This window comes from Ambystoma mexicanum, chromosome 7q (assembly GCF_040938575.1).
Source record: "Ambystoma mexicanum isolate Mex_15411 chromosome 7q, UKY_AmexF1_1, whole genome shotgun sequence".
NCBI classification, from domain to species: domain Eukaryota; kingdom Metazoa; phylum Chordata; class Amphibia; order Caudata; family Ambystomatidae; genus Ambystoma; species Ambystoma mexicanum.
Window position 1 is genome coordinate 793,561,036 of NC_090941.1, and position 576,716 is coordinate 794,137,751.

Below are 576,716 nucleotides of genomic sequence, written 5' to 3' on the forward strand. Positions count from 1 at the left end.
CCAGTAAAACGCTGAATACTGACAAACAAACTCAAATCTTGAAGTTGAATATAATTAAGCAACAAAAGACTGCCTTACAATTTGCACTCCAATTCGATAACATTAAATGATTGTTGCACAATGAAGAAAGCCTAAACAGTAAACCTTAAGGAGTGAATAAACACTGACAAGGCTACCATTGAAAAAGGGATGTGTGACACATGGCGGCAGTGTCACGGGGCGTCTAAGGCGAAACCAGAGGGCCCAAGGAGCACTCCCTAAATCCCAAAACAGTGAAGGGAAGAAAGTGAAGATAATTATTGCACATGAGCAATGAACAGGAACCTGTGTGAGACGTTGAAATCTTGGGGTAGGGAACCCTGAGGGTTGGCAAGCTTATTTGTGTTGTCTTGGAATTGGAGTCCCAATACCCCCTTATGTTTGGTTTGTGGTATTTGAAACTTGGGGTAGGGAACACCAGGAGTGAATCAGAACTATATTGTTTGAAATGAAGAAATGTAAATGTGAAGACTCTTTTTCATGGAACTATGTAATGCTTGTGGAAGGGGAGCTGAGAGCAAGCTGTGAGCTGGAAGAAGCTCAGAACTTAAAGTTGAACACAGTTTATTTTGACTTTAACATCCCTACACATTTGTTTGTTCTAGTGGTGAGGGCAAGTGTAGGTTTTGGACACAGACAAACTTTTAAGTTGAACTCTTTGACTAAGACTTTCCATAGTTTTGTTCAGGTAGGGAAAACCTACCTTTGCATAGGGCAAGTTAGTCCTTCAACCATCCTGACATTTAAGTTAATACATATTTTTTGTTTGAACTTTACGTCTGTTGTCTGTGTCTTGCGTCATGATCCCTTCACAGGGAGGAGACGGTTTTCTCTAGCCATTTGGGTAGGCATGTTTATTCAGCATGTCACCAGTGAGGATAGTTGAAATATGAAGTTGTTATTGGGTTTCGTAGCGAAATTACTCTGCTGCCTACTGTCTTACCTTGTATGGGGCAGGACATGTGATTTAAGGTGTTAGCTCGGCTACATAAAGCATTATCGTGTACAGTATAGTATGTACAATTTAGGGGGATAGCCCTGCTGTTCATAGCCAGATCATGTACTGTGCAGGACATGTGATTTAGGTGGATAGTTCTGCTATTTAAAGTCAATCATGCATAGTGTGTGCTTTTTCATGTGAGTAGCTAATCTGTCTAAAGTCTTGCTGTGTATGGTATGGTATGTGCAATTTAGGTGACTAGTTCTTTTGTCTAAATCCTTAAATTGTATGGTGCAGCATATGCAGCTCATGAAGACTAAAACATTTCTATGTGCAGTGGAGATGTGAGGCAAGATTTTGTAAGTGGTCTTGTATAGTGGCATTCTGCCGCTATTGGTGGCCTCGCTATTTGCTAGTCTTTAGGAAAATGAAAGAAAGAGTAATTACTAGGAAAATGGGTGAAGCAAAGGAGAAACTTGTTGTGTTGATCAGTGCAAGTCGTAAGTACCCAGTCCCAGTTTGCCAGTTTGCATTCTATGGATTTGGCAGAGAAACATATTAGTATGTTATTGGGAATGATTGTCAGCTGAACCTTAGCTTTTTCATTTGTATTAACAATAAAATGAGGCAGCTAATTCCATTTTCGAAAGGGTGGTCCGCTAACCAGACCCCTATTTCCGCAAACTCCATGCCGAAAGCATAGTGTACACCCGTGCCCTGTTGCATCAGTATCCTGATCCCATCAGTGGTACAAAGCAGGTTCAGAGATCACATGTGCTCTGTCTGACAGCTGCTTTGACAGCAAAGTTACTGCATTGCAGAGGCTGCGTTTAAAATCTGCACCCCTGTTCCAAAAGCACATAATTATGATGAACTTCTATCATGGTGGCAGTTTAAACCATACACATAAGCTATACCTGAGTTGGGGTATGATGGCTGGTAATTCACATAACTATTAAAGTCACATCTGATCTGTATAATACACATGTCCACATTGTGATCCAGGTAGTCTCCCTATATTGTCTGTCTCTGCTGCAACTGGTAGAAAACAGCCAGTAGGAGCTGCCTCTCTGATCATTTGTGAGGTTGGGTAACACCTCTCTCTAGCCCAGGAAGCTCTCAGCAGAAGCATCCTTCTAAGCAAATGTAAGAGGGCACACCCTAAACAAAAGTGCTAGCCTCAAAGTAGTATGTTGCATACCAAAGGGTCTTTGATGTTAGGGTCTTTAGAAGGGGGTGGGGTTAGTTTAGTCAGAGGAAGCTCAGCATAGTTGGGAAAGTATTCTACCATTTTGTATTTTTCTGTACCTCTCCTTCTTTCGTGTCTCCTAAATGTCCTATGCCACAAAGCGCACTGAGTATGAGGCAACCAGCCACTGACACCTTGCAATAAGGACAGGTATTGGACCCCTCAAATCATGCTTGCTTTACTCCAATCTAGGTGGCCTTTTCCCTATGCAAGTGGAGGTCTCTCATTCTTTGTTTCATTTTTGGACAATACAGTGCATAAGTAAGAATCCATTTGGACCTCTTTTAGGAGAGCTGATCTTTCCAAAGCCCTCAGCCATTTAGGTGAAGAAGTAGCGTTCCAAGCCAGAGGCAGGCTCTGCTCCCTACCCACTCCCAGGGTATATTGGGGGTAACTCGTTCTGAGGAGCAAGGCCTGCCAATCTGTTTATAAACCAAAAAGGCTGGGGGATCAGATTGAAATATTTCACCTTGTCCTTGTGCTCCTCCAAGTAGGTCTCACAGCATCTTGAGGGCCAGGATCCCTTCCCTCATTCGACTGCATCAGAACACTCACACCAAATTCAAACTATATTCACTGCATTTGAATGAGAATGTTGCACTGGTGCTGCCTTTGAATGTTCACATCTTCGAACAGGCGTGACGCCACATTGCCACAGAAAAGCCAGTCACCTGTCTGGCTCAAGCTCCAGCCCCCCGCCCTGACAGATGACTTGGAACCACTGTATCGATCCAATCATTGAACTACCAGGACTTTGCATCACAACTCGATTCAAACTGCTGCACCATCGGATGACACGTCGACCCATACCAGCATTACTCATTGTTTGTACCACACTCAATCATCAAAACCCTCCTGGTGATCCATTTGGTCTGTGCCATGTGAACCTCAGCACCGGCCCAAACCCGACTCGACCCTCACTTAATGCCTGGGATCAACGCTACTTGACACCTTTGAACCTCGTTCGACCTGGAAGTACAACTGTCTGAAGCTTGGTTCGACACTGACACACCACCAAACTTTGTACCCACTGGTCCACACTCTGGGCCCATAGAAACCAATGAAGTCCCTTTGCACCTTTATACCAGCACAACATATGCTTGTTGAACTCCTTGCTGCATTTCTTGACTCTTTTCCTGCATACTAGGTATCCAGAGTGCTTCATCATTTTATTCTTCATCACTCTGTCTTCCTTTACAGGGGTTGCTTTTTAACAGTGTTCTTGACAGTTAAGTGTACAATTGATTTGTGTGAGTAGAAGAGTCCACCGATAACACACTGAAGTTTATATTTGTACCAATCAGCGTTAGAGGTTTTAGGTTTGCAACAGAGCCAGAAACTATACATGGTAAAAGTAGAACTCCTGGTATGTGTTTTGTTTTGCAGATGCCAGGGAGGTAGAGGGCTAGCTATGGAGGTTAGAGTGTCAGCTAAGGGTCTTTTGCCAGCTTCATTCATGTTTGACTCTTAGAGTCCAATTTGACCCGCTCACATGGCCGAATTCTCTGGCTCATACATATCTACATAGTCCCAGGCAAGCCACATCACAGCCAAACATGACTTGCAGAAAAGCACACAGGAGGAATTACCATATTTCCAGATGGCTTTCAAGATGTGCGTATCCACAAACACTTTTTTGAATCCTGCAATATGGCTATTTTGAAATAGGTAAGTTGCAGTAGTAATAACAATAGTAAAGATCATGGACTAACACCAAGGTGTGCGCTAGTCCTAATGCTTAAAACCTAGTGTTCTCCTTGCTGCAGTTATGGTTTGTGGTGGTATGCTTGGAGTTGGCAATGCAGCACAATTCACTTAATCAATAAATACTAACAGTGGTGTTACATTTACACTGAAATGTGGTTCTATAGTGAGGTTTAACAATCGGGGATATATATTTTTCTTTTTATAATCCCCTTGTATCCACTCAACATCGCTGCCATGGACTGATGCATGGGTATGTAATTCTATTGTAATATGTTTTGGTTCTGACAATTGGTCACATGGTTTTAATTTTCACATTATTACTATACGCTTGGGTATAATTTAACAGCCTTGAGAATGACCGATGGGTCGAAACATGTGTCGGCTGTGTCAATTAAATGAAAACATTGCACACAAGCACTTATTGTGGACATTCATTTTCATGAAACTACTGTATCTACAGTGTTTGTTGTAAAGATTGGGTCTCTGCGCAATTCAGCAATTCATACATATCTTATATTTCAGGGGTGTTGGTTTAGGGGGACCACACATGCTGTTCACCTGCAGCAACGAGACCACTAAGTTTTAAGCATTAGGACTAGCACACTCCTTGGTGTTAATCCCTGATCTCTACTATTGTTATTTTACGCTAGTAACGAAGGGTGCTGCTCTCCTGTTATTTTCAGATGAGATAAAAATGGCGGAATATCTTAAAAATAGAGAGGAAGATGTATCTGCCCTGTTTGCCCCACAAGGGAGCACTTTGAATCCATTCAAGAGCTCTTGTAATATTACAGAGAATTTAAGTAAGAAATTTGTGAGGTTGGAAAGGTTATCTAAAAAAGAGATCAACAAATTCTGGAAACAGGCATCTCTTACTAACTATTTAGAAAATAAGAAAATACCCAGAGGACTCAGAATTTTAATATTTCCTAACTTTGATAAACAGGAATATTTTGATTTGGCCAATGATTGGGAGAAAAACTTAGAACAAAGTTCCATGAACATGTTAAAATTACTGATTGAACACGCTAAGAGGGAACATTCCTGTACCTTATCTGCTATAGACATGCTTAACAAGGACATAAAGAACATGTCCAATCCACAGGAAACCAAGGATAAAAATGTCAGTAAGATGTACTTGATTTTGGGTGCTATCAGGATGAAGTTAAATTACGTACATTTCGTAAATACTTCAGAGATGAAAAGGATTATAGGGAGGACCGGGTATACACGTTCCAAACCAGATTTGATGATTACACTAGGAAATCCAGAGAAACTACTCCCAATACTTCAGCAGAAAGTTTGGATGTTGATTCAGACGGGGAAGGGTTAATTGTATCTGATAAGACAGGAGAGAGACCACCTATAGAAAATCCAGGAAGACGTTTTTTACAACAAATCAAGAGGTACAAAAAAGGTGCACAACTAGGTGTCAAACAGGTCAGATTTCAGGGACTACCGGTCCAAAATATGCAAACATGGGACGACCCAGGGGCAGGAGGGGGAGGGGCAACAGGTGGAAATCAAAACCCAAACAGACCATTAACAGGCATTTTAACGAGAGCAGGGTCGAGGAAGCAATTCGGGATTCAGAATCGATAAGTCTGGTTGTGAATTTATTGGATAAAACTTTGACATTATTAGAGGAGAAATTGTTAAATAAAGGCTTATCAATTGCACCTACTATAGAAGCCGATTTTGTGAATTTCCGGATAGATCTTTTCAAATTCACTGGCAAATTAAAGCTAAAGAAATATTTTGCAACTCAGATCAAACAGTACATACCACGCGAAACATCAGATCCACCAAGTGGACATTCAATTAAAGATATAGAGAACATACATATGCTTTTGTCCCTATCCTCTGAGAAAGATATATCTATCAGTGAGACAAGACAAGACTTAGATATTCAGACTCGGTTTTTACCTATTCCAGAATTAAAGAGCAAATTGAAATTTACACCAAAGTTGTCGAATGAAAATATTATTGACACATTTTAGCGAGCAGTCATTAATGATATAAACAAACACATGGATAGCACAAAGTGTAAACATAATAGGAACCTTTTTGACAATCTTACAAGAAAAGAACGTGAGGTTTTTGGAAAATTTTAGACTTGACAACTCTATCATAATACGTGAACCTGATAAGGGAGGGAATATTGTTTTGTTGAACACTAAGGATTAAGTTGACATGGGGAATAAACATTTGAAAACTCCAGGTCTTTATCAAATACTATCCGCTAACCCAACCAAATCCATTACTAAAGAATTGCATCAGTTGGTGGATCACTGGCAAATAAAGGGAGCCTTAACTGATGATGAAAGAGCATTTCTCAAGATTACACATCCAGTAATCCCTGTAATGTATTATTTACCAAAAATTCACAAAAATGATCAGAGGCTACCAGATGTTCGGCCAATAATGAGCGGAATTGGTTGGGTCACGGAGGGTATGTCGCATTACATAGATAACATTCTTGAAGAACATGTTCTACTGATGCCCTCCTTCATTAGGGATAGTACTCACGTTTTACAGATGCTTCTAGACAAAGAGTGGCATTATGATTTTCTTTTGGCTACCGTGGATGTCACGGCTCTATATACTTCCATCAGCAACGATTTAGCCCTACAGACTATTGATTTTGTTTTTCAAGATTTGTCAGCGTCTTATACACTTCAGATTGATATGTTGAAAGAGTGTCTGAGATTCACGTTAAATAGCAATGTTTTCTTGTTCAATGAAACGTATTACTCCCAAGTGAAGGGGGTTGCAATGGGGGCCAAGTATGCACCTCCATTGGCAAACCTATTTATGAGTAATTTTGAAAAGAAGCATGCGCTGTGCGAAGAAAAGTACAAAGCCAATGTGGTTTTATGGAGAAGGTTCATAAATGACATCTTGTTGATTTGGAGAGCGACTGAAGAAGAGCTATTGACTTTCATAGAACATTTGAACTGTAATTACTTTGGGATCAAGTTAACAGGCGAGGCTAGCAGCACCTCAATTAACTTTCTCGACCTGACTATTTATATTGAGCATGGCAAAATATAAACTAGAACTTTTAGGAAACCAAAGGAGGTAAATTCCACATTACATGCAGAAAGCTGCCATAGAAAAACTGTTGTCACCAATATACCAGTGGGCGAGTACTTTAGGGCAAGTCGCAATTGCTCAAATGATGAGACATTTATGCAAGAATGTGATCTCCGCCTAAAAGATTTGCTGACAGAGGATATGATGCCTTGATAATCTCCAAAGCATGCCACAAGGTCAAGACCAAAACCAGGTCACAGATGTTGAAGAAGAAGATCAAGAATGAGACTACGAGATTTCCAAGAAATGTTGGTATCATAACACAATATACAAAGGAAGCGAGTTTGATGTACAATATGGTGTATAGACATTGGGGAATTTTACATTTAGACAGAGATATTTCTCCATTCCTGAATGACAAACCTTCTTTCATTTACACAAAAGCCCCGAATTTAAAGAATACACTCTGTCTGTCTTTTGTGAGAGATGCGAGTCCCAGAGGCTCACAATGGTTGAAACCCTTGAGCGGTTTCTCCAAATGTGGCATATACAGCATGTGCTGTTACGCACATCCAGATTGTCGAGGAATTTTACAATGAACAAGGCATTCGGGTCCGTATTGATGAGTTTATCAATTGTCACAGTAAATTTGTGATTTATGCAATTGTGTGTGTGTGCAGGAAGATCTATGTTGGCAGCACCATTAGGGAATTGTGCACAAGAATTAGGGAACACATTTCCTCTTTGAATAAATCAGATCATAAGTTATGTCTAACAAATCATTGGCAAGCATACCACCAATTGGACAATGTAAAAGACATCAGATTTATTGGATCAAAGAAGGTTCAACTTGGCAAACGTGGAGGTGACCAGCAAAATAAGATGAGACAAATGGAGGCCAAATATATTTGCAATTTGCGATGTGTTCTAATGGGGCTTAACACAGAACATGAGATGTGGATTATTTTGTAATTAGGATCACTGTGCTAGTTCCAGTTAAAGTGCATTGCCAGTTCTAAGAAACCATACAATCAGTGACATACCGTTTGGATAAATACCTCAGTTTCATGCATATCTTTGCATTAGATTTGCACATTGGGTTTCTAGAAATATAATCAATCTCATTGATCATTTATTTATTAATCGTTTTGTTGTTGACAACCTTAACAATACATGATATTAGTGTGAGACTTCCCGTTTCGGGGACAGCGCCAATATTGATCTATGGGATATTCTCATTTTCCTAATTTTCAGGCAATAAAACGAACTCACCTTGTATACTCAATTAATTTACCAAATTATTTCTCACTCGTACCTTCGATCAATTCCTGTCAAAACATTTGTCACTTCTATCTTTATACTGTTGTACTATTTCTTCATCCTCTCAGTCTTATTTGAGCACCTGCAGTACTCAGAAGATAAAATATGGCATCACGCCACACTTTTGGACTATTTTTCCCATAGAACATCGCGCCCCAACCAATCATTTCATTTTATCGGGTGAGGTTTGTGTGCATGACGTCATGCCGTACACATGTCGTCACGTGTTTGTTTACATTTTATATACAAATCAAGATGGTGCCATTCGCGAGCGCCAGTATGGAGACACAGTGGAATTTTCCCTTTTAAAAAAACAACTTGGGTAAGTGGTAGTTCTACTCTTTTTCTCTGATTCATCCACTTTCTCAATGGGGGTTAACATTAACGATTGGAAGAAGGACATCTGTATAGATTAGAGGCATGCATTTCTACTGCATCTATTTGCATCATTAGGATAGGGACTCTCCCAATTACTTGGGCCATTATTCGGAAGATAGCCCGTTATACTTTTATGTTTCAGAGTATACGCTCAGTGCAACATGCTAACACATAATACAGCAACAGTAGTCTCACACGTTTTCATTAATTTTTCAGGTATCTGAACCCACACATTCGAAGTATTAATTTAGATTTTATTAATTCAAATACTAATCCATCAACAGTGATCTAACTACTGAATTTTAACTTTGATGATGTACCTATTAATTTGTAGGTGAGTAGTATGGGTATCATATAACAAATAGATCAGGGGCCAGTACTATTTCCTCAAATGATATTTTAGGTAAAAAATATTGCATAGTAACTAAGATTGCTTAGACACATTCATTCTTTATTACTGTATAGACCATCAAACAGAACAGATTGGGTGAGTTTGTGGCCCTATGTTTTTCCCATTGGTCGCTTGATTGATATAGTTGTGGACACCACAATTTGAGGTTTTTATTTTACCCCAGAATGTGGGTGGAGGCACTGATGAACAGGGTACTAATCTAATTAATATTAGTACTTGGTTACATATAAAAGCTGGTCAAGTGGCACAGCGAGTAGAGCACTCGCTTTGATATCTGTGCAGAGCTTGCTAACGCAGGTTCGAATCCCAGCAGGGGCAAACTCATCCTTCCGAGGTCGATAAATGAGCACCACACACCGTGGGTAATAATAAGCAGCGCTCAGATACCTGAGGGTTCATAGCGCTATATAAATGTGAAATTATTATTATTATTATATAACATCATACAGTTATGGTTTGTGGTGGTATGCTTGGAGTTGGCAATGCACCACAATTCACTTAATCAATATATACTAACAGTGGTGTTACATTTACACTGAAATGTTGTTATATAGTGAGGTTTAACAATTGGTAATATATATTTTTCATTTTATAATCCCCCTGTAACCACTCAAAATCGCTGCCATGGACTGATGCAATGGGTATGTAATTCTATTGTAATATGTTTTGGTTCTGACAATTGGTCACATGGTTTTAATTTTCACATCATTACTATATGTTTGGATATAACTTAACAGCCTTGAGAACGACCGATGGGTCGAAACATGTGTCGGCTGTGTCAATTAAATGGAAACATTGCACACAAGCACTTATTGTGGACATTCATTTCCGTGAAACTACTGTATCCATAGTGTTTGTTGTAAAGATTGGCAGGGTAATTCATAGAATTTTGCACAAAAGTGGCGCATGCGGCTGGCGCACAATGTCCACGTGCAAATGTCTGCGCCAGCCGCGTGCGCTAAAATCGATATCCGCGCACAGCGTATTCATGGATTTCAGCCTCCAAAACCAGCAGCTGCGCCAGTTACGCCCCCAAGAACGCCCTCGCGCAAGGAAAAGCCATCAAAATTCACAATTCATCGCAAAGGGCTGCACTAACCCTGGACCAGTATACAGGGCTGCCAAACAGCAAACGGCGAGCGGGGAACGTGTATTACTGGGGTGCGTGGGAAGTTCCACACGCGATTTCAGCAGGGTACGTGTATTTCTGGGGTGCGGGGAAGTTCCACACGCGATTCCAGCAGGGTACGTGTTTTACTGGGGTGCAGGGAATTTTTAAACGCGATTTCAGCAGGGTACCAGTATTACTGGGGTGCGCGGGAAGTTCCACACGCGATTTCAGCAGGGTACGTGTATTTCGGGGGGGACAGGGAACTTTTACACATGATTTCAGCAGGGTACCTGTATTACTGGGGTGCGCAGGAACTTACACACGCGATTTCAGCAGGGTACGTGTATTTCTTGGGTGCGGGGAACTTTCACGTGCGATTTCAGCAGGGTAGGTGTCTCACTGGTGTGCGCAAGAAGTTACACATGCAATTTCAGCAGGGTACGTGCATTTCTGGGGTGCGGGGAAGTTTGACACGCAATTTCAGCAGGGCACGTGTATTACAGGGGTGCGCGGGAAGTTACACATGCAATTTCAGCAGGGTACCTGTATTTCTGGGGTGCGGGGAAGTTCAACGCGCGATTACAGCAGGGTACGTGTATTGCAGGGGTGCGCGGGAAGTTCCATACGCGATTCCAGCAGGGTACGTGTATTACTGAGGTGCGGGGAATTTTCACATGCGATTTCAGCAGGGTACCAGTATTACTGGGGTGCGCGGGAAGTTACACATGCGATTTCAGCAGGGTACGTGTATTTCTGGGGTGCGGGGAACTTTTACACACGATTTCAGCAGGGTAGGTGTCTCACTGGTGTGCGCGGGAAGTCCCACACGCGATTTCAGCAGAGTACGTGCATTTCTGGGGTGCGGGGAAGTTTGACACGCGATTTCAGCAGGGCACGTGTATTACAGGGGTGCGTGGGAAGTTACACACGCGATTTCATCAGGGAACCTGTATTTCTGGGGTGCGGGGAAGTTCAACACGCGATTACAGCAGGGTACGTGTATTACAGGGGTGCGTGGGAAGTTCTACATACGATTCCAGCAGGGTACATGTATTACTGGGGTGCAGTGAATTTTTACACGCAATTCCAGCAGGGTACCTGTATTACTGGGGTGCGCGGGAAGTTACACACGCGATTTCAGCAGGGTACGTGTATTTCTGGGGTGTGGGGAACTTTTACACAGGATTTCAGCAGGGTAGGTGTCTCACTGGTGTGCGCGGGAAGTCCCACACGTGATTTCAGCAGGGTACATGCATTTCTGGGGTGCGGAGAAGTTTGACACGCGATTTCAGCAGGGCACATGTATTACAGGGGTGCACGGGAAGTCACACACGCGATTTCAGCAGGGTACCTGTATTTCTAGGGTGCGGGGAAGTCCCACACGCGATTCCAGCAGGGTATGTGTATTTCTGGGGTGCGGGGAAGTTTCACACGCGATAGGCCCTGTGCGAGTGGGGTACGTGTATTTCGGGGGTGCAGGGGAATCCTACATGTGAATTGGCAGTGTGGGTCCTCCCAGGTGTTCCGTCTACACCCTCCACGGCCCCTGCAGGCAGACCACACCACAGGGGACTACCCTGTACACATGGTCATGTCCGCAGGCAGCCCATCCACCATGGGCATGCCCCCCCAGCCAAGCCACATGTCACCTTGCACTAGTGATCACCAACGCATTACCCCCTTGCACCCCCACCACACAGCAGTGCAGGGCACCTGCCAGCAGGCACACATTCATCTCCCCCAGCACCCCCACCCCCCAGCAGTGTGGGGCACCTGCCAGCAGGCCCCCACTCATGTCCCACCCATGTCCCCTTGCATCCCACCCCCCAGCAGTGCAGGGCACCTGCCAGCAGGTCCCCACTAATGTCCCCGTGCACACACACCCCCCAGCAGTGCAGGGTACCTGCCAGCAGGCCCCCACTCATGTACCACTCATGTCCCCTTGCAGCACCACCCCCCAGCAGTGCAGGGCATCTGCCAGCAGGCCCCCACTCATGTTCCCTTGCACACCCACCCCCTCAGCAGTGTGGGGCACCTGCCAACAGGCCCCCACTCATGTCCCCTTGCACCCCAAGCACTGAGGGGCACCTGCCAGCAGGCCCCCACTCATGTCCCCTTGCAACCCAAGCACTGAGGGGCACCTGCCAGCAGGCCCCCACTCATGTCCCCTTGCACCCCAAGCACTGATGGGCTCCTGCCATCAGGCCCCCACTCATGTCCCACTCATGTCTCCTTGCACCCCCACCCCCCAGCAGTGTGGGGCACTTGCCAACAGGCCATCACTCATGTCCCCTTGCAACCCAAGCACTGAGGGTCACCTGCCAGCAGGCCCCCACTCATGTCCCACTCATGTCCCCCTGCACCCCCACCCCCCAGCAGTGCAGGGCACCTGCCAGCAGGCCCCCACTCATGTCCCACTCATGTCCCCCTGCACCCCCACCCCCCAGCAGTGCGGGGCACCTGCCAGCAGGCCCCCACTCATGTCCCACTCATGTCCCCCTGCACCCCCAACCCCCAGCAGTGTGGGGCACCTGCCAGCAGGCCCCGACTCATGTCCCCTTGCACCCCCACCCCCCAGCAGTGTGGTGCACCTGCCAGCAGGCCCCCACTCATGTCCCACTCATGTTCCCCTGCACCCCCACCCCCAGCAGTGCAGGGCACCTGCCAGTAGGCCCCCACTCATGTCCCCTTGCACACCCACCCCCCCAGCAGTGTGGGGCACCTGCCAGCAGGTCCTCACTCATGTCCACCAGCACCCCCACCCCCCAGCAGTGCAGGTCACCTGCCAGCAGGCCCTGACACATGTCCCCCAGCCAACACGTCATCACAATCTAGATCCCTGGCCCTTATGGCCAGCCTCCACATGCCAAAGACCCACCCAAGTATTGCACCCACCCACATAGAAATGCCAATTACATGACACAACCCCAATGGCAAGTATGTAAATGAAGACATGTCCCTCACACACACACAATGGGTGCTAGTGAATCTCAAAACCCATATCATGACATGCATGAAACCAATGAGATAATACCACACATCGAAGTTTGAAGAAAAAAATCTATTAAAAGCAACATGAATGGAATTAAAATCAAACAAACGACAATGGAAATTTAAAAAGAAAAGCTGCATGTCTGTAAAATAATGAAAAACAACAAATCATAATCCAAAGGAAAGGTGTACAAAGTCACAGTTCCAAAAATGAAATCCAGGGGAAAAACAAAAGTGAAAACCATTGCTGCATGGGGAAATCCAAACAAAAAAGTAGAATCCAACAGTCAACTATACACAGATGAACAATCCAGGGTCCATGATCCCAACTGAAGAAATGAAACCTATCAAAAACTCCTACCTAATTAAAATACTATATACAAAAATGTGGTCCATTGTCCAAAAGGTCCAAAATAAAGAAAAAAACTAAGGAAACCTAATACTAACTAAATAACTATTTACAAGGGCAGCGGGCAAGTCCAACGGCTCACATGTTGATGTTCCGGGCCAGGGCATCTTCGAACTCCTGCTCGATGTCCCGGAGGCGGTCCTCTTCCATGGCCCCGAGGGTTTGCAGGGACGATGACATCTGGAACTCCAGGTCCCTGCGAATGGCCTCGAGGCACTCGGCCCGCCTCAGGGCCCTACGCATGGAGTTCTCCGCCCTGACCATCGTGAGCCGTGCCTCTTCCGCCCGCTGCCGCTCCGCATCTATCGCATGGCCCAACCGCTGCAACACGGAAGACACTTTCCGTCCAGGGTCCTCCTGCCCTCCGGCCGATGCCTGCCCCTCCGATGTTGATGGCCCGAGCCATCATTGCTCCCACCTTCAGCCTGCTCCTGCTGCTGATGTCCATGTGCCCTGTCTGATGGTGCCTGCACATCCTGCATCTGCTGGTCTCCAGTTGTGGTGTCCACCCCTGCTGGACCGCTGACTCCCGACTGTGGCAGGGATGTGAGCTCCACCAAGCTGGCTGTGTTGGTCAGGCCAGGTCCACAGGGGGCCCTGGTGGAATCTGGGCCGGATGACGATGTGGAGAACGACCTGCCCATAGTCTCCACAGAGGAGGAGAGGTCCGCCAGATTGCACGTCACATGTAGGAACCCTCTGACCAGGGCCCCTCCCAGCAGTGCTACGTCACAATGCTGCTCTTCGTGATGGCGTGCGTTCTCTGCACAGGAAGAACGCACGTCATCACGAATGACACGCGTGCGCAACGCGCCACCACCAGGACGGATCCCATACGGTTGCGGGACCCCTCGTCCGCAGGTAGTGGAGAGGCAGGTGATATGGCACTCCCCCCTACCTGCGGACGGGCCTGGGACGGGGCCTCCTCGCTGGTGCATGATGGTGCAGTCACAGGGTCAAGGACAGCGACATGCACAGGCCCCTCCGTGGTGACCTGTGCTGCCTCCTGACCCTGGCCCTGGACTGCACCACTTGCACCAGCGGTACTACCCCCACCAGGCCCCATGTGCGGCTCAGTAGTGGGCTCCTCCTCCTCTGTGGAGACCACCAACCTGGATGTCTCCACACCATCTTCCGCCATTGGAAGCCCCTGTGGGGGCTTACCCGGCCCTTCCGCCACAGCCGTTGAGGCAGACGCAGCACCAGCCCCCTCGCTCCCGGATGATGGTAATTCCTGGGAGGGTGGCTGGGCCTTGCGTCGCCACCCAGTGGAGGCATCCCCACCGCTTGGCTCCACAGCGCTGTCTCAGCCCTCTTCTTCACTTGACGCTGCGTATAGGGAGACATAGAACACAAGCATCAGGGTACAGTACAAAATACCCTAGACTGGAAGCAATAACACATGAGTGGCACTGTCAAATGTCACTTCCATCATGTCATTCCACAACACATGGGTGAATGCACGCAACACACATGCAGAAACAGTCCGTACGCCTGCAATCAACATCAACATCCATGTAGAAGGGCCCCTGTAAACCAAGATGTTGCCTTCAAAGTCACATGCATCCATGGCGTTTCAAACTCACACACACACTTCGCAGGCACACACACACACACATGTGCACCATACGTGTACATGACATAAGCACCCAATACTCACCCCCACCCTCCATGTCCAGGAACAGAGACAGCCATGCATTCATATGTGCATTCCACATAGAGCTCCCCATGTTGCTTTAAAACACATGCACCAACCATGTGGCTCACACATAACTGGTCTCACATGCATGACCATGATGTCCCTGCACACACACATATCCATACATGGCCTATGTCACACATACAGGCAAGCATCAGACTACCAGCAAACTGCAACATGCACTGTCTCACACAGCAATGCTTGGCAACTTACCGCTCAAATCCAGATGGGTCTGCCTCCGAAGGATCTGGGCGTGGAGCGCTGGGCCTACGCGTTCCAGGACCCTCATCTGGATGGCACTCAGGCGTGCCCGGCCCCCCTCTGCGAGGCACCGGGCCTTGTGGAGGGTCCTGGACCTGAAGTCCTCTCAGCGCTTCTTGACGTGCTTGATGTTGCGGGTTGCCACCCCCTCCACGTTGATGGCAACCACCACGTCGTCCCAGATCCTCTCCCGTCCTTCCTTGTTAGCGAGTGATGTTCTGAAGAGGGCATCATAATGCCCCAGGACATGCTCCACCAGGACACCAACTTCGGTGGCAGTGAAGCTGGTGGCCCTCTGCCTCTCTGGCTGGGGGTTGCCAGTGGTGCCAGATGGTGTAGTGCCCAACATGGCAACCCCAGAGGCAGGAGTGGGTGGGCAACTGGGTCCTGGGGCTGGGCTGTGGAGCGATGGAATCCCAGTCGGGAGTCTTCTGTTCCAGCAGGGGTGGTCACAGCAACAGCATCGCGGGCTGACGTGCAGGCAGCAAATGGCAGGGCACGTGGGCAGCAGGCAATCAGGCAGCAGCAGATGGCAGGTGGGAGCGTGCTCGGGGCTCTGGGGGGCAGTAATTTGGCCTTCTGGGCAGGAGCGTGGTCTTCCGTGTGTGTACGCGTGGCCAGCTTGATATGGAGTGATTTGGCATGGGAAAATCTAGCATGTCAGCTTGTAATTCGAGGAAAGACCCTTAGCGCATAAGCACGTCAGCACGCGTACGCGATTTCATTGGACCATAGGCCCTTAGCACGTAATGTGTGCGCGCTGGCGTTTCCATGAACACGGGTGCATGTTACACGTCCAAGAACTGCATGTCCGAGTGTCAGATCGTGTAATTGGAGGTTCGGGCGTATATGCGGAAGTGACGTTGGACGTGTGGGCCGGTTCAAAAGGCACTTGTAGGACGTCATTTCCTTGTACGTGCTTTTCATGGAGAGTGAGTGGGTGAATTCTGTACTTCTTGTCGGTTCACACGCGATTTACTTCACAGCGTTTCTAGTTCGTACTCCCTGTTACCTCTGACAGCTTTTTCAGATTTTCTGTTGGGCCTGTTTCCTCAAACAGCGTTCACTTCTTCTTTTGTCCTGTCTCCTCAGACAGTGTACAATTCTTCTTTTGGCCGGGGTGTTGCTAACGCTCACACGCGTGTATTTTTCACGCTCATTTTCCAGGCAGACGGTGAGTCGCGCACGTATTTACCAACTGTGCTTGCCCTGTGTGTCGCGTACCCCTTCAGAGGTCATTGTAGGCTGCGTGTAACACGCGTACGTTCATTTTTGTGTTTCTGGGTGCCACAGCGTAGTGCAGGTTAATTTTTCCACGCAAGTGGTCTATGAGGGGTTGCGTGCACGTTATATTCTGTTTTTGTGGTGCCTGTGCGTTGCGTGACCCGTCATCTTTCCCCAGGGGTCACATACAGCCTTGCTAGAGCACTAAGGTACGAATTCCATCTAGTACCCTACCCCTTTGACACCCAATTGCCCAGGACAATAGTTTACTGGAACTCCCATATGCACAACAACATCAGTGCCATGGTTGGGAGGCGACCAAGCAGTAAGGGTGGCAAAGGTGGTCGAGCATCAAGAGGTGGCCGTGGTGGGCGCGGTAGGGGACGTGGCCGGGATTTGCAGGGTACCCCTAGCCCCCATGTGTGGAGGACCAGTCAGGGACACCCATGCCCCCCCTCCATAGTTGAGGGAAACGTGGCTGACACCATCTCTGCTCAGCCCTTGTTGGACCGGCCCATTGTGGCACCTGACCTGGCAGAGGGTGACTCCCAGGCTGACTTCCAGGTCGCCAAGTCTAGGCCACGTGTGGCGGTGCAAGTTGGTGTCACCAGGCCACGTGGATCAGGGGCAGCTATGTCATCTGCTGCCCCGAGTAGGCAGGTCGGGGAGGCTGCAGGGGCAGCTGCAGCTCCATCCACCCCAGCTCTGACTCTCCCAGCCAGGGCAGTGTTGGTCCCAGTCCATCTTGCTAACGTTCCCCCTGACTACGTAACACTTCAGCCAAAGCCTGCACCAAGTCCCATGCTCAGTGTGCATTCCCACACTCCAACTACCCAGTCCACCAGTGCTCCTGCCCCTATTGGCCAGAGCGGCGTAGGCCACTCAGGATCCCCACCACCTTCCAAAAAAAAGAGGAAGAGTTCTCGTCCACTACAGGCTGATACCCCAGACATGGCTACGCAGTCCGGCACGCAAAGGAAGCCTAGCTTCAATGATGCCGAACGTGATGCACTTGTGCAGTATGTGTCCGCACATGACAGCGAAATGTTGTGCACTTCAGGGTGCAAGACCACACCTGCCCGTCTTCAGGCACACTGGCAGACCGTCGCGGACATCATAAGTGCCCTTGGATCAGTGAGGCGCAAAGCTGGTGAGTGCTACAAGCGCTGGAATGACCTTAAGCGCAGGGCAAAGAAAAAGCTGGCCTCAAGTCATGCCGCTACTCTGGTGACTTGAGGTGGGTCTCCACAAGAGGACATTGAACTCACTGTACATGAGTCTGTTGCTGGGACCTACGTCACAGAGGAACAGATCCAAGATGTGGGAGATCTGCCAGATTACGAGGTGTGTGTGATCCATGTGTATGTTGTGTGTGTGAGGGGTTCTGATTGAGTGCCAGGTGAGGGTGTGTGTGCCTGAGTGGTTTGGGTCACCCATGTGCTTCATCCAAAACATTCTGCGCCCCTGGATTTGGGTATTACAGTATCCCTTCTGCCCACAGTAGACTTTTTGTGCAACATCACGACAGTTGCCCTTGAAGTGGCATCTTGCAACAACATTGTTCCGTATTTCTCATTGTTCATTCAGGCTGATTGTTTCGATCCCCCCACTTTCACTACGCATTTCTCAGCCCTATTGTCAAACGATATGTGACATGCCTATGGTACATGCCATCTGTGTGATGGCATGTGTCATGTATGTGGATTGGACATGCCACTCACAGGCCAATGTGTGATGGCTCTGCTAGCCAGCATGCAGCTAATGTGTTGCTCTTCCATCTTGGTGTCATCAGTGTCTGACATTTTCCTCCCCTTCAAACTCAGTGACAGTGCATGCATGGGAGGGTTATAGTCATGTGCGACATGTGTCAATCAAGTAATGGTTCTGTACCTTGTGAGGCCTAATTGTGTGCCATGGTGCTAATGCCTGTTTTCATTTTTTGTCTTTCATGGTTCTGCAGGGGATGACGCACTTGATGCTGTTGAGGGTGAGGAGATGGTGCAGACCCAGGAGGGATCTCAGGCACGACCGGGCACCAGTGGGGGACAGGGTGTGGTGGTGGGTGAGAACCCACTCTTGCTGCAGACCGTTCTCTCCAGGGGTGTCTCTGGGTGCAACTCCCCAGACCTCTTTTCGGGTGTTGATTTGGATGATGAGACCTATGTGGCTTCGCAGGTAGGTGTTTCTGGGAGGGATTCTGTTCTGTCCGACCCACCTGCACCAGGGGTACAGCCCACTATGGGGATGTCAGTGTTGGTAGGTCCGCCTTTGGTGGTTACGGATGCAGGGCCACACTCCGCAACATCTGATCCTGTTCCTGGGCCAGCAGATCAGAGGGGGAATGCAGTCCTGCAGCCTCAGGCAGTGCCGACACAGCAAGGCACAGTTCGCCTTGCTCCAGACAGGTGTGGTGCCCGCCAACGCGGTGGCCGTAGCCACCAGGCAATATCGCATGGGAGAAATCCATATACGGTATGGCAAACCAACAGGCAGCAGCATCTGAGATGATGGCTCAAGCTATGGAGAGGGTGGCCACTTCCATTGTCCCCCCGAGAGGCAGATGGAGCAACTGCAGCAGGCAACAGACTCCATTTGCCAATCACTCAGGGAGGACATGTTGGCGTCCAACAGGGACAGACGGGCGGCCCTGGACACTCTGCAGGAAGCCATTTCTTTAGAGTCCCAGGGCCAGAGGGAAGCCCTGAGGGTAGAAGTCTGTCACCTCAGGCAGACTCTTGTGGAGCTTGAGGCTTCCACTGTCAGGAGGACAGAACAGCTGCTGGAGTGGGTCACACGTACGCTCTCAGCAGAGATGCAGGCAACTCGGGAGGAGGTCCGGGCATCACGTCAGGTGGTGCATGGGGATCTCCGCACCATAATCCTCCAGAACGAGACCTTACACACCCGCATGCTTGCTGCCATGGAGGACCAGACTAGGGCTTTGCGTGGGCTGCCTCCCATAGCACCACCACCTCCTGTGGCGGCAGCAGCACAGGGTGATGAGAGCGACCACAGCGATTCTGAATCTCTCACGATAGCGTAGCCGTGCAGGCCATGAGCCCATGGAGGTGGTTTTTTTTTTCGCAACATCCACACAGGTGGCTGTTGGTGTGCACCTTGTCTTCAGACCTCCTGGGTGGCCTCCCCCACCCCCCCTGGCCCCCACATGGCCATTTTTGATTTTTGATTTTTGGATTTTGGTTTTTGATTTTTGAGTTTTTGTTACAGTGTGTTGCCTTGTGTGGCTCCCGTGGGCATCCACTGTATTCCGGCTGGGCACATGCAGGCTTGTCCTGAGTTTGGGTTAGATGCTTGGGTTTGTGAGACCCACAGCCCTCCTGCTTCCCGTTACCATAGGCTTGCAAAGGGTGTGCCCAAGGGACAGTAACTTACACAGTGACGATGGACTCCCATGACATGTGTGGGCAGTCTGTAGTCAATACTGTGTATACATTCCTAGTGCATATTGTTGTAGTATTGTACACTGCATGGTGTATTGATGTGTGCTTGTGCATCCATGTCTCCCTCCTAATTTGCAGGTTCATTCCACATGTCTCACAAGGCCGTCTACTTTGGAGATGGAGTTCATGTTGTAAGCAGTGCACTTCCAGATTTGCGTGGCACCAACACTGTACAGTTGGAAGTGGTCGATGTGCTAGCATCACCAGGTTGTAAGTCTACGTATCCTTTAACTTAGTACTGTCATGTGAATGCTATGTTTGGGGGGGCTAGCTGCATTGTATTGTGGTAAGTCTTTGGTCATGTGTGTTGTCAGTTCTACATTAATGGGAGCATATTTTGTGTGGCCCTTTTCCTTTCAGGACACTGTACTTTGTGACACTTGTGTCATGTTTTGGGGATTCCTTTGTTTGCTCTCACATAGCATGACATGCCATGGTGTGTTGGGTGGCGCTGCTGGGGAGGTGTTGGGTGACATGGCACTCTTGTCATGTTGTATCTTGCAAGGGGGTAATGATTTTAGCAGCATAGAAGTGTGTCTTTTGATGACACAGCGTTGGTGGTGTTTGTGTAGGTAGGGATGCACACAATGGAACACTACCAGGTGAACAATCTCAGGGTGGTATGGTTGTGACAGTTGACTGTCAGTTGACTCATCATCATTGATAGTCAGCTGGTATATGCCAGGGCTGTTTGCACTCCACAGGGGTGTGATGTTAGGTGAAGTAATTAGCCATCAGCTGCGTACGGGCTGCCTCACCCCGTGCCCTTTCCCCTCCCATGCGCAGCAGGCGTGCATGTGGTTGGGGATGTGGGGACCCCACCATATCCACCAGCAGGCCCCCGCATGTTGCAACGTTGTGCAGGACACATGCTGCCACTATGATCCTGCACACTACTGGGGGAGCGTATAACAGCTGCCCGCCAGAACGGTCAAGGGAGCGAAAGCGTGACTTGAGCACTCCGATGTGCGCTCCACTATGCTCCGGGTTGCAATATGGGCTGTGTTGTATCTTACCTCGGGTGGCGTGGTGGGGTTCCGAATTGGCATCATCATGTGGGTGCTCAGAGGGTAGGCACTGTCCCCTGGGGAGGTGGTGATGGGTATCATTAGTGGGGTTGTGACATTACTCAGTATCTGACATGCATGCATGTGCTGTGGCATTTATACTCACCAATCAGCCATGTATCGCCATGCCGACCAGCTTCTAGGTCCCGGTTTAGGGTTCACATTCTGTAAATGAAACTGTCGTGGGTGGACCCTGGATAGTTGGCATATACTGAGGTGATGATTCCCTTGGCATCATATACTACCTGGACGTTGATGGAATGCCAGTGCTTGCGGTTTCTATAGATGTGCTCAGATGCCCTGGGGGGACGTAGAGCCACATGGGTGCTGTCAATGGAACCTAGCACTTTGGGGAAGTGTGCCACCCCATAAAAATCCTGGACGACAGCCTGCCTTTCTGCAGGTGTTCTGGGCAGGTATATGTGCCTGCGTACTGATGGGCGTGCAGTCATGATGGTTAAGACCTGGTGTAGGCAGCGTGACTGCGTGGCCTGTGACACCCACCCCACTATGGCACTTGTCCGCTGAAATGATCCAGTGGCCAAGAAGTGCAGTACATTAAGGACCTTCACCAGGGGGCTGAGTGCTTGGGAGCAGAGGGTGGGTGATGTGAGGTCATCCTCCCACTCACTGACCAGGTCGAGTATTATGTGAGGTGGAAACCTGTACCTCCCATACATGTGGTCATCCGGCATCGCAAAAAGGCTGGTTCTGGGTGTAAAAATTCTGGTCCTGGCTATCCTCCTCCTGCGGTATCCCACGGCCACTGCTGCTAGGAACGGTATATTCATCCTGGCGTCTGAGCTTGTTTGTTGTTTGCGCGCACTTTTATGCTGCGTGGGTCGACGTACACCTGATTCCTGCTTCCTGCTTGCGTACGTGTTTCCGGATTAGCGCGTCTTTTTTGGCATGTGCGTGTGGGCGTTCCGTGCATTTGCCTCCTGTACTTCCATGCCCACCACAGTAATACACATACCCCGCTCGCCCAGGCCCAATCGCGTGTGAAACTTCCTGCGACCCCCGGAAGTACACAGACCCCGCTCGGCCAGGCCCAATCGCATGTAAAACTTCCCGCGAGCCCTTGAAGTACACGTACCCCGGTCGCCCAGGCCCAATCGCGTGAAACTTCCCGCGAGCCCCCGAAATACACGCTATTTTTGACACAGCGGGTGTCCGTGTTTGTTGCATATCCCTTTGCACGTCATTTGTCGTAGAGGGCCACAGTATGGGACATTCATCGGAGCTGTATATACAGCTTTTTGTTAGCGCACATTTTTTTAATGCGCAGGGACGCTACCGCCTGCCTTCATGTGGCGGACATGTGTTGATGTACATAGTTGACTTTTGGTTTGTGTCGTGGGATCGCCATCTCACTGCTGGCGGGTGGGTGTGCAAGGGGACATGAGTGGGGGCCTGCTGGCAGGTGCCCCGTACTGCTGGGGGGTGGGTGTGCAAGGGGACATGAGTGGGAGCCTGCTGGCTGGTGCCCCGCACTGCTGGGGGGTGGGGGTGCAAGGGGACATGAGTGTGGGCCTGCTGGCAGGTGCCCCACACTGCTGGGGGGTGGGGGTGCAAGGAGACATGAGTGGGGGCCTGCTGGCAGGTGCCCCACACTGCTGGGGGGTGGGGATGCAAGGGGACATGAGTGGGGGCCTGCTGGCAGGTGCCCCGCACTGCTGGGGGGTGTGTGTGCAAGGGGACATGAGTGGGGGCCTGCTGGCAGGTGCCCCGTACTGCTGGGGGGTGGGGCTGCAAGGGGACATGAGTGGGGGCCTGCTGGCAGGTGCCCCACACTGCTGGGGGGTGGGGTGCAGGGGAACATGAGTGGGGGCCTGCTGGCAGGTGCCCTGCACTGCTGGGGGTGGGGGTGCAGGGGGACATGAGTGGGGGCCTGCTGGCAGGGGCCCCGCACTGCTGGGGGGTGGGGGTGCAGGGGGACATGAGTGGGGGCCTGCTGGCAGGTGCCCGCACTGCTGGGGGATGGGTGTGCAAGGGGACATGAGTGGGGGCCTGCTGGCAGGTGCCCCGCACTGCTGGGGGGTGGGGGTGCAAGGGGACATGAGTGGGGGCCTGCTAGCTGGTGCCCCGCACTGCTGGAGGGTGGGGGTGCAAGGGGACATGAGTGGGGCCTGCTGGCAGGTGTCCCGCACTGCTGGGGGGTGGGGGTGCAAGGGGACATGAGTGGGGGCCTGTTGGCAGGTGCCCTGCACTGCTGGGGGGTGGGGGTGCAAGGGGACATGAGTGGGGGCCTGCTAGCAGGTGCCCCGCACTGCTGGGGGGTGGGGGTGCAGGGGGACATGAGTGGGACATGAGTGGGGGCCTGCTGGCAGGTGCCCTGCACTGCTGGGGAGTGGGGGTGCAAGGGGACATGAGTGTGGGCCTGCTGGCAGGTGCCCTGCACTGCTGGGGGGTGGGGGTGCAGGGGGACATGAGTGGGACATGAGTGGAGGCCTGCTGGCAGGTGCCCTTCACTGCTGGGGGGTGGGGTGCAGGGGGACATGAGTGGGACATGAGTGGGGGCCTGCTGGCAGGTGCCCTGCACTGCTGGGGGGTGGGGGTGCAGGGGAACATGAGTGGGACATGAATGTGGGCCTGCTGGCAGGTGCCCCACACGCTTGGGGGTGGGGGTGCAGGGGGACATGAGTGGGACATGAGTGGGGGCCTGATGGCAGGTGCCCTGCACTGCTGGGGGGTGGGGGTGCAAGGGGACATGAGTGGGGGCCTGCTGGCAGGTGCCCTGCACTGCTGGGGGGTGGGGGTGCAAGGGGACATGAGTGGGGGCCTGCTGGCAGGTACCCCGCACTGCTGGGGGGTGGGGGTGCAAGGGGACATGAGTGTGGGCCTGCTGGCAGGTGCCCCGCACTGCTGGGGGGTGGATGTGCAGGGGAACATGAGTCGGACATGAGTGGGGGCCTGCTGGCAGGTGCCCTGCACTGTTGGGGGGTGGGGGTGCAGGGGGACATGAGTGGGACATGAGTGGGGGCCTGCTGGCAGGTGCCCTGCACTGCTGGGGGGTGGGGGTGCAGGGGGACATGAGTGGGGGCCTGCTGGGGGGTGGGGGTGCAGGGGGACATGAGTGGGACATGAGTGGGGGCCTGCTGGCAGGTGCCCTGCACTGCTGGGGGGTGGAGGTGCAGGGGGACATGGGTGGGGGCCTGCTGGCAGGTGCCCTGCACTGCTGCGGGGTGGGGGTGCAAGGGGACATGAGTGGGGGCCTGCTGGCAGGTGCCCCGCACTGCTGGGGGGTGGGGGTGCAAGGGGACATGAGTGGGGGCCTGCTGGCAGGTGCCCCGCACTGCTAGGGGGTGGGGGTGCAAGGGGACATGAGTGGGCCATGAGTGTGGGCCTTCTGGCAGGTGCGTTGGTGATCAGTAGTAGTAGTAGTAGTGCAAGCTGACATGTGGCTTGCCTGGGGGGCATGCCCATGGTGGATGGGCTGCCTGCGGAACATGAAGTCCCCTGTGGTGTGGGCTGCCTGCAGGGGCCGTGGAGGGTGTAGAGGGAACACCTGGGAGGACCCACACTGCCAATTCACGTGTAGGACTCCCCTACACCCCAGATATACACGTACCCCACTCGCACAGGGCCTGTCGCGTGTGATAATTCCCGTGCACCCCCGAAATACACATACCCCGCTCGACCAAGGCCAATCGCGTGTGAAACTTCCCGCGCACCCCAGATTTACACGTACCCAGCCCAATCGCGTGTGAAACTTCACGCGAACCCCAGGAATACACGCACTCCACTCGCACAGGGCCTATCGCGTTTGAAACTTCCCACGAACCCCTGGAATACACGTATCCCGTTCCCCCATGCCCCCATCGCGTGTGAAACTTCACCCGCACACACGAAATACAGGCACAAGCTAATTTTCCACACAGCGGGTGTCGCTGTTTGTCACGTACCCCTTTGCACGTCATTTGTCCTAGGGGGCCACAGTATGGGACATTCATCAGAGCTGTATATTCGTGCTTTTTGTTAGTGCACATTTTGGCGCACATTTTTTTCCAGCGCAGGGACGCTACCACCTGCCTTCATGTGGAGGACGGGTTTGGGTCAGTGCGCGTCTTTGCCCGTGCGCTGGTTTGCCCTATTCGATTCCATGAATACGTGTTGTAGGCGAGCGTGTGGGCGTTCCGCGCACTTGCCTCCTGTACTTCCCCCATGACGCCCACATTTTCACGAGTTGTTCCCCATTCCGAGTGTTACGCCCCGTGTTCTGCCTACTTTTGTTATGTGCGCCTGTGGCCTTAGCGCACGCCGTTAGATGACCTGTGCGCCGGCGTGCGCCGCGCACTTTTTCAGCGCACACCCCTGATTTTACTCGCGCACGGACTTCCATGAATAGATGTGCGCTGGTTTCCCTGCAATATTCGCACTTGCACTGCGATTTTTGCTCTTTCACTGCGAATCGCACGTTTTCGCACGCTTGCGCCGAAATTTTCAGCGCATATTAATTCCATGAATCGGCCAAATGGTCTCTGCGCAATACAGCAATTCATACGTATGCTGTATTAATAATTCAACTTGAATTCTAAACATTGAAAAAAAGGAGCAACAAAACACTTTCAAAATCATATTTGAAGTGTGACTGTGCGTACTCCTGAAATCTAAAATAGAGAGCTAGCTTTTAACTTTGAGATCTGTACATGTTGCATAATCTTGAAGTAAGCTGGAGTCTGTTGATATATTTATGGATTTCAACATCTTTGTGGTTTTTATCACCATCCTGTGGTTTCACATAAGTGAATGATTTGAATTTCTTTTCCAACAAGAACTTGTTTTTTCAGCTTCTATATACCTATGATGAAATCGAAAATGGACTTGTTACACATAGGAAGCTCCTACTACAGGATGTTGCTATTCAGGATGTCAATTCATCATCACATTCCATATACACCGACACATGTCGTTAGGGTTAGTATGACACAAGGAGACAAAATAGTGTATTTTGAAATTAAGTCACTGTTGTCAAAATCAGTAATTAAATCTTTGGGACTGTGAGAAACTTGGAAATAATAATACATGACTTTAATCAGCCAGCTTTGAGCAACGTTAAAACGTTCTAGTCTATCTTTTGGAAATGTTGACACATGATAGGGCGATGTTATGACAACAAGTATTTTAATGGAACTCAATGCAATCAAAGTTTAGTCTTTATTCATCTTCAGTGCTAGGGTTGTGATGTAATTACATCCTTTGCATGCCTATGGTAGATACATTGATCTGCTTGCCTTCATTCTCCTTGGATCCCTGAATGACCTCTGAGGAATGTTAATGCATGATCATTTATATGTGTGATGGATCAGTTTTGGGAAATATCTCCAAAGATGGCTTACCAATTTCTGCATGCTTACTACATGGACTTTGGTTGATTCACAGGATTAAGTGGGTACATTGGGCTAATTCAATATGTTTTGTGTGTTGGGATGTAATCAGGAAGCCCACTTAGGATTTGAGTGGTATCTTGAGAATTTGAGTGGTATCTTGGGGATTTGGGTGAAAGTCTCATGGTCTGAGATTTGACACCTTCTAAGGTGGAAACGAAGTTAGGCACTGCATATAGAGATGCAATCAACTTATTATTGCCTTCATAGGGTTAGTTTGACAGCATGAAGTTGGGGTGATGATTATCTGCATACTAGAGTGAGAAGTTTGGAGATGTTCACTGGAATATTTGTCAGCATCTTCTCAGGAGACACTTTAAAGAATGTTTTAAATTACTGTGATGGTGGAGATACAGGCGGTGACGTGCAAGGGCCCGCTCCCACCTCCCTGCAAAACGAAAGCAAAAATATAGAATAAGGAAATTGGAATAAAGTGACATTTTGTGTAAGCTAGCACCATATAGAATGTAACAGGATAGTGTTAGTTTGTCACACTTTAGGGAACTTGTTTGTTATATTGAAGGGAGGGTTAGGTTATTGAATACACAGAGAGGGACTGCAGCAAATTGTGGCATGCACCGTTAGGTAGGGCACATATGTATAACCACATTATAAATGAACAAGAGAAACACCATTTTCCCCTTTTGAAAGACCATGCACAGCACACGGCTAAGAGAGCACAGCATTTGGGTTTAAATAGCTTTATAGGGATTTGTGTTTGTCCACAAGTGGTGTCCAGACAATTGGAAGTATCAACGGTCAGAAGAAAAGGGACGATAGTTGAAACTGCACAAACAGACCTTTCTCATGGTTTCACTTTAGATAAGCAACAATTAAGTTACTCTTGTTGTTAGCAGACAGAAACACGCACAGGTTTAATAGCCAGGTGCATGCAGTAACATTGCCAAAGACACAGTAGCAAGATGGATTTGTAGCACCCCCAATGGTGAAAGCAGTTCAACGCACGCACAAAGAAAATACAAATATTTGCATACTTTGAAAGCAAAAGGTCTCATGCACTGGCCTCACACTATAATGAATAGGCTATGCACGTCATGACCCAATTAGATCAAGCAACTGCAGCCAGTACATTTTATCAAGAGGGAGTACAGGACGAGTTGTCCAAGGTTAGGCAAACTGTCTGGGAAGTTGGGCCCTGGCGTGAACATATGAGATGGGAGTGAGCTTGATAGTTCTTTGGCCAAGGCAATGTTTCTATACCTCCTTTCCCACCAGAAGTTAATTTGGCCATTGTGGATAAGTACAACATCCAAGGCCACAGCAGTAACAGGCACCAGTGTCATAATATTCAGCAGGTTGTAGTGCCAACCAATCAGAAGGCGGTCTGATGATGACAGGTATCTGACGTCTTGCATAATGAGATGGGCCCTGGGCTTGGTTAAAGAAAACGACCGTCCAATTTTGGCAATTTATAGGGTAATATATGTAATTTAGTTTAGCAGCCTATGGTAGTATTTGGATTTTGTTTTTTATAATTATGACAATATGATCCGTTTCATTTATTTGTTTAGTTTATAACACCCAAACTGACAAGAAATGAATTGAGAATGTCTGTGGACCGTCTTCCTGCCGAATGTATAAACTAAACTGGTTTCTTCGTGCACCAGGGTTTGTTCTCTTATTTGGTTGGTGTGGATCATTCGGAGTGAGTTTACACTTGGAGACCCCAGCAAGATTTCCAGAGTCCTCGGATCTGTCAAAGGCTCCTAGTTGCACCCGCTGGACAGTGCTGTTGGCCTGCCAAGACTAGTATCTGTGCACACAAACGAGGAGGTTGGCAGATGCTGATTTCAGTGAGAGTCCAGCCCGATTTCACAGTTGAACATGCTGACCCAGTGGAGTACAGACAGTTGAAGGAAGTTCGGCATCAGAGTACCTCAGAAATCCCAGGATGTGAATATGCCCATTCATGAAGAACGAGAGCTGTTTATATATATGTATGATTAGTTGTTTGTTTAAGCGTGGCTAAGAAGAATAGGGAAAAACGAGATCTTTCTGATGAACCAGGGAGTAATATTCTGTTGATGTGATCCAGAGAGACCATGTGGTTGTAGAAGTAGAAATCATGAAGAGATTTTGAGAAGAGGATACCCCTGTTTGTACTGAGGGAAGACTGCACTGTGGAGTGTAGGACAGTCTTATATATGAGTAGAATACCCGGTTGCATAGCATTGGTGTTTTCATTTTGTGTAGTTGTTAGTTGTTGTATCGTGGTAGGATAAGATTTCTGTGATTAGGATAGTTGAGGTTTGTGGTGATATATTGAAGGGTGTGAAATGTCGAGAGTTGAATTGAAAGTAATTAACGCTGCTGGAACGGTGTCCGGTCTTTTTTTTAATAGAAACGTTTCAAAAGTCAAACTAAACTTTCAAATCTTTTTTCGAAATACAAAAGTTTCGAATGACAATTTGATCCAAAAAAATTGGAAAGTTTGCCTTTCCAAACTTGGGTTAGGGTTAGGTTTGGGGTTTGGGTTAGGGTTGTGGGGTGGGAGGGTGGAGTTGGGGTTGGAGGGGTGGGGGAAAATCTTGCAAAATTGCATGGAGCTGTCCAGTGCTGAAATTACAGGGCTGGGCAGCTCCATGTAAAGTTTCAAAGTTAAAAAAAGGCTTTTAAATACCAATATACACAAAACACTTTGAAACGTTATATGAATCTGTCCAGTCCTGTAATTTCCGAACTGGACAGCTCCATGTAACGTTTCAACATTGAAAACAAAAAGGCAGTAAAATGCTACTTCTAACATGTAAAAAAAAGTGCATTTCAGTTGAAACCAATCCATGACTATTGTCGATGGATTGGTTTCGAAAGAAATGCACTTTCAATGTTAAACATCGCATGTCGTGCTTTTGATTTCGAAACTTTTGTTTCAAAACTTTGGCTATTCGAATCTTTTGATTCGAACAAATGACCATAAACCGCTGGAACAGCATTGATTGGTAAGTAAAATACATTATTGTGTATGATGAATAGCCTGTTGGCCCTCATGTGTAAATAATTTCCCTAAAATAAGTAGAAAATAGTTAAATACCATGCGGAATGGGTGAAATAAAGGACCCTACACAGTATATTGAGGAGATGAAGCAAAAATGGCTCTTAAAACAAGGCATGGTTGGGACAAGAACATTCCTGCATTTTATCACATCGTATGCCATAGTCTTCCAGACAGCATGCTAGCTCAATTATGAAACGTAGTAGCGATAGAGATGAAACCATGGCCCAAAATACAATTGAATGTTTTCCATTATTGTAGGATGAAGCAGGAGAAGGAAGGACAGATGAGTGAGGAAGCAAAGGTAGTACAAAAGAAATCCTTGTGAATAGAATTAGAAGGAGTGGTGATTACAAACGCAGGAGAGGAACAATATCATCAGAGTTATCAGCAGCCAGGACCCATGGGATTCAATGGAGGAGGAGCAGGACAGGTGTATTATACCAGAGGGAGGTGGAACTCACAGAGAGGAAACGGAGGAGGTTTTGGACAGGCATATGGAGGAGGATTTGATAGGTGGAGACCTAGGTTTGGTGGCTTTGGGAATGTGGGAGGACAGTGTTGAACATGTGGGATGACAGGACAGAGGGATGCCACCAGGTGGGTTGGTGACTTGAGGTTACAGAGGTAGGGCACCATATGCTACACCCATGTATTCCCCATAGCAGCCAGTCGGATATTCTGAGAAATGCACCGCAAGCACAGCAGGTGCCATATGTTGATTATACACAGATTATAAACAGGCACAGCCCCATGTTGAACTACACCAACTGAATGCCTTACAAGCACAAGCAAAGCAGACAACACCACAGTGGGACAAACATTTGATATCAGCATGGTTTACACCACTCTTTGAAGGAGCAACAGTAACAGGAGATAACCCCTTCCTATCAACATGCACAGCATGTATCCACAATAGGACAGTTCACAGAGGACATGTCCAGTACTATTAGTAACTCCAGACCCTGAGGAGGAACCAAGGGTGGGAGTGAGGATAGGGAATAGAACTTTTTATTTCTTGGTAGACACAGGAGCGACCAGGTCCTTTGTCACAGAGGGGGAATTTCCGCTGTCAGACATGATTATGGACGAATAGGGATTTTCTGGCACTATGTTGTCAGTTCCTTTTACCGAAGATTTACCAGTCACAATTGGGACACTTACATTGGTCCAGGAAGCCATATGTGGTCCGTGGTCATTGGGCACACCCACTGATTGGATGGTGAAAAGCGTGAGGTGCGTCATATTTTTGGAATCGTCTGCCATGTTGGATTCACGGACAGGCACAGCTGGCCGTGGACAGTGCTGTTGGGAAAAAGTGTGGAAAACACACGTTGGGTCATTTGGTGGTGGAAAAACGGGCTGGGAAGCATGGGTGAGTGGAAAAAAGATGATATGAGGCTGTTATTTTAGGTTGAAAAAGGCAAGGCAGGTGCTGTGGCTGTTCGCAGACAGCGCCATCGACAGGAGGCTTGAAAAAGACTTTGCAGTCATTTGACGACTGGAAGAGGGCATACAAATGGTAGGGAAGTGGAATGAAGGCAATGTGGAGCTGTTTTTATAGGTGAAAACAGGAATGCTGCTGAGTCCTCTGTCTATATCGGTGTCCGCGGACCTCATTCCGATTGCAGGGGTTCATGGTGAGTTTTATTAGTTGACAGTGTATGGTACGTACTTGCTATATAGCTAATTGTGTTGTAGTCAGTGGCCAGATTCTGAGGGCCATGGCACAGGCCATGGCCCCCAGAATATGTTCACTGGGTACAGCCACCACAGTACTGATATGTGTATACTAATTGCAGGTAAGGTAGTGGAAGTACAAAGCATTTGTAATATGAAGGAATGATGTAATTGAACTAGATGTAATTTGACTCGAGGGAAAGTAGGTACAATAAGTGGCTGCAGATTGCAATACAACAAAGGTTTATGTGCCACAGTGTTAGTGAACATTGAAATAACGGGAAAAGGAATGTGTATTGCCAATGTGCATTATGAACATGTACCTGTGTACTTTGCACATTTACATCTTACTGTGGAAGGCAACGAGGGGCGCGTGCATGAATGCAGAAATGGATATGATTGCGCGAATAGATGTATGCAGAAGCTAGTAAGCCTGTACTCCACTGTTCGTGTGTGTACACTTTTATCTGATCAGTGTACTTATATTTACGTTACTATTATTTGTTCAGTTTCCAGCAATTATGGCGGACAAAGTGTGATGCTTTTGTGGTTGCTTTAAGGATTAAAGTGAAGACCCTTGTATTATGCACAAGACCGTCTGGGGCTTTAGAACACACTATCTGCAGTTCTTTTGAGACACTATTTTTATTCACGATCCTTTAAATGTTGTCGCTTCAAGTCTATGCTGGGGAAACGCTTCCCATAGCACAAAGCAGGGGGCATATTATTATTGATGTGTAGGGAAATGCGCACCTGTGTGGAACACGCATGAGGTTGCTTTTTAAAGAAAACGTAAATATATTGGGAACAGGTGCGTCGATAACGGTAAAATGGAAGTAAATATTGTGCTACGTGGTTTACTTGAAATATAACATTGTTTTTCAGTACACAGACTGGCAGTAATATTGTTCATTTTTGTGGCGTTTCGTGGTGTTTCGAGTCTGACTCAGGCACGCCGTGAATGGTACTTGAAGGGTCTCATTGTTATGTGTCCTTGAATACACTGCAGTAAGAAATCCACAAAAAATGACAAGGTTCACTACATTCAACGTTGATGTTGGAAAGTAAAGTTTCTATTTTGGAAAACTGTGTTTTCAAGCGATTGGTGCTCCGCTACATTGGAAGAATGGATTTGCAAAACGCAATGTGAGTAAGATTTTAAGTAATATTTATAATTGTGGATTGAAAGTGTACTGTGAGCCATATGATGAACGTCCTGACGGATGAATGTTCAATTTGAGGCAAAGAATAGACATCGTATGTGTGAATTGTCACTGAAATGTATAGGCAAAATAAAAATGTACTGTATATATTTAACTGTAAATTGGTTAATGAAACATGTTTTTGCCTTCTTCATTTTATATTGTTATATAATCCTGATGTGCACATGTCATGGGACAGCCTACTCGCCGACAGCTTTTTCAACAGTATTTGAACAATAATTATTAACAATGTATATGTAATAACAATCATCTGGAATGACCGCCAGGCAACAATCTGTCCTTTTGCAGCTGCAGTACCAAGGTGCAACATGGGAGCAAATAGGTTCTAGAAATATATGGATGTCAAAGTGTTGCTTTTATTTAAATTTTAAAGCACTAATTTCTCCTCTGTAATGGAGCGCTATATGCAAACATTATTCATTGACCATGAAAGATTTTTGGTGAAGAATGCAAAGACTTGCATTAAATGAATCGATGATTGGATTTGACATTAGAAGATCACCGTTGACAGTTTTATTGAAAATGACATTGAAGAATCGTTATCCACTATCTTTGATTTCTGTGATGCTTGATAGGATACAAGGTGCTAAGATATTTACTAGATTGGATCTTAGAGGGATATATCACTTAGTACGCATAAGAGAAGGTGATGAGTTAAAGATGGCGTACCACACTTGTTTTGGCCTGTTTGAATATCAGGTGATGCCCTTTGGGCTTTGCAATGCTCCCGCTGCATTTCAGTTTTTTATTAATGAGGTGCAGTGGGAATATATCGATATTTTCGTGGTCGTCTATATTGATTACATCTTCATTTTTCCACAGGAAGAGAGTCAACATGAGGAACATGTGCGGAAGGTTTTGCTGAAGTTACAAGAAAATCATTTGTTTGCAAAGCTCGAAAAGAGTCAATTTCACATGCCTAAGGTGGAGTATCTAGGGTTTGTGATTTCACTGGCTGGATTGGAAATGGATTCAGGCAAGATTTGAGCAGTTTTTGATTGGCCCACTCCAGCATGTGTTAAGGACATTCAAAGTTTCATTGGGTTTGCACATTTTTACCGAAGATTTATTCAGAACTTCTCTCAAGTAGTGGCACCTATCACTCGGTTATCGAAGAAAGGAATGAAGTGTGTTTGGGGAGAAGAGGTGGAATCTTTCTCATCTTTGAAGAAGAAGTTCACCACGGCCGTTCTTTGTGGAGGCAGATGTGTTTGATTTAGCGCTAGGGGCCGTGCTGTCGCAGAGGCATCCTGTAAACGGACAACTTCATCCAGTGGCATTTTATTCCAAGAAATTCTTGGCTGCAGAGAATAATTATACTATCTCAGCCAGGGAGCTTCTGGCTATGAAGGCGCGCTTGCAGAGTGGAGGCACTATTTATTAGGCGCCCGACACCGATTGACTGTACTCACTGATCACAAGAATTTGACATGTTTGCGTTCAGCCAAGACTTTAACTCTGCGGCAATTGCGCTGGCCATTATTTTTTGCAAAGTATGATTTTGTTATTACCTTTAAACCAGGGCACCAAAATGGTAAGGCAGGTTCCTTGTCTAGATGCTTTCCAGGAGGCATCAGAGAAGATCCTTTCACATCATTTCTGTTACTACTTGAGAGACATTTTGTGATTGCTGAGTCCAAAAGAGTAGTCGTTTTGAGGAGCAGGTTCATAAAATTATGACTGATAAGCAAATGAGTGATTGGGAGAGAAAGTATATGGTACAACAGAGTAAAGGAGGTTTACCATTTGCGGATTCTAGATTACTTTTACCATCAGAAGAGATATGTGAGGAAGCCTTGAGGCAGTTTCACGACTCCCCTTTGGCTGGACATCCAGGTTTTAGAAACACTTTGGATTTGTTGCATAGAGAGTGCTGGTGGGAGGGAATGCGCAATGATACATTACATTTTGTGAGAACGTGTGAGACTTGTGCTTCGAGTGAAGCCAGAAAATCTAAAGCCTGCTGGTTTTTTTAATTCCTCTACCCATGCCACAACGTCCCTGGCATACAGTGTCTTTGGATTACATTGTTGACGTCCCTCCTGATCAGGGTTGTACTACAATTTTGGTGGTGGTGGATGCATTATCTAAAGCTTGTCATTTTATCCCAATCAAAGGGGCAGCTACAGCCACCTCTTTAGCTCAAGCTTTTTTGCAAAACATAGTAAGATTGCATGTTCTTCCTTCGCAGGTGATTTATGACTGGGGGTCTCAGTTTGTATCAATGTTTTGGCAGTCATTTCATAAAGAATTAAAGATTGAGGTTAATTTGACTACCATCCTGAGGCCAACAGACAGACTGGAAGGGTAAATCAGGAACTCAAACAATACTTACAATGTTACTTAAGATCTGGTAAGGGTTGGGTGGAGTTGCTATGGTTAGCAGAATTTAGCTGTAACAATAAGTTTGAGGACTCCACATCTTTGTCTCCATTTCATTTGAATCAGGGATTTCATCTAAGATTTCTTAGGGAGGTGAGTCTGATTGAGGTGGAGGTGCCTGGTGTTGAATTACGACTGAAAATCATGAGAGAAAATATCCAGAGGGCAATGGAGGCGTTACAAAAGAGCAAAGTAAATTACAAGAAGTTTGCGGGTCACAAGCATAGGGTTGCACCAAAATATCAGGAAGGAGATTTGGTGTGGTTGTCCAGTAAGAACATAGCTCTAAAGAGTAAGAACAAATTTAGACCACGATATATTGGCCCATTCGAGATAGTGCAGGTTTTGTCTCATGTGACTGTTAAATTGAAATTACCTTCCAGTCCTAAGATACACCCAACATTTCATTTCAACCTTTTAAAACCTTGTAGAGAAGGTATAGATGGAAGAAAGCTCCAGGCCTAATTTGTATTGTCCAACTTCATCCTTCTTCGTGACTGAAAACCACAATTCGAGCTCTGGTGTATTTAAAATACTATTGATGTCGTCTTGTTCATATCCATGTCTTCTGAATGGGAGTTTCGTTCTTTCACATGATTGTAACTACTTTCTCCCCATCTTAGCTCGATACAACCTTGGCTTCTTTGGGTTGATCCAACCTCCCCTTTCAGAGATTCACTTCTGTATTTCGATTTGTTTTTCAACTGGGACAAACTAGAAAAGGCCTCTTTCTCCTGTCCAGCACAGCTATACCACGTTGTGGAAGTATCCATACTTCACTTGCGCCTATATTTATGTATACGTTGGCGCTTGCCGCAATCTATTCACTACATAGCTAGCCTTAAGAATACTTTGGGGGTCATTATGACCCTGGAGGTGGCCGTGCCAGTAAATACCGGCATGGCTGCTGCCGGTATCATTTATTTTCCGGCACCCGCGAATGGGCAATTACCGTGTCATTACGCCCCGCCAGACACAGTAATTGAACTTTTGCGGGCGCCGGAAAAAAATGCCCCCCATTCCCATTTGAGCCCGATAGGGCTCAATGGAAATGGGTAGCATGGTAGCAGTGCCACCATTCACAATGGTGCTGGTGCTACCGTCTGTGTCTGTGGGCGGGTGCCGTTCCGCCCCCGCCACAGAACTTGTAGTTTGCCAGTCCGGTAACTATTGTACTTAACTAAATGTAAATGACTTAATATCTTCATTGTTTCTGTGGCATAAGCTTCTTCACCTCGAGCCCAAGATTTCACTTATCCTTGATGCTTTCTTGATGCCTTATAGAATATATCCATTCTCTTGTGTCTGCATCGCTTCTATGTACGTCTGCCTTACTTCGTGTAACATCATCACCAGTCTGCTCTTTCATTTATTTGTTCTGCTTCTTCTGGAATCTCATTTGAATGGCCATTGAATTGTGTTGTATGCTGGTACGGCTTCCTCAATGGGAACCTTGCTTCCAGGATTCTCCTTGGTATTGGTATTCTCACTGGTACCGCACGTGTCTCACACTATGGTCCCCAACACATAGGCAAAATGCGTGAGATGGTTGGGGTGGGGGTACTTAGCTCCTCCTCTACAACTACACTTTTTGGTAGATTGGAAGGGGTATGGTCCGGAGGAAAGATCTTGGAGAATAAGAAGGATATGCACTCTCCAATGCTGGTTAGAAGATTTCATCGATCAAGACCTGAGAAACCAGGCCCTGAGACAGAGGGTATTACGGGGTTTGGGGGTACTGTCAGGATCCCCTTACATATGTCAGTTGTTAGGAGGTTTGGGTATGGCACAGGGTGCATGGCTTCAGGTGATTTTGGTGTTCAGACTGCTATGTGGGATTTTACCTTAACTGTATTAGCAGACATCTGATGTTGTCCCAATCCAAGATGGAGCATCAGCTGGACAGTAGTGATTGGCTGTGAGGCTGGAACCTTGGGAAGGGTTCTCAACTGGCTTTCAATCTGGCCTGACAACAGAGAGGACTCATCTTTGGTATGCTGCCAAGGACAAGAGAATATTTAAAGTCTGCAGCAATCCAGTAACTCAAGGATCTGAAGTCTGAGGAAAAGACATTGTCAGATCACTTTATATATATATATATGTTACATGGCCACAGTAGTGGCCATGTAGTTAGGTTAAGTTGGTGTTTCCATAGGAAGAGCACTTTTTGGGCAGCTTATAACTTTGCTCTCCCTGGACGAATCCTCACCACACCTTGCAAAAAGAGTATATGGCCCACTTTGAATTCCTTTGCAAATTTTGGTGAGGATTCGTCCAGGGGGGGGGGGAGTTATAGGGGGGTCCCAATATTTCTTTTTTCCCCACAGACTGAATGGGAAAAAAACTTTGCTCGCACCCACAGCCCAAACCGCTGGACGGATTTCCACCAAAATTGGACCAGGAGCAGAGGCTTGGACCCGAAGGTGTGCTTTTGCGGATTTGGTGAAAATCCATCGAGTAGTTTTTTAAAAAATGACCAAAAAGTGGGTCATAAAAAATTAGTGATATCTGTGTTCGGTCCGTGGACACACTTCCCTGTTGCGGACATGCAACGTGTTCGCTGATTGGACGGTGTGGAGCGTGGAGCACGTCAGATTTCCGGTGGCGCCCGCCATCTTGGATTCGCGGACGTCCTCAGACAGCGCAGTGAAACTTGGTTCAAAATTTGTATTTAGTAGAGTGTGTTGGTGTGTAGGAGTGTTTGGGGAGGTTGGGAGAGTATGAGATAGGTTGAAAGTTGTGTTTTTACATGTGGTAGATGTTCTTGTTGTGTTCGATTTGTCTGCGAACATCACGGGTGTTCTCAAATGTTCTAAATAAACTGAATGGGGGGTCCGTTTTGTTCGGAAGCAAGCCGAAACTGTTCTAAGAACACTCGCAGTGTCCTGAAATGTTCGCAAATAAACAAAATGGGGGTGTCCTGAGGACACTGTCCGTATTGTTCGTTGTCAAGTTGAAAATGTTCTAAGAACTCTCGCGGTGTCCTCAAATTTTTGTAAATAAACAAAATGGGGGTGTTCTGAGGAGGCTGTCCATATTGTTCGTTGTCAAGTTGAAAGTGTTCTAAGAACTCTCGCGGTGTCCTGAATTTGTTGTCAAGTTGAAAGTGTTCTAAGAACTCGCGCGGTGTCCTGAAATGTTCGTAAATAAACAAAATGGAGGTGTTCTGAGGACGCTGTCCGTATTGTTCGTTGTCAAGTTGGAAGTGTTCTAAGAACTCTCGCGTTGTTCTGAAATGTTTGTAGGGGGTATCCTGAAGACGCTGTCGGTATTGTTCGATGGCAAGTTAAATGTGTTCTAAGAACACTCGCGATGTCCTGAAATGTTCGTAGGGGGTGTTTTGAAGACGCTGTCCGTATTGTTCGATAGCAAGTTGAATGTGTTCTAAGAACCCTCGTGGTGTCCTGAAATGTTCGTAGGGGGTGTTCTGATGACGCTGGCCGTCCTGAGGACGCTGTCCGTAGTGTTCTTTGTCAAGTTGATTGTGTTCTAAGAACACTCGTGGTGTCCTGGAATGTTTGCAAATCAACTTAATTGATGGTGTTCTGAGGACGCTGTCCGTATTGTTCGATGGTAAGTTGAATGTGTTCTAAGAACACTCGTGGTGTCCTGAAATGTTCATAGGGGGTGTCCTGAAGACGCTGTCCGTATTGTTCGTTGTCAAGTTGAAAATGTTCTAAGAACTCTGGTAGTGTCCTCAAATGTTCGTAAATAAACAAAATGGGGGTGTTCTGAGGACGCTGTCCGTATTGTTCGTTGTCAAGTTGAAAATGTTCTAAGAACTCTCGTGTTGTCCTTTAGTGTTCGTAGGGGGGGTCCTGAAGACGCTGTCCGTATTATTCGATGCAAGTTGAATGTGTTCTAAGAACACTCGCTGTGTCCTGAAATGTTCGCAAATAAACAAAATGGGGGTGTCCTGACGACGCTGTCCGTATTGTTCGTTGTGAAGTTGAAAGTGTTCTAAGAACTTTTGCGTTGTCCTGAAATGTTCATAGGGAGTGTCCTGAAGACGCTGTCCGTATTGTTCGATGGCAAGTTGAATGTCTTCTAAGAACACTTACGGTGTCCTGAAATGTTCGTAGTGGGTGTTCTGAAGACACTATCCGTATTGTTCGATAGCAAGTTAAATGTGTTTTAAGAACACTTGTGGTGTCCTGAAATGTTCGTAGGGGGTGTTCTGATGCGCTGTCTGTCCTGAGGACGCTGTCCGTATTGTTCTCTGGCAAGTTGAATATGGTCTAAGAACACTTGCCGTGTCCTGAAATGTTCTCAAATAAACAAAATGGGGGTGTCCTGAGGACGCTGTCCGTTTTGTTCGTTGTGAAGTTGAAAGTGTTCTAAGAACTCTAGCGTTGTCCTGAAATGTTCGTAGGGGGTGTCCTGAAGACGCTGTCTGTATTGTTCGATGGCAAGTTGAATGTGTTCTAAGAACACTTGCGCTGTCCTGAAATGTTCGTAGGGAGTGTTCTGAAGACGCTATCCGTATTGTTCGATAACAAGTTGAATGTGTTCTAAGAACACTTGTGGTGTCCTGAAATGTTCGTAGGGGGTGTTCTGATGACGCTGTCCATCCTGAGGACGCTGTCCGTATTGTTCTCTGGCAAGTTGAATGTGTTCTAAGAACTCTCGTGGTGTCCTGAAATGTTCGCAAATAAACAAAATGGGGGTGTTCTGAGGACGCTGTCCGTATTGTTCGATGGTAATTTGAATGTGTTCTAAGAACACTCGTGGTGTCCTGAAATGTTTGTAGGGGGTGTCCTGAAGACGCTGTCCGTATTGTTCGTTTTCAAGTTAAAAAAGTTCCAAGAACCCTCGCGGTGTCCTGAAATGTTCGTAAATAAACAAAATGGGGGTGTTCTGAGGACTCTGTCCGTATTGTTCATTGTCAAGTTGAAAGTGTTCTAAGAACTCTCGCAGTGTCCTGAATTTGTTGTCAAGTTGAAAGTGTTCTAAGGACTCTCGCGGTGTCCTCAAATGTTCGTAAATAAACAAAATGGGGGTGTTCTGAGGACGCTGTCCGTATTGTTCGTTGTGAAGTTGAAAGTGTTCTAAGAACTCTCGTGTTGTCCTGAAATGTTCGTAGGGGGTGTCCTGAAGACGCTGTCCGCATTGTTCGATGGCAAGTTGAATGTGTTCTAAGAACACTTGCGGTGTCCTGAAATGTTCGTAGGGGGTGTTTTGAAGACGCTGTCCGTATTGTTCGATAGCAAGTTGAATGTGTTCTAAGAACACTCGTGGTGTCCTGAAATGTTCGTAGTGGGTGTTCTGATGACGCTGTCCGTCCTAAGGACGCTCTCCGTATTGTTCTCTGGCAAGTTGAATGTGTTATAAGAACTCTCGTGGTGTCCTGAAATGTTCGCAAATAAACAAAATGGGGGTGTTCTGATGACGCTTTCCGTATTGTTCGATCGTAAGTTGAATGTGTTCTAAGAACACTGGTGGTGTCCTGAAATGTTCGTAGGGGGTGTCCTGAAGACGCTGTCTGTATTGTTCGTTGTCAAGTTGAAAATGTTCCAAGAACTCTTGCGGTGTCCTGAAATGTTCGTAAAAAAAGAAAATGGTGGTGTTCTGAGGACGCTGTCCGTATTGTTCGTTGTCAAGTTGGAAGTGTTGTATGAACTCTCGCGTTGTCCTGAAATGTTCGTAGGAGGTGTCCTGAAGACGCTCTCCGTATTATTCGATGGCAAGTTGAATGTGTTCTAAGAACACTCACGGTGTCCTGAAATGTTCATAGGGGGTGTTCTGATGACGCTGTCCGTCCTGAGGATGCTCTCTGTATTGTTCTCTGGCAAGTTGATTGTGTTCTAAGAACTCTCGCGGTGTCCTGAAATGTTGGTAAATAAACTAAATGGGGGTTTTCTTAGGACGCTGTCCTTATTGTTCTCTGGCAAGATGAATGTGTTCTAAGCACACTCACGGTGTCCTGAAATGTTCGCAAATAAACAAAATGGGGTGTTCTAAGGACGCTGTCCGTAGTGTTGTTTGTCAAGTTGATTGTGTTCTAAGAACACTCGTGGTGTCCTGAAATGTTCGCAAATAAACTAAATGGGGGTGTTCTGAGGACGCTGTCCGTATTGTTCGATGGTAAGTTGAATGTGTTCTAAGAACACTCGTGGTGTCCTAAAATGTTCGTAGGGGGTTTCCTGAAGACGCTGTCCGTATTGTTCGTTGTGAAGTTGAAAATGTTCTAAGAGCTCTCGCAGTGTCCTGAAATGTTTGTAAATAAACAAAATGGGGGTGTTCTGAGGACACTGTCCGTATTGTTCGTTGTCAAGTTGGAAGTGTTCTAAGAACTCTCGCGTTGTCCTGAAATGTTTGTAGGGGGTGTCCTGAAGATGCTGTCCGTATTGTTCGCTGGCAAGTTGAAAGTGTTCTAAGAACACTCATAATGTCCGCGGACATTAAAAGTTTGAAATGTTTGACTCTATGGGTGTGATATGCTGTGGCCAGGGCATAGAGAGTTGGGTGCATGGCCATGCACCCAACACTCTATGCCCTAGCCACAACCACCACAGCATATCACACTTATAGTTGCTTATAACTTTGGGTCAAAAACAAATTTATAAGGAACAAAGTTCTAAGATACTATGGGTGTGATATGCTGCGATCGTTGTGGCCCGGGCATAGAGTGTATAATATACTTACTGTTTGGTTTAGTAACTGGAGTACATGTATTTCTTGTTAACTTCTGTGATACAAGAAAATAGCATGTTAGTATAGTATTTTGTAATCACTTATTACATTGTATAATCAACATTTATTTTTTTGGACCCTCATATTTAATAGATTACAAACCAGAGTACTGTGCAATTTGTTTGTTTTCAGTGTTCACTTGTTTCTGGCTAATGTTTTATACATTGGCTTGTTGCATGTTTTTGGAGCTTTAACATATTATTCATTTGTTTGGATATTCTAAAATTTTGGAGCAGTTAGATACCAGTAGGCGTATTCTAACTGTCTATTTTTTGATATATTTTAGTGGTATTCATTTATCTGTTTGGATATTGTTAAATTTTGGGACAGTTGGATACCAATTGGTGTATTCTAATTGTCTATTTTTTGCTCTAATTTAGTGGTATTCATTTATCTGATTAGTTGTTGTAGAATCTTTGGGCAGTTAGATAGCTTTTGGAATATTCTAACAGTTCACATTTTTTTACTACAAGTTTAATTAGAGTTTAAGTACAGTTTAGTTATCAAATTTTGGTTTTAAGAACATTAAGTAAGTGTATGTAAGATTTGCTGGTAATCTCTGCTTTAGAGTAATGGTACTATCATTATACTGAAACCATCCACATTTCTGTTTTATATATGCAGTGTAGTGCCCTGAATTGGTTGTGGCTCCTGTGTGATAGATTATACCTATTGTTGTGAAGGCTTTCTTACCAAGTGATATTTGACCATGTGTGAATCCAGTCAGCTTGCAGTTGTTTTTGGTACCATCTGCATTGTAACGTAGAAGCATTAGTATTACGTATTTACTATGTGTTTGTATTAGTAACGTGGAGCGATTATCCAAATTGCAGGTAGAACATAATCTACCATGGTTTGCATTTTGTACAAGTTGCTGAAATGGAATGGATTCACAATTAGGTATTGATATATATACAAAGCGTTCATTGGGGATTTGTTCTTGTGCCACATTGTTGCAGAGAGTGCATGTATGTTTCCACATGTATGATTTCTGGAAGATTTCATTTATAGGTATGTTTTTGTTTTCCAGTACTTGTAGCAAGTACATTAGAAATTCTTGTGGATCTTCCTGTGAGTTTATAGTGAATTTCACCATTCCAGCACAGTAGTCCAATTGTTGTCTTATTCCATAAACACTATAATGGAATCAGGATTGTTTGCTGCATTTCTGTGAAGTACTAACATTTGCAAACACAATGGGTCTGTACTGTGTAAGTAAATGTTGTCAACAATTGGTGGTAATTGAAATAGAATATTCATTGCTACATTTGCGTAGCAACTTACACCAACTATATTTGAGAGTTTAAATGGACCAGGTAGTTCTGTATCTGACTGCTTTTTTTGGAGTTTGTCTTCTTTCTTTGAAGAAGTACCTGGTTTACTTTCCCTAATTGATTCTTTTTTGCTTGTGGTACTTGATGAAGTATTAGTTTCTTTTACTCTCTTTGGAGGATTTGCAGTGACATCCTGTTGCATTTCTGTTTGATTTATTTTTCTTTTATAACGTTTTACTTTTTGTGGAACAGAATATGTGTTTAGGTGGGGGGTGTATAGTGAGCGAAGTCTATTGTATTCTAAAATGCAAGGAATATCACTGTTTATTTTACTTGCATCAAAGTTGATTAGAAATAGACCGTCAAGTGTACGTAAGCGTGATAGTGCTACGTAGCTCATGCCTTCTTTAAAGATTGTGTTACCAATATCTATCATTGCTTTGTCTAGGGTAAGACCTTGTGATTTATGAACTGTGACTGCGTATGCAAGAGTTAGAGAAAATTGTTCTCTGCGTACATACATGTCTTTGAAGAGAAGGAATCGAGCTGTTGAGCGTCCTATCCTTTTTACTTCTGAAAGTTTGTCAAAGAGAATATTGACAAACTGAATTTTGTTGTTAAGTTTAAGCATTACTCTGCAATTTAAGGATCATTTTAATATCTTTTCTAAGCTTGCTGTGTTTGAGATTGATTTTTCTAAACTGTTTAGTCTTGTTGGGCTTGGTCACACATAGGTAGTGTCATACCATGTACATCTAGTTTGTCTGTGGTGCTAATTTCCATTATTGGTTGCATTTCTTTACTTAACATTATTTCATTGAATTTGAAACAAGAGTTGGCATTAAGGCCATACAATTGACATTTTTGTGGGCTAATTGTTCCATAACATCTGTAGCACATGCATTATCGCCATAAAGTGCATTAATGTGCCGGGTTTTCAATATTGCTTCTGATTCCTTTGAAAGTATACCAACTCTGATACTTTTTAAGATGTTGGCATAAGTGAGATCTGCAGATTGCCGCATGTTTTCTGTTAATTCTCTGTATTGGAAATGTTTCCAACGGTTGACATTCCCAATGCTGCCAACAGATTTACGGCAGAGTTTGTGTCCTAATGTTTTAAAAATAGGCTGACCTTTTACTGGTGTCAATTGAAGAAGATCTCCGAAAACAATAATGTGTTTTCCTGCAAAGAGTTGTTCATAGTTTGTTTTGAGTACTTCTTGTAATCTGAGGTGAATCAAAGCCAACATTAGGTTGGAGACCATGCTCACTTCATCTATTAGTAGCATTTTCATTTGTTTCAATACTCTGCGTAGTTCCATTGCAGCTTCTGCAGAAAGTTTGTAATAGTCTAATTTGTTCTGGTGTTCTACTGGCAATAGTAGTAATTGGTGTAACGTGACACCACCTATGTTGCCGGCAGCTAAACCTGTGTGGGCAGTAACACAAGCTGACAGTTTGTTGTTTATCAATTGTTGAAGGAACTTACTGATGATTTTGATTAGGAATGTTTTGACAGAACCAGCTTCACCACTGACGTACAGTAGTATAGGTTTATAATTATGGCAGGAACATTCTTTATTTTCATGTTGTACACCATGTGCAATTTGTTTTGTTACTTCTTGAAATATGCTACATTGCTCATTGTTTAGTTTTGATTGTAGTATAGTTAAGTCTTCTTTAACTTCATACTGACACATGGTGTTTTGTACTTCTGTCATAGCTAATTCTGCCTCATTTATTATTAGTGGTTCTTGGCTTCCTCTTACAGAAGGTTGACTACTGTCAGGAGTTTCTTTTTCTAGTTGAGCCTGGAGTTCTTCTTCGTGTTGCTGTTCATTGTGCAAAATTGTTTTGTACTGTGTAAAGTTTACATCAGTTATAGTGCTTTCATTTGCTTTGAAAGCATCTTCATATGAGTCATAGTTATCTAGTATTTCTTCTTCTTTTCTCCATGGTTTAAAGAGTTGTGGCAGGGACAGTAGGAAAGAGTAGAGGAAAAGCACGTGCTTCTATACTTTTTTACCATATGCTGATTGGTGATCCTTTTGTTTGACGCATTTGGTACGTTTCCAGTGCATCTTCTATGGTGTCTTTAGAGTGCAAAGGATGAATTGTACAATGGTCTAAAGTATTTGATATTGTAGCAGGATCTAGGAGCTCAAATTGACCAGCTTCTTGTGTTTCCTGAATTATTTCAGTTGTATCCTTCAACTTTTCTTCAATATTAATTTCTTTGTAATATTCATTATTCTCTTTAAGATATTGCAAGGCATGTCTAACTTTATGTAAATCTACCAGCTGTTGCCATATTTCTTTGTCTTTTGTAGGTACTCCATTTACTAAGATAATTAAAGATTGCTGCATTGGACATTGCACTCCTAGAGTATGCACATTTTCTTTTAAATCTAATGGTAAATAAACTACTTTTCCACGAATTCCTTTTACCTGGGAGGTAATTTTGCTGTTTTTGGTTGAGGGCGTATTATTGCTTGAAATGGGTGCACTGTTTGAATTATGATGCTCTCATATAAATTAAGTTGTTGTAGGGGTTTTGGTAGTGGGTATAATTCCAAGTTATTTGTGATAGCACGTGAAGGAGTTTGGTTGTTGTCAAGTTTTGTAGTGCAGTAACTGCAAAGTATTAAGGGGTCAGTTATTTCGTATGTGTTTTCTGCTACAAGGTAGAGAGCTAATTCAAACCATTTAGAATCTTCATTGTCTTCTATTTTGTATGATAGGTCTACAGTTTTTGTGTTACTTTTATAAAAAGTTCTGCGGCAACATACACACACATGGTTTGGTACTTCAGCTGATGTACTTTTAAATGTTAGAATTTCTTTTTGGTATGTGTTTAGTAAAAGGTTGCCATGTGTAGAAGTGTTGCTAATTTGGTTTAAAGCTATTTCATTCTGTAAGTGGCTTTCACTTCCAAAATATTTTTTCTGGATATAGTCAATTTCATCAAGTAGGTCTTTTGCTGTACCATGTAGAAGAATGTTATTTAAATGTGCTAGTGCTAAAGCAGGACTTTTAGCATAGTACAGTTTATAGACTAGATTTCTTATAGTTGAATGATGTGTTGATATCCTTTTGATATCATGGAAGGTGGTTTTACAAGTAGGTCCTGTAATGCAGGTCAATGAATGTCCTTGTAGTCCTGTGTACTTGTGCACTGGACAGGTATCCATATTTTGCAGTAGTTTAATTTTTATTTTGTCTTTGCTTTTTACATATTGATTGAGGAATTGGCGTAAAGACTTGAAAAATTGTCTGGGAATGTTACACATTGACGTGCATGGCCATTTGTATACTAGATGTTCTAATTCAGATGAATGGAGGGGTAATTCTAAGTTTTCAGGGCATATTTTTGTAAGGAGTACTTCTTATTCCATTATGGTATTATTCACTTTTTCATAACTTCAACCACTGCTATGTATAGCAATTGTATTTGTTTGCTTTTGTTTGTACGCTTCTTCATTAAAGCATGTTTCTGTGATCGTAATGTGATTCCATTCACCTCCGCAGATACTTAAGAAGTTCTTTCTGTTGACATTTCGCTTATTGAGAAGACTTTTTTGTAATTTAGTTATTAGTTTTTTTAGTGGTTTTATTTTAACACTAAAATACATAACTTTCTTTTGAGAAGAATTGCACTGTCTATCAACGCTTCTAAGAATAATTTCGTACGATAGGTTTTAAGCATTGAACCTGATTTCTCTCCTGTTTTTATAAGATTTTGAAGGACTTTGTGACGGTACATTTTGGCTAAAATACTTTTCTTGCTATGCTTACTTTTCACTATATCAAAATTTAAAGAAGCAGTTTTATCTGTAGTGATAGCTGATTTTCTGTTAATTGTTTTTTGGTTTGTTTTACATTTTGATAGAGGAGGCAAAGTTTTTGTACTTGAAACTTCTTGTGTTTCACTAAATGACTGTATTAGCTGTTTTGTTTCAACTTTTTTTTACAAATTCTGCTAGAGATGGATGCTTATGTTGGGCACTTTTATTTTCATTTGCTCTAGTTTTGCGTTGCTTTCTACGGACTTGGCTTTTGGTAGGCATTCTTTAGGGTCTGTTGAAAAAAATAAAGAAGGTGTGGGTTGGGGAGTTCTGTAATGTATGTGTGCTGTGTGCATGTGTGTTTGAGTAAGATGATAAAGATGTATGTAATGGTGTGTGATTGTGCATTGGGAACTACAACTGGTAGGGATGGGTATACTTGAATTTATGTGCTACTAAACTGGGGATTAGATGACAGAAAAAGTAAATCTAATGTATACAATTAAAATAGTTGTTTGTTCTATAAAATCAAAATTCTAGCGGTTGAGTTGGGTAATTTGTGTGTCCAAAAATAGGAATTTGTGGGCCATTCTGGCTGTAAATTGTTGTCTAAGACATGGAGATTTTTGGACAGAATGGTGCTCAATCTCTATTTTTAGGCACAGAAATAGTATGAATTAACTTTACAGTGTGTTTCAGTAATAATACAAATATTATGGTGATATTCAACTTACTTTTTTTCTAAAATGAACAGGTTACTTCTTAGTTCTTCTTCTTCAAATTCGGCTGCTTCTTTTAAGGAGAATGGTCTTCACTGCAATTGTAAAAGAAACAAATTAGTAATTTTGTTTGTATATAGCACTGTTTTTAATTTAGACATTGATTTTTTTAATTGAAATCCTCAGCGCCTTCCTCAAAACCAGTGTGACGCCACTGCATCACACTGCACCCCTTTGCCAATGGGGAAAGAAAACTGCCAAACATGGAGGCAATAACCCCTGTGTGCACTAAATCTGCAAAATTGTGCAGAGTTCATCAACCACTAAAAGAGCATGCACACCTTGCCACACACACATGCAAAGTGGTGTAAAAACAGGAACCACTGCTGTCATCTGTCATCTGTCACCTGAAGCAAAGCCGCAGAAGGGCCTAATCCAAAAATGCCCTTAAAAATTCTGAAACTTTCCCAAAGAATTATGGAACAGAAAGTGTGCTGAAACCATGGATTCTCCAGGCAGTCAGAGGAATCCAGGCATCACTGCCTGACAGCTGCCTAAGGAAATTGACTGTCAAACCCAGTTTACAAGTATTTTCTTTTTCCTGAAAAATTGCAAAATCGACTATTTCAAATATGTTCATGAAGGGCTAATTCTTTTAAAATGTGTAAATCCTTTATAAACTGTGCTTATATTTTGTATTTGAAATGAAAAGACTTTAATGTCATGGAGCCCATTCTGGGGCCAATCCACTATTTAATTCTGATCTGACAGCCTGGCCTGGGAAATCTGACATCTCTGCTTGACACTTCCTTGAGAACAGGAAGGCTAATGGCTGTTAACGGTTCCCGCATAATGCCAGCAAGCACACAATGGGGCCGCATTAGACATTCGTCTGCTGGCCGACCAAAGAACAAAGGACAGGCTGAACATTGACCTCTGCAAGGAGGGGCAGGATGTGGAGGAGGTTTCTCAGTGAACTTCAAAGGACTGGACAGCTTCTGCCTGAAAAAGGGAGGTTACCCAGGAGGACTTTCATGTGAAATCCTTATTTTTGATTAAAGTTTAACACTCTTTAACTGAGCAACCTACAAAGGGATACATCTGAAACTTGGTAGGCATTAAAGAAATTTCAGCCTTGTGATTTGAAGACATTGAGGAAACTCGTACCATTTAAGGAGCCAAAGTTATAAAAAATGTCTGATTGTGGCAAAACTATTAATGTTTCAAACTTACAAATGTATGTACAGGATCCACTGATTAGCGCCCATAGATGTATCAAATTAGAAATGATTAATCCAAAGTGCTATGGGTAAAATTGATAAAAATCCTTGAAATGACCAATACAGCTCTCACAAAGATGGGAAGTGAATGTAAATGTAGACAATCGAATATAAAGTATATGTGTCCAATTTTAGAGTACATAATGGTAGAAATGCACATTTGTGCAAAAGTATGTTTTGGGTGAAAAGCCAGGTGGGAGTTCCTAAATCCTGTCATAATATGACAGCTCTATTCAGGCTGCCAACCAAAACAAAACACATGCCTGTAGCCACTCACAACCATGGGGGTGTGTTTTGAAGTTCTGCCCATGCCATAAACTTTGTAATGGATAAATATAGGAGTTTCACTAGACATAAAGACTGCTTCTGGACACACTGCTTCCTGAACCCATCCAATGTCTGCTCAGCATTGCAGAAATTGCAGAAATCCTCATCTTGTAGCTGACTCCAGAATCCTTGAAAGATCCAGATTTCTTTGCAGAATCCAGACTCTAGCATTGCAAAATTATTGCTAGCCTGACACAATTGCAACATCCCAAACTTGAAGTGATTTAAATCTGATTCAGCTTGGCTTGCTACCATTAAGGCTTGCCATCCTGCTATTTACCGTGTCCAGTCACCAGAAGGAGCCTTTCCAAATCCAGTCTGAGGTGCAGTCCAGATTGACCAGAACCACCTTGCTGATCCAATCCTGCTAGAAGTGCCCTGCTGCCATTAGACAAGATCCAATTAATTGACCAGAGCTGACGGTCCAATTTAATAACTTCTTCTGTAAGCATTAACAGGAAGGACAGTGACCCATAGTATATCTGCATTATATGATCCCAATCTCAAACCTATCCCATCTTTCATTCAGAACTCCAGTATTGTGCTGATTGTCTCATCTGTGTTCCAAAACCATAACTCCCTAGTGATTCTGAATAACTAAAGTAAACCCCAGGAAGAAGTAGAGTATCCACAATGGGACGGGTTATGCTGATAAGGTGACTGTAAGATCCATATGTGGCATTCTCTTTTTCATAGTAATAATAGAGTGTAATTAAACCCATCTGTCATTTTCAAAAGTGCTTTTTTGTTTACATTTTTGCACCTATTTTGAAAAAAACACCTCTCACTAAAACCTCTATAACTCCTTCAGTTTTAAAGATAGAAACGAAATGTCAACTCTCACTGATACCTAACATCCTTAACTACATCCATAACTAAAACGGAACCTGTTTTTCTTCAATATCGCATAGTAAAAGTTTGCCGCAGATTTGCAAAATTCACAAGTTTACACGTGTCATTTCCCCATTTTAAAGTGTTTTTTCCATCCCATCCTGATCTGAAGAGTGTATTGTTGTTGATATTAACGCTCATGTTTGTTTAGCACCTGATTAGTGTTGCTTTCTTTAGAACTTGTCTCCATTTAAGTGTTTTTGCAACCTTTTACAGTATTTCAAAAAAGCCATTTTCACCTGTCATTTTCAAAGTGTCATTCGCCAAAATAAGGTTTTCACTCTTGTTTGGGAGGGATGATTGCCTATAAACTTTAGACCTTGTCTTTTACTCCTGAATACCTGCTGATTACTCACATTGGTGTAGGATTGCTCCTTTGTATTTAAACAAACTTTTGCAGGGGGGAGGAAGCAACCTAAGCGCTATCTGTGCACAAAACAAAACTGTTCTCTTTCCTGTGTTTCTCTTCTGCATTAGTATAAGTGAATTCAATTGCTTTGCTTATTTTTTAAATTGTATTGTCACCTTTTGGTGCCGGGTTGAGTTTTATTTCTTGTACCCACCAAACATCAACCCCCAAAACAACCCTTCCTTCTTTCCCCACTTTCCTGAGCCCAGACAGCCCAATCCAGGAGATGCGAGGCCAAGGGTGGAGGGGTACCAGAACTATCCCAACCAAGGGTATTATGGGAGAAGGGACAGTTACGTTTCCCGTGATCAACCTAGGATGGTACAGAGACCCCCGTAACAGCCAGAGCGGGTGTCCCAACTGGAGTGCCAGGTCCAGAACTTGTCACAGGATCTGGGTCTCATGTTGAGGGCTCGGCAGAACCCTCAGATGAACATGGCAGCCTAGAACCCCTCAAACCAAGGGTCTGGTTACTCCAGAGCAATGACGGGGAGAGCACCCTGACAGTCCACCGGTTCCATGGTAGGATGCACAGGGGGAAGGGTGGTGTAAAATCTTGGAGGAAGCTTCCTTCCTGAAAACCCAGGAACCAGGACCAGAATCTCCTGCCCCCGAAAGTCTGCAACCTAAGGAACAGAGGGCGGATAGGAGGAATAAAGGACCTAAAAAGACATTTTGGGGAGGAGGTTAGAGTTTTTCAATTTGAAGGAGATGGGTCCTCAGAGGACTCTGGGAAAAGGATCTTCTCCTTCAGGGATGGGGGAATTCCTCCAAAAGAAAAATGGGTCCCAAGACCACGAGATCCTAATCAAGACTGGGTAAATGTGGGGACTGAGTTAAAACCGCCCATCATTGAACCCCAGAATGATTGCTTGGAGAATCACCTTGCCCAAACCAATTCTGGTGACTGCCTCCAAAAGGGGGGCGCAGCCCAGAATCAGAGCCAGTGGAGCCCAAACCTTCCCCAATATCCAATTGTCACGTTTTTCTCACAGGTTCCCAAGCTTCCAAACAGAATCCTGTCCAAACTACCCCTCTGTCAGAGTCAAAAGTAAAGAAATTAACCCACCAATTGGCCCAAAATGTGCATTATCTTTGCCCCTTGAGGAAAAGGAGGGAAGATTTAATGCCCCAGTCCAAATACAGGGGCAATGTACATTTTTGGCACTGGTGGGCACTGGTTTTCAAGCCACCCTTCTGTCAAAGAGGGCCTTTGATCAGCTGAATTCAGGAAGGGGGAGAAATACCAAATCCCTCTCACCCCTCTACCTGGACAACTTCAGAACTTCGATAGGAAGGACATTCCTGTCGAGGGGACTGCGGATTTAAACATTACAATTGGGCGCCACAAGGTGAGACACCCGGTCATAGTTGTGACTCCAGAGGGCACACCATGTTTACTGGGGAATGTCATCCTGCTTAGATTATCTCCCTTAATCGATTGTGTAAACAAGGTCCTCTGGACCCGGACTAACCGACCGACTAACCGACCAATAAAATGAAGAGATAGCGTCAACTATGTTAGTCTACATGGCACATGCTACATGGTTGAACAAAAATCTGACCAAATTGAATTCCATTTTCAAAACAACCAAACCCCTGACGTGACAGTAATTGCAGTAGGACAACAAACTGGGGATGGGAAGTCCTCTCCATTTCTGAAAATCAACTTTCCTTGCAGTCTAAAGTGGCATTCCACATTGGAAGGAAATACTCTGAAATTCTATACCAATTCACAATCAGAAAATCCCACATAGTAAAAGTTTGATGCAAATTTGCAAAATTCACAAGTTTACATGTGTCATTTCCGCATTTTAAATTGTTTTTCCATCGCATCCTGATCCGAAGTTCGTTTTGTAGTTTATATTATAGCTAATGTATGTTAGGACCTGATTAATGTTGCTTTCTTTAGAACCTGCCTCCATTTAAGTATTTTTGCAACTTTTTGCAGTATTTCACAAAGCCGTTTTCACCTGTCATTTTCAAAGTGTCATTCGCCAAAATAAGGTTTTCACTCTTGTTTGGGAGTATTGTCTATAAACTTTAGACCTTGTCTTTTACTCCTGAATACCTGCTGATTACTCAAATTGGTGTAACTTTGTATTTAAATAAAATTTTGCAGGGGGAAATAGTAACCTAAACGCTACCTGTGCACAAAACAAAATTGTTCTCTTTCCTGTGTTTCTATTCTGAATTAGTATAAGTGAATTCAATTGCTTTGTGTATTTTTGAATTGTATTGTCACCCTTTGGGTGATTGCTGCCCCATATATATATATCTATAGTAAACCTGGTTTATAGTGACATTTTCGAACAACACATTTTCGAAATGCCATTTTTTTTACACCAAAATGGCGAAAAAATACTTTTTGGAATTTTTTTTATTTTATTTTTTAAATGGGGATTCCCCCCTAACCCCCTGTTTTTTTTTATTGACACTTTTTTTTAACTAACGAAACAAAAATAAAACATAAAATTTAAAAAAAACATTCCGAATTTTTTTTTTATAGCTATTTTGTTTTGACAAAATGGCATTTCAAAAATGTGTTTTCGAAAATGTAACTGGATACTGTAAACCTATTTGTGATTTGAATATTAAAATAAATAAATAAATATTTACCTTTACAAACTAGCCTGATTACTAGTTTAGTGTGAGCTGGGGGGTATTTCGAGAAGAGTGTGATATGAGTGATATATCATTCAGAATATTGAACTTATAAACAAAAATAAATAAGGGTTTCATTGCGCACTAGATTGCTAGGCGAGACCTGGGTGTGTGCCTGATTGAAGTCCCTTACAGCGGAAGGCTTGGCAGTGTGCTAAACACTGTAGTTCAATCGGTTATAAAGTGGGTCGATGTACAAAGAGGTTGCTTTATGTGTTGCAGAGCATTTTTAAGAGTGTCTATTCGCACTACTTACTACAAAAAATGTTCACTCATTTCAAGAAGGGCACCAAGCCAATTCTGATGGAGTGTGCAGAAATCGGGATGGCAGGCATAGTAAGATGAACGTTATAGCTGGGGAAAAGTATTTGTGCTGTGAAACGTCAAATTCCCATGGGCGAAGTATGACATTGGCACATGTTGAGCAAAGGCACAAATACCCTTCTTTGCAATGTACCGCACTGTCTCCATTTACGGACCAAATAGAAAATGACACTGCCACATCAGTGTCTGCATAATGTGAAATAAAGTTATGCAAGAGATCGGAAACAAACGCATGAACTGGGCAAGTGCCTCCTTCATCGTAAACGGCACTGAAACTCGTGTAACATGCTGTGCAATTTTCCAATGAACAACAATCACTTCATTGTAGCTACTCCATAGCACTAAACATGATAGATTGCAAAATGAGCAGCCACTGTATAGTGTTTTCCATTCATTTTCAGTCAAAGTATGTTGAACTCTCCTAAAACCTGCACTCTTGCCTCGTGAAACACACAGCCATAACCGCAGCCTCTGCATTTCTGTCAACAAAAACACTGTATAGCACAGTCTGTGCGTGCACACCGCACCCAGAAACCTTATTGTCCATTCCAGTAGCCTCTACAGGCCCATTTCTATGGCCGTCATTTGCAAAAGGAGCATATGTAACACCTGCCATCCTGCAACTATCGCAATATTCATGGACTTTTCATGCTGTGCGTGCATGGGAGTGTAGAACAAGTTACACAAAGGACCAACAAATACAGTGATTCATGTAAACACTTACTCAAGGTTTCTTGGTAAAAGAATATACATTTATTTACTCTGTCATTAGGAAAACATTACTCTAGCATAAGCAGTTCAATATCACACACTAATACACCACAAAATTCCAACCGGTAAGTAAATGGACAAGATTAGCTCAAAAATGAAGTAGGGAGAGGCCACCAGGGGGCACAGGCAAGATGGCCGCCTGAGCCGACACCCAGCCCCGGGAATTTTGCAGTGTCTAGCAGGAAGAAGGAGCCCATCTCTCGCAAGCATCTCAAAAAAGGCTGTGTGAACCCCTGCCCTCCCAGGGGGTCCAAACCAGGAGTTTCTACGACACCCACGGACCAAGTTCGACCATCAGAGGTCTCCGCGGCCCCTCCCCCCGCGGTCCTGAACAGCACGCAGGCGGTGCGCGCCAAGGCACGCCAAGGCTGCAGCAGAGCACAGGAGCGGGGAAGCACCGCGGCCGCCTGCGGGCGGAGTACCCACTTGGAGCGAGGAGAAGCGGAAGGCAGGGGACCCAAGAGGTTCCACCGCACCCCATGGCCCCTGGTGCACCATCCCCGGGTGTGGCGAGGTGGCGTGGCGCCAGCGTGAGGCCACGCTCGACATTGAACGAAGACACCTGAGGCGCTGAACGCGCACTGAATCGCCCCAACACTCCACCCACCCACGGGGTTGAACGGGCCCACCTAACCACACACCAGAACTCCCCAGCCCGGGCTGTCGCGGGAGCGTGCCCACACTACATCTGGCTGGGGACACTGGAGAAGGCACTGGAGAAGGCACACGCCAGGTGAGAGGCCCTCGGGCCAGGACTTCATGAATTGGCCGCTTTCCCACTGGCGCTGAACCTCTGGAGTTATTCGGCTGGCACAACCATAGTCAGTCACTCCGAGGGCGCCCCCCACCCGGTGTCCCTCCCTACACACTCTGCCGCAACCAACATCCCATGAGCTGAATGGAGGACCTTTCCAAGTATCAGTTTGCAGCCGGAGGGAACAAAATGGTGGCCGGGTCCCCATCGGTGCCGCCTCCCGACCTGGGGACCATCCAAAACAACATCCAGATGATCTTGGAGGAGATACATGGCATTCGAACCAACATGGTTGCTAAGTTGGACGACCTTACCACTAAGGTCACCACCCTGGAAGACCGCGTGGAGGGAGTCGAGAACAACTAGCTCTTCACGGCGATCTTGGAGACACAAATGGAGGCCAGGTTCCAGGAGGTACATCGATGGGAGGAGGAATTACGGTTCAAGGTGGACGACATGGAGAACAGGGAAAGGAGGAACAACTTTTTAGCCTTGTGGAGTCTGAAGGGGAGGGCCCGCAGGCACTGGAAGGCCACGACATCATAAGAATCGTCATGGGGGCGGAGGCCGACATCAAGATTAAATTTGACAGGGTGCATCGAGCCGCGGAGGTGGTAGAGGCCCGAGGTCGGTGCTGGCCCGACTGCATTACTATAGGGACAAAGCCAGGATCCTGGAGAAGGTGAGGAACTTCGGTGATATCCAATACAGAGACTCTAAGGTGGCAATCTACCAGGACCTCTCGGCCCTCACCCTCGCAATGAGAAAGAAATGTGCAGCCCTTACCAGATGGTTACAGGGTAAGGAGGTCAGATATCGCTGGGGCCACCCCTTCTACCTGGCATTTGAGTGGTTGGGGGAAAGACACCACCTGGTGACGGAGGAGGACATCCTGCGCACCACTGGTGACCTGGCGGGAGATCGTGCCGGTCCGTCCGGCGGATCAGGGGGTGAGTCCATGAATCCACCGCGGGGCCCCGACCGACTGGGGCAACCCAGTGGCAAGACCAAGGTCAAGGGGGCTCGCAAGTTTCAAAAAACCAGGCACCCATCATTGGCCTCTGAGGATCACCTGAAGTGACTGTAACTTTTCATAATGTTTGTTGTTTGGTTCGATGGACCTCCGCGTCGGGCCCACGCCTGGGGAGACGGGGGGAAGCGGGGGACCGCGGGAGCAGGGTTACATCTCACAAGTTTGTTTTAAAGGTTCACACGCGTTCATTCTGATTTAAAGATAATGGGTTATCCACACGTTTACACTACCCGGGGCTGGGATAGAGTCCTTGGTGGTTCGTTGACCATCCCCGAAGGAGATCGGGTGACATGGACGAATGCCTCATGACGGGGGGACGGGGGAGGGGGAAAAGGGCACGGGGGAGGGGGGAGAACGACCATCATCAAGGCCGAAATGTTAACACTTAGAGGGGTCCACGGGGGTTGGGGGGACTAGCCAGTCCGAACAGGAATCTTCCACTTTACAGCGGGTCATACGCAAGCATTATACTACAGTGAAGTTAGAGATGGACTACCTAGACGACAATGGTTGCAGGCAAGATAGGCACACTCAATGTCAAGGGCCTCAATTCACAAAACAAGAGGTCTCTGACCAGTAATATGTTCTGCAAACAGCAGCTAATGGTGCTGTTCCTCCAAGAAACCCATTACAGACAGGGGAAGGAATCACCCATCAGGGGGGAAGGACATCGGTGCCAACTTCTGGGCCTCCCACAGAAGCTCGAAGAAGGAAGGCGTGGGGATTCTCTTGAGCAAAACACTCCACCTTACTAATACAGAAACCAAGAGAGGCTTTGGGGGGCGGTTCCTGGGGATTAAGGGTACTTACAAAGGTGAAGGCATAACCCTAGCCACCCTCTACGCTCCCAACTCAGGCCAGATAGGTTTCCTGACCCAGATCCTAGGGGTAATGGATGAATGGGCTGAAGGGGCCATGATACTGGGGGGCGACTTCAATCTCATAATGGACCCTGGGCTGGACTGATGGACGGTAAGGGTAACTGAACCGAAAGGGATAACCAAAGATAACCTAACGCTCCAGACCCTGCTGAGGGAACACTACTGGGTTGACGTCTGGCGAGCGGCACACCCGGAGCCCGGGGGATACACATTCTCCCCCCCCCACCACACCTACACCAGAATCGATTTCCATTTGACTTCTAAAGAGGGGAGTGTGGTGGCTACAGCCTGGAGGGTTGAGGCAATAACATGGTCCGACCATGAGCTTCTTGTCATGGACTGGTCGCTCCCCTTATCCCCCAGGTCAGCCCGGTGGAGGTGTAATGATACGCTCCTGAGGGACCCGGTCTTCACAGAATTCCTGAGAGGCGAAATGGAGGCGTATTTTGAGATAAACGACGATGGGGAGACGGATATGGCGACATTGTGGGAGGCGGCGAAGGCCACCTTTCGTGGTCTCCTCATAGCCGAGGGTTCTAGGTGTAAGCGGGAGAGAGGGCTCATTGAGGCCAAGATACGGGCTGAACTCAAGAGCCTGTGGGTAGGCTTACCCAAGAGGGGGCTGACAAGGAGTCCCTCCCATCGGAAATGCGCGAGAAACGCCAAGCTCTTCACACGGTCCTCATTGGGGAGGTGGTCAAGAAATTGAGATATACGTGACAAAGGTACTACGAAAAGGGGGATAGGGTGGGGACCCTACTGGCACGTAGAGCTAGGGGTTGTAGACTGGAGAGGAGGGTTGGCCCTATTAAAGACGGGGAGGGCCTGGCTCTCAATAAAAAGGCAGTGATAGTGGGCTCCTTTGCAACCTTTTATAGGGACCTATACACAAAACAAGAGGGGGAATCGCTGGAGGAGATCCTACCCCGCTTAATGGAGGCTGAGCTGCGGGGCTTGGAGGGGGACATAACGGTGGAGAGGGTGGAGGCAGCTATCAAGAGACTTAAAGCAGGGAAGGCCTCCGGGGGTGATGGGTATACAGCTGATTTCTATAAACAATTCCAGCCCATGCTGACGGAACCCTTAGCCAATTGTTCAACCACATCCGCAACAAAGAGATGATCCCCCCACATTCCTACAGGCCCTCATCTCGGTAATCCCCAAGCCAGGAAAAGACCCCACAGAACGCGGCTCCTACAGACCCATCTCCCTCTTAAACTTCGATGCTAAAATATTTGCCAGGATCCTGGCCACTCGCCTGGAGAAATGCCTGCCCCACGTGGTTCACCCAGATCAGATGGGCTTCATATTAAACAGACAAGCCTCGGACAACATGCGCAAAACTCTCCATGTGCTGCACTCAAGGGAAACCCGGAACAAGGGGGTCCTCCTGCTGTCCCTAAACGCAGAAAAGGCCTTCGACCGGGTGAGTTGGACCTTCATGGGGGAGGTCCTCTCAGCAATAGGGATGGGCCAGAGATGGTTGGGATGGATGGCAGCATTGTATTCCAACCCCACGGCCAGGGTGGCAGCTAATGGGATGGAATCAGGAGCCTTTCCCCTAGAGCGAGGAACGAGACAGGGCTGCCCACTATCCCCCCTGATATACACCCTTGTCATGGAACCCTGGGCGATCTCGGTGCGTAACAATGAGGCTATCACTGGAGTACAGATGGGCGGCTCCCACTGAAAGATCAGCCTGTTTGCCGACGACGCTCTCCTCTATGTTACTAAAGCGACACAAACGATCCCTCATGTGTTGCGGGCACTGGAGCGTTATGGGAGCCTCTCGGGGTACAAGGTCAACCTGGGCAAATCTGTAGCTTTTATGGGGGGTCGTTTACCGGACACCGAGAGAGAGTATGTGGAGGGTCTTCCCTTCCAATTGCAGAGAGAGGGGTTCCGGCACCTGGGAATCCAAATCACACTTGACCCAAAGGACCTCTTCCTGAGCAATTTCACCCCTTTGTGGACTGAGGTCAAAAGAGATGTAGAGAGGTGGGCGGTCTCGGGGTTCTCGTGGATGGCACTACTCAACCTGATCAAAATGGTGGTACTTCCCAAATTCCTATTCCTCTTCCAGATGCTCCCCACTCAGGTCCCCGCTACGTTCCTACAGTCAATGATACGCACCATGCTCCGGTTCCTCTGGGTGGGGAAAAAACCTAGGATCTCCTACGACGTCCTAACGAGACCCAAGGAAGACGGTGGGGTGGGATTCCCAGATTTCGATACATATTACAGGGCCTCCCAGCTGAGGATTTTGGTCGACCATTTCAACCCTGGGTCAGAAAAGCAGTGGGTAGCACTGGATAATAGGCTACTTGCCCCGGTCATGCTCGATGAGTGCTTGTGGGTCCCCAGAGCACACATCCCCAGGCGTGTTCTGGACCACCCAGTATTGGGTGTCCTGTGGTCTGTCTGGAAGGAGGGGGTTACTTTAGATGGCTCACAACCTGGCCTTCCCCACTGAGTTGCATTTGGGCGCCACCATTCATAGCCAAGGTGGCGGAGCCGGCCGCGTATCAGAGGTGGTATGAGGCGGGCCTGGTTAGAGCATGCCACTTGTGGGTGGGTGGCTCCTTCATGCCCCTTCTGGACCTGGAGGAAGCCCTGGGGCTGGGCAAACTTTCACCTTTTCGCTACCTTCAACTGAAGGGAGTCCTCTCCGAACCCTCATGGGGGGACACACTCAGGAGGGAACTCACGGACTTCGAGAAAACGATCATCTCCACACAGGGTTCCAGGGGGGTCATATCCCGTTTGTACAAACTTCTCCTGCTCTCGATACCCAGGGATCCACCACCAGCACGGACACAATGGGAAAAAGATTTGGGCACGGCAATAGATGATAAAAGGTGGACTAAAATGTGCATTGGGGCCCACCGCTCAATGACCTCCCCCCAGTACAGACACCAAGCTCTCAAGGTTTTACACAGATGGCACTATCCTCCACAGTTGATAGCCAGAATGAGCCCGGGCTACGACCCACACTGCTGGAAATGCCGAAAAGAAAAAGGAGATTACATGCACATGTGATGGTCTTGCCCGAGGGTGCAGTCATATTGGGGAGAGGTCCCATCCTGGGTCAAGGGGGTGCATGGTGTCTCTAGGCCCCTCTGTCCCTGGTTGCTTCTATTCGTTATCGAGGTGGGTGATGACCAAGAGGACACCCAGGGCCACATGTTGCAGGTCATGTTCGTGGCGGCCAGGTGCTGCTTGGCCCAGAATTGGAGGAATCCGCACATGCCTGATGAGAGGGAATGGGTTGCGAAGGTGCGGACGATATACAACTTCGAATTTCTGACCCATGTCCTGGATGAATCCAGATCCAACATTGAGGAACTCTGGCTTCCCTTCTTTGAAAAGTATGAGCGATGGACCTGAGGGGTGAGCCCATAAACTGTTGGCCTGTTTGGGTTTTAAGTCTGGAGGAAATGGGGTACCGAATAGGTATCCGTTGTATGAGGCGCGCACCCCCTCATGGGGTGCTGCTAGGTTGAGCCCTAGACTATGTGTGCACTAATCTATTTAACAGTCCAAACTCAAAAGATGCACAACGCGTCCCTGCAAGATAAATTTGAAATCGGCACCTGTTCACTGGCTAGGGGAGGGTGGGGGGAGGGGGAAAGGGTTATTGTTTGAACATTTTTTCTGGGAATGGTATCGAATTGAAATGACATGTTTGTTGTAATAACCTTATAAAATGCTAATAAAAACTATATTTTTAAAAAAAAGTAGGAGCAAAATGGCACTTTGCATACTTAATAAAGGAGGGAAAAGACAAGGTTATAAGAATAGACAGCCCTAATACATTCATAGGCAGGGCAAAGGGTTTCAGTTAAATACAACCAGCAATTCTTCTCAACAGGCCTGGGCCAAAGTCAATGGTTCAGAGACTTTTGTATAGGATAGCACAGTTCTGGTATATAACGGTTAAGTCTTTGCCATGGATTGTTAAAGGATTTGGCTAGGCGAAAAGTTTGATAAATATTTAGGGAAGGACAAGTCTTTGTAGTTGAGGAAAGTTTCACACAATTGCTCGATGGCGGAAAAGATTTACGGACTGCGTTTGCACTGTACCTTGCCAATGAAGAAAGCTGTAGCTGAGGCAGTTGTTCCTGGCAGTTCGAGCAGATCTCGCTGTTCCTGAGCTTCAGTTGTGGGGACAAGAAGGAGGACATCGGGAGGTTCCTCCACTGCCCATGGAAGAGACCAAAAGCTGTAGCAAGAAATCAGTTTAAGGTGTGAGTGCCTTAAAGTCCACAAGCTGGTTTCCTTCGCCCTGGCTATCCGGTTTTCAACAGCACTTTGATGAAAATTCGACCAGAATAGAACGGTGTCCAGGAGGCTTGTGAGTTGGTTGTTCCCACCAAACCCAAGGGAAGAAGTCAACCTTAAAGGGCTTCTCTGTCATCGGAGTTTCAGGCAATTTGGACCTGCAGCAGGGCTTCACCGGTCGTCCAGGAGTTGCAGCAGTCCTATTCCTTCCTCTCCTTTTTGGTTCTTTCGTTCCAGTGGTCGACTCTGCTTTCCAAGTCCCAGAGATCTGTTTTTACAGTTTTCCCCCATTCATTCTAGCCTGGCTCTCACTCACACAGCAGCCAGCCAATCACACCAGAGTGCATTCAGGTCTCCTAGGAGACTAAGCACAGGAAGTTTCGGGCACCTCCCTCACATCCTGTCCAGCCCAGCCTTGAAGCCCACCAACAGCCAAAGAACAAAAGGACCAAACCTGGTTTGGCATGCAGAGACAAACGCAAAAAGGACCTTTCCTAAAAGAAATGGCGAAAAAAGATGACCAGAGTCTGTTTTTACAGATAGGTCTGGGGCACCGTATTGATACACATGGCTGACCCGATTTTTAGCTACCGTTGTTAGAGGTCGGGAAAAATCACGGTAGTTGATATAAACCACTGCTGCCAGCCATTCAAAGTAGGAAAGGGTAACATTTTACTGTTACATGAGTGTTTTGACTCGGGGGAAGCTAGGCAACCCCTCCTGCACTCTATAGGCAGATAGTGTGTGCTGGGTCAGTACATTTAAAAAGACTAGTAAAGCCAATTTAACTTTACATGCTCTGGGAGACGGTAGCCAGTCCCCAGAAGGTAGTTAAACCTTTGGGGAGTCTGAAAAGACACCCCTGTGCCACTACACTGAAGGTTCTGTGTGACATACAGAAAAAGATGATGCCACTGGAGTAGTTTTAAAACTCCATAACCAACGAACACAAAAGTAAAACGCACACAAAATACATGGAAGAGTGGGCTTACAATCTTCCCAGATAAAAAATAAAATCCTAGAAATACAGCAAAGTTGCTGGGGTTCTCAAAAGGTAAGGGAAATTAGCACATTTAGAGAATTCTCCATAACAGTTTAGTATGATGTTGGTTTTGGGTCGTTAGAAGAGCATTGGGTGAAGAGGGTATGTATTGAAGAGTTTCTACGTCGGTTGTAATTATTGTTTAGAATGTTAATTGAAGTGGGTAGGTTTTGAGGTGGATGTATTATGTTTTTGGGTTGTGGTTATTTGGTAGGTGTTTGCTCCTATGAGTGTGTTATGCTGTGGTGGTTGTGGCCAGGGCCTAGAGTCTTGGGTGCATGGCCGAAGTGCAGTAGGCTTAATGCATTACGTACCTCATGATATTTATTGCAATGATCCTTGACACTTGTTTTATCAACATTACAATAAGAATCCCTTGTACAGGCTTTTCATGAAAAGTAAATGCACATGTGATATGTCATCAGGGATGTCATCAATGACATTTGTGATGTCATCTTTGATGTCCTGGGTGTTAGTTTTAGCAGTGCACGGTGGTGGCACGAATTATGGTTGCTTAGCTTACCATAACTGGCGAATTTCAGGGGTTTTTCAGTTTTACTTGGAACCATAACATCCCTTTAACACAGTTTTTTTCACTGAATTTCATAGGTTTTTAGTAGCGCAACTTAACCATAACATCCCTTTAACAAAGTTTTATTACTGAATATATATATATATATATATATATATATATATATATATATATATATATATATTCTTCAGTAACCTTAGTGATGTTAGAGAAAAGAAGTTCAGCGCTATGAAATAATTACTAAAACTGAGTGGGTTCATGTTTTAGAGATCTTAGTGCAGAAGAATATATGACCAGTTTAGTTCTGAATTCAATGTTACATGTAACCAGCACCATAATCACGAGCCACGTAGTGCACGTTCTACACTTGCTGTGAGAAGCTTTTCAATGAGTGATGGAAGCAGCTGCAAAGTCGCGAACTGCATAGCGCGCGTGCAGCAGTAGTTATGAGAGAGTTATAGCATGTAAATAGTTTGATTAGTAATTTATGAAAGACAGTTAAGTTAGTGGGTCTTTCTAGTGTACACAAGCTAAACTACGGTTGCATTGAGAGAGGGACCTCATGCGGAGCTGCGCATCCGGAGACGTAATTCATGTAACGTGTGAGCTCCGGCCTTCAATTGAATAACGCATGAGCGAAGGGCAGCCGATCTCTTCCGAGGATCAAATTAATACAAGTTAGTCAGTTTCACACCACGTTACAATTCCATACATATGGGTGCAGTGATTTTCAAAGAAATGTTACTGAATGGAATTCAGTCAACTCCATGGCGCGCTGCATTTAAGTAAGCAAAGGCTTGTTTAAATAGAGAAGACAAGTGAGAAGTAAGTCTGTCAGTTTCACAGTGTGCGCTGCATCTCTGAGTACATGAAAGCTAGTTTGTATAGTTATGTTATGTTATGTTATGTTAACGGTACTTATATAGCGCACCATCACCAATGGAATTGGTCCCCAGGCACTCTGGAGGATCTGTAAATGAGAAGGTGGGATGGGTAAGTAAGGTGAAGAGGGAGTAGGATAGTGAGAGGAGTGGTGTACTGTTGGCAGCTTTAACTCGGTAGACACTGGGTGCTGAGCTTTGGTGCGAGTAATTGGATCAGTATCAGTCCGCGTGTGCTGTTGGTGCGACTTATGTGTTGTTGCAGTGTGGTGAAGCAGCTTGTTGTGCGAGAGATGGTTGTGTGAGTTTTTTAAGTATGCAGAGAGCTTGAGTTTATATTGGTTAGTGGGCTATGTGACATTTAACATGCAGGTATTCACAGTTCTGTCTAAGTGTAGCACCCGCGGACCTACACAATTCAGTCTGAGTGTGGCACTCACCAATCTTCACAATATTATTCAGATACCGCACAGGCCAATGTTCACAACTCCATCTAAGTGTGGGACATGCTGACATTCTCACTTTCCTTTAAGTATTGTGCTTGGTAATCTTCACAATTCCGTCTAGGTGTGGCACTCGCTAGCCTTCACAATACTATCTAGATGCGACATAGGCCCAAGTTAGGAATTACGTCTAAGTGTGGCACATGCTAACATTCACAATCCTGTCTAGATATGGCGCAGGCTAATGTTCTCAATTCTAAGTGTGGCACATGCTAACATTCATGTTCCATCTAGGTGTGGCACATGCTAACATTCACACTCGTGTCTAGATACGGCTCAGGCTAATGTTCTCAATTCTAAGTGTGGCACATGCTAACATTCACAATCCTGTCTAGATACGGCACAGGCTGATGTTCTCAATTCTAAGTGTGGCACATGCTAACATTCAAGTTCCATCTAGGTGTGGCACATGCTAACATTCACAATCCTGTCTAGATGTGACGCAGGCCCTAGTTAGGAATTACATCTAAGTGTAGCACATGCTAACATTCAAGTTCCATCTAGGTGTGGCATATGCTAACATTCACAATTCTGTCTAGATGCGACGCAGGACATAGTTAGGAATTACGTCTAAGTGTTGCACATGCTAACATTTACAGTTTCATCTAAGTATGCTGCTTGCTAATACTCATAATCCCATCTAGATGTGAGGCAGAGCTAAGAATTCTAACTAAGTGCGGTGCATGCCAACATTCACATTTCAATTGGAGTTCTCTCAAGTGTGGTGTATGCTAAGCCTTCCTAATTCCATCCAAGTAGGCAGATGCCGACATTCACAAACCTATCCAGATGCGACGCAGGCTAGCGTCCACAATTCCCTCCAGGTGTGACACTTGTTAATATTGACTAGTATGTTAGGATGCAGTGCAAGGCAACATTTCAAACACTATCCTGGTTGATATCCGGCTGGTGGGCACACAACTTTCTATGTATGCATGGGCTAAGTCTATGGCAGTCTATGTTATGGGAAATGTAAGGTAGAGTGGCGGGGGCTTTCTGGTGTAGAGTAATTGCTCTAAACCCCACCCATGCCACACTTACAGTTTTTGTTGGTGTCTGTTAGCTGCTGGCTTCCTTGGCTTCCCCTGCGGACACCTGCAGACACTTCTTGGAGCCGCCTCTGTAGCTGCCGCCCTTTGCCTTGGGGCCCTTAGTCACAGGGCTGCTGGGCAGGGGGCTGCCCTGGTGTGTCCTTGATGAGGGTGCGGAGAGCCAATCAGTGCACTTGGGAGGTGGGGGAAGTGAATCCAGGAAGCGGGGAGGCCCAGCAAAGACCACGTTACGGCCTCGTACTACGTGCTTTTAGAAGCACTGGGCATTATTTTTACAAACTGGCTGGTGCTCAGGGGCGATGCTGCACTCACCTTGGAAGGGGTTTGCAGTAAAAAGGCGCAGACGCCGCACTGCACGCAGATGGTATGGCCTGCGTTCAAGTTACGAGCTGGTGAGCCAATCAGGGCGCTTAGGAGGGGGGGAAAAGTGAATCCAGGAAGCGGTGAGGCCTGGCAAAGACCACGCTACAGCCTCGCACTACGTGCTTTTAGAAGCATTGGGAATGAGTTTTATAGGCTGGCTGTGGCTCAGGGGCGATGCTGCATTCACCTTGGAAGGGGTTTGCAGTAAAAAGGCGCAGACGCCGCACTGCACTCAGGTAGTATGGCCTGAGTTCAAGTTACGAGCTGGTGAGCCAATCAGGGCATTTGGGAGGCAGGGAAAAGTGAATCCAGGAAGCGGGGAGGCCCGGCAAAGACCACACTACGGCCTTGCACTGCGTGCTTTTAGAAGCACTGGGAATGATTTGTATAAGCTGGCTGGGGCTCAGGGGAGATGCTGTACTCACCTTGGAAGGGGTTTGCAGTAAAAAGGTGCAGACGCCGCACTGCACGCAGGTAGTATGGCCTGTGTTAAAGTTACGAGCTGGTGAGCCAATCAGGGTGCTTGGGAGGAGGGGGAAAGTGAATCCAGGAAGTGGGGAGGCCCAGCAAGACAACGCTACGGTGTAACGCTCACCTGGTTCCCCCGGAGGCGCAGGTCTTGATCTGGCGAGGATACTGTCTTCAGTGTTAGGCGCAGGGTTCGTTTTGCTCCCGGACTGGGCCCCCTTCCCACCGACAGTTTAAGCTGAAGAGTGAGATGTCTGCAAGGGTAAACCAAGGTATTAGTGTTTGGAAGGTTCGGAAAGTTCCTAGCCCCTCTCGCCCTTTCTTTCCCCGTGGAACTGGGTTGATATTGCGCTTACCTTATATAGGTAAATGCCGGGCTCTCCATCCTGCGTCTTGTGCAGGGGCGCTGGGTCCAGTTGCTTCACTGGATGCGAGCTCTGCCTCTTGATAGCAGAGGATTTGCTGAGAGCGAAGACGCCGTTAATGCACGAGCGTGCCTTGTAAGTATTAAATTTCCTTTTGCATTGTTCTCTTCTCTTTCAAAAGTCTTAAGTCTGTAAAGTCTATGGCCCTCATTACGACCCTTGCGGAAATTGACTGACCGGACCGCAACAGCGTAAATAGCGTTTCCGCCATTGCACGAAGGAGCAAAGTGCGGCTAATTACGACCCATCGGGCACGAGCATTACGCCATGGCGGAATCCGAAAGGCTGCGATGGCGGAAATGACCCCAAAACGGCCCTTACCGCCGCCGTACGCTGCACCAGGTGCAATACCGCCACCCATCTTAGCGGTCACCGTAATGAGCGGGCACCGTAATGAGCGGGCACCGCAAATTACGGGCACCGTAAATATACGGAAACGGAAGTAAAAGCATGTGGCCGGAACGGGAAACAGCACGCCGCACAACTATAAAATCCGAATCCCAACACAACCATTAAAAATCCGACCCTGACACACATCCCAACCCGTTAGCAACCCCAGTTCAAAAAATAAATATGGGAAAGGTAGCCAAGAAAGCGTGTGATCGCAAGCGGCAGGTCCACTTCTCCCGAGAGGAACTGACCGTGCTGACCGAGACCCTGCAGGAAAATGGCGCCGTCGTCTTCTCCAGTCAAATGACCAGGACGGCCCTTGCCAACAAGAAGGCCATATGGGCCCTTGTGGCACAGCGCGTAAGTGCGGTGGGGACAACACCCCGCACGCCACAGCAATGTCGCAAGCGGTGGGACGACCTGCGGATCCGCGTACGCAGCATACTTTCTGCGAACAGGAACATCGCCACAGCTACCGGGGGGGGATCAGAGTCGCCCATCAAGTTGACCCCCTGGGAGGAGATCTGCGCCTCCACCATAGGAATGGAGAGCATAGAGGGAGTCGGAGGGATGGAGAAAGGAGTGCCGACATCCGGAGAATCAGGTAGGTTTGCCAAGAGAAACAATGCGAAATCCACAAACCACGAACATGTGCAGTACCATGTGACCCCATAGTGCAATACATACTTTGCCCTGACAGCGCCCTCTAAAAGTCAGAATGAATAAACAAATTAATCAAGATGCCATAAACAACCCCTACATGTGCAGCATGCACCCCCTAACTGCAGGCAGCCAAATGAATGCATCCTCAATCCACACGAAAATGAGACCACCTCCAAGGCCCAGTCCCATATCAGCCTCATGTACCACCCCAATGCATTTGACACGTTGCCATTCCAAATCCGACAGACCCATAACTAACGCTCGCCCCTCTTTACTCCACCACAGGGTCCGATACCAACGACGAGCTGCAGGACACCCCTACCAGCACGCCTGCAAAGAGGGCCAGGACCAACGTCCCAAGAGCCTCCACCTCAGGTGCAAGGATCAAGACACGGCAGCAGCAGGAATCAAGTGCCAGCACACTGGAGGGGACTGCAACAGGCACCCCAGCAGCCAGCAAGTCCACAACCCCAGCACCACAGGTCCCCCCAAAGAACGTATCTGATGGCACTGCCTCTGGTGGTAGCAGCACCATAGGTGACACAGCTGTCATGCCAGCATGCTCCGACACGGAAAACAGTGCTGGCGACGTAGGTACCATCCATGACCTTTCCCAATCCCCCTGCATGTTCCATCCCCTACACCATGACGAAACCACGCAGGGGCACCCTGAAGACGACGACTGGCCAACCCCCACAAGTCCTGTGCCAAGGCAACATGTGTTGAGCAGCCCCCCTGTCACACCACCGCAAATGTCCATGGCCCAGCAGAGGCAACAGTCCCTCGACCTGCTGATCGAGCAACAGCAGGAAGCGTCCACGCTACTCAAGGACCATGCAAATGAATGCGGGGGTTCCAGGGCAGCCATGGAAACATCCACCGAGACACTCAGGGCACAAATAGAGAAAAGTAGTGAGAGCCTCAGGGGAGAAATGGAGAGAAGCACCGAGAGCCTGAGAGCACAAATGGAGAGAAGCACCGAGAGCCTGAGGGGGGAACTGCATGCGACGTCCAAAGACGTTTGTGCTGAACTTGCTGCTGTGCGCCGTGTGCTCTCGGAGCTCTCACAAACCCTCAGAGACATGCATGGACGCGAGCAGGCAGAGACGTCATCCGTGGCAAGTTCCGTCCAGGGCAGCCCCCAACGCAGATCTGGCAGGAACCTGCGCTCCACGGGCAGGGGTGCCCCTGATACCCGTAGAGGGGGCTTGCAATAGCGTCTACCCACGGGCAGCATGCATATCTGGACACTGGTGTTGGGGGGGGAGGAAGTAGGGTGGAGGGGGTGTGTTGGGCTTCACTGGGTGGCGGGTCCATAGGGTGTATGAATCAAATCACATTAACAATACAGCACTTCATTATCATCCAATGACATGTGTGGACATTGATATTTGCGTACGAGGCCTTCATAGGCGTACAGTCCACTATGTGCCTGTACTACACACACACAGTGCCACAGGTCCCCTTTCCGTGTAATAGGCACCATGCGTGGTTGCTAGAAGCATGCATCTATGATGCTCTGTCGGATTGCACGTGCATCCTGTGCCTCATGGACTCCCTGGCGTCCCTCCACATCCCCACCCTCATCATCATCATCTTCAGGTGCATGCAGTACAGCGTCAGGGGGCATGGGCACATTCCTACGTATGCACATGTTGTGCAGCATGACACATGCCATGACCATCTTAGAAACCCTCTCATGGCTGTACATGAGTGCCCCGCCAGACCTGCTGAGGCTGCGGAAACGAGCCTTCAGTAGGCCGAATGCCTGTTCAATGACCACACGGCTACGTGAGTGGGCATGGTTGTAGTCCTCCTCATGCTGGTTCTGTGGGTTCCGGATTGGTGTAAGGAGCCATCTCTTCAGTGGATACCCGGCATCACCTGTATGGGACGAATAAAGGGTGTCAGTGGAATGATAGTGCTAAGTAGCCCCCCCCCCTCCTGCAAGGTCATTGACGCATCAAATGGGCCACGATGTCATGCATGGAATGAGACTCACCGAGTAGCCAGGATCTGTGCCCTGCGTGTCGCTCCATGTAGCGTGGTATTCTTGTGTTCCTCAGGACCATAGAATCATGGGTAGATCCTGGAAATCTGGCACAACAATGCGTAAAGATCTTGTTGGAGTCACACACCATTTGCACATTGATTGAATGAAATTGTTTCCGGTTGCGGTACTGGACCTCCATGGCATGTGGGACAACCAATTCAACATGGGTGCAGTCGATGGCACCAATGCAACCCGGGATGCCGCCAAGTGCATGGAATCCCACCTTTGCGTTGGTAATCTCCTGGTACGTGCGTGGTAGTGTGATGTGGTCGTCGGCGTGCTTCAGGAGGGCATCGTGCACTTGGGAGAGTGTCCGTGAGAACAGTGGCTGTGAAATGCCATGCAACTGTCCCACTGTGTGCTGGTAGGTGCCTGTGGCCAGGAAGTGGAGTACAGACACCACCTTCAGTAGGGGTGGGATGGCGGTTGGGCTATCTATCATGCTCACGAGGTCAGCATGTGTCATGTCCACAATGGCGATTATGGTGTCCCGGTCCAAACGGTAGAGGGTGTGGATCTGCTCAGCAGTGAGGTTGAACGGATCAGCTCGGAGGCGTGGGATTGCGGGCCGCCTGCGTGGTGGTAGTGGCAGTGCTTGTGGGCCTTGCTGACCCTGCCTTGCCCTCCTCCTCCTCCTTCTCCTCCGTCTCCCCTGTGCGCCCGGTTGTTGTACCTGTTGTTGTTCGTCGTCTTCTTGTAGTTGTAGCACTTGCAGTGCTATCTGGTGCCCCAGGCCCAACATCGCTAGTCCTGCCGGTAGCATTTTGGAGTGGGAGTGGTTGTGGGAGGGGTTTGGGTCTGCTATATATGTGCTGTCGGCCTGTATGGCCTCCACCTGTGCTGATTGAATGAATCTGTGGCAGATGCAATCCCTTCTGGCCGAGCACGTCCCGCACGTAAGGCTGCATTTGGCCGCATGGCATCTTGGGGTTGGAATCATGTATCAAATCCCGATGGCAGTGTGATGTACTTTGACTGATTTTCATGCTATGCTCCCATTGTTACACATGCTATGATTGCAGCCGCTTACATACCTGTGAAGAGTCAGTGGTATGTAGGGCTCGATCGATGGCCGACCCTCATGCAGCACAGTATCGTACTTCACCGACGGGCGTGGCGTCCCATTTGTGATTGCAGCCAGTTAGCATTATGACACACAGCCGCACTACATTGATGTAATTGTGAATGCAAGCGTTCACAGAAGCCTTTTCGACGTAATGTTGCAAGTGAGGAATTCGAAGGCCAGGATTTTTGGTTGCGAAGTAGCGGTGAGGAGACGCCCACAGGTCTGCCTGGAAATGTAACGTTCTATTGTTGAATGTCCTTGGGACAGGGCCCATAACGAGCAAGCAATGAATGACATGAATTGAATGGGATGCGCAATAGCGTAGTGGACGATAAGGCAGGACGTTCCCAAGTCCATCTAGCTTCACGACACTACAGATCCGGCCAGGAGCACAGTGGTTTTTGCAGACTGCATTACGCACAGACGCGATGGAAGTTTCACATATTATGTGAGTGAATGTTCATGCGTTTTCATTGCGGGATGAGGGAATGATGAATGGATGCATGGACAGATGATTCCATTTAGGGTCTGCCATGTACATGTGTTTTTTGATTCAATCCCCTTCCCCTGCGCTATGTGATGCAAGGCTGCCATAGTGGGACTTACGTCTATCTGCCCTTGTCGGATCCTCCCTGTCTCGACGCGCCTTCATACACTTGTGTCTAGGCACGTTACTAATCCCATGTCATGGGTTCTATCTTGACGGACGCATGCACAGTAACCGACGTTGCCAATGGTGTATTGACCTCGATTGGTTTCGTTATGTATCGATACTGATTTAGGGGTGTGTATATTCCTTTGGAGTGGCCTAGCATGCATATGGGTGTGGATTTGGTGTGTTGAATGAAGATAGTGATGCATCATGTGTCATGTAGTGCAATCGGTTAATTTGTGTTTCATTTTGGTGACAGGTATCTCCTGCCCTATTGCAGATGCCATCTGTACGCCACTCCTCCAGATGGTTTTTACTCTCGACACCTGCAGCTTCGGGTGAATCAGTGGAGCAGCATTACGATCTTATGGGACGATCGCCAATGGGCCACATGCCCTTACGCTGTTCTGGTGGCTAGGTGCAACATTTCGGCCTTTCAGCTGGACTAGTGCCTGCCTCATGGGACGGACCTGCGGTTCTTGCCGCTTCCATGTTGCCTTTTGGAACGTTGATGTTGGCCCTGTGTGCCATGATGGTACAGGGCGTCACACAAGTGGAAGCTGGTCAATTATTGCAGATGCAGCCCTCGGTGATGATGGATGTTTTGGTGTTATTTTACAAATTGCTGTGAGGCCTTTGTCATTTGGATGTGCATTTAAATTGTATTCCGATATTTGGCGTGTTGCGTTATTCTTTGCAGGTGATGTGGCGATTTTCGATTTGTGGCGGTATGTATTGCGAGATGATCTGCATTGTGTTCCGCCTTCTGAGTTGAGTTGTGTGGTACAGTACTGGCCGCTTTTGCCTACGTAGCACAGTGTGGTCACGGATAGGGGCTGCCATTGTGACTGTTTACATGATGTGCTGTTCAGGGGCGGGGGATTGGCTTTTGGCCGACTGGTGCCTGTCAGCCAGGTCGATTGATGGTATGATGGGATGTTCAGAATGTGGCTGGTCACAGGTGCCTGTGTTTGCGTGCGTTTGTTGGAGGGGGACTGGGGTCATGTCCATTGGAATAGCTTCTGTATTCATGCCATCTGTGCCCTGCAGCTCCCATCGGCCCCTCTTGGGATGTGCCTGGCTGCTCAGTCACTCTGCCAACTTGTGTGGTACATGCTTCTGCTGATGGTTGGTTTGTTTACTGGCAAGAGTACAGGTCTGGTGCAATCCCCCTCAGGATGCTGTTTTGGATGTTGCCTTGCGCTGGTGGCAAGCGATGGGGGACTACTGTTGTTTTGTGTCATGTGTTCTTGATTTCCATTTTGATGTCTTGTACCTTCACATGCCTGTGCTGCATCAGTACGGCTATGGTGAAATGCCGTACATGGATGCCCACTCACGGGGCGCTTCGAACACCTGCATGCATTTCTACGTTGGCATGCATGGGTGAATTGTAGATTTCACTGGTTGCATGGTGTGAGTACATTGCGCCTGCCAGGAGTTGTGCAATGTGGCCAGGGAGTGGAGTACAGGCACTCAGTGGGCCATTTACGGTTGGTTCACGATGCCGTATTTCTAGCCATGGCGGAATGGTCCATTCCGCCATGCCTGATGGCGTTAGGTACATGTCCGCTAGGGTCGGAATTGCCGTACCGTTGCACCATGGTGGTGTTTGCGGTTTGGCATGGTGCGCGCGCGCGTGCTTAGTGCAGTTAGCGTTGGCGTTCACTACGGTGTCGCTAATGGCTTCGTACTTTGCGGTGACGGGTCATAGTCGCACCGAGCGCTTTTCGATGGCGGTATTGCATTTCCGCCATCGTTTTCCCCTTTCCGCCAGGGTCGTAATGAGGGCCTATGTCTTTCCCTTTTCAGATGCTGTGACGATGAAGATTATCCTTCTAATGGCACGTGAGTAGAAAGACTGCACTAGCGCTGGAGAATGCTCCGTAATGTCTCTTTTGTCTTTGCAGGTACTGAGGTGCAGCGCGAACAGATTGAAAGCGAACGTAACACAGGTAAGCAGTCTTGTAACTAAGCATTACTAACCGATGTATCTTGCCTTGCAGGTGCCGGAATGCAGCGCGAGCTGAGTTGGAACGGGCGTAACACAGGTAAGCAGAACTTGTAGTTGAATATTACTGACCGATGTTCTCTCTCTTTGCAGATGTCGGATGCCGGAAGAGAAAGGCAGAAAAAGGCGCCTTGGATGCTGCCGTTGGATTAGGTAAGTAGATTCACTGCCTTTACTTTAGCCTAACCTGTGCCTTTGTTTTGCAGGAGCTGCAGAAGACTGAAGAAGACTGAAGATTGGATTCCAGCAGGTTATTTCGTGTTCACAGGATCTGGAGCTGGAGGTTTCCTGGAGCTGACACGGTGAGCGTCCTGCTGCAGATGCAGAATAACGCGAAGCATGTGAAACCAATCGGGTGTGGTTTAAATAGCCTTCTGTAGTGCTTAGGCGTCTCCTTCCACGGCCTCACCCAGGTAAGAAAAGAGTTCCAGATTTCTAGAAGAGTTCCTGTGTTCTGCTTCCAGGGAGTGGCTCCTGCTCCACCCAGACAGAAAAAGTAGTTCCAGGCAGAGAAGGATCAGGAGACCAGTTACCTGGTAAGTAAGCAGCATGGTCTGCTACAGGTAGGTCCACCAAGCACTCTTATCTAATATGAGCCCGGCGCTTCCTGTGCCGGGACCAGTCATCATCATGAGCCTGGCGCCACTGGCGCCAGGACAAGGTCCAGAGGGTCCCTATAGGGACTGGCTGGTTCCTGGGATCAGAGTCATGGGCCTGCTTCCAAAGTCGTGGGGCAAGTCCTGACCCCTTGGAAGCAGGGATCATGACAGCACCCCCCCTCAAGGCCCCTCCCAAGGTTGACTTCTCCGGAGGTCTTGGTTTGTTAGGAAATGTCCGATGAAATTTCTTGATTAGTCGGGGTGCGTGTACATGTTCTGCAGGTTCCCAAGATCTTTCTTGGGGGCCGTAGCCTTTCCAGTCAATCAGGTAGTGTAGTTTTGTTTTGGAGATCTTGGAATCCAGGATATTTTTGATTTCAAACTCAAGTTCTCCGTCAACTAGGATAGGTTCAGGAGATTTAGTCAATCGGGTTTCTGGTTGAACAGGTTTTAGTAGTGAGACATGGAAGACTGGGTGCATTTTCATGCGAGGGGGTAACTCCAACTTGACCGCTACTGGATTTATTATGGCAGTAACAGAGTAGGGTCCCAGGTATCTTGGGTTAAAGGTGCGTGGTCCCTTTAGGGGTAAATATTTGGTGGATAACCAGACTTGATCTCCTATTTGGTATTGAGGGGCTTCCTTTCGATGTTGATCTGCTCCTTTCTTGTATTGTTCCTTGGCCCTTTGAAGGTGGGTAGTAGCTTCCTTGAAGGCTTGGGTGATGGTTGAATGTAGGTGGTCAACTGCTGGTGTTCCAAGATCCTGAGGTGGATCCAGGTTAGAGGTTCGAGGATGATTACCATACAAAAGAAAAAACGGGGTCTTTCCGGTTCCAGAGTGGACTGAGTTATTGTAAGCGTACTCGGCTATCCAAAGGATGTCCTTCCAAGTTCCTCCTGTCTGTTGCAGCATGCAGCGTAGGTACTGTTCCAAAGTCTGATTGGTCCTTTCGGTCTGACCATCGGTTTGTGGGTGGTGACTGGTGGAAAGCCTCAAATCAATTTGAGCTAACCGACAGCAACTCCGCCAGAAGTGGGAGATGAATTGACTTCCTCTGTCTGAGATTAAAACTGAAGGAAAGCCGTGCAACCGAAGGATGTTTTCAAGAAATTCTCGAGCCAGGATTGCTGCTGACGGTAACCCCTTTAGTGGGATGAAATGTGCCATTTTTGAAAATAAGTCTACGATTACCAGGATTGTATTGTATCCGGAACAGGGAGGTAAGTCAGTGATAAAGTCCATGGAAAGGGTATGCCAGGGATGAGGTGGGATTTCAAGTGGTTGTAAGAGGCCTGCTGGTTTTTCCTTAGGACTCTTGTTCTGGGCGCACACTCCACAGGACATGACAAAGTTTCTGATGTCTTTTCTCCAAGATGGCCACCAAAAGTGACGCTTGACCTTTTCCGAGGTCTTGGCCATACCCGGGTGTCCTTCCATTAAGGAGTCGTGATAACAAGAGATGACTTGATTTTGTAAGCTGGTACAGGGTAGATAAAGTCGTTCCTTGAAGTATAATAAGTCGTTCTTTACTGTGAAGTCTTCCCCTTGAAGCTGCCATTTTTGTATGTCCGTTGGAGTTACAAGTTGTTTAACCTGGGTTTCAATTTCTTCAATGGATTGCATGCTGATCAAACCCAGGATTCTTTGTTCAGGAATAATAGGTACGAGCTCAGGGTTAACCATGTGTTCCTCTACTCTGATTCGAGAGAGGGCATCCGCTTTACCATTCTTATTGCCTGGTCGGTAAGTGATTATAAAATCAAATTCGGCAAAAAATAAAGCCCAGCGAAGTTGTCTGGAGGATTGAGCTTTGGCTGATTTAAGATACTGTAGATTACGATGGTCAGTAATGACAGTGACTGTGTGTCGGGCTCCTAAGAGATAATGCCGCCAGGCCTTAAAGGCGGACTTAATAGCCAACAGTTCCTTATCGGTAATGGTGTAATTGATTTCTGGGGCTGATAATTTGCGAGACCAAAACGCCACGGGGTGCAACTGGTTGGTTTCTGGATCTCTTTGTGAAAGCACTGCTCCCATAGCAAGGCTGGAGGCATCGGTCTCGACGATGTAAGGTAGTTCCGGGCGGGGATGTTTTAAAATCGGGGCAGAGGTAAATTTAGTCTTTAGCTCCTGAAAGGCTTGTTCTGCCTCGGTAGACCATTCAAAACGTTTTTTTTTTCTGAGGAGAGCTGTAATGGGTTGGACTACCCGAGAAAAGTCTGGAATAAACCTGCGATAGAAGTTGGCGAAGCCCAACATACTTTGAACCCCTTTTACAGATGATAGTGAGGGCCACTTGATTATTGCATCTACTTTCCTCGAGTCCATGTGAACTCCGTTAGGTGACAAAATAAATCCCAGAAATTCGACCTCAGTAACATGAAAGACGCACTTCTCTAATTTTGCAAAAAGTTTGTGTTTGCGGAGCCTCTCCAGTACTGCGGTTACATGTTTTCGGTGTTCTGCCTCAGAGGACGAATAAACCAGAATGTCGTCAATGTATACAACTACACACACATCAATGAGTTCACGGAGCACGTCATTCATAAAGAACTGGAATGCGGCCGGTGCGTTACACAACCCGAAGGGCATCACTTGATACTCGAACAGTCCATACTTGGTACGAAAGGCCGTCTTCCATTCATCGCCCTCCTTTATTCGCACCAAATGGTAGGCTCCTCTGAGGTCTAACTTAGTATATATGCAGGCGTTTTTGACTTGGTCAAGTAGTTCTGGGATCAATGGCAATGGATACCTGTTCTTAATTGTAATCTGGTTCAGGGCACGGTAGTCTATACACGTTCTTAAGTCTCCCTCCTTTTTTGGCACGAAGAACAGAGCTGAGGAGGCCGGGGACTTCGAAGGACGGATGAATCCGTTAGCCAGGTACTGGTCCAAATATTGCCTTAGGTGGAGATTTTCAGGTTCAGTAAGGGCATAAATCCGACTGCACGGAGGAGTGGATCCGGGAATCAGGTCTATCTGACAGTCGTATGATCTGTGGGGAGGCAAAGAATTAGCTTGGTCTTTCCGAAAGACATCTTGGAATTCCTGGTATTCAGGAGGCAGTTGCGGACTCTCAGAAACAGTTGCAGCTAGTTTGGTGGAGAGCTGAGGGTAGCAGGTAGAAGCGCATTCTGGAAACCGGATTGTCTTTGCTCGCCAATCAATTTGAGGATTGTGTTTCTCCAACCAAGGAACTCCCAAGATGACTTGAAACTGAGGGGCCTTGATCACATCAAACACAATCTTCTCTTGATGCCCATCTTGGCTTACTAACGTTACTTCCATGGTGGTGTGAGTTACGGGTCCGGAAGCTATTTCCGTCCCATCCACGGTGGTAATGACGTCTTTCACCGTCTTTGGACAAAGAGATAGATTCATCCTGGCGGCCAGCTCACAGTCCAAGTAATTCCCGATTGCGCCACTATCAATGTATGCTTTAATGGCATGCATACGATTAGGTTGTTCAGGACTCACGAGGACCATGGGCATGATGAAATGCGAGGTCAAAGAACTGGTTTTAACGCTCGGCAAGCGGACCTCTACACTTGCCGGGCGAGGTTGTTTCCCGGCTCAGAATTCTCGGTACCTTTATCAGACGCCCCTACTATCTTCTTCTTGGGCTTCACTGGACAATCTCGAAGAAAGTGCCCTGAGTTTCCGCAATAGAGGCATAATTGCAGTTGTCTCCTCCTTTCCCTCTCCTTTTGGGTTAAAGGTCCTTTTACACCCCTATTTGCATGGGTTCCACGGAATCAGTTCCTTTCGTAGAACTTTGTGGCCTTGAAAGAAGTCGGGTTTCAAATCTGGATCGATCGGCTTTCCGATTCTGTAGTCGATGATCCAATTGCACTACCAGATCGATATATTCGGAACAGTCTTGTGGAGGATTTACCACTTGAGCCAGAACGTCTTTTAATTCCCCACGCAGACCTCTGTAAAACAGTGTGATCCTCTTATCCTCCGGCCATCCGGTTTCCACCACTAGTCTGTTAAATGATGCAATATAAGTCAGAAGATCTTGATTGCCCTATCGTAGTGAAAGAAGTTCATTGTCCAAGGCCTGTCCCTGATAGTGCCTTGCGAACAGTTTCTCCATACTGGCTTGGAAGTCCTGGAAGTTATGGAGAATGGGGTCATCTTGAGACACTAAAGGAACAGACCAATCTCGGGCACTGCACTGAGATAAGAGAGCACGAAGGCGACTTTAGCCTGGTCCGTTGGAAAAGCGGCGGGTCTGCACAAAAAGTGCAAGCGACATTGATTGAAGAACACAGCAAACCTTTTTGGATCACCTGAAAAGCGTTCGGGCGGAGCCAAAGGTATATTTCCTGGTAGATTGATTTGTACCGGATTCGAGGAAGCTGGAGGAGCGTGGCCCCCACTTGGGGTTGGTAGAGGAGTTTGTCCAGCTTGGGCTTGCAGCAATTGTCTAGCCAAATCGTCTGTTCGCTCTTTGGAGACCACTAACTCCCTCCTTAGGGCATTTGTTTCCTGACGTGCAGCGTGTACTTCCGCCCTCAACTCCCCGAGTAATTGGGCCAACTGGTCTGTGTCTGAGGTTTCCATTGCGCCCGGGCGGGAATTTTGTGGTAAGGCTTCGCGTTCTGTAACTCTCACCTGGTTCCCCCGGAGGCGCAGGTCTTGATCTGGCGAGGATACTGTCTTCAGTGTTAGGCGCAGGGTTCGTTTTGCTCCCGGACTGGGCCCCCTTCCCACCGACAGTTTAAGCTGAAGAGTGAGATGTCTGCAAGGGTAAACCAAGGTATTAGTGTTTGGAAGGTTCGGAAAGTTCCTAGCCCCTCTCGCCCTTTCTTTCCCCATGGAACTGGGTTGATATTGCGCTTACCTTATATAGGTAAATGCCGGGCTCTCCATCCTGCGTCTTGTGCAGGGGCGCTGGGTCCAGTTGCTTCACTGGATGCGAGCTCTGCCTCTTGATAGCAGAGGATTTGCTGAGAGCGAAGACGCCGTTAATGCACGAGCGTGCCTTGTAAGTATTAAAGTTCCTTTTGCATTGTTCTCTTCTCTTTCAAAAGTCTTAAGTCTGTAAAGTCTATGTCTTTCCCTTTTCAGATGCTGTGACGATGAAGATTATCCTTCTAATGGCACGTGAGTAGAAAGACTGCACTAGCGCTGGAGAATGCTCCGTAATGTCTCTTTTGTCTTTGCAGGTACTGAGGTGCAGCGCGAACAGATTGAAAGCGAACGTAACACAGGTAAGCAGTCTTGTAACTAAGCGTTACTAACCGATGTATCTTGACTTGCAGGTGCCGGAATGCAGCGCGAGCTGAGTTGGAACGGGCGTAACACAGGTAAGCAGAACTTGTAGTTGAATATTACTGACCGATGTTCTCTCTCTTTGCAGATGTCGGATGCCGGAAGAGAAAGGCAGAAAAAGGCGCCTTGGATGCTGCCGTTGGATTAGGTAAGTAGATTCACTGCCTTTACTTTAGCCTAACCTGTGCCTTTGTTTTGCAGGAGCTGCAGAAGACTGAAGAAGACTGAAGATTGGATTCCAGCAGGTTATTTCATGTTCACAGGATCTGGAGCTGGAGGTTTCCTGGAGCTGACACAGTGAGCGTCCTGCTGCAGATGCAGAATAACGCGAAGCACGTGAAACCAATCAGGTGTGGTTTAAATAGCCTTCTGTAGTGCTTAGGCGTCTCCTTCCACGGCCTCACCCAGGTAAGAAAAGAGTTCCAGATTTCTAGAAGAGTTCCTGTGTTCTGCTTCCAGGGAGTGGCTCCTGCTCCACCCAGACAGAAAAAGTAGTTCCAGGCAGAGAAGGATCAGGAGACCAGTTAGCTGGTAAGTAAGCAGCATGGTCTGTTACAGGTAGGTCCACCAAGCACTCTTATCTAATATGAGCCTGGCGCTTCCTGTGCCGGGACCAGTCATCATCATGAGCCTGGCGCCACTGGCGCCAGGACAAGGTCCAGAGGGTCCCTATAGGGACTGGCTGGTTCCTGGGATCAGAGTCATGGGCCTGCTTCCAAGGTCGTGGGGCAAGTCCTGACCCCTTGGAAGCAGGGATCATGACATACGGCCTCGCACTACATGCTTTTAGAAGCACTGGGCATGATGTTTATAAGATGACTGGGGCTCAGGGGTGATGCTGCACTCACCTTGGAAGGGGTTTGCAGTAAAAAGGCACAGACACCGCACTGCACGCAGGTAGTATGGCCTGTGTTCAAGTTATGAACTGGTGAGCCAATCAGGGCGCTTGGGAGGTGGGGAAAAGTGAATCCAAGAAGCGGGGAGGCCCGGCAAAGACCACGCTACGGCCTTGGACTACTGGCTGGGGCTCAGGGGCGATGCTGCAAGCACCTTGGAAGGGGTTTGCAGTAAAAAAGGTGCAGACGCCGCACTGCACGCAGGTAGTATGCTCTGTGTTCAAGTTACAAGCTGGTGAGCCAATCAGGGCACTTGGGAGGCAGGGAAAAGTGAATCCAGGAAGCGGGGAGGCCCGGAAAGACCACGCTACGGCCTCGCACTACGTGCTTTTAGAAGCACTGGGCATGATTTTAATAAGCTGGCTGGGGCTCAGAGGCGATGCTGCACTCAACTTGGAAGGGGTTTGCAGTAAAAAGGCGCAGACGCTGCACTGCACGCAGGTAGTATGGCCTGTGTTTAAGTTACGAGCTGGTGAGCCAATCAGGGCGCTTGGGAGGCGGGGAAAGTGAATCCAGGAAGCGGGGAGGCCCGGCAGAGACCACGCTATGGCCTCACACTATGTGCTTTTAGAAGCACTGGGCATGATTTTTAAAAGCTGTCTGGGGCTCAGGGGAGATGCTGCACTCACCTTGGAAGGGGTTTGCAGTAAAAAAGTGAAGTGAAGTCTTGTTGAAAGAAGTTTGTCAGTTTCGCCGTAAGCCACGGATGGGATTCTGTGTTTGTAGCCTTCCTCCATGTTCTTAGTGAAAATTAAAAGAGACTTTTGAAATATGAAAAACAAACTGGAGAAGGAGGTGTATGAAGCTTTTTAGCAACAGTATAAAAAGACTTTTGCTCCGGAATTTTATTTCCAGCAAAAAAGGATGAGCTTAAACAATCTTGAAGAAAAATATAATTAAGCAACATAACACAGTCTTAAACTTTGAAGTGCAATTGAATAACATTAAGTGAGTGTTGCATAATGAAAAAAGCCTAAACAGTGAACTTTAAGGATTGAATAAAGTGTGACAAGGCTACCATTCAAAGGGGATGTGTGACACATGGTGGCAGAGTCACGAGGAGAAACCAGCGGGCCCAAAGAGCACACCCTAAATCCCATAAGCAGTGAAGGGAAGCAAGTGAAGGTACTTTTTGCACAGGAGCAATGAACAAGAAACCTGTGTGAGACATTGCAATGTTGGTGAAGGGAACCCTGAGGCTTGGCAAGTTTATTTGTGTTGTCTTGGAATTGGAGTCCCAACAGCCCCTTTTGTTTGGAATGTGGTATTTGAAACTTGGGGAAGGGAAACCCAGGAATGACTCGGATCTATATTGTTTTGAACTGAAGAAAGGTAAACTTCAAGACACTTTTTCATGGAACTTTCTAATGCTTGTGGAATGGGAGCTGAGAGGAAGCTGTGAGCTGGAAGAAGTACAGAACTTTAAGTTGAACACTGTTTATTTTAACTTTGACACCCCAACCCATTTGTTTGTTCTTGTGGTGAGGACAAGGGTAGGCTTTGTACACAGACAGACTATTAAGCTGAACTCTTTCACTCAGGCTTTCCTTATTTTCGTTCAGATAGGGATATCCCACCTTAGCATAGGGCAAGTTAGTCCTTCAAACATCCTGACATTTAAGCTAATACATATCTTTTGTTTGAACTTTAAGTCTGTTGTCTGTGTCTTGCTTCATGATCCCATCACAGGGAGGAGAAGGTTTTCTCTAGCCATTTGTGTAGGCTTGTTTATTCAGCATGTCACAAGTGATGGTAGTTGAAATATGAGGGTGCTATTGGGTTTCATAGCGATAAGAAGATGTAGGGTGCAGGAAATGTGAACTACGGGAATTACTCTGCTCCCTACTGTCTTATATTGTATGGTGCAGGACATGTGATTTAAGGTGTTAGCTCTGCTACCTAAAGCTTTATCATGTACAGTATGGTATGTACGATTTAGGGCGATAGCCCAGCTGTTCATAGCGAGATCATGAACTGTGCAGGACGTGTTATTTAGCGGGATAGCTCTGCTATTTAAAGCTTAATCATGTATGGTTTTTGCTATTTCAAGGGGGCAGCTCATCTGTCCAAAGCCTCGCTATGTACGGTATGATAGGCACAATTTAGGTGACTAGTTCTTTTGTCTAAATCCTGAACCTGGATGGTGACGCATATGCAGTGTAGGGGAAAGCTCATGAAGACTAAAACCTTTCCATGTGCAGTGGAGTTGTGAGGCAATGTTCTGTACGTGGTCTTTTATAGTGGCTTTCTGCCACTATTGGTGGCTTTGCTATGTGTGGGTCTTTAGGAAATAGGAAGAAACAGTCATTAGTAGGAAAGTGGGTGAAGCAAAGGCAAAACCTGTTGTGTTGATTTGTGCAAGTCATACTTTACTTTACTTTACTTTATAACATTTGTAGTGCGCAGCCATAGACCCGTAGGTGTGAGATCGCGGACAAAGGACAGACATCACGAGAAACATACAAAGAGTATCCTGAAGTCAGAGGAGCATCATGGGGAAGAAATCAAAGAATACTAATTAAAGAGGAATGTTTTAAGACCCTTTTTAAAATTGCTTGAAACCAAAGAGTTTCTCAAGTGAGAGGGTAGAGCATTCCAAAGCGCCATAAGTACCCAGTCCCAGTTTGCCAGTGTGCTTCCTATGGGTTTGGCAGAGAAACCTATTAGTATTTTATTGGTAATGATTGTCATCTGAGCCCTAGCTTTTTCATTTGTATTAACAATAGAATGATGCAGGTAATTTCATCTTCGAAAGGGTGGTCTGATAACCAGACCCCTATTTCAGCAAACTCCATGTCAAAAGCATATTGTACACCCGTGCCCTGTTGAATCAGTACCTTGATCTGCAGCACCTGCTCATCAGTGACACAAAGCAGGTTCAGGGGTCACAGGCGTCTTGTCTGACAGCTGCTTTGACAGCAAAGTCACTGCATTGCAGAGGTGCATTTAAAATCTGCGCCCCTGTTCCAAAACCACATAATTATGATGAACTACCATCACGGTGGCAGTTTAAACTTTACACATAAGCTATACCTGAGTTGGGGTATGATGGCGTGTAAGTCACATTATTATTAAAGTCACATCTGATCGGTATAATACACATGTCCACACTGTGATACAGGTATTCTCCCTATATTGGCTGTCTCTGCTGCAGCTGGTAGAAAACAGCCAGTAGGAACTGCCTCTCGTTGATCATTTGTGGGGTTGGGTAACACCTCTCTCCAGCCCAGGTAGCTCTCAGCAGAAGCAGCCTTCTAAGCAGGTGTAAGAGGGCACACCCTAAACAGCAGTGCTAGCATTAAAGTAGGATGTTGCATACCAAAGTGTCTTTGATGTTATGGGCTTCAGAAGGCCGTGGGGTTAGTTTAGCCAGAGGAAGCTTAGCATAGGTGGGAAAGGATTCTACCATGTTGTATTTTACTTTACCTCTCCTTCTTTTGTGTCTCCTAAATGTCCTATAGCACAAAGCACCCTGGGTATGAGGCAACCAGGCACTGACCCCTTGTCACAAGCACGGGTATTTGACCCATCAAAGCATGCTTGCTTTACTCCAATCTAGGTGGCCTTCTGCTTATGCAAGTGGGGCTCTCACCCTTTCTTTAATTCATTTTTGTACAATACAGTACCTAAGGAAGGATCCATTTGGACCTGTTTGGGAGAGCTGATCTTTCCAAAGCCCTCAGCCATTGAGGCAAAGGGGTGTTCCAAGGCAGAGGCAGGCTCTGCTCCTTACCCACTCCTGTGGCATACTGGGGGTAACTGTTTCTGAGGACCAAGGCCTGCAAATCTGTTTACAAACCACAATAGGCTGGGAGATCAGATTTAAATATTTCACCTTGTCGTAGTGCTCCCTCAAGTATGTCTCACAGCATCTTGAGGGCCAGGATCCCTTCCCTCGTTTCACTGCATCAGAACTATCACACCAAATTCAAACTGTGTTCACTGCATTTGAATGAGAATGTTGTACTGGCGCTTCCTTTGGCACTTGATCTTCAAACCACCATGTTCACATCTTCGAACAGGCGTGATGCCACATTGCCCCAGAAAAGCCAGTCGCCTGTCTGGCTTAAGCACCAACACCCCTGGCAGATTACTTGGAACCACTGCATCGATCCAAGCATTGAACTACCAGGACTTTGTATCACAACTCAACTCAAACCACTGGACCATCGCATGACACGTCGACCCGCACCAGCATTACTCATTGTTTGTATAACACTCAATCATCAAAACGCTCTTGGTGATCCATTTTGTCTGTGCCATATGAATCACAGAACCTGCCCGAACCTGACTCGACCCCCACTTAATGCCTGTGATCAAATCGACTTGACACCTTTGAACCTGGTTCGACCTGGAAGTACAACTGTCTGAAGTTTGGTTCGATACTGACACACCACCAAACCTTGGAATTGGGTACTTTGAAGTTACCTTGTCTCCCCTGGTCCATGTTAGGGCCCCTAGAGACCAATTAGGTCCCCTTTGCACCTTTTTACCGGCACAACATATGCTTTTTGAACTCCTTGCTGCATTTCTTGACTCTTTTCCTGCATACTAGGTATCCAGAGTGCTGCAACATTTTATTCTTCATCTCTCTGTCTTCCTTTACAGGGGTTGCTTTTTAACAGTGTTCTTGACAGTTAAGTGTACAATTGATTTGTGTGAGTAGAAGAGCCCACCGATAACACACTGAAGTTTATATTTGTACCAATCAGAGTTCGAGGTTGTAGGTTTACAATAGAGCCAGAAACTCTACATGGTAAAAGCAGAACTCCTGGTATGTGTTTTGTGTTGCAGATGCCAGGGAGGTAGAGTGCTAGGTATGGAGTGTAGAGTGTCAGCTAAGGGTCTTTTGCCAGCGTGGTTCATGTTTGACTCTTAGAGACAAATTTGATCCCCTCACAGGCCTCTGGCATAGCCCCACTGTGTATTATATGGCTCCTCCATCTCTACATAGTCCCAGGCAAGCCAAATGACAGACAAACATGACCCGGGGAAAAGCACACAGGGGAATTATCATATTTCCGGATGGTTTTCAAGATGTGTGCATCCACAAACACTTTTTTGAATCCCTCAATATGGCCATTTTGAAATAGGGCATTTTACTGCAGTAATAATTCAACTTGAATTCTAAACATTGAAAAAAGGAGCAGCAAAACCCTTTCAAAATCATATTCGAAGTGTGACTGTGTGTACTCCTGCAATCTAAAATAGAGAGCTAGCTTTTAACTTTGAGATCTGTAAATCTTTCACAATCCTGAAGTAAGCTGGAGTCTGATGATATGTTTGTGGATTTCAACATCTTTGCGTTTTTTCACCATCGTGTGGTTTCACATAAGTGAATGATTTGAATTTCATTTCCAACACGAGCTTGTTTTTTCAGCCTCTGTATACCTATGATGAAATATGAAACTGACTTGTTACACATAGGGAGCTCCTACTACAGGAAGTTGCTATTCAGGCTCTCAATTCATCATCTTGACCATCACACCGACACATGTGGTTAGGGATAGTATGACACAGGGAGACAAATCACTCATGAAATCTTTGGGACTGTGAGAAACTTTGAAATAATAATACACTACTTTAATCAGCCCGCTTTGAGGAACGTTAAAACCTGAACCATGCTAGTCTATCTTTTGGAAATGTTGACACATGAAAGGCCTGTGTTATGACAATAGGTATTTTAATGGAACTCAATGCAATCAACGTTTAGTCTTTATTCATCTTCAGTGCTAGGGTTGTGATGTAATTACATCCTTTGCATTCCTATGGTAGATACATTGATCTGCTTGACTTCATTCTCTTTGGATCCCTAAATGACTTCTGAGGAGTGTTGATACATGCTCATTTATCTCTGTGATGGATAAGCTTTGGGAAATATCTCCAAAGATGGCTGACCGATTTCTGCATGCTTACTACATGGAATTTGGTTTATTCGAGGGATTAAGTGGGTACATTAAGCTGATTCAATGTTTCTTGTGTGTTGGGATGCAATCAGGAAACCCACTTAAGATTTGAGTGGTATCTTGGGGTTTTGGGTGAAAGTCTCATGGTCTGAGATTTGACACGTTCTAATGTGGAAACATAATTAGGAACTGTATATAGAGAAGCCTAATTTTAATAATAATCAACGTATTATTGCCTTCGTAGGGTTAGTTTGACAGCATGAAGGTGGGGCGGGGATTATCTGCATACTACAGTAAGACGTTTAGAGATGTTCACTGGAATATTTGTCAGCATCATCACAGGAGAGACTTTATACATGTTTTTAATTACTGGGATGGTGGAGATAAAGGTGGTGACGTGCAAGGGCCCACCCCCATATCTCCCCAAAATTAGTGCAAAAATGTAGAATAAGGAAATTGGAATAAAGTGACTTTTTGTGTATGCTACCGCCATATAGAATGTAACGGGGTAGAGTTAGTTTGTCACACTTTAGGGAACTAGTTGGTTATATTTAAGGGAGGGTTAGGTCACTGAATGCACAGAGTGGGAATGCAGAAACTGGTGGCATGCACAGTTAGGTAGGGCACATATGTATAACCACATTATAAATGAACAAGAGAAACACAATTTTACCCTTTTAAAAGGCCATGCACACAAACGAGGAGGTTGGCAGGTGCTGAGTTCAGTGAAAGTCCTGCCCGATCTCACAGGTGAATACGCTGGACCCACGGGAGTACAGGCAGTTGAAGAAAGTTCGGCATCAGAGGACCTCAGAAATCCCAGGATGTGAATATGCCCATGCATAAAGAATGAAAGCTGTTTATATATAATATGATATGATAGGTTATGACAGGTTATTTATAACGCGCTTAATACCCAGAGTTTTGTAAGCACGGACCTGGGGATCGAATTTGTATCACTCCACGTTGTCTTGCTTCCAAGGCGAGCACGTTGCAGCTGATGTATCCTCCTGTATGATTTGTTCTTTGTTTAAGTGTGGCCAAGAAGAAGAGGAAAAAAAAGAGAGATTTCTGGTGAACCAGGGAGTAATATCCTGTTGAGGTGATCAAGCGATTCATGTGGTTGTAGAAGTAGAAATCATGAAGAGATATTGAGAAAAGACTACCCCTGTATATATTGAGGGAAGACAGCTGTGTTTTTTGATTGATTGATTGATATTTTATTTCTATCGCGCTTGTACAGAGCGTTTCAGAGCGCGACAAGGCAAGGGAGGGGAACAGGGGAGAACAAAACAGCGATCTTACTAGGCCCAGTGACATTGAGAATGCGCAAGTGCATGGGAGAGGGAGGAGGGGAAAAGTGCATGGAAGGGGGAGAGGTGGAAAGTGTGAAGCAGAGGAGAAACAGATAAATAACAATAAATAAATAATAAAGGCAACAAACAGTGGAAATGCAGCCAGCAATTTGCAAGTGCTAGGTTTAAGGCAGCAGACAGGGTAGGTCCGATAAGTGCAGGAAGAAAAAGGGGGGGCCGTATGGGTACAGATACAGATCCCAGTGCAAGGGGTGGCCCGGAGGCAGTGCGGCAGGGTGACAGGATGAGCAAGTACCTGGGCCTAAAAGACAGAGAGTGGCCAGGTGCACGGTGCCAAGAGAGAACAGATCAGCAGGGGAGAGGGGGAGCAAAGGCAGAAGAAAAGAGGAAGGTCTTGAGTTGCTTCCGAAACCGGAGATGGTTCTCCTCAAGTTTTAGAGTGGCGGGGAGGCTGTTCCAGAGGGAGGCCCCAGCCCAAGACAAAGATCTACCCCCAGCTCGTTTCTTAGAAAAACGACTGACCCTGAGTGAGTTGGAGGTAGAGGAGCAAAGAGCTCGACAGGGGAGGTATTTGCGGAGGGATAGCTGAAGGTATTTGGATCCAGGCCCCAGAAAGCCTTGTGGACAATGCAGAGGGGTTTGAATTTAATCCTTGCATCCACTGGGAGCCAGTGAAGAGATTTCAGAGCTGGAGAGATACAATCCCAGGGCTTGAGGCCAAGAACAAGTCTCGCAGTCCTGTTCTGGATTAGTTGCAGAGGGCGGAGAGTAGAGGCAGGTAGATTTAGAAACAGGCTGTTACAATAGTCCAAGCTAGAGAGAACCAGAGCTTGAGATACCATGAGCTTCTGGGGGAAGGAGAGGAAAGGCAGAGTACCTCTGAGGAGGTGCAGTTGGAAATGTGACTTTTTAAAGACCTCAGAGATGTGGGCGGAGAAGGAAAGGGTGGAGTCAAAGATGACCCCGAGGTTCTCAGCCTCGCAGGTGGGGGTAGGAGGAAGGCAAAGGGAGGCCAGCCAGAGAGTGAGGGGAAAGGATGGTGAAGGTGTGCCGATGAGGAGGATCTCCGTCTTGCTGCCATTCAGACAAAGATCATTGGCGGCACACCAATCTTGAATGGCAGTTAGGCAATCAGAGATGAGAGAGGGAGAGGAGGTGGCAGAGGGCAGCCTGAAAATGAGTTGAGTGTCGTCAGCGTAGCACTGGAAATTTGAGCATAAAATCGCAATGCAGTGGGCGAGATGTGCCAGGTATTGGTTGAAAAGCCAGGGCGAGAGGTTAGACCCCTGGGGAACACCACAGGTAGAGATGAAGATAGATGAAAGGAAGGACCCAAGTTGGACCTGGGAGGGTCGATCTCAGAGGAAAGAGGTCAACCAGGCCAGAGCCTGATCAGTGATACCTAGGTTTTCACAGAGACGGTTGAGCAGGATGGTATGGTTGACCATGTCGAAGGCAGAAGAGAGATCTAGGAGGATGAGGACAGAGGGACTGTTTGAGTCAAGGTTGGTGAGCAGATCTTCACGGATGTTTAGGAGAGCAGTTTCCGTGCTTCTGGCAGCTCTGAAGCCAGACTGGTGGTCATGGAGACAGCCAACAGAATTGGAATGAAGGTTAAGCTGAGAGATGGTCAACTTTTCCAGGAGTTTGCCAAGAAAGGGAGTAATGGAAATTGGGCGATAGTTAGCTGGACAAGAAGGATCAGCTGTGGGTTTCTTGAGAAGAAGATGCACAAAGGAGTGCTTCAGAGGGGAGGGGAAGGATCCAGAGGCAAAGGAGTGGTTTCAAAAATCAGCAAGGGCCTGAGCGAGGGTGTCAATGTGGTCCTTGATGGTTTTAGAGGAACAGGGATGAACCTGTTTTGAAGAGGCTTTCATAGATCGGACTTGTCTAGCAACCTCGTCAAGGGTGAAAAGAGGAAAGGACGAGAAGGATGGTGGGAGGGTTGCTAAAGGAGGGTCAGCAAAAACAGATGGAGAGGGAAGAGGAGGAGTGTGGGTGGAAAGGGTGGACAGGATGTCCTGGGTTTTTGAAATGAAGTGAGAGGCAAGGGCATTGCAAATAGCCTGAGAGGCAACAGGAGGGGTAGAGACTGCAGCAGGGTTGGCCAGCTCCATGCAGATTTCAAAGAGTTTGGCCGAGTTGTTAGATGCCGCAGAGACACGAGCTTGAATATGGACTCTCGTCTTGGTGAGGACAGAGAGTCGGTATTGCCTTTGTAGCAGGCAACCGGCCAGTTTGTCAGAGGATGAACAGGAAGTCCTCCATTTCCTCTCAGCTTCCCTACACTTACGTTTAAGTGTATCTAGGTCAGAGTCATACCAGGAATTGCACTTGACTTTGGACTTAAAACGGATCCTCATGACAGGGGCAAGAACATCAAGTGTATCAGAAATTGAAGAGTAGAGAAGAGACAGGGCTGTATCAGGATGAGAGACAGCCAAAGGTGGAGGGGAAGAGAAAGTGGCGGCAAAAGCCTCAACTGACACACGCTTCATGGGCTGGATGTCCGAGAAGGTAGGTGGCAGTGTTGGGGTAGGCTTGGCTTGGGGGGAAGAGAGGGAGAGATGAGATGAGAGGAGGGAGTGATCGCTCCAGGAGAGAGGAGGGGTCAGAGGGATGAATAGGGGGAGGTCAGAGGAGATCAAGACATTGAGTGTGTGCCCTGCAGAGTGAGTCGGGCCAGAGGGGAGGATGGACAGGGAGAGGGAGTCACACAGAGGTCACGGAAGAGTAGAGAGGAGGAGCAAGGAGAGTGTAAATGTATATTTAGGTCACCAAGGAGTAGGAGTTGAGGGGTAGAGGCCAGGAGGGAGGAGGAGAGGTCTGCCCACTCAGAGAGAAATGAGGTGATTTGACCAGGAGGCCGGTAGATGGTAACCACAGTAAGAGAATGGGTAGGCGGGAGAGAAAGCCTACAGACAAGGCATTCAAAAGAGAAGTAGGTCTGAGTGGGAATGATAGAGGCAGGAATCCACTCAGGAAAGATCAGGGCTACCCCCCCCACCGGACCGGGAGGATCTGGGTGCTGAGAGGATCTTGTAGCCATCAGGGCGGAGAGTGTCAAAGCTCGTAACAGAGCTGGCCGTGAACCATGTCTCAGTCAGACCAAGGACATCAAGGTCTAGTTCTTCAAGGAGGTGGCAGATCTCAGAGGAGTGTTTGACGGCAGAGCGAGAGTTGAGAGTGGCAATATGAAGAAGGTTGCCAGCCTTAAAGACCGTCCGGGGAGGGGTACAGATCAGAGGTACGCCCTGCGGAGGAGAAAGAGCCCTAGAAGGGGCAGAGGAGGAGGAGGAGAGAGAGGGCAAGGTAGCCAAGGGGGAAGAGGAGGGGACCGCAGGAGATGAGAGGAAATTGATGAGGCGAGGGAAGCGCCTATCAAAGAGGAGGAGATTGGCCTGAGGGCCTTGGACGATGACAGTGCCATTTAGGTAGACATTAATGATGACTTTAGAGGAGTCAAAGGAAGCCATGAGAACTTCCCAGCGAGTGCCACCATTCATGGGAGAGGAGGAGATAGGGCAGAGCACAGAGACCATATAAGGAGTCCATAGATCTGGCGAAGGAACGACAAAGAGGATGTCGGTAAGGGTCTGTCTGGCGGAAGCATTGGAGTAGGTGTCGGCGATAGGAAGACCAGGATTAGAGCCAAGATATCCTTTTTTAACTTCTTCCTACCAGACTTAGTGAGAAGGGAAGGATAGTCAATGGAGAAGCAGTTGGAGAAGATAGGAGAAACAAAAAGTGCCATTGGGGTGGAAGGAAGGAGAGGATGGAGATACTGGGGGGGGGGCTAAGGCAGGTAGGCGTGAGACAAAAGAGAGTGGTGATGTCACTGGGCTGGCAAGTTACAGAGAAGAAACAGTATACAAGCAAAATACAGAGAATTTCACACTGGGCAGCAAGATTTGACTTTTTAGCACAAAGCATAAACAGCAAGATTTGACTTTTTAGCACAAAGCAGAAAAAGCAAGATTTGACTTTTAAGAGCAAAGCAAAAACAGCAAGATTTGACTTTTTTTATCACAAAGCAGAAACAGCAAGATTTGACTTTTAAGAGCAACGCAAAAACAGCAAGATTTGACTTTTAAGAGCAAAGCAAAAACAGCAAGATTTGACTTTTTCAATCTTGGAATCGGATGTTGGCAAAGGGTTTAGGAAGCACTGCGCAGCAAGATGACAACATGGGAGCAACAAGTAGAAAGAACAGTGATAGTCAAAGGCAGTAGAAGTGAGTCCATAAGGAGGGAACTAACCCATAGTTCTGGAGGTGGCAAAGTCAAGGCAGTCCAGATTTCTTAGAGGAGAGAGGTGGCTGCATCATTGTGGTTAAAGTGCAGGGAGGACCCCAATTAGCGTTCTGGAAGTGGACAGGGAGCAGACAGGGGCCTTGGAAGTGGGCCTTTGCTGAGAGGGCCGGCTGAAGCCTGCCGGTCCCTGATTGGATGGAAGAAAACACTCAGCGACCAATGGGAGTGCAGCACAGGGAGAGGTGATTCAGCACAGCCTGTCTACACAGCAAAGAAAACCATGGCGGCCATCTTGGAAGGGCCAAAAACAGTCAAATAAGCAGCAATAGGAGGAAAAAACTAGTGCTTTCAAAATAGCAACACAGCTCCAGGTATTAAAAAGCCCAAAAAATGGCTGCATGATGAAAATGCCAAATAAAACAGTCCTTTCCAACAATATTATGCACATTTTCTCTATTTTTCTTTTTCTTCTTTTTTTTTCTTCAAATTTCGATTTTTCAGGTTTAATAATTCCCCAGAAGGTGCAGTAATGCACAGAAAGTGCACCTACCTAATGGAATGGTCAGCAGCCAGGCACAAACTCCACATGTGCAGGAGAACAACAGATGGCCAGGAGGGTGGAAACAGGACCTCACTCCCAGTGAGAAGCAGATGAAAGAAACCAGTTCCAGCCAGTGGGCCTTGCTGAAAGGGCCGGCTGAAGTCTGCCGGTCCCTGATTGGATGGAAGAAAACACTCAGCAACCAATGGGAGTGCTGCACAGGGAGAGTTGATTCAGCACAGCCTGTCTACACAACAAAGAAAACCATGGCGGCCATCTTGGAAGGGCCAAAAACAGTCAAATAACCAGCAATAGGAGGAAAGAATTAGTGTTTTCAAAATAGCAACGCAGCTCCAGGTATTAAAAAGCTCAAAAAATGGCTGCACGATGAAAATGTCAAACAAAACAGTCCTTTCCAACAATATTATGCAAATTTTCTCTATTTTTCTTTTTCTTCTTTTTTTTCAAATTTCGATTTTTCAGGTTCAATAATTCCTCAGGAGGTGCAGTAATGCACAGAAAGTGCACCTACCTAATGGAATGGTCAGCAGCCAGGCACAAACTCCACATGTGCAGGAGAACAACAGATGGCCAGGAGGGTGGAAACAGGACCTCACTCCCAGTGAGAAGCAGATGAAAAAAACATAGTAGGACGGTATTATATATGAGGAGAGGACCTGGTTGTATAGCATTGGTGTTTTCATTTTGTGTAGTTGTTTGTTGTTGTATTGTGGTAGGATAGGATTTTTGTGATTAGGATAGTTGAGGTGTGTGGTGATATTTTGATATTTTGATGGGTTTGAAATGGTGAGACATGAATTTAAATTGTGGTTAAAGCACTTTTGGGGCATATTATAAAAGGGGGAAGGTGATTTCATTAAGGGGAAATGGAATAATGTGATTAACGCTGCTGGAACAGAATTGATTGGTAAGTAAAATACATTATTGTGTATGATAAATAGCCAGCTGGCCCACATGTGTAAATCATACCCCTAATATAAAGAGAAAATAGTTAAATACCATTTGGAATGGGTGAAATAAACGGCGGGTAAAATGTTTAGGCCAAGGCCCAAAGAGGTAACACACATGAAGGAAAGTGTGAAACACATGTACACACACTTGAATGCCACATGTAAGGGGAAGAAGCCAAAAAATAGATTAAGCATTCTCGAACTGTGGAAAATGTTTGAGGAAGAGGAGGGAAGTAAAGATGATTGTAGTTCTATGAAGTGCAATGAAATAGGTGTACCACCAACTGCTCCTCCTCCACAATGCTCTCCAGCCTCGACTGTGCCCAAACAGCTCTGTTACAGCCAGCAGTGGGATATACCAATCCCTGTTTTATACCGTCTTGGCCACAGGCCCCAGAACACAAAAACCACAGTGATGGGGCAATGGGTCACTTGAATCACTTAAGTCCCTTTGGGACCCATAAACACAAGGGCCCTGGCTGGACTGGGTCCTGGCGCCTTTGGCCTGGTCTTCATGTGCTGACTCATCGGGTGTGGCAGGCAGGCTGAACCTGGTGGGCGTGGCTTCAGAAGCTCAGCTATATAAACTGCTCCATCCTTAAGGCCGGTGCTTCGCGTTACTGTGCACTGGCGTGCAATGTGACGCTCACCGCCGCTTGGACCTGTTTACTTACCTTTGAAACCAGGCGTTCTCCTGCATACGCACCTCCAGGAAACTGGTGGTTCATCGCTTCATCTGCAGACTCATCTCTTGACATCCAGCGATCTTGATCCCGACGCTGCTGCATCGCGCTCTGCATCCACGAACTCGGACCCTGTAAAGAAGAAGAAAGACAAGGTTAGAACATCCATCCTAGTGCAGCACCACATTTCAACTCTCATGCCCCCTAGTTAACAACTTACCAGCGACAGTACCACTGCAGCTTCATTCCTCTTTCCCTCTGGCTGCCATCTCGGTCTCTGCAGCTTCTGCAACATCACCTGAAAGGGAAGTAAGGAAAAGAGCAAACATCAAAAGTGGAACGGACAGACAAGACAACAAACTTTACAATACAACAAAAACAGACAAGGAAAGACAAAGGCCAACAGGAACACTTACTTGAAGTATAGTGGCTTAGTCACAGCAGGACTGGACTACCACGGACTATCCAGATCATACAAGCGCCCCTGCCAGAAGCAGTAGGACGGAGTGCTCACCAACACTAATCAACATGTGAGCTTTCCAGGGACAGTGGCAGGGAGCATCCCACAGCTACCATGGTTTGGGAGAAGGGTTCTGGAAGGGGATCAAGCGCACAAGCTGGCATACTCAACCCCCTATTCTCCACGCTTGAGCAGTTCCGAGCAGCATCACCTATTACCACCAGTCACCACATAAGTGCAGAGTGCAAAGTCAGACCCGAGCGGCCTCACCCCCGGGAGGGCTGCTACCATGCTCCAATGCCTCCACAGAGACCAGTTGAGCTTAACATATACCCCCCAGCGAAGGCAATGACAGGAGGAAAGGACAGATAAAAGAGGACACAGAAATGTCTCTTGCTTTGCAGGTATAGAATGATATGTGACAATATTTAGGAGAGCAGGTGCAAGAGTGAGAGGCAAGCAAGAAGAGAAGTACAACAAACAGACAGCTTCAGAGAGATGGAGAGTGTGACAGATTATGTTTGTGATTGACAGTAGAGTTGTTCAAGACCCCCAAGTGAGACTGCCGGTAGAAGAAAGTGCACAGAGGCAGAGGGGGGATCATCAGCAGATGCCGGATAGACTAGGTGAACAAAGAAGTAGGGAGATTGCTTCAAATGTGGTGCACCCCATCAGTGTTGATTATGTCTCAGTGCATGGGGAAGAAGAGGAAGAATGGGAGGAAGAGGAGGATGAATTTATTGACGTTCAGGACAATGGCCAGCAAATGGATGAAGAAGGCCTACTACGCCCTCTATTTCCTGCACCCCCAGCAATTGCAAGAAGAGAATTATTATACAGAAACAGGCTTAAATGCCTGTCAGGCTGTATAGCCGTGGTGACAGGTAAAAAGGTAAAGAGTGTGCCCATGTGACCGGGAAAAAGGTAAAGAGTGTGCCCATGTATATGAAGTGAATCACACAGCGTCCTTTTTTACAGTAGGGAACAGGATTGGCTCAGTACATCACGTGGCCCCATACAGATAAGGAAAATGTAATAGCTAAGCTGCTGTCCCTTACAGCAGGAACTGCCAAATGGATTGACGAACTAGAGAAGAGAACAGCAGGAAGAACACTAGCGGTGGGGGACATGAAGAGTGTATTTGCTTTGATAGTAGGAGATCAAGCAGACGAGCTGTGGGGAAGAGCAGAATACACTGGTCTAACAGCAAATAGTAATCAGCATGATGGATCACCATTTAGTAATTGTTTGCCAAACATGTGGAAGGTGTTAAGAGTAATATACCCAGATACATCAGAAATTACTGGCATAATGATGTGAAAAATGTAGATAAGGACCCCGCACAGTATATTGAGGGGATGAAGGAAAAGTGCCTCTTAAAAACAAGACAGTGTTGGGACAGGAAAACCTGTGTTTTATCACATCGTATGCCAGGGTCTTCCGGACAGCGTGCAAGCGCAATTACGAAACAAAGTAGGGATACAGATGAAACCATGGCCTGAAATACAATTGAATATTTTCCATTATTGTAGGATGAAACAGGAGAAGGAAAGAAAGAGAGTAGAAGACAGAGTAAGTGAGGAAGCAAAGTTAGTACAAAAGAAACTATTGTGAATAGAACTAGGAGTGGGGATTTCAAACGCAGGAGAGGAACAATATCATCAGGATTATCAGCAGCCAGGACCCATGGGATTTAATGGAGGAGGAGCAGGACAAGTGTATTATCCTAGAGGGAGGAGGAACTCACAGAGAGGAAGAGGAGGGGGATTCGGATGGGCGTATGGAGGAGGATTTGATGGAGGAGACCTAGGTTTGGTGGCTTTGGAAATATAGGAGGACAGTGTTGGACATGTGGAATGACAGGACATTATGCAAGAGGATGCAGCAACAGAGGGATGCCACCATATGGGTTGGCACCTTGAGGTTACAGAGGTAGGGCAGCATATGCTACACCCATGTATCCCCACAGCAGCTAGCCCAATATTCTTAAAATGCACCCCAAGCACTGCAGGTGCCATATGTTAATTATACACAGGAAAAGACACAACTCCACCAACTGAATGCCTTACAAGCACAGGAGACAACGCAACAGTGGGACAAACATTTGATACCAGCAGGGGTTATTCCGCTCTTTGAAGGACCGACAGTAACGGGAGGGAACCCATTCCTATCAACAGGCACACACATGTATCCACAATAGGACAGCCCCAGAGGGCTCTGACATGTCCATTACTATCAGTAACTCCAGACTCCGAAGAGGAACCAAGGGTGGGAGTGAGGCTAGAGAATAGGCCATTCTCTTTCTTGGTAGACACAGGGGCAACCAGGTCATATGTCACAGAGGGGGAATTTTCATTGTCAGACATGATTATGGACACACAGGATTTTTTCTGGCGCTATGCCATCAGTTCCTTTTACAGAGGATTTACTGGTCACAATTGGGACACATACATTTTCAGTACCCTAGCTAAATTCACAAAGCACACCAGTTAATATACTAGGCAGAGATCTAATGTGCAAATTGAATATGACCATTTCATTCACAGAAAAGTGTATAGTGTGTTCTACACTAGGCATTTATTATGTGCATGCTAAAAGATGTATTCAAGTGTTTTGTGGCCAAAGAGTTATGAGAGTCAACGCTTCGTACCCAATTTGTTTTATACCTGGTCCAATTTCATCCAGCAGTTTTCACTGTGCGCTCAAGCACATGTTTGACTTTTTCCGTTATAGGAAAAAGAATGGGGACTAGGTCAAAACCGTGTTTTTGTTTTCTTAACAACATTTCTATTTTTTAATGGATCTTTCCCAAAATGTCCAGTGTGGGGGTCGGGGGAGAACAAGTTGGTTTGCATAATGTCATCCAAATCCAACGTATGCATCAAAGGTTACTAGCAATTCCTTCAGGTTTCCTATGGTCCTTGATACTCAACTATAGTGTGGCGACCACCAAACTATTAGATATTATTACACGGCCTGTGGTAGCAGGCGTGTAGTTATGGTTAAGTTGCTAAACCCATAGGAAGAGCACTTTTTGGGCGGCTTATGACTTTGCTTCCCCTGGACGAATCCTCACCACACGCAAAAAAAGTATATGGCCCACTCTGAATGTTTTTGGTAAGGCCGGTGAGGTTTCATCAAGGGCGGGCAAAGTTATAGGGGGGTCCCCTATTTTCTTTTCCATCTACATAATGGAGCAAAACTTCGCTCATGCCTACAGCCCAAACCGCTGGACAGATTTTCACCAAATTTGTGGCAGGAGCGGTGGCTTGGTCCCGAAAGCGTGCTTTTGAAAATTTGGTGTAAATCCGTCCAGTAGTTGTCTTTAAAATGGGCTTAACGTAATACAACAACAGTAGTGATATCTAGGTTCGGTCCGCAGACCCATTTCCCGGTCCGGTCCACGGTAGTCATCTGATTGGCCTATCGGGCGACGTGAAGTCGCAGACATCAGTTTTCTTGAAGCACCCGGAGACCACAGTAGGGGCAAAAACTAAAATGCAGCATTGCACTTGTCAAACTCAACAAACAATCTCTGGGAGGTGGTGGGTGATGAGGATAGGATGGGATATGGTCATAAGAAGCCAAAAAAGCAGGCGTTTCTTATTAGACATCAGTGCGCACACAGACACAATTCCGGGTTCCACGCCGAATCCCACAGACATCAGGCACACATAGACACACTTTGCTTGGGGCAATAACTTGGGCTGCCGGGCCATTATGCCCCGTTCCGGTCCCTGGAACGGGGATAAACGTCACATTATTTGCATTAGCATAATACAAAATGCTAATGGAAATGTTGGAAAAACGCATTATTGAGTCTATGTACTTTACTGAGAAGTGTAAGTAGATGAGTCTATAAGATTTTTTTTAGTTCTGTTTTTTAACTTTGAAAGATGGTTTCTAAATGAACCTTTCTTTTGTTGTTTTTAAAAAAAGAAATATTTACAGGAGAGTCTAGAATGTAAGGTGAGGAGGGAAATGAGGGAAGAGGCACCAATCACTAATATAGAGGGGCAAGTGGACGGGGGAAGGCGTTACACATGTGTTACTTCTAAGGTAGTGGGCAGTGTTTCTCATGCTCCTTGATTACAGCTTCAATCGCACTAATAAAAACCTATGAAATTCGCTGAAAAAACATTGTTAAAGGGACGTTATGGTTACAAGTAAAACCGAAAAACCTCAGAAATTCGCCAGTTATGGTAACTCGCTCCACCATGGTACACTGCTAAAACTAACACCCAGGACATCAAAGATGACATCACAAATGTCATTTATGACATCACTGATGACATGACATGTGAAATTAATTTTGATGAAAATTCCCTACCAGGGGTTGTGTTTACTATGTTGGTAACAAGATGTCAGGGGTGATCGGGAGACCTATCATGAACTACTTAATCATTAAAGAATGTACTCATCTAAACTACATTCTATTGGAGTGTTGTTGTTAATACAGGAACCTAATCATACATAAACATAGGCAATGGCTGCAGCATGCACCATATAAGTACAATATTTATAATCTTGTAATTTTGGATAGTAAAATAATGAATGCTACCTTATCAGAGTTTTGAGTAATGTTAAACATTTAATAACTAGCTAACAATTCAAGACTTACTACACACTTGTGCTAGTACAAACTAAACATATGAAGACCCACAATGCATACAAATCAGAGGCACATACAGGAAAACTAAAGTAAGGAAGAAAGAAACAGCATCACAAGAAAATGTGAATGACATTAATGTTTATCTTCATGTATACAAATGAATTGCGTGTTTGAGGCCTGCTTGTTGCCACATGTATCTGCACCATGAGCCGAGACGAAACCCTAAGGAAAGTACTTCAAGCACATATAACAAGGTTAACGTCTAGATATCTGGCACCTTTTGAATTGTAATATTCTGACTGTCAGTGAACAAAACCACCTGGCCTAGCTATGTCAGTGAACAAAAACAAGTGTCCCAGATATGGAATGTCATCAGTGATGTCATCAATGACATTTGTGGTGTTATCTTTGATGTCCTGGGTGTTAGTCTTAGCAGTGCACGGTAGTGGCGCGAGTTATGGTTGCTTATCTTACCATAACTGGCGAATTTCTGAGGTTTTTCAGTTTTACATGTAACCATAACGTCCCTTTAACAAACATTTCTTCAGTGAATTTCATAGGTGTTTATTAGTACAACTTAACCATAATGTCCCCTTAACAACGTTTTTTCCGTGAATATATATATGTATCCTAGATTTGACTTTCCTTTATTTTGGACTGTTCTACTATTGCTATTTGAGGGCTACTATTATCCAATTCACAGTCCTCTTAAGAGTACAGCCTGCCCACGACCCACATTACCACAAAACGTGAAAAAGGTATATCTTTTGACTGTGCCTTTTTCTCCTTTATGATTGTTACCACTGTTGGTTTGTAGAAGTTTGAGGGATGAGTAGGCAGTATATCCACTACTCACCCTGTACTCCTGTGAAGCAGTACTCATTTTGTCACATCCATACAACATGCAATAAATCCTTTTGGCACTAATTTGCCCTGATTATGAATGACCCTGTAGCCCAACAAGCATGTGGAACTCCAGAATCCATTAACCAATCCATAGCAGAGCTTACATTTCTAATATTCTGTTGCTTTCACAATCTTGGTAGACTGTTTTCTTTTTAACAATTCTATATAGGCTACAGAAAATGTTGCATGTTTTTACACCTTTGATACAAATACAAATACAAAATGGTAATGCAACTGCATTACTGCAACTTTCTACTTGTGTGGTAATTGACATACATCCAAACCCTAAACACGACCTAGCATGTATATGTATCTCCCATGGTACCCACCTGCTGGAGCATATGGAAGATATAGCCTTATCATTGATCTACTAGCAAGCTGATCCTCTCTTGAGCAGCCAATTTTGACTCCAACCCTTAAATTATCAATATCCATGAGGCATCAAATAAAACCTGCTAGTTGAATTTTACTCATCGGCGGGTAGTCCCATATGGCTGCTCCATACAACTCAATCGGGACTGACTTCGCTTTATACACTTCTGATACTCTTCCAATGACCTATATACTAATATTCCTTCTTAAGCACGGTATACCCCTGTTCACCTGTAACAATTTTAAAGCTTGGCCGCGGCATGGTCATCCTGCCGACATACTGAATTAAATGTAAAACATAGGTAAGATGAACTGGAACAACTGTCTAGTTTTTATTGATTTCTTAACCAAGGCCAATGATCTGCATTTCTTTCCTAAGGAAACCATAATATTAGATTTCCTAAAATTCACAATCAGGCCTTTAGATTTTATATACTTCAACTAGGTCAACTAGCTCATCATTAATGTCTTCAATGTGCTACTGCTCTGGCCACTAGCCCAGTGTCATCAGCATAACTAAGAATGGAAATATACTATCACAAGGCATGAGGGGTACTCTCCCACAACGCTAAGAATAAAGAGATTGAGTATAAATTGAACAAGATTGGTGCCAGCACGCAGTCTTTCCTTACACCTTTGTTAAGATCAAACTCATCTGTTAATTTATCATCTGGGTTGTACCCTTCTCATGCAACATTAATGGCATGCAATTGCATTAGGATGCTTAGACACTCATTTGGAATAATCACTTTCTATAGTGTATCCCAAAGCGCACGTGATTAACAAGAATGAAGCCTGCCATGTTTATGAAGGCGATATATAATTTAGTGTTGCAACCAAAAACATACATATCTAAACTGATGAACACGTTTAAGCCCTCATAAATCATACAGTTTCCTACTAAGCCCCAAATTGGAAGCAAACAAAATCATTATCTTCCATCCATTCAGCCAATTCTAGATGGATAGGTTTGCCAAGGAAGGATGTTAGAGGTCCCAGGGAGGGGAGTTATTGGTTTAAGAGATTCTTGCAGATGCATATTGCCTTTTTTTTATTTATGAAAGAACCCTATTATCCCTGACTACTAGCTCTCAAACAGGAATTTAATACTGCCATTAGCATAGGGACTCATCGTTCTGGTTCATTTTTAAAATCAATCAATTGTTGTCCCATCTGCACCTGGTACTTTCTGCAAGTGCTGGCTGTCTAATATTGTCTCACGTCCTACCAAGAGAAAGTCAATCTTTTGCTAGATGTATCCACTGTGTGTGGACCCAATAACAGTCAAAGAGCCTCATTACAAGTATGCCGGTGCAGAATTAACGTGCCAAGACCGACATTCACCAGTGTGTTTCCTCACCAGCATTCTCCGAGTTTGATGGTGCGGCCCGGAATTACCTTCAGCTTGAAGCTGGATGTAATTCCGGCACCCCACCACCAAAAACTGTTGGTATTTACTTGCACCAGTATTACATGTCGGACTCCATGGAATGGGCAGTAACTAAACTTAGCAGCATTTGGAATCTGCCAGTAATTCCAGCAGACCAAGTGCCGGTAACGCTAATACCGTCTGGTGGTATCCCACCGGATTTACCGGATGCATACCACATGACGCGTGATGAGGGCCAATGTCCCTGCAACATCAACTTTCAGCTTATTATGAACTATTGTAAACTGCTACTCAATGCATCCTACTGGCGTTTATTTCCATCATGTTGCTATCACTCTTTTTCACAGCTACATTTAGCCAAATATATTCCAGAACTTAGTCGCATCGCCATTTTTTTCAGCCTTCAGGGACTCATCATAAGCCCCTTCTGAAATGTTTTGCTTTCTATCTGGTAGTACCTTCTTATAGCTAGCCCTAGCTACATTTATAGTTGTCATTTCTCTGGGAACTTCCTTGAGAACACAAAACAGCTCCTTTCTTTTATCTTTGCAAGTTTTGTCAAACCAAGAGGCAGATTTGGTAGTACTCCTGCCTACTTTCTTCTTCAACAGTTGACCCATCACCCTATCCGCATTAACTTTTCAGACTTTGTAATTGATAAAATAACTTGCCAACATGTGTTTCATGACACTTAGGTGTATTTTTAAGCCGCTGAAAAGCTATGAAAATGAATTACGACAACAACTGAAACAATTAGCTCTGGCCTTTAAGTTTAGAGAGCAGCAGCATGCGAGTTGTTGACCACAGGTATCCATCCATTTTACAATTTGACCTGAGATCGGCCAGATAAGAGAGTACCAGACCACATGAATGAGATACTGCTGTAGGTTTTCAGTCAACAGGTGGAATAGGTTGTCCTTCGGAACGATGTCTCAACTTACCGTGCTTCTACTCCATAAAGATGAACGTAGCCAGTGCTGCCGTGGCTAGCTCACCTTTTTTTTCTTCTAATGAACAATTGTGCCTATGTGTCTTTGACTATGTCTTGGCCTAAGACTGCCTGGTCTCTCAGAGTACCCACCCAGCATCAGAATATTTGAGAAGACTAGTGGCATAGCGGTCTTGGCGGTGTGTACAGCAAATCTACCATACTTAGGAGTTTTTAGAATAAAACCTACTGCACACATGCTTGGTCAGTGCATTTTATTTATCATACGTCAGAAGAAAGGCTTTTCCTCTGCACCCATGAGCTTTGTACTGCTTGTCATGACGCTGAAGTTCATGATCTTTGCGAAAACACAATTATATATGTAACTCTGCCCAAGGACGGTATTAAGTGGGTCTGTTTTATATCATAAAATGCGCCACGTTTAACACAGCTTCCCAATGGCTGCCCTCTCCATGTGGAACTCAAGCTTGCGCGAGCTGCATCTGCTGCAGCCTGAAGTGTTCACTAGGGAGTGAGTGAGGACCATGACTTTCTTGCGCTTCCATTCACATCTCCCAAGAAAGTGAAAGAGCCTGCACTCATATGACACTTAATGCTCATTGTGTTCAGGATGGTGCACTCCATAGAAACCCCATGTGTGAAGATTACTTGCCAAAGGCTTACCGCTGCATCTGTCAGGCCAAAGGTATCAGCTAACAATCACCTAGTAATGTGGGTGGGTAGAGGTGAAGTGGTGAACTATGAAGAAGGACTCTGACCTTTGTCAACAGTTTCAGGGGCTGCAAACCCTCAGACAAGACTCACCGAGTGCAGGACAATGAAGCCCTGTTGGTGGCAAAGAGAGAGGTGCTTCAATTGCCCCAGTAAGACTCTACTACTGTAAACATGGGTCTACCCACATACTCTATCATGATAAAGATTATGCAGAGTGGACATGTCCTGGAACTGTCACTGAAGCAGCTGCTGGGTTTGAAAGAAAGAAGTCTTACGTTAAAGCAAATGAAAGGCTTCAAGCTTAAAGAAAGAACTGAACAATGTATAGCACTGAATATGTTTAGGAAAATGTTCAGTCCCCTTTAATTTCAATAGGGCATAGTTGTTTTTTCTTCCTATCTGCCTGTTTGGGAAGGCTAGATACAAGTGTAGACTTCAGTATTGGTGTTTAATATATCTGTTATGAATAGAATTGGGAATATTCCAAGCCCTTTGTTGTACTGCTTTCAACGGGTACTTCCTGTGTCTAGTGGGGTGCAAGGAAAGATACCTACTGGTTTGATGGTTAGTGTGCGCTAAAGAATGTGATATGGCTTAGAAAAGAGGCTGATGATGGTAATAATGAGGTTTCCAGTGAATTTGCCAATAATTTGAAGATGCTGGACTTGCTTTACAATCCAAATGTAAGTGTAATAGTGGAGTGATGGTAGTCTGGCATGCTTGATTAAAAGTTGGGAGGGATGATCGTAGAATGTGTGATAAGATTTAGGGAACTTGCAGATAAGTGTTATTTCGGGAACACCCATGATGAACATATACAGGACCATTTTATGTTGAGGTGTTCCTACAAATAAAATGTGGGGTGGGATTTGGCTTAAAGGGGATACCAAACTAGATAAGGTTGTTGCAATTCTGAAGTGCATTCAAGACACCTTAAGATGTGTGAAGGAGCCCAATGGAGCAGAAGACAAGGGTGAAAAAACAGAGGTTTGGCTAATGAAAAAGAAGGTGTGCAAGGGAGTGAAGCCTGAGGTGGGAGGAAGGGGGTATGATGGGGAAAATTGGCCTTTTAGCTAATACTAGTGTGTGTAATTGTTTGTATCTGACAAGGGAGTGCACAAGACACAATGATGAGCGTCAGAATTATGCCAGGGAGGGACATTACACCTGCTGCTGCAGAAATGTTGGGCAAGCTAGCGTAAAAGAGGTTGGAGGTGTGGAAGTTGAGCTGAGACTGAGGAGCTGGTGATGTTGGTTAGCAAGGGTGGGTGTGGCTAAAGAAAAGGAAACCTTTTGCGGCCAGAGGAGTCAATATAGAATGGGTGAACATGGTATCATATTTGGGGGAAGAGTACACCCTGATTGGGATAGCGCTACAGACAAATAGGGAGTAATTGAAGCATCTAGATGGGAATTTGGATGAACATGGAAGGTGACCAATTGATATGGTTCTGAAATATCATACCCAATTTAGCGACTGTAATTGGTGCATAAGTTTAAGATAAGAGGAATGTTACTTCAATGGGATGAACAAAGGACTAAGAATCATCCTCAACACCATCACATGTGGACAACTGCTCATGGTTAAATAGGGAGCAATGGTACACAAGGTGAAACTATACCAAGAGGTGTTTGGCATTGGGATTGGGTGTTTGAGGGGTTTTCTATAAAGGATTAGGCTCCAAGAAGGGTCTGTACCAATTGTGGTGAGAGTGATCAGCGTTCCTATTGGCTTGAGGCATGACGTGTTAGGTGCGTTATAGCAGCAGCATAGGACAGCATGTACCATTGTAGAGATTGAGTTAGCTGAGTGAGTATATTTTATGCTTGTGGCCTGAAAACAGTCAGGCCATATAAGAGTGTGTGTGGACCAAAGGAATGTGTAGCGGTAGATAGGTTATACATTCCCAGTATTTTGGAGCCATTGAGTCCGCTAGGGATGCTAAGTACTTTAGGATACCTGATCTAGCATTTGTGTACCACTGGGTAAAGTTCCACCATTGTTCAAGAAGCCACTCCACTTATACTACATCTGATATGTGTCAGAAGTGGCTTCTTATTTCTGCTTGTGCTTTGTGGCTCCTCTGAGTGCTGCGGCTTGACGGGGTGTGATACTTTCAGCTGGTCTCCAGCGAGCCTCCAATGAGTTGACACAGGGTTTCCACATGCCGTGCATGTTGAGCTCTGCGGTCCTGTGTGACCCCTAAGCTTGTCTGTGATTACAGCTGACAGGACATTTTGGCTCTGTCACATGCCATTTGACATAATTTCAATGGCTTTGGTTTTTCAACAGGTTATGCATTTGTTTTTTAGGATGGAGCATGACATATTTTGCTTGCAAGACAATCTACTGGTCTACTGCACTATCTAGAAGAGCATGATACAACGTTAAAGCGAGTTCTATGTGGTTTATAGGAGGCAGGTGTCACATTTCATGAAGAATCTATTGGTTATCTGACATGTATTGACACGTGAGTATATGAAGCCAAAAGAGGCATTAGTGCTGGCCAATAAAAAGATGGACAAACCTTTAAACAGTGTATGTGCAGACCCCCAAATACCTCAGCCCAAACCGAGTCCACCACCCGAGGAACGACTGCACATTTTGCACATAAAGGAATGTTTATTGCACAATTTATCTGAAGAGCAGTTAAAGATGGTACTATCGGACCAAGCTAACACAAGTCACAATGAACTGCATCAATTGATACATTTTTATACATTTTAGCAACAGTGAAGCACTCCCAGATATTTTATTACCATCCACCCCTCAAACATGATTGGACAAAACATTTACAAAGAAGTTCCACCTTTTCCAGATTCATTCTTTCTCATTGGTCATTGACAATCTTTTTGACCATCTTCTTATCATGTTCAAAGTCTGTCTTTGCTGGGGATTGGTCCGTGGAAGGTCATAGTTTTGTCTGACATCAAAGGTTTTTAAACCTACTTGAGGGATTATTAGGTGTGGGCTTTGCTCCCCTTGCACCTCTCCTTGTTTTGATCGTGGTAGGTCATGACATCATGGTACATTGAAACATTCACATATAGCATAATTCATTAATTAGTAACAACTGGCCTAGAGCCTTTTGACTTTAAGTGTGATTGCACATGATTTCTGAAGCTATTTTAGCAATATGAGAAAGGGCTGTGCAAACAGGTTCTCTTTAAACTACCGAATGCAATCTCATCCACCCCAGCCTCTTGGCTCCTCTTAAGACATTCTAATTTATGCCACCACTACTTCAACACCTACAGTCTCTGGTTTCAAACTGTGAAAGCAATTAAACACTGGACAACCTGGCCTCAGGCCATATCTTTATTGCCGGCCCAAAAAATGTCATCCCCCTCTTCAGGACTTCAATTCAATGAGCAAGATTACATATGTTCCTTGCGGAATGGTTAAATCATAAACCTTCAGCACCGCGAAGTACACCGAAGTACTGTTTGCAGAGGGCTGCGGGCGTGTACGCTATCCTCTTTCTTGCTGCTGCTGTTGATTACACTGGTTCTTCGAGACCGCGGCTTGGCCCTACACCAACGGAACTCTGGAAGCACTCAGAACGTCTGAGTCGGCAACACCTGGTCGCCTGGACTTGCTCTGACTTCCTCCCAAGGTGTGTCATCTATTTTGGATACCGCCCCTTCTGGCTGCACCGCCCCCTCTGCAAGAACTAATAGCAGAGCCCTCGTGCACCCGCGCCGCGCTCCGCGAAGTACACCGAAGTACTGTTTGCTGCGGGCTATGGGCGTGTGTGCTATCCTCTTTCTTGCTGCTGCTGCGGATTACACTGCTTCTTGGAGACCGCGGCTTGACCCTACACCAACGGAACTCCGGAAGCGCTCAGGACGTCTGAGTCGGCAACACCTGGTCGCCTGGACTTGCTCTGACTTCCTCCCAAGGTGAATACCCATTGCGTGGGCTTTCGTGCATATTCCTCTAAACTACAAACTTTAAGAACGGGACATTTGCACGCTGTGCCCACGTGACAGCTACAGTGTGTTAAGACGCGTAGTCATCGTGTCAGTCATAGTGTGTTAAGACAAGTGGTCATCGTGTCAGTTATAGTCGGTTAAGTTACGTATTCAAAATTGCATTGTTCCCATGCTTTGTAGTTAATTCAAAACCAGGGTCATGTTGCTTATGCGTAACTATTCTGTTTGACTTACTGGTGTATACTGCTTGCGCCGCTCTAGTGGTTTTTGTTGCTCATTCATTCTATTTCTCTCTGCTCCCTCTCCCAAAGGTGTGTCCTCTATTTTGGATACCACCCCTTCTAGCTGCTCCGCCCCCTCTGCAAGAACTAATAGCAGAGCCCTCACGCACCCGCGCCGCGCACCGCAAAGTACACCAAAGTACTGTTTGCTGTTCGCGGTGCGCGGCGCGAGCAGCGGGGCTCATTACTTATTATCTAATGCCTTCTTTGGGCGCGGTAGGAGGAACATTCCTGTTGAAAACACGGACTGCATTGCTTTTTTTTTTTTCTGAGTAATAGACTCGACTTAATCGAGTGAAAGCGGTGTTATTTTCCTTCCTCACTGTTGCCTAAGAGTACTGATCTTTTGTACGCTTCCAGTGTCCAATATATGGAATCGGTTCTCAGAAACGGCAAAAAGAGGAAGGTGGGGCCCACAAAAATGCTTTCATCATCAGATTCACCAAAAAACGTAAATACAAAAAAAAGGTTAGTCCTTCTGCCTCGCTGAACGGGAAACCTTCCTTCTTATCTATGTCAAGTCACGCTGAGGAAATACATGAGAAGACTTCTGTACCTGAAAGCAAAGCTGAGGCATCCAGCCCAAAAAAAATATGCTCCTTAAAAAATGTTAATGAAGATCTTACGAACTTTCCATTTGCTGCTGATGAACACACACTTAATGTACAAAAAATCATTGCTGACATACATGAAAACAAGTATCTTCCTATTTCCGACATATCCTTGCTTGCTCCAGTGATTATGACGGATTTAGACAAAAGAATTAGGCTATCGCTCGGGCCCTCCACTCCGGCTTCTACACACGGTATGCAGGTGGAGCATGTACATTTCCATAAATCAAGTGTTAACGATGCAAATCATCCATGTATTGGGAATGAAAACATAGATGCGAGCTGCAAGCAAATGCCCACAACCAGTTCACCAACAAACACACAAAATGAATCCTTCGAACAGAGAAATGTGAAGACATCTGTTCCAGTCCTTAACTTTTCCAATCTACCAGTCTTGCCTTTATCACAAGAAATGCCTGTAGGCGAAAGGTCTGAGCAGAAGATCGATGATCTTCCCATTTTTACAAGAATTCTAAATTTACTCGATCGAGGGCACGAATATTCCCATCTGTCCTGCAAGAGATCAAAAAAGATCTTGTGACAAAGACCACACAACCAGCAAAAATTGAGGGTTATATTTTGGCACAAGAAGCATGCCACATCCATCACTTTGATTGCCATGTTAGAACAGCTTCATTATTAAAAAATGATCTGTTTTATTCTCGAGGCAATATGGAAAAAAAAGAAGCTGGTTCGCAAACTACAAATGAGCCATTTCTGTATCATGGAATTCCTACTACATTTGCACAAATACTTAGTGGTAAAGAAAACTCAGGAGTGGACATTTCATCCCTTGCAGATAATGTTAAAATGGGCTATCTAGACATTGCAAAGTTGCAACACGATAGACTACCACAAGCTGAAAAAATACTGGCTCAAATGGAACCGAAATATAAAATCCGAGAAATGGTCATAACCGAGGAAGTTACCGCTGTGAACACAAGTGGGACTGTATCCACTCCTGATATTCCCTTGACTCTGATAAAACTAATCGAAAAGGACAAAAGTAACGATTCACAACAAGATGGTTCAAGTGCAAAGGAAAATCACCATTTCTTATCAAGGAGATCTAAGAAAAATCATCTTAAAGCCCTAAAAGAAGGCACAAGAACAAAGCTATCTCGATGCATTGAGAGAAAAAAATGCATGAATTGGCTTCTGAACTTGCGCAAGATAATGCAGTACAAACATGTCCAAGCAAAGTAACAACATTTGTAGCTCCCTCAGAACAAAACTTACATTTAAATGAATTAAATGAGGAGAGCAAAACAGCACTGCAACTTAGTTCATCAACTACACAAGTAATCGCTTTAAAAAAGGCAACGACTACAAATGAAAAACAAAACTTGAATCTGAGAGCAGTAAATAGTGAGGTCAGCGAGAAAGATGGAAAACACCACACGGAATCAGGTTTAAGTATGTGTATCGAAAAAAAGATCCAACCTCACCTAACTCGATTTTTCACAGACATTTCTACAAAGAAAACTGATGGATTAAAAAGAATCGGGGAAATAAGTGGAAATGAAGGATGCCCACGTGAGTCACCAATTCTATGCGCGCAAGATGAACAAAGGTTAAAGGCTGAGACAACCAAGCAAGTATTAGAAAAAGTAGCATCACTTCTGAAAGCAATTCCCAAAGAAGGCGAAGGCCGTCTAGACATTCATATTAAACAAGGATACATTGAAAATCAAAATCAATGTAGGAAGGATCAGGGTCAACATTTGATTACACCCTTATCTTCTGCCCGCGGCGAAGTGGTTGGACTCTCAGAGATCATTCAAAAATCAAATACCATGCATGGAACTGTGACATCTACAAAAGTTCCACACCAAGTCTGCGGAAATGTTGTTGTCATCAAAAAGCTATTAGAGACTATCCTTGAAGATACACTTCAACAGTTTCAGAACATACCTTGTGAAATGAAGAACATAATTGTTTGGAAAAGTGTTAATAAAATCAATGGCACGGCTCGTATCAATCGATCTTATTTAATGAATTCACTCTATAAGATTCCATCACTTAGAAGCCTGGTTAACAATGACATTGAGTGGATTAGATTACCCAATGAGAACAATAACAGAATGTTGTCCAGAATGCTATCACCCATTATCGCAAAATTGATTTGGGAGCACCAGGCAGACCTTCTAATCTTAGGTCTTGAAATGGTTGGATTCCCCCAACTAAAAACAGCAATGGACTTTTTGGAATTTCAACCTCCTCCTCCGAAAGTGAATGGTGATCTCATTCTTTCCACGCAAGGCCCAAACGATCATAATAAAAATATGATGGAACAACTTTCTGCCCTCACAAATGCCCTAAACGGGCTTAAATGGCTTGAACCTCTGATCAAAACAGCAGTTAATACCACCAACTCCACGACCGAATCATAAATTCATGACCTTACCATCGTGTCGTGGAACTGCTGTGGCTTCTGTAATTTGGTAAAATGGGAGAGATAGTGTAAAAACAGAACACTTGCCCAACATTTTACTTATACAGGAGACCATGGCATTAAAGTGTGTAGAATTGGATGGTTTTTTGTATGCTTTCATCATGCTAACAAAGGTTCAGAAGGTAGACCTACAGGGGGGTTGATGATCCTGCTCAATATAAGGTTAAAATTCACTCTTAATAATGTTTGCAAATGTGATGTAACGCTCACCTGACTCCCACGGAGGGGCTGGTCTAGTCTGGGTTGCTGTGGCCTCTTCGAGCGTGATGCGCAGAACTCGGAACACCAACTGAACAGGACCCTCAAATCTTGCTTGTCTGGCCCGTAGTAATATCCTTCTGCAGATGAGAAAGGGGATTAACAGTCTGCAGAATAGTGTGCTTGCTCCCCCCTTCCCCCCTTCGTTCTTCTCTAACTTCCTCCGAAATCCCCGGTTGAAGCTCACCTTATGGTTTGAAAGGATGAACTCTCCATCCTGCTTCTGGTGCAGGGGCGCGTGTTAGTCCAGTTACTTCACTGGTTTTCAGAATGGCGCTGACAAAATCCACTTGACTTTTCAGAGCGGAACGCCGTAAGTATGAAGATTACAAAAGTTCAAGTGTTGAGCCTCCTTTTCTGTTGCCTTCCTAACCTGTGAACTGTCCTTTATTTCAGGTGCAGAATGAAGGCGATGCGTTGAGGGATTGAATTGCCGATGGTAAACTCAGGTGAGTTAGCGATGGGGGTGACCCCTCTTAATGTCTTTATATTCCTCCAGTAATGTCTTTTGTCCTTTCCCCATAGGGGCCGGGGTACGGTACCTGCCAACGAAGCGGCGCCGACCCGAAATGAGGAATGGTCCACCAACAGAAGACCGGTAAGTGTTATGGCGGAAAATTAGGCTTTCCTCATGTGTTCCTTCTGCTCACCTTTTGTCTCTTCTTCTCTCCCCTAGGCGCAGAGATGTGGCGACCGGTGCAGACAGTCGCGGTGGAGCCAGAAGAACTCCCGAGGACAGGTGAGTGAAGCGCGGCGCTGCAGCGAGCAACGCAGTGTTTTTAAATGAAAGTCTTTTCTCAGGAACGCTGGCGTGAAGGTTTCGGATGCAGGTAAGAAGTTTGATAAAATTCTTGGTTTTCACCTTTCTCTTCTCTTCTTTCCTTACAGGTGTTCCAGGATCGAGGCGGGCGTGGCTGGAGACCAGATGCAGGAGCAGACACGGTGAGCGTTCAGCTGCTTGGATGCAGAACAACGCGAAGCGTGAGCTACTGTCTGGCCGTGGCTTAAATAGCCCCCAAAGTAGTTCCAGGTAAGTATCCTTCCCTGGCCACGCCCGAGTGGCAAAATAGTCCAATGAAAAAATAGTCCCTTTCAGGTCTCAGGGAGGCCTGAATCTTGCAGCATGGTCTGCATCAGGTAAGTGCACAAAACACCTTCCTTTATGAGCCTGGCACCTATGGTGCCAGGACTGATGTCAAACATGAGCCTGGCGCCAACGGCGCCAGGACAGAGTCCAAAGAGTCCCTATAAGGGGCCGCTGGGCTTTTACCCGGGGGCATGATGCCTGCTCCCGGGGGTACTGGGCCTGGCCTGGTGCTTCGGGGGTAGGCATCATGACAGCACTCCTCCCCAAGGCCCCTCCCAAGGCCGTTCCCTCTGGAGGTTTCGGTTTGTTTGGGAAATTCCGATGGAACCTTTTTACCAGCCGAGGTGCATGTACGTGGTCGCTGGGTTCCCAAGACCTTTCCTGAGGCCCGTACCCTTTCCAATCAATTAGATAGAAAAGTTTTGATTTTGAGATCTTAGAATCCAAAATGTTCTTCACCTCGAATTCAGGCTCCTCATCAATCTGGATTGGTTCTGGTGGCTTTATTAATCTGGTTCCTGTTTGCACTGGTTTCAAAAGTGACACATGAAAAACGGGGTGAATCCGCATGTTAGCTGGTAGATCGAGCTTGACTGCCACTGGGTTAATTATAGCTTTGATCGAGTAAGGGCCCAAATACCTTGGATTAAAAGTTCGGGGTCCCTTGAGCAATAAGTGTTTGGTAGCCAACCATACTTGATCCTCTATTTGGTATGGAGGCTCCTCACTCCGATGCAGATCTGCATTCTTTTTGTATTTCCCTTTCACTTGTTGCAAATGTGCAGTTGCATCCTTGAAGGCTTGAGTTATCGTGGAATGCAAATGGTCCACTGCAGGCATTTCAAGGCTCAGAGGTGAGTCCAGGTCTGAGGTACGAGGGTGATGTCCATATAGGGTATAAAAGGGGCTTTGTCCAGTTCCAGAGTGTACCAAGTTATTGTATGCATATTCGGCCACCCATGAAATATCCTTCCAATTACCCTCCGATTGGTGCAACATACATCGTAGGTATTGTTCAAGGGTCTGGTTCGTTCTCTCCGTCTGACCATCGGTCTGTGGGTGGTGGCTGGTTGAGAGTCCTACGTCGATTTGTGCCAGTTGACAAAACTTTCTCCAAAAATGAGAAATAAACTGGCTTCCCCGGTCGGAGACTAGTATGGACAGGAATCCATGCAAACGGATGATATTTTCGAGGAATTCCTTGGCTAGGAAAGAAGCTGAAGGTAATCCTTTCAACGGAATAAAATGGGCCATCTTGGAAAATAAATCCACCACAACCAGAATAGTATTGTATCCATTACAAGGGGGCAGGTCCGTGATAAAATCTAGTGACAAGGTGTGCCAAGGGGCTGGTGGAATGTCTAAAGGCTGAAGAAGACCGGCGGGTTTTGTCTTTTGGCCTTTGTCTTGGGCGCAAACTCCACAGGACATCACGAAAGATTTAATATCCTTTCGCCAGGAAGGCCACCAGAATTGTCGTTTAATTTTTTCCTCAGTTTTGGCAATGCCAGGATGTCCTTCCATCAGGGTATCATGATGACGGGAAATAGCCAATTCTTGCAACTCCTATCTGGCAGAAATAAGCGTCCTTGGAAGTAAGGTAGGCCATCGTTGACCGAAAAGTAAGACCCCCTTTGGATCCAATCCTGCAAGGCTGTAGAGTCCAGGAGTTGTTTTACCCGTGCTTGAATGTCTTCAAGGGTTTGTAAAGAGGTTATCCCCCAAATTCTTTGTTCGGGAATTATCAGCACAGGTTCTGAGTTTGTGTCTATTTCTCCCATTCCTATTCGAGATAGCGCGTCCGCTTTGCCATTCTTACAGCCGGGGCGGTAAGTGATTACAAAATCGAACTCAGCAAAGAACAAAGCCCATCGGAGCTGACGTGACGATTGAGCCTTGGCAGTTTTTAAATATTGTAAGTTTCGGTGATCAGTGATCACGGTGATGGTATGCCTGGCGCCAAGAAGATAATGCCACCAAGCCTTAAAGGCGGACTTAATAGCTAATAATTCCTTGTCGGTGATTGCATAATTTACCTCAGGCGGCGAGAACTTTCTGGAAACAAAATGCTACGGGGTGCAGTTGGTTGGTTTCAGGGTCTCTCTGAGACAGGACAGCTCCCATGGCTAAGCTGAATGCGTCGGTTTCGACTATATATGGGAGATCGGGACGCGGGTGCTTCAAAATAGGTGCGGCCGTGAATTTAGCTTTCAATTCCTGAAAGGCCTGTTCGGCTTCCTCGGTCCATTCGAAGCGTTTATTTTTTCGCAAGAGTGCAGTGATGGGTTGTACCACACGTGAAAATTCCGGGATAAATCCGCGATAAAAATTAACAAAACCAAGCATGCTTTGGACACCTTTCACCGAACTGGGTGATGGCCATTTGAGGATGGCATCCACTTTTCGTGAGTCCATGTGGACCCCTTTAGGTGTCAGGATGAATCCAAGAAACTCAACCTCGGTGGTATGGAAAACGCACTTTTCCAGCTTTGCAAACAGTTTGTGCTGGCGCAATTTCTCAAGGACGGCCCTGACATGCCTTCTGTGATCAGATTCCGAAGAGGAGTACACAAGAATGTCATCGATATATACGACAACACAAACATCTATGAGTTCCCGAAGGACATCGTTCATGAAGAATTGGAAGGCAGCAGGCGCGTTGCACAACCCGAAAGGCATCACCTGGTATTCGAATAATCCATATTTTGTACGGAAGGCCGTTTTCCATTCGTCGCCTTCTTTTACTCGCACCAGATGATAAGCCCCCCGGAGATCTAACTTGGTGTATACGCAAGCGTCCTTCACCTGGTCAAGGAGTTCAGGGATCAGAGGCAGAGGGTAACGCTTTTTAACAGTTATCTGGTTCAATGCGCGGTAGTCGATACAAGTTCTAAGGTCGCCTTCTTTTTTGGGCACGAAGAACAAAGCCGAGGATGCCAGAGACTTTGACGGGCGAATGAAACCATTGGTTAGGTATTGATCTAAATATTGTCTCAAATGCAGATTCTCAGGTTCAGTAAGGGCATAAATCCTGCTACAAGGGGGTTGTGCACCGGGCACCAGATCAATTTGGCAATCGTACGATCTGTGGGGAGGTAACGTGTTGGCCTGTTCCTTTTGGAAGACGTCCTGAAAGTCTTGGTATTCCAGAGGTAGTTGCATGGAGACAGAGGTTACAGACGCTAGACTAATCTTCAGATTTTCTGGGTAGCAGGTTTGTACACAATCTGGGAAGGTTATTCTCTTCGCTCGCCAATCAATTCGAGGATTATGTATCTCTAACCAAGGGATTCCGAGAATAACCTGAAACTGTGGAGCCTTGATTACATCAAACACAACTGCCTCCCGATGGCCGTCCGGACCTATAAGTGTCACCTCAGCAGTGGAATGTGTTACCGGTCCAGAGGCAATTTCGGTTCCATCGACTGTGGTGATGGCATCTTTGCTGGTTTTAGGACGCAGAGGGAGGTTAATCCTAGAGACCAATTCACGATCCACATAATTTCCTATAGCCCCACTATCGATGTATGCCTTTATTGCATGCAACCGCTGTTCCGGATCTATGAGGACCATTGGCACAATGAAATGCAAGGTCTGAGAGTTAGTTTTCAAGCTCGGCAAGCGGACCCCTATGCTTGCTGGGCGTGGTCGTTTGCCGAAACAGAGTCTTCATGGTTTTTATCAGCGGCTCCTACCGCCTTCTTGGGTGGTTTTGCCGAGCAATCTCGTAGAAAGTGTCCAGAGGACCCACAATAAAGACATAATTGCATCTGCCGTCTTCTTTCACGTTCTTTTTGAGTTATAGGTCCTTTAACCCCTTCGATTTGCATAGGCTCAGAGACATCAGCACCCTTGGGGTTAGCGTGGGTCTTGACCAACACCCGGGTCTCAAACTTGGACCGATCTGCTTTTCTGTTTTGAAGTCTGTGATCCAATTGGACCACTAAGACTATATATTCTGTGCATTCTTGGGGCGGATTTACAACTTGGGCCAGGACATCTTTAAGTTCTCCGCGTAGACCTCGATAAAATAACGTGATTCTTTTATCCTCTGGCCACCCAGTTTCCACAATTAGTCTATTAAAGGTTGCAATGTAGGATAGGAGGTTCTGATTGCCCTGTCGCAGGGATAAGAGTTCGTCATCCAGAGCCTGCCCCTGAGAGTGTCGAGCAAATAACCTTTCCATGCTTGCTTGAAATCCTTGAAAATCACAGAATATCGGGTCATCTTGAGTAACAAGTGGAACTGACCAATCGGCAGCACAGCCGCTGAGATATGACAATACAAAGGCTACTTTGGTCTGGTCATTAGGGAAGGCCCCAGGTCTGCATAGGAAGTGCAAACGACACTGATTCATGAATACGGCGAATCGTTTGGAGTCCCCAGCAAAGCGTTCGGGTGGGGCCAGCGGCATGTTTCCAGGTAGATTAATCTGCACAGGGTTACTGGGAACCACAGGAGCGGGGTTCCCCCCGGAACTGGGTAGAGGAGTGTGTCCAGCTTGACCTTGCAAAAACTGTCTAGCCAGGTCATCAGTTCTTTCCTTTGATACAATCACTTCCCTCCTGAGAGCATTAGTCTCTTGACGAGCGGCGTGTACTTCGGCCCGTAATTCCCCCAGTAGTTGGGCCAACTGATTAGTCTCAGAAGTTTCCATAGCGCCTGGGTGGGAATTTGTAGGAAGGCTTCGCGTTCTGTAACGCTCACCTGACTCCCACGGAGGGGCTGGTCTAGTCTGGGTTGCTGTGGCCTTTTCAAGCGTGATGCGCAGAACTCGGAACACCGACTGAACAGGACCCTCAAATCTTGCTTGTCTGGCCCGTAGGAATATCCTTCTGCAGATGAGAAAGGGGATTAACAGTCTGCAGAATAGTGTGCTTGCTCCCCCCTTTCCCCCTTTGTTCTTCTCTAACTTCCTCCGAAATCCCCAGTTGAAGCTCCCCTTATGGTTTGAAAGGATGAACTCTCCATCCTGCTTCTGGTGCAGGGGAACGTGTTAGTCCAGTTACTTCACTGGTTTTCAGAATGGCGCTGGCAAAATCCACTTGACTTTTCCGAGCGGAACGCCGTAAGTATGAAGATTACAAAAGTTCAAGTGTTGAGCCTCCTTTTCTGTTGCCTTCCTAACCTGTGATCTGTCGTTTATTTCAGGTGCAGAATGAAGGCGATGCGTTGAGGGATTGAATTGCCGATGGTAAACTCAGGTAGTTAGCGATGGGGGCGATCCCTCTTAATGTCTTTATATTCCTCCAGTAATGTCTTTTGTCCTTTCCCCATAGGGGCCGGGGTGCAGTACCTGCCAACGAAGCGGCGCCGACCCGAAATGAGGAATGGTCCACCAACAGAAGACCGGTAAGTGTTATGGCGGAAAATTAGGCTTTCCTCATATGTTCCTTCTGCTCACCTTTTGTCTCTTCTTCTCTGCCCTAGGCGCAGAGATGTAGCGACCGGTGCAGACAGTCGCGGCGGAGCCAGAAGAACTCCCGAGGACAGGTGAGTGAAGCGCGGCGCTGCAGCGAGCAACGCAGTGTTTTTAAATGAAAGTCTTTTCTCAGGAACGCTGGCGTGAAGGTTCCGGATGCAGGTAAGAAGTTTGATAAAATTCTTGGTTTTCACTTTTCTCTTCTCTTCTTTCCTTACAGGTGTTCCAGGATCGAGGCGGGCGTGGCTGGAGACCAGATGCAGGAGCAGACACGGTGAGCGTTCAGCTGCTTGGATGCAGAACAACGCGAAGCGTGAGCTACTGTCTGGGCGTGGCTTAAATAGCCCCCAAAGTAGTTCCAGGTAAGTATCCTTCCCTGGCCACGCCCGAGTGGCAAAATAGTCCCAATGAAAAAATAGTCCCTTTCAGGTCTCAGGGAGGCCTGAATCTTGCAGCATGGTCTGCATCAGGTAAGTGCTCAAAACACCTTCCTTTATGAGCCTGGCGCCTATGGCGCCAGGACTGATGTCCAACATGAGCCTGGCGCCAACGGCGCCAGGACAGAGTCCAAAGAGCCCCTATAAGGGGCCGCTGGGCTTTTACCCAGGGGCATGATGCCTGCTCCCGTGGGTGCTGGTCCTGGCCTGGTGCTCCGGGGGTAGGCATCATGACATGTGATTTGTGTCTAATTTGTGATATCACTTTTGGTGGGAATCTGAAAGAAAACATTATCTTAATTTCACTTTATTGGAACCCCATGCAATATCCGATTGAAACTGCGGGTGAACTATTTGGTGAAATCCTTAATGAGGCTCTTAATAAAGCTCCTGATGCTGAAATCCTCATTGGAGGTGATTTTAACTCAGCATTTGGATCCAACCCTTTCTTTATGGGTTCTAATTTGTCTTATTTACATGCCTCTTTACAGAAAGGGAATGTGTGTAGAAATGTTCTTAAAGCATGGAACATCGTTCTAACATCCCCAGCAGACACTCATAAGAGGTCTACTTGGAAACGGGGCACTGCTCAGTCTTGGATTGATCATATGTTTTCCACCGTACAACTTTCTGGTAGACTGTCCAAAGTCGATACCATTATGTCTAATTTGGGGGACCATTTAATGTTAACAACTTCCATTCCAAACTTCTTTTTAAAATCTCTGAGTAAACCCCAGCTAATACCCATTCAATGTAACAGACTACGCTGTTCAATCAACTGGTCTCCATCAACCTGCAGGAAACTTACAGCGTTAGTAAATAGAGATTTTTGCTTTTGTATAAGTGGAGATCCTGTTGACTTTTCTATAATTCTACAGTGGAACTTGGACATGATTGCTAAACACTTGTGTGATATCTCTAAAAAAGTGATTGGGCAAGATGTTGAGAGAGATGATCGAAGAGCATTTGACATTACGGTAGCCTTGCTAAAAAAAGAAAAAAAATGGGGAGTTGCGTGTGGCAAGGAAGACAAGGATGAATTTGTTCAATCCTGAATATATCCTTCTAAAAAAAACTATCATAGTCAACTATAAAAAGATACTTAAGGAGACCAGGATTTTATACAAAATTCGGCAAAATCAAAGAATTGTCAACTTAATATGTCATCGTAAATCTAAAGAGATCTGGAAAACTAGAAGATCAATTGATAAAGTAACCTCACGTGAATTTGACTCTTGTATACACAGTACAACTTGGTTTTCTTTCTTCCTTTGCAAATATGCACTCCCTGAAGAATTCACTTCTTTTGAACAGCTTCCCGAATGTCATCTAATCCCGGATCGTTGTCCTTGGGACAAGTCAGATATCCTTGCTGCAATTCAGAAACTAAAAGGGTCCAAATGTGCTGGTCCAGATGGACTACCCCCGTGTTTAATTAAGGATGATCCGCTTTTCTGGGCTACCATCTTCATGAGCATGTTTCAAGAAATATTTTCGTCTAAAAAAATCCCCAGTTCTTGGCTCACATCAATTATCATTCCGCTTCATAAAAAAGGTTCAATTACAGATCCCAATAACTATAGACCGGTCGCGATCATTGATGTTGCAGCCAAGATTTTTGATTCATTGATCCTACAAGAACTAGAAAGTTTTGCACGGTCAAATAACTCTCTTTCCCGATCTCAAGTCGGCTTTCGTAAAGGGATGGGTACTCCCCTCAATGCGTGTCTCTTGGCACATATTATTGCACATGCCACCAGTCCTGCTAACAGCCCGATATTTGTTGCCTCTCTGGACTTAAAAGCGGCATTTGATTGTGTGATTAGAGGCAAACTTTGGGAGAAACTCCATAAGTCCAATCTCCCTCAATATCTTATCACACTTATTCAAATGCTTAATTCTCAAACAAATTTTAAAGTCAGAATTGACAGATTGGGCTCTCTAACACAGGCTATTCCATGTTTCACAGGAGTAAAACAGTGTTGCAACCTTGCAGCCATTCTGTTTAACTTTTATCTTTCCGATATAGAGGACATTTGGAACACAGACAAATGTTTTGCAATTAGACTTGGTGATTTTTCTTTGTCATGGTTAGCATACGCAGATGACATTCTGCTCTTTGAACGTACCCAGGTTGGGCTTCAATCCAAATTAGAAAGCTTTATGTATTATTGCAAGAGAAACAATTGACTGTTAATCCCCAAAAATCTAATATAATCAAATTTTCAAACAAAAAGAAGGTACGTCAATTTGTATGGAAATTTGACACTTCACCCATTTCAATTTCCATTAATCTACCTTACTTGCAGCTCGTACTATCTAAGAATACGACGTATAAACGAATGAAGGATCTTTTCCTAGTCAAATCTGTACCTCTAAAATGCCAAATGAAGATTCTGTTACATAAAATTTGTAACTTTTCCTTAACGCCTCTCCTAGAATTTTATTTGAAAAAAGTGGAGGCTATTCTGTTATATGGAGTCGAGCTTTTTCTTTATGATTTGGGTCCTTTTTTAGATCAACTTCAAGGACAAATCTGGAAATTTACGTTAGGGCTCCCCTCTGCAATGCCAAACGCCATTATTAGACACAAATTTGGCCTCACTTCGCTTTCTGCGAGATATAATTGGCGTTTGTTGCTGAATTTTGCAAAAATATTGTTTCCTCCCAGAAATTCCTTATACACAGACCTAAATCAAATGCTAAGGAGGAATAACATCCGTTCAATTAATCAATTTCAAGTGCAAATGTTTTTGGTGATGGAAAAGATCAACATCCCTGTTACAGACCTGGAGTTTTGTCAGGAAAAAATGATTCCAACATGATTGGGCAGAAACCTGTATGCAGATAGCAAGCTATACTTCGTTTGCAGAATATAGTAAATTTGTCCATCGGCAAGTACCTCGTATGTCGTATTTAACACTATGTCCTTGTTCCAAAATTCATTGAACCTTTATGCGATTCCGTTTTGATCTTTTCCATACATGAGTTAGAAAAAACATTGGCTCAAACTGACTTCAGATCAGATCGATGAACTATGTCGCTTTTGCAATCACGCACCAGAAACTTTAAAACATCTTTTCCTCTATTGCCCTCACTTTGAAAGCGAGCACTGCAACATGATGAATACTTTTATACAAGCTAATACATATACAGCTAGAGAATGGATCTGGACAAGATGTATGTGCGGTTCCACAAACTCATCAATAATGAAAACAGCAAAATTGTTGAAGATCATTGAGACTGAAATCGAAAGAGTCGTGTAATTATGGTATTTCTTAGTATATTAGCTAAGGTGAAACAGTTTTGTTGATTTTATTCTCATGTTATGTTTTCATGTTTAAATGTTTTTATGTTTTTATTTCCGTAATTGAAACAATGTAACTTACTTGTGAATGTAACTTAAGAGCAAAATATTTGTAAAGATCTTTTTTGACTAAAAACAAATAAAGATTTTATATAAAAAAAACCTTCATCATGTTTGCAGGCTGACCTTTTACTGGATGACTCATTCTTCCTCCATGAACCCCCCAAGCCCTAAAAAACAGAATTTCCCAGCTACCTAAAATGCATCATGCAACTGCTAACTGCAAAGTCTGAATAAACTCACAAAACCTCACAGCATGCAGATCTATCTAAACTCCTTATTAAACTTCTTTTATATGTTCACCTATATGTATGTCTTATAAATATTATTCGATCTTTATCGCAGGATTTCTAAACAGACTCCCCTCCGCATGTGCATTGAATCCCTCCCAGTCTCCCAGTTTCCACGTACTTCAGAGCACCATGTGTGTAAATCGTGTTCATGTTACATTTGTGATTTTAATATTGTATATTTCTAAGTGTGTGCAAATATAATATGTATCAATTCTATAGAAACAGTTAAACCAAAAATAAGTTATCCCATCCATAATTTACTATGCTTGATACATATGACATTGCAACATCGCTCCCACTTCGCTGCCACCCTCAGTCATCAATATGGCACACGCAGCATGACCCCCTCATTATTATGGGAACCCTTCCTGACCACCCCAATATTAGCCATCAGGTGATGTCATTCATGGGATGAAGTGAATATTATTCAAAGTTTGGGAAACATTTTTTCACACGAAGAGCAATTGGAACCCATTTAAGATGTCAGCTTTTAGTCGAGTGAAGATTTTGAGAGGGGGGCCTCATTCTAAGTGTGCCGGTCTGGAAACAACGGTGCCGACCGTTTTTTCTGGACCGGCACACTCCAACTCTGTGTGCAGGTGCTGTCCGCTCGGGAAGTCAGACCTGCCGGCTGGGATGACACCCCCCAGCAGAGATTTCTTCTCTTCTGTGGTCCCCACTCCCATAATGGACTCTAATGGACTCTATGGGAATGGGAATGCGAATGGGAATGGGAATGGGGAATGGGGAATTACAATTTACTGGTGCCTGATTTTCCGGGCAGCCAGGGTTGTAATCCCCGGTGGCACCAGGATGTCAGGCACCAAAAAATCATTACCGCTCCAGCGGCAACCCGCCGTTATCACCGGCACAGTTACCGCCATACCCTAATGAGCCCCAGATGTATCTACATCAAATCAATCAGTTTGTTGAATGTGTATTAATTAGGTATGATAGCAAATGCCAAAGCATGTTCGTGACTGATTCCAGTAACACAGGTCTAGGGGTGGTGTTCGTGCGAGTACAAAAACAGATATTCATGTGGCTTTTTTATCTTGGACTCACAAGAGGTGAAAAAAGGTATTCAGTCATTGAAAGGGAAGCATTAATTTGTGTTTGGGCAGTTAACCCATTTCACAATTTTTTGTGAGGAGCAAAGTTCTTCATAAGGGTTTATCTCAAGCCTTTGGGAGTATTCAGTGAAAAGGTGGAGGTTTAAGGCATATCATGCATTTGCAGGACCATGATTAGGAGGAGCAGCATACTCTAGGAATGGAAAGTTTTGTGGTCGATGTTCTATGTGGAAAGCCCATTGGGGAGGAGGGAGATGATCCCAATATGAATAAGGTGGCGAGTGAAAAGATATTCAAGGTGGAAGGGTATCTAGTTAACAAACAGGAGTGGGTGGTAGCTGCTTCTGAGGAGTTGCTTCTATAGGTGGCATTGCATGTGAAGGAAGTCTGGCACGGCCTTAGATGCAAAGGAGGATGTCAAATCATTTCAAAATTCAGGGGAAAACATGGTTTGGGAGGTAATGTTCTGTATTAGGGTGAATAAATAAAACCCTCTGTGGTTATTAGGAGAAGGATATTTATGTTCAGGTATGAGAGACACCAAGAAATGTCTAAGACCCAGGGGGTAGTGAGAAGTGAATTGTGATGGCCAGGTGTGTAAATACACCTTTAGCAAATATTGAAGAACATCTTATAATGTCCAAAATATAACAAATGACTAAGAACATGCAACCGACTGTTGAAATCAATAAACCTACAGAAGTTGCCTTGGGAGTTTGTGTTTTTGAATGTGTTAGGGTTGAGGCTGGTTGCGAGTATGTGCTGTTGCTGATTGGTGTTTTCTCTAAGTGGTCAAAATTAAAATGTTGAAGGAAGCCAATATTAAATCAGGCATTCACTTTCTACAATACGTCTTTCAAAAGGAGGGATACCTGAGTAATATGGACAATATGAATTTAGTTTGACTGGTACCCCTGTTGGGACAACAGCACTGAGCATTATAAGACCTTGCTCGGTCACCAAGAGGACAATGACACAGTTAGAATGCTGAGCTGCACCTTTATGGACTACGTTAGGTTGGGTTCTGGTGTGGTAAAAAGTGGGAGGATAAAATCTGTGAGAACGTGTTTGTGTAAAGTATATAGATTCACACCACAGCATTGCTTCCCTTTGTCCATAGTGGTTTGAAAGGGTGGTGGGCATACACTGGGATGACGTGGCATTAAGAAAAAGGGCAGAGAAAATAGATGTATGTTAATAGGCTCGATAGACTTCATTCATGAAAGGATGTTACGGCACATGCAGCTCACCAACAAGGGGTTATAGGGCACCCATTTATGGGACTCTGTGGGTTCGGAAAAGTACATTGGACCAAACACCTTCATTGTACTGTAAGGGATTTCAATCAGGCACACACCCAGGTCTCGCCTAGCATGTAGTGCGCAATGAAACCCTTAATTATTTTTGTCTATAAGTTCAATATTCTGAATGATATACCACTCACATCACACCATCTCAAAATACCCCCAGGTCACACTGAACCAGGAATCAGGCTAGTTTGTAAAGGTAAATATGTATTTATTTAATATTCAAATCACACATATGTTTTATATATATAATATATATATATATATATATATATATATATATATATATATATATATATATATATATATATATATATATATATATATATATATTATATATATATATATATATATGGGACAGCAATCACCTACCAGTGACAATACAATTCAGAAAATAAGCAAAGCAATTGAATTCACTTATAATGAGGCGGAGTAGAAGACACAGGAAAAAAGGAGAGTTTTGTTTTGTGCCCAGATAGTGTTTAAGTCAATAGTCCCCCCCTGCAAAGTTTTGTTTGAATACCAATGAGCAATCCGACACAAATGTGAGTAATCAGCAGGTATTCCGGAATGAAAGACAATGGGCCTCATTACGAGTCCAGTGGTAATCTGCCGGTTTTTCCGGCTTGGTTACCGCCGGACTCGTATTACCATTCTGCCTCCGTGATTCCAGGAATTTCCAAGGCATTACACCCTGGTGACCGGGAATTCCGGAGGTGGAATTCGGTATATCCCCATTCTCATTGAGTCCCATAGGACTCAAGGGGAATGGGGAAGTGGAAACACCGGCACCATCTTGTGATGGTGCTGGTGTTTCCACCTACGCCTGCAGGCGGGCGGTGTTAAACCCGCCAGGTCAGACCTGGCGGGAATGCCACCTCCCGCCTGCAGGACTCGAGATCGGGCGGTCCGGAAATAACAGTGGCGGCGGGTTTACCGCCACTGGTATTTCCAGACCGCCCGACCCTTAATGATGCCCAATGTCTAGAGTTAGATGCAATCTTCCCTCCCCCAACAAGAGAGAAAACCATTTTTGGCAAATGACACTTTTAAACTGACGGGTGAAAATGTCTTTGTAAAATAATGCAATATCGTGTAAAAATGCTTATATGGATAGCATTTCTGAGGAAAGATACACTAAACAGGTCCTAACACCTATGAGCTATAATATAAACAACAGTACACACTTTAGATCAGAATGGGATGGAAGAAGCACTTTGAAATGGGAGTCACGTGTAAACATTTGAACTTTGCAAATTCACGGCAAATATTTACTATGTTATATTGGAGAGAAACAGGTCAAATACACTGTTATTAGTTGTGGGTGTAGCTCAGGATCGTAGGTATCAGTGAGAGTTGAAATTTCTTTTCTATCTTTAAAATTGAAAATGTTTTGGAGGTTTTAGTGAGAGGCGTTTTTTCAAAATAGACACAAAAATTAAAACAGAAATTCGATTTTAAAAATGACAGATTGGTTTTCTTATACTATATTAATGACTATGAAAAAGAGGAGGCCACATATGAATCTTGGGGGGTCTGGTTGGCTCTAGGATTGGAACTTGCCCATGCTGTGCACCACTTATAGGTTGGGAGGTTTTTTTGTTTTCTTGGTGTCGCAAGATCACAGGAGTGGTTTGGGGTATAGCCAGGACCCCAATTTGGTGCGTATAAGAAGAGGGTTTACTCCTGGTTATCTTGTTTAGTTTTTGGTATCAATAATCTTCCTAACACGGTAGTTAGTGCGTTATAGGTCCGCTTTTATTGATGATTTTTAAAAGATTCCACTTGATACAATGGTTAGTGTGTGGAACACTGTTATGGCATTGTATGCCTTGGTGCGGTCAGCCGACACGTGTTTCAACCCCTAAGGGTCTTTCTCAAGGCTGAACAATATTCAAAGGTGCAAAGTGATTTGTGGTAATAGACATTTTGTGACCAGCATGTTTAATTAACAAACATAACGCGTGGTGAGTGATGTGTGGTGGTGATAGGATATTTAAAAGCATTACATATTTTTACATTGCATTTATAGATTGGATAAATAAAACAGTAGAAAGAAGGAAAAATTGGGGGAGAGAAGAACAAAAAGTTTTAGCAAGAGCGGTGGGTTAGAGGATAGTTGAGGGAGGATTGGAAAAGTGGGTGGTCTTCTTACCAGGTATGTCATGCTGAGATCCCCAGGTGGGGTTTCTTAGTGTGTTGTAGGTGGCTGTCCTTGTGGCAGTCTAGCTCCTATTGGGCTCTGAAAATAATTCATAATGAATTAATCCGTTGTTATAATTGGTAGATGATTTTGAATTAATAAGGAGGTGGGCACTTATATGTCATTTTAGATGTGTTAAAAATGGTCTCAACAGAGATCACGACCTCAATGTTTTTCTGTAACCCTCTCGACCACCAACCAGCCTTGAGAAAGACCCTTAGGGGTTGAAACACGTGTCGGCTGACCGCACCAAGGCATACAATGCCATAACAGTGTTCCACACACTAACCATTGTATCAAGTGGAATCTTTTAAAAATCATCAATAAAAGCGGACCTATAACGCACTAACTACCGTGTTAGGAAGATTATTGATACCAAAAACTAAACAAGATAACCAGGAGTAAACCCTCTTCTTATACGCACCAAATTGGGGTCCTGGCTATACCCCAAACCACTCCTGTGATCTTGCGACACCAAGAAAACAAAAAAACCTCCCAACCTATAAGTGGTGCACAGCATGGGCAAGTTCCAATCCTAGAGCCAACCAGACCCCCCTTTCCACTACTAGGGAACCAGCCCTGCTCAAAGCGCCTGGAATTTTCCAAAACAAGCTCAACATTAACTAAGGGAACGGCCAGCCAAAAAATGGCAGAATACATGATGTCAAGGAATGAAGACATCAGAGCGCTATTTGCCCCACGAGGATCCACGGACAACGCCTTCCGTGATTCAAATCTACAAGAAGACCTTAAGCACAAATTCATGAGACTAGAGAAACTGTCTAAAAAAGAAATCAATAAATTCTGGGAGAAGACAACAATGCAAGAATATGCGGAACAAAAGAAAATACCGAGGGGTCTCAGGATAATTATCTTTCCTGATTTCGATGACCCACTCGACTCAGACTTAGCAGATGACCCAACTATCCTCTAACCCACCGCTCTTGCTAAAACTTTTTGTTCTTCTCTCCCCCAATTTTTCCTTCTTTCTACTGTTTTATTTATCCAATCTATAAATGCAATGTAAAAATATGTAATGCTTTTAAATATCCTATCACCACCACACATCACTCACCACGCGTTATGTTTGTTAATTAAACATGCTGGTCACAAAATGTCTATTACCACAAATCACTTTGCACCTTTGAATATTGTTCAGCCTTGAGAAAGACCCTTAGGGGTTGAAACACGTGTCGGCTGACCGCACCAAGGCATACAATGCCATAACAGTGTTCCACACACTAACCATTGTATCAAGTGGAATCTTTTAAAAATCATCAATAAAAGCGGACCTATAACGCACTAACTACCGTGTTAGGAAGATTATTGATACCAAAAACTAAACAAGATAACCAGGAGTAAACCCTCTTCTTATACACATATGAATCTTCACAGCTACGTGGCCAGCGCAACCATTCATGTGGTGGATACTGAATTTCTGGGATTTACTTTAGTTACTCAAAATCACTAAGGAGTTATGGTTTTGTAACACAGGTGAGAAAATAAGTGCAAGAAGAATTCTAACAATACTAGGGTTCTGAATTTAAAGATGGAATGGGTTGAGATTGGGATACTACAATGCAGATATACAACGGTTCACTGTTCTTCCTATTCATGCTTACAATCCTTTGTAATTAAATTGGACCGTCAGTTCTGGTCATTGGATTGGATCAGGTCTACCGGCAGCAGAGCACCTCTAGAGGGATTTGGATCAGCGGCGCAGTTCTGGTCAATTTTGGATGCACCTCAGCTGGACTAGGATGGGCCCTTTTGGTCACTGTAAGTTTCAGTGGACAAGCCTTAATAGTAGCCAGCCAAGCTGAATCAGAATTATTCTTTTAAGTTTTGGAGGTTTACAATTGGGTCAAGCTAGCAAGAGTTCAGCAATGCTAATTCTGGATTCTGCAAAGAAATCTGGATCCTCAAAGAATTGTGGAGTCAGCTAAAAGATGAAGAGTTCTGGAACCAGGTGCTGCGCTGAAACCTAGATGGGTCAGGAAGCAGTGTGTCTTATCTGTTGTGAAGTTCCTATATTTATACTGTCAAATGCCATCCTCCAGTTTATGGTGTGGGCATAATTTCAAAAACACAACCGCACGGCTGTAAATGGCTGCAGGCACATTTTTTGGCCTTGGTGGCAGTCTGAACAGAGCTGTCATCTTTATGATGCAATTTAGGAACTCCCACATTGATTTTGACCACAGTTTATCTTTCCCATAAATACACATTTTTACAAGTATGCCCTCTACTACCTCTACTAAAATCAGACACATGCATTTCATATTTGATTGTCTATATTCCCATTCAATCCCCATCTTTGTGTGAGCTGTCATTCTCATTCTGCAGATTTTTATCAATTTTAACCATAACGGTTTGGATGAATGATTTTCTAATTTGGTACATCTCTGGGCGCTTATCAGTGGACCATGTACATACAATCTTGGGTTTGCAACATTAATTGTCCTGCTATAATGAGACTTTCGTTCATATCTTTGGTTCCTTAAATGGTACAAGTCAATGTCTTCAAATCAAGAGCCTGAAATTAGGTTAATGTCTACCAATTTTCAGATGTATGCCTCTTTAGGTTGCTCAGTTAAAGAGTTTTAAACTTTAATCACAAATAAGGATTCAACATCAAAGTTCTCCTTTGTAACCTGCCCTTCCCAGGCAGCAGCTGTCCAGTACTTTGATCACGGAGATATGTCCACTTCCTGGAGGGAAGCTCCCCTGTACAGATCAGTTGGGCAGCTTGCCATTGTCCTTGGCTCAGCCCCAGACGAAGGTCTACTGAGGTCCCATTGTGCTGCTTGTTGTCATTATGTGGGACCCATTAGGCTTCCTGTTTTCAAGGGAGTGTCAAGCTGAGATGCCAACTTTCCCAGGCAATGCACTGCCCAATCAGAATTTAGCAGTTACTTCCACTGGGTTACTGTAAGATTCACCTACAATCTTGTATTTAAAAGATATAAAATGAACAGAGTTTATAATTAATTTTGACATTTTAAAGGAATTAAGGCCTTTACAGAAAAAAAGCTTTAAACAGGCAGATTTTTCACTTCTTCAGGAAAAAGAAAACACATTTAAACTGAATTTGACAGCTAATTTCCTTAAGCAGCAGTCAGGCATAGATGCCTGGATTCCTCTGACTGCCTGGAGAATCTTTGATTTCAGCACACTTTCCCTTCCAATAAATCACTGGAAAGATGACAGAATTTAGTGCCAAAACAGCACTTTGAAGGTTGCCATTGATTAGAGGGCTGTATTTAAGGGCATTTTCAGATTTTTAGCCCTTCTGTGGCCTTGTGACAGGTGACTCCTGTTTTTACACCAACTTTGCCTGTGTGGCAGGATGTGCCGCTTTTTTGTGGTTTATGACCCATGCGCAGTCTTGCACATTTGGCGCGCACGGGGTTATTGCCTCCATTTATAGCAGTTTTCTTTCCCCATTGGCAAAAGGGTGTATTAGGGTGCATTGGCATGGGTTGAAATATCCCAAACCCCCACACCCAACTCAGGCGTGACATCCAGTTGTGGGGGAGTCGGGCACGTGAGTTTATTTTTCCTTCGGTCCATGTGAAGAAATCCAGTTGCTTCTCCCATCAGCGATTAATGCAACACGCTCTCCTCGCTGGTTCTGGTTGGAAGTGTGGAGCGACACTCCAGGCTCTTGGGCTTTTTCCTCCTTATCCCCAAGGATGTCCTCCTTGGTGATTAGGTGGTTTTAGCTCCAGTGCTAGAAAACAGAACATAGCACAGTTGTGGAAATTTCCCCACTACTGTTCCCCAATGGCTGTAGTGTGGCTGATGCATGCATTAACTACAATTTGCAATATTCCCCACCTATATTTATGAATGGTCTTAACACTCTTTCCTCGTACGTACTCAATGGACATTTAAAAATTCTTTTTAGATCTCCGGATTTTCCCCCTCTGGGTTTCCGGTAAGCTCTTCTATTTGCCACAAAGTATGCTGGGGATGACAACTCTTTAGATGGTGGAGGGGGAGCCACTTGTCTTTCAGCCAGCAAGTTACCTCTGGGAAGGTGGATTCTGTAGGTGAGGCCTGGGATTGTGACATCCCCTCCATTTCTGAAATTCCATTTCCTACCGTAGCATTTGAGCTGACCGGAAGGCTTTCTTTAGGTCTGCCAGGACCCTGACAGTTACTCTCGAATTGGGACCGGGCTTGGCAATAACTGGGGTCCAAATTAATCTCCAGTTGGTTGAAGAGGTCACTGCTCATATGAAAGGCAGAAGGAACACCTTGCACAACCCAACAAGTATGTACTATGCTTTTGTCATCCCTAGAAATTTTGATCCTGCAACTACTAAGCAGAGGATGTTTGGAGATTAGGCAGGATTTCTGGTTCTGGTTCCTAGGTTTCTAGGGACTTTTCACAGATGGGGAAGGTAGCTCCTTCCAAAGCTTTGCACCCCCCTTACCCTAATGTCTCCTCCCTGGGAACCGGTGGATGGTCAGGGTTCTCTCCCCGTCATTGCTCTAGAGTACCAGATCCTTGGTTTGAGGGGTTCTGGGCCATCACGCTCATCTGAGGGTTCTGCTGAGCCCTCAACATGCAACCCAGATCCTGCAACAAGTTCTGGACCTGGCGCTCCAGTTGGGACACCCGCTCTGGCTGGTACGGGGTCTCTGGTCCATCCTAGGTGGATCACGGGAAGGGTAACTGTCTCTTTTCCCATGATACCTTGGGTTGGGATAGTTCTGGTAACCTTCCACCCTTGGCCTCCCCTCTCCCAGATTGGGCTGTCTGGGATCTGGAAAGTGGGGAAAGAAAGGAGGGTTGTTTTGGGGGTTGAAGTTTGGCAGGTACCGGGGAAAGAAGCTCAACCCGGCATTTGGGGAATTACTGCCCTCCTGGGGAAAGTTAGGAGCGAAGTTTCCTGGGTTGGCAGCTACCTGGTTGGATACCCCTTCCCTTGGGCTGGGGGAGTCCACACATACCCCAGGATGGGTCTGTTGCCCTTGTAACGGGGGCTTAAATAATCAGGGGAGTTAGGGGTCCCATTTGTGGGAATACCTCCCTGGCTCCCTGTTTGGGATTGACCCTTCTGGGTCTTGGGTTAGAAGGATTTTGCACAGGAATATTTTAAGGCCCCCCCATCTCCAGATCTAAAATGGGGGCAACCTTTACCTCCGCCACCTTAGCAGCAGCAGGAGTGTTGGCTGGTTTGGGTTTTTTATTTGTATTTTTATTCTCTACCGGTTTCTGCACTTCATAAATACAAGTCGCCTGTTCAATGACCCAGTCTAGTGATCTCTTCTTGTGAAAGTCCCTCACTAACTGGGTCATGATGTATTTAGGGAGTGCATGAAAGAAGGTATTAATGAACTACCTACTGTCTGTGCACACCCTCCTGGTGGTCTGCGCAAAGGCACATTTTAATTCTTGCACAAATTCTTGTGGGGCCTGGTCTTCCCCACATTGCAGGTTGTAGGCCGTCTTGCGGGCCTCTTGGGGGTTCCTAGGTACAGAAACATGTTTTAAGATGGCTGCCCTATAGGTGGACCATCTTGAGTGATTCTGATCCTCCAGCCCCTCAAAGAAGCTGGAGTATGCAGGGGAACATGTCCATTTGACATATTGAATACAACTCTGGCTATCTTTCAAATGGAAAGTATCCATCATTTGCTCATATAACTTAAGGTGCTCCCAAACTGAATACTTGGCATTTTTATGATAGGGAGGTATGACGCTCCTAATGGCCTTGATCTGTTTCAGGGGATCTTTCAGTAGGGCCCTCTTAATTTTGTTGGCCTTTTTAGTCTTTGTCACCCTTGTCCACTCATCTTCTGACTCAGAGGCACTGCTACAGGAGGTGGCAATCTGATCCTCTAGGCTCTCCCTGATTCTGCGAGCTTGGGAATGGCTTGACAAATGTGGGGGCCTAGTTTCTTTAGAACTGTGGTGCTCAGAAGAGTCTCCTAACTCTCCCTTGCTCCCAGGATTGGCTGAGTACCACCCCCCCACTGCCCTAGCTAGGAAGAGGTCTTTAAGATACTCTTTGTGGGCCTAGTTTCATGAAGTTCTCCACCAAATTTTACAGACTGATCCTTTGGTAGGCGGTATTTTTGAGGATCTAATTCCCTGATTCTCCCCTCACTGGAGTCTTCCTGATCAGAGAGGCTAGCCCTAATATTTGGGAATCTGTACAGAGATGCCCATCCATCAATTTCTGGGAGGTGCTGATCTGTCAGTCCCCTGTTGCTAATTCTACTGAAGTCTACCACCCTGTGGCCCTTGGTTCACATGAGCCAGTGGACATGAGGGCGGCTGAGTCCATGGTACTGAAGGGGTTAAAGTCCATGATGACAGGGGTCCTGAGGTTATGCTCGGGCGTTTCTCTGTCCCTTCCTATCTCATCTCTTTCAGCCCCTATTCCCTGGTGACATGCCAAAATCTGACGCTTTTGCTCCTCTATTAAGGCCTTACTGGTCTCAATGATTTGCTCTTGCATGGCTATCTGTTTGTGGAGCCTATCATTCTTTTCACAGAGAGCCTCATTGACTCTCTGTGCTTCCTGCCTGGATTGGAAATACTGGGCCATTTGTTGCTGTAGGAGACTCACCTCCTGAGTTTTGTCATTATTGGTCCGAGTGTTCTTTTCCAGAGCATCCTCCACCGGCCTGGTGTGCTCTAGTAGCTGCTCATATTCAGTTTTAACTTAACTAAACTCCTGAAGGGCTAGCTTTCTTTCCTCTAACTTAGAGAGCCAGATCTTCCTTTCATTTGATAATATACTGCCTAGCCTTCGTTTCTGATTCTTGGCTCTTCTGGAGCCTTTGCTCTGCAGAGTCCAGAATAGTTTGGATTTTCTGCAGTGTTTCCCCTTGCTTTTTTGCCAGAACTATATTGTCTGCATGCTTTTCCTGTATTATTCCTATGTGGAGGTACAGGTAGGCCACTATTTTGGCAATTTTACACTGCTCCTCTTTTATTTTTGGGGCCATGTACAGTTCACTAAGCGCTTGGTGTAATAAGGGATTTCAATCAGGCACACACCCAGGTCTCGCCTAGCATGTAGTGCGCAATGAAACCCTTATTTATTTTTGTCTATAAGTTCAATATTCTGAATGATATACCACTCATATCACACCCGTCTCAAAATACCCCCCAGGTCACACTGAACCAGGAATCAGGCTAGTTTGTAAAGGTAAATATTTATTTATTTATTTAAAATTCAAATCACACATAAATTCTATATATATATATATATATATATATATATATATATATATATATATATATATATATATATATATATATATATATATATATATATATATATTACATGGCCACAGTTATGGTTAAGTTGCTGTTTCCATAGAAAGAACACTTTTTGGGTGGCTTATAACTTCGCCCCCCCCTGGACGAATCCTCACCAAAATTTGCAAAAAAAGTATATGGCCCACTCTGAATTGAAACGTTTGGTGAGGATTCGTCCAGGGGGGCAAAGTTATAGGGGGGTCCCAAAATCTTTTTGTTTCCCATAGACTGAATGGGTAAAAAACTTTGCTTGCGCCTATAGCCCAAATCGCTGGATGGATTTTCACCAAACCAGGAGTAGCGGCTTGGTCCCGAAAGCGTGCTTTTGCAGATTTGGTGAAAATCCGTCCAGTAGTTTTTTTAAAATGACCAAAAAGTAGGTAAAAAAAAAGTTAGTGATATCTGTGTTCAGTCCGCGGACACACTTCCCTGTTCGCTGATTGGACGGCGTGGAGCGTGAAGTGCGTCAGATTTTCGGTAGCGCCTGCCATCTTGGATTCGTGGACGTCCGCAGACAACGCCGTGAAACTTGGTTTAAAATTTGTATTTAGTAGAGTGTGTTGTTGTGTAAGAGTGTTTGGGGAGGGTGGGAGAGTATGAGATAGGTTAAATGTTGTGTTTTTTTATGTGGTGGATGCTCTTGTTGTGTTAGATTTGTCTCCGGACAACACGGCTGTTCTGAAATGTTCTAAATAAACTAGATGGGGGGTGTTCTGAGGACGCAATATGTGTCCATTTTGTTCGCAAGCAAGCTGAAACTGTTCGAAGAACACTTGCGGTGTCCTGAAATGTTCGTAAATAAACAAAATGGGGGTGTCCTGAGGACGCTGTCCGTATTGTTCTCTGGCAAGTTGAATGTGTTCTAAGAACACTCGTGGTGTCCTGAAATGTTCGCAAATAAACAAAATGAGGGTGTCCTGAGGACGCTGTCCGTATTGTTGTCTGGCAATTTAAATGTGTTCTAAGAACACTCGTGGTGTCCTGGAATGTTCGTAAATAAACAAAATGGGGGTGTCCTGAGGACGCTGTCCGTATTGTTCGATGGCAAGTTGAATGTGTTCTAAGAACACTCGCGGTGTCCTAAAATGTTCGCAAATAAACAATGCACCCAAGACTCTATGCCTTGGCCACAACCACTGCAGCATATCACACTCATAGTTGCTTACAACTTTGAGTCAAAAACACATTTATAAGGAACAAAGTTATAAGCCACTATGGGTGTGATATGCTGCAATGGTTGTACTTATTATAATATACTTACTGATTGGTTTAGTAACTGTAGTACATGTATTTCTTGTTCATTTCTGTGATAAAAGAAAACAGCATGTTAGTATTAGTATATTCTAATGGCTTATTACATTGTATAATCAACAATTTATTTTTTTCGGACCCTCATATTTCGGACCCTCATATTTAGTAGATTACAAACCAGAGTACTGTGCAATTTGCTCAGTTTCTGTGTTTGTTGCTAAAATCATTGGGTCTGTGGGAGAAAAAAAAATCCATGTTGGATTAAAAAAAAACCTTTTTCTGTTATGCTACAGTTTATTTCTTTGTTTGTTTTCAGTGTTCACTTGTTGTTTCTGGCTAATGCTTTATACATTGGCTTGTTGCAGTTTTTTGGAGCAGTAACATATTATTTATTTGTTTGGCTATTGTAATATTTTGGAGCAGTTAGATACCAGTAGGTGTATTCTAACTGTCTATTTTTTTTATATATTTTAGTGGTATTGAATTATCTGTTTGGATATTGTTACATTTTGGGACAGTTAGATACCAATTGGCGTATTCTAATTGTCTATTTTTGTAATCTCTTCCTGTTAGTTTATAGTGAATTTAACCATTCCAGCACAGTAGTCAAATTGTTGTCTTATTCCATAAACACTATACGTGTTATCAGCATTGTTTGTTGCATTTCTGTGAAGTACTAACACTTGCAAACACAATCGGTCTGTACTGTGTAAGTAAATGTTGTCAACAATTGGTGGCAATTGAAATAGAATATTCATTGCTACATTTGCGTAGCAACTTACTCCAACTATATTTGAGAGTTTAAATGGACCAGGTAGTTCTGTATCTGATTGATTTTTTTTTAGTTTTTCTTCCTTCCTTCATGAAGTACCTGGTTTAAGTTCCCTAATGGGTTCTTTTATGTTCGTGGTACTTGATGAAGTTTTAGTTTCTTTTTCTCTCTTTGGAGGATTTGCAATGACATCCTGTTGCAGTTCTGTTTGATTTAGTTTTCTTTTACAACGTTTTACTTTTTGTGGTACAGAACATGTGTTTAGATGGGGGGTGTATAGTGAGCGAAGTATATTGTATTCTAAAATGCAAGGAATATCAGCGTTTACTTTGCTTGCATCAAAGTTGATTAGAAACAGACAGTCAAGTGTGCGTAAGCGTGATAGTGCTACGTAGCTCATGCCTTCTTTAAAGACTGTGCTACCAATGTCTATCATTGCTTTGTCTAGGGTAAGACCTTGTGATTTATGAATGGTGACTGCGTATGCAAGAGTTAGAGAAAATTGTTCTCTGCGTATATACATGTCTTTGAAGAGAGGGAATCGAGCTGTTGAGCGTCCTATCCTTTTTACTTCTGAAAGTTTGTCAAAGAGAATATTGACAAACTGAATTTTGTTGTCACGTGGGTATGTTTGAAACCCAACAACTGTACCCAGTCCTCCATTAACTAGTCCTTGGTCCACGTCAAGGTCACGTTTAAGCATTACTCTGCAATTTAAGGATCATTTTAATATCTTTTTCAATCCTGCTGTGTTTGAGATTGATTTTTCTAAACTATTCAGTCTTGTTGCGGCTTGTTCACACATGGGTAGTGTCATACCATGTACATCTAGTTTGTCTGTGGCGCTAATTTCCATTATTGGTTGCATTTCTTTACTTAACATTATTTCATTGAATTTGAAACAGCTTGCAAGAGTTGGCATTAAGGCCATACAATTGACATTTTGGTGGGCTAATTGTTCCATAACATCTGTAGCACATACATTATCACCATAAAGTGCATGAATGTGCCGGGTTTTCAATATTGCTTCTGCTTCTTTAGAAAGTATACCAACTCTGATACTTTTTAAGATGTTGGCATAAGTGAGATCTGCAGATTGCTGCATGTTTTCTGTTAATTCTCTGTATTGGAAATGTTGCCAAAGGTTGACATTTCCAATGCTGCCAACAGTTTTACGGCAGAGTTTGTGTCCTAATGTTTTAAAAAATAGGCTCACCTTTTACTGGTGTCAATTGAAGAAGATCTCCAAAAATAATAATGTGTTTTCCTGCAATGAGCTCTTCATAATTTGTTTTGAGTAATTCTTGTAATCTGAGGTGAATCAAAGCCAACATTAGGTTGGACACCATGCTCACTTCATCTATTAGAAGCATTTTCATTTTTTTCAATACTCTGCGTAGTTCCATTGCAGCTTCTGTAGAAAGTTTGTAATAGTCTAATTTGTTTTGGTGTTCTACTGGCAGGAGTAGTAATCGGTGTAAAGTGACACCACCTATGTTGTAGGCAGCTAAACCTGTGGGGGCAGTGACAACAGCTGACGGTTTGTTGTTTGTCAATTGTTGAAGGAAGTTACTGATGATTTTGATTAGGAATGTTTTAAAAGAACCAGCTTCACCACTGATGTACAATAGTATAGGTTTGTAATTTTGGCAGGTGCATTCTTTGTTTTCATGTTGTACACCATGTGCAATTTCTTTTGTTACTTCTTGAAAAATGCTACGTTGCTCATTGTTTAGTTTTGATTGTAGTATAGTTAAGTCTTCTTTATCTTCATACTGACACACGGTGTTTTCTACTTCTATCATAGCTAATTCTGCCTCAAGTGTTATTAGTGGCTCTCCCAGTGGTTCTTGGCGTCCTGTTACAGAAGGTTGACTACTGTCAGGAGTGTTCTTATCTAGTTGGGCCTGGAGTTCTTCTTTGTGTTGCTCTTCATTGTGCAACATTGTTTTGTACTGTGTAAAGTTTACATCAGTTATAGTGCTTTCATTTGCTTTGAAAGCGTCTTCGTATGAGTCATAGTTATCTAGTATTTCTACTTCTTTTCTCCATGGTTTAAAGAGTTGTAGCAGGCACATCTAATATACTTCTTTATGTTGAGGAGTCTTTAATGACAATTTGATATGATTAATTAAATTTGATTTGGTGAGTTTTACTAAGCTGCCTTCACAGTTTGTCACTCTGTATTTACCATTTTTTTCATCAGGTTTTATATTATTTTTGTATGTGTAGTTTTGGGCTATGTGGTATAGACACATGGTTTCCAAAGTGGTACTCCTGTCTGGGTAGTATGTGTCCAATAAATTGTTTTTTAAAATGTCTTGGCTGTTGGGATCATGTTTGGCTATTGTTTCTATATCTTTGTATGATTTTAGAACTCTTTTTCTAGATTTAGCTGGACCAAGACTTAGCCATACTATATTTTCAGATTTACCATACAGTGCAGTACCAGTTAAACGATCAGCTGCTTCATAGGATTCACATTCTCTATGGGACAGCATTTTTATGCACAAGCTGTATAATTTTTGAGACACTGTTCTATCTGATGACAGGTCATTCCAGAGGTCTTGCAGCTCTGTCTTCTCTGCTTTGGTTAAGTATGCTGTGACATATCGTGCAACTCCAGTAGAATTGTCTGCAATGTACTGCACATCTATGTTTGCATTCCATAAGTGGGCAATGATTGCATTGTAATCATTGATATATTTTTCTTCTTCTTTTCTTTTTATGTAATATGTATTTTTAGGTGACTTACCTTTAACAGTATGTCTAACTGAAGACATGAGGTTGTTCACTTGACCTGTATTTGTAACTGGTCTAGGGAAACCAAATCGGCATTTGGTGTAGTATTTCCCTTTGTTTTTGTATTTGCGACGACAATATTTGCCACATTTGTGTCTTTGAAATTGTAAAATTTGTGCATGAAGATCACTATTTTTGGATTCCGATGGAATTTCACAAGTGACATATTTTTCAATAAACTGTAAAACCGTGGCATCACTGTCTTGACCAAATTTAGGAGCATCTTTAATCCATAAAAGCATGTGGATATGTGGTGCTCCTCTGGCTTGGTATTCTTTTCTCCAAAAGAAGTGTTGCACTTCTCCAAGGGGAGGAACAGTTTTATTACCAATAAAATGTAGCAAAGCAATGAAGCGATGGTGAAAATATCTTGAATCATTACCAGGACCCAGAGAACAAAGTTCTCCAGGTGTTAGTATATCTATGTTTGTTTTGTTTTTGTTTGATATGCGTAGGAAATCATGTAAATCTTCCCATGCATATTCTGCACAACTTAATGTAACAAGCCAAGTGGGTGGGCCAAGGTTTATGATCATACAACGTACATCTCCATGACGTCAAAACCAGTACTCTTTAGTATCATGCATATTTGCTAATAGATTTGTAATATTTGATTGTAAAACCTCATCTTTTTGTTGCACTTTTTGTAATAATTGTGTAGCTGTCATATTTTGAAGTGTGATCCTGATTTTAATATGTGTGCAACTCCGTAACATAAAGTTGCTAGTTCACTTTCAAAGAGTAGGTGGAATATGTATTCCACATTTTGTTTAAATCTGAGATCTTCAGAATACATACGTAATGAGCGGTATTCTGATGCTGATATTTGAATAGGTCTATCATCGTACCTTCCTCCTTTGCCAGTAGGAAAGAGTAGAGGAAAAGCATGTGCTTCTATACTTTTTTCCCATATGCTGATTGGTGATCCTTTTGTTTGACGCATTTGGTACATTTCCAGTGCATCTTCTATGGTGTTATTAGAGTGCAATGGATGAATTGTATAATGGTCTAAAGTTTTTGATATTGTAGCAGAATCTAGGAGCACAAATTGACCAGCTTCTTGTGTCTCTTGAATTATTTCAGTTGTATCCTTCAAGTTTTCTTCAATATTAATTTCTTTGTAATATTCATTATTCTCTTTAAGATATTGCAAGGCTTCTCTAACTTTAGGTAAATCTACCAGCTGTTGCCTCATTTTTTTGTCTTTTGTAGGTACTCCATTTACCAAGATAATTAAAGATTGTTGCATTGGACATTGTACTCCTAGAGTGTGCACATTTCCTTTTAGATCTAATGGTAAATACATGACTTTTCCACAAATACCTTTCACTAATACAGAGGGCGGTAATTTTGCAGTTTTTGGTTGAAGGCGTATTATTGCTTCAAATGGGTGCACTGTTTGAATTATGATGCTCTCATATAAATTAAGTTGTTGAAGGGGTTTTGGTAGTGGATATAATTCCAAATTATTTGTGATAGCACATGAAGGAGTTTGGTTGTTGTCAAGTTTTGTAGTGCAGCAACTACAAAGTATTACGGGGTCAGTTATTTCGTATTTGTTTTCTGCTATAAGGTAGTGAGCTAATTCAAACCATTTAGAATCGTCATTGTATTCTATTTTGTATGATAGGTCTACAGTTTTTGTGTTACTTTTATAAAAAGTTCTGCGGCCACATACACACACATGGTTTGGTACTTCAGCTGATGTACTTTTAAATTTTATTATTTCTTTTTTGTATGTGTGTAGCAAAAGGTTGCCATCTGTAGAATTGTTTCTAATTTGGTTTACAGCTATTTCATTCTGTAAGTGGGTTTCACTTCCAAAATATTTTTTCTGGATTTAGTCGATTTCTTCTAGTAGGTCTTTTGCTGTACCATGTAGAAGAATGTTATTTAAATTGGCTAGTGCTAAAGCAGGACTTTTAGCATAGTACAGTTTATAAACTAGATTTCTTATAGTTGAATGATGTGTTGATATCCTTTTGATATCATGGACGATGGTTTTGCAAGTAGGTCCTTTAATGCAGGCCAATTAATGTGCTTGTAGTCCTGTGTACTTACGTACTGGACAGGTATCCATATTTTGCAGTAGTTTTGATTTTGTCTTTTCTTTTCACATATTGATTGAGGAATTGGCATAAAGACTTGAAGAATTGTTTGGGAATGTTACACATTGACGTGCATGGCCATTTGTACACTAGACGTTCTGATTCAGTTGAATGGAGGGGTAATTCTAAGTTCTTAGGACATATTTCTGCAAGGAGTACTTCTTGTTCCATTATGGTATTATTAACTTTTTCATAACCTCGACCACTATGTATGGCAATTGTATTTGTTTGCTTTTGTTTGTAAGCTTCTTCATTAAAGTATGGTTCTGTGCTCGTAGTGTGACTCCATTCACCTCTGCAGATACTTAAGAAGTTCTTTCTGTTGACATTTTGTTTATTTAGAAGTCTTTTTTGTAATTTAGTTATTAGTTTTGTTTAGTGTTTTCATTTTGTTTAACACTAAAATAAATAACTTTCTTTTGAGAAGAATTGCACTGTCTATCAAAGCTTCTAAGATTCATTTCCTACGATAGGTTTTAAGCGTTGATAAACCTCCTGTTTTGATAAGATTTTGAAGGACTTTGTGACGGAACATTTTGGATAAAATACTTTTCTTGGTATGCTTACTTTGAACTATATCAAGATTTAAAGAAGCAGTTTTATCTGTAGTGATAGCTGATTTTCTACTAATTGTTTTTGGTTTGGTTTACATTTTGATAGAGGAGGCAAAGTTTTTGTACTTGAAACTTCTTTTGTTTCACTAAATGACTGTATTAGCTGTTTTGTTTCAACTTTATTTTACAAATTGTGCTAGAGATGGATGCTTATGTTGGACACTTTTATTTTCATTTGCTCTACTTCTGCGTTGCTTTCTACGGACTTGATTTTTGGTAGGCATTCTTTAGGGTCTGTTGAAAAAAATAACAAAGGTATGGGTTGTGGTGTTCTGCAATGTATGTGTGCTTTGTGCATGAGTGTTTGAGTAAGATGATAAAGTTGTATGTTTTGTGTGTGATTGTGCATTGGGAACTACAACTAGTAGGGATGGGTATTCTTGAATTAATGTGTTACTAAACTGGGGTTCAGATGACAGAAAAAGTAAGCTAGTGGTGTGGAGAAGTATAAATAATATATCTAATGCTATACAATTAAAACAGTTGTTTGTTCTATAACATCTAAATTCTAGCGGTTGAGTTGGGTAATTTGTGTGTCGATAAATAGGAATTTGTGGGCCATTCTGGCTGTAAATCGCTGTTTAAGCCATGGGGATTTTTGGACAGAATGGTGCAGAATCTCTATTTATAGGCGCAGAAATAACATGAATTAAACTTACAGTGTGTTTGAGTAATAATATAAATATTATGGTGATATTCTACTTCATTTTTTTCTAAAATGAACAGGTTACTTCTTAGTTGTTCTTTGTACTTCAAATTCGGATGCTTCAAATGAGTAATTTTGTTTGTATATAGCACTGTTTTTAATTTAGACATTGATTATTTCAATTGAAATCCTCAGCGCCTTCCTCATAACCATTAAAACTATCTTATTTACATAAGATACATCGCACCAGTTGAATACATATGATATGTTTTTAATGAACAAATTGTATTGCAATGACTAACAGTAGCAAACAAAATATCTTTACTATGTCTTGTGAAATTCATAATGTACCACTGAATACCATTATTCCTGTAACTAAGCTCTTCCAAGTAATAGTGCCTCGATGTCATGGGCTGCTTGTCCTATATACATGTAAGTAATTAAATAAATAAAGAAATTAAAAAATATGTAATTGTACAAGTATTATTGTTTGATATTTGAACATAGAGTGTGCATGCAATTTTGTTTGACTATATGTAGTCTATATATTTAATTTAAAAAATGTTAGTTTAACATGATTTGAGTGTGGGTGTGTGTATAAAGAAATTAAATAGTATAAAGATTTGTAAGTGACAGTTGATTTTAGGAGATTGAAAAAAGACAGTAGATTCATTTTACAGATTATACAAGCTAAAAGTCAGTTAGAAAATGTGTTCATGTACTATGCAGAAAATATGCATAGTTTGTGTTCATGCATATGGATATTCATGGAGCTGCATGTAGAAATCTTGGAGACTTGTACAGTATTTCTTGTAGATGGTGCTTGCCAATGATATGACACTTGTACTCAGAGAGATTCACAGTACATTTGCAGTGCTGATCTATGATGATGCAGTTAGATATAGAGGTCGTCTTGAATGTGATTGGTGGAGGTCATGTGACTTCTTAGCTACATCCAATGAGGGCATGGCACAGAGAGTGAACTGGAAATGGTAGAAGGGCTGTTGATATTATGATATGTCCGCGGACATGGCGGTAGTTCGCGGACATCGGGTGTTACATCCGGGGATTTTTGGGTTCAGAAGTCATGCAAATGAGAATGAGCACTGAAAGGGATTGGTCAGGAAAGTTTAGTGGGTGTGTTTTGTCAGGAGAGAGTTTCTCAGATACTCTTTTTGCTGAGAGAAGAACAGATAGCTATGGCTGTGTGTTTCAGAAAACAGATTGTTTGGATTTTGGGAGACTCGTGGATACATTGGTTGAAGGTGCATGCAGAAACCTGTGGAGTAGCTTTAGATCTTGGATTCCCACATGTGGAAGTACACTGGCATGGAGTACGTGGAATGAACTGGTTGTACTTTTTACCTCTCTGTGCTACTTTGGAGACAGAGCAACATCCAGATATAATTATAATTCATTGTGGAGGGAACAGATTAGGACATGTGTCTGGAATTGCTTTGCAATTTGCAATGAAAGAAGGACTTGGGAAGGTCATGGACATGTTTCCAAATTCTCAAGTGGCTTCGTTCTTCTTCATTTGGTCCACAAATGGAGAAAGCAAGGCGCAATGTCAATAAGGCTGTTTGTGCCTTTCTAAGAGATTTTGGCATGTCCTCTTTTCACAATGAAACTATTATGTTTCGTAGCACATACATTTTTCGCAGAGATGGAGTACATCTAATTTATGCTGGCAATCAGATTTTTCTAAGAAACATACAAAATGCATTGCAACTTTTTTTAGAACGACAGCATCCATTTTGAAGTAGGTGTTGAGTATTTATAATTTTTGAAACACAAACACCTTCCAAAGGCTCTTTTCAGAGCCACCACTTCCTCCCAGAGAAAATTGCAATGGTTTTGATAGGGTAGCACCCCAAATTTTTAGATATCCGCGGACTGTCCGCGGGCTTCTAAAAAATACAAAGAGCCCTGCTTCATTTATTTTCACTTCTATTTTTTAACTATGAAAGGCGGCTCTGAAAAGAGCCTTATTTTCTTTTTATTTTTGTTGTTTTATATTTTTTTGGGTTTTTTATATACACGACACACTAGGAGAGGAGGGGAAAGGAGGGGAAAGGGGGACACCAACCACAGGGATAAGAAAGGGTGAGCTGAGAGAGGAAGATGTAGAGTGGGTTTTATTTGGGTAGTGAGCAGGTCTTCTCGTGCTCTGAGACGATAGTCTCAAAAGCACTACGAAGTCGCTCCCCCCTGCAGAGTACTGTGTCGCAGTACATACACACAACTGTGACCCTCGAAAGGTAAGGGTCATCAGCATTATGTATGGCCTGTGAGGCAGCTTGAGGAAGACGCTGTCCCACAGAGGTGTTCCTTGTGGTGACAGGATCAGAAACAGAGGATGAAGTAGAGGAAATCAACCTACTACGCTCCTCGTAAGGTACAACTTTGCGAATGGCACCAGAGTTTGTTTGTTTGTTTGTTTGTTTGTTTTATTCACTTTTTATGCGCGCCAGACCCAGGGGTAGCAGGGCGCAGTGGCAAGAAAATGCAAAACTTACATGGTTACAACATAGCATAGCATACAGCACAAATAATTACAAAAAGTACAATGTTCCAGAGAGGTCAGTCAGAGTTGCAGATGTAAAAAATTATTGTGAGTAAATACAGTGGGAGGTAAGAGACGCAGGTCAGCTAAGGTCAGTCAAAGTGAGAAGTTGAATGACATTTTGTCTGAAACGGGGGTAGGGCAAGTCCATTCTCAAGTCTTGGGTAATTTGTGTGTCGATAAATAGGAATTTGTGGCCCATTCTGGCTGTGCTTGCCAACGCAGGTTCGAATCCCGGCAGGGCCAAACTCAGCCTTTCATACTTCCGAGGTCGATAAATGAGCACCACACACCGTGGGTAATAATAAGCAGCGCTCAGATACCCGAGGGTTCGTAGCGCTATATAACACTCGCAGTATCCTGAAATGTTCGTAGGGGGTGTCCTGAAGACGCTGTCCGTATTGTTCTCTGGCAAGTTGAATGTGTTCTAAGAACATTTGTGGTGTCCTGAAATGTTCGTAAATAAACAAAATGGGGGTGTCCTGAGGACGCTATCTGTATTGTTCGATGGGAAGTTGAATGTGTTCTAAGAACACTCGCGGTGTCCTGAAATGTTCAAAAAATAAACAAAATGGGGGTGTCCTGAGGACGCTGTCTGTATTGTTTGTTGTCAAGTTGAAAGTGTTATAAGAACCCTTGCAGTGTCCTGAAATGTTCGTAGGGGGTGTCCTGAAGACGCTGTCCGTATTGTTCGCTGGCAAGTTGAATGTGTTCTAAGAACACTCGCGGTGTCCTTAAATGTTCGCAAATAAAAAATGGGGGTGTTCTGAGGACGCTCTCCGTATTGTTCGCTGGCAAGTTGAAAGTGTTCTCATAATGTCCGCAGACATCAAAAGTTTCCATAGGCCATAGTTGAAATGTTTGACTCTATGGCTGTGATATGCTGCGGTGGTTGTGGCCAGGGCATAGAGTCTTGGGTGCATGGCCATTTGGCCATGCACCCAAGACTCTATGCCCTGGCCACAACCACCGCAGCATATCACATTATAGTTTCTTATAACTTTGAGTCAAAAACACATTTATAAGGAACAAAGTTATAAGCCAGTATGGGTGTGATATGCTGCGATGGTTGCACTTATTATAATGTACTTACTGTTTGGTTTCGTAACTGTAGTACATGTATTTCTTGTTCATTTCTGTGATAAAAGAAAACAGCATGTTAGTATTAGTATTTTGTAATGACTCATTACATTGTATAATCAACAATTTATTTTTTTGGACCCTCATATTTAGTAGATTACAAACCAGAGTATTGTGCAATTTGCTCAGTTTCTGTGTTTGTTGCTAAAATCATTGGGTCTGTGGGAGAAAAAAAAATCCATGTTGGATTAAAAAAAACCCTTTTTCTGTTATGCTACAGTTTATTTCTTTGTTTGTTTTCAGTGTTCACTTGTTGTTTCTGGCTAATGCTTTATACATTGGCTTGTTGCAGTTTTTTGGAGCAGCAACATATTATTTATTTGTTTGGATATTGTAAAATTTTGGAGCAGTTAGATACCAGTAGGTGTATTCTAACTGTCTATTTTTTAAATATATTTTAGTGGTATTGATTTATCTGTTTGGATATTGTTAAATTTTGGGACAGTTAGATACCAATTGGCGGATTCTAACTGTCTATTTTTATAATCTCTTCCTGTGAGTTTATAGTGAATTTAACCATTCCAGCACAGTAGTCCAATTGTTGTCTTATTCCATAAACACTATACGTGTTATCAGGATTGTTTGTTGCATTTCTGTGAAGTACTAACATCTGCAAACACAATTGGTAGGTACTGTGTAAGTAAATGTTGTCAACAATTGGTGGCAATTGAAATAGAATATTCATTGCTAAATTTGCGTAGCAACTTACTCCAACTATATTTGAGAGTTTAAATGGACCAGGTAGTTCTGTATCTGACTGATTCTTTTTTTTGTTTTTCTTCCTTCTTTGATGAAGTACCTGGTTTACTTTCCCTAATGGGTTATTTTATGTTTGTGGTACTTGATGAAGTTTTAGTTTCTTTTTCTCTCTTTGGAGGATTTGCAGTGACATCCTGTTGCATTTCTGTTTGATTTAGTTTTCTTTTATAACGTTTTACTTTTTGTGGTACAGAACATGTGTTTAGATGGGGGGTGTATAGTGAGCGAAGTCTATTGTATTCTAAAATGCAAGGAATATCAGCGTTTACTTTACTTGCATCAAAGTTGATGAGAAACAGACCGTGAAGTGTGCGTAAGCGTGATAGTGCTACGTAGCTCATGCCTTCTTTAAAGACTGTGTTACCAATGTCTATCATTGCTTTGTTTAGGGTAAGACCTTGTGATTTATGAATGGTAACTGCGTATGCAAGAGTTAGAGAAAATTGTTCTCTGCGTATATACATGTCTTTGAAGAGAAGGAATCGAGCTGTTGAGCGTCCTATCCTTTTTACTTCTGAAAGTTTGTCAAAGAGAATATTGACAAACTGAATTTTGTTGTCACGTGGGTATGTTTGAAACCCAACAACTGTACCCAGTACTCCATTAACTAGTCCACGTCAAGGTCACGTTTAAGCATTACTCTGCAATTTAAGGATAATTTTAATATCTTTTCCAATCCTGCTGTGTTTGAGATTGATTTTTCTAAACTATTCAGTCTTGTTGCGGCTTGGTCACACATGGGTAGTGTCATACCATGTACATCTAGTTTGTCTGTGGCGCTAATTTCCATTATTGGTTGCATTTCTTTACTTAACATTATTTCATTGAATTTGAAACAGCTTGCAAGAGTTGGCATTAAGGCCATACAATTGACATTTTTGTGGGCTAATTGTTCCATAACATCTGTAGCACATGCATTATCATCATAAAGTGCATGAATGTGCCGGGTTTTCAATATTGCTTCTGCTTCTTTAGAAAGTATACCAACTCTACTTTTTAAGATGTTGGCATAAGTGAGATCTGCAGATTGCCGCATGTTTTCTGTTAATTCTCTGTATTGGAAATGTTGCCAAAGGTTGACATTTCCAATGCTGCCAACAGTTTTACGGCAGAGTTTGTGTCCTAATGTTTTCAAAATAGGCTCACTTTTACTGGTGTCAATTTGAAGAAGATCTCCAAAAATAATAATGTGTTTTCCTGCAAAGAGCTCTTCTTAGTTTGTTTTGAGTAATTCTTGTAATCTGAGGTGAATCAAAGCCAACATTAGGTTGGACACCATGCTCACTTCATCTATTAGAAGCATTTTCATTTGTTTTAATACTCTGCGTAGTTCCATTGCAGCTTCTGTAGAAAGTTTGTAATAGTCTAATTTGTTTTGGTGTTCTACTGGCAGGAGTAGTAATCGGTGTAAAGTGACACCACCTATGTTGTAGGCAGCTAAACCTGTGGGGGCAGTGACAACAGCTGACGGTTTGTTGTTTGTCAATTGTTGAAGGAAGTTACTGATGATTTTGATTAGGAATGTTTTGCTAGAACCAGCTTCACCACTGATGTACAATAGTATAGGTTTGTAATTTTGGCAGGTGCATTCTTTGTTTTCATGTTGTACACCATGTGCAATTTCTTTTGTTACTTCTTGAAAAATGCTACATTGCTCATTGTTTAGTTTTGATTGTAGTATAGGTAAGTCTTCTTTATCTTCATACTGACACATGGTGTTTTCTACTTCTATCATAGCTAATTCTGCCTCATTGGTTATTAGTGGCTCTCCCAGTGGTTCTTGGCATCCTGTTACAGAAGGTTGACTACTGTCAGGAGTGTCCTTATCTAGTTGGGCCTGGAGTTCTTCTTCGTGTTGCTGTTCATTGTGCAACATTGTTTTGTACGGTGTAAAGTTTACATCAGTTATAGTGCTTTCATTTGCTTTGAAAGTGTCTTCATATGAGTCATAGTTATCTAGTATTTCTTCTTCTTTTCTCCATGGTTTAAAGAGTTGTAGCAGGCACATGTAATATACTTCTTTATGTTGAGGAGTCTTTAATGACAATTTTATATGTTTAATTAAATTTGATTTGGTGAGTCTTACTAAGCTGCCTTCACAGTTTGTCACTCTGTATTTACTGTTTTTTTCAACAGGTTTTATATTATTTTTGTATGTGTAGTTTTGGGCTATGTGGTATAGACACATGGTTTCCAAAGTGGTACTCCTGTTTGGGTAGTATGTGTCCAATAAATTGTTTTTTAAAATGTCTTGGCTGTTGGGATCATGTTTGGCTATCGTTTCTATATCTTCGTATGATTTTAGAACTCTTTTTCTAGATTTAGCTGGACCAAGACTTAGCCATACTATATTTTCAGATTTACCATACAGTGCAGTACCAGTTAAACGATCAGCTGCTTCATAGGATCCACATTCTCTATGTGACAGCATTTTTATGCCCAAGCTGTATAATTTTTGAGACACTGTTTTATCTGATGACAGGTAATTCCAAAGGTCTTGCAGCTCTGTCTTCTCTGCTTTGGTTAAGTATGCTGTGACATATCGTGCAACTCCAGTAGAATTGTCTGCAATGTACTGCACATCTATGTTTGCATTCCATAAGTGGGCAATGATTGCATTGTAATCATTGATATATCTTTCTTCTTCTTTTCTTTTTATGTAATATGTATTTTTAGGTGACTTACCTTTAACACTATGTCTAACTGAAGACATGAGGTTGTTCACTTGACCTGTATTTGTAACTGGTCTAGGGAAACCAAATCGGCATTTGGTGTAGTGTTTACCTTTGTTTTTGTATTTGCGACAACAATATTTGCCACATTTGTGTCTTTGAAATTGTAAAATTTGTGCATGAAGATCACTATTTTTGGATTCCGATGGAATTTCACAAGTGACATATTTTTCAATAAACTGTAAAACAGTGGCATCACTGTCTTGACCAAATTTAGGAGCATCTTTAATCCATAAAAGCATGTGGATATGTGGTGCTCCTTTGGCTTGGTATTCTTTTCTCCAAAAGAAGTGTTGCAATTCTACAAGGGGAGGAACAGTTTTATTACAAATAAAATGTAGCAAAGCAATGAAGCGATGGTGAAAATATCTTGAAGCATTAACAGGACCCAGAGAACAAAGTTCTCCAGGTGTTAGTATATCTATGTTTGTTTTGTTTTTGTTTGATATGCGTAGGAAATCATGTAAATCTTCTCATGCATATTCTGCACAACTTAATTTAACAAGCCAAGTGGGTGGGCCAAGGTTTCTGATCATACAACGTACATCTCCATGACGTCGAAACCAGTACTCTTTAGTACCATGCATATTTGCTAATAGATTTGTAATATTTGATTGTAAAACCTCATCTTTTTGTTGCACTTTTTGTAATAATTGTGCAGCTGTCATATTTTGAAAGTGTGATCCTGATTTTAATATGTGTGCAACTCCGTAACATAAAGTTGCTAGTTCGCTTTCAAAGAGTAGGTGGAATATGTATTCCACATTTTGTCTAAATCTGGGATCTTCAGAATACATACGTAAGAGCAGTATTCTGATGCTGATATTTGAATAGGTCTATCATCGTACTTTCCTCCTTTGCCATTAGGAAAGAGTAGAGGAAAAGCATGTGCTACTATACTTTTTTCCCATATGCTGATTGGTGATCCTTTTGTTTGACGCATTTGGTACGTTTCCAGTGCATCTTCTATGATGTTATTAGAGTGCAATGGATGAATTGTATAATGGTCTAAAGTATTTGATATTGTTGCAGAATCAAGGTGCTCAAATTGACCAGCTTCTTGTGTCTCTTGAATTATTTCAGTTGTATCCTTCAAGTTTTCTTCAATATTAATTTCTTTGTAATATTCATTATTCTCTTTAAGATATTGCAAGGCTTCTCTAACTTTATGTAAATCTACCAGCTGTTGCCTCATTTGTTTGTCTTTTGTAGGTACTCCGTTTACCAAGATAATTAAAGATTGTTGCATTGGACGTTGCACTCCTAGAGTGTGCACATTTTCTTTTAGATCTAATGGTAAATACACTACTTTTCCACAAATACCTTTCACTAATTCAGAGGGAGGTAATTTTGCAGTTTTTGGTTGAAGGCGTGTTATTGCTTGAAATGGGTACACTGTTTGAATTATGATGCTCTCATATAAATTAAGTTGTTGAAGGGGTTTTGGTAGTGGATATAATTCCAAATTATTTGTGATAGCACGTGAAGGAGTTTGGTTGTTGTCAAGTTTTGTAGTGCAATAACTACAAAGTATTACGGGGTCAGTTATTTCGTATTTGTTTTCTGCTATAATGTAGAGAGCTAATTCAAACCATTTAGAATCTTCATTGTCTTCTATTTTGTATGATAGGTCTACAGTTTTTGTGTTACTTTTATAAAAAGTTCTGCAGCAACATACACACACATGGTTTGGTACTTCAGCTGATGTACTTTTACATTTTATTATTTCTTTTTTGTATGTGTGTAGTAAAAGGTTTCCATGTGTACATTTGTTACTAATTTGGTTTACAGCTATTTCATTCTGTAAGTGGGTTTCACTTACAAAATATTTTTTCTGGATATAGTCGATTTCTTCTAGTAGGTCTTTTGCTGTACCATGTAGAAGAATGTTATTTAAATTGGCTAGTGCTAAAGCAGGACTTTTAGCATAGTACAGTTTATAAACTAGATTTCTTATAGTTGAATGATGTGTTGATATCCTTTTGATATCATGGAAGGTGGTTTTGCAAGTAGGTCCTTTAATGCAGGCCAATTAATGTCCTTGTAGTCCTGTGTACTTGCGTACTGGACAGGTATCCATATTTTGCAGTAGTTTACTTTTGATTTTGTCTTTGCTTTTCACATATTGATTGAGGAATTGGCGTAAAGACTTGAAAAAATGTTTGGGACTGTTACACATTGACGTGCATGGCCATTTGTACACTAGACGCTCTGATTCATTTGAATGGAGGGGTAATTCTAAGTTCTCAGGACATATTTTTTAAGGAGTGCTTCTTGTTCCATTATGGTATTATTAACTTTTTCATAACTGCGACCACTGCTATGTATGGCAATTGTATTTGTTTGCTTTTGTTTGTACGCTTCTTCATTAAAGTATGGTTCTGTGCTCGTAGTGTGACTCCATTCACCTCTGCAGATACTTAAGAAGTTCTTTCTGCTGACATTTCTTTTATTTAGAAGTCTTTTTTGTAATTTAGTTATTAGTTTTGTTTAGTGGTTTCATTTTGTTTAACACTAAAATAAATAACTTTCTTTTGAGAAGAATTGCACTGTCTATCAACGCTTCTAAGATTAATTTCCTACGATAGGTTTTAAGCGTTGAAACTGGTTTCTGTCCTGTTTTTATAAGATTGTGAAGGACTTTGTGACGGAACATTTTGGCTAAAATACGTTTCTTGCTATGCTTACTTTGAACTATATCAAGATTTAAAGAAGCAGTTTTATCTGTAGTGATAGCTGATTTTCTACTAATTGTTTTTTGGTTTGGTTTACATTTTGATAGAAGAGGCAAAGTTTTTGTACTTGGAACTTCTTTTGTTTCACTAAATGACTTTATTAGCTGTTTTGTTTCAACTTTTTTTTACAAATTGTGCTAGAGATGGGTGCTTACGTTGGACACTTTTATTTTCATTTGCTCTACTTCTGCGTTGCTTTCTATGGACTTGATTTTTGGTAGGCATTCTTTAGGGTCTGTTGAAAAAAATAACGAAGGTATGGGTTGTGGTGTTCTGCAATGTATGTGTGCTGTGTGCATGAGTGTTTGATTAAGATGATAAAGATGTATGTAATTGTGTGTGATTGTGCATTGGGAACTACAACTAGTAGGGATGGGTATTCTTGAATTAATGTGTTACTAAACTGGGGTTCAGGTGACAGAAAAAAGTAAGCTAGTGGTGTGGAGAAGTATAAATAGTATATCTAATGCTATACAATTAAAACAGTTGTTTGTTCTATAACATCTAAATTCTAGCGGTTGAGTTGGGTAATTTGTGTGTCGATAAATAGGAATTTGTGGGCCATTCTGGCTGTAAATCGCTGTTTAAGACATGGGGATTTTTGAACAGAATGGTGCAGAATCTCTATTTTTAGGCACAGAAATAACATGAATTAACCTTACAGTGTGTTTGAGTAATAATATAAATATTACGGTGATATTCTACTTACTTTTTTTCTAAAATGAACAGGTTACTTCTTAGTTGTTCTTTGTACTTCAAATTCGGTTGCTTCTTTTCAGGAGAATGGTATTCACTGCAATTGTAAAAAAAAAAATAATAGTAATTTTGTTTGTATATAGCACTGTTTTTAATTTAGACATTGGGCCTCATTACACGGTAGGCGGTACCCATGGCGCTATTAGCGCCATGGTTGCTGCCGGTACCGTACCGAGTCCGCCTTGGTGGATGGCGGAATTACCGACCTACTCCAAGGTGAGCGGGGGCGGTAATTCCCCATTCACCAAGGCTCTTCCCCATTCCCATTTTTGCCCCCATAGGGCATAATGGGAATGGGGAAGGTGCTAATTACGGTACTGCAAATTGCGGAAAAACCAGGCGTTAAGAGAGGACCCGCAAAGGGACCTCGTAGTAAGGCGGTAAGGGTTTACCGGTATCGGTGCCCTTACCGGTACCGGTAAACCCTTACCGCCTACCGTGTAATGAGGCCCATTGATTTTTTCAATTGAAATCCTCAGCGCCTTCCTCAAAACCATTAAAACTATCTTATTTACATAAGATATGTCGTACCAGTTGAATACATATGATATGTTGAACAAATTGTATTGCAATGACTAACTGTAGCAAACAAAATATCTTTACTATGTCTTGTGAAATTCATAATGTACCACTGAATACCATTATTCCTGTAACTAAGCTCTTCCAAGTAATAGTGCCTCAATGCCATGGGCTGCTTGTCCTATATACATGTAAGTAATTAAATAAATAAATAAATTAAAAAAAATATGTAATTGTACAAGTATTATTGTGTGAGATTTGAACATAGAGTGTGCATGCAATTTTGTTTGACTATATGTAGTCTATATATTTAATTTAAAAAATGTTAGTTTAACATGATTTGAGTGTCTGTGTGTGTGTATAAAGAAATTAAATAGTATAAAGATTTGTAAGTGACATTTGATTTTAGGAGATTGAAAAAAAGACAGTAGATTCATTTTACAGATTATACAAGCTAAAGGTCAGTTAGAAAATGTGTTCATGTACTGTGCAGAAAATATGCATACCTGTAGTTTGTGTTCATGCATATGGATATTCATGGAGCTGCATGTAGAAATCTTGGAGACTTGTACAGTATTTCTTGTAGATGCTGCTTGCCAATGATATGACACTTGTACTCAGAGAGATTGACAGTACATTTGCAGTGCTGATCTATGATGATGCAGTTAGATATAGAGGTCATGAATGTGATTGGTGGATGGTCATGTGACTTCTTAGCTACATCCAATGAGGGAATGGCACAGAGAGTGAACTGGAAATGGTAGCAGGGCTATTCATGTTACGATATGTCCGTGGACATGGCGGTAGTTCGCGGACATCGGGTGTTACATCCGGGGATTTTTGGGTTCAGAAGTCATGCAAATGAGAATGAGCACTGAAAGGGATTGGTCAGGAAAGTTTAGTGGGTGTGTTTTGCCAGGAGAGAGTTTCTCAGATACTCTTTTTGCTGAGAGAAGAACAGATAGCTATGGCTGTGTGTTTCAGAAAACAGATTGTTTGGATTTTGGAAGACTCGTGGATACATTGGTTGAAGGTGCATGCAGAAACCTGTGGAGTAGTTTTAGATCTTGGATTCCCACATGTGGAAGTACACTGGCATGGAGTACGTGGAATGAACTGGTTGGACTTGTTACCTCTCTGTGCTACTTTGGAGACAGAGCAACATCCAGATATAATTATAATTCATTGTGGAGGGAAAAGTTTAGGACATGTGTCTGGAATTTCTTTGCAATTTGCAATGAAAGAAGGACTTAGGAAGGTCATGGACATGTTTCCAAATTCTCAAGTGGCTTCGTTCTTCTTCATTTGTTCCACAAATGGAGAAAGCAAGGCGCAATGTCAATAAGGCTGTTTGTGCCTTTCTAAGAGATTTTGGCATGTCCTCTTTTCACAATGAAAATATTATGTTTCGTAGCACATACATTTTTCGCAGAGATGGAGTACATCTAACTTATGCTGGCAATCAGATTTTTCTAAGAAACATACAAAGTGCATTGTGACCTTTTTTAGAATGACAGCATCCATTTTGAAGTAGGTGTTGAGTATTTATAATTTTTGAAACACAAACACCTTCCAAAGGCTCTTTTCAGAGCCACCACTTCCTCCCAGAGAAAATTGCAATGGTTTTGATAGGGTAGCACCCCAAATTTTTAGATGTCCGCGGACTGTCCGCAGACTTCTAAAAAATACAAAGGGCACTTCTTCATTTATTTTCACTTCTATTTTTTAACTGTGAAAGGTGGCTCTGAAAAGAGCCTTATTTTTTTTTATTTTTGTTATTTTATATTTTTTTGTTTTTTTATATACACGACACACTAGGAGAGGAGGGGAAAGGAGGGGAAAGGGGGACACCAACCACAGGGATAAGAAAGGGTGAGCTGAGAGAGGAAGATGTAGAGTGGGTTTTATTTGGGTAGTGAGCAGGTCTTCTCGTGCTCTGAGATGATAGTCTCAAAAGCACTACGAAGTCGCTCCCCCCTGCAGAGTACTGTGTCGCAGTACATACACACAACTGTGACCCTCGAAAGGTAAGGGTCATCAGCATTATGTATAGCCTGTGAGGCAGCTTGAGGAAGACGCTGTCCCACAGAGGTGTTCCTTGTGGTGATAGGATCAGAAACGGAGGATGAAGTAGAGGAAATCAACCTACCACGCTCCTCGTAAGGTACATCCTTGCGAATGGCCCCAGAGTTTGTTTGTTTGTTTTATTCACTTTTTATTTTATGCGTGCCAGACCCAGGGGTAGCAGGGCGCAGTGGCAAGAATATGCAAAACTTACATGGTTACAACATAGCATAGCATACAGTATAAAGTACAATAAAGGTCTTTAGAACACAAATAATTACAAAAAGTACAATGTTCCAGAGAGGTCAATCAGAGTTGCAGATGTAAATAATTAATGCAAGTAAATACAGTGGGAGGTAGGTGACACAGGTCAGCTAATGTCAGTCGAAGTGAGAAGTTGAATGACATTTTGTCTGAAACGGGGGTAGGGCAAGTCCATTCTCAAGTCTTGTGGCAGTGAGTTCCAGGTTTTTGCAACCTTTACCGGGAAGCTATTTCCACCGACGTGGTGAGTCTAAAGTTCGGTATTGTCAAGCAATTAGAATTGACAGCTCTAGTCGGTCTGAGAGATGTTCTCCTGTGGAATTTGTCAATCAGGTATCTAGGGGCGGAATTATTGAGGGCCTTGTGGGTCAGGGATAACATTTTGAATTTTATTTTGTTGTCCGTCAGACGCCAACCAATTGTGATGGCGTCTGGCGGCAGATATATGGGATTGTTTGTTTATGCCTAGTGCTGCTCTCAGGGAATTATTTTGTAATATTTGAGGTCTTTGAGTTATTGTTTTATTGGCTCCGGAGTATAGTGTGTTGCAATAATAAATTCTGGAGAGTATTAAGGCTCTAGCCAGGATTAAGCAGCTCTTATTGGAGAGGAATGGTTTACCGGCTCTAATCAGTTTGCACGTGTAGGCCGTGGCGGAAGCAAGGCATTTTAGCTGTTTATCAAGTGATAGGGTGGAATCAAGATAGAATCCCAGGGTTTTTACATCCTTGGACACTTGGATGATATTCCCATCTTTGTTGAATGAGGAGAATTCATGGCCTAGTTTTTTGATATTAGCTTGGATGCCCAGGATAATCAACTCTGTCTTATCATCATTCAGACAGAGGCCATGAGTGGCCATCCATGCCTGGATGATAAGATATACCTTCTTCACCAAATCTGTGTCTTTCACATGATCCCCAGAAAGTGGGAGGAGGATCTGTGTATCATCTGCATAGTTAGTGTAGGTGATACCGAGATGGTCCAGATCATCGAACAAGGGCTTGGTGAAGATATTGTATAGAGTTGGGGAGACACAGGAGCCCTGGGGGACACTGCAAGAGATGGGGGTAGGATCTGCCGCTGCTGAGGGGGAGAAGACGCTCATCGTTCTTTCACTCAGGAATGACGCGATCCATCTAATGGCTTCCGGGGAGAAATGGGCGGCGGAATCCAGGTGGCTGCATAGGACTTTATGGACTTTCTCAGCTCATCAATTTGGGATTTCAAATCAATGAGGGCAGTTTCTGTTCCATGTAGGGGACGGAAGCCTGATTGTCTCTCTCCTAAGAGGTTGTGTAGTTCTAAATGCTTTTGAATTTGGTTGTATGCTGCTTTGTCCAGAATCTTGAGAAGAAACGGTACCGTAGTAATAGGGCGGTAATTATTGGGAATGAGGGGGTCTAATGTCTGCTTTTTGCGGAGGGGGAGCACCCAGGACTGTTTAAGGTTGGCAGGGATGGTGCCTGAGGCAAAGGAGGCGTTAATCAATTTAGTAATAAAGGGAGATAATTCTCTGGCAGCGTCTTTGATTAATTGTGCTGGGCAGTTGTCACCTTTACAATTAGATGGTTTGAGCGACAAGATCATTTTTTCTACTTCCAAAGTGGTCATTTTGGAGAAGTGGAAGGTATTACGTGCGCCACTGAGTTATTAGTATGGGGCATTTTAGACGAGTCCTGAATTTTGAGTGATTCTTTTTTATGCTGTATTTTGTTTTTGAGTGTGATAATTGTATTAGCTAGGGCTTGCTGGATATCTGTGCACCAGAGTTTGTCCTTGGTACAGGTGTCCGGTGTGGCAATAGGAGACTCAAGTTCCTTTAGGATGGAAAATAGCTCTTTCATGCTGGAATTCGATTTAGCTATGCGATCATCACACGAGTTGCGTTTTGCCTGGCAAACTTCTTTTTTGTAAAGTGAAGAGAGAGAGGTTAATTTAGCTTTGTTATCGACTGAAGGGCAGAGTCTCCAAGTGGTTTCACTCTTTCTTTTCAGGATGCGTAGGTCTCTTAGCTGTGGACTAAACCATTTGTTTAGATGAGTTTTCGGTTTACTTGATCTAAGTTTGAGAGGTGCCAGTTTATCTAGAGTAGAGAGCGTGATATTATTAAATTCTTGCACTAGGGTGCTGGGGTTTAGATTTGCTGATAGTGCGTTGAGGGTCGGTAGTATAGCTGGGATAACTTTCTCTACAGTAATGCATTTTTTATTTCTGGTTAAACATGGTGGCGCTATTGGAGGGGCCGTAGCGTTGGGTCTGGAGGTAGCTAGGTTAAAGGATACCACACAGTGGTCTGTCCAAGGTAAGGGCATTATGGACGAAATAGTTGCTGAACAGTTACAGTCAGCTAACCAATCTAACGTTCTCCCCTTCAGGTGCGTAGGCTTGTCAGCTCTTTGAGTTAGGCCTAGTGCGTGAATCATATTGGCTACCACCGTAGCATTAGTATCCGTGGTGTCATGGAAACCTAGATTAAAGTCCCCAAGGAGGATTAGTTGAGAACAAGGTTTGAGGTTATTGGTGAGTAGGTTATGGAGATCCTCTTCAAATGTGCCTAAGGGGCCTGGGGGTCTATATAAAAGGTGAATGGTGAGTGATTGATTATTATTTATTTGGAGTTTGGCAGATAGGGTGTCGCAGGATTGAGTCGATTAGGTAGATACTAGTCTAAGTGAGAGACTTGTTTTAGAGATTATGGCAATGCCGCCACCTCTTACACCTTCTCGGTCATGTCTGACTATCGTGTAGCCGTCCGGGATGGCTAGCATAAGCGAGGGTCCTGCGGCATTGTGTAGCCAAGTCTCTGTGATTGCAAGAAAGTCGAAGTTGCCTTCTGTGATTAGGTCGGCAATGTCTAGAGCATGGGCGACAAGCGATCTCATGTTAAGGAGTGCTGCAACGATGGTTGGGGTCTTAGTGACCTCTGTGGCTTGGAGGGATAGAGTAGTAGATGTATTGGGTATCTTGGGCTTATTATTCTGAGTTGGGCAGGTATTGGAATTGGGTTCTAAAGGTAGCCTAGTATAATGAGGCTTCCAGACCTGCTGAAAGTTAGTTTTGATGTTAGTAGGGGGAAGGGGCCTGCGGAGAGGTTAATGCAATTTAGTCAGTCTGGCACATAGTCCAAGGTTTCTGCTGGGTGTATCACATGGGAGTGATACAGCGGTGGCTGTCTCAGGGGACCTGTGGCTAGGATGTAAATATTGGCCAGGAAAGTTATGTTTCAGATGTATTACAGACGTCAAAGGAGGCAGGGAGTCAGGTAAGATAGCATCTAGCATGATGAGTGAGTGTAGGATAGTCCTCAGTAGGACTGTGTAAATAACTGGTAGATACATAGTTATATAAAGGTGGCCTGTCTAAAATACAGCATTAGTAGTAGTGCCTAAAAGCAAGCACAATATACACTAGAAATGTCAACATGTAGGAACAATTTGGTATGAACAGTCACCTAATTGCGAAACACAATATATGATAGAAATATCAGCATGTAGGAGCAATTTGGTATCAACAGTCACCTAAATGCGAAACACAATATATGATAGAAATATCCACATGTAAGAGCAATTTGGCAACAGGGTTTACCTGGGAGAGGGATGCAATGTATGCTGTTAATACAATCTACCCTTTCTCTACTATTTCCGCAAGTTTGCATTAAAATATCACATGCATAGGCAGGGATAGGTCTCTAGGTAGAAAGCTTTGTTTACGATAACCATAGGTTAGGTATCTAGCAGGACCTAGTTGTCGGAGACTCCATGAGGGGTCAGTGCTATAAGGAGTGGATGGGAACTGCGCGTGTGAGATATAACAGTGCAGCATAGGAACAGTAATAGAGTAAATGACATTTGTGATGTCATATTTGATGTCCTGGGTGTTAGGCTTAGCAGTGCACGGTGGTGGCGCGAGTTATGGTTGCTTAGCTTAACATAACTGGCGAATTTCAAGGGTTTTTCGGTTTTACTTGGAACCATAACGTCCCTTTAACAAAGTTTTTTCACTGAATTTCATAGGTTTTTTAGTAGCGCAACTTAACCATAACGTCCCTTTAACAACGTTTTTTCACTGAATTTCATAGGTTTTTAGTAGCGCAACTTAACCATAATGTCCCTTTAACAATGTTTTTTCACTGAATATATATATATATATATATATATATATATATATATGGGACAGCAATCATCTACCAGTGACAATACGATTCAGAAAGTAAGCAAAGCAATTGAATTGACTTATAATGATGCAGAGTAGAAAATACAGGAAAAAAGAACAGTTTTGTTTTGTGCCCTGATAGTGTTTAAGTTAATAGTCCCCCCTGCAAAGTTTTGTTTAAATACCAATGAGCAATCTGACACAAGTGTGAGTAATCAGCAGGTATTCCGGAATGAAATACATCGTCTAGAGTTAGATGCATTCTTAGCCTCCCCCAACAAGAGAGAAAACCGTTTTTGGAAAATTACACTTCTAAACTAACAGGTGAAAATTGCTTTGTAAAATAATGCAAAAGGGTGCAAAAATGCTCAAATGGATAGAATTTCTGAGGAAAGCTACACTAAACAGGTCCTAACACACATGAGCTATAATATAAACAACAGTACACACTTTAGATCAGAATGGGATGGAAGAAGTACTTTGAAATGGGTAAGAGACACGTGTAAACATTTGCACTTTTCAAATTTGCGGCAAACTTTTACTCTGCAATATTGGAGAAAAACGGGTCAAATACACGGTTCCACGATTTTAGTTGTGGGTGTAGCTAAGGGTTTTAGGTATCAGTGAGAATCAAAATGTGTTTTCTATCTTTAAAATTGAAGAAGTTATGGAGGTTTTAGTGAGAGGCGGTTTTTCAAAATAGGTGCAAAAATTAAAACAGAAATTTGATTTTAAAAATGATAGATAGGTTTTCTTAAACTATATTAATGACTATGAAAAAGAGGAGGCCGCACATGAATCTTCACAGCTCCGTGGCCGACCAGCGCAACCATTCACATGGTGGGTACTCAATTTCTGGGATTTACTTTAGTTACTCAAAATCACTAAGGAGTTATGTTTTGTAACACAGGTGAGAAAATCAGCACAAGAAGGATTTCTCGAGAATACTCGGCTTCTGAATTTAAAGATGGGATGGGTTGAAATTGGGATATACAATGCAGATATACTATGGTTCACTGTTCTTCCTATTCATTCTTTCAGTCCTTTGTAATTAAATTGGACAGTCAGTTCTAGGCATTGGATTGGATCAGGTCTCCCGGCAGCAGGGCACCTCTGGGGGGATTTGGATCAGTGGCGTGGTTCTGGTCAATTTTGGACTGTGCCTCAGGCTGGATTAAGATGGGCCATTCTGTTCACTGGACACGGCAGATTACAGGATGTAAGTTTCAGCGGGCAAGCCTTAATGGTAGCCAGCCAAGCTGAAACAGAATTATTCTTTTAAGTTTTGGAGGTTTGCAATTGGGTCAAGCTAGCAAGAGTTCAGCAATGCTAAGTCTGGATTCTGCAAAGAAATCTCGATCTTCAAAAAACTCTGGAGTCAGCTAAAAGATGAAGAGTTCTGGAACCAAGGGCTGCGCTGAAATCTGGATGGGTTCTGGAAGCAGTGTGTCTTATGTGTTGTGAAGTTCCTATATTTATACTGTCAAATTCCATCCCCCAGTTTATGGTGTGGGCAGAATTTCAAAAACACACCCCCACTGCTGTGAGTGGCTGCAGGCACATGCTTTGTCTTGGTTGGCGGTCTGAACAGAGCTGTCATCTTTATGATGCAATTTAGGAACTCCCACATTGATTATGACCACACTTTAGCTTTCCCATAAATACACATTTTTACAATTATGCCCTCTACTAAAATCAAACACATGCATTTCATATTTTATTGTCTATATTCCCATTCAATCCCCATCTTTGTGCAAGATGTCTTTCTCATTCTACGGAATTTTATCAATTTTAACCATAACGGTTTGGAGTAACCCTTTAAATGCCAGCGACGAGCCGGCTCGTCGGTAAAAACCGCTCCAGGTTGCCACCGACGAGCCGGCTCGTCGGTGGCACTTAAGGGCTTAATGAGGGGGGAAATGCTGGCGGGTGTGGGCGGTGAATTCCGTGATTTAAAAAAAAAACCATTGGCACTGGGGGGGAACCTCAATGGCACTTAAGAGGTTAATGATTTCTAATTCGGTGCATCTCTGGGCACTTATCAGTGGACAATGTACATACAATCTTGGGTTTGCAACATTAATTGTCCTGCTATAATGAGACTTTTTCATATCTTTGTTTCCTTAAATGGTACAAGTTTCATCAATGTCTTCAAATCAAGAGCCTGAAATTAGGCTAATGTCTACCAATTTTCAGATTTATTACTCTTTAAGTTGCTCAGTTAAAGAGTGTTAAACTTTAATCACAAATAAGGATTCAACAAAGTTCTCCTTTGTAACCTCCCCTTCCCAGGCAGCAGCTGTCCAGTCCTTTGATCAGGGAGGTGTGTCCACTTCCTGGAGGGAAGCTCCCCTGTAGAGATCAGTTGGGCAGCTTGCCATTGTCCTTGGCTCAGCCCCAGATGAATGTGTACTGAGGTCCCATTGTACTGCTTGTTGTCATTATGCAGGAACCATTAGGCTTCCTGTTTTCATGGGAGTGTCAAGCTGAGATGTCAACTTTCCCAGGCCATGCACTGCCAAATCAGAATTTAGCAGTTACTTCCACTGGGTTACTGCAAGATTCACCTACAATCTTTTATTTAAAAGATATAAAATAAACAGAGTTTATAGTGGATTTTGACATTTTAAAAGAATTAAGCCCTTCACAGAAAAATGCTTTAAACATGCGGATTGTTCACTTCTTCAGGAAAAAGAAAACACATTAAAACTGAATTTGACAGCTAATTTCCATAAGCAGCTTTCAGGCATTGATGCCTGGATTCCTCTGACTGCCTGGAGAATCTTTGATTTCAGCACACTTTTCCTTCCAATAAATCACTAGAAAGATGACAGAAATTAGCACCAAAACAGCACTTTGAAGGTTGCCATTGATTAGAGAGCTATATTTAAGGGCATTTTCAGATTTCTCTGGCCTTGTGACAGGTGACAGGTGACTCCTGTTTTTACACCAACTTTGCCTGTGTGGCAGGGTGTGCAGCTCTTTTGTGGTTTATGACCCATGCGCAGTCTTGCAGATTTGGAGCACACTGGGTTATTGCCGCCATTTATAGCAGTTTTCTTTCCCCATTGACAAAGGGGTGTTGTAGGGTGCATTGGTACGGGTTGAAATATCCCACAGTACTCTTGCTTTATGGAATGAATGCCTTCCAATCACGCTAGAATTTCATTTCAGTTTCAAACTCCATTGTGGTGTAAGCCATAAAAGTCTCCAACAAACACAATTACTGTAGTGTGGAGTCTGCATCGCACAATGGCGATTATGACGTGATGCAAGAACGATAGTGGGGAGAGGAGCGCCACGGATGCAGGAGTCCATTGGCAACTGGAGAACGGGGCTCGCATGGACTCAGCGCAGAGCTTATCTCAAGATAAATAAAGGAAATACAATATAAATATAAATAGCTTACCGGCCCCCTGTCCCTCACTTCAGGTGGCAACAAGGGTTAAGGCAGCCCCGCCTCCCTCAATTGATCTGGGAAGTGCTCTGGAATTCCTGCAGTGAAACCAAGATGAGCGGCGATAAGGGGGAGCCTTATATACAACAACAAAAAGGAGGGACATAGAAAGGTGCCACGATTAGGCACATGTCAGGAGCCAGAAAAACTCTGCTGAACTGAATCATCTCCAACAGAGTTAAAAAGAATTAGGAAGTGCCCAGCCTCACGTGACGTAACCACGCAACCAACTGCCATTTTCAAGGGTCAGGCAATGTAATGATGATCCACTCTCCAGAGTACTCGCCTTGGTCCCAGTTAATAAAATAGAGGAGATGGACATTTAGACAAATTTGATATTAGCACAAGTATCTCCACTGATGAACATATAGAGCACAAAGTTAAGCTGAGCTTCGGTCAAAGACACCTGGACAGCATAGCACCACGGCTACTCTCAGAGGGGGCGGAGGCATGGTCTTACACAGTGTTCCCCCACCTCCTATGTTTCTGCCTGATGCTGGTGAGCCATCTGTGCCCTGAAAAAGATGGCTAAAATGTTTCCAACATTATGCCAATGTGGTATGTGGCACAAGCTACAGTGTAGACAGGAAAGATGTCTCTGTTTTTACATCGCGTAGGACCAGCTGGACAGCAAAAATGTGAAGATTTACCAGATCTAGACATGAATGAAGGCCAAGATATGAATGAATATGAGAAAGCCATTAAGAAAATGAACAAACACTAGGAGAAGAAAATGAGCACAATCCTAGAATGTTGAAAGTTTGGCAAACGCATACAAGGAGAATGAGAGAGTGTTGAACAGTGTATTACCACATTACACAAGCAGACAAGAACATGCATATTCAATTACAATTGGATGAGAGATTTAGAGATCAATTTATCTTGGAGTGTAGAAGTAGCAAAGTAAGAGAAAGACTGTGGTCAGAGGATGAACCACCACTGGAAACAGTATTGAGGGTGGCCAAAGAAGTTGAACACACAGAAAGGCGTGTAAAGACCCTGGGGCACATGGTAATGGAAATTGCAGTTAAACCTGCATCAGTAACTACTTCACAGCCATCTAATGAATCCATAGCAGTGATACGCTCCCATAGTGGGTTGAAAGATGGAATAAAGGTAGAAGGTGCTCTTGTTACAACAATGAAAACAAAGATACAACGAGTAGGGGCTCAGGAAGGACTTGGAGCATGGAAGTGCACAGGGAGGGCAAAGCACAAGGGGATGGAGGATGGTCAGAACATGTTATAGGTGTGACAGTCCCTCCCACCTTGCCAACAGTACAACATGCCCAGCACTAAAGATGCAATGCAGGTTATGCAAGGGCAGGGGACATATAGCAAAATGGTGTAGGAACAAAGAATCCACCAATTGGAGTTGAGAAAAATAATGTGAAGATGGGGAAGAGTGTATAGCTGCCATCAGGGATGAAGACATGACAGACAGAACAAAGACAATGGTTCAAATGAATGGGTCTCCGATTACTATGATGGCTGACTTCGGTGCTCTGACTCCAGTGCTAAATACACTCTGATTCCAGAGGGAGTATGGAAAAAATTGGTCCCAAATATTTGCATGAAATAGACATAAACCACAAAGCATATGGCTGGGTGAAGATTGTGGGATATATTAACCCACTCATCCAAGCCCTGCAACATCACCGTGCATTGCTGGCAGCGGAAACCTCAGAATGGCCACTGGAAAGCATGCTGCTCGCTCAAAATCACCAGAAAATGCGCAGTGAAAACCTGCAGATAGGCTGCCATCCACTTTTGCCTATTTTAGTGAGCACAGGAGATCACTGGCCAAAACCAAAATTGAGCTATCCACCAAGTAGCATGAAACCACTTGGAAATAGCAATGCTGATTGCCAAAAGAAACACAGAGCTGTGGGGAATCTGTTTTCTTGATTGTCAAAAATGTTCTAAAATCATGGCTCACAAAGCACCTAAAAGATCCAACCTCTTTGTTGGGTGTTCCACATTACTCTACTGCAAGAATCCACATCAATACAATGTCAGCAAGAATCATATGCTATCAAGCAAAATCTTATTTTAAAGATACTGATGAAAAGACATCTGTCAAAAATGGGTGCAATACCAGTACTCACCACTACCAGAAGCCGGCGTTTTAAACCATTTCTTTGTAAAAGTTGAACAGGGAACCGCAAACTATGCCAAAGAAAGACTTGCTAAGGGGTGGAGACAATTTAAAACTATATTCTGAAATGACTTGGTGTATGTATTAAAAATGTGGGTTATATTGTAAGGACAGACAATTTGTAGACATTGGTTGCAGAGTTAAAAAGTTTCCCACACTGGGATCAAACAGATTCCACACCTTTTCCCTGGACAAAACAAGCTTCCTTCTGCCCTTGGCCAAGAGATTGACAAACTGGTGTGAACAGGAACTAGCCAAGGCACCCTGGCATGTAGCTCGCAGTCAAGACAATGGATTCTTTGGGATAAAAAGAATATGCTGATTTGGTTGTGACTTGTCAACAACTGCTCTGGGAGAAACAGGACATGTGACCTCTGAGTCAAGCCAGCTCTAGGGGTGGACCAGACTGAGATGTGAATTGAATTAACAGCAAATTTATGTTTTATAAAATTGTGTATAACAAATTTTACCAAGCTGACAAAAATATGAAACTTTGGGATTCTTAAAATGACAAATTCACTCACAGTTCAAGACTAAGCTGGACGCCGTGTGATGTTCTGAGACCAAACCCTGGAATTTATTAATATCACAGCTGCAGTGTTGTTGCTGTGAACATAAGAACTTACAGTAATATGCCCAGAGAGGTGCTGCATGCATGTATTAAATGTGGTGCAGAACTAATATTGGGAAACTCACCAAAAGTGCAAATAAGTTGTCATTTCGGAACTAAAGCTCGTAGGAACATGGGACTTGAACAGAGACATGCCTTAATTAATCTGTGATGTGTATATGTATTATAAACAAGTTGTGCACCTTGGAAATATGTTTGTTATAAAAAATGGATTTTCTAAGTAAAATCAAAGGGGAGTTTCTTCCCTAGAGGGTAAATGGTAGCATCATGATGACACCTCATGACACGCTGATCCTTTCTCCAGTCAAAGACAGAGAATCCTCTAACCTATCAAATCCTCAGGGGGTTGGGCATAGAGAATAAGCCTACGCACCCACTTTGGAAACACATAAATAGGAACTGCTGAGACCCAGATAAGACACTCATTTTTCCACTACTCACCCATTCCTGTGCAGCACTCTGCCGGACCAGATCCAGACAATATCCATATAGAGACTCCAGATCTAGATCCAGAGACCAGAACTTAGAATCCAGACTCTAGAACCAAGCTCTAGAACCCTGAAGCAAAGGCCTAATTCACAAGCTGAATCCTTCTCAGCAGGCCTTCAGAATCTTTTGCAACCTGATTCTAACCCCAAAACTTCCATGAGGCCAAACCATTCAACAGCCGGGCCATGCTGTTTGCTTCTAGCTAAGAACCCTTTGCTAGAACCCAGATCCGGACCCAGAAAGCAGTGCTGTAATCCAAGACCCGTCAGATCAACTTCAAGAGACCCAGACCGCCGTGCAGTGCTGAACGCAGAACCCAGAGGGCCTAAGACCTGTCCGGTGGCGAGAGTGAAGCCAAACCCCTTGACCAAATCTTTGACGAGGACCATTCCATTCCAAAGCTAGGAGTGAGTATCTAGCCTAGAACTGTCCATAACCAATCGCTTAGTTTAAAGTAATCCTCATCCATCCATTTCAACTTGTTCAGAACTGCATTATAGAATCTTGTGTCCATCCTGTTGATTTCGAATCTGTAAAGCACAATCTGTCATTTGAAATCTTGATTTTATTTCTGCAAAATCTACCTTCACAAAGACATCCGTAACTTTTGAACCACACGTCCTAGTACCGAACTGTCTTTTTAAAGCTAAAATCCTAAGCTTTCCAACAAACCCAAGACGACATTCCAATTCATTATAGTTTTTCCGTAATCGCAATTTGAGCAGGCAGAAAAGTTGCTGCGAATTGCAATTTGGCTAAATTTCATTTCCTGTCAAAATAGCTGTCTCTCTAAAATAACTATCACTTATCCTGAATCTCTTATAGTAAATTAAAATCAATTTAGCAGATTTTCCCATCCATTGCAATCACTTTCTAAAGCTTTTTTGCCTGTTTTAAAATCATACCTGTTTTCTCTAAGCTTGCTGGGGGGGGACTGGAATTGAACTGCATTCTTGATTGTATTCCTGAAACCTGTGTGCCCTCATTTCCATCTCTTCATATTGCATAGGGGGGGAGTGAGTAGTTACAGGGGAAACAGTTATCACATTATCTTTTGATTGAAATCAGATCAGGTTATTTCTGTGTTGCATTCTTTCCCATCATTGCATTTCCTTTTTTCATATAAGGTATTCCCCACTACTGTATGCTTCATATTCCTACTCCTAAGTGATTAAAGAGATTGTCAATTTTGTAATATTACCCCTTGTTGATTACCGTCCATATTCATAAGTGTGCTATTCAAATATTATGTTGTTCATAAAAGTGTGATATATATATTGTTTAATTATTCAAATAAACCTTTTAATTTGCAAAACAAACCTACTTCTTGGCTCAGTGCGGTCAGGGAGATCCAAAGAGAGGAGCGTTATATAAGGGTTCATCATCACGATTTAAAGAACTTTTGACATAAAAATATATAAATAATGGCTTCCATTGGGCATCCCATCCTAAGCATTGACTTAGTTGGATTGCTAGATTGAAGTCACTTACAGATTGGGGGCTCATCCGGGATTCTGCATTAGACCTACCACTTGTGCAGCTTAATACAGTGTGCTAACTGACAGTATACATAAATCCTGTTGTGCTACTACGCTGTGTTACACTGTAAAATCACCCCTCAAAAGGGAACGCTCTCAGGAAATGGTCTGTTTTGCAAAATAAAATAATAAACTTCTGTAAGTCAGGAAGGAAATCAATTTCCAGAATGGCGACATTGGTAGATATCAAGATAGCTAGAGAGCACCTCTTATATAAGCTATTTGTGAGAGGTGAGTGGACTGAGCAGGACCAGAATGCATGGTGGCCGGCGTTCACACAACAGGTCACTGCAACTGGGTTAGATATCTGGAGAGATCAGGGTCCCTTACATGTGGCCCTGAGTGAACTATACATGGCCACGAAGGCCAAGGATGAGCACAGCAAGATTGCCAGGGTAGCGGCATATTTATATTTATCTATGGGAGCCATACAGAACAAATGTGCTGAAGGCCAAGATCTGGCAAGTAGGCAACTGATGCCATTAGAGGAGGCCAGTCAGAAAATGATAGTAGGCAATATATCATTAAAATAAAAGAGGACATGGGTATCCTGCAACAGGAAAGGGCTGACCAGGATCCCAGAATTCTGGCCTTGCAGAAGGAGTATCCAGAAGATTTGGACTCCCTACTGCAGAGCCAGAAAAAGCTGGAGCAACAGATAGATTTCAACAGGGCATGCACAAAGCAGGTATCCACCTTGCAAAGCCAATTGGATAAAGAAAAAGAGGAGAGCAATAAATTCATTTTGAAAGACCTGGATACCCAGGCAGAGTTTGATGAAGAGCGCCAGAAAGCTGGTGCCCTTCAAAGGCAGAGGGATGACCTGGCGGCACAGAGGCAGGCTCTTACTCAGGAAAGGGATACCTTAAGCCAGGAAGTCTGTAACTTAAAAGGGAAGCTGGAAGAAAATCACCTGGCCCTCCACGGACTGGGTAATCTCCAAAAAGAGCATCAAGACTTGTTGGAGCACACCAGGAGGGTGGAAGATGCTCTGGAAAGAAAGCAGCAAAGACTGGCCCAGTACTCCAGGACCAACCAGGAAGCACAGAGGGAAAATGAGGCTCTCTGTCAGCACAATGATAGGTTCCAGCAACAGGTAGCCATGCAGGAGAGACTGATAGAGTCTAGTAAGGCCTTGATTGAGGAACTGAAAGCACAGGCTCCTGCATGGCAACAGGGAGTAGGGGCTGATAGAGATGAGGTTCGCTGGGAAAGGGAAACACCTGAGCATAACCTCGGGAGCCCTAGTACCAGAGGCCTTCACCTCTCCCAGTCCCTGGAATCTGCCACCCCCGTGTCCCCTGGCGCACATGAGCGCAGGGCCACGGGTATGGCATATTACTATCCAGTCAGAAGTATGGGACTCATGGACCAGTACCTCCTAGGCATGGATGGGCGGGCATCTGGGTATGGGAACCTAAGTACTGTGAAATTTAGTGGGGAACACCGGGAGAGTAGGCCCACTAAGGGCATCCTGAAAACCTCTGCCCAGTTAGGTCAGTGGGGGGATACCCATCAAATCCTGAGAGCAAGGAGGAATCAGAAGACTCCTCTGAGCGTCCCAGGACACAGGAGACTAGGTCCCCACATTCTGCCAGCCATTCCCAGGCTTGCAGAATCCGGGAAAACCTCGAAGACCAGATGGGCACCTCTGGGAGCAGTGCTTCTGAGTCAGAGGAAGAAATGGACCAGGGTTACCCGAACCAAGAAGGCCAATAAGGCAAAAAAGGGCCTTGCTTAAGGACCCCTTAAAACAGATCAAAGCAATAAGGAGCGTCATCACTCCTTACCATAAGAACTCCAAGTATTCTGTTTGGGAACACTTGGAGCTCTTTGAGCAAATGATGGAGACTTTCCATTTGAAAGACAGCAGTAGCTGCATTCAGTACGTAAAATGGACATTCTCCCCAGAATACTCCAGTTTCTTTGCGGGGCTGGAGGATCAAAATCATTCAAGATGGTCCACCTACAGGGCGGCCATCTTAAAGCACTTCTCTGTTCATAGAAATCCCCAAGAGGCTCGCAAGGCAGCCTGCAATTTACAATGTGGGGACGATCAGGCCCCACAAGAATTTGTGCTGGAGTTGAAGCATGCCTTTGCGCAGACTCGCAAAAGGATGCACACGGACAGTAAAGAATTTGTAAATACGTTTTTCCATGCCTTACCCAAATACATCATGACCCAGCTAGTGATAGACTTTCATGAGAAAAGGTCACTAGACTGGGTCATTGAACAGGCCACCCGAATCTATGAGGTGCAGAAGCCCATAGAAAATAAAAATAATGCTCAGAAAACCCCCAAACCGACCAGCACCCCTGCTGCTGCCAAGGTGGCAGAGGTAAAGGTTGCCCCCATTTTGGATTTGGAGATGGGGGGTCTAAAAACGTGCCTGCACAGAATAATTCCAAGCCCAGAAGGCCCTTGGGCCAGTCATCGACAGGGAGCCAACGAGGTAGTCCCACAAACGGGGTCCCTCACTCCCTTGACTATGTAAATCCCCGCTACAAGGGAAACCAACCCAACCTGGATTATGTGTGGACGCCTCCAGCCCAAGGGGGGATCCAACCAAGCACCTAACCCAGGGAACCTCCCTTCTAACTTCCCCCAGGAGGGCAGAAATTCACCAAATCCTGGGCAGAACTTTTTCCCCAGGTATCCACAAAATGTCCAACCCCAAAACCATCCATCCTTCTTTCCCCACTTCCCTGATCCCAGACCACCTAATCTGGGAGAGGGGAGACCAAGGGTGTAGAGGTACACAAATCTTCCCAACCCGGGGTACTACCAGATAAGGGATAGCTACCCTTCCCGGGATCAGCCCAGGGGAGAAAACAGAACCCTGTATCAGCCTGAGCGGGTTTCACAGCTCGAGCACCAGGTCCAAAACATGACACAGGATCTGGGTCGCATGCTGAGGGCTCAGCAGAACCCTCAGATGAGCATGCCGGCACAGAATGCCCCAAACTCTGGACCTGGTTCTCCATAACAATGACGGGGGCAGCACCCCGATAATTCACTGGTTCCCAGGGATGGGACACACGGGGAGGGGGGTGTAAAGCCTTGGAGGAAGATTCCTTCCCCACTTGTAAACAGCCCCTGGAAACCCAGGAACCAGAAACAAAATCTCCTACACCTGAAAGTCTGCCACCCAAGGAGCAGGGGGGGGGTAGGAGAAACAAAGGAACCAAACAGACCCACTTTGTGGAGGAGATATAGATCTTCCAATTTGAGGGAGAGGGATCCTCAGAGGATCCTGGGAAAAGGATCTTCTCCTTCAGAGATGGGGGAACTCCTCCCAAAGAAAAATGGGTCCCAAGGGATTCAAATCCCGACTGGGTAGATCTGGGGACTGAGCTAGCACCACCCATAATCCCATCCCAGAACCAACAACATCAAAATCCCCTGGTTCAAAACAATCCTGGTGACTGCCTCCAAAAAGGGGTGGGCGGCCCAGAACCGGAAACAGGGGAACCCAAAACTTCTCCTATCTCCAGTTTCCAACTTTTTCTTTCAGATTCCCAAGACTCTCCACAGAATTCTGCCCAAATCTCTTCTCTCTCCATGTCCAAAACCAGAACATTAGCCTACCAGTTGTCCAAAAATGTGCATTATCTGTGCCCCCTTGCGGATAAGGAGGGAGGATACTATGCCCCGATACAAGTACAGGGGCAGGGGACATTTTTGCCACTGGTGGACACTGGATCCCAAGCTACCCTTCTGTCCAAAAAGGCATTTGATGAACTAAATTCATGAAGGGGGGAGAATTACCAAATCCATCTCACCTCTCTTCCTGGACAACTTCAGAACTTTGACAGGAAGGAAATTCCCATCGAGGGGACTGCGGATTTGAACATTCAAATTGGGCGACACAAGGTGAAACACCCGGTCATAGTAGTGACCCCAGACGGCACCCCTTGTTTACTAGGGAATGACCTCCTGAGAAGGTTGTCACCCCTAATAGATTGCGTAAACAAGGTCCTCTGGACCCAGACTAGCCGACTCATAAAATTGAAATAGAGTGTCAACCATGTTAGTCTAAACGGCACATGCCACATGGTTGAACAAAAATCTGACCAAGTAGAATTTCACTTCCAGAACAACCAAATTCCAGACGTGACAGTAATAGCAGTAGAACAACATACTGGTGATGGGGGGTCCTCTCTATTTCTGAAAATCAACCTTCCTTCCAGTTTAAGGTGGTATTCCACACTGGAAGGAAACACTCTGAAATTCTTTACCAATCCACAATCAGACATTCCCACTCCTATACTCCAGAAAGATGTGAAATCAGCTCAGAGCCTTGTTGATGATTGGCAAATTGGAGAGCAGTTGTTCATCCCTGTTCAGTTAAATGATGGGAAGGACTGTGTTCTCGCCCGAGTGTGTGTGAACAACGGTACGAGCTTCATCAGCGAAGCCATGTTCCGTCAACTCCCAAAAGATCCAGCCATTCCCACATTCAAACTGATAGACAAATGGGAAATGGACCTGGAAGCACCTAATTCCAAACATCTCCTGCCAAGCAGGTGTATGCTCAAAATCTCCATTGGCAACAAGAGCATAGTCCATAATTGTTGGGTCGTGCGAGACGTCACTGCCGCCTTTTACTTAGGCAGTGACATTCTCAATCGCTTTGCGATTAGTTTGAACCTAATAAACTTCAAAGCTTGGTCCCGATTAGTGGATAATCCCATGGGCTTTGATGACCCAGAGAAAGCATTTAGGTCAGCTCATTTGCTACCTTATGCAGTTGAAATTCAGATTGGAGAGGAAGTCACCATCCCAGAAAGGAACCGACAATTCGCCCTGGAAGTGAAAGTTAAAAGAGGTCAGAAATTGAAAAACCCTGATGCCTATATTCATTTAAATGCTTCTCTCCAACAGCAAGGGTTGAGGGTAAACCCAACACCATTAGTCAATATAGAACATGACACCATTCCAATAGAGGTGGATAACACAGACTTAAAGAGTATCACTCTAGCCGCAGTCACCATTATTGGAATGGCAGTTCATGACCAACATTGATCTAGGTACTGAACTGTTAGGACCAATCCCCAAGGACTGTTTTGACAGTGACAGTGATGACAATACAAAACCAGACAGGATCTTTACCCAGCACGGGGGGAACTTCCTGGTTTACACTTCCTGCCCTTATGGTAAGGAAGATGTGACTTTTGACTTCAGGAAGGATGAGGTGATTTTCCAGGTCCATGAGGGCTGCCTTTCCCACCTGAAGCCACCAGTCCAAATCAGCACTCTGACCAGGGACTTCTCCACCCAGCTGGAGGAGGCCGCTGAGATAGCGAAACCAGAAGTCTTTCCAGGCTTCAGGCAGATGGTTGAAGAGTGAGTCAACCTAGCTGATGCCTGTGTGACTCTATAGCAGAAGCAAAAGCTGAAGCAAGTTTTCTTCGATTTTTAAGATCCTTTCGCGTTGGACTCATATTACTGTGGTCGCACCGACATCCACACAATAACAATTCCCACGGACCCTGGCATGACTCCGGTGTTTTTGAAGCAATATCGCTTGCCTCTCGCATCAATGGAGTCCCTTACTGAAATCATTAAGAACCTTGAGTCCCGTGGGATAATCCGTTCAGTCCACAGCACCTTCAATAATCCGGTGCTGGGGATATTGAAGCCAAACGGTCAGTGGAGACTCTGCGCCGACCCTAGGGAGCTCAACAAACGGGTCCATACTTCCCGATGGCCTCTTCCCTACATTGACCAAGGGCTGGCCCAGGTACAGGGGTCACAGGTATTCACTGCAATAGACCTGACCAATGGATACTGGACTGTGCCTGTCAGTAGGGAGGACCAATACAAGCTGGCTTTTACCTTTGGGGGCCAGCAGTACACATGGACCTGGACTCCCTTCGGATACCTCAACTCCGGCAATGAATTCAACATTTTCCTACATAAGGCCATGCCCGACCTGGGTGAGAGGGGAGACCTGGCTTATGTAGATGATGTCCTCATCAAGAGCTCCACTGTTGAGGAACACATAGCGGAGATCCGTTATGTTCTGACACAGTTAAGGGCCGCCGGCGCAAAACTTTCCTTCCAAAAAGCACAGTGGTGTAGAACCCGTGTTAATCTCTTGGGGCATGAGATTACTCCTCAGGGTCTATGTCTCCAGGAAAAGAAAGTGGAAGCACTCCAGAAACTGAAAGACCCCACAACTCTGCGCGAAATAAGGAGCCTCCTTGGACTGACTAATTACAGCAGAAAGTTCATTGAGGGCTCCGCAGAGATCACTAGACCCCTGATTTATCTCTTGGAGGGGGGGGTCAAGTGGGAATGGGGTCCAGAACAATCTGAGGCAGTAATAAAACTCAAAAGATGCCTCTCACAAGCGCCTTGCCTAGCTTACCCTGTCAGAAACAAGGAGTTTTTCTTGGCGACTGGGTTCTCTAATACATGCTTGACTGCAGTATTATACCAACAGCATTACAAGGTCAATAAAGTAATCTCCTATGCGAGCAAAACTTTATCCTCTGTGGAGGAAAAATTCAACGATTGTGAGAAGGCACTCCTGGCAACGGTGTGGGCATTGAAGAATTACCAACCGTTTATCCAGGGGGAACACATCATAGTGGAAACTCCACACCAGCCTCTGCAATATCTCCAAAGTGACAGAATCCGGGCTGGAAATGTGAGTAATTCCCAAATTACTTCCTGGATTCTGTCAATGCAAGGCTTTCATGTGGAGGTCAGATATGGCCAAAACAAGAAGAGTCCCCTCGCGCAAGGTCTGGCTGACTTGCATGATTGTGCCAGAGAAAACTGTCTCGAGGACGAAAGTCTAAAAATCAAGGACAACATGGAGGCCTACCTTAATTCCCCACACTAAGTCTTTGAAGAAGACAAGTGTGAGAGAATGCCCACTGTCTATGTGGATGGATGCTCTTACCTTGTTGACAACAACACGGAAAAAGAACTTGTGGCCCGTGTGGGTAATGCATGGGTGAATGAGTCCCCAGAACCCTCCGCTGGATACAAGATTGGTCTCCGAAGTAGTCAAGTGGCAGAGTTGAAGGCTGTGCATCAAGCCATCCTCACTGCTGTCCAACATCAACTCCACGAACTGGTCATAATCACGGATTCAGATTATGTACGGAACGGGTTCGTGGAGCACCTGAAAACCAGAGGCATGCTATGTGCTAACAACAAACCGTTGAAACATGAGAAGTTAATCCGAAATATTGATGATCTGGTCACCTTGAATGGGATGACCATCTACTGGAAAAAGATCAAGGGTCATTCCAAAGTAGAGGGACCAGACAAAACTGGAAATGACTTAGCTGATCAGCTGGCCAACACCGACGCCATCCAAAGGGATCTAATAGAGATCGAGTCCTTGTTGGGGGAAATCCAGGTCACTGCTATCACTAGGTCCCAGACAAATGCTCACAATGATCTTTCAATTGCACAATGGAGTAAGGAGACCCCAGATGCTGATTTGATTATGGCACAGAAAGGGTATCCAATAATTGGTAAGTTTTACCAACACATTGGGGACCCTGAGAACTTTCCCCTGACGGATACCGATTACATTGGGAAAGAGGACCTCAGGGTGTTGATGAAATGTCCAAAAATGTTCGGAATCTAAGACGGTCTGTTGGTAAGGAAATCCCTAGCTGGCCATGATCAGTGGATGGTCCCTACCTCATTCCGAAGCCTGCTGTTAGGTCACGCCCATGATGCGGCCACAGCCGGTCATAGGGGGTTTCATACAACACTTGAAATTTTAAGAGAGGTTGCATACTGGCCACACATGGGGCAGGACCTCGACCAATACTTGAAGGGGTGTCTTGTGTGTGCACAATTTCAGCCAACATCCCACACACTGTGCGCCTCTCCAAAAGAGGGGGATGACACTGCCATGGTCAGATTTGTAAGTCGACTTTATAGGGCTCGTGATTCGCTCCTCTAGGGGAAATAAGTACATGTTGACTGTGACATGCTTATTTACTAAATGGGTGGAATGTCTCCCGGCCCCAGAATCAGCAGCTGCCCTGATGATCAATCACATCTTTTCACATTTTGGACTACCCCAAAGGAGCCATTTCACCAGCGAAGTAATGACAAAGATGTGGGAGATATTTGGGGTTGAAAGGAAGCTACATATTGCTTACTGGCTAGCTTCTAGTGAGACAGTAGAAGGTTACAACAAAACCATTGTGAGCATCTTCAAAATGTTTGTGGCAGATTGTGGGCCAAGTTGGGATATCTGATTACCTGTTGTCCCAATGGCCATCAGATCTACCCCTCCATCTACAACTAAAATGTCACTGTTTGAGTTGATGACTGGACACAGGATCTTGCTTCCCCAGCATCTGCTTTATAGAACCCAAGAGCAGATATTGATCAATGCCTCCACAACTCATGAGTATGTTGAAAATTTAAGAAAACACCTTCAACATGCTTTTGCCTATGCTCAGCGAAATCTAGAAAGATCAGCCGAAAGCATGAAGACCCACTATGACTTGAAGACTACCAGGAAAGAATACAATGTAGCAGACCGGGTCTGTCTATACAATTTCCAACGGAACCAGGCCAAACAGCGGAAATTTCTGCCTACCTGGAAGGGACCTTTTGAAATTGTAGACAAGATCTCACCAGTCGCCTAACGATCTGCATCCCCAAAGGCAGTTTGGTAGAGGGGGAAGATAAGTGCGTCCATATTAGTCAGCTAAAGTGTTGCCATACCAGGCACACTCTGCAGCAACTGGAGGAGTCCTCCGGAACCCCAGAGGAGGCCACTCCAGATTCATAACATTCCAACCCTAAAATATTCCACATATAGTCTATAAAATACTATAATAAGAATGAAAATGTCTCCTGATTTACAAAATGTATATGCCCGTCCCACTACATTAATAGTGGAGGGGAAATGTCTACGAATATGTTGTTGCCTTTTTGCTTTGTTATCCTAGGAGAGAGAAACCATGGAGATTGACCAAGGAGGACGACTGGGGACCGGGAGCAAAGATCCGAGGGGCCCAGGGTATCGCTCAACGAGGAGAACCGATCGATCCACTCCTGATGAAGGAAAAGATGCTGAACTTTGCCATCTGTGGAATCCGGAGAGATGATGCAGACATCCCAGTCTCGCAAAGTTCAATCGATGAAAGAGCAACGGCCATCGCAAGAGGGATGTATTAACCCACTCATCCAAGCCCTGCAACATCACTGTGCATTGCTGGCAGCAGAAACATCAGAATGGCCAGTGGAAAACATGCTGCTCACTCAAAATCACCATAAAATGAGCAGTGAAAACCTTAAAGATAGGCTGCCATACACTTTTGCCTATCTTAGTGAGCACAGGAGATCACTGGCCAAAACCACCATTGAGCTATCCACCAAGTAGCCTGAAACCACTTGGAAATAGCAATGCTGATTGCCAAAAGAAACACAGAGCTGTGGGGAATCTGTTTTCTTGATTGTTAAAAATGTGCTAAGATCATGGCTCACAAAGCACCTAAAAGATCCAACCTCTTTGTTGGGTGTTCCACATTACTCTGCTGCAAGAATCCACATCAATGCAATGTCAGCAAGAATCATATGCTATCAAGCAAAGTCCTATTTTAAAGATACTGAAGAAAAGACAGCTGTCAAACATGGGTGCAATACCGCTACTCACCACTACCAGAAGCCGGCGTTTTAAACCATTTCTTTGTAAAAGTTGAACAGGGAACCCCAAACTATGCCAAAGAAAGACTTGCTAATGGGTGGAGACAATTTAAAACTATATTCTGAAATGACTTGGTGTATGTATTGAAAATGTGGGTTATATTGTAAGGAAAGACAATTTGTAGACATTAGTTGCAAAGTTAAAAAGTTTCCCACACGGAGATCAAACAAATTCCACACATTATCCTTGAACAAAAGAAGCTTCCTTCTGCCCTTGGTCAAGAGATTGAACAAACTGGTGTGAACAGGAACTAGCCAAGGCACCCTGGCATGTTGCTCTCAGTCAAGACAATGGATTCTTTGGGATGAAAAGAATATGCTGATTTGGGTGTTACTTGTCAACAACTGCTCTGGGAGAAACAGGACATGTGACCTCTGAGTCATGCCAGCTCTAGAGGCGGACCAGACTGAGATGTGAATTGAATTGACAGCAAATATATGTTTTATAAAATTTCGTATAACAAATTTTACCAAGCTGACAAAAATATGAAACTTTGGGATTCTTAAAATGACAAATTCACTCACAGTTCAAGACTAAGCTGGATGCCGTGTGATGTTCTGAGACCAAACCTCAGAATTTATTAATATCACAACTGCAGTGTTGTTGCTATGAACATAAGAACTTACAGTAATATGCCCAGAGAGGAGCTGCATGCATGTCTCAAATTTGGTGCAGAACCAATATTGGGAAACTCACCAAAAGCGCAAATAAGTTGTCATTACGGAACTAAAGCTCGTAAGAACATGGGACTTGAACAGAGACATGCCTTAATTAATCTGTGATGTGTATACGTATTATGAACAAGTTGTACCATGGAAATATGTTTGTCATGAAAAATTGATTTTCTAAGTAAAAGCAAAGGGGAGTTTCTTCCCTAGCGGGTAAATGGTAGCATCATGATGACACCTCATGACACGCTGATCCTTTCTCCAGTCAAAAGACAGAGAATCCTCTAACCTATCAAATCCTTAGGTGGTTGGGCATAGAGAATCAGCCTACCCACCCACTTTGGAAACACATAAATAGGAACTGCTGAGACCCAGATAAGACACTCATTTTTCCACTACTCACTGATTCCTGCGAAGCACTCTGCCGGACCAGATACAGACAATATCCAGATAGAAACTCCAGATCTAGATCCAGAGACCAGAACTTAGAATCCAGACTCTAGAACCAAGCTCTAGAACCCTGAAGCAAAGCTGAATCCTTCTCAGCAGGCTTTCAGAATCTTTTGCAACCTGATTCTAACCCCTAAACTTCCACGAGGCCTAACCAAAACATTCAACAGCCAGGCCATGCTGGACCCAGAAAGCAGTGCTGTAATCCAAGACCCGTCAGATCCAGTTGAAGAGACTCAGACCGCCGTGCAGTGCTGAACGCAGAACCCAGAGGGCCTCAGACATGTCCGGTGGTGAGAGTGAAGCCAAACCCCTCGACCAGATCTTTGACGAGGCCCATTCCATTCCAAAGCTAGGAGTGAGTATCTCGTCTAGAACTGTCCATAACCAATCTCTTAGTTTAAAGTAATCCTCTTCCATCCATTTCAACTTGTTCAGAACTTCATTATAGAATCTTGTGTACATCCTGTTGATTTCGAATCTGTAAAGCGCAATCTGTCATTTGAAATCTTGATTTTATTTCTGCAAAATCTAACTTCACAAAAACATCCGTAACTTTTGAACCGCACGTCGTAGAAGCAACATTTTACTGTCATTTTAAAGCTAAGATCCTACGACATTCCAATTCATTATAGTTGTTCCATGATCGCGATTTACGCTCGCAGTTAAATTGCTGCGAATTTCAATTTGGCTAAATTTCATTTCCTGTCAAAATAGCTGTCTATTGCTTTCCACTGCTGAATTTCGTTTTCAATTTGATAATCATTCATGAATCATTGCTAGTGTTGACCTGAACCAATCTAAAGTAACTATCACTCATCCTGAATCTCTTTTAGTAAATTAAAATCAATTTAGCAGATTTTCCCATCCATTGCAATCACTTTCTAAAGCGTTTTTGCCTGTTTCAAAATCACACCTGTTTTCTCTGAGCTTGCTGGGGGAACTGGAATTGAACTGCATTCTTGATTGTATTCCTGAAACCTGTGTGCCCTCATTTCCATCTCTTCATATTGCATAGGGGGGAGTTGAGTGGTCACAGGGGAAAAAGTGATCACATTATCTTTTGATTGAAATCATATCAAGTTATTTCTCTGTTGCATTCTTTCCCATCATTGCATTTCCTTGAATCATATAAAGTATTCCCTGCTACTGTTTCCTTCATATTCATACTCCATAGTGATTAAAGAGATTGTCAATTTGTAATATTACCCCTTGTTGATTACCGTCCATATTCATAAGTGTGCTATTCAAATATTATTTTGTTCATAAAAGTGTCATATATATTGTTTAATTATTCAAATAAACCTTTTAATTTGCAAAACAAACCTACTTCTTGGCTCAGTGAGGTCGGGGAGATCCAAAGAGAGGGACGTTATATAAGGGTTCATCATCACGATTTAAAGAACTTTTGACATAAAAATATATAAATAAGGGCTTCCATTGGGCATCCCATCCTAAGCATTGACTTAGTTGGATTGCTGGATTGAAGTCACTTACAAGATTGATCTGATTGGCTGGTTCAAGGCGACATCGGATTTTAAAGGTAGACATGCTGAAGGTCACGCTTATGTATCAAAGAGGAGTGCATCGTCTCTCTTAAATTGTGCACATCAAGACCTCTGAAAGTACGACTGGATCTGAATGCTGATAATGCAGTGTTCGTAATAGAAGATGTAAAACGCCTCAAGGGTGAGAGGGAGTTAGACACATTCAGAGAAGGAATTGGATGTCCGAAAGGATTTACACACATTTTATTAAAAGAAGGATGCAAACCAGTTGCACAGAAGCTGCACACCATGCCACTATCTATGAGGGGAGAAGTAAAACATTAACTAAGGAAATTAGAGAAGGAAAGTGTTATAGAAAGTATTGATGCAGCGGAGTGGGGGTCACCTCTGGTGGTGGTCTGAAAACCGTTAGGAAAGGTCATAGTGTGTGTGGATCTCTGCCAATTAAACAAACATGTCATACCAGAGAAGCATTCACTTCCCAACATTCAGGAGCTGATTGCCACGATGGGTCCTGCAAAATAAAATTCAACACTAGACCTTAGGTTGCCATATCACCAAATTAAACTGCACAAAGAATCACATCATCTGACAGCGTTCATTATGACAGAAGGATTATTTCAATATCACAGCATGCCTTTTGTCCTTGTTTTGGTCACTCCAGTTATTCAAAAAGTTTTGTACAGAATATTTGATGGAGATGAAGGGGTGATTTTCTTCCAAGATGACATCCTGATTTATGGAAACAACACGGAACAGCATGATTGAAGATTAGAGAATGTTCTCAATAAATTAAGTAGAGAGGGATTGACACTAAATGTCAATCTGGAAAAGTGAATACCCTTCATTTGAATGACAGACGTAACTTGATGGCCGTAGGCCAACCGTCTTATGCACCGAATTATAGAAAATACAGACTGCTATACTTGACCAACAAGCGGCCATTTTAAACGTAGCAAGAATCGCCATTTTACTTGTTAACCATTTCTCATTGCTTTCTGTCTAAAACTGCTTTGCAGCTTGCAATTCTTGCGGATTCTGCTTACCTTGCTCAACTGTTAACATTGTTGTCTGAATATGAAAGGGCAAGGTCGCGGGACTGAGGAGTTCGTTGAAACTCCTCATGAGTAGCCCAGAAAGGAATGCCCACTCTCCCTCTCTGTAGCCTTGAGGGAGAGCTGCAGGGCATTTAATCATTTCACAGCTGCCAGTCAGTCTCGTACTGTGGTAAAATATGTTAGAATAAAGTAGCTAAAAGCTTGAATTATGCTCTTCTTACGGCCCCCCTTCGCAAAACCCTTTAGAGCGTGTCGGCTCCCAGGACACGAATAGTACCTCATAGATAGCAAAGCTTGGAATGTGACTCTTCCCCCGTGTGCAGCTTGCTTCCAAGAACAGAACCACTGTGTTCTGTTCAACAACTAAAAGATGCCTCCGCACTTTCTAATTGCATATTGTTACTAGAAGAGACATCGAAAGTGTCATAATTGTCATACCCATCGGAAATGTCCATCGTCATCCCGAATTCAAAGAAACTTAATAAAGGAAGGTGTTAAACATGACATAGCTGATTGTATGATATGCATTTTGTATATATGTAACTGATGTACGTAATTCGCTCTCTTGCGTCCCTCGAGGTCTAGGAAACTCACGTCGCGGGGCGTGAGACCACAGTTGGCCAATTGGGACTATTTTTGCTTGCAATAAACCCTAGCATTGGGAATTTGAACCTCGTGTCTGGCGCATCTTTTCGTGTATGGTTATTGCCTTGTTTCCATATCGCGAGGGACCCCTAGGGGCCCCTTTCATAAACAAGGAGAAATCAAAAATTATCAGAATCTTTATTTTGATTTTTTGGGTCATGTTATTTACAAAAATGGCATTTCACCTAAGAGGGAGTTAGTCGATGCAATAGAACAAATGCCAACACCTATCTGTAAAGATCAAGTAAGGACATTTTTAGGAATGGCCGAATATTATGCTAAATACATTCAGGGCTTTTCCGATCACACAAGCTACTTAAGGGGTCTATTATGACCCAAAGTGCAGTTTTCATGGAATGCAAACTTTGAGGAAGAATTCTGATTTAATAAACAAGTTTTGGCAGCAGCACCAACATTGCAGAATTATAAGAGAGGACAACTGATTGTGATTTCTACAGATGCTAGTAATGTCGGATTGTGATCTCACTGGTTGAGAAAAAAAGGAGTATGTGATAGCATTTATTTGGGGCACCAAATTTGAACTGCACATTGACCACAAACCGTTGGTCGAAATTATTTCAACTAAAGGCCTGGATAAAGTATCTGGCAGGATAAGAAGGTGGGTGTCCAAGCTACAGGAGTTTGACTTCACGATTCTATATATTCCAGGGGTAAGACATTATGCTGCTCACTGCTTGTCACGTATGCCAAACAGTGTGGAAGCGAGAAATGACGATGAAGAGCAGGAACAAATGTTTGAAGTGTGGGAATCTGCCATTTCTAAACAGGAGTGGCATAGTGAAATGGAGAAGAATGACAGACTATAAACTGTGGTTAAAGATTTGTTGGACGGGCAATTGAATAAAGCCACAGCTGGTGTGGATGCTCTGTGAGACCTTAGAAATTAGCTGCATGTGTGTGATGGTATCCTCATGAGAGGGGACACATTGATACCGCCAGAGAGTCTGCAGGAGAAGATAATTTGGCTTGGTCATGATGGCCATCAAGGGATTGTGAAGATAAAGAAAGTAATAAGAAACAGTTATTGGTGCCGGCCTGCGATGCTCAGATCGAGAGGAACATTTGGGACTGTATCCTATGTGCTAATAGTGACACAGTATGTGTGAGTGATAGAGAGCCCATGGCATTGACAGATATACCTGACGGACTGTGGGAGAAATTGGCAATGGACATGGTAGGACCAATATGTGGTGCTGGTTGTCAGATGTACTGCATTGTGGTGGTGGATATTTTGACTAGATGGGCAGAGGTGAAAGTGACACCTCGGGTCACCACAAACTGTGTTATTGAGATTTGGAGGAATTGTGTGTGTGAGAGGGCTTCCTGTGTGTGGTGCTCACCTATAATGGTGCCCATTTAGATCAAAGGAAATGGAAACATATTTTGAAAAAAGAGCAATTCCGCTTAAGACTAGTGCCATTTCTCATCCACAACGAATGGAATTGTAGAGAGGTATAATAGAATAATCAAGGAAGCTCTCAGATGGGCATGGTCGAATGAGAAATAATGAAAGGTGTAAAGAGTAAAACAAGACTCTTTCCGGGTTGAATGGGGGATGTGTCAGGAATGGAAGAGGAGGTGCAGGGTGTGCAAGAGAAAATTAGGAAGTCTCAATTGAGAAATTGTGCCCTGGATAACAGGAGGTTTAGGAGATGCAATATTCCCAAGGTGGGAGGTTAGGTCAGAATCAAATTGACAGTTGTGTTGCATGGTTATGGATGTCGATGGGTTAGGCCCATTGAGGTGAGCGAGGTATTCAAGCATGAATTGAAAACGAAAGATGGAATATGGAAAGAATGAGGGTGATGGGGTCAAGACCGTCTGAAAGGGGTGGATATGCGAGCAGAGATTCTTCCATGTCAGGATCAGCAGATACTGCACCAGAATCAAGTCCATCTGGGTGTCCCAGAAGATCGTCTGTGTCAGGCACAGCTAGTAATTTGCTGTCCACTTCAAGGTGGGGTGGAGTTATAAGAGGCTGCGATATCTGGACGACTATGCAGGTTAGTGGTGGTGGCAGAACTGTCTGTGGAAGGGTCGTGGTGAAAAAAGGGGATGTGTAGTGTGGAGTCTGCATCACGTCATGGAGCTAATGACGTGCTGTGAGAATGGCAGCGTGGAGAGGAGTGCGAGGGATGCAGGAGTCCGTTGGCGGCTATAGAGAAGTGCTCACATGGACTCAGCACAGATCTTATGTCAAGATAAATAAAGTAAATATAAATATCTTTCTGGCTCCCTGTCCTTCCCTTCAATGACCAACAAGTATGGTTATTTAATATCGGTGCAACAACCCACCAGGTTATCATCCTTAAAAAAAAGAAATTACAACAACACTTTAAAACATCAATAAATATATAGCTTAGTAAGCAGTAGTTAGGTTAATCAAGATTAGCAGCTATGCGTCATTGCAGCAATTGAGAGCTGGCATTACACACTTTGCACATCCTCAACCATGCTCTATGTAAGAATCTAGCAATACATTTTACTGCTGTCGGATCACTAGTGTACTTGCAGTAGGCTGTCACCACTTCTACTTGGCAGATGCCGGCCAACCTAAGGATCAAGGCTAGCTATTTTTCTCGTCAGTCGTTATACCCTTCACAGAGGAAAGAACAGTAGTCGACTCTTTTTCAGGGCCACAAGCTGGGCAAACAATATTAACATTTCTGTTCCAATTCTGCATAGATGTTGCTAATTTTAAAATGTCAAGATGAAATTCCATGTATAGGGAGCATCCAAAGTGGGGCCTTATAATATCTAGGTAGGCTTCAATACCAAAGTCAGACTTTATCGTCAGATAGGACCGGCCAGTGCTAAGTTTAGGAAATACCACCTTCATAGACCATGGGGATGATACAACACTCACTCATTTGATCAGACCCTTTGTTTCGCTGGTCATGGTATCTGGTGTCCTCCATTGGTGGTCAATGTTCAGATCTATAATGCAAATGTAGTCTTTGCGTCCGCAAAAGTATTTATATTCTTTGCAAATTCAAGGCCTGAATGTGTTCCTAATGCCCTACCCAGTGTTGTGCGTAGGCCATGTACAGGGGCTAACAATTACCAGACTCTGACTCATACACAACCCTATGAGAGGCATTTAGGAGACTTGCCGGATGTCACAGCATTCATTTTCCTGAATGGACAATGGACCATCTACCCCATTGAGGGAAATGAATGCCTCATCACCCTTCCCTCTATCTGCCTTTCTCAGTCTGTGTTGGATCAACATGTTGCTGAACCCACTCCTGGCCTTATTGGGGAGTCTGTCCTGGACTGAGACCATGTCACCACTGCAGTCTGTGCCAATGTATTTGTTTAACAAAATGTGTATGTATGTGTGCTTGCATGTTTGTGTGAATGTATTTATGTGTGTGAGAGAGCGAGAGAGAGTGTGTTTGAATGAGGGTAGTGAGCATGTGTTAGAGAGTGCATATGTGTTCATGGGAAATGTATATATGCATATGTATGTGTGTGTGTGCATGCCTCCATGTTTGTAGGCCAGAGGAAGTGGGCTGATGGAGCTGATGGAGCTGTGCCGGTGTTTGTAGTGTGGGAGGTGTTGAGAAGGAGAGATGGTCTACCCACATCCCTAGGTTATTCTGAATGGGAAACAAGTGATAAACCACACTTCGAAAGAGCAGGGGGCAGGGGATGCGCATACAGGAAAGTGTGCAATCGCATAGTGCATGCATTAGGAGCCATATAGTAGAGACAAGTGTAAATGCAAACTTAATTATAGGCAGCCATTTTGGAGCATAGGCCCAAGTGCAGAGAAAGCACTAAACATGTTAGTATTAGACCTGCACCATTAGTATAAACATAATCCACACCATGAGTGAGCTTCAGAGAGTTACAAGCCTTTCATTGTCTCAGAGGCTGTAGGGCTTTGCATGTGCTCTACAAAGCCACAGAAAGGGGGCAGAGCGCCTCTTGGCAGTTATTTCACAACATAAATAGAATGGACCCTTGGACCCAACACCCCCCCGCGTCAGAGCTACAGCCCTCACATGCTTTGATCCCAAGACCCCCTCATTCCACAGTGCCAGCTAGGCCCAGACCACAACCATAAATCTGTAAAACCCCCGCTTGATCAAAAAGATCAGAAAGCAAGGCTATCTTGCCTTCACATTTGCATCACGTGATTGGTGCTGCGAGGTGCCAGTGAGGGATGAAACTGTAGCCCAAAATTATGGTGTAAGACCTTGGGAGGCTGCTGGCTCTGGGAATGAGTGAAGTCTAGAAGTTGGTATGGCCTCGGCCCCCCCCCTCCCTCTTGCCCCTTATCTGTGTCTTCCAGGTGCACCGTTACAGTGATAGAGTAGCATACTTTTTGAAGTAATGAATTGCTTATTAGGTCCTGTTCTACTGCAGATGACGAGCCCAGCAGCACCCACGTGGACAGGGACGGACAATGAGGCTGGGGCCAATGGCCTAGCATCACCTATGAAATGGGTCGCCTATGTATAGGGTCTCACCAACCAGCCAAGCATGTTTTCCTGTATATAATGACATCACAGATGATGATTTGTATCCTCATATGGTTCTGCTGGTGCAGATTTTGGCAGACCGTTTGGCGGCAGCAGAGTTCTTTGCTGATGCACTTCTGTTTTGTAGGAATAAAAATGTGTTATCCTTGAATGCAGTGTCTTGGGCCTTTTTCCCTAGCGGGTTGTATGTTTTCTGGTCTGAGCGTGCAAGGGCTTGCCTTCATTCGGTGACCCCAGTGTGTTCCCAGTGACCCTTGCGCTGACGGAGGCTTCAAGGCCACTTCTCAAAGGCGCAGCACCCGCTTGCAGTGACCAGTCACAGATGCATCATTCCCAGAGGTGTGCAGGAGGCTTTTTACAGAATTCCTGTCTGCTCTTTGAAGTGGGACGTGGCTCCGGGGAGAGTGCAGGCCATTGTTGGGACCCTGTGATGGAGGAGTTTAGGTGAACACGCACATGTGAGTATACCATTGCAAGTGATAACAAGTAGGGGAATGGTTTGTGTATGGGTGAGGAAAACAGGGATTGTGTGAATGACGGAGGGGTGTGTTTGATTGTGTGGTAAAGGAGAATTTGTTTGCTTTTTGATTTCACATTTTTTAAGAGGAATAATAAGGAAGGAAAATAAAGGAGTGTAGGTAGCCATCCTGAGTGAGGGGAGAAGATGGTACCATTTGGTTTGTGAAATGGAGGTAAACAAGTAGGAGCTCCACATAATTAGTGGGCTCAGATATAGCAGTACCATTGTACAGGGACAAGATCAAAAAGTGCCACAAGCAAAGGGTGGTAAGGACACAAGCGGGGTTGCCCATTCCTGGCCAGAGCAGGGCTCCCTCAATAGGGGAGAACTAGACCACATAAGCACATTTTTTGCAGCAAAGTATAATGGCAAGCAGCTGCAGAAGAGGAAAGAGATTTTAGATCTTTGAAAGATGATTGAAGACGTGGTGGACCCCAATGAGGGAGAGTCACAGGATACCCATGAAGGGGCCACCGTAATAGAGGGGGGTGGAACATTAAGGGGTTATATAAAACTAGCTGCTCGCCCAGCAATGGGATACACTAACCCGACCTATGTGCCCACACCAGCCTCTGCTCCATCATCATACATTTCAACCCTAATTACTGCCCCACTTCAAGGCTGTAAGGGACAGAAGAGTTTAGAGGAGACCTGGAGGCGTTGCAAGTAGAGCTGGCATGATTGAGACCAGGACAGAGTGAGGGAAGGGTGAAGGGGAGCAGACTAGATGGATGGAGGGCGGGAGACATTTTATTTACATTGAATAGTACGGCCATAAAGGATGTACACATCGAGACGACAGAGGGTAAGGGCAGGTGAGCAGGGAGAATGGAAATGGACAGTGAGGTCCGATGGAGAAACAGTGTTAGGCGGAAACCTGTGCAGTTCCCTCTGGGACCACTACAAAAGATTTAGGACTACAGGTGTTTGGTAGTAAACCCACTTGGTAGCAGTCTGTACCACACAGATTCACTTGGTAGCTGTGGCTGAGCAGTCAGACTTCCCTCAAGAAGAGTTAGGCAGTATGTGGAGTATACAAAATAGGGCAGTTTACACAGTAGAACAAGCAAACACGGAACAGAGCTTGGGTGTAAAGATATATAGGTATTTATTTATAAAAACACATCTATGAAAAACACTCTGGCACTAATACGGCAAACAACTTCAATTACAATTACTATAAGTAAATCAATCCCCCTAACAATAGTTCGACAAGTCTAGGTTCAATGGCACCACTTATTTGCAGACAGAGGTGAATTAATTAACCTAGATGGCACTCTAGTATTCGTTAGGACGGGAGAGAAAAGGCAGGGTATGAAATCAACTCGGTACCAACACTTTTACGAACAAATGCAAGGCAAGTAAGGCAGGGTCTACTGTAGATCGCAAAGTTCAGAGGCCGGGCCCACTCGGAGGGAGGCAAGGCGATATGTCCCAAAAAGTATCACAATGGAAATGCACTTCAAGTCTTTGTCGCAAATTGTCACAGAAAGATTGGACCAGTTCAGAACAGAAAGTTTAAGAAGGGTTGGAGGCGACCCAATGGAGAGGCGAGGATTAAGACACCTCACACTACCCATCAAAAAGGGAAGCCAGGCGGACACGGTACCTTGTATGTGGAGAGACAGCTCCGGCGGGGGCAGTTGTTCCTGGTGGTAGATGCAAGTCGGGGCTTTGCCAAGAGAAGAGATGCTCTTGTCGTCGAAGGAAAGTTGAAGATCGTTGCACCACCAGGGAAAAGACCAGCCGCAGAGTGCTCCGTCACAAGGCACCACCTTTTGGTCGCGGTACGGGTTAGTGGCTATCCGGTTGCCGGGGTGCTCAGCACGGGCAATTTGACCACTACGCCCTGGAAGCGAAGAAAAAGCAAAGGGGACTGGTTGTTCCCACCAGTCAGGGGAAGAAGACTCTCCGGCCGGGAGATCTCCTCTGTCGTTGGGAAGTGGCGAGTCGGTTCAGCAGGGCTCCACCGGAGGTGTCGTGGTTGCAGGTCGGCTCAGCTTTACCCTCATCGGATTCTCAGGTCCTGTGGCGACTTCTGGAGATCCAGTCCCAAAAGCCCTGCTTTTATGCAGAAAACCCCCATTCATTCAGCCTAGCTGTCAATCAAAACACGCTAAGTGGTGAGCGGGGTGGCTCACCACTTGGGCCAATCACACCAGAGTGCGACTTGAGTTGGCAAGGCAACTCAGTCCAGGGTGCCTAAACTCCCTCCCACACCCCCTGTGGTACCCAGACAGAATGGCACCACTTTGGAGGGCCTCTGTGCAGAAGCCCGCCAAAAGTGGAACAAAGGGCTCAACCTTTGGTTTAGGAGTCACAGAGATGAACACAGACGCCATTTTAAAAACCGAGTTCTGGCAGAAAATACCAACCGATAGATTTATTTAAGTTAAATAAACCAGTGGTATGTTAGAGATTAACGAGAAAAAGTATTAACCTACAACAATGGGAAGAATCCCATAGAGTTATATTCGGGGTCAAATATAACAAGTAGTTTCCACTGCCACCAGCCAAAACTCAACGAGGGGGGACGGGACAGTGCCCCCTCGAATAGCAGACCCAGGGGTAATCGAATTACCCCTACTAGTACGTCCACAATAGGATGGTTTGTACTAATTCTGTTAGTAAATTTAGGTCTAGTAAAGCCAATGGTGACTTTACATGCCCTGGGAGACAGTAGTCAGTCCCAGGGTATTGGGTCTATGGTGGGGATCCTCTAGGACGCCCCAGTGTTACGGCACAGAGGGTGCGGTGTAACACACATAGAAAAACATATGAGACCCTATGGAGTAAAAGACCCCATAGCCCATAGAACACATTGACATTCAAAGGAATTAACCACATTCATGTCCCAGAGTGGGAGAAAAAGAGTCTCACTCTTGGCAGGATGGAAAAAAACAAACTCCAGAAAACCAGCAAAGCTGCTGGGGGACTCACTAGGTTAGGAAATTCAGCCTAAACAGAGAATTCTCCCTAACAAACAGACAGGGAGTTGAGGGAGGATGAATGGGCCACAATAGGCAAGGTCAAGGATGATGAAGAGGAGGGACAACGGGCACCAGAGATAACACCGCGATTGGAGAGTTGGTGGGGGCCGCTATTGGGGAATATGTATGTGCGAGCGGCAGTTGCAAGGAAAAAAGGAAGTGTTGGATGGAAGGAAGGGAAGGGGATGGGCACGCAGATGCTACTATTACACAAAGATCTGGGGAGAGCACATTATATGCCCTATGCACAAATGGATACAAATAATTTGATCAAGACGCCCTCGCCCCTTACTGCTGGTGCTGGGAAATGGATTTACGATTTTGAAAAACAGACGGCAGGTGTTCCTCTAGCTGTGGGTGATATGAAGAGTTTGTTAGTGGCAATTATTGGTGATCAGGCCAGGGACATGTGGGTCAAGGTGGGATATTGAGTGAAATTGGGCGACCATGCACACAATGAGGCACCATTCAACAACATTAGGGCACAATCCATAATGCAATACACTATGGGAGAAGATGAGGACCTCTCTCAATACATTATTAAAATTCAAGAGATGTGGAGGGTAGGGCTGGGGGACCAGTGGGATGGATCAGTTTCTCTTTTGTTATAAAAAAGGGGCTTACCCAAAGAGGTACAGAGGCACTCAACAAGATAGTGGGTATTGAAGTGAAAGGGTGAGCAGCAATTCAGTTGATAATAATACACCATTGCAAAAGAATTAAGCAGTGCGAAAAGGAAACAGCACAGCGGATACAGGCAGAAGAAGCGAAAATGGTACAGAAAGAGTTAGATAAAATAGCTGTGGAAGGGGCAGCGCCCTCATCTACGCTGACAGAAAGGACAGCGAGCCGACAGGCACCCATAGATGCGAGGATAGCTGTGTTTTAGCCAGGGGGAGGAAAAGGACAGTGGGGAGGGAGGCATCAACATACTGGCCCGAGTGTGAGCAAGGAGGTCAGCAGCAGGGAAGAGGTGAGTTCAGAGGGGGAAGATGGGGATTTGGAGGGTTTGGAAGTATGGAACCTCAAGGTGGTGCTATGGGGCCCTTGTAGTGTTGGAGCTGAGGGAAATGGGGGCACTTTGCAAGAGAGTGTTCAAGCAGGTTAGGGACTGGATATAATTCATATAGCAACTACTGTCCACAGACACAGACACAAGGATAGTGCCAAATTCCAGCTTCTAGAATCTATGAGATCCATCGAGCATATACCAAGTCACCCCCTCGAGTGCCCGGTGCACAAATGTAGCACTTTACATGGAGGACACATCTTTGCATATTATGCTTTTTGGTTGACACAGGTGCTACTGAGTCATGCATCAGTGAGGGAAGCTTCCTGATATCAGGCGAAACACTTGACACGCAGGGCTTCTCTGGGGCTGTTGCCACGGTTCCATACACTAAACAGGTTGACATTAAAATAGGGGGGAAGGTGGTGCGTGTTCCCCTATTGTATTCTGAAAGTTCCCCAATAAATCTGTTGGGCCGAAGACTGCTTAGCAAATTGAACATAACCATCTCCTTTACAGACAGTGGGATATTTTATGTCACCTAAGAAATGTGTGCAATGAGAGCAATGATTATCATATCTGCAAGAGGGGGCGAAGTAGTGGTTTGGGGGATTCACGTGGACCCAGACATGTTCATGTACATGATTACAGTGCTTCTTGAGGCAGTGCCCCAAATTGGCAAAGGTGGATGGCAAATGCCAGTTGATTATATTTTCTGCCCTGTGGTGACCGCTGAGATAGTAGCAGGAATTATATTATCCCTAGATTTGCAAGGTCTAGTGGTTTTGGTCAAGCAAATGTTATCATAGGGACTGACTCTGATGGGTGCAAATTGAGCACCACATTGTCCATTGATCCAACAGTGCTTCTTAGGGAGGTAAATGATGCAGAGCTGTTCGAAGACAAACCAGACAATGGTGAAATTGTATTGGCTATTTGTATCCCCTGTGAGATTATGGTACAGTATCAGAAAGTACAGTGTTCCCTCATGGCCCTTGGATCCCTGCCCCACTTCATTGACAGAGACCTGGAACAGGTGCCCGAAAGACTTTGGACCACAAATGCCATGATGTAGGGTTGTTACAAGGAGTGACCCTAGTGCAAATAACACTGAAGCCAGGTGCTGCGCTGCCCCGAGTGAATCAGTACCCTTTATCGAGGGAGGAGGGAAGGAAGGGGTCAGGAACACAATCACTTCCCCATTAAACCAGGGAATAATTGCACCATCCACCTCTCCATGCAACACTGCTATCTATCCTAAAAAGAAGGCAAAGGGGGTAGTTGGAGGATGATTCAGGATTTACGCCCCCCTGTGGGATAGATCGATCCACTCAGCAGAATTCCCATCCATAACCAAGCTGCACTTCAGCAGTTAGCAGCAAAATGGCTATGCTGACTCCTTTGAGCACCATTGCCTCGCATCAAAACAGCATTTTGCAGCTACAAAATACTGTCTTGCCAAGCACCTGTAGGGCAAGTTGGAACAGGGAGCACACTGAGAAAGGCTGCAAGTGTGTGCTCTTGTGTGCACCAAAGAAGCGAATTGAAAATCAGCGCTGCTCATCTGCTTGCTAAAAAAAGTTCCCATTGAAAAGGGAATATTTTAAATGGAAAAGGATGGATGCTGCCCTGATGCTCTTTTCATCTGTCCAACATCACACTGCTTTTATCAGTGAGGCCCTGCCCACAGACACAGACACAAGGATAGTGCCATATTCAGATTGTGCTCCAGCAGAAGAGAGTATTATCCCTGAATGACAGACTGTGTCAGACCAGATCTGGGAAATCTACAGGAAATCTACAGAAACTTTGCTTTCAGCCGCACGAAAAACGCTTGACTTTTGGGCTACAAAATGTCAAAAATCAATGCTTCAAAAGAAACCCTAGCTCTATGGGCATATTTCAATTTCAGTGGACCTGTGTCTTGAATAGACTGCCCTATATGAGAAAGTGACTGGGAATGTTGGGAATTCAGATAGAAGAGAAAACCTTTTGAAAGGGACATCCCAGCAGAATTCGCCACGTGTTAAAATGTGCTTTTGCAAATAAGAAAAAATCCTGTTTTAAAAGTGTAATGTGGAATAAAGGCCCTATCCTTGCTTAGCAATGTAAAGGGGATTTTGCTGGAAAACATATATGTGATGTTTTATTTCAACATGCTTGCTTTTGATTCATAACAAAATAAAATAAAATAAAGAAATAAATGTATTGACTGTACTGGGATATCAGCCCAAACAGGTTTTCTGCCATGGCTCAAGAGACATTTGGGTGCTGAGAACAGCAGTGGCCTACCCCCAAAGGTAGCCATAATGGATTTCTGGGACACCTACCTGTTAATTATGCCCTTTGAAACTCTGAATGGTCTAGGAGGCAGAATATCACACGCTCGTCAGACTTTTGTCTGTGCTCCAAGTTGACACAATAGATTCTGGGACACCTACGTGTGACTTTTGGAAAATCACCTCCCCTCAACTTCTACTGGGGAGCTTCAAAGCCAACTCCAGAGCAGCCTTGGAAGTTATGCCATTATTTGGTAGGCAATGCTGGCCATTTGACTCCAAAGGCTATTTTGGCTATTTTATTAATACATGTCAAGACTTTTTATCTCCGAAATTGGACAATGCAGTGATGCAAAAGTTTCACAATCTAGATGCAATTTTGGTGGCTTTATTTTAAGACGCGGTAGCCTTCACAGGCATATTGGGGACAGAAATGGCAGAGAAATGGATATTCTGAGGAAAGTGTATGTGATGCCACTTTGAAATGTAATACTCACATGCGTTATGATAATATATACACATGTATAAAGTTGTAGGTAAAATAATTTCATTGAAAATCATGAAAAATTATTTGATGGACTTAACAAAATCCTACAAACGTGAGAATTGGACTGCCATGCTCTGTGTGAAATATGTAACCTGCCTATGTAATTTGCCAAAATGCCACCACTGTACAAATGTGTGATTTATGTTAAGATTGCTTTTAGAAGAAAAGGACTGTGGGATGGCTTTCTATCTCATAAACCACAACCCCATAAACTGAGTCCCCTCCTGGAGGAGGTGACCCACATAGACTGACCTATCCGGTTCTTGGGGGTAGGTCTTGCGTAGTTTTTCCCAACAATAAACCCGGTGATGTCACCCGCTTTATATAAGGGGTGGGAGCTCACAGGGACAGGACACACTCTCTCCTGAATTTCCAGCACCCGCATATCCAGATATTCCAGATCCATCTTTGTCATATTCCAGACTCGACTTCTAGGCCATAGAATAGCTGACCCTATCCCAGCAAGGCCATTGGTCCAGAAACCCCACTAAAAATCCCAATAACAAAGGAGAAAGAGCTAGGCTAACGCTTTGTGAGTATTTTGTGATCAGACTGGCTTTTTTGCAAACTTTTTTGCAAACTACCTGCATGCCCGCTGTACCCTTGCCATCCAGCGACCAGACTTGCCCAGCTGTTTGCTGTGATGGGCGCCTGCCGTGCTGTGACCAGAGCCCTTTGAGTCCAGAACCTTTTTGCCTCTTATTTTGTGAGGGAAGGTCAGATGTTGATTCTATTTGCGACCTCATATCCCTAATTCGATTATTTGGGGTTTGAGGGAACATTGCAGGGAGAAACCTTACCTTGGGTGTTATCTACCCAAATAGAAAAAGTGTTCCATTCATGTGTGCTTTGGATATGTTCTAATAGAAGGTTATCCAAGTGTATTTCAGTGGTTTTCATTGTCATTATCACCCCATTGGTGATTGCTGCCCAATTTAAAAAATTGTGTGATTTCCTTTGAAATTAAAATAAATAAATATTGTATTACTACTCACCGGCCTGGCTCATGGTCCTTTGTGATCCAGGGTATTTGTAAAAGGGGGTGTGCGACGGATTGGGTATCAGCTCAATTCACATTAGTAGAAAAAAAAGTATTCTCATTGAGCACTACATCCTAGGATAAGACCAAGAGTCCTGGTCCGGTGTATGACGCCCGATTGGGATCCTTCACACCCCTAAATTACATTGTACAGGTCGATTTTTTTGTGGTTCAAACCCTGCAACAATACTTTGTAACATCCCCAAGGAAGCGTCCCACTTTACTGTGGTGGATCTCAAAAAAGCTTTCTTTTCAATTCCGCTGCACCCTGACTCACAATATATCACTGTGTTTACACACAAGGGGATGAGATTTGAGCACAAAAATACTGCTTCAAGGGTAATGTAAGTCTCTGAGTATCTTTAACTGAATTCTCCATGCAGAATTAGGAAACATCCCGGTGCCCAGCATGATCATCCAGTATGTGGATGATCTGCTGGGGTGCAGTGACAGCAAATACAAGTGCAGAAAAGATTCAATAACACTCTTGCAACTCTTGGCCCTCAAGGGGTACAAGGTTGACAAGGCCAAACTACATTATTGCCTGAAGGAAGTATTGTACTTTGGGCAATTGATATCTGTGAATGGAAAAAAGGATAATACCTGATCGCGCCACATCTGTGCATGCCACTCCATGGCACACCACAGTGAAGGAGATACAAAGGTTCCTAGGCTTGTGTTACTATTGCAGGGTCTGGATACTCAACTATGCATCATACACAAGGCCAGTTCTGCAGGGCCTCAAGGAGGCCCAAAAGACTGATAACAAGATTGTATGGACAGAAGGCATGCTCACCAATTTTGCTGCCCTCAAAGAAGTGATATCTACTGCCCCCCCAGAATACACTCAGGAGTTTACTTATTTTCTCACTCCAATGGCCAATTTATGACTTCAGTTTTAACACAAAAGAGCACAATGGGCCACAAACCATTGGCCTACTCAGTTAGACTCAGTAACTCAAGGACAATTTTCATGTGACCAGGCACTGGCTGCCGCAACATTTGCAACTGAAAAAGCTCCACTATAGTGGTGCTCCATCATTTTATATGTGGAGCATGCAGTGTTTGCTATTTGAGAAAGATCGAAGTTTACTCTGACACCGCAAAGAGCGTCTGCCTATGAAATCATCCTATCCTTTGGTGTAAAGCGCTATACAAAACCAATAAACATAAACAATAAACATAAACATCCAGCCCAAATATCCACATTGTGAAATTAAACAGTATACCCTGCTACATTTCTAACAGAAATGTGCACAGACGAAAACATGGCCTGATATGATTGTGTATCTTATGAGGGGAAGGAGAACGATAATCCCAAAGCAAAAGATAGCCCACTTGAGGGGGGGGGAGTCGTCTTCATTGACGGGTCAGCAACAATTGACTAAAGGACAGGTTTCAGACATACTGAGGCGGCAGTGGTGCGCCTAGTGGACGATGAATATGAAACATTAGTGAAAAAGCAATTGCCAATGCACTTTTCAGCCCAGACGATGGAGCTCATAGCACTCATAGAAGTGCTAAAAGCATCACAAGAGTGCCACGTGACCATTTGTTCAGATTCAGTGTACATCACTACAATAGTGCACGCCGGTCTCGCATATTGGAAGAGGAGGGGGTTCAGAAGGGCTGATGGGTCTCCAGTTCAACATGCCTTGTTATTAGATAGACACATTTTTGCACTATTACAACCATTTGCATGGCGGTCATAAAATGCACTGCCCACACCAATAATACACACAAGGTCCCCAACAGAAACACTGCTGCAGATGCGGCGGCCAAGATAGCTGCTTATATTCGAGTACCTTAACGAGCAGAATACCCTGTGTTAACACACAACACTGAACAACCCCCTTTTCCCCTATAATTCGCTGCCATTTGCATAAATTATCGAGTTACAGGGACAAGCCCCAAGGAAGAAAAGCAACTATGGATAAAAAGAGGGTACTTTTCACTTTTCATTTTGTGAACACAGCCCTACAAAGACCACCATTTGTCACCTCATGATGTCGTCACTGATTGTCTCATGCACACGCCCCTGGCTCCTGTGAGGAGAGCATCAGGTGCACATAGGGAAGCATCTGTGTTAGGAGAGGAATTTAACAACTATTTCACCACCCTAACAGGGCTATCAATATTGTTTCTCGACAGATTGCACCACCGCGATCAGAGGAAAAACGGGCCACCGCGGCTGCTGCACCATCTGATTCCTCACCCACTCAACCGTCATTCCAGGTGAACTGGTCTACATGTGGCATTTCATGCGCAGGTGCAGAATTAGGAAACATCCTGGTGCCCAGCATGATCATCCAGTATGTGGATGATCTGCTGGGGTGCAGTGACAGCAAATACAAGTGCAGGAAAGATTTGATAACACTCTTGCAACTCTTGGCACGCAAGGGGTACAAACTTGACAAGGCCAAACTACATTATTGCCTGAAGGAAGTATTGTACGTTGGGCAATTGATATCTGTGAATGGAAAAAAGGATAATACCTGATCGCGCCACATCTGTGCATGCCACTCCATGGCACACCACAGTGAAGGAGATGCAAAGGTTCCTAGGCTTGTGTTAGTATTGCAGGGTCTGGATACTCAACTATGCAGCCTACACAAGGCCAGTTCTGCAGGGCCTCAAGGAGACCCAAAAGACTGATAACAAGATTGTATGGACAGAAGGCATGCTCACCAATTTTGCTGCCCTCAAAGAAGTGATATCTACTGCCCCAGTGCTAGCCACCCCAGAATACACTCAGGAATGTACTTATTTTCTCACTCCAATGGCCAATTTATGACTGCAGTATTAACACAAAAGAGCACAATGGGCGCAAACCATTGGCCTACTCAGCTAGACTTAGTAACGCAAGGACAATTTGCATGTGACCAGGCACTGGCTGCCGCAACATTTGCAATTGAAATAGCTCCACTATAGTGGTGCTCCATCATTTTATATGTGGAGCATGTAGTGTTTGCTATTTGAGAAAGATCGAAGTTCACTCTGACAACGCAAAGAGCGTCTGCCTATGAGATCATCCTATCCTTTGGTGTAAAGCGCTATATAAAACCAATAAACATAAACAATAAACATAAACATCCAGCCCAAATATCCACATTGTGAAATTAAACAGTATACCCTGCTACATTTCTAACAGAAATGTGCACAGACGCAAACATGGCCTGATATGATTGTGTATCTTATGAGGGGAAGGAGAATGATAGTCCCAAAGAAAAAGATAGCCCACTTGAGGGGGGAAGTCATCTTCATTGACGGGTCAGCAACAATTGACCAAGGGACAGGTTTCAGACATACTGAGGCGGCAGTGGTGAACCTAGTGGACGATGAATATGAAACATTAGTGAAAAAGCAATTGCCAATGCACTTTTCAGCCCAGACGATGGAGCTCATAGCACTCATAGAAGTGCTAAAAGCATCACAAGAGTGCCACGTGACCATTTGTTCAGATTCGGTGTACATCACTACAATAGTGCACGCCAGTCTCGCACATTGGAAGAGGAGGGGGTTCAGAAGGGCTGATGGGTCTCCAGTTCAACATGCCTTGTTATTTGATAGACTCATTTTTGCACTATCACAACCATTCGCATGGCGTTCGTAAAATGCGCTGCCCACACCAATAATACAAACAAGGTCTCCCACAAAAACGTTGCTGCAGATGCGGTGGCCAAGATAGCTGCTTATATTCCAGTACCTTAACCAGCAGAATACCCTGTGTTAACACCCAACACTGAACAACCCCCTTTTCCCCTATAATTCGCTGCCAACTGCATAAATTATCGAGTTACAGGCACAAGCCCCGAGGAAGAAAAGCAACTATGGATATAAAGAGGGCCCTTTTCACTTTTCATTTTGTGAACACAGCCCTGCAAAGACCACCATTTGTCACCACATGAGGTCGTCACTGATTGTCTCATGCACACGCCTCTGACTCCTGTTAGTAGAGCATCAGGTGCACATAGGGAAGCATCTGTGTTAGGAGAGGAATTTAACAACTATTTCACCACCCTAACAGGGCCATCAAAATTGTTTCTCGACAGATTGCACCACCGCGATCATAGGAAAAACGGGACACCGCGGCTGCTGCACCATCTGATTCCTCACCCACTCAACCGTCGCTTCCAGGTGAACTGGTCTACATGTGCCATTTCATCCGCAGGTGGAGCGAACCCAGGTATAATGGGCCCTATTGGGTTGTCATTTCCACTCCCCTTGCCATCAAAGTATCACACTCCGGACAGCACCCGTGAGCGCCCTGTAGTGACTATAATAGCATTTTTCCACGCTCGTCCACCCTGAATGATTGTTTACTGTCACACATTACCTACCTTCTTTTTTACAATCTCTTTCCAGCACCACCACAGAACAACTGCTAAACACCACATTATGCACAGAGGGTGCACTTTTGCTCCCTCTCAGATCCTTATCTTTCTCTTCCTTTTTCTCTCTCTCTCTCTCTCTCTCTCTCTTTCTCTCTCTCTCACACACTTTGTTTCTTTCACTTTTCGTTCATTTATTTCTTTAAAAAATACAATTGCGTTCCACAAATGGCACAGATGAAACCAGCACTCTCAAGCAACTCCTTGTAGATAAAGAAACATTTTAGTTATATTAGTAGTAGTCTAGATTCTGATATGTGTACCTGTGTGCCCTGCATTATATTACAGGGTTGTTTGCAATTTCTATGTTTGCAGTAGGCACTTATTTAGGAACTGTTTTGATATGGGGGCCACATATAAAAAGGGGGGGAGGATATTGTCTACCAAATCATCAACACTGTTAATAATGTATCCAATACCAATACAAATGCAACTATGTTTTTACTGTTCCACCATTGCCACAAACACACATGCCAGTACTAATATCACTGTCCCTGTTAGAGACACACCCACTGGTTCAGGTTTTTTAGAATTTGTCAGATCCTTATTTATTTTTTATTCACGGTGCAAACTGCACTAATGACACTACTAGCTGTATAATTATTAATGGACATATAAAAAGCCCTACACACATGAAAGACAAACAAAAAGGGCAAAGTATGATGCCTACCAAAGGCTTGGCTTGGATGCTATGGAAGATGTGCGCCACCCAGAACTGTCCAATGGTTGGTACATGGACATGAGCACTGTGGGGGGAGAACAACTGAATGGGAGATATGTTTGTTTGTTTATACCACATGATTTGGGGGACCCCAATGTCTTAGTGCCGTAGGGAGTAACCATTCTAGAGGCTCAATGCCTGATCAATCTAAAGCTATGTAGGATACAAGGCATGTTCCAGGCATATACTGTGACACTCCAAGTATTAGATCCAGATCAACTGCAATGCAACAACAATCCTAAAGCATCCAGGACTGCATTTGGTGGTACAAAGACTTAAATATGTGGCGAATAGGTGGCAATAAATGACGCTTTGTTGTATGGTGGGAGGCTTAATAGGATTTGAAGACAAGGTCCTGGCCTGAGTGAATACAACATGTGCACCATTGTGGACTGACCATATTGCAAAACTAACGTGGTAGAGGCAATGGAAAAAACCAGTGAACGTGCACATAGAAGAAATATATGGACTTTGCTTTTACAAAAAGGTACTGTTTCTGTAGGGGCCAATGAACATTGTAATAAGACTTTGCTCTTCCCAGACCTCGAGAAAGGCACAGCTGTAGTTATGGATTACTGTTTGGTGTGTGGTAAGCAGGCATACTTGCACCTCCCACTATCATGGAGGAGCTACTGTTCGCTAGCTACCTTGCGCTCGGTGCTGCCTGTAGTACCCGAAGATCATCTCCAAGGAGGTCCAGCAAGCTCATCACCACCAATGGCAGTTCCCCACCTCAGAAGGGCCTAACAGAACCCCATTACATGCCCTGAAGTTTCACATCCTCCCTGAAAGCGAAAGAAAAGAAAAATTGTGGACGAAGAGCAAACTAGCTATCTCACGATTCATCCGAACTTCTCAATGAAATACCTGATGAGTACCGACTCTTCAGCAGTGCAGAAACATTCTTTGCCTCCAAGCATCTGCTAACACAAAATGGCTCCAGATTGTATGCTGGAAAATGATACAGCTGGCAAATGATTGACAGAGAGCAAGAGTTCAACACCATAAAGGTAGAGTTGCAGGCCTTATGACTGAAGATGATGCAGAGCCACTACGTTCCTGACGTCCTCAGGGAGATTGAAGGATGCGTGTGCAAAGAATATTGGGGATAATTGTTGCACATTCGTGCCTCCTAATGATGCAGAGAATGGCTCCCTCTCACATATAAAAGGAGCCGTACACACTCTTGGAGTGCTCATGAAGAAATAAACTGGAACACAAAGAGAGGATTGATTTGATAGCATATTCTTCTGGGCCCCATCCTGTATGGGGGCAATAGTGAATATGTTGGTACCCGTAATCATTTTGTGTTGTTCATCTTCTGCACTTGCCAGCTGGGCCTCAGATGCTGTGCCAAAGCAGTGCCTGATAGTGCTATGATGATTGTTTCAATTGGGGTATCCAACGCACCTTGCGGTACCACAAATCACAGTACCCAGACTGATGATACAAATAAGCCCTCCATAGTCCAAACTGAGCAACGTTTACACCCCCATGGTACTATCACTGAACCTATAGGTTATAAGACCTGTATTCCCAAAGGTCCTTCAGGAAAACAATATAATGATGTTCAAAAAATAGACCTTGGTAATGAGGTTGGACAGATACAGTTAACAGTTGATTTTAGTACAAAAAGTAAATGTATTTCACTAAATACCACAGCGTTAAAAAACCCACACAAGTTATAAAGACAAATCACAATTTTGACATCTAATTCATTCCACCTTTCATACTCATACTCTCTCCAGAGTTATAGTAAATAGCCAATTAATGCCATCACCACAATCGACAAAAGTCTATTTTTTGAATATCACTATCACTGCACCTGCACCAGATCCTCCAGATCCTCCTGAGAATTACACAGAACATTGGGTGGATTTAGCTTGGCATTGTGGATGTATATATATGACTTGCACCCCTGAGGAGTATGCCCTATATGGAGCAAGTTTCGCAGTGTGTGTAAATCATGGGTTCCTATGGAGGGATCTCCAACTTATTTGGAAGCTGAAAGGCTAGAAAGGGCACAGAGATTGGAGGAGGACCGTCATTGGGGGAAAAACACGGGTGACAATACGGGAGAGTTTGTTAATATACAATTAAAGAAAGGGGGGGAATGTTGGAAAGGAGAGAATGTCCACCCGCCTAGGCGATTCCGAATGAGAACAACACGATAGACTGCACTTCGAAAGAGCAGAGGGGGAGGAGGGGCACATGCAGGGAAGTGTGTGATTGCGTAGTGCATGCATTAGAAGCTTTATAATAGAGACAAGTGTAAATAAATAAAAATAATAATTTGGCATTTATATAGCGCTACGAACCCTCAGGTGTCTGAGCGCTGCTTATTATTACCCACAGTGTGTGTGGTGCTCATTTATCGACCTCAGAAGGATGAAACGCTGAGTTTGGCGCTGCCGGGATTCGAACCTGCCTTCGCAGGCTCTGCACTGATGTCAAAGCGAGCGCACTACTCGCTGTGCCACTTGACCGGCTGAATGCTGAATGCTAAATGCCATCTTGGTTATAGGCAGCCATTTTGGAACATAGGCCCAAGCGCAGAGAAATCCCCAAGTTGGGCGGTAAGGGATAACGGTCACCAGTAAGGAGACCAGTGCTGTTAAACCCTTACCGCCCGATTCTGAGGTCCCTTAGTGGGAGCCGCAAAGAACGTGTGGTCTGACCACACGTCCTTTACGAGTCCCAGTAAGGGACCAGGGTGCTAATTACGGGCCTGCTATTCGCGGGCCCGTAATTAGCGCCTTCCCATTCCCACTGAGCCCTATGGGGGCTCAAATGGGAATGGGGAATAGTTGGTTGAATGGGGACTTATCAGGTCCGCACAGGTCGGAATGTCCCGTTAAGTCCCCATTGAACCGGACCCGGACCCGGTTTTGGAGGCAGCCATGGCACTAATAGCGCCATGGCTGCCTCCAAACCCGCAATTGAGGCCTAATGTCTTCTTACAGGGAGAGTATGGCATTGTTTTTAACATAGCCAATGTGGATCTGTTCTAGGCGTTTTGTATTTTTATTTATATTTATTTGAAGGACAGGGATGTGAATTTCGATCAGAAATGACTAGCAATAACACATTTACAGGAATTATCAAAGTGTGCTGGATAATGTTCAGCGTATTGTTAGTGGCTTGAATTGCGTATTTTTCTTGTGTTATTCTGCTGAACCCAATGAAAACTGTATGGCTTTTTACCCAATTAAAATGGGATGGGGAGTGGGTGACTTCAGGTAAGTGGGCCTTCGGGTGCAAGGAGCTGGAGATAATGTACTTCTCAAAAATATTTTTACCGAATCTCACATTTCCTTTCCTCGTACTATAAGGATTAAAATATTGATCCTGGTAATCTGTTTGCTATAATAGGTCGGGACACCTTGATAATGGTTGAAGAAACAAACCACTAACTTAAAGAAATGTATATTTCCCTTTTATTTTATAGGGTATTGTTTCATTGCAGAATGATACATTTTCTCTATATGTCCATTTCCTTTCATGATCGCAGTTCTTTGATATGTGAAAAGTGACACACACACACTTTTTTCAGTACATTGCAGTGTTCTTTATTAGACTAATACTAAGCCTCTTGAAATCTTACTCATTTTGGATGTCACCAGCTGCCAGTGCCCTGGGGATAAACCACAAGACCACAAGTTCTAATAATTTGGAAAATCCGATTTGTGAGTAACATTTGGGAAAATACCAGTGATTAAATGACATCTCATGTGACAGCTTGCAACACATGAGCCAGGACATCATGTATAAACAGGAAGTGGAATTCACAGTCCTCGTGCAAGACTGAACTCGAATATCCATGAGGCTTCAACTTCCAAACGTTCTCTGCACTGTCCACTTCCAATCTAAAGGGATATGATTCACAATTATCTTTCTGTGTTTTTGCCAATGACATTCTATAATAATTGTGTGTGTCTGGTTTAGGCACTTCGTAGTCCAAGTTACTAGTCCATCTGTTATATCATTTCTCATGATAGGTCAACCCATTATATATGTGAACAGGCCATTTATTTAGATCTGGTAACAGAGCCATACATTCCATAACAGTCAAATAACACGTTCCATAACATATACAGAGTGCAGAATGCACCGAGCAGCAGTGTGAAATGCAAGGAAGGGATGAAAGCAGAGATGACAGGCAGACAGCACATGGTGTGAATAGACCATTCATATCCCATAATTATGCCTGTGAAGTAGTTAAAAGATGAAGAGGAGGTGTGCTGTGTAGGGCTGAGATAAAAGAGAACAATAACAAGACGGTATTATAAGGAACCTAGCATTGGCAAACTAAATCGTTTTGGCTTTTGAATAGTGATTGTATATGCATTTTTCAGGTATTACCATCCTATGCTTAATTACTAGCACCTTTTGGCAGGTAGTGGCTACATATATCCCACCACTTCATCGCGAGGGATTGGCTTCAAATGTCCAGGTACACAAACCATTGGCAGGAATTTACCTGAAATGCCCAGGTACTCATGCCATTGTGATGCTTGTGTGAGTGTGTGTGTGCACGGTGTTGGTGTTTAAGGGAGCAGTGTGTGTGGGCAGCATGTGGGTGTGTGGGCAGTGTTCGTGTGTGTGTGTGTGCTGGTTGTGGGCAGTGTGTTTATGGGAGAGGTCAGTGTGTGTATATATGTGTGTGCCTAATATGGGTGTGTGGGTAGTGTGTTTTAGGAGGGCAGTGCATGTGTGGAGGCAGTACATGTGTAGGGGTAGCAGATGCATGGAGGACAGAAGTTGTGTGTAGGGGTGCAGGGTTTGTATGGGGGCAGTGTCTTTGTGAGGGATTTCTGTGTGGGGGCACACTGCCTGTTGTGGGGACAGTGTGTGTGTGTGCGTGTTTGTTTGTGTGTGTGAAGACGTGGGGGAGTGTGTGTGTGAGTGCACAGTGTGTGTGGGCCAGTGGTATCTGTGAGCGTGTAGCAATTTGTGAGTGAGGGACAGTACGTGTGTATTGGGGTGAAGTATGTGGTGGCAGCATTAGTGTGTGAGAGCAGTGAGTTTGCGTGAATGTTGTGGGGCAGTGTGGATGTATGGGTAGGTGTCTTTTGGCAATGGGTAGGTGTTTGTGTGTATGGAGACCAGTGGATGTGGGGAGATGTGTGTAAGTAATGTGTGTGGGCATCAGTGTGTAATGGGGGGTGCATATGTGGTGAACCTGTGTAGGGGAAGTGTGTGTGCAATGGCACTGTCTATAGGCAGTGCGTTGGGGTAGTATGTGGTGTCAGTGTGTGTGTGTGTGTGTGTGTGTGTGTGTAGGGGGACTGTGCGGGTAGTGTGCATGGAGCAGTGTGTGTGAGGTTGCAGTATGTGCATGGGGGCATTCTACAGTGTGTGTAGGGAAAGTATGTGGGGGCAGATGTGCGAGTGGCTGTAGTGTGTGTGTGTAAAGGGTAGAGGTTTGGAGGGCAGTTTGTTTGTGTGTGTGTGTGTGTGCATGTGTGTGTGTGTGTGTGTGTGTGTGTGTGTGTTAAGGACCGAGGCAGTGTGCATGTTGTGGGCAGTGTGTGGGTGTCTACTGTATTTGGGGGCTGAGTTATTGTGTGTTGGCTGTATGTGTGTAGACCATGTGCAGGCATTGTGTATGGGGAATGTGTACAGTGGTCTGTTTGTGTGGTGGGGAGGGCTGTGTGTGGGGGAGTGGCAGTTTGCATGGAAATCAGTGTGTGTGGATAGTGCATTTGCAGGACAGAGGTGTGGGGGACAGTGTGGGTGGGGGCTGTATGTTGGGGACAGCCTGCAAGGGACAGTGTTTGTGTGTAGGGGTGAAGTGTGTGAGGGGGTAGTGTCTTTGTAGGATATGTGTCTGTGGAGGCACATTGCCTGGTGTGGGATGCCAGGTGTGTGTAGGGGTAGTTGGGAATGTGTGGCTGGTAGTGTGTGTTTTGGGGTAGCAGGTGTGTGTCAGTGTAGTGCGTGTTGGCAGTGTTCGTGTGTGTAGGCAGTGATTTTGTGTGGGAGAAATATGTAGGTCAATGGGTGCAGTGCAGTGTGCATGAATGTCTGGTGGATGTTTATATGTGGGGAGGTGTACGTATGGAGCAGTATACATGGGGGGCAGTGTCTATGTAGGGGCCTTGTATGTGTGGGGAAGTATATGTGTGTGTTTAAGTATGGGGGCAGTGTGCCCATTGTGTAGTGTCTGTGCATTTGTAGGGCCAGTGTGTGTTTGGGTACATTTTAGTTTGTAGGGACAGTGTGTATATGGGACCAGTGGTAATTTGTTTGGGGAGTAGTGTTATTGTGTGCGGACATTGCACGCACGTGATGCCCAATGTGTGTGAGAAGAAGTACTCATGGGGGCAATGCATTTGGGGATGTTTGTTTGGTGGGGCAGCATGTGGCCATGTGTGTGTGGGGCTCTTTTTTGGGGGCAGGGCTAGCATGTGTGGTTAGAGGGTGTGCATGGGTAATGTTTGGCGGCAGTGCATCTGGGGCAGTGGCATTGTGTGCGGGGGTGTCAGCAGTTTTTGGGTGGATGATAATGTGTATATGGGCAGGCATAGTTTGCATTTTTGTAGGAGAGGTGTGAGTTTAGTGGCACTGTGTCTGTAGGCAGTGTGTGTTGGGGAAATGTGTGGGTGCAGTGTGAAGGGCAGTGTAATTTGTGGCAATGTGGGTAAGGGGCAGTGTGTGGTGGAGATAGTGTGTGTGGCAGCACTATGTGCATGGTGCACTTTACAGTTTGTGGGAAATGTATGCAGGACTGTTGGGGGCAGTTAGTGGGTGGGTGGTGGTGAGTGGGGGCAGTGTGTGAGGGAAGTGAATGTGTGGGTTTGTGGGAGCAGTGTGCGGCACAGAGTGTGTTCATGTTTGTGGTATGTGTGGAGGCAGTGTGTTTGTGGGTGCAGTGTGAGTGTGTAGGAAGTGTGGTTGGTGGAGCCTGTTACTGTGAGAGGACAGTAGGTGTATGTGTGACCAGTGTGTGTGGATAGCATGTACAAGCAGTGTGTGTGGGCATTGTCTGTTGGGTGGTCAATGTGTGTGGGAACGCAGTGTCAGTATGTGTGCTTGGTGGGACCGTGCATGTGTGGGGGGCAAATGGCTGTCTATGTGTATGGGGCAGGCAATGTTTGAGTGTGAGAGCAGTAAATGTGCATGTAAGTGAAAATTGAATTAGCTCACTGTAATATATACACAGTCACCAGACATTCTTCAAAAAGCAGTATAAGTTTTGAAAAAACATCCAAACTACCCAGAACCACAAAATGAAGAAAGCAGGCTAAAAATAAAACACATAAACCCCCCTCCCTGCCGCCAACAAACAAACTGAACTTCTGCAAGTGCCAGCCTCTAGATATGGGTAGTTATGTGCAGGGATCTCGCAGAGGAAGTCAATTATTTATTTCACTTTTCTATTTCCTCTAGTGTCGTTCTACTGCAATTGACATGCATGCTGATGAGCATGTAAGACATGTAGCCAATTGACAATATGGTAAACGAGTTAACAATTAGCGTGGTGTGTGCAGAGAGGGTTGGGATGAGGAGGAGAGTCACAGAGGCCTTAGCATGGCCAGGGGCTTTGCTGGGGAAGAGCATTAACCAACCAATATCTGTGTCCCTTCCTACATGCCATCTCCCCTATATCCACTATTCCTGTGTCAATAGTTCAGCTTTATGAGTGGCTAGTGCCACAAAACAGCCAAAACTTAAAAAGGGTTTCAGAAGGAACTCATTGAAACAGGCTTTAGAGTTCACAAAGCATACACACGCTACCATTCAATAAACAAGGCAGCCATCACCAGTATAAAAAGATAATCATTCTTGACGTGGAATGATTTAAAAATGATTAATTTTTTACTTGCGATTTTAACTGAAAACATATTTTTTTTACAATGCACCAAGAGGATTCAATCATGTAAAAATGATTTCCATTATCTAAAAGAAAATCATAATCTCAATTAATCAGAGTAAAAACATGTTCCACCTACCATATAGAAAGAGATGCTTAAGTGCCTTCCTCCTGGAAACGTATTTAAGCATCTCTTTTGAAGAGCGGGGCACATTTGGGTTTTCCAAGAAATTCATCAACAAATGAGAAATCATTTCCTGGCTTGCTCGAAAAGATGCACTTCAGAAGTGAGATTTCAGAGCAAAATGAAGCACGAGCTGCGATATTTATTTGTTGTGTTATAATGCATTTCTGTCTTATTCTGTCCCAATAGTACTGCGTTATTTTGTACGTAGTGATACGTTTAGGTTTGTTTTCTATTAACATTGCAATGCTTTGAAAAAATCTAAAAAATACCGTCAACAACAGGCAAAATACAGAGGGGCTAAAACGAATTGGCAAAGGCGACAATTATTTGCTCTCAAATGTCAAATGCAACGTCAAATTTCCCAATAATGTGAGCATGTAGCCCAAATGTGTGCTAAATAACAATTATAAATGTATACTGCTTGGAATACACACATTGCATGCAGGGCCATCACGAGGGGGGTGGGGGCAGGAGGGGCAAACTGCCCCAGGCCACGCAGGACTGTGCTGTCTACTATCTGCCCCTGGAATTATTTTACAGTTTGTTGCAAAGCCGTTTGGCTCCACAACAAACAGCAAAATAATGGGAGATAGCAGGGCTCAGAAGTGTGCTCTGCTGTCTCCCGTTATTCAGCTGACAACGTGGACATGCTGCCCAACAGGAGAGGCCTCCTCTCTTATCAGTCAAGTGTGTTCACGTTGCTCATTGTGTTCTCTCCTGTCAGGCAGCATGTCTACGTGTCAGAGTGAGTGCCATCCGGTCCCCCGTGGCTGCTCGGGGGCTTTTCAAGTGTGCATGGAGGTAAGGTACATGTTTTTTATTTTAAGTTAAATGTTTATATATGTGTAGTATATATGTGTATTTAAATTAAATTAGTATATATATGTGCATGAACGTGTGCGTGTATGTTGGTGTTCATGTTGGTGTCCATGCTGTGTTTGGTTTTATGTATGCGTGCATGCAAGGAGTTGTGTGACTGGTGGATGAATGCATGGGTGAAAGTGTTGTATGTGAGTGTGTGCGCCAGCCCACACCCCTAAATTTAGCAGACCTGCAGATCATTTAATTAAGGGATGGGGTTATGGCATCAGAGGGGCACCTAGGCAAAATTTTCGGGGGGCGACAGAGTGGGACTAACACTTCATATGTTGGGAGGGACGCTAACTTCAGAGCCCGTGGGGGACGGGCAAACTTACTTGTGTGGGCCCATCTAATATCGTTCCACATTCGAATGAGACTATTCTGATGAAGCTTTAATGTTACAAGCTGCTAACTTTTGCCCTCATTTCTGAAACGTTACACTTAGTGACTGCTGTGAGAATGAGATGTCTCATGTTACCACTTCCCTTCCAATCAGTCCCCTGGCATGCAAGTGCTAACACCACATCACAATTTCAATTACCTAAAAATGTTTATGAATGCAGGTGCTAACAGTGAAAAGTTTTATGTTAGTAATTACAGGGCCTTTTAACAGCTAAAACCAGGCCCCGTTTAATGTCTGTGTCTTGTTCCATCTGGCCACAGCTCTGTTGGTCAGCCCGGCAGGGGCTGGATGACAGTTTTGAAAGCGGATAGTGAGTGGGGCCAATGTAGGGCCAATAAACCCATTGCGCTGTTGGTCTCCCCACTGAGGGATGGTGTCTGGGTCTTTCAGCTTTTGCAGTTGAAATGGGCCCCCAAGCAGCTGCCCTCATGTCTGCAGTATTATGACACAGACACCTTCTGATACTCTGCAGCTTTTAACCACCTCACTGCATTATTTTGACTTAATTATTGATTTAAGCACTCCACAGGTGCTTTGGCCTATTTTTCCAATCTGTAAGGCCTGGGGTGCCCCACAAACATCGCAAAGAAATGGGCCCCCACCAGCCCTAACACATCTTCAACCAGCCTTGCTCCCACTTCCCTCCCACTGCCCTGAGCCCAGCTAGGAAGCTAAATAGCAATTTCACCTTCCCTTTGGCCACTAGTCGTACCTCTCACCCCAATTCAAAGGCTCTTTACTTTCATAATGCTATGCTTATCTCTGGAGAGGTGGGCCATCTAAAAGCTGAGATCAGCAGTTAAGACTTTGGCTTTATCAAATTTAGTCAGTTGATATCGCATGGATAGGCATTTCTACTCTGTATGTTTGATGCTGCTGCCACTCCATAACGAGAGCTACAGGCTGCCGACACTTTGAGAGAGGCCTTCTGCCTCTAAGTGGGAGTGCTTCAGCCCTCCCTAGCCAGAGGCTGGCTCCGCCCAAGTAGCCAGGTAGCGTCAACAAAATCCAACATTTCGGGAGAGGGCAAGATCTGCTCAGTGGTGTTGGCCCTTAGTGTCTTTCACTGAAGTCCTGTTAAGAAGAAACATTGGCAAAGCCTACAGTTTTGGCTTGTGCATAAGTAGTAGGCATTTGCCAGGCACTGCTATTAGATGCTCAGGTATTCAAACCAGTTTGCACCTGCTACCATCAAGGGCCAGTTAATACCAATACAGCAGTGCCTTTACCATGCCTACATGAAAGCCCAAACTGTTAGGATTGCCGATGCTTGTTTTGCTTTACCCATGTTGCACAGGACTGTGCATCAAGGTTATGCATCAAGGTTAAAGCAAACATACTACTTGGCTAAATTGGCCCAGATTGAATTTAGGCCAATCGAGCCAGTAATAACACTTATGGTGCACAGTTAGCCTGGACATACTTTCTGTGGCATGACATGTTTACTGGCTGGGATGGCGTACATGGTAATAATGGCATATATTGGTGCAGCCTGCATGGACCACATGGGATCAACCAGCATGAATATATCTTTATACTAGCATTTGTTGTGTGCAACGGCGGCATGAAATGTATTGGAAAATGATCCTGTGCACGGTTGGTGACTTGCAACTATTGGGTTTTTCCATGTGCTTCCGTACAAAACAAATTGCAAACTGTATGGATTTCTACCCAATTTTACAAAGACAGTGCTGTAAAATGCATAAGTGGAACCCGATGTTTCAAACGTTTTCTTGGGAGTGAGAAACCCCCTCAAATAACCCTTGTTTTGTTTGAGCACCCTCACTGTGCTCTGCCAATCCTGCATAGATGGCACAAACATTTAAGCCTCTTCAGTTCAGAAATTCACCAGCCTCTACTGTACATCATCCATCTGTCACTGCGTATGATGTCTGTTTTAATGCGCACATAGGGGCAGGGTGCTCCTTAATGCTGGCATCAGGCACCACATGCCGTCGTGCCAGCCTGTATATGTTTATGCCTAGGATACAAAGGTTAGTCTGGCATACAACCTTTCTTCAGTAGAGAAATCTAACTTTGCTGTAGTTGAATTTGCAGTTGTAGAAATAAACCATATTTGGGTTCCTCCACACAAACTCAAGGGGAGATTTCTCAAGTCCCCTGTTTGCGAAGGTGCTGCCGAGGGCCCAGTGCTTAACATCAAAAGGGGGCCTCACCAAATGTTTTGCCACGGGCCTCACCACATTTTGTGACAGCCCTGAATGCATGTGATGTGCATCCCTTTCTACCGTTGCATATAAAAATATGCCTGAAAATACCTTCCGAACAATCTACGAAGATGGCTGCCGCCGCATCCATGAAAAGGAACAGCGGCCCGAATGCCCCGGGGAGCAGGAGCACAGATTGTCCGCACCTTGATTAAAGGGGCCAGGAAGCTCTAAGCCGGCAGGCACAGAAGGCTGGCACATAAGGCAGCAAACGCTCACTGCCGGTTCCTGCTGGCACCACTCACGCACATCAATTTTTTAATGCTTTGATTCTAACCCCATGTGTCAGGACAGCACAAAAGTGCTAAAGGTAAGCCACATGTGACCGCCGCTATTGAGTATGCGATTACAGCCCTGTCTAGTCGCACACTGCCACATTTGCAGCAGCCTACATACCTCCACCTTACATGTGCTATCCACATGCCATTGCCCAAGCCAACCCCCTTCCAGGGTCGGATTGGCCCCTCGACCTTTTGGCTCGTCCCTGGGGTGTGGGGGCTGATTTCTGGCCATGCATTGGCCGGTTTGGAAAAAAAAATATTTCTTTTCCACATTTTTTTTTCTTTTTTTTTCAAAAGCCTTTCATCCTTCCTAGGTCGATAAATGAGTACCAACACAGGTTGGGTGATATTGTATACATATTTGTTCTTTAAAAAAGAGCTTAAGTGTAAGTGCTATACAATAACATATTATCTTTTGGCCTTGGACGTCTGCTTGGATTTACAGTCATTTAGTGTACTTAGGAACAATGCTATTTGATGCCACTTCCTGTTTTGTCAAGGGGTGAATGGTCGTATTTCATCACTTCCGGGATGTCACTTTGGGGTGGGCTCAAATGACATCACTTCTGGTGGGCCACTTTTTTGAGGCGAGTGGTGGGCCACATTTCTTTGGGTGACCGGGCCTATTTCTTGTCCCAGTCCGACCCTGCCCCCTTCCTTGTGCTGTTTGCAATTAATGCCCCCCCAGGCACAAGCAACATCCAGCACCACACCTCGGTGTGGCCCTCCTACCCCAAGGCACACACCACGGTCAACTAAGTTGTGGCACCATGATCCACGTGGGCCATCGGTCCTGGCTCGCGGCACTCCACGGCCAGGGCACACCCCCACCCCACACCCTTCTTGGAGATCCAGAGCATGGCCTCAACAGCCCCATTTCCATGTCATTGCAGCTAGCCAAACACCCGACCCGCTCTGTAGCCTGCCCCCCCCCCGTCCATGTGAGAAATAACAATCTACTATGAAGAACGCGCTCAACCTACCACTCTCGGCTTAAGAGCAGCACCCGCTGTGCACTCGGCAAATGCCTCCATGCACAGCGCTGCAACCTGCATCACTTCTTGGATAATGAGCCCAACACCAGGCACTCACCCTGACTCTCGCCAGACCTCCACCTCCGTCAAAAGAACACCTGCTCCGTTTGGCCTTGGACACTTTGAAACCGGCCCACTGTCTGCCTCACGCTTTGTGAAATGCATGCATATTGCTCATTAACCCATAAATAACACTGCCTTGAATGATATTTGACTCTGTGCAACAAGTATCTATCCCCATCTCCACTTCAGGCCACCCCTGCCCTTACAATAGAATGCCATCTGGGAGACGTTGAGGCCCCAATTATCCACACCTCAGGCATCACAAATGCCTCCCATAGCGCCTCCAGTACCGGCCATTGTACAATTACATCCAAGCAGTGTGCTATCGGCTCGGCCTGTCCCAACCATGCCCTGCCTAGTGCCATTGCCAAGCCTACCCTCCTAGCCAGCCCTGACCCTAGTGTCTCTAGCGAACATTTTAACTTCAAGTCTGAGATGCTAATCACGAGTAAAATCTCCACCAAACATATCACTCATTTTACCAATAATGCCCACAACTGCTCAATGACTAGCATCATAGCTGTAAAATGCCTGCCACCCACTAGTACCAAACTAGATACTAAGCCCTCCGCCCTTGATAAACTCAACTGGAATAATGAGGTCAGGGACCCGAACTGTAGGAAATCGGTCACCCATATTGTTAAGAATGTCTCCAATCGTTTGTTACCGGGCCTCGGCCGCAAGTGTCCTGGCCCATACCAGCACCATATAAGTTGCCAAGCCCCTTCCCCACAATGCCTCCAACTGAAATTATGATGTGTCTGCCTTAAAGTTTATGAAATGTGCTGCCGATATTTTTAACAATGCCACAACGCATTGGGGAACCCATTAGCACTAGGTTAAATATCAAGCCCTCCCCGCATATTGCCTCCAACTGTAACATTGATGTTGCCAACCCAAAATCTGTGAAATGTGCTGCCGATATTGTTAACAATGCCTCATTGACTGACACCATTGCCACAACTCTTCGGGCACCCACTAGTACTGGGTTAGTTATCAAGGCCTCCCCCCATATTGCCTCCAACTGTAACATTGATGTTGCCGACCCAAAATAAGTTTAATGTGCTAAGAGTATCGTTAACAATGCCTCCATTTCCACCATGTTGACTGACACCAACTGTAATAATGATCTTGTCACCTCAAAATCTGTGAAATGTGCTACGAGTATTTTTAATGACGCCTCCAATCCCACCATGACTGAAACCACTGCAGCAAGTTGCCTGGCACCCACTAGCACCAGGTTAGTTATCAAGCCCTCCTCCTATGTTGCCTCCAACTGTAAAAATTATGTAGCCACCCAAAAATCATTGAAATGTGCTACTAGTATTAATGCCTCCAAATGTCTTGCCATTGACACCTATAATCATGCACCAAAAACTATCTTCACTTCCCGCAATGCCCCTAACTGCAACACTCTGTCACAAATCCCATGAAAAATCCTGCTAGTATTATTGAAACCAAAAAGCCTTCCAGGCCCTGAAAAAAAGGAATCACTCCCACAACACCCTTAGACATAACTCAAAAGACCCTAAACCCAATAGACCGTCCATCAGCCTTGCTTAATTCCTGCTCACTCCCGGCTCATGCACTGGACATACATGACCTCCTAACTACAGCCAACTTAGACGCCCTTACTGTCACTGAAGCCTGGCTGCATGCGGCATCAGGACCGGCTCTAACCCTTGCCATCCAGACAGGCTACAACATTTAGAGGAACGACAGACTAAATACTAGAAGTGGTGGAGTTTCCCTCATAGCTAAAGACCACCTGAGTCAGGCTTTTCACTACCACCCTCAATCCGAACCGTGACATCCTATCAATGAAATTGACCACATCCCCTACCAATACAATCACAGTCCATGTTATCAATCATCACCAAGCCCCATCCTAACCTTCATGGAAGACCTTATCCAATAATTAGGGGACAAAACGAAAACCTCCTTGAAAAACCTTACTCCTCAGCGACCTGAATCTGGACCTTAGTGACACCACTGACTTTCAGGCGTCTACCCAGGCCAATTCCCTGAAAGTGCTCAGGTTCAACCAACGCATCAGCCATCCCATCAAATGCAAAAGGTTTCATACTGGACTAGATTGCTAACCTCAACTGTCACGTCGAGATCCATTCCAACAATGCATGCCCGTGGTCTGACCACCACATCATCACCTTCTCTAGCCCACTCGACCAACATCCTTGACTCATGTGTGCTCCACTACAAGCATCCTTCGCATTTAGCTCCTGTTAACTGACCAAAGACTGCATCTTACCTCTTTTCAATCTGGTCAAATTAGAGCATCTGTGCTCACAAGATCCTAATATGCTATCAGATTACTATGCCAAAACCTTAACAATTGCAGCGGACTCCCCCTAGTACTAAAAAAAGGTAAACCAGCAGGTCATAACAACTCCTGGTTACCCAGGACCTCCTTGATCTTAGAACTAAAAAACAACTACCTAAAACACGATGGAAGAATTCTCTACAGATGCCAGTAAACAGGTGTTTACTGCACTCTGTAAACAAAATAAACAAACCATCATCTTTGCCAAAGCCACCACCTTTAATACAAGATTAGCCAACACCAGGTCAAACTGCATAGAGCTATTCACCATCCTTAGGGAATTGGAAGCTCCCACCGCTCCGCCTTCTACCCTCACCATAGACACAGCATGGTGCATGAACATACAGACTGCCATGCTACAAAAAATAAACATGCTACATGAAAAAATGATCGCCAGGCATTCCACACTATCTACCTGCCCAGGCATCGCTGACACTGCCACCCTTATGTCCACCTGCCAAGACACTAAGGTATTCCGCTTGCAAAAAATCTCTGAATCTCAAACCCTACACATCCTCAAGAGCCTTAAACCCTTTAGATGTAAAGGGGATGTATGCCCAGCTCCACTCATCAAAGACTGTGCAGAAGCTCTGTCACCTTTCATCAGAACCTTTATCAACACCTCCTTCTCAACAGTCATAGTACCCTCTAGCCTCAAAGAAGCATGGGTTTACCTCCCTTAAAAACACCTTCCCTTGAGCTAGCTCTCCCTAAGAACTACCAACCTGTCACCACAGTTCTCTTCCTTCTAAACATTCCGGACACAGCTGCCTACCTCCAGATTAAGCCCCACTCAGAATCTAACCAGTCCCTGGGAGTCTGAGAGTCAGGCTTCCACCCGGGCCATGGCACAGAGCCAGCACTATTTGACCCAAAAATCAGATGGTCAAGATCAGGGACAAAGGGAAATCTGCTTTTGACTTGGTGGATCATGAAATTCTCTGCTGCCATCTTACCACCTGAGCCTTCCTCTCAACTGAAGCCACCTCCTGGATTTCCTCATTCTGGATGGAAGAACTATGAGAGTATTTGCTGATAATGCCAGTGCCGCGCTCGTCCTGTTCCTATAAAATGTGGAGTTCCCCATGCTTTATAACATTTTTATGAAGCTACTCTTCGACCTCCTGGATTCCATCGACATAGCCTACACCAACTATGCTGATGACACGCAAATACTTTTCCCCGTCTCGGGTTATTACGATAGTTACGCAGACACTCTGAGCACAGCATACGCAAAAATCCAAGCCTGGATGGCGATACATGGCCTCTGCCTCAACGATGAGAAGACAGAGCTCCTGCTTGTTGGACCATCAACACTGCAAAAAAATCCTGATCTAAAATCCACTGCCCTCATCATCAATGGCACCCAGATCCCTGTCTCCCTAGCGATAAAAACACTGAGAGTACCTCAACGCTACCCTATCTCTAGCCCGACAAGTTAACGCCATCTCCTCTTCGGCATAGTACACATCCAAACTGCTAAACGCTACCAGACCATTCCTCTACAGAGATAGCTGTCTAACTATTGCTTGTGCGATGGTTGGGGCCAGGCTGGACTACTGCAATGTCCTCTTTGCCAGCACCTCGACACTAAATCTAAAGAAATTACAAACAATCCAAAACAACGCTCTTCAAGCGTCCCTGAACATTCCTTAATCTGGCCATATCTCAGTAGTTCGGAGAGCAGTACACTGGCTCCCAGTGCGGGAAAACATCATTTTCGAACAGGTGCATTTCCAGATCTGCCTAGCAACTACTTAGCCTAGAAAATGGCCAAAACACAATCAACCAGGCCAACCAGAACACCATACTCCCCTAGACTGATCCAACCCAAATTCAAACGCTCCAAAGCTGGAAGGTCGAGTTTCCCATCTATTGCGGCTAAACATTGGAACTCTCTCCTTCTGGCACTTAGGGCTGAGGAGTCACACTGGACCTTACGCAGAGCACACAAAACGTGATTGTTTACGTAATAATGTTTGCCTAAATGTCTTCAGGCTCTAGAAAGGTGCCTCATGTAAAATGGTTGTGTATATTGCTCCCTGATACCTTTATGTAAAGCTTATTATCTGTAACAGCGCCTTGATGCCTCAGGGTTTTGTGAGCTTTAAACATGAATAAATGAATATGAAACAGACATTTTAAATGGGATTAAAAGTATTTTCTTTTCATTACTCAAATTCTTTTATCTGAGGTAGTCAGAGGTTGGAGAATATCTCCTTATCTCCCACGACTTCCGAACTACCTATTCTGTGTATGTGTTTGAAGATCTTAGCTTTGCCATTTTAAATGTATATATATTTCCAGTGCACTTTGTAGCCATCCAAAGGCAGCAAAATCAGGTTGCTGTTTGATAAAACGAGGATTGAGAGAAAGATGGTGGTGAGAGTGGAGAAAGGAGGGCAGACAAGGGAGAGAAACAGTGGAGCTCATAGGGATATGTCTATAGATGTGCAGACAGGGACAGTGCAGTCTACAGAGAGGGAGAAAAACACTGAAAGTGTGTGGTTCAGGAGATAAACAAAACTACATATTTCAGCAATTGGATCGAGCATAAATCATTTAATTTATCAGTAGAAATTCCATTTTATATGACATCGGGGTACTAAAATATAAGTCTTTATTTGACAATCAGTTAACCTACAAATGAAAGATTACTGACAAATTACCTTTGTATTTCTGCAGAGTACTTTGGATTACTTATTTTAGACTAGCAGAAAGTACTCGTACTCTGCACAGGTTCTGTAAACAGACATGATAACACTATCATCAATTGTTGAAAAAGAATGATCCTGTAGGTCGCTGCTCAGAGTCGCTTATCGCTTGATGTGATTTGCATTCTGAAGTAAACTGCACTGAGAATGGCTGTCTGTGGCTGGATTACATACCCTGGAGCAGACATGGAGGCAGGCAAGAGTTGGTGTACTGCAGCATAGGGGACCTTCTGTGCGCTCTCCCCAATCTCACCTCACCCTGGCATTGTGCAGGGCTTGCTGTGCAAATATCTCGGAAGCAGTGCGTCCTAGGTTTACAATACAATACTTCCGTTTTTTTGTTGTGTCAAGATGCTTAAAATTAACTTTGCCCGGTTCTTCTATGACGACATTGATGTTTCACTGAAATGAGGCAACTGTCCCATGTGTGAATGGGCTGAAATCCAGGAAAAGAGGTGGGTTGTCCAAATGTCATGTAGCCAGTAAGGTTCAGAGGGTCCTAACAGGTAATTTTCCACGATTTGATGCAGATTGGTGGAACTGTGTGGAATTGTATATGGAACACACTAACAGATGTTCTGCTTTATATAGAGAGAGATAGAGATTATAATTTATTTCACTCCATCATATGGGCTTGAATAAGGGATTATGGAACAATGGGTGCAATTTACAAAAGGTTTAGCGTGGAGCAAAGTGACTTTACGCTGCAAAAGTACACTTTGCACTGTGCTAAATGTGCCTAATTTAAAAATAAATTTGCTAAATCCTTGCTAAGTAGTTAGCATGAGCAATAGCATTGCGTGGAACAAATGTACTGCACTGGAGTACAAAGTGCAATAAAATTAGGAGCCCCCGGCACACCCACAATATACCCCATTGGGAAACAGAACATAGCGCTGTCACCAACGTTTGAGCTAGGCCCAGGGGATATAAGTATTCAAGGATTACTTACAAATAATCATCATTACTTCCACACCTCCGTCTCCTGTGACCAACAAATCCTCGTCTCATTACCCCCACTAATCTGCACCCTGCCCCCTACATTAAGACAGCACCCACAAGTCTGCGCTCGTTCCAGTACCCCCACAGATCTGAGCCCCAATACTCTACATTAAGGCAGCACCTACAAGTCCACCCTTGTCCTAGAATCCCCACTAATCTACGCCCCAAACCCGCATCACTCTACGCCCACTCCTCTCCCACACAGTACTTGCCCCAACAAGGTGTCCCATCACAATAATGCACCCCAAATACACATCACCCCAATTATTCCCACTCTTACTCTTTCAGTGAACAGTTCCGGCACCAGTATTTGGATGAAATGTGAAATGTCTGACTGAATATTCATTGAACCATCTTGCTTTCAGAGGACCATGATGAATCCCTTGTCAAACTAACTACACCCCATACACTCCCATGTATTTTGGCTACAACACTTGCCCGGCAACAGCTCACTGGATGTCCCCCCTATGCCTCTTACATGAAGGGACACAACAATTGGACTCCCACAGATGTACAAACATGTTGCCTGTTGAACAGACAAAACAGTATGCTGGCACACTCTCATGATCCGTTGGTAAAAGTGTACGGTCATATACCCAACAGTAATGGATACACACACCTATTCACTGTCCCTACATGGTGACGAACAGGCTTGTGGGCCTTCTTGAGTACGATGGTGGTGTTAGTCTTACAATCGTAACAGCAACAACACGTGCCAGCTTTGCATCTTGAACACCCATGGCCCAGTTCACTGTGGATTACTTAACTTCCTCAACTCCTCTGGAATGTGTCTTCCATGAACTACACCTGACAGACATTCACCTCCAACACGATCACTTGAAAGCAGTGCTGATGAATCCAGGAAATCACCTCGTCCATGCCTTCCCCGTGGATCACACTCAGCTGCACAACTGCAGTCAACCAAATTGTTACTGCAGCTAAGCTTCGGTCCCTTGATGTTCAGGTGACATAGTCCACATGTGCAGTATGTAGCCCTGTGAATCAGAGCAGGCCGCATCCTTTCTTGTCATCCCCAATGTCAATAAGCTATAACTGTTTTTGAAGTGTGAGCACATCCACACAGACAAGCAAGTGCCAAAGGGCCACCACAACAGCTCTGGTGGCATAAACCATCACAACATCCAAGAAACTGAATTCCTGAGAAATTCATGGGCAGAAGTGACTGACCTCTCAAAGGATACCTCAAAAATCCCTGCTCTGTGGAAGATCTGTCAAGACACCTAAAGAAATGAGTACTCATGAATACCCATGCCCAATAAGAGTCCCAAAACCTCATCATTAAATATACCTCAAATCTCCACATTGCCACCATCAGACACACAACCCAAAACATACTCAACCAACACTGATATACCTACATCAAATGTGACATGTCAAAGCACAAGGAATGGCATCAGGCTACCACGCCTTGCGACCCCCACCCTGCAATGGCCCCTTCCCTACTTGTGAAAAACAACCACATTACCATATGGACAAGGCAATCAAAGTAATGCCACCATGCCTAACTTAAACAACCCCCAACATGACTCAAAACCCATGAACACATGTACAAAGGAAGTGCCATGCCAACCACAGCATACATATTTGACCCACCCACGCACACCATGTGCATTAATGAACAACATGCCTGTACTGCAAAGCACGGAAGGAGGCAAGGAGCAGATGTGTATGGCAAAGACGTGAAATATGAGCAACTCGAAACATGTCATCTCCCCACATTAACCATTGTCCAAATTCGTACATTGGCCATGAAGGCATCATAGTAAACATCACACCCACCTGAAGCAAACACACATGTTGATGCAAAACTATGTACAATGATGTAAACAGAATAATGGTCCTTGTCCAAATAAATAAAAAAAAGAAATGTACAACTAGTGAACTATATACAAGAGTCAGAGGGCTAGTCCATGCTTATCTCAGACAATGCCTCAGCCAAGGCCGATTCACCATTCACATCTGCCCCTTGCAGGCGGGCTGCCGTTGTTTCCTGAAGAGCTTGCAGGGACTCCCAGAATCCTCCTGGATGGCTCCCCATGACAGCACCAACTTCTCCACAATCTTGATCCTGGCAATTGCCACATGATGTGCCTGCTGCTTCACTTCGTTCTGTTGCCTCTCAAACGCCACCTGTGATGGCACCAGTGCTTGCAGGTGCTGTCGTGCCTCTTGTCTCACTTGCACCATGATTGCACCTCCTTGCCTCCTCCTGCTGGCAATGGCATCTAAGATATGCCTGACATGGTCTGTTGTATTGAATGTATGCAGATGATACCCCACTCCTCCTTGGATTGGACAGGGATACTTGTATATCTCTGGTGGAATTCACAAGCTGCATGTCGGGAGTCACCCACTGGTCGGCAATCAATATGCGGAAACTGAATCCATCTAATTCAAAGCTCTTGATTTCAGGGACTTGTTTGTGTGATGGAGCATAGATTTCCCCACTTGTTCCTTGACCACAACCTGTGCAGAAATTAGGGATCCATTTCATAATTATAAAAGGGCATTATGATATGAAACAATTCAAGTCCCAAGATCATGCTTCCTTCAGCTTTGATGATATGTTTTACAGAGCATTTATGAAGCACATTGCGGTCTTGTCAAAGGGTAGCAGGGACCCTCCCTGTCTGGGGTAGGTGGCCTACTAAGGCAGTTGCAAGAGCCGGTCCTACCCCACAGACAGGATGAGGGATATCATGTTTCTGCTCTTTACAACATATATTCTGCATTGCAAATCCTTTTCATCTGCTGTGACCTAAAGTCACTGCAGCCAGAGGTGGCATTTTAACTAACTTGTGTATCTCTGCTTCAAAATAGCATAATTGCTGTGCTAGTTTTCTGGTGGCAGGATAATTTCTATGAATAAGCCATACCTTATTACAGTAGGGTGGCTGATAAGACCACTCAATTATTCAAGCCACACCAATTTGATATTATTGAAATGTTGACACTGTGATCCCTGGTCAGTGTTGTTGAGGGATGTATATTCTAGGCTAGTCTGGCTGTCTCTACTGCCAGAGACAATAGCTATGATACTGTCTTCCTTTAATTCCCTGGGAGGAAGGGCAGCAAGGCCACAGGAGCTCCCACCAGGAAAAGTGATCCCCTGGGAAACCTGCGTTGGAGGGGCAATCACACACCAAGTCCAGCTTCACACCAGTGTGCTGAACTACAGAGGATAGGGGAAATGGGAAATGGGATAGGGGCAGATGTAGAGTAGCCAGAGGGGGAAAGTTGGACCAGAAGAGTGGTTCCAGCATCATACTTTTCTGTTGGAGCTGCTTCCCATTTCTCTTCTCTCCATTTCCTGCATAAATAATAAGGCAAGGACAACTTTTTAAAGCAACAGGAATTGGACCACTTACAGCAAGCTTGCTTCAGTCCAATCTCCAGTGACAATTTGCCTTTATAAAGAAGGGTTTCCCACTCCTTCCTTGATGCTTCTGTTTGTGACTTTTCAAGAAGACACAGGGCGTCTATTTGGATTAAAGTCCATTCCAAATTCTTCAAGCAGTGAGGGGAATCTAGAAAGCAGCCAAGCAAGAGCAGAGCTTTGTCACCTAACCAACCCCAGGGAAAAGTTGGGGTGACAATTTTTTGGACCAAGGTCTTCCCCTCTGCCAGGTTCACTGGAACCAGGCTCCTCACTGGAGGTGAATGATCCCCTTTAGGTGACAGCCTAACTCCCCGGAGTCGGAGTGCAGAACAAAAGGATTCACCTTGTCCTTGAGTCCCTGCATTGGGACACCCAGCACCCAGAAAGTCCAAGGACAACTAGAATCCTCTACACACAGCTTTGAACCACATTCAAATCACTTCTGACACCATTCCAGCTGAGCTAGGACATTCAGTGCTGATTTTGGCACTTCATAACTTTGAACTGCTCTCCTGCATCTTTGAGAGGTTTCACCAATACTTTGCACCAGGAGTGCTCTTTGCCACCTTGAGTTTAACACTGGCTCACTGCGATGGATGCCTTTGATTTGCTGCTTCTTCAGTCACCTATTGTATGATATGATATGAGATGATATGGCATTTGTAACGCGCCAATACACAAATGTTTCAAGGCGTGACGAGGCAAGGGAGGGGGAACGAAGGGAGAACAGACAACGATCCTACTAGGCCAAGTGTCATTCAGATTGCGCAAGTGCATGGGAAGGGGGGAGGGGAAAGTGCAAGGGGGAGGTGGAAGGGAGAGTGCAGTACAAGGAAATAGATAATAACAATAAGTAATGGCCAGCAAGTGGCAAGTGCAAAGGTAGTGCAGAAATTAGGTGTCAAGTGCTAGTAGTCGAACTGTTGGGATACAGAAACAGTCCCCAGGAGCGGGGGTTGCCAGGCAGGCAGTGCAGGTGTGTGAGACTGGCGGGGGAGGGACATGGGCCCGGAATTGGAGGGTGACCAGGTAACCGGTGCAGTTTCAGTTCAGTCAGGGGGTCAGCAGGGGAGAGGAGGAGAAAAAGCAGAAGCAAGGAGAAGAGTTTTGAGGTGCTTCCGGAACTGGAGATGGTTCTCCTCAAGTTTCAGGGAGGCAGGGAGGCTGTTCCAGAGGGAGGTACCAGCCGAAGAAAGAGATCTACCACCAACTCGTTGCTTGGAGAAGCGACTGACCCTGAGGGAGTTGGAGGCGGATGAGCTCTGTCCTGGCTAACCCTGCCCCACTTAAAGCCCTGAGTAACTATTCACCATCTTAAAAGTGACTTATATACAGAACAATGCCACTTACTTTGCATATATGCAACCACTGAAATCGAGCAACAACAAAAAATACCCATTAACTATTAACATACAGTTAAAACAACACCAAGACGTAACATATGTCCAAAGAACAGTAATTTCTCCCACTCCCCTCACAGGAGCTTCACCTAACTCGTGATTAACAACACATATTATAACGGACCCATACGATGAATTGATATTTACTCAGCAAATGGATTTAAACGCAGTAAAACAATGCAAAAGCGTTGTAATAGCTAGAATGTCTTTTATGATGAAATTACAGAATGAAAAGGCATCCTGGTGGTGGGTGTAACTTGGGAGCAAGCACTTGTAGATTGTATCCTGGAGGTGCTACTTGGCAGCAAGCACTTGTAGATGGCATCCTGGAGGTGCTACTTGGGAGAAAAAAACTTGTAGATGGCATCCTGGAGGTGCTACGTGGAAGCATGCACTTGTAGATGGCATCCTGGAGGTGCTACCTCGTAGCAAGCACTTGTAGATGGCATCCTGGCGGTGCTACTAGGGCAGCAAGCACTTGTAGATGGCAACATTGATGGTTATTGGCAATGGCTGACCAGAGCCACCCGAACTAATTTTCAAAAAAGCCCTTACCAGCATTTTGTTACCTATAGTAAGAACACTCTGGCCTTTTCACACTATTCTTCTGAGATGGACCTAATTGAAAATGTGCACCTATTATGATTGATGTTACTGCAGGAGACTTGGAGTGTGCAGGCTTTTGAGTTTGACGCTAATGCAAGTAAATGCAATGAAGGGAGCAAACCAGAGCAAAGCGCAAACCAAAGGGTCGGGCGCTTATCTCGATTGACAACCCATGGGGCTAGAAGAAACATCAATCTAGTACTCAGAACCTTTTGATAGGCATTATAAAAAATAGGGGGGCTATTCATGACAAGAACATCAAAAGTGTGGAATAAATTCTAGACATCAGTGACTCGTCCCTTCCAGTGATAATAGGTTGTGACTTAAATGCCAGGATTCCCTCTTCTTCTGCGGTATACACTAATGACGAAGGCTCTGCAACTATTGATGAATTAGTTTACAACCAAAAAAGAGTATCTTGGGCTAAGTTGCTTCATCAACATGGGCTCCAGACGATAAATGGTTATTGCCCAGGAGATTATTATCATTGGTTTTTTATGACGCGCTTAATACTGAAGCGTGGACTACACAAGAGGTTTCTAAGCGCGGACCCAGTATTCAACCCTGTGTTACTCTGCATCGTCTGACCTATACTACCCGGATCTCTGATGGGAACTGTGGCTATACAAGAATAGATGGTGGATATCTGTTAATCAGGAAGCCCTGGGGATGGTGGTTGATATGGCTATTGCCGTCAGGGATGAAAGTGATCATTTTACTTTGCATGCCCTGTTGGATATGTAGCTAAATGCAAAGCAGTATGATAGGTGTGGTATGATTACACTTAATAGTGGATCTAGTGACATGCAATACACCTAAGTTAGATAAGCCTAACAAAATTGCAAATTTTGAGTTAGGGAAGTTTCTGCATCTGTACCAATCAAGTAGGAGTGACAGTGATGGTGAGATGATGTGGATATTTGACAATATACTGAAAGGCATCCAGGAAAAGGTGCATGTAAGTAGGAAATACAATAACATATGCAATCAATAAAATATTATACATAGAGGTACACATCCACATGATTATCGGATACAGAATGAAAAATGGATATTGAGAACGGATGTAAAAATGTGGTTTCTAAATATAATGGCAAGAGGTGCAATACGTAGATAATTTCTATCTCTTACGAAGGCTATCATTGAAAGGTAATACATGTTTTGTAAATGGTAGCATATTATATTAATAATAGGGAAAGAGATCTGTGGCTAACTATAGCTGACCATGCTAACAAGAATGGAATTTGTTTGTTCTGGGGTATTATACATTTGGGTGGAAAAGGCCCGCTGATAAATGACAGTTGCTCTAGAGATGAATGGGAACAGCACATAATGAGTACAATTGCCTATTGGCCTATAGAAACCTCCCAGTTATAGATTGTAATGGCAAATGGGAATACAAGTTAACTCACTTCGATCTGGAGTCCATTATTCAAAAATGAAATACCTCACCGCCACTGGCTGTTTTCACATGCAATGCCTTATTACAAATGAACTCTGGACTATGGGCTGGTGTCCTGCAAGGGGTATTCACTAGCATTAGTCCAACAGATAGCATTCTGATGTCATGGAAGGACAGTAACATATTCCCGGTTTATAAAAAGGGTTATAAGACATTTACCATCTGTTTGCTATGCTAGATATTCCATCCAAGATGTATGCCTTGGTTTGAATTGATGGTTTGGATTGATGCGAAGGGCATTACCCCACATAATCAAACAAGTGTATGAAAGCCCCTCAATGCTCAAACCAGAAAAAATACAACCCACTAAGGAAAAGGCCAAAGACACCTCTTGCAAGGATAACAAGTAATTTATTCCTACAAAAAAGGAGTGCACCAGGAAAGAGCTCTGCTGCTGCCGATCGTTCTGCCAAAATCTGCAGGAGCAACACTTTAAGAAGGTACATCGCGTCATCAGTGACATCATCACATAAAGTAGAAACCTGTGTGGCTGGTTGGTGAGATCCTATACATAGGTGGCTTGCTCCATAGGGGATGTCATGCCATTGGTTCAAGCCCCTCCTATCCATCTTCTTCCACATGGGTGATGCTGCAGTTGTCATCGATCATGAGGTGGGGGTTAATTGGCAATTATGTGCAAGATAAACAATACATCCCTATCTACGTAGCAGTGCACCTGGTAAAAGCAGATAGGGGCACGGGGGGGGGAAGCCAAGGTCATACTAACTCACAAATGTCACTTGAGCCCAGACATGCAGGTATCTTTCCAAGGTATCCCACCATAGTTCTGGGCTAAAATGTGATCCCTCCTTGCACCTTGCAGCACAAATTATGAGCCCGAAAAGTGAAAGCAGGAAAGCCCTGCTTTCTTATCTTCCATGATGGATAAGGGGTCTAATAGTTTTATGATCAGTGGTCTGGGGTTGGTTGGTACCTTGGAATTCAGGTGTCTTAAGGCTATGGCATTTGGGTGCTGTAACTTAGAGTTGGGACTGGTGGGGGTTGGATGCCCATGCCCTCCTTCTCGTGGGATTGTGTGAAGAGGCTCATCCCTCCTCCTGTGGCCTTGAGGGGCACATTCTTCCCAGAGAACGAAAGTTAGCAACTTTTAGGACAATTTCAGACAATTAAGGGTTCTCTGTGGCTCTGGCCTTTCTCACCAGTGCCCGGGATACAACCTATTTCTTTCCCCGTGTGTGCGGCCTAGCCCTGGAATGCTGGCTGCACCTCTGCGTTTAAGCCTTATGTTTCAAAACGGATGCTGATATTTAAGATGGCATTTGTTGCCACATGTGCAAGAAATCTACAAAGCATGCAATAATGCAATTGCGCGTAGGACTCTAAGACCATCCCCATGGTCTCATATATTACATGCCAGGGCCTTTGCCTTAGTCTGACCTGTTTGGGGGTTTGGGATGGTTGTTTCCTCTTCCCAACATTCCCTCCTTTCATTAGTTCTACATGAACAAACACCCCACTAAGTTCATCTTTTGTTGTCCCCCGCCAATGTTCTGCCTCCAACCTGTCAGCCTCTAGAATAGTTGGTGATCTCTCCTTTGGAACCCATGCTCTACATACGTGACTCAAACTCTGGCCAGATTGGGCATACTCCTCAGAGGTGCAAGTCATATATATACACCCCTATCTCCTGCTAAGTCAACCATATGCTCTATGCAATGCTCAGGGTCCGGTGGAGGTGTAGTGATAGTGCCAGGAGGGTGCATGTGCTGCTCTATTAAACCATGCATAGTCTGTTTAGGCCATCTGTTTTGGCAGCACTCTCTTTTGTACTGTGAGGTGCATTTGGTCCCCCAATTGAAACCATCATCATGGCACTGTTAGATACTACTTTAGCACAACATCAGAGTCTGAGCTGACAGGTACAGAAAAAAACCAACACGAACATTGTCACAGGTACAAGTAGTTTCATGATCGCACCCATCCTTGATGGTGCCCTGGAGAAAAGGTTGTCAAACCAGTCATCATTTTGTATGTCAGCTTCAGTTTGCATGTGTGATCTGGGAGTGCGCAATGCTCTTATTATCTGTGTCAGGAAGCAGTTATCTGCATTGTTTGGAGGCACCAACGTGCATCAAGAATCACTAATTTTGCAGAAAACCCTTCCTTCCATTGCCGTGAGAAGGTTGAGCACATATCTGTTCTGGAGGGTTATCTGTTTTATGGCATGCATCTTGACCATGATCGTGTTGAGACCTTGTTCTGTGTCATTGGCCAGCTGTATCACTTCCCAATGCACAATCTTGACCCACTTGGTGTTCGCGGCTGTCTGAACCCCAGGCAGTGAGCGATGCAAAAAACGTTTCTTCTTATCTAAACAGTCTATATTTATTTGGTATTTCATTGAGCAAGTCAGAGGAATCTTGAGGCAGGTAGTTCGATCTTCTTTTCCAGTGCAACCTGTTGTTCTTTTCTTTTTCAGGCAAGATGGGGAAGATGGGGGCTGCAACAGGCTTCTGGTGGGCCCCTCTACTGTTGGAGATTGGGTTGGTGCAAGCAAGCGCTTCAATCCCACTTCAAGGTGGTCTTCAGGGATCACAAGGAGCGCTGAGTGTAAAATGGCTAGTGAGCAATAGCCCCTCCATGATGGCAGGGGGTACAATAATTCCTGCTGTCCACACACTCACCCAGTAGTAGTCCATTACTGCAGCAGTGCCTTTTTTGAGATCCGGAATGAGCAAAGTTATAGTGTATCATTGGTTCGCCCCCATAAAAATAGTCCCTTTATTATAAAAACATAATTCATAAGTCTCTTGCTTTTGCACTTTCACTGGTTTTTCCATTGCCACGATCCACGTCAACTTTGCAATATGTTCGTTCCAGAATGGCGCACATGCGGTATTCACTCGGGTCAATACTTCATCTCCGAACTCCAGTAGACCTCCTGCCATGCAGCTCATTGATGTTTCTTACCACTTGCTTGCCATATACTTTACTCCTTGCAATTTCATCTATGGCCTCCACAAATTCTGGATGATTTTGGGATTTTGAGTGCATTGCAACTGATCAGGATCCATAACCTCTAGTCACACACTCCATGCCTGGAAAGAGCCTTGCAGTCTACACAGTGCCAGATGATCTAGGCATTGATACTCAAAAATTGGTATTTCTTGTGGTAACAATACATTGGGCACTCCCGATGGGTGTGATACCAATGAACACATAAAATAATGACCATTCATCCACCTCCTCCCCACCAACCTTATGTCTGCATACCAACTATTTGAAATTCCTGGATGGTGCATGTCTTCTACTATATGTAAAGCAAGTTCAAAGTATTCGTCATACTTGGACCTTCTAAGTTGCCTCTTTTTACGGGCTGAAGATTTGTTATATACATTATTAAAAGTGGTGATAGTTTTAAAATGTATATCAATAAAAGCCTTATATTTATCACTACTTTTAAAAGTTGTAATACTTTGTACTTAATCAATGAGAAGGGGCTCTGTGACCACAGTCTTGTGTGTTGGAAAAAATCGAGACACACACAGGTTGGTACTTTTGGTCATATTTGCATACTGGGTAGAACCATTAATAGCAGCATGTAATTGTGTATCCCCCCTTTTATCTGCCCCATCATATAAAAGTACTTCCCAGATAGATACCTAATATGATGGGGCAGATAAAAGGGGGGATACACAAACATAAACATTGCACACAACCCAGCAATACAATTCATAGCACATAAATATGAATAAGAAAACTTTCCTTAATATAAATGGAATGATCAGATCTAGCCGGGTCCACGGCATAAAGTATCTAAAAGGAATAAATTTAACTGAAAAAAAGAGAGAGAGAAATAGAGAGGGAGAGAGAGAGAGGGAGACAAAGAACGAGAAGGAGAGAGAGAGAGATAAATAGAGTATGGGGGAGTATTAGAGTAAACTCCTTGTGCAAATGTAATGCATGCAGCTTTGTCTGTAGCTTGTAAGGGGATATTCAGGTATATTTTCTCAATTGTTAAAAGGGGCACATGGATGGGGCTGGAGGGGCAGTCTGGGCGCTATGTATGTGAGGTACTTTACTGGTTTGGCGTGGGCTGGGGGCTTTGGGTTGCCTTGCGGATATCAGACTGGTGCACCCAATAGCACAGTTCCTTAACTTTGACAGCAAGGGGAGTGGCATATATAATGTAGAAAGGACTGTTATCCACCATCACACTGTTTTCCATCAGCGCACAAAATTATTAATATATATATCCAGTCGCCGGGGAACAATTGCAGAGGGGGGGACGTTTCTGGCATATCTATTGCAGTGACAGCTGCTTCTTCAGTCCTGGGAGGTGTTTGGGAAACACATTTTATGGCCTTTATTAGGGTGGACAAATAGTTGCTAAACTCCTCCCCAAAGATGGACACTGCTCTGTGAGCGTTTGATGCTCGTCTAACAGGAGAAAGTGGTGTGTGCTTGCAGCGCAATGTTACCACCTTGTGGGGTGACAAGTGGTGGTCTTTGCAGGGCTTTGTGCGCAAAATGAATAATGCAAGTGGTAAACATGCACCCAATTCTTCTTTACAGTGGTGCACAGCTTAGACAGCTTTCTTTTTAATAGGCCATTGATCCGTTCTTTGATTTCATTGGCCTGGGGTTGGAAAATGGTGCATATCCGATGCTTGATGCTCAGCAATGCCAAAATCACTTTAAAGAGTTCATTGAAGAAGTGTGTGTCATTATCTGATCTGATGATCTGAGGACATTGCACACAACCCATCCAGAAAATACCTCCAGCACGAAAAATGTAGCAGCACATTTAGCATCTGGGTATGCACAAGGACCCACCTCCAGCCACTGTGAGAAGGGACACACAACCACAATGAGTCAATGAGATCCATTGCACCTTTCCCTCATGTCCGCAAAATCAATGTGTAGTTCGAAGAACGGGCCAGTATGGCAGGGCAGGGTCCCTCTCATGGTTCTCCATGTAAGCCCTGTGTTGTAACTCTGGCATGTGGCGCAATGCGCAGCAATTTTAGTTAAGTCTTGTAGGTTGGGGACAAACCAACCCTCTTGTATATCTGCTGCGATGTGCTACTTGGAAACGTGTGATGGATGGTGTAACTTCTCGAATGCGACCAGCAATAACTCATGTGGTATAACAGCTTTCCTAGATATTTCTTGCATCCATAATAGATTGGTAGGGGACTGTTTACACCCCCTTTTTACCCAAAGTTCTTTCTCTTCTTGTGGTGCCCGTCCCTGTAACTCAATCAACTGTGCAACTGGTATTGCGTTTTACATTGTTGGCATCTGTTTGGTATTGTGTGCCAATACAGGATACTCCGAGACCTTTGGCACTGGAAGGTATGCTGTGTTATCACTGTTGCGTCCACTGCAGCATTATCAAGTGAGTCCTTGTCTGTGTTATTAGTGCGGGCAGTGCATTTTACCACTACCATTACAGAAAGCAGGGATAGTGCATCAACACGTTGCTGCGCTCCAGCAACGCGCCGATTTCGAAAAGAAAAAGAAGAAAAAAATACAAAATGTCGGGCGCGATGCGGCGCCAGAGCGAGGCTTGGCATCCTGGTTGCTAAGCAACCATGCTTCTTAGCATACAACATCCGCCGGCAGGCGGAAGAGCCGGCCACATTCAAAGGCCATTCTAAGGCCCTGTTTGCCCCTTTTCGCCGCTTACGGCGCGTGGCGAGTTCCCATACTATGCACTCACGACCCCCTGATGCCCCAGGACAATACATGGGCTTACACCGGGGAACGCAGCGGCTGAGCAGGAGCTCATGACACTGCAGAAGCAGCGGACCTGGCTAGGAAACCTTCTGGGATCAAATACTTGGTAAGCGCGGCCACATTGCGCTATTCTTATCTCTGTTTTTGTGTTGGTCATCCAGCCGCGAATTTGCTTCATTGTGGTATAAAGGCACACATATGTTCCGAGTTGCCCCATAAAGGCCCTAGGCAACATGCACATGCATGTGCCTTGTACTCTCCTGTGACAATCAAGGCCCGTCAGCCTCTGTCTCACTCTCATGCTCATTGCCTTACTCCATACCCACCTTGCCACCCTCTTGCCATCCACATCCAGCCTCGCACTCAAATACTTTGATGTACTCCAGCCAACATACAACCCCATTGCATATGAGTTGTGTTGTGCCCTATGGTCGCCCCCAGACCACATTTCAACTGTGTTGTGCCCTATGGTCGCCCCCAGACCACATCTGAACTGTGTTGTGCCCTATGGTCGCCCCCAGACCACATCTGAACTGTGTTGTGCCCTATGGTCGCCCCCAGACCACATTTGAACTGTGTCGTGCCCTATGGTAGCCCCCAGACCACATCTGAACTGTGTTGTGCCCTATGGTCGCCCCCAGACCACATTTGAACTGTGTCGTGCCCTATGGTAGCCCCCAGACTACATTTGAACTGTGTTGTGCCCTATGGTCGCCTAGGACTTAGCCTGTCTCTGACTGCATTTAGCCTGTCTCTGATTGCATTTAGCCTACATATGATTGCTCCGTCTAGCCTAGAGGTACCTGACTCTTGCAAACCAACTGCCCGCGCCTAAAACCAGGTCATAATGATACTAACTTTTATTTACCTGTCAGCCTTTTGGACCACAATGCCTAAAGTAAACCACCATCCGAGGCCTACACTACAGGGCATACCGCCCGTGGATGAAGGACTCTTAACTCCCCCCCTAGAGCCCAGCCATCAACTTTCACATTCACTTATTACCCACCAATCGCTAACATACCTTCCCTGTGATATTGCAAGTAGAAACGCAAAACTACGTTCAAGACTACCTAAAATTTACGAACCATTAGCTAGACACAATACCTCTTGCAATAGAAGTAACACTAACATCCGAAACACTCCTCCTATAAAAATTGACCTCCATCGCAATAACCGCCCAAATAAGCAGCCCAATGCTAATAATAGCATACCTAAAAAGAAAAGTAATGCCACCCAGGCCACAGCAAAGCCGAACATCCAACTGAAGTGCGCCCTTATTAATGCCAGGTCACTAATAGCACACGCTACCGAAATTGCGGATCTCATTCAAATAGGAAACTATGACATCCTCGCCATAACAGAAACTTGGCTGCACCAAGCTGCAGGACCTGCCCTAATGCTTGCCTTACCCCATAATTACACCATACTTAGAGAAGACAGAGTCAACTCTCGAGGAGGTGACCTAGCTATCATTGCTAAAAATAATCTCACCCTAAAAACTGTATCAAGTTCAACGACTAATTCCTGCGAATCATTAACGGCTAAACTCCTCGCATCTCCCTCTCAAACTATTACTATTCACCTTATCTATAGACCACCAGGCCCTATTGGCACGTTCGAGGAGGACATTTCCACGATCCTCTCAAACAACCTAAAAACTTCATCCCAAGCCATCCTTCTGGGAGACCTAAACCTAGGCTACAATGACCCTAAAGACCTGCAAGCAACTAATGTCACTAATGTCATCTCAGAACTAGGCTTCTCCCAAAAACACACGAAAAAGGCCGTATACTTGACTGGGTTGCTGACTATAACTGCAATACAAAGATTGTCGATATCACTCCACAAATCTGGACTGATCATGCACTGATAACTTTCCTCCTAAATGTTAACTTGGCCCTACCCATTGAAACTGCTCTGGCTCCCCCCTTGCCAACCAGAAACAAAAAACTTATAACTACAGAAAAACTGCTACCACTCATCCTCCCCAGACTAAACTCTCTACCTGACTTATTGGACACCTCTTCACTAGTAAACGAATTCAACTCTTCCATGGCTACAGCTTTAGATACTATTGCCCCACTGAAACTGAGAAAGAGTAAGCCCAGAGCCCACCTAAATACCTGGTTCACTCCTCACCTCAAATTTCTAAGACTTGAAAAACGTAAATGCGAATCTGCTTGGCGACTAACCCCAACAGAGACAAATAAAATTACACTCATCAATGCCTCCAAGATTTACAAAAATGAAATAAAGAAAGCAAAAAGAGAGAATTTCAACAACAGAATACTGCAGGCCAAATCTGGAACGAAAGAACTATTCCTTATACTAAAGGAACTAGAAAACCCTATTCCTGTCCATGATAACTGTGACAAAAACAAAATATGGTGCTCGAACATCCAAAAAGCACTAAACGACAAAATTGCCACACTCCAAACAAAAATTGAGATAAAGAAACAGAATATTCCACCCTCAACTAACCTAAGAGGCAAACCACCAATCAGCACTAAACTAGACCATAAATTTAACTTCTCGAAAGTAACTACACTTGAAACCGAAAAGATAATACTTTCACTCAAGCCATCCAATTGCCGAGGCGACCTATGCCCAGCCCAACTAATAAAAGACGCGGCCAGAGACCTCTCCCCATTCATTTCTAAACTTATTAATGCCTCCTTTGCATCAGGCACTGTACCAGATAACCTCAAGCAATCTTGGGTCCTCCCCCTCCTAAAAAAACAAACATTGGACCCATCCATCCCGACTAACTACAGGCCCATCACAACGGTACCCTTCTTGTTAAAAATCCTAGACAGGGTAGCCTACCTGCAGATCCAAAAACACCTGGAGCTGCACCACCTTTTAGGCACAAGACAATCAGGCTTCAGACCTCAGCACGGAACTGAAACCGCGCTCATCGATCTTAAAATTCAGGTCGATGAGCTGAGAGACTCCGGAAAGATGGCCCTACTCCTCTTACTGGACCTCTCTGCAGCCTTCGACCTGGTGGATCATGATGTGCTCTGCACCCACCTAGAAACAGCTGCCCATTTCTCCACACATGCCATCGCATGGATCAAATCATTCCTAACCGGTAGAACTATGAGAGTCTTCTCTACTTCTGCTGCTGCTGACCCTGTATCCATCACATGTGGAGTCCCACAAGGTTCTTGTGTCTCCCCCACTATGTACAACATCTTCACGAAGCCCTTGTTCGATGATCTGGATAATCTGGGTGTCACCTACACTAACTATGCGGATGACACTCAGATTCTCTTACCACTTTCAGGGGATTATGAACAAGATTTGGCCTTGGTGAACAAGATTTATCTCATCATTCAGGCATGGATGGCCACACACGAACTATGCCTGAATGATGACAAAACGGAACTCATCATACTGGGGAACACACAAAACATCAATAGATTAAAAGAAGAATACTCCTCCTTCGTCATAGACGGTAACACTATCAAGGTGGCAAAAGAGGTAAAAACATTAGGGTTTTACCTTGATTCCCACCTCTCCCTAACCAAACAGGTGAGCGCAATGGCATCCAGCACCGCATATACCTGCAAGTTGATTAGAGCCGCAAAACCATACCTATCCACTGCCAACTGCCTAACCCTTGCTCGAGCATTAGTGCTGTCGAAATTGGACTATTGCAACGCACTATATATAGGGGCCAATAAACATACGCTGCATAAGATTCAAACACTACAGAACAATGCTCTTAGAGCTGCCTTAGGAATTCCAAGAAGGGAGCATATTTCAGAGGCTAGAAGACAATCCAACTGGCTCTCCACAGCGGACAAAATCAAACTCAAGACAGCTTCTCTAACTTTCAAAAGTATCAACCATCTAGCACCCAAATACCTAGTTGCTAGATTCAACAGAAAAATCTCCACTAGACCCACCAGAGAAGCATACTCTAACCAGTTAGTGATACCCCCATTTAAACTAAGTACGGCCGGAGGAAACAGCTTCCCGGCCAAAGCTGCCCAGCTTTGGAACTCCCTCCCGCCTGGCCTGAGATCTACCCAATCCTACGCTCTCTTCAGATCTAACTGTATCAATTGGATCAAAGAAAATGACCGATAGTCCTGCCCTACACCAATATAACCACTGTTCTACAAACGTACTATGTACATAGTTATATACTCTCTATCTTCCTACTGCATATTTCCTGTATATATTATGTTATATGTATATATTATGCACAATGTATATTCTCCTTACTGTCCTGCATTATGTAACATCTACGACGTATAACCACTACTTGTAAACATGCGTAACCTGTAAAGTTTAAAGTATCCTTGAACAACGCGCCCGGTTACCCTCGGGTCTGGCGCGCGCTATAAATAAAAAAAATAAAATAAAAAAAAAACAAGCCTGTATAGTAATTTGGCATGTTGAACTGGGGATCTGTCTGCTCTCCTGAATATTCTACTTTTCCACTGTGCAAGGCCTGAATGCACTGTGGTGGTGATATATGCTGAGTCCGAGTAAATTGCCACATGCTGTTAGGGCTTCAATATGCTCTATGAGCTCAGCTACTTTAGCTGAGAAATGCATTGCCAAACTTTTCTGCAGTAGTGTTTTATATGCCCCATCCATCAGGGGAACTATTGCCGCACCAGTGTGCCGCAAACCTGTCCCCTGATCAATTTTAGCTGACCCATCAATGAAGAGGACCCCCCTTGCCCTCAAGCTGTTGATCAAGGGCTTTTTGAATATCATCTTCTTCTCCCTCAAAGGTTACTCAGACATGGGTGGCCAAATCTTCGTCAGAACACATTTCTGTCAAAAGGGGAGCAGGGTTAACGGTTTTGCAGCGTACTACGTGAATGTTCAGGCTTGATAAAATAACCTCATATGCAGAATCTTGATGCATGGTCAGTTTGGATTTGGAGCATTTTGAAATAGTAAGAACTGCATGCTCGATGTACAATGTTATGGAGCATCCCACAACGATAGTGGAACTCTTCTCAATGGCAATGCTGCAGCATTAAGTGTTTGTTCACACACAAATTGGCCTTGCATTACTGATTCTAACACGCCACTGTAATAGGCCAATGGCTTGTGGCCCAGAGAGATTTTCAGCACAACAGTCCTCAATTGGCCGTTGGAGTGGGAAAATAAATAGAACCCTTGCGTGCAGTCTGGAGTTGCTAGCACTGTTTCTGTAGATATGACCTCTTTGAGATAATTGAAATTTGTGAGCATGTCTTCTGTTCATACTATTTTGCTGTCATCTTTCTGAGCTCCCTTGAGGAAGTGTAAAAGGGGCCTGGTATATGCTGCATAGTCAAGTATCCACGCTGTACAGTAATTGTATAGTCCCAAGAACTTTTGCATGTCCTTCACTGTTTTTGGTTGCGAGGCCGCATGCACAGAGGCAGCACAATCAGGGTTTATTCTTTTGCCATTTGCAGAGATCAATTGACCCAAATAGAGTACTCTTGGAGGCAGTAAAGTAATTTAGCCATGTGGGCCAAGAGCTGTAGGAGTGTAATAGAGTCCTTCCTGCACTGGTGCTCGCTGAGACTGCACAAAAGTAAATCATCAACATACTGAATAATAGTGCTAGGCACCTGACTATTGCTTAGATCAGTGTGTACTACCCTGTTGAAAATGCTGGGGGATTCACAGTAACCTTGAGGCAGTCTTGTGTGTTTAAAGTGCATACCCCATTCATAAACGCAGTGAGGTATTTTGAGTCGGGGTTGCAAATGGACGGAAAAGAAGTCATTCTTAAGGTCTACCACAGTAAAGGGGGCTGCCTCCTTTTGGATGCTACAAAGTATTGTTGCATGTGGTTCGGGACCACCGGAAATTCTGCCTGTACAATGTCATTAAGAGGGTGCAAATCCTGAATCATTCGCCAGTTTCTCCCCTTTGCTTTCTTTATCGGATATATAGCCATGTTTCATGGGGAGGTGGAGGGTACAATTATCCCCTGATTTAGTAGGGCAACAATAGTGTCTGATCTCCTTCCTCTGCCTCTCTTGATAAAGGATCCTGCCGCACCCGGGCCAGTACAGTGCCTGGATTGAGTATTATTTAGACTGGGGTCACTCATGGGTATTTGATGTCCAGAGCCTTTCAGGGACCTGCTCTATGTCTGTCTCAGTGCTGGGGCATTGCACCTTTTGATACTGCACCATAATGTCACAAGGGATAGAAATTGCTACCAGAATCTTGCCATTATCTGGTCGATCCACAAACAAATCTGTATCAGATATTTCTTTAAGAGGCACTGTGGGGTCAATACACAACACTGTGTGCCACTCACACCCTTCTGAGTTGGTCCCAATTACAACAATCCTCTTAGCTGACACCACCAGGCCCTGTAAATCTAGAGACAGTATCATCCCTGCCACCAATTCAGGGGTTACCACAAGATGAAAAATGAAGTCTGATGGAACTTGCCAACAAGCCTTAACAATTTGGGGTACTCCCTCGAGAAGCACTGTTATGCCATACACAAACATATCTAGGTCCAAAGGGAATACCGCAAATCACTGCCTCTCCTCCCCTTGCACGTATTACGATCATTGCTCTTATAGGACACATGCCCGGGGTGGCACACACTACTCCTTGGTATGTGAAGGAGATGATCATATTCAATTTGCTTAACAGGTCTCACCCCAACAAATTTATAAGGGAGCTCCAATAGGGGTGCATGTATCAATGTTCCTCCTATTTTGATATACACTTCTTTTGTGTAGGGAATCGTGGGGACAGCCCCAGAGAAGCCCTGCATGTCAAGAGATTCCCCTGATAGTGGGAAGCTTCTCTCACTGATGCTTGATTTAGTGGCACCTGTGTCAACCAGGAAGAGGTATTGCTTGTACCTACCTTAGCGCCCACCAAGGGTTCCTCATCAGGGTGCACTGTCATGGACTGGGCATGGAAGAGTTTTCGGTAGGCTGTCCTAGTCAGGATATGTGTGGTGCCAGAAACATACAGTGGTTGTTCCCCACTACACTCACTCCTTGGTAGGATGCAACAATGCAGTTTGGCACTGCATCATTTGTTGACAGGTTAGTTCCGTGCATGGTGTTCTGTAGGGTCAATGGTGGTTGTGTCATCTGCGGGTTCTGCCCTTGTGCAACCAGGGGTCGTTGTGCTATTTGGACGTAATTGGACTCTATGTGTCTCATAGAGTATGCAAGTTGGCCTTGGAAGCTGTGCCTGTGGTTGGGGCTAGGGCAGTGGTCAACAATTGCTATAAGGATTGCATCCTGCCCACTGCCTGCTCCTACACTCCCTTATCACAATGTCCCCACTTCCCACAGCTCCAGCATTGTGAGGGACCCATACCTGCTCCCCAAGCTCCCATACCTAAAAAAAAATCACACTATTCCCCCTCTGAACATGCCACTTTTGCACTGCTGACTTCCTTTCTTCCACCCCGGGTAGGGGCACTGAGGTCCACTTCCCCACTCTCCTTGTCCTTCTCTTTGACAAAACGCTGATATTATCACATCTGGAGGTGCCAAGGTCTGCTCCGCTACCTCTGTCTGCACGCCTGATGACACTGCTCCTTCAAGTACTATTTTTGCTAGCTTTTTCATTACTAGTTTTGCTCCTTTATTCTCTTAGAATGGTGTATGATTAGGGTTTGAATCTCAGCCCACCTTTTTGCTTCAATGCTCACTATATAGGTAAGCGTCTTCTGAACTTCCTTGGGTAAACCCCTTTTAATAACGATATATTTGTTTATTGGCTCGGCTATGCCGATGATCTTTTCAATTTGGACTATACTCTCACGCGCCTTTAGATTAAATTGGATGCCCTTGGTAAAAATTCTGAATTAGAAAACGAATATCATGGTATTCAAGCCTAAAACAACTAAAATTAAGAGCTCTAGTTGGACAATAAAAACTTCTAAAGTTGAACAGGTTGGTTATTGTAGATATTTGGGGATAATCCTGAATGAACAGCTTTAATTGAAGACACACTGGGAGTATGTTTGCCGGGGGAAAAGGGTGGTTATTCAGTGTTGAGTATATTGACCATCTATCGCGCAAAAAGATTGGCACTTATGTTGTATGGGGCAGAGGCATGGGGCACCATGTCCCTCAATTCCTGTCATGCACATGAAGTTAAACTTCTGAAAATGTCCTTAGGTTAGCGTGGTCCCTACCAATTGATAAGTGCAGAGACCTGGTTAGAAAAAAGAAGGTTGTTACTATATCAGAAATAGGGGGATACTGGTGCTATACACTACCAGGTTGCCCATACTGCTCTTGCCCTGACTTATTCAGTGAAGGATGGTTGCAGATTGTGCTCCATATCAGAACCATGGGACTCCTTAATGTGCCCACAGACCTCTCATGTGTCCTTAATGGTCGACAAGGGGATGGTGAAAAGGTATTAAGTGGGGTTGATACAGAACGGGCTACAACTGAACTGGCCACCAAAACTAATAGTGGATTGTTTTTAGATCATTATTTAGATAGGACGTGTTACCCTAGCTATACAGGGGAGTATCCTCACAGTTAGTAAGATGATATGTGTCTATGGATATTAATAGCGTAAATGTCTTGGAAATTGAAGGTGCGCATAGAGGTATACCAAGGCAGGATTGTTGCTGTAGATTGTGGGGTGAATCCACAATTGAATCCATCAATGGTTTGCTTGTGGAATGTGTCCGCCTTACAGTACACGAGTAAGGCGTTTGATATACATATGCGTGATATACGGGATGAGTTTATGGCCAGGAATGATTGTAACTTAATGGATTATAATGTTAAATTCTCCAATTATGTGATGGCTATTTTAAATGAATTTGATAGTTAATTTGTTTACATTGGGTATGTGTATTATTGATGTTATCATTGTTATTATGTTATGGTTTTAGAATGATGTTTATGATTATTGATGATGGTTTTCTTTTCCCCTGTTGATGTATGATTTTATTGTGTATAAATTCATTATGTGAATGTATGTCTGCAATTAAAATAAAAAATTAAAAATAACAATGTAATTGTAGTATACGTGATACATGTTCTCGCTGTTATTATTGAGATGCTGAGTGTTGGTTGATTTTTCTGACAGTGGAGACATGAGTAAAGTTATTTAACACGGTGAACATTTTGTTACGTTATCGTGAGAAAGATCACTGCTGGACCCCCTAGCCCCCTGTAACAGTCATTTGCAGATAGTGCCCTGATGAACACGGCTTTCTAGGTGCGAGCTCTACCATTTCCCCACTCTGCACCTGGCTGTAAACCACTCATGGGGAGATAGGTGGCCTTGGTAGGTAACAAGGAGGAAACCCGAGAATGTGTGTAACATTTGGGCGGGAAACTGCAATTTCAGATACTTGCCGAGTCGTCGAGGATGCAACACGATTTGTGGATTTCCAGGAAGGATAAAGTTGCAATGAAACAAGCGTATTGATTTCACAATCAAAAAAGCTGTTCCACATTTTGCCTGCACAGGAAACCATTCCATAGCAATATTTATTTTGTGTTTGTATATTATGTGATCGCTGTTGTTTCACAGAAACGGACAGTTTGCTACAGATGTATATGCAGTTTATTTATTTAGTTCAGTTTCCAAATTTCAAACTGGACCCGAATGAAACAGGAAAAGAGAATAAGGGGATAAGAAATTAACATCAGTTAACACACGAGTTATCATTACAGGTGTGCATTATTGTTTCTTAAGCTCCTAAACATGCACACACGTCTGCATGCCTATGAGACATTGAACGCCCTGCTAAATTACGTATCTTAGAGTGCAGCTCCCTGAGACTTCAATCTGACCCCGTTTAGTCAGTGTGGTTTATCTTGGGCAGCAATTGGGGATATTTCAAACTACAAACCACACTGCCCGTACGGTGTACCACAGACCTGTACAATATGGGAATGGATTTTGGGCAACAGTCGTGGTTAGACCGCTTCTTTTTTCTGCAATAGCAACATCTGCAGCCCGGAAACTAAACACAGCATTTCCTGGAATGAATGGGGCATGCGGATTACAACGCGAGAAAAGAAGGGAGTGGGGAGGGAGGAAAACTGAGGGGATATTACACACGCATGTTGCGTCACTTGTCCAAGAAAAAAAAACGGTGTTTGTGTTTACACGTCCCGGGCCTGTAGTGCGTGCAAGAGGGGAAGCGGCAGCCTGTGAGTCACCCTGCTGCTGCCTCCGAAATGAATCAGAAAGGTAGAGGCAAACGGTATAAATAGGGACTGGGCCGCCTTGGAGAAGCAGAGATCAGAGAGGTCTGTTGACTAGACACCCACTGCACGCCGATCAGACGCAAGCTGAGAATGCAGAGCCTGGCCTGTCTGCTGCTGCTGTGTTGCGCAGCCGCTGTGTGCGCCTTTCCCGCGGTGCCAGAGGCAGGGCCGGAGGAGACGGATATTCAGCGCGCCGAGGTAACTATAGCCATTCCTAGGCAGTTTATGAGGAACTGTTTTATTGGGCGTGAGGCTCAGCTGAAATTCCTGCATATATCTGAGGCAGCAGAGTTCTACTATAACCTCCGGAGACTATTTAGCAGTACTGTTGCCAAATACCACTGCTATGTAATTTACCACCACATTCTTAATGTGCTGCACCCACCGCGGTTTATGCAATCCCCTAACTGGGAAATATGATTGCAGTTTTCAAACATGCAATTACTTTGACTGAAGTTTATGTAGTCAATGTGTGCGCCTTGTGGGCATCCCTTACAATGTTATGTACAAGTTTGCTATGCCAAGCTTTTGGCAGTCAGTCACCGCAGAGTGCTGGGGGGTATTGTGGTTTGGTGCTGGCCCCGACACCTAACATCCAATTGTGTGCATGCTTGAATTTGGCCAGGACTGTTTTCCTTATAATGTACACGAAAATTCAAAAGGAACTGGCACTAACGAGGGGATAGAAACGATGGGTGCAGTTTATATTGTAAGAGAGTTCTATGGGGTGTTTGATTGAGTAGAACACAGATGTTCTGATGTTTAGGAGTGTGCAGTTTGGGGTCTGTAGTAAAATCAGTGGAATGCAAAAACTAGGCGCGTTACATTTTTAGAAATGTACAATATTGTTTCCTGTAAGTGATTTTAAACACCCAAAGTTCCAAATAAGTCAAATGCACCAGCTTCACAAAAGAGAACACAAGTGTAAATTGATAAACCTTTGTTTTTCGTCTGATGGGCCCCAAAAAAGTTTCACAGGGCCACATTACAAAGGTCTAGGAAGGATTCACATCTGAATCCTTTTGGGCATCTTGGACAATTTACTCCTGTATAGCTTGCACGTGTCAATCGAGTTCTAGTGACGCTTTCCTTTTTTCCTTTTGTGATTTGACCCCTCGAAATTCCGCAGAAATATCGGTGGCAATGCTGGTGCAATTCGTGTACGTTCTGCATTCCCTAGTTCAATAACATCCCCACCCCCACTTTGTAAATTACCTTCTCTGTTAAATTGTGGATTCAGCGCTAGTGCGTGTGTGCGTTAATCTCACTGCAAGGAATCAGCCTGATGACTTTGTACATTTAATGTAATACAAAGAGCAGTGATGCCCGTGTGTCAGTACACGTGAGTAATGTAATGTAGTAGTTAGACTGTCCATATGATTATATGCTGGTATTGCAGGGTGGTGCATTCTATATCGGATATAGTTCTCTCAATGGTATGTTAAAAGAATACTGCAAGTAACAGAGGAGTATGTGATCATAGAGCAGCACAAGGTGGAAGAATGTGTTGGCTCGCACAACTCTTTTTACACAAATGTTGGGTTTTATTTCCTTATAATTAGAAGGTGTAAGTCTCCACACTGACAATACCTGATGTAATTTTCTTTTTTCTTAACTTATTTCTTTTTTGCAGTTTTTCACCGGATCTCTTTCCCCCACTATATATCTCCTTTTATATTATTCCATTACTTTTTTGTTTTCTCTCCTACCCCCGTCCTTACTTTCTTTGTTTTTATTTTGTTTCTCTTTTCTTGTTCTGATCTTTTGTTTTATATCTCACTTTTCAAATCATATCCTCTTGCCTCCTCTTTTCTGCCCCTCTTTGCATTTCTCTGTATCACTTTTCATTTTTCTATGTTCACTTTCCCTTCTGCTTCCTTTCGGCAGCACACTTACCTTAGCACTTTTCTTGCCCTTAAGCCGACTCTCCTGTACAATAAAACATCATTGTCTCAGGGTAGAGCTGTTAGATGCCCCATCCCTCCCTATCAATCAGTAAGAGATGACACATGACCGAAGGGCTTCAGGTTCAAAAGTCAACATATATTTGTGCGTTGACCTTAGACTGGTTGACAAACTCAAAGTTCAACCTGGAAAACCATCTTATGGCCAAACATCACCACCAAAATTGTAAGTGTTTGTCTTAAGGAAACCAGTAAGGAATGGTGTTAAACAAATGAAGAAAACATTTACAAAATGAAAACAGTCTAGATGAAAATTAGGAAAAATTGTAAGTGTGGGAGATGGGAAGGAGGTTTGGCGGTGAACTTCTTTGAAAAAAAGGAAATAGTAGACTTTCAAAAGAGTTCTCTTTTGTATCCCACTAAATCAACTGACCAGATAAAAAAGTTGGCCTCGGCAAGGTTGACATTTACCAACCCCAGCGTAGACCACCTCACAAACAGGCACTGCATTGGGAGATCACTAGACATCTGTAATAACTTATTACACTTGAAACAACTGACTAGACAACTGGTTTGCTTATTCCAAGCGAGATGGAAGGCACAATTTACATGCAACACGAAAATAAACTGCGTATAGTCATAGAAAAATGATGGTTAACCATCTAATATGTTGACATCACAACATATTGCAGTTTCAGCTTCATGTGTTTGTTTTCTGTGGGTTTGCAATAACATATACCCTATAGCTTGTGTTGAAAATCAATATTTTTTTTACTATGTGAAACTCAGTGATATTGTGTCAAGGGACACGATAACAAACCTCAGGCCTCTAACGAACCTCCTTGTTTTCTTACCCAGGCATATCTAAAGCGTTATTACGCCCTCGACACCGATGGAAAGCATTTTGCTAGGAAGAATGCCAGCCCTTTCTCAGAAAAACTCAGCCAAATGCAGGAATTCTTTGGTTTGAAAGTGACTGGGAGACTGAACTCTGAGACCTTGGAAGTCATGGAGAAGCCCCGGTGTGGGGTGAGCGACGTCGCAAGATACAGTATTACCCCGGGGCGTCCTGTGTGGAAAACAAATGATCTGACCTACAGGTAGGGATTCAATAAAGAAAGAGGTGAGGGGGGAAACTGTGCTGTGTGTTGCCCTCTATGTACAGTGCTAACAAAGTCCCTTGTTTTCTTCTGAAGGATTGTGAACTACACTCCGGACATGGCACAGGCTGATGTAGACGCATTGATATTACGCGCATTCAATGTCTGGGCTGATGTGACCCCTCTGACCTTCACCAGGCTTTATGAAGGCACCGCTGACATCCAGATCTCCTTTGAAGCCGGTGGTAAGTCTAAAGATCAGACAGAATATGAAATGTGCTGCCTTGGTGTTGTGTGTCTTCCATGTAGAAGACGCAGAAATGAAGCTGTCTTCTGAGCCTACAAGAAACATAGGCCCGCTAGACCAAGATTCAAAAGAGTAGACATCATTCATTGTTCTGAAATGGTTTTGGCAAATCCATATCACAATGAGATGTGTCAACGCTACACAAGAATGGCTTTCATTGTAACTCATGGGAGGAGGGTGCGTATTGATTAGTGATAGAAGCTTAGATCGCTGTCTTATTCCCAAAACCAATCCGGCTTCAGCTCAGGGCATTGGTGGCCCTTTCAACTGGTGCCCGTATTAATAGAGCAATTCCTGCTGATCTATTTACCTTATAGTTTAGGTAAACGTGGTGTCTCCTGCCTTTGACAATGTTCTGAGTCAAGAGAGATGTATTTGGAAGGATGTCCTTTACCACTGTAGTTCCCCAACCGCTAATGCACAAAATGTGGTTGCTAGTAATCAGCACTGTACAGCTGTGCTTGACGACTTTGGTTCTAAACAGACTGTGCTTTTCCGGCTCGGACCAGACTGTGCTTTTCTGGTTCTGAATAAAAGGTGCTTTTCACAATAATCTTTTCTGAGCCCTGAGCTTTTTCAAAAGGTACATTTTAGAAGAAGAAACCACTGCAAATCATATACTGTAGAAAATAAGAGCAGTCAAATAAACCTGCAAAATGAAAATTCCCACTGGAAATGTTTAAGGAAACCGGTCATGGGCCCTCAGGAAAACAGTGAAACCCAGGTCACTGTTTTAAATAATTTCCCATCTTTCTCACCACACATTACCACACAGCATATTGCCAGGTGTTCATTTTACAAAAAACATATTGATATTTGAAGACACGGCAAATGTCAATTTTGTTTACAAAGTTTTCTCATTTTAAAATAATGAACAACTTTGTTGAGTGATTATGGAAGGGCGAGTGGTCCTTGGATCTTCTTGTGCAACAGACATGAGCCCCTTGTGTAAAATGAAGACATACATGACACCACAGCAGAGCAACACATGCCATTAACCACTCAAACAATATAATATTGTCACATGTCTTAAATCAAATCAAAAGAAGTAAAGAGAAAAAGAGATGTGTGGAGCGAATAGCCATTCGGATGGCATTCTGCATTACCACACTGTTACTGAAAAAATACCACCAAGGCTCACAGTTTCTGCATAAGAAGTAACTTTAAAAATGTATTAACTTTATTGAAATGTTTTCGCTGTTTTTGAAGATAAAAATATTCTCATCGTAAATATACATTTTAAGTTACAGTCCAGTGTTGTGTTCATTGTGTGTTGAGTGTTTTACCTGTAAAAATCACATACAGCATTGAATCCTTCTGGAACCATATGCTAGCTAAATGGGAAATATATTCAAGAAAAAAACATGTTCGCTTTAATTGAATGTTCAGCTTAAGTAACTAAACAATTTCATGTCTTAGATCATGGTGACAACTCTCCCTTTGATGGTCCAGACGGATTTTTGGCTCACGCCTTTGAACCTGGCAAGGGTATTGGTGGCGATATGCATCTCGATGAAGATGAACATTGGACAAAGGGATCGGAAAGTAAGTGGCACATATGTTCTATACGGCTAAATTTTCTACACCTGTCAATATTTTAGATGTTATCACTTTATTGAATTAATTGTACTAGATTTGAGGAAATGTTCCCCCATCGTAGATTTAGGGTTCAATAGGCGTTTTTTACACCCCTGATAACGTTCAATAAACATCCTTGAACTGTGATCACTTGTGCCTGTCTTACTTTGATACCCTGCCTTCCTTACACTCCATACCTCAAGAGTTAACCCTTCAAACAAGGAATGGGAATGACAAGCTTTCTCTTAAAAGAAACAACCATTCCTGCCAGACCTCACTGGCAGGATAACAAATCACTATATATTTCATTCTTAATTTTGAAGTCAGTCTTCTCACTTATTTAGTACAGAAAGAGTAAGGTAAACAGTGCTTTATTAGCCTGCCACTCCTCATGAATGTATACATCCCCAAAGACAAAACAGAGCCCTTTATGCGTCCTTGTGTCAAGGTCAACACATTATGGTCTGACTTGCTGTTCTCGCATGTCTATCTCACCGGAAGACTCCTTCATAATGTGACCACCTGTGCCTTACTTTTCTAGGATACAACTTGTTCCTTGTGGCTGCTCATGAGCTCGGCCATTCCCTTGGCCTCTCGCATTCCACTGATCCAGGTGCGCTGATGTTCCCCACCTACGCCAGCATCGACCCTGAAGAGTTCAGTCTTCCCCAGGATGACATCAACGGAATCCAATCCCTTTATGGTGAGCCTCCATGTGGCCTCTAGCAAGTTCACGGTAGCCATTTTGATTCTGTGAGATGCTGCTTTCTTAAACCGAGTTACCCTTCAGTTTTGCTTCATGTATATTTTATATTCGCCTTTTTTAAATTTTCATTTAGCATCTTTCAGACCTAAAATATTGCTTCACTGATTTCTATCATCTATGTTGTTACTAATAAGTAGTGAAAATAAGTGCTCAATGAGAGTTGCAGAGTATGAAATGAAACAACAATTTGCCCTCGTGTACTCTCTGATGGTGGATTTTGCATAGTCAGAATTCAATAAGTGCTTACAAAAGAGTTCTGAATAGTGTTGACCATAATAGTATCTTCAGTGACCAATGTCACCATATCTTCAAAGTTTATACATTGAAACGAAATTCTCTAGTTTGAATAACTAACATTTGTAGGAAACAATTCCTGGATTCTGTACAGTGTTAATGTAGCCAACTTGGCACACAAGGCCATGGTAACAGCATACTTGGAGCCATTCTGTGAAGTGAAGAGACGGAAAACAACAGTGTTTTTAGTTCAGCTTTCAGACTTTGCTATTTGTACTTGGGTATTATCTGCCCTCTCTATCATGGCATGCATGGGGCATTGGCGATGCGCATCTCTGTGTTACAAAAGGCTTGAGCATGTCGGTTCCTTTTGTACATCAGTGGAATGTTGCATTTCTGGATCAAGATAGTCGGGTGGGTGGCTGGGTCTGGAGACGTTGCAAAGAGGTAGGACATTACTTGTCAGCCCACCACACCATATATCAAATTCCAGTCAAGTTTTCCAGTTATACACAATAAATAAATATGCGAGAAATTACACACGATTAACCTAATTGGAGATAATGATTATGCATTTGGCTATTCCATTATGTGACCAGATTCTATTATTTGGTGGTTTGGTAAGCCTGGTACAAAAGGAAGTGGCAATGGATAAGCCAGTGATGTATGCCAAGGGAAGTGCTCATTCATTTTCCCAGAGGAGGCATTTTGGCATCTTCTTTGGCATATAGATATATTTTCAGAAGTAGGTGTTAATCAAATTGATAGTCACTGCTTAGAAGAACTCAAAGCACTGCGTTTTAATGTAGCTATCCGCAATTATATACGTTCATTAGGATCATTGTTTACATTGTTTCATGATAGTGAACATATGTATTATAATACTCAATTTATGCAAATGCTTAATGTTTCTGTTTTAGGTGAGTCTTTAAATCCAGTTCAACCAACAGGACCTACTACACCCGAAATCTGTGACAAAACAGTTATTTTTGATGCCATCACCACACTGCGTGGAGAAATACTGTTCTTCAAAGAAAGGTAATACTACTGTGTCAAGCACCCAAAGGTTTTAGTTTCTCTCCAAACCTCTGGGTTCTTGTATGGGCACCCTTTTTTGACGCTGGGCCTTTCTTTCTAAAATAGATTCTTCTGGCGCCGACACTCCCAATACCCTGAGGCCGAGCTCCACTTCATCAAATCCTTCTGGCCGTCTCTGCCATCTGATATCGATGCTGCATATGAAAACCCTGAGCAAGATGAAGTCCTGATTTTCAAAGGTAGGGATTTGTGCAGTCCTCGTCTTGTGATGGTATCTGACCCCAGATCGTTAACAACTAATGTATTATAATAAGGGCATTTCAGCATTTTGATAGGGAACACAGCCGAACATTTTGTCCATCAAAGTACAGCTGTTTGCATACACATGTAAAAGCAATTTACTGATAATAATCAGTTAGGCAATAACAAACATTATTCCACCATGATGTGCCAATACAGGAAAAGGTCCCAACACCAGTTTTTAGAAGGGGCATGTGTTCTTTACAAGAAAGACGCATTGGCACCTGGGATTACAGCATTGTGCCCTCCAGGAGATTGAGTCAGGCTGATAAATTGATGTGGAGTTTATGTGTCGCAAAAACAAGGGACAGCTTTTTGAAGTTAGCTCCTTTCTTCCCAGATGCTGACTTGAATACTGAGGAGCTAGCTTCAAAATCAATTCATTTGATAACCTGCTAGGCAGAGGTGTAGCCAGGATTGCCTAAAAAGTGGGGCCTGAAGAAAAAGTAGTTGGGCCCGAAGCTAAAGTAGTTGGGCCCACCACAGTGACACTAACATCTGTAACGGCCCATACAGTGCTGCTGAGTGGGCACGTACAGATTTTGGGTGGTCCTTGCCCACTCAGGCCCTACCCTGTCTACGTCTCTGCTGCTAGGTGGCATACATGGGCTTACTCTGGTCTCTTTAGATACGATCACATGGCAAGAGACATCATTCTACAAAATGGGATGGAAATTATTGAGATACAATCTATACACCAATTTCCCTTGACTTGTGGATGAACTTGTCATGATCCACTTACACTGTGTAAAATGATCAATGCTTATTTATTAATTGCCAATGTGTTTTACTTCCAGGATCCAAATTCTGGGCTCTGAATGGCTATGAAGTCGTACAGGGCTATCCTAAAAGCATTTATACATTGGGATTCCCTAAAAGCGTAAAGAAGATCGATGCTGCGGTTCACAACGAGGCAACAGGGAAAACGTTCTTCTTCGTAGCTAACAAGTACTGGAGGTATGACAGCACAGGACTCAAGACTCATACTGCGTCACCATTAGGGAAATCATATGTCTACAGGGTAGTGAATATCGGTGCATAGCTCATAAAAACACGTACCCAACAGCATTGTATAGAGACGAATAGCCTTTCAATTCCAATAAGTGGCAATGCTGTTAGCCCCTCACGCGCGCTCAGTGTATCTGCTTCAGATGGATGAGATGTTACATTGATCCAGTGGATTATTTTACTCTCATTGTATGAAAATAAGTCATAATAGCAGTGAGCCATTTCTATAATGTGAACACATCACATCTGCTCTCTATCATGCTGTTGAGGAGTACTGAGCAAGCTCAGTGTTTGGCCAGTAAAACACTGGAAACCATATGTACTGTAATGCACATTGCAGAATATACAGCCCCAGCGAACATCTGCCCATCCACCATCTCCAAAGCATCCCCTGAATATTAGGGTGGATGGACAGATCCCAGGCTATGCACTCCATATCACATCACTTCTCTTGGGGATTAGTCTCCCTTTCAGCATCATTCATCTTCAAGCATGTCAGCTACATCACGTGGACGAGCACCACAACTCGATGACACACTCCTGTGATGGTGGAAAATATGTGTGGAGATGTCTGTCTTTGGCTGTCTGACACACGTATAATGTGCTGCTCTCTATATACCCTTAGCATTATTTTGAGCATTTGCTTTGGCAAAAATAAGGTCAAACGCTGGTTTGCCCCTGTGATTTTATTCATACCCACTGCCCCTGCCCCTGCCCGTGGAATGAATTCAGGGAAAAGGACAGTGTAGGTGGGCATGGCCATTGATTCATTTCTACTGCACATTGCATTTGAAAAAAACTTAAATTGGGAAAAAGGATGACGATTACTCCGGGGATTTTTTGGGATCAGTTTCACAATTGGAATCAGGGCAGACTAGCAGGCTCATTATGAGTTTTCCAGTCCAGAAATAAGGTGCCGGGAACAACATGTACCCGCACCTTTCCGGACTGGCAAGCGCCAAGATTGCTGGTAGGGGCTGTGATCTACTAGCAGGTTCAGGCCCCAACCCACAGACATTTGCCACAATCCATGGCACCGGTATTACCGGTGCCTGTGATTGCGGCATCCCCATCCCATGGAGTCCTGTTGGACTCCATGGGAATGGGGATTTAGCAGCATCCCTGCTACCCAAAATATTCCGGTAATACCGGGATATCAGGCGGCAGAGACGGTACGGTAGTCCACCGGTATCCTGCCACAATTCCAGATGGGATACCGGGGGACTTGTAATGATCCTCTAGATATTTGTGTTAATGCCAACACCTCAAAAAGACTTTGGTAAACAGATGAAATTACTATACTAAGAATTGGAACCTTTCATATGAATTATGCAGCAGTATGTTTTATAATTGTTGCTTGCACTATATATATAATGTTTATTAGAAATACATACATTTTCAAAACCTGCAAATGATGCAACACACACTGAGGGTAGTTATTTTATTCAAGGATTGGGTAGTGCAGTCATATATTGTACATCATTTCATAAGACATAATTTTCTATGTGCTCTTCTCTCCCCAGCTATGATGAGATTACCAAGACTATGGATCAAGGTTACCCAAAGGAGACAGTAGATGACTTCCCAGGAATTGGGCAAAAGGTCCATGCTGTGTTCCAATCCAAAGGTAAGAGAACTGCCTGTCTGTGCCTTCCATGTCCATGATCACACCAATCGTATGCCAACGCATGATCAATTTGCACTGGAATACAAAATCCCGATGTGCAACAATTGACTGTTTTTAAATCAATCGCAATATAATATCGGAATGACAATAACTCAAAATTATGTCGTGATATATCAAAATCCTTGCCCATGATGACCTTATAAGAAGAACAAACTGAGAATAATCTGTGCATCACCCCTTGGACCCACATCCATGATTATAAACCAGACTTTTTGTGTAAATTAAATCTGTATCCTCCACTGCTTATATTCCTGCCAAAACCAGACTTTTTGTGTAAACTAAATCTGTATCCTCCACTGCTTATATGCCTGCCAAAAACAGACTTTTTGTGTAAACTAAATCTGTATCCTCCACTGCTTATATGCTGCCAAACTGTAACTAAGAGCCATCTGGCACCTGTATGTAATCTTGAATCTGTGTATCCTCTGTAACAGCGCCTCGATGCCTTATGGGCTGCAAGTGCGCTTAACAAATGCAAATAAATAAATAAATAAAATAAAACATTGCTACTGCACCAAACCATTACAAAATACAATGTAACACTTTACATTTTATTGCAGGTTTACTCTACTTCTTCAGTGGAAAGTATCAGTTTGAATTCAACATGGAGTCTAAGAGAGTATTGCGTGTCCTGAGAAACAACAGCTGGCTGGGATGCAGAAAAGCATAATGTCCTGAAATGCAATAGAACCACAAAGTCAAACACACACACACACACACGCACCTAAACATGCATGCTCACACAACCACCCACACATACAAGCAAACACAGGCCTGCTAACATACAATCATATTTAAACAAGCACAAACATATAAGTGTCTGCAAACACACAAGACCACGCATATGCACAAATACAAACACACAGATGCACACATACACACACTAACATGCGCCTAAATATGCATGCTCACACAACTACCCACGCATACAAGCAAACACAGGCCTGCTAACATACGATCCTATTTAAACATGCACACACATATAAGTGCCTTCAAACACACAAGACCACACATATGTACAAACGCAAGCACACACATGCACACATACACATGCACTCTCATGGATGCATGTATGCATGCACCCACCCACACACATCTATGTGTTTACATTTCATGTTGTGATTTTTCTGTCAATGTGACATTTCAAAAACCCTGTGAAAGAACTTTAGAAGCTGCAGTGTGAACTGTTGAAACACTATGTATTAGGCACTCTGAATGAGCCATCGACCTAAGGGACCCCTACTGCAAAATATGTAGCTCTCCGCATTTAGCATGGAGTAATGACTTCTTGAAGGCTATCGCTTTATGTCAAGAAACTATAACTATGCAATGTTGTTGCTAAATAATGCAGACCCTAATGGGGTTGTGTTATAAGCTATGTGAATATGTTCTGTCTAAATTATTAAATAATAAAATATTTAAATTTAATTCACATCTGTCTCTCTGTGGTTCACAACATGAATAACTGTGCTAAATGAACAACATTGTGCTCAAAGGAGTTGCCTTGGGATTCCAACAATGATGTTAATGATGCTTCCACTGTGACCCTCCTGGGCACTCTAATATTGTTTATATTTTTGCAAAAGTATAGGTAGTGAAGAGTGCTGTGTCGAGTATACATGGCTGTACACATTGCAGACCTGCTTTCCAACAGAATATTGCAAGTAATGACAGATTGGGAAAAAGAGGCAAGGAGGTCAAATATTTTGTATTATCTTTTACCACTGTTTTGTGCTTAACTTTTATTTTGGAAGATGGTTGCTGCCCCATGGTGGCCCGGCATCCATGGATCATACTTTACAAGTAAGGATGAGTATACACTACTGTAGATACCATGAGGTTCAAGCATCTGCCAATCAGGAGTTCTTGTTGCTCATGTTCCAGTGAACGTGAGTGATTCATATTAAATGACCTGCTTGAGTATTCAGATGATCATGTAAGGAGGTGGAATCAGGTGGATATGGCAATATAGGCTGGTTCCCCTTGGGATTCTGCCTCCTGAATTCCATCCACCTGTGCACAGTGTCATGTGGGAGGGAATCATCACAGTGCACAGTCTGGTGTTGGAGCTGTGCATCGTCATGGGCTATAGAGACCAGAATTGGAAGTGGCATTGTTTGTTTAAAGTCCAAAGCTCTTGGAAGTTCAAACGCCCGAATGACTTGAAAGATGCCAAGTTTACAGAATGCTAAAGATGTGCTGCGGGGCATCACAATATGCCACCGGGTTGAACAGAAGGTGGTGGAGAAAATACTGCCTGAACACGTAAAACAATAAAAAGAAGTGATTGTTACATAAGGCATACTTACTGGGGAGGTATGGTGGCCATCGCGGGGCAGGCAGAAAGCATTAGGCTGTGCCTGGTATTCATACTGACCAACTTTCAATCATGATTTTATTGAAAAGAACACAGAGCATCGATACATGTTGACAAATTAGACGTGTAGCAGGGGGCCACTAAAAGCTAAAATCCAAGCAGATAAGGTGCTAACAAACCCTCATGAAGGGAACATAGTGTGTATTGTATACATATTGTGGCAACTCCAAGCAATTTCGCACCTTTGTTGGGTAGTGTTGTTCCAAGCACAGTAATGTGCGGCTAGACCACCTTGGACTCACTGACACAACTTCCATATCAATTCTCTGTAACCTGCTTTCTTCCTTTGACCAATCTCTGATTCTGTATCAATACAGATCAAATTGCCACCAATTTAAACCAGAACCTTTCTAATTGGCTTTACTCTCCAGTTCCATTCTATATTTAGTTCCGCTTATTAATTTTTCCTACTTAATACAGATTCCTTCCTCTTAGTCCCTCCTGAAATCAACAGCACTATAAGGACTGACCACTTGGTGCCATGCCCGATAGTTGAAGGAGGCATGCTACTTGTAACAATAGAACACCACGTGGAGGAGTTGTTCCCCCTAAACCTAGCATGTAATTGACGGGTGAGGAAAGAGTTTGAGAGTTCCATACCTACACTCAAGGGTGTATTTCAAAGACAATTTCAGACATATTTAAAAGGGTTGGCCTGTTCACAGAGTCTCCTGAGATATGCCCGAAACCCCACGCCATCAGTATCACCTTTAAGCAGGCCTCAGTAAGAGTGCAAGCTGGACAAAGTGACCTGAGATAACAAGAAAGGAGTAACTAGCAAAAAGTTCAAGGAGCCTCATTGTGCTAATTTCACTTCAGAAGGTCATCCAAATACTATGTTTCTCCCTGTTCTAGTGTTTGGCTGTTAATTGCCCACCTCATCAAATGAGGCATAACATAAACAGCCCAAGAGTAACCCACATCAATGTCACTGTGAATGTCAGGTGGTCATACCAAAATAAATATTGAAATCATTTCGAATCGCAAAATACCGAATTTGGAAAGCCCCGTTTTACAATATATATATAGGCTTAAGTGAATAAAAAAGCCCTTTTGCATAGTCAAATCCCTAAACGGCAAATCATTTTGCAAGATTGTCCTGCTCTTCAAATTATACTTCTGTCCCTCGAACGTCTCTATTTATATACCCTTGATTATAGTTTGGTTTAGGCTATCACAACTCCTGTACACGCAACAAAGCACCAAAGGTTTATTTAGGTTGGGCCTCTTTGTACTCCTGACGAAGTTAACATAGAGGTTAACATAGAGGCATGGATAGCGATATTAAGGTTACACCTAGCTTGCTGGCAAAAGGAGGGCTGTGGAGAGTGAATGGAAAAAGTACTCAGTGAGGAGGAAAGGTTGGAAGAGAGAGGTAGAGTTAATTCATAGGGAAGCAGAAAGAATGAGTAAGAATATGTTGAACATTTTAACTGCATTTGATACCCTGGAAAACCAAAAATCATAGATAAACTTTATCTCGTGGCCAGGGTCTGCGAGCAGGCATTTAACTGGATTTCTTCATAGTTGGATGGATTTCATTTGGCTACGGTTTAAGGAGAATAGTGAAAAATAGTGTTATTAGGAGAGCAGCCAGATCCAAGAAAGGCACAGCTAATCCTTGTTGGGGTATGCAAGAGAGGACTGGGGTTCACACTATGCAATCACTGTTCAGAGCACCTAGGGCCCAACAAACCCTCCCCCGGCATACAAATGGAGGACTCAGTCAAGGGAAAGTTAGAACTGTCCTTTATTTTGCATAACAGACAGGGATCATGCAGGGGATAATTCTCCAGCAATCCCAGCTCTTGAGCCTATGTCAGGGGCTTTTCTTCCATCCTGACATCACAAATCAGATCTCTTCCCCAAAAACCTAAGAGCCCACCTGATTGGGTGATTGGTGTGGTATCACCTATAGCTGGCCCATATAGAGGTTATTCTACTGGCCCTCGCATGTCAGGTGGCTTGCCTGAACCTTCCCCAAAAACTATCTACTACATTGTTCAGGGTCGCATAATTACCATTGGCCCTTGCCCTCTACCATCCACCCATGGATCTGTTTCCCTGATTGGCTGGAGCTGATCTCCCTAAGCAAGGGATCCAGCTCTGTTCTCAGCGCTCCGTGAACTTTCTCATGGTGATAAGGCAGACTATATGTGTTTCCCATTGTTGCGGTCAGTATTGCTGCTCTGCCTTTGTGAGTGCCTGCAGGGTTGCAACGTTGTAAAACAATATATGTATCATTTCGTGTCTGCTTTGCTGGGAAGTGCTCCTCGTCTCACCACGGGTAAATGGCCATTGTTCGGTTCGGCTGCACCAAGTGGGTGAAGAAAGCAACATTGAGCTTTCTGGTCTGCAATTAGTAAGGATATATTCTGCTGTTTTGCAAGTGGCACCTTGTCTCTGAGCTTAGGAATGTGCTGCTCATCTCTGACTTTGGCTGCGAGCCGTGGCCTGGTGCTTCATGCAGCCTAATTCTGCTTTGTTTCGTCTTTCGTTCTGAGGCCTTAGGCTTCTTGTAACTCCACTATAGTTAAGCTATAATTGCTTTATGTCTATATTGTGGTATTCGTCTTATAGGTTAGTAGTATGTTGGTTCTTCTAGGTTCATTATACGATCCTGAAGTTCCATGTGGTTAGTTGCAATAAGCTGCTGCAAGGTTCCTCTGCATCTCTTGTTGCCTTGTGTTTCTGCGTTTCTGCATTTGGCTAATGAGAGAAAATAATAAAGGCTTTCGACAGTATGTATATGTATCTGTCCTCTATTTACAGAACTGTGTAAGCATGTTCTTCACGTGTGCCCGTATGTGTCCATGTAACTTTGTGCATGGATGTGAGTGTGCTTCATGGCTAATGTTACTATGTGGTGGTGTCTCTAATGAAGTCAGCATCGCAGGATATTGGTCTTTAGTCGATCATGTCCATTGATGCGTCTGGATCCATAATCAGTGTTGGGACACCTGTATTCATGATTACATTAGCTGGATAAGGTTTGAATGGCTATCTAAGTGAATATCTGTTTGCATAAGTATTTGTCATTGGTCCTCCTGGGGGCTGTCCTGACAGCGACTAGCATCTTGCATCTCTGACTCATTGGGTTGTCATGTTTATAGGGGTCAAGAGGGGCATTGCAGGGACTCTCTCTTAATGCTCATTAGATTTACATTGATGAATTGCCATATTACTTAAAATTAAAACGTCACAAATCTATTTTCTCTCTCAGTGGGATATGTCAGCTCAAATTAGTTTGGAAATCAGTTCCCCTACTTATAATGTTCATCTTTGAAAAAATATATTCATGTTTATTTGAAAGAATAACATTTGGCCATATTGCAATAGCTATCTGCAGCAAAAAATGGTATAGCTCGTACTAAAAAAATAAATGTCAAAATTGTAAATCCTCCCAAATTAAACTGCCCCGGGATAGTAACTAATACTCTTCCTTGGGCACATATTTCACCCATCCTTTTAAAGCTTTGTTTCTTGCCTTTTCAGTCCTGCAATCTCTAAAATACCAAAGTCTTCAACAACTATGCTTTATGCCCCAGCTAGAAGTCTGAGGTCTGCTACCTACACCATTTGGAGGTCCCAAAATGTAAATTTATGTTGGCACACAGTAGGACCTTTAAGGTCCAAGGTGTTTTGTTAATGAACCATCATCCACACTATTTAAATAATCCCACACTCTTTCAATAAACATTTAAAGACATTTTTATTAAAGTACAAGACATTTTTATTCAAGTACAAGACATTTTTATTCAAGTACTCTTTTAATCTTTAAATAATCTTTAATAATAATCTTTAAATAATATGTGAAACTGATTCACTCTCAGGAGTTGTTGCATGAGCACTTTAATGCTAACAAACCTTCTGTGCTACATATAAAACAAAAACCTTTAACAAGGAAGTGCCATAGGTGGTCACTGATCGACACAGTGTTTGTTGAAAAGTATGCTCTTCAATTGCCTCCCTGAAGCATAGGAGGTTGGCTGGCATGTCTGATGGGAGTTGGATGTTTTTTTTTTTACTTTAATTTTAAAATTTTATGTGTAAGTCATCTGGATCACTGGCTGGGCACTGCAAGACATCAGAGTGGTCAGAAAATACTTTTTAGGTATATATATTACAGGGCCTGCGGTAGCGGCCCTGTACTTATGGTTAAGTTGCTCAACCCATAGGAAGAGCACTTTTTGGGAAATTTATAACGTCACCCCCCCATGGACGAATCATCACAAAACTTTGCAAAAAAAGTATATGGCCCTGCCGGACGTTTGGTGAGGTTTTGTGTGTGCAGGGGGGTGGGGTCAAAGTCACAGGGTGGTTCCCAAATGTATGGTTTGTCCCATAGACGCAATGGAAAAAAAAACATTGCTGATGCCTACAACCCAAACCGCTGGGCGACTTTTCACCAATTTTGCAACAGGAGCAGTGGCTTGGTCCCAAAAGCGTGCTTTTGTAAATTTGGTGTCAATCCGTCCAGTAGTTTAAAGGCCAAAAAGTAGGTTAAAAAAATTAATGATATAAGGGTTCGGTCCAGGATCTCACTTCCCTGTTCGGTGCATGGACAGGCATCTGATTGGTCTAGGGAGAGTTGTGATGTCCGCGCACATCGGACGTACCCAGTGATTGGTCAATAAAAACATGAGGTTTGTTAGATGTTTGGAAACGCCTGCCATGTTGGATTCGGGAACAGTCGCCATTGTCTGCATATATATCGCAGTAAAAACATATTAAAAAACACAGCATTTTACTTGTCAAACTAAAGAAACAATCTCTGGGGAGGTGAGGGATGATGACTTTACATGCACTAGTATGTGCGTGCGAAAGGTGCACCAGCTTTGCAATTTTGCAGCCTTACTACAAACTGTCCCACTTCCAGTTACACCTGGTTATCCGTAGGACTCCATTAGTGTCTGCATGTTCGCATCTTCAAATGCATTTTTAAGTAGTTGTGGAAGCGCACATGTTTACCTTCTACACCTAGACCCATGCATAGGTCATGCACTGTATGCTGATAACACCGCCCCTGTTGCCAGCCCTACATATTTATGCAGTAGGGTACCACATTTAAAGTATTGCTGTCCACTTTGTGGGAGGCTCTGCAAACTTAGCAATGTGTGGCTAAAGTACTCCTAACTGTATAACGGCCACTGGTAAACAAAGAACAGCAACCTGCACTGTGACGTGGGTGTGTTAAATGTGCATACTTTGATTTATCTGCTATTTCCCGTTCCATGACCCGTGAAACTGATACATTGTGTGTGTACTCAGCAGTGTGACGGAAGGTATGAACATGTCGCGTGTCGGTTATACAGTTGAAGAAAGCATGTAACTGAAAGTGGGACAGTTTGTAGTAAGGCTGCAAAATTGCAAAGCCGGTGCACCTTTCGCAAGCACATACTAGTGCATGTAAAGGCAAGTAAGGAAACAGCAGAATATGAAGAGCGCAAGTAATCTTACTGGTGGTTATTAAGCGCTGTATGTGCATGTGTTGCACAGAATAAATGGCTTTGTGGCATACGTAAAGAAGCTGCGGTTGGCGTTGTTGTAAACATTCTTGTATTCCACAATGTATGTATACCCGTGAATGGTATGGCTAACAATAATGGCGTAACATAAAGTGTTTGTACTGCATGTGACAACAAATCAAATTAAAGGACAAAGGAGCAGTGAGATCAGACAGAAACACATGAACTGGGCAAGTGCTTCCTTCATCGCAAACGGCACTGAAACTCGTGTAACATGCTGTGCAATGTTCCCTGCACAATGAACTTCAATAATGTCATCATGATTGTGTATCACACACACAAACCAAAATCAGGCACTTCATTGTACCTACTCCATAGCACTACATATGTACATCATAGATCGGTCAATGAGTAGCGAGTGCACAGTATTTTGCATTCACTTTCACTGAATGTATGTCGGCATACCCTAAAATCCACACGCTGTGCCTCGTAAAACACACACCCATAATGGCATCATCTGCATTTCTGTGAACAAATACACAGTGTAGCTCTGTCGGTCCGTACACACCACACCCACAAACGTTAGTGCCCAACCCCGTAGCCTCTGAAGGGCCATTTCAATGGGCATCAACTGCAAAAGGGGCATATGTACCATGTGCCACCCTGCAACTATCATGATATTTGCAGACTTTTCATGCTGCACATGCGCGGCAGTGGGGGTATAACAGGGGAGCATACGTTGTTGGTTGTGGTGGCTCTTAAAAGAACTTTTATTTTTTTTAAGGTGGTTGCCTATAAACACTTTCCTTGCGGTTTTCATATGTGAATGTGTGTTTTCAACTTCAGCTCACATTCTTACAATAGGGTCTTCAGTGCAGTCTGTAGATTGTACACAAACATTTCATTGCCACTGGCCGACAAAGACATGCCATTTGCCTTGAAAAGGTGTATGTATTGGGAACCAATGTTCTCATTCTCATTGGAGAACATCCCAGCAGCACTCAAGAAGTCATACATGCTTCTGTTGATTAGACCCATTCCGACCTCTAGCTGGTGACAGGAAGCATTAGAATAATGCCACGTGATTCTCTGCAGTATACATAAGAAAAGCACCTTGGCAGTAGGAAAAATGTGCTGCACTGCTTTCATAAACATCTTCAGTTGACTGAACACAAGGGAACAAGGCATGGAACCCAAAAAGAAGCCTCCAAAGTGCACAACCACAACATGTACAGTTGCCGAAGAGGGCAAGCGTCGAAATTCTAGAAGCAGTCTGCCGAAACAGCACAATTCCATACCACTCCACAAAACATCCACTCCCTCCAAACCTAAATTGCTAGACAAGTCTTCTTGGAGGGCATACACACACAGATCTTCCACAAAGTAATCGCCCAGGATGAAAGCTCTTCTGTCTTGCCATGTTTGCCAGCCGCAGTACACAAAGTTCTGGAAAAGTGAATGCCTCCCTTTCCTGGGACGCACACCCAGAGCACCTGATTGGCCAAAGGCCATAGTCCCATTTCCATTGGCCAACATGGTGAGAAGGGCAAAATGTGGCACGTGCCTTTCCCCAATCACCACGAGGGAGGCGCCCCAGTGAAGCAGGGGGACTCCTTCTCCATATTTGTGCTCTTTTCTATAATGTACACCCTGATCACCTCATTGGCCAAAGGGCAAAGTCCGTTTTTTTGGCCAGCATGCTCTCAAATGCAGAATGTGGCACATGCCTTTCTCCAAGTACCGCCAGGGCCTTGCCCCAGTGAGGCGAGAGGAGTCCTTCTTCCTATGGGCGCGCTTTCATCTGACGCACACCATGAGCAGCACATGATAGGGCAATCGTTACGGTCCCATTTCCATAGGCCAGCATGGTGAGGAGCATCGAATGTGGCACATGCGGGTCCCCAAGTACATCGAGGGACGGTCCCCAGTGCAGCAGGAGTCCCTCTTCCTATTGCCGCACATTCTAAGCAACTCATTTGACAATCCCCAGAGTTTCATTTTCGCAAATTCCCTGCATGTGACTTTCATGCTGCGTGCGGTCGTGGGTCATGGGGGAATAACTTGCAACCAGGTCAGGGGGAGTTTGTAGTAAGGGGTGAAAGAAGAGTCTGTTTTTTTGTCTGTTTTCAGTAGGTTTTGTGTTTTCTTCTACACATATTACTGAGATGAGCAAACAAAACTGCTTTGCCAATGGATGACCACAAAATGCCATTTTCTTGGAAGCACTCTGCATGTCCACAAGTAATAAGATCATTGTGGCTGAAGACCATTCCACGAGGTGACAAAAAAGGATACATGCTTCTGTTGATGAGACATCTTCCTTCGTCTGGCTCGGAACAACATCCGTGAGCAGTAGGTCATACTCTTTGCGGTGTTATAGATGAGAAAAGCACCTTGGCGGTGGGAAAAATAATCCTCGCAACATCCAGCAACCTCCTCAGACTACGGGACAAATGTAAGCAAGGCAGGTAAACCATATACATGCCCCTGTAATGAATTAAAATAACATCTACTACTGGAAACGTGGCGCGGTCTTTGAAAAGTGCATGCATATCGACGAAATGGCACTCATGCATAGCATTCCACAATGCGTCCACTCCTTCCAAACCAAAATGGCTGTTAACGTTTCTTTGCAGAGCACAGTTGTGCACATCTATTTCAAAGGGATCTCCTACAGGCAATACAATACGTTTCTCCATGTCAGCCACCCTCAGTACGCAGAGTATGATGTGCAACTGTTTCACATCCCCTTCCTGTTAACCACACCCACTCTACCTGATTGGCTAATCCCCACACTGCCATGGCAATTAGACAAGGTGGTGTAAAGGGCAGATTTTGCCCAATTTTAAGTAGCGTGTGGGCCGCACCCCTGTAAAACTGGAGCAGTCCTTCTTCCTTTTGCACTATCTTCTCTGCAGCTCTACTTCATTAGGTTACTGGTAAATAGGTACACACGCAGCCACCAATCGCATTAAAGCCGGCATCATCAAACACTGTCACTGCGGTGCAACACTTGAAATGTACCGTTACACATTTATAGTACAAATGTCATGCCATTCCAAAGCACGTCCACTACAAAGTTCAATGAAGGTATGCCCGATTTCTCCATCCACATAAATCCACATAGCCACCCAGGATGTGGCACGTGCCATCCTGAAAGTACAGCGTAACCCACTACCTTTTCCTGATAGAGGAGGGGGTGTGGTAAACAATATGAAACTAGGCAGGCGATTCAGACTTCCAGCGTATATGTATAAGGTTTTTTTTTATTTCTTTTTTTTTTTTTTAAATCATGCGAGCAAGCACTATTTTTGTACTTTCTCTTTATATGTGTTTCTGTTTGCCTGTCCTCACATTTTTACAGCATTCTGGTCAATGCTTCTTGCACAGTGTGAAAGAAAGCAGCATTGCCAATGGTGCTCAAATAAATGCCATTTCTATGGAACCACCGCATATTTTGCAACCTCATGATTTTATAGTGGGTGGAGTACATGCCAGCAGTCGGCATAAACTGACACATAAATCTGTTTATTACACACCTTCCGACCTCTGGCTGGGGACAAATTACACCGTCATAGACCCACACTGCACTTGGTGTTATGCATGACAAAATCATCTTGGCAGTAGGAAAAATATGCATCACTGTGGTCAGCAACCTCATCAGTAGACGTATTAATCGTCCACACTACATGTAACCCAAATGTGCACTTCCATAGTGCACCACGACATAGTCCACATTTGTGACGGACGCCACATATCTGCAAAGGTGAACCATCCCACCGATACTGCAGTCACCCTGACAGTTCCAGAAAACATCCATTCCTTCCAACCCGAAATTACCAGCAACCCCCGTTTGCACGCAACACCTGTGTAGATGGCGCACAAAGGTATCACCGACAATAAGCACTGTGCGTCTCTCCATGTCGACCACCCTCATGGCACAGTATTGTAACTAAATGGTAACGCCCTTTCCTATGAACCACGCCCTAAACTAATTGTCTATTTCCCACAATTCCATTTGCATTTCCACCCTGTTCATAATGGCAGGATGTGCACATGCCATTTTCCATCTACAATGAGGGCCATGCCCCATAAAGCTCTGACAATACTTCTTCCCTGTCCACGGTTACTTTTTACAGCACTCCCCCAATTGATTGCTATCACATTGCAAAACATTTGTATTTTGTATTTATTTTATTTATATAGCGCACCAGGCTCCAGGGCATCCAGGCATGTTACTTAGTTACAAGCAAAAGACAGAGCAGTGAAGTGTGTACAGTCATTGCATAAGGAGAAAATAAAACATGCATGCACCAATCACATACAAAACCTCTGCATTACACACTATCATTTCTATACACCACTCCTTATTTACCGTTAAACACTCTCAGCACACGTTCCGTTTGATTGCACAGCCCCTCCACCGGAAACTTCTGCTAAAGCATGCACTACTGCAGCATCCACAAACATCCTAACATGCCCCCAGCACAACTTTGGCTATGCACACAACATTGCAACCCTTTCCACACCCGCCGCAACACTACGCATCCAAGCAAGCGACCATATGGGCACCTAACATTATGCATTATGCACAAACGTTACATATGTAGCACCAGTTCTACCCATCTCCCCAAACCATAAAACACCCATTCATGAAAATGTGTCAGACTTAGCAGAAGCCACAAACATAGCGCAGCCTGCACCACCCCTACGCACTACCATTCACTCGCTATTGTGTCACTGCCAACCTATGCACACCACCTTCACACCATTGGCCCTACTTCAATAAATGTGCACACAGCAGAGTAACCAACCACATATAAGCTGCCCTTCAACCATACCCACTTCCATACACACAGTACATACGCACCGCACCCTGTGGCCACACTACCCAACTTCTCACTGCACCATCTCCTGCTGCACAGCAAATACTGTGACATGTTCCAACTATCACCACAACCATAGAATGCACAATACACGCTTTGCAACTCTCTTGTCCTGCTGTTGAATGTCGACAATGTGCTGCACATGCATTCTCCAAAGATCACCACCCTGTGCCGCATACACTGCCAAACCTGCATTGCTCCAGTGGGTCTTCTCCTGGCACACATTCCACCCACTGTACTTGAACAATACATGTCAGCATATCGACAACTACCACTATGCACATATGCACCACTGGCACCAGCACTCCTAACCAACCTCGACACCGTAATGGACATACACATCATTACGTATAACTGTTACCATAACGTCTCCGGCACCCATACGCCCTTTCATTCACATACTATTCTCTTACCCACTTCCACTTAGAAAGGACTGTTTCACTGGCAACGTAAACACAACATTTTTAGAACATTTCCCATACTGCAAGCGTTGTGCACATAGCACACTATCCAAGCACATATAGGCTGCCCTTCAACCATACCCTGTAACATACTGACAGTATACAAGCATTGCACCCAGTACCCACACAGCGTGACTTTTCACTGCAGCATCTGCAACCACAGAGCAACATCATGGAGGTCTGCAGTAACAAATTGCAACCTTTACCATAATGTACAAACAAGACACTCTCTCCTGCATCCATGTGCACTTTCATTCACATACTATGGGCATACCCACTACCATTTCCAAAGTATTGTACCACTGCCAACCTATCCACAATCTATTTGCAACAGTGGCCTATAACGGCATAAATGGGCTCCACACCCATTCCTTACATGTCACCAGCCTCTAACCCATGCACATTTAAAAATGCATTACTGGTGTGCGTGTCCTCAAGGCCTAGGCTCTTGAATGCATGGCCTACAGCCTACAGCCTTCGACCATGCATCCAATACTCTAGGCCTTGAACACACTCACTGCAACATAATGCCACCAATCATGTCTCCATATCAGCATCTGCAACAATCCACATATACACTACTGCCACCAACACTCCTACCCAACCTGTACACTACCATGGCGCTATGCAGCATCAAATGGCAACAGTTAACATAATGGCCATGTGGGTAGCTACCATTTCGCACAAACGTGCCACACGTAGGTAGCAGCACTTCACTCCAGCTCACCCACACCATAAAACACCCAATCACGAACACAGGTCGCACTTACCAGAATGGACAGACATACCACAGCCTCCACCACCTCTACCCACAGCCATTCACAAAGTATTTTGTCACTAACCACAACATTCTCACAACATTCAGCCTACTTCAACAATTCTGCACACAGCATAGGCCTTCAACACACCTACAGCAACGTAATGCCGCCATGCATTTCACCAACTATGACCATCGACATACACACCACGGCCACCAGCATTTCTACCCAACCTGCGTTCCACCATGTTGCTACGCAGCAACAAATTGCAACAGGTAACACAATGTGGAAAGAAAACATTCTCTCCTGCCCCCCTATACACTTTCATTCACATAATATAGGCGTACCCACTCCCATTCACAAAGAACTGTGTCCCTGCCAACCTATCCACATTCATTTTGCAGCACTAACACTACTGCAACCAATTGGCACACACTGCACTATGCAAGCACCACCCTGTACCAGGTGCCGACTGAAACATGCCTTCCTGCGGTGTGTATGTTGCAGCCATATGCTCCTCAGTGCATGCCCTAGAGGCTATGGGCTACAGGCTTCGGCCATGCACCCAAAAGTGTAATCCGTCCACAGACCCTCCACACCTTCATTGACCCATGCATGCCTCCATGTACCCAACTACGTCATTCCATCCGCAGTGCATCGCCACCTGTGCTCCCACCCAACCTATCTCATGTGCAATTCACTCCCCATCTGCAAATTACCTGCCCCCACTCACCAGGAAAAGATGTTGCCGCAAACATGTCACGGCAGAAGCTAAGGGACCTTTACGACAGCTGCCTCCAATCAGCACAAAAAATACCAGCCTACATATGTCACATATAAACCACTTCTCACTCCCCCGGCCATTCCTTCCTTTATGGCCGCCAACACAATGCATACAGTACATTTTCCAGACCCTGCCACCGCCACACTGTCCTCCAATACACCGTGGCGGCTTTCCCAAAAAATGTTGATGCAAAGCACGCTTCCCTCCAGTCAACCACCGGGCGTGTCCAAACTTCTCCAACACCACGCCGTACCGCGATCCAATGACACTTCTGTCCATGGAGCGAAAAGGGAAATGGGTCCGCGGAGCAGACCCAGATATCGCACATTTTTTGGGACGTACATTTCAGAGTTTTGCAACAAATGTACTGGTCAGAAAATAGTGATATACCTTTGGTGACTGAGGTATTGCCTGTTTTGGCCATGACCCAGACAATCTGGCCACTGCCACGACCATGAGGGACCGGCAATGGGCATAAAGTGGACATGGCCACCAGGGAACGTCTGTGTGATAACGTTTTTCGAAATAGGGATAGGTTTGAATGGGGAAAAATGATCTGTTTGTGACTACAGCCCGAAGTGCTGGACGGCATTGCAACACACATGCTCGAGGAGCATCAGCAAAGACCCCAGACAGTTTTGTAAATCTGTCCTCTGATTTATTTTTTACAAAGTGTCAAAATGTAAGTACAAAAAATAGTGATATAACTGTGGTTCCTGGACAGCGGGCCTGGCCCTTAGCAAGGATGAATGCCTACTCTTATTTACTTATTGGGGCATGAAGCATGGCCAAAGCCCTAGGTTCAAATGGAAAAAAATTCTGTTTGCGGCTGCAGACCGATGTGCTGGACAGGATTGCAACAAACTTCTGAGTGGAGCATCAGGAAGGACCTAAAAACATGCTTTTGCAAATACGTCATGTGTTTTACATTTTGAAAAGTATCAAAATGTACAAAAAATAGTGATATATCTTGGCCCTCTGGGCAGTGGGCCTAGCCCTCGGCAATTTGGCAATCCACCCCCAACCCCTCCACCGTATCAGGATTCAAAGACACTGCCTTAGTCTACAAAAAAGCTATTTTCAAAGCCAAATCCAAATCCTTAAACCTCAGAATCTCCTCTGCCAACTCAAAGTCCAAAGAAATGTTTTAGATTTTTAAAAAACTTATCGCCTCTTCCACCACATCCAGGCAGCCCTTCTCAACAAAATAAAATTACTCCGAGATAAGATTCAATCACAGCGCAAAGCTCTCCCAAAACATGTTAACATGCACACCTCTATCACCTCCACGCCTCACCCTGACACACCTCTCTTCTCCTTCAGAGAAGACTCTGAAAAGGAAGTAACAGACCTCCTAAAACCATCCAAATGTAAAGGAGACATATGCCCCCCTGCCATCATGAAACAATGCACCAAAGCACTAACCCCCATCATCACTGCATTTATTAATGCATCCTTCTCCACAAGCTCGGTACCATTTAGTCTAAAAGAAGCATGGGTCTGTCCTCTTTCAAAAAAAGCTGTCTCTGGATCCTATCTGCCCCAACAACTACCGACCCATTACCACAGTCCCCTTCCTTCTTAAAATCCTTGACAAAGCTGCACACTCCCAAATCCAACACTACATCGAATCCAATGCCATCCTAGGAAAAAGACAGTCAGGTTTTTGCAAAGGCCATGCCACAGAAACCTCCCTGCTAGATTTAAAAAAACAAATCACCAAAATAATGGACACAGGCAAACCAGCACTTCTGCTACTCCTGGATCTCTCTGCTGCGTTTGACCTGGATGACCACAACATTCTGATCTCGCACCTATCCTATGCAGCCCACTTCTCCTCTAAAGCCACCTCCTGGATTACCTCCTTTCTTATGGGTAGAGCCATGAAGGTCCACTCCGACCAAGCTAATGCACCTGCTATCGCCATTGACTGTGGAGTACCCCAGGGGTCATGTACAGCTCCACCATTTGTAACCTATTTCATTTATTTTTAAGTTTATTCGGAAACAAATTATCCATAAACCATAGACAGAGTAAAAAACAAAACAGTACAAATTCCATCTCAACATTTTTGTAAAAATGAAAATCCACGGTATAAAGTTACAAACATTACATAACAAAGTACGCTATAATGTGCATGTGTGTGGATCGAGATAAAATCCAGGGAAGACGTCCAAAGAGTTGAATAAAATTTCAGAGTTCGATCATGCCTTCTATTTGCAGTAATGCCCAGGGCAGTGGCCTCCCTATTTGCCACCAAAATAGATTTAAACATTTGCTTGTGGGCTCCAGCCACACATGGGGTCAAAAGGATTGAGGGGCAAACAAGATCAGCACAATTCAACTGTCTGATAGATTGCTGGATGTACTTAAGCCATAGGATTTTCTTTACAGCTGAGCTACTCACCCGGGCTCTTATAATCTTGTGTGAGAGAATGGCTTTCTGATTAGCCTAGAGTGCCAACCAGTGCAGGCCTGGGGCCAGTAACCACTCATCAGCAATGTGGGGACATCCCAATTCCAAATGTATCCCATAGTTTGAAGCGGACTGTGGAAGCCCAAGCAGTTTATTAAGAAAGGAATTCTCCACATTTTCAATTTTAGGGATCCTTTCCATGTCCCACAGTGCTGCCCCATAATTGATGGCGGCATTTGTTTGAGCCCTATATACTTCCAGGATTAATTTGTTTGGGCAACCCACACAATTATGTTTAAATCGGGACAAAACCCCAAGCGCCTGTCTCATCCTCATGCATTGCTTATCAGCATGGCCAAACCCTCGCCAGTTCTCCGTAAAACAAATCCCCAGGTAATCAAAACTGGTAACCCTCGGGATTGGTTTGCTTCCACTCCATATCATGCGCATCTTGACATATCTAACACCCAAGCTCTTAGATGCCATGACCACTGATTTTTTTGAGTTCACAGTCAACCTATGGGAAGCCATAAATTGAGTGGAAACATCCACCAGGCACTGCAGGGCTCTGGGGGTACGAGCACTTAAAACCATGTCATTGGCATAGCCCAGGACTGGAAGGGGGATCCCACCCACCATAATATAATCGGTGTGAGAGTTGACCAATGCCAAATAAACACTGTTTATATAAAGGGCAAACGATACCGGGGCCACAACACAGCCCTGGCGGAGTCCCAGAAAGGTTTCAAAGAAGGCTGTGCACTGACCCTGTTCCCCAAATCTGACACAAGCTGAAGTGTGTTCATGGATTATCTGGAGGACCTTAACCAGATCCTCTGGGCAGCCCATGGACCTGAGCACCGCCCAGAGCATAGCCCTGTCTACTTTGTCAAATGCGGTGCTCAGGTTCATGAATGCTAAGAGCAAAGGTTTACTCCTCACATATGTAGACGGAGCTCCCACCAAATATAAGTTCAAAGCCTGGTCCCTGGTTCCCAGGCCTGGACGAAAACCATGTTGCGTCTCAGTGAGCAACCCAGAATCAAGGATTCTGTTCTTTTCGTGCCAAGACCGTGCGGCCGAAGATTTTAAAGGAGGTATCAAGCAACGAGATGGTTCTATAAGAGAGGGGGCTGCAACGGTCACCCTTCTTAAAAATAGGGAAGATTATAGCCTGCCTCCATGTTGCCGGATAGGTGCCAAGCTCCAAGCATGCGTTGAGGGACTTGGTCAAAATTGGGGCCCATAGGTCCACCTCATCACAAAAAATATCTGCAGGGATGGCGTCTGGTCCAGGAGCTCGATTGGGGAGTTGCTTATTGATAGCCATCTCTACCTCTTTTATAGTTAATCGGAGAAGGGAGCCGCTAGGCCCACAATAGGGAGTTAAAGAGTTTGCACTATAAAGAGTGCTAAAATGGTTGGACCAATCCAGTGCACTAACATTGTTCTCTTTATGTGTTTTTACTCTTTTGTGAGGGGGTCCATTGGCCACAAATTCCCAGAATGTCTTGGAGTCCTTTGACTGCACAGCCTGGATAAGATCTTCCCAGGCTTGCTCTTCCAACTGTGTCTTCCTTTTTGCCTGGGCGCATTTATAATGCACCCGGGCAGTGATTATCTTATGTCGAGTATTATATTTTGCCTCGAGAATACCTTTAAGGGCTTTCTGTGCTATTCAGCAGGGTTCATTGAACCATGTTTCCAGGTTCCTATTCCCTTTTTTATATTCCCTTTGAAAAATGACAGACATAGAGCAAATGTTTTGGGATGCCAAAATTATGGTGCCTGGAGAAGATCCATTCGACAAAATAATAGAGAATTCCTCCATATTGAGTTTACAGATGGACGATTGAGTTTCCCGGGGGTCCAATCTAGCCCATTTAATCCTCTGCTTGCACAGTGGGTTGATGCCACACTGATCCAATTGAGGGACATTAACAGAGGGGACCACTAACGGGTCTATTCCTATGACCAGCCGGAGTGCATGATGGTCGTCCGTAGGTTCTTAAGTACCTCAAACTCCTTAATTAGATGCCAATCCCTCACATGGGCACAGAAGTAATCAATTGCCGAAGATCGCTGAGTACCCACAAAAGTTGGCCTCCCCGGCCGATACGCGCCCACACGACTGTTCAGTGAGCGAATACTCCCCTCCAGAAACCACTCACAGAACTGCAAGCCCCTTGCACACATTCTTTCGTCCACCAGTTGCACCGGAGCAAACCCATGCAAAAGGTCTTCACTCAAGTCTATATTCACTGTTGGAATTCCCGCCTCCAGTTACGCATTCAGATCGCCTCCCATAATTAGTAGCAAAGGCTGATTCCCATTGGCAAGGACATAATATTCAATCAAGTCTCTCAAAGCCCCTGGCCACCCCTGGTAGGCAGTGTGTGGACTGTTGTAGAGATTAACCAAAAATAGGGGACGACCCCTAGCACGGCGTGCAATGACGCATTGTATGTTCTGATTTTTTGTTTTTCTCCCCATTAGGGTTAAGGCCACCAAAATATCTCCCTCAATTTCCCTGTTCCGCATGGACACATTCAGTAACATAACCATCAAAGCAGATAGGGGGGAGTGCCCAGGTTTCCTGAAGGAATATAATGTCATATTCCCTCAGGGTGGTGGCTATCTCCCCCTGAGAGAGTTTAGACTCGACACCAGCTATATTCCAGCATAGACAGGACAGAGAGGGGGACACCTGTTCATCTAAAGGAGAATTATAACCAGGTTCCTCTTCCACTCCACACACAACCGCCCTGGGTCTGGGCCACCTCCCCCACAACAACTGGTCAATCCAGTTCTTCTATGTCCCCCAGGGCCTGAAAATGGTTTGTCAAGTCCACAATGGTTACTGGTATTACTGGGACCAGTAGACTCCCGCCCCCAGTGCCCTCCAGGGCCGTACATGGCTTCAGGGGATTGGTGTTAGTCCAATATTTGGGTATAGGGAGACTTGGGGGATAGAACTCTCCTAGGGGGAAAAGGCACTGTTGGCTGGGGGATGAGTGTGCAAACCCCACTCGGGGTTGATGGCAGAGACCACGTAGTTAAGCATAGCTGGAGCAGTCATGGACACCACCACACAATACCCGTTTGTCCATTTAAAATGCTTCCCCAACCATGAGACCCTTCTGGCCATGAGAATACCTCTAGGATTCACCTTCATCCCTGGCAGACAAGTATTGATCCATTGTGCTGTTTTGTTTATAAGGGAGGGGGTGGTTTCCACCTGACCCAGGTCCAGTTGGGGGAGCCCTGTGATTACTCCAACCAGTGGGACAGCCTCTGGAGGGAGGTTTTAGAACTACTTGCGCACCTGGGGATCATTTATCCTTTAATATCTTATGTGAGCCCACGGCTGAGACCCCCACACTACTCTTTGCCCCCTTCCACAAGGTTCCCTCCAAAAGGGAAACATTATGGCGTATTGGGAGCGAGGGTGGTGCACCCGAAACTGTGGTGTTATGAACTATGGTCTCACCCATATGTGATTTGTTAGGGGTATGTTAAGGATGGTGAGCAGGGTTTTTGCAGGAGTTCCAAGCGCTACTAACCCTGCTCGATCTACAACCAAAGTTTTAATTTCCAAAATATCTTTTTTGAGACCTCTTATTAGGTCATCCATAATGCATAAGGTTGTGTTTAGAGAGGTTTTAAGGGTGACGGTTTTATCCAAAACCTGTGCAAGCTTTCTGTCCAGCACTGCGTCCAGGATTTTAAAGTCACTGGACACTGACTCCATGGAGTCATCTAGAGACACCACCAAATTGAGATTGAGATTAGGTTCTTTAACCACCGGACTGTCAGGGGATGCAGTTGTTGTTAGCTCTTTCAAGTGTGCGAACCCCATTAAGGGACCCAGCGCTATCACCTCCCAATAAATCCCTTTCTAGGGGGTTGTTATTTAGTGAGGTTTCAAGGCATTGTGAAAGACTAGGGAGTGAAGAATTAGGCGTGGGTAAGAGGGGCATTCTTTTTTCCCCAGTTGCACTAGATTGTAAACTAGCAACTTCGATGGCTCTGTATGTAAGATACGCTCTTCAAGTTTCCCTGCCATTTGATTCAAATATTCATTCAGGGTGGATTTTCCTGGTGGAATCTGGGGACTCTTACTCTTTCTGGCCTTAGGTTTAAAGGAATTACTTCCTGGTTCAGATCCAACCTGACCACCCAAGCAACTAGGTTTACTTTTTTTTGTTTTATTGGGGATCAAAGGACGGGCTTTAGCCTTAGGTTTGGACGTGTTTATGAGTGTTATAAAAAACACCTGTTTCACCAAAATAGAATGTCCAGAATTATTTCTTAGTGGGCAGCTGCCAGAAAACCCTATTAATAAGGAAGGTATGGGCAAATTAGGTAAAGTGCAAATGCAGACCAAGAAAACAAAAAAGGACTGCTCACAGGAGCAAGTATCCTAAAAAACACACATGCAACAAGTTAAAAGAAAGGGTAGGAACAAGCCGAGAAATAAAAAGTATAAAGTCTAAAAATGCCTGTTGGAAAAAGGCACAGTAAGAAATAGAGTACAAAAAAGATCTGTTCCATGGGGCAACAGAGGGGGAGGGGAGAGATACACTCACAGCCCTTCACCCTATAGACCAAATGCCATTATGTGACAAAGCCAAGTGATGACACTAAAAAAAAAGAATGGTACAAATAAGTCGATTACACCAACTCCCCCACAGAAAAACTCAGAACCACTTTCATCTATCACAAGTTTTCGCTTAGGTGAGACGCTGTTTTCCAGCAGACTGGGACAGGGAACACTTGATGGCTTAGGGAGCTGCCTTAGTCCGTCTCTCCCCCCCGTCCCTCAGTCCACCAAAGCTGGTATACAATCAGTTGTGGAAATAAAGGCGGAATAAAGGCAAAAAGACAGGCAGTGAGGACAGGGCACGCCCAGTAGCTTGGGGAGCTGCCTTAGTCTGCCCCCCCACGTCCCTCAATCTGCACTGGCCGCAAACTTCCCAATCTGGAGGCAATAAGGGGGATTAGTATGAGGTTGATTTTGTGCAACAATCCAGGCAGGAGCTTGTTGCACCAATGTGGAGGTTCCAAATAGAGAGTGTTATAGTGCTTTACAGCGCAAAAGTAAAACAGTAAAAAATGAAACTGCCGCTTATCAGAAAATTGTGAAAATAAGCTGATAGCTATTAAGCGCTAAGCGAGTAGTAATCCAAATTTTCACAAATCCCTTGTGGACTCAGCAGCTGAGTTGCTTTTTTTCCCTAAAGCAAGAGGGGGAAAAGTTTGATTGTGAGCAAACCACCACTCAGCATGGGATACACCAGGTTAATAAGATGTTAGAATGCTGGGGGTGGGGGTGTTAGGCCAATTTAGAATCAAAAGTAAACAGGCGGTGCGAAACTTCCAAAAGAACTGGGCCTGTAGAGATGTGGGATTAATTGGCTGAGGCCCTCCTCCCCTCCTCACCTCACCTCTGGTCCCGCCTCAGGTGCTATCTTCAATACACTCCTGCACTCCTGCACCCACGAAGAAGGAGCACAATCCCACAGAGAGCTGCTGCCGCAGGGATTTTTATTAGCCACTGGGGAGATGACAAACGGTGACATGCAACAGGTGAGAGGAGCTACAGCCTTCAGCCCTCAGACAGTGCCGTCCTGCAGCTCTGACTTACACAAACTGCAGAGACTGCCCTTATCCGCCCTTCGCTGAGGAGTGGAGGTGTTATTAGATGATAGCAGGTGTGGAAAATTAACCCCTCCTCTTCCAGCTTTCCAACTCACACAGGCACGCCCTTTGGGGATAACCTATTCACATAATCTATTCACAGAGGCCCTCTTTGATAAACTGGGCGCGCTCGGCATAGCCTACACGAACTATGCCGATGATATGCAAGTACTACTCACTCTTACTGGTTCCTACGACCAGGATGCAGAAGCCCTCCTCCAAATATACACTTCCATCCAAACCTGCATGGCAACCAATGGACTCTGTCTAAATGGGGATAAAATCGAGATCTTCATCCTTGGCCCCAAACAGGTACTACCCAAACTTGATCAAAAGTATAATAACTTCAACATTGACAACTCCGTCATATCTGTCTCCACTACCATAAACCTAGACTCAACCCTCTCGATGACACGTCATGTCAGCGCCATTGCATCGGCATCTGCTCACACCACCAAACTCATGAATGCCATAAAACCGTTCCTGACCACTCAAAACCTCCTCTCCATCGCCCGGGCCATGATAGGAACTAAATTAGACTACTTTAATGAACTCCTTGCAGGCACCTCTAACCAAAACCTTCACAGACCGCAGGTAGTACAAAACAAGGTGCTTCGTGCAGCCCTCAGCATCCCTAAAAGGGAACACATCACCGAAGCCAGTCGAGCCGCCCATTGGCTCCCAGTTAAGGAAAGAATCTATTTCTAGATACTTACCCTAACGTGCAAATGCGTCAATCACACTGCCCCATCTTACTTATCTGATACATCACCAAAGACCCTTCCACACTCCCCAAAAGAATTAATCACGCCAATCAATTCCGAGTACCACCCATAAAAAGAGCCAACGCAGGTGGCATCAGCTTCCCACACATAGCACCCATGTCATGGAATTCCGTACCCAATACAGTAAGAGCTGAACCACCACTCACCTCCTTCCGAAAAACTCTCAAAACCACCCTTTTAATTTAGCCCATCCCCACACCCTCTTCACCACTATTATGTCTATCCTCCCCTTCCACCTTGCTTCCCACTGTAACTAAGTTTGGTCCACGCATACCTTGTGAAACAGCATGCTCATGCATCTAAGTGTTGTACCTTTGCATACCCTGCTACGATAAGTGTTATTGTTACACCATACCTGCGATGGCAGGTTAGGCGGCATTGGTCTCTGTGCGGAGGCATGCTGCATAAAGTTTCATATACGACTAGAGAGAAATGCCTCTGCTGTCTAGTTGTTGCACGCTGCCGGCAGACGCAAATCACAGATCACGTGACCTCTCTTAAGGAACACGGAACACCGCTTCAATGCGTCCCTTCTGCCGAAAGCGATGCTCCGTGAGTTTGCCGAGAAACCCTTTCCCAGTTGTTTTCTTTAGTTCTGCCTTGATACAAACTGACATTCCCTGCTAACTACCTTTCCTCCCTTTTTCCTAGAAGTCGATCTCGTCTCGGTCTCCTAGCCATTCATTCCCTTCTCACTTCCTCGAGTCACTCACTTCCTCCCGAGCAGGGCTACCGGATCCATTTATCTCCCCAAAATAGAAAGGGAATCTGCCGTGAGGAAGTAAGTCCCTTCCACAACTTCCGTCTCTCTCTTCTCTTTCTTTTCTTATGTGCCACTATTAATAATCTTAACTTTGTTAGGAACTCCCTCTCTGTCTGTAGAATTTTCCCAGATTCCCGGACCTGTCCACTCTAATGATTTAATTCCCTCCTCATTGGTCTTCAGTAAGTGCAGTTCCAATCCACAGAATTTCCATCCTTAATCCTCTGTTCCCTCTGTACTTAGCTGTCCTTCTTTCACCTTGTAGGACTCCTCTCCAACACTCTCCACCTTGAGAAGGATCTACAACCCAAGACACCGATACAAGAGGTCCAGGGTTTTTTCCCCCAGAGGGTTTCCCTGGGGTTTGTGCTCCTCCTCGCTGGTACTCAGATTTCCGGTAAGGAGGAGGAGCAGGGGCTCCCAGGTGGTCCTTGCTTTCTGCAGTTGTTGCTCCAGACAAGTCGCTGTCCTGTAAGGTTAGTGTTTTCCATTACAAGTTCTCTTATGAACTCTGGGGGGTAATAATAGTGTGCCGGTAATGGTTTAGTGACGCTATTGTAACAGTTATGTCTGTTCCTATGTAACCAGCAAGTATATCTGTAACAGTGCCATGATGACCAAGGGCTGATGCATGCTCTATAAATGCTAATAAATAAATAAATAAAGACAAATATCTACTCTGATTTGATAATTGGGGAATGCGGCATGGCCGAAGCCCATGCCCCATGGATTGTGGAGACTGGTCATGGCTGCAAGCCATGAGCAATGGCCATTTTTCACATCATGAGGGTATAGTGGACACTGAACTAGGATGCAGGGTAGGTGCAGTGGATAACGAGTGTGTTTTGATGGGGCTGGGGTATTGGTCCAGCCTCATGCCCAAGGCAATTCAACCATGACTTGCATCCCCAGCATGCGCTGCTGATAACAACACAAATAAGTATGTGTTGTAAAAAATATGTTTGTTAAACGAGGTTTATAGTTCTTTCATATACATTAAAAGAGGAATTATTAATAACGTATATACAATGATGTAGCATCATGAAACCTTTTCACTCATAAGAACCTATGAAATTCACTGAAAAACTTTGTTAAGGGACACTATGGTTAAGTGTCACTAATAAAAACCTATCAAATTCAGGGGAAAAATATGTTAAAGGGACGTTATGGTTACAAGTAAAATAAAAAAAAAACAAGAAATTCACCAGTTATGGTAAGCTATGCAACCATAACTCACGCCACCGCCATGTACTGATAACACTAACACCTAGGACGTCAAAGGTGATGCCAAAAATGACATAATCGATGAAATCAGTGATGACAGCACATATGATATTACTACTGCATGCCGATGCAATGGAACATCGGTAAAAGGGTTACCGCTTACAGTCCCATTTGCAACATATCAAAGGTGATCAGTCGCCTTGTAATAAAGTACTCCATGTCACATAAAAGGGGCTTATTGAAAAATAAACTTTATAGTGAAGTTCTTTTGTGAATACAGCAATCAAATAATACATACAGAGAAACAATTAATGCAGTATGGATCATAGAAATACAGTATTCTTAAGATGCATGTTTAGGTTGTACACTGATAAGTCGAAGCATATCACATTCTTGAGAAATGTATTATTTGCACGGGCCTGCTTCTTGTTCTATGTATGTGTTTATGTGCATTATGACATCAGGGTAAACCCTATGGAAAAGAACTTCAGAATTTGTATTTTATTTATTTGTATTTCATTTATTTGCCATCTGGGCGCATATCTTAGTTACAATGACATATTAAGCATAATGACAACGAAATTAGGTTACAGTGGTATACACGATGAGCAGTAAGAGCAAACAGCATAAAAAAGCAAACAGAAGCATATTATTTACAGATAATTTACAGTGTATTTACAGTCATAGAGCTAGACAGACAGAGTGCTGCCAATGGCAGTGGTGCACGGACTACCCAACTGGTTAGGTCCTGTGCATGTTTGGAGGGTCTCGGGTAGACAGCCACACTTTGGCCTTGCTTTTGAAGGAGTGGAAAGAAGGTTCGGCTCTGAGAGGGTTGTGCAAGGAGTTCCAAAGTTTAGCGGCAAGAACTGGGAAGCTAGTCCCGCCAGCTTTCTGTCATTTGAACATGGGTAATGAGAGAATATGTGACTGGGCAGCTCTCTGAGGGTGGCTGGATGTGTAGTGAGTGAATCGGCTAGCCAGGTAGCTAGGTGTCTGGTTAGTCAAGCATTTATGTGTCAGGGTGAGTGCTTTGAGGGAGACTCTTTGGGGAACAGACAGCCAGCGTAGGCTCCGTCTGGTGTCAGAGATGTGCTGATTCCTGGGTATATTTAGCGCTGCTCTGATGGCATTGTTCTGAGTGACCTAAAGCTTGCTAAGGTTACTTTGACTAGTTCCTAGATAAAGGGGATTGCAGTAGTCACTTTTAGACATAATCAAGGTTCGAGCCAGGATGGTGCAGTTGGCAGTAGTGAGGAAAGGGCGGCAGGCTGTGATGAGTTTGCATGTGTAAGCAGAAGTGGAAGTAACAGCGTATGTTTGTCTGGTGAGTGAAAGGGTAGAATCAAGATAGAAGTCAAGTGTTTTGGTATCGTTATGCACCATAATGGTGTTGCACTGTATGATGAAGATTTGAAGGGGGGGTCCAGTCTTCTAAGTCTGGGATGGGAGCCCAAGATGAGGAGCTCTGTCTTCTCATCATTGAGACAAAGCTCATGTTGGGCCATCCAAGCCTGAATGATTAAGCAAATATAATTTAAGGCTTTCGTGTCAGTCAGGCGGTGATGGGGATGATTATCTGGGTGCCATCGGCGTAATTTGTATAGGTGACACCCAGAGGGTCAAGAATATCAAAAAGTGGTTTCGTAAACACATTATAGAGTGTTGGTGAAACGCACGAACCTGGGGGTACCCCACACTAGACTGGTGAGGGTTCAGCAGAAGCTGAAGGGGTGAAGACCCTCATGGATCTATTTTTCTGGAAGGATCTGATCCAAGTGGTAGCTTTGTCTGAGAAGGGGGCGGCAAGATTGAGGTGTCGGCAAAGGATTTGGTGATTTACCAAGTCCAATGCTGCAGACAAGTCAAGTAGTAGTAACAGGGCCAGCTTTCCGTTATCTTTCAGATCCTCAAAATGGGTTTTTAAGTCAATAAGGGCTGATTCGGTTCCGTGCCTAGGTCGGAAGCCCGATTCTCTCATGCCCAGGAGTTTGTCTGATTCCAAGTATTCTTGGATCTGGAGGTAGGCTGTACGGTTGAGAATCTTTAGTAGAAAGGGCACAGTGGCAATGGGCCTGTAATTAGTGGGTATGCTAGCGTCCAGGGTGGGTTTTTTAAGAAGGGGGATAACCCAAGCATCCTTAACGTTGTCAGGGAGGGTGACTGTGTTGAACGAGGAGTTTATAAGGGCAGTAATGAAGGGTGCTAATTCGTGTGAGGCCTCCTTGACAATAGGAGCTGGGCATGAGTCACCCTGACAGTTAGAGAGTTTGAGTTTATTGATGATGCTTTCAACCTCAGGGATAGTTAGTGGCATGAAGCTAAAGTGTTTCTGGGTATGGGAGATGGGTGAGGTATTTCCATGCCGGGGGTGAGATGCGGATCAATCTGGAGGCTAATTTTTTTGTCATTGATTTTGGCTTGGAGTGCAGAGATTTTTCCCAAGAGCTCTTTTTGTATATTATCACACTAGTTGCTGTCTTTACTGCAGGTGTCCGGCGGGGCTGCAGGAGATTCAAGTTCTTTTAAGATCTTGAAGAGCTCTTTGTATTGGATTCCGCTTGTATAATGAGCTTGTTGTAGGAATCTTTTTTTGCTTGAAAGATGGCATCTTTATAGTTGAGAGAAGCTAGGAAGAGGCAATCCTTATTTGTGTCAGTGGGATGGCTTTTCCAGCAGGCTTCTGAGTTGCGTTTTTCTTTACTTAGATCTTTCAGGTGAGGTGTGAACCATGAGTTGAGGTGTGCACGTGGCTTAGGTTTCCTGTATTTAATAGGTGCAACAGTGTCCAATGCTTTCACCGTGGTCTGATTGAATGTATCCACTAGGACAGTGGGGTCCGTGCAAGAGAGTGACAGTTTATTTAGAGTAGGAATGAGGAGGGGGAGCAGTTTTTCACATGTTATGTCTTTATTATTTCTTGTGCAGATAACAGGCGCAATGTCCTGTCCTACCCAAAGGTTGTTAGCTTTGATGTGGAAGGTAATAAATTGGTGATCTGTCCACACGCATGGTTGGTTAGAAACTATGTTGATGCTGCAGTTTAAGTCCACCAACCAGTCAAGAGTTCTCCCCTTATTGTGGGTGGGTTCCCTGATGTGATGGGTGAAGCCTAGGTAGGACAGGATTTTAGAGATGTCCAGTGCTTTGGGGTCATTAGGGCAGTGGTCGAAGTGCACACAAAGAAGTAGTGGAACTATGTTCCCTACTGGCCTGCACCACTCCCCACAAACCCCATATCCAAGCCCCCTCCCACACACAATACAAACCCCAAAAACATTATCATGCTGTTTAGGGGAAAGCTCAGTGCAGTGCAGTGCACTGAAAGTGAAAGTTTTAACTTCTTCCTACACTTTTGTTTTAAAACGAAACCGTTCCGGAACGGTTTCTTTTTAAAATAAAAGTATAGGAACAGTAAAACGTAAATAAAAGAAGTATAGGAGCACCGCTTCCGACTGCTCCCGTCCACTTCGACCTCTGCATTAGGGTCTTGGAAACCAAGGTTAAAGTCACCAAGTAAAATAATTTGTGAATTAATCTTACTTTTGTCTGCTAGGATGGAGGTAATGTCATCGGCAAAAGTGGTGGTAGGTACTGGGTGCCTATAGATGAGATGTAAGGTGATGGTTTGGTTGGGAGAGATAGTTAGTTTGACCAATAGTAGCTCAGCCGAAGGAAGATGTTGATCAGGTATGACTCTGAGGCCTAAGGTGTTTTTGTGAATAAAGGCGATCCCACCACCTTTGGATTGATTAGAGTTGCAGTCACATCTAATGATGGCGTATCCTGTGGGAATGGCAAGGGAGAGTAGAGGACCAGAGGCTGCATGTAGCCAGGTCTCTCAGAGATGGTGAGGAAATCTAGGTCATGTGTAGTGATCAGATCAGCGATGTCTAGCGCATGAGCTGGGAGGGACCTGGCATTGACTAAGGGTGCCCTTAACTACATTTTCTTTAGGAGTATATGTGGTACTCGTATTGGGGTTGGAGTTCTTGGTGCCAGGCGACAGGGGGGTGGGAGTGACATTAGCTGGGTGCAATATAGTTTTCATGGTACTGATGTTGTTGGGAGGGCGACGGGTAATACGAGGGAGTCTAGAGCCCAGTAGCGTGTAACGTGCATGGTTGGTTAGGGGTGGGATTGGTGGCAAAGTGTTCGAGCCAGAGGGCTGGGGAATTCAGGTAGGCGTTGGTAGTGGGTGTGGAAAAAGTCAATGAGGAGCTAGTACAAGGCTGCAAGGTAGGCGGCATGGTTAGATAATGTAATTTTTCTCTCTGGATAAAAGTCTGGTTGTGCCCGGAGTGAGTGTATGGGTGCAGCATCATGAGAAAAGATGTCTCAGAAAGGGTATGCTTGATACGTTGGTTGGATGGGATGCAGCAGAATACGGTAATAACCAAGCAAGAGCGTGTAACGTGAAGCTTGGTGGCAGGGCGCGGTGGCAGGATGTTTACTGCAAGGGCATGGTGGACGTAGATAGCAAGCATAGCAGTTGGAAGAGCTGAAAAGGTGTGGAGAATGGGAGTTGCAGATAAGGTGCAGAACGGGTGCTCATAGGTCTGCGAGGCTCATAGTCTTAATATTTACTGTAGGGTGGAGTGACTAGCAAACAGTCAACATTGTTATAAACGTATGGACACCGGCAGCAGCAGTGGAATAATGTGCTCGGACATGTAAAGGTCTACAATCTGGGGGCGATAATCAGGAGGCAAGCATACATGAAGACAAAGTAGCCATAATTATAGAACGCGATTAGTCTAGATGGAGCAGTAGCAACGTACTTGATGAGGTGATAACAGAGTAGTACATGCCGTGCACAGCCGCCGGGATTGAGAGATTACAGGTGGAAGGATATGTAACAAGATAAAATAATATGTGGTATTCCATACATAGTAATAAAATATAACTTGTGAGGGAGGTATAATACAGTAGGCAGTATGATGCTGTACTAGGCGAGGTTGTTTTGAGACTACATACAATAAACTAGGTGCTAGGCAAGTCTAAGGTAGCACACACTAGGAAGCAGTAATTTGAGATAGGCACATGGGTCGCATTAGCTTAATTAGGCTGCAAATTCAGTGCATAGACGTAGGGTACTGCAGATATTAAATTAGACAGACACAGCAATGCAGGCTGGATAAGTGGCAACTTAAACCAGAGGCTCATACCTGGAGTATTAAACTGTAGCAATGCATTCAAGTAGAGGGAGCACACAGAGAGTCCAACAGCATGAAAGACAGATGTAAAGGGCTGAGTCAAATGCCCTGGTCAAGTGTTATGGAGGCCGCATACAGTTAAGAAGCTGGACTATGTGAGCCCAGTGCCGGGATAATGTATTTTCTCACGTCAATTTTTATCAAGGGGAGAAAAGTTAGGCTTGTGCATGGTGCCGGCTCGCAGGGAGGATCGATAGTTAGAGCAGAGATAATAAGCCTTGTAGGACTCACCGTACTCTGCTTTGAATGGATCACAAAAGAGCCATGTTGGTGAGTTGACCAGTGGATCTGGATGTGAAGGTAAGGTAAAGGCACAGTAGGTTGATGGATGGGGTTGGAAAGAACACAGAAAAGAGCAAGGCACTGAGCGCCGGTGGCTCTCGGTCAGCTCAGTCAGCAGCCTATTTTCTTGTGCCTTCTTTCGAGGGCCGGCGCTTGTCTGCCGGCGAGATGTAATTGGCTTATAAAAGGATGTTGTAGCCAGTCCTGAGGGATCATGGGGTTCAGGATGAAGACAGTCCCATTTCGGATGACGGCCATGTTCACAGGGATATTTCCTTGTGTAAATCAATGGCGATTATCGACTCAAATAGGCAAATATTTGAGAAGTAGTGGTTGCAACCAAATAAAAGCAGATGCTTGAAAAGGAACAGGCGGATTAGCAAATCTGGTCGTGATGGAATCACAGGTGTAGAACATCCGCGGAAATTGCGCAGTCTGGCGGTAGATCAACCTAGAGCTTACCTTAACACCTAGCAGGGTAAAGGTGATAGGAGTGCTGCTCCTGCAGGCTGTATGAGTGGATCCAGAGCTCCAGCTCTGGTGCAGAAGAAGTGAGACTGGAGGCTCAGTCAGCAGCCTTTTTTCTCATGCCTTCTTTCGAGGGCCGGCACTGGCCTGCCAGCGAGATGTAATTGGCTTATGAAAGGATGTTGTATCCAATCCTGAGGGATCACGGGTTCAGGATGAAGACGGTCGAATTTCAGATGGTGGCCATGTTCGAAGGGATATTTCCTCGTGTAAATCAATGGCAATTATTGCCTCAAATAGGCAAATATACGCGAAGCAGTAGTTGTAACCAAATAAAAGCAGATACTTGAAAAGGAACAGGCAGACACGGTCAAGCTCGATATAGAAGATGGTCAAGTTCTACATGCATAGTGTCTTTATTGTATGTGTATCATGGTTTTAATGCAGTATAACCACATGAAAGCATCAGCTTAACATTAATACTGCCACAGAACAAAATCAAGCACCCAGATATCTGATGCCATCTGTGAAGTCATCAATGATGTTATGTGCGATGTCATCTTTGATGTCGTGGGTGTTGGTGTTAACAGTGCATGGCCGTGGCACAATTTATGGTTGCATAGCTTACCATAACTGGCACATTTCTTGGGTTTTTTGATTTGTCTTGTAACCATAACGTCCCACAACATCTTTTCAATGAAGATATATATATATATATATATATATATATATATATATATATATATATATATATATATATATGTACATATATATATATCAGTGAAAACACTTTGTTAAAGGGACGTTATGGTTACAAGTAAAACCAAAAAAACCTGAAGGACACTATGCCTGTTCGTACTGTCTGCAATCAAAATGCGGGTGTCTGTAGAATACATAACCCGTCTGCATGTCCGCAAAGTTGTGATACATTTTTAATTAGTTCGGGGACCAGAACCTTGTCTGGCAGACACTGCTGCGCATTCGCATCCCACCCTCGGGGTCCTACGAACATCGTGCCTGTCCGTAACTGTCCGCTGCATGTGTGTCACATTTTTAATTAGTTCGGGGACCCAAACCTTGTCCGTAGAACACCCGTGCGCATGCGTACAACCAATCCTGCGCATTAGGTGTCCTACAGACAGCCGTCCCATTCGCAAACGTGTCTGCGACGTCATCATGTGACTGCACCTATGCTTAGCGCAGGCCCTTGTCCGCAGACACGGTCCGGGACCCCAGACACTAAAAAAGTAGTTTCTTGAGCAATCCAAGGTATTTTACTGTGAAACCTCCCCTTGCACATGTCCCAGACCATGTCCCCAGCAATCTGCACATTTTTGGGAACTTTTTGAGCCCTTTTGGTGTTCGAAGTGGTCGCGAAAAACATGACTGTCCGCAAAGTGCGCACCAGCACCCCTTTTAAAGGCCACACCCCAGAGCTGCTCCTCATTCTGTTGTTGGAGTTCCAGGACAGACACTGCTCCACATTGCTAGATTGGATTGATCTTGCTTGCTCTTTCCTGTCTTCAGACTGCTGACATCCTGGTCGTTCCTGACACCATTGAAGATAGCAACCATGGCTGCTGCTGCTGGTGCTAGTTCTGTCTCAGCACAACCCTCACACCCTCTACCACCACCACCTTCCCAAGAGCCAGGAGAAGGAAACAGTTGTGGAGATGCAGAGAGTGATGAAGAGGATGACGAGGTTGAGGTAGTGGAAGTTCCTACTACTCACAGCCACCGTGAATCTTGGGTGTGGTGGCTGTTTACCGCCGTTGGAGGGGTATCCAAAGCTCATGCACACAAGGTGCGCTGCACTGAGTGCAAGAATGAGCTCAGTCATTGGAAACTGGGTTTGTACAGCTATGGGACTAGTTCCATGCGGTGGCACCTAAGATCATTCCACACAGCAGCAATTTGGAGGCACATCCCCTGCGATAAAAGTAGTAGGTTGAGTTCCTCTACAGCAAGCTCTGTTTCTGCTCCTGCCCCCACAAGAAACACACCTGTAGGGCAGTGCATCCCTGAACCAACCTCCCAGGCCATACGCACCGCAGAAGACCCTCACCTTTCGTAGGTCACTGTATTGTGTGTGAACTGCGATGTGGTACTCTGCAGGGGGGAGACACTTTGTAAATGAGTGCGGTTAACCCCTGATTGGGCCATAGAATCAGAGCTCGCTCTCGAATACTTTAAGATGAGATAGCTGCACCTTGAGGTGGATGGGGGTGCAGGTTTCTTACTCCAACACCAATCAATAACTCAATGGTTTGGCAAAGGGGAGTCCGTTTAATGACAAGTACAAGAAATGAGGAAAGATGGAGATCAACAATGATGCGATGGTGCGCCTCGCTTCAACTCCCACAATCTTCATTGAAGTTGTAACATTTATACTCAAAACTCGTCATCATTGACGTATAATACTCAAAAGTTTGTCGTGCAATTCTATTGGTTGGAAAAGGTAACTTAAATATAGGTGCTATATCTGTATATGGTAATGGAGTGTGAGGATTGGAAAACCCTTATCAGGTAGGCGTATACGCCCTTCCCTCTAACATTACTCATGTAAAACGTCACTACAAGTACAATGTCCCATTGGTTCTACTAGTTATAGGACACTAGATTATTTGGTCCATTGTGATTGGGTAGGCTACAACCCCAAACATAAATCTCCACTTTAATTATCAGCATGCTTGCAGAACGGACACCCAGATACAGGATGCCCAAAGATTCACCCAGCCTCCCTTCCATCAATCAGTAGTGGAATGGCTATGTGTCAATTAGTTGGCTGTGGTTGACCTCGAAACTGTAGTTTCTTGTCAGGAAAAGTTATGGTATCTTCTGCTTTGGGTGACATCAGACTTTGATACCTCTTCGCTCTTGGCTGGTCACATGTTAGCACACCATGAAATTGCTTAGTTTTACTTCAATTTGTGCATTTAATTCTTACTTTCGGCTGCCACCTGCCTGGGCATCCTTATCTCGACCCTCACGGGGCAGGCTGCTCTGCTCCTTAAGTTTTGATTCTCCGAAGTTACTATCCGCCTCCCATTCTTGGTTTGACCTCGACTTCCCAGGTGCAAACTGCTTCTTGCTGAGTTTCGGTTCAGGCCTCTCTTCTGGCCTTTTGCTAGAACATGAATCCTGGCTGTTTGACCCTTAGTAACCTGGGTTAGTTCTGCTTTTTGTATAAAGTGGACTCGCATTTATATAATGTGCTTTGTTGAGGTAGATTATGTATAATGGCGCATGCCGCTCTATTTTTCTACTAAGCATTGCAAGCCGCACTGGTTTCTTAGCTTCTTGTGTTACAAGCATATATTCGGCATTAGTTGGTTAAATATCTTCCTCCTGCTTTGCAGTTCAAGTTTCTGTATGTTTCAACATCGTCTCTCCTTCTAGTTTCACACTATCCTTATTTATCACATTTCGTCTTTGTGTGTCATATTTTGGTTGTCGTTAGTTCATCTGTACGTCTGTCCGGGCCCTCGTGTCGTCATCTTTCATCTTCAATTAAGACCTCTTGAGTTTCTTCTGGGACAGTGTTTAAGCAATCTGTATTTCGTGTCATTTGCTGGTATGGTTTTCTCAATTGATACCTTACTGTCCATGGTTGTCTGGTTATTCGCACTTCAATAGGTATTGTTCTTCTGATTGGCACTGGGCACTCTGCTGGTTTATTTGCTCATCATACGTCACATATCTTGGTGTGAACGTTCTTGGTACTTCAAAATGGGCAACTGGAATGCAGGTTGCATTTGAGACCTCCTCTACACTCCCCCCTCTGGTTGGTTTATCGACCACTTCCGCTTCCTCTTTTGGATTCATCTTACTTGGTTCTTCTGTATCCATTTCTTCTTCATCTTCTGGGTTTGTGCATGATGGTGTGAAAGAGTGTCTCTTTGGAATCCGTATTCCACTCCTTTCAGGCTTCATGTTGTCCTTACATGTTCATCTTTATTCCATGTCATTACTCGACATTGTCCATTCAGGCTGCAATAGATCCATTTTCCTTCATAGTTTCTGCGTTTCCTGGGATACAGAAACTTCGTTCCTTCTGGCGCACACTCGCTGCCCTTCACAAAGTCTCTCATTTCGTCATCAGTTAGGTCTCTGGGCTTCCATCCTGGTTCGACATCAATCATGATTGTCATCCCTATGGCTTTCTTTGCAGTTTTTGGCATTGTGAGATTATTATCTTGATGACACAACCTCCTAGTAATATCATTACTAGTAGGGCTCCTAGGAACCTGAACGCATCCGCCATCCATTGTGGTACCCATGAGAACAGGGATCCAAACCAGCCTTCATCGTCAACTTCTTCGTTTCATTGATCATCTGATTCTGTAGGTTTATCAGCATACATATGGCTTCCGTTAAATTTCCATTTTCTTCGTCGTGAGAAGGTATGAATGTGCAACACGATTCTCCGATTTTTGCACAAACTCCTCCATCCATAGCTGTGATCATGTCAAGTACATATCTGTTCTGGAGAGTCATCAGTCGGATTGATCTTAACTCTTCGTTGATTGCATTGAATCCCTTTATTGTTGAGTTGATGGTTTGCAGTAACTCCCATCTGGTTATCTGCAACCATTTAGTGTTTGCTCAGACCTGGAACTTTGGCATGAGGATCGTTGTGAACACTGATGAGGTGAGGCTGAACAGCCTGTGTTCATATGGGATTGCATGGAATGCTTCTTATGATTTGGCAGAGAAGTAATTTTCTCTCTTCATTCGGGATGTCAGCTCCACAGATCTCCTTTTTTCTCAGGTGAGCATATGCTTTTGGGAAACTGTCCATACTCAGGTCACTTTTTGGGATCACTAGTGATGGAACATGGATGTTCACTATTGTGCATATGCCTCCCCAGTTTTTTGGCAGTTTTATGCATGCTTTGGATCCACACGCCCAATAATGATCCATAATGACTGCAGTCCCATGCGTCATTCCTGGAGCCTCAAAAATTCATCCACAGTTCTGGTTCTCTCCCATCTTCCTCATGCCCTTGTTCCTGAAACACAATTTTGGGCTCCCTAATGGCACTATCTGTAAGAGTCCTCCTCTGTCTTCGACCCATGTCAGTAATTTTGTAGGTTTTGGCCATAGAGGTTTGCAAAACCTCTGTGAGTTTTCTATTGCTTCCTGGCAGGCTCCAAAAACCACCCAGGCTCAGCAGATTACTACTCCTTCTTCCCATCCATTTGGAGAAAGAACTGTTCCCCAAATCTGCATGTGGCCTCTGTTTTTCCAGATCTGAGCCTCTCCTGGAGTTTTCCCTTGGACATTCAGCCTTGGGTTTATTTCCCATCTTATTCCTGCTCCTTTAACTTCAGGTTTCTCGTACCTGATCACGTTATTCCTAGTGTGGGCTCTATTTCTTGTCTTGATGTCCTGGACATAATCATCTTCATCGGGATAAGCTGCTTCAGTTGCCCATATCAATGAGGTATCACTTCCCATGAACTATCATCTGGTGTTGCACATTGCTACGTGTGAGAGACAGTGTGCTGTTGGGACATCAATTTCTACAGCTACAAAGATCTTGGACTTCCCCATGCTGTACGGTAGGAGTGCACAGACGAAGCATTCTCCTTCTGAATTTCGTCTTCCAACTTCCTTCATGTGCTGGTACCAAATGTTGTTTCCCAGATGTGCTGTGCTATCCAGGTAGTCGTTTAGTTCATTATTATCTTCATGTAGGCTTCTTTTGATTCTTAGTGTCTTCCTGTAGTTTGCTATAACTACATCCCTAAATGCATCTGAATGGCTTTTTCTTGCGGAAGGACTCTTAGGTATTTCGGCCCGTGGCATAGGACTCTTCACCTGTGCCATTTGAGTGGACAAGCATCTGTCGGCTTCTTCCTGGTCCTCATGCATTTTTTCTCTGCTGCATGCAAGTGCCATGCCAACCAGCCTAACACCGGTCCAGTATATGGCTGTATGGTAGACCTGGTGCTTGTCCCTTGTGTTGGACCATGTGTGCTTGTAGATTCAACCTCTGTCGGTTTGTTCTTCAGTTCCTCTTGTAGTTTTCTTACTCTGGTTATGTGCGGTAGTAGAAGATCTACTAACATTTGTGTCTTTGCAGTGAGTTTTTCTGAGGCTGCGACAGTCCTCTTTAGGGCTTCTGATATGACTGCTTTTGTTGGCCTTTCTGTTGATTCTTCTCGATTCCTCACATTATTTCCTGTGACTGGTTCTTCAGCAGGCACTCTCATCTTCTCTGCTGCTCTTATTTGCGGTTCTGCAGTCATTGATACTAGGCCCATCTTGTGTGCATTCTGTGTGTGTGTGCGTGTATGTGTCAGTGCTTTGTCTTCATTCTTTTTGTGCCGATCCTGTCTCCGGCTTTCCTGTTGATTTGTTCCCATAGATGTGTGTGTGCAATTACTAATCATGTTAATTTCAAGTTCATTTACTCTATCATCAGATTTTCTAGGGACTGGAATGACTATATAAGGTCTGGGTGCTCTTGTGGATTTCATAGGTACATCATCAAGTTGGTGTACTGAATTTAGAACGCTTTGTGCACCAATAAAGAATGCAGTTCTGATCATTAATGACAGGAAAATAATGACAATTATAATACATAAGCACATTATAGTTCGATATGTAAGGCAACAACATTTTCTTCCAGAGAAGCAGGGTGCCTCTCTGCTTGTGGGAGGAACAGGTTACTGTTCTGGGCCCCCATTTCAATCAATCGCCAAATGTTAATGTTATTGTTCCCCCACCCAATGTCATTCTTCGAACAGTTTTGTATCGAAAGTGTGAAGTGCTTCACAAGTGATCTCCCTTTTGCGAGCGATGATTGTCTCTTAATACAAGATGTAATTCCCTTGCTAGACTATGGAGAAAATAGATTAGACTAACACTTCGATGAGTCACTTTTACTGTGCATGTTCAAAATACGTAAGTTCCCAGTCCACTCCTCTAATCTGCTTCAGTCCGGAGGACATATTGGACACTGGACAGTATGACGAAATAGGGAAAAGTGACAACAATATAACAAATTAATTCTTGACTCTGCTTCGTCGATCTGTCCCTCGGCGGAAGGTTTCATAGAATCTCCCCACATAATCTCTCTGATGGTTTGAAAGTTCCACTTGGAGGATTATTCCATGCAGGAGCATCCCCAATTGTGCGATATTAGCTGGATTTGGGATGAATGTGAGGACGTCAACTTCGATAGGTCTCTCCACTACTTCAGGAAAGTCAGCAACTATGCGAACAAAGACACTGTGCACTAATCTGCTGTCTTCTAGTGATAGGGACATTCATCCAGTCTTTGTTGAGATTCAGGATTATGTGTTCTTTCCTTGACGTGAACAATGTTTGCATTGTCCGGGGGCGTGGAGTGTGACTAAATAACTTATTTTGTTCAACAGCTGGCTCAAATGTTTGGCGTTTGCTGGATCTCGGAAGAATGTCTGTGTGCCTGTTGTTCTCCCGACAATAGATGGACAATCCTCAATTATTCAAAAGAAGAGTGTAGTGATGAGTTCATCTAGAATCGTTTGTGATGGAAGCATTTACGTCCTTCTCACCATACTCCAGGAGTACGATGAACTCTTCTGCATTGCCAGTAAGCAGGTGTCTGATTACCTTCTCGTTGTCAGGATCTTGTAGAAAGTCTGTGACACTGGTGAGCCTTCTCAGCAGCGACGGATGTGACATTAACACTAAGTGGAAGTAAGTAACCACGTCCTTTGTGATGTTTTTGCTGTGGGACAATATAAGTGCTGCAAACCAAAGTCTTGGTGCTTTGTGAATCAGGATACTGTATTTGCTTTCAATGAAAAAGTCCTTGATCAAAATTTGTCATAGTCTTTCCCTCATCACAGCTCACGTGTGAGTCAGCTCACGATTTCGTGTCAACAAAACGTGTTGTGGCTTATGTGCGCAATTTCTTTTTCACCCTGCAACTAGGATGCACACAGTGTTAATTTTTGATGTACTTATCCCCTTTTGTCTAGAGGAAGTGTCCAAGTGAAGCCACAACTTGCAAAAATTCTTTGTCTTTTCTAAGCTGCTCATGCTTCCTTCTTCCTCATCATGGATCTCGTCTGCACATGCTGTGGTTCTTCCCCATCGTCTGTAGTCTCTTCGCGGTAGGGTGCAGCTAGGGGGCTTCCTCCAATATAGGGCTTAATGTCATTGAGAAAAATCCATGCTCTCCTGCCCTGCAACTTCACAGCTGACGGAGTGCAGTCCTCCACGATGAAAGGACCCTTGAATCTTGGCTCGTCCCACCTTTTCCTCATGTGATTCCTTACTAACACAGTGGCCTTCATTCCGAGTATGGTGGTAGTCATGGCGCTATTTGCGCCATGACTGCCTCCCATACCGGTACCGACTTCAGTTTGGTTCAATGGGGACTTACTGGTCCATTCCGACCTTGGAGGGACCGGTAAATCCCCATTTACCAAACCATTCCCCATTCCCATTTGAGCTCCCATATGGCTCAATGCGAATGGGGAGGGCACAAATAATGGGCTGGCGTATGCCAAGCCTGTTATTTGCACCCAGGTCCCTTAACAGGTCCCATCCTTAACACCTGGTCAGACCAGGGTCCCGCTAAGGGACCTCGTAGTAGACCTCATAGTAGGGCGGTAAGGGATTACCAGCACCGGTCTCCCTACCGGTGCCCGGTATCCATTACCGCCCTATTCAGAATGAGGGCCAGTCTCTCCAGGGAAGACAAGTGGAACACGTAGACCTTGAACTGGGTTTGTTGTAGTGTCTCCTTCTGTGTTTTGTGCTGCGCTTCACCCTTTCCATCGTTGTTGCAGCTGGTCTGAAATTACAGTAAGGCTGGATGTCATGCAGTTCAGGTACTTTTGCATTTCGGGTCCCAGGACCTCTCGGGTTGACTGGGCATCACATCTAGCTCTGTCTCGAGGGGTTAGGGGAGTTTTCATTCTCCTTCCTGTGATCTCGTGTGGTGTAAGATGATGGTCGGAGCCTGGTTGGTTCCAAAGAGCATACAATGTCAAAGGAAGGAGTGCAACCATCCACACTTTAGAGTAAGCTTCAACGTGGCTATCCTTTCCTTTAACAAGCCGTTGAGCCTCTCAGAGATCCCATTACCTTCTGGATGATACGCCAACGAGAACTTGTGCTTTGTACCAAGCAGCAAGCTAATCTGTTCAAAGACTGAATTTACAAAATGAGCCCCATTACCTGACCTCATCACTTCACACACCCCCACCTAGGGAACCCTTCCCTCACTAGGAATTTGGCCGCACAGGTAGAGTTTGGATGTGTACATGGACGTGCTTCTATCCATTTAGAGAATGGACACACCACAACAATTAAGTATCTGTACCCGTTGCATACTTGAATCATGTCGACGTAATCGACATGCAAGTGCTGAAAAGGCCCATTTGGCCTGGGGAAGACTCCTCTCATTACTTTTAATGTGTGCCCAGCGGTGAATTGCTGGCAGATTATGCAGCTCACCATAAAGAATGCAACAGCTAAATTTGGTATGAACCAGTCTTCTGCGAGCGTTGCTTCTAGATTCTCCTTTGTGATATGCGCCGGGTAATGTAACTGCTCCAGTGCTATTTTTAGTAGGGCTACAGGCATCACTGGTTTATCAGTGCTGTCTTGCCTCCACAAGCTGTCAGTGGGCTTTAAAGAACACCCTCAATGTTTCCACAGGTTCTTCTCTTCCTGCGGCGCCTCCCTCTGAATTTCCATTAGTTGCGCTTGCCCTAAATTACTATAGGCTTCTGGTGTGGTTCGTGCTACCATCATCCTTTCATGGGTGCACGCCACTTCCACTTCCCTAACCGTCTCACTTTTGGATGCCATATGCTTGGTTTCCGTGTCTGCTGCATGGTTTCCGCGTGACACAAAATCTGTCCCCTTTGTGTGGGCGGCGCATTTCATGACTGCTAAGCCCACTGGGAACTGTAGTGCCTTTATTAGCCTGTCCAATAGCGCTGCGTGCTAGCCTGGTGTGCGGTCTGCTCAGAGGTAGCCCCTCCTTTTCTAGCAAGCTAAGCCCGCTTGCACTGTTTACATCACATAGGCGGAGTCACTGTACATTGTTACTTCCTGGTCTGCATGATTCTCAATGGCGAGTATCAAAGCCAATAATTCTGCAGCCTGTGCTGAATAATGATATGGTATTTGTGCACTGACGAGTACTCGAAAATCTCCATTCGCTATGTGTTTCATCACAGCAACGCCTGGGTATCTTTGTCCGTCATCTTGTATCAATTCTCGAAGACCCATCAATACAGACGATCTCCCCTCCTGCCAGGGCATTTTCTTTCACCCTGGCGATTTTGTCATAGAATTCTTCATGATTTGCACAGTTATGTATAGGCTCTCCTTCAGTGACTGGCTCAGCTATGAAAGTAGCTGGGTTCACTATTTTACATTGGACTATTTTAATCGATGGGTTGGATATGTTCACTTCATAAGCAGAGGCTCTCTGAGATGTTAATGTGCCCTTAGGTTTCTCTAGAATGGCAAATAATGAGTGCTCAGCCTACAAAGTCATGGAGCATTCCATTACAATGGTTGTCGCCTTCTCTATGGCGAACGCTGCAGCAGATAAGCTTTGTTCGCGTGGGAATTGTCCCTTCATTACTGGGCCTAGATTCCCACTGTAATATGCTAGGGGCTTGTACCCCAACAAAGTTTTTTGAGCGAGCACTGTCGTCATGACGCTGCCATCTGTGTGTGAGAATAGGTAAAATTCCTCTGCATAGTTAGGAATCCCGAGAACTGGAGCTGTACAAATCGCTCCCTTGAGTTCAGAAAACCCTTTCTCCATTGCCTCAGACCATTCAATTTTTACTTTGTCACTTGGGCCTTCTTTAGGGCCTGAAGTAAAGGCTTAGTACATAAGCTGTAATCGAACACCCATGCCCTAACATAGTTGCACAGGCCTAAAAAGCTCTGCATTTGCTTTATTGTGTGTGGCTTAGCCGTGTTCAAGATGGCTTCAGCCCTTTCTGGGGTCACCTTCTTCCCTTCATGTGAGATTATTTTGCCTATGTATAGCACTTCCTGTTGACAGTATTGTAACTTTTCCTTGTCAACCTTATATCCTTTCTCAGCCAGTATAGTCAATAGCTGGACCGAATTGTGTGTGCACTACTCTTCTGTGATGCTGCAGATAAGTATGTCATCTACATACTGCAAGACAACACTTTCTAATGCGATATTGCTTAAGTCCATCTGTTGAAAATGGATGGGGACTCACAGTACCCCTGTGGCAGCCTCGTGCTTTTCAGACACATTTGTCTGAAAGTGAATGACGTCAGATCTTGTGAGTCGCGGTGTAACAGGATTGAGAAAAAGGCATTTTTCAAGTCAATCACCGTGAAATATTTTGCCTGAACGGGTATATTACATAGAATTGTAGCCGGGTTAGGGACTAAAGGGAACTCAGCTTCAACAATATCCCTTAATGCTCATAATTTCTGGATTAAATGCCAAGACCCCCCCTTTGATTTCTTGACAGGATAAACCGCTGTATTACATGACGATTCTGACATCACTAAGATGCCCTGGTCCATCATCGCAGAGATTGTCTTCGCAATCCCTTTGTCTGCCTCTCTGGACATGGGATATTGTCAGACTCTCTGTAAAATTGCTCCTGGTTTCAATTTAAGTTTCACTTCCCCCACCCTCTTCAGGAGGCCTATGTCATAGGGTCCTGTAGTCCACTCTGAGACAGGTATTTTAGCTATATCCTCATCAAAATATTACGGGCGTTTCAGTGCCAACATCATTCTCTGGGGCACTTCTCTTTTGATAATTTTTACCCAAAATACGACACTTACTTCCACCCTTGTCTCTTTCGTGCCTGATTGTTCTTCAAACAGATCGTCATCGGTGACGTCAGTCACTCGATACCCTTCTTCGATGGCGATATTCGAGCACCATTGTCTGCCTTCATCATCGTATCCTTCAAACAATGCTACTTTCCCTCACACTGCAGCTGTGTGTATCATCAAGGGAAACACTTGTCCCTCCTACTCATACATAGGTATTATTGGACTGACTAAAAACTCATCATGGGTGCTCAAACCTGCCATAAGCACACGCATGCCATATGTGAAAACCTGTGGCCCCAGCAGTATAGCTCTCATGGCTATGTGTCCTGAGTATGCTCTAATCATTTTGCATACATTTGAATAGTGCATTTCTGGAGTGGAGCATACTATGCCCTCTTCCGTGAATGAAATCATCATGTTCAATTTTGTCATTAATTCTCGACCCAAAATGTTTACTGGGGTCTGACGTGAATACAATAAAGGTACATTCATGTCGCACTCTCCTATGGAGACTGGTAGAGCTTCTGTAAAGGGAATTCGACTGTAAAACTCTGAGTATCTATAGCCTCGCCGGAAAAGGAAAACTTGCCTTCATGTATGCACGAGCGTGTTGCACCTGTGTCCACTAGGAAGGAATATTTTTTACCCTCTATAACAACATCCACCCTAGGTTCCATATGAGGGTCTGGTGTCACTGATAGGATAGAGCACATCAGGGTTCTCAGTGAGCTGTCCTAGTTTATATGTAAGTTTGGCCCGCTGTGCACTTGTGGATTTTTCCCATTCCCAGTGTTGCTTCCCCTTCCAGGGTTCTGGACCTGCCCTGTGCTCATCGTGTGTGACACGTGTGACGGTGTCTGTTCGGATTGTCTTTGTGAAAAATTTCCCATGTTCTGTGGTTGCACCCCTTGTTGCACACATTGCTGCACTCCTGGCGCGTGCTGTTGCACAGTGTGTTTCTGTGCAACGCCCTGTTTTGAGGTTGCAGGTGGATTTGCCGTGCCTGCTCCCATTCCTTGACCGCTCTGCAACATGCCTTGACTTCTGCACGTGTGCGCCAAGTGCCCTGTCATTCCACACAGCCAACATACTGGCGGTGGTCGGGTTATTTGTCCATTTGACATGTCCGAATTACCATTTTGCGCGTTTTGAAAGCCTCCTGATTATTCTGGAAACCTCCCTGATTGCTCTGCCATTCTCTTCCTCTAAAACCTCTTCCCCTCGGGTAAAACCCTACGTTACCCTGGATATTCTGTTGCGGGTTAATCACCTGTTGCATGCTCTGTTCAGCTGCGTTAGTTAGCATGGCTCCTTCAAGAGCATACTTTGATAATTTCTTTTGCACCAGCTTTGCTTCCTCACCCTTTCGAGACGCCTTTTATCCAATTCTTTTCTTGCAACAATCTACAGTAATGTGCAATGGTCAACTGTATTTCAGCCCACGGTTTAGCCTCAACCCCTACCAATTTTTTGAACCCTTGGCACAATATATGGTAACACACAGGTATAGATTTTGTCCAAGATTCATGCGTTTTGAGCACCCACGCGTCTTGGAAATTCTGGGTATAAATTAACAGATCTTCCAACTCCTTCATTTACCGAGTCATTATAGCTCCTATATCGGAAGTGTCTGGGTAGAGCACTCGTAATGCTTTCCATACTGCTGCTCTACAATTATTAAATGGCGCTCCGTCATGCACGGTATTAATTGTGGTTACATCAGGGTACCCGGCCCGTGTCCACACATCATCTGCTCTCTCACCAAGTATGGCGATCAGGAGACCTTTAATGTCCCCTATAGCTAACGTGTTTCCTCCTGTCATTTTTTCTAACTCCTGTATCCACTTTCTGGCTCCCAACGTCAGCATTGGAAGCTTGTTATTCAGGTTTTCTCGATCCATGTGTGGCCATGGAATATACTGTGGTCTTGCTCCCCCTTTTCTAGTAGCGGAAATTGGAGCGTGCAGCCTTCTTTCTCTTCTCTCATAGCTCTCCTGTCTATCGCAGGGGTAATATTCCTGCATGGCCGTCTACCTGGCAATGTCCTTAGTCTGTCTACATAGGCTGGTGACGACACCCCCCTCTGACCATCGGGTGTTTCTTCGTGCCAGTCAGACTCTGATGCCCTCTGACCATCGTACCCCTCTTTCCCTTGGGAGTCGTCTTTTGCGCCGTCTCCCTTCTTCATTTGCCTCACGCTCCTCCTCTTCGGAGTCGGACATTGGTTGTTCCCAATTCACGCAACTCCTTGTGTCACCATCGTTTCTACTGATATCTAATCTATCAAGGGACAGTTTCCTACCCCCACTACTTCGGTTGATATCCTCCATGTCATGTAGCTGAGTGCAATCCAGGCTCTTGTCCTCTCCCTCCCCCTGGGGTGTTTGTTCTAGCCCCATTTCATCATATATTTTATCGATCGTTTCCCCGATGCTTCTGGTGTCGAAGTCATCTTCAATATTTGCCCTAGACGTGCCTGGTACTGAGTCGTACACAGGAAAGAATTCTTCATGTCTTTTCAGTCTACAACTGGATCGGGTTTTTTAACTTCCCTTTCCAAATATTCGAGATTGCGTGTCCTTTGTCTACGCTTACGTTCAATATCATCATCGGATTCCCTGCGCTTCCTCACCTCTTCTCTGACTCTATCTTCTTCTCTTCTCTTTTCATTTCTACGTTCATCTGCCCCTCGAACTTCCTCATCTCTTTGTCTCCTTATCCTTTTTTCACGTACCCTTTGCTCTTCTTCCAACATTTGCTGTTTCTGTCTGTCTTGGTCATAGACTGCTCTCTGTTTGTGATCGAGCTGTTTTTCTTGCTCTTCGCGATATAGCTGTTCTCGCTTGACTCTATCTTTCCTTCTTATCCTTTCATCCCTTAACTCCTTTTCTTTCTCCTTTCTCTGTGCCTCATCTAACCTCTGTTTCGGTCTCACATTATCACTTCCTTTCCCATCGAGTTTTGATAAAATTTGTCCTCACATCCATTCGTCTTTTGTGAATGATATCCCATCTGTTCTGCCTTTGCTTCCTTTCCATTTCTTTCCCTCTCTCTCCTCATCGAGAGATGCACTGGTCTGTGCCAGATCCTTCCTTTCAACATCCCGTCTCCCCTTGTCCCTCGGTACTGCGGAGGCAGTGGCACCCCCAGACATTTTTCATATGGTTAGCCTGATGAGGCCACAGGAAATCTTGGGGTGGCACACCAAAACAAACACATAACTGAATTTCAGGAAATCTATTAGGCCGATGTAGTATATAGTCCAGTTGAAAACAATGTATATTTGAGAGTTAAGGAATTGCATATCATTGGTAGCTTTTATTTGTTGTAGCTTTTATTGGTTGTTTCATAATTGTGCGCTGTTGTGTTTCCCGAATGTGAGCACCAGTGTCACTCCAGGAGGATCATAGTAGCACTTTCGTTTATCAAGTATTGAAGTGTTCTTATTTAGAACCATTTTAGTAAATGCAAGTATATTTGCATGTGAATGACAAACTGGTAACTGGAAAGAGTGCATGCTAAAACCCCTCTCACTCCCCCAAACAATAAAACTCCCGGCAAATTAGTGTATAATTGCTGTATGCTTTGGTCCTGAACACCTGTGTGTCCATGGCACACTATGTCAAGCCGAGCATCATTTCTAGATATAAGATGCTTCTGACCAACCACCCCGAATCCAAAATTGCTCTGATTAAAGCAAGACAGCAAGCTTACAATAAATGGAAATGAAAAATGAGTTATGATGAAATCATGCCTGTATTTATCTCAGTCCCATAGCTCATCACTGAAATCTGCAGTGCATTCAATATATCGTGCAATAGCTCTTTTACCTAAGTGCTCCTTAGTATCTAGCAAACAAGCTCTAACTGTCAAGTGGCTGTGGTGCATGTCGACCCAAACAAGTGCCATAACTGTAAGTCAATGCTTATTTTACTCAACACTTAAGATTTGGAACAATGGCATCCGAAATCGATGAACGCCTTCACCCATAATCTTCAGGGAAGAACATAAAACCTTCTAATTTCAAACATTTGTTACTAACAAACAATAAGCTTCTGATTCATGCCACACTCTGTTAGCTTGATTTTATTTAAATTCACCCTCTTTGTGCTGTGCTGTTATACTAACTCCACCACCATGCAACTATTTGTCACCATGCTGTTCATTGGTCATACCTACAAGGGCACCCTGCCACTGTATTCACTGATGCCCCCAAATTGTAAGCTGGTTTGCAACTCTACCATTAACACCTTCTACTTGTGATGACAGGTGAGGCAATAATATTTTACCAGTATAATAATAGAGTTACACCATATGGGATGATGCCATACGAAGGTCCTTATTGAACTTTTGATCAGTATTTATTTTTTGTCTTTAATATGCCCCATATCCCATCCACGCTTCAGCTATTTCTCAGGCAAAGGGTAAACTAGGCTTCATATAACTTCCCTGGCTCTACTCGAAGCAGTTTATACGTTGTTCTGAATGTTCAAAATCATAGAGATACACACATTTTAAACGATATACAAGCACTACTGGACTAAACTGCACTGACACTCACCAGCAGAAATGTTGATGATATTTTTGGGAAAAGTAACATAAATATCAGAATAGTTGCCATGGACCCATGAAATGGGAACGATTTTAGCCACTTGAAAAAACTTTAAGAGACTAGAGGGAATATTTATCTGGACCTCTTTAAGACAACCCTCAAAACGTCAAAACCACTAAACATACCACACTAATGCTTAAAGGGTCCCTTGCTTCTCCAGTACCTTCTTCTAACTCAGTCCTGCATGTTGTTTAACTCATTAAATTACAACATACTTTTTCCAAACAGTTTTTTTTTATCAAAAATATCAATTTATTTACTCTCAGTAAAAACACCACTAAAAAGTACATTCACAATTATCTCAACAAAGACAGCATCTTGCACTTTTGTCTAAGTTCAATTATTACACATTTGCCACTATTTTTGGTATCATTGACCACAGACAACTTCTACATAACATTCTATTTTCTAATACATATCTCTGTTATTAGATAGTTTATCAGTAGAAGACACATTTTTCAGTTTTTCATTTACTTTTTATATCTTCTCCTTTCTTCACTGGGTAATCTAACTTCCCCATAAAAATCGTGCTCTACTCATTCAAACTTATGTCATTCATACATCCTTTCATTCTACAATCCACACTACCCAACATGTTTCTTTCCTTTATCAGTTCTCATAATTTCAGGAAATTCTTCAGGGGTTAATTTTTGTATAGCAACAGTCTGTTATGTAGTGCCCATTCGGTCTTCTTGTATTCTTTATACTTCTTGGTCAAGGCTCATGTGTTCGGTTCACATCTGTTTCATTTCTGGGCCAGAATTCCACAAGAAGGTATCTGTGAGAAGCAAGTGTATGAAGAATGGATTTAATTATTAACCCAACTTCTATGCAGTCTTATTCCTACATTCGGGGTATACAATTTACCATGAGAGAATATATTCTTCCAATTCTTCAGTACTAGACATGCACTACTTGGTAAAGGACATTATCACGACACAACGTCTTTTCATAAGGTGTTTACCGTTTTTCTAGTGACCTACCCTCTCTATTTTTTACCGTAATTCCCCTGTTCTTAAAAAAGGGGCATTTGATAATTTATTTAGTTTCCCAACGCTCTCACCCTGCAGGTTGTTTATTTTCATCCATCCAGGTATCTATCTCTAGGTGCTTCTTAATTCTCAACACTTGTGTACTGCCTTTGTGGGTTCACCTTTTGCAACATCTATCAATACAGAAAAGTCACTTGCAGTTATTCCTGGTTAAACTGGTACTACATATCCTATGTATAATAAGCATAATCTGGTGTTACACTTAGTTCTAGGGTATGTACCTTAATTAGGACTTCCCATGTTAGAGTCCGCCATGTTTGCTGTTTCCAGCTTATCCCGACCCTTCAGTGATCTTTGTACGAGATGAATGCCTCTTTTTGCTTCAATGGTTACGACCTCAGTCGTCCCGGGTTCCCACGTGATCTATACACGGCTTCTTAGTGTTCTAAGTGCCGATATCTATAGAAGCAAAAAACAAAAGGTGTATCTTTAAAAATTGAAACATTCCGCCCGCGTGATCTTTAAACGGCTTTTTGGTGTAGTAAGGGCCAATATCTCTTATAGCTAACTCACGGGACATGTCTTTAGAAATAGGGACATTCCGCTCTATTATATCTCCCTCCTACAGTCTTACATTCGCTGTCTCGGATGTTTCGCTTACCTTCTAGCTAAAGGGCTTGATCCATCTGCCTCGCGGGTTGCTGTTGGCGTTCTCTCGCTTCTTCTGACTTCCGTCGTCTCTGTTCGCATACCCGGATGTTTTTGCCCGCGTCACAGTCGGTTCCTCCTTCCGGCTTGTGTCCATTTCCATGTTCTTTTCTACATTGTTGTCGTTAGGCGCGGTTCCATCTATCCAATGATATTCCGTCACGTCATTGTTCCGGAATTACAGGTCCTTTTTTCTTGCCTTCGTTACTCCGTATTTATTTCTTTCTTCTTTGGTACTGCCTTTCCTGCACCATAGATAAGGATCTAATTTCCTGACCCATCAAAGTTTTTCTTCACATATGTTTCTCTATGCTTTTTTCAACATGTAAATGTTGTATTCACCTACAAAGCTGAACACGTTAATTTCAATCGTATTTTCTCATCAATCGCTTTTTGGACAACACTATACGATTTTGATGCAAATTTATATCCAGTTCAAGTGGTAGCATAACTTCATTTTGTATCACTCGATTTTTTCATTGAGACCCGTCTCACAGCATTTTGTTAAAAAAATTAGTTCTTTTTCTTTTGTTAATAATTTCTTCCTGTCGATGTTCATATCATTACTCTCTTTCACCTTGTAAAACACCGACCACTTTAATTCTTCTGCCTTATTGATCATTTCAACGAAATGTCCTACCATAGGTGCAGAATGAATTCTGTTCCTTATGCAGCTCTTATGTTCCGTTATCCTGGTTTTTCTTTTTCTTTCAGTCTTCCCTATATAGATTTTTTTACAGGGACACCATATCACATATACCACAAATTTGGAATTGCAGTTAGTTAGTGTTTTCTGTCTCCACTCATTTCTCAGTCCAAGATCTATTTGAGTTGATTTCTTAGTTTGAGAGCAGCGCGTACAACTGCCGCACGGTACATGTCCCTCTAGTATTCTCATTTCCCAACTCTCTGTCAGTGTTGGTTGAAATTTATGTTGTTTTGTTATGTCATTGCGCATTATTTGGTCCTTCACAGTCTTACTTCTTCGGAAAGCTATTAGCGGTTTTTCCAGTGGGCTTTACCTTTCTCCATAATTGTCCAGTTTCGGTATATGATTTTCCTGATCCGATTTGACAGATTACTATACGTGTTCACAAACACCAATTTGTCATTATCTTTTCTTTTCAATACCGGTTGCTGCTCAAGTAAGGCTTCCCGGTGATTATTGTCAGCCCTCTTCATCGCCCGGTTTACCAGTTTTTTAGGGTAGCCTCTTTCATATAAATTCATTCTCAATTTATTGGCCCCTTCTCTATAGTCTTCTCTGTTCGTGCTGTTCTTTTTCAACCGCAAAAACTGCCCGAAGGGCAGGTTATCCCGTGTGTGGTTCGGGTGAAAACTAGTATAATGTAATAATGCATTCCGATCAGTTGGCTTTCTGTACGGTTTAACAAAGAGTTCTCCTTTGTTGGTATCAACCTTTATTGTTACGTCTAGGAAATTCACTTCCTCTCTGCTGTAGTTCTCAGTGAACTTTAAGTGTTGATTTTGTTCATTCAACCATTTGTAGAAAGAAATTGCTTCACTCTCATCGCCCTTCCAAATTAAAAGCACATCATCTATGTACCTCTTCCAGACCTGGATATTATTTCTGAAAGGGTTGTTGTCACCATAGATCACTCTTTTTTCGAAAGCCTCCATGAAGAGGTTTGCGATGCTCGGGGCTAGTGTAGCCCCCATAGCCGTTCCCTGTATTTGTTTATAGTAGCATCCATTAAAATGGAAATAGTTTTCCGTTAGTGCTACTTCAGCACACCACAGTATGAAAGAAGCTGGGGTTTCAGTGTTATTATTTTCCATCAGGAGACTTTCTTCCAAGACCTCAAGTGAGGCCCTTTGTGGGATATTCATATACAAAGATACTACATCAAGGCATATCAGCATTTCTTCAACTTGGTTAAATGGTCTCCCTTCTACTTCCTTTATAATTTGTGTGGTATCTTTTATAAAGGAAGACATCTCTCTGACCATTGGTTGCATGAAATGGTCCGCAAATCTTGATAGAGGTTCTAATACCGAGTCACAGCCTGACACAATTGGTCTCCCTGGAGGCCTAGTTAGACTTTTATGAATTTTCGGGAGAATATAAAATTGTGGTGTCCTTGGTTTGTCTGCTCGTAGAAATTCTGCTTCTTTCTTTGTGATCCATCTCCTTTCCTCTGCTTTTGTCACTTTCAGATGGATCATTGTTTCCAATTTTTGTGTGGGATTCTCATCTAATCTCTGATAACTCTGGCCATCTTCCAGTTGTCTCATACATTCATCGATGTAGTCTTTTCTATTCAGGATAACGACGGCTCCTCCCTTGTCAGCTTTTCATATTATTATGGAATCATTGAATAGTAGTCCCTTTAGGGTGGTTTTCTCTTTTCAACTTAGATTTTGGAAGATCTTTTCTTTTTCTGTGTCTTTCTCTAGTATAGCAAGTTCTTGTAATACTCTATTTTCAAAAACTCGAGCTTCTGCAGTCCGAGAGTGTATTGGGGGGCAAAAGTTTGATTTATTATGCAACCCACTATCTGGTTAGGTGGAGTCCTCTTTATCTTCAAAGTATTGTTTGAGGTGTATTTTCCTCATGAATTCTGTTAGCTCTTCCCTAAACTTAAACCGGTCATGTTTATTAGTGGTCACAAAACCAAGTCCTTTTTCCAATGTTTGAGTCTCAATTTGGCTAAGGTTGTATTCGGAAAGGTTTACCACAGTGCTTTCATACTGCGGGTGACTCTTTGGTCTGGCTCCCATTCCTGCTGGTCCCGTCCTAAAAAATGTTGTTGTATATTAGGGTTTCCTCTGTTGCCATTCCTTCTTGCACCGCCCTGTGATCCTCTATAACCTCGTCTGCCTGAATTAAATTCGGAATTTCGTCCCCTTCTTCCTGTGCTAGTTCCTTCTCCTGCACTTTCTTCGCTTGAGCTATACGATGTACCTCTAAACCTTACTCTTCTTTTGCCCTTATTTTGGTTTCGAGATGCTCCTAAGTCATCTTTTTCTTTGGTGAAATAATTTTCTTGCGTGTATGTAAAGGCTTTTTCATGTGTGAATTGTTGAATATCATTTTTCAACCTTCTGATTCGTTCTTTTGTAAGATCTTCCTTGAATATTTTCATTTCATTCATGAGTTCGTCTAGTATCTTTTTATATTGTTCAATGGGGACTATCTTTTTGATCTCCTCTTCCAATTTCTGCAGGTCTATCGCTATTTTCTCTGTTGTCTGGCGTGCGGTATCTATTATGAGTATTACCCAATCCCTGCCACATTTGTTTCCAATATAACTCCATTGGATCAAAAATTCTTTGTTGTCTAGAAAGATTCTTGGCTCGTTTCTTACCACGAGTCCCTGTGGCAGGATCCCATTTCTTAGGTATTCTAGCATTATGCTACCGTGTAGTTCCGACCTAATTAATCTTTTCTTTATCTGGGTTAGCTCGTCCCAGCTAGTCAGATTTGAGGTATCCCCCAATTCTCCCCCAAACAGTGTGGAGTTGCTAAGTAGTTCGGTGATGTATCCATCATCGTAACTCTTGCACCTTTCAGCTGCCATGTTTTATATTCTGTCGTGCGTGATCTATTCCTCCCAAGTATGATGCAATGTCATCCACTGAATTTATCAAAAAAACAGTCTCACGGCCCACCGACCGTCCAACCACTTGAAAAAACTTTAAGAGACTAGAGGGAATATTTATCTGGACCTCTTTAAGACAACCCTCAAAACGTCAAAACCACTAAACATACCACACTAATGCTTAAAGGGTCCCTTGCTTCTCCAGTACCTTCTTCTAACTCAGTCCTGCATGTTGTTTAACTCATTAAATTACAACATACTTATTCCAAACAGGTTTTTTTATCAAAAATATCAATTTATTTACTCTCAGTAAAAACACCACTAAAAAGTACATTCACAATTATCTCAACAAAGACAGCATCTTGCACTTTTGTCTAAGTTCAATTATTACACATTTGCCACTATTTTTGGTATCATTGACCACAGACAACTTCTACATAACATTCTATTTTCTAATACACATCTCTGTTATTAGATAGTTCATCAGTAGAAGACACATTTTTCAGTTTTTCATTTACTTTTTATATCTTCCCCTTTCTTCACTGGGTACTCTAACTTCCCCATAAAAATCGTGCTCTACTCATTCACACTTATGTCATTCATACATCCTTTCATTCTACAATCCACACTACCCAACATGTTTCTTTCCTTTATCAGTTCTCATAATTTCAGGAAATTCTTCAGGGGTTAATTTTTGTATAGCAACAGTCTGTTATGTAGTGCCCATTCGGTCTTCTTGTATTCTTTATACTTCTTGGTCAAGGCTCATGCGTTCGGTTCACATCTGTTTCATTTCTGGGCCAGAATTCCACAAGAAGGTATCTGTGAGAAGCAAGTGTATGAAGAATGGATTTAATTATTAACCCAACTTCTATGCAGTCTTATTCCTACATTCGAGTATACAATTTACCATGAGAGAATATATTCTTCCAATTCTTCAGTACTAGACATGCACTACTTGGTAAAGGACATTATCACGACACAACGTCTTTTCATAAGGTGTTTACCGTTTTTCTAGTGACCTACCCTCTCTATTTTTTACCGTAATTCCCCTGTTCTTAAAAAAGGGGCATTTGATAATTTATTTAGTTTCCCAACGCTCTCACCCTACTGTTATGGTACACTATTTACCTTCTGGCTTTTACCTGCAGGTTGTTTATTTTCATCCATCCAGGTATCTATCTCTAGGTGCTTCTTAATTCTCAACACTTGTGTACTGCCTTTGTGGGTTCACCTTTTGCAACATCTATCAATACAGAAAAGTCACTTGCAGCTATTCCTGGTTAAACTGGTACTACATATCCTATGTATAATAAGCATAATCTGGTGTTACACTTAGTTCTAGGGTATGTACCTTAATTAGGACTTCCCTTGTTAGAGTCTGCAATGTTTGCTGTTTCCAGCTTATCCCGACCCTTCAGTGATCTTTGTACGAGATGAATGCCTCTTTTTGCTTCAATGGTTACGACCTCAGTCGTCCCGGGTTCCCACGTGATCTATACACGGCTTCTTAGTGTTCTAAGTGCCGATATCTATAGAAGCAAAAAACAAAAGGTGTATCTTTAAAAATTGAAACATTCTGCCCGCGTGATCTTTAAACGGCTTCTTGGTGTACTAAGCGCCAATATCTCTTATAGCTAACTCACGGGACATGTCTTTACAAATAGGGACATTCCGCTCTATTATATCTCCCTCCTACAGTCTTACATTCGCTGTCTCGGATGTTTCGCTTACCTTCTAGCTAAAGGGCTTGATCCATCTGCCTTGCGGGTTGCTGTTGGCGTTCTCTCGCTTCTTCTGACTTTCGTCGTCTCTGTTCGCATACCCGGATGTTTTTGCCCGCGTCACAGTCGGTTCCTCCTTCCGGCTTGTGTCCATTTCCATGTTCTTTTCTACATTGTTGTCGTTAGGCGCGGTTCCATCTATCCAATGATATTCCGTCATGTCATCGTTCCGGAATTACAGGTCCTTTTTTCTTGCCTTCGTTACTCCGTATTTATTTCTTTCTTCTTTGGTACTGCCTTTCCTGCACCATAGATAAGGATCTAATTTCCTGACCCATCAAAGTTTTTCTTCACATATGTTTCTCTATGCTTTTTTCAACATGTAAATGTTGTATTCAGCTACAAAGCTGAACACGTTAATTTCAATCGTATTTTCTCATCAATCGCTTTTTGGACAACACTATACGATTTTGATGCAAATTTATATCCAGTTCAAGTGGTAGCATAACTTCATTTTGTATCACTCGATTTTTTATTGAGACCCGTCTCACAGCATTTTGTTAAAAAAATTAGTTCTTTTTCTTTTGTTAATAATTTCTTCCTGTCGATGTTCATATCATTACTCTCTTTCACCTTGTAAACCACCGACCACTTTAATTCTTCTGCCTTATGGATCATTTCACCGAAATGTCCTACCATAGGTGCAGAATGAATTCTGTTCCTTATGCAGCTCTTATGTTCCGTTATCCTGGTTTTTCTTTTTCTTTCAGTCTTCCCTATATAGATTTTTTTACAGGGACACCATATCAGATATACCACAAATTTGGAATTGCAGTTAGTTAGTGTTTTCTGTCTCCACTCATTTCTCAGTCCAAGATCTATTTGAGTTGATTTCTTAGTTTGAGAGCAGCACGTACAACTGCCGCACGGTACATGTCCCTCTAGTATTCTCATTCCCCAACTCTCTGTCAGTGTTGGTTGAAATTTATGTTGTTTTGTTATGTCATTGCGCATTATTTGGTCCTTCACAGTCTTACTTCTTCGGAAAGCTATTAGTGGTTTTTCCAGTGGGCTTTTTCCTTTCTCCATAATTGTCCAGTTTCGGTATATGATTTTCCTGATCCGATTTGACAGATTACTATACGTGTTCACAAACACCAATTTGTCATTATCTTTTCTTTTCAATACCGGTTGTTGCTCAAGTAAGGCTTCCCGGTGATTATTGTCAGCCCTCTTCATCGCCCGGTTTACCAGTTTTTTAGGGTAGCCTCTTTCATTTAAATTCATTCTCAATTTATTGGCCCCTTCTCTATAGTCTTCTCTGTTCGTGCTGTTCTTTTTCAACCGCAAAAACTGCCCGAAGGGCAGGTTATCCCGTGTGTGGTTCGGGGGAAAACTAGTATAATGTAATAATGCATTCCGATAAGTTGGCTTTCTGTACGGTTTAACAAAGAGTTCTCCTTTGTTGGTATCAACCTTTATTGTTACGTCTAGGAAATTCACTTCCTCTCTGCTGTAGTTCTCAGTGAACTTTAAGTGTTGATTTTGTTCATTCAACCATTTGAAGAAAGAAATTGCTTCACTCTCATCGCCCTTCCAAATTAAAAGCACATCATCTATGTACCTCTTCCAGACCTGGATATTATTTCTGAAAGGGTTGTTGTCACCATAGATCACTCTTTTTTCGAAAGCCTCCATGAAGAGGTTTGCGATGCTCGGGGCTAGTGTAGCCCCCATAGCTGTTCCCTGTCTTTGTTTATAGTAGCATCCATTAAAATGGAAATAGTTTTCCGTTAGTGCTACTTCAGCACACCACAGTATGAAAGAAGCTGGGGTTTCAGTGTTATTATTTTCCATCAGGAGTCTTTCTTCCAAGACCTCAAGTGAGGCCCTTTGTGGGATATTCGTATACAAAGATACTACATCAAGGCATATCAGAATTTCTTCAACTTGGTTAAATGGTCTCCCTTCTACTTCCTTTATAATTTGTGTGGTATCTTTTATAAAGGAAGACATCTCTCTGACCATTGGTTGCATGAAATGGTCCGCAAATCTTGATAGAGGTTCTAATACCGAGTCACAGCCTGACACAATTGGTCTCCCTGGAGGCCTAGTTAGACTTTTATGAATTTTTGGGAGAATATAAAATTGTGGTGTCCTTGGTTTGTCTGCTCGTAGAAATTCTGCTTCTTTCTTTGTGATCCATCTCCTTTCCTCTGCTTTTGTCACTTTCAGATGGATCATTGTTTCCAATTTTTGTGTGGGATTCTCATCTAATCTCTGATAACTCTGGCCATCTTCCAGTTGTCTCATACATTCATCGATGTAATCTTTTCTATTCAGGATAACGACGGCTCCTCCCTTGTCAGCTTTTCGTATTATTATGGAATCATTGAATAGTAGTCCCTTTAGGGTGGTTTTCTCTTTTCGACTTAGATTTTGGAAGATCTTTTCTTTTTCTGTGTCTTTCTCTAGTATAGCAAGTTCTTGTAATACTCTATTTTCAAAAACTCGAGCTTCTGCAGTCCGAGGGTGTATTGGGGGGCAAAAGTTTGATTTATTATGCAACCCACTATCTGGTTCGGTGGAGTCCTCTTTATCTTCAAAGTATTGTTTGAGGTGTATTTTCTTCATGAATTCTGTTAGCTCTTCCCTAAACTTAAACCGGTCATGTTTATTAGTGGTCACAAAACCAAGTCCTTTTTCCAATGTTTGAGTCTCAATTTGGCTAAGGTTGTATTCGGAAAGGTTTACCACAGTGCTTTCATACTGCGGGTGACTCTTTGGTCTGGCTCCCATTCCTGCTGGTCCCGTCCTAAAAAATGTTGTTGTATATTAGGGTTTCCTCTGTTGCCATTCCTTCTTGCACCGCCCTGTGATCCTCTATAACCTCGTCTGCCTGAATTAAATTCAGAATTTTGTCCCCTTCTTCCTGTGCTAGTTCCTTCTCCTGCACTTTCTTCGCTTGAGCTATACGATGTACCTCTAAACCTTACTCTTCTTTTGCCCTTATTTTGGTTTCGAGATGCTCCTAAGTCATCTTTTTCTTTGGTGAAATAATTTTCTTGCGTGTATGTAAAGGCTTTTTCATGTGTGAATTGTTGAATATCATTTTTCAACCTTCTGATTCGTTCTTTTGTAAGATCTTCCTTGAATATTTTCATTTCATTCATGAGTTCGTCTAGTCTCTTTTTATATTGTTCAATGGGGACTATCTTTTTGATCTCCTCTTCCAATTTCTGCAGGTCTATCGCTATTTTCTCTGTTGTCTGGCGTGCGGTATCTATTATGAGTATTACCCAATCCCTGCCACATTTGTTTCCAATATAACTCCATTGGATCAAAAATTCTTTGTTGTCTAGAAAGATTCTTGGCTCGTTTCTTACCACGAGTCCCTGTGGCAGGATCCCATTTCTTAGGTATTCTAGCATTATGCTACCGTGTAGTTCCGACCTAATTAATCTTTTCTTTATCTGGGTTAGCTCGTCCCAGCTAGTCAGATTTGAGGTATCCCCCAATTCTCCCCCAAACAGTGTGGAGTTGCTCAATCTAGTACAGTAACCTGCAACGATTTTAGCCAATCATGGTATTTCAGATGACTTTTTTTATGGGACTTGCTGTTTTGTTTCTCCCCGCAGCCCAGATCTCCTGGCAGTGCCACCAACCAAAAATATTGGCAGGGTCAGTGTGTGTAAACAAGTTGTGCTGCTCACGGCACAACCAACATGCAGCCTGAACTTTGGAATGCCGGAAATAAACACAGCCTGGGAAGCGCAAGCCAATTGCCAAAGCAGAAATGCACACCTCTCAGGCTGTATTTATTTCCGGGTCCTCCTGGCTGACTCCAGTGTCGCAGGCGGTGGGGCGCTGCAACATTTCAAAAAGCAAAAGCAAAAAAAAAAGTTTTAGTTTTTTTTCCTTTCTCACAGGGTGGCTGATGGGGCGGCCAGCATTTTTATAAGGATGGCCGTGGCCCCTCTTGCCCACCCTTTGGCGGCGCCTCTGTGGGGAGGTAAGATTCTTGTCCTTATCCTTCCCTTGATTTTCGTCACTACGGTATGTAGGTGACTCATAAGTTGTGTTGCTGTACCCTGTGGTTGCTTTAAGCTCTCTTAATGGGTAGAGTCCCTCAGCCTTACTTTCTTCGGTTTCCGTTTCAGGCGGGGCAGGTGGCACGTTAGGCGTCTCACCCCCCTCTGAGCATACATTTAGTTTCTACATTATACATTAGTCTGCTGCAGAGTCTTTTGGTTGCGGTTGCGAGAGGACTCTACAGCTTTTGCTCCTGAACCCTGTGAGGACCTGCTTGTCCTATTTTTGTTTCACCTGCTTCCACCTGGTGCCTTTAAAATACCCAGAAGACCGCGGAGCGGCCGCAGAGTCTGCTGCATAGTCTTTTGGTTGCGGTTGCGAGAGGACTCTACAGCTTTTGCTCCTGAACCCTGTGAGGACCTGCTTCTTGTCCTATTTTTGTTTCACCTGCTTCCACCTGGTGCCTTTAAAATACCCAGAAGACCGCGGAGCGGCCGCGGAGTCTGCTGCAGAGTCTTTTGGTTGCGGTTGCGAGAGGACTCTACAGCTTTTGCTCCTGAACCCTGTGAGGACCTGCTTCTTGTCCTATTTTTGTTTCACCTGCTTCCACCTGGTGCCTTTAAAATACCCAGAAGACTGCGGAGCGGCCGCGGAGTCTGCTGCAGAGTCTTTTGGTTGCGGTTGCGAGAGGACTCTACAGCTTTTGCACCTGAACCCTGTGAGGACCTGCTTCTTGTCCTATTTTTGTTTCACCTGCTTCCACCTGGTGCCTTTAAAATACCCAGAAGACCGTGGAGCGGCCGCGGAGTCTGCTGCAGAGTCTTTTGGTCTTTAGGCTCTGCAGGCTCCGCGGCGCCCCGCCAGAAAATCCACCTACTGAATCATTCAAAGACATTTAAAACCTCGCAGGTGACCTGCCTCTCATCACGAGCTGAACGAGCTGAACAGATTGTCCCGCTGTCTTTGGCGGCAACCCACTGCTGAACAAGACACAAACATCTGATCCCAACCAATTAATAACATCCTGGTGAGCCTCTCACCTCCCCAGCGAAGACAAATCCGCCCTCTTTCCAACAACCATCGGTACGGATTGTCACATACACCCAAAGCACTGCTGCCTGCCCCGCGGGAATTCAACGCCGTGACAGGCTCCCCGACTCCCACTTACCCACGCTCTGCATCACTGACGCCGAATTTGCTGATCGACTCTCCACTTGAGCCCCGTCGCAACCGCTGACAGCTGCGCTGCCCCCTCGTGTGCCCACATCGGCTGGCCTGGAGCTGCGCGACTCCCCTCCGACGCCGGAGCCTGCTTGTGCCTGGCGTACACGCGCCTCCACTCCACCTGACACCGAACAGAGTCCTCTGCTGCTCGTGCTTTTGCGGCCCCGCCCCTGCCACTCAACGTGCTGACTCCCGGCACCCGCAGCTGTACAGCAGCCCCATAACGCCCTATACCAGCTCGTCAGGACTCCGACGAAGAAAGAAATAGCACAACCGACCTCGGCTGAACGCCACAAAGAGCAATCTGAAAGCAGCACCTGCCCCAGCAAACAGGCAAACGCGCGGCGCAGCAGATACTCGTCCTCCTACCCAATTTTGCAGTAAATCCTGCCCTAAAAATGCTTTTATTCAAAACCCCCTCCTTTTAACTATATAAAAAGCGAAAAAAAAAAAAAAATTCCCCGCCTAACCCCCTAGACCCCGAACATCACAACACCAAAAGAACAGTCCCAACAGAACAGAAAGAATATACGTCAACGCCCCAGTCGACTAATCGAAACCTACAACAGACAAACTGTAACTCGACCTACTGCAGAAAACCGTGAAGAACAAACATCTATCTACGCCTACCGATCAGGAGACCGAAAAGGTTCGACCCTTGGATCCTGATCTGATCTCTACCGACCAACTGAAGTCTGTAATAGACTACCTCCAACTCTACCTACCGCAGAAAATCGTAAAGAGCAAACATTGCCTACCTTTGCTGATCAGGAGACCGAAAGGGTTCGCCCCTTGGATCCTGAAACCTCAACCCTAACCGCTCCAGAGAAACAAAACGATCATACAACCTCGTACCATTCGCCGATCAGGAAACCGAAAGGGTCCAGCCCTTGGTTCCTGAAAGCGCAACTTGATCCTCTACAGAAGACCGAAACGAAGATACACCAGCGCAGCCTCACTGATCAGGAGACCGAAAGGGTTCGGCCCTTGGATCCTGAAAGCGCAACTTGATCCACTACAGAAGAGCAAAACGAAGATACACCTGCGCAGCCTCGCTGATCAGGAGACCGAAAGGGTTCGACCCTTGGATCCTGAAAGCGAACTCCAAAAAAAAAAAAAAAATCGCGGAAGACCGCAACGAACATACATCTGTGCACCCTCATCGATCGGGAGACCGACAGGATACGACCCTTGAATCTCAAACGACACACCATCTAACCCAGCTCAATCTAGTACAGTAACCTGCATAGAACCCTACTCTCGGCCCCAAAACAACTTGACCGCACCAAATACCAAAACGTTTGAATTAGACAAAGACAACAGCAGCAAGCCCTAACCAGGGGGCCAGTACTCTGAGAAACCAAATAGGAACCTCCCAAAACTTAAGTTTAGCAAACTACAACCGGGAAACAATGACAACAATTCGCACCAATAAACAACACCCAACTCAACGCCCAAAAACAAGACAAACAACCAAGACCGCGATCGCTAACACCACGGAACAAGATTCACTAAAGCTAACACTGGAGCAATCCTTCAAGAAAGTGACATTGTACAAAGAAATCCCAAAGTCCCTGACACAGAATTCACATTCTAAACAGAACTCAGAAGACATCACAGACCAAAATCTAGAAACTGTTAATCCCACTGTGACATCCCCCCGACTATTAATAGAGTCACACAGTACAGTAGAAAATCAGCAACTTATCTCAACTGGGCTAAATAGCCCGGACATTAAACCTCAAGCTCAGAATCCAACTACAAAAACTGGACAACCCACCATGTCCGTACCATCATTACCGGCTCTCCAACTCGAACTTGAACAGCAACTGATCAATCCTTCAACTGTTCTGAACACAAACCACCAGCCCACAAAACAAGATCCTTCAAACAACGTGATACAAGACACCCTGACAAATCTTATAACCAGCAATAAAGAACCCATGGAACTTACAACCAAACAGCTGCAGACAACCACAAAACAGGAATTAACACCGGACAAACAAATCCGAAATCAGCAATCCATGGAATCGAAGAAACCACACGAAATAGATAGCAATCCTCAGGAAATTGCTAATAATCAAGAACCAAAACACACAGCTGACCCTGTCGGCTTTAAGCCAACCTCAAACTGCCAACAAACTGAACGAACACAAGACTTAACTACAAAATCAGCAGCTCCAACACCAGACCAACAGAAGCAAAAAGAAAAAGCAAGATTAGCACGACTTGCGTGGCTTAAAACCCACAACTCCGTTAAATCCACCAGCACAGTAGAACCAACAACATCCAAAACAAGAAACAAACTGGCAAAACTATCACTGGACATTACTGAAATTGAGTCAATCATGACTACTGCAGAAAAAAGAAAAGAAGTATTTGGAGACCTAACAGAAGCAAATCAAATGCAATCAACATCAACACCATGTATTCCCTATGGAAACCAAAACAAGCAGATGAAAAAAGAACGGCAACCAGAATTGGATGAACGTAAAACTGTCCCATCACGATTCAACTATGACTCGGATGAATCCTACTATACCCCAGACCCAATAATCAAGAACCAAAAACCAAAAGACCCCCAACAGAAAAACGACAACCACGAACAAGCTGAAGAAGATACACACCCAAGAATCCCAACAACAATGTTAGATTTGCAAAATATGCTCATCGCAACACTCTCCCAGTCGATGATCCCCTTCTTGAAACTACATGAACATTTGAAAGATTCAATAAAAGATCAAGCGACCCTTCTAGCGCTAATCCATTCAAAACAGATACACATCGAACATTTTGTCTCGACAGTGGAATCAAGACTGACAATAGAAGCAGATGAGACACACCGGTGGCAACAAAGACTAGCTGAGATCGCAAGAGGAGACCGACAAGAGAAAACAAAACTTACAGGAGAACTATTACAGATGCTCAAAGAACACCATCATCAGCAAGCGACCAGACCAAACGACCAACGGCTACAAAGCCCGCCGTTTCTAAAATCGCCACAATGTCCAACTCAGACACAACAACTACCTGAAACCACCTCGGACCTTGCCCAACATATACCAAAAGAACCGAGTCAAAATATTACTAACAAAAAAACAGAAACCATTACCCCAAGCAACACAACAAAGAATCCAAATGAAAACTTTCAGATTTTCGAAAAAGAAAAAACAACAAATGAAATAAAATGCACCCAACAGAAAAATAACAAAAAACGACAAACGGGATCGCGAACGTTTCTAAGAAATATAAACCAGAACACCCAAATTGCTCAACAATCAAAGAAGAAACTACCAGTTGCCAACACACAAAGTATTCAAGTTCAGCTAGCCCAGACAAAACCCAAACTAGCGCAACCTATCCCGCCACAATCGCCGATCGACGAGGAATTGCTCAACATGACCACCCATGAAGAACAACCATCAGAAAACAATCAACAGTCTTCGCAACCAATAATCCAGACGAGTTACATAATAATCGACGAATACGTCTCAATCCTTGACCAACAATCGAAACAAAATCAAGACAACTCTACTGAACTCTCCCTAGAAGAAATCTCAATGATCTCAATGGAAAACATCTCAACAACCACAACCAGAGATGAACCCTACGACCCCATCTCGTCGATCTCGATAACAACAACACCACAAGACTCCAGTCGACACAGCCAGATCCGACCAACATTTGTCAATCCACTACGACAAAATGAAATATATGAAATCCACATTGAAAATGCAAATAAAAACCTGGAACCGGTAATTTTAAATAGAACAAACCTACTACGCCTTTTTGGCGTAATACCTCGCCTGAACAAACTCACAACAAAAGACATTGCTCTGATAACCTTTAAAGACGATCGGAACTTGGACAAGATCGTCATAGAGCTCCCGGACCCCAATAACCAAGAACTCATCATATCAACACGAAGACAATTACACAAATTGGGCTTCTCATGCTGGGCCTCAACATCCACAAGAATACCAAGCAAACCAAAATACAAAGCAACAGCAAGTCACGAAGGAAAAAACATTGACCAAAGGAAACAAAAACAGGCAACTGATGATAGATACTCAAATCGTGCCTCAGAAGAAGCAGACTCAAACAGAAATAACAAACCCAACAGAACAAGCTTTGAAACTCCTTCATCAGACATTGCATCTATAGAAGACTCAATAAGAAGCCAACGACCAGACAGAGATGCCCACGCAATTAGAAGACACCTTTTTAGAAACAGAATCTACAGAATACTCAATGAACTCAAACTCATAACAATTAACGAACTATGGATTTATGTGGTCATTGTGCTCGTGGAACACCAGAGGAAATCTACATCTATTCACGGACACAGCCGCTGAACTAGAGCAATACCAATTCATATGTCTCCAAGAAACCTCGCTCAGCGATCCACCGGCATGCGATGGTTTTATCACATTCCTAAACCCAGCTATCGTACAAAAACAAGGAAGACCTGCTTCAGGCTTACTCACCCTAATCAAAATAAACCCTCACAGCACAGCAATACTCTCCGAGAACATAAACCCTTGGACTCAACTGACCACAATAATATGTACAAAAAACCAGCAAAAGCGAGAAGACAAAAACAATTCAACAATCCTAATCCTAAACCTCTATTGGAATCCACTAGCAATATCAACAGATACGTTCCTAGACGGAGTTTTCATCTCAATCGATGAGGCCACAACTAAATACCCGTCATCGGAAATAATAATATGTGGTGATCTGAACATCAAGTTATATGATAAGAACGGTGGCCTCTTAAAGCACTCAGATTTATCGGCAAATGCAAAGAGATGGATAAAAGAAACCACGATACGCAACCTACTCCTTCTAAGTCAAGGGAACACTTCGAAATCCTATACACCAACATGGAGCAGAGGTTCATCCCATGCAATCATCGATTATATATTTCTATCTGAAAAACTTCACCAATCAGTCACAAACGTGCAGACGATATTAACAGACAGGAGCGACCACAATCAACTTACCGCCCACTCTGAAGCGACACTGGAAAAAATAGAGTCAGTATTACCATCTCCTCTATTAGAACTAAACGGAACAACAACAAGACTGAGAATCCCACAAGCATCCTTAGCCTCATTACCGGAAAAATTCCTACAGGCAAGTCTGACAAATGCTCTAAAAATCGACTACGAATGGATCCTAATTCCGTTCCGACAAACCAGTAAAAATCGCCCGCAGAAAGACCATCGACATTCCTACAACCAAAAAATTGCCGAAAGGAAAAAAGCCTTAAACCGAACAATAAGACAGTTAAAGAAAACTCCAGCTCTCGATACCTCAAACCAGATTACAATTCTGAAAAACAACCATCGAAACTGGACTAAATCACAAAAAAGTCTCATTCAGCAAGCAGATGCAGAAAACATATTGAAAATCCATAAATCCCACAATACAAAAGAACTTTGGAACTTACTCAATGACAATCAACAAAAACAGCACAAGCTTACAGCTAATGTAACCCAAGAAAAATGGATAACGCACTTTACTACCATTTATGCACCACGAGAAACAGATCAACAGAATACACAGCCGACAACAGACCGACCTTGGAAAGTACACGCAGAATTTGAAGATTTCATCCTCCTGATTAACAAACTCAATACTTCTAGAGCACATGGCCCAGATGGACTATCCAATGCCATAATCAAAGAAGATCCTAACGCTTGGGCAAGCCTCCTATGCCACATCACAAAACTGATCAATAAACTGCACAGAATACCAAACTCCTGGAGAACAGCAGTAATTGTACCAATCCACAAACAAGGCCCTAGAGAAGACCCCCAAAACTTCCGACCGATCGCTCTGCTCGATCCGCTAGGAAAACTATTTGCAGCAGTACTTCTAAACCAACTCACCGCGTGGGCCATAAAAAACAATAAATTCTCGACCAGACAAACAGGATTCACGGCCAATGTTGGAACAAACCTCAACCTGATATTACTACAAGTAATTAAACATGAAGCTATCAACTCCAACTCGACAATCTACGCGGCATTTATTGACCTAAAAATGGCTTTTGACGCAATCTCACGCGAAAAACTATGGTCGAAACTTAGAACATGGAACTGTCCACCTGATATCCTAGAACCGATTATTCTGCTGTATTCAAAAACCACGATAAAAGTTAGATTGTCGAGACAAGGAGCTACAACATCTGCCATACCAACAGAAAATGGACTCAAACAAGGCTGTCCTCTCGCAGCAACACTCTACAACTTGTTCACTGCTGATATCGAAGAACATCTAAAATCACATAAAACCAATCCCCCCAAAATCAACTCGATCCCAGTCCCAGTCATGGCATACGCCGATGACATTGTGTTACTAGACAAAACACCGACTGGGTTACAAACGACACTGGCAGACCTAAGCCATTACATGAAAAAAAACGAACTAACGATCAATACGGAAAAAACAAAGACAATGACTCTCACCAAACCACTAAAAAAAAGAACAAACCAGCGTATCTTTACGATCAACAATGTCGAAATAGAAAATGTTACTTCATTCAAATACCTAGGGATCACAATAAACCAGTCAAAATCAGAAGAGCAGTGGATAGACAAAATCGAACAAACATCTCAAACGCTATCAAGACAAGGCTGCCTCCTTCACAGAAAATATGGCAAGTTCTCCTTCAAGCCAATTATCTCCTACTACAGACACAAGTACATTCCGATTTTGACCTACGGTACTGAAGCAATGTTGAACGCTCAGAGAGTCAACTGGACAAAATATGAAGCGGCTTTCTGGCGCAAAGTCCTTCGACTACCGCAAACATTTCCAATGCCAAGAATACGCTATGAATTGGCAACTCAATCAATTGAATCAGTCGTACAATGGAAAAGACTAGATATTTTTCGCAAAATACTGACAGATGGGAAAACTCCAGCAATTCAAATACTGCGACATAAAGAAAACACCTTCAATACGACAATATTGCAAAAATGGAAAGATACAATGAGAAAAGAAATGGATAGTGAAAATATCACAGAAGAACTGCTTATACTTCGTCCACAACACGCAAAAACAAAACTGCTGCACAACGACTGGATAAAGACCATCCAACAAAAAAATACCTACAAACAGAATCTACATTGCACAAAAGACAATAGGAGAATCCACGAACCACCAGCCTACCTGCAAACCTTCCCAGACCAAACCATTCGAACAACATTTCTAAAAATTCGCCTAAACATTCTTCCTACAAAAGCATACCTATCTACAAAAAGACAGATCAAGCACGAAGACAACTACTGCAGGTTCTGCAAAGACCAAAAAATCGAGGAAACCATATTCCACCTCGTCATGGAATGTAATGAACTCGCCTCACAACGCAAAGAATTCGGTGCTTTTTTTCAACTTTCATCGACACAAATGTGTACGCAAGAAAGATGGACCGCTCTCCTCAGCGGCCACAACAACAAGTACACTTACACAATTGCTCTCTTCCTATCTTCTATACTCGAACTAAACAAACAAAATTAAAAAAGCCAATCCAACTCAAGCAAATGATGAAAAAGTTTTCAAATAAACTACAGCATCAAAAAAAAAAAAAAAAAAGTATCCAATCTGCCAGAGGCTCTTCGTCCTTTCCTTGTTCATACATCTTCCACAATTCTAGAACGGCAAAGCGTTTTTCTAACTTCTTGCCTTTATATGTGGCGTGAAAAAATGTCGTCATATGCTGTAAGACGGCTTTAGATAAAGACCCATCTTGTGTGCAGTGCCTTTAACCCACTCGGTGCTATACTTTTTTAGCTGAAGTGCGTGTTTTGGCAGCTGTTTGCATAGGTGGCTAATGGAGTAATGTCTTCCATGCTTAAATCTGTTTATGTTCCTCTTGTACAATACTTTTCAATACTTTCATGCAACTTTAACACCTCCAACATCATGAGCGAGCACCAAACATTGCAAGCTCCAATCCAATTTTTCCCGCCAACATCTTTTATATTACCAATTTACTCAAAAACATCAATTTGTGTACGATTCCGTCTCAACTATCGAATAGCAGCAAAGCTTAATCAGTTCTCACAAATGTTCTTTAACATGTGACGGCTCAACAGAACATATATGACAGACACTTAACAGACTAGACAGACACCAGCTGGGCACAAATATCTCTGCCTCTAATCATTACCCCTACATGGAGTTTAAACAAACCTCTTTCACAACGTCTTTAAACGTGATGGTAGCCTAATCGTTCCCTATTATGTAGGACTCTGGGTTCACGTTTCTTCTGGCTGCTATATTAAAGCGCAGGAATAAGGTGAATCCTCTCTCTCCTCAGGTGTCCGCCCTGGTATCCTCTCACTTCTCAGGTGTCCGCCCCGGTATCCTATATTTATTCAATTATTCTCAAGTCATTATCTCCTTATATATACAGTCTTCTCTACTTCTGAGTAATTGGTTTTTCCACCTCCCTCCGTTACCTTATCCCTTTACTTGTTCTAGGGCGTAAAAAATTTGCCAAAGCACTCAATTCTTTGCTGCACTCACCGTTCACATCGTTCCTCTCTGGATCCTCGGGATCGCCGCCTCCGTTACTGCCTCCTTCAGACTTTCACCTGATCCGCTACCCGTAGGAATGGGAAGGGATATGGTTTTTTAAAATGACTCCCTTCAGGCCCCACTGCAGTTTTGGATCAATTACACTACCATTGTCCACAGGAAGCTTCACAGTCTACTCAGCCAAATGGTGAAGGACTCGTGATATTGCCGAAGACCTAGAGTTACTTCGTGTTGACGTTCAATAGGTCTTATCTTAATCAATAATCAATAATCAATGGTTTCCAACCATCCTCTGCTACCAAGTGTAAACAAGTGCGATTAACCTCAGATTGGCCCATAGAATCAGAGCTCGCTCTTGAATACTTTAAGACAACATAGCTGCACCTTGAGGTTGATGGGGGTGCAGGTTTCTTACTCCAACACCAATCAATAAGGACAACTCAATAGTTTGGCAAAGGGGAGTCAGTTTAATGACAAGTACAAGAAATAGCGAAACATGGAGATCAACAATGATGTGATGGTTCGTCTTGCTTCAACTCCCACAATCTTCACAGAAGTTGTAACATTTATACTCAAAACTCATCATCATTGACATATAATACTCAAAAGTTTGTCGTGCAATTCTATTGGTTGGAAAAGGTAACTTACATATAGGTGCTATATCTGTATATGGTAATGGAGTGTGAGGATTGGATAACCCTTATCAGGTGGGCGCCTACACCCTTCCCTCTAACATTACTCATGTAAAACGTCACTACAAGTACGACGTCCCATTGGTCCTACTAGCTATAGGACCCTAGATTATTTGGTCCATTGTGATTGGGTAGGCTACAACCCCAAATATAAATCTCCACTTTAATTAGCAGCATGCAGAATGGACACCCAGATACAGGATGCCCCAAGATTCACCCAGCCTCCCTTCCACCAATCAGTACTCGAATGGCTATGTGTCAATTAGTTGGCTGTGTTTGGCCTCGAAACTGTAGTTTCTTGTTAGGAATAATTATGGTATCTTCTGCTTTGGGTGACATCAGACGTTGGTACCTCTTCGCTCTTGGCTGGTCACGTGTTAGCACACTGTGAATTTGCTTCATTTTCCTTCTATTTGTGCATTTAATTCTTACTTTCGACCGCCACCTGCCTGAGCCTCCTTATCTCGACCTTCACGGGGCAGGCTGCTCTGTTTCTTAACTTTCGATTCTCCGCAGTTACTATCCGTCTCCCATTCTTGGATTGACCTCGACTTCCCAGGCGCAAGCTGCTTCTTGCTGAGTTTCGGTTCAGGCCTCTCTTCTGGCCTTTTGCTAGAACATGAATCCTGGCCTGTTTGACCCTTAGTAACCTGGGTTAGTTCTGCTTTTTGTATGAAGTGGACTCGCACTTATATAATGTGCTTCGTTGGGGTATATTATGTAGAATGGCGCATGCCGCATGCCGCTCTATTTTTCTACTAAGCATTGCAAGCCGCACTGGTTTCTTAGCTTCTTGCGTTACAAGCATATGTACAGGCGTTAGTTGGTTAAATATCTTCCTCCTGCTTTGCAGTTCAAGTTTCTGTATGTTTCAACATCGTCTGTCCTTCTAGTTTCATGATATCCTTATTCATCACATTTCGTCTTTTTGTGTCATCTTTTGGTTGTCGTTGGTTCATCTGTACGTCTGTCCGGGTCCTCGTGTAATCATCATTCATCTTCAATTAAGGCCTCTTGAGTTTCTTCTGGGACAGTGTTTAAGCAATCTTTATTTCGTGTCATTTGCTGGTATGGTTGTCTCAATTGATGCCTTACTGTCCATGGTTGTGTGGTTATTAGCACTTCAATAGGTATTGTTCTTCTGATTGGCACATATCTCGGTGTGAACGTTCCTGGTACTTCAAAATGGGCAACTGGAGTGTAGGTTGTATTTGGGACCTCCTCTACAACTTCAAAGTGCTTTGGAGGCTACAGTCTGGGAGCATGAGAAAGTCTGCCACCTACCTGATTAAGGACCACCCAACAACTTCCTCTCTCCACCTGCCCTGGGTGAGTGGTAATTCCAATGTCAAGGCCCCTAAATCTTGTACATCACCCAAGACCAGCACCATGGATTGCCAAGTTGTGAACAGGGCAGATAGTTGCGCAGATGTGCAGTAAATAGCTGCCATTGATGATATACTGCAATCACACATCATCTGCACATTGATGGAGTGGTATAGCTTCCAATTGCGGTACACCACCTCCAGGGCATGCAGGACTGCCAACTCCAGATGGATGCAGTTGAGGGCACCAATGATATTGAGCATGCCTGCCAGAGCATGAAATGCTATTTTGGTGTCATTCACCTCCTGTGCTGTCCGTGGTAGGGATATGTAGGCCCTTGCATGTTTTAGGAGTGCATCTAGCACTTGGTTTAGCACACCGGAAAAAAATGGTTGTGAGATGCCATGCAGCTCCCCCACTGTGTGCTGGTAGGTGCCTGGGGTCAGGAAGTGGAGCACAGACACAACCTTCAGTAGCGGGAGATGGCGGTGCAGATGTTGATCAGGCTGACCAAGTCTTCATGTATTAGATCCACTCTGGTGGTGATGGTTTCCCTGTCTAGGCGGTACAGGGTGTGGATCTGTGCTGGGGTTAAGTTAAATGGTCTGGCCCTTATGCGAGGGATTGGTGGCTGCCTGTGGGGAACCACTGCCTGCACTGGTGGGATTTGCTGGGCCAGTCTCACCCTCCTTCTCCTCCTGCATCTCCTCTGTAATGCCTGGTGTACTACCTGCTCAAGGAGTAGCAGTGCAGGCATGTCCTCCAGCTCCAGTATCGCAACTGCAAGTGGAATCATTTTGGTCTTGGAAGGGGTATGGTGTGTGGGTGTGCTCCTTTTGTGCAGGGCCAGGCTCCATTGCCTCTACCTGTGCTAATTGTGTTCACCTGTGGCAGTTGGGAACACAGCAGTTTGCTATTAATGGGTGATCCGCGATGCCGGTGTTGCCAGCATCATAATGACCCTTCTTACTGGCATCTGAGGCCGGCATGTGCATGTCTGTGCGACTCATAATGTCCAGTTCCTTGCGGCATGCCAGTGTCACTGGCACGGCACCCACGCGCATGCTGGTACTTTGGTGCACGGTCACAGCAGGTCCCTGTCAATGCCGGTAGGACCGGCATTACAGGTCGTGATGGGCCGGTCTGGTAAACAATGCCGGTAATGCCTTACCGGTATCATTCTTACCGGATTGCCAACCTTGTAATGAGGACCAGTGTCACTTTACACCAATTACTACACCTTCCAGTAGAACACCAAAACAATTGAGACTACTACAACATTTTCCAAGAAGCTGCAATGGAGCTACGCAGAGTTTTGAAACAAATGAAAATGCTGTTAATAGATGAGTTGAGCATGGTCTCCAACCTAATGTTTGCTTTGATTCACCTCAGATTGAAAGAGGTCCTCAAAACAGACTACGAAGAGCTCTTTGGAGGAAAACATGTTATTGTTTTTGGAGATCTCCTTCAATTAACACCAGTTAAAGGTGAACCTATTTTTAAAACCTTAGGGCACAAACTATGCTGTAAAACTCTTGGCAGCATTGGAAATGTCAATCTTTAACAACATTTCCAATACAAAGAATTAACTGAAAACATGCGTCCGTCTTCAGACTTCACCTATGCCAACATTTTGAAAAGTATTCGGATTGGTGTACTATCTGGACGTGCACGGTATGACACTACCCATGTGTGAACAAGCCATAGTACGTCTAAATACCTTTGAAAACCCTATCTCTAACACAGCTGGTTTAGCAAAAATATTAAAATTATCTTTAAACTGTAGAGTAATGCTCAAACGTAACCTTGACATGGAGCAAGGACTAGTTAATGGAGCACTTGGTACAGTTGTTGGCTTTCAAACATACCCACGTGACAACAACATTCAGTTTGTCAATATTCACTTTGGCAAACTGTCAGAGGTTAAAAGGATAGAATGCTCAACAGCCCGATTCCTTCTTTTCAAAGACATGTATGTACGCAGAGAACAATTTTCTCTATCTCTAGCATACGCAGTCACCATTCATAAATCACAAGGTCTTACCCTACATCAAGCATTGATAGTTATTGGCAGCACAGTGTTTAAAGAAGGCATGAGCTAGTTAGCACTATCATGCCTACGTAGACTTGAAAGACTATTTCTAGTCAACTTTGATGCAAGCAAAGTAAACGCTGATATTCCTTGCATTCTAGAAAATAATAGACTACGTGCACTCTATGCACCCCATCTCAAAACCTATCCTGTTCCTCAAAAAGCAAACATTTGTAAAAGAGAACTAGTTCAAACTCAAATTATACTGGATCTCACAACCATACCTCCAAAGAAATTAAAGGGAGCTAATACTTAATCAATGAACACAACCAAAGAAGTATCTACTGCACAAACAAAACCAAATACCTCTTCAACGAAACAATGCATACTTCCAACAAATGACTTACACAGAGCTGCCTGGTCCATTCAAATTTTCAAATACAACTGGTGTTGATTGCTATGCAAATGTAGCAATCAATATTCTATTCCAATTGCCACCAATTATTGAAAACATTTACTTAAACGGAACAGATCAATTATGTTTGCAAATGTTAGTCCTTCACAGAAATGCAACCAACAATCCTGACAACACTTACAGTGTTTCTGTAATAAGGCAGGAATTGGCCTACTTTCTTTCTCGAATGGTCATATTCACTATAAACACACAAGAAGAACCACAAGAATGTCTAATGTACTTACTGGAAAAAAAAACATACCTATAAAGGAAATCTTCCAGATTTCATACATATGGAAACATACATGCACTCTCTGCAACCATGTGGCACAGGAACAAATCCCTAATGAACGCTTTGGTACCAAAAACAACTGCAAGCTGACTGGATTCACACATGGACAAGTATCACTTGGTAAGAAAACCTTCACAACAGTAGGCATAATCTACCACGCAGGAGCCACAACCAATGCAGGTCACTACACTGGATACATAAAAACGAAATGTGGATGTTTCGATTGTAATACTTCCATTACTCTAAAACAAAGATTACCACAAATCTTGTAAATGCTTACTTCATGTTCTTAAGACCAAAACATATTTACTAATCTGAGTATAAACATCTACAAAATGTCCTCAATAACCTTTAAATCCATAAAAGAATAGAATAAGACAACAGCTATCTAACAGTGAAAAACTATAACCAGTTAGAATACGCCAACTGGTACCAGACAACAGCTATCTAACAACTTCAAAACTATCAACAGTTAGAATACGCCAACAGGTATCTAACTGCCCAAAAATTCTGCAACAACCAAACAGATAAATAAATACTGCTAAAATGCAACAAGGAATAAACAGTTCGAATATGGCAACAGGTATCTAACTGCCCCAAAATTCTGCAACAACCAAACAGATAAATTAATACTTGTAAAATTCAACAATAAATAAACAATTAGAATACGCCAACTGGTATCTAATAACAACAATAGTACCACCAGTTCCAAACCAAAAACCATACACTTATTCAATTCCTTCTACTGAAATCAACCACTGAAAAATATTGTAGAACGTTTTTTATTAATCCTGCATGGATTTCTTTTCCCACAGACCCAATGATTTTACGAACATACACAGGAACTGAGCAAATTGCACAGTACACTGGTATGAAGCATATTACTTGTAAAGTACTAACTATGAGGGTCGACAAAGTACAGAATTGTCTACTATGCAATGCAATAACTCATGCCAAACTACCTTAACTAACATGTGATCTTTTCGTTTATCACAGAGAATGAAAAAACAATGTCTGCTCCAATTTCCCATACAATGAAAAAACTGCATACAACCTCAACAAAGCAAACAGTAAGTATAGAATGATTGGAGTCACAAACACCACAATATAACACACCCATGAGCGCAAACACCTGACCACTCACCACAACCCAAAATGTTTGCTTGCATGGGTGTCTTATGCCGCGGTGGTTGTGACCAGTGCCTACAGTCTTGGGTGTATGGCATGGACAAAACACTGCACACAGCCTCAACAAAGCAAACAGTAAGTATAACATTATTTGAGTCACAACCACTGCAACATAACACACTTATGCAAGCGAACACCTGATCACTAACTACAACCCAAAATGCCTACATTCTTAGATACCAACACTCTGAACACAATCCAACAAATCAACTACCACACACCATGTCCACTGTCCTATAAATATCATTACACTACTGATAACCAGTACACAAACTTTTGAAAACATACCCCCTATGCAGCCCACATACCACACTCAAAATATGTGCTTGCTTGGGTGTGTTATACTGCGGCGGTTGTGGCCAGGGCCTAGAGTCTTGGGTGCATGACCAAAGACCATGCACTCAAGACTCTAGGCCATGGCCACAACCACCGCAGCATGACACACCCATGCAATCAAACACCTGCCAACTGACCACAACCCAAAAACATAACATCACCACCTCAATCCGTATCCGCTTCACTTGACATACTAAGGCAATACTTGCAGCCAATGCACAAACTCTTCAATGCATGCCCCCTCCACCCAATACTCGACTAACTACCCAAAACCAATACATCAGAGCATCATAAAATACCCAGTGGTGCGGTCAGTGGTTGGTATGTCCACGAACAGCTGCGGTGACCGTGTACACCGCAATCACTTCACGGGCTTCTTCCACCTAAACAAATACAGCATTTCAACCGTCTCTCACTCTCCCACCCTCTCCAGCCTTTCTTCCACTCAAACACACTCCCCAAAATTAGATTTCTGCTCTGTACCACGCCACGCTGCCTGCGGATCCAACATGGTGGGTGCATCAGTGTGAAAAATGTGATGATCCTCACGCTTCACTCCAACCAATCAGTGAACATGTTGCTTGTCCACGGACATGACGTAAGCCCATTGGCCAATCGGTGTGCGGAGTGGACCCATATATCACAAATTTTTTTGGACCTACTTTTTGGTAGTTTTAAAAAAGACAACTGGATGTATTTCCACCAAGTTTACAAAAGCACGCTTTCAAGACTAAGCTGCGGCTCCTGCCGCAAATTTCGTGAAATCCAACCATCGGTTTCGGCTGTAGGCGTGATCAAACTTTTTCTCCATTCAGTCTATGGGAAAAAAAATAATTTTAGGACACCCTTATAACTTTGCCCCCCCTTGACCAAACCTCACCAAACCTTGTAAACAAATTCATAGTGGGCCATATACTTTATTTGCAGAGACTGGTGAAGATTCGTCCAGAGGGAGCGAAGTTATAAGCCACCCATAAAATGTTCTCCCTGTGGGATGAGCAAATTAACCATACATTTTTTCCCATAGATATAATGGGAAAAAACTTTGCGCACGCCTACAGCTCAAACCGCTGGATGAATTTCCACCAAATTTGCGGCAGGAGCGGTGGCTTAGTCCCGAAAGCGTGCTTTTGTTAAGTTGGTGTAAACCCGTCCAGTAGTTTTCTTTTTAAATGACCAAAACGTAAGGCAAAAAAATTAGTGATATCTATGTTCAGTCCGTGGACACACTTCCCTGTTCGCTCCGCAGACAGGACACCGATTGGCTAATCGGCTTGCATCATGTCCGTGGACATGCAACGTGTCCGCCGATTGGCTGGAGATAGGCGTGAGGTGCCTCACATTGTTTCGATGCGCCCGCCATCTTGGATCCGCAGACAGCACGGCGGCGAACAGAGGGAAAATGCAATTTTGGGGAGTGTGTTGGTGTGCAGGAGTGCTTGGGAGGGCTGGGAGTAAGAGATGGGTCAAATACTGTATTTGTTTAGGTGGCAGGGGCCCCTGATGTGTTCGCCATGTCCGCGGTCTGCATGGCTCTCCGCGGACATAATAAATGCACTACTCGCTATTTTACTTTAGTACGATGTTGGTTTTTGGTTGTTAGTAGAGCATTGATTATAATTAATATCCCCTATAAGCAGCCCACATACGACAGTCCAAATGTTTGGTAGCATAGGTGTGTTCTGCGGCGGTCGTTGTGACCAGGGCCTAGAGTCTTGGGTACATCACAAAAGGCCGCAGGCCGTAGGCCATGTACCCAAGACTCTAGGCCCTGGCCACAACCACCACAGCATAACACACCCATAGAATCAAACACCCATCAAATATCCACAACACAAATGTTTGTGTACTGTTTCATTTGTTGAGTTTGTATGTGACGTTTTGGCTAGGCATTGCAGTTAAGATTGTGGAGATTCTTAACAAGGACTGCATCATAAGATATCCTTGAAAGTAAACATTTTGGATTGTGGTGAATGGTTAGATGTTTGCTTGAATGGGTGTGTTACACAGTGGTGTTTGTGAGTCTATTTATTTTATACTTACTGGTTGAGTTTTTTGTGGTTGTATGCAATTTTTTCCTGACATGGGTAACTGGACCAGACATATTTTTTCGATCTCTGTGATAAAAGAAAAGATCATATGTTAGAGTAGGTTGTTCATAATGAGTTATTGCATTGCATAATAGACATTTCTGTATTTTTTTGATCCTCATATTTAGTACTTTACAAGTACTATAGTTCAAACCAGTTTACTGTGTAATTTGCTCAGTTTCTGTGTTTGTTTCCAAATCATTGGATCTGTGGGAACGAAATCCATGCTGGATTTAAAAAAAAAACCTTCTATGTTGTGGTACAATATATTTCTTTCATTGTTTTGCTGTTTATTTCTTGTTTCTTGCTAATCTTCTATCTATTGGCTTGTTGCAGATTTTTGGGGCAATTAGATACCTGTTGATGTATTCTAATTGTTTATTTCTACTTTTATGCTATTCATCTATCTGTTGGGTTGTTGCAGATTTTTTGGGGCAGTTAGATACCTGTTTGTGTATTCTAACTTTATATTTCTTGTTTGATTATAGTGGTATTTATTTATCTGTTTGCTTGTTGCAGAATCTTGGGGCTGTTAGATCATGTTGGCGTATTCTAACTGTGTATTTCTTGTTACATTTTAGTGGTATTTATTTATCTGTTTGCTTGTTGCAGAATCTTGGGGCAGTTAGATACATGTTGGTGTATTCTAACTGTGCACAGTTTTGAAGTTGAAGTTTTGCTTATGTTCATAGACAGATGTATTAAATTTTGGCTTTAAGAATATTAAGTAAGCGTTTACAAGATTTGCTGGTAATTTCTGCTTTAGAGTAATGGTACTATCATTACATTCAAACCATCCACAATTCTTTTTTATATATGCAGTGTAGTGACCTGCATTGGTTGTGGTTCCTGCGTGGCAGATTATACCTCTTATTGTGAAGGTTTTCTTACCAAGTGATACTTGACCATGTGTGAATCCAGTCAGCTTACAGTTGTTTTTGGTACCATCTGCATTGTAACGTAAAAGTATTACAATTACGTATTTACTATGTGTCTGTATTTGTAAGGTGGAGCGATTATCTGAATTGCAGGTAGTACATAATCTGCCATGGTTTGCATTTTGTACAAGTTGCTGAAATGGAATGGATTCACAGTTAGGTATGGATACATACACGAAGCGTTCATTAGGGACTTGTTCCTGTGCCACGTGGCAGCAGAGAGTGCATGTATGTTTCCAATTGTATGAGATCTGAAAGATTTCATTTATAGGTATGTTTTTGTTTTCCAGTACTTGTAGTAAGTACATTAGACATTCTTGTGGATCTTCTTGTGAGCTTATAGTGAATTTGACCATTCCAGCACAGTAGTCCAATTCTTGTCTTATTCCATGAACACTGTAATTGTTGTCAGGATTGTTGGTTGCATTTCTACGAAGGACTAACATTTGCAAACACAATTGGTCTGTACTGTGTAAGTAAATGTTTTCAATATTTGGTGGCAATTGGAATAGAATATTTATTGCTACATTTGCGTAGCAATTTACAGCAGTTATATTTGAAAATTTGAATGGGCCTGACAGTTCTGTGTCGCAGTCATTTGTTCGGAGTGTGTGTTGCTTCTTTGAAGAAGTAGTTGAGTTACTTGACCAGTAGATTCTTCTTTGCTTGTGGTACTTATAATGTTTTGATTTTTGTGGAACAGGATCGGTTTTTAGATAAGGGTGTAGAGTGAACGCAGCCTATTTTATTCTTGAATGCAAGGAATATCTGCATTTACTTTACTTGCATCAAAGTTGATTAGAAATAGTCTGTCAAGTGTACGTAAGTGTGATAGTGCTACATAGCTCATGCCTTCTTTAAAGACTGTGCTACCAATATCTAGTAATGCTTTATCTAGGGTAAGACCTTGTGATTTGTGAATGGTAACCGCATATGCTAGAGTTAGTGAAAATTGTTCTCTGCGTCAAACATGTCTTTGAAAAGAAGGAAGTGGGCTGTTGAGCATCCTATCCTTTTAACTTCTGATAGTTTGTTAAAGAGAATATTGACAAATTGAATGTTGTTGTCATGTGGGTATGTTTGAAAGCCAACAACTGTACCAAGTGCTCCATTAACTAGTCCTTGCTCCACATCAAGGTTACTTTTAAGCATTACTCTACAGTTTAAAGATAATTTTAATATTTTCTCCAAACCAGCTGTGTTGGAGATAGAGTTTTCTAAGGTATATATTCTTGTTGTGGCTTGTTGACACATGGGTAGTGTCATAACATGTACATCCAGTTTATCTGTGGAGCAAATTTCAGTTATTGGTTGCATTTCTTTTTTCAACATTGTTTCATTGAATTTTGAAAAGCTTGCAAGAGTTGGCATCAAGGACATACGATTGACATTTCTGTGTGCTAATTGTTCCATGACATCAGTAGCACATGAGTGCATGGATGTGCCTGGATTTTATTGTTGTTTGTGCTTCTTGAGTACACCAACTCTAATACTTTTTAAAATGTTGGCGTATGTAAGGTCTGTAGACTGGTGCATGTTTTCTGTTAATTCTCTGTATTGGAAATGTTGCCAAAGGTTGACATTTCCTATGCTGCCAAGAGTTTTACGGCACAGTTTGTGCCCTAAGTTTTTAAAGATAGGTTCAGCTTTCACTGGTGTCAATTGAAGAAGATCTCTAAAAAAAATAATGTGTTTTCCTCCAAAGAGCTCTTCGTAGTCTGTTTTGAGGACCTCTTGTAATCTGAGGTGAATCAAAGCCAACATTAGGTTGGAGACTATGCTCACCTCATCTATTAGCAGCATTTTAATTTGTTTGACAACTCTGCCTAGTTCCATTGCAGCTTCTGTGGGAAGTCTGTAATAGTCTAATTTGTTTTGGTGTTCTACTGGAAGGAGTAGTAATTGGTGTAAAGTGACACGGCCTATGTTGTAGGAAGCTAAACCTGTAGGGGCAGTTACAACAGCTGCCAGTTTGTTGTTTGTCACTTGTTGAAGGAACTTGCTGATGATTTTGATTAAGAATGTTTTGCCTGAACCAGCTTCACAACTCACGTATAGCAGTATAGGTTTGTAGTCTTGGCAGGTACAGTTTTTATTTTCATGTTGTACACCATGTTCAATTTGTTTTGTTATTTCTTGGAAAATGCTATGCTGCTGATTGTTCAGTTGTGATTTCAGTACCGCAAAGTCTTCTGTAGCTTGTTCATACTGACACATGGAGTTTTCTACTTCTATCATGGCTAATTTTACCTCATTTGCTACTACTTGCTGTCCAAGTGGTTCTTGGCTTCCTGTTACAGAAGGTTGACTACTGTCGGGAGTGTCCACTTGTAGTTGGGGTTGGAGTTCTTCTTCGTGTTGCTGTACATTGTGCAACATTGTTTGGTACTGTGTAAAGTTTACATCTGTTATAGTGCTTTCATTTGCTTTGAAAGCGTCTTCAGAGGAGTCATATGTATCCAGTAACTCTTCTTCTTTTCTCCATGGTTTAAAAAGTTGTAGCAGGGACATGTAATATAGTTCTTTATGTTCTGGAGTTTTTAATGACAATTTGATATGATTAATTAAGCTGCATTTGATAAGTTTCATTAAGCTGCCTTCACAATGTACAACTCTGTATCTACCTTTCTTTTCATCTGGTTTAATATTATTTTTGTATGTGAAGTTTTGGGCTACATGGTAAAGACACATAGGGACTCATTACAAGGTTGGAGGTAGCCATGGTGCTATTAGCGCCATGGCTAACCCCATACCTCATACCGGTTCTGGGTTCCCTGAATGGGGAAATAGAGGGCCATTCCAACCTTGGAGGGCCCAGTATTTCCCCATTCAGGGAACCCGCACCTGGTACTTCCCAATTCCCATTTGAGCCCCTCAAACGGCATTAATAATTGCGAAGCTAACATATTTTGAAAATGGGTACCTGATTTTAATGTGTGCGCAACTCGGTAGCATAGAGTTGCTAGTTCACTTTCAAAGAGAAGGCGGAATATGTATTCCACATTTTGTCTGAATCTGGGGTTGTCAGAATACATTCGTAAAGAGCGATATTCTGATGCTGTTATTTGTGTGGGTCTATCATCGTACCTTCCTCCTTTCCAGTAGGAAAGAGTAGAGGAAAGGCCTGTGGTGCTTCTATACTTTTTTTCCATATGCTGATTGGAGATCCTTTGGCTTGTCACATTTGGTACGTTTCCGCATCATCTATAGTGTCTTTAGAATGTAAAGGATGAATTGTATAATGGTCTAAAATATTGGATTCTGTAGCAGAATATAGAAGTTGAAATTGACCAGTTTCTGATGAGTCTTGAATTATTTCAGTGGTTTCCCTCATGTTTTCTTCAATATTACTTTCTTTGCAGTATTCATTGTTGCTTTTAGATATTGCAGGGCTTGTCTAACTTCATCTAAATCCACAAGTTGTTGCCAAATTATTTTGTCTTTGGTAGGTACGCCATTTACTAAGACAATTAAAGATTGATCTATTGGCTGTTACACTCCTAGAGTGTGAACATTTTCTTTGAGATCTAATGGTAAATAAATTACTTTGCCATGAATGTCTTTCACTAATTCAGAGGGAGGTAATTTAGCTGTTTTTGGTTGGAGGCATATTATTGCTTGAAATGGGTCCACTGATTGAATTATGATGCTCTCATATAAATTTAGTTGTTGCAGGGGTTTTGGTAGTGGGAATAATTCCAAGTTATTTGTGATAGCACGTGAAGGTGTTTGGTTGTTTTCAAGTTCTTTGGTGCAGTAATTTCAAAGTATTAAGGGGCAGTAATTTGTTTTCTGCTATAAGGTAGAGAGCTAATTGGAACCATTTGGAATCTTTATTGTCTTCTATTTTGTATGATATGTCTACAGTTTTTGTGCTACTTTTATAAAAAAAGTTCTGCAGCAACACACACACATACATGGTTTGGTACTTCAGCGGAGGTACTTCTAAACTTAGTATTTCTTTTTTTGTATGTGTTTAATAGAAGGTTGCTATTTGTACAGTAGTTTATAGTTTGTTGTACAGCTATTGCATTTTGTAAGTGGCCTTCAATTTCAAAATATTTTCTCTGGATATGCTCTATTTCTTCAAGTAGTTGTTTGGCTGTACCATGTAGAAGATTGCTATTTCAATTGGCTAGTGCTAAAGTAGGACTTTTAGCATAGTAGAGTTTTTGGACCAGATTTCTTACAGTTGAATGATGTGTTGATATCATTTTGATATGATGGAAGGTGCCTTTGAAAACAGGTCCTGAAATGCAGGCTAATGATTGTCATTGTAGGCCTGTGTATTTGCACACTGGACAGGCATCCATATTTTGTAGTATTTACATTTTGAATTTGTCTTTACTTTTTACATACAGACTGAGGAACTGGCGTAAAGATTTGAAAGATGTTTTGGCAATGTTACACATTGATGTGCATGGCCATTTCTAGACTGGGCGTTTTGGTTCAGTAGAATGCGAAATGATACTGAGTTTTCTGGGGATATTTTTGTGAGTAGAGTTTCTTGTTCCATAATGGTGTTATTAAGTTTTTCATACCCTCGTCCACTGCTATGTATGGAATTGTTTTTTTTTGCTTTTGTTTATATGCTTCTTCATTCAAATATGGTTCTTTGGTCGTGGTGTGACTCCATTCACCTCCACAGATGTTTAAGAAGCTATTTATGTTGATATTTCATGTATTGAGAAGTCTTTTTTGTAGTTTAGTAGTTAGTTTTGTTAGTGGTTTCATTCTGTTTAAAACTAAAACTAATAACTTCCCTTTGAGAAGGATTACACTGTCTATGAGAACTTCTAGGATTAAGTTTCTATGGTAGGTTTTAAGGGTTATGCATGATTTCTCTCCTGTTTGTATAAGGTTCTGAAGGACCTTGTGGCAGAATATTTTTTGTAAAAAAATGCTTTGGTATGGTTACTTGCCACTACATCAAGATTTATAGGTGCCGCGTTAGCAGTAGTGGTAGCTGAAGTCTTGTTAATCACTTTCTGTTTCGTTTTACATTTTGATATAGGAGGGAAAGTTTCTGTACTGGAAGCTTGTTTTGTGTCGCTTAATGACTGTATTAGCTGTTTTGTTCGAACTTTTTGTACAAACTCTACTAGAGATGTATGCTTATTTTGGACACTTTTATTTTGATTTGCTCTACTTCTGCGTTGCTTTTTATGAAGTTGCTTTTTGGTAGGCATTCTTTGGGGTCTTTTGGAGAAAAAAAAAGAAAGTGTGGGTTGGGCTGTTGTGCAGTGTATGCATGCTTTGTGCATGAGTGTCTGAGTATGATGGTAATGATGATTGTGGAGGTGTGTGATTGGGCAATGGGCAGCTACATCAAGTTGGGAAGGCTATTCTTGTATTTGTCTGTTACTATAATGGGCTTCAGATGACAATATAAAGTATTCAACTGGTAAGAAAAAGCACTAATACTACATCTAATGGTAAAGGGTTAATACACATGTTTCATCTACAATACTAAAATGCTAGTGTGTTTGAGTAACAGTTAGAACATTATGTTGGTATTGTACTTACTTTTTGTATGGAAAGAGTAGGTTTCTTCTAAGTCCTTGTTCGTACTTCAGACGTTGCTGCTTTTCAGGAGAGTGGTCTTCATGTAATTGTAAAGGAAAGAAGTTAGTGAATATGTGTGTTTATAACACTTTTGTTAATGTAGACATTTTTGTTTGTAGTGGTAGTGTTTTCTTACAACTGAGCATAGTATGCACATGCACTTTCCTTTGCCTATGTGCATCCTGTATATTTTATTTAGAATCTGTTTGTTGAATCTGTTTTACAAATGAGTATAACAGTAAACATATAGAGCACATTTTTTTAATGTTATGTTAATGGATGTTAAGAGATAGAAGAAATAATCATATGCATTTTTGCTATTTTTACAGGGTAAATGGCAGAGATTGTACAGAAAAGCATGCAATGTATGCATTTGTGAATGTGTGGAAAATAAAGCGGAAGGATTTTATATAGAGGCAATGGTGTTGTTTGAGTTGAGAGCCTTTCTAATGATATTGTGTGTGTGTGTGCTTGAATGAAGATGCATGTACTCATCTTGGCTGCGTGTAATTTTATAACACACTGGACAGTCCTTTTCATAATTATACTGTTATTTCTCGCATCTTATAATATGAAACAATATTTATTTAGATAGCTGTGTGTGTAAACAAATATTTGGAGATCTGAAAGGTTTGCAATTGACACTTCATTATAGCAGATGGGAGAAATGACAGTAAGTTCATTTTACAGTTTATACAGGGTGTCAGTTACTCTGTTTATATTTGTATTTTTGTATTTAACATTTTTAAAGCTCTCACACTGCCCACAGGCATTGAGGCGCTGTTACAGGAATTGTTTGTTTTTTAGTTGCATAATTATTTTGTCTTAGTTTCGTATTTATAACGCGCTTAAACACCCAGAGGTTTCTAAGCGCAGACCCAGGGATCGAACCTGTGTTGCTTCGTGTCGTCTTGCTTCCAAGGCATGCACATTGCCGCTGAGCTATGCTCCCGGGATGTATTGTATTCCTAGAAGAGCTGTACATGTACTGTGTAGAAAATATTCATACCTGTAGTCTGTGTTCATGCATGTAGATGTGCATGAATCTGCAAGTAGAAATCTTGGGGAGCTTTATAGTAGTTGTTGCTGTAGGTCCTTTGCAGTCGCATCCAAATTGTACTGAGAATGATCAATAGTACATCTTAAGTGCTGATCTGTGATGATAGAGTTAGATGTAGAGTTTTTGGATGTGATTGGTGGATGATTGTGTGACTGCTTAACAGTAGCCAATGAGCAAATGGTGCAGAGAGTGCAGTGGAAAGGATAGAAGGGCTGCCCCCGTGTTACACGCACCACGGTCACCGCGGTTGTCTGTGGACAGGACGTGCCACATCCAGAGTTTCTCAGTAAATCCAGCATGGAAAAGGGATTGTAGGGATCAGCCAATCAGATGTTGAGGTTGTGGTTTGTGTTGAAAGAGGCTGTTTGTAGTGAAGATGGCAGAGGTGGAGAAAGTCAGGGTGTTGGTGCTCGGAGATATGTTTTTTGACAGTTTGGAGCAGTATGCTAATTGTAGGAATGTGGCAAAGAATTTCTATGTAAAAGGAGTGGAGGTGGTGTGGAGTACTGTGCCTGGTTTTCATTTTGCAGGCAATTTTGGAAGTTTGTCAGGATATGTCTAGGTTTAATAGTCCAGATGTAGTTGTCCTGCACTGTGGCACTGTGGCTATGTCAGTGCCCCTAATGTGTTGCAAGATCTGCAAAACTTGGTTCAGGCAATCATGAAAGTCCTTCCAAATGCCAAGGTTATTTTTTCTGGTTAGTTACCTAGGGCAGTATGGGACAATAGTTCTGTTTTTTGTCCTCAGTAAAATGTTGCTAGGTGTTTAATTAACCAAGGTATGTTTGCTTTTATGAATAGAGTTGGGATGTTCTTTTGCAATAATGACAACATTGAATCTGGTAATATTGTTTACTTTAAAGCACATGGTGTTTCTTTATCTTTCATGGGAAATGCCATGCTGTTTTGGAATATAGGGATTACTTTGGAGAAGCTAATGTGAAGATATTTGGAGGAAAATAAAAAACAATAAAATACAAAATAAAAGGTGTTTCTGAAGCATCTTCAAAAAAAAAAGCTCTTTCTTGAGCCAACCTCAAAGGGGAAATGGGGTACACTATTTAAATGTTCATTCCCCACTCTCAGATTTTTCGATTTGTCCGCGGAGGACGTGGTTGTCCGCAGGCAACGCATATTACATACAGGGATTTTGGGGTTGAGAGGCATGCAAATGAGACTGAGCAGAGCAAGGAATTGGTTAATATGGTTTACTGGGTTTGTTGTTTAAGGAGAGAGTTTGCCAGTAGGTGTTTTCCCTGAGAGAATAGTAGATAAATTGGTTGGAGGTGCATGCAGATCGCTGTGGATTGGCTGCACATCTTAGATTCTCTCATGTGGAAGTGCACTGGCATGGAGTGCGTTGAATGAAGTGGGTGGATTTGGTACCTCTCTGTGCTTCTTTGGTGACACAGCGTCATCCAGACATTATTATTATTCATTGTGGAGAGAACAGTTTAGGACATGTGTCTGGAATCTCTTTGCAATTTGCAATGAAAGAAGGAATTGGCAAAGTCATGGACATGTATACAAACTCCAGAGTAATTTTTTCCTGTATTGCGCAGAGACAAATGTGGTTGTGTTCTTTTTCATTTGAAGCAAGGTGCAATGTTAACAAGGCTGTTTGTGCCTTTTGAGAGATGTTGGTATGTCCTCTTTTCAGAATGAAAACATTATGTTTTGTAGCACACACATTTTTCGCAGAGATGGAGTACATCTTACTTATGCCGGCAATCAGATTTTTCTGCGAAATATACAAAATGCATTGCAACCATTTTTGGAATTACAGCAATCCATTTTGCAGTAGGCGATCACCATTTGAAGTTTTTAAAACACAAAAAAACACCACAAAAAGGCTCTTTTCAGAGCCACCACTTCCCCCTATAGAAAAGTGCAATGGTTCTGATAGGACAGCACCCCCAAAAAATAAATGTCCGCGGACTGTCCACAGACTTCTAAAAAATGCACAGGGCCAAGGACTATTTATTTGTCACTTCTATTTTTAAACTGTGAAAAGCGGCTCTGAAAAGAGCCTTTTTTTTGGTTTTTGTTATTTTATATTTTTTTGGTCTTTTAAACATGACACACAAGGAGAGGCGGGGAAGGAGGGTAAGGAAGGGACACCAACCACAGGGATGAGAAAGGGCAGGTGGAGAGAGGAAGATGTATGGTGGACCTTATTGAGGTCGGTCGCAGACCTTTTCATGATCTTTGATCGCAGTTTCGAATGCACTCCGAAGGGTCTCCTCCCTGCAGAGTACTATATTGTGACCCTCGAAAGGTAAGGGTCAACAGCATCATGAATGGCCTGCGAGGCAGCTGGAGGGATGCACTGTCCCACTGGAGTGTCTTTTGTGGTGAGAGGATCTGAAACAGAGGATGCTGCAGAGGATCTCAACCTACTACGTTTGTTGCAAGGTACAACCTTACGAATAGCCCCACCGTGAAATGACTTTAGGTGTCGCTTCATTGATGTAGTACCATAGCTATATGAACCAGGCTTGCCACGACTCAGCACCATGCGGCACTGAGTGCAGATCACCTTGTTCACATGAGCTGTTGGCTTTTCATCAACTGTGGTAAATAACCGCCACACCAAAGACTCACGATAAGTGCTAGTTGTAGGGACTTCCACTACCTCATCCTCTTCATCCTCTTCATCCCTCTCCTCTGCATCCTCATGCCTGTTCCCCTCTGCAAGCCCTTGGGTATGTGGTGGTGGTGGAGGGGGTGGGGATGCTGATGCTGAGACAGTAGCAGCTGAAGCAATTTGGGATGCCATCTGGAAGGTTAATAACAGGAACCAGGAACCAAGAACAGCAACCTGCACAATTGTCCCGTTGTAAATCTTGGAAATCCAAAAGCAGAATGAGGATCAGCTCTGGGGTGTGGCCTTTTATAGGGGTGCAGGTGCGCGCTTCGTGGACATGCGCGCTGGTCGCGCACACATCGAACACCAAGAAAGGGCTCAAAAAGTATGTAGATCGGCAGGGACATTGTCTGGGACATGTGCAATGGTGAACTTTTACTGTAAAATACCTTGGATTGCTCATAAGCACTTTTTAAATGCTGGAGGGCCCGGACAGTGTCCGCAAATAAGGACACATGCTCAGCGTGAGTGCAGTCACATGATGACATCGTGGACACGTTCTCGAATGAGACGGCTGTCCGCAGGACACCAAATGAGCAGGGATGGTTGTGTGCATAGGCGCGGGTGTTCTACAGACAGTGTTTAGGTCCCTGAACTAATTAATAGTGCAACACATGTGTGGTGCAGAGTTCGTAGGACCCAAGTATGTGATGTGCATTTGCCCGGGTGTTCTACGAACAGTGTTGAAGTCCCGAATAAAATAAATGTGTGTCAAAACATTGTGGACAGGCAGACAAGATATGTGTTCTACGGATATATTCATTCTGGTTGCGGATAATACGAACAGGGGGGGTGTTCGTAGGACACCCCCATTTTGGGTGATTGCAGATAGGCGAACATCTTGTGTGTTCTAAGGACACCTCCATTTTAATTACGAACAGTACGAACAGGTATATTGTCCTTAGGACACCTCCATTTTGGTTAATTACAGACAGGCGGACATCTTGTGTGTTCTAAGGGCACCTCCATTTTAATTACGGACAGTACGGACAGGTATATTGTCCTTAGGACACCCGCATTTTGGTTAATTGAGGACATCCCGGACAACCGCGCTGTCCGCGGAGACCCTAACTGCCTTTTAAAAAACAATATGACACAGGCATATACTAAGAACACTTATTATTATTTAACAGTATACAAATTATGAAAGAGAGGGGGAAGCAGAAACTGAAACAAATTAAGGGGAATTAGGGGTATGGACATGATGTATGGGTGGGGAGGAAGGGATGGAAGTCTCATCGTAATGTTTTTCTTGCTGGGGAGGGTTTGGGGACAGTTGGCTGGGACATGGAGAGGGAGAACAGGTACATGTGGGACAGTGATATTTAATCTTTTCTTTAATATGGTCCTCAATAAACTGTTTTAGAAGATTCACATTGTTCATTAACATATCCATTTTAGTTCCATTCATTTCAGAGGATCTTCTGATGTCTCTCTTGGTATATTACACTTATTGTCTGTATGGTCTGTTAAAAAAAAATATGTTAACTACACATAAAGCAATGGTTATTAATTGGCTTATATAGAAAAATGTTGTGTCTACCATTAGTATCACTGTCTTCATGCATTTCATCTTGTGGGAAATTTTCTTCCAGCCATTCCAAAGTACTGGACATTTCTGTGTAAAAAAAATATATATTACTTTTAGTGTATGTAAAACAGAAAATGTATAAATATATGAAATAAATATTGTGTACATACTACTTTCTTACAAACTTTTGATGTTACTGCTGTGGAGGTATGCTCTTGCTTTTTGCTGCACAGTTTTTGTGAGGTAATTCTGTTGGAGGCATATTTATTTTGTTTTGGTATATTCCATTATATTGGAAACGCTAGTTCAGTGGATGGTTGGTGTCTTACATATACAGTTTCGACTTCTTATTTATTATTAAATGGAATGTATTTATGTGGTGCTTTTTGAACATGTTTGGTGTTTTTATTGTATGATACAATAATGTAAGCTACCCCCTGAGTTTTTGCAGTCTTGATGGTGACCGCATCTGTCCGTGAACATGTGCATGGTCCGCGGGTATCAAAATCACTAGCGGGGCAGGGGGGTCAGTATTTTCTATGTTATATGTATGTAAGCTAAGGGAGTCTTAGTAAACATTTATAACATTTACAATATCTATATCTATATTCAGTGAAAAAAAGTTTGTTAAAGGGACGTTATGGTTAAGTTGCGCTACTAAAAACCTATGAAATTCAGTGAAAAAAAACTTTGTTAAAGGGACGTTATGGTTAAGGTGCGCTACTAAAAACCTATGAAATTCAGTGAAAAAAACATTGTTAAAGGGACGTTATGGTTAAGTTGTGCTACTAAAAACCTGTGAAATTCAGTGAAAAAACGTTGTTAAAGTGACATTATGGTTCGAAGTAAAACTGAAAAACCCTTGAAATTCACCAGTTATGGTAAACTAAGCAACCATAACTCGCGCCACCACCTTGCACTGCTAAGACTAACACCCAGGACATGAAAGGTGACATCACAAATGTCATTGATGACATCACTGATGACATCCAATGTGCATTTACTTTTCATGAAAAGTCTGTACAAGGGATTCTTATAGTAATGTTGATAAACAAGTGTGAAGGATTATTAGAATAAATATGAAGTCCGTAGTGCATTAAGTAATGCATTGATACCCATACCATTCTATTATTAGGTTCTTTCCAGTATACTAAGCTACTCCTGTAGAAACATAGGCATTGTGTGCAACATACATGATGGATGTGTAATATTATTAATCTTACCATGTTGAATAGTAAAATGACTAATAGTATGGTAGCTCTATGGTAGCCCATGCAACAGACATTGCTGACCTACTATATAATGAAGATCTGGATTTCTTAGCTATCACAGAATCGTGGCTCCATCCAACAGCAGGGCCCGCAATCATGTTAGCCATACCAGACGACTACACTCTACTAAGACCTGACCGTACTACCTCTCGAGGCGGAGGTCTTGCCATTATAGCCAAAATGAAACTCTCATTGACAATCTTGCCACCCTCTAACGTAAGATCATGCAAATCCCTTACCACTAAGCTTACCTTAGCTAATACACAGTCCATCTCCATTTAGCCAAAATGAAACTCTCATTGACAATCTTGCCACCCTCTAACGTAAGATCATGCAAATCCCTTACTACTAAGCTTACCTCAGCTAATACACAGTCTCCATTCACCTCATTTACCGACCACCCGGCCCTCTAGGATCATTTGAAGAAGACCTTACAAACATCTTATCCAATAACCTTAAGAACTCCACACAAAGCATCCTATTAGGAGATTTCAACCTTGGTCTCAGTGACCTCTCAGATGCTAATGCCAAAATAATCAATAATACCTTAGAGGAACTAGGATTTACCCAGAAGATTATAGAGCCCACCCATACTAAAGGCAGAACTTTGGACTGGTTAGCTGTGCATAATTGCCCAGTCCTGGTCTCATCTATACTTCCGCAGCCTTGGACAGACCACTACCTGATCTCGTTCACTCTAGAGACGACACCAGTGCAATCAGATAGCATAGCTCCAGCTGTCCAGACCAGAAACAAAAAGAACATCACCCCTGAAAACCTGCTCCCTTTGATCTTACCGACGCTGAATGCCATTCCGGATCACACAGATCCCTTCATGATGGTAGACCTATACAATAAAGTCATGCTTTCATCTCTTGATGACATAGCACCCCTGAAGCTGAGAAAGAGCAAACCTTGAAAACATATCAATACTTGGTTATCTCCTCACCTTAAAGCCCTCAGACTGGAAAAGCGACGCTGTGAAAAAACTTGGAGAGCACACCCCTCAGAAATCAACAAGAATAACTTGAGTATACTAGCCTCCCAATATAAAAAAGAAATAATTCCTGGCCAAACAAATGCCCTATAGTACTCGAATTACGCAAGCTAAATCCAACACCAGAGAGCTCTTTACAATACTAAAAGAGGTAGAAACGCCCATCCAAGTACCTGACTCATGCCTCAAGGATAAGAATTGGTGCACGGGTATACAAAACGCTTTAGCTAACAAAATCACCTCTCTTAAGACGAAGATAATGATTAAAAAAGATTCCCTTCTCGCTTCTACCAAACCTTGTATCCTGATCCCTAAAATGACACACACCACCCAGTCGCATACCCCTGCGCCCAATCCCCATTTCAACTTCCATAAAGTATCTACTAAAGAGGTTGAAAATGTCATTCTCACCCTCAAACCCTCTAATTGCCACGGAGACCTATGCCCTGCACAACTGATAAAGGATGCTGCTCGTGATCTCGTACCATTTATTACCAAACTAATAAATGCGTCATTCACATCAGGCACCGTACCTAACAACTTGAAACAATCCTGGGTCCTCCACCTTCTCAAAAAACCTAATCTAGACCCTGCTACTCCTACTAACTATCGCCCCATCACCACAGTACCATTCATACTCAAAATCCTCGATAAAATAGCATATCTACAAATCCACCATTACCTTGAACACTTCCATCTCCTTGGAGTCCGACAATCGGGCTTTAGGCCTCAACACGGTGCTGAAACCGCACTCATAGATCTCAAGGCACAGATAGATGAGCTGAGAGATGAGGGTAAGACTGCACTATTGCTACTCCTTGATCTCTCAGCCACTTTCGACTTGGTCGACCATGAGATCCTATGTAACCACTTACAAAAAGCAGCCCATTTCTCTCAAAAGGCAACCGGCTGGATCCAATCCTTTCTAAACAACCGCACAATGAGAGTCTTCTCCCAATTAGCAGCAGCTGACCCATCGCCTATCACATGTGGCGTGCCCCAGGGATCCTGCGTCTACACGACCCTGTACAACATTTTCACAAAGCCCCTTTTTGATGATCTAGATGGTCTGGGTATCATCTACACTAACTATGCCGAGGATACCCAGATCCTCATCCCATTGACTGGGGATTATGACAAGGATGTGGCCTTTGTCAACAAAGTGTACCTCATCATCCAGGCATGGATGGCCTTACATGGTCTATGCCTGAATGATGACAAAACAGAACTCCTCATTCTAGGGTCTCCACATAACCTTAACAAATTAGACCTAAACTACTCCTCTTTCGTAATTGATAATAATAAGATCACTGTAGCCGAGGAGGTCAAAACCCTTGGCTTCTACCTAGATTCCACTCTCACATTCAATAAGCAAGTTAATGCCATGGCATGCGCCACATCTTACACTTGCAAACTTATCAGAGCAGCCAAACCATTCCTCTCACCTTCTAATTGCATCACCCTAGACAGGGTGCTGACCCTGTCCAAACTGGACTATTGCAATGCGCTTTATGTAGGTTGCAATAAATATATCTCGAATAAAATTCAAATCCTACAGAATAACACCCTAAGAGTGGCACTTAGCATCCCAAAGAAAGCCCACATCTCTGAGACTAGAAGATCTGTCAATTGGCTCTCTACGAAAGACAACATCTTCCTCAAATCTGTCCCTCTGACTCACAAATGCCTCCACCAAGCAGCCCCTCAATACCTTATAACTAAATTCACCAGACCAGTTTCTTCCCGCCCCACCAGAATGGTTAATTCCAATCTACTCCTTGTGCCTAGATTTAAACGCACAATGTCTGGAGGGAATAGCTTTGCTGTAAAAGCAGCACAATTTTGGAATTCCCTTCCACCTACTTGCAGGGAGGACCTCACGTACCGCCAATTCAGATCAAAGACCATTCAGTGGTTTAAGAACCATGATATATAACGCCTGCCTGCTGCGCCACTCTACTATGACTGTAAATCTGTACACATAGGTGGTCAACTGATCTGCTTAGATACAATTCATGATATATCCTGCATTTTATATCTGTATATTTTTGTAAGTTATGCCTCTCCGGCTTTCATTGCCTTTGATGCTCCAGTAATGTAACCTCAGCTGGATTTCATCCCTATGTATGTAACAAGCTTCGCAATCTTCTTGATGCCTCTGCGCCCCACTACCCCCGGGTTAGGTGCGCACTATAAATAAATAAATACAAATACAATACTAATGCTTTTTATTACAGTTTTGTCTACGGTGCAACATTTATTTATTTATTTATTTATTTATTTATATTTATATAGCGCGCAAGCAGCCCAAGGGCATTGAGGCGCTGTTACTTGCATGAGCTTAGTTACAGAGGTACAGACGTGGTAGCAGTAAATGGCACATTGCATACAAACACAGACATAGGTATCATTACAGCTTATTTGATTGGTCAATACAGATTAAGCAGTGGGTCCTATGGTTGGTATTCATGCCGCTACGAAGGACCTTATGAGAAGAGGATGGTTTTCATTGCTTTGCGGAAAGCGAGGAGGGAGGCCTCACTTCGGATGGTGGCATTCCAGTGAGAAGGTGCGAGATATGGGAAGCTGGATCCACCCGCTCTAGCTCTTTTTACTCGTGGCACACAGAGCATGTTGGTATAGGGTGATCTGGTTGGTCTTGTAGAGGCGACGGGGTGGATTCTTTGTGAGAGGTAGTCGGGAGCAATTAATAACTAGCTAATAAAACCCACTTATTACATAATTGCATTACTCGAAACAAAACACAGATAACAACAACACATACAAATATGAGCATATTGAGGGAAAATGAAGTAAACAACAGGATTACCAGCCAATCTTCATACCCCAACTGATTAACTTTATACACAGAAATGATCGCTCTGCTTCAAAGCTACTACTTCGCTATGTATAACTATCATATAATGTGACTGGACCCTAAGGAGAGTAGTGTGCATAGAATGCATACAAATATGAGCATATCCAGGAAAGTAAAGTAATTTAAAAAGGCAGAACTATAGAAAGTGTTCATACACACACAGCATTGCTGTTTTCCCCTATGTATATGAGTGAACCCCAAGTGAATTACTGTAAGAACATATTTAAAGTATAGCTCTACAAATATAGTACTTGAATATAAATTATGAGCATATGAATTTTTAGTTCCTGAATGTTACTGGCCTAGATATGTCAGTAAAGGAGAAAAGAAGGAGCTAGGCATGTGATGTCATCAGTGATGTCATCAATGACATTTGTGATGTCATCTTTGATGTCCTGGGTGTTAGTCTTAGCAGTGGATGGTGGTGGCGTGAGTTATGGTTGCTTAGTTTACCATAACTGGCGAATTTCAAGGGTTTTTCAGTTTTACTTCGAACTATACCGTCCCTTTAACACTGTTTTTTTTACTGAATTTCATAGGTTTTTAGTAGTGCAACCTAACCATAAGGTCCCTTAACAAAGTTTTTTTTACTGAATTTCATAGGTGTTTAGAAGCGCAACTTAATCATAATGTCCCTTTAACAAAGTTTTTTTCACTGAATTTCATAGGTTTTTAGTAGCACAACTTAATCGTAACATCCTTTAACACTGAATATATATCTATGTGGATTAAATTCCAGATCAATCTCAAAACAACAATAAAGGATAATATAGAAATGATTAGGGAGATGTGTAGAGTCTATGCCAGGAAAGTTGCTAAATATCAATCACTAGCTGTTGCCCGCAGCTTCGCTTGAATGGATTGTGATATTTGGTACAATTGTTTTCAAAAGAAACATGAGTTTTTTGTTCAAACTGTACAAAATGTGATTTACAGGTTGATGTTATTCGGGGCATATTGGCTACAAAACAAAGATTATTGTTCCATTGAAGTGTGCCCAGAAATGTTTTTGTGTTATAATTACAGACATTGAGACAGACACAAACATAAAAATGATTTATTTGGCATCTGTAACCTACAAAAAAAACTATTTGATGACTTCTTTGTAAACTACATTAACGGTTCCTCCACCAGGTGCTAGGATTACCTGAGAGTTAGTTGAGCTCACTCTGGAACAGGCCACTTAAAACTGACTTTGCGAGAAGCAGTTTCCCCTTAGGTCAATCTCTGCTTCCTTTAAAGTCTTCCCCTGAGATTTGTTGTTGGACATGGTGATACAAACCTTTAAGTGGAACAGAAGTCTTTTGAATTCAAACGGATATTCTGAAGGTATAAGAAGTATTTGTGGTATGAACACGGACTCCCCCTGGCCAGAACCGGTTAGCACCGTAGGCTCAATCACATTTCTGTGGGGAGCTTTCACTCACAATCTGGTGCCATTAAAGAGCTTAGGTGGGTTGAGGTTCCACAATAATATCACAGGTGCTTCCACTTTCAGAAGAGGTTTGTGTTCGAGAAGACCAGGAGGATTTAAAGTGTTCAAGAACTCAACAGGGTTGTGGACTGCATCATCACTTTGTTCTGGCACACTCACACAACCATTGAGTAGATTCCTCCATTAGATTTCTTTATATGACTGTACATTTTGGATCTAAGGTGTGCTAGGGAATTGACAACTGTGCCTAGGCCAGAAGGGATGACAATTTTGCTCTCAAATACGGGATGCTCTCTGTTACCAATTTTAAGAAGCAGTTCAGAAACTTACTTCATAATAAAGATTTAAAATGTGAATGTTTACATTTCTAACATCTTTGGTTTGTGAGATATGTGTATCCTATCCTTCAAACAAATTCACCCCATGCTTTTCCATTTCTCTTAACTGTTTTTTTGGAAAATGGTAAAACACGTGTTTCTCTTTTTTCGAAGAAGAATTTAAATACCAATTTTCACATCTGTAACATCTTCGGTTTTTTAGGTTTGGTATCCTCATAAATCCTCATAAACCCTTCCAAAAATAATTCCTTAGTGGGTGCCTATGTCATGAAAACAATGTACCTTCCATATTTCACATTCCAAGGTTAAATGGTTTGTGCTGGGCATTGACTAAGCAGTCAGTCAGTCAGTCAGTCGTTCAGTCAGGGCTTCTTATTTATATATATAGATACATTAGAATAAAGGAGCTGTGGCTGAATGCCTTTCTGGCAGGATCAAACAAAGTCCATAGTATATATTGACAACAATGCAAAGTTATAGAAGTGGTGCAACCAGAAAAAGGGCTGCAGTTTACAACAGAAGAATATGTTGGCAATTTTAGGGTTCATACTGGCAATATAGCACATATTTTTAACTTGGTGATGTATAGACTTCTTGTGGTATAATGGCCTCCTGGAACTTTGAGGTTCGTGGCACTAGTTGTCAGGGTCTTGGTGTGATGTAGCCTGCTTTTAAAATGATTTTGGTTTTAGGGTAGCCAGTGGAGGAGTTTAGAGTGATGTGGTAGAATTTACTCACACCAGTTATAAGGTAAACTGAAGATCTCTGTATGGTATTCGGGAGTCCTAGGGTAATACTGAGATGCTGTGAGGAGTCATTGCCATTAGACTGATGAAAGAGAGCCATGGCGTAGGCAAAGATTCTGTAGTCATAGGTAAGGGGGAAAAGTTTGATTTGCTGATCCTTAAGTAGAGTTGTGTCTCATCTGCATTTTTGTGTAGCTGATGCTGATGTCAAGATGGTTTTGGAGATACATTTAGAGGTTTAAGGTGACAGGGATTGGATGGAAGAACACAGAGGTATGAAAGAGGTAAGGGCTTGTAATTGGAACCTGTTGGTGCCCATATGGATGCGCTGTTGTTTGTGAATAAGCTGGCATGAAAACCAACGTTGCAAAAAATCATTGATTCCCATATGTCTAGTGAGGATGTTGATGAAGGCTTTGCGGTCAGTGGCTATGAAGGCAGTGGAGAGGTTGAGAAGGACCATAAGCAGGGGCTTCTAATGTCCAGTATGTGGAGGGTGTTGTCATTCACCTGTATGGTGTGTTCAGTGAAGAGGCTCAACCCAACTAAATAGGAACATCAGAGAAAGTGAATTGTTAGTCAAGAACCCAGGATTTCAGGAAATCCAGGGGAAGCATTGAGAAATATAAACTGTGCTAACTTCATCCATATTCCTAGTATGCTAAAACGAGCCAGGCAGAACTTCTGGGACCTGGAAGAATCACACTTCCGAATTCAGGCATTCAAAACAATATGAAATCAAGCCTCCATAAATAAAAACAGTTGTGTACAATAAGCACAAAGGACCTCATTACACGTAGTGCGGTAAGGGTTTACCGGTACCGGTAAGGGCACCGGTACCGGTAAACCCTTACCGCCTTACTACGAGGTCCCTTTGCGGGTTGGTACTTTAACCCGCAAAGGGACCAGGGTGCTAATTACGGTACCGCAATTTGCAGCACCGTAATTAGCGCCTTCCCCATTCCCATAGAGCCCTATGGGGCAAAAATGGGAATGGGGAAGGGCAATGGGGGAAGGGGGAATTACCGCCCCACCAACCTTGGAATAGGGTGGTAATTCCCCTTTCCTCCAAGGCGGTGCCGGTATTTTACTTGCATGGACCAAGGTTCTAATAGCACTTTGGTCCACTGCCTACCGTGTAATGAGGCCCAAAGTCTGCAAATAGAAAATGCTTAACTACAATCCATCAGTCACAAGAAAAAAACATTATCATGAACGCTCAGTTTCCACCATCTAGGGAACCCAGAAACGAAATGAAAGTCAACGTGCTAAAATAGTTACAAATAAGTGAGCCCTGGATCATTAGACTATAGGAAGCATAGAAACTAAGAATTTTATTTAAAAGCCGAACACACACATGGAACTGATAGAGGATTTATCATTGTATGCAATGGATTAGAACATTGTTAAATTGGGGAACTTGTAAAGATTGTGGTTCATTAAATAGCAATCTATGAAACCCCAATTACAACATAAAGGCACCACTCTTTGGTGCATGGATCTGAAACCTATGCCTCTCCAGATGTTAAGACGACAGCTCCCATCTGTTCTAGTTGGAAAAGTCAATTATGAGGGTTCATGGGAGTCATCGCCCAAAACATATGGAGATATACAAGTTGCAGACCTCTTCTCTAGTGCTTAGACTCTTGTAGAATATTTGCTCCATTCCACTTGCCCACCCTACACACAAAGGCAGAAATATAAACAGTACTTTAGGTCAGCTTTTCTTCTTCTTTGATCCTCTCTTTCTTTCTTTATTGTGGGACCATCCTGGTACACAGTCATCAGTTCTACTTGTGTTACCTTTTTACCTATGAGGGTTTATATTCCATTTGCCTTTTTTAATATGTGCTTCTGATCCACAAAGATATGCAGTGGAGAATATCAGGGGCCTGACTAGCAGGGACTATGTGCTGGACCCCTGACGGAACACCTAGAAATAAAGACACCAGGCCAATAAAAACATGTTGTTAAATGTGCAATGTGTGTTTTATTTATTTATGTGCTTGTGTGTTCATTCTGTCTGTCTTGGATAAAACCATCCCGCCCACCATGGAGCTGGATGGAATGTTTACAAAGAAAGAAAACAGAAAAGAACAATAGCACAGAATTCCCCTGCCCAAGCATGGGTTGTGCAGGGCAGAAAAGAATCGAAGGAGGAGTTAAATAAAGGATAGTTAAGAAAAGACAATTGAGAGACGAGAGAAGAAAGGAAAGGAAAAGTCTTACCTGGGGGATGTCACCTTGAGCGGCCTCCTAGGGCCTAAATCCAGAAAAGGGACCAAGCAGCGCAAGAGGAAGCCTCCCAGAAAATAAACCAGGGGGCAGAGATGCTGATGTCAGGGGCAGCTTGTCCCGGGGGCCAGATGGGCTCAGTAGTTTCTAGGGCCGAGGCCGCATGCCACCTAGGCCAAAAAAGAACAGCCCATCCCAGGCCCGTGTGGGGGGTGGCCCAGACCAGGCAGCCTTTGATTGTCTGCTTCTTGGACAGAGAGACAGGCCCTTTATAAAAGTTCTCCAGGGCTCCGTATGCCTGGCGCAGCCCTGGAAATGAAGAGCGGAGAAGCCCACTCCACTCTCAGGGTGAAGCAGTAAATAAAAAGTCCCCAGTTGGCCTTGTCGCCCAACCCAGCTGAATAAGAGGAGGGGGGAAGTCCTGGGCTGCTCTGTTGAGCATCCTTGATGAAGGAAAGAATTGGTCCGATAGGCGTAGCAGCCTGGGTGAAGACAGCATCCGGCCTTCTGCATTTAATGATGCATTGCAGAGGGGGTGGGCCAGGATGCAGAGAAGGCTGTGGTGCGCAGTGGTGATCCGTAGCGTTACCCCGGTTGCCATGGGAATGCCTCCTGACTTAAAAGGGCCATGGGTGTGATCACAGTGGCATCAGGGGCTCTGCCTGAATCAAATATGGTGGCACGGGCCACACAGTGACAGGGAGGGCCCCCATACTAACGGGGCTGCTGTGAATATTTTAAAGTATGCCACGGGTTCAGCAGTGATCCTGGGTGGGCTGCTCAACCAACAGGGACCACCCTGAAGCTTCAAAAAGGCTGTGGTACATGGCAGTGATCACAAGTGGCTCCCACAGCCAATTAGGCCCACTCTTTTTTAATTATGTGCAAGGAGAAGGTTGCAAATCATAGATGGTGGCTTTCGGAGGGAGTCCTGGCTGTGGGAATTTTTTTATGACTGCTGGAAATATCCCAAAGGCTCATACGAACAAGGTTTGATGCACTGATTGCAAAGTTGTACTCGTGGGAAGCCTGGCTTGTATTCCTATGGGACTATTTCCATGAGGCGCCACATCAAATTGGCCCACTGCAGTGCTCTGAGAAAGGTGATACCTTTCTCAGGTAAGCGCACATTGACTTCCTCCATCCATCATCTTCTGCTCCTGTCATCATGAAGGATACTCCTTTGGGGCAGAGGATCCCAGTGGCAGATTCACAGGCCATACAGAAGCCTGTTGACCCATACCTTTCCAGGGTCACAGTGCTATGCATGTACTGTGAGGCACCGATCTGTAGGGGGGAACAGTTTCAGAGTGCTTTCACAGCTGCGGTCAAGGAGCATGAGAAACACTGCTACCTACCTGGTTAAGGCAGCTCAACATCTTCCTCTCTCCACTTGCCCATTTGTCCCTCTTGTTGGTTCCCATTTCCTCCATTCCTTCCCGTACCCTGCCTATCATGAAAAGAAAATGCCCAGTTCAGCCCATCCCAGGCCCGTGTGGGGGGTGGCCCAGACCAGGCAGCCTTTGATTGTCTGCTTCTTGGACAGAGAGACAGGCCCTTTATAAAAGTTCTCCAGGGCTCCGTATGCCTGGCGCAGCCCTGGAAATGAAGAGCGGAGAATCCCACTCCACTCTCAGGGTGAAGCAGTGAATAAAAAGTCCCCAGTTGGCCTTGTCGCCCAACCCAGCTGAATAAGAGGAGGGGGGAAGTCCTGGGCTGCTCTGAGCATTCTTGATGAAGGAAAGAATTGGTCCGATAGGCGTAGCAGCCTGGGTGAAGACAGCATCCGGCCTTCTGCATTTAATGATGCATTGCAGAGGGGGTGGGCCAGGATGCAGAGAAGGCTGTGGTGCGCAGTGGTGATCCGTAGCGTTACCCCGGTTGCCATGGGAATGCCTCCTGACTTAAAAGGGCCGTGGGTGTGATCACAGTGGCATCAGGGGCTCTGCCTGAATCAAATATGGTGGCACGGGCCACACAGTGACAGGGAGGGCCCCCATACTAACGGGGCTGCTGTGAATATTTTAAAGTATGCCACGGGTTCAGCAGTGATCGTGGGCGGGCTGCTCAACCAACAGGGACCACCCTGAAGCTTCAAAAAGGCTGTGGTACATGGCAGTGATCACAGGTGGCTCCCACAGCCAATTAGGCCCACTCTTTTTTAATTATGTGCAAGGAGAAGGTTGCAAATCATAGATGCTATATATATTATAGTGCATTGGTCATTATAATTAAGTTGAGTATCAAGTTCCATAGGAATCATGAAAAATGAATTGCTAATGACCATTGACGTATGCTGGATTTGCCTGAAATTCATATTTACGGCCTCCCCCAGACTGGAGATTTTAGCAAAGATCTTTTAAAAAATAAAGACGTAATTAAGAAAACAAAGAAATACAGTTTCGGCCTAGTCCCCATTCATTTTCCCATACAAGAAAAAGTAACATTTTTGCTCGGGCGTACAGCCCAAACTGCTGGATGGAAATGGACCAGGTATGGAACAACTTGGGCACGAAGCATGGACATATTGTGTCCAGTAGTTTTTTAAACTTCTCCTAAAATATTAAGGATATATCCCATGCAACAGAGGGGCTTTTCAGAAATTAAAAAGCCACCATTTTGGTTACCTTAAAATAAACAGTCAGAAAAATGCCATCTGTGGGAGTAAACACGATGTAATGGCATCAGGCTAGAGGTGTGGGGGGAAGACACCACGTGACACTGGGGAGTGGGAGAGGGCTAGGGACCAAGTTTACAGCACAAACATTTCCCTGTGCCGAATAACCATGGCTACAAAACAAAATTAGATCGGGAATGAAAGTGTGTCACACGCAACAACAAGGGTTGGGGGTACATGGGAGAGGCTAGAGAAGGAAAAATGAGTTTAGGGGGTAAGGGTAGCATGGCAGAAGGAGAGGAGTAACTGGTTATGGACTGGGAAACTTTTTTTGCCATTTTTCTTGATATCCACGCCAATGGGATGACTACAGAGATTCAGCTAAAATTGCTTTAATAGCCACGGTTATGGAAAAACTATTTTACAAATTAGAGGAGAATATATTTTTAAAAGTATTTAGAGAGCTACAGTTAGGTGGAGGTGGAGAGTAGTCATGGCCGAAGGACGTGGCCACTGCCCATGGCCTACCGCCGCGGCAGCCAATTCCTATTAATTTTCCCATAAAGAAAAAGGCCATGGCCAGTGGTGTTTTAAAATATAGAGTGGGTGTGGCCGAAGACTGTGCTCACTAGACAAGGCCAAGGGCCCTGGCTAGTGGGGCCAAAAGACATGGATAGTGGCCACAGCCAAAGGCCATGACCATCTAACGGATGCAAAACAAACACACTGGGTGAACATGTACAGTGGCCACAGCCAAAGGCCGTGGCTAGTGACTTAATGGTGGTGTAAAACATACAGAGGACACGACTGAAGGCTGTGCTCACTGGAGAGAGCCCGAAGGCCTTGACTAGTTGTCCTAAAAGAGAGGGGAACATATGCTCTGGACATGGCCGAAGGCCAAGGTCATTGTAAAATAAACATATTGAGGGAACAGATAAAGTAGAAGGGCTTTGTCAAGGGCGCCCCCAAACTGCACATTTTGTTAAAAAATGAAACCATAAAAATGCATTTTTCAGCCTGCTCCCATTCAGTTTCCCATAGAGAAAAAGTGCAGCTGTAGCACGAAAACCAGTAGGCTGATTTGGACCAAACTTTGGAATGAACTCCCCCACGACCTTACAGCGTCTAATAACATGCTTGACATAAGACATTTACTCAAAACTCTTCTGTTTATGTAATCACTCCTAGGGGAACACTGATTGTTTTGAACAACAGCACTTTGATGGCCTGGCCATAGGCACTATATAAATAGCAATAGCAATAGCAATCACATTAGGTTAGAGGTCTGGAGTGGAAAAGAAGACACCATGTGAAGTTGGGGATTTGTAGGTGGAGTGGGGAGCCGTTGCAGATAGAATTTTACAGTGTCATTTGGGATATCATCTTTGATGTCCTGGGTGTTAATCTTATCAGTCAATGTGGCGGTGCGAGTTATGGTTGCTTAGCTTACCATAACTGGGGAATTACTGAGTTTTTTGCGGTTTTACTTGTAACCATAACATCCCTTTAACAAAATGTTTTCATTTAATTTCGTAGGTTTTTATTAGTGCAACTTAACCATAACGTCCCTTTTACAAAGGTTTTTCAGTGAATTTCCTGGGTTTTTGTAAGTGCAATTTAACCATAACGTCCCTTTAACAATGGTTTATCAGGGGATTTCAAAGCACACCTTTACTCTGCTACAACTCCTTATATGTACCCCCCCCATGGGGCAGCTATGGACCCCGTGGACAGTGCATCAGTCTTCGGATATCGGGTGGAATTCGCAAGGCTTAAAATCGTAGGGGAGACCCAAAAAAGATGTAACTATCAACCAACAAACAGATGAACCTGAAATCACAACTAATGCTAACAACATGCAAGTATACCTTTTTGTAAAAATACTCACATTAAAAATATTTTTTTTTATGTACTACACATTGCAATGGAATGCACCAGTCACAAACCATAACTGTGCATTTCATATAATCTCCTGATTGCAACTCTGGTGCTTACTGGACGAGATATTCTCACTAAAAAGTAAGTGCATTCTATTTATTTCTTTTTTATTAGCTTTCATTACATAAACATGTGTTATAAGACGTAAGCCCTTATTTTCTTTCTCACAGAAATGGCAAGCACACTTGAATGGTTAGACGAGAACTTCCCAAGAGAGGAAATGGGCAACAATAACATCTCCAATGGTATTCAATAGATATTTTACTGTCAACAAATAAAGTACTTTGTACCAACCTTACTAAAATAATTATTTCTATTTCTCTTACACTACATAGATTTCATGACAAAAAACACCCCTATTTGATCATTTACAGTCCCTAGAATCAGACATAGAAGTCGTATCCCCAAGAGTAAATACTGAAATCATGAACTTGTCAAAACATTGGATAAACTAAGTAATGATTTTGAGGAAATTCTACAATACATCGAAAATCATCTGATTAAAAATGTTCCCTATCACTGTCCTTCTTGCACCTGTCCCCCTTGTCCCCAGCAATCATCCCCATAAAATTCTGAACATTTTAATCAAAGACGATTTGATGAAACCTCACTCCTTTCCTCCCACTCATGTTTATTGTGCACATATTCCTAATTCTCCGATTTATGTTTTCTATTCCAATACCCCATCCCTTTGTTAAATAAATATATTTTTTGTAATACAAATATTTTATTTATTGTTATGTGGTATTGGCTTGCGTGCCATGCGACTGTCCGGGGTGCCCGCACTCAAAATTGATATGCCCCTGGAAAGGCAGGATGTCCTAACATGTCCGTGTTCACATGACACACTTTTAATTAGTCCATGGACGCCATGCCTTTTCTACGGACACCTGGCACAGTGGCATTTCCCGCCTGAATGGTGTCTGAGGCCACCAACAGTTTAAAAGTGCTTTTCCAGCCAATGTATGCTGTTCAAGCAGAAACCTTACTCATGCCCAGTCGCCAGACCCATTCTACATTGATCTGGCAGCTTTTTACAACTTTCCAAGGACTAATTCTGACTCAGTAGTCCGTGAAAAGCACGGCTGTCAACGGACGGTTCCCCTAAAGGGACCTACCAATTACTTTTCCTCATTCTCAATCTGGCTGTCCAGGAGAGAGCATCTGAGGGAACACCTGCTTTGCAAATCTCTGATAACCTTCTGCAATGGCATCTGCTATGGCCATCTCTGCTTCCACCACCTCAACAACCTGGAGGCACTGGAGAGGACAACAGGCATGGTGATACAGTGAAGGATCAAGAAGAAGAAGAGGATAAAGTGGAGGAAGTCCTTGTCACCTGTACTCGGAGGGAGTCCTGGGAGTGGGAATTTTTTTATGACTGCTGGAAATATCCCAAAGGCTCATACGAACAAGGTTTGATGCACTGATTGCAAAGTTGTACTCATGGGAAGCCTGGCTTGTATTCCTATGGGACTATTTCCATGAGGCGCCACATCAAATTGGCCCACTGCAGTGCTCTGAGAAAGGTGATACCTTTCTCAGGTAAGCGCACATTGACTTCCTCGATCCATCATCTTCTGCTCCTGTCATCATGAAGGATACTCCTTTGGGGCAGAGGATCCCAGCGGCAGATTCACAGGCCATACAGAAGCCTGTTGACCCATACCTTTCCAGGGTCACAGTGCTATGCATGTACTGTGAGGCACCGATCTGTAGGGGGGAACAGTTTCAGAGTGCTTTCACAGCTGCGGTCAAGGAGCATGATATGATATGATATGATATGGCATTTGTAACGCGCCTATACACAAGTGTTTCAAGGCGCGATGAGGCAGGGAGGGGGGAACAAGGGGAAGACAGACAACGATCCTACTAGGCCAGGTGTCATTCAGACCGCGCAAGTGCAGGGGTAGGGGGAAGGGAAAAAGTGCAAGGTGAAGGGGCGGGGGGGGACGCAGTACAAATAAGTAGAATAGAAATAAAATATTAAATAAATAGGGCCAGCTGGTGGCAAGTGCAAGGTAAGTGCAGACAGGTGCTGGGGGGGGCTGTAGTGATACAGAGACAGTCCCGCAGTGCAGGGGTTGCCAGGGAGGCAGTGCAAGTGAAGAGTGACTGGGCCCAGGACCGAGGTCGGTGAGAGTGGCCCAGTTGCAGAATCAGTGCAGTGTTGGTGAAGAATTTAGCAGGGGAGAGGGAGAGAGAAAGCAGAAGTGAAGAGGAAGGTTTTGAGGTGCTTCCGGAATCGGAGATGGTTCTCCTCAAGTTTCAGGGAGGCAGGAAGGCTGTTCCAGAGGGAGGCCCCTGCCGCGGAGAGAGATCTACCCCCAGCTTGTTGCTTCGAGAAGCGGCTGACCCTGAGGGAGTTGGAGACGGATGAGCGTAGGGCTCGGGAAGGAAGATATTTAGGAAGAGAGAGTTGAAGGTATTTAGGCCCCAGGCCCCAGAAGGCCTTGTGGACAATGCAGAGGGTTTTGAACTTAATCCTCGCAGCCACAGGGAGCCAGTGTAGAGATTTCAGTCCTGGAGAGATACGGTCGCTGGGCTTGAGGCCAAGGACAAGTCTCGCAGTTCTGTTCTGGATGAGTTGCAGAGGGTGGAGAGTGGAGGCAGGCAGATTAAGATAGAGGCTGTTACAGTAGTCCAGCTTCGAGAGAACCAGGGCTCGGGAGACAGTGAGCTTCTGGGGGAAGGAGAGGAAGGGAAGAATACCTCTGAGGAGGTGCAGCTGGTAATGTGACTTCTTAGAGACGTCAGATATATGAGGAGAGAAGGAGAGTGTGGAGTCGAAGATGACCCCGAGGTTTTTTGCCTTGCTGGCAGGAGCAGGAAGAGGGCCAAGAGAGGCCGGCCAGAGAGCTGCAGGGAAGGAGGGAGTGGGTGTGCCGATGAGTAGGATCTCAGTCTTACTAGCATTAAGGCAGAGGTCATTGGCAGCACACCATTCCTGGATAGCAGACAGACAGTCAGAGATGAGGGAGGGAGAGGAGGAGGCCGAGGGTAGCCTGAAAATGAGCTGGGTATCGTCCGCATAGCACTGAAAGTTGGGGCAGAGGGCGGCGATGCGGTGGGCAAGGAGTGCCAGATACTGGTTGAACAGCCAGGGAGAGAGATTAGATCCCTGGGGAACGCCACAGGTGGAGAAAAAGATGTCAGAGAGGAAGGGCCCAAGTTGGACCTGGGAGGGTCGATTGGAAAGGAAAGAGGTCAGCCACGCCAGAGCCTGACCAGTGATACCCAGGTTATCACGGAGACGGTTGAGGCGGATGGCATGGTTGACAGTGTCAAAGGCAGAAGAGAGATCGAGCAGAATGAGAACACACGGAGTGTTGGAGTCAAGGTTCAAGAGCAGGCCCTCACGGATGTTCAGGAGAGCAGTTTCTGTGCTTCTGGCCGCTCTGAAGCCAGATTGATGGTCATGGAGACTATCAACAGCTTCAGCATGGAGGTTAAGCTGGGAGATGGCCAGTTTCTCCAGGAGCTTGCCCAGGAAGGGAGTGATGGAGATTGGGCGATAGTTAGCCGGACAGGAGGGGTCGGCAGAGGGTTTCTTAAGGAGAAGCATGAGAAACACTGCTACCTACCTGGTTAAGGCAGCTCAACATCTTCCTCTCTCCACTTGCCCATTTGTCCCTCTTGTTGGTTCCCCTTTTCTCCATTCCTTCCCGTACCCTGCCTATCATGAAAAGAAAATGCCCAGAATATACAAAATTGCAAAAAACACACAGAAAAAGTCCCTTTAGGAACCACTTTTCACAGTTAAAAAATAGAAGTGCAAAAAAAAGTCACATGCCTCTGTGCAGCCTGCATAGTCCGCAGACAGTGCAGTAGTCCACAGACATCAAAACAATTCTGGCCGTGGGACAGTTGCAATCATTGCAATTGTTTTGCGATAAAATAGGGTGGCTCTTAAAAGAACCTTTTTTTGGTTTTTTTGGCTTTTGTATATTTTTTAATTTTTGATTTTACAAACTGAACTAAGAAAACATTTCACTGATTTTCTTTATTTCTTCTCACTTTCACAGAAACTTCTGCACAGCATTTTCAAGGTTTTCCACAAAAATAGGATTACCCACATCATTTGATGTACTACATATCCCTGGAAAATGGATCTCCTCTCAAATTTTATGTTCTCATTATGGAGTGATGTCATGCCAACATCGCGAACAAAAGCACACAGCTTTATTGACGTTGCTCCTCGCATTTTACATTTGTGGAACAAATGACCTAGAACACATCCAAATTTGTCTCTGGACAATTTATGAAAACATGATTTTGGAATTAAGGAACATTTCCTTCAACTTCCGAATGTCTCCTTCATTGCAAACTCCAATGATATTCCAGTCATGTTCCCCTAACTGTTCCCACCATAATAAATGATAATAATGACCGGATGCCTCAATTGAACCATATTTGCGCAAAATGGGAGCAAATCCACTTACTTCATACCATGTACGAGAACACTTCCAGTTCAGGGAATCCAAGTGTTTTGCCTATTCAACAATTCTCAGCATACACCTTGACACAGTGGACCCAATAGTCTCCCAAAATCCAAACAGTCTGCATGCTAACAGACACTGCCATGTCCATTTTCAGTCCTCTTACAACTCCTTCTAAGAAATCTCCTGCTACCCTCACTTCCTGTACACCACACCCAGGAAACCCGATTGGCAGACTCCCCCAATGTCAACTGTCTGCAGCGTCTGCAGTCCACTTTCCATGGCAGGCAACTCCAAAAAACCTCGATGTGGCAGTGTGGCCCATGGAATACCAAAGTGTCCATGGACAGATCATCCAGTTGATGGGATTGTGGAGGGAAATTGAACACAATGGGCCTCATTACGACCCTGGCGGAGTGGGTTTACGCCAGCGTTATTCGCGGCGGACCCGTCCGCCCTACTACGAGTTCCCGTAGCGCCATGGAGCGTTTTCCGCCTGGTTTTTCCGGGCGGAGAAATCCATGGCGCTACGGGACCTTGTTGTTAATTACGCCACCGTATTTTACGGTGGCGCAATTAACGCCTTCCCCACTCCCATTATACCCTATGGGGCAAAAATGGGAATGGGGAAGGGTAAAATGGGGAATGGGGATTTACCGCCCCGCCAAGGTCGGAATGGGGCGGTAAATCCGCCAACCCCCATGGCGCTATCGGCAGCTTTCCGCCGTGCTCCATGGTGCATATTGCGCCACGATTTCCGCCAGGGTCGTAATGAGGGCCAATGTAAGTTAGTTAATCTTTAGTAGTGGCTCTGAATAGAACCTTTTTTTGGTGAGGGTTTGTTCACAAACACCTTTTTCTTCCCTTTTTTTGCTTTTAAGTTTTTTTTCCCTTACAGGAACCTTTTCAATGCATTCCTAAGATTTTAAAGGAAGATTGCCTCTCCAACATCTGTGAAGTAAACTCCATCTGGACAAAAAAGCAGATACACCTTTATTGACAATGTGCCTTGATTGTTCAATTTGAGGACTGAAATGATTTGTTGGACATCTCCATGTGCGTCTCCAAATTTTTTCCAAAACAATTATCTGAGCAGCATGAAACTATTGAATTAGGCTTTTAAAAAAATCCTTCAGCGCAACTTGCAAAGACACTGGAGTCACAAACTCCAAACTGTCCCCTCCAAAATGGACAATCACAATATCTGGACATTTAAGGTGAGCTATACTGTAACAGAATGAAAGGAACCTTGTCCAGTTTGAGCGTCAAACTGCATGCCAGGAAACTTCTACTTCTGCCAATCCAATATTTCCAAGGATGCCATGATTATCAGCATATACCTTCAATGACTGAATTGAAGAGTCCCCCAGAATCCACACAATCTGCCTTCTCAAACCGACAGCTATAACTATTATTACTGCTCTCATAATTCTTGCAAACAAAACTCCTACTACCCTCTCTTCCTGTACACCACACCCAGCAAACCTGATTCGCTACTCCCCACAGTCCCCTTTCCATGCCAGGCATCCTCAAAAGACCTGAATGTGGCACGTGCTATCTGCGGACCCCTAACACAGGAGCAGCCCTTCTACCCTTTCCAATTCATTGTTCTCAATACTCCCTCATTGGCTGCTTTCAAAGAGTCACACATCCATCTACCAATCACATCCAAAACCTCTACACCTGACCCTATCATCTCACTTCAACACTTCAGATGTTAACTTGAACTCTCAGAGTACATGTCTCCTATTAGACATCTGCATCAAAAACTACTGTGCAATTGCCCAATATTTCTATTTCCAGATTCAACAAGATCTGCATCTAACAAAACATAGTACAGGTATGCTTATATTTTTTAAAAACATTTTCTAGGAACCTTTCCATAAATATATATATATATATATATATATATATATATATATATATATATATATATATATATATTCAGTGAAAAAACCTTCTTAAAGGGACGTTATGGTTAAGTTGCGCCAATAAAAACCTATCAAATTCAGTGAAAAAACCTTGTTTAAGGGACATTATGGTTATTTTGCACTAATAAGAACCTATGCATATTATGGTTACAAGTAATACCGAAAAACCCCAGTATTCACCAATTATGGTAAGCTAAGCAACCAGAACTTGTGTCACCACCATGCACTTTTAAGACTAACACCCATGACATCAAAGATGACATCACAAATGTCATTGATGACATCACTTTGATAGGTTTGATCATTTTTTATTAGCACACTTAACCATAACGTCCCTTTAACAAAATGTTTTCACTGAATTTCCCATGTTTTTCCCAGTATACCCTTAACTTGTGTACATATACCATATAACATTGTGACCCCCCTGGGCCAATTTGTTAGCCAGAGAACCCGCAGACCATGTGACTGTCCGCGGAGCACAGGAGCATCCACTGCACAAAAGCTCAAGGGTTGTCTTACATTGATGTGGAATGCAGCAAAGAATGTAAAGATGTGTAAACAGCAACACATAAGTGTATTGTAAATAAAAATGAAGTAGGTTGACAACTGTACTAATAAAAGCAGCAGTGCAATTTCATAGGGTGTGTAACATAATGGAATGCACCAACTACAATAATAACCTGTGCATCCAACAGTATTACCTCAGTACAACATTGCACACACAATGAGAAGCAACTGCCATAGGAAAGTGCACAGTAATAACAACGCAACCGTACAACTATAACTGTACATTTCTCTTGTGTACATAGCTAGTAAAAAATATTTTCTTTTTTTTACACATAAATGGAAAGCACCCTGTAGTGGCTTGAGGAAAATCTCCCTTTGGACGAAATATCTGACAATAGCAACAGTAATGGTACACAGTGCCATTTCAGAATTAGGAAAATTAGTGCACAATGCTTCACATGTAACTAAACATGTTTTTTCTTTAACAGTACATGCTACAAATGAAGAGAACCTCCCGGCCCCACCAGCTCCTGTATAAGTTGATAGCCCCATACAAAGCCAAACCAACATTGTACATAAGGAACTAATACATCTGGGGGCAAAAATGGATGAATGAAAAAATAGTTTCACAGACTTTGTACATACACATATAATGGACAATATAATACACCACTGCCCCCCTTGTACCTGTACACCTTCCCCCTATCCCAGCCAACCATCCCTACAAATTCCCTCCACCCAGAAATGTTACGATGAGACCTCAGTCTCTTCCTCCCCCAATAACCCGCCTGACCAAAACCCAAATTCTCCTGTATATGTTTCCATTTCCGCTACCCCTTCCCTTTCCTAAGAATGTATATTGGTGTAGGTAAATGTATTTTCCTTATCTATACTGTTGCAATGTGTGTGTTTTATTTGTTTTTTAAAAAGTCCCGTTTCCACTCTGTAGACATTACTACTGTCCGGCATGTCCGTAATCAAAATGGAGGTTTCCTCAGTACACCGCACCTGTCTGGGCTGTCCGCAATCAAAATGGAGGTGGCCTTAAGACAGCGCGCCTGTCTGTACATCTCCGCAAAGTTGTGACATACTTCTAATTAGTTCTGAAAGCCCACCCCTATCCATCAAACACCTCGCTCGATGCGCACCTCGTGCCCTATATACTATGAACACCATGCCTGTTCGCAACTGTCTGCTGCATGTGTGTTGCACTTTCAATTAGTTTGGAGATCCGAACCCTGTCCGTAGAACACCTAAATGCATGCGCACATGTAATTCCACCCAATAGCTGTCCTACGGACAGCCATCTCATTCGAGGAGCTTTGCGACATCACCATGTGACCGCGCCCATGCTGAGCGTTGATCCTTATTCGCAAACACTCTCCGGGCCCCAGAACAATAACAAAGTGCTTTTTTACCCAATCCATAGTGTTTCCAACTAACACTTCACCCTTGCAGAGTTCCCAGTCAATACCCTACTTGATCTACTCACTTTTTGGCACTTTTTCGGCCCCACCTAGTGTGCAAAGTGGTCAGGAACCACGCGACTATCCACAAGGTGCTCCTCTGCACCCCTATAAGAGCCCAAACCCCAGTGCTGCTCCTCATTCTGTTTTCGCTAACCAGGACAGAGCACTTCTCCACATTGCTGCTATCTGCAATTGATTCTGCCTCCTTGCTCCAATTCCTTTTGGCTCCTTACAGCAATTGCTTTTGTATTCTGCTGTGCTACATTTGGGGCTCTGCTACTTTACTTTTGTTGTGCTAATCCAAATGGCAACCATGGCTACTGCTGGCAACGCAGGACCACCCCCACCACCACCACCACAGATTCCACAACCTGGGAAGAGGGGCAGGCGTTGTGGTGTACATGACAATGAAGAAGAGGATGAGATAGAGGAAAGCCCCATTACCACCTGCCAAAATGAGTCTAGGGTGTGGAAGTTCTTTACGACCGTTGGGGAAGTATCCAAAGTGCGTGCGGCCAAAGATCACCGAAAAGAGTGCAAGATGGAACTCAGTTGCGGCAAGCCTGGGCTGTACAGCTACAGAACCACCTCCATGCACCGACACCTAAAGTCAAAACCACAAGGCAGCAGTTCGGAGGGTCATCCCCTTTGAACAAGGTAGCAGGTTGACTTCCTCTACCAAATCCTCTGAATCTGCTCCTGTCACCACAAGAGACACTCCTGTGGGGCTGCTGATCCCTAAAAAAGCCTCACAAACCATACGCAATGCAGTTGATCCTTACCTTGCGAAGGTGACTGTATTGTGTATGCACTGTGGCACAGTACTTTGCAGGGGGAGCAATATCGAAGTGCTTTTGAGATTATGGTGCAGGACAATGAAAGAAAGTGTCCCCTACATCGATGAGGCCCACCCAACATCTTCCTCTCTCCACCTGCCCCTTCATCCATGTGGTTGTTGCCCCTTTCCTACCTTCTGTGCCCTGTATAAAAATACAGATAAATTATAAAACAACAAAAACAAAAAGAAAACCTCTTTTCAGAGCCACCTTTCACAGTTCAAAAATATAGGTGGCTGAAAAATGGTGCAGGCATGTGGGCTGTTTTTAAGGTCCACGAAAAACATGGTAGTCTGCAGATATCGAAAAACAGGTAGCTGGTGGTGCCATCAAAAACCATTGCACTCTTTTACAGGAGAAAGAGGTGGCTCTGAAAAGAGCCTTTTCTATATTTTTTTTGTTTTTTGGATGTTGAGATCAAGTAGCCAACACCTACTGTGCCATGCATGCTATATGTGCAAAAAGGGCTGCAAAGTATGTTGGATGTTTCGCAAAAAAAGCTGATTGCCAGCATCAGTAAGATGGACTCCATCTCTGAGAAAAGTATCATTTCTACGAAATGGAATGTTTTCATTGTGGAAGGACGACATGCCAACATCTCGCAAAAATGCACAAACAGCCTTGTTGACATTGCAACTTGCTTTCTCCATTTGTGGACTAAATGAACTGGACCCAACCACATCTGTCTCTGAGCAATGCAAAAGAAAATTACTCAGGAGTTTGGAAACATGTCCATGAATTTCCCAAGTGCCTCCTTCATCGCAAACTGCAGAGAAATTCCGGTAAGATGCCCTAGACTGTTCCCTCCACAGTGCACAATAGTAATAGCCAGATGATGGTGCATCACCAAAGTGGCACAGAGTGGAAGCAAGTCGACCCACTTCATGTCATGCACTCCATACCACTACACATCAACATCATCAAATCTGTGATGTGCAGCCACTCCACAATACTCTGCAAACACCTGCAACCAATGGATCCACGAGTTCCCCAAAATCCACACACTCTGCCTCCTGAAAGACATAGCCATAGCCATCTGTACTCCAGCAAACAGACCTTCTGCCACAGTTTCTCCTTGCATGCCACACCCTGGAAACCTTATTGGCCAATCCCCAGTCCAATTTCATCCTGCAATCCTGAAAACCCCTGGATATGGCACGCGTGCTTTGCGTAAAACCGTGATGTCCGTGGATAAATCGCCCAATTCAAATGGGAGGGAGGGCACAAATTTAACCCAAGGATGAGATTTACTCTGTAGTGGCAGCTCTGAAAAGAGACTTTTTTTGTTTTGTAAAGTTGCTTGTAAACATACACATTTTGTTTTGTATTTTCTGGGGTTTTTCGCTTCTTTTCCTCCTTACTTCCTTGCATAAACCTCTTCAAAGGATTCCTTACATTGTAAAGGAAAATGGCATTTCCAATGTTCGACAAAGAAATGCCATCTGCACCAAAATAGTCCACACTCTGAGAATTAATGTTCTCATTCTCAAACGAGATCATCCCAGCAATACCCAAAAATGCAAACATGCCTCTGTTTACAAGACACCTTCCTATATCTTGCTGAGGACAGAACACATTGGGGTTGTGCCATACTGCTCTAGGTGGTATGTGTGAGAAAACCACCTTTGCACTGGTAAAAAGCAGCATCGGTTCCTTCACCAAGTCCCTCTGTACACCTAGCAAACTTGTAGCACTCAAGTAACCCACATTCCCTCCTCCACAGTGTATCACTAAAACATCAGGAGTACTGCAAGTGGCTGTATCTCTACAAAGTGAAATCACTTCTCGCAAATTGCAGCCAGGTAAACCGCATCACAAAGCCTCCACTCCCTCAAATCCAAGATTTGCAGAAATCCCACTTCCCTCTGCATACCTCTCCAAATCACACACCAAGGAATCTCCCACCATCCATACACTAAATGTCTGCATCTCTCCAACATCAGCCATCTTCACTATGCAACCAACACAGTAATGAAAAAAACTATGACCCTCTCTTCCTATAAAGAACAACCTGAACACCTGATTGGCTAATCTCCACAGTCCCATTTCCATGCCAGACATGCTGAGAAGAGCTGGTTGTGGCACATGTCATCAAAGGACTACTGTGCTCTCCGCGAGCCCCGTAACACATCGGCATCCTTTCTTCCCTTTTGACTTCACTCTTTGCAGCACTCCGTCATTAGATATTGTTAAGCAGTCACACACCCATCCACCAATCACAGCCAAGAACATCTAACTCGATCAACTCCATTCAACACTTCAGATGTACTGTGCAACACTCAGACTACAGCTCTCATATTCTTCGAAACCACCCGCATCAAAAAATACTGTAAAATTCTCGAAGATTTCTACTCCCAAAGTCATCCACATCTCCACCCATCAACACAAACCACAGGTATGCATATATTTTGTAAAGTACATTTGCAACTCTTTAACAAATGCATACAAACAGGGTGCCTGCCACTTATCGACCATGTCCTACTCAATATTCATACCCTCATTTGTTCCATCTCCTGACATCAGCTAGCAGTTACTTACAATGCTGAGTGCTTTCAAAGATTTCTTTTAAATTCCACTTGCATAACAGCTGCAAACCGCATATTACATTTTCAGCAGCACCCTGTGATTATTTTTTATTTTTTAAAAACACATTCATAACATCTCCACAGCAACTTCAACTGCCAGATCCTATGTAAACTTCACTATATTACTACCCCAGACATACTTTCCCATATCACCCATTATAATATGCAAACTGTTATTTTCTTCTTTCCTTTTGTTACTTTTACTATCACTTCTCCCTCTAACATACCTGCTGTAAAATGCTCACAATGCACACACAAATGAAAACTGTATGTATGTTCCCAAAGCATAGAAAATACACAATTACACAATTGACAAAATGCGCCATTGGGAGGAAAGCAAAAGAAATGCATGTCTACATTGGAGACAGTGCTATCTGTAAATTTGGATAAATACATGAAACAACAGAAAGGAATTTCGGCACTCATATAGCGAGCATGTATGATTAAGAAAGTTAAAGAAATTCCACACACAGTAACATAATCCTTTACAATCAACATTCTCCTTTCCAATCTCTACATCTGTGTGCCCCTCACTATATTGTGACTTCCACTAATGCATTTCCTTAAAGATAGTGCAAAAACATCTTACACACCTCAAAAATACAGCCCCATAGGCCACAGTTATCACTACAGCACTGGCCCCATACAATCCATGCGAATACTCCCAAGTCCCCACATGTATCAGTACTGTACAATTGCACGCACACACACACACAGCAACTCTTCCTGCCAACAAATCCTACTAGAATCTAAAACAATGTGTTCTCCTACTGCTATTACTGTACCGTTAACACACATACCCACTAAGTCCCTTCTTTTGCAATTTCAGTGAAGAACTAGCCTCCTAAAAGCCAGTGACGTCTCTGCTGGAAGATAAAACCCTTAAGAAACCAACTCTTCACACCCAACAAAGTAAGTACAGTACTGTTGTAGTGTTCTGCCTGTTACTCAGACAGTGCAGTCTTGTTCTGCTGTAGTGTAGACAATTTTAACCAACCCCAGAGCATGCGCTTAACCCTTACTCATTGCACCTTGCCAGGTCCACTGATTCTGTTGTCATCAGAACAACCATATTCTAATACCCACTACTTTTATAAAAACAATGTAATGTACTTATTTCTTCAAGCACATTACACTGTTATACACCCTGCAGCAAACCTTTCCAAGCAGGAACAAACACATATACCAGTACTACCTTCCCAACCAAAAGTAACAACCCTTTGCACAATCACACTCCTCTACATATACCTGCCCTCATATTCAAACACTCATGCTCACTGCACACAAATACATTGCACATCTTCTAAACCCACAAGTTCCCTTTTTCTCCAACAGACACTAGACAATGCTTACCAAAAAGCAACTCTGTAGAAAACAACGCAGAAATAGAGCAAAGAAAACTCAAACCATGCAAAATGCCCATCCACTTCTAGCAGACATTGTACAAAAAGTTCAAACAAAGCAGCTAGTACAGTCACTGAGCGAAACGGAAGCATGTGGCAGGGAAAAAAGTGTAAATTATTTTCCAAAATGTAACATTAAAATTAAATGTATTAAAAACAATGAAACTACTAGTAGTGCTGCCACTGCATCTACCAATATTAACATAGCCAAACAATTAATTTTACAAAACATGTTCCACTATAGAATAATTCAGAACCTTACAAAAACAGGAGAAAAATCACGGTCATCCCTTACCGCAGAAAACTGATACTGGAAGCTCTCATAGACAGTGCAATGCTCCTCAAAAGAACATAATTTCTATTAATTTTAAACAAAATGAAACCACTAACAAAATGAATTACTAATCTACTAAAAGTACTTATCAACACAACCAATGTCAACATAGATACCTTTGCAGACACCTGAAAAGATACCTTTGCAGGCACCTGCAAACCTCTGTGCGGGTGAGTGGATTTGCACAACCAAAACAGAGCCATATTTCAATGAAAAGGCATACAAACAAGAGCAAACAAACCCTATTGCCGTACATAGCAGTGTCCAAGGGTATGGAAAGGTAGACCAATAGTATTATGCCAGAAGAAATGCTCATTTAAAGAATATCGACAACAAACTTACAATAAACCCTCCATTCCACAGAACGAATCTGTCCCATCTACAAATGGCCATGTACCTTAATATGTAATGTACGAAAAGAATCCTTCAAATCTTTGTGGCAGTTCCTCAATCAATATGTGAAAGTCAAAGAAAAAATTAAAAATTAAAATACTACAAACCATGGACTCCTGTCCATTGCACAACTACACAGGACTGCAAGGACATTCATTAGCCAGCATTTCCAGGCCTGCACCTTCGACCACATGAAAATGATAGCGACACACCATTCTACTATACAAAATATTTTTCAGAGACTGTACTATGCAAAAAGTCCTGCTTTGGCACTGGAGCATTTAAATCACATTTTCCTACATGGTACAGCCAAACGATTGCTGGAATAAATAGACAACATTGAAAGCAAATATTTTGATATGAACAGCACTTACAAAATCCAGTAACTTTAGAAGAGAGTAGCAACAATCTTGTAGATACCAACGTTCTGTTACACATATACAAAAAAGAAATAGCCAAGGGTAAAAGTACATCGGCTGAAGTACCAAACCAAGTATGTGTGTGTTGTCGCAGAACTTTCTATACAAAGAGCCCAAAACTATAGATATAACATACAAAATAGAAGACAACCAGGAATCCCACTGGTTCCAATTAGCTCTCTATTTTATAGCAGAAAACAAATACAACATTACTAACCCCTCAATACTTTGCACATACTGGAAAATTTGACAATAACCAAATGCCTTCACAAGCTATTAGTAATACCTTATAACTATTGACACTTCCGAAACCACTCCAACAGCTTAATTTGTATGAGAGAATTATAATCCAAACAGTGCACCCATTTCAAGCAACAATATGCCTTCAACCGAAAACAGCCAAGTTGCCTCCTTCTGATATACTGATATGATATGATATGGCATTTGTAACGCACCTATACACAAGTGTTTCAACTGAAAGTCATTGTGTTTCAACTGAAAGTCATTCGTGGCAAAGTAGTTTATTTGCCATTAGATGTTAAAGGCCAATAGATCAATCTTTGATTATCCTTGTGTATGGTGTACCTACAAAAGACAAAAAAAATGGCAGCAACTAGGAGACTTAAACAAAGTTACAGAAGCCCTGCATTATCTTAAAGAGAACAATGAACACTACAAAGGAATAAACATTGAAGAAATCCTGAGAGAAACCACAGAGATAAATGAGGATTCCTCACCAACTGGCCAATTTCAACTTCTTGATCCTTTTACAGCCTCCATTATTTTAGACCAATATACAATTCACCACTACACTCCAAAGACACCATAGACGATGCACTAGAAACCTATCAAATGTGGCAAGCAAAAGGATCTCCAATCAGCATATAGGAAAAAAGTGTAGAAGCACAACCCTTTCCTCTACTCTTTCCTACTGGAAAAGGTGTAAGATATGATGAAAGATGCACACAAATAACAGCATCAGAATAGCGCTCTTTACAAATGTATTCTGAAGACCCCAGATTCAGACAAAACATTGAATACATATTCTACCTCCTCTTTGAAAGTGAACTAGCAACTCTATGTTATGGAGTTGCGCACACATTGAAAACAGGTTCCAATTTTTTAAACATGCCTGCTACACAGCTACTTCAAAAGGTGCACAAGAAAGATTAAGTTTTACAATCAAGTATTACAAATCACTTGGAAAACATCCATGGTACCAAAGAATACTGATTTCGATGTCACACAGATGTACGGTTTATGCTACGCAACCTTAGCCCACCCACATGGTTTGTCACTTTAAGTTGTGCAGAGTATGCATGGGAAGACTTGCACGATTTCCTATGTATAGCAAACAAAATCAAAGCTGGAATAGACATGAAAACACCAATAGAACTCTGCTCTCTTGACCATGGACATGTGTCAAGATAATTTCATCTTTACTGCAATGCTGCACTTAATCTGTAATAAAACAATTTCTCCCCTCAGAGAAGCGCAACAATTCTTTTGGAGGAAAGAATATCAATCCAGAGGAGCACCACACATCCACATGCTTTTGTGGATTAAAGATGCACCTAAATTTGCACTAGACAGTGATGCCATTGTTTTGCAGTTCATTCACAAATATGTCACTTGCGAAATCCCTTCAGAAAGCGCACATAGTGACCTACATGCACAAAATGTGCATTTTCAAAGACACAAGTGTGGCAAGTACTATCGGCGCAAATATAAAATGAAAGGCAAATACTACACCAAATGCTGCTTTGGTTTCCCTAGACCCTTTTCTGCAAAAGGACAGGCAAACAGCTTCATGTCTTCTGTTAGACACAGGGCCTCATTACAAGTCACCCGGTATGGAAATACGGTGGTGGTAAACCCGCCGCCACCGTTGTTTGCATACTGGGTGATCTCGAGTCCTGCAGGCGGAGTTGTCATTCCCGCCAAGTCTGACCTGGTGTGTTTAACACCGCCTGCCTGCAGGCGGACATGGAAACACCGGCACCATCACAAGATGGTGCCGGTGTTTCCATGGTCCCCATTCCCATTGAGTCCTCTGGGACTCAATGGGAATGGTGATTTACCGAATTCCGCCTCCGGAATTCCCGGGTCACCAGGGTTGTAATGCCCCGGTAATTCCGGGAATCACTGAGGCGGAATGGTAATACGAGTCCGGCGGTAACTGAGCCGGAAAAAATAGCAGGATACCGCCGGACTCGTAATGAGGCCCACAGTGTCAAAGGTAAATTTCCTAAAAACACATTCACTGCATAAAAAGAACCAAAGCATCAAAGTACATCAATGATTACAAAGCAATCAAACTTACCAAGTGCGGCCTTATTAATCATATGAATCTATCATTAAAACTCCTCAACATAAAGAACCTTACTATATGTCCCTACTGCAACTTTTTAAACCATGGGGAAAAGAGGAAGATTTATTAGACACCCATGCCTCCAATGCAACTGAAAGCACTATAACAGATATAAACTTTGCACAGTACAAAAAAACATGTTGGACAATGAATGGCAACAAGAAGAAGAACTTCAAGCACACCTAAACATAGACACTCATGAGAGCAGTGAACCTACTCTTACAGGAAGCCAAGAACCACTTGGCGACCCACTCATAGTAAATGAGGCAGAATTAGCCATGACTGAAGTTGAAAACACCATGTGTCAGTATGAGCAATTTGAAGAAAACTTTGCTGTACTGTAATCACAAATCAATAATAAGCAGCATAACCTTTTCCTAGAAGTAACTAAAATAATTGAACATGGTGTGCAGCATGAAACTAAAACTTGTACCTGTAAAAACTATAAACCTGTACTCCTGTATGTAAGTGGTCAAGCTGGTTCAGGCAAAACATTCTTAATAAAAAATAATCAGCAGGTTCCTCCAACAATTGACAAACAACAAGCTTTCAGCTGCTCCCACAGGTTTAGCTGCCTACAACATAGGTGGTGATACTTTACACTGATTGCTACTCCTTCCAGTAGAACACCAAAACAAATCGGACTACTACAAACTTTAAGCAGAAGCTGCTATGGAGCTATGCACAGTTTTCAAACAAATGAAAATGCTCCTAATAGATGAGGTGAGCATGGTCTCCAATCAAATGTTGGCTTTGATTCACCTAAGATTGCAAGAGGTCCTCAAAACAGTCTATGAAGAACTCTTTGGAGGAAAACACGTTATTGTTTTTTTCGGAGATCTTCTTAAATTAAAACCAGTGAAAGGTGAACCTTAGGACACAAACAGTGCCGTAACACACTTGGCAGGATAGGAAATGCAAATCTCTGGCAACATTTCCAATACAGAGAACTAACTGAAAACATGTGTCAGTCTGCAGACTTGATCTATGCCAACATTTTGAAAAGTATTCAGATTGGTGTGCTCTCTAAGGAAGCACAGTCTATTTTAAATAGCAGACACATCCATGATCTATACAGGCATAACTCATCTGCTACTGATGTCATGGAACAATTAGCATACATAGATGTATAATGTATGTCCTTAATGCTGACCCTAGCAAACTGTGCACAATTCAATGAAACAATGTTGAAAAAAGAAATGTAACCAGTAGTGCAAATTCACTCCACAGAAAACTAGATATGCAAAGTTTGACAGTACCTATGTGTCAACAAGCCACAGCACGTTTGCATAGTTTAGAGAATTCTATCTCCAACAGAGCTGGTTTGGAGAAAATATTAACATTGTGTTTAAACTGTAGAGTGCTGCTAAACCGTAACTTTGGTGTGGAGCAAGGTTTGGTTAATGGAGCACTTGGTACAGTTGTTGGCTTCCAGACATACCTACGTGACAACAACATTCAGTTTGTCAACATCCTTTTTGACAAACTTTCAGAAGTTAAAAGGATAGGATGCTAAACAACCCGATTCCTTCTTTTTAAAGAGATGTATGTAAGCAGAGAACAGTTTTCACTGTCTCTAGCATACGCCATCACTATTCATAAATCACAAGGTCTAACCCTAGATTAAGCATTGGTTGACATTGGCAGCACAGTCTTTAAAGAAGGCACGAGTTATGTAGCACTGTCACGCCTCTGTACACTTGAAGGACTATTTCTAATCAATTTTGATGCAAGCAAAGTCAAAGCTGACATTCCTTGCATCGTAGAGTACAACAGACGTTGTGCCCTCTACACCCACATCTAAAAATGTACCCTGTTCCTCTTGTAAAAGAAAACTAGTCCAAACACAAGTTATACACAAGTTATACATGATCTCCCAACAGTACGACCAAAGAATTTGAAAGCAGCTGCTACTCCATCAATTACCACATACCACATCCATAGAAGTATATCCTGAAAGGGCAAATACATATACCACTGAATAAAGAAAGAGAAATACCTTTTCAAACCAGCACATGGACTTCCAGGAAATTAACTATCTGGTCCATTTAAATTTTCCAACACAACTAGTGTAAATTGTTATGCAAATGTAGCAATCAACATTCTGTTACAATTGCCACCAATTGTGCAAAACATTTACTTAAATGAGACAGACCAATTGTGTTTGCAAATGCTACTCCTTCAAAGGAATGCAACAAACAACCCTGACACATTTACAGTGTCTCAGGAATAAGGCAGTAATTGGACTACTGCAGAGGAATGGTGAGAATCACTATAAACACACAGGAAGATCCACAATAATTTATAATGTACTTACTGCAAGTACTGGAAAGCAAAAACATACCTGTAAATGAAATCTTCCAGATTTTAAACATTTGGAAACATACATGCACTCTCTGCAGCCATGTGGACCAGGAACAAGTCCCTAATGAACGATTTGTGTATATATCTATACCTCACTGCGATTCGATTCCATTTAAACAGCTGGTACAAAATGCAAACCATGGCATATTATGTACTACTTGCAATTCAGACAATCGATCAACCTTACAGATACAATCACATAGCCAATATGTAATAGTAATGCTTTTACAATACAAAACAGATGGTACCAAAAACAGCTGCAAGCTTACTAGCTTCACACACAGACAGGTAACACTTGGCAAGAAAACCTTCAAAACAGTAGGCATAATCTACCACACGGGTGCCACAACCAGTGCAGGTCACTATACTGCATACATTAAAAAGACATCTGGGTGGTTTGAATGCAATGATACTGCCATTGCCCTGAAGCTGAGATTACCAGCAAATCTTGCAAATGCCTACTTAATATTTTTGAAACCCCTAGGATGGCTAATAATAGGCCTTTAATATCGCCTATAAATAAAGTCACTCCTGACGTCCTTTTCTCTGGCTCTGAAATCCGCTTTCCCACACCCAAAGTTAAATATGACAGTGCAGACTTTAAATTCTCTTTATCCATCTGGGGCCATGTAATATATATTGTGGTCGGACGCCCCCTTTCTCTAATAGTGGGAATTGCGATAATCTTGCTTCATAGTCATACCCGCCCAGCTCGTTGTTTTCCAAGCAGCGTTGTTCTCGCCAGTTTGTCTCCATCCTGGCAATGCCCTTAACCTGCTTTTATAAGGTGGGGATATATCCCCCGCACTATGCGACAGTGCTTGTGGTCGTTCAAAATATGGTGTTGATTCTGGTATTTTTTCTATGGGGTGTTATAAACCTTACAATTTAACCCCTTTATCTATGCTCAATTTCATGGAAAATCTGAATGCACCCTCTTCCTGTGCCCTCTCCTTCTCCTCTCGTTCTTCATCTGACATCATTATGCTCCAACTCGTGTGGCTGTTATCTTCTTCTATATCTGTGAGATCTAACCTACTTAAGGACATCATTCTATGATTGTCTGTCATGACGTCCCCTGATTTACCTTCAGTTCCCATTAATCAGGAACTTACAATATTCTCTTGAGCTTCATACATTTCTCTGTCCCTCATTTGCCTATATAATTTCCCACGCCTCTGCTCTATATCTTTGGTGTCCTGCCCACCAGCCCATGCTGATCGTGGAATTCCTTGCAAATACCTTTCGGGCTGTTGTGACCCTCTTTCTTCTTACAATCGTTCTTGTGCTTCTATAGTCACAATGCTTCTCTGGCATAAATATACTATTTTGTGATCTTTTAATTCCCCACTCCTATCCATGTCTTCCTCTCATCTCCTTAATTCCCTTAACTCCCCTTCCTCTCGTCTTCATTGCAACCTACGTACTTTCAATCTTTGGGCTTCAACCTCTTTTATCATCTCACACCTTTTCTGTTCCTATCTTCGCTTACATTCTTTGTCCATTTCTTCTTTGTATATTCTCTCTTCTTCATTCTCTCTCTCCTCCCTTTCCTATTTTTGTGTTCTTGTTCAAGCCCTCTTCTGAGGTCTCTGCACTGTTATAAGCAGGGGGCTCATATATTGGATTAATATACCCTGCTGCTGACTTTAATTCCTTTAGAGGATAAAATCCCTTTTCTTCCATTTTTTCATCTTGCTTTTCAGGAGGTAAAATAGGAATCAAAGGTATTACATCTACTTTATTCTCACTAACCATCTACTCTATCTAAACTGGATCGTCTTTGTTACTCTGGTACATTTTCCAGAGTTCTAAAACTGGCAACTGTTTTCTTTTCTGAGTGACATGTAAGTATGTCGCCACGTGACACAATATTGATTTTTATAATGAACCCTTTTGAGGCTATGACATAAGTACTTGCTAGTTGTGGCCTTGACCCATTCAGAATGAATTTTCCTAATTTTGGCTGTATGTCTTGGCAATGTTCTGCATAGGTGTAAAAGTGGTGTTTCTTCCATGGTGACAAGTCAATTGTCAATTCAGACTGCCAATTTTTACCCAGTCAGTTATTCTTCTTTCTAAGTTTATTAAATACATTGTTTTAATCTTTTAAGCAAGCAATATCAATCAATTCTTGTAATCTGTGAATAAAAATATTATGAAAACCTTTTGCACCACTACTCTTCTTGCTCCTTCCTTTACACTTTCTATCAATTATTTTTATATTGTTCTTGTTTTTTTTTAATATCTTAAGGTACTCTTCTTTATTTGTATATTAATTTCATCTGATTTTAACATTCTGATTGACGTTAAAACTTTGTTTTGAAAAGTGTATCAACAATCACTTGTATATATTTATTTTTGCTGTTGTTTTATATCTTCAGCTATCTAGGGCTTATTGGGTCCTCTTTTTAGGGGCTGGGTGGGTGAGGACGACTAGACACAAATTAAACACAATCCCATAAACCAACTTCCTTACCCTTCTGCTATGGCGAGATACTCTGATGCCTACAGACCTACCCATGTATGACCCCTTTAACCATCAATGAAAGGGGAGTGAACGACCATGCCTTATCAAAAATATACGTATTTTAATTTTACCAAGAATGAGTCCAAAAACATTCATTATGATAAAAACAACAGCATTTTCAACAATTCATTCTAACAATAACATCTACACATACAATTACAACTCGTATTGTGGAACAACATACAATGCAAGTTCCTCTACGTGTGAGTGGGAAGATGATAAGTATCTCTACCGCTGCTCTTTCTACTGTCGCCTCCTTATCTAATGGGGGCGAGAGAAATGTGCCTACACTTAACAATATGTGTTTCTAGGACCAAAACAATCATCAGAGAATGCACGCAACTTAATTCCAATTGCATTTCCTCTTGGTGCTGTCTTCAGGGCACTTAATCTTTTGTCTATGTTCTCATTTCTTCGTATGTCTTCACGCAATGTTAGCCATACATATGATTATCTAAAAACAAACAAACAGAACAATCCTTCTTACAATCATGATTACTTTCACTTATGGTCTGGCAAATATATTATAGCATCTCTTGTATCTTCGCCTCTATTTCTTTTAAGCAGATGGTACATTAATTCTTGGTATTGTAATTACCCAAAGAAAAACATTCTCTCTCTAACATCCTATTGATACAAATTATTTTCCAACAGTACACATTTATTATTCACTTCGTGTTTTGGCATGTTCACTATTCGCTATTTGTCACTTTGAATGTGAAAATCCCTTTCTCTTCACTTCTCATTCGTAACAGGTTATTTTGCTTCCCCGTGTTGTGTTTATTTCGAAACCACTTCTAAAGGTGGATATCCTACTGCCGACTTGTCTCTATAAACAAAAGGAGATATATATTTATCAGGGGATGTAACTCCTCTACAGCACTAGTGCCTCAGTGTTTCCCCATCTAGGGCTGTACTTACCCGTTGAGATCAGTAACAGCATAGACTCTTCCATTTTCACTATGTGTGAAGCACTTCGCTTAATGTCACTTCTACTCGTACCAGCCGTATCTGAATCTTCGCACGGTCCTATTAGAATGAACCGAGATTCGGCATCAGTAACCTGCGGACAACAAGATTTCCATGCGTAAACACCACACTTGCATTGACTCGCTCACCTGCTGTGATCCGTAATCATCTGATCTCGCGCTCACTCTCACGCGTCCCGGTAACTTGCTTCTTAGGAAGTGGAGAACTTCCTAATGCCTCACGTGATCCTTATGACGCGTGAGGTGTGATGACGTCAGCGACGTACCATTGCATGATCTACTAGCTGGCCGCTCACCATGTGTGAATAACTGGCGTGGACCCAGCGAAACGCGTGTCACGTGATGACGTGAGGTCTCCAGTGCCTGTTGATGAGGTCTTCTATGTTGCACAGGCGCCATGTTGGAATGGCTTGTGGGAACCCTAAGTAAATGACCCTACAGGCACCATATGTATCCACAGATGGAATCATACTATTAACAAGCATCTATCGAATCACAATCTATACGCCCCCACCTACATGGGAACTACTTGGTTTATTGAGACATTTGCACACAAGTGAAGGGAATTAATGATGTAATTCAAACGAGCACCTCCTTTGTCACCAAAGTGTGATGTATTAGAGACAGAAACCACCCACAGGTGACTCAGAAGAAAAGAAAATATTCCTTATCTTCTATGGTGAACAAACAAGGTCCATTCAATGGAAACATTTAAACCATGTTTCACGGTGTCCAATGAATGAATCCATTTTTGTTCTGCCTGTCTTAACTTCAGATCTCTGTCACCTCCTCTGGGTTCGGGCAGAATCATTTCGATGATGAACCAATGTTGTCATCTACACCATGGTGAGCTGATTTATAGTGTGCTACCAAAGGTTTTTCTGCGACACCATTTTTCACACAGGACCTGTGCTCGCAGATTCTCTGCCGGATGGGTCTTTTAGTTTTACCCACGTACAACAAACCACACAGGCATTTTATGCCATACACCACCCACTTGGAATTACAATTAGTGAAATTACTTAGGTGCCAGTCTCTACCTTTTAACGCCATGCTTTTCATGTCAGATGTTAATTTGCAGACAGAGCACTTGCCACATCTATAGTGGCCCACTACTGGAGGTAAGTCCCAGAGTGTTGCTTGATTGTCTGTTTTGGTCCTAGATGTTCTATACATATGGACCAATTTGTCTCTTAAGTTAGGCATTCGACGGAACGCAAAACGTGGTTTATGTAAGGAGAAATCGTCAGTATTTATCATAGTCCAATGCTTAAGTATAAACCTACGCAGATCATTGCTGATGGGTGAGAACGTCGAGACACACATAATCTTCTCTTCCTTTGTTCGTGGTTGTGGAATTAGAACATTTTGTCTAGTTGTATTTTTGGCTCTTTTCATGGATCTCCGTACAATGTGAGGAGGGTAAACTCTTGCTTGAAGTCTACATGCTAGATCTCTGCTGTTAGTGTCAAAATCCTCCCTACAGCTACAGTATCTTCTAATCCGTAGGAACTTGCCAAAGGGTAGGTTTTCTCGTAAAGATAGCGGATGAAAGCTGTAAAAAAATAAAAGAGTGTTCTTGTCTGTAACCTTTCTAAAGAGAGTGGTCCCAAATTTATTATTGTTGTCTTTATAGATCAAAAGGTCTAGAAAGGCGATCTTCTCAATATCAGAGTGCATCGTAAAATTGATGCACTGTTCTTGGTTGTTGAGCCAAGTAAAAAAAAATCCGAGTTCAATTTGGCTCCCTCCCCATAGCATGAAAACATCATCGATGTAACAGACCCATGTTTTCATATACTGTTTAAACGGATTGTGTTCTGCAAAAAACGAATATATCTCCAAATCATCCATGAACAGGTTCGCCAAATCAGGGGCGAAGGTCGAACCCATACTGGTACCATGTTGTTGTAAATAGAACGTGTCTTGTTCTATAAAGAAATTATTGTTCAAAGCCAATCTAATACATTCCAGAATGAATGCTGATGGTACAGTCGTATCTTCTCTTAGCTCCAGATATTTCTCCATCACATTGACACACTTCATTTGAGGAATGCTTGTATAGAGAGCTTCGACATCTAGTGTGACGAGTATGTCTTCGGCTCTCACCTCTATGGTATCTAGCACTTTAATCATATGGGTGGTATCTTGGATAAAGGAGCGCATAGTCTTGACAAAAGGTCTCAAGAAGAATCAGTATACACTGACAGAGGCTCCCAAATAGAACCAATAGCTACCACAATGGGTCACCCTGGAGGGTTCACAGGATTCTTGTGAATCTTAGGTAAACAGTAAAATGCTGGTACTACTGGATGTCGTTGTATGAGAAATGCGTTTTCATCAGCATCTATGCACCCTTCACTCTCTGCATGGTTCATCAAACTTTCAATTTCCTCCTTGATTCTAGTTGTTGGATCACCGGGTAGAGGCTTGTAGAAAGTGGCCCTTTCAAGCTGTTCTTTAAATTCACTTCACGGTATTGATCAATCCCCCATAAAACCACTCCTCCTCCCTTATCTGCTGGTTTTATAACAAACACGTTGTTGTCTGAAAATTCTTTTAAAACCATCCTTTCTTCTTTAGACAAGTTGTCTCTGAGTCTATTTTTTGTTTTGACCAATGTTTTCATTTCCCTAATGATCTTGTTCTTCGAAACTAATGATTTCGGGCGAGACCATAGAAGATAGTGGGATGAAAGTGGAGGGTGGTTTTAATCCTGTGCTACTCTTTTCCAACGGTCGCTGTGTGTCATGCTCCCTGAAAAAGTATTTCAACCGTATTGTTTGGAAGAAATTGCGCATTTCTACCTCAGTAGTGAAGGGGTCAGCTTTATTGACAGGAACAAAAGATAACCCTTGACTCAGGACCTGCACTTCTGCAGTTGTGAGCATATGGTTGCTCAAATTAAAAATAGGGATCACCATGTTTGTGGCGTTGGTTGCCACTGGCGCGTCTGCATCCCATGGTTGCCCGGTTGATGGGTCTTCCCTCGTCGCCCGCTGTTCTGAAAAGGGCCCCTTTGTGAATTCCATGTGTTAACAAGGCCTGTACTTGATCCCCCATCGCTACTATTCGATGAGTTTGAAAAGGTGACATATTTCCTAAAAGGGTGTCTGTTGTTGAAGCCCTGATTTTGGCTCTGGTTTGTATTGCTTTGTGTGAAAAAGCCAGGGACCAAATACGGGTATGTCACTTCTTCCTTGTAGTTCTGTACATCTTTTTTTAATTTCCACAATTTCATGTCCATAGTAAAGGTCCTAAATTTGCTCATGTCCTCTTCTATTTTTTCTAGTAATGCCTTCACATGGGTATCACTGAGTCATCTTGAACTTTTTTCTCGAGTTCTGCAAGTTCAATTTTTTGTTTCTTCGCTTCCTCTTCTGCCGTTGATATGACCAGGATCACCCAATCCTGGGAACATTTATTTCCTACACTGGTAAAGTTAGACATACATTTAGGATTGTCTAAAAAGACCCTGGGTATGTTTCTTACTTGTAACCCCTCGGGTTTAACTCGTGCCTTCAGATATTCTACTATTAACTGGCCATGGGATTCTGTGTGAATCAGTTTTTTGACTTTCTGCGTCAGCAGGTCCAAATCGTTCGTATTGGGTGGTGTGGTACTCGATATTGCCGGAATTGGTTGTCCCACAATCGACGGCAGGTCGAAGAATTTTTTTAATTGTTCATCCATAAATGAAACAATATTAACATTTTCCATAATGATGTATGAATACACTCTACCAACCAACGGGTTGTCCTAAATCTTCAGCTATCTAGAGCTTATTGGGTCCTCTTTTTAGGGGCTGGGTGGGTGAGGACGACTAGACACAAATTAAACAAAAGCCCGCAAACCAACTTCCTTACCCTTCTGCTATGGCGAGATACTCAGAGATAACAATAACATCTACACATACATTTACATACATTTACAACTCGTGTTGTTCCACAATACGAGTTGTAAATGTATGTGTAGATGTTATTGTTAGAATGAATTGTTGAAAATGCTGTTGTTTTTATCATACTGAATGTTTTTGGAATCGTTTTTGATAAAAATTAAAATATGTATATTTTTGATAAAATATGGTCGTTCACTCCCCTTTCTTTGATGGTTAAAGGGGTCATACATGAGTAGGTCTGTAGGCATCTGAGTATCTCGCCATAGCAGAAGGGTAAGGAAGTTGGTTTGTGGGCTTGTGTTTAAGTTGTTTTATATCTACCAGTTTAAACATGCAGAACACTTTATAAGAACATATTATACCCCATACACATGCACTCTTCAATGCATTGCCCTACATATGTCTTCCTTTACTATTCTTAGTAAATGTTTCTAATCTCTTATTTACTCTGTCCCAGAGTTTAATACATGCCCTTCTTATTGGCTTTACGCTTCAGGATCCATTATCACTCCTATATGGAGTTATGGCATGTATTCTTGCCATCCCTCATGAACCTGTGAAATCAAGGTATCCCTTCTTTTCTCTATAATACCTAAAAATACAGTTACTCTTTATATATATAATATATATATATATATATATATATATATATATATATATATATATATGTATTTTCAACACACCACAACACAATCCCTCCCCCCTTTTTATTTTACTCTATTTAATGGTCTACTCACATCTGCTATTCAGCTTGAGTCCCTTGGCAGCAAATCTCTCACTATCAATCATTTCACCTTCAGTCCGCGGGGTGCCTGCGGGGACCAAAATTGAATTTCATCAAAGGGGGACTGGCAAAACCGGATCTTCATCACGTGTACTGCTACCAAATGTGATTTAGCACCTTGGATCGTCTTCTTTGTGCTAGTTGGAATTACAATGAATTATCACAGACCAAATAATCAGACAGACCAACGGAAGAGGGTAAAATACTGCTTTTACCTCAATGAAAGAAAGCAGCAAGGAAAACGTCCTCTATGACATCGTCCTATGTGGCATTTCATAAAAACCTAACTCCAGGAGGGACTGGATTAGGGGAACATGTCTACTTATAGAATTATGTATGTATTAATATCTCATTGGCTGTCCCTTGTCTGTAGGACACGCCCTGACCAACTTCTACATACAGATTATAGTACAGAATATGGCAGCAGGCTAATAACTACAACATTGTATATGAAAGTTTGTGGAAGGCCTATTGATTAATTGGCAACCCTATCCAACCTTTGGAGTTTTGGCTTGTCTTAAAAGCATGTGAAAAGAAAGAAACCTAGGTGGTTAAGCTACACCAACTTGTTCTCTGTTTTTCTATATAGTCCATCCTATGTCATTGTCCTGATATTTAGCGAAAGCCTACCATGTGTATTTGACCTCATAGTCTGCTCACTGTTCTGGGACATACGGGGGAGTGTGAGCATACAACTATCTTAACTCGAAGCTCTAATGAATAGTCCTTGTTTTGAATTATTCATCACGTGTTAGGAGACCACGATTTTGTCCATTTTAGCCTCTCAATTACTGCTATTTGATTTTATTAAACAGGGTGTCATTACCCCCTCTGGCCTTTAGAGACTTGCTCACTCCACCTCACAAGGCTATTATCTTTGTGGTTCTCCAATACTTGGCATCGGAAATTGTCCTTGCTTTCCTAATCTTAGCAGAAACATGTCTAGCGCACATGGTCTGTTCATTCGACTCCTCTTGTGCCTTGCACCCATCTCTCGAAATAGCTTCCTTGAATTCAGGCCAATGCACTCCCTCATTCTGCATACAAAAACAGCTTCTTCACTAAGCCTTCAATTTGCAATCATAGGTTCACATTTTGAGGTAGCTGGGATGATTCTTTTACATTGGCCGTCATCCATTTTCTTCCAATGGCCAGTGGTGGCGCGAGTTATGGTTGCTTAGCTTACCATAACTGGTGAATTTCTGAGGCCTTTTGGTTTTACCTGTAACCATAATGTCCCTGTAACACTGTTTTTCCATTGAATTTCATAGGTTTTTAGTAGCGCAACTTAACCATAATGTCCTTTTAACAATGTTTTTGATAGTGAATTTCATAGGTTTTTAGTAGGGCACTGTAACCAAACCATTGCTTTAGCATAGTATTTTCTGTAAAGATGATAGCACTTTGGTACTGCAACGGAACCATGACGTTCCATTGACAACAGTTTGTTGCTGATTTCTTGGCTGCCCTCGTACTAAACATGTGGGACGGTCAAATTGTCTGGTGTATGTATCCATTTGTGCTACCCCTTCCTTTCCGAATAGTATTGGTGTAATTTAGCAATTACAGAGGAACATGGTAAGTGTTGGTGAGTGTTTGAGTAGTTTCTCTGTTTGTGTTACCATTGCATGGTGAATCTGTGCTGAACAGTACTGGCCGAGATGAATACAGATGAGCAATATGGATGTTACCTAGGGAGACTGCACCTGGGCGGCATATGTGCAATCACACTGCAAGTATCCGTAGGACTCTATTAGTGGCCGCATGTCTGAATCTTCTAATGCACTTTTAAATAGTTGTGGAAGCGCACGTGTATCCGTTGCACCACCTATACCCATGCATATGTCATCCACTGTGTGCTGGTAACACCTCCCCTGTCGCCAACCCTAGGGATCCATACGGTAGGCTACTGCATTTCAAGTACTACTGCTGACTACGTGGGTGTATCTGCAAACCTACCAATGTGTGACTGAAGCACTCCTGGCTGTATGGCGCCCACTGGTAAACAAGGAACAGCAACCCGCAGTGTAACGTGGGCGTGTTAAATATCACATTAATTTGATTGATGTGCTGCTTGCCTTTCCATGATGCGTGAAACAGACACATCGTGTCTGCACTGAGCAATGTGACAGAAAGTGTCAAGAGGTCGCCTGTACAGTTGAAGAAAACATGTTACTGCAGGTGGGACAGTTTGTAGTGAGTCTGCAAAATGGCAAATCTGGTGCAGCTTGGTCATGCACATACTAGTGCATATAAAGGCAAGTATGCAGAGCACAAACAATGTTAATGGTGATTAGAAAAGTACTGTACCTTCATGGGTCACACAGAATAAATGCCTTCCTCCTCCATATAATGAAGCTGTGTTTTGTGTTATTGTAAATATTCTTGTATTCCAGAATGTATGCATCTCTGTGAATGCTACTCCTAAGACTAATGGTGCAGCATGAAGTGTTTGTATGGCATGTGATGACAACTGAAATTAAAGCACAAGGGACCAGTGGGCAGTCTACCGCTCTTCCAACAGGTATGTAGGGTAATTCCATGTACAGCATTTACCACATCTGCTGTGGGCAACAAAATAGTCACTCCTTTAGGGCAGCGGAGCACCAAAACATCCTTGCAGACCATATGCCGTGCTACAGAACCTTACCCAACAAAGGGCAATGTATTGTGCATGTACTGCAACGCACTACTCTACAGAGGGAAGGTACATGGAAGTGCGTGGGAAGGTTGCATCCGGAAGAATAACAATGACTGGCGCCTATGCAGGTGAGGGCCACCCAATAATTCCTTCTCTCGGCACGTCCCCTATGGTATCCATGCAGGTGCTGCCAGTTCTGTAGCAGGCCTGTCCTGCCGTTCCTTCTGTGGCATGTGTCAGAATACCCTAATAAATGGAAATGAACTGCGAAAGGAAAAAAGGGAAATAAAAAAAGCACCTTTCAGAGATGAACAATGGAATTGCCAATGAATGAATGCATGGTGGGAAGCGTGGCACTGTGCAAAACACTGTAGTTCAATCGGTGTAGAAAGAGGTTTCTTTATGTGTTGCACAGCATTTTGAAGAGTGTCAGTGTATAACACTTACTACAAAAATGTTTCCACTAATTTCAAGAAGGACACCAAGGCAATTTGGATGAGGTGTGCATAAATCAGGATGGCAGGCATAGTAAGATGAATGTTATAGCTGGGGAAAACTGTTCATGCTGTGAAATGCCATTTTGCCATGTGTGAAGTACGCCATTGGCACAGGTCGTACAAAGGCACAAATACACTTCTTTGCAGTATATTGCGCTTTCTCCATTTGCGTACCAAATAAAAAATTACGTAGCCACATCGGTGTCTGCATGATGCGATAAAAAGTTATGCAAGAGATCGAAAACAAACGCATGACCTGGGCAAGTGCCTTCATCGCAAACGGCACTGAAACATGTGTAACATGCTGTGTAATTTTCCCTCCACAATGGACAACAATAATGTCGGCATGATTGCGTGTCACCAAAGTGTCAGACAGACAAACCAAAATCAGTCACTTCATTGTAGGTACTCCATAGCACTACACATCCACATGATAGATTCCAAAATGAACAGCCACTACACAGTGATTTTCATTCACTTTCAATCAATGTATTTCGAACTCCCATAGAACCCACACGCTGTGGCTCCTGAAACACACAGCCATAACTGCACCCTCTGCATTTCTGTCCACAAATACACTGTGTACCACAGTCTGTGCATATACACCACACCCAGAAACCTTATTGACCAATCCCGTAGCCTCTACAGGCCCATTTGTATGGCCGTCATCTGGAATAGGGGCATATCTAACACGTGCCACCCTGCAACTATCAGGATATTCGTGGACATTTCGTGGTGTGTGAGTGCGGGAGGGGGAGAATAACTTTCAACCAAAGTAGGGGACGTTGTTAGTTGTGGCAGCTTCCATAGAAACACCTTTTTTTGTATAAGTATTTCTGTGTTTTCTATGTGAGCTCACAGTCTTACAATAGGGTCTTCAGTGCAGTCTGTAAATTGTGAAAGAAAATGTGATTGCCCCTGGTCAACAAAGACATGCCATTTCCTTTGAAAAGTTGTATGTATCGAGAACAAATGTTGTCATTCTCACAAGAGAACATCCCAGCAGCACTCAAGAAGTCATACATTCTACTGTTGATGAGACCCCTTCCGACCTCTGGCTGGCGACAAGAATCATTGGAATAGTTCCACACTATTCTCGGGGGTATACATGAGAAAAGCACCTTGGCAGTGGGAAAAATGCACTGTGCTGCTTTCATCATCTTCTTCAGTTGACGGTACACACGGGAGCAAAGCATGGAACTGAAAAAGAAGGCTCCAAAGTACACAAACACAACATGTACAGGTCTGGAATTGGCCATGCATTGACATTCTACAAGCACTCTGCCGAAACAGCACGCTTCGACACTGCACCACAAAGTGTCCACTCCCTCCAAACCAAAATTGCCAAAAAGCCGACTTGGAGGGCATACACGACCAGATCTTCCACAAAGGCATCACCCGCGAAGAAAACTGTGTGTCCTGCCATGTTTTCCAGCCCCACTACACAAACTAATGTAAAAAATGATTGCCACCCTTTCCTGTGATGCACACTGTGAGCACCTGATTGGACATTCCCCACAGTCCCAAGTACTGCGAGGGCCGTGCCCCAGTGAAGGAGAAGAAGCCCTTCTCCCTATTGGTGCTCATGCCTGTAATGCAAACACTGAGCACCTCATTGGCCAAAGGCCATATCCCATTTCCATTGGCCAGCATGGTGAGAAGCGAAGATTGTGGCATGTGCCTTTCCCCAAGTACCACGAGTACCGCACCCCAGTGAAGCAGGAGGAGTCCTTCTCCCGATTGGTGCTCTTGCCTGTGCTGCATACCCTGAGCACCTGATTGGACAAAAGCCATAGTCCCATGTCCATGGGCCAGCATGGTGAGAAATGCAGAATGTGGCATGTACGCATCCCCAAGTACCAGGTGGGCTGCGCCTCATTAAAGCAGGAGGACTACTTTTTCCCTTTCCACTCCAGCCATGCATGCAAGGCGATAGGGCCTCCCCACAGAAAATACACCATAGTACAGGCTATGCTTAAATGCTCATGTCATGTGAACTGCACACCCCGTCTGCAATTGAGCCTCCAGGATTTTACCCTGGCCACGTATTTGCACACATGGCTGCTTAACATTGCATTGGGAGTGCTGAAAGGTATGTAGGAGCCTGTGTACGTTAGCCATAGTTTACATGTGTGCTGCTGAGCACAGCCTTTCCTTCTACAATAACTTACAGCACTCTTAAAAGCAAGGGGTTTCTAAGTTCCACACCATGGAAATGCACATGGTGGCATGTGGCTCCCTATTGTTCAACAGGGGCAATGATGTACACCGTATGCTAATGTATGCATACTAGCTCACTTCTGCTACTGTACCAAGTCTACAATGTCCTCCACAACCAATGTGCAAAAGTCACCAACTTCACATGCATGCAGACACCATTGTACTGCTATGCTTAAATGCTCATGCCATGTGCACTGCACTCCCCATCTTCAATTGAGCCTGCCAGCTTTCACCCTGGGCACATATTTGCATGCATGGCTGCATAACGGTGCGTTGGGTGTGCTAAACGGCATGTAGGAGGCCGTGTATATTAGCAATATGTTACATGTGTACTGCTGAACACGACCTTTTATGCTGCAATATCTAAAAGCACTCCATAAAGCAAGGGGCTTATAAGGGGCAAACCATATGAAATGCACATTATGACATGTGGCGCCCCATTGTGCAACGGGGCAATGATGTACACCATATGCTAATTTACGCATAGCAGCTCTCTTCCTCTGGTCTACCAAGTGTACAATGTCCTCCACAACCATTGTGTAAAAGTCACCAACTTCAAATGCATACAGAGTGACAACTGCATGGCTGCAATATGTTGGGTTGGCTGTTATGAAGGCCTACGCTGTCAGTCTAGGAAAAACACCCCTCGGATGGAAGGTAATACATGATAATTGGTTGGCCGAAGACCAACCGCCTCATTTAAAGTGTTACAAATATATGCTCATTAGTCATTACATAGCTATTAGCTCAACTAGAGTGCGGCCATTTTAAGATGACCAGAATCGCCATTTTATTTACTCTCTGCTCTCTCTAACATTGCCACTTTGCCTCATGTAAAACTGCTTTGCTGTAGATATTATTTTGCTTCAATGGTCCAAGGTTACTAAAATCATGTTGAAACATTACGCTGGAGAGCCAGACAGAAAGGCCTGGTTCCCTCCCTCACATATCCTTGAAGGCAGGGAGCAAGGCATTTTAATCAGTACACGGATGCCAGCGAGTCTCCTAAAAAGAATAGCAATGTACAAAACTAATATTAAAAGGTTTGAATTATGTTCTTCTTCACGGCCCCCCCTCTCTGTGAGCACTGTGAGGCCCTAGAGAGCAAGCTGACCTCTAGAGCGTGAATCGAAACCAGGAGATAGTGAGGCCTGGAATGTGCCAGTCCCCTACGCACAGCTTGCCAATGAAAACAGAAGCACTGTGTTCTCTTAAATAAAGAATGGTGTCTGTAAATTCGAGATTGCAAGCTGTTACTAAATAAGGTGGTCTAGGTGTCATATTCGTCACGATGGTCAATCATCGCCTCCAATTCAAAGGGAATGAATTAGGGGTGGCATTGAATGTGTCATTACTGATTGTAAGATGCTCATTTTGTATATATGTAACTGATGTACAATTTTCGCTCTCTTGCGTCCCCCGAGGTCTGTTAGACACACGTCGCGGGGCGTGGGACCATTTGGCCAACTAGGACTATTTGTTTTGCAATAAACCCTAGATTTTGGGAATACAACCTCGTGTCTGGCGTATCAGTTCGTGTGTGGTGATTGTGCCTTGTTTCCACATCCGAGGGTCCCACAGGGGCCCCTTCAAGATGGCGCCCGAATAGGGACCCTCCCCACTTGTTCGTGTACGTTGCAAAATAAGGAAGGCGGTAAGAATGGCGAGGATGGGAGCGATCGAGACGGTATCAAGAGGTGTTCGGGGCATCCTGCGTAAGTGATGAGATTCCTTGCTGCAGATCTGCACACAGCTGATCCCTGATCGACGTCCCCGGCCAGTGAACAAGGAGGCAAGGGTCCCGAAAAGAGGCTGAGTCGAGATACGCAGACACAATGTCATTGGTTGCGTCAGTACATGGATGAATTGTGTCTTGAAAGGACAAATTGACTAATCAGGTGAGTCGTGCCCTGATTCGTAAGTGATCCTGATATTGGTTGAGAGTTGATTTTGCAAAATCAAACACCCAGAGCAAGTTTGATTAGCCAAGGGTAAGGTTAAAACATGCCTGGGGTATTGTCCACCTTAGCAGGGTTTTTCCGCTGCAGCGAACAATCTTTGGAAACTGGCCAGGGAACGCCGGCTTATGATATGTATGTGAAGTATGGTGTGGGAGCAATAATGTTTTGTGAAATTTGGCATAAGCAAACCAGAAAGCAGGAAGATCTTCAGTGGCCGAGAAATGGTAGCTTTGAGATGGATCGGATAGATAAACTGGAAAAGGTTTTGATAAGTAAGAAAGCACGCCCTGCAGCACTTGATATCCGTAGGGACTGGAGGAGGGAAGCAATGCTCCGATTTAGAAGTAGAGAGAAACATGCGTGCAGGCATGGGTCAAAAGCAGAGAAAGCTGAGGAAAAGGAGGAGGAGGAGTGGAGTAATAGTTTGAGGAAGGCGAATAGACGCGACCAATTGAATATTGCAAAAATATATCCACAAAGAGAGTTACACTCATCAGATGAATTAATAAACAAAATATTAACTGAAACAAAACAAGGCCCGAGGAGTGAGACTAAAAAGACTACGTCAGTAGCTGCTGCTCAACCCCCTCCTGTTGCTCAGCCCCTCCCAATCCTAGCACAGCCACAGGCTGTATCAGTAACTACACTGCCCACTAGCCAACCAGCCCCGAGTGTTTCGCAATTACCACAGCCTCAACAGATATCTCCCACTCTCACTGCCCCCTCTGCACCACCCGGTCAGGAGGGTGCCTCTGTCCCGACTGCCCCCCCTCATGAGCGAATTTGAACAAAGTGAATGTATGAGAGTGACCCGCAGCGCGATCAGCAAGGAGAGAAAGCGTGAGCTGCAAGAACAGGCGGAAATGTATATGGACGAGAATGATGGGGTATCCACGCTAGCGTCGCTGTATGACTTCAGAAGGAACAATGAAAGACAGGTATTGTTGGAATGCATGGGGGAATATTTGTCGGAACAATGGAAAAAGTTAATTGGGAAGTTACCACCGCAACGATTATTGGATTTTAATGCATTAGCCCGTTGTAGGGGGAGAGATGAAGAAATAAAAGAACATGTGAGCAGACTGTTTGAACTTAAGAATGAACTTGATGAGGAATATTCAGAAGTACTTGCTACACCGGGGTATAGGAGGAAGGATATTGAGAGAGGTAGGAAGAAAGCGGTGGGACCTTATATGCAGAAATCCTTGCCGCCACCGGGGCAGATAAGTGATAGGCAAAGACTGCGAGTGTGTATGCGGGAAACAATGAGATGGATGTCAAGCCCTAGGACTTCTCTGGGGGAAATAAATGAGATATGTAATGAGTACCCTTTGCAAATAAGAATAGAAGCCCTGCGAACGATAGTAGGGGTGTTACTCCAGCAAGTATCGGGACAAAACAGGGTAAGGGGAAATGTACAGGGCAGGAATAATTCGAACATGCATGGAGGGCCTTTGGGATTAAATCAATGTGCGTACTGCAGAGAGGAAGGACATTGGAGAGTGCAATGTCCGCATCTGCAAAATAGAGGTGGGTATGGTCAGAGGAGACAGCACAGAGGGCACCCAGGAACAAATGGCCACAACAGAAACCATATGCAGCAGCACCAGAATAATCAAGGGAATGGTGCACAGAATCAAGGCCAGGCTCCGAATCAAACTACTTTTACCCAGAGTCAAAATCAGCAGGGTATACAAAATGGAAATAGAGGAAGAGGTGGGAACATTTTTGATACTCAATCAGGTGCATATTACAATAATAGCAGTGGCTACACTTCGGATGATGTGTTGTTACCACAATAGGACAGCCCAAGACAGGGGGCGGAACCAGTGTCTATTCCCGTGAATCAGAAAGGACCCTACGTAGAGATGAAAGTTGGGAATGGAGAGTATAGATTCCTCGTAGATACGGGGACACAGAAGTGCTCGATAGACCATCACTTGGTTCCAGATATACCTCTGTGTTGGGAAAATATCTCAGTAGGGGTCGCAGGTACCCCGGTAATAAATCCCAAGTCCAAATCAGTAGCAGTGACAATAGGGCCTTTTACTGAACATTGTCAATTTCTTTTAACAGAAAATTGTGGGGAAAATCTCCTGGGATTGAATTTATTGAAAAAACTAAGCACAGTTATCCACTGTACACCAGATGGGGTATTCTTGACTATTTCTCCTCATAATATGCCAACATCTGAATTTGTGACTAAACCTTTAACTGGGGAATTGAGTAAGGTGCCAACTTGTATTTGGGCAATGAATGACAATGATGTGGGATGTTTGAAAATAGAGCCAGTGAAAATTGTTTTAAAAGAAGGAGTAACGTTACTGCGTATCCCGCAGTATTTCAACAGAAGGAGAGACGGATTGAAAAGTATTGTTTCTGATTTGGTGAAATTGGGAGTGATTGAAGAGATTACAGGCAGCACGTGCAACAGCCCCATTCTTCCAGTGTATAAGAAAGGGGGTAATGAGGTACCGTAACGTTTCATAATTGATTTGTGCGCATTAAACAAAGTAGTAGATCACCGATTCCTGTTAGTTCCAGATGTTACCACAATTTTGACAATGATTCCTGCTTCAGCAGAATATTTTAGTGTGATTGATTTGAAGAATGCTTTCTTCAGCATTCCAGTACACAAGGAAAGCAGATATTTGTTTGCCTTCACGTTAGTAGGGCGATCATTCACATTTACACGCATTCCACAAGGTTACACTGAAAAGCCAAGTATATACAGTAGAGCATTAAAAGAACAGCTAGACATGTTAGAACTTCCGACAGGTTGTGTATTGCTCCAGTATATCGACGATCTATTAATTGCTGCTGACACGGAAGAGATTGGTAAAAAAAGTACTGTCTTGTTATTGACTCATCTAGCTGCGCATGGCCATGAAGCGAGCGCAAAGAAATTTCAGTATTGTCAGAAGGAGGTAGCTTATTTGGGTTACCTACTCTCAAAAGAAGGGAGAAGACTAACGCCAGAGAGAATAGAGAGCATTTCTGGTATGCCTATTCCAAAGACACAGAAAGGAGTTAGAACCATAATTGGCTGGCTTCTTATTGTCGTCAGTGGATTGTGAATTTTTCATTGATTGTGAAGCCAATGGTGGAGTTGACAAAGAAGGATGTAGTGATGCCTTTGCAGTGGAATGAAGAATGTCAGAAAGGATTTGATTTGCTTAAAACTGGGCTGTGTTCTGCTCCAGTTTTGGGCACGCCAAACTATAAAAACATTTTTAGGTTGTTCGTGCATGAGAATGAAGGCTGCGCGTTATCTGTTTTAACGCAGGAACAAGGTGGAAGAAATAGGCAGTGCGGTTATTTTTCTTCTGCGCTGGACCCTGTAGCGCACGCTCTACCACGATGTTTGTGAGTTGTTGCAGCGGCTGCTGCATCAGTGAAACAAACAGAAGGGATGGTATTGGGGCATACTTTAATTTTGATGGTGCCACAAGCCATAGACGTTCTACTCAATAGAACGCAGACACAACACCTCAGCTCTGCTAGATTAACTAGATATGAAATAGTGTTGTTCGCACCCGACATTCAAATTATGAGGTTTAGCGCTTTGAATCCAGCAGAATTGATGCCAATGACCGAGGAAGACATTCGTGGGAATGAATCACACCCCCCCCGTGATTGTTTAATGGTTACTGAGAAAGAAACAAAAGGGAGAATTGATTTAAGTGATAATCCACTAAAAGAACCAGATGGAGAACTGTTTTGTGATGGTTCCTGCTTTAAATTACCTGACGGCACATCCACTGTCGCATATGCCATCAGCACGTTAAAAAGCATTGTAGAGAGTAAAAGAATTCCTTACAACTCCGCCCAAGCCGCGGAAATACTTGCCTTAACGAGAGCGTGTGAAATTTCTGAAAATCTAAGCATGAACATTTATACTGATAGCCAGTACGCCTTTGGTGTGGTTCATAATTTTGTCCGACTGTGGGGCGAGAGAGGTTTCCTAACATCACATGGGGCTAGAATTCAACATGGCCCTTTGATTGTACGATTGCTGTCTGCACTTACGTGTCCAAAGCACTTGGCGATAGTAAAGTGTGAAGCACATAAAAAGGTGACATGCAAGGTGGGAGAGGGAAACGCATTTGCAGACAGAATTGCGAAACAAACTGCCACTGATTTGAACACAAGAATGTTAACAGTACATTTGGAGGAAGTACTCTGTATGATAGAGAATGGAATTGTCACTGTCAAAGAGATGCAGGCGCACTGTCAATGAAATACAAGGGTGGGCTGAGGGCTCTGCAGAACTGGATTTGGAGGGTTGTTGGGTGGACAAGAGGAGCGTGAATTGGATGTTGCCAAATGCCTATGTAAATGCAATGGTTACAATGGCTCACAGTCCCACCCATATTTGTGCAAAGAAAATAGTGCAACATCTAGCTACAGTCTGGGAAAATCCACTCATAAAAAAGAATGCAGAGAGGTTGGTACAGAATTGTATCACATGCCTACAACATAATGTGGGGAAGGGAACGGTGACTCCAACAGGCAGTTTTGGCCCTCCCTCTATGCCATTTGAGGTGATCCATTTTGATTTCATATAAATGGAGGGATGCCAAAACTTGAAATACATTCTGGTGGTCATATGTGCGTTCAGCAAGTGGGTGGAAGCGTATCCATTGAATGACTGCACTGCCATGAGCACAGCAAAAGTAATGCTGAAGGAGTATTTCTCTCGCTTTGGTCTGCCCCGTGTCATATGGTCGGACAATGGTCCGCATTTTGTAGGTGCAGTAATATTGCAGATTAGCGCAGGTTTACAGATTAATAAGCAATTCCATTGTTCGAGACATCCGATGTCGGCTGGTATTATTGAGCACCACAACAGAGTTTTGAAGTCCAAGATTAGCAAGATCTGTGCAGGTAGCAAGCTAAGTTGGGTAGATCCATTGCCAATAGCATTACTGTGTATTCGAACATCTGTACAAGTGAAAAGTGGGCTCTCCCCGTACGAAATAATAATGGGGAGACCGGCGAATGGTTGGTGTGCACCTCAGCCGAAAAGGCTTAGCCAAGTGGAATATCCTGTACTCAGCATTTATTGTGGGCTGTTAATGCAAAAACTCAGTTTGATTCATCAGCAGGTGCGGGAGATGCTGCCTATCAGATACACTGGCCCAGGACGTGCATTGGAGCCAGGAAACTGGGTGCTAGTGAGAAATTGTGAAAGTAAAACATTGCTAGCACCCAGGTGGCGTGGGCCCTACCAGATCCTCCTGACTACGCAGACGGCAATACGAGTGGATGGACGTAAGGTGTGGATACATGCCACGCACGCCAAGAAAGTTCCACCACCACTTGACACTTTGACTGATGGGGAAAACGACCAAAAAGAGACAGCGGTTCTAGAAACGAAAAATACAATTGCCAGTTCTTTGCCACAGAAACTGCCTGATCCTGAAATAAAGCCTGATGAGATTGCCATAGAAGAGGAAGGGCAAAGAGTGCCCCAACTTTGTCCAGCAGATTCTGCATCACTGCTGACCGACATCAAGCGCATACCTCTATGGTGCCCACCATCTTCTGTTGCGCCACAGCCTGCATCATCGCCTGGGCACCCATCATCAGCTGCCATGGTGCCCCAGGCTGACTCCAAGCTTGAAACCAGAAGTGCACCCGCACTATTTGTCGACCACACAATACCGGGAGCAAATCGGAATAACCTGCGGAGCAGAAAAAGAAGTGATCACATCTTCCTCTTTTTGTGATTTTATTGCCTCTGTTTCCTATTCTCGGATGAAGTAGGAACCGGAGGCCTAGAGGAGAGTGGCGTGAGAGTTGTGCAAGCCAGACAGCTCAACAAACGCAACTCCTCGGTGCTAAATCCATGTGTCCGGAACCCAAGCGGAAAAGCGGGGAACACATGGTACAAAGGCAGCTGCTCTGAAATTCTAGAGCAATGTGAGAATGCACAAAGATTTTGCCAAGCGACTAAGCAATCCAGGCTGATAAGAACTGGCATGGAAAGACTGTAGACATTTATTGAACTCTCTAACATTCCAAGAAGTGCATCGAAGGGAGATATTCACGACGAGCACGGCAGAAGAAGAAGGACGAGAGAAGATGCCGGAACCAACAAACGTCCCCTCCTGCACCAATGCTGATAATGAGTTAAATGCAGTACATAGAAAGGTGAAAAAAGGACGGAAGAATTGTATGCTGGGTCTAACAATAATAATGTGTATAAGGAGTATACTAGCCCCAATATTGATTGTATCAGTATTATGGTACCTGGAGGAAATGCACCCTTTAGAGGTACTCTTGCCTATTGTGAACATTTCCACGACGGAAAGCCCAGTTCATGTGATTTCCTATACCTTGTCCCCAATAGAAGAAAGACATAGAGAAGGGATTGGGAACAAAACATTGCTATTGATTATGAACATGACACACTCAATACTAAGAAAAAACAACTGTTGGATTTGTGCCCACTTGCCCCAGCATGGGGGTAAAGGAATAGGATAGTAAGTACAGCCCCTGCCATTGAATTCTGCATACTATGCCTCACTGAGTGCCTTATATTATGGCAAATGGAACGAAAGTGAAACTGGTCAACTAGACAAAACAAACATGAAAGAATTTGAGAAAGTGATTATGAAACCGGTGGGTTGCTCCATATTCCATAAAACACAATTAATTACACCAGCAATAATGCCACAGGATAGATTGTCCATGCCCTATAAATCATCCGTGATTATGTTTCATATGAACCCAGAAGGGATGCGGAGCCCCCTTCCTATAGAGTGATTTATAATCCACGCTCTGTCCCTTTTTGTTTACAGAAAAAGGGCTCTTTTCAGGTGGTGGCATTCAAAAATATAGCATTCCTAGATAAAGAAGTGGAACCAATATATGTGGGAGATCCTGTGTGTGGAGAAAAAGCATATCCTTGGTTACCTAGAAACTGGGGAGGCACTTGTTATTTAGGCTTTCTGTTTCCTGGGGTGTTTCTTTTAGAAACAACAGACATAACCAAATTGACCAGGTCACGACCCCGCCGGAACATTGAAGACGGGTTGATTGTAGGAGATATAGCAAAATCATTTATACCATTTTGGGGCCAAGCAATAAACTCTTATAATATAAAACGACTGTCCAGAATATTAGAAGAAACAATAAATGGAACAACCGACATATTGTATAACATGACTCTTGGGGAAAAAAGAATTAGATTCATGTCACTACACAATAGGATGGCCCTTGATATAATCTTAGTTGATCGCGGCTGTGTTTGAAAAATTGTGGGATCAGCGAGTTGCACATTTGTAAGTGACTCCTCCCCCACGATTTTCGAAACGATAAGAAAATTGCATGTATTAAGCTCTGATCTTCACCCCCCTGAAGGAGGTTGGGAATTGAACATAAGCTCCTGGTTCTGGGAAGTGTTGCAGTCCTGGGGGTGGAAGCTATTTGCAATCGTAATAGCAATTCTATGAATATTCATGACATGTTGTTGTTGCATACATTGTTTCCCCATAATATGCACTGAAATTAGTGAGGAATGTGTACAAATGGTAGAACAAAAAAACATGACTAAATCAAACACTCACAATAGTAATGAATCCAAAACCATTAAAGAATTCCTGGCGATCGCCATTGATAATAATAAGGATGAGACAACGAGTGTATATGAGTCGTAATTCGAAACAGATTCAGAATCTAATCTAAACACTTGGTCGAAAGAAGATGCAATGTATGGATGAGGCGTTTGGCATACGGCCAAGGCGAGGGTTTGTCAGTCTAGAAAAAACTGGACACCCCTCGGACAGAAGATAATACATGATAATTGGTTGGCCGAACACCAACCGCCTCATTTAAAGTGTTACGAATATATGCTCATTAGTCATTACTTAGCTATTAGCTCAACTAGAGTGCGGCCATTTTAAGATGACCAGAATCACAATTTTGTTTTCTCTCTGCTTTCTCTAACATTGCCACTTTGCCTCATGCAAAACTGCTTTGCTGTAGATATTATTTCGCTTCAATGGTCCAAGGTTACTAAAAACATGTTGAAACATTACGCTGGAGAGCCAGACAGAAAGGCCCGGTTCCCTCCCTCACATATCCTTGAAGGCAGGGAGCAAGGCATTTTAATCAGTACACGGATGCCAGCGAGTCTCCTAAAAAGAATAGCAATGTACAAAACTAATATTAAAAGGTTTGAATTATGTTCTTCTTTATGGCCCCCCTCTCTGTGAGCACTGTGAGGCCCCACAGAGCAAGCTGACCTCTAGAGCATGAATCGAAACCAGGAGATAGTGAGGTCTTGAATGTGCCTGTCCTCTACGCACAGCTTGCCCATGAAAACAGAAGCGCTGTGTTCTCTTAAATAAAGAATGGTGTCTGTAAATTCGAGATTTCAAGCTGTTACTAAATAAGGTGGTCTAGGTGTCACATTCGTCATGATGGTCAATCATCGCCTCCAATTCAAAGGGAATGAATTAGGGGCGGCATCAAATGTGTCATTACTGATTGTAAGATGCTCATTTTGTAAATATGTAACTGATGTACAATGTTCGCTCTCTTGCGTCCCCCGAGGTCTGTTAGGCACACGTCGCGGGGCGTGGGACCATTTGGCCCACTGGGACTATTTGTTTTGCAATAAACCCTAGATTTTGGGAATACAACCTTGTGTCTGGCGTATCAGTTCGTGTGTGGTGATTGTGCCTTGTTTCCATATCCGAGAGTCCCTCAGGGGCCCCTTCAACGCTGTTGGGTGCAGGTGTGGTGAACAGTATGTAGGAGGCTGTGTGCATTGGCCATGTTGTACATGTGTGCTGCTGAGCACATCCTTTCATGCTGACATATCTTACAGCACTTCCTACAGCAAGGGTCTTCTAAGGGCCTAATGATAGCAAACCCAAGTGGTGACATGTGGCTCCCTATTGTGCAACAGGGGCAATGATGTGCACTGTATCCTAATGTACGCATAGCAGCTCACTTCTGCTGCTCTACCAAGTGCACAATGTCCTCCACAACCATTGCGTACAAGTCACCAAACTGACATGCATGCAGACTGACAAGTACATGACTGCATTATATTGAGGTGGCTGTGATGAAGGCCGAGCCTGCTGGGTGCATGGCCTACGGCCTATGCCGTTCGGTCATGCACCCAACGGTCTAAGCCTTGGCCACACCCACCCCAACACAACAAACCCATGCAGGTGAACATGTAGGCATGTGCCACAATTCAGAAAGGCAACATAGGCACCAGCATGGTTACCAGACATTTCGTCGAAAACAAATGGTCGACAGGACATTTGGTTGAAACCATTTGGTCGAAAACCAAATGGTCGAATTTTGTTTTTGTTTTTTTTCACTTTTTTTTTTTTTGGGGGGGCCCCCCCAACCTCCTTTTTTTCTAGAAAACCCTTTTTTTCCCTAAACTAAAACCTAAAAAATATATATATAAATAATAAAAAAAATTCGACCATTTGGTTTTCGACCAAATTCCGTCGACCAAATGTCTTTCGACCAAATGTCTTTCGACAAAATGTCCGGACACCCACCAGCATTTCTACCCAACCTCTGCACCCTAAAGCAGGAATGCATGCACACATGTTCCACTTACCATAATGCGCACATACCACAGAGTTTGGCACCGTTACCCACTTCCATCCAGAAAGCATTGTAATAATGCCAACCAAACAACACAATCGTATCAACATTGGTCCTGGTCTCCACACTGTAATATTTGCACACAAGCAGTACTGCCTAGTGCACTGCAACACTTACTAATCCACGCAATGCACACTACGCAAACACATGCAAGAACCAGTTGCACCGTAACCTCTTCCATATTTGTACTATTGCATTAGTGCACCCAGTGGACACAGTACACAACTGGTCACTGCAGCATATACACCCATACACCGACAACTGTACAATGTTCTACCAATCACCACACCCATGCAATCAACAATGTGTGCAATCAGCCAAACCACACACACAAAGTGACAATTGGCACCGACTTTCAACCAGTCGACATACCTTTTCAACCGGTGGACATACTTTTCTGTGCAAGGGGTGCAGCCATGCATTAAAGGGGGTAGGGACTTACCAACCACAGCACACCCTAGTACAACCTATCTGTAAATGTGCATGTCTTGTGGAATGCACTCCCCTTCTGCAAATGTGCCTGCCACCACTCATCACAGAAAGACATCACTGCTGCAGCTGGCATGCCATAACGAAGGCTGCCTGCAATGACCAGACAAGATTGTTGCCTGTTGAGATAACCGCGAATTGGCATAGCATGCACGGATACCGCTGGCATACCACCGTCTTCTTCTAATGAGATGTATCAATTGCAGCACTTCTCACTCCCCCACCCTTTCCAATCCTTCTTCCCACCACCAGATGCCGTAAACTATGTTTTCCAGGCCTGTTCGCCACCGCACTGCCCTCGGAAACAACATGGTGGCGTTATCAAAAACTATTCATGCACAGCACATCACCATGCACTGCAGTGCAATCACATTTTTCACCGCGTGGCGAACAGGGAAAAGGGATGCCGGAGTGGAGGCAGATATGAGTACTTTTAGTGGCCACACAGTTACATACAAGAGGCCTAGCCATGAACAGAATGCATTAGGGACTTTGCACACATGACACAACACTGTCCTCCGATACACCATGGCGGGTTTCCCAAAACCTTTTACGCACAGTACGCTTCCCTCCAGCCAACAAACAGCCGCGTCCAATGTTCGCCGACAGCAAGCCATACCGCAGGCCGATGAGACTTCAGTCTGCGTAGCATCAAGGGAAATGGGACCTAATTTTTTGGGACATACATTTCAGTTCTTTGCAACAAAAGTACTGGTCCGATTTCCACCAAACACACAAAAGCACACTTTCTGACCCAAGCCCCGCTCCTGCCGCAAAATTGGTGAAAAGTCATGACAATGCGGATGGCATGTCCAGAAGGTATGTTGACCATCTGGATGAGGGTAACATTCTCGGGGGAGAGCACGTGCCCTAACCTCAGTCGGGGGGCATATATGATGCTGAAAATTCCTTATGGAGGGACAAGGCCTCCTAGTCATTGTCCTACCACTTCTCAGTGTGTGTCTTCCTTTTGTTTTCTGCCACTGAGGTTCATCCTGGACCTCTGGCAGTGCAGCTCTTCATGTTATCTTTTGGTGAACAACATCCATGGGATACCCTTATGGCACCCATGGGTGGGGACACACCCTTGTATGTTTTTGGGCACCTGTGTGTTGCAGACAGAGCGGGGTATGGGCTGGTGACAGCTACATTTTGACTTGGCAGTGGCTCTGAATGTCCTCCATTTTTGCTACGAGGGACCATCGTGCAACCTGCAACTCTTTATCCAGAGTGCCCTGGACGTCGATCCTGTGTGCATGCCCTATGGAGAAGGGTTCTTGGTGAGTCCTGAAGAGGAGTGAGTGGACATTAAGAGTCGAAGAAGTCCATTGGTGTCACCTATGGTAAGGAGGTGCATTTTGTGACTGCTGTAAGCCGTTGCAGTCACCGCCCAGAAGAGGGAGCACCCTGGTATAGTGCTGCTGGACACCTGGAGCTGCGAAAGTGGAGCTGCCAAACTGCCTAAGAACATTTGAAAAGACATCATTGTCATCAAAACTGACCACTTTCAACAGCCTGAGAGAGTCCAGAGACGCTGAGTGCAGAGGAAGCTCTGCTGGTGGGTTTCCTGGTACAAGAAGCTATGTCCCAAGGGTCCAGACTTGGTGATGGTCCATGGTCCACTCCAGTGGTCGAGTCCAGGTCGCTAGAAGCCAGCCAGAGGTCCGTGCTGCGGCTGCAGCACTGAAGAACCGAACGTCCAAAAACTGCAATATTCCGAAACACAAAACCAAAAGGGATCTATGCATAGTTCAAGGGGTCTTACTCTCATCTGCCAAGCCTTTAAGGAGCCCACGGTAAGTTTCATCTTCACAGGACTTCTACAGTCTGAAAAATTGTTGGCCAAAGAAGAGCACTGAGAAGAGCAAATCTACTGCACTTCAGAAAGACTTTAGTTCCATTTTGCTCATGGACTCAGCATCCCAGTGGCACCTTCTTCCAAGGGAGGTCCATACTCAGAGGGAATCGTCGAGTGAAACCAAGAAACTTTGCCACTTCACCTGCCAAAACACCAAAGGTTCTGTGATGAGGAGGAGCATCTTCTAGCCTCAGGAGTCATACAGGGGTCCCAGATTCGTCTTGGACTCTGTTCTCCTGTGGCCTCTCAGGTACTTTGGGGTGGTAGAACCTTTTAACAGAAAGCAGAAGGTTATTGAACATTATTGGGCTGGGCTGTAAAAGACAAGATAAGTTACTCCCTAACATTTGCCATACAGGTTGCCCAGGTGGGAGATATTCACACAGAATTGTATATCTGGACTAAAGAAAGCTTTCTGCCACTGTACACAACTAACCTGCCTTTCTTCCCTATTCTAAGCTGATCCCTATTCTATGCTTATACACCTCACTTACGAATGCACATGCCTTTTAAAAATGAGCTGCAGTTAGTGCATTGCTTACTGAAGTTAAGTATTGTGTGGTACCGCATAGAGTGTACATATTTGCCATTCTTTGATTAAGTATTTCTAAGTACAAAGTTTTATTTTTTAAATGAATATATATTCCTGAATCTTATTTTAAACAAAGAAGCTGTGTTATCACCTAATGTTGTGTGTGTACATTCCTTTGTGGGGATTTGGGGGATTCACTTTAATTAAGAACATCACCTCTTGAAAGCTTAAGCCTGGCTGCTCGTACATTGCTACCAAATTCAGAGCTGAGGTGTTCTGTGCCTTTATTCTACCATGTAGAGGGCACACGTACAGATACCCCCTCCAGTCTTTACACCTGACCTGCTCAAATTACCCCTTTCTGAACCTGGAATGTAGTCTTCTTTTCAGAAATGTATGCCTTTCTGTGTTCTTATTGAGCTTTCCTACCCTCCTCTTCCTTTCCGTCCAGGCATACCCAATTAAAAGAAAAGTCAAAAATCGCCTACCTCTCACAAAACTGATGGTAAAACCTTATGAAAAATACATTTTTTTAATTTTAATCAAAATGTTCTTGAGAGCATGGATAATGGTGAATTCAAAACCGCAAGCCTTTTGATCCTAGCTTTTACAAGAAAAAAAAACACAAGCTTCTGTGTACTTCATTATATTGCCATTTTCTGAAAAAAACACATCTGGTCACTTTTTGGTTATTTTCTCACACCCCCCCCTTACAGCAAACTAGGAATACTTGGTGGTGTTATGACAGCCTACTTGTGGGAAGAAAAGGGTGCAAAGTTGGCCATAATATCACTTGTAACAAAAACGTTACAAGGGATTGAATACAACATACCGAAATGTCCAAAAAACGGCTCATTACTGGGCGCGAAAACCCTCAGCTTTTAAGGGCTTAGTTACTTTAAAATAAATTAGCATTGGCAATGCCAACAGTTTAGGTTTTTATGTAGGCATGGGAAAGGCACTTCCCAGGCACTTCTGTAGTCGTATTAATTGGCCATTGAAGGTAGCAGGTTCAAAAATGGTGTGAGTACCTGGTAATTTAATAGAAGTGCCTGGCAAATGTACAATACTTCTACACAAGCCTGAACGTTTGGCTTTGCTAATACTTATTTTTAACAGGACTTCAGTGAAGGACACACAGAGTGCTTATAAATCGAGTGGCTGAAGGCAGACCTGGTGAGATATATTTAATACACCAGTAGTGGGTGTACAACTCCAATTAAATCATTAACTTTCAGAAGACTGTGTTGCAAAAAGACTTGAAGGCACTTCGAGTGTAATGTTTGATTGTAAGGACTGAATAAAGCAAGCTCAAAGAGTTACAAGCATGGCAATTGGCAGTCAATGGGTGGGCAAATAATCAAAGGACACCTACAGATCTGTGCCCATCCGCATATGATATTCCTCCCTATCAGTACTCTAATGCAATAGTTTTGACTTATAGGTGTCGGAAGCACGCCTAATAGCACAAACTAAAAATAAGAACTACATTAATGACAGCATTTACTGTAAATTGAACAGTCAATATGTAAAACACAATCAACAAGTAAAAATAAATACTGAACTGGCATCTCTCCCTTTTTTTCTAGCACCTTAAATCCACTGTTTCATGAACGCATTTAAAATAGCATGGGTTGAGCAGATAGAAATCAGCAACCCATTTTGTTGGGGAGTTACCTAGCAGATGAGGCATTCTCCCAGTTGATGAAGCGACCACCAGATTCGAACCCATGACCCAAATCTATTACGGGTATACCAAGTAGGCCCTCAACCCTCCTCGCTGCCATTTGCAGGGCCTTTCTGGCCAGTCCCTGATGATTGACATTCAGAGACATGCAGTGTCTTGGGAGGCTGTGTCCAGTGTTTATAATAGATTAATGGAGATCAAAATATTGGTGAAATGTGTCTGTGAGACAGGTGATGTGGCCGATGAAAAAGAGTGTTTTGAACAAAGGTCACGTTCAAGTAATCTATTAGACTGTTTCACAGACTCTCTGAATGTTTACTGATGTGTATCAGAGAGAATCTAAATCAGCTATGCAAGACATAGGCAAGTCTCACGGTGATGCCTATTAGGGCCAGAATCAGGGCCATTCAACCTTTTCAAATGAAATGGGTCCCTTACCGCTTGGGGTGTGGCATGTGATTCTGGAAAATAAAGCTAAACAGCTTTTCTTAAGTGGGCATTAAAGGCTTCAGCTCCCTGTGGCTGTTGTTTTTTGTTCTTTTGTGCATAGGGCAATACACATGCCCCTTGATTATCTCCATGCCACACACCGTTCGTTTCATTGCTTTATTCAGGAGTTTGCCACAGAGTTAAGACTGGAGCTGATGCTGTCGGCATGCATATATTATTCATCAAGGAAGATACATTCTTATCAATGTATTGCTGTTGTTGACAGACTTGGAATACAGCAAGAAACAGGTTAACATATTGTGAAATAGAAGAAAAAACAGATACTTACTCACGCTTTCTTTCAATTTCCTCTAATATATTGTATGATCAGATTGGTACACCGAGTATAGAAACTTCTGCCAATTGACACTGCTTGTGCCTCAGAAATATGTACAATTTGTTCACTCTCCTTCTGGTATTAATAGCCTTAATCTACCCTTGATCAGTGCATTTTAGTTGGTAAAATAACAAGTCAGGTTTCCAAGGCAAGATAGGACCAATAGAGAGACATCATTTTATAATAGGCCCGTGCATCTTCAGCTGGCACTGATGTCCCTGCCCTCCTCAGACTTCTTTAAACATTTGACCTCCTTTTGCTAAAACAGTGCCCACAACTTTGTATGCAAAAAGTCTTTCTCTGCCGGGACATCGATTATCTCCTATGGGAATTGGTACGGAAATTTGGGAAGAATGTACATGTCCTAATAGCAGTAAAAGATTAAATAATAGCATTAGTGACAATAATGAAAAAGAAAAGCAATTGTGATTGCTTTAAATTGCCAGTGAGACGCTATTAAGCTCTTTATATCAGCAAGCTGAAAATGGAGTTAAGACTGCTGTAAAAAGGCAACAGGGTAATGAGAATATTGATGGATTCTGTAAGGCACACGGCAGGTGACAGCCTAAGAAACAAGGTGGCCTGTAACTGCATGTTGCACAGTATACATTTAAAGTATTAAATTAAAAAAGTATTTTGCTTTGTCATAAAGCTGAGGCTTGAGGTCCATTTCAACTGAAAAACCTGGCAGACCCTGGAGCTGTCGTGGCAATTTGCGATCCTGTTTTTTCCAAGCATTTTTGGTTTCTGCAAAGAAGTTTCATCTCAGCAGATGTCTCAAGGACATTTCAGCTGTGCCAGCAGACTTTTCTGGGATGGCGATGCAGTTTCAAGTTCCTTCTTTTTTTTTTCTTTCGTATGCAATGATTTTAACCTTCTTAAATTACAAAGAATGCTGTAATAATGGAAATGTTATAATGAAAATATATTGATTTTTTTAAAATGTATACGGGGGTGGGTTAAGGGGTTTAAAACGGTTGGCTAGGGGGTTGGAGTGGTTTTAAAAGCATAGGGAAATGGGGTACTGGGGGGCCCAAAATAATACTTTTTAAAAAATCAATATTTTTCATTATGACATTTTTGTTATCACAGCATTCTCTGTAAGTTTGCTAAAATCACATGTAACCATTTTTTAACAAAATACTGGTTGGGGAGTTGTAAAAAGTACCATGTTTAAGGATCAGTTGCCATATCCCTATCTCCCATCTCTATCTGGTTGATCAGGCGCCTAAGTATAGCTTCTGGCTTTTCAGGGGCTGTTTCGCGCATCACACAACAAATATTATTTTTTAAGTGGATGTGTCTGTTTTGGTCATAAGAGCCAAGCTTGACCAGTAACCGAGTCCGTAGTAGACTCAGCTAAGCTATGAAAACATGTTCTTTATACATATTAAAGCTTTATGGTAAGCAGACATGAGAGAATAAAAAACTATTTTTTTATCTGCTCTCACATGCTTCAATCTTTTAGACATCTGAAAAAAGTGGTTAGCAACTCAGAGCTTGTTACATTACGTGTTTTTAATATTTAACGTTTCACTGTACTACAAGCAGCAGTGTGTGACTACACTGCGTTCTTTCAGCTGGCATGACTGCACATGTTGGGGGAGTTCAGAGAGCCATGAAGAGAAATGGAAAGTCATATAAGTGTGGAGATTGGATGAGTTTGGACTAAGAGAAAGGAAGTGAAAGAGGGAGACAGGTGCAGAGATTGGGGGAGTTGAGAGACAGAAAGGAAGAGAGATGGTGATAGAGGTGCAGAGAGTGGGGGAGTTGAGAGACAGAAAGGAAGAGAGATGGTGATAGAGGTGCAGAGAGTGGGGGATTTGGGAGATAGAAAGGAGGAGATGGGGTGATGAGGTGCAGAGATTGGGGGACATGAGCAAGAGGGTAGGGAAGCGGGAGAGAATGATGTGTGCAGAGACTGATACCGTTTTTTGCTACAGTCAGTAGCTGAGGAGAAAGTCGGAAAGATAGCAGCGAGTGATAGAGATGGGGTCAAACTTTGTCGTAGACAGCGGCAGGCCCGTATTATGTGAAAGTGTTCTGGTAAATAGAATTAAAGCTTTTGTTATCAGTTGAAACAATGTGCAATCAAACCCCTGAAAAAACACTAACTTGCCAGATATCATCAGAGATACATGAATATATCACGAGTAAACACATATTTTTAACAACAAAGGAATTTCATACACAAAATACGGAGACGAGATGCAAATACTGGTCCCCATTACAGGATATTACAATACTGACTCTATGAATCTATGCTCTGTTTACATATGGGGTGTAATCAAAGGCCCCCAAACAAATGGAACTGAAGTGCCACGTGAAAAAGGCCTACCTCTCATTACCAAAGGAAAAGCAGCATTGTATTTCACAAAGGCAGAGGAAATTCAACGGTCCCTTTCACATGAAAAACTACATTTTTAAACACTGACACCAGACTTTGCATGTGTGTTTGCAGTTTAAAGCAAGACGAGAGAAACATGTCCCAATGCCAACATAAAAATGGCAGGGAAAAGACATGGTGCATGTAAAAAAGATGTAATGTATGGTATGCTTCACATGCAAAATGCTGGCAATAATGGAAAAGAAAAACTTTGTTCCATGTGTCACATGAAGATTCATTTAGGCCCAAGGAAGACTCTTTTGGCTTTTTGTTGGGTAAACTTCTCAAAGAACTCCACCACTTGAAGCCATGCTTTTACATCCCCCCTTTATTTACAACTGCAATTAATTGTGTTCTGCTAAGGGTATAGAAAACTAAATGTCTGCCAGACTTGCTGTCTCTGAAAGCCCTGCTTGTGGCAGGACAAATGTCTCTAACTGGTGCATCCCAGGTATTTATGAGCAATTGTAACCTCAAACAATCAGCTTCAAAGAGACTAATAAAAAACTCGAGTCACAGGCTGGCCAAGAGTGGCAAATGGAAAATGGCCTGGAGGAAGGAAGCTCATATTTGGACATATGAAGATTCCTTTTTTTTTAAATGGACTGTCAAAATGGTTACATTTTCCCAGAAACAACAAGTGTTTCATTTTTTAGATACTTTCCAGCTGATTTTGGTGATGTAAAATGTTTCCAACTGTGACTTAATGGCAAGCTAAAAAGTGTACCTGGCTGCTATGAACATCTGAGTTGGCGACCTGATGGGGGGTAGCTTAGGTATGTGGTGAATAAATTGCATGTTTCTAATGATTATGCTTTTTATAAACATGGTAGAAAATGGTTAAATGACAGTGCAATTATCAAATTCCCCCTGATTAGCTGAATCGGAAAATTCATTTATTATGGCAGTAACTAGTAAATCACAACGTTTTTGACACATAACTAGTTTTTGCCAAAAATTTGACATGAGAGAAAATCAGAGAAGGGACAATTACCCGTTCTGTAAGCAGCAAAGGTATGACCAGAGACCTCCTTAAATCTCAGAAAAAGCTTCCCAACTCAAGCGACAGGTCAAGCAAATGACCAATGATCTGGGTTGCATGCTGAGGGTTCAGTCAAACCCTGAACTGGAATCTGCTGCCTAGAACACCCCAACACCTGGGTCTGATACCCCAAGGGACGGAAATGACTGAACAAAAAATCCAGTGAACAACAGGATCCTGAGGAGGGGTCCCGGGTGGAAGGGAGATGCCAAGTCCTAGAGAAAGCTTCCTTTCTCACCAGAACAAAACCCTCTGACCCTGAATATGAATATTCTACCTCCAAAAAGCTGGAACCAAAAGAACAGAGGGTAAGTAGGAGAAGTCAAAAGAGAACCCACTTTGTGGAGGAACTCCAGATCATCCCCTTTGAAAGAGAAGAATCCCTAAAGGATCCAGGTAAGCAGACTTCTCTTCCAAAAATGGGGGTTCCTCCCAAAGAGAAATGGGTCCCAAAAGACCCTGAGTGAGACTGGGTAAGTATGGAGACTGACCTAGAACAAGAAACTCTTCAACCCAAAAAGGCGAGCCAGAACGAATTGAAACTGAGGGGGTGTCTTTTCTCCAAAAAGGTTTGAGAACTGTCACCAGGTAAAGGTGGGCAGCCAAGGAGATGGGGAAAAGTAGGATTCCCCTCAGACTCCCATTGTGAGTTGCAAAGTTTTCTTTACAGATTCCAAAACTCTGTTACAGAAAATTGTCCAAGATAAATAGTATCAGAGTTAAATATTAAGAAAATGACCCCCGGGCTGTCAAATAACTGACACTTTCTTTGCACCTTAGAGGAGAAAGAAGGCTGATTTTATGCACTGGTCAAGGTGCAGGGTCAGTGTGAATTATTTGCTCTGGTGGATACTGTATCAGAAGCCACCCTCATGTCCAAAAAAGTCTTTGACCAACTAAACTCAGGATGGGGGAGGGTCACCAAATTCTCCTCACACCACTTCCCCGACAACTCCAGAATTTTGACAGGAATGACATTTCCATCGAAGGGACTGCAGATCTAGAAATAAAAATTGGCCGACATTGAGTTAAGCATCCGGTGATAGTCGTGACTCCAGGGGGAACCACTTGTTTACTGTGGAACGTTCTCCTGAGGAGGTTATCACCTTTGATCGACTATGTAAACAAGGTCCTCTGAACCCAGACTAATCAACCTATAAAATTAAAAATGAGTACAAATTATGTAAGCAGGAATGGTAACTGTCATTTAATTGATCATCTTTCTGAGAAAGTCGAATTCCACTTCAAGAATAACCAAGTCCCTGAAATCACTGTCATCTCTGTAGAAGAACAAACTGGTGATGGGAACCTTTCTCCATTCTTGAAAATTAACTTTACTCCCATCTTTAAGTGGCAATCCATACTGGAAGGAAACACCATAAACTTTTACACCAGTCCAAAATCACAAGAGACCTTGAGTCCTGTGAAACCTGACAAGGAAGAACCCGCTCAGAGTCTGACAGATATTAAATAAAAGAGGTACATTTTGTTTTCCCTTTCAGTTAAATGAGTGGGAGGAGCCGGTGCTCACCAAAGTATGCCTGAATAATGGAAGGAGTTTCATCAGCAAATAATTGTTCAGGAAACTCCCAAAAGATCAGACCATTGCCACATTTAAATTGATTGGCAAATAGGAAATAGATTTGGAAACCTCAAATTCCAATCATCTCCTGCATAGCAGGTGCAAGCTAACAATTTCCATTGATGACAAAAGCATAGAACATAATTTTTGGGTCATGGGAGATGTTGTTTCCGCCTTTTATCTGGGAAGTGAAATTCTCAACCGATTCGCCAATCAATTTGAATCTAATAAATAATAAAGCCTGGTCCGGACTGGGGGGTAACTCCATGGGCTTTGACAACACTGAAAAAGCATTTCGGTCAGTCCAATTACTGACGTACACCATTGAATTTCAAGTGCGAGAAGATGTTACCATCCCAGGACAGTTGCAATAATTTACTATTTCCCTCAAAATTAAGTGAGAACAGAGCCTCAAAAAATCAGGATGCCCATATGAATTTAAATTTTCATCTCCAATAACAAGGTTTGTATTTAAAATTGACACTTCTTGTACACCTAGAAAACAACACCATTTGAATATTGGTGGATAACAGTGAACCTTGAAGTATTAAATTGGGCGCAGGCACATTTATTAGTTGCTGCCCAATATTATTCTATTGATTTAGGTAATTAAATCCTGTGACTAATTCCAAACAACTGTTTTAACATCAGCAACGGTATTCCTGGCGAAAAGATTTTTACTAGACATGGGGAGAATTTCATTGTCTACTCTTCCTGCCCCTACGGTGTGGAAGAGGTGACATCAGGAGGGAGGGTGTAGTGTTCTGAGTATATGACTACTTCCTTGAATCCCTGGGACCTGCTGTCCAGGTCAACACTATAAAAAGGGATTTCTCTACCCAACAATAGGATACCGACAAAATGGCCAAGCCCAAGGTCTTGTGAAGGATTCTAACCGGGCATCACACACTGGATCAGGCCTCTTGCCCTTAGCCTAGGATGTAGCACTCAATTAGAATACTTTCTCTTTATTTTCTATGAATTGGAATTGAGCCGATACCCAACCCGTCTCTTAAACCCAAGTTTACAAAATAACCCGGGTCACAATGGACCATTAACCAGGCCGGTTGGTGGGATTACAATAGTTATTTATTTTAATTTCAATGAAAATCACACAATTTTTATATGCACAGCAATCACCAATGGGGTGATAATTAAATAATGAAAATCACTGAAATATGCTTGGGTAAACTTCTACAAGAACATATTCAAAGCACAAATGAATAGGAGCACTTTTTCAATTAGGATGGATAGCACACAAGTTAAGGTTTCCCCTTGCAATGTTCCCTCAACCCACAACTACTCGAATTCTGAGTGGATAAAAAGAAGCAGCAGGTAGTCAGGGATATGAGGCAGCAAACATAATCAAAAGCCAACCTCCTCTCACAAAATGCAATGACATAAAATGGCACTCAGATTTTAACAAATAATTAATGATATGAGTAATTAAATAATGATGTACATATGTATTATCACAATCTCAGGGATGTCATATCACTAGCAACTATAAGGTAAGGTATCACAAAGGGCACACAGTTCACAAAGAAGGTTGAAATTGAAAACACAGTACAGTCAAATCACACATGGAAAAGTTGCATTTTTCTCTTTTTCAGCTTTAAATGTCAAAAACGTTATTTTTTTTAAAACGGGTGAAAAACACAGAATCGGAAAGCAGTGTTTAGGCTGGGTGATACAATCAGTGACAATATATAGCAGTGAAAGAGTGACTATAGCTGGAGAATTGAATGAGATTTTTAAGGTGGAATGAGGTTCGATTTTAGGAAAATACAGCAGTTAAAAAGAGAAAATCAGTTTTAAAAAGGAAAGGCAAGTATTACTTAAACTAAATTATCTAGATTATATTGTTAAAAAAAGACATGGTACCTTCCAAGATTGATTCGCAATATCAACCTTTTCACCCCACGTTCAGCTTTATGTGGAAATGAATTTGATTATTCCAAATATAGCTAAGGATTTATGATCTATGCAAGACAAATATGAAGAGAAAAGTGGCGCTAACGCTTGGAGATCAAGGACATGATGCACAGAGAATTATAACAGTGTTCAGAGGTTACCAAGGCAAGGATAGGATTTCTTAGAGAGTAGAACAAAGAAAAAGGCATCAAGATGGGGTAGACTATGTGTGGCTATGGGATGGGGAAATACTCACAATCTGCACTTGAGTTTGGGGATTCGGGCAGACAACCGGATTCAGGATTCAAAAGCTCTGGTCACAGGAAGATGGCTCTCCTAACAGCAAACAGCTGGGCAAGTCTGGTCACTGGATGATGGCAAGGATACAGCGGACATGCAGGTAGTGAGCAATAAGCTGGTCTGGTCACAGGATGATTCCCAAAAGGGTACCACAGCTTTTCCCCATTGTTATTGGGATTTTAGTGGAATTTCTGGATCAATTGCCTTGCTGGGATAGGATCAGCTATTCTTTGGGCTTTCTGGGATAGGATCAGCTATGCTTTGCCTTGCAGTGCAGTCTGGAGTCTTGCAAAGGTGGATCTGGAATGCCAGGATATGCAGGTGCTAGAAATTCAGGAGAGAGTGTCAGCCTCTCTTATTTATAAGGCATGGTGACATCATAGGATTATACGATGGGGGCAGGATTAGGCTGGGCATGCCTCTAACAACTGGATTGGTCAGGGGTGATTGTTACCGCCTTGATGTCAGCCGGTTGGGTTTCAGGGGCTTGATGTGAGATTTATGATGTGTGCTTTACAATGCATAGGATCATCCCACAGTTACTTTTGCTAAAATCAGTCTTTAACATCAATTATACATGTGTACAGTTGTGGCACTTTAGCAAATTACATATGCAGATTACATATTTCATGTAGAACATTGCAGTCCAATCCTCACGTTTGTAGGACTTTGTTTCATCCGTCTAATAGTATTTCACATTTTTTCGATGCAATTACTTTACCTAAAATTCTATAACTTTATACGTGTATATATAGTCATAAGGCATGTGAATATTGAATTTGAAAGTGGCATCAGATACACTTTCCTCAGAAGATCCACTTCTCTGCCATTTCTGCGCACAATATGCCAGTGAAGGCTAACACGTCTTGTTTGAAAGCTACATACATTACACTTAAAATGTACATCTTTTACATTTCTGTGCTGTCCAGTTACAGAATTAACAGTCTTTAAAATTTAATTAATCAAGTAATATTTTGAGACAGATGGGGATGGGTCTACCTTTGTCCTCCAAATATGGTCATGCCATAAGTTACCACCAACTGTCATTTCAGTCCAGGGTGGCCATGGGGGTTTCCCAGTTTGATTGAATTTTTATTGTCACCTCTCCCTCTTCACACATAGGTGTCCCAGATCCATTGTCTCAAGCTGAAGCCCTGACAGATGTCTGACAAGCATGTGATATTTATTTCTCTTCATTCAAAGTAATCAATGGTTACAATTAACCTGCATGTGTCCCAGAAATGTATGGTGGCTCCTTTTGGGTGAAGGCCTCAGTTTATCCAGCAGAAAAACCTGTTCTGGAGCTTCCACAGTCCAGCCACTGCATTTAATTCTTTATTTTATTTTATTTTATTCTGAATCAGAAGCAAGCCTATTGAAATAAAACATCCAATATATGTTTCCCAGCAAAGTCCCTTTTACATTGCTAGGCCAAGACAGGGCCTTCTTTCAACATTACACTTTTAAAACAGGCATTTTTCCTTATTTGCAAAAGCGCATTTTAACCCATGGTGAAGTGTGCTGGGCTGACCATTGCAAAAGGTTTTCTCTTCCTTCTGACTTCCCAACACTGTTTTGCCCTAGTTAGTTTCACTTATGCAGCCATTTGTTTAAGACCAGGTCCACTGAAATGGACATATGCCCTTAGAGCTAGGTTTTCTTTTGAAGCAGTGATTTATGACATTTTGTAGCCCAAAAGTCAAGCATTTTTCAGTGCAGCTGAAGGTAAGGCTTCTGTTGATTTCCCAGACTTGGTCTGACAAAGCCTACTATTCAGGAATAATGCTCTCTCCTGCTGGGGCACAATCTGAATATGGAAGGGCATGGCAGGGCCTCACTGATAAAAGCAGAGTAATGTAGAAGAGATAAAAAGAGCATCATAGCGGCATCATTTTAAATGTAAAATATTTCCCTTTTTCACTGGGAAACTTTGGGCTAGCAGCAAAGCAGCGCAGCTTCTCACTCCACTCCTTTAGTACACACAAGAACACACCCTGGGAGCCTTTCTCGGGGTGCTCCATGTTCCAAATTGCCCAATGGTGTTTGGCAAAACAGTGCAGCCATCCTTTTGTAGCTGCAAAACGCAGTTTTGATGCGTGGTAGTGCTGGTCAAAGGAGCCAGCGCAGCCATTTTACTGGTTCTGCTGAAGTGCAGCTTGGTTATGGATGGGAATTCTGCTGAGTGGGTCAATATATCCCACAGTCTTTCCAGGCTTCAAGCAGGTGGTCGAAGAATTGATCAATCTGGATGATGCCTGTGAGACCCAGGAGCAATGACAGAAGCTGAAAAGGGTATTCCTGGACTTCCAGGATATCTTTTCAGTGGACACATATGAATGTGGACACACAGATATGCATTCAACCACCATACTCCGAGTTGTTGCCAGTATTTGTGAAACAATACGAATTGCCTCTCGTATCCATGGAGTCACTCACAGAGATTCTTACAAATTTAGAATCCTGTGGGATAATGCTTCTGATCCACAGTACCTTCAACAACCCGGTACTGGGGATACTCAACCAATGGAGACTATGTGCAGACCTAAAGGAGTTGAACAAATGGGTCCACATGTCAAGATGGCCGTTCCCTACATCGAACATGTACTGGCCCAGATCCAAGTCTCAAAGGTGTACACCACAATTGACCTGACCAACGGCTACTGGGCTGTACCTGTGAATAAGGAAGACCAGTACAAGCTTGCCTTTACCTTAGGTGGCAGCCAGTACATGTTGACCCATACCCACTTTGGATACATAAACTCAAACAATGAGTTCAACATCTTTTACCACAAGGCCATGCCCGATTTGGGCGAAATGGGAAACCTGGCCTATGCAGATGATGTTCTGCTCAAGAGCTCAACTATGGAGGAACATATAGCAGAAGTCTGCTATGTTGTAACACAGTTGCAGGAACCTGGAGAAAAGCTGTCCTTTCAGAAGGCACAGTGGTGTACCTCTCAGGGCATGGGATCACCCCTGAGGGTCTTAATCCCCAGGAGAAGAAGGTGGAAGCCTTAGACCCCTCACCAACACTTGCAATGACATAATTCAGGTGCGGAATATTAGAAATTCCAGAATTACTTCCTGAATTCTGTCCATGCAAGACTTTCCTTTGGAGGTCAGATATGGCCAAAGCAAGAAGAGTCCATTAGCGCAAGGGTTGGCGGACTTGCATGATTGTGTTCAAGAAAACCTGTCAAGGACGAAAGTCAGATGACCAAAAACAACATGGGGGCATGCTCAACTTCCCCACAAAAGGTCTATGAAGAAGACACGTGTCACAGGATACCCACAGTTTATGTGTATGGGTGCTCCTACCGCGTTGATAACAATGGGGAAAAAGAACTGGTAATGGAAATGCCTGGGTGAATAATACCCTTGAACACTCTGTTGGTTACAAAATAGGATCCCTAAGTAGACAGGTTGCAGAGTTGATGGCCATTCATCAAGCCATCCTCACTGCAGTGCACCACCACCTCAAGGAACTGGTCGTAATCACTGATTCTGATTATGTCAGGAATGGGTTCATGGAGCACGTTATTAACTAGACGAATCGAGGCATGCTTTGTGCCAACAATAAACCCTTAAAGTATGCCAAACTGATCCAGTCAATTGATTATCTGGTGATCTCCAATGAGGTGACCATCTATTGGAAAAAAGATAAGAGGTCAATAGAGGGTCCATATAAGACTGAAAATGACCTGGCTGACCAACTGGATAAAACCGGAGCCATACAGGGGGATTTCATAGAAACATAATCCCTGCTAGGGGAAATTCAAGTTGCTGCTGTCACCAGGTCACAAACCTGTGTGAATAGTGAACTCTTGACTGAGTAAATATACCCCAGATGCACATTTGAGCACTTCCCAGACAGAGGCCGTAATCATTGTGAAATGTTATCAACCCATTGACCCTGTGAGTTTTCCTCTAACAGAGTCGTATTACACCGGTAAAGACAATCTCTGGGGGTTGATAAAGTTTCCAAAGATGTTCTGGATCCAAGACAGATCTTTGGTAAGGAGAGCCTTATGGGTGTGACCAGTGTCTGGTACCTACTTCATTCCAAAGCCTGATGTTGAACCACGCCCATGACGTGGCCACTGGTGGTCATATGTTGTTTCACACAACATTAGAAATCATGCGTGGGGTGGCCTACTGGCCACACAAGGACCAGAACCTCGACACTTACCTAAACGGGTGTCTTGTTTGTGCGCAATTTCAATCCAGTTCACTGACACACAGAGCTCCCCCACAAAAAAGAGGAATGACACTTCCTTGGTCAGATTTGCATGTTAATTGAATTGGGCCAGTGATTCGCTCCTCGAGAGGAAACAAGTACATGTTGATTGTGATATGCTTGTTCAAAAAGTGGGTAGAATGTCTTTCAGACCCAAATTGTAAGGTGGAGACTGCTGCTGCACTAATGATCAATCACATCTTCTCTCGTTTCGGCCTCCTGCAAAGGATTGAGCTGGACCGAAGCAGTCATTTTACCAATGAGGTGATATTATATAATACGATAGTCTATTTACATAGCGCCTATACACAATGTGTTTCGGATCGCTTAATAACAAGGGAGGGAACAAGGGAAAATACAATGACTGCAGGCCATGAACAGTAAGGATGTGAAATTAACTATCGTACTCAGTGGCCCTCATTACGACCCTGGCGGAAATCGAAAAACGATGGCGGAAATGCAATACCGCCATCGAATAGCGCTCGGTGCGATTATGACCCGTCACCGTAAAGTACGATGCCATTAGCGACACCGTAGTGAACGCCAACGCTAACTGCACCAAGTACGCGCGCGCGCGCCATGCCAAACCGTAATTAGCACCATGGCGCAAGGGTACGCGAATTCCGACCCTAGCGGACATGTACTTAACGCCATCAAGCACGGCGGAAAGTACCATTCCGCCATGGTGAGAAGTACGGCATCGCGAATCAACCGTAAACGGCCCCACTGAGTGCCTGTACACCGCTCCCTGGCCACATAGTACAACTCCCCGTAGGTGCAACGAAGTCACAATGCAACCAGTGAAATGTACAAGTCACCCATGCATGCCAACGAACAAAAGAATCACAAGAGGGGCCAATGGGAGCTGCAGGGCACAGATGGCACGAATACAGAAGCTATACCAATGGACATGACCTCAGTCTCCCACCAAGAAACGCACGCAAACACAGGCACCTGTGACCAGCAATATTCCGATAATCACATCATTCCACCAATCCACCTGGCTGACCGGCATCTGTTACACAAAACCTAATCCCCCGCCCCTGAGCATGACATCATTCAAACAGTCATATTGGCAGCCCTCACCCCTGACCTCACTGGGCTTCGTAGGCAAACGCGCCCAGCACAGTACCACGCAACTATACTCCGAAGCTGGAACCCAATGCAGATCTCCTCACAATACATCGCTCCCCAAATAGGAATATGCCACATCACTTGCAAAGAAGAACGCTACACGGCCCATATCAGAATAGAAATTTAATGCACAACAAATTCACCAAGCCCATACAGCCATTAGGCCATGAACTCCAAAACACATTTCACCATTGTGGGCTGCATCCGCAATAAATGACCAGCTACTTCTAGTGTGACGCCCTGTTCCTTCATGGTACACAGGGGCTACATTCTCGTACGAAAAGGCAACATGGAAGCGCCTAGAACCACAGGGCCGTCCCAATAGGGAGGCACTAGTCCAGCTGAAAGGCCGAAATGTTGCTCCGAGCCACTAGTACTGCGTAAGGGCATGTGGCCCATTGGCGATCGTCCCATAAGATCGTAATGCTGCTCCACTGATTAACACGAAGCAGCAGGTGTCGGGAGTAAAACCCATCTGCAGGAGTGGCATACAGATGGCAGTGGCAAAAGGGGAGGAGATACCTGTCAACCAAAAGAAAAGAAAAAGAATAGAATGGCCATCAGAACTACATTCGAACAACTCACTTCAATGATCACACTAGATCCACAGCCATATGCATGCTAGCCCACTCCAAAGGATCATCACCACCCCAAAACCACTTGCGACTCATAACTATCCATATCGAGGTGAAAACACCATCACAAACGAGTGTACCTGTGCATGCGTCTGTGAAAACAGAATCCATCAGATGGGATTGGTAACGTGCATGGACACAAGTGTCTGAAGGCGCGTCGAGACAGGGAGGGCTCAACAAGGCCAGATAGACGATGGTCCCACTATGGCAGCCCTGCATCACATAGCGCAGGGGAGGCGGACAGATTCCAAGAAGCCCTGTACATGGCAAACACCGTATCAAATCATCTGTCCATGCATCCATTCATCATTCCCTCATCCCGTAATGATAACGCCTGTTTCCATACTCACATAACATGTGAGAATTCCATTGAGTCTGTGCGTTATGCAGCCTGCAAAATCCACTGTGCCCCAGCCCGTAATTCCAGTGTTGTGAAGTAACATGTATTTGGGAACGTCCGGCCTCATCATCCACTTCGCTATTGCGCATCCCAAACTATTCATATCAATCATTGCATCCTCGCCATGGCCCCTGTCCCAAGGACACTGAACAATAGAACGTTATATTTGCAGTCAGACCTGTGGGCATCTCCTCGCCGCTAGCTGAAGACCGAAAGCGCCGCCCTTCGAATTCCTCATTTGCAACATCACGTCGAAAAGGCATCTGTGGCCGCTTGAAATCACAAATTAATCCATCTAGTGCGGCTGTGTGTGAAAATGGCAACTGCCTTCACTCACAAATGGGAGGCCCCGCCCGTCGGTGAACCTCGGTACAGTGATGCATGAGGGTCCACCGTTACTCGAGTACTACGTTCCACTGACCATTCACAAGTCTGTTCGCGACTGCAAAGAATGCATGTGAAACAATGGGACCATAGCCGAATGAACATATCAACAAATGTTACACGGCCATCGGGTACTAATACATGATTGTAATAGCAAGATGCCATTCCTCGAATTGCAGCGTTGTGTGCGGGACGTGCTCGCCCAAAGGGGAGAGCAGCTTGCACAGGTGGAATGAATCACCACAGGTGGAGGCCATACAGCCTGAAAACACATAAATTGCACACCCAGTCTCCTCCCACAACCACACCCACTCCGAAATGCTACCGGCAGGACTCGCGATGTTGGCCCTGGGGGACCTGATAGCACTGCAAGTACTCCAACTCCAAGAAGAAGACGAACACCAACTACAACCGGCCGCACGGAGGAGACGCAGGAGGAGGAGGAGGGCAAGGCAGGGCCAGCAAGGGCTGCCAGCACAGCCACTACCACCACGCAGGCAGCCCGCAATCCCACGCCTCCGAGCACATCCGTTCAACCTCACTGATGAGCAGATCCACACCCTCTACCGTTTGGACCGGGACACCATAGCCGCCATTGTGGACATGACACAGGCTGACCTTGTCAGCATGATAGATAGCCCAACCTCCATCCCACCCCTACTGAAGGTGGTGTCTGTACTCCACTTCCTGGCCACAGGCACCTACCAGCACACAGTCGGACAGTTGCATGGCATTTCTCAGCCACTGTTCTCACGGACACTATTGCAAGTGCTCAATGCCCTCCTGCAGCACGCAGACGACTACATCTCTCTACCACGCTCGGAGCAGGAAATAACCAACACAAAAGTGGGATTCCATGCACTTGGCGGCATACCGGGTTGCATTGGTGCCATCGACTGCACCCATGTGGAATTGGTCGTCCCACATGCCATGGAGGCCCAGTACCGCAACCGAAAACAATTTCATTCACTGAATGTACAAATGGTGTGTGACTCCAACAGGATCATTACACATTGTTGTGCCCGATTCCCTGGATCAACCCATGATTATATGGTCTTGAGGAACTCTACAATACCACGCTACATGGAGCGACACGCAGGGAACAGATCCTGGCTACTCGGTGAGTCTCATTTCATGCATGATGATGTGGGGTATGTGATGCGGCAATGACCTGGCAGGAAGGGGGGGGGGTGCGTACGTAGCAATGGCATTCCACATAATTCGTTTATCGTCCACATACAGGTGATGCCGGATATCCACTGAAGAGATGGCTCCTCACACCAGTCCGGAACCCACGGGACCAGCATGAGGAGGACTACAACCATGCCCACTCACGTACCCGTGTAGTCATTGAACAGGCATTCGGCCTACTGAAGACCCGTTTCCGGTGCCTCAGCAGGTCTGGCGGGGCACTCCTGTACCGCCATGAGAAGGTTGCAAAGATGGTGATGGCATGTGTCATGCTCCACAACATGTGCGTACGTAGAAATGTGCCCATGCCCCCTGACGCAGAACTGCAAGCACCTGAAGATGGTCATGATGAGGGTGGGGATGTGGCAGCACCTCAAGGAGTCTGCGAGGCACAGGAGGGCCGTGAAATTCGTCAGCATCTCATAGATGCATGCTTCTAGCACTCACGCCTGGTGGCTGATACATGGACACGGGACTCGTGGCACTGTGTGTGTCTGGTACATGCACAATATGGACTGTACGCCTATGATGGCCTAGTACACAAAGATCATTGTCCACACATCTCATTGTTTGATCGTGCATTGTTTATGGCATATGTGATATCATGTTGAACACCCTATCGACCCGCCACCCAAGTGAGCCCAACACACCCCCTCCACCCTCCTACCTCCCCCCCGAACACCAGTGTCCAAAGATGCTCATTGTCAGTGGGCAGTCGCTATTGCAAGCCCCCTCTGCGGGTATCAGGGGCACCCCTGCCTGTGGAGCGCAGGTTCCTCCCAGATCTACGTTGGGGGCTGCCCTGGACGGAACTTGCAACGGATGATGTCTCTGCCTGCTCACGTCCATGCATGTCCCTAAGGGTTTGTGAGAGCTCAGTGAGCACACGGCGCACTGCGGCAAGTTCGGCACATACGTCTTTGGACGTCGCATGCAGTTCCCCCCTGAGGCTCTCGGTGCTTCTCTCCATTTGGACTCTCAGGCTCTCGGTGCTACTCTCCATTTGGACTCTCAGGCTCTCGGTGCTACTCTCCATTTGTGCCCTAAGTGTCTCAGTTGATGTTTCTATGTCTGCCTTAGTGCCCCCACATCCATCGGCATGGTCCTTGAGGAGCGTGGCCAGTTGTTGCTGTTGCACGATTAACTGGTCGAGGGACTGTTGCCTCTGCTGGGCCATGGCCATTTGCGGTGGTGTCACAGAGGGGCTGTTCGCCTCATGTTGCCCTGCCACAGGGCTTGTGGGGGATGGCCAGTCGTCGTCTTGTGGGTGCCCCTGCGTGGTATCCTCATGGTGTACGGGATGGAACAGACAGGGGGATTGGGACAGGTCATGGATGGATCTGACTTCGACATCCCCGTCTTCTGTGTCGGAGCATGCTGCCATTAATGGGGTGTCACCTATGGTGCTGCTGCCACCAGAGGCAGTACCTTCTGTGGCATCCATTGGGGGGACCTGTGGTGGTGCTGTTGTGGGCATGCTGGCTGCTGGGGTGCCTGTTGATGTTCCCTCCTGTGTGCTGCCACTTGATATGTGCTGCTGCCGTGTCTTGATGCGTGCAGCTGAGGTGGAGGGTCTTTGGCCGTCGGTCTTGGCCCTCTTTGCAGGTGTGCTGGTAGGGGTGTCCTGGAGCTCGTCCTTTGGATCGGACCCTGTGGTGGAGTAAAGGAGGGCGAGCGTTATTAATGGGTCTGTGGGAATTGGAATGGCAATGTATCACATGCATTGGGGTGGTACCTGAGGGTGATTTGGGTCGGGGCCTTGGAGGTGCTTTCATTTGTGTGTGGAGTGAGGGTGCAGTTGTTTGGCAGCCTGCAGTTAGGGTGTGCCTGCTGCACGTGTAGTGGGTGTTTTTGGGGTTTTTACTTATTTATGTATTTATTGTGAGTTTTAAAGTGCGCTATCAGGCCAATGTGTGTGGACGTTCTCCTGGCCATGTGTTGCTGTTGCGCTATCTGGACACATGTGAGTCACATGATTGGACATTGTGGATTTGGCATGGTTTTATTTGGGCCACCTACCTGATTCTCCGGATGTCTGCACTCCTTTCTCCATCCCTCCGACTCCCTCTATGCTCTCCATTCCAATGGTGGAGGCACAGATTTCTTCCCAGGGGGTCAACTTGATGGGTGATTCCGATCCTCCCCCGGTGGCTGTGGCAATGTTGCGGTTGGCAGAAAGTATGCTACGGACGCGTATCCGCAGGTCGTCCCACCGCTTCCTGCATTGCTGTGGGTTGCGGGGTGCGGTCCCCACCGCACTTACCCGCTTTGCCACCAGGGCCCATATGGCCTTCTTGTTCGCAAGTGCCGTCCTGGTCATTTGCGTGGAGAAGACGGCGGCGGCATTCTCCTGGAGGGTCTCTGTAAGCACGGTGAGTTCCTCACGGGAGAAGTGGACCTGCCGCTTGCGGTCGCACGCTTTCTTCGCTACTTTTCCCATTTTTCTTGGTTTCACTAGGGTGGATGACGGGTTGGGATGTGTCTCAGGGTGGTGTTTTTTTTTAGTGGTTGTGTGTATTTTGTGGTTTTATAGGTGTACGGGGTGTTGTTTCCCGTTCCGGGCCCATGTTTTTACTTCCGTTTCCGTATATTTACGGTCACCGTACTTTCCGGTTGGCGCTCACTGCGGTATCCGCTATGATGGGTGGCGGTATTGCACCTAGGGCACCGTACGGCGGCGGTGTGGGCCGTTTTGGGGTCATTTCCGCCATCGCAGACTTTGCACTTCCGCCATGGCGTGGTGCTCGTGCCCGATGGGTCGGAATGGGCCGCACTTTGCTCCATCGTGCAATGGCGGAAACGCTATTTACGCTGTGGCGGTCCGGTCAGTCACTTTCCGCCAGGGTCGTAATGAGGGCCAGTCTGACGACATTTCAGATAGTCCAAGAGCTAAGACATAGATAAGGAGGGGAGGGGGAGAGTGGGAAGGAAATGGAAACAGGCCGGCGACTACGGTACTAGGCCTGATGATACTTCTGGTAGTGCCAGAGAAAAACCGAAGGTGCGGGAGAGGGGTGAAGAAAGGGAAGGGAGGAACAAAACAAGCAACTATTATACTAGGCCTGATGACATTTCAGATAGTGCTGGGGGAGGAAAAAACAAGTAAGGGGAGGGGGCACGGGGGAGGAGACAGACAAGGTTGCTATCATACTAGGTCCAGAGACAATTCTGAAAGAGTAAGTGCATAGAAGAAAGTAAGGAGAGGAGGGGAGGGGTAAGAAAAGGGAGCAAAGGAGAGGAGGAGAGAACATAGAGTAAGCAGTCAAAAAGAGTGGAGAATCAAGAAGGGAGAGTGAATGCAATTAAAGAAATCAGTAGTAACATATAATATTGCAAGCCAGGATACAATATGAAGATGGGAACAGCATGATTCAGGGCCACCATGAGTGCAAGATGCAAAGGAAGTCCAGCATGAGAGTTGATGGCAAAGATGTGGGGGATTGTAGGTGTAAAAAGAAAACACCACATTGCTTAACGCTGGGCCTCAAGCGGAGGAGGTGGGTCGAGAGATTCAACAAAACAATTGTGAGTATCTTAAAGAAGTTTGTGGGAGACTCTGGACCTAGTTTGGACATCTGATTACCATTTGTCCATATGGCTATTAGGTCTACACCATCTTCTGCAACAAAGATGTATCCATTTGAGCTCATGACTGGATGAAAGATTGTGGTACCACAGCATCTGCTCTATAGATCTCAGGAGCAGACACTAATAAATACATCCACTTCTCACGAGTACATTGAACATTTAAGGAAGCACCACCAGCATGCTTTTGCTTATGCTCAGTGCAATTTAGAACAGTCATCTGAAGGAATGAAGACCTATTGTAATTTAAAGACCATCAAGAAAAAATATGAAGTTGGTGACAAGGTTTACCTGTACAATTTTTAAAGGAATCTGGCCAAGGAGTAGACTTTTCTCCCATCTTGGTGTGGTGACTTTGAAATTGTAAATAAAATATCACCTGTTGCCTACAAGATCAGCATCCCAAAAGGAGAATAGGCAGAAGAAAAATGGGCCCACATCAATCAGTTGAAAAGCTGTCATCCCAGACGCTCTTTACGACTGATTGAGGAGCCAAATGAAAGTTGCGCAGAGGAATCATCCGAGATGAGAAAACCTGGAATGGAGAATTATAACAGCTGAGTAGGTTAATTAATAATCTTTGGAGAAACAAAATGTGCAAAGTTGATGTTATTAAATATTGTGCATAGTCGTATGCAATATTTTCCTATTTCGAATGGAAGTTTTGAAATTGATGTCTATTTCTATGTGAATATGTTCTCTCAAATGCAATGTCTATCTTCTGGGGAAATGTGGGGTGTAAAAAAACAGAACTTTTTCTTTCTGTTGTCAGATAACTAATCTCCTTAACATCTAGCCTGGAGGCAAGAGGCAAGTCCAGAGAGGACCCTAGGGACACCGGGGGGGGAAAGAATAAAGGGGTGCAGTGCTACACCCCCCAACCAATGATGGAAGGGGAGGCTGGAGTGCCCACTCCCTAATGAAGGAAATTGAGCCAGACGGGCTCCAACGAAAACAACAAATACAAGAAAAAGAAAAGGTGACATTGGATAAAGTCCCACTCTGCCCTGCTCTTCCCCACCAAAGAGTCTTGGAACAACAGGGGGGGGTTAGGTGTGGAATAATCAAAGGCCCCCAAACAAACAGAACTGAAGGGCCATGTGAAAAAGTGCGTCATTACCAAAGGAAGACCAGCATTTTAATTGAAAAAGGCAGAAGAAATTCAAAGGTCCCTTCCATGTGAAAAACAGGATTTTTAAACACTGACACCAAAACGGCTGTGGATATGTGTTTGCAGTTTAAAGCAAGACAAGAAAAAGATTTTCCCCAGCCAACATAACAATATCAGGGAAAAGACATGGGGCCTCATTATAATTGTTTCTGGACCGGCACACTACAACTCTGCCAGGCAGGTGCGCTCCTGTCTGGCAGGTCAGACCTTGCACACAGGGTTTCATAGGAGCACCAGCACCGTTATTAATGATGCCGGTGCTGCTGTGTCCCCATTCCCATAGAGTCTTACAGGACTCTATGGGTATGGGGACTAAAGAAATTGCTGACTTCCCGACTGCCAGACGTGGCATAGCCCAGTGGCACCGGGAAGTCAGGCACCAGTAATTTTTTACGGGTCCAAAGGTAACCCACTGGTAGCACCGGCAGGGTAACTGCTAGACCTGTAATGAGGCCCATGGTGTGTGTAAAGAAAATGTAATGTATATTTGCGCTTCCTATGCAAAATACCAGCAACAAGGGAAAAGAAAACCTTTTCCGTCGGTCACATGAAGATTCATTTAGGCCCAAAGCAGACCCTTTTGGCTTGTTGGTGGGAAAACTTCACAAAGAATTCCCCCACTACAAGCCTGGATTTTACATCCCCCATCTATTTACAACTGCAATAAAGTGTGTCTTGCTAAGGGTGTTGAAAACAATGTGTCCCCCAGACTTGCTGTCTCTGAAAGCGCAGCTCACGGTAGGACAAATGGCTCTAGCCAGTGCATCCCACGTATGTACGTGCAGCAACCAACTTCAAACAACCAACTTCAAAGAGACTAATAAAAATCTCTCGACACATGCTGGCCCAGTTTGGCAAAAAGGTGAATGGCCGGGAGGAAGGAAGGACAGCTCATTTTTGCACATTTGTTCAAATGGAATGTCACAATGGTTGCATTTATCCAGAAACCACAAGTCACACTGATTACATGTATGCTTCATCTTTAGTTCATTTCCATGTGATTTTGGTGATATAAAATTCCTATACCTGCAAATTAGGGAATTACAAGGGCAAGCTAAAAGGTGTTCCTGGCTGCCATGAACATCTCACAGATCTAAGAGTTGCCGAACTGGTGGGGGGGGAGGGCAAAATTAGGTATGTGGAGAATACATTGCATGTTCCCAATGATAATGTTTTTTTAAAAAAATGGCAGAAAATTGACAAACTGCCATTAAACATGGTGCAGACCTGGCTGTGCACAGTACACCGCTACCTCCACATCATTTTTACTCGTCACCAGCAACTCACTCTTCCTCTTCACATTCCCCTACTACTAAAATGTCACCCTTCCTCGTCACACAACCTATTTCCCCACCACACTTTTCCCCATCACAGTCCCCCAATGGTAGCACAAAATCATCCTCATCACAGTACCTCAATGCCACCACCTCACTCTTCCTCACCAGTCCCCTCCTACCACCAGAACCTCTTCCCCTGCACAGTCCTCCTCTACCACATCACTCTTCCTCATCAAAGTACCCCTTTTCCACCACATCTGTTTTCGTCATCACAGTCCTCTGCTACCACCACCTCACTCTTCCTCATGAGAGTCCCCCACTATAACCAACTCACTAGTCCTCATCACAGTACCACTACCACCACATCACCCTTCTTCATCACAGTACCCCACTATATCTAGATTACTATTCATTGTCCCAGTCCCCCACTACCACCAACTCACTCTTCCTTGACACAGTACCTTACTACCACCAATTCACTCTTTATCATCACAGTACCCCACTACCACTACCTCACTCTTCCTCATCACATTCCCCCACTACCACATCTCACTCTTCCCCATCACAGTACTTCACAACAACAATTTCACTCTTTCTATTTGCAGTGCCGCACTACCACCAACTTGCTTTTCCTCATCACAGTACCCCACTTCCATCACCTCACTCTTTCTCCTCACCCTCCTGCACTACTACCACCAACTCACTATTCTTCATCACAGTCCCCCAATTCCACCACCTCACTCTTCCTCATCATAGTCCCCCACTACCACCAAAATATTTTCCTCTTCACATAGTCCCCCGCTACCACCATGTCATTCTTCATCTTCACAGTCCTCAACTTCCACCACCTTACTCTTCACCACGAAAGTCCCCCACTACAACCATCTCACTATTACTCGTCACAGTCCCTCATCATCACCATCATGGTCTTCCTCATCACTGCCCCCTACTACCACCAACTCACTCTTCCTCGTCACAGTACCGAACTATCACCACCTCACTCTTCCTTGTCACAGTCACTCACTAACACCATATCACTCTTCCTCATCACAGTCCCCCACTTTCATCCCGTCACTTTCTTTTTGCAGTACCTCACTACAACCAATTCACTCTTCCTTGTCACAGCACCCCACTACCACCACCTCACTCCTCCTTGACACCGTCTCTCACTAATACCATCTCTCTCTTCCTCATCATAATCTCACTCTTCCTCGTAACAGCACCCCACTGCTCCACTTCAGTTTTCCTCGCCACAGTCCCCCACTACCCCATCCCTCACTCTTCCATTTCACAGTAAACCATTAACAATCCCTTCTGACCTAATGGACATAAAAAAAGATGAAACACTTGATAAACATAGCTGAAGAACATATATTGATAATAAATGATATGACATCAATTATATTATCAGAAAAAAGGCAGAATTACAGGTGGTGGGAGATATAGCATAACAAAACCCTTTAATAACTATGTATAAGAACCTCATATCTCATTGCACTTTTCACAGAAGAGAAATATGCATTGTGGAGTATCACTATGGGCGAGATCAGACTTATGGCTATTTCTCCTTTGTGGAAGGTAGAATTTTGATATAGTTCCAAGTTATTTGTCACATGGATACATGTTGATGTTGGGCATGCAGGGCAAAGAGTAGGAGGATGCTGTTGTTCAAACACTAGAGATGTCACAGAAGAAATATCTGATAGATATTTTATAGGGACTTCATTATGAGCTTTGCAGTATTATATCTGGTAATATTGGCAAACTCTATTATTGTAAACACATGAGGTAACAATGCAGTAAACCTAATGTTCTCCATGATGTATTGCATTGTATTGTATTTGTCATTCATATAGCGTCCTTTCCCCTTTTGTATGGCCTCAATAGGCTTTTCGGTTGGAACGTTCATGGGAACTGAAGTCCATGTGTGGGAGATTCTAAGAGTTAATTTAAGAGTTAATTTTTAAGATGTGTGTGTGCATTTTGCCAGGCTAGGATTTAGGTGGGCTGGCTAGGCTTGTGGGAGACTGCTGTTCTTGTTTTAGGATAGGGTGCTAGTGCTGGAGACTCGATTAGTGCCCAGCTAGACCATTTTTTCATAGGGTGTCGCGGTATACTAATGGCAGAGGTGTTGAGGTATGTCAGGGGTTTCAGTGTGGATGGCTATGCAAGCTACTAGACCAGAATTGCATAGTCATAGCTACATTCTATAGTGCCTAAATGGATGGCCGTGCCCCCTGCCTGTGTCCAGAGTGTGGTGTAATGTATACATATCTTAAACTCAGATAGAGTTCGTCTTTGATGTCTGTTCCCATGTAGAATGCGATTGGCTGGTCTTGACAGTTGTGGTCTCCCCAGATTGAGTCTGACCAGTGGGAGAGGGGCCCGGAGGGACGGCAGAGCGTTGTACAATTGTCTGGGGGTAAAGGGGGCACAAAATGTATCACAGTTTGCCGCTGCAAACGCTGCCAGCATCCGTGGAGGTAGAATCACCTACATTTGAGATTGCTCTGTAGAGGGAGAAACATCTAAAATGTGGGCACAACAGTAAATGCACTAACACCTACATTTGGGACACCTGGATAGAGGGAGAAACACCCAAATTGGGGGCACACCAGTACATGTAGAATCACAGTAAATGCAGAAAAACCTTGATTTGAGACACCAAGCTAGAGCGAGAGACACCCAAAATGGGGCACAGCAGTAAATGTAGAAACACATGGATGTGGGATACCTGCATAGAGGAAGTGTAAAGACTGGAGGGGGTATCTGTACTTCTGCCTTCTATATGGTAGGGTAAAGGCACAGAACACCCCAGCAAGAGCTCTCAATTGGGTAGAAATGGACGAGCAGCCAGACATAAGCTTTCAGGAGGTGATGCAGGCTTGTTATTAAGAAAAGTGAATTCCCAAATCGCCCACAAAGGAATGTCCACACACTATGTTAGGTAATAACAAAACTTCTTTATATAAAATAAGGTTGCTACCAAAGCATATACATATACATAATAACACTTTGTACTCAAAGGAAGGCAAATATATATACTCTGTGTGGTACCACACAATACTTAAATTCAGTAAGCAATGCTCTAACTTCAGACATCTTTAAATAGGCATGTGAATTCTTAAGTGAGGTGTATCCGCATAGAATAGGGAAGAAAGGCAGGTTTGTTGTGAACAGTGGCAGAATGCTTTCTTTAGCCTAGATATACAATTCTGTGTGAAGATCCACACACCTGGGCAACCTGTATTGGAAAAGTTAAGGAGTAACTTATCATGTCTTTTACAGCCCAGTTCAATAATTTTCATTAACCTTCAGCTTTATTTAAAAGGTTCTACCTCCCCAAAGTACCAGAGAGGCGACAGGAGAAAAGGATCCAAGATGAATCTGGGACCTCTGAACGACTCCTGAGGCTAGTAGATGCTCTTCCTCATCACAGTACCTTTGGTGCCTTGGCAGGCAAAGTGGCAGAGTTTCTCAGTTTCACTCAATTATTCTCTCTGAGGATGTGCCCCCCTTGGAAGATGGAGTCACTGGGATGCTGTGTCCATGAGAAAAATGTAATGAAAGTCTTTCAGTGCAGCAGTTTCAATATTTGCTGTGCTCTCCTGTGGTCGATGATTTCTCTGACTGTATAAGTCCTGCGAAGACAGGGGTGTTGCTAGGTATGGAAAAGATCTGGGGCTACACTAAAGTCTGGACCGTCAGGACTCTGGGCCAGCTAGCCTTTGATTTTAGTCCCTAAGCTTTTATCCGGGGCTACAACCAAAACACCCAGGGCTATAGCTACCCTCAGGCCCTCCCTAGCAGTGCCTCTGTGAGAATATGAAACTTTCTGTGGGCTCCTTAAAGCTTGATAGATGAGAGTAAGACCCCTGATACCCTTCAAGGACTTCTGGCTCATCGGGTGCATAGGTCACTTTGGTGCCGGGTTTCTGAATATTGCAGTCTTCCGACTTTTAGTTCTTCGTTGCTGCAGCCACAGCATGGACCTCTGGGTGGCTCTGGCCACCTGGACTCGACCACTGGAGTGGAAAACACTGTTGGGACATCTTTGTTATCTTTTGTTGGCGGAAGCCACCAACAGACCTTCCTCTGCATTCAGCGACTCTGGACTCTCACCAGTGGGAAAAAGTGGACAGTGATGATGGCAGGTTGTCCCTTGAAAATTTCCTAGGCAGTTTGGAGCTTTTACAGCTCTGGGTGTACAGAAGCACTATGCCCGGGTAACACCGCTTCTGGGCAGTAGACAGCAATGGCTTCCAGCGTTAACAAAATGCTCGTCTGGACCCTGGGCGACACCAATGGACTCAAGATTGCCGGACACTCCTCTTCAGGACTCATGAAGTCTCCTTCTTTGGAAGTGTAGAGGAGGAGCCAAATACCCCTACCAGAAGCTCTAACGCCATGCGGCCCATATGTTGGGAGCCGGAAATTGTGACATACGCAGTACCAGTGATGATGCCTATGCCACAAAGAATCCTTGAGCCAAGGTATCCACTGAGAAAACCTTATATGCATTCACGAAGAAGTAATGGCCTTCTGGAAAAAATCCCAGAAGAAGTATGAAAATGAATGAGAAACAGGACTGGTGACATCACACGAAACAGAATTCATGCCCCCAGAAAAGACGCAAATGAAGAAAGAATATCGACATTCTATAGGATCTGAGCGTGAGGTGTTAAAGTAAAGCAACATTTCGGGAACAAAATGAAGATGCTTGTCTGAAGAAACACTGAGGAAAATGCAAAGTCATTTCACAAGTGTACAGCTGCTGTAACGCAAGTAGAAGTAATCCTGAGGCTGGCTATGTAGTGAATAGATTGCGGCGATGCGCCAATGTATACGCATAGGAATATATAGAATCTGGATGTTCCACAATGCACATTAGCAAACTTGAACCCCATGAATGGAAAGGGCTTGAAGTGTGGCACAGTTAAAAATAGTTGATGGCAAAGGAGAACTCAAGAAAGGCTGGCTGGCCCAGCACCAAGAGTCGAGGCAACCGTGAGCAAGGTTGTCTGTCAAGAAGCTACATGAAAGTGACAAAGAAACAAACTTCTGTTTGAGGTGAAATGGAAAAACACTGAAGGTGCCAAGAGTTCATCATTTAATAGTATTTTATGCAATGAAATAAAAGCTCGAAAACGTGGCCTCCAGTCAGATGGTCAGATGGAAATAGACTTTGGGTCGAGCTACTCCAAAACCAGAAGATAAGACTATGTTACCCTCCCTTTTATTCTCAGGCACAGTGAGCCCACAGTCAGCCTCTGTAAAGCCAAGTTCAAAGCCTAATTGAATGACAGACCACATGAGTGCTGATAGATTTTGGGCTTTTTGGGTGGGGAGGCATGACCAGGCCGACCCTCCTCGCACCTAGAGTACCAGCTTGCATGCTGTTAGCAAGTGGAATATTTCAAAAGGGTACCAGCGTACCAACCAATTCTAGAGGGCCACGTATCAAAGAGCCCTATAGTTTGTGTAACCAATAGAGTGTTGAGTATTAGTATTACACAGAAGATGACTTGCACTTGGGATGGGCCTGGTTGTCCACCTGATCTTAGGGACCCAATCACAACCCCGTCAGTATGGAACGTATACCTAGATGTTCCCTTTAAGCCTATAACATCCCCTAACAGGTTTTTATTATTTGCCACATAGGATGGCGTCAGCAGTGATGAATTTTTAGTATAAGAATGTTGTTTTTTCATGAAATGCTTTGAGTGCGAGAAATCGAGCGAACGTCCGTTGATGTCCGTTTTAACTCCCTGTTTTAGATAATTGTTAATAAAACAGTATTACGTTTTGCCTGCCTCCTGAGTCGGTCTGATTATTGGTGTATGAGTAAGTTCTGCATCCCCATCCATCTATACGTATTGCTACCTCGTCTTAAAGGGCCCCAGGTCCCAGGGTTCTCATAGTAGCAGAGGTAGGATGGTTAGGGACCCATCGACTCAGTAGGCTTTTAAGGGTCTCGGAATATCAGACGTCCTCCGCCATTTAGCTGGAGGACTGCGAGTCTTCCTGTGAATAGCTGCCAACATTTTCTTGCAAGACACTAGAGACAGGTGGGATGGGTCCCTCTTCCACAAAATCCCCTCCTGGTTTCCACAAGGAGCTGAGCTGATTAAATGCAATGGTGGCTCGTTGAGGAGGAGACGATCCTGAGGGTCAGGAGCTGAAAAGCGAATTGTGAGTAGATTGAGAAAGGTGGCAAAAAAGGAATGAGTTTTGATTGGGGAAAGTGATAATGGGAAGAAACTAACAGAGGGTTGGTGGAGTATTAAGTTAATGACAAAGATCGTCACATAGAGGTATATGATGAGGAGCGTCACAGATAAGCCCAGAGTCTTACTTTCAAGTAATGTCCAGAAGAAATTATTGCAAAATCCAAGTAGATAAATAGGGGACAAGTAGACAAGCTTTGCTAAAGGAAATAATTTACACTCCCATCAGAGTAAATTTAGGGGCAAGAGTAGCAGCGAGGAGTGCTGAGAAAAAATATATTTTGGGGCCGGCCAGTCTGTCTGTTTGTATATGTTATGTATTTTATGTATAGAGAAAAAGTGAGATGTCAAAGAGCGACAAATGCTAGGTTGTGTTAAGACGTTGATAGTAAATTATTTATTTAGTCATTGATGGTATCGACTGAATAGGTAGATTGAAGTAAAGTGAGACATAGAGGTTTGGAGCGGCGGCAATTGGTGCACGTTCATATTTATTGTTTTTCTGAAAAAGTAATTTTTGTGTAAAATAACGGTAAGTATTGGCAGTCGACTGAGACTTGTCACAATGGGGAATACATCTCCACTTATGCACCTATGTAAGCAAATGCCAAAACACGCACTCAAGCTTAAGCAATATAGTGCAGAATGGGTTAAGGGCATGGAGGATAAAATATTCATGCCATGGCCACAAGAGGGGTCATTGTCAAAAGTGATTTTGCAACATATGACCACATACTTGCACGCTGTGTACACAGGAAATTGGAGAAAATGTTAGCCAGTTTAGAGCTTTGGAAGATGTACCAGGAGGAACGGTAAGACCCGCCTCCTGAAGTCTGGATGCTTAACCAGTGTAAAGAGGGGGGTGTTGAGCTTTCTGCTCCCCGTACCGCGCCTGAAGTAAATGGCGATAGTACAAACGATGAAGAATTGTATCCATTAAAAGAATTAAAAGCAGCAACAGGATTTAGTAATACGATACATGAACTGCCTGCTTATTTCAGTGACGAGAGCCCAGAAAGAACTTCAGAAAAGGGACGTAATCGATAAAGTCTTATAGGACAATGAGAAAAGTGAACAGCCGAGTGTGACCTTAGCCATAGAACAGGAAATTAAGAGATGGAAAGGAGAAAAAGAGAAGGCGACGAGATAGCGCTCATACAGAACAAATGGATGGGTGGTCAGATATTGTCCAAACTTGATGGGAAGAGCATCGAGGAAGTAAGGCAAGGGGAAGATTAAGATGAGCAGAGTAAAAAAGACAGGTAACAAAAAAAAGATTAAAAGAAGACAAGTATAAAATAAAGAGTAGACAATGACCAGAACAGATGTATCAGGAAGAACAGTTCTGAAAGGAAGTTAGAACAGAAGAGCAAAGAAGACATGATGATAGACAAAGAGCGAACGAAGAACGAGATAGATTAGAAAAGAAGAGAGAAGAGGAGGAAGAACAGAAATTAAGAGATAAAAGAATGCAAAGAAGAAGAGACAAAGAGGTGTGTAGGGCAAATGAGAGAAGGGAGGCAAAAAAACAGGAAGAAGAAAAGGTTAGAGAGGAAGCAAAGAAACGAAGGGCATTTGATGAGGAAATGGAACGAAAGAGAAGACAGAGGGCACACAATATTGATTGCATTGAGAAAAAGCTAATGGAACCAAGTCCAGTAGTATTATGGGAAGACATATAGGAGTTTCTCCCGTCACAAGAAGCAATGGTAGGACCTCCAGGGTAAACCTTTTTTGAGAAAGGAAGTATCAGAGACAGAATCGAGAAAGCTTATCAGGAGATTAGGACACAAAGGGCCTCATTAGGACCCAGGCGGTAAGGGGTTTACGCCGGCGTAAACCATGGCGCCCCTTACCGCCTGAGTACGAGTTCCCTTAGCGCCATGGTGATTTTAACGCCTGCTTTTAGCAGGCGTTAAAATCCATGGCGCTAAGGGACCTTGTTGTTAATTACGCCACCGTAATTTACGGTGGCGTAATTAATGCCTTCCCCACTCCCATTATGCCCTATGGGGCCAGAAATGGGAATGGGGAAGGGTAAATGGGGATTGGGGACTTACCTCCCCGCCAACCTCGGAATGGGGCGGTAAGTCCGCCAACCCCCATGGCGGAGTTGGCAGCTTAGCGCCATGGACCATGGTGCTAATAGCGCCATGGTCCTCCGCCAAGGTCCTAATGAGGGCCAAAGTGAATTGAGGAACATAGGGAAAGAAGATCGATCTGGAATTGCCCAGTCACGAGGCAGGGAAGGAAGCCTGTTTATTCTTGAGCAGGCTGACTCTAAACAGAGATGAGAAAGATGATAACCATACAAGTTGGGGACAAGATATGTCAGACGAAGACAGGGAGACCTTCTGTGAGGAGGAGAGTGTCAATGCATGCAGTCCTGAGGGATGCTTCCAGACAGATAAGGAAGTAAGGTGGTCGGATTTATACTACCCTAAAGAAATGTAGCCAGAGCCTATGGCATACCCAGAGCGACCCAAAGACAATCTTGTAGTGAGAGGGGAGAATCGCCACCATATGTGAGCAGACTGAGGTCCCTACCAGGAAGAAGCTAATCAGGAACCATTGTCCCTACTATGGATAGGCAGATGATGGGAGCTGATTGCGATTTTTAGATTTTGCAATTCGCTTTGTTAGAGAAAGGAGGGGCCAGACCGCAGTATATCCCTTGGTCCCAAAATGGACAAAGACAATCTAAGATGCAAATTGGCCAGCTTAATGGTGAGGGCGGGCAAATTGATTTATGCATTGGTAAAAATGATAGGAGGAAATACATTAGCCATAGGAGACATAGGAGACATTAAGGGTCTTCTAGCAGCCATCCTTGGGGAAAGAGCTGACGACATTTAGACGAGAGAAGGATACTCAAATGTCACAGCACAGAACACAGCGCATGATGGAGCGCCATTTAATAATTGCAGAGTGGCAGTCTGGAAAACACTTAGAGTACAATATCCTGATAAGTCAGATATGGGTGTAATTATGGCACCTAAGCTCCAGGAAGGTGTAGATCCGCTTGCCTATATTCTGAATTTTCAGAAACAGTAGTCTTTGGAAACTCGAGAGCCTTGGGGAAATCAATACCTGCATTCTATCATATTCTGTGGATATCATGAAAAAAATTGCTCCTGATCTCCTGTCGATACTCACTGCTGCAGTGAACAACTGAAGTCAATCTGGGCTAGTCCCACTTGAACTGAAAGCAGCTAGAGTTGGTCCCCTTTTAAAGAAGCTATCACTTGACCTTACTGTCTTGGCTAATTTTCATCCAATTTCTCTACTCCCTTTTCTTACAAAACTTTTTGAACCTCTGGTATCACCCCCTTTTCAGCATTTCTAGACTTCTCCCACCTACTTGACCCTGCGCAGTCCAGCTTTAGGCCAGGCAGTGGCATGTAGAGTTGACTGGTCTCCGCCCAGGACGACATGGCCAGGCTGGTGGACTCAGGTGGGGTTGGTGCTCTGATTCTGTTAGACCTGTCAGCACTATTCGACACGGTCAACCACCCCATTCTGTTTTCTCGCTGACCAAGATAGGTATATCTGGGAAGGTATTAGCCTGGTTCACATCGTTCCTGGTGGATCATATCCATGCCACCTTTTCTATCTGCTCCCTGCCATCTTAGCTGTGTAGTCCCGCAGGGGTCGTCTTTGTCTCCGATTCTATTTAACATATATATTTGGACACTTGTGTGTCTCATCCGCTCCTACGGCGTCAGGTGTTACTCTTATGCGGACGACACTCAGATCCTGATCTGGCTGCCATGGGATAATGAATGAACCTCAATTGGCTCAAATTGAATGGAGGCAAGACGGAGGTGCTGGTGGTGGGTATCCCTCTGATCCCTCACTCTGGGTTTCTTCCTTCTGGCCTACTTCCCTTGGAGTCCTTCCCTCCCCAGTGGGCTGGGTGTAATTCTTTCGGCTTCCTTGTCTATGGCCAACCAAGTCGCTGCTGTCTGTCAAGTGGGACACTTTCAGCTGAAATTTTTGAAGAAGGTACTCCCTTGTATTCCTGCTCCTCTTCGCCCTCCAGTGGTAGCTGGCCTGATACTATCTCGGCTGGACTACTGCAACTCACTGTATGTGGCCCAGCCAAAGGGTCTCATTCAGCAATTACAAAACCTCAAGAATATGGTGGCCCGGGGGGCTCCCGGCATCCCCTACAGAGCACATATATCCCTGGTGCTGTGTTCATTGCACTGGCTTCCTGTTAACCAGCGCATTAGTGTCAAGGCATTATGTATAGTTCACTGTGCTATACATCATCAGGGTGCTGAGTTTCTGCAAGCCAAACTCTCACGTTATTGTCCTAATTGTCAACTACGTTCAGCTTTAGCTAACCTGCTTACCGTGCCCCCCTACCATCGTATGAGGATTGGAGGTAGGGCTTTTTCTGCAGCTGGTGCCAGACTGTGGAACAAACGACCTCCTTCAATAAAGAAACTTGAGCCATATGGCTATCAGGAAAGCAATTAAGACACTTCCCTTTTAGTAAGCTCTGTGCATCTTAATCAGTAGTTGTCTGCTATGGATGTGTGCCCATCTCTCCAGCTCCAAGATACCTCTGGGTGGTCTTGTGCTTAAGAAATGACAGTAACATAACATAACATAACAGGGACTGCCAGAGCAGGTACAGCAACAGCTCAAGAAGCTGGTGGCAATGGAAACAAAGCCATGGGTAGAAATAGAGTTGACCATTGCGCACCATTGCCAATTGTTGCATGAGAAAAATTGTGAGAGGGAAGATGCAAGGAAGCTTGGGGAAGCCAAGTTAGTTCAGCAGAAACTGTTGAAATACACTATAGAAGGAGCGATGCTGACAAGCGGAGAGGGGCTGGGGACACAGCAAGTAGCAGGTGTGCCACAGACGAATAATCAATGGCAGTCGGATGAAGGAGGGAATGGGTTTATGCCGAGAGGCAGGGAACAGGTTTTAGAAGAAGGGGTGGCTTTCAGAATAATCAAGGAAGCTTCCAGAATAATCAAGGTGGTTTTCAGAATGTGCTGAATAATAATGAAGGCATGCAAGGAGGGCAGATTAGAAGACTTCCTCCTGTGTGTTGGACATGTGGAATGACAGGGCACATTGCACTAACATGGGGGAGTCAAGGGTATGTACAGGATTGGCAATTCTCAAGAGGGGGACAGCTTATCCTCCAGCATATAGCTCAAAAAGTAGGGATGGGTTCCCCCAAGATCAGACAATATATCAAGCACAAGTACCGCAAACACAACAGGCTTTACAACCATAGCGAGCACCATTGAATCCGCCGCAGGGGCAGTCACAGCATGCACCCAGGCAGATACAGCACAGTGCATACCAAACAGCGGACAGTTATTACTCCTGCAGTAGGCGGTGTGACTATCATGACGGGGAATCCTTTTACAGGCATGGGAATAAGCATGTACCCACAATAGGACAGCTCACAGGGTGACTTGATTTGTTCAGTACTATCGGTGACGCCAAATTATCAAGAGGAACAAAGGGTTGATGTTACCATAGGAGGCAAATCTGTTTCTTTTTTAGAAGACACCAGGGCAATTCCCTAATGTATACGAGAGGAACATTTTCATTACCAGGAATGATGAAGGGTTCTCTCGAGCTACAAGTAGAGTTCCTTTCACTGAGAAATTGCCAGTCTCTATAGGAGAGTGCGATATGTCTGTCCCATTATTGTATTCAAGACAGACACCAGTTAATATTTTGGGATGAGATTTAATGACAAAGATAAATATGACGATTTCCTTGACTGACAAAGGCATAGTGTGTTCCACGCCAGGGATACATTTTTTAAATGTGGGCAAATTTATCATGGCATTTACAGGGAAAATAGCTCTGTGAGGAACACCGTTAGAGCAGGAAGGTTTTTCACTGTGGGGTACACTTTTTGTTAATGTGGCTACCCGGTTTAGTGGGCAAGATCATGAGAATACCCGATGAATTTCTGTTCAGGCCACAGATACCTATGGACAAGGAAGGGGGACAGATTTTTCCCCTAGAATTGCAGCCAGCCATAGCGCGGGGGGAATTGGCCATGCTTGAAGGATTTGATGATGATGGCAGGCCATGGAGAACAGTGATTTCTATTGGGGAAGGAAACAGATTGACTGATGTCACTGACAAGGATGTGTCTGAAGACGATCCATCAGACGATGAAGTGGTGTTCGAGCTGACCATTACTTATTGGATCAGGATAGAGAGAAGAGAGATCCACAGCGAATGATGATAGTGCAGCAACGCCCCGCCCCGCTTTTGTTGATGAAGGCATGGAACAGGCGCCAACCTCTTTATGGACTATGAGCCCCTATGATGTAGGCCTGTTGAATGGGGTGGGAGAAGTGAAGATTAAGATGAAACCAGGAGCAATTTTACCTCAAGCAAGGCAGTATCCTATGTCTAGAGAGGCAGACAAGGGCATTTCTAAGACTGTATTGGCCATGATAGAGCAAGGCATCTTGGTGATGTCAGAATCACCATGTAATACTGCAGTGTACCCGATTAAGACATCGACACAGGGTCATGGCATTTGATTCAGGACATGAGACCGACTAACCAGATAGTAGAAGCAGAGTTTCCTCTGCTTCTGAATCCTGCGACGATTTTATGCAGTATTCCCCCAGAAGCACAATATTGCACAGTGATTGGCTTCAAAAAATAGTTTTTCTCAATCCCATTGCACCTTCCCAAGGTCTTATGTCATTCACGTTCTGTCAGACTAAGCTGAAAAGCACATTTTTTCCCCAGGGCTACTGTGAGTCTCCATCAATCTTCAATAGGGTCCTGCAGATGGACCTAAGCAATATTGATTTGCCAAGCATTGTGCTGCAGTACGTATATGATATTTTGAATAAGAGTGCAGACGAGACTCGATTCAGCTAATGATTATTCTAGCAGAGAAAGGATACAAAGTGGATAAGGAGAAGTTGCAATATTGTCAGGAAGCAGTGTTATACATAGGTCAGTTAATTTTGCATGAAGGAAAGAAAGTTACACCTGAAAGAGCTGAGGCAAACATGAAAATGTCAAAACCGTACTCGATAAAGCAAATGCAGCAATATTTGGGACTGTGTATTATGGCAGAGCATGGGTATTTCATATACGAGACCCCTTTTGCAGGCTCTGAAGAAAGCACAGGTGAATAAGGAAAATATTAATTGGACTGAGGAGATGGAGTAAGCATTTTCTGTATTGAAAAACTCAATTAGCACAGCTCCAGTTTTAGGAATTATTCTGAGGAGTTCATTTCTTTCCGCACATGAATGGAGTTATGACAGCAGTACTCACACAGAGAACCGCATTGGTGTACAAACCTTTAGCATATTGTGGTGGGATTTTAGACCCAGTTATGAGGGGTCAATTCCCTTGGGAACAATCGTTGGCAGCAGCCACATTTGCTATTGAGAAATCTGCAAGCATAGTAATGGGGTGTTTCATGACTTTATTTGTTGAGCATGCTTTGTTTGCTGTTTTGGAGAAACCTAAAGGTACACTGACATCTCAGAGGGCTTCTGCTTATGAGGTGGTTATATTGAATCCAGCGATCAAAATAATCAGGTGTAGAATAGTGAACCCTGCCACGTTTGTAGCTGAACCATTGGCAGCGGATGAGCAAGTGCATGATTGCTCCAACTATGAGGAGTTCTATGACAAGATCTTGAGGGTAAAGGAGAATGCTCTAGCAGCGGGGAGGTTCTCTTTATTGATGGGTCTTCGAAGATCGATCAAACTGATGGAGAAAGGCATTCAGGTTCAGCTGTGGTAAGGCACAGAGCTAACAGTGAATTTGAAGTGGTACCCAGTGCAAGACTACCGTCTCATTTTTCAGCACAGGCTAGAGAATTGGTGGCGCTTATTGTCACACTCAAGAATCACGCAGGGCAGGTAGTGATGGTGTACAGTGACTCCGCTTATGTGATGTCAACATTACATGCAGGGTTAGTATGTTTGAAAAGGAGGAGCCACCTCTGAGCGGACAGCACTCCAGTACAACACACAGCATTATTAAAGCACTACAACTCCCAGTAGCCATTGCAATAGTTAAGTGCACAGCACATACTAAGAGAACTGGCTTTATTTCACACGGAAACCAAACCACAGGCGAAGAGGCCAAAAGGGTGGCATATTCATCTGATATTTCTAGTTTTGAAACTCCTGTGGTGAAAGAAAACATTGTTGTAATAATGGTTGTGATTGGAGGATTTAATCATTTGCAAAGAACACAGATGGAAATTCAAGGTGGAGCTCCACAGGAAGAAAAAGAACTGTGGATACTGTGGGGGTGTACTTTGTCCCCTTCCGAAGAATTGTGGCAACAAGACAGCACTGGTAAACCAGTGATGCCTGTAGCTTTATTAAGGGTGACGTTGGAACAGCTACACTACCCTGTGCATGTCACTAGGGAGAGCCTTGCAGCAAACATTGCAGAGGACTGGTTCATACCAAACCTGTTAGAACATGTGACTTTTTTATGTAGTAAATGTAATCATATGTCAAATGTTTACTGCTGGGCACACACTGCGAACAGTCAGAGGAGTGATTCCTCGATCAACTTGTCCTTTTGAGCATTTGCATATTGACTATGTTGACATGGTGCAAGTATGTAATGGATACAGGTATATATTAGTGATAGTGTGCCCCTTATCGATATGTATTGAGGCTGGTCCATGCACACATTCTGATGCCACTTTTGCTGAAAGGTCTTTAGAATGAGAAGCATTTGCTAGATTGGGAGTATGCAAGGTGCTGAGATCTGACAATTGGCCTCATTTTGTAAACAAGGTATTTGAAGAAGATTAGCTTATTACTTAGTATTAAGCACAGGTTTTCTTCTGCTTATCACCTACAAGTGAACGGTATATGTGAGAGATTCAGCGGTCTTCTCAAGGAAAGGATAGCAAAGCTGAAATTGACACTGAAGAAGGAGTGGCTGCATTGCCTACCCCTTGAATTATATGCATTGAGAAATCAGCCTGGTTCAGATCACCACCTCACACCCAACAAGGTAGTTACAGGAGGCAGATGAGAACACCTCTGACTCCTCCATAGAGCACTAGGAGTGATGCCCAGGCAACTGTAGAACTGTTAGGAAATGAGCTAAATGCATACTTAACATGTATGACCGCTAGTATCTCTGTAATTTCAGTTCAACTCAAGCAGAAGTGGTGTCAGTCTCAGGTCACAGATGAAGACAATACAGCAACCAGACTTGAAAAGCTACGTGTTCCTAAACCTTTTGCCAGAGACACTGTTCTAATTAGGAACTTCACTAGAAAGTGCCACAAACCCAGATGTAGTGGCCCTTTTGTAGTAGAAGACATTACTCTTTCAGCAGTTAAAGTCCAAGGGAGGTGAGCTTGGATTAACTTAAGAGATGTGAAAGTCTACGCTGGTGAGGCCGACATACCCCAACCCATTTGGAAGCAAGTCAAGAACAAGAAGTTCAGCATGTGCAGACATGATCGATGACAGGGAAGAAGGATGCAAAGACTATCCAATAGATAGATGCAAGTGTACATTTGGACTATGGCTCCCCTGAAATACTCCTTATAGATATTATAGCCAGAAGTGAGAAAGTTACTGTTCTTGAGCCACAGGAGCTTGTTGACATTGGACCCTAAAATTGCTGAAGCAATTAAAAAATGCCTGATCTAGAATTCCTTTTTGACAACTGGAAAAGGGAGCAGTTCCCTGGCTCGTTTCTCACTGAATTTCTCTTTGGAGGTACACATGGTTCTATCAGATGTTGATGTGCACAGACTACATCTTGCTGTCTTGGTTTATATACAGTAAACCACTAAAAGCAGAAAAGAACTGGGAACCCAGTGATAGTAACAACAATTGTTATGTATGCTGGCGTATTGCGGGCATGTGCTGCGGGTAGTTGTATCTTAACGTGGAGCCTTTGCTTACAGTTCCACAATAAAGAGCAAATCAATTATGATGAACCAAACACACTGCGCAATTTCTCCCTTAATGTATAGTGTAATAGTTAAGGGATATCAACAAAAGCAAAGCAACTTCTAGTCCAGCCGACACGTGTTTCGAGCGCATGCTCTTTTCAAGGCTGGTTGGTACCCAAGCATCCATAGTGATATAACATTATAAATCATTTTACATATATGATTACAAATATGATTACAAATGCAAATGCAAAACAACACAGGCAAAGGAACATGTTTGGGACAGAAATAAAAAGCAAGTGCAAACAGGTAATTACCTCACGTAACCAATTGGGATCGTACAATTGTCACATTTGGATGCTAGCCAAGATAATGTCTATAATTGGTACCCATACTTTACAGACTTAACATGTTTTAAAATGCTATGAACTAACACTATCATGATCCAAGGCCCATTGACGCCAATGACCGCCTGTGTAATTGTGCGCTGAACACATCAGGCACTTACCAAGATGGTCGCCCTAATTGGACGCGGCACCATAGGAGCAACATTCTAGTTGTATATTGCTTGGGTTCAAATCACCCAGGCAACACAGTCACAGTGTCTCTGCGACAACAAAGTAGGTGTGGCTGAAAGGCTCTTCAAGTAAGCACACCACATGGAGTTTGCTTACGAACACGTTTCAATTATCTCTTCACTAATATTAGAGCACGCGGGTTCAAACGCAGCAGTAATTGTTGCAATCTCGGATGTTTGGGCATATTTATGCCCGTAGTTGCAAAATAGCAGATTGACCGTAGATTGCAGAATTGTATCTACTGCGCACACCAGTCATGCCAATGCAGTCCTAAAATGGACTGCTGACCTATTGTAAACATTGTAACTCTCTAAGCCTTTTTGGCAAAAGATTCAGAATTTACTATGGCCGAGTGGTAGTGCTGGATGTTAAGACCTGGAGGGGCAGAGGTTCAGAAGGCCAGTCTAGTTTCTTGGAACACGGTAACCTCTGGACAAGCCAGACCAATCAGGGTAGCGATGGCGGCGGTCAAGACTAAGTCTCAAGAGGGGTGAGGGTGACTGAAAGACCTCAATGAGCACACAAAGCAAAGACACTTACAAATAACTCCAGACAGGTGTTATATTAAAAATATAGACACAGTTATTACAAGGCCTTTGTAACATCGACCATAGCAAATAATCACAATAATACTAAAGTAAACCAACACATCACAATCAATACAATATATATACAAGACCGCAGGGTCTAAGGAGTTAGGAGCACGAAATATGTAGACCACCTAGATGGGGAGGAAAACAGGCAGTGCAAGTAATCGTTCGACCCAGTTCGACATCAGAAATACACCTAACTAGGAGGCAGTCCAAGCCCTACGAAGAGAGGAGCCTTATGCTCAGTAGTACATGCACGCGCTTGTGCCAATGAACAAAAATAGGGTCTCTTCAAGGGTCTCTGAAAGTTCAGGAAGGTGGATTAGGCGATGAAGAACAAGTCTCCACTACTCAAGCAAGACCTCCACTTGTGGGCAGAGGCAGGGTGAGAGTCTGGGATGGATCTACTATTTCACAACAGCGGTAGAAAAGAAATGGGTTCCTGCACTAGGGGCCACCGGTTGGGGTATAGACTACTCACCGGTCCCCAACGCAGGCAGACCCAGACTTTGCCAGTTCAGTTCACGTTTCTGGCAGGTTCGGATGCGACAATCAGGACGTCTCGACACCATGTAGATTCCGCAGTAGCAGGATTCAGGGTCGAGGGGGTCACAAATGCAGCGAACGTACACAGGTTGTTACCACAGCAGGGCAACACGGCAACCGCATTTACTCTGGTCTGGGCGCACTCGTCTCACTTCAGACCTGGGAATGCCAAGTGTACGAATTTCGGTGTGAGGGTGCCGTGGCCACAGAGCTAGCAGTAGGACAAGTTTCGAGGGCTTCCCAGAAACAGCGGCGTGACAGAGCAAACATCCCGTGTAAACTCTCGCAGGACGACAGCGGGCTCAGGGTGCCAAACCTTCCAGCGGGTCACCAGCGGTTCCTCGACTCAGCTTCTTGTGCAGGATACTTGGCTCCTTATCCTTTGTTCGGTGTGAACTCAGGAGATCGACATGGTAGTGGTGTTTTTGGCCTCCTCTTATCCAAAGTTCCCTTCATGCCAAAACGGAGAGGACCCAATGCGAGATCTGCTCACAAACATTCACTCTATACGTGGACCAATCACGGACCACAGTGGTCCCAGGCATTCAGGACACTCCAGACTCTCTGGCACCCAGGATGTGTATTGGGAACAGACATCCCAGCCCACATCCTGGAGACACACACACAAGGCATGCAGAAGCCCACGAAAGCTTTGGGTTTCATGTGAAAGTGCATTACCAAATAAGGACTGACCCGGGTCGGATCGACCCCGAGAAGGTGAAGGGGCAAGATGCCCAAAGTTTAGATCAGGGTGTAAAACCGCAGCAAAATATTTGGGGGTTGCCACATGGAGGGGAAATTACATTCAAATATGAAATCTTTCCTAACACTGGATAAAGTTACCAGGATTAAATTGCATATGACGCAAAAACACAGGCGTATGTTGGTTGCTATCAGAGCAGCCAGTACCTTATCTTATGGTATATATTTTTTTCACTTCTTTCCCCACTGTGATGCAACTCCTGAACCTGAAATTGCCTGGGGCATTCTATATGATTCCCTCATTCAACATGCACAGCTAATTGATCTTTCCGCAAAAGCGACTCACAATAGGTAGGATATATACTTACCATACTTTTTCTCTATTGCTAATATCTAAAAGATGGTTCTAGCATAGCAACCCTAATTTTAAGTTTACATGATGTTGGGGGACAACACCAACAATAATTCGACTTTTATTTCATGTTTTACCGAAGTTACATTTGGATTATCACCAAATTATTGCATTTTAGGTGAGTTTCCGACCCACACCTAACAGGCAATGATCTTGGGGAAGTACATTCCCGCTAGCATCTAATAAAATGTACCTTTGGTTATGTATTTGTACTCTAGGACGATATATTGTGTAACAGCAATAGAAGGTATTGTTTCAAAATTTGATTCGTACATTTGGCTTTGCTTGCTCGCCATGAATACCAACGAAATTACTAGCTCCATCACTGACATAACTCTAATTCTCTTTACAATTCTTCTTTCTCATTGCCAATTACGAATGTGTGGTGCAATTTTGGCCCACCTGTATCCTTTAAACTGGTACAAATTGACCTATAAACTTGATATGTTCTTGTTTTGGTGCTGTTTTGTAAATACATGTTTGCACTTGCTTTTTTATTTCTGTCCCGAACATGTTCCTTTGCCTGTGTTGTTTTGCATTTGTAATCATATGTGTAAGATGATTTATAATGTTATATCACTATGGACGCTTAGGAACCAACCAGCCTTGACAAAGAGCATGCGCTCAAAACACATGTCGGCTAGACTAGAAGTTGATTTGCTTTTGTTGATATCCCTTAATGATTAAACTATACATTAAGGGTGAAATTGCGCAGTGTGGTTGTTTCATCATAATTGATTCATTTTTATACTCCGAGCTTACCCTGCTATTGTTGGGCACAGCACTGACGTGCATACTTTTGTCCAAGATCCTAAAAATGGTCCAGTGATGAGACGATTATTGGCAACAGTTATAGAGCTAATCAGACAAGTACCTGAACATTTGACGAGGTTGCCTGATTAAAAAGAATTTGTTCTTCCTTAAAAGTAATTACAGGCAAAATGTGGTCTATTGAAAATATTGCAGTTTCAGAGAGTGAGCAGAGTCAACAACATGTTGAGAGACACTGATGGTGAGGCCTAATGTATTGGTGCATAATATATGCCTGTTCAGCATCTATTATAATTTTTCTGTTTCTATTGATCCACACTGGTTAATTTGTTGGCCCCAAAAGGGAAGGAGTTCCATCAATTCTTCCCACTCCAGTCACCTTTGCAGAACTAGACACTGTAAGAAGGCCAAGGCATATGAAATTGTTCCTAAATCTGTGAAATATATGAAAGCGCCGATTTCTCTGACAATCCTCTAAGGAGGATTGCTATGTATGTGCTCTCCTGCCTTATGCTATGGGAAAGTATAAGATATTCATAGCTATTTAGATAGACACCCAAACAGCTCATTGCCTGACTCACCTTGCACTCTGTCATACAAGAGGTCAATTCCAGGGTCGAACAGCATCCTTGTTATGGGTGGCAGAATGGTCAGCTCCAGAAGAAGATGATTATGTCCAAGATTTGAAGACAAGAGAAAGAGCACACACCAGAGATCATGAGATAAGATATGAACAGCCTGGCATGAAGGGAGCTGGAATTAGATGGGGGATAAACATGAAACTTAACTGCCAAGGAAAGACTGATGAAGAAGTTCAAAGATGCAAGGAAAGAGGCCAGATGCGAATCTGGGGAACAGTCGTATGCAGAGCTGTGGCAGTAACTGATCATCACAAGCCAGTTATCGAACGAGTGGAAAAAGGATGCAAACCTCTCTGGTGGAGACTTGCAAAGCATCTGACGTGGGTCGAAGACAAAGGAGGCCCATTGTAGATTGTGCCTTTGGCTAGTGCAGAGCTATGTTTCAGAAACAATGGCACGAGAAAAGTTGGAGAGAATCAGCAGTGCAGTCGAATCTTTGATGTGCCAGGAATGAAAGCTGGACATTGGTGATAATGGATCACTACTGGGCCTGTGGATCCACAGCTTACATGAAGCTGCCCAGAGATTGGGGAGGACTGTGTTCTATAGTGATTGTTCATGCTCCAGCATTGATGATCCTCAAGAGTGACCTAACATTGGCGAGTTTCCAAAAGCAGATGCTCACCTGAGGTAGAAGAGATCTGATGATCTGAGAAAACGACTTCTCATCCAAATCGATAGGGGCTTTTGATGCTATTCCATAGGAACACAGATTATTCAGCAAGACTGCTTCAGTTTTTATTGTTATCTTTATGCCTGGGATCCAGACGATGGCAAATGCCAAGTGGCTGCAGATAACCAAATGGGACCTACTGCAGCCGATTAACACCACCATAAAGGGATTCAATGCTATCAAGGGGGAGCTAAGAGCCATACGCCTGATAACTCTTCAGAAAAGATATGTCTATGGATGGAGGTGTTTGTGCCAAAATCTGAGAATCATGTTGCACATTCATACCTTCTCATGATGACAAGAATGGCGCATTGACAGAGGCCACAACAGTACTGACAAACGTACTCATCAAGAGGAAGACGAAGTGGAAGATATTGCTGATGACAGCTGGTTTGTGTCGATCTTCTCATGGGTTCCACAATGGATGGTGAACATTTTCCTTGGAGCCCTGCTGGTGATGATCATGTTTGCTGTGTGATTAGGATAATAATAACACCATGCAAGAGGACTGCAAAGAAAGCGATAGGAATGAAGATTGTGATTGATGTTTAATCAGGATTCAAACCTAAAAAGCTGACAGATGAAGAAATCAGAGACTACGTAAAGGCCAGTATCCATGCACCTGAGGGAACAAAGTTCCTGTATCCGAAGAACCACAAGAAGTATGTGGGAAGACGGATCTACTGCAGTCCCAATGGATAATGTAGCCTTATGACCTGGAGTGTCGATGAACATGTAAAATCAGCAGGATGCCTGAAAGGAGTCATAAAGATATGGACTCCAAAGAAGCATTTCTTCAGATGAGGATGTCTTGATGTGAAGATTGATGAGAGAGTGGTCGATGAATCGCCCAAAGGGGAGTGCAGAGGAGGAGCCAAATAACATAAGCTTCACCCCCATGTTTCCCATATGTTGGGAGCCAGAAATTGCGACACACACAGTACCAGTGAGGATGCCTATAATGCAAATAATCCATGAGACAAGGTATCCACTGAGAAAACCTTATATGCATTCACAAAGAAGTAATGGCCTTCTGGAAAAAGTCCCGGAAGAAATATGAAAATTAATGAGAAAGAAGACTGGTGACTGCACACGAAACAGAATTGACACCCCCATAAAAGACGCAAATGAAGAAAGAATATAGACATTCTGTAGGATCTGAGGATGAGGTGTCGAAGTAAAGCAACATTTTGGGATTGAAATGAAGATGCTCGAGTGAAGAAACACTAAAGAAAATGCAAAGTCATTTTACAATTGTACAGATGCTGTAACGCAACTAGACAAAGTAATGCTGAGGCTGGCTATGTAGTGACTAGATTGCGGCAATGCGCCAATGTATACTCATAGGAATGTATGGACTCTGGATGTTCCACAATGCACTTTAGCAAACTTGAACCCCATAAATGGAAAGGGCTTGAAGTGTGGCACATTTGAAAATAGCTGATGGCGAAGGAGAATTCCAGAAAGGCTGGCTGGCCCAGCACCAAGAGTGGAGGCCGCTGTGAGCCTGGTTGTCTGTCAAGAAGCTACATGAACGTGAGAAAGAAACAAACTTCTGTTTGAGGTGAAATGAAAAAACAATGAAGGTGCCAAGAGTTCATCATTTAATAGTATTTTATGCAATGAAATAAAAGCTCTAAAACGTGGCCTCCAGTCACATGGTCAGATGGAAACAGACTTTGGGTCGAGCTACACCGAAACCTGAAGATAGTGTAGTTCAATTTTATGATCATTTTGTTTTGTAATTTTGAGGATCATGTATGGAATCTTTTTGGTAATGGGGGAGAACAAAAACAACCCTGGCATATGGGTTGTGACCTGAACTAATGGTTTAAATACCATTTAGCTAACTCCAGAATGTAGCAGACTTAGCACCGTAGCACCCGAACATCTAAGAGTTTTAGAACATATTTATAATAATATATATTTTTAAGAACTGGGTACAAATTAAAGAGGTCTGCCGACAATACACCGAAAAATAAAATTATCTGATGACAAAAAGAATGTGTACTCCTCTGAAGGAGACAGACGACATTGAGACTAATATCTTTGTACTAAATGTGAGATATTCTATCTCTTATCCATATTTCTGTGATTTATTTGAATCAGAATGTGTGAAAGTAGAAATGTGAGTTGTTAAATGTGTGACATTTTATCTCAGGTACATTTGTATTAAGATACGTCTTTAAAAATCTGAGTAGTTGAACATGTTATAACCATGACATAGTCATATACATGACTTCACAAACTTACGGGAATGTGCAAATGTTGGGACTTGAATATGTATTAGCTATCACATAGACATAGACACATACTTACAAACACCCACAATAATAAACAACATTATGGACAGACAAGTCTGGGTTCTACTGTCAACTATGACATAGATATATACATATAATACACTGTTAATATTTAACACCAATTTAGACAGATATTACTAATCTTTATTACATTACGAGATGAATAAACCCAACATTTCCAACTAATACTCCTGAATAACAAGGTCTATGGATCACACCTATTGGGACATACACACAGTTTTAATATTTTTCAGGAGGGGCTTTAACATCAGACTTGTTCGTCTCAAGCAAATATAGTGAACCTCGTGTACCATCGTGACATTATGCACGTTTTAACACGATGATGTCACTAGAAATCACCATATGTCTACGGCCGCTCTACCTTCTTACATCTTCAAATATCATTGAAGCAACCCTCCCACTGTTAAGACCAAACCAAATTACTTATACAGAGTGACAGATTGCAATATGGAAATATTGTTTCCCTGATGTACAACTCTAATGTAAATCGATAAAGAATTTCCTAACACACGTTAAGCAACCCTCCAGCTGTTAAGAAAAAAACAAAATAACTTATGCAGAGTGACAGGTTGAAATATGGGAATATTTTTACCATGATTTACAACTGACCATGAAGACCCACTCTCCAACCTTGACTCTAATACCCCCTGTGTCCTCATCTTGCTTGATCTCTCTTCTGCCTTTGACACTGTCAACCATGCCATCCTGCTCAACCATCTCCGTGATAACCTGGGTATCACTGGTCAAGCTCTGGCTTGGCTAACTTCTTTCCTCTCTGACCGACCCTCCCAGGTCCAACATGGGTCCTTCCTATCTGCTATCTTTTTCTCTATCTGTGGTGTGCCCCATAGGTCTAACCTCTCCCCCTGGCTATTCAACCAATACCTGGCACTCCTTTCCCACTGCATCATCGCTCTCTGCCCCAACTTTCAGTGCTATGCGGATGACACCCAGCTTATTCTCAGGCTACCCTCTGCCTCCTCTTCTCCTTCCCCCATCTCTGACTGTCTGTCTGCTATCCAGGAGTGGTATGCCGCTAATTACCTCTGTCTTATTGCCAGTAAGACTGAGATTCTCCTTATCGGTACACCAGCTCCCTCCTTCTCCGCAGCTCTCTGGCTGGCCTCTCTTGGCCCTCTTCCTGCTCCCACCTGCAAGGCTAAAAACCTTGGGGTCATCTTCGACTCCACACTCTCCTTCTCTCCTCACATCTCTGACGTCTCTAAGAAGTCATACTACCAGCTGCACCTCCTCAGAGGTATTCTTCCTTTCCTCTCCTTCCCCCAGAAGCTCACTGTCTCCAGAACTCTGGTTCTCTCCTCTAGGCTGGACTATTGCAACAGCCTCTTTCTAAATCTGCCTGCCTCTACGCTCCGCCCTCTGAAACTTATCCAGAACAGGACTGCGAGACTTGTCTTTGGCCTCAAGCCCAGGGATCGTATCTCTCCAAGACTGAAATCTTGGCACTGGCTCCCAGTGGCTGTGAGGATTAAGTTCAAAACCCTCTGCATCATCGACAAGGCTTTCTGGGGCCTGGGGCCTCAATACGTCCAACTCTCTCTTCCTAAATATCTCCCTTCTCGAGCTCTTTGCTGATCCACCTCCAACTCCCTCAGGGTCAATCGCTTCTCCAAGCAACGAGTTGGTGGGAGATCTCTTTCCTCACCTGGGGCCTCCCTCTGGAACAGCCTCCCTGCCTCCCTTAAACTGGAGGAGAACCATCTCCAGTTCCGGAAGCTCCTCAAAACCTTTCTCTTTGGTTCTGCGTTTTCTCCTCTCCTCCTCCGCTGACCTCCTAGTTGTAACTGGAACTGCACTGGCTACCTGGACACCCTCTGATCTCGGGACCAGGTGTTTCCCCGCCACCTTTCACACCTGCACTGCCCACCTGGCAACCCCCGCACTTGGTGACTGTCTCTGTATCCCTACAGTCCCCCTCCCAGCACCTTATGTCTGTACTTACCATGCACTTGCCACATGCTGGCCGCTACTTACTTATTGTTATCATCTTTGTCATGTACTGTACTGTCCCTGCTCCCTTCCCACGCACTTGCGTGATCTGAATGACGGTGGTCAGTCAAAATCTCGAAAACAAAATCTCGAATACAAAAAGGCAGAAAAATAAAATATCGAAAAAAAAAATATCGAATTTTTTATTTATTTATTTATATATGTTTTTGGGGTCAGGTAAGTAAAAAAAAGGGGTAAAATAAAAAAAAAATGAAAAAAAAGGGGGGTTGGGGGGGGAACCCCCCCATTTTGAAAAAAAACACATTGAAAAAAAAATTTGATATTTTATTTTTCGGCCTTTTGTATTCGAGATTTTGGTTTTCGAGATTTTTAAATTCGGTATTATCACTATGAACCCTGAATGACACCTGGCCTAGTAGGATCGTTGTCCGTCCTCCCTTTGTTCCCCTCACTTGCCTCATTGCGCCTTGAAACACTTGTGTATAGGCGTGTTATAAATTCCATATCATATCATATCATATCATAACTCTAATGTAAATCGAAAAAGAATGTTCTAACACACGTTAAGCTTTGTTTACGATCGTGGCATCATGCAAGTTCCGGCGTGATGACAGCACTGGAAATCACTGCGATATAAATGCCCATTTTAATCTGCTTAAACACATCCATCTCTACAGGCAGACTCATCTCACTTACAGGACAACCGAAAGTAAGTACAATTGGTATTTTAACTCAAGACTTTTAGCTCCATAAAATTGTTTGACCTGAATGAAGAACTTGGTAAAGGTGTTGGGTTTGAATAAGGAGCTTCTGGCTACCGATCAATCCCTCTTATTGGAAGATTTTCTTTGCCGCCACACTAATAAATAATCAATCGGTCCCCTTGAATAGGTTCTGCCTGCTAGAGGAATGTCTGTGCAACGAAAAACCAGACTCAACTTGAAAGCAACAGGAGCCAAAAAGACGGGGACAAAAAGTTTCAAAACACATTTGCTGAGTATTAATAATAAACACAAAAATGAAAAACAAGTGTTTTAACTTCAAGAAGCCACACGTCTGCGCATCCTGAGCCCGGGAATGCACGCAGAAAGCAGATGTGTATGGCCTGGGGCACGCCTGGGGCACGCGAGCGATGGCAAGCCTGGACTCTTACCATGCACTGAGGCTGGATTTCCACACAGGCTGCTCCCAGCTCGAGGAACGACGCGGTTCGGCATTGTGTGCACCTAATTGTGGGGTTTCCCGAAAGAAATATGCAGTGCCTGAATAGACATATGACCTAAGTGACCTCCCCACTGACACATAGAGCATCGCATTATCGTAAGTGAGGTTTATTCGTATTATTGGCACTTCAATGCCATCAAAAGTGACCTGGAATTGCTTTCATCATATTTCCACCCATGACTACCTATTGATTGATCTTGAGTAGTCTACAACCGGCAAATTCAACTATACTATCAATACATTATTCGTATTTTTTTATTTCTATTTTATTGTATTTCCAGTGCATCACATTCATCAAATATATCAATAAATAATGTTAAGGTTTGGCAATATCCAAACATATAGATCACAAAGATGTAACCTATCAATCGTAATGCTACACTGATTTCCAGCAAGCACATGACAAGATACACAAGTGAGGGAGAGAGTTTGAGTGGGGGCTGAATGAGAGTGCAGTTTCCTATGGTCATGTGTGTCTTCTTTTATATTATTAGTCCTTCAGCTCAAAGCAAAACACGACTCTATTAATGTCATGGTAGACCATCTACACAATCATTGAGCTACATCCAATTGTGTTCAAACTTGCCAGCTATTTTCCTCCTCTTGAATGCCACCTTCTTGTGGGAGAGCAGTAATATCATCTCTGCCACACAGTCCTCTATCTTCCAAACTCTCAAACCATCCTTTTTCCAACTATTAGCAATCTCACCATGCATGTCCTCTTACTTCATTCTCGGTTCCAGAGGCCCCCCACTTATCCAGGTTGCCACAGGGTCAGGCAGAGTGATTTATGGGTTTAGCACAAGCCCAGAGTCCTTGAAATCCCCTGCCAGAAGCCTCTTGCTCTATCCCAGTTCCAGTGACAGTGATATCACCACACCCAGCAATGATTACTGCAAATCTAGTGTTGGTCATCTGTTGAAACAAAGTTGGTCCTCAGTATCATCTTTGCTTCCTCCTGTCATAAACCCCTATTCAATTCCAAGGCCCATTTTTGACACGAGTATTTTTAGTCTCCTCCCACCCACGCGTGTTTGCTAAATTGTAAAGTGGGGGTATGCTAAACTTGTTCTGACTAGAAATGGTGAGCAGCTTAGGGCACCCTCCCATTGGGTCCAATTTATCTAGGGAAGTGAATGTCAGTCATTCCCTATGAGCCAAGAATTCTCCCTCAGCGCTGTCCAATTTGAATGTGCAACCCAGGAATAAAAACCTTAGCAGATATCCATCTTTCTACAGTTGGTACAGTGGGATTATGCCCTGCTGCAATCACAGGTACCAAAACATGTTGCTACTATTTCTCTGGGACTTTCGTTTTTCCTGATCATTGACTGGGACTGGTACAGAATGGATCCTGTGAGAGTATGTTTCGGAAAGGGAGGACTGCTAATCATACCCCCTTTCAAAATGCCCCATGCCAAATTTATAGTGCACACATGTGCCTTGCTGTATCCAGTTTACTGACATCTACAGCACCACCTCTGCAGGGGAAAGGAGCAGGATCAAAGGTCAAATGTCCCTTTAGGCAGAGGGGGCATTTTTATTGTTTGCACTTCATATCTAAAGTCTGATAATAATAATAATAAACACAAAAATGAAAAACAAGTGTTTAACTTCAAGAAGCTACACGTCTGCGCATCCTGAGCCCGGGAATGCACGCAGAAAGCAGATGTGTATGGCCTGGGGCACGCGAGCGATGACAAGCCTGGACAAAGTCCCTTCAGGCAGAGGGGGCATTTTTATTGTTTGCACTTCATATCTAAAGTCTGATGATTGTGTGATCTAAAGGGTATGGTGGCACACACATCTATAAATATAAACCATGCCATGCCATTTGGCTCCCAGTGGCTGTGAGGATTAAGTTCAAAACCCTCTGCATTGTCCAAAAGGCCTTCTGGGGCCTCAATGCCTTCAACTCTCTCTTCCTTAATATCTTCCTTCTTGAGTTCTTTGCTCATCTGCCTCCAACTCCCTCAGGGTCAGTCGCTTCTCCAAGCAACGAGATGGTGGCAGATCACTTGCTTCGGCTGGGGCCTCCCTCTGGAACAGCCTCCCTACCTCACTGAAACTTGAGGAGAACCATCTCCGGTTCCAAAAGCAACTCAAAACCTGTCTCTTTGCTTCTGGTTTTTCTTCTCCTCTCCCCTGCTGAATCCCTGGCTGTAACTGCACTGGTTGCCTGGCCACCCTCTGATCTCGGGCCCAGGACCGATTGACCGCCAGTCGCACACCTGCACTGCCTTCCTGGCAACCCCCGCACTTTTGACTGTCTCTATATCCCTACAGTCCCATAACCAGCACTTGACACCAGTTGTCTGCACTTACCCTTGCCACCAGCTGGTCGTACTTTACTTATTGTTATTATTCTTTTATCCCATGTACTTCTCTTTCCCCTCCCCCTCTCCTCGCACTTTCCCTCTTCCCCCTCCCATGCACTTGTGCAATCTGAATGACACCTGGCCTAATAGTGTTGCTGTCTGCCTCCCCTCTGCTCCTTCTCCCTTGCCTCGTCGCGCCTTGAAACACTTGTGCATAAGCGCGTTATAAATGCTGTATCATATCATGTCATATCATATCATGACGAGCAACAACCGTATTTCCCAGCTGGAAGGCTAACACTTTCTGGCAAGGGCATAGAAACATCCCCCAGGATGTTTCTTGAGGGGCAACACTGACAACCAATGCCAGCCTCACAGCAGGGTGCTGATCACTGGACTCCTTTTTCAGCTACCAGGCATTGGAAGGGGATAAAGGTACAGTGGCCCTTTCATTTCCTGCAAGCAAGGTACTATTAGTATGATTCCATAAGGCAAGGGACACTTGTTTTAACAAAAGGGATTGGACTGCTTACTGCAGACTTGCTTTTTACCAATCCCCCATCCCCATGGCAATTTATCTTTAAAAAGAGATTCATGCGTGGACTTCCACAAGCACATGAAGAATTCATATGGATCTTGGTTGGGACACAGTCTATCCCAAAGTCTTCTGCCAGGAAGATGAAGACCAAAGGCATTCAAGACAGAGGAGAGCTCTATCACCCCCAACATTCACAGGACACAGTGGGGCTTACTGCTCTTGGACCAATGCCTCACTGTTGCTGCACTAGAAACCTGTCACTGGAAGTGAAGGAACTCCTGTTGATGCCAACTAAGCTCCCAGGAGTGTGAGTGCAGCAGAAGGAATCATCCTGTCCTGAAAATTGGATCCCTGGATTTGGGACTCATAGTAACTCAGAAGTCCAAGAACAGCTAGAATCCTGTTCAAACACTTTCAGCGGTATTTGAGCAGCTTTGACCATGATCAACACACTTCAAGCTGGCACAGGATCCATGGTGCTGCTTTTGGCAATCCGCAAACTTCTATCTTATCTGCTTTTTAGAGCCCTCTCGATGCTGTTTTGCACCAGTGAAGATCATTGATGCCTCAAATTGAGTGCCATCTCACCGCTGTGGAAGCATCTGAATTGCAACATCTCGGGCAGTGCATTGACTCAAAAGAACATCAACTCAACCCCACTTTTCTGCTGGCTCGACCCGCTGGGATGCATTTTGTCACTCACCAACTCAACCGAGTGGAAGCATTGTTTCAATCCAACTTGACTGCTCACTCAAACCTTCTGAGACGCATTGACTCACACTATCTCAAGCAATAAGTTGATTCAAGCAAAGTCCTGTCTCAACACTGATTTGACCCTGACTCTCTTCTGGGTCAACATGACTTACCCCCTCTTGACATTGGCTTGACTACTGAAAGGCACATAGAAAGGCACATAGAAGCCCAGCTTTATGCAGTTGCATCCACAAAAAAAAAGGTACCGTGAAGAGACTCTTTCCCATGGGTCTATCTATGTGTGTGACAATTTTGAATGGTAAATACCCTTCTATGCCTTTTGTTACAATACACCATCTTGAACGTGGACATTTTGTCAATTGACTGCCTTTAATCTAGCCAGTGGGCTATTCGGAAACAACTGCATTTTCTGTTTCTTGACAGGGGTGGGTTTTTGCGTGTGTTTTTAGTTGTTTTTTGCATTTTTATTGCATTTTTATTGTTTCATTTAAATTCTGTATGTTTATAGAGCCTTGATAGGGCAGCCTTTATTTTGGAGACTTTGTACTATTGCTGTTTGGGTTACTACTTTAATTAGATTATACCCCCCTGAAGATATAGCCTGCCTTTGACCTATGAAGCCACATAAGGGGAAGGAGGTATGTCTTTTGGGCTGTGCATGTTTCATCTTTATTTTGGGGTCACTTCTGGTTTAGTAGTAGTGTGGATGGGTCACCCACTACTCATCCTTGTCCTGCATAGATGTAGCACTTTTCTCACAGGGACCATTGTATCCCTGACAGTCTCTGCTCTATTACCGTGAAACGCCAGTCAACAAACCCTTTCTTTGTAGTCCTGAGTGGATTCCTGCCTGAAGGCATCTCCTCAGTCCGCAAGAGCACCTTTGAGCCTGAAATGTTCAGTGTGCCTTTCTCAATATCTCTCCCAATGTACGTTTTATGGCTTGTAACGGCTTCAGACAAATGGCTTAGAATAGAGGCCTCATTACTGAGCAAAGAATCTTGACATCTGAACATTACATTATCATTTCATTCTTTTACAGTTTGCCAAGAGAACTGAGAACTTAGATCTCCAGTCTCACCACCAGATATTTAGCAGTTTCGTTCTAATCTTGAATTGCATACATCTAGGTCCATGCACTAACTTTGGGAGTACTTTAATCCTTTTAAAATGTATCCCTTGAGAACCTGTGTTAAATTATGACTTAGAGGTCCAGCTTGCCTCATTATACCAAGCTAGGATGCTGATTTTAAAGCTTTTGCTGGACCAAGTAATTTCCCCTGGTAAGAAGCTGAGATCCAGAGAAAATCTTTTGACAATAATCTGTGGCTGCTTGGTCCCTAAGCAAAAAGGAGGTAGGAGACAAAGGCAGATTAAGATGATATCTACGAATCCCCGAATCCCTCTTTTGTCCACTGCTCCCTCCCTCACTGCCACAAACAAAAGACCCCAGTCCCCAAACACACACAGACTTTCAAACACATGTATACACACACACATAGCCCATCCACAAACATTTCACCCACACAAACACAGACTAACAAACAAGCACGCATACACACAGACACACACACACACACACACCCACACCAAACATTGCACCTCAGGGCACCACAAACTCATGCAGCATGGGGGAAAACATATATTTTTTAATTTTATTTAAACGTACAACTAATCTCATAGGGATTGTATCACAATGATGGTAACACACTCCAACATAAATAAACAGAAAATAAAGATATAACATTCCTTTTGACCCCAGTGATATGTTATCAGTTTGGGCTTTTAGGTGGTGCTGAAAGCTACCTTTAAGATGAAATTATTGTCATTAAAATAAGAGCTTTAACGTAAGAGCTTCTAATATGGGCTTTGAACGAGGGTTGTAATGCTTTTCCATGGAGATGATATTTGAGGAGGGACAAACAGTGTATTGGGTGTTGTTTGGCTATGGATCTCCTCCCATTCCCTGGACCTAGCCATGCTAATCCCTATGGCTATGGTTAATCACACCCACTCCTGCCCATCCTGGAACTCTTTGAGCTCTGAACTCTTCCATGGACGCAGCTATCTTGGATGACTGTCTCTAAGGAAGCTCGCTGGAAACAAGGGGAGAACTAGTGGGCATCTTTGAATGGTAAAAATACCATGCATATGACTTGTTTTTTTTTTTACACTGATGAGAATACTTTCAACAGCAGTAATTATTCCTTCACTAGAAATCTATGGCGAGTGAATGCAAAATATTAATGAAAAATAGACAAGTGAAGCGCTAGGACACAGCTAGCATGATGTCTCTACTCTGCTTATGTGTTCTACAATTTGTGAATGTAAAAGTGTTCCACCCAGTCTCTGAGCCCTAAGGTTTCCTCCATTCAAAATGCCTAAGGAGCTGCTACATGTACGCCACCAAGGCCTCTCTTTGGTGCATGTCTGATCAACCCTTTTAAACAGGACGTACCACATGCCCTATGTTTAGCTATGTTTAGCTCTACGAGCAGCAACATCCTAGACAGCAGTCATTAATGTATGGCACAGGGTACAGGCTGATCCATCCGAGGGGTTTAGATGCATGCGTTTGCATCTTCCTAGACAAACACTGGCCATGAATTGTTATAACCATTTCCCCAAATAAAACCACACATGGTTTATTCCATTGTGCGCATAGCCAAGAGATGCAGCCCTCGTCCTCGGCATCACTCGATTGCCACAGATTTCGTTGAGTTGTCTGGATGCCCGAAATGTAGTACGCTGGTTACAACGGTCTCAACAATTGGTTAAGACACAGTCATGTGGACCGACATTTCGCACCAGTTTCGGTTGTGAGTAGTTGAGAAAGATAGACAGCAGGGTACAGGTATGCCATTTTACGTGAGCCGGAAAATCAACTAGTTTGAAAACCTGCCAGTAACAGCTTTTTAAAACCCATAGCAAAGCTATGGCACCCCGGGGCTATGTGGCCGAGAAAGGTAAGAGTCCAGGGGAGGGACGGCATGGGTTGAGTGTGAGCACACCCCAAAACACGGTGCAGCATTGTGCATCATGGACTCCACAGTCCAACTCAAGCTACACCGCCTTTATTCCAGCAACATTGTGAGCTAAATACCAGCCCCTCTTCGTGGAACTGGATTGCATTCCAAAGCAGCAGGATTTGGTATCCCCAAAAAGGTCTATCCATTCTAGACATTCAACCAGTTGACGTGTACCTGGCAGAACAACAACCGCATACACGTGTTTCAGGCATTTCTGGCCATAATGTAGTCTCCATTCTGTTTTAATGTCCCTTAGTTGTGTCCTGTATTTGCCTTTATCTATATTAAAAAAATAAAACATACAGAGTTGATATCACATATATATGGTGCGAGTTCACACAGAGGCCCTCATTACAACACCGGCGCTAAACCATGGCGCTATTAGCACCATGGTTGGTGCCGGTGTTGTAACGAGTCCGCCATGGTGAAATGGGGAAATACCGCCCCATTCCAAGGTTGGCGGGGCGGTATTTCCCCATTTCACCATGGCCCTTCCCCATTCCCATTTTTGCCCCATAGGGCTCAATGGGAATGGGGAAGGCGGCAAAGACCGCAAATTGTCCAGACCAGCCGTTTAGGTCGGGTCCCGCAAAGGGACCTCGTAGTAAGGCGCTAAGTGGTTAACGGCGCTGCAGCCTTTTACGGCGCGGTTAACCACTTAGCGCCTGGGTCGTAATGAGGCCCAGAGAGTCAAAAGTTGCTCCTAGTAACTGTTAGTTTCAAGCTAATCAGCCTCTCCTCACTTAGAAGCAGGAGCTAAAAAGCCCCCAGGTCCCAGCATTTTCGAACCCTGTCATGAGACTTGTTATAGACATGATGTCTAACTAGAGACATAACTCCACACTGACCTTTATTAGCTTCAGCCCATGTTATGCTCTTATCAATTCCATATTCAACAGTGCCACCAGCACTTCCAACACACTTAAATGAGAACCTGCTACTGACAATGCATGCACACACATTGTGAATTCCACCATTAGGAGAAAGAAGAACAGAAGTAAAACACTTCCCTTGCCATTCCTTTGGAGCACTGCTCTGGCATTCCTCTGCCCACCACTGCCTTTCCCTTAAGAGTCCTAACCCTTTTGACTGGTCTACACTAGAAGATACTTGTACATTTTACGATAACATAAATATATTTAACACATATCTCTGAGACGTTCCTTCTGAAGGTCAACATCTGCTATCAGTCACCTTGACCGCCTGACTGTGATGTTTTTTTTGTAGAATAGGGAGTCGTATTCAAGGATTGAAGGAAAGTTTGCAGTTAACAGAGAAGAATTACAGACTGCAGTGAGGTATGAAATAAGAATACAATAGACTTTCGGAATGAGATCAGAGAGAACTGGGTCAGAGGGTCAAGCAGTGGGGTGAGCTTGGGAGAGTATAGTCGAGGGTTTAACCTTGAGAAGGGGACGAAAAGTAGACATAGTAAATGAGGCTAAAGAAGATGAAGGTTCTGGATGAGAGATAGAAGAAGGAAGAAGGATGACTTAGAAGAAAGATAGTAAGCAAAGTCTGCCACAACCGAGGGAAATTCCCACTATTCTGAAATGCCCACCGTGGAATCCAGGGATGCAGCTGCAAACAGACATGCTCATTCACAGAACCTAAATTCTGAGTTTCCACCTTAAGGAGGAAATAATCCAAGGAAGCACACGCCTAAGGCTGCCGAGGAATGCATGCCATGGGAGGGTGGCTGGGAGAGCCCCAAGCAGGCAGTGGGCCAAAATGTAGGGGGGAATTCAAATTGGGGAGCATACAGATTATGAGCAGGGCAAACACCATTACACTCTCGGCACAGCATAGCAATGAGAAAGCAACACATATCAATTGCCAAAGACAATTGATTAATGACGACACAGTGTATAATATTGCATCGAAATATAAGTTGAATGCAAATATCAGTGAATTGAGAACACGTGACCATACTCTACTCATAGCAGCAAAGAAAGAGGACCTCATAGATGCCAGGTAGACCTAGCTACGAACCTGCACATAGTCAGGGGGACTACTGCTTTCACCTCATTACCCCCCTGTAGGGTCCTGTGGGACGGTAGCTTTCCTATTGTATCCCTTCAAATAACACTATAAGTTTTACCCTTGCTGAAGTTGATTCAGTACAGAAATATTTTTTTAAAACATGTATTGTGATATTGGTTGCCCATGCTTATCTTTACACAAGATAAAAAGAAAGATTCAAGTTACAAATTTGCAAACATATTTCATATAAAATTAATTAAAAATTATGAAAACAGATTTCCTAAGTTACACATTAATGCAATATACAGTTATTAAAATAAAGGAAGGAATAATAGGAACACAGTACCACCATAGCCGAACCAAACCAGCCGAATGTAAGATCTTATTCATAGCAATAGTAGCAACAGCTTCTTCACCACTAGAGATTCTTACAAAGAAATTCTCTAAATCTAGAATTGTGTGTGAATCGATCCAGCCATAGGGATATATACGTTTTAAATAATTGACAATTCAACAGGATACTCTCTGTTCTCTGTCATGTCCTCGTTCTAAGATAACGCATAGCCGTTTACCATCTCGGCACTTGAGGCTCTAATGTGCCAAACTTCTCCTCTAGGCAACACATTGAAAGAAATGCAATGTGGAGTTGACATAAAGCTGACAGTGAAATGAAACTTGAGAGGCAGGGGTTCACTGTTTTGAAAACAACCAAACAAAGGACTTAAAATCCCATGGCTGCCGCCACTTTCACAGTAAGCTTGTGATAGCATGCCGTAATCTTGCAAGACCATGGGCCTCATTACGAGTTTGGAGGCAGCCATGCCCTTAATAAGGGCATGGCTGGGCTGCCTCCAAACTCGGGTCCGGGTCCCTTGAATGAGGAATTACTGGGCCATTCCAACCTTGGAGGACCCAGTAATTCCTCATTCAATGTACCCATCCCCATTCCGTTTCAAGCCCCCATAAGGCTCAATGGGAATGGGGAGGGAGCCTACAACGGGCCCGTTAATAACAGGCCCGTTGTTAGCTCCCTGGTCCCCTCGTGGTACCTGCAAAGGACGTCTGGTCTGACCAGACGTCCAGAGCGGGTCCCACAATGGGACCTCGTAATAGGGCGGAATGGGTTTACCGGTGCTGGCACCTTTACCGCCGCCATGAAACCCATTCCGCCCGCCTCGTAATGAGGCCCCATGTGGGGATCGCGCGAGAACTTGTCATAATTTTTACTAATAAAAGGGAACCCCTTCTAACGTTTCCGCTTTTTGCTGGGGTTTATTTATTTAATTGTTTCTTTTATAAAGCACCTAAGACCATACTTGAGTTCAGTTTTTAAGGACAGATCCAGGATTTTAACCTCTGTTGCTCTGCGTGGTCTTGCTTTAAAGATCAGCAAGGTGCCCCTGTGCTAGCCTCCATTCTCTGGTGCAGAGAAGCTGTATGAGCCTTTGTTCTGCGCTGAATTAAGGAATTAATATTGACAATCAAGAGTAAGATCCTCATTTAAAAGTCTCTGAATAGTAAGGTAAGCTAATTGGCAATGTTAGTGGTCTTATGTAGCACCCTTCTGACAATAAAGTTGGCCTGGATGCACATGGCTCTGTAAAAAGTGTGGGTAGGTGGGTGTTAGTGGGACAGAAGGAAAGACCCATGCATAAACCTTTAGTGGTGATGAGTACAGGTGGGAAGCATCCGTTATATATGTGCCAGGGTGAATTTTCTGTGTTGGGGGCGGGTTAACCATGAGGATTGAAGCAATGATGGGTGCAGTCAAGGTGTAGACAGCAAAAAGACAGGTTGAGGTTCCCTTTAGTATGGTAGATCCTGTGGGTCGTCTGATGGGAAGTGAGTGCGGTGTAACATCGCAAGATTTTAGTAGTATAGAGTTTGTGAGGGAAGAGCAGAGTCGGAAGGACGAGAAAGGGTCAGGGCTCACGGACTGCCTTGAGTGTAATGGTGGAGTCCTCACTTGGCTTCAGTGATTGTGGTCTGGGCTGGAGTGTCGAACCCCTGGTTGCTTGCCTGCAGCGGTTTATGTGACAGATGGATAGCAGGCCAATTTATTGTTATGCTCTTGATTTGTTGGTTACAGCACCTATTCCTGTTCCAGATTTTAATATGTGGGATATAGCACCTATTTACCTTAGAGGGCGATGACAGAAGTGTGAAAATCTAGCTATACGGGTGTGTGGGATTGTGGTACTACAAGTGGGAAGAACAGTATTCCAGTTTCCCTTGTAGACCGTTTTGTTTGATGGTATAGGTGCCTGGTCCTTGTATGAGTGTGGCACAAAGATAAGATATATATATATATATATATATATAATCTTTATTGTGTTGCTTTGTATCCAGTACAGAGAGTTGAAGAGCTGTGCCTTGAGCTGTTTCCTGAATGCCAGGTGCTTCTCCACCATAAGGACATCCTTACGACCCAGGCGGACTTCGCGGTGCTAAATGCACCGCGAAGCATGGCGGAAAGCCGCCGATAGCGCCATGGGGGTTGGCGGATTTACCGCCCCATTCCGACCTCGGCGGAGCGGTAAATCCCCAATCCCCATTCTGCCCTTCCCCATTCCCATTTTTGCCCCATAGGGTATAATGGGAGTGGGGAAGGAGTTAATTACGCCACCGTAAAATACGGTGGCGTAATTAACAACGAGGTCCCGTAGCGCCATGGTTTTCTCCGCCTGGTAAAACCAGGCGGAAAAGGCCGCCATGGCGCTACGGGAACTCGTAGTATGGCGGAGAGGTACGCCATGCACTACGCTGGCGTAACACCCTCTCCGCCAGGGTCCTAATGAGGCCCCTTGAGTTTGGTAGCTAGTAAGGACAATGTGGATCCTCATTATGTTTTCTTGTTGAAATTAGTACCTAGGCCTGAGGAGCATCTGAAGACGTTATGGTCCTGAAAGGTGTTTATTACTGGAACTTCCTTATGAAGTGAATCGTGCCCTATCCATGGCAAGTGCTCTGGGTAGTGCATCTGAGATAGAGGCTGTTTGGCTAGTTCAGTCTAGTAGATCAAAAGGTTTCTGTGTCTACATGTGGCCACAGCTTTGCAAAAAGCCAACACTGTCCCCAAAATGTATATACTCTTAGTATGATTAAGACCCACACGTATGATTTTTTTCAGACAGGTTCTGGAAGATAATAACGAATCATTGAAGATTTACAATCTTAAAATGTAAGTTTATACCAAGAACCTTTACTTGCGAAAGATACGGCGGCACATCTATGTTGAGAGGTGATTGAATAAAGCAACGAGAACTAGACAGAATCATGGTGCATGTTTATCTAGCTGTGCATACATTAACCTTCCTACCACCCTGTCCTCTATGTATTACAATGCACGTTCTGTCTAAATCTGATCTTTACTTACAAGAACAAAGTATAGTAGGGTGTGGATTCTGTACTGCCTCAGTGAGACATTCTCATGCTAGCTCTTGGTTTATCTGTAACAACTTCACACACTGTCCATCTGATTCTTTGGCACTGCACTGTTCAAGGAACATATCCTGCTAATATTACCATTTTGAACAAACTGACTGGATCATTTCTGTGTATCTTATTCTGCTACCAGACATGTGTAAATATGTAAATTCAGAAGTCCTAACACACTAACCATCAACACTTGTCTGCTGGTGCTTTGTGTACGCCATGTCACCACAGAATGCCATCCAAGATTAATTTTGTATGAAATCCAAGGCACAAACTAACATGCTAATAGGATGTTCATAGTGTCTTATCCAGAGTCTTGTCATCAGGGTATATTTCCTCTGTATCCTATCTTTCTTTTGGAGCCAGTCAGAAAATAATCCGTTATGTGATGTAGAAATGTGCCAGGGCTGACACTCCAAACTCCTGTGCTTCTTAGTCGCCACAGTCTCAGGGTTCCAGGGCTGCCATTATGTTGGGGGTTCATCTATTGCTTGTACTTAATGAGTGCAATCGGTTACACTCAAATTTTAAGAAGGACTTCAGAACACATTCCGTATCTACTCGTAGTTCATTACGGTAAAAAACTCCCACAGAAGCAAATGATAAAAACTAACGAGCTTGCAGAGGCAGCACTCTGTTCCATTTGGCAAGAGAAACCGCATCGTCTAGTTCTTCTTACTCTCCTCCCTCATCCAGAATTGCACTGGTTTAGGGGAAGTCCTGAGAATTTTGCAGTAGCACAGTACCTTTAATAGATTAGCAGGTAAAGGTAGCTTTCGACTACAGTTCATCTAAGATAAATGCTAAATAAATGAAACAAAGATTGTACTTGCACGTTCTGAATACTCACCAGGCATAGCAGGCCCGTCCTATTTTCCTCTTCCCTGCACGGCTCCTATATATTGGGCCTCATTACAATATGGCGGTAGCCGTGCCGGTAAAACAGGCACGGCTGCCGCCGGTATCATTTTTTTTCCGGCGCCCAGGAATGGGCAATTAGCGGGTCATTACGGCCTTGCCGGACGCGGTAATTGCCCACTACCGGGTGCCGGAAAGAAATGCTCCCTATTCCCGTTTGAGCCCAGTAGGGCTCAATGGGAATGGGGAGGCCGGATGCACCGGCACCATTCAAAATGGCACCATTCATTCATGCTCTGCTCATGGGTGCCGGTCTGCCCGCCAGGTCAGACCTGGTGTGCGAAAAGGCACCCGTGAGCAGAACTCGTAGTTTGCCAGTACGGTAACAACGGTACCAGCAAGCTTATTGGTATTGTTGTTACTGTACTGGCAAACTTAAAATGAGGCCCCGTGTTTTTAATGTACTTTAATGTATTTCCCACTCCTGCTCCCTCCTTGCCCTGTGGGCGCTTTGAAACAGTATGTTCTTATCGTATAAACGCCTAACAAGCAAACAATAAAATAAATAAATAAAAGAAAGTAAACATCCCCAAGATACAGAAAACAGTACACTGACACTTGTTCCAGCACTGCCAGCCCTTTGGAGGTACTCGCTCAGTTGATTTCACTCTGGGCAAGGCTGACTTCTGTTTTTACGCACTTTGTCATGCCCTCCCCAATGCAAGGGTGCACTGATCTGTATGGACATCAGAGGGGGTGGGGAGATTTGGGGTTGTATCTGGTTGCAGCCTTTAAGGAAGAAATGCTTAATACACACATTTAATATCCCTGCCAAAAGTGCAAACTCTCCTGTACACCCGGGCCACAGCAAAAATAATTTTAAAAGAAATGTCATGTCCATCCCAAGGCACCCAAACCCTCCTCCAACCGACATGAAAATATATGTGGAACAAGCAGAGCACATCAATAAATCAATAAAGGCGCCCATTCATGTGCCGCTCTTCCTTTAAGAATGCCAAATAAGCACAGGGAAACCGTATTTGTTTGTAACACAAATGCTAAAATATTGAGCTTTTTTTCGGCAAATATCTCTGCTGCAAACATTATCACGAGTTGCGGAAACGTGTGTAACGGTAGCCACTAAGCAAATTTGCATCCCAACACAAAGTTACATGAACACACAGATGCACACAGAAAGAGTATGCTTCAACAGTTCTGTAGATAGAGGACAGATACATACATACTGTCGAAAGACTTTCGTATTCTCTTTCATTAGCCAAACGCAGAGACACAAGAAAGCAAGAGATGCAGAGCAAGCTTGCAGCAGCTTATTGCAACTAACCATATGGAACTACAGGGTCGTTTGAGGAGTACCACAAAGGAAAATAGTACAATATAGAAATACAGAAATCATAGCATTACTATAGTAGAGTTGCATGAAGCCAGAGGCCTCATAATAAGGGTGGAAGGAAAACAGATTTTACAGCACGCTGCTCAGAACTGGTGCTCGCAGCCAAGATCAGAGACACGGAGAACATTCCTAGCTTCAGGGACAGGGAGCCACCTGCAAAATAGCAGAGGAAATCCTCACTAATTGCACACCAAAAAGCTGAGTTTTGCGGTCTTCACCTGCCTGGTGTGACCGAGCTGAACATTAGCCATTTACCCGCGGTGGCAAGAAGAGCAGTTCCCAGCAAAGAAGACAAGAACTGATACATGTGTTCTCTAACAACATTGCAACCTGAATGCCCTCTCTCCTCTCAGGTAATGTGGTTATACTAGTGGCAACAATGGGGACCCATAGTCTTTCTCATCACCTTGGGAAGGTACACAGAGCACTGAGAACAGAGCGGGGTCCCAGGCCTGAGGAGACACTCTCCAGCCAATCAGGGAACCTAAATTCAGGGGTGGATGGCAAAGGGCAAGGCCCAATAGTAGTCCTCCGACCATGCAACAATGTTTTTGGGGAAGTCTCAGGTTAGACCACCTGACATGCAAGGACCAGTCAGCTAACCTCTGTAGGTGCATCTGTAGGCACTACCACCCAGCCACCCAATGGTATAAGCTACATGTGCTACCAAACACCTCTGACACAGGCTCAGGAACTGTGATTACTGAAGAATTGTTTCCTGTATGATCCCTGTCTGTTATGGAAAATAAAGGACAGTTCTAACTTCCCCTTGGCTGAGTCGTACGTCATTTACTGGAGGATGGTTCATTGGGCCCTGGGTACTCTGCTAAACAGTGATTGTTTAGCACAAACCTCGTTCCTCTGGTATACCATAGTTTACAAATTGGTAGCAGAGGGCGGTTCACTACGCTTATTTGGCATAGAGCCACCTCTTTCATCGCAACGCATGGAGGGCTGTGAGGCATCCCACGCAGCATGAGTTACACAGAGGTGCACCCCGAGCAGAGGCCATCAGGAGTCGCCTTTGGAAATATCCTACCCGCGGTCCATAAGGAGCCCAGCAGACCAGAAGGGCGGTGTGGCAGTATTTGGAAGAGCTGGTGGACGGGCAGCTGTAAGTATTGACTCAGCCACACAGCAATTGAGGGGGGTGGTAAAGAAATATTGGTTGTAGGGTGGTGATGAGTATTGTTAAGTGTTAGTGAAGTATTGTTGACTATAGTAAAGTATAGTAGTGAAAGGAGCGGAGGTAAATGTCATTTGTTCGTGGTTAGGGAACATTAGATTTTGAGGTAAAAGTTTCAGGTGGTTAGCCTAGACTATTGACTTAAGGGTAAGGATGACAGAAGTTCTGTGAATATTGGATTTCCTGTGGATTGGGCATTTTAGATCGGGTCATGGATGATGGTATCCCTGTGTATAGTGCTTGACCGCGGAAGGTGTTCTTCTGATTAAGACTCACAGAAGCATTTTATCTACACAGCGATGCTGTAGGTACAGAGTGAGCATGTGAAATATTAGTATCCCCTGTTAGGAGGCAGGATGACGGCCATGGGTATATGTTGGATGTGTTTTTGAAAATGTCAGTATAATGGGACATGTTGTTGTGAGCTCTGTTAGTGGTATTTAGCATTCATTTACTGATTGTAGAGGTGACATCACCAGAAAGGTATGTGTATAGGACTAGGAGAGCACAAGGAGGTACAGAATTCGGTTTTGACAATCAAAAATGTATGGAGTAGGCGGTTCTGTGGCAGTGTGAGGAATGCGCATGCGTGAGATTGCTGCATGCGCCTGAGGAGGCAGAGAGTTGCAGAAAGGAAGTGCGCAGAGCATGCCTGAGAAGTTTGTTGAGAGCCAGAGAGGCTTGTGATGTTATGAAAATAACTGGTATCTGTGAAAATGAAGAAAAATAAGATAAACTGTATTTTTGTGTGTGAATAAAAACAGAAGTGTCGAAAACCTCAACTTCAGGTTAAGTATTAAAAGCAATGTATTGTGTAAAAGGTGCAGGGGACACGTCCTTATAGCAACTTTCCAGTGCCCTTACATGATATAAGGACAAGATATGTAAATATAGCACAGAATGGACTCTAAGCACAGAGGGTAAATTGTCTAAGCCCTGGCCAAAGGGTGGGAGATTCTCCAAATATGTGCAGCAACTGTTGCACCTGACTGCTCCGCGCACTGGTCCCCTGGTCACCCTCTGAACTCGGGCCCAGGCTCCTGCATGTCCAGTTGCCCTTGTACTGCCTCCTGGCGCCCCAGCACCTACGAGTCTCTATCTGCAAACCTACAGTCCCTTCTCTGTGCACCTATGAGACACCCGCTGGCTTTACCTGCGAGTTAACTGCACTTCCCCCCTTCGCCTCCCCCCTGGCACTTCTCGATTTCCCTCTTCCCAACACTTGCGCGATCTGAATGACCCAAGGCCTAGTAAGATCATTAGTTTGTCTTCACTTTGTTTCCCTCACCTTGTCTTGTCACGCCTAGAAAAACTTATGTACAGGTGCATTATAAATGCCACATCATATCATATCAAATCATATCACATCACACACACATAGAAGAGGTTTATAAGGGGAAAAAGTTGAGTAATTGTATGGTAATATTGAAGTTCTGGAAGATATTCCAGGAGGACAGAGGGAATGTGGCATGGTATATATGGATGCTGAGCCAACAGGAGAACCTGAGCGAAAAGCCCTCAGCCCCCACAGAGGAAAGAAAGGAGTTGCTGAAGAATATAGTATCAAATCAGTGGTTGAGGAGACAAATATTACTGAAATTAGACAGGAAGACAATGGCAGAAACAGGAGCGGCGAATAAGGTAGTAACGGGTTGCAAGGAGAATAGTGAAGCACAAGAGTGGGCAGAGAGAATGGAAGAGGTGGAGAGACAAGCAAAACAGGAAAAGGAGGAATGCAAGAGATTGCGAAGAGAAAAGCAAAAGGAAGAAGAGAAAGAACTGGAGCAGCGAGTGATGAGGAAAAAGAGGGAGCTCGAGGAGATAGCCAGGACATGGGCAGAAGAAGAGAGGGAAAAGCAGATTTTGATAAAGAGGGAGAGGAGGAAGTTAGAAATAGAACTGCTGATAAGAGAGTGCAAACACAAGGAGGAGAGGGAACGCAGAATGCGAGAAATAAGACTGAGATTGGGATTAGCAAATTTTTATGACAATAAAGGTGGAGATGAGCAAGTAGGGGGAGATCGCGGTAGGAAATGCGATAGGACAAACTCAAAACCGGGTCCTCCATGAGGGGGGACTGTGAGAATTGAATTGACATAGATTGGGAACCGCAGGGAGCCGCTGTACTAATGGGACTGAGCTTCCATGATGATATCGACAGTGACTTGGGATACACTGAGTCAGACAATGATTTGGTAGGGATTGAGGATGGCTGAATAGGGTGACCTGCCAGTCAATCGGAAGGAAAGCACAGTGATTAAAGCTCGACATGGGGAGCAGACAGAGACACAGGAAGATTGCGGGGCAACAAGGACGAGAGATAAAATCGGTCTACAGTTACATCACACAGCATGGATAACATAACTCTGTATACACAGAGACCTAGAGACCTTCCAGCATGAAGGTGGGGAGAACTGGCAAGGGCATTTACTGCCAGACACCGGGAGACTGGATGGGGAGATTGGGTTAACAGGGGGATTGGATGGGGAGATTGGGCTGACACAGTTCCCCTTACTGGAAAAGAGAGGATGCAACCTCAATACATACCATGGAAACATATCGACAAGGAACATTTGAGGTGTAGGCTCCCTTGTTTACCGCAGGTGCAGGGAAATGGATGTACAAATTGGAGAGGATGACAGAAGGGCAGAAGTTAGCAGTAGGGGACATAAAAGGTTTACTAGTGGTGACCCTCAGAGAGGCTGCCGATGACATCTGGAAAAGGGCTGGGTACCCAGGAGTAACCACCAGAACATGGCGCACAAAGGTTCATCGTTTGATGACTGCTGAGCAGTCGTATGGCAAGCTCTACGGGCACAGTACCCAGACATGTCAGATATTAGTACGATCATGGAATGAAGAATGGGGGAAGATGAAGAACCCCTACAATATATTCTGGCTATTCAAGAGTCATGGAGACTTGAAATGCAGGAACCATAGGAGTGGCATTATTTTATAATATACTATCAAGGATTGCTAAAACAAGTGCAAAGGCAACTAAAGAAGTTGGTGGGGCTGGAGGCGAAACCGTGGCCAGAAATTCAACTCACAATAGTACATTACGGCAGGTTAATGCAGGAGGGCGTGATGAAAAAGAGTGAGGGGAGGAAACAGGAAGAGGCAAAGTTAGTGCAGAAGAAACTATCTAAATACACCATGGAAGGATCAGTATTAACAAGCATGGGGGGACAAGGTGCGCCACAGACACAGTATGCACCGCCACCCACGGGAGGAGGGTTCATGGAGCGGGGGGATGCACAGAAGGGGTTCTGAGGAAGAGGGGGGCCACCTAGGGGATGCATGTATGGCCATCAAATGCTACAAAGCCAAGAGGGGTTTTCGAGAGGGTATCGTGGATATGGGCAACCAGTACAGCAAAGCCAAGGAGGATTTGCTGGGGGGTATCAGAGGAAAATGAGGGAACCACCCCAGTGCTGGGTGTGCAGACAAGTACGGCACATCTCTAGAGTGTGCAGGAACAGAGGGGGGATGCAGCAGAATGGGGGAATGCAATATCAGCCAACATATCAGGGGGAGCAGACTGAATACAATGCCCAAGCCAAGACGCAATGAAAAGGACAGACACCAAATGCATACCCACAGACGAACCAGCCCATGACACAGACACTGCAAATGCAGGCACCAGCGCAGCATCACCCGCAGACATCCCAGGCACCACAGACACAGAATAATATAGCCATCATACACGGCACAGCAAAACCATGGGACACTGGCACACACAGACTCCATGGTAATAACTCCCATTACAAAGTAAGGGAGGATACCAAGGTGGGGGGCAACCCATTTGCATGAAACATGATGTCATTATACCCTATAGTATGACAGCCCACAGACAGACCTGATGTGTTCCATACTATCGATTACACTCAACCCGGCGGAGGAACCACACATAGGGGTGACAATATGTGACAAAACGTTCTCCTTTCTTGTAGACAAGGGGCGACTCAATCTTGCATTCAGAAGGGGAAGTATAGAATGTCAGGCAATTCCATAAATGCTCAGGGATTTTCGGGGGCAATGGAATTGGTTCCTTTTACAGACAATATTGTACTTTCTATAGGAGAGCACACCCTAGCTCTCCCCTTACTGTATTCCTGGCATACATTGGTAAACAATAGGGAGGGACATTATGAGCAAACTTAACATGACCATCTCATTCACTAACAAGGGGATAGCTTGTTCCACACCAGCTATACACCTTTTAAATTTGAGGGAAATGATTCAAGCTTATTGTAAATGCATGGTACGAGGGGGTTTCCAGGAGATGCAGAGCTATTTCGATATGGGACTGAGGAATGGAGTGGCTAGCAGTTTGATGTTTGCAGGCTGCTGGCGTGGTGTGACCAGACCACTTTGATCCTCTCCCGAGAACACTGCCACTTATCACCTGTAATTGGCAACCTTAAGAGCCAGCCCCAGCTGCGGAGCAAGTTGCAGAGTCTCAGGTCACCGGCTTGAAGACTCAAGGGTTTGTTGTGGAGCCTGTAACGGGAAGCCACCGTGCTGCAGTTCTACCTAACAACTGAACGCTGAGGGGAACGCAGTCTTCAGCCGTCTTTGGCAGCTCTGAAGGTAGAAATGGACTCAGAGGTGTTTGAACCAAGTGCCTTGCTGACAGGAGTGCCAGTTGATGATGGAGAAAGAAGATACCTACAGAGTGCGCAGCTTTGCCGGGATGTAATCCCTTCCCGACCGGTGAGTAAAGGACGTTTAGTATCTGCTCCTGCAGCCATCTCTGTTACTGCTCATTCTTCATGTTGCTCTGAAGTACCAGCAGTTGCAACTATCCCAGGTACTCCTCCACCCTCACAAATCTGAAAGAAACTTTTTTGCACACAGATCCATCTTCTGAGCTTATGCCAACTAGGAATAATGCAAACAACGTGAACGTTAGAAAAATACATTTGACTCCGGCCCAGGCACCTGCACCTCCATTGTCGCCCTTTCTGCCACCCGCTTCGCATGAATACAGGGATCGTGGGAACCCCGGCGAAGGTCGGGCAATGACGATCCCCACCCTGGGAGGACGGGTGGTAGAGGGCTCCCCATCGATTGGCCAGTCCGGCCTGGAGGAGGGGACCGAGAATATGGCAGCTGCAGCCCTACCGAAGCTTGCTATCAGCGAGATGGGAATCGTTCTGTCTCGGGAAGAAGACACGGTGGAACACGCTGCCTCTGGTCCCATAAATGATGCGGTGGATAAAGCACCTAGGAACCAGAATGGGGACCCCCCGCAATCTCAGTCACAGTGGAAGTGCATGCTGAGCACAGTCGCCCCACTAGTCAGAGTGTGCTAACTGAGAAAGATCTTCCGTATCCCACCGATATAGTGGAACCCGTAAAATTGGATTCCCAAGGCTGTGATGTGGTTGACCCCTCCACTCCGGAACATTCATCTAACCACCATGATGATGAGCACCAACCTAGCAGTATAAGCCCTAGGGGGCCAGTAAGAAAAATGAAGAAAAAAAAGCAAACTGAACAACCTTCCAAAAGTGGCGAGAAAACAACTAGCGCTGAATGTAACATAACCTCAAAAGGAGACGAAAACTGAATAAAAACACTATGGCTGGAGGAAAAAACACCAAGAGAGTATATGGCAATAAAAATAAAAGTACCTTGAGTAGTCTTGGAAAGAAATCTCTCAGCAAACCTGTCCTTTCCAATAGCCTAAATGACTTTTTTAAAAGACAATGTAAGAGGAAACATGATAGTCTTGAACAACTATTGGACGCTGAAATTCTCGAGGCAGTGAAAGATCCGCCTCCATCTCAAAAACTGTGCAAACCTGGCGGAAAGTCTGAGTGAAATACACCAGAGACTCCATGTGGGCGAGATCTATTGCCCCCACCCATTTGTAGGGCAGCAATTTCACCCTTTCAACCTGCCTTCAGTTTGTATGAGGAACTCAAAAACGCCTCGTCCACGCCCTCAACAAGAATTGACCCGAACACCTCAGTTGCCAAGCCTTTGCCTAATCACCAGGGCCAAAGAACACTGTGTTGTATAGCCAATTCAAACCTCCTCCATTCTAAAAAAAACTCACGCAGGCCGAATCTGAGATCACCACATTTTCACAATTTGGCAAATTCAAACCCTTCCACAGATGATGTTATCTCTCCGGATCTAAGACCTTCGCACAGGCTTGGTGACAAACCGCAAGATCGCCCTCTCTTGACGAATCAGAAGGATCATGAACCCAGAAGATCATCTCAAATTCATCAGCATGGAAAAGAACTAAGCAGTCCTTCATCGAGAGCCAGAGTGCACAATCCATTCCTTAGTCCTCCACTGAGAGGTTGCAGACTCAGCGAATTGCCTCCGGCGGTCCCTAAAGAAACTCCCTCGAAGAAACCAGACCTGCTGACAATTATGTCTGCAGTTACCATCGCTCTGGCGCCATTTGGGAAAATGTATGAGGCAATCAACGACACTTTAAAAGACCACACCACTGTCACTGCAATGATGCATACACAATTAATTTTCCTGGAAGGATACATAACAGCCATGGAGCAGACCATCAACGCCCAACTAAGTGGGTCAAAAAGAAATCACTGTGATGGAGTAGACTATGAACCTCGAAATCAACCGTATGCTAGCCTATTGATTAATCAAAATGATGCAACGACTCAAACGGTGCCAGGAAAACAGCCGGAAAAGACAAATCTGAGATTCCGAGCCATCACACCATACAGAATAAGAATTTTGAATTTGGTACAAGTCCTCAACAACCTATTCCAGAACACAGATCAATATCTGAAATGGAGGACCAGGCTTGTATGATAGCTGAACCGCTATCTAATGCTCACCGGTGTAACAAAAAACATACTATTTTGGATCAATCAATATCAAAATTGGAAAAAAAGTCAGCCGAAAAAAAACAAGTGACTCTTAAATTGCCAGAGACCGAAGCAGCGAGTACAGACCCTATCTCGGCCTTCTTTAAACCAACGCCGACAATTCATTCGACTCAACCTTCGACTTCCCAACTAATAGTAAAGTCTCCAACTACAATCGAGGACTTCTTGACGGATACCAACTTGATGAACATTAGTCTTCAGAACCACTCAGAAGAAGATTCACCAAAAGAGGAGACCTTGAACAAAGACGCCACTAATTTAATTCCTCCTCATTCTGTACAGAGAAAGACTCAAGCTCAACCAGCCAATCTGCCATAACACCAAGGGGAACATGGCTCTAGTCAACCTAAATCAAGAACGAATAAACATGGATCTACCGCAGAGCGCTTTACCCCATCTCTGTGGCGGACGAGTCCCATAAAACACTGTACACTGACGGCCCCAAGATGAAACTCTGCCAGATTTCCCCAGAGACACTACCAAGAAAGTCCCAAAAATTCTGATAATGATCAAGAAAAACAAGTTTTGACCTCGATTAAACCTAGAACCATCAGTTGTGACATCAAGGGGGGAACCAGGTTCAAAGCTCAAGAGACTCGAACTCCATATGGACCACGCTCCTATCTAAACAAACAGACCAACTCTCCAGTAATTTACTCATCCAGAACAGCTCACCCCAATCAGCTTTCTAATATCGACAACACCCATAAAACAGACATTGGGTATCCTGAAGATGGGATCTTGGAACACTCTGGGATACTTACACCTTACTCAAACAGGAGGACTTGATTTGGAATACTTCGATATCCTCTCATTGCAAGAAACTTGGATGCTGGAAAAACCTTCTTTAGACGGCTTTTCAATTGAAATCTCTCCGGCAACAAAAGGCCCAATTGGGCGTACATCGGTAGGCCTGATGTGTGTGGTTAATTCTGACAGTGCTGTAAGCACCCAAAAACCGCTCTAAGCCTCTCCATCTCATCTGTCGACCCTGGTAAAGTGGGACCACTACTATCTGGCTACTGGAAAAAAAATGAGCATGTCAATAGTTATGATAACTATTTACTAGAACCCACAAACAATATCTGACAGAAATTTCTCGTCGCTCATAGAAAAAGAAATTGATGAAGCTTATATTGAAAAACTTGGGAACATTATAATCTGCGGAGACCTCAATGCTACATGCACCAGGAAAAGGCAAAAAGTGACCGAAAAATCAACAAAGAGTCACGAGGAATCCGATGGCTGAGACTAATGGACTCTCGCAACTTCCACGACATCGACTCAGTCCTTTTCAACCCCAACCAGATTCCAACATTGGAGAGGGAAAAGTCTAACGCCACCATTGGCTATACCTTTGTGTCAGAGCCTATGGTGCAAGTAATCAGTTCTTTTGAAGGTATTTGAACTAAACCAAGCGATCACAATCTTCTTAAAATAACCTGGGATTCTTCTCTACCGCTGAAACCGACATCAACATCAAATGTCGAATGCAACAATCAAGGAAATCGTCTGAGACTTACAGCAAAAATAGTGGAGGAACTATCGCAAAAATATAACAGACAGCTGGTTCCAACAAGTTTAGGGGCAACACCCCCAGAAATAGACTACCGTCTTCTCCTATCTCCTTATAAAATTAGATATTCCAAACAAAAACACTCAGCCTTACTTAAACACCATTCATTTGACTTGGCAATGGTGGAAAAGCGTTGTGATCTGAGAAAGCTAAATAGAAAAGCGAGAATCTCAAAATCTAATTCTCTACAAATTTTGGTCCAAACAGAAACAAAGAAATACAAATCATGGATAAAGAGCCATCAAGCTCCACTGTACCAACAAGACTCGGAAGAGATGCTAAGGAAAATTGCGGGCAAAAATGCTGGTGAATTCTGGACCCTAGTTAAGTACTTAGGTGCCCAGACAGAAACGAATTTGGTAAGTACCGTGAGTGAGGTAGCATGGTACTTGCATTTTTTAATGCTATTCGAATCTGCGTCTCAAGAGCAAGCCCCCTTAACCTCAAAACCAAAAACGCCTTGAGTAGACTTGTCTGACAAAGAAAACATCAAGCTCTCTATTCAAAAATTAAAAGCATCAAGAGCCCCAGGTCCTGAGGGGATTACAAACACTGACCTAAAGAATTTTCATCCGGAGTGGACAAACTTTATCAGTATGGTTTTTAAAAGCTGCGCTGCCTCAAGTTCCATCCCAACATCATGGTGGTGGTCCCTATCTACAAGAAGGGACAAAGAGACAATCCGAGAAACTACTGCCCCATAGCCCTCCTTGACAATATAGGCAGTTTACGAATCCCTTCTATTGACCAGATTTCAATCATGGGCCCTGACATCACCAAGCGCAGATCCCTTCCAACAGGATTCAGAAAAAAGTCAGGAACCTCTGTAAACATCATGCTTTTAAGCATTGTGAAAAGCAAAACCTTGGAAGGAAGTGCCAGGGTGTACCTAGCCTTTATAGACATCAGACAGGCCTTTGATCAAGTGGATAGAGGAAGGTTATGGGACAAGTTGTCGGCCTGGAACTGCCCAAATTAAATATTAGAACCCATCAAGGCTCTTCATACTGCTACCACTATGAGATTTAGATTGAACAAAGGAGGTCTCTTGTTTGAACAGATTGCCACCTCGAGAGGCACCAGCTTTTTTTATTGCCTATCTTGGGGACTACAAAGACTCCTGTGTACATAACAGATCATTTCCTCCAAAGATCGGGATGTCTCCAGTCCAGCGTCTGTTATACGCCGATGACATCACTCTACTGGACCAGATCCCGGTAGGTCTCCAAAGACAACTTGGCAATCACTCTGCATATATAGGTCTAAATAACCTTGAGATCAACAAAGAGAAAACAAAGATAATGATCTTGGAGAAAGCAGTCAAAAGAACAGAAACACCAAATTCGAATCTCGACTGTACCCAAATCGAAAATGTTCGAGACTTCAAATACCTCGGAGTTATGATAGACAGTACCAGGGCCGAAACAAGCATGCGAAGCTGCCTATGGGAAAAAATCAGAAACCTCACCACGCAAGCCCGAGTAATAGACAGAAGGTTTGGAAGATTCTCACTCATTCCTCAAGTCCTAAAATTCTATAAAACGAAGGTCGTACCATCTCTCGTTTATGGAGGAGACACAATGCCATGGATTCCAACAGAGATTTGGCAGAAATTGGAAGGATTTTTCTGGAGACTAGTATTAAACCTCCCCAAATCAACATCTACCCCAGCAATAAGAAGAGAGCTAGGTTTGCTGTCGCTGAAAGGTATAGTTGACGTTAGCAGTATGACTTTTTTCCGAAAAACAATTTTGCCTGAAAGCCCCCACCTATACCAACTGATAAACAAGGAAGTAAACAGCAGAGGCTGTAAAATGCTCACCAAATGGGCGAAGGAGAGAAAAGTGCAGCTGGAAGAACTTGCATGTACAGAGGAAGAACTGATTCAAAATCCTTTAAGAATCAAAAGAAAAATGGAGGACCTAGATTGGATAAGGACTTTAGAACTTGTTGGGAAAAACAAACTCCTCACCCATCTTCGAGAGACCACAAATAAACTGAACCAACCTTTGTAAATATTTAGGCGATCTCTGGACAAAACCTTAAAACAAACCTTTTTGAGGGCCAGGCTAAATTTACTTCCCACTAATGAGATTCTGTTTGTGCGAGGCTTGGCAACCACAAATACCTGTAGACTATGTAAGAACCCTGCTCAGACCGAATCGGTGAAACATCTCCTGATGGTATGCCCTGCGATGTTATCGATCAGATGAGCATACCTTGCGCCAATAGCAACACCTTATATTTCTTGTGATGAGGAAGTATGGTGGGCCCATCTGATCTCTTCATGGACAATTGCTACCACAAAACTTTTACAGAGCGCATTGCTTGAAATTTCTAAAGTTTCAGTCTGAACTGAAGGAACTGTGCTTGGTGTTTGGTAAATACACAAAGACAAAGCTTCATAGGAAAGAGAAAGGACTACTTCCATGTGTGTCATATGTATTCAGAAATCTGACCCAAAGTTAATTACAAAAAAGAACCTTTGTTCTCTCATCGAATTCTGATCTGTGACTTTGTTTGTTGGAGAAATCCAAACATTTGTTAGAGACAGTAATAGCGGGGGACAACAGGATAACAGTACATGGGACAGATGATACAGGGTGAGTATGAGTGATCGCCATAGCTGAAGGGTACAGATGAAGAAATGTTCAAAGGCAATCACCAGGTAGTGTTTGACATTAGCATTATGTACTGGGTGAAAATACACAACAGGGAGGTACCCCAGAGGACGGTGATGATGCTGCAAGCACCACCGACATTTCTCGAGGAAGACTTGGCAAAGATTCCCAGCATTTTATGGACTACAAGTTCCTATGATGTGGGGCTTTTGAAAGGGATAGGAGCAGTGAAAATAAAACTGAAGCCAAGAGTCATTTTACCATGTGATAGGCAAAATCCCCTATCGAGGGAGGAAGATGAGGGTATTTATGAGACAATTGCAGCACTAGTGAAGCAAGGCACCCTAATACCATCAGAATCACCATGCAACACAGGGGTGTACCCTGTGAAAAAGGCAACAGGGGGACTGTAGCATTTTATACAGGATTTGCGTCCTCTGTACAATATTGTCTAAGCAGAATTTCCTTTAGTTCCGAATTCAGCGACATTTCTATGTAGCATTCCTACGAAAGCTAGCCACTTCATGGTTATAGATTTGAAGAATGCATTCTTCTCTATATCACTACACCCAGACCTAACTTTGTTTCTATGTAGAAATAAGAATTGGAAAGATACTAGACTTCCTCAAGGGTACTGCAAATCACCTTCAATATTCAACAGGGTCCTTCAAACGGACTTGGTAGAGAGCGTCATTATACAGTACGTAAACAACATATTGATTTGCAGCAAGCCTCAGACACAATGTAGAGATGACTACATATACATGTTGACTGTACTGGCAGAAAAATGATACTAGTTAGACAAGGTCAAATTACAATATTGCCAGAAAGAAGTGTTGTACCTTGGACAACTGATCTAACAAGACAGACGAAAATTGACACCAGAATTGGAAGAGGCGATACACAAAACAGCAAAGCCCACAACCAAAAGACAAATGCAGCAGTTTCTAGGAATAGGGCCCTCATTACCGGTCCGGAAAAATGGTACAGTAGCACCATACCAGCACCATTTTCTGGACAGGCACATTCAGACCTGCGATGGCGTTAAACTGTCACCTCAAAGAAACCCCCACGGTACTCCCGCACCCGGTAGCCCATTACCGTGAACAGCGGGAAGATACAGCAGACGTCCCTGAATTACCAGCATGGCGGAATACTGGGTACATTACGAGTACCATGTACACGGAAACACAGCCATAAAAATGGTGGTAGCACCATGACTACCGCGCCTCTAATACTGGCACAGCGGACCAGGCGTTAAACAGTGCCAGCTGAGCAGCAACAGGCCCCGGGTGTGCAAAATTAGCCCAGCTGCACACCATTGGCCACTGGGAACCTACAAAAGGACCACACCCACATCCCCTCCCCACACAACCATGCTGGCAGTCGGTCTAGCAGCAATTGGGATGGGGAACCTGCAAGCAACTATGGAGTTAGAGGCAGCACTGAGACAGAGGAGGGGGCGTAGGCACAGGAGGCGAATGAGGAACCCGGTGCCCATCCCAAACATCATTGTACAGCAGGTACACCCAGCAGGTAGCCACCAATACCCCGCATCAGGGCCTCGTCCTGAAACCTGGCCCCAAGTCAAATCCACACATTATACCGGTTTGACAGGGCCACAATATAATCAATTGGCACCCTCATCAATGACGACATCTGCAGCATAATTAATATCCGGACTGCAATTCCACCCTTGCTAAAGGTCGTGTCGGTACTGCACTTCCTTGCAACTGGCATCTATCAGCACATTGCTGGTGAGCTACACGGGCTGTCACACCACTGTTTTTCAAGGATACTCTTCCGGGTACGGGATGCGCTGCTGCGCCATTTGTCAGACCACATTGCCTTACCCTGAACCCCTGCACAGGTCAATGCCACTAAAGTGGCCTTCTATGCCCTTGCCGACATGTCCAATTGCATAGGTGCCTTAGATTGCACCCATGTGGAGTTGACCGCCAGACATGCAATTGAGGCGGTCTATCGAAAACAGAAACTATTCCACTCACTGAACGTGCATATGGTCTGTGATGCAAAACAACTCATCACGCATTGCTGTGCATGTTTCCTGGGGTCGACACATGACTCAATGGTTTTGCGGAACTCCACCTTGCACGTTACGTGGGAGAAAGCATCTGGCTGTTGGGTGAGTACAATGACCAATGCATGACCTCTGCGTAATGGGGGGGTAATAGACACTCACCAGAGTATCCCTGGCTGGTGGGTGAGTAGAATTACCAATGCATGACCTCTGTGTAGTGGGGGGGCAATAGACACTCACCAGAGTTCACCCTGATTACCACTGCAATAAGTACATGCTATTTTGCCATGTCACTGGAAAACATACACTGGTTAATGGAAATACCCCCTAGCCATGGAATGGCATACCATGCAATGGCAACATGTGAAAGGGAGTATCGTCACCAGTGGTAAAGTAGTAGGTGCTCCTATTTGCTCAATGGCTGGTTACTCTGCGCAGTAATTTCTTCACTCCTGTGTGCTGCGGGTGCCTGACGCTGATTTTGTCAGCACTTTACAAGACATGAGATACCTAGTACATAGGAACACACCATTGTGTAAATTGAAGGAATGAGACATGTAGTTGCCTAGCAGGCCATCACAAATAGAGACATTGAGCAGGCCAAACAGTCTCAGTAGGAATGTGTGACCCAAGTATGTAAAACTGAACAGTTGATTCAAGTCAATTTTGCAGAAAGCATAATGAAATCTGTGGCCTTTACTATGTTGTGTGCTAATATTATGCAGAGACTGTGTACATGCTATCATAGCCAATACCTAATTCCCACAACAAACCTCCTATCACCTTTCTGTCACTCCCATGCAGGTGATGCCGGATAGCCACTCATGCCATGGCTCATGACACCCATCAGACAACCACGGAACAGGCATGAGGAGGCCTACAACCGGGCACACATACAGACACGGGGCATGATAGAGCATACCTTTGGACTGCTGAAGGCCAGGTTCCGCTGCCTCAACAGATCCGGCGGGGCATTGCTGTATAGCCCCGTAAAGGTTGGCAAAATTGTGCTGGCTTGAGCCATGCTGCACAATATGTGTATACGCAGGAACATTCCACTGCCCCCGGACATGGACCCAGCAGATGAGGAGGAATGGGATGAGGACGATGATGATGGGATGGGTGTGCAACTAGGGCAGGGTTCCATGGATGGACTTCATGCATGGGGAGCACTTATTAGCAATTTTTTCTGAACAAACATCACATGCACATGGAGCACATTTACACAAACTTTGTTTGTAACACTTACATTAAATGATTGATACACACACAGAAGAAGATTGTTCATTCGTAAGTCAAATTTATAACCCAGTGTATTATGAAAAAAATAATTGGAACAGGTGCTACAAGAATACACGCCCACACGTACACAGCCACCTCACAAACGTACCCACCCATGTCCCAGGCCCCAACTACCTATCCCAACTATGGACCCCCCACCTCTCAAACATACCCACCCACCTCCCAGGCCCCAACTACCTATCCCCACTATGGACCCCCCCCTCCCAAACGTACCCACCAACCTTCCAGGACCCAACTGCGTATCCCCACTATGGACCCCCCACCTCCCAAATGTAGCCACCCAACTTCCAGGCCCCAACTACCTATCCCCACTATGGACCCCCCCCCATCTCCCAAACATACCTACCCACCTCCCAGGCCCCAGACCCAATATGGCAACATGTGAAACAATTGTCATTGAAACAACACTTCTTCTTGCCACTTTTGGCCCCATGTATGTCCCTCTGAGTTGCCCCAGACAGCCGTGTCAACCTCCTCCTGGAGCTGCCTGCCTGTGAGCTGGATGGAGTGGTGCTGCTGGAGGGCATAGTGGGGATTTGTGGGGGTAGGTGAGTCATGATGGCCTGCAGGGCCAGCAACATTGTTTATGCAACGTTTGACTGGGCACTGTTGCCCTCACTGACCTTCCGTGACATTACCATGTTTGAAGTGTCACAACACCCAATGGTACGTCCAACCCGGCTGCCAATTTTCGGGTTGCTCTCGCGTTGCAGCCTAGACTCTTCACATTGCAGCCTCCGCTCCTCAAGGTGTTGCTCAACCGGTGTGGCTAGCATGTTCTGCCGTTCCTCAATGCGCTGGAGACGGCTGCTGATCTCCTGCAGAGATGGTGTTGGGGAGCACATGGGACTCCTGAGGCTCGTTGGGCTAAATGAGCACAGTTGATCAGGGGTGTTGGGGTTCTCCTCGCAGCCTGATCCAGGTGCCTCACCATGCTGTTCCTCTTGACTGCTGTCCGTGCCATGTGACTCACACAGGTGTGGTGGTGAACTTCCTGGTAGACTTGCAGTGGCAGCAGGGGTGTTGGGCTGGGGTGCCTGCTGTGTTACATGGGTAGCAGGGGTGTTGGTGTGGGGTCCCTGCTGTTTTGCAGGGGCAGCAGGGGTGTAGGGCTGGGGTGCCTGCTGGGTCCCAGGGGCAGCAGGAGTGTTATGATATGATATGGCATGCATAACACGCCTATACACAAGTGTTTCAAGGCGCAACAAGGCAAGGGAGGGTGAACAGAGGGAAGACAAAGACAACGTTCTTACTTGACCTGGTAATATTAAGATTGTGCAAGTGCAGGGGAGGGGAGAAGGGAGAGTTGCGAGGTGAGGGGAAGGGGGAATTGCAGTACATAGGATAACAGAAAAATAAATAAAAACAATAAATAAAATGTGCGGCCAGTTGGTGGCAAGTGCATGGGTAAGTGCGGACATCAGGTGTTGGTCTCCTGGGTGCGGTGTACCTGGGCCATCATGACTTTCCGGGTGGCAGAGGTGCCTGCACCTGATGTTGACTGACGTCTTGGCTGATGTGCATGTCCTGTCTCCCTCAACGTCCCCGGTTGACCCCCATTCGTCTCAGATGATGTCCCTGTAGGTGATTGAAAGGCATGCTGTTAGTGGTCTGGCAGGATGTGTGTAGTATTATTACATGCAACACAGTCATCAAGCAAAATCACATTGTGGTTACACGCATTGATGTGTGCTGCATTGTCATGTGGGTGTGTATGGGTCATACTTGGGTGCACACCATCTGCCTTGCTTGGGGGGGCATGGGAGTCCTGGGTATACTCGGGGTGATATGGACTGTGATATGTGTATTTTTGTGCAATGATGCTGGGGGGCAGGTTTAGTCTGATTCACAGTCATATTTTTGCACTTTATGTACTCACCAGCCTCTCCAGGTGTCACTGCTCCTGCCTCTGATGCACTGACTCGCTCGATGCCCTTGACGTCTAGCACGCTGCTACACTTTTTCTCCCACGGGAGCAGCTTTAGTGCTGACTGTGGTCCACCTCCTGTTGCACTGCACGGGCGTCTGTGGGCTGCCAGTAGGTTGCGCACCCTTGTGCAGAGGTCATCCCATCTCTTATGGCAGTCCTTGACGGTACGAGCTGTGACCACCAAGGCTGACACCTTCTGGGCAGCCTCAGCCCATATGGCCTTGCGCCTCAGCTGTGTGCTGCGCCTCTGGTCAGATGAAAATACCTCCACTGCATTGTCCACTATGTGGTCAACAAGCTGGATGAGTTCTGCTTCACTGAAGTGGGGTTTGCGCATGGGGTTTTGTGGAATTCTGGATACCATGTCCGTCTGTAGGTTTGGCCACTCACAGTTGCTGGATGCCTTCTGGAACCGGAGGACTGTAGTGTATTGTGATGTTTGTAATGGCTGCCGCTCTCTTTCCGGCTCCTGAGAACAGAGTATTTGCGGGTCTGGTGTTTCTGCCTCTGCGTAAGCAGTGCTACTATGTCTGGCATACACGCAGTGGAGGCGGATGCATCACCAACATTTGTGGTGGTACATTCATCTCCGCCGGTGTTACCATGATGGCGGTGGCACCAGTTCTGTTCTTTGCTGATGTGTGTGGCTGCTAAGCCATAATTCTACCTTGTTTCCGCCACCACGCGGTGTCGGAAACAGTACCACTGCTATCACCTAACCCCAGATTTGTAATGCTGGACTTGTAATCAGGTCCTATGTAAAGACTGCAGAGTGTGGGTATTTGACTACAGCATGTACACAAGGCCCTGGTTAAGTGCACGGAAGTGGTGTTTTTACAAAATGTAACTGCTGTTTCACTCAATCTAATATTTCTCAGGTTAGAGAAAGGCAGCCAATAACATCTCCACAGCTTAGTGTACCCTCGGGAGAATATCAGGAAGTGTTTTATTGATTTCTCTATATTCCCACAAACTTTACAATGTGCTTACAATGTGCGTCTGTTGTACTTGACCACCTTGCCCTAAAGATGGCCACCTTAAGAGTATTAGTGCGTAGTTGAAGGAATAAGGCTTGGGTGTAAGCGGGCACCACACAAGCCAGGTAGAGTTCAAAGCCCTCCAGTCGCGTAGTCATTATATATGGGGAGCCCGTTCTCAGTGCAACACACACCCTCTTCATCTTCCCAATAGCGGCTTCATAAGCACATTATCCTAACCGTCACCTTGGAAGTGGGTAATACCCATATTGGGGTAGCCCATGGGCTTACCAAGTCAAATTCTTCAAAACCTTTGTGGATGAACCTAAACCATGTAAGTGAACCAACACCAGCTAAATTCTCTAAGCTGGTGAGCAATTATATATACTTTACAAGTTCTGGCGCGCTCCACAGTCTAATCCAGTATAACAATAGCGTGTTTGCTAATACTTCACTAATGGGCTTCAGATTACATTCCCAGCGCAATCCGGCCATAGGGACACCCTTATGTTGCATTAGCAAACACTGTAAACAATTGCTAGCAACTACATGTATCTCTGTTGTTTTACTATGACAGCTCGGCTTTTAGGGCTGAGAAATACAACCCCTGCAATGCCTGTTGTAAAAGCAGCGAACACGGCTGCTATACTTTTCCAGCATTGCTGTGGCTTTTGACAGGTTGGCTGACGAGGTCAGGTCATCCGAAAACCTAATCCCTAGGTAAAGCTAATGACAAACCTGCTCCAGAGCATAGTGTAAGGAAGGAAGTGGCATATTAGCCCACCCCATACATTCAACATGAGATGAACCTCTTGCTCTTGCACTAGTGGGGGACGCCCCCATTGCCCTTCTGCTGCCATGGGGAGTAAGGCCTCAGCTGGAGCAGAGGTGGGACTATTGCAAGATACACTTGGACTCCATTTTCATATACCCCTGACTCCATCTTTGGACTAGGCCGCAATTCGGCACTATGACGTGTCCACTCCACTCTAAAGAGCCGCGCACAGTGAGCACCAGCCGCCCCCACCTTTTCTGCGAGGCCCAAGTCCCTTTCTCATGGATGCGCTGAAGCTAACTGCAACAATTAATACTGTGTATCATATTATTCTTCCTCTGAGATCACTGTCCTGTGTGTGAACCAGCCTGAACCATGCCTTGGAGCGCATCCATCTCCACAAACCTGCTCTCTCACCCCTCACCCTTGCTGTTGGAAAATTACTGCTTGTGTAACCCTGTGTCCTCCTAAGGTATTCTCTTGATGCAACAGAAGTGTGCCCCCACTGCGCTGACCACCCCAGAGTACCCCCAATAAAGTCAGACCTCTGTCACTGTATATCCTGTCCTAATCTAACATGTGCCACTCCATCCCCCATTTCGCACAGATGTGCCAGACCAGCCCAGTCCCCAGGTCATTGCATAAAGTAAGACCCCCGACTCTTTTCAACTTATGAATGACCCAATGCGAAATGATGTAGTGATGTATGTACAGCGTGTAAGCCTCTAAGCATTGTTTATTGTATGCCAAGATTTTGTATCTATGCCAGCATAGCTAGTTTCAACTGCATCTCCAGTGTGACCCGACACTCACCGCACCCAGACACGTCCAGCTGAACTACGTGAGGCTCACCCTCCCGTCAAAGGCGCAGACAATCCTGACGAAGCAGCACCTACAGGCCCCTATGCATTGTTGCCTTGTAACCAATAGTATTGCATTTTTGTTACCCTTATAGCTGACATCACTGATGACGCCTTTTTGTTTTATAATCCATTGTAAGTGTAATTTTTGCCAGAACGCTCACAGGGCAGCGGAGTTCTCTGGATACTGAATTCCATATAAAACTTTGACAACCTTGCAACCTGTTCTCTTAGTCTCATTCCCTACTGGGGTGTGTCTTTTATTCTTAGTTTGTATTGGTAATTTGGGGAGTGAGCACTTTCAATAGTCATCAACAAGAACCTGTAGTTGAACCTTCTTGCGGTTTTTCCGGCCAAATACCATCACCTTTGTTTTTTCTAGGTTGAACATCATTGAGAGCTCTTCACATTTCTCAATTAAAGGTTTCAGATTTTTCCTCAAACCCATTGGTTTAGTGGATAATAGTTAGTATGAAGTTGTGATTTAGAGGCGTGATTGCCTATCAATTTAATGGAGAGGAATTTTCAGTTTGTCCCCTTCATGTCTTCCATTAATGTAACCAGCTTGGTTGAAACCTATAATATGTCTAATACACCAGAGACCCTGGCTAGTTGGTGAGCATTGGGCATAAAGGTAAAATAAGATTAAATACAGTAAACGTATAATGGGGGATTGTAAAACAAAAATAGTTTCCATATTTTTGATATTGCCAGGAATCTTGAAGGTTAAGATAGCTTTTTATATGTATCTTGGAGATACTCACATTAATATATATGGAAAATGTACAGTGGATGAGACCTCATGTTCAAGGTAATTAGGTTGGTGTCTGTTTAAAGCATCAGGATTCAGTGGGTAAATCAAATGTTGATCTTTACCTGATGTATATGTCCTTATGTTGTTTTGATATTGGAATATGTTTTGTTTCATAGAGTCTCCTCCAGATGAATCCTCCGTTAGGAATTGGAAGGGCCAAAACATGATCATATCGATCTATGATATACAATGATCTTTTAGAATTTGCAAGATATTTTTTCTGTTGCTAATGTGAAACAGTTACTTGATACTGTCCACTAAGGACACTGCTCTTTTGTTTTTATAGTTTAATCTGTTCCTCTTTTTTTAGTGATGGCTATTTTTCACTTTAGCTTAGACAGCATGTCACACAGGGTGGCACCCATTTTTATTTATGTATGGCAAGATGTTGATCTTTAGTACATATTGATTCCACTTAATGAAATATGTTTTTTTAGTAAGGGACACTGAGTCAGGCAACTTTTCAGATGCTTCTATTTAACAGACATTTTGATTGACGGATGTATGATGTGATAGAGAAACAGTAACATGAGTCAGACTTTTCAGATGTTCTCGTGGATTGAAATGTGGGAGGAATGAAACACAGCATGCGCAGCTGAATCTACACTACATACTGACGCATGCGCGGACGTACTTCAGAAACCGCTACATTGACCATGGAACACTAGAGGACCGCATTGCAGGAGATGCTGTGCAGCAGAGCTTTACACAGAAACGAAACAACAAGGTAGCACTTTCCCCTGCACTCGCCATGAACCCTCACATGCTTGCACAAGCAGCCCGGTCCAACGGTGATACACCCTTGAAGGGGGCAGATCATTGTAAGCCACACAGAACACAATATTTTACAATAGATTGGAATGCCCCTTTTCCTTTGTCTCTACAGAACACCACCTAGGACCAACGTGTGCTCCAGAGAAGACAAACGTCACAGAAATTGGTTCACGTCACATCTGCCACCTCATGGTTTCCAGAACACATTCAAGGTTGGTGCCCCTGCTCGTATGAGGACGATAGATGCCTTAACAAGTCTCTTTTTTAAAATTGAACCCATTCCCCTAGTAATCTTTGTTTTTAACACTCCTAAAACAATACATATATATGTGTTTCCCCTACTTAGAGTGACACAATCTGAGGCCCGGAAGAAGGCGCACTCACCAAGAGCCGAAACGCCACTGGACCAAGCACCTTTGATGCTGAGGAGTCCATTAGACACAGAGGGCTCACCACCCAGGCGTAGACCTATGGTTTGGTCATCTCTCTTTCTCTGTTAGGTTTTAAAAAAGAACACATGCATAGGACCTCTGTCTAAGAACTACACAATTACAGCATGATTAACCATTTTTGGTGTATTTTGTTTACAAATGTGATTAATGCATAAACTAGACAGTCTCCAATTTCAATTGATGGTGTTCACACCCCACATGGTGTTGTCTGGGTTGCACTGAATATTTGTATGTATATATGTACCTTTTGAACTAAGAACACCACATTTTGTACATCTATTGTACTGTGTATGTGGTAGACAAAGAATACAAAAAGGAAAAAGGGAAAAAGAAAAATGTAAAAACTCAACTAACAGCTAATTAAACAAAGCTGCTTAGAATAAATCAAGGTGGATTCTTGTATGCTTGTCGACTGATCCTGCAAACACAAAACAGCGTTGAGATGGGGTGCTTAGAGCAAAATGCTCAAAAGCTGTTACACTTTCTTAATAACTTCTGGCATCTATGAATGTTGAGATGTTATAAACGTTAAGTGGCAGGACGCCTTGCCGTTTCATACATTTAGAGCCCTTAGTCCTTTCACTAGGAGGGCCATCCCTCCTGTTACATTTAGACTATTGAGGGTGGCACTGACACGAGAGTAAGTGGCGCAGGGGGGACAGAAAAGAGATAACAGAGCTCCCTCTACCATATATAATAATAATAAACAAATGCATTATTATTAATGATAATAATAATAATAATAATAATAATAATAACAAACAGATCATGCAAAAGAAATGAATTTAGTCTTGAGAAAGCCATTACATGTCTGTTACCTCCCTCACAGAACAAGCGATACATGATACCAAACAGCAGTTTTGAGGAAAGGGGAGTGCTGCACTTAAAAAAAAAAATCCAGTAGAACAGACTGAGAGTGAGAAACACACGCACACACACACTAACTTTCTGCCTTATGTTTCCTTTGCATGTATTGACACAGAATGCATTTTGTCATATGTCAAAGTATATACATCAAGAAGTAAACGAGAACACATTGGGTGGGGTTGCCCTGGGATGAGGGCTTACGTCTGCAGGTGGGGAGAGTGTGAAGGAGCGCTGCATCAGGTTAATGTCATCGACCCTTGGAAATGGGAAATATGCAAGAGCACAACACGCAGATAAAAAAGAAAGGCACCCTCCCAAATGGGAAAAAACACAATGCACAGTACTGCAATCCCATATCTGTGACAAGGCCCATACTTTATAAAAGGGTTGTAAAATGTCCTTATGTATACTGTAATGGGGAGGAGACATGGACGATACTCGACATACAGCACACTAACTAACCCTCTGCAATGATGGCCCTTTTCTTCCTCTTGGCCTTGGACATTGGAGTGGTGTTTTCCTTCTTGGACTATCTTGTCTGCTCTCAGAGTTTGGTGATGTTAACAGGAATCTTAGCTAATGTTTTACTTAGACTTGAACCCGCAGTCATCGTAGCACTTGTTATCTTTCTCTCAATTTTAAGAGCTCCATTGAACATTTTCATCTCAGCAGAGGTTCTTTCATACACATTCCTTACTTATTTCTAAGTGAAGTGCTGCCATGCACGGGTGGAATGAGTGTCGGAGGGGAGCTTAAAATGGGAAGGGATTTTTCAGCAAGTGCTTTTTTCGCCCATGCTGCAATGGGGGTGGCTTGTAGGGTATTTTGTGTAGATTTGGGGCCTAGCAGTATTTTCTTACCACCAAAATTAAAAGTAATTTAGCAATAATCACTCCTGGCATTCAGATTAGGTTTGGTATTAGAGTGGTATCGTGGCTATTCATTATTTCAGTACACAGATACATTTAGTTGGTATGCATTTTGTTGTGGTATAGTAATGAGCATAATTTCTTTGTTTTATTTGTGGCCCCAACATACAAAACCCCTTTCTTTTGTTTAGACTGTTCTTGTGATCTGTAGAGGCCTCAGGCTTCTATATTATTCAATAACACCACATTTTCATATGGAGTGCAACTTATGGCTGTTATCACTGATTTATCTACACCAGTGAGCTATGCTTCCATAAAGTATTCACAATAACATGCAGTATAATCACTAATTTATTTACATTAGTGAAATTATTTCCAGAGGCGTCTTTCTCTGCTGACTCATGTACGTCCAGCAGACTATCAGATTGTGTTCCACTCAGAAGTCACACACACATATACACTGAGTGGAACCACGCACACAGCTATTTATAATTACTCATAACATAACTTTTTCCACATGGGATGCTTGGCATATATTACCTAATAACCTCCCCTTTTATCAGGTGATATGGGCTAACTGCACCAGAGAAAAACAGAAGCAAATAGAAGCCTTTACACAGATTGTGATTTACATCAGTTTCATTTAAAAAATCATACATAACCAGTTTTGCGAGGCAGTCTTTTCTAGAATAAACATAAGAGAAACAATTGCAAAATACATGGTATTTCATTAGATTCTTTGCAACAATAAAAAGAACAGTGCATCAGTTGACTTGCATTTCTGAATGGCAACATTAGAATGCAGCTATCGCTACGCTGCCTGACTGAAATAGATTTCATTCACACACCGCACTCTCACTTTGTATAAGATAATTACCAGCAAATTGTAACTGTTCAGCACGCAAACTCTCTGGGCTGGTCGCTTTCTTTAAATGGCTCAGGGCTTCCTTTTAGAGCACCCGGCGAGGACATGCAGTTCCAATCTGCACTCTTTTGTCCTCAAGCCGGTGCCAATTGACTGGAATCTCCAGCCTGTGAAGGTCAGCAGTGCACTGGAATGACGCCCCTCAATCAGGCAACCCCACAGCAACTCCCGCCAAGTCAACACCGAAGCTGTGCAAAATGTCCACTGCCTTTCTTTCTCCCCGGGCTGCTTCAAGAGACCTCTGTTACAGCCCCTAACGTGATGCCTGCCCAATAAGAATCCACTATCTCACACCCTCCTTCTTCAAAAAATAGCTCACTTTTCAGTAAGAAACTGTAACCACTAATTTCCTGCTTATTCAAGTTTTGTTTCCTGAGCAGGGACTGTGAAAGGCACAGAGAAAGAGAAAGGAAAAAAAAATTCTGAATGTCCGTTTAAAATGAGTTTTAGCCTGCCTCATTTTGCACTTGGAGAACACATTATGATATTAAGAAGTTAGAATCATGTTAGTACTGTTAATTATATTAGTTCATTAATCCTCTAATGTGTCTCCTGCAACAGAGGCATTTCAGGTGAGAAAAAAAAAATAATGTGTTTTTGACTGAGTAGCCTGTCTTCATTTACATATCCATATGTTACACCGGCAACACATGGCTTACTGTACCACATTGTAGAAATACATTGATCCCATGCAGTGGTGCTGCACTCCAAAAACACGCTATATATTGATCCCATGTAGTGGCGATGCAATCCAAAAACACGCTATACATTGATCCCATGTAGTGGCGCTGCACTCCAAAAACACGCTAAATAATCCTACATATCCCCTCCTTTTTCTGAGAATTTTGGCCATGGTCCAAGCCACAATTGGAAGAAATCCAACTTGCCCCCTTTCTTCTTTTAACATGTAGCAATCCAACAAAATCAATATTCATATGTGAAGAAATGAAAATTGAAAAGTCACTGTTCAATCATCATAATATCAAAATTCATCTTTGAGTCCATCAGTTCTTATAAAATATTTTACATTTTTCTTCCCAATGGAAGTGTCCATAGTCCAGTGTTTTAATTTTATACTTGAAGTTAATCACAAAACAATAAAATAAAACAAATAGTTAAAATAAATAATTAACATTACAGATTAAAATAATTAATTAAATTAATAAATACTTGAAACTCCATACTCCAGTATACTTGTCTGCCTCTGATATGTCCCGACTGGCGATGTCACATCATTTGGTTCATTCGGGTGCTCTTCAATCTTGGCATTCTTGGATCCTTTTTCCATAGAATTGATCTTTTCTTTGACATTCCGGTTATTTTGTCTTCACCTCCACCCGGAGGCAGGCATCATTTGATCTTCTTCCAGGGGACTCCAAGACTACATCGTCTCCCGTGTCCTCTGGTCCTGTGTCCTCCAAGTACAAATATGTTAATATTGTAAATCAAATAGAAAAGAAACAAATTAAGTATATAGCACAATACTAACTTCACCCTTTTGCCAAAAATAAAACATGCTTTGTAAAACATTTCGCCCCTTTTCTCTCGCCTTCTGAAATTAAGCACAGGTTAGAGAAAACAAACATACATAAAACAGAATTCAATATTTAATACATTTTCATTTTGCACACCAACTCCATAAATTTCAGCTTCCTTTTTTTTTTTTTAATATATATTTACACATATTACAGTGTTTATGTGCCATTATTATAATCAACCATCTTTATTTAGCTTCTCTGCCACTGCCTTCTGACTAGACCTATTTACCTTACCTTTTTATGTTCAAGGGACTTTATCTGTTTCTACACGCTCAAGTTGTTTAATCTCATGTCTGGGGTGGCATGGTTTAATCTGATTCACCTGAACAAACTGTTCTGTTGCTGTTTCACCTTCAGTCTTCAAAATTTTATAGACCACAGGAGAGACCTTATCTATAATTCGAAATGGCCCCTGCCAGGCTGCTAGAAATTTGGAATTTTTCTGTTTACCTTTTCCAAAATGAAATTTATACACCTGATCGCCCACACAATATTCCTTTACTGACGTCTTTTTATCATAATATGACTTTACACTGTCAGCAGCTCTTTCTAAATTTTTCTGTAAAAAAGCAAATGCATGTTGTAAATGCTTCCTCAGTTCATCAATGTATTCATGAAGTGTGGATGCGCTCACAAGTGTTTGCTCATGTGTCCTGTATATTCCACAAAGCTATTTCGTGCATAGTCAGAATCAGTCACCAGGACAATTTCACTGAATTTATTATCAACTGCAGTAGCAATTGCCTTATGAATGGCTGCCAGTTCTGCTACTTGACTGCTCCTAGTTCCAATTCTCCAATTCTCATCCCTATACTAGGGACGCCTTCACATTTCAACCAGACATTTCCTATTCCTGACACTAATTGTTTATCACTGTCATTTTCAATGTGAAAGGCACAACCATCAACATTTACAGTTGGCAAGTCCTTGCATGTTTTATCATCAAAAGCTTTGTGTGTTCCTGCAAATTAGGTTCCACTTCTATTTCGTTTGATACTGGTTCAACTGCACAGTCATGTAAATCTGCTAAACCTTGAGCAATTGGGCTTCTTCTATTTTGGCCATATCTCACTTCTACAGGAAAGCCTTGTAATGCCAGCGTCCATGAAGTGATACTGGATTGTGCTAGATTACCTGACCTAATTGTTTTACTCTCTAAAAACTGCAAAGGTTGATGATTTGTCTCAATAATCACCTTTTCTCCCTGAACAATGGGGCGGAAATGTTGTAGCGCCCATACAGTGGTTAATAGGGCCTTTTCACATTCATTGAATTTCATTTCAACGTGGGAAAACCCCTTACTTGCACAGGCAATGGTTTTGTGATTCAAATCATGTTTTTGTGATAACACTGATGACATACAATGTTCAGAGAAACCTATTTCTATAAAGAAATCCCTGTCCGTTATGGGATATGCTAAACATGGTGACTTTACAAGACATTCCTTTAATTTAGCCACTGCCTCAGACTGCTCTTTTTCCCATTTCAGGGGTGTATTCAGTTTAAGCAGTTTAGTCAATGGTTGAGTGGTTTCAGCATAATTTTCAATGAACGTTCTGTTATAGCCTGTCATTCCTAATAAACTTTTTACCCCTTTCACATTTTTAGGATCTTTTAGTTTTTGTATAGCCTCTATTGTTTTCTTTTGTGGATTTAGTACATGTTCAGTCACTTGATGGCCTAGAAAGTTCACTTTTTTCTTGTACCATTGTGCTTTTTGTAAAGACACTTTGGCGCCTGCCTTCTGCAATTGGCCAGACACATGTCTTATTTCATCAAAATGTCTTTTCAAGCTTTCATTTTTTATCAGCACATCATCCACATAAAATATGGTTCCTCTTTCTGATGCATCAGGCATAGCTTTTCTCAAAAATATGCCAAATTCACTCCCACTATTGAGGTACCCCAATGGAGTTCTAACCCATGCGTATTGAGTCTTATCAAATGAAAAGGAAAATAAATTCTGTATCTCCTCTGCCAATGGCACAAACCAATACCCAGAGGTGAGATCTAATGTGGTAAATACTTTTGAACCATGTATCTGAGCTAATCCCTGATAAATGAATGGCAGTGGCCATCTGGATACTGGCATTCTTTTATTTAACTCCCTCAAATCTGCACACAGTCGCCATTGGCCATTTGGCTTTAACACACCTAAAATAGGTGTATTAGATGTGCTATGAATGGGCCTGATGATTCCCCGTGACTCCAAATTTTTAATAATCTCTGCCAATGACTCTAAACATGCCAGCGGTAGTCTATACTGGCGTACACATACTGGGCTTCTGCTACACCCTTCCGGAAGTGTGGCCACATGTAAATTAGTTAGCCCGCAATCATAAGCATCTTTTGCAAATACATCTTTAAACTCCATAAATATCTTCCTGAATTCATTTCTATCCTCCTCGTTGTCACATGCATCCACTAACAAAATCTGCTCCTCTACCATTTTGGAGGATTCTGGAAAATGTTCTGGCATGGGAATCTCGGCACTTTCCTCTAATTGTGTGGCTGTGTCTCTTTGTAAAGCTGCCACTTTTAAATGTTTTGGCATATCAGCTTCCACTTCAATGGGCTGATTTTCTATTTAATTTTCATTTAAGTTAAATGTTATGCAATCCTCTTGATGACAGCACACTGTCTCGCTTGAATCATAAGGGTACACAGAATGAATTTTAAATATCCCTTTGGGCAGAGAGTCCAGGTATTCTGGCAATTCACCCTTAGCATCTACATACTTTTCAGGGATATTTCCAATCACCATGTTATTTAGATCTGCTGTGTAATGTGATTTTTGTATGGCCATTCCTACTGGGGAGTTTTCCTCTAAATGAATATTCTGACAAACTTTATTATTCACCATAATTTTTACAGACCCTTCACCAACATCTACCAATGTAATGTATTCATAATCCAGGCCTTGCTGTTTTATGGATTCATTCAGACACACAAATACATCAGAATCTTTCATCTGCTGTCCATTTTTGCATTTCAGTGTTATTGCAAACTGCTTTGTCAATGCAGGGATAACAGTATCTTTCCTCATTTGTAATTCAATTGCATAAGGGACCAGCTGTGCGCAATGATAAGCCCGTCTTTTGTCTTCAAATTCAGGTGCCGGCCCACCTATGCGTGACCATATCTTTTGATTAAGGAAATCTAGCACCATACACATTCTGTGCATGATATCATTGCCCATGTAAAAGTCATTTTGTGTTCCACACACTATCCAAACATTATGCTAAATTGTTTTTTGTCCAATGCTAATTTTCAGCATGCAGCTACCTGCAATTCGGTTTTCAAAGTCTGGACCATCCAAACCAGAGACATACTGGTTTTTAATCCTAAATTTCGGGGTCTCTTCCCTTTCCATTATTTTTGCAACAATTTCTCATTAATGAAGCTCCTTTCCTGTTCAAGCGCTAAAGTGGCTTTTATTGTTTTAGAATAGTCATGTATCCCAACATGAACACATGGTTGTTCATCTTCCATGTGTATTTCAGCAAGAGTGGTAATGTGTTTTTCTGAACCTTCTCTAGGAGCAGTATTCAGTTTGCATGTCTTCTCTTTTAAATAAAAACGTAAGGTGTGCTCATCTATGGCAGTTTGCCATTCTTTCCTTGGGTCTAAGTATATTTGTACAGGTAATTTTTCATTTTCACTCTGCATTTTGTCTTGACACATTAATATAACAGTGACGCTAGGTATGCAACTATTCTGGAGATACACCTCCACTGAATCATTTGTTTCTGCAACGGTGTGACATTAATTTATATTGCTGTTTTGTGATTTTAGTTTCTTAGGTCTCAATGGTTTTTTGGTTAAGGACCACAGTACTCCATTCACCCCATCTATGAGCGGAGATAATCTTTTCAGGCAATCTGTTCCTATCAGAAATGGGATATCACAAATGGATGTGACCAATACCTCCTGTTTCATTCTGTGTTTACCTATCTTTATGTCAACCTCGATGGCGCCGATAATAGGCACCTCCTCCCCGTTAAAATTATGCACTGGACCTTGATTCTCCTTTACTGTGATCTGATTCTGCAGGGATCTCCCTTCATTGATACTCTTTACAAGCTCCTTAGATATAATTGTGGCCTGTGCGCCAGTGTCAATCTTTGCAAATGTTTGGCATTTTTCTTCTACAGTGATGGGAGCATAATACCTGTCTTCAACTTCCTCTAAGACACATAAGAAGTGTGAATTCTTACTGATTTCGGGGCTCACCTTTCTCAGGCCTTTTTCACTTTTGCTAAGCACATTGGTAAATGGAAAGACATTTTTCCATCCTTTTTGCTCATTCCTGTGTGAGAGACTTTATTCATTTCCCCAAGTTCAGAGGTTTTTTGGAGTGTGGCCACCGTTCGCCCATCCATCCAGGTATCATCAGAGGTCACACTACAACCTTCCAACTGAACATGTGTAACAACATCACTTGGCAATTTGTCATTGTCTAATTCTGTGCATTTGTGAGCATTCAGTATGATACCAGCCCTTTTAACTTCTTCAAAAATATGTGGTTCAAAGAATTCTTCAGGTAATTGACCTGTACCCTCCTTTTGAGCATTTCTTTTTCCTGCCTGTGTTTGGTCATTGTTTTGATTGCCCAGGGAAGGAGTTATAGCATCGCCAGCTACTCCCGGTTCACTGGTATTCCCCATGCATGAGTCATTTTTCTCAAACTTGTCTCTTTGTTCTTTTGGATTTCCAGGTTTTTCTATTTTATTTGTACATACCGCCAATGTTTGATTTAGTTCTAGGTTAAACCGTACCTCTCTTTTAGAAGTATTTGCATTTTCTGTTACATGTTCATGTACTGGTATTTTCACTTTTAAATCATTAGGCATCTCAGAGACATTATGCAAAATTACTTTTTGGCGCAGAGCAAACTGTCTTTTTGGCGCTGCAGGTACCATAAGTACTTAGTCACTTTTCAGAAGCCCCCCGGTCATTGCTATGGCCTTCTGCCCCCTCCTTTGATGACTGTTTTTGTGTTGTACAGAGCTTTCTTATTTGCTCAGCCAACATTTTCACTTGGGCCTCGAGGCACTGGAATCTTTCCATCTCTCTAGAATCCTCTCTCTGTGGCCTAGATCGATATTGGTTGTTTTCTCCCTGATTGGATCTATTCTGATACCTCTCAGGAGAATGATTTCTATTGGGATGGTTCCTGAACTCTTGATTCATTTGCGGAGGGGAGCGGGGTGCACCCATCCTTTGGTTGTAGTCCCCTGGTGGAGAATCATTGTACTGACGTTAAGTGTAGTTCATGTTCTGCCTCATGTCTTGTCTCTCAGGTTGTGGGTACTGGCCCCTATGTTGATTCCCATTATCAGCAAATCGATCCACATATCGGGGTCTATCCTGATTACCATATATCATGGTATTGGGATCAAATCTGCTTTGTGTCCCCAATGTCTGATAAGGACCATCATTTCTTTGATCCTGATTTTGTCTATGGTTATTGTTCATACCTGACATATCAGGTCGATAGCCTGCCCGGGGCCTATCTCCTAAGTACCTGGGGCTGGTGTAGCTCTCCCTATTACTAGGATCATGTGATTGGAACATTGGTGCAGTGTGTGATGACCTTTGTTGATTACCCCTCTGTTCAGGTGCCAACTTATTTTTACTTGGACTTTGAGCAGACTCAAGGGACATTTTGGCTGACCTGATTTCCATCACTGCTGCTGAGGGTTCTTTAGATTTAGGTCTAGTATCTTTCATTTTATCACTTTCTCTACCCTGACAATGGAGTACCTCATATAGTTTTGTGCTGTGGTGTACAATCCATTCCAGGGACTTGTCACGGTCAAATCCATGGACCAACTGGGTTATGATGTCTTTGTGCAGCCCAAAGAAGTAGGCAGTTTTAAACTCATTGGAATTGGGGTCAAAAGATACATCAAAGCGAGAAAATGCTCTTTTTAAGTCTTGTAAAAACTGGCGAGGGGATGTATTAGGCCCAGCAGTGATTGTGTAAAAGATTTTCTTTGCCTCCTGCAATGACTGGAAAGGAGAAAAATGACGCCTAATCTCTTTTTCGAACTCCGCCCATGTCATATTCTGCTGTTCATTCAATCCTCTTATAATACCAGCCGTCGGGGCATCTAAAGTTAAATGAAAATATTGCCTGTACTGTTCCTTAGGTATCTGGAGGGCTTTAAAAATGTCATGAACCGCTTCTAAGTGATCCTCTATGCAGCATTCCCCTCCTTTTTTAAATGGTTTGATCAGGGCTTTAATGGATTTCATTATCTTTATGGGGCTACTTGTTCCAATGCATGGAATTGCACTACTTGGTGACTCAACCCTGGTTCCAGGTGTATGGGATTGGTGGCGGCCCCCAATGGGAGTATCAAATCCCCCAAGGGCGCTGAAACTAAGTTCAGTCACCGGCCCAGTCACTGGGGCACTAGCCCTTTGGGTAGAAATAGAATTCACCTCAACTCCATTGAATGTGGTACCCTGCCGCATCTCCTGGGACATGGGAATGCACATTTGCTGTTCTAAGTCCTTACACTTTTTAACGAGCCTTCTTGCTTCGTTTTGCAAATAGTTGTTTTCATCACTCATTTTATTAATTACCTCCTGCATGTCGCACATTTGCATTTGGCACTCATTAAATTCTTTATTCCTCTTGTCTCTTTCTTGAAGCATTTTAACCATTTCTTGTTCCGCATTTTGGAGGTCACTTTCTTTCTCATAACGTTCTTTTTGTAAAATCTGCATTTCTGACACAACCTCATCTTTATCTTGTCTAATGTGGTCCACCAATGCTTTTAAGTGTACCAATTCTTGTTCACTGTCCTCAAACTGTTTCTTGCTTTTAGACAATTGAACATAAAAATCTCTGCATTTTAACTGCATGTCTTTTTGGCATACATCCAATTCTGCTCTTAACATTTCCTCTTTCTTACTTGCCCCATCTATGTCAGTCTTTAACCTGTTAATTAGCTGGGTGTCATTTCCTTGCATTCGCAGGTACCTATTCAAAATAAACCAGATTTTGGCACATAGCCGTATCAAACAGTCTTTCTCTGCATTTTTATCGGCTGCATTTAATAACCTTAGAAGGCAGACCTGAATTATGCTGCTTTCTGAAAAAATATTGTCTAGTTTTTCTTTCTGCACCTCACCATGAATGCGGTCATGCCATTCTGAGGTACTATTCGATGACCACGTCCCATGTGCAAATAACTTTGACTCTTAATATTGCACTAGGTCTGAGAATGTGGTTTCCCTTTGAAACATTCTGAAATTCGTTTTTAGTGACACACTGCTATTATGAAATGGGTTCCCTTTAATGTACAGATGGCGGTGTGAGACACAATTGCCACGCCCAGTAGGTGCTCTATGATCACATTCCCGGCCAACGCACCATAAATATGTAGGGTATTTTGTGTAGATTTGGGGCCTAGCGGTATTTTCTTAACACCAAAATTTAAAGTAATTTAGCAATAATCACTCCTTGCATTCAGATTAGGTTTGGTATTATAGTGGTATTGTGGCTATGCATTATTTCAGTACACACATATATTTAGTTGGTATGCATTTTGTTGTGGTATAGTGATGAGCATAATTTCTTTGTTTTATTTGTGGCCCCAAAATACAAAACCCCTTTCTTTTGTTTAGACTGTTCTTGTGATCTCTAGAGGCCTCAGGCTTCTACATTATTCAATAACACCACATTTTCATATGGAGTGCAACTTATGGCTGTTATCACTGATTTATCTACACCAGTGAGCTATGCTTCCATAAAGTATTCACAATAACATGTGGTATAATCACTAATTTATTTACATTAGTGAAACTATTTCCGCAGGCCTCTCTCTCTGCTGACTCATGTACGTCCACGAGACTATCAGATTGTGTTCCACTCAGAAGTCACACACACATATACACTGAGTGGAACCACGCACACAGCTATTTATAATTACTCACACCATAACTTTTTCCACATGGGATGCTTGGCATATATTACCTAATAACCTCCTCTTTTATCAGGTGATATGGGCTAACTGCACCAGAGAAAAACAGAAGCAAATAGAAGCTTTTACACAGATTGTGATTTACATCAGTTTCATTTCAAAAATCATACATTACCAGTTTTGCGAGGCAGTCTTTTCTAGAATAAACATAAGAGAAACAATTGCAAAATACATGGCATTTCATTAGATTCTTTGCAACAATAAAAAGAACAGTGCATCAGTTGACTTGCATTTCTGAATGGCAACATTAGAATGCAGCTATTGCTACGCTGCCTGACTGAAATAGATTTCATTCACATACCGCACTCTCACTTTGTATAAGATAATTACCAGCAAATTGTAGCTGTTCAGCACGCGAACTCTCTGGGCTGGTCGCTTCCTTTAAATGGCTCAGGGCTTCCTTTTAGAGCACCCGGCGAGGATATGCAGTTCCAATCTGCACTCTTTTGTCCTCAAGCCGGTGCTAATTGACTGGAATCTCCAGCCTGTGAAGGTCAGCAGTGCACTGGAATGACGCCCCTCAATCAGGCAACCCCACAGCAACTCCCGTCAAGTCCTCACCGAAGCTGTGCAAAATATCCACTGCCTTTCTTTCTCCCTGGGCTGCTTCAAGAGACCTGAGTTACAGCCCCTAACGTGATGCCTGCCCAATAAGAATCCACTATGTCATACCCTCCTTCTTCAAACAATAGCTCACTTTTCAGTAGGAAACTGTATCCACTAATTTCCTGCTTATTCGAGTTTTGTTTCCTGAGCAAGGACCGTGAAAAGCACAGAGAAAGAGAAAGGAAAACAATTTCTGAATGTCCGTTTAAAATGAGTTTCAGCCTGCCTCATTTTGCACTTGGAGAACACATTATGATATTAAGAATTTAGAATCATGTTAGTACTGTTAATTTATATTAGTTAATTAATCCTCTAATGTGTCTCCTGCAACAGAGGCATTTCAGGTGAGAAAAAAAAATGTTGCGTTTTTAAATGTGAAAAAAAAATGATGTGTTTTTGACTGAGTAGCCTGTCTTCATCAACATATCCATATGTTACACCGGCAACACATGGCTTGCTGTACCCCATTATAGCAATACATTCATCCCGTGCAGTGGTGCTGCACTCCAAAAACATGCTATATATTGATCCCATGTAGTGGCGCTGCACTCCAAAAACAGGCTATACATTGATTCCATGTAGTAGCGCTGCACTCCAAAAACACGCTAAATAATCCTACAGGCTGTTTCACCTGGACTCTGGATAAGGCTGTATTCATCTGACAATTTGGCAAGCCTGCCCAAAATTCGGTTTTGCAGTGACCCTATGAATATACGGTAGTGTGTGGGAATATGTGCGAATACTGTCAAACTAGGGCTATGCAGGCATTAAAATAAAGTGAACAATCAAACTGGAATTGTGCAGAGAACCCATATACTGTGACAGCAATTATGATGTCACCAGAAAGCTGATAGTCTTCATACTGCATGTCTTAGCACACTCTTTAGAACACGTTAATTTAGTCCCAAATCCAAATTGCTGCTTCTTTTTTTTTTAGTAACTACTGCATATACATTTAGTTCAGTGAGGCCCCTTTTTAATACGTGCATTTAAAAATATGGAGCATGGGAAAAATACAATAGTGGCAATGCTTATAGGGGAACAGAACAACAGCACCTACCTCCAGTTGAATTGCCAATCTGCCTGACATTGTGGGTGTGTGTTTGACTCTCTCTCAATGGCATGCAAGTACTAGCGCTTGAAACCAGTAGATACACAATCTCAACTGCTTTAGTTGCCACGCTCTCTAAAATGGCACCTGTGTTTTACCTTGATAGATTACACATGTTGATTGGCCTATAAAATCCATCTGTTTCAATACAAATTTATATATAAAAAATACTCAATTGACCATAGTGAAAAACTTATTTGCCAGGGGGACCTAAACAAAAAATTATGATAGTATCAATGCTCATGAGGTGAATCTAATAGACATTAGGCCTGGTCTGGAAATAATGGTGTCCCGGTAGCAACGTACCAGCACCCTTTCCGGACCACTATACTACGAGAATGCCAGTAGGGGCTCAGATCCCCGGCAGGCCTGACCTGCTGGGAGTTGAGGCCTCTACCACCATGTCTCTCACTGAAGCAATGGCACCGTTAGCAATGGACTCATTGGACTCCATGGGAATGGGGATTTACTGTTCTGCCGCCACTTGGGATATCCCGGTGGTATCAGTGTTACAAGGTTGGCAGCAACCTGCCGGCAGCACCGACGGGTTACAGCCAACCTCATAATGAGGGCCCATTGTCTAGTCACAGATGACTGATATGGTATATTATATGATATGGCATTTATAACACCCCAATACACAAGTGTTTCAAGGCAAACTGAGAGTTTGCCAGGGGCATGTGTTATCCACAAGCCCACCAAAGCAATGGAAGTTATGAGCACTTGAACTTTAACCTGCTTGAAAACAGTGTACTGTGTGTATTGTACTCAGGGCATGCAGGTGCAGGCGTTTTGGTCCTGTTCCTTGGCCCCACTTTTCAACACAATTTAATGCTTGAATCCTTTAAGCTTCCCAATCTTGTCTTTCAAAATAAGCAGGAATGCCTTTGCTAACCCCTCCTTGGAGGAGAAAACTTGGGCTGTGACACACAGTATCAGGCTTGGTTCATGAGGGTGAATTTTAACCTGTCGGGCAGCTTGTTCTTCCCAGCCTGTCACAATTGATCCATTCTCCACCACATATAGTTTGCAACAGGTTTCTCTATCTCTGAATTTAAGATGAACCCACTTGTACTCTAGGATAGTGAAGGGGCTCTTACCAAGTTAAAAAGGTGATTCATAAGTACTGGCCGATAGTTAAATTGCAGTTGCCAGATGAACCTCAACCAAGATTTGCGTACAAGAGAGCCAGAAATATCAAGGAACATTTAGTCCACTCAATGTTCATATTAGACACTTCCAGTACTGGACCTTGGTACTTACGTAAGGTGACTGGACACTATCCCTGTGGATTTTGTTCGGTCTGCAAGTTCACAAAGAAAATCCAAACTTTTCCCATTGATGGAAGGCAATGGAATTTAACACACCACTGAAACTGTAAAAGCAGCCAGGTGTTGTCCTGCATTCAGTGTACATGCGGCTACCGCTATGTTGGCCAAACGATGTGGAAGGCAGGAACCAGGATCTCTGAACACCGTTCCAGGATTCGCTGCAGACACCTAGCATCGTCTTTGGTAGCCCATTACATAGAGACCCGCCACACAGCGGATGATATTCTCTGGTGGATATAGAAAAAGTGAACACTGGCCCCAACATCCAGACCAGACTCCTTAGGTTGGAAAGTAGGTGGATCCACAAAATGGATACTTTTGAGCACGGCCTTAATAAGTTTCATAGTGCTCAGTACTAATACATCTCCACACATATATATATATATATATATAGACACATCTTAGGACCCCTGCTGGATAACCATTAGGTCCTCCTTCTTTCGTGGAACCTCCGGTATGGCTCTGCCATCTACTCCTTTGCGCCTTTAACCCCCATCTCCCTACTGGGGGGGCCCTTCCTGCGCTTGTGGATTACTTTGATTAGGATGCTCTACCAGCATTCTGTGGGCTTCCTCCTGCCCAACTGGTAGGAAATATAGCCCCTCTACAATCCCATGCAACCTTCTGATCAGGACGCCTGCACATCACTAAGTGCACGCACACTAAATGTGCACTTCTATGAGGCTCCTTAATTCTCTATTCCCTCTCTTTCCTTCCTTTCTGTTTTCTGTTTCTGTTCCCCTTTCTCTTTTCCCTCCCCTTTTCCTCCCTCTTTCTCCCCCCTTCCCTCCTCTCCTCGCCCCCCCCTGGTCACTGAACCATGGTTACCATCCACTGGTTTATTTTTTGATGTACATTGACCAGTAGCTGGCACGCGTGTTGGCTCTGGCTCCACTTGATCACCCAAATAGTGTGGTCACATGATGAGACTTTCCCAATCTTCACAGAGTCACAGCCGGCATAAGCACTAGATATTCTCTTACTGGTGCCGAGTCTCGCTGGGGCAGTCTGCGTTCACATACTCTGTGGACCAATAGGGGCTCTGCATTCTTGCCGCCACCCCTTTGTTCTGACCCATGACTCTGCAGGAAGTTAGGCAGCTCGACGTTACGCTGCACCAGCACATTCGGGAACCAATGATTGCAAAGCTTTTTAGGCCCTGTCCCTCTTCCTCCCGACCGAGCAACTTCATTGAACTCGAGGCAACTCATTTTTCGCAGTCACTTTTCCCACAGCTGCATGACAGGACGAGCATTTTACCAGCAAGCGGCAACGGCCGCCTGATTGAGTAAGTTTAGTCAGTGCACGGCACCTTTGTTCTAACCGTGGCAACACCCTTTTGAATATACGTGACTAAATCATGCCAGGATGATTTATCTTTGCCTCATTTTTTGCTAGGATGTGCACCTTGCTGTCACATCGCCAGGCTCAAGTGCATCCTGATTGAACCTGAACAACTTTTCGGCTGCTTCCACATCATCATTACGTGCCCCTCAGAGCCATTCTAAACTTTTATGTGACAACAAACTGTCTCTATCACCCCATAAGCAAAATAACTTCTTTTTATATTTTTTATATTTACCTATGATATTGCTACTTTTAAATTCTGGGACCATCTGTGGGCTGCATTTAAGTGGTTTATATATAACTTCTACCCGATTTTCATTCCTCTCTTCCCTCTTTCCGCCTACCCTTCTTCTCTCCACAGCTATTTCCATACTTGAGTGACTTCAACTTCGTAGCCACTTCCGAGTTCCCGTATGGCTTCCGCTATGGGCTGGCTCCCCCTAGTTTGCTGCATTTTTTCTTGCCTATCAATGCCCTTTTAGGTTTGAGGCACAACAGCATATAGGTACCTTTAATGTTCACCTCCTATTTCAATTGAACATTTAATTCCGCTCAACATTTTGCACGGCCGGGTTGAAATGGTGCAGACCGCTTAACACTGATGCATGGGTGATAGGATAGATAATTCTTGCCACCTTCTCTATCCCTCTCACTGGTGACGTTGACAGTAGAGTGTGTTGTTTGTTTTAAATTAACATATTCACCAATTTTCTTTAATGTGGAGGCTTTTTCTGGTTTTCTTTCAATACTCAAGCAGTTCACATATAATCTTTGACATAATTCACCAGTTTATTGAGAACTCAGGCATTCACTGCCCCCTTTTTTCCTTTTTCTTCCTCCTTTTCCCATTCGTTTTACTTTTCCACCTTCTGCATGACTTTGCCACTACTGCCCTGATGAAGGCGGAACACTTTATGTTTCATACGATTATATGTTTTGATACCGCCGAAACGCAATATAAGTGAGGGGTATGTAGGTTAACATTACATTTAAGCATAAGAAATCTTGTCTTTGAATGTATTTCTTTCCCCCATGGCGTTGGCAAATATGATTCCGGAAACAGAAGCTACTTCTGGGACGCATCACCAGTTCTCCGTGTATATTTCTTGAATTTACTCTCAGGTGTGAATTGTGTTCACCAAAGTGATGATTTAAAATTTAACGGTTTAAGTAATGTTAAGTGCAATTATGTATTTTTAATATAGTGTGATGACAGGAATGTGTCTCCTTACATCCTTGCAATTTTTGCTTCTTCCGCTTCACCTTTCTGTGTACTTCCCTGTCTTCCCAGTTCTTGTCTAGCACTTTTGTCAATATATTTTTTCTTATGTTTACTGGACAAGTATCTGTAGTTTTGCGTGTGTTCTGGATTCGTCAATAATACCTGTTTGGCATTTTACACATTGTTTACACGACTCATTTAGTCAGCTGTCCACAATTCATTGTATGTTTTCATTTTTTGCAGTTGTTTTACGCTTAAGTACAACCAAATACAGAAGTATTTCAATAACTTTCAGTTTTTCTGGCTTTTTATTTCTTTCTCTGTCAAAAATATAGATGTGATGTGCTTTTATTAATTTATTTTCTACATAAGTAGAGGGGTAGCAAGAAGAGGTCCTTAAATTGCACCAACCAACTTGCTCTACAAACCCCTGGCACGGCAACATTTCATTTTTATGATTTAAAATGGGGCTCTTACCATAGCCTGTTGCTCTTATATTGGTGGGTCTCAAGTCTTGCAAGCATCCTTTCAGTTCATTCTCATAAGTAGGTACATTCACAATTTGAGCAGGGTGACCCGGTATCTACCATTGCACCCAGCGGAATGCTGTTTATTTCCATTTGCTCCCAATGACTTTTCCTTTCGGGGGAACCTCTGGTGAGGATGGGGGCAGGGCCTTCTACTCCATTGTTCAGGATTGTCGGCAGGCTACTGGGACCCCCTAGCTCATCAAGTGTTTTAATGCTGCCCCTCTCTCTGTTCTTGGTACATGCCCTTCCATAATGTCCTACCTTGCCACACTTGAAGGACTCTTCACTGGCAGCTGGGCATTGCCTTTCTCCATTATAATGTCTGGTGCACCCACATCTGTAGCACCTTGACTGTGGGCGTGCACCCTGCACATTCCTGTTGGGAAAATGATCTCTTTTAACTTTGTCACACAAGTTTGCCTTATGTCTTAGTGTAGACACTAGTACTTTCTCAACTAATGCTATCTCGGGGGGATAGCTCAGGGGCAACATGCTCGCCTTGGCATCAAGATGACACGGAGCAACACAGGATTGATCCCTGAGTCCACGCTTAGAAACCTCTGGGTATTAAGCGTATTATCAATTACATAACATATCATATATTGTTGCATCATCGCTATCATCATCTCCTTGGGTCTGTATTCTCTTAACTTCTTAGGCAGTAGAGTCCTGTTGCACAATTGCAATGCATCTGCTCCCCAGTTCCATTTTAATCGCCAATTATATTGCTTGTTCCAAGGTGGGGTCCTTCACCTGCCATAGTTTTTGTTAAATATAGGAATCCATAGTGTGGAACATTACTGGGCCCCTGAGGTATTCATCGACCACACCTGTGAATTCACATGATGCGATTTGGCTCATTAAGGCTACAACATAATTATCCAATGACTGCCCTTTGTTTTGCTTCCTTGTGAAGAAGTAATGCCTATCAAGTACACCATTGATCTTATCCCCAAAATGCTTCTCTGGCTTAGCCAGTGCCGCCTCAATCTTCCTGCTTGTAGCTGAGGCACATGAATGCCCTGCTACATCCTGACTATTGGGCTGAAGGAGCGTGCAAAAACATTCTTAAAGCCTCCCCCCTCTGTAATTTAGCCTCCCCCTCTCCCCCCTCTGATTCCCCCTTATCTCTCCTCTCTCCTCTCTTTCTACACTCATTCCCGCTCCCTTCGTTCAGCTGATCACTTCCTTCTCTCTGTCCCTCCTCCCCCATGTGCCGCCTCCCGCTTCCGCTCCTTTCAGCTTCTAGCCCCCCTGCAGTGGAACTCCTTATCTCTCTCAATCCGCTCTATACCTACCTTTTCCTACTTCCGCACTTCCCTGAAATCTCTCCTTCTCCATTCCTCACCATGAATCACTCCCCACCTCTCTTTCTCTCCCCTTCCCTTGAATCTTCCCTATGATCCTCTCTGCCCTCCCACTTCCCCTTATCCTCCCTCATTTTCACCCTTATACCCCTTCCCCTCCTCCTTCCCTTCCTCACCCCTTCCCCATTCCCCACAGATTAATTGCTCTAACTACTGTTTTTATTGGTTCAATTCATGATTGTTTATTGCTTTTACTGTTATAATGTTCTATGTATTCTGTTGTTATAATGTAAAGCGCTGTGGGATGTTCTGACCCACTAGGCTCTGCCCTGCAACATCACTGTGTGCTGCTTTCATCAGAAACAACAGAAGGGCTGCCAAAAAGCCTGATGTGCGCTAAAAATCTCTGAGAAGTGCGCAAGGGAAACCAGAAAAATAGGCTGCCAATCCATTTTGCTTATGTCAGTGGTAAAACAGGATACCACACTGCCAAAACCTGTCATTGGGCTGCCCACAGAGTGAAATAGGACTGCTTGAAAAGGTAGTGCTGCATTGCCAGGAAAACCCAGAAGTGCTTTAAAATCCGTTTTTCCTTGGCTGTTGAAATTGCTAAATCATGTTCCCCAAACAGCAGAGAAGATCCAACATCCTTGTGGAGTGTTCACCATCACCTTACTTAAGGAATCCCCATAAGCACAATGTCAGGAGAAGCACCTTTCATCACAAAAATATCCCCATTCAAAAAGGTGCTTGCCTGGGAAAACCTGTCAGATATGGACGCAGTACCGCCACTCGCCTGTGTCAAAGCTGTCATTTACTTACCCTGGAGTTTAAACTTGTACATTAAGATCAAATTGTGGAAAAGAAGAGACTTGACATCAAAAGCAATATAGGTTGCTACAATGCAATTTCTATGTTTTAAAAAGACTGGAATTAAAAGATTTGTGTATATTTGTTGAAAATGTAAGGTTTATTTTAGCAAAACACAATTTTGAACAAAGTGTTTTACAGTGAACTGAGGCCAGACACACTGGACTTCAAAGGCACATTTGACAGTGTACCCCAAACAAGGGTTCCTCTCCTTTTGCTCTCTGCCCAGGAAATCTCAGTTGGATGCTAATTAAAAAAGGAGGAGATTTTGCTCTGCTTCTCTGGGAAGAGACAATAGGCTTCCTGGACTGAAAGGGAATGCAAATTCAAGTGTCAACAGAAACCAACTGCCAGCAGGAAGAGCGCCCTGGACTGCTCTGGGCCCAGCAAACCATGGAGGCGGGACCAGACAGATTTGTCTATCTGAAACTGTAGAAAATATCTGTTTGGAAAAAGACTGTGCAAAATTTGTGAAAATCTATAATTTATAGGTTGTTAATATGAAAATTCTGCTCACCGTTTGAAACTACTCTGAACTCTGTGCGATGTTCAGAAACAGGACTACTAAAATTTTGATGTTGCAGTAATTGTGATAATGCTAGGAATATGATATTTCACAGGATTATGCCCAGATGTCATGCGCATGTATGGAGAAAAATGTGGACAGATCTGACACTGGGTACCCAATCAAAAGAGTAAAAAACTGTCAATTTTGAACCAAAGCTCTCACTGATTTGGGACTCGGACAGATACGTGCTCTACTAAAGCTATGATGTGAATATGTATTATTAACAAGTTGGTGATATTGTAACTATGATGTATGTGAAAAATAGAGTTACTGTTCTGAAACAAAGGGGAGGTACTCCCTGTATTGTAAAATGCCACATCATCATGAAACCATGTGTTGCTTCTCAAATCAAGAGAGAGGACAGACCCTGACCAATAGGATTCCTAGAGGGTGTGCCTAGTATAATGTAGCCTACCCACCCATTAGGGAAATACATAATTAGGGACAGTTTAGGACCTAGAGGGACACACAGCTTCACCCATCAACTGATTTACTGGCGAAGCACTTTGCAAGAAGAAACCAGATCCAAGATTCCAGAACTCTGAAAGCAGAAGGCCCAATTCCAAAGCTGAACCCTTCCCAGCTGGCCTTTAACATCTTGAAACTTGATTTTACCCCAGACTTCCAAGGAGAACCCAACAAACCCAATAGAACAGCCGGGCTGTGCTGATTCTGATTTCTTGCCAATAACTCTTGCCAGAACCCAGAGATCCACGAGCTGTCACCTGATAGCTGCAACCCAGAACCAACCAGTCAGATCCATTCCAGAGGCCGTGCAGTGTCCAGAGTGCCTTGCTGCATGCAGAACCAAGTGCCTGAATCCTGTCCGGTGGGCTAGCAGATTCCAGTCCAAAACCTTTGACCAGATCTTTGACGGACCTATTGCAAACCATAGTTGTGAGTATCTATAGCATAAAATTGTCCATAGCCAGTATCTTATCCTTAAGTAATTCAAGCCACAACCATTCTATCATATCCAGAACTGCACTGTAGAATCTCTTTTGTCTTTTTCTGAATCTTTCTCTCACCCATATAGTCCTTAGTTAATTGTAGGGATAATATCATCTTTGCGCTAATATATTTGCTGAAGAAAGACAAGTGTCTCTGCGGTCAAAAGTCAGAACAGAGGCACCACTGATCTGGTGGCTGTCCGGGTGGGTATCTTGTATCTTCATAGCCTCCCTAGTGTAAAGAAAATCCTGTTTGTAATTTCAAAAGCGCATCTTTTATTTGAAATCTTGACTCTTTTTTGGGAAAAAACCGACCTCTACTAAAACCTTCATAACTTCTGAACCGTGCATGCTAGAAACGAAATTTAAGTGTCAAATGAACCTAAAACCACATTCTGACTCCTTTTAGTTTTTCTGTAATCGTGTTTCTGGTGCGCTGAAAGGTTTGCCGTGAATTTGCATTTGACTCAATTTCCTCACGTGTAAAATAGCTATTCTTTGCAATTGACCTCAGAATTCAGTTTTCCATCTGATAGTTATTCAATCATCATTGATAGTGCTTACCTGAAACTATACAAAGCGGCTCCCACTGGTTTTGAATCCAATTTAGAGAATTAAATCCATTTTTTGTGTTTTCCCATTCATTAAAAGCCACATTTGAAAGCATTTGACCTATTTTGAAATCATTCCTGTTTCTCTCTATGCTTGCTGGGGGTAACTGGGAGTGAAACTGTATTGGTTGAGATTATATATTCCTAAAACCTGTTTTCTCTCCTTCCATCTCTATATTGCATATTAGGGGGGATTGAGTAGTATCAGGGGGAAAGAGTGACATTGCATTTGATTGAACCCATATCAAGTATTATTTTATGCTGCATTGTTTTCCTATCCATATCAAGTATTATTCCATGCTGCATTATTTTTTTTTATCCATACTCATTCTGATTAAAGAGATTGTTGATTGCTGTGGTATCACCCAATGCTGATCATTGTATAAATATTAATAGTGTGATATCTAGATATTGTTCAAATTCATAAAAGTGTGATATATATCTTGTTCAAATTCGTAAAATACAACTTTTAACTTTGCAAAACAGCCTGCTTCCCGGCTCAGTGATACCGGAGGGATTGAAAGAGAGGGGCGTGATATAAGGGCACATCATTCAGAAATAAAAGAACTTATAGACATAAATATATAATTAAGGGTTCCAGCTGTGCATCACACGCTAGGCATTGACTTAGGCGGAGTGCTGGGTTGAGATAACTTACAAGATTGGGGGCTCGTCGCGGGATTTCCGAATTAGATATACCACTTGTGACAGTCTAATACAGTGTGCTAACTGACAGGGTACATGAATCCAGTTGGGCTACCACGCTGTGTTACACTGTGAAAAGCACCCCTCAATAGGAACGCTCCAAGGAAACGGTCTGTTTTGCAAAAATAAAATAAACTTCTGTAAGTCAGGAAGGATATCAATATTTCCAGAATGGCGACTTTGGTAGAAATGAATATGGCTAAACAACAACTATTGAATACATTATTTGTAAGGGGTGAATGGACAGAGCACGATCAGAATGTGTGGTTGCATGCAATCACAGAACAGATCATTGCAACAGGGTTAGATACATGGAAAGACCAGGGTCCATTACATATGAACCTGAGTGAACTATATATGGCCCCTAAGGCAAAGGAAGAGCAAAACAAGATTGCTGAAATAGTGGCATATCTATACCTATATATTGGAGCAATACAGGATAAATATGCCGAGGGGCAAGATCTGGCAAACAAACAACTGCAGGCATTAGGAAAGGCCCAAACTGATCTGGACTCTGCTGAGCAGAGGCTACACAGGAGCCAGGAGTCAGAAAATGAAAGTAGGCATAATCAAAATAAAAAAGGACATGGGTATCCGGCAGCAGGAAAAGGCAGACCAGGATACCAGAATGCTGGCCCTGCAGAGGGAGTACCAAGAAAGGTTGGACTCCCTACTGCAGAGACCGAAAAATCTGGAACAACAAATACAATTCAACAGGGCATGCACAGAGCAGTTAGTCACCCTGTAAAGCCACTTAGACAGAGAAAAAGAAGAGAGTAATACATTAATCCTGAAAGACCTGGACACCCAGGCAGAATTTGATGGAGAGTGCCAGAAAGCTGGTGCCACGGGGATGGCAGATTTCAATCCAATCAGAAATATGGGGTTCATAGACCAGCACCTCCCAGGAATGGACAGGCGGGCATCTGGGTATGGGTACCCAAGTACTGTCAAGTTTAGTGGGGAGCTCCATGAGAATAGGCCCACGAAGGGCATCCTGAAAACCTCTGCCCAGCTAGGACAGTGGGGGTGGGGGGTAACCCATCAAATCCTGGGAGCAAGGAGGAAGTAGAAGACTCCTCTGAGAGCCCCAGGACACAGGAGACTAGGTCCCCACATTCTGCCAGCCATTCCCAGGCTCGCAGAATCTGGAAGAGCCTAGAAGTCCAGACGGGCACCTCTCGGAGCAGTGCCTCTGAGTCAGAGGAGGAGTGGACCAGGGTTAACCGAACCAAGAAGGCCAATAAGGTAAAAAGAGCCTTACTTAAGGACCCCTTAAAGCAAATCAAAGCGATAAGGAGCATCATCACGCCCTATCATAAGAACGCAAAGTATTCTGTTTGGGAGCACTTAGAGCTCTTTGAGCAGATGATGGAAACTTTCCATTTGAAGGACAGCCAAAGCTGTATTCAATATTTGAAATGGACCTTCTCACCCGAATACTCCAGCTTCTTTGCGGGGCTGGAGGACCAAAATCATTCTAGGTGGTCCACCTATAGGGCGGCCATCTTGAAGCATTTTTATGTGCACATAAATCCTCAGGAGGCTTGCAAGGCAGCCTACAACTTGCAATGTGGGGAGGATCAGGCCCCACAAGAATTTGTGCAGGAATTAAAGCGTGCCTTTGCACAGACCCCCTGAAGGGTGCGCACGGACAGCAGAGAATTTGTGAATACTTTTTTCCACGCTCTCCCCAAGTACATCATGACCCAGCTAGTGAGAGATTTTCATGAGAAAAGATCACTAGACTGGGTCATTGAACAGGCCACATGAATTTATGTGGTGCAAAGGCCCATAGAAAACCAAACTAATGCAAAAAAGCCCTAAACCAACCAACAACCCTGCTGCTGCTAAGGTGGCAGAGGTGAAGGTTGCCCCTATTTTAGATTTGGAGATGGGGCCTAAAAACCTGCCTGCACAAAATCAGAATAATCCCAAGCCCAGAAGGCCCTCGGGCCAGTCACAGACAGGGAGCCAAGGGGGTAGCCCCACAAATTGGATCCCTCACTCCCCTGACTACATAAGTGCCCGCTACAAGGGGAATAGACCCATCCTGGGTTATGTGTGGATTCCTCCAGCCCAAGGGTGGGGATCCAACCAAACAGCAGCTAACCCAGGGAACTTCCCTCCTCACTTCCCCCAGGAGGGCTGAAATTCCCCAAATCCTGGACCAAACTTCTTCCCCAGGAACCTGCAAAACTTTCAACCCCAAAACCATCCATCCTTCTTTCCCCAATTTCCTGAGCCCAGACAACCCAATCCGGGAGAGGGGAGGCCAAGGGTGAAGGGCACCCAAAGTTTCCAAACCCGGGGTATTTTCAAAGAAGGGATAGTTACTCTTCCCGGGATCAGCCCAGGGGAGACAACAGAACCCCGTATCAGCCTGAGCGGGTATCACAACTAGAGCGGCAGGTCCAAAACATGGCACAGGATCTGGGTCGCATGCTGAGGGCTCAACAGAACCCTCAGATGAGCATGCCAGTGCAGAATGCCTCAAACTCCGGACCTGGTGCTCCAGAGCAATGACAGGGGCAGAACCCCGACAACCCACCGGTTCCCAGGGAGGAGGCACAAGGGGAAGGGGGGTGTAAATCCTTGAAGGAAGCTTCCTTCCCCACTTGTAAAAAACCCCTGGAAACCCAGGAACCTGAACCAAAATCTCCTGCCCCTGAATGTCTGCCACCCAAGGAGCAGAGGGGGGGTAGGAGAAACAAAGAACCCAAACACACCCATTTTGAGGAGGAGGTACACATCTTCCAATTTGAAGGACAGTGATCCTCAGAGGATCCTGGGAAAAGGATCTTCTCCTTCAGAGATGGGGGAACTCCTCCCAAAGAAAAATGGGTCCCAAAGGATCCAAATCCAGACTGGGTAGATGTGGGGACTGAGCTAGCGCCGCCAATCATCCAATCCCAGAACCAACAACATGAAAATCTCCTGGTTCAAACCCATCCTGGTGACTGCCTCCAAAAAGGGGGGGGGGCGGCCCAGAACCAGAACCAGGGGAACCCAAAACTTCTCCCATTTCTAGTTGTCACCTTTTCTTTTCAGATTCCCTAGACTCCAAACAGAGTACTGCCCAAATCTCGTCTCTATCAGTGTCCAAAACTAAAAAACTAACCCACCAGTTGTCCAAAAATGTACATTATCTGTGCCCCCTTGAGGAGAAGGACAGAAGATTCTATGCTCCAGTCCAGATACAGGGGCAGGGGACAATTTTGGCACTGGTGGACACTGGATCCCAAGCTACTCTTCTATCCAAAAAGGCCTTCGATAAACTGAATTCAGGAAGGGGGGAGAATTACCAAATTCCTCTCACCCCTCGTCCTGGACAGCTTCAGAACTTTGACGGGAAGGAAATTCCCGTCGAGGGGACTGCGGATTTGGACATTCAAATTGGGCGACACAAGATGAAGTACCCGGTCATAGTTGTAACTCCAGAGGGCACCCCTTGTTTACTAGGGAATGAAATCCTGCGAAGGGTGTCACCCCTAATAGATTGTGTAAACAAGGTCTTCTGGACCCAGACTAACCGACCAATAAAGTTGAAACAGAGTGTCAACCATGTTAGTTTAAACGGCACATACCACATGGTTGAACAAAAATCTGACCAAGTAGAATTTCACTTTCAGAACAATCAAATCCCAGATGTGATAGTAATAGCAGTAGGACAACAAACTTGTGATGGGGGGTCCTCTCTATTTCTGAAAATCAACCTTCCTTCCAGTCTAAGGTGGCATTCCACACTGGAAGGAAACACTCTGAAATTCTTTACCAATCCACAATCAGACATTCCCACTCCTATAGTCCAGAAAGATGAGAAATCAGCTCAGAGCCTGGCTGATATTCAACAAATTGGAGAGCAGTTGTTCATCCCTGTTCAGTTAAATGAAGGGAAGGACTCTGTTCTCGCCCGAGTTTGTGGGAACAACGGTAAGAGCTTCATCAGCGAAGCCATGTTCCGCAAACTCCATAAAGATCCAGCCATTCCCACGTTTAAACTGATAGACAAATGGGAAATGGATCTGGAAACACCCAATTCCAAACATCTCCTGCCAAGCAGGTTTATGCTCCAAATCTCCATAGGCAACAAGATCATAGTCCATAATTGTTGGGTCGTGCGAGACGTCACTGCCGCCTTTTACTTAGGCAGTGACATTCTCAATCGCTTTGCCATTCGTTTGGACTTAATAAACTTCAAAGCTTGGTCCTGATTAGCGGAGAATCCCATGGGCTTTGATGACCCAGAGAACGCATTTAGGTAAGCTGAACTGCTGCCTTATGCAGTTGAAATTCAGATTGGAGAGGAATTCACCATCCCAGAAAGGACCCGACAATTCTCCCTATAAGTGAAAGTTAAAAGAGGACAGAAATTGAAAAACCCTGATGCCTATATTCATCTAAATGCTTCTCTCCAACAGCAAGGGTTGGGGGTAAACCCAACACCATTAGTCACTATAGAACAGGGGTGCACAACTGATTTTGACAGAGGGCCGAAAGTACCTTACATGAGGGCTATAGTGGGCCGAAAAGTAAAAGTGGGCGGGGCGGTAGGCGGGACATGTCAGGAGGCTTTTTCAACCCCCAATTTGTATTAAACACATGGAAAAAGATGTTTTTGAGGGGTAACGATTTTTATTGCATTTCAAACTTACATTTTGTACTACACATGGCTCCCATCCCCAACCAAACACTATGCCCCATGGTCCCCTCACCCCCAACCAAACACTGTACCCCATGGCTCCCATCCCCAACCAAACACTATGCCCCATGGGCCCCCTCACCCCCAACCAAACACTATGCCCCATGGGCCCCTCACCCCCAACCAAACACTATGCCCCATGGCCCCCACCCCAACCAAACACTATGCCCCATGGCCCCCACCCCCAACCAAACACTATGCCCCTGTCCCTCACCCCCCAAGCAAACACTATGCCCCCTGTCCCTCACCCCCAACCAAACACTATGCCCCATGGCCCCCTCACCCGCCTAACCCCCAACCAAACACTATGCCCCATGGCTCCCAACCAAACACTAAGCCCCCTGTCCCTCACCCCCCAAGCAAACACTATGCCCCCTGTCCCTCACACTCAACCAAACACTATGCCCCATGGCCCCCTCACCCCCCTAACCCCCAACCAAACACTATGCCCCATGGGCCCCTCACCCCCAACCAAACACTATGCCCCATGGCCCCCACCCCCAACCAAACACTATGCCCCCTGTCCCTCACCCCCAACCAAACACTATGCCCCATGGCCCCCTCACCCCCAACCAAACACTATGCCCCATGGGCCCCTCACCCCCAACCAAACACTATGCCCCATGGCCCCCACCCCAACCAAACACTATGCCCCATGGCCCCCACCCCCAACTTAACACTATGCCCCCTGTCCCTCATCCACCAAGCAAACACTATGCCCCCTGTCCCTCACCCACCAAGCAAACACTATGCCCCCTGTCCCTCACCCACCAAGCAAACACTATGCCCCCTGTCCCTCACCCACCAAGCAAACACTATGCCCCCTGTCCCTCACCCACCAAGCAAACACTATGCCCCCTGTCCCTCACCCACCAAGCAAACACTATGCCCCCTGTCCTTCACCCACCAAGCAAACACTATGCCCCCTGTCCCTCACCCACCAAGCAAACACTATGCCCCCTGTCCCTCACCCACCAAGCAAACACTATGCCCCCTGTCCCTCACCCACCAAGCAAACACTATGCCCCCTGTCCCTCACCCACCAAGCAAACACTATGCCCCCTGTCCTTCACCCACCAAGCAAACACTATGCCCCCTGTCCCTCACCCCCAACCAAACACTATGCCCCCTGTCCCTCACCCCCAACCAAACACTATGCCCCCTGTCCCTCACCCCCCCAACTCAGCACACACACATGCACCCATACAGACCCGAACCCCCCACCCCCCAACTCAGCACACACACATGCACCCATACAGACCCGAACCCCCACCCCCCAACTCAGCACACACACATGCACCCTTACAGACCCGAACCCCCCACCCCCCAACTCAGCACACACACATGCACCCTTACAGACCCGAACCCCCACCCCCCAACTCAGCGCACACACACATGGACCCATACAGACCCGAACCCCCCACCCCCCAACTCAGCACACACACATGCACCCATACAGACCCGAACCCCCACCCCCCAACTCAGTACACACACATGCACCCATACAGACCCGAACCCCCACCCCCCAACTCAGCACACACACATGCACCCTTACAGACCCGAACCCCCCACCCCCCAACTCAGCACACACACATGCACCCTTACAGACCCGAACCCCAACCCCCCAACTCAGCGCACACACACATGCACCCATACAGACCCGAACCCCCCATCCCCCAACTCAGCACACACACATGCACCCATACAGACCTGAACCCCCACCCCCCAAATCAGCACACACACAGACCCGAACCCCCCCAACCCCAACTCAGCACACACACAAACATGCACCCATACAGACCCGAACCCCCACCCCCCCAACTCAGCACACAAAAAACATTCAAATCAAAACATTTATACACATCCGACACCCACCCCCACCCCCGCATCTCAACATACACATAAAATGCATTCAAATTCCAACATTCATACACATCCGACACCCCCCCACCCCCGCATCTCAACACACACACAAAATACATTCAAATTCCAACATTCATACACATCCGACACCCACCCCCGCATCTCAACACACACACAAAATACATTCAAATCAAAACTTTCATACACATCCGACACCCCCCACCCCCGCATCTCAACATACACACAAAATACATTCAAATCAAAACATTCATGCACATCCGACACCCCCCCTCCCCCGCATCTCAACACACACAAAATACATTCAAATCAAAACATTCATACACATCCGACACCCCCCCACCCCCGCATCTCAACATACACATAAAATGCATTCAAATCCCAACATTCATACACATCCGACACCCATCCCCGCATCTCAACACACACACAAAATACATTCAAATTCCAACATTCATACACATCCGACACCCCCCCATCCCCCCATCGCAACATACACACACAAACATAAAGTGAAACAGACCCGACACACAAACGCAAACAGACCACTTACCGGAGACGAGCTGGAAGGCAGGCAGGTAAGCGGCAGGTAAGCAGGAACGCTGGAATCGTACTACGGCTGGCGTGGTCCAAGGCTGAAATGCCTTCCGGCATCAAGCCTTATGGACCACGCCAGCCGTAGTGCTGGCCCTCCATTGGGTCAGCACACACACACTACGTGGCTCGTAGGAGCAACGTGGTGCATGTGTGCTGAGCCAATGACGGCCAGTGTTTTGTCCGGCCCGGAAGACAACAAAGACTTTCCTAATGGAGGGCGGCCGCGGGCCGCCCTCCATTAGGAAAGTCTTTGTGCCTCGCGGGCCGGACAAAAGAGCATGGCGGGCCGCAACTGGCCCGCGGGCCGTAAGTTGTGCACCCATGCTATAGAACATGACACCATTCCAATAGAGGTGGATAACAGCGACTTAAAGAGTATCACTCTAGCTGCAGGCACCATTATTGGAATGGCGGTTGATGAGTGACATTTTTCCATAGATTTAGGTAATGAACTGTTAGGACCAATCCCCAAGGACTGTTTTGACATGGATAGTGATGACAACATAACACCAGACAGGATCTTTACCCGGCATGGGTGGAATTTCCTGGTGTACATTTCCTGCCCTTATGTTAAGGAAGATGTGACCTATGACTTCAGGAGGGATGAGGTGATTTTCCAAGTCCGCGAGGATTGCCTTCCCCACCTGAAGCCACCAGTCCAAATCATCACTCCGCCCAGGGGCTTCTCCACCCAGTTGGAGGAGGCCGCTGAGATAGCACAACCAGAAGTCTTGCCAGGCTTCAGGCAGATGGTTGAAGAGAGAATCAACCTAGCTGATGCCTGTGAGACTCTGGAGCAGAAGCAAAAGTTTTCTTGGATTTTCAAGATCTCTTTGCAGTGGACTCATATGACTGTGGTCGCACTGACAACCACACAACAACAATTCCCACGGACCCTGGCATGACTCCAGTGTTTGTGAAGCAATATTGCTTGCCTCTCGCATCAATGGAGTCCCTTACTGAAATAATTAAGAACCTTAAGTCCTGTGGGATAATCCGTCCAGTCCACAGCACCTTCAATAATTCGGTGCTGGGGATTTTGAAGCCAAACGGCCAGTGGAGACTCTGCGCTGACCTTAGGGAGCTCAACAAACAGGTCCATACTTGGCCTCCTCCCTACATTGACCAAGGGCTGGCCCAGATCCAGGGGTCACAGGTATTTCCTGCTATAGACCTGACCAATGGATACTGGACTGTACCTGTCAGTAGGGAGGACCAATACAAGCTGGCCTTTACCTTCGAGGGGCAGCAGTACACATGGACCCGAACTCCCTTCAGATACATCATCTCCGGCAATTAATTGAACATTTTTCTACATAAGGCCATGCCCGACCTGAGTGAAAGGGGTAACCTGGCCTATGTAGATGATGTTCTCATCAAAAGCTCAACTGTGGAGGAAAACATAGTGGAGATCCGTTGTGTTCTGACACAGTTGAGGGCTGCCAGAGCCAAACTTTCCTTTCGAAAGGCACAGTGGTGTTGAACCCGTGTAAATTTCTTGGGGCATGAGATTACTGCTTAGGGTCTCTGTCCGCAGGAAAAGAAAGTGGAAGCACTGCAGAAATTGACCCCACAACTCTGCAGGAACTAAGGAGCCTCCTTGGACTGACTAATTACAGCAGAAAGTTCATTGATGACTACGCAGAGATCACAAGACCCCTGATTCATCTCTTGAAGGGGGGTCAAGTGGGAGTGGGGTCCAGAACAAGCCGAGGCAGTAAGCCTTGCCTAGCTTACCCTGTCAAAAACAAGGAGTTCTTCTTGGAGACAGGATTCTCTAAAACATGCTTGACTGCAGTATTATACCAAAAGCACGACAAGGTCAATAAAGTAATCTCCTATGCGAGTAAAACTTTACCCTCTGTGGATTTAAAATTCAACGATTGTGAGAAGGCACTCCTGGCAACGGTGTGGGCATTGAAGAATTACTGCATGTTTATCCAGGGGGAACACATCATAGTGGAGACTCCACCCCAGCCTCTGCAATATCTCCAAAGTGACAGAATCTGGCCCGGAAATGTGAGTAATTTCTGAAATATTTCCTGGATTCTGTCAGTGCAAGGCTTTCCTGTGGAGGTCAGATATGGCCAAAACAAGAAGAGTCCCCTCGTGCAAGGTCAAGGACAACATGGAGGCATACCTCAATTCCCCACACAAAGTCTTTTAAGAAGACAAGTCTGAGGGAATACCCACTGTCTAAATGGATGGATGCTCTTACCATGTTGACAACAACGGGGAAAAAGGACTTGTGGCCGGCGTAGGGAATGCATGGGTGAATGAGACCCCAGAACCTTCCGCTGGGTACAAGATTGGTCCCCGAAGTAGTCAAGTGGCAGAGTTGATGGCTGTGCATCAAGCCATCCTCAATGCTGTCCAACATCAACTCCACAAACTGGACATAATCACTGATGATTTTGATTATGTGCGGAACGGGTTCATGGGGCACCTGGTTAATTGGAAAACCAGAGGCATGCTATGTGCTATTAATTAACCGTTGAAACATGGGAAATTAATTCAAAACATTGATGATCTGGTCACCTCGAATGAGATGACCATCTACTGGAAAAAGATCAAGGGTCATTCTAAAGTATGGGGACCAGACAAAACTGGAAATGACTTAACTGATCAGCTGGCCAAAACCGGAGCAATCCAAGGGGATCTACTAGAGATCAAGTCCCTGGTGGGGGAGATCCAGGTCACTGTTATCACTAGGTCCCAGACAAATGCTCACAATGAACTCTCAACTGCACAATGGAGTAAGGAGACCCCAGTTGCTGATTTGATTATGGCTCAAAAAGGGGATCCAATAATTGGTAAGTTTTATCAACACATTGAGGACCCTGAGAACTTTCCCCTGATGGATACCGATTACATAGGGAAAGAGGACCTCAGAGTGTTGATGAAATGTCCAAAAATGTTCCGAATCCAAGACGGTTTGTTGGTAAGGAGATCCCTAGCTGGCCATGATCAGTGGGTGGTCCCTACCTCATTCCGAAGCCTGATGTTAAGTCGCACCCATGATGCAGCCACAGCCGGTCATAGGGGGTTTCATACAACACTTGAAATCTTAAGAGAGGTTGCATACTGGCGACACATGGGCCAGGACCTCGACCAATACTTGAAGGGGTGTCCTGTGTGTGCACAATTTCAGCCAACACCTCCCACAAACCGTGCACCTCTTCAAAAGAGGGGGATGACACTGCCATGGTCAGATTTGCAAGTCGATTTTATCGGGCCCGTGATTCGCTCCTCTAGTGGAAATAAGTACATGTTGACCGTGGCATGCTTTTTTACTAAGTGGGTAGAATGTCTCCCGGCCCCAAATTGCAAGGCAGAAACAGCAGCTGCCCTGATGATCAACCACATTTTGTCGTGTTTTGGACTACCGCAAAGGATCGAGTCAGACCGAGGTAGCCACTTTACTAGCGAAGTAATTACAAAGATGTGGGAGATACTTGGGGTCAAAAGGAAATTACACATTGCCTACTGGACAGCCTCTAGTGGTGCAGTGGAGAGATACAACAAGACAATTGTGAGCATATTAAAAAAGTTTGTGGCAGATTCTGGGCCAAGTTGGGATATTCGATTACCTCTTGTCCTAATGGCCATCAGATCTACCCCTTCATCTGCAACTAAAATGTCACCGTTTGAGCTGATGACAGGACGCAGGATGGTGCTTCCCCAGCATCTGCTCTACAGAACTCAAGCGCAGACATTGATCAATGCCTCCACAACTCATGAGTATGTTGAAAATCTAAGAAAACACCTTCAACATGATTTTCCCTATGCTCAGCGAAATCTAGAAAGGTCTGCAGACAGCATGAAGACCCACTATGACTTAAAGACTACCAGAAAAGAATACCATGTAGGAGACCGGGTCTACTTATACAATTTCCAAAGGAACCAGGCCAAACAGCGCACATTTTTGCCTACCTGGAGGGGTCCTTTTGAAATTGTAGACAAAATCTCACCAGTCGCCTACAAAATCTGCATCCCCAAAGGCAGTTTGGCAGAGGGGGAAGATAAGTGGGTCCATATTAACCAACTAAAGTGTTGCCATCCTAGGCACACTCTGCAGCAACTGGAGGAGTCTTCTGGAACCCCATAGGGGGGTCACTCCCGCTCCCTAGAATTCCCTCTTAAAGAGGACCACTCTGGGACCGGAAGCAAAGATCCAAGGAGACCGGGGTAACACTCCATACTCACATCAGGACTGGGCGAGGAGAACTGGTCGATCCACCCCTGGATCGATCCACCCCTGATGGAAGAAAAGATGATGAACTTTGCCATTTTTGGAACCAAAAGAAAAGAGACTGATCATCCCAGTCTTGAGACTTCCCATTGATGGACGTCCAATGCCAAATCGCAAGGGGGGGCTTGTGGGATGTTCTGACCCACTAGGCTCTGCCCTGCAACATTACTGTGTGCTGCTTTCATCAGAAACAACAGAATGGCCGCCACAAAGCCCAATGTGTGCTAAAAATCTCTAAGAAGTGTGCAAGCGAAACCAGAAAAATAGGCTGCCAATCCATTTTGCTTATGTCAGTGGTAAAACAGTAGACCACACTGCCAAAACCTGTTATTGGGCTGCCCACCAAGTGAAAAAGAACTAGGAATATGAAATTTCACAGGATTATGCACAGATATCATGCACATGTATGTAGAAAAATGTGGACAGATCTGACACTGGGTACCCAATAAAAAGGACAAAAAAATGGTCAATTTTGAACCAAAGCTCTCACTGAGTTGGGACTCGTATGGATACCTGCTCTACTAAAACTGTGATGTGAATATGTATTATTAACAAGTTGGTGGTATTGTAAATATGATGTATGTGAAAAATAGAGTTACTGTACTGAAACAAAGGGGAGGTTCTCCCTGGATTGTAAAATGCCACATCATCATGAAACCATGTGTTCCTTCTCAAATCAAGGGAGAGGACAGACCCTGACCAATAGGATCCCTAGAGGGTGTGCTTAGTATAATTTAGCCTACCCAGCCCTTAGGGAAATACATAAATAGGGACAGTTTAGGACCTAGAGGGAAATACATAAATAGGGACAGTTTAGGACCTAGAGGGACACACAGATTCACCAATCAACTGATTTACTGGCGAAGCACTTTGCAAGATCCAAGACTCCAGAACTCTGAAAGCAGAAGGCCCAATTCCAAAGCTGAATCCTTCTCCGCTGGCCTTCAAAATCTTGAAACCTGATTTTACCCCAGACTTCAAGGGGAACCCACCAAACCCAATAGAACAGCCGGGCTGTGCTGATTCTGATTTCTTGCCAAGAAATCTTGCCAGAACCCATAGATCGAAAGCAGTAGAGCAGAGCTGTCACCTGATAGCTGGAACCCAGAACCAACCCGTCAGATCCATTCCAGAGTGACGTGCTGCGTGCGAGAACCAAGTGCCTGAATCCTGTCCAGTGGGCTACCAGATTCCAGTCCAAAACCTTTGACCAGATCTTTGACGGGCCTATTGCAAACCATAGTTGTGAGCATCTATAGCATAAAATGGTCCATAGCCAGTATCTTATCCTTAAGTAATCCAATCCAAAACCATTATATCATATCCAGAACTGCATTGTCGAATCTCTTTTGTCTTTTTCTGAATCTTTCTCTCACCCATATAGTCCTTTGATAATTGTAGCGATAATATCATCTTTGCGCTATTATATTTGCTGAAGAAAGACAAGTGTCTCGGCGGGCAAAAGTCAGAACAGAGGCACCGCTGATCTGTTGGCTGTCTGGTTGGGTATCTTGTGTCTTCATAGCCTCACTAGTGTAAACAAAATCCTGTTTGTAATTTCAAAAGCGCATCTTTCATTTGAAATCTTGACTCTTTTCTGGGAAATAAACAACCTCTACTAAAACCTTTATAACTTCTGAACCGTGCATGCTAGAAACGAAAGTTTCAAAATGAAGCTAACATCCTCAGCTTTCAAACAAACCTTAACTTGTAGTTTTTCTGTAATCGCGTTTCTCGCACGCTGAAAAGTTTGGCGCAAATTTGCATTTGGCTCAATTTCCTCACGTGTAAAATAGCTATTCTTTGCAATTGACCTCAGAATTCAGTTTTCCATCTGATAGTTATTCAATCATCATTGATAGTGCTTACCTGAAACTATACAAAGTGGCTCCCACTAGTTTTGAATCCAATTTAGAGAATTAAATCCATTTTCAGTGTTTTTCCCATTCATTACAAGCCACATTTGAAAGCATTTCACCTGTTTTGAAATCATTCCTGTTTCTCTCTATGCTTGCTTGGGGGAACTGGGAGCGAAACTGTATTGGTTGAGATTGTATATTCCTGAAACCTGTTTTCTCTCCTTCCATCTCTATTTTGCATATTAGGGGGGATTGAGTAGTATCAGGGGGAAAGAGTGACATTGCATTTGATTTAACCCATAACAAGTATTATTTTATGCTGCATTGATTTCCTATCCATATCCAGTATTATTCCATGCTGAATTTTTTTTTTTATACATACTCATTCTGATTAAAGAGATTGTTGATTTTTGTGATATCACACAATGCTGATCATTGTATAAATATGAATAGTATGATATCTAGATATTGTTCAAATTCATAAAAATGTGATATATATCTTGTTCAAATTCATAAAATAAATCTTTTAACTTTGCTAAACAGCCTGCTCCCTGGTTCAATGAGACCGGGGAGATTCAAAGAGAGGGGCGTGATATAAGGGTACATCATTCAGAAATAAAAGAACTTATAGACATAAATATATAATCAAGGGTTCCAGCTGTGCATCACACGCTAGGCATTGAATAGGTGGAGTGCTGGTTTGAGATCACTTACAGCGCTTTGGATGAAAGCGCTATATAAACAAATGAATACAAATAAATACAAATACAAATACAATTTAACAACAAGGCTTCTTTTAATTTTGTTTCCTCCAACAGTCCTCAGGTAACCTTGAGAATAGTCAGTCCTTTCGTCCTATGGTGTGGAGGCGTCCCTCGAGGATGCTAGAAATGGCACAGGGCAGGTACATGCTGCATGGTCCTGACGTTGGCTCACTTATAATTGCCCATTTATTGTTCTAATTTCTCTCCTATTATGCTGCAGGGCAAGTCCAAACGTTGCACTGTTAATTTTTTTGCTTGTGCTTCTCTGCAATGTGATCGCATGTTGCTTTGCTTATGTGTTCCTTTGGTGAGCAAACCTCCTGTTTTTATCTCCACTATAGGCCTCGCAACAATTTTTCAGTCTAACGGAAATGGTGTGGACAATCCGTGCAGGAGCTCACAACACTGCCCCACACTGCAGTGCCCTTCCATCAGTGCATGCCAATCCTGCCTGCCCACAGCTCGCACCCAAGTTCAGGTTGCTGCACAGCATCAACCTTCAGCGGAGGCACCCTAGGGACGACAGGTGGCCTGCACACGCCAACAGGGACGGATGACAGGCCTGTCAGGGTACCAGACTCAGGCCAATGTGTTCGAAGCCTCCAACATCATGCCTCGACGTCGCAAGCAGGTGGCAACTGCAGCCACCGGGGTTCTTCACTTTGGGCCACTCGTCATTTATTTTGGGCCACTCATCATCACATGCTGTAAAAAGGAACTGACACAGATGCGTGGTGTCAGCGATACAAGGTAAGTTCATCGGCACAAAGACCCCCTTGCAAGCTGTCCACACACAACCCTCTCTCACCTTCTTCTTCCTCAACTGCCCTACTGTACCATTCTCAAACCCACCTGGGACAGGGCTCGAGAAATGAACAGAAGGAGCAAACCATAACACTGCACTGTTCAGAATAGTTCGCAGTGCACAGACCTCCCAGTTTGGTTCAAATCCTTAGGCCATTTAGCATACAAAATTCAGCTTGCTCTGCTGACAACAGAATTAGGCCATGAATAGACTAGCTGTCTGTGGGCATTGTTGCGTAGTAGATCTAAAATGCCTGGATGATCAGATTCTGTGTGCTATTACTGCACATTCCTTCTACAGCACACATCTCCAACCAATATGGGTGTGTGTTTAGTACCAAATTACAAGATCAGGTTAAGAATTGATTGATGATGTATATATTTATTTTAGGATTTATTAGGGCTATGAACACTGCTGGAGCCAGCTGCTTCTAAGCACTATAAGAAGGCGAAAAGGAGGAAAGCTGGGACTGCAGCACAATGCTAGTAGAGCTTAAAAAAACAGGCAACCACTGAGGTTTAATACAAGGGGTGTGTTAAATAATCTTGAAAGGAAGAAGAAAGGAAACAAAACGTGCAAGCCTTAAGCTACATTGGTATTACCATTCAGGTGGCACATCTTAGGCTTTGGACCAGCCACCTCAAGCTGATCCCCTTCCCGCTGCCTCCATTCAGGGTACATTAATACAATATCTTAATGTTCTGACGAGGACAGCTGCAATACTTACTTGTAAGCACTCTTATATGGGTCTTAGGACAGAATTTGTGCAATGCTTTGTGCGTGGGCGTGTGGTCTGGACTGAAAGGAGGAGAGTGGCTTTACAAAGACTTGTCCTCCATGGCCTTATTTCACGATCTACTCGAATTGTTACAGCACATGTTTGCCTTTACAGATTAGTGAGCAGCAGAACATGTACCCCAAGAGGCCAGGGCAGGTGTCCTGGTCATGGTATTGGATTTCTCAAATCAACGTTGTGTAAACATTTCAAAACACAATTGCTGACTCTCAGTACACAGAAATATTACATTTATGTAACACAATTATTATTCCTTTGTGAAAACAAGGAAATAATATGAGGCAGGGTAACCAAAAAGGAAACACACCAAACACAGGTTACAAAGGAACATACAAAGTACTTTATTTTATACTGAATCCAGTTACAAAAGAACAGAACAAAATTCAGATAGCTATCGACCCTCAGTACAACACATCAAACGCCGGCGTGGTTCGGTGTGCTCAGTGAGTGCAAATATTCATTGAAACAGTCAGGCTTTTATACATTTCAAGCCTGCTGTTCAGCCCTCCTTTGGGTTAACCATTCCATAAATAAATTACTGCTCTAGGGTCCCTTGCTAGGTCAAATCTAGTTCATCTTAGGTTTATACATTAACAAGAAGAAATGGTAATAATGTATGCTCTAGGCCTAACATTACAATGCGGGACTTAATTTATACAATATAGTTAAGCAGGTGTTCTCATTCAATTATAGATCAGTTTCGGTGATACAGGTAATCCATTGCACACAGGTCAGCAGAAGGACAAGGTCTCAGCTCATGACCCTAACAAGTGGCCTGCAGGCAAGTTATACATTAGCTGTACAGAGGTCATAACAATCGAGTTCTGTTCTGAATAACATAGGCTACCATTTTAGCTCACATGGTGACTTTATAGAGCAAGAAAACCTAAAATGGCGGCTTGACCCAAAATGACAGTTTACATGGTTTCTAAGGTCAGGACCTTGCAATGCGAGTTTATTCACATGTAGTTTATAAGCAGCTTGTTAGCAGCTTGGCATAGGCCAATATACATATATTCATAGCAATAGGAGGCACGATATAATTTCTAGTTTGACACCTTCATGAAGACAAGTGTCTTCACATCTGGTGTATCGGGAACATAATCACAAAGCAGATGTGTTTTGCCCAGAGGATGCGAGTAAAACACCTCAAAGTGGTTTCCCACATTGAGTCTTAAGTTAGGGTGGAATGATTTACTGTATGTGAGATGCCACACAGCTTGCATCATCTGATCGGTATACTTCCGTGATGCAATGGCCTAATCTATCATCGCCTGTTTTCTTCTGCTAAATGCCAGGAGGCTGTCCCTTGTGAATGAGAACCAGGATGAAGAAGCAATGGCCCTGTTGAAGTTTATTGACAGCTTCACTGAGAGCTTCCTGCAGTCAGTTCCCAGCCCAGTTGTTCTAAGAGATAATTCAGGAAGTTTGAGCAACAATCTCAATAGGTCTATCTCAAAAACACAGCACTCCGTCTGCAGCAGCGCACGAATCCCGCAAATCCTGTTCAGCTGTCCACTCTCACTCGGCAGTCCCTACATGATGGATAAAGTCAGACATCTGTGATCATGTTTGACTCCATCCCCCTTTACCTCCCATATCACAGCAGTGACAAACAAATGGCTTTTCCAACTGAACATGCTTAGGAAATCCTAGACAAGACCCTATCAGGATTAGACAACTGCAATACCTCACACAGTGGCCTCACAAGGGGGACTTTTGCAAATTACAGCTTACTCAGAATAGATTGATGGGCCTGTTCATGGACCGGTGGAAAAAAGACCACATTACTCCGATCCCGAAAATTCCAACATTGGATCCTCAATTAGCAGCAAATCAAACTCTCATTTCTCTGCATGTGTGTGGGCCCCAGGTATACATCAAACAGAGTCTTCCAGCATGTCCCAAAAAGAAACCTCTGCCCCAGTAACATCTGACTGCCCGCACCAAGCAGCTGAGCAGAGACACAGCACGTGAGAAGTTGGTCACCATCAAGGGACCTGAGCTCTCGAACCATCTCCCCACTCACTGAGGCCTAAAACCGAGTATCTAATCACCTCAGCTAATTGACAGGCCTCAGAAACTGGGAAAGAAGGGCTATTTCCAAGTGTTTGGAAATGCAACACTCATGGTTGTTTGCCCCCTGCTCTGTCCAATATCTGGCCCACACCTCCACCTCCTCAGAAGCAGTTTGTTTTTGCAAGTGATGTGCTACCCACTTATCACATATCTCTACTTTTTCACATACACATTCAGGTTGTCCACTTAGGCCTTTTTTAATAGAAACATATCAAAAATAGTTTATCTTGACAAGCACATTTCTCAAAAACAACAACATATATATACAACAATGTTATCACAATAAAAATTCACTTATACCATGATATTTTCTTTTGGTAAATTCACAAACACATTCGGCTTAGTAAGTGACATTTCAATTCACGATTTAAAGGACTATTTATGTGTACTATTGCACTGGTCTAGATTGACTCCTATATCCTTTATTACCAAAAAACAGCAAAGCCACCCTTATTTCATACTCGTGTAAGTGGTTAGGTAGCCTGAAAGATGCAAACAGCTCCAGCACTCTTTCATTATGTGCTGAATAAATCCTATTTTAGACCACGCATAATTTCGAGTGCAATACATACCACTCAAGAAACGATACACGTGTTTTTTGGCCTTCTTACTGGGTGTACTCTCAGTCAGGAGCACCTCCTTTGTTCAAATTTTCAAACCCCACAATTTATCAGCCACCGTACTCCCATCCCGAAAGGCTTCTTTTTTGTGGGGCCTGCACTCAAGCATAGGCATAAGTCAATCTATTGTGCCTTCAATTACAATGTATAATTGTAACACTTCATTAAAAAAGACAAAAGGAGATCTTCTGGTTGTTCTGTTACAATGTTTATTGTATAAAATTACATTATAAACTTGTAATAAGTATTAGGGTGTATGCACAAATGGTCAAGGACACTTACTTGTTTTGTGTATTCTGTTTGGTGACTGGGAGCTCTAGTCACGTCCGTTGACAGTTGCGACTTTACGCCTTTCAAGTTTCATGCAAATAGAACTAGCAATAGGTACCAGCTTGGTGGGGTAGAGCCTAATATTCAGATATACTTGTATACCTTACTTGTATACCTTCCTCACCATGTAGCTTCTAGTTAACGGCTCAGAAATATGGCTGGATATATTTTATCAAGAGATGACGACATAAAAATATGATTTGCACAAAGGGGGAGCATGTTAACTACATTTAACTGTAACTGTAAGATCTGAAACACTTAGAGAGAAATGTGTTAAATTGGAACGCTTGTCCAAAAAGGAAATTAACACGTTTTGGGAAAAGACAGCCATGCAACAATAACTTGATCAGGAGAAAATCCCAAGCGAGTTGAGGGTGTTAATTTTCCAGACTTTTCTAATCCAGAAGACCTTGATCTTGCAGAAAAATGAGAGCAAAAACTCAACCAGCGTTACACCAATATGATGCTATTACTGATAAGAACATGCAACCAGAGAATATACTAGGGTTGTCACCCAGATAGATGAAGTAAAAAAAGAAAAGGAAACCATGAATGCAGTACCAGTGACAGTGGATACACATTATAAAAAAGATGTTTGAGATCTTGAAGCTACATCAGAAAGCGGTGAAATTGCATGAAGCTTGAAAGTTTTTTCGAGACGAACATGATTGCTGAGATGATAGAATCTATCATTTTCAGACAAAATATGATGAAGGGTTCAAATCGGTTGAGGGAAAGCACACCCCAGACATCCCCAACCAGTTCTGACCCAGGAAGTCATCCTGAGATGAGGGAGGATGGCGGGAAAAGTAAGGGGACCTTGTCTAAAAATAACTTTATAGAGCAGCTCAAGATATTAAAAAAAGGCTATTTCAAGGAAACAGCAAGCGGGTAACGTTCCACGATCTGCTCTTTACAAGTATCTTAAACAAACCGGTAGCAAACAAGGCTGTAGAGATGCTAACCGAAGTAGAGGAGGTACTCACAGATCCCCAAACAAGAGTAGCAAGATCTTGGATGCAGAAGCAGCAGCGTATGGTCAAGGAGTGAATCTTGTGATCAACCTCTCATATAGAGGTCTGACTAAATTTGAGGAAACAGTTTTAAATAAAGGGCTTTCATTTGCCCACATGACTAGGAGTGATTGTGTAACCATCCAAATAGATCTATTTAAGTTTGTTAGAAACTCGAACTCAAGAAATATTTTCATCAGCACATTCCTCAAAATTATAAGGGAAAAAGACAGGAACCTGATACTGACTTGCTAATCTCAGACTTTGAGGACATACACCTGTTAAGGAGTTGGGAAGAGGAGGATATATTTTCTATTAGAACACCCTAGTGTGGTCTCTAGGACGCTGATTGGTCAATCTGTGGGCTATACGCACTGGTATATCCAGCAGATTGATTACAGCCCATAGTTTGGGCTGCAACGCAGCTGTCGGCGGGTGGGGAAGCTTAGAAAAGCGGACGCGTTGCTTGGCATGTGTATTCCGGAATGGAAAGAGTTAACTTTCCTTTCTGAAATACACATTCCCAGAGCAACGTGTGCACGTAGGAGCACAGAAGTGAAGGAAAGCAAGGAAAGCAATGGAAATGCTTTCCAAGTGTCAGGCTCACAGACCTGAAATAATGAAAGGAAATGAAAGAAAACAGTTTGCCTGCGTTTCAAATTTAAATGCGGCTGACATGAGCTGCAGTGAACACATGGAGAACTTTATATGTACCAAGGAAATGAGAGGATTTGTTGAAGGCACTGATGAATGTTCAGTGAAGCTTAAAAATGTCAATGGGGGAAAAGTGTACAGAAAGGTAAGTAAATGAATTGGCTGTTAAGTGAATGTATGTTGACGTTGAGCTTGTAGAAGTTTATTTAATTGCATATTTGTGTGGAGTAGGTACTGCCTAAAATTTGTGTAGTGGGGGAGGGAGGGAGCACACCTGAAGTAAAATTAATTGGAACAGGGGGCAAGCATACCCACACCTGAATCCACCTTAGAACCATACTCCTCCCACCCTAGCACCTTCCACCACCCTATAAAAAAATGAAACATGTTGTGAAGTACAAAAAGTGTCTGCAACATTCATTTACCATTTTTTGTACTTCAATTAAACATGTCTCATTTATTCGACTGTAATTAAACTGTGAGGGTGTTCTAATAGCTTTATAGACCTGAAGCTTAGGCCGTACCGGGCGTTATGGTCCCTCATACCTCGTTAACTCGGTCTTCAGGGCCCATAACGCCCAGTACGGCCCTCGCTGCAGGTCTATAAAGCTATAATATTGCCTTGCTGAGAAAGCTTTAGATTGACACCAAAGATTTGATCAATAATCAAATGAAGGATACATCTCGGTTTACTCCTTTTTTGGGGACGGAGAATGTTATTGAATTGTTCCAACAAGCAGCAACTCGAGATATTAATAATGTTATTGACAAATATTAGGTTGTAAGTACACAGTACAATCTGACAAATCCAGAAAGACAAGTTTTAAAAATGTGAAGGAGGATAATACAATCATTATTAAACAGGCGGACACAGGGGGTAACCTGGTAGTCATGGACAGGGATGATTTACATAGCGATGGCAGAACGACATTTAAATGTACCAGGATGTTATATAAAGGTCAAACCAGATATCACTACGGAGATAAAAAAATAATCTGTACAGCTTATTCTCAAATGGATGAGAACTGGTCACCTTACAGATGAAGATAAAACATTCCCAACAGCGTCAAAACCAAGAAACCCAACAATGTATTTCTTGCCCAAAGTCCATAAGGCCTTTGATGCAATACCAGAGAGAAGACCAGAGGGAAGACCAATTGTAAGTGGAATTGGTTGGGTGACTGAAAAGTATTCCACATATATTGACAGTATCATAAGCAAAGAGGTGCCCAAGCTACCTGCATTTCTGAGAGATACCATGCAGTTTTTGCAAACTCTGGAGTTATTTGAATGGATGGATGATTGTTTATTGGTTACATTAGATGTCAAGTCACTATATACATCTATTAAACATGACATGGCCATTAAGACAGTAGAATATGTGTATGCAAGGAGATCTGCATCTTATTTCTTACACATTATTATGTTGAAAGAATTGTTAGCCTTCACTTTACGTAATACAATTTTCTTGTTCATCAACAACCTGTACAAACAAACAAGGGGAGTGGTCATGGGGGCTAACTATACCCCACCTTTGGCCATCCTCTTTATGGGCTACTTTGAGGATGTGTATGTGTATTATGAGACGGAATTTTGATCGAGAGAAAATAAAATAAGTGACGCGACCCCTTGTCGGGGAAAGAGGCACTGAGACCCGGCTACAAGAGTTCAAAGGATGGTTTCTTTCTCCAGCTAGGAAATAACCCCAAAAACCCTTCCCCTCAACATTACATCAACCTTGTATATATATTAATTGAAGTAACTAACTTTCTCCGGCTTCAGCGTGGGAAATGGAAGCGCAGAGCTTTTTTTCGCCGGGGGAGTGCAAGGGTGGGGGCCAGCCAGCTGCCTGCGCGCCTTGTGTGTGTGTCTCTGTCCTTGGCTGCTGCGGTGGAAGGGGAGCTGAGCATTGCTGTACTATCGCAGTGAGGCCTGTTTACCCAAGATGGAGTCGAAAGGGGGCACAAAAGATGGATGCCCAGTGTCCTGCTCAGTAGTCCCATCTATGTAGCAGTCAACCGTGGTTAACTTTACATAAGGGCAAGGGGCAATCCCACTACCGGAGGCACGTGGTCCAAGCCTTGTACTGAGGAGCGTACGACGTGAGGGGGCCTGGGGACCCCTCACTCCCATACATTTCCCCCTTTCGTTACATCTAAAGTAACAAACTACTTATCTCGTTGTTTCCGTTCTCCCTTCGGTAGCGCTCAGCTTCAGCCACAGCCTCATCCCAAGCAGGTGTACCCTTTATTGGCATCCATGCTTTACACACACTTCTTAAGCTGTTACCTCTTCTTTCGTATTCTTCTGGGGTGACCAATAAGTATATTCCACCATCCCCATCTAAATCTATCCAAACCTCATTATACCACAGCAAGTTCTTTGGTTCTTTAATGGTAGTGTAATGTAGATTATCGACCACGTCCCCATACTGCCTATAGATGGCAGTCATCCTATACTGCGGTGTGGTGTATTCTCCAGTTTGTACTTGGGCATCTATCATGGTAGCCACCGTTGTATGTCAGCCCACTGTTACCATCATCATTGCTGAATTAGGCATATTATTTTCAAAGCATCTTAGTCCCAATTGGCACACACAGAATATTAGGAGAAGGAAGACAATAATGGGAATGAGTATCTTCACTGCTATGTTCACTCATGATGGTATCCAGCTGAACAGATTGTCGAACCATGTGTCGTTATCTGCTCCACCTTCTGCTCTCATTCTTTCTCCTAAATTATGCACTGCTGTTATCACATGTGACAGTGTCCCGTTATCAGCATCTGAAGTTGGTATGAACGTGCAGCACGCCCCCCAATTTTTTTTGCAAACACCGCCGCCCATCGCCGTGATAAGATCTAAGACATATCTGTTTTGCATCGTCATCAGGCACAGTGCACGGAGCTCTATTTTTATGATGTTGAATCCTTCTTCAGTGTCGTTAGCCAGCTGGATGAGCTCCCAGCGTGTTATCTGCAGCCATTTCGAGTTTGTCCTTGCTTGAACGCCTGGTGCTAGAAATGATGCAAAAAATGTATCTGCAGATGAGAAAAGCCTGTACTGCTGCGGGATTTCAGCAAGGAGTTCTGACGATTTGGACGAAATATAATTGGATCTTTTGCTGCGTGACAAGTTGGTTTTCAAGGTTTCTTCTGACAATAGTTTGTATGCTGGGGGCTCCATGATTGTCTCATCGGGCGCTGTCGATGGTTCAGCCTATTGCCCTGCTGCCGATGTGTCAGCCGATTGGCCTGCTGCCGAACTGTCAGCCGAAGGCCTTGCTGTAAACTGAACGTGGCTCTCTGGTATCACCATTAATGCTGAGTGAAGTGTGGCTAGGGCACAAGTGCCCCTCCAGGATGCCGGGAGATGCAGGTAGGCTTGTTTGCCACAGATCCAGTATATGCCCATTAATGCAGCAGTGCCTTTTTTCATATCTGGCATTATTAAAGTCTTATTGCACTGCTGCACCGTTCCCATATTCACCTTCCCTTCTCCATGGAAGCAAAGTTTGTGCGTGTTTTTCTTTTTGAATCTTTATGGGCCTCTCCAGGGGTGTGAACCATGTCAGCTTGGTGATATGCTGTGACCAGATGGGGATGCATGTTTCTTTTGCCCACTCGTATGTTTCATCTGGCAGCCCTCAAAGCCCCTCAGCTTTGCATTGAATCGTTTCATCATGCCACTTGTCGTCTGCATACCTTGTCCCTTTTATGATGAAAAATGGCTCTTGGAGGCAGATTACTCCTTGACGTCTGCTGGTGCAAGTTTGTTCGTTTTCCAATTTTTCCATAGTGACTGTGTGTGCTTGAAATGTCTTTTTTATTCTACACAGCATCAGATGAATCAAACATTGGGCCTCAGACAAGGGTACTTCCTGTGGGATTAACATTTTTGGGGTTCCGGTTGCATGAGGAATAAGTGAGCACACGTAGCAACGTTCATTACTTGCTTGCTTTGCTGCGGCGCTCATGTCTGAATACCATTTATTTGATTGGTCAGGGTGTCGGGGGTCCTCTATTTCATCTAACCCCAGGTTATGATAAATATCGTATCTGTTTTTTCCCAGCCCCCTTTTTCTCCTCCTTTTGATTTTTAATTGGGTACCAACTCGTTGATATTGCAGTGGGAATATTCTGGACCATGCATCATCTATGTTGTTCATGGTAACATGTGTGTGTTCAGTAGTGGTTTCTGGTGCCGTGTGTGTGTGTGTATGCTTGTATTTCTGGAGTTAGTCAACCAATAGTAATCGCCATTTACATTCCATCCAAGCTCTATTTCCTTGGCCATAGTATTACTCAACAATGGAATAGCAGTTTTGTTTACATGCAATTGTTCATAGGGTGACGTTGTCTTTATACTATTCGATTCAATGTTATAAGTGTCCTTTGAAATAGTTGTTGCTCCAGTCCATATTAGTTTAGACCCTGGTTTTGTCATTTTAGCCCCGTTCCCCCCTTTGTTCATTTCATTTGCCACAAATAAAACAACGTTATACCAAATAAAATAAAACATCATTATTGCAAATAGTATGGCAGCATATTTTACTTCTATTTGTGGCTGCCTACTAGGAGCGGATCCACCTAATTGTGGGTAAGAGCTAGGAGTGATGTCGAGTGATGTCGAATTACTCAAGTCTTACATGGGGATACTCCTTGATATTTTGCTGATTCAGCATTGTATTATTACAGAGCGAGAGGTTCACATCCGTTAAGAGGAAGAGGCCGTATCCAGATAGTACTCCGATCAAAACATATTTGTTGGCTCACAAAAGCCTTAGATAGGTAAGATTATTTTGTTGAGTTGGAGGTGAGGAATAATGGATATTTGGTGGGTTAATGTAATCTATCTTCCTCCACCTGTTTTTCAGGCACTTGGAGGTCTAGAGGAATTGGAAAGGGTCCATGGGTGGTTACCACTACTGAGACTTGGCTGGATCTAAGAAAATTTCAGCTTCCACATCCCATGGTGAGTAAATTATATATTAGAACATCAAATTTTGGGTTGTATCAGTATCCAACCGATGATTGAGATGCTAAGATTTTTTCTACTCAGGGGAAAAGAACAGCTATTATGAGTAAGAGAGCTCTACATTTTAGCGTTGGGGTAGGTATTTCGTAGGACTTGATGCTGAATCCCTTTTGCTTCTGCAGTGAAGAGCCATAAATGGGTTGGCTTTTGAGGTCCAAGTTATATATTTCTTGAGATCTTAGACCAGGTATATGATTTACTATATCTTGGTACCCTATTGGTGATTAGGGCGTGGCTTTGGTGAATAATTAAACCGATTATGCCGGTGTCAGTGATATATGTTTCTCTCTTTTTTCCTTAGAAATAGCAAGTTGTTGGTTGAATAGGAAGAATCTACCTGAAGCACAGGATTACCTCTGCCCCTGATGAATGTCCGGTTATTGAGAACACAGAGGACAGAAACTTATATAAGTTGGGCTGTGACACACAATGGGAAATGAGATCAATTAAGTTGCCATTCTGGTGCTATGCTGATCTAATTGTCGGCATAAATGTTTCTATACTGCGAGGTGGAATGTTTTTAACATGTATATGACTATGTTATGTGTATATGTTTTTGAAACTATTTTTGTATTACCTGTGCTGAATTAGAGATTAATATATTAAAAATGATATTTTCTGATAATACTGTTTTATGTTAATTGAGAATACATAATGCAGCCCATATTGATTTAGCGGCTGTTATGTATTTCTGCTTTCTGAGGGGATAAGTTCACTGTTTTATATAGTTTGTTGTATATTCCTTCCTTTTGTTGAAATATATAGCATATTTTATAACACATTCTACATTATTTAATCTACTGGCCCTAGTGGCATCCCTATTTCTATCTAACATCTCAGCCTGCTCAGCCGTTTCATCGCATTGGCTCATGTTGAACCTATGTGGGCGAGACAAATTCGTTAAGTCATCGTGAAAAGAAACATATTTGTAATTGTTCATTCTTTTTCATCTCTTTGCTCAATTAGGCATTTAAGAATTTTCTATTCATTTATCATAAAAATAATGAAGAAAAATAAAGAAAAAAAAACAACAACATGATTTACATGAGAAAGAGAGAGAGAGAGAGAGAGAGAGAGAGAGAGAGAGAGAGAGAGAAAGAGGGACAAAATATGTAAAAACATTTTGCTTTTCCACTATACTTTCCCTGTTTTAGTTGCAGTTTTCATCATGTCAGACTGTGCTAGCGATGGCATCCACACAGTCGGTTTCATTTTGGGGAAGTGCGACGCTGTGCGCCCTTCTCACATCTGAGAGGTGCACCCAGTATTTCAACCCCTTCACTTTAACTGCAGTTGGTGTGCTGTACACCACTGTGTATGGACCATGAAATCCTTGTGAATTCCACCTTCTTACAACATTTCTAACATAGATGTATTCCCCTGGCATTAAAGGCCCCTCTGGGCTTTCTGCTGTCGGCATGGAGGTGTCTGTTGCTACATCTTCAGTAAATGGTGGAACAATTTGTTTTGCTATGCTGCGTACTGCGCGCGTTAGCTGTGCTAGGTATTCCTTAAACTCTTCTCCCAGCACTGTGGCAGCCCTGTGTGCATCAGACGCCCTCCTAACAGGAGAGTGCGGCGTGTGCATTCTTCTCCCCATCACGATTTTGTGCGGGTTTAAATGGTGATCCTTGCATGGTTGATTTCTGAGTTGGAACAGTGCTCGGGGCAGACAATATACCCAATTTTTTTTCAACATGCTGCATAATTTAGATAAATTGCTTTTGAGTAGCTCGTTGATCCTCTCCACAACTCCATTGGCCATTGGATGATAAATCGAACATAGTTTATGTTTCACCCCCAGAAGGGAGGTTACTTCCTTGAAGACGTCATTCACAAAGTGCGTGCCGTTGTCTGAACGGATCACATCACAGATTCCCCACCGTGAGAATACTTCTCGCAAAAGGAACTTGGCAGCACATTTTGCATCCGGATGGGGACAGGGGCCCGCTTCCACCCATCGTGAAAAAGGATATACTACCACAATCAAGTATCTCGCTCCATTACATCTTTCTCCCATATCGGCGTAGTAGATATGTAATTCTCTAAATGGACCTGTAGGGCGTGGCAAAGTGCAACGCAGAGTTCGTAATGTAATTCCTGAATTGTAAGTTTGGCATGTAGTACATTCAATCACAAATTTAGACAAGTATTCGTGCAGATTAGGAACAAATCAATCCTCTTGAATATCTGAGGCAATGTGTTGTTTTGCAATGTGTGCTGGGAAATGCAGTTGTTGGAATGCTACTTCTAATAATTCTACAGGCATCACTACCTTGCCTGTCGTTTCCTGTCTCCAAATGAGATCTGTGGCTGATTGTTTACATCCTTGTTTGCCCCACAACTCCTGCTGTTCTATCAATTGTGCTATGGGCGTGTTACTGTAGGGTTCTGCTGGTTGTTCTGCTGTGGTTGTTTTTACAATGTACTCTGATGTTGGCGTCTTATTGAAGTACGAGGCCTCCTTCGCTGCTGCGTCGGCTGCCGTGTTCCCCAATGAGACGGCGTCTGTGTTATTGGTATGGGCTTGGCATTTAACCACCGCTTCTACCGATGGCTCTGCTAAAGCTTCTATTAGTTCATTTAGCAACGTGGCATGTTGTACGGGGGACCCGTCTGCTCTTCTGAACCCTCTCCTTCGCCAACATGATAGCCCTGAGTGAACTGTGGTGGTGACGTAAGCTGAGTCTGAATATATTGTCACGGCACAATCTTTGGCTGTGTGTAACGCGCTGATTAGTGCGGTCAGTTCGGCTGCTTGTGCAGAGTAGTGTGAGGGAGGCGTTTTTGAACAATCACTTCGTATGTGTTTTCTTCCATGCGCACTACTGCCATCACCACATGTTTCTCTCCTGTCCCTGAGTTTATGGATGCTGACCCGTCTATGAAATAAATTTCTCCTTCTGTAAGGGCATTTTCTCTTGCTTAGGGAATGTCATCGCCCTCTCCCTCATACGTGCTACAATTGTGTTCCTGTAAATCCTCAGTTGTGCATGGCTCTGTAATGAATGTGGCTGGGTTCACTGTCTTGCATCTGACCACATGTACATTTGGACTTGATATTATTATTTCATAAGCAGAGGCTCTCTGTGTTGTGAGAGTAGATTTTGATCTTTCCAAGATAGCAAATAATGAGTGTTCCGCATATAGCGTCACTGAACATCCCATTACGATCGTGGCACTTTTCTCAATGGCGAAGGCCGCTGCAGCGAGGGCCTGTTTGCAAGCGAAATGTCCCTGCATTACTAGGTCTAATATTCCACTGTAGTACGCTAATGGTTTGTGGCCTAGCGATGTCTTTTGTGTCAATACTTCGTCATTAATGTTCCATTGCTGTGTGAAAACAGGAAAAATTCCCTTTCATAATCTGGATTTACAAGGACTGGGGTGTCTGAAATAAGGTCTTTTAATCGAGAGAATTGGCCAATTGTCTCCTGTGTCCATTTTATTGGAGTTCTGTTCTTTTGTGCTTCTTTCAGTGCTTGTAGCATTGGCCGTGTGTATGCTGCGTAATCGAGGATCCACGCTCGGCAATAGTTACATATGCCAAGAAATTTCTGCATGTCCTTCACTGTTTTTGGTATGATAATGTGTTGAATGGCCGCTGCTCTGTCTGGTAGTATTCTTTTTCCATCTCATGCAACAATCCCACATCGTGTGACCCTGTAGTCCAAATTTCAGGTGCTACCCTGGCCATGTCTTCTTCAAATAATGTCGGTGGGGCCTTTATGTTAGCCATGAATGGGTTGTGTATTTCTCTGTATTGGATCATAATGTCACATGGTATGCTTATTTCCATTATTATTTCTCCATCCCCTTTGTAATCAGTAAACAATTCTTCATCAGTTACATCTTTTAGCATTATGTTTGGCTCTATGCATAGCACACTTCTCCACTCGCGTCCCTGCACGTCCAGGCCTATGACCACAATGTGTTTGTTGGAAACTTGAACTGCCTCAATGTCTATAGATACAATTGTGCCTGGCACTACATCTGTTGGTGTGATTGGGCGGAATATGAAGCCTGATGGTATTCTCCATTCTTTTTGTGTTATTTCAGGCACTACTCGGGCTAATACCTGTATTCAATAGACGAACATGTCCATGTCAATGGGGATCCCTCTTACTGCAACTTCCTTTGTAATCGTGCTTATTATCAAGAGTGCTCGTACAGGGCATACCCCTGGCGTCGAGCATACTATTCCTCTTTCAGAAAAGGCTATGGTCATGTTTAACTTACTGAGCAAGTCTCGTCCCATCAAATTGATTGGTGCGTCTTCGTAATATAATAAGGCTGTGCGCACTGTTTTTCCCCCTACTGTTACATCAAGATCTTTTGTGTAGGGAACTTTTAAAATAGCCCCAGAGAACCCCTGCGTCTCCAAATTTCTTCCCGAGAGCTGAAACCGCCCTTCTGTAAGACATGATTTTTCTGCTCCAGAGTCTACCATAAAGATAAACTGCTTGTTTCCTATCTCTGCCGCCACTAGTGGTTCCTCATTTGCACTTTGTGTGGTGGATAGGACTGGACCCGCAAGTACTCCCTGTGGGCTGTCCTAGTCTTGGTATCTTTGCTGACCTGGTACTGAAAAAACATTGTCACCTACGACCGTTACGCCACGGAATGGTGCAGGGGCACCGTTTGCGGCCGCTGCAAAAGGGTTATTGTTTATGTTCCCTACTGGGTTTTGTCTCGCCATGGGCTGTAGTGCGTTTTGCTGTTGTGGCTGCTGCTGCTGTTGCTGCTGTTGTGGGGCTGGCTGTCTTTGTTGCATTTGGGGGTCATAGCAGTACTGATCTTGTTGTCCGCCCCTCCCCATTGAAGCTCCACAAGGGCTACCTGGGTGTGGGCAGCCCCACCCCTGTTCATTGTGCATGGGCTGCTGCTCTTGAAAATACCCTGATGGTCGCATTCTACAATCTCGTGAATAATGTCCCCATCTTCCACAATTCCAACACGACCCCTGTTGTCCTCCTCTTGGTCCTTGCCCACCATACCCTCTGTTTCCCATTCCTCCGTATCCTCCCGTCTGCCCGCGGTACCCACCTCTTCATTGGGCCTGTCTGTTCTGCCACTGTGATCCTTGGCATGGCTGTTCCTCTCCATTCCACTGTCCTTGGTCCTCTCCAACCCACTGCGCTGCTATCCCAACGGGTCTTCCTCCCGCGTTTTCCTCTCCTTCGTTTCCTCTGTCTGCTGTTACACTGGCAGTAATGGCGGCGACCTTCACTAATTTCGTCTGTACTAATTTTGCTTCGTCGGCCAGCCTCTTTTGCTTGACCTCCTTTTCCTTCTCTTTGATCCTCCTCCAGTGTTGTACAATTATGCTCTGAATTTCAGGCCACCCTTTGGCTTCGATCCCAGCTATTTTGTCCAAGGCCTTCTGCACTTCTTTTGGCAACCCCTTTTTAATGATAAAATAGAATAAAGCTGTTGATTGAATCCATGCAGTACCAGTTTCGCTTCTCCATAAGTCTTGCACTCGCAAAATGAATTGCGCAGGATCCTCGTTCTCTTCCATCGTGCACTGCATCACTGCATGTAAATCTGGAACGTCTGGAAATGCACGCCGCAATGCATCCCACACTTGTGATTGAACATTGTTGAATGGTGATCCATCGTGTCGATCATAGCTCATTGTTACTCCCGGGAACCCTGCTCTTTCCCAGATTGTGTCTGCTTGGTCCCCGTTTGCTGATACCAATAAGCTTTTCACATCACCTATAGCTAACGGCACGCCTGCCGTGTTCTTCTCAAATACATGTATCCACTTACCTGTCTCTCCCGTCAGCGGGGGGAGGAGTTTTAACAGATTGTTTTTGTCCATTTGGGCCCACGGAATATAGTTTGGCCTACCTGCTCCTTTATGTATCAGTGGCATTTGTAGTTTCTGTTTCTTTCCCGTTTTACTCGTCCTCCCTTTTTTCGTTTTACTTACCAGTATGTTTCCTGTCCTCCCTGTTCGTTGTCTTAATCTACCTTGCCATAATGGTGGCGATAGTGTGTCTGGGTAACGGCAGTTTGGCAGTGGGGAACCCTCTGCGGCAGCTGCCTCTTCATATTCATCTAAATCATCCCATATTTCTTCTATTTCTGACTCTAGCTCGTTATTATCCTCCCAGTTTTCCTTGGGTTCACTTCCTTGTCTTTCACCCTGATCTCCACTTTGTTGACTTCCGGTGTATCTGGGCGTATAATTCTCACTGGTTTGTTATTCAATTGGAACAGGAACTGTCCTGACTGCCACTCTTGTTCTTGTCTCTGCTGCGATGACGTCCCTTGTGATGCTATAGATTGTCCTGATACCGAGGCTGCTGGGGTTGTATTGCTTGCTGCCCCTATCAGGGGTGTGAAATCTGCCAGTGACAGCGGGGGTGCCTCCCCTCCCCCTGGCAGCATTTGCCCTTTGTCACATAAAGCTCTTAACCGTGTTATTTCCATTTGTGTGTGTGCTAACTGGCGGTTCAAATCACCTGTTAAACGTGCTATGTCCACAGGAGGCGCACTCGTGGGGCCGTACAGGCCTCCTTTGTCATATGGGTGAGGTTCGGGGGCTGTTGCCCCGCCCTGAGCAGTGGTGGTGGGTGGTATATACAGGGGTTCACTAAACCCTACCGCTGGCCTAGTCATTAAGGGATAGATTTTTGTTACTTCATTTTCGGTTGTAGTTGTTGAGCATTCCCCTTTTGGTGTCCCGCCTACTTCTTCAGGTTTTTTCTGCTTTTCTATCATTCGGCTTGTACCTACCTCTGCCGTGGGGGCAACTTCCTCGAACATTCGCCATAAATCTAACACTTCTCTCCGGTTCTGTAACTGTTTCCCTTTATATCGTGCTAGCAAATGTGTTGATACTAGGTCCAATACTCTTTTGTCAAATTACCCTTCTTCTGGCCAAATTGGTGTAACCCCGTCTCCTTTTATCTCAGTGATCCACTGATCGTGATACTTCTGTATCCTGACACTATATAGTGGAAGGTGCTGGCAAATATGTGCCAGTGGTGTTACTCCCCCCATGGCAATGTTTCTTTTCCTTTCTTGTGTATTCTGGTACCCTTGAATCTCTTCCCACCTCTCACTTGGTATGTCAGTTACAATATGTGGAAATAATATGTTCTTTATCAATGCTCACAATTACCATATGTCACATGAGCTTTCTGAGAGGTGTTACCTGGTCACCTCTCACAATTTATTTCTTTGCTTTATCTTATATCAATCACAAATTACTTGTACTGAAATACTTTAGCGTGTTCAACAAGACATATACACAAAAGAAGACCGACAAACATATAATCATGCAACATACACATGCACTGCCTGCACGCGTTTGTTCTTTCCCTATTCCCGTTACTGTCCCTGTTTTTTCTTCTTTCCTATCCTATCTAATATTTCACATTCACTCCCCACCCCTTTCACCTTTATTATATCTCAAGATTTCTTACCTTCACGGAAAAAGAATATTCTAAAAAACTACTCTGAGTCTACTCGAGACCCCTACTATTTTTCTCTTTATCTCTATTCTGCACTTGGTCAGGACAAATGCTATGCAGCGCCACCTTCCACCCCGTACGGGCTAGGATACCACTTCTCTTCTTCTCACTTCTTACAACACCCAATGGCCATATAAAGGATAGATCAGAAAAGCCTCACCGTCACTCACGCAGACCCTATTCTTAACTACATTCCCTTTGTTGCTTGTTCCCTTCTTCCCGTATTTCCCCTTACCTTCCTTTGGGGTCTTTGCAACGGGGACTCCACCTGTTCAGTCAGGTACTCCGAGGGTCGCCGCTCACGGCCGGACCTCGCTCAGGTCCGTCCCCCAACCAAGCCGTGGCCTGCCTTGGGGAGCAGCTTTTTCGATCGGGTATTCGTCAACCGGGAACCCTTGACCCTTTCTTCTTGGTGTGCACAGTCTGGTCAACCACGGAGGCAATGGTTTTGCTGGGGGCGCCCTGGATCTCGCTGCCAGGCGGTGTAGGCCTCAAGGCACCTCTCTAAATCACGTCGCGGGGGTCACCAAAAATGTAGGTGCCTTTCCCCGGCTTACTACGTGTGAGAGAAAATAAAATAAGCAACACGACCCCTTGTCGGGAAAGAGGCACTGAGACCTGGCTGCAAGAGTTCAAAGGATGGTTTATTTCTCTAGCTAGGAAATAACCCAAAAAACCTTTCCCCTCAACATTACATCAACCTTGTATATATATTAATTGAAGTAACTCTAACAAAAAATGCTAAATGGACCCGATTGGCCAGGCAGTGTGGTGCGGTAGGTGTGGGTGGCATCTCTTCCTTCTGGTTGGCTGAGTGGCTGACGAGATGACGGACGTCAAATATCTTGTGCTCCACGCAGGTCAGGGTCCGGTCACTGTGGTCCCTATCTAAGCTAATATGTTGCATTCGAAAAACACTAAATAACAAATTATCTAAAACATTTTATGCTACTTTTCACATTTCTACATAAGTCACACACAATGATTATTGTCAGTACGATTGGGTCATTCGTGGCTAGTAATTGAAGACCTTGGCCCTTATTGTGCATGTAAAAGAATCAGGCTGTGTTTCGCATCTATCCTAGGTTTCAAACTCATTAGTACAAGTAAAAAAAAACATATATAGTAGTAAAATGCTTAAGGTTAGTAGTGGGTGTGTTGGGTGGGTTTCGCAGCACAGGCGAGGATCTGGAACTTGAAAGAAATACCTTACAGGGAGCGCAGGGTCAAGATGACAATAAATTGTTCTAAAATGGGGGTGGGTGGCTGGCATGTTTATGGGGATGAATCGAGCAGAAAGTGCTTAGCTCATTCTGGTTCACATGCTGGTTCTCAGGCGAGCAGTGATCTCAGAGGAAGAAAACTGTAGCATATTGATTGTTGCAACTTTCTCCGGCTTCAGCGTGAGAAATGGAAGCGCAGAGCTTTCCTTCGCAGGGGGAGTGCAAGGGTGGGGGCCAGCCAGCTGCCTGCGCGCCTTGTGTGTGGGTCTCTGTCCTTGGCTGCTGCAGTGGAAGGGGAGCTGAGCATTGCTGTACTATCGCAGTGAGGCCTGTTTACCCAAGATGGAGTCAAAAGGGGGCACAAAAGATGGATGCCCCGTGTCCTGCTCAGTAGTCCCATCTATGTAGCAGTCAACCGTGGTTAACTTTACATAAGGGCAAGGGGCAATCCCACTACCGGAGGCACGTGGTCCAAGCCTTGTACTGAGGAGCGTATGACGTGAGGGGCCTGGGGACCCCTCACTCCCATACAATGGCAAGGAAATCCTACCAAGTTACCTGAGTTCATACAGTATCTAAATGACAATATACTTGGAATAGAGTTGTATGTATTCACACCCTTTGGAGATTTATTTTTAGGATATACATTGCTATGTTAAAGGTAATCAAATGATGTCAAAAACGTTCAGAAAGCCCACTGAAGCCAATTCAGTGCATCTGGCTACAAGTTGTCACAAGTCCAGTGTTATTAGGAATACACCTCTGGGAGAGTGCACTGACTGCTCTTTTAGAGCTCAAATCTAAATTACTGGCGGTATGGATCAGAATGAGGCATCACCTCTTATGTTGCTTGATCTTTCTGCGGCATTTGACCTGGTGGACCACTCTATCATGTCCACCAGGTTGTATGAGGTTGCAAATTTTTCCTCCCTAGCATCCAAATGGATCTCTTCAGTCCTATGTAATCATGATAGTAAGGTGTTTTACGGCGGAATCTGAGCCCATTACCATTACTTGCACCTCTCCTTGTTTCTATAACATTTTCACGGCTCCTTTATTTGCCATGCTAGACCATGAGAATGTAATCACCAATTACGCGGACACGCAATGTGTCATCCCGTTATTTGGCTCACATGACTTGGATGAACTGGCTATCAGAAAGTCTTCACCATTATTGAAACCTTGATGGTTGACAATAAGTTGACCTTAAATAAATCCAAAACCGAGCTCTTAGTTATTGGATCCGCACATACTCTGAAAAAACTTGGTCCAAGCTATGATAGCTTTCAATTGGGAGATGACATTATCATTCCTTTAAAAATAGTGAAAACGCTTGGTGTCACTTTTGATCAGCAGCTCTCCATGAAGCAACATGTCAGCAGTCTGGTCTCTTCATGTGCTTATTATATAAACCTATTAGCACACCTAAGACCACTTGTATTGCAAGAAAATGCTGAAACTATTGCCAGAGCAATAATAGGGTCTAAAATTGACTATTGTTCCGGCCTCTTAATGGGACTGGACAAAACTGACTGTAACAAACTCCAGGTGTGCCAAAATGGTGCTATAAGAGTTGTTATGAGACTCAAGCGTAGAGACCATGTTACACCTGCAAGACACGCTCTCCACTGGCTCCCTGTGGAGACTAGAATCCTATTTAGAATTCTGGCTATGATACACATATTGTGCCAGGGTGAAATGCCGGACTATCTACAACAGCTTCTCCCTACGAGAACAAACGGAAGAGCCCTGAGATCCACAGTGAGCACCTCTTAAATGTTCCAAAATGTAGAACGGCAAAGGTGGCTAATTCAGCATTCTTTCCTATTGGGCCCAAAGTCTGGAATGCTCTCCCCCGAGAGATGAGAAGAATTGAATCACAGGAGATTTTTAAAAAATGCTGAAGACTTACCTTTGTAATTAATATTGCTTTTAAATCACTAATGATATCTTAATTCTTTTAGTCAGCCTCCTTGCCACTGGTTTTTATTTGTTTACCGTGATGTTATCTTTGTGTATAGCTTGCTTAGGCAAGAAGGAAAGCTTTCATGTCATTGATCCCTGGATGTCAGGATGTATGGGTGAAGGTTCTAACTCAGGCAGTTGGAGAGCCCTCTGCCTCGTGATGGGTTGCCAGTGTCTTTATCCTACTAGTAACTTATATGTAACCACTTGTGAAGGTACTTAAGAAGCTGATAATAAACCTTACAAGTTATCCTAAGGAGGCTGGAGGCTGCTTTATTACATTGGCAACAAGCTGTTCTTTTAAAGAAAAATCTATGCGTGAAACTGATGGAAAGCTGGTAAACCTGCTGCGGGGGGTGCAGGAAGAAGGAGAAGGACAACACTGCCCCCAAATCAAGTAAGGCCCATCACCCAGGGCGGCAAAAGGGGGAGGTGGAGAGCAGAGTCCAGGTGCTCACATGGGTTGTGTCCCATAACTGGAGGAATGGGCTAGCCATGAACCGCGAAAAGAGCTGAGCACTGGAGCTGGAAAGGGAAGCTGACTCATACACTGGAAAGGGAAGCTGTCCCATGCGCAGGAGAAAGGAAAGTCGTCCCATGAGAAGGAAAAAGGGGGAAGTGAGCCCCTTAAGCGAGAGAGGGAGCACTGTCTATTACTGAGCCGGGGAGATGTGAGTTCGTAGATAACACTCAGTTTGCTGGACTTTAATGGCAATACGTCCATGTGAATGATTAAGAGCATCAGTAAACCGTTTTAGGTGTAGAACTGTCTGGAAGTGCTCCTAAGGATTACACTCCCGGGATAAAAGTACAGCGTAGGTGGGTGCTGATGGCGCTTAACACTGATCTGAGTGTTGCATGGATCTGGCTGACGGTTGGGGAAGCGCGGTCCGTGATTGCCCATAGGTAGCATTACTAATGATGACATCAGTGGGCTCTCAAGGGAGTTGGTGAAGGAGAGGAACGCCCTCTGAATTCCAGAACACATTACCTGCTGTGATCGGTTGTGATGGGCGCTACGCAGCTTTGTTAAAAGAAACAAGCATTTTAGAGTAAGGAACTTCAAGGCGTGAGGAAGCGTGATCAGGAAGCAGCGTATGCTTCATCGACAAGAAATACGTCACATGAAAAGAGAATAGGTGCTTGTCATTTGCGTAATGGTAGACACTTTAAGGAGAAGTTACAATGCGCACTGGTGTGTTGAATCCAATGCACTTTTTCAGCACGTGTGTCTAGTGTCAAGGGACCTGTGTATTGGAAAGTTGTGATTGGAGTGGAGGTGAGATGGGCTGCGCAAGCTAATGGGATGTGGACATGGTGACAGAGTTGATAGACGAGCATCTGTGTTGGAAACAAGACATGCAGAATGGTGATTCTTTCAAAGGAGAGACAACAGATTTAGTAGGTACTGGAGGGCCTCTTCAGCCAGCTAAAGTGCGTCAGGTCGGACGGCAGACAAGGAGAGATGCAACGCGTATGCTGCCAGAACTATATATATTTGTATTTGTTTATTTATAAAGCGCCTTACGCCAAAGCGCTGGATGTGCTCTGCATGTCACAGTGTATCCATTTTCCGTTTAGACAAGGGTGTGGATGCGTTGTCATGTGTACCAGAGAACTGTGCTCATTTATGCAACATATTTTGTTAAGGGGTGAGAACTGCAATGTGAGAAATGGTTATGTCGTTACTGTATAGCAAGATGTAAATGCTACATGGAAATTTGGGTGCATCTGTAGGTGTGGGGCTGGATGGGTGTTTCTGATCTACGTAGTTGAATGAAGAAACCAGATTTAATCTATTTGAGGATTTGCAGTTCTTAAGTCGCGCCAACACGACATGGACTTTTGGCAGTTAATAAAGTTTTGTGGTATGATGCAAAGCGGGTATAGGGGCATTTTACCATATACATGCAGATGTAACCATTTTGAGGCTTTGCACGAGATGTTGTGAGGATGCAACATGGACACATTGGTTTAGAAATTACAAGCTTGGACTGGGGCTCATGACTAATAATGTCGTAGACTAGGGATCTCCAATGGTAAATGTATAATATATTGCAACATGAGCTGTATGGCAAAGGGTCAGTGATGTATGTTGTAAAGTATGGATCCCCATTGTGACATCTGTGATAGGTCAGACTGGGGGTAGCGCTTCCATTTCTTCATATAGTATGGGGGTGGATGAGTATTCCACAAGGTAGTCTAAGAGGTAGCGCCTCCAATGTTGCTTGGTAAGCTTGAAGGAAGTTTGTGCCAGGTGTTTGAGTTTGGTTGTGCTGATGGTATGTGATTGCCAGGTCAGCGTGTAAGGCATCTGTAGGTGTATGACATATTCATAAGTTTGGTTGTGCTGATGGTATGTGTTTGCCAGGTCAGCTTGTAGGGCATGTGTGGGTGCATGCCGGCATTATGAGTTTGGTTGTGCTGATGGTGTGTGAGTGCCAGGTCAGCATGTAAGGCATGTGTTGGTGTGTGCTGTATTTATGAGTTTGGTTGCGCTGATGGTATGCCAGTTACTGGGTCAGTGTAGGCAATGGTGTGTTAACGGGGAGGCAGCGCTTCCTTTTAGAGTCTGGGCGTGATGGAGGTTGAAGTCACGCAGGGTCAAATGATGCATGTTTGTTCTGGGTGGTATTATCCCAGTTGGAGTGTGGGCATGACTGTAGTGGAAGTCATGCAAGGTCATGCAATGCTATTTGTTTTTGCCTTTTTGCACACTTACAACTAATCCCAGCTGTGCTGTATGTGGAATTGTGACTCCTACCATCTTCATCAGGGCACAGAGTTGTTTCAATGTTATTGGGTGAAGGCTCTTCGAGGTCGGGTAGTGCTTCAGGGTGGCAGCATGGAGGCCCGCCGGTGGTGGGAGCAGGTGGAAGGTAGTTTTGTACTACTGGGATGGTGTTGAGTGTAGTCTCGAGTGCCTTGGATCTGGGCAGTTAAGGTTCTAGGGTGAGAGCCTAGAGTTTGTTTGTGGCAGGAACAAACAGAGGGAGTTTTGCTTCTTCTCCAAGTGTAGTAGTTTACCACAGTAATGCCGACTGTGACCAGACATTGCACAAATTTATGATGGAGCGCTCACCGTGATACCTCTGGCTCTGACCTCTAACTACACAGTTCCTTGAACGGACGCAGCATGGCCTCTCTGCGCCACACCCCCACAAGGCGACACATTTTCCATTTCCCTTTCATTCGCTTCCTTTTACAATGAAACGAAAGCTTCCCATAATAGTTCACAAGATGAACCGCCTTCACGTTGAAAGTACGCTGCCCGCTACTGAACACCTCACATTATGGGGGCGGAGCAGCTTCTACTCTTCTCCGCAGTATTTTGATTCCAGCCTTCCGGTTACGACCATGTGACGCCATCACGTTCACTGCAACACGAAAGGCCCATTACTCGACACTACTAAGCTTCCCGTCTTATTATTAGTTGTTTACGCCACATCGAGTACAGAACTTCAAAGACTTGTGACGGCGCCTCTAAGCAACGCCTGCACCTTCCATTCATGGAACTTTTGGATCTTACTTCCAACGCTTCACCAACTCCCTCTGTGTCTTGCGTGACATAATCAGTCACAGGAAAATAGTGAAGCACCACTGAGCTCCGCTAATCACTCTTCCACACGTGAGCCAAATACACCACGCATCCAATTTCTAGCACTTCTCCTTTCATTAGAGGGGCTTACGTTTTGGCTCCCAAGAACTTCCTTTCCCTTTCTGGGCCAGCCCCTTCTCCAGCCCCCGGGGCTCAGCTCTCCTTCCAGCTAATGAGCTGCTGATCCCTTATACTACAGTGCCTTCTTTCTTGTTCCTTCCCTTGCACCCTGAGTAATGGGATTTCCTAGTAGTGGGGGGCAGTGTTGTCCTTCTTGCACCTTGTCCTTTGCCTTCCTGCACCCCCCCGCCACAGGTTCCTTCAGCCTCCTTTGCCATATGAAGCACGTAGGTTCACTTCTGAAGACCGACTCGTCGCCAATGTAAAGAAGCAGGTTCAAGGCTCATTAAGCTTACTTCTGATAGGTTTAATACCAGTCTTTAGGTTACAGTTACAGATAGGACATAAGAAGGTAAATACATAACAACACCGGCTCCCCTCACCCAGGCAAGCAGAATCTAACTGCCACCAAAGAGAACCTTCACCATGAACATTCCACCTTTCACCCAACAACATTCCACACGACATCACCAGCTACAGCACATACAGACAGGCACTACACAACACAGAGTTCCTTACCTTCTGGAATGATCTCGTGGCGCGAGCTGATCAGAATTAACCATTTTGAGGATTTGCAGCTCAGGGTCGCAGGATGCGATATGGACTTTTAGCACAAAATAAAATGTTTGGTATGGTGCAAAGTGTGTCTAGGATGCATTGTTATAAATACATGTAGACTTAACCATTTCGAGGCGTTGCAGGGGAAGTTGCAAGGATGCAAAATTGACACCTAGTTTTAAATGAAAATGCAAGTTTGGGGCATGTGACAAAGGATGTCTTATTGTACAAAGTATGCCTTTGAGTAGGCATCAACAAATGGTGAAGGGATGGTACTTTGCAACATGAAGTCTATGGTAAAACGTGTCTGTTGTAAGTTTCTCCGTCATATCATGGGAGGTAAGTCCAACTGGGGTAGCGCCTCTAGTTTGATAGTTAATATGGGTGTGGGTAAATATGCCCCACAGTTGTTTCAGAGGTAGCGCCTTCAATGTGCTTGGTAAGCTTGGTGGAAGTGTATGCCAGGTCTATAAGTATGGTGTCGCTGATGGTATGTGTTTGCCAGGTCAGCATGTGAAGCATCTGAAGGTGTATGTCACAAGAAGGCTGGATGCTGATGTTTCAGTGTTATGGGTGTGCCTGGCCAGCACATAAGGTGTTTCGTGAAATGTAAAGGGGGAGATCTAGATTAGAAACATCCTTTGGGTTAGGGACCATCTCTGACAATGTCCTGGAGTACTTATATCTAATGGTCAATGTGTAGTGCATTGCTTTTTCGACGTTAGTGTTTAAGTGCCAGTGATGTGTGACGTAAGGTCTAGTTTTGGTGATCAATATGAGGTATGGCAAGGAGATAAGCCATGCTGGGGGTAGCAACCTCAGGTCCTCTTTAAAGTGTGTGGGTGCAGATTTATGTACCACATGGAAGTTTGGGGAGGTAGCGCCTCCCATGCTATTTCGTCAACTGGGTGGTAACGCTCGCTGGTTGCATGAGTATGGTTGTGCTAATGGTTGTGAGTGCCAGGTCAGCATATAAGGCATGTGAAGGTGTATGCCGTATTTATGAGTTGGCTGCACTGATGGTATGTGAGTGCCAGGTCAGCATGTGAGGCATGCATTGGTGAGTGCCATATTTGTAGTTTGGTTGTGCTGATGGTATGTGAATGCCAGGTCAGCATGCAAGGCATGTGTAGGTGTGTGGCATGTTTGTGAGCTGGGCTGTGCTGATGGTATGTGAGAACCAGGTCAGTATGTGAGGCATACACCGGTGTGTGCCATATTTGTAGTTGGGTTGGGCTGATAGTGTGTGAGTGCCAGGTCAGCATGTAGGGAATGTTGGGTTGACATGGAGGTAGCACCTCCAGTCTTCGCGTGATTGTGATTGAAGTTACGCAGGGTCAAACAACGTATTCTTGCTATGGGTGGTAGCACCACCAGAGTGTGGGCATGACTGTGGTTCAAGTCATGCAGGGTCAAGCAATGTAGGTTGTTTTTAATGGTTTTCGCACCATGTCTATTTTGGCTCTTCGCACATAGACAGCTGCCTCTAGCTGGACTGCGTGTGTAATTACAACTCCTACCATCTTCATCACGGTGCAGAGATGTTTCAGTGTTATTGGTTGATGGCCTCGATGTGCCTGGCCAGCGCATCAGGTGTTTTGTGAGCGGAAGAGCAGAAGTGCACTGGCTGTGGTGCACGCCCTGGTGATCCGAGTCGTCGTGAATGGTTGGTGTGTGTGCAAGAGGAGATGTGTTGTGTAGAGTCTCGGAGTGTGTTTGTGCAAATGAAAGGAGGGTGTGTGTAGCTTGCTTAGGCAAGAAGGAATGCTGTTATGTCATGTGAAGTGTTGATCCCTGGATGTCAGAATGTATGGGGGAAGGTTCTAACTCAAGCAGTTGGTGAACCCTCTGCCTGGGTGATGGGCTGCCAGTGTCTTTGTCCTACTAGTAACTTATATGTAATTTATGTAACCACTTGTGAAGGTACTTAAGAAGCTGGTAATAAACCTTACACGTTATCCTAGGAAGGCTGGAGGCTGCATCTTTACAGTTACGTCTTGTAGCGCCCTCAAGCCTTAGGGTCCATGGCCACACTATATAAACGTAATAAAGTAAATTAAAGTAAAGAGTTTATTCAGGCACGACACAACTATAAAGAGGAATCAGGATTTGAGAATGAATGTCTTATTTTAAATGCGAGGTTTGCAGAGAGAGGTGGGTATCTGAGGGACATTCTGTCACAAGAAAAAACAAACGTAGTTTGAAAATGATTAGGATCTATTGCAACCAAAGGGTTTGTGGACTGAAGATGTTAGAACGGTGAGGATGGGGACACAGTACTACAGCGAGAATTCTAAAATGTTTAAAATCTTGCGTAAACACTCGGGAATGCGGATGTTAGATTGACATACGACAATATTTCCCTAAGAAACCAGATTTGGTTTTTCTCAAAAGCACCAACACTTAAGAATGAGTTATGTTCCTCTTTTCTAAAACCTGTGGAGAGATCAGAAATTTGGCTTAGGAACAAAGTGAAAGAGTTATTTAAATGTGGTACATGTAAGATGGGTCAGTATACCAGAGAATGCATGGAGGTGGCAATTCATATCAAACAAATAATAGTGATCAATGCAAGTGTGAACTGTAAAACGAAATATGTTGTGTATGCAATTTTGTGTGCTTGTGGGCTGTATTATATAGGAAGTACATTCCGCAAGCTAAGGGTCTGGATTGGTGAGCATCTGTCTGCACTGAGCAAGGAAGATCCGAGATGACCACTATCAGCACATTGGGTGCAGCAACACCATCTGGGCAGAAAAGAGGATCTAAGATTTATCGAATATCCCAAGGGACGCAAGGGAGGGTGACAGAGTGAAAGAACTAAGGAGAGAAGAAGCTTTGTTAATTTGCAAACATAGAATGGTTATTCATGGTTTAAATACTGAACATGACATGGGGTTCTTTTTGTAGACTTAGGATAAGCTATTTAGTACCAGCTCTATAATTAAAGGTCGGTAAGTAGGGCTGATTGGGGTTTATCATGATAAAATTGGTAGGGTTGTGGATATAATCTATCTAATGTGGGATGACTACTGGCAGGTTACTTATGGTCACCAATGGGCTCAACGTATGCATGCCAAGAGTCAGTGGAGTTGTCTCCCTTCAAGCGCAATAAGTGGTAAGGGTAGTGGTTTTAGATCGAATAAAGTCAAGAGTGTACAAATATGAGGTTAATCTGAAATTGGGGCATCTCAATACGGATTAAGAAGGGTGCTGTTATGCAGGGTAATCGAATATTGGAGTGTGGATATCCCCTGGATGCTTTTATAGGGACAGGTTAAACTCGGTACCATACAACCAATGTGGGAATAATCGGCTAGTAGGTTATCTAGCAAGTAGTCTTTCGGGGGAACTTAGAGGTGCAACTGGACATCACATACAAAGTAGCATGGGTTATTTGCTGGCGAAGGTGGTTTCAAAGGGGAGGAATGTAGTCTTGTAAAATAAGCAATTTCTGTTTGAGGACACAGGACGCAATTAGAGTGGCTTTTGCAGCTTCTCTCGTCAGCATGTCAACAGAGGCCTTGTAGATAACCTGTTAGGGGCGGGTTCTAGCTCACAAAACATTTGGCTAAAGGAAATGGGACCCTAGAATGATATGATTTGTATAAACTTGAGTGTAAAACGTGGGACGCGAGAAGTGCTGTTTTTGCAGCGTTCCACGTCATCATAGAAACAGAGACAGTGAACAAGGCGAGTCAGGGGCGGGCCCGCACACCAATTGGTGGAAGTAAAGGGGATGTGAGCATGTTGTGACGACTAGGTTCTGTGTTGCTTTGGCAACAAGGGCCATAAACAAGGTTGTAAGAGGTGGACATTTCGCTTGCAGTAACACTTGGAGTTGTAGTAGTGCGGATCACCGCAGATCATGGCACTGGGCTATTTGGAGTGCGACCGATCACAAGGACTAGTAAGTGTTGGAGTTATGGTTGTTAGAGTACTTATGGGTAGGCTATAGGCATGAGAAAACAAAGGGCTTAAACCTTGTGGGAAAAGTGTTTGTTGCTGTTAGACAGGCAGCCCATATAGTAAGGGTAATTATGGGTCAATCCTTTGTGCTGACACTAAAGAGAATTAAGGCTCCAAGCAGATCGAGTGCTTGAAATCTGATACAGAGATGAGAGTTAATGATGGTGCCCATTATTCATCTTGTAGGTACTGGAAAGAGATAGCAGGATAATGGGAGCACTCAAGTGCATGTAAAGAGAAGGGCAATGTGCAACCAGCAGGCATAAACAAGGTAAAGGTGTGATTAGTAGTGTTGTCTGTGGAAATGTGGTACTTTGTAAGTTAGTTTTATTGGAACTTGGCATCTTCTTTTATATTTCTTTACATAGGGAACTTTCAGAACATCACATAGAGCGTGCATCTAGTAAGCAACAAGAAATGGTAATTAACAATTGGTTTACTCAGAGCCAAGGAGAGGGTTAGGCATGCATGTTGGTTTTTGATAATGGGTGTAGGATAGCGGTACTGATTAGACATGCACACGTTGTAGCCTGGTCGTGGTGCACATATACTAATGGTGCCAGGTGAACAGTTCTAGAGCCATATAGGGGACACATTTGAACAACAAGTGTGAGATGTTAGGTTAAGGGTTTAAAAAGTGTATGGGGCATACATACATGTATAATAATGTATTCTATGTCTCCCCTCATTCCTCTTTTTTAACTCTTGCTGGAATTAGGTTTTGGTGGAATCTGTATGCAACTCTGTTTGGTAATGTATAACTTTGATTTGTTTTGGTCATTGCAACTATAATAATTATGTATTGTAGCCCTGAAGAAGACCTGGCGGGAGGGTCGAAACGTGTGTTGGCACACTACCAACTTACCATCATTAAAGAAGACAAATTGAGAACTTATGACTGTTCGGTTCAATAGTTTATTGAATAAAAGGACATTAAAAACGTGTTAAAAGTATTAGGGTGTATGCTTGAGTTGTCAAGGACACTTACTCGTTTTATCATTGTAACTCATCACAGTTGCACTCAGGATATGTAAAACACACTTACTAAGGGCCTCTCAATAGTGTCCAAAAGTGCAATTAATGCCATTGAATCTCCTCCATTTCTCTTAGTCATGCCATTTTCACCCAAACCAAGTCACAAAGTGTCTGAAAAAAGAAATGCAACATACATCTGTCCACCCTTTGAATCTCCCTGCTCATGTTGTAATTGTACTGAGCTTGAATGAAATACACTCAATTCACCTACCCAGCATTTAGTCTTGCAGGGCCATCTTTAACATGACTATTGATATTCCTAAGTAGGGGAGAATACCCTCTACCAGTGGTCCTATCCAGAAGCACTAGAGATGAGAAAAAGGCCAATTAATGTGTTTTCTCCCTTTCTCACGGCTTACTTTTAATTTACTAATTCGACTTTTTGTTCTATTTTTCACAAAATACGTTTGTCCCAAATCATTTCTTGCCCAAATTTGCAATGTCCATAGCGGTGCCAGGTCTGATACTTTCTTTCATTTAACTGTAAATTATTCATTTTCATGTGCCTCTTGGCATTCATTAATTACTGTGTTTTCTTGCTAGCACTCATGTTGTCTGGGAGAAACCGATCTCTCGTGGTGGCTCCTCTGCCAAAATTAATTGTAGTTTTGGATGCTTGTGAGAGGTCCTTAGTAAGTGTGCATTACCTATCCTGAATGCAACTGTGATGTGTTACAAGGATACATTGTATTTGAAGGCGCAGTAGTTTGACGTATGCCTATGTTTCTGTGCAGGCCCCTCCGGAAAAGAAGTCTTTCTTCTGGGATGGGAGTACGTTGGCAGATCAATTGTGGGGTTTGAAACTTAAGAACTATGGAGGTGCTCCTGATTGAGAGTACACCGTGTTAAAGAAGGCTAAAACACACCTGTGTGGACAGTTTTCTGAGTGTTATTTATTGCCCATTAAATTAAGTGTGGTCTAAAATAGGATTTTTTCAGCACTTAATGAAAGAGGGCTGGGGATGTTTGCATCTATCAGGCTACCTAACAACTTGCATTAGTATGTAGTAAGGATGATTTTTTAAATTTTTTATAATAGGTTATAGGGAAGCCAATCTAGCCCAGTGCAATAGTACAAATAAACAGCATTTTAAATTGGGAATTTAAATATGTCACGTACTAACGCCAGTACTTTAATGAAATGTGTAGTGTGTTTTTGAAGTTAGCAATAGAGCAAATCATGGTCCACGTGATTTTTATTGTGATAAAGTTGTGGTATATATATTTTGTTGTTTTTGAGAAATGTGTTTGTCAAAATAAATGTTTTATATGTTCGTATTAAAAAGGCCTGGGTGTACAACCTGCATGTGTATGACAAAAAGTAGAGATAGGTGAAATTTGTAAGGGTAGGTAAAAGCAAATAAAGACTACCTTCCATGAGGTGTTTTGTTTTTTGAGTAATTGATATCCCCGGAAGAGGGAGGTACTGTTTTTACAGCTGCCCACCTTTTATGACTAACCTCTAAACATTCATTTGAATAATCACAGTTCTCCACTCGATACATACATGCACGCCTTTCCTCACAGTATCAAATAGCTTAATTAGCCTTTGCTCTGCTCTTATCAAGGAAAAACTCAACATTACTTCCTCCTCCATTATCTTCCTCATTGTGCTGATATAGGGGAAAATGCTCAACTAAAGGCTTTTCTTTTACTTTGTTCTTCACGAACGATCTGTGTAAACACATGCATTGCCTTATCTCTCTGGATATGTTATACCATATATAACGTTTTTACTTCTACTGTTGGTAAAAACTTTAAATGTCTATGTGCTACCACACAACTCCACATTTTTGATGTTCTTGCTCAGTGAACATAGCCCACATGTAATGTGGCCTGTGACTTGCGGAAGACCCCAAAACCCAGTCACGTCTGGAGTTTCATTGGAATTTTCATGTTGCGCATGTACTAAACGTTGTCTAATGTTTATTTTTTTTAAATGCAAAAAGGGGGGTTGGCAGACTAAAATCCTGTTTCTGAATTAAATGCCAATATTTTCATATCCCCCTCCTTAGGTGATTACTCATAGGGCTGAGAGTGGTCACACAAACCCAGTGGTCGAAGTGTACGAAAAGAAGTAGTGGAACTATGCTCCCTACTGGTCTGCACCGCTCCCCACAAACCCCATCGCCATGCCCCCCACCATGCAAAATACAAACCCCAAAACACATGTGCCTGCTGTTTAAGGGAACATCCAGTGCAGTGCACTGAAAGTGCAAGTTTCAAATTCTTCCTACACTTTTATTTTAAAACGAAACCATTCCTTAGAAACTGCCCAAAAAGGATGTTATCTTTAAGGACCTGTGGATGAACGTTGTCGTAATGGAGCAAACTGTTCTTTCACGTCGTTTCATGTACAATGAAGTTAATCAACCTTACATTTTCTTTTTTGATCCAGATGTCAAGAAAGGACATTTGTCTGTGACATCGTAAATCTCAGATTTGTATCTCTGTTATTGAGTTTAAATACTGCCCATTGATTGATTGCTGCTATAGGGGATAATGCATGTGTATGGGAATTGGTGTCCTAATGAAATACGGCAATAATTACAAAGTTCAGAACATTTGTTCCTTGTCTGTGCCTTGTTTCTGCCTGTTGTAATCAAAAGCTATTTCTCTGCTCAATCCTATGTGTGTGGTCCAATGAAGGGGTCTTGCATGTGGTGCATTAAAGAAACACTGTTTAGTATGTAACCCTGTCAAATAAATAAATAAGTGCATTTTAGCGTGCATCCAGCATATGAGTAAGCACTAAGCATGGGGGACACTAGCTCGAAAATGAAGCTATATCTGACACATGACATGTGTACAGAGTTTATAGCTATATGGGGCTGCTACTGGCGCCTGATTGGAGTTTCTGGCTCGATGAAAGTGCATCTGAGCATATAAGGCATTAGCTGGGCATATACATTGATAGCTATTGTTTGTACCTGGGCATATAATGGATTCGTCTGACCAGTTACAAGTTTGTATGGACATTTGAGACCTCGTATGGTCTATTATACCAGAACATGATCATGCAAGACTGTACCTGGCCATGCGTGGCATTATCATGGACGTCGTTCAGGGGTCGCTAGGGGTCGCAGATGCGACCCATGAGATCTCCCTTGCTACCCCTGAAAAAGAAATGATTTGAACACGTTTTGCTTTTTTTTAAGATTTTTTTTTTAATTGAGGGTCATGGGCTGTGGCCAGCATCATGTGGCTCTTTGTTTCTGGAGTGGCTGGTTTTCTGATAGCTATAGTCAGTAAGATAGCTCAGTGAGTGGAGCGCTAGCTGCTGCAATGTGTGTATGAACTGCAGGTTGCAGGTTCGACTCCCAGCAAGGTCAACTCAGCCTTTCATCCTGCTGAGTTTGATCAATGAGTACCAACACAGGTTTGGTGATACTGTATGTATATTTGGTCTTAAGTGTAAGTGCTATATAATAACAAATCATTATTGTTTGGCCTTAGACGTCTACTTACATTCACAGTGATTTGATAACATGGGCCTATATGCACTGATATTAACGATACATATGGTGATCCATTCTTGTATGAAATGTATATCACTTTAAAGTGATATCGTAACCATATTTTTCGTTATGTACTTAGAAACAATGCTATGTGATGCCACATCCTGTTTTGTCGAGGGGTAAATGTTTGTGTTCCCTTGCTTCACGTGATGTCACTTCGGGGCAAGGTCAAATGACATCACTTCCCATGATGCCATCAGAGTTCAAATCTTGTGTGATGTCACTTCTGCTACCCATGGAATTTTGGTGAAATTACGTCCCTGGGTATTATGCAGCGTATAAAGAAAAATCTAGCATTTGATGCCTGTACATCGGCAAAAAGGCTGTATCTGTTGCAAAAAGTTAAGCCTGGACATATGTATCCGTTCTTGAACAGATGGCTGTAGGTAATCTAAACGACCCTAATGACAATAACACTTTAGCTTTGGCCAACACCATATCAGCTCTAGGCTTCACGCACAGGATAAAGAATCCTACACACGCGAAAGGTTGCACGCTCACCTGGCTTGCCGACCTTAATTGTAATACTAACATTACCTCTAATGCTAGCTGCCCATGGTCAGACAACCACCTCATTACCTTCAATATCACCAGGAATCTAGGGACCAATAACTCCCCATCAATGGCACCAGCTGCCCCATCTAGAAATAAATGGAACATCACAGCAAACAATATGCTACCATTACTTAAACCAATCACAGCATACCAAGACCTAAATAAAAACAACCCATCGACCATGGTCGACCTTTACAACCAAACTGTACTGGCAGCCATCGGTAGGTGGTGCCCCTATCCCTGCGCAAAGCCAAGACGGCAGACCACCTCAATTCGTGGTTTACGGCAACCCTAAAAACTTTGAGAAGTGCCAAGAGAACAGCTGAGGCCAACTGGAACAAAGCACCTAACGACCTAAAATAAGCAAAATTTGCAATGGCAGTAAAACATTCAAACAGGCAGTTATCCAAACTCAAAGTTCCACATACAATGAGAGGATAACTAATGCCAATTCAGGTACGAAAACTCTTCGCCATCCTAAGTGAATTGGAATCTCCAGTGTCACCACAAGCATTCTGCAACAAACACGCAAACTGGTGCATGGAAATTCAAAATGCCCTCTCTGACAATGTCACCCTCCTCCAATCTAAAATCAAAATGAAAAAAGCTACTTTTAAACCTGCTCAACCACTGTGGCAGATGGCTGCTCAACCTAGAAACAACTCAGCACCACAACTGGAAATCACGAGTAAGAACTTAGATACACAATTCGATTTCACTCCCTCCACTAATTCTGAAGTCACAAAAATCCTCGCCAGTCTCAAACCTCCAAGGAGTCAAGGTGACCCCTGCCCTGTGGCAGTTATCAAGGACTGCGCCTCCGACCTTCCACCCTTCATCACCAGTCTAATCAACTCATCCTTCGAAAAACAGTATGGTCCCACCTAATCTTAGAAATGTGTGGGTTCTAGTTCTATTAAAAAAAGTGTCTTGACCCTAACATTCCAACCAACTATAGACCTATTATAACAGTATCCTTCTTACTTAAAATATTAGATAGAGTTGCGTATCTTCAGATTTAAAACTATCTAGAAGTCAACAACCTCCTTGGCCTCCGCCAATCAGGTTTCCGCCCGAGACATGGTACAGAAAAAGCTGTGCTGGATTTGAAAATTCAAATGGAGGAGCTCAAAGATAAATTCAAAGTGGCCCTGCTCCTCCTCCTTGACCTGTCAGTGGCATTCAACTTGGTTAATCATGACATTCTCTGTGTGCATCTTTCGTCAGCAGCCAATTTCTCACCCAAAGTCATCCAATGGATACAATCCTTCCTCTCAGACAGATCTATGTAGGTTTTCTCATCGAGTGGAGCAGCCCACCCGTGCCCAGTCACATGTGGAGTTCCTCAGGTCTCTTGCATCTCTCCATCACTGCACAACATTTTTACGAAGCCACTATTCGACCAACTGGATAATTTGGGTTTCACCAATACCAACTATGCGGATAACACCCCAAAACCTTGTCCTCATCACTAGCTCACATGATATTGATTCAGCTTCTCTCAATGCTATTTATCATACAATCCAAACATGGGTGGCCCACAATGACCTATGTGTAAATGACGAAAAGGCCAAACTCCTTCTCCTAGGGTCACAACTCTGACTGAAGAAACTTGATGACGCCTTTAAAGCCTTTAATATAGACGGTAATACTATCAAAGTGTCAAAGGTAGTAAAAACTCTTGGTTTTTACCTAGACTCTGCTCTGAATCTTGCCTAACAAGTTAATGCCACAACATTGCCGCCTACACCTCTAAGTTGATCAATGCCTGCCGACCTTTTCTCTCACCTGAAAGTTGCATTACACTAGCTAGAGCGCTTATCTTGTCAAGATTGGACTACTGTAACACACTCTATGCTGGAACCAAGACACAAAACATCAAAAAGTTATAGGTTATTCAAAATAACGCCCTTAGGGCAGCCTTGAACATACCTAAAAACTCACACATCTCTATGACTAGAAGGAACTCCCATTGGCTTCCTGTCCAAGAGCGCATCCTCTTCAAAACACTCACGCTGACTCACACATGCCTGCACAACACTGCCCCTATCTACCTAGCCGACAATGTATCCAGATCCCAATCAATAAAACCTACAAGTTCTGCTCAACTTTACCTACTATCCCTTCCCAGATATAAACTACAGAAAGCTGGAGACTGCAGTTTCCCTTCTATCGGTGCCAGACATTGGAACACCCTTCCGGCCAAACTCGGGTCAGAAGAGTCGTACTGGACTTTCCAGAGACAGCTGAAAACTTTGCAATTCTCGCAGGAAAATCGGAACTAAGTCTCTCATAGCAACCCGCCAGCTCACTGTGCAAATTACATACTAGCTCCACTTGACATAGCCCACTGCACAGGCTCCAAAATACTCCTCTGTACAACGCTTTCCGTGATACATTGTAAATATAGATGTACTTTTCTGATTTTATTATTTGCTTATTGACACCTGTAATACATTGTAAATATGTAACTCTGTACCTTTGCATGACCAATTTCTTAAGATATGCAACTTCACAACTCTGTAACGATGTATGAGTAACTCTGTAAGTACAGCGCCCCGAAGCCTTCAGGTTGGGTGCTCTATATAAATTGCAAAATAAAGTTGGTAGCATATGAAGATGCACTGAATATATGATACTTCTATGCAAATCAAGATGTCATTGGCATGGGTTGACTGCACCTGGGCATATCATGTCCAACCTGGGCATATGCACTGTGTGTATAAGGACACACAGTACCATATTTGGACACTTGATCCCATACCAGGACACATGTGCCTGGACTTCGCAATATAATGATATTTGTGTGTGAAAGCATGTGTGTGGAATTAGCTGGGAATGTAAGGCTGCAGCTGGGCATGTGGGACTGCACCTGGGCATGAGAGACTCTATCCTGGATTATAAGGTTGTACGTGTAAAAATGATTGCTCCAGAGGGACACAAGATGTAGCACATGGGAGACACGGGTATCACTCATTTGACTACCACATGGACCATCAGTGTTAAGAGCAACAACTGGGCAAAGAATGGCATTTCCTTGGCCTGTGAGTCTGCGGCTAGTCCATGCGAGGCTCTACCTGGGCATAAGGGGCAACGTCTAGGTATACTATGCTCTAACAGCTTTATGGCGTCTGCATCTGGCATACAACACAGTTGGAGAATGCCCTTTTTCTAAGACCTCCCTCCCAAAATCAAAGGCAATTCTGACTGCAATTCCCTTTAAGATCCGCTGTTCTGGGGCTACGTGTGAAGGACATTCTTTGGAGTATAAAGTGGCACTGTAAAACCAAAGATGATAACTTGATGTTGATTCTGCATGTCTAAAAAGAGCTTTTAAATGCCGTGTATGCAGGAGCACTGAGGCGTGCCATACACGTCTTGCCATTGTATCACATCTGGTGCATCCTCTACTAAGTTATTTCCCTGTTGTTGCCTGTGCCTGTACAACGGTTTTTGTGCAGCGCCTCTGTCTTATTAATGGCTAGCTGATTGTTTTTTTTGTTCTTATCTGACTTCTTGAAAGCCAAGGAAGTGGATTCTCGCTGTCATTTACCTTAAATCAGGGGTCTGCAAACTGTGACTCTGCAGATGTTTTGGACTATAACTCCCATGATCCCTCAACATGGACCAGGCTGGATTAGGGCTGATGGGAGTTGTAGTCCAACACATCTGGAGAGTCAAAGGTTGCCGAACTCTGCCTTAAATCATCTGTTCTAAGCGGAGCCATTTTCTGTGCCTTCATGTCCCAACTCATGTTTATTGTCTTTGGACTTCATGGAAGTGTCAATATTATTGCTTCTTTCTCTGTGTTTTCTCTACGTTTCCGACTCGAAGTGGTCCTCCTTTAAAGGTGGCACCCAGTGTATGCTAATGTTATGCACCTGGAGAGCAAACGGTAACACGCGTATCAACAGACTATACCCGAAAGGCTGGGCAGTTTATTTGCTTTGCAGTTCAAAGTTCATTATGGGGAGCTGGAGCCACACAGATACGGGGGCATTTTGCTTCATTAGTCACTGGTCAATGAGCAATATGCTGGCAAGTGTGGCTGGCACAATGCCTTTTTATTGTACAATAAAGCTAGTGAGTTACCTATCGCATGACGCATTATGTAAGCTCCACGCCCTCTGATAGCTTCTATGAATCTAAACCGGAAACACATTCTCGAAGGCTTTGCTGCTGCACCAGCGATTGTCTAGAAGACTGGCTAGGTCTCTTCCTGTTTCCTGGTCACCTTGACTTGCATGCTTTTCTCCCAACTACAGCGTGCAAGATAGGGACCTTCATCCACTGAACCCCAATAGAGGTCGTTTTAAAAAAAAAAGTTTAATTGACCCTGTTAGGTCTCACCCTTTAATGGAGGTCTAAATGCATGTTTATATTGTATAACTTCGTTACAACGGTCCACCCAGGTTGCTAACTGTACTTGGCATTATGGTTTTGCTTTTATTGTTCGTAACTTCCTTGTAGAAGTCCATGCAGTTTCCAGTATAACTGCTGATTTGGCAATAATGGTATTGCCTATGACTGCATAGAGCCTGAAAGCAATGGTAGCCCAAACATCTGATTATCATAGGTGTTAGCAAATTCACTGTGTGTCAATAGTGGGGGATGGCACATGTGAATACACATCTGCCTAAGGGGTGGCTCATTCTCTCCTATTGGATGTTTCTGGCATTTGCGATTTACTGGAAGGAGAAACATGGTGTGTATGTTGGGTGCAATATGTTGCTTCTGCTGTTGGTCTATTGAAAAGAATCACAGATATTCAGATTTGATTTTTTTTTTTTTTAACTCTGTTTGTTTTGCTCTATTTTTTAAGTTTATGAATGTTTTGTGTTTTGTGTTAAATACTTTAATTCTTGATGTCTCTTGTGCCAGAGCGACCTTTACTCCTGCCCTTTAGTTGGGTGGTTTTTTGGGAGCATTTAAGGCAGTTATTAAGCTCTATGAATGTCAAAACCTATTGGATTTCCAAATGTTTGTTTGCCTTTAGCATAGTGGAGCAATTCACACAGTACTCCCATTTCGATCATTTTCAGAAGGTGAGTAGCAGTGTCCTAGTCACCCCTGCTACTTTGTGAATCTAGCAACAGAGATGCTTGAATGTGTGAGATGAAGTACTCCCTACCATACGTTATAAGGATATTTCAAGTCACCAAAGAGTTCCATGACCAAATGGAGGAACAAGGCCAAAGGCAGGAGAAAGGTTTTTCTCTGATTGCTGTAAGAAGTCAGGTATGCATGCACACTGGCAGAGCGTTGCCCCCTGAAAGCAGTTTGCCTGTCCGACCGAGCCTCTAGTTCATTCATCTAGGTGTTTTTTTTGTCATTATTCTGGTCGTGTTCCAAGGTGTGAGCAGTAATTCGTCCATACCCTCGGGTTAGATAGGAATTTTGGGAGCTGAGCTCCCTGCACACGGTTGCATCACTCCACACTTTTGTTGGCCAACCAGTCATTTAGGTCAGCATATTCAAACGTTTCCCTGGCATCTACATAGGCATGACCTAAAGGTGTGGATTCAAGTTTGATTCCAAACACCATTCAAGTAGTCTTCCATATGTGGTCCCCTTTCTGCAGGTTATGCTCGTCACGGTAGGCAGAAGCCATGGCCATGTGTGACAATATCTGTGTCCCACTCGCTCTCACAAGGCACAAATTTACTCAGAAATAATACATTTTTCTGGATTGTGCGCATTGTTTCCCAATAGCGACATCCACCAGTGCTTCACCAGGCTGTACCCAAAAATAATTGCACACAAATACTGCCACCAACCAGTTACAACCCCCATCTGAATACATTCCTGGAGGGAAAAGGGGCCAACACAACCCTAAAAGGGTTCATGACTCTCAGTAGTACAAACAGGATTCACCTCCCAGATGAAGGTTTGGATAATGACTCATCTGAAAAAAGGTCTGGGTAACCAATCAGACACATTCACAATTTCAGGTGCCTTTAACATGTGGTGTAGATTTGCATTTTCAACCTCACAACATGTATGCGAACAGTCAATCAAGATTCCTGTCTATGTTCCTGATAATGTAACTGTCATTTGTGTCATTGGTATGGTCCCAATGCTCTGTAGGTTGAATGCCCTGGGGGGACAGAAGTCCGGGTATGGGAAATTCATCAGATGGTTATAGAATGCATGTGTGTATTTTAGCCATTACGAAGGTAGGTAGGGGTGGCCAAGTCCCTGCTAGTCACCCATGTTGATCAAGCATGTGGATGGGTGCAGAGAGGTAGTCTGGAAAGTATGCAAGAGATACATTATGTGTGCAGCTAGACCAAATGTCTAACACAGCGGATAGCTGCATTCTAATGCCAAAGGTGTTGTGCAATGCGTCTGAGAGTAGAGCATGTGGTGGATGGGTGCTGAGAGGTAGCCTGAAGAGTATGTGAGAGCAGGAGACACATTAGGTGTGCAGCTAGACTGAATATTCTTGTGGGGGAATAGTAACATTCTAAACGGCAGAGGTGTTGTGCAATGTGACTTCGAGTAGTGCATGAAGTGAATGGGTGCTCTCAAGTAGGCCAGCCTGCAAGGTTTCATCTAGATTCAATGCATTGGCTTCCCTCAAAATTCATCTAAGTGCAATACATTAACTACCCTCAAAATTAATTTAAGTGCAATGCATTGGCTGTGCTCAAAATTCTTCTAATTGCAATACTTTGGCTACCCTGAAAAATCATATAGATGCAATGCAGTGGCTACCCTCTATTTAATCTAAATGCAATACAGTGGCTGCCTACAGAGTGCAGCAAGATTCATAACAGTGGCCAAAATTGCATCGTAGCGATCAGGTAATAGATAGAGGCAGGATTTAGAAAGCACAGCAACAGGCTGTTCCCCAATTCCTACCACCTTACCTGTTTGTAGCAGTTGAAGGCGCCTGCCACGAACAAGGCAAACAGGGGATGGTCGATGCCCTATGGAGTTGCCCTTTGCTTCTGGCCCTTCGTCAGCTGCCCCGGACAAGACTTCCTTGAGAGCTAAAAAGGACAGAAACAAACAATGGACTAAACCACAAAGGCAGTGCTCTCTAGAAGTAATTGAGCACAACAAATGATTTTGAAATCACACTAAAAACACAGATAAATCCCCCCAAAATACACCAAACATTCTGAAAACTCTGTACCAGGTGCTTGCTGTACAGAATTTCTATGGATTACTAACAGCAAGGCAGCGGAAAGCACTAACGAAGGTCTCCAAAAAAGAAGGCAGGGACACCTGACTCCCTCACCTAATTGCTATGAAGATGGGAGGAGGAAGGAAAATGGACAACTACAAACAAAGTACTATACCACAAAGGCAGTGCCCTCTAGAAGTAATTCTGCACACAAAAAACGATTTGGAAATCAAACCAAAAACACAGGTAAATAACCCCATAAAAGCACCAAGCAGGCTGAAAACTCCTTACCAGGTGCTTGCTGTACATAGTGGCTATGGATTACTAACAAGGCAGGGGAAAACACTAATAAAAGACTCAAGAAAAACAATGGACAGGGTCACCTGACTCAGCCAAATACTATGAAGATGGGGGTGGGGGGGAAAGGACAGAAACAAATAAAGGACTGCACCACAAAGGCAGCGCTCTCTAGAAGTAATCCAGCACAAAACACGATTTGAAAATCACACTAGAAACACAGGTAAATCGTCCCAAAAAGACACCAAACAGGATGAAAACTCTTTTCCAGGTGCTTGCTGTACATGATGGCTATGAATTACTAACAGCAAGGCAGGGGAAAGCCTAATAAATGACTTGAAAAAACAATCACAGATTTACATCAACATTTACATTAGCCGGTCAAGTGACAAGGCGAGTAGAGCGCTCGCTTTGACATCCTTGCTAACGCAGGTTCGAATCCCGGCAGGGCAAAAATCAGCCTTTCATCCTTCTGAGGTTGATAAATGACACATGGTCAATGTGTAGTGCATTGCTTTTTCGACGTTAGTGTTTAAGTGCCAGTGATGTGTGACGTAAGGTCTAGTTTTGGTGATCAATATGAGGTATGGCAAGGAGATAAGCCATGCTGGGGGTAGCAATCTCAGGTCTACTTTAAAGTGTGTGGGTGCAGATGTATGTACCACATGGAAGTTTGGGGAGGTAGCGCCTCCCATGCTATTTCGTCAACTGGGTGGTAACGCTCGCTGGTTGCATGAGTATGGTTGTGCTAATGGTTGTGAGTGCCAGGTCAGCATATAAGGCATGTGAAGGTGTATGCCGTATTTATGAGTTGGCTGCACTGATGGTATGTGAGTGCCAGGTCAGCATGTGAGGCATGCATTGGTGAGTGCCATATTTGTAGTTGGGTTGTGCTGATGGTATGTGAATGCCAGGTCAGCATGCAAGGCATGTGTAGGCGTGTGTCATGTTTGTGAGTTGGGCTGTGCTGATGGTATGTGAGAACCAGGTCAGTATGTGAGGCATACACTGGTGTGTGCCATATTTGTAGTTGGGTTGGGCTGATAGAGTGTGAGTGCCAGGTCAACATGTAGGGAATGTTGGGTTGACATGGAGGTAGCACCTCCAGTCTTCGCGTGATTGTGATTGAAGTTACGCAGGGTCAAACAACGTATGCTTGCTATGGGTGGTAGCACCACCAGAGTGTGGGCGTGACTGTGGTTCAAGTCATGCAGGGTCAAGCAATGTAGGTTGTTTTTAATGGTTTTTGCACCATGTCTATTTTGGCTCTTCGCACATAGACAGCTGCCTCTAGCTGGACTGCGTGTGTAATTACAACTCCTACCATCTTCATCACGGTGCAGAGATGTTTCAGTGTTATTGGTTGATGGCCTCGATGTGCCTGGCCAGCGCATCAGGTGTTTTGTGAGCGGAAGAGCAGAAGTGCACTGGCTGTGGTGCACGCCCTGGTGATCCGAGTCGTTGTGAATGGTTGGTGTGTGTGCAAGAGGAGATGTGTTGTGTAGAGTCTCGGTGTGTGTTTGTGCAAATGAAAGGAGGGTGTGTGTAGCTTGCTTAGGCAAGAAGGAATGCTGTTATGTCATGTGAAGTGTTGATCCCTGGATGTCAGAATGTATGGGGGAAGGTTCTAACTCAGGCAGTTGGTGAACCCTCTGCCTGGGTGATGGGCTGCCAGTGTCTTTGTCCCACTAGTAACTTATATGTAATTTATGTAACCACTTGTGAAGGTACTTAAGAAGCTGGTAATAAACCTTACACGTTATCCTAGGAAGGCTGGAGGCTGCATCTTTACAGTTACGTCTTGTAGCGCCCTCAAGCCTTAGGGTCCATGGCCACACTATATAAACGCAATAAAGTAAATTAAAGTAAAGAGTTTATTCAGGCACGACACAACTATAAAGAGGCATCAGGATTTGAGAATGAATGTCTTATTTTAAATGCGAGGTTTGCAGAGTGAGGTGGGTATCAGAGGGACATTCTGTCACAAGAAAAAACAAACGTAGTTTGAAAATGAATAGGATCTATTGCAACCAAAGGGTTTGTGGACTGAAGATGTTAGAACGGTGAGGATGGGGACACAGTACTACAGCGAGAATTCTAAAATGTTTAAAATCTTGCGTAAACACTGGGGAATGCGGATGCTAGATTGACATACGACAATATTTCTCTAAGAAACCAGATTTGGTTTTTCTCAAAAGCACCAACACTTAAGAATGAGTTATGTTCCTCTTTTCTAAAACCTGTTCAGAGATCAGAAATTTGGCTTAGGAACAAAGTGAAAGAGTTATTTAAATGTGGTACATGTAAGATGGGTCAGTATACCAGAGAATGCATGGAGGTGACAATTCATATCAAACAAATAATAGTGATCAATGCAAGTATGAACTGTAAAACGAAATATGTTGTGTATGCAATTTTGTGTGCTTGTGGGCTGTATTATATAGGAAGTACATTCCGCAAGCTAAGGGTCTGGATTGGTGAGCATCTGTCTGCACTGAGCAAGGAAGATCCGAGATGACCACTATCAGCACATTGGGTGCAGCAACACCATCTGGGCAGAAAAGAGGATCTAAGATTTATCGAATATCCCTAGGGACGCAAGGGAGGGTGACAGAGTGAAAGAACTAAGGAGAGAAGAAGCTTTGTTAATTTGCAAACATAGAATGGTTATTCATGGTTTAAATACTGAACATGAGATGGGGTTCTTTTTGTAGATTTAGGATAAGCTATGTAGTACCAGCTCTATAATTAAAGGTCGGTAAGTAGGGCTGATTGGGGTGTATCATGATAAAATTGGTAGGGTTGTGGATATAATCTATCTAATGTGGGATGACTACTGGCAGGTTACTTATGGTCACCAATGGGCTCAACGTATGCATGCCAAGAGTCAGTGGAGTTGTCTCCCTTCAAGCGCAATAAGTGGTAAGGGTAGTGGTTTTAGATCGAATAAAGTCAAGAGTGTACAAATATGAGGTTAATCTGAAATTGGGGCATCTCAATACGGATTATGAAGGGTGCTGTTATGCAGGGTAATCGAATACTGGAGCAGGGATATCCCCTGGATGCTTTAATAGGGACAGGTCAAACTCGGTACCATACAACCAATGTGGGAATAATCGGCTAGTAGGTTATCTAGCAAGTAGTCTTTCGGGGAAACTTAGAGGTGCAACTGGACATCACATACAAAGTAGCATGGGTTATTTGCTGGCGAAGGTGGTTTCAAAGGGGAGGAATGTAGTCTTGTAAAATAAGGGGCCTTGTAGATAACCTGTTAGGGGCGGGTTCTAGCTCACAAAACATTTGGCTAAATGAAATGGGACCCTAGAATGGTATGATTTGTATAAACTTGAGTGTAAAACGTGGGACGCGAGAAGTGCTGTTTTTGCAGCGTTCCACGTCATCATAGAAACAGAGACAGTGAACAAGGCGAGTCAGGGGCGGGAAGTAAAGGGGACGTGAGCACGTTGTGACGACTAGGTTCTGTGTTGCTTTGGCAACAAGGGCCATAAACAAGGTTGGTAAGAGGTGGACATTTCGCTTGCAGTAACACTTGGAGTTGTAGTAGTGCGGATCACCGCAGATCATGCCACTGGGCTATTTGGAGTGCGACCGATCACAAGGACTAGTAAGTGTTGGAGTTATGGTTGTTAGAGTACTTATGGGTAGGCTATAGGCATGAGAAAACAAAGAGCTTAAACCTTGTGGGAAAAGTGTTTGTTGCTGTTAGACAGGCAGCCCATATAGTAAGGGTAATTATGGGTCAATCCTTTTTGCTGACACTAAAGAGAATTAAGGCTCCAAGCAGATTGAGTGCTTGAAATCTGATACAGAGATGAGAGTTAATGATGGTGCCCATTATTCATCTTGTAGGTACTGGAAAGAGATAGCAGGATAATGGGAGCACTGAAGTGCATGTAAAGAGAAGGGCAATGTGCAACCAGCAGGCATACACAAGGTAAAGGTGTGATTAGTAGTGTTGTCTGTGGAACTGTGGTACTTTGTAAGTTAGTTTTATTGGAACTTGGCATCTTCTTTTATATTTCTTTACATAGGGAACTTTCAGAACATCACATAGAGGATGTATCTAGTAAGCAACAAGAAATGGTAATTAACAATTGGTTTACTTAGAGCCAAGGAGAGGGTTAGGCATGCATGTTGGCTTTTGATAATGGGTGTAGGATAGCGGTACTGATTAGACATGCACACGTTGTAGCCTGGTCGTGGTGCACATATACTAATGGTGCCAGGTGAACAGTTCTAGAGCCATATAGGGGACACATTTGAACAACAAGTGTGAGATGTTAGGTTAAGGGTTTAAAAAGTGTATGGGGCATACATACATGTATAATAATGTATTCTATGTCTCCCCTCATTCCTCTTTTTTAACTCTTGCTGGAATTAGGTTTTGGTGGAATCTGCATGCGACTCTGTTTGGTAATGTATAACTTTGATTTGTTTTGGTCATTGCAACTATAATAATTATGTATTGTAGCCCTGAAGAAGACCTGGCGGGAGGGTCGAAACGTGTGTTGGCACACTACCAACTTACCATCATTAAAGAAGACAAATTGAGAACTTATGACTGTTCGGTTCAATAGTTTATTGAATAAAAGGACATTAAAAACGTGTTAAAAGTATTAGGGTGTATGCTTGAGTTGTCAAGGACACTTACTCGTTTTATCATTGTAACTCATCACAGTTGCACTCAGGATATGTAAAACACACTTACTAAGGGCCTCTCAATAGTGTCCAAAAGTGCAATTAATGCCATTGAATCTCCTCCATTTCTCTTAGTCATGCCATTTTCACCCAAACCAAGTCACAAAGTGTCTGAATAAAGAAGTGCAACATACATCTGTCCACCCTTTGAATATCCCTGCTCATGTTGTAATTGTACTGAGCTTGAATGAAATACACTGAATTCACCTACCCAGCATTTAGTCTTGCAGGGCCATCTTTAACATGACTATTGATATTCCTAAGTAGGGGAGAATACCCTCTACTAGTGGTCCTATCGCAGAAGCACTAGAGATGAGAAAAAGGCCAATTAATGTGTTTTCTCCCTTTCTCACGTCTTACTTTTAATTTACTAATTCGACTTTTTGTTCTATTTTTCTCAAAATACGTTTGTCCCAAATCATTTCTTGCCCAAATTTGCAATGTCCATAGCGGTGCCGGGTCTGATACTTTCTTTCATTTAACTGTAAATTATTAATTTTCATGTGCCTCTTGGCATTCATTAATTACTGTGTTTTCTGGCTAGCACTCATGTTGTCTGGGAGAAACCGATCTCTAGTGGTGGCTCCTCTGCCAAAATTAATTGTAGTTTTGGATGCTTGTGAGAGGTCCTTAGTAAGTGTGCATTACCTATCCTGAATGCAACTGTGATGTGTTACAAGGATACATTGTATTTTAAGGCGCAGTAGTTTGACGTATGCCTATGTTTCTGTGCAGGCCCCTCCGGAAAATAAGTCTTTCTTCTGGGATGGGAGTACGTTGGCAGATCAATTGTGGGGTTTGAAACTTAAGAACTATGGAGGTGCTCCTGATTGAGAGTACACCGTGTTAAAGAAGGCTAAAACACACCTGTGTGGACAGTTTTCTGAGTGTTATCTATTGCCCATTAAATTAAGTGTGGTCTAAGATAGGATTTTTTCAGCACTTAATGAAAGAGGGCTGGGGATGTTTGCATCTATCAGGCTACCTAACAACTTCCATTAGTATGTAGTAAGGATGATTTTTTTTATTTTTTATAATAAGTTATAGGGAAGCCAATCTAGCCCAGTGCAATAGTACAAATAAACAGCATTTTAAATTGGGAATTTAAATATGTCACGTACTAACGCCAGTACTTTAATGAAATGTGTAGTGTGTTTTTGAAGTTAGCAATAGAGCAAATCATGGTCCACGTGATTTTTATTGTGATAAAGTTGTGGTATATATATTTTGTTGTTTTTGAGAAATGTGTTTGTCAAAATAAATGTTTTATATGTTCGTATTAAAAAGGCCTGGGTGTACAACCTGCATGTGTATGACAAAAAGTAGAGATAGGTGAAATTTGTAAGGGTAGGTAAAAGCAAATAAAGACTACCTTCCATGAGGTGTTTTGTTTTTTGAGTAATTGATATCCCCGGAAGAGGGAGGTACTGTTTTTACAGCTGCCCACCTTTTATGACTAACCTCTAAACATTCATTTGAATAATCACAGTTCTCCACTCGATACATACATGCACGCCTTTCCTCACAGTATCAAATAGCTTAATTAGCCTTTGCTCTGCTCTTATCAAGAAAAAACTCAACATTACTTCCTCCTCCATTATCTTCCTCATTGTGCTGATATAGGGGAAAATGCTCAACTAAAGGCTTTTCTTTTACTTTGTTCTTCACGAACGATCTGTGTAAACACATGCATTGCCTTATCTCTCTGGATATGTTATACCATATATAACGTTTTTACTTCTACTGTTGGTAAAAACTTTAAATGTCTATGTGCTACCACACAACTCCACATTTTTGATGTTCTAGCTCAGTGAACATAGCCCACATGTAATGTGGCCTGTGACTTGCGGAAGACCCCAAAACCCAGTCACGTCTGGAGTTTCATTGGAATTTTCATGTTGCGCATGTACTAAACGTTGTCTAATGTTTATTTTTTTTAAATGCAAAAGGGGGGGTTGGCAGACTAAAACCCTGTTTCTGAATTAAATGCCAATATTTTCATATCCCCCTCATTAGGTGATTACTCCTAGGGCTGAGAGTGGTCACACAAACCCAGTGGTCGAAGTGTACGAAAAGAAGTAGTGGAACTATGCTCCCTACTGGTCTGCACCGCTCCCCACAAACCCCATCGCCATGCCCCCCACCATGCAAAATACAAACCCCAAAACACATGTGCCTGCTGTTTAAGGGAACATCCAGTGCAGTGCACTGAAAGTGCAAGTTTCAAATTCTTCCTACACTTTTATTTTAAAACGAAACCATTCCTTAGAAACTGCCCAAAAAGGATGTTATCTTTAAGGACCTGTGGATGAACGTTGTCGTAATGGAGCAAACTGTTCTTTCACGTCGTTTCATGCACAATGAAGTTAATCAACCTTACATTTTCTTTTTTGATCCAGATGTCAAGAAAGGACATTTGTCTGTGACATCGTAAATCTCAGATTTGTATCTCTGTTATTGAGTTTAAATACTGCCCATTGATGGATTGCTGCTATAGGGGATAATGCATGTGTATGGGAATTGGTGTCCTAATGAAATACGGCAATAATTACAAAGTTCAGAACATTTGTTCCTTGTCTGTGCCTTGTTTCTGCCTGTTGTAATCAAAAGCTATTTCTCTGCTCAATCATATGTGTGTGGTGCAATGAAGGGGTCTTGCATGTGGTGCATTAAAGAAACACTGTTTAGTATGTAACCCTGTCAAATAAATAAATAAGTGCATTTTAGCATGCATCCAGCATATGAGTAAGCACTAAGCATGGGGGACACTAGCTCGAAAATGAAGCTATATCTGACACATGACATGTGTACGGAGTTTATAGCTATATGGGGCTGCAACTGGCGCCTGATTGGAGTTTCTGGCTCGATGAAAGTGCATATGAGCATATAAGGCATTAGCTGGGCATATACATTGATAGCTATTGTTTGTACCTGGGCATATAATGGATTCGTCTGACCAGTTACAAGTTTGTATGGACATTTGAGACCTCGTATGGTCTATTATACCAGAACATGATCATGCAAGACTGTACCTGGCCATGCGTGGCATTATCATGGACGTCGTTTAGGGGTCGCTAGGGGTCGCAGATGCGACCCATGAGATCTCCCTTGCTACCCCTGAAAAAGAAATGATTTGAACACGTTTTGTTTTTTTTAAAGATTTTTTTTTTAATTGAGGGTCATGGGCTGTGGCCAGCATCATGTGGGTCTTTGTTTCTGGAGTGGCTGGTTTTCTGATAGCTATAGTCAGTAAGATAGCTCAGTGAGTGGAGCGCTAGCTGCTGCAATGCGTGTGTGAACTGCAGGTTGCAGGTTCGACTCCCAGCAAGGTCAACTCAGCCTTTCATCCTGCTGAGTTTGATCAATGAGTACCAACACAGGTTTGGTGATACTGTATGTATATCTGTTCTTAAGTGTAAGTGCTATATAATAACAAATCATTATTGTTTGGCCTTGGACGTCTACTTACATTCACAGTGATTTGATAACATGGGCCTATATGCACTGATATTAACGATACATATGGTGATCCATTCTTGTATGAAATGTATATCACTTTAAAGTGATATCGTAACCATATTTTTCGTTATGTACTTAGAAACAATGCTATGTGATGCCACATCCTGTTTTGTCGAGGGGTAAATGTGT

At 43.9% G+C, this 576,716-nt stretch overlaps 1 protein-coding gene across 1 annotated transcript; it reads left to right on the top strand.

Moving 5' to 3' along the window:
* The first annotated feature begins 240,957 nt into the window (after positions 1-240,957).
* Positions 240,958-251,953, top strand: LOC138527755 (matrix metalloproteinase-18-like). Its single transcript, XM_069639038.1, has 10 exons — positions 240,958-241,137; positions 243,702-243,943; positions 244,040-244,188; positions 245,670-245,795; positions 246,370-246,531; positions 247,749-247,866; positions 247,972-248,105; positions 248,964-249,123; positions 250,698-250,801; positions 251,422-251,953. The coding sequence occupies exons 1-10, from the start codon at positions 241,030-241,032 to the stop codon at positions 251,529-251,531; spliced, it is 1,413 nt and encodes a 470-aa protein (XP_069495139.1). The 5' UTR covers positions 240,958-241,029; the 3' UTR covers positions 251,532-251,953.
* Positions 251,954-576,716: the final 324,763 nt, after the last annotated feature.

Coding starts and splice junctions, on each gene's coding strand:
- LOC138527755 (XM_069639038.1), top strand. CDS start 241,030: ATGCAGAGCCTGGCCTGTCTGCTGCTGCTGTGTTGCGCAGCCGCTGTG. Junction 249,124..250,697: donor GTAGCTAACAAGTACTGGAG/GTATGACAGCAC, acceptor TTCTCTCCCCAG/CTATGATGAGATTACCAAGA. Junction 250,802..251,421: donor TGCTGTGTTCCAATCCAAAG/GTAAGAGAACTG, acceptor ATTTTATTGCAG/GTTTACTCTACTTCTTCAGT.